This window comes from Hermetia illucens, chromosome 1 (genome assembly GCF_905115235.1).
Source record: "Hermetia illucens chromosome 1, iHerIll2.2.curated.20191125, whole genome shotgun sequence".
Taxonomy (NCBI): domain Eukaryota; kingdom Metazoa; phylum Arthropoda; class Insecta; order Diptera; family Stratiomyidae; genus Hermetia; species Hermetia illucens.
Window position 1 is genome coordinate 35,710,688 of NC_051849.1, and position 448,109 is coordinate 36,158,796.

The 448,109-nt window shown below is 42.8% G+C and overlaps 4 protein-coding genes across 6 annotated transcripts; all 4 read left to right on the plus strand.

Moving 5' to 3' along the window:
- The first annotated feature begins 19,248 nt into the window (after positions 1-19,248).
- On the plus strand, positions 19,249-20,220 carry LOC119647089. Its single transcript, XM_038047861.1, has one exon. The coding sequence runs from the start codon at positions 19,249-19,251 to the stop codon at positions 20,218-20,220; it is 972 nt and encodes a 323-aa protein (XP_037903789.1).
- A 30,207-nt stretch (positions 20,221-50,427) lies between these two features.
- Positions 50,428-86,023, plus strand: LOC119647185. 2 transcript variants are annotated; one of them, XM_038047994.1, is made up of 3 exons: positions 50,428-50,858; positions 75,319-76,020; positions 85,027-86,023. In XM_038047994.1, exons 1-3 carry the CDS (start codon positions 50,804-50,806, stop codon positions 85,365-85,367), a joined length of 1,098 nt encoding a protein of 365 aa, XP_037903922.1. In that variant the 5' UTR covers positions 50,428-50,803; the 3' UTR covers positions 85,368-86,023. The 2 variants fall into 2 exon arrangements, with proteins under 2 accessions (XP_037903922.1, XP_037903924.1); XM_038047996.1 differs by having other exon boundaries at positions 75,319-76,008.
- A 13,767-nt stretch (positions 86,024-99,790) lies between these two features.
- On the plus strand, positions 99,791-342,028 carry LOC119661227 (protein N-terminal glutamine amidohydrolase). Its single transcript, XM_038070453.1, has 5 exons — positions 99,791-100,605; positions 252,496-252,649; positions 333,278-333,426; positions 333,764-333,888; positions 340,011-342,028. The coding sequence occupies exons 1-5, from the start codon at positions 100,538-100,540 to the stop codon at positions 340,145-340,147; spliced, it is 633 nt and encodes a 210-aa protein (XP_037926381.1). The 5' UTR covers positions 99,791-100,537; the 3' UTR covers positions 340,148-342,028.
- Positions 342,029-377,058: 35,030 nt separating this feature from the next.
- LOC119648802 (dentin sialophosphoprotein) lies at positions 377,059-447,765 on the plus strand. 2 transcript variants are annotated; one of them, XM_038050654.1, is made up of 3 exons: positions 377,059-377,778; positions 435,313-435,454; positions 445,669-447,765. In XM_038050654.1, exons 1-3 carry the CDS (start codon positions 377,735-377,737, stop codon positions 446,410-446,412), a joined length of 930 nt encoding a protein of 309 aa, XP_037906582.1. In that variant the 5' UTR covers positions 377,059-377,734; the 3' UTR covers positions 446,413-447,765. The 2 variants fall into 2 exon arrangements, with proteins under 2 accessions (XP_037906582.1, XP_037906590.1); XM_038050662.1 differs by lacking the exon at positions 377,059-377,778 and adding an exon at positions 415,515-417,102.
- The last annotated feature ends 344 nt before the right edge of the window (positions 447,766-448,109 follow it).

Genomic DNA, 448,109 nt, shown 5'->3' on the forward strand with positions numbered 1-448,109 from the left:
AACCCAAGTGTATTCAATTTATAAACACATCCTCATATTACTTTAGAGTTCACCTGGTTTGACCTAAGCGCATGGATGGAGTCGTTTCGCCTGGCTGCCAGTTAGAATCGCAATATTAAGGATATACAGCCTTTGTGGGCTGAACTAGACATACAACCATGGCATATTTGTCCGGAAGAAATTTGCTAGAGTGCTTACTAATTAATTTGGAATACATTTTCGTTGGACCAATGACCCTCGTGCCTGGTCCCTTTGATTTGAGGAATACATAAGTGTATCAGGGAATCAGCTACTTGCGTAGGCCGCTGGTGACTGCTACGCTTTTGTAGTCGACTCTGTTGCTCCATTGGGTTTCAAATTTATTTATTAAAATGAAGCTTCATTGTCATTCTAACCTTCGGTATGAGTAATTTGGGATTCCGCCTAGAAAGAATGTAATTTTTTTTCCAATGCCAGGAGTCGATGAAATTACAGCCGAATTGGTTAAATATGGAGGCGACCAATTACACCAGGTGGTTCATCAACTTGTGATCAAGGTGTGAGACAGCGAATCAATGCCTGATGACTGACAAAGATGTATTATCTGTTTCATACATGAAAAGGGAGATATCACGCAGTGCAGCAATTATAGAGGTATCGCGTTGCTGAGTACCATCTATAAGATATCCTCCTCTATCTTGCTAGGCTGGCTAGCCCCATACGCCCACAACATCATTGGCCCATACCAAAGAGGCTTCACTCCAGGCAAATCAACAGATCAGATTTTGTCTATGTGGCAAGCGATGGAAAAACTGTTGGAATATGCAAATCAGTTGCACCATCTTTTCATCGACTTTAATGCCGCCTTCGACTGCATAGCCAAATTGTACACGGCCATGCGAGAATTCGGTACCCCGACGAAATGGAGAAGACTGACTAGGCTAACTCTGACCAATGTGCGAGGCCAGATAAAAGCAGCAGGTTCACTCTCAAGACTATTCGACATCAACAATGGAACGAAAGTGGAGAGGAAAAGCAGCTTAGCCGATAGAAGCAGTGCTCATCCAGCCAATAAAAGCTACAGTTACAGTAAAACCTTAGAAAATCTTAAGTGAAATATTCAGTCAAACGTCAAAAGGCGAGAAGGTTAAACTTGAATTCCTGCAACAACTAAGTACGAGCGTTCATATCATTATCTTATGTCTACTACTTGTCATCAGAGTATTCTGGGCTGAGTCAAAAATAAACAGAGAGCAAGCCATCTTACAGGGCAGTCGATAAGAAGGCGGAAGTAACAGTGGAATTGTCACTCATTGAAAAGGGCCGACAAATTCATTGCGGGTTATGCGTGCAATGGAGCCCACTATTCGAGGAAGGGTGACGAGTGGATCGCCCTAGAGAAACGTGTCGCAGAACTGTGAAAGAAGAGGATAAGCTTCTCGGAAATTTGTAGGGAAATCTCAAGCATATTGCTAAAAACTGACAGCGGTGGTGCGCAGGTTTAATTATCGCGCTATGTTCTACATAGAGCTGCTGCTTTGCCGCCTTTTCACGATTTCTTAGTGTATATTAGATATTAGATTCATCTTGGTATGAGCTGGAACACGTGGAACTATGTTGTGTTTGACGAGAGAGTGACTGAAATGCTCAAGGATCTTCTCACATTCCGGAGCCTAACCAGGGCATTGGAAAATAAGCACCGCTAAACTTGCACAGTTTGCAGGTCTTGGGGATACCCCGGTTTTTTCCGTCCCATTCCAGAAATTAGCATGAATTCAGTCCACCAAGGATTTACCGATTCAAAGGTTGGGTAACTTGTAGACTTGTAGGGCATTATAATTCCAGAAATATTTTTTGACTACAATCCCTTTACCAATTGATTGAGGAATTGTCCCGGAGTGCAATAATGGAAGGGTCGGTTTTACGTTTGGAATCAAGGATAACAAGGCAATTTGTAATTACAGTAAAAAATACGCCGAGACAATAATAAACAATTTGAAGATATTGTCTGTTGTTTGAGTTCGCTTCTTCAATGACAAACTTGATTCCGGCCGGTAAACACTGAATCACGTATGTTGAGTGGCATAATCTATTAATTTTTTTATGGCAAGAATATTCTTCATAGTAAGATAGTCTTTGATAATATACATATACGAAGCATGAAAAAAACTAGATTTTAATTTACTTTATCATAAGCTCACATTCCAGCTGGATTCAGTGGACATATCTAAGATTATCAGACTGGGTAGTCTTAGTCTTAGAATATTTATGGAGGTCAAAGAAAACATAAATATGTTTTCATAGAAGATTTTGGTAATCTTCATTATCATCATCAACGGCGCAGCAACCGGTATCCAGTCTAGGCCAAAAATCCTGGCTTGGCGCCGACGTCCACCAATTTGATATCCCTAAAAGCTGTCTGGTGTCCTGACCGCCATCGCTCCATCTTAGGCAGGATCATCCTCGTCTTCTTTTCTACCATGGATAGACTTTCCTGGCTGGATCATCAACAGTGATCCGCCCACCGTAACCTTTGGTATCGCTCATAGATTTCGTCGTTCTGTAGGCTACGGAATCGTCCATGCTCACTTAGGGGCCAAAAATTCTTCGGAGGATTCTTCTCTCGAACACGAACAAGAGTTCGCAGTTTTTCTTGCTAAGAACCCAGGTTTCCGAAGACTGGCAAGATCATTGCCTTGTACAGTCTTAGCCACATTTGAAGTACAATTATAGGGATCATTGCGGAATTGTAATATTGCATGGAAGTACACGATGGTCTAGTCTATTTTAACGCTGGGCGCATTAGCAGCGCTAGATAGGCCTTCGCTGCCTTCTCTAAAATAGGGACATGTATTTATCTGAACCCCAAGATTAAGTTGTGACTATTCTGTACCAATGTTCTTTTTGTGTTGCTATATGGGAAGTGTTACTGAAAAGCTCCAAACCTTCATCAGGACTTGTTTGCGACATGCCATTGAGGTACGCTGGCCTGAAATTGAAACGAAGAATTTGACCGGTGCATAGGCCAGATACCCGTAGACGATGTGATCAAAGGGCGGCAATTGAAATGAATAGGTCACACACTAAGAAGGGGCCACACTTCCATTGCTGGCTACACCATGCAGTATAATCCACACTCTCAAAATGTCCAATGAGTGGGTTGCCCACAGTGTGCTGGGAGAAGCTGAAGCATTTCAAGAAACCGTATAAGATGTCGCTTAGGTGTTGTTGACACGCTATGTCCCACTAAGGGGTGCATGCCAGCCATATATCTACAGTAGTACATTTCCATTTCATCTACTTAACCCCTAAGTACCCTCACTAAGCAAGGGTTATCGAAAAGCGATATATTAGTGCTTACAATTTGGTAGGGCCTTGGAAAAGTAGTCAAAGGAGTTAGGCAAACCGTGTATAGATGCTTTATAAGTGGGTTTTGATTACTCGCCCTTCTTTCCCACAAACCCCTCCCCCCGCATTTTCTCTGGGATCTGTAGCAAGTAATGGATCTTGGAGAACTTTGTAGAGACCCAATCTCCTCCGAAAAATAGAGTAGACCTTATTATCTACACCGCGTACTTTACTAATACTAAACTCAAGCATGTTAGATATCGTCTTCTGTTTGTAGTTAAGTCCAAAATTAATAGACCAATTTTATTTTATTATGTATATATATATTTCGGGAGCAACTTACTCCCTTCATCAGTACAAAGCTAATTAGCTTTTCATCAGTACAAAGCTAATTAGCTTTGTACTGATGAAGGGAGTAAGTTGCTCCCGAAATATATATATACATAATAAAATAAAATTGTAGTTGGGATTAAGCTAATGGTCTATTAATTTTACTAAACTCAAGGTTTGGATTAAATCTCAGGATTTTATGAAATTAAATTTATTTATCGTGGACAGCAGAGGCGCACTAAACGTTCGATATCCTAAGACCAGTTGAAGTAATAATTGAATTTGCTATTCCCGGAAGAATTTTTGTTGAGCTTTGTCACCAAAACTTTTTAAGAGTTCGAGATCACTTGATTTTGCATACGTCCCTAGTTCCTGCAGTTCTTGGGTTGGTGGAAGGGTCAGTAAGCATAGTCTGCTATTGTAACATGACCGTCACTATTTTGTGAATTCTGTCGTGCACATTTTGTATTAACAACGGTGAATTTAAACTGACCGCCAAAACTCAAAGCTGGTATTACCTGCTGGGGTCACTTTAACCCAGTCTCATCAGTGCACTCCAAATGGAGGAGCCCATGGCGATAACAATGATTGTTATGGTTCGTTGTGTCTGGGTCGGTTTCCTGTAGATGTCGACTTCCGAATTCTTCTTTTTCCCAGATTATTTTTAAGTCTAGGAACGGTTTCTCCCCTTCAATTTCGATCACCATGGTGAAATTGATGTTCCTGTGTGCCCGGTAGAGTTTCTCGAGGATTGCTCCCGCTTCTTCCCTTTTGATAATTACTAACACATCATCCACGTATCTTATCCAGAATCTTGGGAGTGCTCCAGCTTCCTCGAGTTCATTCTTCATGTTCTCCATAAATACCTCGCATAGCAGCGGGAGAACCCCCCATTGTTACCGCGGAGACTGTTGTATAAAATTTATTCTTGAATGTGAAATAGGATTCACTCATGCACGTGAAGGCCAGTTTCTTATACAATTGAGCCTTCTTTCTCCATGCAGATGAATTTTCGTCTGTCGTGATCCATTCCTCGAATAAGTGTAGAGCTTCCTTGATCGGTACGCTTACTAGTATTTCATCACTTTGTATTCCGCCGGCCTCGTTGAGTCTGGTAATGACTTCTCTGCCGTTTCTCACTGCTCGTTTTCCTATTTTTAGGCCTAACCTTTTGACTTCCAAGAGTCACTACGCCATATTTTGGGTTGATGAATTTGTTGCTGCTACTATCTCTCTGACCTTGTTGCCTTCTTTATGTATTTTGGAGAGGCATTTGATTGTTGGCAGAGATGGGTTAGGCATTCTCAATTTGGCTGCTTTCTTAACAATAGGTTTGCATTCAGCCAGAGCCTTTTCTACTATGTGTGCTTTGTCTGCTGGTAGGTTGAAAACGGGTTTCTCTTTCAATTCTTTAATGGTCTTGTGGCAGTTGGACGATGCTTTTTCCTTGTGGCCATTCGTTTGGTGGGGGTCAATTTTTCCTCAGGTGCCGCTTTTCCTTCTTGTGATGTATATTTGGTTTCTGCCTCGATATCAATTACGATGTCCTTTTTGAGGAAAGTGGGGTCTCTTATGGCGAAGTTCAAGTCGTTATTGAGAAGTGAAAGCTGTTCCTGGGTACAGTGTTCGTTGGATCTGTTGATCACATAGTTGGGTATGAATTGTTCCTTTGGTTTGTCTATTGCCCCTGGCCCGCTTGTGTTGTTGTGAGCGCCTTTAATTTCTCCACTATGCTCCTGTTTCTAGCCTTTTCATAGGCGTAGGCCCTATTGATTTTCACCTATATGTCAGTCCTGTCGCCTTTTCTTCCATGGGTGTTCTTGCTGATTTTTAAGTATGCGGAGTAAGCATGGAGTTTATTATGTTCTAGCCTCGTGTAAAGTGACTTAACTTAATCCTTTGTGTTATGGCCATCCTTTCCATTTTCTTTCTTTGGAGTTTGGGGTTGAGCAGTGCTGATGAAATATGGATTGCATGGCTTTTAGGTGCAACGTTTTGTTTTGATACACCCTTTGAGGAACTTAATGTCCTTGCTGATGCTTATAGTTTTTTTTGGATTTTAGAAGATTATTGAACCCCTTATCTGACTTGGTTGTCCTGTTCATGGTTTGAATTAAGAGGTAGTTTGTTAGCCGAAGTCTTAACATGAAAGATTGCCTTGAAAGTTATTTTTTTTCCTATTTATTGGCTGAAAGTATCTAATCTATACAAATACGTATTTCGGAGACAAATTGTCCCCTTTCTTCAGTGTACGGCAGAGGTCAGAAATGAGGCTGCAGCCTGCGCATACGACCTCTTATTTCCCGCCTTCCTATTCCTATGGAAGGGAATAGTTTGTTTTGCCTCTCCTGCTGATTTGATCACCTGCTGGCGCATTGGTCGTAGTCTCTGCGGCGAAACGTAGTGGTGGAGTGTGGAGCACCACAAAGCGGTGCTCACCACAGATGAGATGATCTTGCCCTTCTTGCGCACACTACCGCTGACCTACGGGTCTACAACGTCCAGTGTGGATCTCATCGGGGTTACCAGTTTATCTAAGTTTGTTCTTGCAGTTTTTCTTTTGTGCTGGTATTTTATCACGACAAGGTGTTGCCCAAATGGGAGGGACTATCATTATCGAGGCGAAGGGTGAAAAAGAAAATAAGGGTGCCGTCGGCGAATTGGATCAATTTATGCTGCTCTCAGCGATGGATCGGAACATCAGCCATGAAATTATAGTTAAAGGTTTGTGCTGAAATGGATCCTTGTGGTACTCCTGAAGCAACGGGTAGAAGATTTGAGTATTTCGCACGCTGTCTACTCATTGTGATTTTTATGGTCAATTAATTTATGAATGAGTCCATTTACCCATATGAAATCAAAGGCCCTTACTAAATCTAGTGCAGATACTACAACAGGCTCGCTATTAATATTATTATGTCCGAACCAAAATTGGTAATGAAGAATACTATTTAAGATCGCAAAACTGGACCAATCCTATAGACCATGCTTCCTCGAGAAGCTTTCGCAAATTAGAGTATAGGGTGATGACCCTGAAGTTTTGTTGTTCGTAAGAATTGCTTTTTTCCCTTCTAGTAACTATATTTGCGATCTTATGTTGCCAATTTTTAATGAGGTCTTGGGTTTATGGATTTCATATGGTCTGACTAATTTCTTGCCGTTAAGATTTTTGGAAAGTTCGATGAGCTGTCATAAACTCAAAAAGCTAGTCGTGTCAAACGGTTTGTTGGAAGGGTTCGAAGAAAAGGAAGTTGTCAATTTATCTGTACTTTCAGAGGCGAAGGTTTTGATTATTGAATCAACAATTGACATGATCGCCAGATTGTTACCAGTCGGACGAGGATTGAGCTGCGACTCGAAAGATTCTCCTAGTGCTTCTGTCATGCTTGCGTCACTGTATATATGTTACGTGTTCTTTGTAAGCACGGATTGACTGAGGTGAGTTCTTTCTTAAAGGACTTTGCAGTAATTTGTCAGATTAGAGTACTCAGGCAGTCAATCTGAGAGACTGATGCTTTGTATTCAGAATTGACTATATTTCCATGTTTATGGAAATTTCGCTTGATTTCTGCTCTAAATCTATCCGATTTTCAAGTGTATCATGATTTTGGGCGGCATTTTTGTTAGTTCATGGACTTTGCCAGCTTAGTAGCGGTGTTGATGACACAAATAGTCAAATGGTAGCCTCGCCGACTTTTTTGTTGGTAAGGTTGTGGGTGGAGAGGATTCTTTTCACGTTTAGCAGTGGTTCTAAATCGGACTTGAATTTGTCGCAGTTGTAAGGAGAAGGACAGTTGGAGCTGAACTGTAAAGTGGCCGAATTTGCCTGGCATTGTTTTATATAGTTCCACCCGCAAAAAAATGCCCAATTTTCTAGACAGTAGGAAATAGCTTAGGATTGACTGACAAGCGGATCTTGGGGATGTGTCAAGAAGACCATCTGAAATTGGTTTAAGGGATGCTGGTTGAAAGTCCACTTGAATGGAGTTGCTAAGTTGGACAGGTATATCTAATGTTGCTAGAGACGACCAATATTTGTCGTATCGATAGTTGTAACTCAAGTTCCTAGTATTTTCTGGCTATTAGGTCAGTGCCAGTGTTGGTGTTGTTTCGGACACTGATTATACGGCTAATTTGACAATATGTTCACTTTTTAAGTGTGAAACGCATTAAAAGCCTGCTTTCAGAGAATCTACCACGACTTAGGCAGTAGTACGTTTGGCACGTGAGATCAGGAGTGAAGAGTTGACTGTTACGCAAATTTCCACTGCTCATTTGTTTGGGCTGAAACAAAGGCTTCAACTACCTATTCAAACGGGGATAGGTTAAAGGAAGCCCATAAACAGGCCTGAACTAAAGAAAGGCCGATACTGGTCAAGCTTTATGAGAGTTGTGTCACAGTTTGCTGCACTTGAGAAAGTTTGCTGGTTTTACTGATTTTGGCAGGTTCTCTTCTAGCTGCTATTTGTTTGTAGGCTGACCATCCCCGATTATTAGCTGAATGTCCGGTTTGGCCACAGTTGAGGTACTGCGGTACTTCCATATTGAGTGCGTGATTTGAAGCACATTCACCCATTCCATTACATCATATATTTTTTTTTAATTTCAAGACACGGAATGCTTAACTCATCGTTTTCATGCGCTGGTCGTAATCGTTTTCTTTTAGCGGAACTAAGCTCGTGTTTATTATGGATTTGATTACCAACGTTGTTTATTGTTTATTATGCTCAAAAAGTTGTTCTGGGCGATATGCATTGATATTGTCATGTATTTCAGCTGACATATAATACCCAATTAATTTTTGCAGTAAATATTATTTGCGATAGCATGATAATATGTATTGGAGTCGTCGCAGGTGCACATAAATAAGATAGCTAACTAGCTTCCTCATATTCGCTATTAATTTGCTATTGTTCTATTTTTGGATCATGAAAAATATGTTTGAACCTTTATCAATCATCTTTAAATTAAAAAAAAATATCTTTTGGATTGGCATACAATTTTTTTTTCAAATAACGTTGGTCTATAACTTTGTGGATTTTACATTATGCAATAAGGTCGCTCAGTTTCATCTAGCTTATTTGTGAAATTTTTGAGATTTCATTGATGTTTTATATGTTTGCCTAGCGTCCCTGCAACACTCCTCTAGTGATTTTGTAGTATATGTATGTGGTGAAATTGGGCCAAAGCAAAGTAATAATGCCCGTGAGAGAGAGCCTCCGAGATCCTTAAGCTAAAGCAGCATGGAAAACGTCACCTATAATACGGTGACAGGATGCAACCCTGACAGACCCCGCTTTCGAATTCAGACCCACTTCCCTTAGATTCCACCTCTGCTCAGTGCTATGTGACATTTTGCGCTGCCATATGCCGCTCTGGTGAAGCCTATTATATTCGTTTCTCCATAATGCCTCTCCTGCATAAAGTACTGCAGATACCCACGCTATTGATGCCATTGAGAATCTTCTCGAAATCGACAAAAATCAGGCGATGCCGAAATCTTAACCCCCGCCCTGCTTCACAATGATCTGAAAGGTGTAAATGTGGTCAGCATGGAAGTATCGATAAGGCTGATACGTTCCAGCAAAATTTAAGTTATTGTCTCAGCGACGGTACTATACATATATATATATATATATAGATATGGTTGTCATTTATCCCTATGCACGGCCTTTCAGGATTACCCGATATGCGCTCCCCAGGACTACCCCGGGCACTCCCACTGCTTCCATATTATTCTGTGGCAAGTGCCTTGAGGCAATCCACTTGTCGGGCATCTTGTCAGAGTGAATTCCACTGCGTAGCATAGCAATTGTCGCCTCTACTTAATAGGTGACGAATCCACTTCCACTTTCGCCTTGCGATCACATCGTCCATGTGTTACAGTCCTGTGCACCGACCAAGTTTTTGATTTGTAATAATGTTAGGCGAACGTACGCGGATTCTACGACGCACATAGTTGTTGACAAAGACCTGATACCCCTTGACGAGAACGTACGAAGCGCTAGAGAAAACAGCCTTTTTGTTGGTCTGTCAATGCTCATCTATATACTCTGGCACACTCTTCAGGACAAGCGCTACTTCGTCAGTAAGACAGCTCTCCCACTGTCAGGAGATAGTTGGATCATATAAGATGACAGCATTATACTTTGAAGGCTGAATTTCTCTAATCCTACGAGTAAACTGATGTTAGTGCCTTTTTTGTTATTCACGTTTAGAAAACATCTCTTACATATACTGCTGATCGCGATCTGGATGGTTCGATTGATTACTTGAATCAGAGATGTCCGTTGGTGCGTAGCACTGTGCTATTGAGATGTCCTTCATTCTCATACGGAATCTCGCAGTCAGCATTCCATCTCATACCGGTTCCCAGGACATATAGCTCGCAAAGGATGCAGTTAAGATTAGCTCTTACTCTATTATGCTAGCGCCTAATCCAATCTCGATCCATCGTTGAAAGGAAAAGATCTTAGCCGAAAAAAATCAATTTGCTTTCAAAGCATGGCCACCATATTTCCCAGCATAAATTTAAGTAGTGATTTGCAGGTTGTTGACCCAAGAACCTATATCCCTTTTTGTGGTCTTTATTAACAACCAAAAAGTATTTTGAACGAAGAGTCAGCTCACAGGGGAGGCACTACGTCAGTGGGAGCATTTATTTGCCGATTTAACATTAGCTGGAGTAGGGTTTACCCTGTCTACACTCTGAGACGTTTACACCTTCTCTACTCCTCTCCCAATCGAACCAGGAACGGTATGTGGCGGAGTGGCTTTGAAAATGAGAGCATCATCTAACTTTTGTAGATTGTCTGATCAGTTCGTATGTCAATGGCTTCCCTTTCAGCAGTGGTATTGGTGGCTTATCTATTAGGGTGAGAGAGGCCATGAAGTGTGTTTAAGATTCGTTATCTTAAGGCCCTTAGCAAGTAAATCCGGATAATGCCGTTGGAGGTATCACTGCATACTGTGTATTCAGACTCAGTGATCTATGGCAGTTGTTGGAGCTTGCTGCTTTTTTATCGTGCTCCCGGTGAAGAGCATATCAATAATGCTCATTTTCAAAAAGCGGAATATTTTCGTGGAGAACTATATTTCAGGGGATGCTTTTTCCGAAGAAAAAATGAACGTATGATAAAAGGACGAGCCTGGATGACAAACCACAACCTGATGGTTTTGGCGCGATCAGATCACTTTCTTGGCCAATATTGATGGATAGATAAGGTCCTTGGTTTTAGTCTGTTCCAAGTTGCATTTGTCGACCTTGATATTGTGTGCATTGTTCGAAGATAATTTCCAAATTGTTCGCGTGTAACTTTGTTAATATGAAAGCAGCCTTTACTCTAGCCAGATTGGTAGCCCATGTAGAAAGAATATCGTTGGTCGATATATTGCTAGCATATTTGAGCCCCATTTCTTTACCTGAAAGACATTATAACGAACTATACAAAGTTAATTACTAGATTGCAGTGGTTTTAGAGAACGTGGTCGAGAGGGGCTGGTAACTACTCCTACGCTTCCGAAAAGTCAATCATAAACAAGACGGTGCGGGGCTACAGATTGTTGACGAAATCGTACTCCCAATGACGCTGTTCTTACTTTGCTTAGAGAACCAGATCTATGTAGAGGGTTAAACTAAGGGCTGTCCAGAGAACTGTAAATTCCATTGTCAAACATGCGCCTTCTGTCGGAACACTGTGTGTCAAGAGACTTTCACGGGCTTGGAAAGTATTATGTCCTGGGGACACTAATGTCCAAGCATCAGTCTAGAAGGCACTGGAACTCGCTTTTCTATGTGCGGAGAAGATCTCCGGAAACGATGTACGGTCTTTGGCGCCAGGGAGAGAAGCATAATTACCTGACGAATGGGTCTCTTTTCACACAGGCCTATAGGTAACATGAAATGATCCAGGAAATCAGCTTTGATGATGTATCTAATTAAGAGCACATTTCACTCTTAAATTTTTCCTCCTAGGTGTGGATTAAATTTTTGTTAGAAGCGTAAAGTTAGTATTTTGCAAGTGACAAGGAATTAACCGCCAGGGTTCAAGACATGATAGACTCTTCGATGTCAGTCTGACTTAACAGACGTTTCTTGCCCTGTTTACGAGCTTCCACCGTTTTGAAGGAACCCTTTTAATTTTTTGGCTGAGGTGTCTCATACACTAAATTGCGTAGCTTTCCGCACTTTTTGCCCTATTCGCCAAACCTGTTCGGGTAGTAGCAACTTCTGCTGCTCTGTTTCGACTGAAATTTAGAGCGCTTCCGACAATGTTGAAAATGGTGTCCGCATGTTTACTGATGCGGGCTACAAATCCAGATACTTCAGTGCGGAACTAGAGTATTTGCAAAATCCCAACTGCCACCGAGAGGTTCGATATCGCTGTTATCAGCACAGCATTTAGAGTACGGTTCTAACTAGCGACTAGGATGTAAGAGATCTGCTCCAGCCGCGGCTCGATTAAAATGAACTTGAGCACTGAGTTCAAAGTCTGATTTCCCGCAAAGTTTCGAAAATATTGAAGCAAATGTAATAGATTCATCTCACCGAAATTACAACTTTGTAGAACGCATTGAATATTAATGTTTTTGGAGGACATAAAGGAGCTACAATCCTTCCCTAGGTGGTTTCGCATTTCCCTTCAACCGAAACTAGAAACTCCATTTTGAAAATATATGAGGAAGCTTCAGTAGACGCATACTGTACAAGGAAGTCAAATTTAGTTTGGGCCCTATAAAATTGAAAGCACTCTCCGAAAGAAGAGAGCTTAATAAATCAATCTCAATTCTTCTGCTTAGGTGCACCTCTAAAGGTAGGAACAATGCAAGCTCCGAAAAAAAGACAACTGGCCTTTATTCGAATTATCAAATTTCAAAAGAATGCTCCGTGACTGTCTGTTCCGCTTTTCTATTGAAGCAACCATGTCTCTGGTACTAAAGCCCGCAGTTAATAATTCAGCGTTCCTACCTATTGTCCCTCATAAGTTTCGATTGTTTACTGGAAATATCTATTCATGTTTAGGATAGTTTTCCTTGACAGCTGCAAGATAAATATGTTTCTTATCCAGACACTTTCATTTCATCGCTACTATGTGGACAGTTGTCGTTTGGTACTCTTTATAAGTAATATATATTCATTCACAAGAAGGCAACAAATTTATGACATAACACTTATAAGCTTTTCCATACATTACTTCTAACGTCCAATCCAGTTGCCCTATTGGCAGCAATAGCACAACAGTTACAAGAAAGAGTGTTCAAATATTTACTATAGCCAAATGAGGATTAATGGATTTATAGGGGGAATAAAACTAAAAGTATAATAATAATCGTTGGCGCAACAATCCATGTTGGATCAGGGCCTTGAAGTGTGTTAGAGCACTTCATTCAAGACCGTAACGGTACACTAGGAGGCAATGTGGTCAGCATTGCGCTCGCCCGAGATTATTACCCTGATTTGACTCAGGTACTCATTCACAGCTGAGTCGACTGGTATCCGACGTCAAATCACGATACAAATTCCACTGCCACCAGTGAGATTTGAACCGCGACCTTCCGTACGACAGCCTTGCGCTCTAACCACTCAGCTATCCGGAAAACTAAAAGTATGGTTAGATTAATTTAAAAAAAAATGTAATAACTGTATATTAACCGTTAATGTCTTGGTCACGTAGTAGAAGATTCATAAATTTTTTAGTAAACAAAATAAACCCTGTAACCTCGAAGCAAATGATGTGTGCCAGTACAATAAACAGAATGACAAATGGACGGGCATATGGACAGTGACTTAGTTTTAGTGAGATGCATTCAGTAAAACCTTGAAAACCCCAAATTATTCTAGACGATATTATTAGGAAGAAAATTGCATTGTGTTTAACATCTACTGTGATTAATGCTTCCATTTGACTTTTTTTATTGATAGACTAATAAAGAGTGTTTTCAATCATGCGCTAATCTCAAACAACATTCATACAAGCGAGTTCCGATTAAATTTCCAAGTATTTCCTCAATTTTTTCTTATCAAAAATTATCATTGCAAGCGGGTGTATATAAGGCTGTTCGCTGCTAATTCGGATTAGTTAAAGAAATTTACTTAATCATAACAAACAAGAAAAATGCGTTTCCTTCTATTTGGAATTGTTTTCACTGCGGTCTTCCTTTCCGTGTTCGCTGAACGGTATCAACTCCTGCCAAACGGAAGTGAAAAATTATATCCTGACCCACCAAGACCAGTTCGCAGCCCAAGGGGTAGTGTCAGTTGTGGTGGATTTCTCCACGGAGTTGTCAAACATTCCCTTTGCGCTGCTAGATGCATCCAGACAGGAAATGCAGGTGGCTGGTGTGACGACAATCTAGTTTGCCACTGCCGTTAATTACAATGTCAAGAAATTCGTAAATAAAAATTATAATGACTAGACCTTAGAGTGTTTTACATTTTGCTTCTACGAGAAGAAATCCCTTTTTCCCTGTTTGATTCACGTAGCTCAGAAATTAAAAAAATATATGATTTCAATCTGCTTTAAGTGGTAGGACCGAAGGCTAGCAAAGTTGTCCACTTTCAGATATTGGCTGCATAAAGGCCACCACCATAACTCAATACCATGAGAACTAATTTCTTGGAGACTATACTCTTCGAATCTGAATCCACTTGAGAAGTCAGTCACGACCTAGTCGCGAATTTTGGAGGTTTCACCAGATTCCAGTTCTACGGCGAGACCTGTGAAAGACATGCTCTCTCCTTTAATGTGAAACCTACATTTAGTACCTACAATCAACTAGAAAGGAGAGTACAACCACTCCCATAATGGGAGAAACTAAAGCCCGGTCTGCCAGCAACATTACTACCCTGAACTTACGGAAAACGGAGTGAGAAAGAAACAGATCCATTACTGGAAACCATGAACCTGGGAAGAGTCCCAGCTGACAGCAATAGAAAACACTGCGAAAGGGGCTTCTTGGGAATGATGACATGGGCGTTTTGGACCACCAGGTGTCGTAAGAGAAATCAGACATATGGAAGCGGAATCTTCGTCATGGAGAAATGCTCGTAACTCCAATGAGATTCACACTGGACGCAGTAGATTCTTCCATTAGTGGCGGATCTTTGTCACATATATGACTACACTTATATATAAAACGTAGAGATTGGTCAAAATAACTTGCAACATGCCAAAGCTTCTTCCACTCTGCTCAAAAAATTATTTCTTTCTAGTACAAGAGCCATAGGTTCGTTGTAATAAAATTTGTGGTATTGTATCAGCTAAGTCGGCTCGTACCTTGTGCGAAGGAAGATCAATCAAATATCAATATATTTGCTGAGGAAACAACAAATGTAATTCCAGAGGAGAGGAACTGTTGGGTTTTAACACTCTAGTTGGCCTCATGATTGCGAACGTAGTGTGTGCCCCTATATTCGTCAAGCCAAATAAAACCTTGATTTTTGGTTGGTGTTTATCTTCTAGATAGATAGATAGATAGCTTTATTAGTGTAAATCAATTCATGTACAGATACAATCAATATTTAAGTGATACAGACTAAGTCTTTTCAGCTATGGTAAGTTGTGCAGTATAAACAATCTTAATAAGTGCAATCGCTTCAATTCTCAAAATTCCCTAGGAAAATTAAAAAAAAAACCTAGCTTGCATAAAAAAAAACCTAGTTTGCATGGTGTTTATCTTCTACGTCTGCTTATTTCCTTTTCCAAATTCAAAACTGTTTCGCCCCTGTTGATGGCTGGGTAAAAGAACAGATACAGATCATCAGCGTTGTCGAGGCGTTTGAGAAAAGATTAGATGTTCTATTAAACTCCTCCATGTCTTTCAACCGAAAAAAAAGTATCATCGATAAGATGTAGCCCTGGATGACTCCGCTTTCGACTTTCAAATACTCCGCAGCTCGACCAAGATGAAGCACATGACATTTTCCTCTGTTATACGTCTGTGCTTCTGATAATAGCTATTGCTTCCGCCGGAGTGCCCCTCATCCCCACTCTTCCGGTTTAACTATTCCGGATACAACCCTTGTTCACGTTGTCGAAAGCTTACTTGAAATCCAGGAAGGGCAGGTGCGCACTGCACTGCAATATAATAATCCGAAGGTGTGGTCGGTATAGAATAATCCAGAATGGACATCAGCCTGCTTTCGAGTTGTTCTTTGATGCATTCCAGGATGATTTTAGATAATACCTTCGAGACAACAGGAGGCATCCAAACAGTCGAAAATCTCGTCTTATCTTTCGTAATGTAGTATATAGCGAAAACTACGTTACACTTCGTCGTGTTTTCTTACGGTTGTGGTATTCTAGCACGTCGTACTTACGCCCGCTTGCAGCCATCACAATAACTCCCAGTGTATTATCTTCGCCGATCTGCTTGTAGCTTCCTTTTGGGACTTTGGCAACTTCATCCGCACCTCGCTTAGGCCCAGAATCTCCAGCTTATGTGATTGACATTCTGGTTCAAATTATCGAGGAGCATTCCATAAATCAATTAGAAGCTATCCGGATGGCTTAGTGGTTAGAGGGCTAGGGTGTTGTACCGGAAGGCCGCGGTTCAAATCTCACTAATGGCAGAGGGATTTGTATAGTAACTGAATATCAGAACTCAGTTGCTCGACTGAGAATGAGTAGCTGAGTGAAATCGTGGTAATAATCAGGAGCGAGTGCAATGCTGGCTCCTAGAGTGTAATGTAGTGTATCGTTTCATTTCTTGAATGAAATGTTCTAACACACTTCAAGGTCTTGATACAATTAGACTGTCGAGCCAATGGTTGTTATTATTCATAAGCCGTTTGCGATAGTTAAAAGCCGTAGCCATGAGGTCAGTCCTTATCTGAGGCACTGCTGACGTTTCGGCAGCAAGGAAGTTCCGAAATTTGGTCAGTAAAGCTTTATGTTTTTATTACTACGTTACAATGCCGCAACAAGCGGTATCCTAGACCTGCTTTAATAAGGAACTCCACACATTCCGGTTTTGCGTCGAGGTCCAACAATTCGATATCCCATAGAGCTGCGTCGCGTCCTGGACTACGCCATCGCTCCATCTCAGGCGGGGTCTACCTCGTCTTCTTTTTCTACCATAGATATTGCCCTTATAAACTTTCCGGGCTGAATCATCCTCATCCATATGAATTAAGTGACCCGCCCACCGCAACATGTTGAGCCGGATTTTATCCACAACCAGACGGTCATGGTATCGCTCATAGATTTCGTTGTTATGTAGGCTACGGAATCGAAGATTCTCAACTTATTGAGGAAGCGCGGAGTCGCTTAAATATTAAAAATACTAACTATAACTGGCTAATGACATAGTCCAGCCAACACTCCTTCGCGAACAGTATTTCTTCGGAATTGAATTGAATTGAATTCACAAAAATCGAGGTCACACAATTTGAAGTGAAACCGACGCCGAAAAGAAATTTAACACTGTTAATGGCCGTTTTCGTTTTGTTTTCCTTCCATCACGCTCGGTTGCTGCTTGCACTAAACTCCTAACCATGGAAAAGTCCTCCGAGCTACAATCTCCTTTTACAATAACTTAGCGGGTTTAATCCGTCCAGACAATGGTCAACGAATCTCCGATCCACCACGGTCCAAAACCCTTCCTCTCAGTTAGTTGCACGAAGAACAACACTGTTACTTCGTGCACGACCGAAATCTCAACCAAAAATAATTTCCCTTGCCCACCAGCCGTCTCTCGATCAGCGGGGCTCGCTAAATTTCGCCTTGAACTTCTCGAGTTGACGGATGCAGCAGATCATCCTCCTCTATGAAGATCACGCCCGAATGCATTCAATAATGTGCAATATGCGTCAAAATTTAAGGTAATTCCACACTATGGAATGCATTATTTGATCAAACTAATCCCGAAAAAAATGAATAAAATCTAGCGCCCGCCACGAAGCCGCGGTCACTACACGCTATATACGTTGCTGTGCGATTTGCGGCGGCGAAGCACAAACCAATCTCTTAGTGATAAGGGACAAGGACGGAGACCTACTTTTTCTCATTGATACGGGAGCGGATATATCCGTCATTCCACCAGATAGACGAACGGGCGAAATAACGCCAACTACCCTTAACTTATGGTGAGTGCCTACTCACGTTGAATTTAGGTCCGTGCCGAGCATTTAGATGGTATTCCGAGTCGCAAACGTGTTCAGACCAATCCTGGGCGCAGACTTTTTAAAACATTTTGGACTACTACTAGTAAGTGGACCTTGATGTCAGGAGGATAGTAGAATCATATTAAAGTTGTCCATTGACGCCCAGATTTTTGGAGGGAATGCTGAAGTCATATCTACTTTGAACGGGAGCAATAGATTCCACGCTATTTTTGGTGAGTTTCCACAGCTGGCTGCCACTACGTTCTCCCGCGGAGCAGCAAAACATGGTGTCCAATATTGAGACTAAAGGACATCCAGTAGCCGAACGCCCGAGACGCTTGCCACCCGACAACTTTGAGGCAGCGCGGAGTGAATTCGAGTATATGATCGAGCAGGGGATCTGCCGACCGTCCAAGAGCCCCTGGGCCAGTTCGCTATTAATAAAACAGAAAAAATATGGTTGGTGTCCATGCGGAGACTATCGCAGACTTAATGCGCTCACTGTTGTTGATAAGTATCTAATCCCTCACGTCCATAACATTGTGCAAGGGATCAATGGCAAAACAATATTTTCGAAATTAGATCTGGTACGGGTTGCGATCTCCGAGGAGGACATTCCCAAGACGGCGGTAATCACCCCGTTTGGGCTATACGAATTTAACGTGATGACTTTCGGATTGCGGACCGCCGCGCAGACATTTCAGCGGTTGTTGGATTCAGTATTACGCGATTTCACATTTTGCTTCAATTACCTTGCTGACATCTTCGCCGCGTCAGCATCGATGGAGGAGCAAGAGCAACATCTTCCGACCATATGTGAACGTCTGGTTGCATATAGGCTCCGCATCAAACCTGAAAAGTGGACATACAGGGTTAATCAAATGGCGCACCTTGGTCACGAGGGATGGTATCCAAGCAATTCACGAATTCCCGAGGTCAGAGATCTTCGGCGTTTTCTAGGGGTCGTCAATTTCTACAGGCGACTCCTGCGGGACGCAGTCAAGATCTTAGCCCCTTTGAACGTCTACCTAAGCGAAAGCAGGCGGATTGACAACACCCAGACAGAATGGAACCATGAATCTTCTCGAGCTTTTGAAGAGATAAAGCAAGCCATTGCCGAAACATCATTACTCGGGTATCCAGTCGACGGTGCGAGCTTCGAATCTCAACTGAAGCATCCGATCTAGCAGCAGGAGCTGTTTTGGAACAATTCACCGATGATGAATGGCGGTCGCTCGGGTTCTTCTCGAAAAAAATCACCCCAGCGTAGTCGTGTTACTGCGCATATGATCGAGAGTTGTTGGCGGTCTCTTTGGCAATAAAATTCTTTCGCTTCATGGTGGAAGGTCGCAAATTCCATATCCGCACCGATCACAAGCCATTGATAGGAGCGGTCGACACCCATACAGAACAGGCACTTCCAATACATTTCTCAATTCACTACTGAGGTAGTGCATGTCTCGAGAGGTGGCGTGGGCGCAATAACAATGTCGACATTTGTCGATCTACAGCAGCTGTCTCCTGAGCAGAAAAACAACGCCGAACTTCACAGGATCTTGTCATCCGACACAGCGCTTCAGCTTAAACTCGTTTCGCTCGACGGTAGTTTCAATTCAATCTACTGCGACATCTCACAGAAGCGAATTCGGTCCTATGCACCAGCCAAATTTAGGACGACGATGTTCAATATTTTCCACAACCCAGCACAAACAAGTCCAAAGTCCACCAGCCGACAAATCAGGGAGAAATACGTGTGGCCTTCAACGGACCGTGATGTAGTAACTTGGGCCAAAAATTGTCAACAATGCCAGCGAGCGAAAGTTAGTCGACATGTTCACAACGAGCCAAAGCAGTTTCCACTTCCAACTGAACGTTTCAAGGAGGTACACATCGACATCGTTGGACGTATACCGCCCTCGAACGGATCGCATTACATTCTCCCGATGATGGACCGATCTACAAGGTGGCCAGAAGCAATTCCGATTGCGGATATGACGGCGGAATGCGTGGCAAGTGCATTCTACAACACCTGGATTGCCAGATATGGTGCGCCCAGAACAATCGTGACCGACCAGGACTCACAATTTGAGTCAGCGGAAGATTGCAGCTGCTGGGCATTTCGAGATCCACAGCGTACCACCCAACGGGCTGATAGAACGTTGGCACCGATCATTGAAAGCAGCGATCACTTGTCACGAATCAGGCAGGTGGACAGAGGTTTAACCAACCGTTCTTCTCGGACTACGCACTGCAGCAGAACTGTATACGGGACGATTCTCACGCTTCCTGGAGAACTTCTCGTACGAGATGGAAACTCAACCGACATGACATGGGAAAACTTCGAACTTCTAGCTTGGCATCATCACAGGAACAATGTTTTCGTATACAAGGCGTTACACTCCTGTTCGCATGTGCTCTTGCGCCAGAACGCAGCGAAACCGCCGTTGACACCACAATAGTCAGGACTTCATCGTGTTGTCAAGCGACTTACCGACCGAGTATATACGATAGTACTCGGAACAAAAAGGTTAACGTTACGACCGGACGACTGAAACCCCAGCATTCCTGGCGAACGAAGACGTTGAAGCAAATCAGGTTTTCGATCCTACCCGAACCCCCCGCCAATCGGAAGACCTCCAGCAAACCACTAGCAAAATTGTAAGGTTCAACGTATAAAACTTTGTTTTAAAATTTGAAGTACATTTTGTCTGAGGAGTAAAACATAAAGTAACGTACAAATCAAGATTCGCAATTTTCGAGCAAAGTTAGCATTGACATTTTCAAAAAATGGTTTTGTATATATTGTAATGTCAATGTAACTTGGGGGGGGGGGGGGGGGGGGGTACTGTCGAGCGAAGTTATGCCGATCCATACTAGGGATTATTTCAGACAGAAGACACATGGACTCTTGCCATGACTATTGTGTCGCGTTTCCACTCCTCGCACAGCGTACGAAGCCGTCGGCGAATAAAGGTGTCCAAATGAAGCGCCAGTGTTTTAATTTGAAGGCAATCCAAGTACCCATATCAATTTCTACACCGTTAACCTGATCGCCATGAAATTTAGTGTATATATGTAGCTTTAATGGAGAATATTTTGATGCATTCACGTTGTAGTAACTTGTCCTTAGATGACGCTACAATAGATCAATTTATACATCTAGACTGTGATTGGTGAGACAGTGGAAATTATTCAAAACGCCAAAATGCCACGGCAACTGACAGCCAGTAGAGTTGCTGAAATATCTTAAGAACAAGACACACGGCTGGAAACAGAACGAAACAGAGCCTCTACTTCAAGACCAACTGAAACATGAATCTGATCCATGCCGAAGATATGAAAGGATTATCATACAAGAGCTGCTGGAACATTGGAAAAGCGAGATGAACGATTTGATCACCTGTGAATTTAAGCTTTCAATTTAAGGAGTAACGAAATATCTCAAAAACAAGGTGTACGTATTATAAATCTTCGAGCAAAAGAGCTGTCACAATTCCAGAGGAGCAAGATACACAGAGTAAAGGTTAACGCTCACGCAGCCTTGATCAAAATTGGGAATCGATCTCAATAAAGCAGCAATTAATTAAAATGAGGATTATGCTTTCAAAATGCATCGAAACGTAATATAATAATACATAATATGATAATATACACAGGCAGAACAAGGTCTGCCGGGTTCAGCTAGTAAATAATAGAATTCAAAAGAAACTAAATGGGGGTTCAGAAGTAATTACCGCCTATGCGCCCATCTTTTCAAATATTATTTCCATTAATTCTATCATAGGCACTTATTTCCCGAAATATGCATGCTCCTCGTCTGCTCTGAGCAAAACTACTCATACGTCCTTCGTTTGATATGAGTCTCTTTGCAATCATAGAAGCGTTAACCTGTTGTACTAATGAAGTAATAAACTCTAACGAAATGGATCCTTATCCTATTTTATTAGTTCATACGGCGTTGTAGTCACAGTTTGGAGCAGTTTAAACTGATATTAACTCCCCATGTTTTCGGTTTATTAGGAGATTCAAGGATTCTCATAAAATGACTATTGCATCGCCGATTCAAGGATAGTTTTCGTTTTCGGTATTTGTGTGCATGGAACCTTTAGAAGTTTGCAGTTCTGCTATTTTATCTCACTAGAACTCAGAAAATAAAAGATATTTCTTTGGCCACTTGTATGTCTTCCTGTTTTTCACCAAAATCGTTTCAATTCGCCGAATAACCTCTCTTCCTAAGAAACCTTAGATAATGTGTGAAGATATGATTTGCCGCGTTCATAATAAATTAATATCTTTTTCGTTTTTGCCTATTGGTGTCAAGATCGTATGGTCTAAATTACAAAAGTTATTAGGGTGCTGGACACCCAGCCACCATTAGTCTTCATGGAATTGTTCATTAATTACAAATGCAATGGACAGTTCTTGCCTAATGATTGTGAGTGCTAATGTTAACTTCGCTTTTTTTCCGTAGTACTCGTACGTACACACTTAATTTAGGCCATGCTCCTGGCAAGCACATGTGCTATTGAAAACGCGTGTATTTCGATTTGTTCCGTGATACCTTCAACATAATAAATATATTTTTTTCAGGAGAACCTGTGGCAAACCAGGAAATCACAATGAGTAGCCAAATTTTTTTACAATGGCTTTACTAGGAATGGAACTTTCTGCGAACTGTATCTAATAAATTAACATTCGTCATATCTATTCAAGACGAATACACGTAATGGAGTAGTGGTTGGGTGGACACAGTGGTAAAATGATCATCTACATTGGCTATTGTTAATTACGAAAGTAGACTTATAAGTCAATCCGCAAAATTGTCCAGTTTAGGGAGGGCAAGCACAATAGCTAAATGCAATTCCACCCAAGTACTCCTCGACACGTATATCTTTAGCGCATTGTAAGCTGGAAATCTTCAAAAGACTCTGGTCTGGACACGCCAAAGTGTGGGATTTTTACCTACCCAAATCCAAATCCCGATTCATCCCTGCTCCTGGGAACCACCATTAGCACACTCTTAGGACCATTCTTCTTTAGACCGCACTTAGTTAGGATAGTTTCCCAAGCTGGGACTGCATTATTATTATTCTATTAACGGAAAGTCGCACTGCCTCCTTGAAGAACTATTGTGCCCATTTTACTGGTTATAGTGTACCTATTGATCATAGTATCTCAAGCAGGCCTATAACCGTTACGAACTTTAGTATGGTCCCTACTTCTAGATCTTTCAGCCTTGCATTTGGTAGTAAGTGTTTTCCCAGATGCCTCGACCTACCTTGCACAAGTGCCGAACACTGTCCCAGGACGTGTATAGAGGTTTCGTCCTCCTCCTCTCAAAACCTGCAGGCAGTGTCCGTAGACATCCCTAGCTTCCCTAGGTGATATTTCAGCCGACAATGACCAGTGAGAATTCCCACTATGATTCGGAGGTTCTTTTTGGTGAGGTTTAAGCAATCCTTTATGGGTATGAGTTCGTATCCCCCAATAAGCACCCTGAACTGCTCCATTCCCGGTAGGCCTGCCCAGTATAGTTCCCTCAACCGTTCCTCTTCATTTCTTAGATTCATAGCCATGAAACCGTTTCCGATTCCACAGAAGGGTTCTGGCCGTGTAAAGACGTCCTTGCTCCCTTCTTGGCTAGTTCATCCGCTGCCTCGTTGCCTTCCAACCAAGTATGGCCTGGAAACCAAAGTATCCAGACCTTGTTGGACGAGCCGAGTGTATTCAGTCTCTCAAGGCATTCCCATACCAGTTTAGAGTTCACCTGGTTAGACCTAAGTGCCTTGATCGCTGCTTGGCTATCGGTGAGAATAGCTATGTTCTGCCCCCTATAGTTCCTTTGCAGATTAAAGGAGGCACATTTGTCTATGGCGTATATTTCCGCCTGGAATATGCTAGTGTACCTGCCCATTGGCTCAAAGTACATTTTCCTTGGACCAATGACACCGGCACCCGCCCCCTCTATTGTGAGGGATCCTTCGATTTAGGCAGCTTCCCGCCTCACTCATACTACCAGCCATCCTGAATATTGATCTCCTTGCCTGCATCTGTATGAGCAGATGGAGAGGGGTTAATCCCATTGCCCCACTGATACACACGCAAGCCAGCCTTTGGAGCTTACGTAATTCACTGACTTGTGTGCTGAGTTGGGTTCTTTCTGTCCAGATTACCGCTCCATAGGTAATCATTGGCTTTACTATTGCAGTATATATCCAAAGTAGTATCCTCGGGCTGCAACCCCATTTTTTTCCTGCTATGGATCTGCAAGTCATCAGAGCCCTAGTGGCTTTCCGACAAGTGTTTCCGACATGTGTCTTCCAGAGTAATTTTTGGTCTAGCGTGATTCCCAAATATTTGAGCTCTGTTTCTCGTTTCACCTCCATATCATGTAATCTTATGGCTTTCAGGTGATCCAGCTTACGCCTCCTAGTGAATGGTACTATGGTGGTTTTGGTTGGGTTGATCCGCAGTCCCACCTTCCTGCACCAGGCACTAGTAACCCTTAATCCAGTTTGGATTCTATCACATAGGGTATCATCATATTTGCCCCTAAGATTAAAACAATGTCGTCCGCGTAGCCCTGGACTTGTATTCCAGTATTTGTTAACACGTCAAGGAGTTCATCCACTACCATACTCCACATCAGCGACGATAGTACTCCACCCTGTGGACAGCCTTGAGAGGTGTTCATGATAATAGAATTTGTACCTGTTTGTACCTCTATTTGCCTGCTTTCTAGCATTTTGCTCATCCAGAATGCCAGGGTGTTTCCCACTCCTTTGCGGCTCGGGGCATCTTGTATATCTGTGTGCGATGTGTTGTCGAATTCTCCTTCGATATCCAAAAATGCGCACAGTGCAATTTGTTTTGTTTCTATGGCATTCCGTAGTACCTCTGTCAGCTGGTACAGAGCAGTTGAGGGGACTGCATACTGCATATAGCAATTATGCTGTGGCCTTCCTACGTTCGACATAATTCTTGCTAGAGTCATTCTCGTCGTGGATGCTTTTTGGCAAGTATGCTCTATATATTATTCAAAATTGAACTTTGCATTTATCATCACTCCCAAGTATTTGATGGATGGTTTGAAAGTTATGATATTATTCCCAATTCTAATGCGGCGCTTGATGGTGAGGACTGCTTCCATCCCTGCCTTAAAAACACTGATCCATTCGCTTGAGTCAACTCAGCTTCTTCGAAATGCTTTGCGAGCACAATTAGTCCTACGTCGCCGGCGCAACCCATCACAGTTGCCTCCTCCTGAACCGTAAAGGTAAGTACATTATTTTACATAATGTCTCACAGTAGTAGGCCCAGTAAGGAGCGGTGTGGGACATTTGCAAAGACAACATACTCCTTGGGTCCATCATCTGTGCCATACCTGAGCGTCCGTTCTCGAAAGTAACTTTACGGAACCCATACTCGCAACCTGAAAGGCCTTGTTGTGGTTTAAGACAATCGGGAGTCATCTATCTAAATTACCAACTCCAACTCCAACTCTCAAAGCGTCTACTAGACATATGAATCTATAGCAGGATGGTCCTCTTGGAGGTTTACCAGCGTTAGGCCGTAATACCAGCTTCTAACGCTTTCATGATACAGCACATTTCGACCAACTTGAGAGCCTTATTCGGTATAATCAATGTGTACTTGTCGTATTCTAGTAAACACTTTTTAGAAATTAAAACTGAACACCGTCTTTGTCGCTAGGTTACACCCAGCACTGAAGATGGGAACAAGATGTACCCGAAATATCGATATATGCTGAAAAAGTTACTTCTTGCAACGAAGCGGTGTTGAGTTTTAATGTCTTATTCGGTATGATGTCCAGACCGGAGGCTTTTGTGCCCCCTATTCTGCTGCAGATTTCCATCAGCATATCTCTGGTGACTGCCGAAATCGGAAGTACCCCCTTTTGCTGGGGAAGCAACCCCTTGATCATTTTGAACAAGAGGATAAAGCACATCATCTGCGGAGATGAACGACCTCGAAATCGTCCTATCACGATTTTACAGGTACTACCCCACGGGTTCATGTTCGTCTATGGGTTTATCGCGCATTGCCATTCTATTCATCGTTACGCTATTGGTCTGGCTTCATAGTAATCCATATCCACCGCTGGAGGTTTTTGTACACGGCAATATTCCGAATACATAAGCAAGTGAAGGCATGCCAAACACATTTAGTACGATTATTTCATTTTTCTGCGAGAGATACAATTTCAGCATTAGCTTCACACGTCGCAGGAATTCGAATAACAGAGCATCCTTCAGATCGAGCATGGGTTCCTTGCAGAATTCCTACGTATTTGTAGAAATTTTTCTTTGTCCGATATGCGGCCCCTAATAACCTTTGCAGCTTAACCTTGGCTTGGATTTGAAACGTTTACTATTCGTAACAGACTTCTAAGGTGGTCATCATAACCAGCAAACAACGTAATGTCATCTAAATACATCAAACGTGCAAGCTCGTACTCAGCACGTAATCCATGCCCTCTAGCATCATTCAACGGCCATAAAAGCGGTTCAGTGCCATGCAAAACCAAAGCGGACCAAAGCGGTATGCGAATGGATTCTGAGGTGCTGTTATCCTCAGTAGAACGCACTGACAAGGTGATATGCCATCCTTTCATAACTGTCACAAAAACTTTATTAGCTTCGAATCAATGCCATACAGACATAGGACATCGATTAGCAAGGTATGTGGGGCGCTACCAAAAGCCTTGGTATAATCGATATACCAGTTAACGAGATTTTTATAGCCAACTAGTGCTTGTCCTGCAATTACCGAGTTTTGTATCTGCGGGGTCCTTTCTAAGGACAAGGTAAGAATTCCCGCAGTGAGGAAGGGTGGAAATTTCTTTGGCCGACTAATGACCTGATTAATGCGATGTGCCAATCGGCAGTGAAAAGTGGTAAATTTTGTATACCAAAAATTCTGCGCCCGACCCAGACCAGGACCGCTCTGACTCTTCGGACAGTTTATGGCTCGTCATAACATCCGGATTGTGTTGCAGCAGCAACATATCAGCACACAATCGAAACGCAATCTCAATACTGACTTAAAATAGAATTGCCGGAGTTGCCGGAGATGCATAGGTCCTGGGAATGCCTTGTATATGGAAAGGAATCATTTCCAAGAATTCCATACACGTTTTGAAATTCGTCCTGAACCTCAGCGGAAGCTTTAGCTGGACGCTGAACGAGAGCGCTTTGGCGGGTGAAATGATTTACCTACCCATAGTAGGAGCGGATGATAAATAGGTCCATCTCTTCAGTTTGCTTCATCCGCTGCCTCCGCAAACCAGCTGAAGTGGTCGCCAGAGATTGCGGAGAAACATTCCATTATGGGAGTCCGGTCCAGTCACCAAGTCAGACGGCTCCCGCTGGTTATCCGTATCGAACCTGGAATTCGTCCCTCTCTTCATTTTTGGATTTGCATTTATACCTAAATACCAGATGCGGCGATAACTTCCTCAGTGAGTAATCTACAAGACTGCAAATTTTTAGCATTTTCCTCAACTACCCCCTGAGGCTGCGGTGGCGTAGAGCCACTCAGACTGAAGCTTTCTATCCCTCCTCCTTTCACAGCCGGGCTTGGGACCGGGTACATCAGAGTTAGTTTTTAAGGTTTTGTGTGAAACAAAACCTTATTAAAGTCGATACAATGTCTCTCTCTCTCTGTCAGTCACACACACTTTTCTCCAAAACGGCTACACTGATCAGAGCGAAGTTTGGTAGACATATGGGAACTATGAAATCCCACGCATACAGTGTGTGACATAAATTAACGTGTAGTCTAAAGGGGGCTCCCCATATATGTAAAGGAAAAATGTACATTTTCTTTCATCGAACAAAGTCATGTAGGGTATCGAATGAAAGGTCTCAATTAGTACTTTCCGAATCTGATTATATTTTTGACGTGAATTGCAAAGTACGCGAGTAAGGAGTAAAAATGTATACACTTGAAGTGAGACAGGACTCATTTTCGGAAACTACCCAAACCAAAAATCCGAAAAAAATCAGCGTGGTGTGCTTAGATGAAATAAACGACTCAAAATATGTCCCATTCCAATATCCAACTTTTAGAAACTGACTAGAAAAAATCACCCTTAAATTCATCGTAGGGCTTCCAAAGCCATGCAAATAATATGCTGACGTCATAATTAACGAGAATAGTTGACATTCGAGTGAAATAATAAAATGCCATTCCTGAAGAATCTAGTTCACCCAGATCTTTTTCAGGTTTTCACTTATGTGAAAGCTAAGCCTCGAGAGATGTTCCATTCCGATATCTGCTGCAATAAACTTACCAATAGTATATTACCAACTTTTAGAAATTGACCCCTTAAGTTCATCCTAAGAGTACTAATTTTGCACCGAGGGACAGTATCGTGCATACGCATGCCGAGTTTCATGAAAATCCGACTATTAGTGTCGAAATTAAAGCAATTCAAACTTATCAATTTAGTGCGAATTTACAGCATCCTAAACCATACAAATAAGATGCTAGCATCATAATTAACGAGAATGATTGATATTCTAGCTCTCCCCAGCCCATTTTTGTATCTGTTGTAGGTTAAGTTCTTCACATGAGGTTGACTATTATCAATATAGTGCTTCCCACCAAATGGTTTATTTAAATCGCTTTCTAAAAAATAGAGGCCAATAGAATTGTTAACTGTGTCACACGGAACTATCAGGCACTTATCACTCGCCTCATCTTCTTCTTTTTCTTCAGCCTTTGTTTCGTTCACAAACGGGATCGGATCATCGTGATCCGTTTCGCCATTTTATTTTATCATATGGCTGATCTGCATGTAATCTCGAGGCTTTTCAATCCTTATCTAGCGTATCAACCCACCGCTGGTTCGGTCGGCCTTTTGGTCGCTTACCATCGACTTCGATGTTCAGACCAATCTTGACAAGTGAATTGTCGTTAGTGCGAATTACGTGACAATACCATCGACGATGCCTCTTTCGCAGTTTTTCCACGATCAGTTCAATCAATCCCATATCAATCGCGGATGTCCTCATTTCGGATGTGATCAAATCGTGTCACGCCACTAGTCCAACGCAATACCTTCGTCTCCCTTACCGCAAGACGGCGTTCATTGTCTTTTATAGTCGGCCAACACTCAAAATCATAGAGGGCAACAGGACGGACGACATTGCGGTAAATTTTAGTTCGATCGGCGATCACAAAGAAGACCAATGGGTGAACCAATTTCATTACGCAGTTCTCCATTGACTGATAGCATTGACACGAGGTATTTAAATCGGTCAGTTCTGGGCAGGTCACTACCGTTAAGAGAATTGAGCGATTCAAATATCTCGAGTCAATGCTATCAGCCAATGGAAAACTGCATTATACTCCTCACATATGGAAACACCAAACCTTTCATACCTGAAGCGTCAAGCTTCCGGTTTCCCGACTTGTTGTTTCTTCCTTTTATCACTTTAATTTATGGTTTATTATATAATTTTAAGAACATTTTCTTGGAAAAGAATACATCAATTTCAGATAAGTTTCTATTAATGCGAGAAAGTCCTTTATCCCTCTTCCTCTGTAACCAAGCAAAATTCTCCTTATTAAAAGGACATCCTCCAATAGACTGGTCTAAGGATGCTAAGGCACGGAGAAAACCTGAAAGGCCACGCGTCACCATACATCTGAAGTCGGAGAGGCATCGATTGTGGATGCGATCCGGCGTAGATATTCTCTTTTGTTTGCAGCAATTTAGATCATGATTTAATTGACTGATGGGTAGACCATATCCGGTGCGGATCCATGCATCGGTTGGACGCACACGTGGATGTTTGTATAATAACTCATGGGGGATGAGAGTTTTCAAGGCCCCCCCTCCCAATTTCCTAGCCTGGCTAGCACCGAGGCATGCAAGCCGGATGGAGCTTCAATGTTTGTGGGCGGACCTTCACGGTTAATTCCGCCATCTTTTTAGGTTTTTGGGAAAGCTGGTCATCCTCTTGGTCATTTTCGGCCACTTTCGGCCACCCTCGCCCAATCCCATTTAGCCCTTACAGATTCCAATCCACCATGAATTAAGACAAGTGAGATTTTGAATAAGATTAACATGAAGGGACTGGAGTGCAAGAAAGGGACCTACAAGGAGGATGACTTCCGGAGGGGCATGCAAACATGCAAAGCTCCACCCCTGTGATTGAGTTTAGTCAATCCGTTCTTGCCCCTCCCCTTTCTTATTGCAGGCCTTACGATGAAACCGCTTCTAGGTATCCCGTTCTTCCATCATCATTGCAGAAACCTTTGTCTTATTATCCAGAAAATAGAAGGGAAAATGTTGACACCAAGTATAGGCGACTTTAACACGGTACTTTTGTTAACTAAGAGAAAGTCAGCCAACAAAATATAAATTTAATAAAAAAGATAAATAAATGAACAAACTAATTCGCTAATTGATTTAGAAATGGAAAATGCATACCCAAAATCTGCTGATACCGATTCATATTAATGGATATCTGCTGATGTTATTGCCGATCCAGTGAAACTTTCTTATAATTCGCCTCCGTTAGATTAAATTGTAGTTGGAGGACTTTTATCGGTAAAGTGTCAATGTGTTACGGGGACGACATCAATGGAGTTAGGCATTTTCCATAATAGTGAGAAAAAAACTATTTAGAGTCACGGACCTTTCAGAAGTCAAGTTTGGGTTCTTGCAATATGCATGACTATTTCTGGTCCACAACATCCTAAGTTCAACTCCAAGACTTTCAGGTGTCTATATTGTCCTCCCAAGTTTGCTCCCTCATTTCCTGTCAACAACTTACGTTCCGTACGTTCATGTTTCATGAATGTTTCCCTATCTAGACTGGAGTCCTTTAAGTCAAGTGATATGCCAAAAGCCTGCTAAGGAGAATATAGTATATCGCAAAACTTCCCTCGCGGAACGCTCACGGTCCTATTCACCCTCACGTGAACTTCTATGACATTCGATCAGCCACACTTTTATTTGTTTTTAGCATCATCGCCAGTAAAGTTGCTCTAAGTAGTCCTGTCTCGTTTCAGAAATATTCCTGAGAAAACGTTTGTCAGTGCGTTTGCTGGCCGAGCAATAGCATCCCGTCAAGTTACCCATCTTTCAACCACCCCCACGGTAAAAACCAATAAATACGAGACCAAAACACGAGTGATTTCTTTGTTCAATTTAACACCTTTGCACTTTTTATGGTCTGGTACTTAAAGCGGGGTGACTAGGGAGGGGTTGCAGGATGCAGGGCTGTCGGCTTCTTATTTTAAGGAGAACAGCAGTATCGAATTGAGTTCTTTTGTGGTGATGATGACCTTCGAGTATCTAATTTGGATGCCTCCAAAAATAAAGCTCGCATGTAATAGTCACTATCAGATAGATGGGGTAACGTATATAGATATAGATAGGAGTTGCACTCCTTAACTTCCACACCCTGGGTGAAGAATGCTAATTGAACTTTCATTAAAAATCCATTATCTTAGTACGTTTCCATATACATTTTTCACCTGTATTGAAGGAAGTTTTCCCAATGGAAATTACCCTCAACCTTTCCATCGATCCGGATGGCATCACACAAAAAACAAAAAAAAAGAAAAATGTCCTGCATCCCTAACTTGGTTGCGAATGTGTCGACTTTACGATTTAATGGCGATATAATTAATTATGTGCGATTCGCTCAATGAAAATGGCCAACATTGTACGTCACAAAGCGCGGAAACAGGTTTGAATTAGAGAAGTTGGCGGCGAAGGCGTCATAGTCATTTGGAAGGAAGTAGAAGGAAAAGTTTTGACATTCGAATGGAAAACCTTCAGATGATGTCAATGCCGCCATTGCGGTATATGAAGTTGCAAATTCCCGAAACTTCTTTAGTCTCCCATATCTCGGTTCGATTTGTTCGCAGAGATAAGAGTCTGATGGAAATCTACTGTTAAACTGATGATTCAGATGCGAGATGTTCATAGGATTTTGTAGATTTGGCGTAGGATTATACGCTTGAAATTTAAGGACGATTAGGTCAGCAGTTTAAATGGTTTTCGTGGGACTTTTGAATGATTGACACGTAAAGTTGGAAATGGTGTATGACATTGAATGCTGGAGTTTATTTTCTAGTATGAAACATATGAGCGCCTACTTGTCTCAACAGTGCATTCCTGGTACTTCATAACGGCAACAATGACATTGCAGGAAACCAATTTACGCGTAAATTAAGTAACTCTGAATAGGTAAACAGAAGTGACAGCCTTTTCGGAGGCTCTGCTTCATGGTGGACAAACAGTTGAATCATTTCATACTGGGTCTTAGATAATGTAACCACACAAGCGTGGCAAACGCTGGACTATCCATTTCTACACGTTAAAGGACTCCTGTTCAGCAGTAAAATTGCAGAGTCGCCAGAAATGATCACTCCTGCAATTTGATCGAGATTTTCCCCAATATTAGTTAGTCATTCGGTGGTCGCCGATATCCAACGACCGCAGTGCTTCACAAGTGGTAACTTTAGCTATTGTGGCATCAAGGGTATAAATGCACCAGAGGCATCTAAGGTTACAAACGTACCATTGCTTCCATCGACGGACCCATTCAGAAGAAGCTCGATTCTTCTTAAATGCCCACCAATATGGGCACAAGCCCCCACGATTGAAGGTGCTACTCTCAGTGATGAGTGCGGCAGGAGGACTCTCAAAGGAGGAAGCTTTGACGCCTAGGCACACGAGTGACAGAGATGTAGCGACCAACCTGGAGCTAGGCGAATCCATCAAGCACGCCGGAATATTCATTAAAATAATTGGGCTATGATAAGAGACATCAGATCGTTGTTAAGTAAGGCCCACGCTGAAAGAGGAGTGAAGGCGTCTAGCGACGCAAATGATGCCCATCAAAAAATTAGAGACGAAAAACCGGGGAACAATGTGCGGAAATGATTAAACGAATAAACAAGACAGCAAAGCTCCAAAGAAAAAAAAATGGTTAACTCCCAAAAAAGTGAAACATCTGAGAAGGACGGCTGAAGCTACTGGCGAAATTCACATATTCGCGATTCCAGAGAAATGGAAAGAGGTAATGGGTCATACGCAGAAATTCTCAGGAGAGTGAAGGCAGACCAGAACTTACCAATTTGGGAGATATTGTTAGCAATGTAAGATGATCGCTGAAAGGAAATCTTATATTGGAAAGTGGGTTTAGCTTTGTGTCGGCTTAGGGAGCAGGGACTATGCAATAGATGCCTTGGCTTCGGTCACATTGTGAAGGAATGCATAGTGACAAGTTGATGCAATGCAGGAGATGCGGTGCGGAAGGCCACATCATCATAATGGACCATGAAGGATAAATTTATCTCTGCAAACGTGAAAGGAATCTATATATATAGGTATAGCTGCCATACTTCATCCAGCACTGCTACACTTCCGAGTATGAGCAGATGCTCAGCGCTTAAAGCATGTCAGTTTAACGCTCTTGGAAGATGCAGCCGGGCAACGAATGAACGAGGACGTTTTTTGCTTGAAACATTCGCGAAACTAAACTAAACATACAATTTGGACTGGGTTCAAGAATGCACCTGACGTACGTGAACGCTTTTTTAGTCAGAAGAGTTGTTTGGCAAATCAGCGAAGATTATACTCACAGTGAACACCAGCAAATCTGACTGGAAATCAAGGGCGAATCGAACTCGAGAAAGAGTTCTCACAGAATACAAGGTGGGTTGTCCACGTGGGCGGTGAAAACTCTAGGGGGACTGCGCCCCAGTAGTTGATCTAACCACTGGTGGAAAAAGAAACCACAATTTTGCGAGCCACATGTTTCCGGACAAGATGGGTTTACTAGAAGCCAAGGGGAAAGTCCGGCAATCGAGGAGGAACTGAGGTGTATGTGATAGGATCGTCGACAACAAGGTCCCAGATTTGTAAGGCATCCCTAACAGAGCTTTGAAGCTGGCAGACTACCAGCAATTTTTTCGCCAAAATTTTCAGGGCGTGCCTAAACGAAGGAATATTCCCCGGTCAGTGGAAAAAGCTTAAGTTGGTGTTGCTCCATAAACTACGGACGGACAGATGGACAGACAGACAGACTGAGAGACGGACAGAGGGACAGACGGACACATGCACAAACGGACAGACGGAAATCATCGACCTTCGAGAAAAGTGCGAGAAAAGAGGGGGAAGCTTTGGGGAATCAACAGGCACCAAAAAGGAAAAAAGGGGTCTTGACCAGTCTAACAAACGGATCTAAAAGTTCAGAAGGGCCCAAAGTGGCCAAAGTAGGAATACCGGCTAGCGAAGCGAAACTGAAAGAAAATAAGAACGATGGTTGGGCTAAGGTCGTGAATAAAGAAAGAAACAAGAAACCAAAGGTGCGAATTCGCCCGGAGGCAATTGTAATCTCCAGCAGAGTATATGTAACTTATGTAAAGATACTGAAGAAGGTGAAATCTGACCCCGACGTAAAAGACCCAGGTGGAAATGTCTGCAAAATCCGGAGGACCGAGAAAGGGAATCTAATGTGAGAAAATCCAGCGTGGGGAAAACTGACGGCTTTCGTGACCAAGCCATAAACTCACTTGGGGAGAATGTCGCGGTTCGTTCCCAAAAACATAAGGTCCAGTGCAAGGATCTCGATGATTGGCAGTGGGGAAGGTTCGGATTGGATGGATTGTTTGCCGGCTAAGGGAACAGATCTTTTTAAAGAAGTGCTTCAAATTCCTAATGTTTGGACACTTCGCGAAGGAATGCACTAGCGGCATCGATCGGTCCGATCGATACCGAAGGTGTGGGGAGAAAGGACATATTGCCAAGGAGTTCAATAGAGACCCCAAATGCATTTTGTGCGAAGGAAAGGAGGGGCGGGATGATGGGCATATTGCCGGAAGTGGTAAATGCCCAGAATTTAGGAGGCGTTAACTGCAGTGAAAAAATAAAGTTAATACAAATAAACCTCAATCATTGCAGAGTCGTACAAGATTTGCTTGCGCAGACCACTTATGAATCCGTTATGGAGATTGCTTTCATTAGTGAATCTTACAGAAATCTGGACGGTGGTATATGGGTAACAGATCCGACTGGTAGAACGGCGATATGGGCGAGCGGGCGTGAAGTCATACAATATGGCATGGGTCAGGCGGTTAGTGGCTTTGTGTGGGCGAAAATAGGCGGTATATTTGTATACAGCTACTACGCTCTACCTAGCCTCACACTGCCTGAGTTTGAAGACCTGTTAGACGATCTTTTTCACAACGTAAGAGGACGAGGTCCAAAAGTGATAGTCGGTGACTTTCATGCGTGGGCTATCGAAGCAAAGAAAACTAACGCAAGGTGCGGTTGGATGTAGTTCTGGCCAACGAAAGCGATGTAGCGACGTCGTAGCACATGCTCATTCCCCACTAGAAGACCCAATTATTGGTGGAATAGTAAATTTGCCACCCTTCGATCGATTTGCATAGAGCCAGACGAACGACACAGAGGGCAATAAGTAGGATCGATCATGGGTAAAAGGAGCATGCCTATCGGGAAGGTCGCAAGAACCTCAAGCTCGCAATCCAGCAGAGTAAGTGGGAATGTTTTAAGGAGCTCTGTTTGGAAGCGGACATAAATCCGTGGTGTAGCGCCTATAAAATCGTGACAGGACGATTCAGAGGCCGATCATCTCCGCAGATCACGTGTCCTATGATCTTGTTGAAAATAATCCAAGTGTTGTTTCCCCAGCAAGCCCCCCTTTTGTCTTACTGACACCTTCCAACGTTCCCTGAATGTGACGCCGATTCCATCAGTCACTAGGGACGAGCTGCTGGGGATCTGCAGCCGAATAGACGGCAGCAAAGCCCCGAGTCTGGATAGCATACCGAATAAGGCCCTCAAACTTGCCGTCAAATGTAGACCGGATATGAGCGAGTTATTTATGATAGACTACTCCCAGTCATCGAGAGCTAAGGGAGCCTTTCAGATAGGCAGTATCTCGAGGATGCTGAGTTGTACTCAAGCGAAGCAATCAATGTTGTTAAGGCTGGGTTAGAGAGTGCTGGACTGACACTCGCAGACGAAAAGACGAAAGCGGTCCTCATCACTAAGTGTCGCAAAAGAAATTACGCCTGCATTAGAATCGGGGATCGTATCATCACTTCCAAGCCGGTCATCAAATACTTGGAGGTGATGATAGACAGAAAACTCAATTTTAAGCAGCACATAGAGCATACTAGCGAAAAAGCATCCACCATGAGTATGGTTCTGGCAAGGATGATGCCTAACGTACGAGGACCGCGGCATACTTGTAGGGTGCTCATAGCCAGGGTGGTGAGCTCTATCATGCTGTATGCAGTCCCAGTTTGGGGAAACGCGCTGCATGTTTTAGGCAATGCATGTAAACTGAGTACGGTTTACAGAAAAACAGTCTTAAGGGTGTGTTTTACCTTCAGGACCGTCTCAGGTGATGCAGCATTCGTCTTCTCGGGAATGATGCCGATTGACATCCTGGCAACCGAAATGGTGAGCATTTATAACATCAGATTCATTTCTCCCTTATCGTAGGTGAAAAAGCCGAAAGGGAGAGATCCATAAACAGATGGCAACAACGATAGGACCAGTCAGAAACGGGTCGTTGGACTTACAGGTTGATCCCTTCCATCAAGGAGTGTACAGGTTCAAATTGGACACCTCACCTAATTCTCCAAACTGCGACGGGGTCCCAGGGTACCCAGCGTACGAATTTTTTAATATCCTAGGTTCGTGGTAGAAAGGGGGAACCTAGAGGAAATTCTAGGTGAGGTGCTATCACCGCAACATTTTGTCCGGAGAATGGTAGCTTGCCAGGAGGATTGGGGTGCGATCAATTCCATGATCGTTGCAATCCAGAATAAACTGCGAAAAGCAGAAGAAGTAAAGAAGACGCGGTTATGAACCCGACGAGTAGACGGAACGAGACCTAGCTGAAGCAAGCTAATTTCGCCCCGTGGTTCGGCGGGATAGGGGGGAGTCTGTGGTTGTTTTAGTGGGTAAGAATCCCACACTCTCTCTTGCCCAGGCCAGAGTCGTTTGGGGATTTTCACCTCCTTAAAAAGACAGACAGATGGGCAAACGGACAGACATGGATACGGATAGATGGACAGACGAACAGGCGGGCAGATGAACGCACGGACAGACATACATTGAACTGATTTTAATAGGGTTTTGGTTCACACAAAACCTTAGAAAGTGCTTAAATCCAGTTAGGATCTACGCTATTGTAGGAAGGGGAGGTTCAGAAAACGGGGGCGGGAGGGATAGTACACACGAGGGAAGTTTTTCATAAGGAACAGGGAACGGGTGAATTTACGCTGCACATTTTCAAGGGCAAGACAATCACAGTTACGGGAAGATGACTAGATCACCGATCAGGGTATTTAAATGGAGTCAAAATCAAAGGAGGAGCGAAGTATAAAACCTCAATGGGTGTCGAACGTAGCTTATTGTCAGTGTGTGATTCCGAAGTCTTGAGTAGAATTTCGGAATGATATGGAATGTCCGTTAAGACAGTACGAGAAGGAAGAAGGTGAGGATTCGGCATAAAGCAAACAGGGACAAGCAAACAGGGAGGGGAGGGTCGATGATAAAAACAAAAATAATAAAGAACCTGGAATAGATCCCTGCAGGACGCCAAAGGAGGGGGAGAAGGAGCGAAATGGACAACTTTCAAAAGAGACGCGGATTGGATTACTTTATCAAAGCCGATAAGCATAGGATCGTTCTGCAAGTCAGGGACGGTCTTTCCGAGGCGAGAGAGGCTGGGAAGGCGCGAAAAGAGAATGGGATGGAGCAAAGTTCCTTTCTTGAAGGAGCTGAAGGCTTGCTGTATGGAGCTGGCAAAGCAGATTAATTCGTAAGTAGTTTTATCAAACCCGTTTGCATTACCAAAACTTTGAATGCGTTTTTCTCGAAACTTCAAAAAAAATTCGAAAAAACTGATCAATTTTGAGGTCCAAAATCATTGCCCCCCTTGTAACCAAATTATTTAAATTTATCCACGCTCGCATTTCATATAAAGTACGTATCATGTTTTTGCCAAGATATATACGTCTCCTTTGTCTAATCCAATTATTTACGGATCTACATATGTACATAAGTGCACGACCTAGGAGACAAACGACCTAATTGCATGCTACATACATTCAGAAACCACTATAATTATGTGCAAAATATTTTTAACTCAAAGCGACGCACATATAACGATGAATCGTTAGTAGCATTTTTGAATTTAACTTGGCTAATACTTTGCTAATATCCCAGGATTTACTGGGAATTTCTTTCTAATTTGTTTGCTCTATTCACTCTTACTTCTTTCTTTACTAACTAGTAAATGCATGCGTTATTAATTCAACGACTGTAATCTGAGGCTGCTTTACACGGCACACATGAGATATGTATCACATGGAAAGATTATTAATGTCTCTCTGTATATCAAGAGATCCATGGATTATAATGTTCCATTGCTCATTGAGTCAAACGACGTCACCTTTTCAATTCAAGTGTATTAGATAGTTTTTACAGTGTAATCCCGAAATGTTTGTTTTATACTCCGTTTAAACTAGCATTTGTAATCTTTGGAATGAGTACATCTTTCATTTTTCATCATTTTGTGTAAACGTACTACTGTAAAAGGTTCTCACAAATAGTTTCAAATTCTAAAAATATCGCCCCTAGACTTTTGGAGAACCTTCTATTCCATATGGACTCTGCCTCGTTTCATGACTGAGAGAGTCCTGAGTCCGCATTCACTATGCACTCATTATAATTTGCAGCTATACCTGCTTATGAATATGTGGTAGAGAAAGGTCATAGTGCCTTTTGATCAAGCTGCTCCAGGGTATAGGTGAAGATAAGTCTGATGAGTTATCTCCGCCAGGGACAAAACCGTCAATTGACCTTTCCCCTAAACTTCTCTGCACTTAATGATTGCGTACGTATACCAAAAACTAAAAATAGCAAAAAAAGCAGAGTTCGCAACCTCTGCAGACAATGAAGCAGCTACAGTCGAGTGGGGTACCACGCGCGCAAAGACCTTCAGCCATATGATATCACTGCCAACGAGTTCTTGGAGGAAATATAGATCGATGACCTGGCGGAGACTAACTGTCATCCTTCGCAAGCAGACCATGCTAAGAGTAGCTCAAAATAATCTGCACCTATGTTAACACCTGGGTTTTCTCCGGGAGGAAAATATTGGTATGGAACTAATACAGAAGGCTTAGATCGGAGGGGATCGAATTATCAATTGGCTGCAAATATTACATTTTAAAATATTAGATTTTATTCCATAGCAAGGGAAACACTAATTGGGACAGTCTAGGACATGTATCTCTGCCTGAGAAAGCCTACACATCTTCTTCAGATCAATTACAATATCTGATGCCTATCATCATTCACGGACTGCGGTATCAATGCGAGATACAGCCTCTGGGGCAGTTCGAACTCCTAGCTAACAATGGTCGTTTCAGGTTGGGGAACTATAGAGTATCTGATCTGAAATTCTTTTCCGACAATAGTTGGACACATTTCAATGTGAATTTTGCTGTAGAGATATCCTTTCAGAGACTGCCTGAATCCTTACCGGTGTTCCAAATGGTATCATCCGCATAAAGATTGAACTAAAGTCAAAAGCAGGTGCTCTAAAGACAGAATTCGATACTTCCTCGGTAGCTAGAAGGACTGCGAGTCAGAGGTCCACTTGCTGGTTATGCAGGCCCAGTCATCTGCGAGTTTCGAATCGATAATCACGGAGGATAAAATCTTCGAGCCTAGATGGCATAATACCAAAGAAAAGTTCTTGCTAGCGGCTTCGTTCGTTAGGGAAGAGACACACTCGCCCAATGCTGCCTCACCTTCTCTTACTATATAACAGCGCGACCAAAAACAGCAGAAGTTGTTGGCTCGAAATATGTAAGTTCGATCGCAAAGCTGCCGGTTTGTAACTTTGGTTAGTCTAAGCTGAGACAAGAATAATATCTTTATTTGCAGCAACACATAATTTTCGTATTGGTCGTTTTCATACTAAGCACTAAGTCATGAGTCCGCAAAGAATTTTCGGCCAATTAAGAAAAATCTATAGAGACCGCTCTTCACAGGTTGCCTAGTGCGGTTGAGCGACAGTGACGCTAGAAGCAACATATTTCAGGAACCTTCCTGGGTATAGAATTCGCATTTAATAACGGAAGTATCAAAGCCATTAAGGAAGTTGTAACCAGAAGAGGATTAGAGGAATGTCTTACGCAATACATAGTATCTATCCAAGAAAACCACGAAAATGCAATTTCGTCTTGAAGTTGACCACTTGACCAAAGAAACCAAAAAATATACATTGGGGTCCTATTCTAGCCTGCAAATTCCCTTAATGCACTCCCATATTTCCTCGCCTCTAGACCTTCTTATTAGATACACCATATCGTGCATCGCTGTCAGACCTTGCGGCCATAGTAACATCCTAAATCAATAGGACGGGACGCACTCCCCTGGAACAACACCTTGTCGCTGTGAAGGGCCGCAGACTTCGGATCCACTTGATACTTTGAGGAATTAAATGACCGCCGAGGTACGTAGTTTGAAGGATTCACCAGATTAATGTAAATTTCCACTCGTAGAAAGCAACTACCATATTAAGGAAAAGTGGAGTTTCGACTACGGTCAGTGTGTCGTAGGCACTGTTGCTCAATTTTTGTTTAGAGAACCGAAGAAGAAAGCTCGGCAGAAGAAAATTTCTGCCTCAAAGGAAAAGAAGCCTCAAGTTCAATGTTGCCTATCAGAATCGTCTTTTCCGCCTCTACGAGGAAAAGTGGAAAAAGGGAAAGCTGGTGATGTTTGAGCTGGTCTTATACCGGTATGTGGAAAGGGATGTAGACCGGACACCGCGAACTTAGGAATGGCCCCAAATGACAGGGAAGGAAGGCATTTCAATAGAAAGAGGGGCATGGACATTGCTGCACTACCAGGTGTAGCAATAACCACCGAATCTAGAATTCCGGATGAAGGTAGAGACAAGTTAAGACCCACATTGAACGCTCTTTTTCCAAATCCAAGGTAAGGCAAGGTCCAATACCTGGTGAAATAACGAACAGATGTCTTGAGCGCAGTCGAGGTGTTTGAGCAATGATGTCATAGTCATTCTACTCCTTCACGTCCTCTGGACAAGGTAACATGAAGAATGTCACCGATAGCAAAAAGATATTATATCTGTGACAAGATGTGAACCTGCGGACTTCGCTTTGAACCTCCAAATCCTCCGAGATTTGACATCGGTCTCGTGTCGATCTAATAATAGCTGTTTGTTTCACCGGAATGCCCCTTCTGCGTAAAGCACTCCAGAAAAGGATTTGTAGGGCGGTCAATGCAGGAGGATGGAGAGCGGAAACCAGCCTGCTCTCTGCCAATAAAGTTTTCGAGATGCTCTTTGATGCGGTTCAGGATTATTTTAGTTATAATCTTTGCGGCGGCGCTCAGATACCCCAATAATAGTCATACTCTAAACGGACGCCCTTCTTTGGAATACTAACGATCATCCTCTTGTTCTACTCTCCGAGCGGGTTGTTGTATTACCAAGATTTCGGTACGAAGCAACAGACCTGCAGAAACTATAGGTACATCATCATCATCATCAACGGCGCAACAACCGGTATCCAGTCTAGGCCTGCCTTAATAAGGAACTCCAGACATCCCGGTTTTGCGCCGATGTCCACCAATTCGATATCCCTAAAAGCTGTCTGGCGTCCTGACCCACGCCATCGCTCCATCTTAGGCAGGGTCTGCCTCGTCTTCTTTTTCTACCATAGATATTGCCCTTATAGACTTTCCGGGTGGGATCACCCTCATCCATACGGATTAAGTGACCCGCCCACCGTAACCTATTGAGCCGCATTTTATCCGCAACCGGACGGTCATGGTATCGCTCTTAGATTTCGTCATTGTGTAGGCTACGGAATCGTCCATCCTCATGTAGGGGGCCAAAAATTCTTAGGTGGATTCTTCTCTCGAACGCGGCCAAGAGTTCGTAATTGTTCTTGCTAAGAACCCAAGTTTCCGAGGAATACATGAGGACTGGCAAGATCATAGTCTTGTACAGTAAGAGCTTTGACCCTATGGTGAGACGTTTCGAGCGGAACAGTCTTTGTAAGCTGAAATAGGCTCTGTTGGCTGACAGCAACCGTGCGCGGATTTCATCATCGTAGTTGTTATCGGTTGTGATTTTCGACCCTAGATAGGAGAAATTGTCAACGGTCTCAAAGTTGTATTCTCCTATCCTTATTCTTCTTCGTGTTTGTGTTTGACCAGTGCGGTTTGATGTTGTTGGTTGATTCGTCTTCGGTGCTGACGTTGCCACCATATATTTTGTCTTGCCTTCATTGATGTGCAGCCCAACATCTCGCGCCGCCTGCTCGATCTGGATGAAGGCAGTTTGTACGTCTCGGGTCGTTCTTCCCATGGTGTTGATATCGTCAGCATAGGCCAGTAGTTGGGTGGACTTGAAGAGGATCGTACCTCTTGCATTTACCTCAGCATCACGGATCACTTTCTCGAGGGCCAGGTTAAAGAGGACGCATGATACCGCATCCCCTTGTCGTAGACCGTTGTTGATGTCGAATGGTCTTGAGAGTGATCCTGCTGCTTTTATCTGGCCTCGCACATTGGTCGGGGTCAGCCTAGTCAGTCTTATTAATTTCGTCGGGATACTGAACTCTCTCATGGCCATGTATAGTTTTACCCTGGCTATGCTATCATAGGCGACTTTAAAGTCGATGAACAGATGGTGCAACTGTTGTCCATATTCCAACAGTTTTTCCATCGCTTGCCGCAGAGAGAAAATCTGATCTGTTGCTGATTTGCCTGGAGTGAAGCCTCTTTGGTATGGGCCAATGATGTTCTGGGCGTATGATGCTATCCGGCCTAGCAAGATAGTGGAAAATATCTTATAGATGGTACTCAGCAACGTGATACCTCTATAATTGCTGCACTGTGTGATATCTCCCTTTTTATGTATGAGACAGATAATACCTCGTTGCCAATCGTCAGGCATTGATTCGCTGTCCCATACCTTGAGCACAAGTTGATGAACCACTTGGTGTAACTGGTCGCCTCCATATTTAACCAATTCGGCTGTAATTCCATCGGCTCCTGGCGACTTATGATTTTTTAGCCGATGAATTGCACGGACTGTTTCTCCTACACTTGGTGGTGGCAGTATTTGTCCGTCGTCTTCAGTTGGCGGGACCTCCAACTCGCCGATGTTCTGGTTGTTCAGTAGCTCATCAAAGTACTCAACCCATCGCTCTAATATGCCCATTCTGTCGGAAATCAGATTTCCCTCTTTGTCTCGGCAGGATGAGCATCGAGGTGTATAAGGTTTCATCCTGCTGACTTGTTGGTAAAACTTCCGCGCCTGGTGCGGTTGCTCCCTGTACTTTTCTAGTTCACAGACTTGTTGGTTCTCCCAGGCTTCCTTTTTCCGTCTGTGAAGTCGCTTCTCCGCTCGACGGAGTTCGTGATAAGTCTCTGCGCGTGCCCGCGTTCTTTGAGAATGCAACATTACTCAGTATGCGGCATTCTTCCGTTCCGTTGCTAGCTTACATTCATCGTCAAACCAGCCGTTCTGACTCCTTTTGCGGCTGGGGCCAAGTATGTATGTGGCCGTATCCATGATAACGCTCTTCAGGTGATTGTGAAGATCATTTGTTGATGCTTCATCTCCAGGTCCTCTGTTGACTCCCTCTTATAGGTGTCGCGGAGGGTTGTGTTGTGGATGGCTTCAGTGTTCACTCTCACCTGATTGTCAGAGGGGATCCTAGGTGGTATTGTTATTCGAGCTCGGAGCACCATGCCAACGAGATAGTGATCCGAGTCTATATTGGTCCCCCTATATGTTCTGACATTCATCAAGGCTGAGAGGTGGCGGCGTTCGATCAACACGTGGTCAATTTGGTTGAAAGTGGTCCCGTCTGGAGAGGCCCACGTATGTTTGTGGACCGCTTTCCGCGCAAACCAGGTACTTCCAACAACCATTTCGTGTGACCCTGCTAATTGAATAGTCCGCAGTCCGTTATCATTTGTGTTTTCGTGTAAGCTATGGGAGCCAACGTATCGCCTGAATACGGGCTCCTATACTATAGGTACGGCCATGAATAATTCTGCAAGGAGACCGTAATTTAGTCCGTTTGAGTACATTGATGGCTGAAATGATTTCTCTTCTGTTTGGAGGAACAGTTCTTATCCGCATGTTACCATGACTAGTTATGGAGTGCGATCCAGTTAAGAACCGCGGTAAAGTGTTTTTGCAGCTCTTCAGCTATTCATTGTCGTGGATGAGGAGTCGATCGTCAACGCTCCTTACAGGACCATAGGAAGATTTGCGACTACAGGGAAATTCTTTCCTGATGCAGTATACACTTCTTCAACAGTTATCTTAAGTAGAAGACTGATCGAGAGTTACCGCGGATTCTCAGATATTGGAAGACCAATGTTCGGTAAGTGTCTTTTTAATTAATAGAAGAAGATAAATCTTGCGTCAGCTTAGAAACTCTGATTTACCTTAATTTATATAAATAAATAAATTTGAGCCTTGTTCACTTAAGTTCCTAGAAGAGACGATATAAATGGAACAGATATCAGCATGGTGAATTTGGGCAAATTTTCTGTACCACGAATTCCCTTTTTAGGATAACTTGAACAATATCCTACATGTCCTATAAATTATTAACAGATTATCGGACCACCTTTTACTACATTTAATCGGAAGCTTTTCATTCATTTTTTAAAAGCTACGCCATTAACCATTATTACATCTCAAAAGTAACAGAAAAGAGATTCACTCCACGTCATGTGAAATTCACAAATACCTAATGACATTTTTTACTTTGCAGCCATCATTAATGATGGAATTAATATTTACTTTATGATTTTTAGAATTTCATTTCGAAGTTTCTCTACCCACGCTGGGCGCCATCCGGAAAAAAATAATAATGCTTATATGGCCGAACTGTCTTCATGGAATTTAATGCATTATCAACGTGTAGGGTAGAAGATGATGCATGAACTGACTGGAATAGTTGAACCATATTGGCTTACGATATATTATTATTATTCTGTTAAGGGGAGGTCGCAACGCGCCCTTAAAGAACTATTGTACAGCTTTTACTAGGTATAGTGTATCTATTGACTATTTAGTAGCATCTCAAGCAAGTCTACAACCGTTAGAAATTTTAGTATATTCCCTACTTCCAAATCTTCCAATTTTGCATCTGGTATTAAGTATTCTCCCAGGTGCCTTGACCTACTTTGCACAAGCGCCGGAGATTGTCCCAGAACATGTACAGAGATGTCTACACACTCCGCACACAATCTGCAGGCAGTGTCCGTACATATTCCAAGCTTCCCTAGGTGCTAGGTTACTCGGCAGTGACCAGTGAGAATCCCCACTATGATTCTGAGGTTCTTCTTGGTGAGACTTAAACAATGCTTTATGCGTTTGAATTCGTAAAGGCCAGTTCGTCCGCTGTCTCATTGTCTTCCGGCCCAACATGGCCTGGAACCCAGAGTAAATCTCTAAGTTGAAATTAATATAAAAACTTAAAACCCCTCGATACTAAATATCGATCGCTTTCATATTCTAGGTGTTCCGCGGTGATCTTGAGAAAATTTCGAGGGCTAGATAGATAGATAGTTTCAAATCGCTATAAAATGCCCCTTCTATCTTAAACCCCATCATGCATGATGTGTCCTTGGTAGAACTTTGAAAGGATTAAAGTCTGTCTGCCTCTGTTATTTGAAACTGCTCCTATCGTCGTCAACTCATTCGGTGGTTCCGAAATTATTTGCAGAAAAATAAAATTTATTCATAAAATAATACGAGACCTTGTGTTTGGCAACCTGTTTCCCATGTGCCACTCTCAAATCACAGCACGGAGAGACCTTTAGCGTAAAACAGTTTCATCTTGACGTTGGCGTCGAGGTGCCTCCATTTCTAGCGTCTACATAAAAGAGCAAAAGTGGATCTAGGCTGCCAATACAGCGGATACTATCGACTTTGTCGCCATCATTGGCAAAAAACAACAAATACGTAAATAAACCGATCAATATTGTCCATGTTTTGTCGCAGATAGGAAGATTGTGCCAATCTTCAGAATAGGAACCTTAGTTTTCTATTTATCTTCATTTTCATTCCGCTTGCCTTTTTCTTCTACATAAAGTGGTTGAGATTGTGGATAACAAAGTTAGTAGACCGCTTTGCCCCAAATGAGCGCTGATTTGTGCGTGAGTTCCGGGATAAGCTAAGCGTAGGTCAGGCCTCAGGGAGCTGAAATAGGGGCTGTCCCCGCGGATACATCCATTCCAGACTATTGCGGCCCGCTCCCTTGCACATAATGCGCTGTTGAATTTCGCGTCTGGGCGCAGCGCAAAAATGCGTCGTTCACGGCAGCAATAACCGAAAGAGCCAGCAAGGGATGAAATATCTGATGTGACACCGGGACTCCCAAATAAAGAGGAAGCCTTGCCAACTGGCGCGACCGGCGGTGCGGGGACTGGAACTCCAATACCCTGTAATGCCCCTATTCCGGAAAAAACACACTCAGAATCACTATTCCTGAGCAGATGGATTTGGGCCGAGTAGAAGTGCAGTCGACCAGCCAAGCTAGAGCCGAAGAAGAAAGGCTCATTTAGAAATTTGCGGCAGTGGTGAAGTATATGCGATCGTGAATGTTCTCCCAGAGGAACGTCAGCAAAGGTATCAAAAAACGGGCTGATGGAACTGGAGGAACTGTACCGTATCTCCTTGTAGAGGCGAACGTGGAGAGTAGCGGAAGATTCTTGGACAGCAGAAACAGCCGCTTGAAAAGCAGAAACAGCCGTACGCTGAGGATACTGCTAACGCCAAATGAGCTGCAGAGAGCCCACAGCAAAGCGGACTGGACAAACAGCGGAAAGAGAACGACGTGCCTGAAGGAGACCTTATTGAAGTAATTTGCAGGGCCAAAAAAAGAAGGCGAAGGAGGATAAAGTAAACAACTAACTACACTGAGAGAAACCCGTCTGTCCAAAGACAACGAGACTACGAACCAAAAGCCAGTAGCAGGGAAGACGTTGTCCAACCTTTAGGGCGGAATTAGAAAGGACTAGGGCGAGAATCGCATGCTACCGCTCATCAGCTGCTAGCGCAGTTCACTGTGGAGATAAAGGCTAATCTAGTTCTAATCAGCAAGTAATGCCGAAACAACGGGTACCGCTGCCATCTGGATTCGGGACGACATTCGACTTCGTATTCTCGCCAAAGGCGGAGTGAATGGTGTTTAGGGATAAGGTTTTTTACCGTTTACCTGTCACCATATGAAATTATGCTGTTCTTTCGCCGCCGGCGTGATGCTCTGGAGGGCGCCGTTTCGGGCACGGAGGGGTGAATCCTGGTAGGTGGTGATTTTATTGCTAAGGCCCTTGAATGGGACATACCTCAGCTAAACTTCAGAGGCAACTGGATTCTGGAAATGGCGGCGAAAAGCGGGCTTGTGATTTTAAAAACCGAATCCACGCCAACGTTTCGGCACCCAGACTGCGAAAGAAGACTCTCTGACAGCATTTTCGCGTCGGAAGCTCTGGCACTATCGGTGGACGGGTGGCGAGTCCTGGGAGACTTCTCGGCAAGAGATCACTAGTACATCGGGTTCCAAGTGTTTGACGCTACTTGCTAGCGTGCATCAACCCGGCGCTCCCCCTGCCTGTGAAATGCCGCGAGAGTCAACATCGGGAAGTTCGTCGAAACTCTTGGAATAGGCAGAGTGGCGCTGGAGGGCGCCTCGGGAACTGATAGCATTGCAGCTGACACTAACGTAAGCTCAATTATGAACCTGATAACAACAGCGTGAGAGGCTTCGAAGCCCCGGAGGGATCTTGGTAGTGACAAGCCTTCTATGCACTGATGGACGGCAAAAATTGCCAACCTGCGGAGGGAGAGTCATCAGCTCCGCCGTTTGGCACAACGTTTACACGCCTGCGAGGAGGCAGAGAACAGATCAGCTAAAACGAGGCTACGCAGTGCGATAAATAAAAACGGAGCTCGCGGCTGGCTGAACCTAGTTAACGAGATAAATTAGGACTCGTGGGAATTTTGCTATAAGCTTGTCACCCGAAAAATCGGGGCTCCGCGATTATAAGTACCGACCAGATAGACCGCATTGTACGAGTAGACATCCTGTACGGGTTGATGTCAATAGCGCGGATAGTGTCGAGAATTACCCTTTTTTACAATGAGAGAGCTCTAAGAAGCGGTTCTCACCATGAAAAAAGTTTCTGATAATATCCCGGCGGAAGTTTACAAACTGGTGGTCGGCCATCAATCAGACTTACTGCTCGAGGTGTGAAACGCTTGCTTCAAGGAGAGCATTTTTCCTTGTCGCTGAAAGGCAGCGAAACTCGTAATGATCAGCAAGGGAAAAAGAGACCCGCAACCGACATCTACATACCGGCCGTGTATGCTTGACACGGCCGGGAAAGTACTCGAAAAGCGCATCAATTGTAGCCTCGGTGAAGCGATCTGCACCGGCGATTTATAACGCTTGATGTCCGAAATGCCTTAAATTCCATAAGATGTCCATTTTTGCTAGGCTCATTAGAAAACTTATTCCACGTGCCACACTATCTCTGGCGGATATTAAGGCTTTATCTAAAAGAGTGCTCCCTGCTCTATGAGACATAAGAGGGGCAGAGGAGGGTGGAAATCACATAGTGATTTTGACCAGAAAGGGAATCCAAACCATGCATCCCATATCGATCGGCGAGTTGACTACAAAGTCAAAAAAGCCGTTAAATACCTTGGTCGAATGCTCGACTTGAAGATGAGCTTCTTCGAGCAAATTAAAGCAGCAGGCTGTAGCTGGAGTCGCAACCGTGTGTCAGCCAGTGGTGAATGTTGGGGGTCCTGTATCTACAAGGAGATGTTTTCTTATTGGAGCAGCGCAGTCTGTTCTGCCCTATGGAGCGAAGATATGGGCTGATGCCTTTAACAAGGAGGTACATGGAGGGAGTGGAGGTTTTCAGTCTTACCTGCAAAGGATTCAGTTCTGCAATGGACTGGCAAACGGGTTATCGTAAACAATGCAGACACAAAGGAGCTCTCTGCAGACAACATTGTCGGCGCTGGCAGCAGGAGTCGTATTGCGCATTAAGTTCAGGTCCTTCTTAGTGCAAGGAAGATTTAACTCAGCCGGCAAAGGGAGCGGATGGCAAGGGGTTCTCTGTACTAACAACTCTCTTCCTCCCCTCTCCTCCCGTTGGTGACTTGAAGGCTCCCAAAGCCGGGAGAACGGGAGGGCTAACCCGAAGCAATGTGTCAAACGATTCCAGGCTAATTCTCTGATGACAGATAAGTATTTAGTTGGTAGCCCGACGACGTACTGTTACGTAAGTCCAACACTCACTACTCCCAAAAATAAAAATTACATCGCCTCCAGTCCAAACGACAATAAGCGGCTTCACTTCTTTACGCTTGTCGAACCGTTTCTCAGTTTCTAGAGGCATCCGCAGTCAGTATTTATGGAGTCCCTTCGGAGCATGACCTAACTTACGCTAAAAACGTAACTGACGAGCCGAGGGAGCTGCAAAAACTCACAAATATCTCAATGTCTTATTGTCATTACGGTCTCCAAAATCGTGTTTCTTCAGTTTTTAAACAAGGGTTTTAAAATGTTGATACCCACATTGGGCGCCATTCGTTAAAACATTAATAGAACTAAAATAAGGGTAGTTTGCTCTTAAAAATTTCTATTTCATGAATGCTCAAGAGAGAAGATAATGTTTCCATCAGCTGCAACTACTAGATCAAACCATTTCCTTGTTAGTTTCGTTGAAAATAGCCATGAATCAGAGTAACAAATATTTTCATGTCACCACATCGTTGCTCACCTCCAATATAGAGTAAAACAGATAACTATCCTGTGGATCTTACCTGGTCGTTAATATACACAAAATGGAGGTGTGACGTTGCCTCCTGTTGTGCTTTTACACATTCCGTCAGGTTTCGCAGTTTATGACGATAGCTATCACCTACAACTCTAATGGCTTAAAAGTCCTCACCGCTGGATTAACTACGCATGTACAGGGATGATTTTGAAATTTGCGTAGGGGCAACACGCCATCAGGGAGCTATTCGTACTTCATTTAAGTATGGATTTGATAAACGGATGAATTGGCATTTATCGTTGAGTACATAAGACTCTTATCAAGCCAATATCCGCACTGATAACCAGGCGCCTCGCTATTTTATTTGCCTGACATTTGGGCTCAAAAGCTGTTAATAATTGAATATTTTGGGGCGAAGACTGGGTCGATTACCCATCTATTTTTTATCATAATAAAATGACACCCTCCCTATTCTTCTAGGAGATTTGCGCATCAAAAGGTGCATAGTTAGGATTGGAAATTCAAAGTTCCTGACCGTCGTAACTCAGTTGATAACCCAACCGACTTCGGCTCTCCTGTCGGCTCCTATCCCCTATAGTGCGTTTGTTTTTCATTTTTCCCGCATTTTCTGATACAGACACCGTCCATTGACTGACTGATTTCCGCGAACACGAAGAAGACACTTTAGAGGTGCTAAAGAGCGCGCGACTATCTTCTTGCCAACAGACATATAAAAGCTGCGAACATTACAAATCAAAGTTCAGTTAAAGGACTAGCTGCCTGCAACAGGTCGTCATACGAATCGTAGTATAGAGAAAGAGACTTTTGGAACAGGGACTATCTAAACCGCGCCCGGCAAGGATACACAACCGTTTCAAGGATAATTTTTAACGATTAAATAGTAACGGTTACTTTTTTCCGGGTCGAGAGCAATTTAGTACGGAAAGGGGTACTGGATAAAACCCGGAATTCGTTAAGGGATTTTTTAATAGTGCGTAAGCAGACATTTGGCTGTAATGTTGTGATTAAAGTGAAGTGAATCTGTGGAGCTCAATATTTATTTCGGGTGGAAAAATTAGTTTTACCGTTTTAAAAATAAATCCTTTGGGAGTTTTTCAATCAGCGGAAAAATAGGATCACAAATGGCGAATTTTGTAGTTTGGACGTGCTTAGCTGTGAGCCTTTGTACGGTAGCAGGTAAGCGGATGTGTAGTTGTTCCTGCAGTGAATAAAGTTTTCAGAAGATTCATCAGATTTCCAAACTAAAATTAAACGGGAAAAAAGTGTTTTGTTGTTCCCGTTCAAATTTTACTTTGGATGTCTTCTTTCTACTTTAAGGACCAACTTCGTCAAACAAGTCTTAACTATTTTTTGAGATTTGCTGTTCACAACTGCGTAAAATCGTTAGTGAAATCCCCGCTACAGATCCTTAAAATGACATAACTAGTTCTGATGAATTCGAGACTTGGCGAGAAGTCTTTGAAGAATTAGGTGACTTTTTGTATTATAGAAACTTCCGTAGTTTGTGGGGGAAAAGCGTGAAGAATTAAATGTTTGGTTCGCAGTTTGATCTACAATTTCAGTTTTTCCATTAAGATATCAAACGGATATTATTGTATTTTATTGGAAATTCTTGAGAACCTATCAAGGACGTGGACAATTGCTTACTACCTTCTCCATCATTTAAAAGGCTTACTCTCTTGAAATTTGATATCCAAAGCCCAGTTAAAAATGAGTAACTATTGTGGATATTGCGATATAGGTGGGATGATGTTTGCGATCCTGACTCATCTCGATCGAACTGAACATTTCCTTGATATCTCCTTTAGCTTTTAACATCAATTCTGCTTGGATAACACTAACCAGTTTTGATAAATTATTTTCTATTTAACAAACAAAATTTTAATAAAATCGGTTTGCAGTCTGTCTGTCTGTGACACACACTTTATTTAGAAAAGGTTATATCACGGTTATTGGTTTCCCGTACCTAAATCAATCATTTTGGTTGCCCTATGTAATTCTTCCCACAGTCTGAACACGCTACTTTGTAGGCTCCGCTAGGCCGTGTTTCAATTTTGGATCTTAGCCTGGTTTTGATTTGGTGTATCCTACTCATGTCGGTTTTCGACTATTTCATCAATCATTTGAGTTTTGATGAAGCCAATGAGTGCGCGCCCCTGATCTTTTCTTCATTTTGGCCAAAAAGGATATCAGAACTTGGATTTTTTAGTGTTTCATTTTTTTCTTGATGAGGGTTTCAATGACCGATAACTGAAAGCCATTCTCCACTTCGATTTCGATGGTACATGCTGCAATGAAGGGCATTGAAAACAATGTTGAGATCATTGCATTGAAGGGTCCCATTTTTAGTGGGTCAGAGTGATTCGACCTTTCAGGAATCGTTCGCATTATCTGGGTGGGTTTTAGTTCATCGTTTAAAGTAAATTTTTTCACCATCTCCTGATTTGAACGGCTACGGCAATAATTCTTTGAAATGGACAGTTTCGATCTGGGCAAAGTCAACTCACCTCACCTCTGCCTTGGTAGTAGCGTGATCGAAAGTGTCTGCAAGTGACAATCGTCCCTTTATATATAAACGTAAATACTTTTGTGGTCCACGAACACCCCTGGAAGAAAGTCTCCTCCCAATTGGTCCGATCCTTAATTAGGTAGATACTGACTCAGGATTCTGCCAATTCCCAAATAAAAATTTCACAATTACCTACACTTTCCTATGACCTACATAGTTGAGGTTTGAACATAAGGTGATCTTCGCTTGAATATAATTCACACTCACGTCATATTTGCGAATATATATAATTGAGCTATTACCGTCGATAGCCACTTTCAGCTCGCAAGTGGGGTAGCATCTGATGAGGTGCCTCTGCTTCTGATGGAACTGAAAATCCGCCTTTTTGAAGACTTCGATGAAAGAAAGTTTCTTTCCAGTTGAACCGGTCCATTTTTGAAATGGCCGTCGGGCGTAAATCTTCTGATAGCCTTTCCAGAGCAGTTCGTTTCGCTTTGAAAATAAAAATTCCTTTTAAGCCCATTTTCTAAATTAATATTTTTTCATCCGCATTGAAAATTTAATCAAAAGGGTTTCCCTTTTTTCTAAGCAATTTTTGCAATCTGAGAATCTACCCTTTATGTTTTACAGACGCCGCCTCGTTGATAAGTGTGATATTATGGAAGTTGAATCGTTTTTTTTAAATTTCAAAGCCCAACTTTTTTAAAATGTAGTTCTAGTCGAGACCGGCCAAAAGATCTTTTTAGTTCTTGGCCAGACACAGATTACGAACATGAGCCACTTTCAACGACACTCCCGAATCTTCACTTCACATAATCAAATTTTTCTTTGATTTGATTGCTCATTTACTCCAGAACGACCCGACCACGTTGACTTTCTCCACCGCAATCTGTCCTTTTTTTATGGGTGAAGGATCTTAAAAAGACACTGCTGTAACAGGTTGCAGCCGTTTGTGGGATTCTTATTGAAACCACTCGTACTTCAATGCCGGTATCCCCCCGGAAAGTACTGCTTCACGGGGAGGGCTCTGGTCGCTATTAGCACGATCAAGTCACGCTTTCGTTACGCTTTCCTTACTCGATCCATTTCCTATTGGTTTTCTTGTATCGCGGTTATTGTTATGTTTACTCCAATCTGCTTCAGACCTCATTGTCATTCAACCTCCCTCTTTTATCCGTGAATCCCGGGCAGTGGAATATAAAATGATAAAATGCTCCAGGCTCTAGAGTGTAGCGGCACATTCGGGGGACACGTCCAACCAGTAAAGACATATATTAGTCCGAAATAAGTTCTCCATGTCCACTGGTAGAGCCAATATGCCTCATTCGCGAGTAAACCCAAGAGAATCATTTTGTTGCGCACCCTCAGTGCAGCTGGCTGGTATACCAAACCTGCCCTTCCCCGCTTCGTCGTGCTGTTGAGTGCTTCCGTTCAGGCAAGAACTGTGTATAGCACGATGGATGTCAGAAGCCCTGCGATAAGTCGGCGGAGACGATATTTTACCCTCAAATATTAGGCATCATTCTTGGTGGAGATGAACTTTTCTCACGCATAGTCTAAGTGCCCTTTGAAGTTCAGCCTGGCATCGATCATTACCCACAGGTATCTAAGAATCAATATTAAAATGACCCCTTGATTATAACCCGTATTTTGTATTATTTTTCCTTCGATTAGTAATAAGAACTGCCTCCGACTTTTTGTCCGCCAGTTCCAGTTTTGATGGCAGAGATGGTTTCACTTCCAGAAAGTTCCACGTTTCCGGATGCCTGACAGCTTTAATTTCCGTCATGTCATCTACAAAACCAATCAATGTTTCCTCCTCTGTACGCGAAAACTAAGTACTCCACCACACATTACGTTTCATAACTAGGGTCCAACCACCGAGCCTTGAGGAACGCTTACTGTTGAACCGTAGGCTAAGATTGATAGACCAGTAGCTTAGTCCAACCTACAATTTTTATTTTACAGTGTAGATATATATTGTGGGAGCAACTTACCCCCTTCATCAGTACAAAGCTACTAAAAGCTACTGGCCTATCAATTTTAGGCTTAACTAAAAATAGAAGACAATATCTAACCTTGTAGACTAAGGTCCAGTTTTTTTGATTGTGGGGAAAAAAATGTTAATTATTCTGAGCAAGAGTCACAGGCATGTTAGTCGAAGTAAGTTTTTGCCCACGAATCTTGTTCATTACAACCTTGTAAGCAGCGGTCTATGGGTTCGTGTTTGCCATAACATAACTGACTCAGCATTTCCGGCGCAGTTCCCTTCGGGTCATTTTTTTGTGTTGCGGTCATCATTATACGTTTGACGCTCTTCCGACCTCGGCAACTCTTCCAGCAGATTACTGTGTCCAATAATCACGTTGAGAGCGTCATTCAACCTCCCCCCTCCGTTTGACGTACTTCCAACCTCGGCATTTCTTCCAGGAGATTATTGTGTCCAATAATCACGTTGAGAGCGTCATTCAACCTCCCTCCTTCACCTGCAAATTTCGAGTCTTTAAGGGTAGCGGTGCATTAAGAACAATTGGAGGACTTATCTAATCTAAACCAATGCTAATAATTATCATGCCCGCAAGGATTTGCGTTAGGTGGTAATTCAATTCTCCATATTTCCGCTTGATCCACCTCCCAATACACGGAATCAATTTGTGGGTCCATTGACTTTTTCCGAAATTATCCTACTGTTGCTGCCATCTCCTGAACAGCTCCTTCTTGGGGGCTTTTCAAAACCATGCAAACGGATTTGCCCTCCTTCTTTCCCTGGTAGAGACAATGCGCCCCATTGTCTAGAAGATCCAAGGGAGTCATTTCCGCGAGAACACCGTCCTACATGCGCTACACACTTTTATCATGATTAGTCGAACTCATCCTTCTCTGGTTCATCATGTTGTGCAGTGCTCTCCCCACGCAAAAACCACGCATAGCACGATGGATTTTACCATCGCTAAGAAAAGCCACCGTTGACAATATGTTATTTTGGGCATACGATATAAGACATCATTGCTGATAGAGATGAACTATCTTTTGCTGCCTTTCCTCGTGGATAGGCCAAGCGCCCCTTCAAGTTCAATTTGGCATCAATCATTACCCCCAGGTATCTAAGGACTGATTTTGAAACGACTGCTTTACAGCTATAACCATCGCCAGATCATCTGCAAAACCAATTAACGTTGCCTCCTGTGGCACGCGAGCACCTCATCCACCTTTGATCCACAGCAGCGATCCCAACAGAAAACCTTGGGGAACACCTGCTGTTGGGCCGTAGGCTGAGATCTGTTTTCTTCATGTTACGAGGAAAGAATTGTATCCAACGTACTTCTGCGGAGTTTCTAAAGTTTAAATTATTTACGTTAAAGAATTCTAATTATTTTGAACAAGAGTTACGGTCACGTCACTTGAGTTGATTTTTGATCACGACTCGGGTTTATTACGACCTTGTAGAGCAGCACCCCATTGGTTTGAATTTGCCACAAGACACGACTAGCTGTAGCAATTCTGCTGTTTCCAGCGCAGTTCCATTCAATTCGTGACTTCCCTCCATTGCTGCATGGAATGTCTCTTCCTCGAAAGCCCAAGTACTATACATCAGCCACTTTTCACTTCTGTTGCGGCTTCGCCACCTCCGTTTCTAATGTCGATACAAATGATCTGGTGGTGAATGCCGGTGTATTATTCACTCGTTCTCCTGACCATCCCTCCCGAAAATGATTTAATAAGGTAACTCAGATCGACGATCGAGCCTTACCCTCTACCTGGGAAGGTGGGCAATCATCCAACGTTGTCTAATGAAAATAGGGTTTGGCTACTGGTGTTCATTACTTGGCTTTCCTAATCGAATGCCCGCGTTCTGACATGGCCGACAACAATTTTAAGTCTGTGTCCTTTAGCGCCTAACACCAAACTGTCTAAGATATTCTCATATTGCGCGCACTAAGAAGAGCAAGAGAGTTGTACCGCCCAAATTTGTCACTTCTAGATTCGCACTCTCCCAAGGATGTCGGCATGAGACATATCTCCTTTCCTAAAAATAATCATTATTTCCGAACGAATCTACTATTGGTCCTTTTGGCACTTTCACTTCTTTATGACCAACCTTCGCACGCTGCTCGAATTTACCATTTTTCGATTCTTTCCCTTTTGCCAATTTCAAGGGAGGAACTGTTAATTTTCCCTGGAATTGTCTCCCGCTCAGCTATCCTCGATGAGGTGATTTTTTTCTTCTCGACCGCATGCTGGATGCGTGGTGTGTAACGGGTTACTCACATTCCTTGCTCCACGATTTGCATTCTTATAAATTTGTCAATTCGTTAAAGTTGTATCAGGAAGGCATTGGTGGAAGCGTTCCTTCACGTGATTTGGACATCGTCAAGAATCGCTCATCAGGCTTGGTGTCCCAAGCACCGAGTAATCGCGCCTTTGGTTTAATTCCACATTAGTTTACTACTTTTTTTCGCGAAATCGACAAAATTTGATTCAAGGCAGGCCAGTGCCGTCTTCAAATTGCTCGATTCGATGTTCGATGCTCAAGATAGCAATCAACAGCTGATGTTAAGGTAGGATGGTGACGGGTGGGATGGGCACAGCTTTGCTGTTAATAACGATGAGAAAATGATGGCGGCCTACTAGAATATATAGCAGTCAATCTGTGTTATACTATTCTCATAATAAAATGTTGGAAGACGAGAAGCCTTTATTCTCATGGCAGCCACTGAGGCCACCCGCAACGACGATATAGCCGCTGGTGGAACTGTTATGCTGCTCTGACTGTTCATCTAATTTTGAAACGTCTCTAGCGGAGGAAGAGAGTCTTCCACAACTTACATTTCCCAAGGCACATCACTTCCAATTCTCGCAGTCGAATTCTCCTATTGCTCGCTGCTGATCTGATTACTGTCTCTTCGAGATAAGCATCGGAATCATCCAGTCGTTTATCCGCTGTATAGACCCAGTCGGCCGTAGATTGTGAAGTTTTCCCTGGATGGTTTCGGTGTTTTGTCCAAAGCCTACAGTACAGCTATTTCAATACCAAAATAAACTAGAGGTTCTTGGTGTCAATGTTCCCTCTTATTCGAAAGCGCGAAGCATTCGTCAACGCATTATGGGGCTAAAGATAATCTAAAACAACAAATTATTTTTAAGTTTCCACGAGGTACCCGCCGATGTATTGATCATAGAGGGAGTCTGCTGGCAATGACGGCAGGTTAGTTTGATTGATGCGCTATACCAAGTCCTGGGGTCACTAGCAAAAAGGAAGAATAAAACGATATCTGTTGCCCTTCGAATCAGCTCTCATAAACGCCTATGTGGGGCATGGCAAGTTATCCACACCCATATGTTATTACGGTCGATTCCTCGCAATGTGCTTCAACTCCCTGGATGATTTTTTGAAAAGCTTGCACTCTTCCTTTGCTGCTCCACGCCACATAGTGCCAGGTCGACCTAACCGTCGGTTATCGTGGAACTGGAGGTTCCATTGCATAGCATCACCCACAATAGAAATGCCGTTTCTCTCAATTTTCTAAATCGTTTACTATTATTAAATGCAAGCGCCACCAGAAATGTGTGCATGCTCTAACTTCAGTGTGCTGCTATTTTTTCCTCGCTAGTTAGCTAAAATCCGAGTTGGCGCTCTGCATAGCGGACAGTCACCAAATACTAAGCCAATAAAATATATGAAACATATTTAAGTGTCTCGCCCCAAGCAGACCAATTGTGCAGCATCAACGCCACCTTGTGTCGCTTCTACTGTGAAATCTAATAGTAAACGGCAAACCCCAACAAAATCCAACCCAATTCCAACCACTAGAACGCATGTGATTTGAACTCCTTCTTTTACTCGGCCTTCCTTGTCTTTCGCTAATACATTGGGCAGCAGCAGCCTAAGCCACCCGGCGCCACATGTACCTTCTAACCAACACGATGGTCAATCTTTTGGCATCAAACCATGGTTGTTAAGATCATTGAGTTGAACATGAACTTTCTAGTTGGTCGGCCTCGAAAGCACGACTTCAAATTGTTCCTGAGACACGACTCCATTATTGTCGACATCCAGCTCTGTACTTTAGGAACGGCAACTGACGGCTCATAAACCAATCCCTCAAAGCCAGGCTATACCATTGATAGTGCAGTTCGTCAATATACTGAGGTAAATGGTATGCAACGAGTTCGTACCAACACGCTCCCTCAACTTCCGTAACCTTATCTCCCTCCCGGACGATATCCTTCAAACATTCACTACAAGAATCGCCTCTCCAACATTGAGCTAAATTCAAGCACATACAGGGCAGCTCAGGCAAGTATTCCGGCGACTTGGCAAAACTTCCAGCCCTAACGACATCCTTCCACAAAACATATCCCCTCCCGAAAAATCAAACGTCATTGCTAACCATTTTACTCTCCACATGCTTGATTAAAGGTTGGAAGCTGAGGTCAATGCATCAATTAACTCCGTTCGATCCTCACTGTCGTACAGTCAGTCATGCTAGGCTATTCAAATACCTACTCCTCCCAAACAGACTTACTGATTCAATCCTGCCTATTAACTTCATTAAGTCCAAGATGGTCGCAATGTGCAGAAAACAGAGTAAGAACAGAAAACTGACCGGGCTTGATCAAATGCCTTCCATAATCCTTAAAAACTGATCTGTTTCCATCAGCCCCTTCTTGTTAACATTATTCAACTAATTCTTGCTAAACGCTCATTTGACCTTATTTGAAGTATACTCTAATCATCGAAAATCCTCTCATTCCGGATAGCTATAGACCTATCTCTATCCTTTCAACCACGCCTAAAATGTTCGAACGGACCATACTTATTGATGGTTGTTTTGAAACAACTCTATCTCGGACTTTTAGTTCACTAACTGAATAGGTCGTTCGGTTGAACATTCCGGAATTAGCCGCAAGACGCCTGTAACAGCTTGTTTCCTTGACATAAGGAAAGCTTTTGACTCTGTATGGCAATATGGAATTGTTTATAAGCTAAACGACATACTACACTTCCATCCGCACCTCTATAAACTAATATTTACCATTCTTAATAGAGGGGAATCCCAAGTAAAAGTTCAGGAGCAACTATCTTCCCCTTTCATCAAACCAGCTGGAACTCAACAAGCCTCAGTCCTCTCTGCATCCTTTCCTTACTCTTTATCGCGGTTATCCCGAAACCTGCTTCCACATCTAATCCTATCAAAATCCTTCAATACGTCGGCAACCTTATCCTCTACACCACCACGAGGAACATAGTACGCGGCGGGACTCGTCTGAATTCATATTTAGATAAACTCTACCAATAATTCACTAAGTGGAAATCGTCTTGAAGGGAAAGATAAAGGTGACTCCGAAAATGATTTCCGATGTCCTCCTTCCTTCAGATCGTTATACCATATACTCCACTTTAAGATGCCACCTCTCCAAAAGTCAAGATTTTTGGCTAGAAGCGGTCAATCCGACCTCTAATCACTTTCGGCTTCATCTTCTGGACGGACACCTCTCCTTATCAGATGGAGAGGCTGCACCTCAAGGCGAGGCAAATCCTCCGCCATTGTATCGACATATTTAAAAACGACGACGGTACAAAGTATATATATAACCGGATCTTTTGCGAAGACTCCAAAACACCACGCATCGACGCAGTCCTGGCTAGAAACGCGGTCAATTTCCATGAAAGTAGTCTGTTACACTCCTTAGTTCCGCTTGAACCAATTCCCACAAATTCTCCTTCCCTACAAAAGTGATAATCGTCTTTTCGACAAGGAAGGTAGAATAGGCCTCTACACAGGTCGCCAATCCCACGCCCAATACGTTACTTCAGCCAAACAAAACGCCGCAGCTCCGAGCACTCAGGCCAATTTTAGGCCCATTGTACCATTCCTGTAAATCGCCTATTCAATGGCTCTCCACCTACGGCGTTCGCAGGCTTTAGTGAATCTGAGAACATTCTCCTGAGGCAGAGAGTGTGCAAATTCTTCGTTGAAGAAAACCTGCTGTTTCTAGTCCCACCATTGTGGATCCAGATCCTCGACGAACCAGTGTGTTAGGCTCCTCATAACCAGCGATGTTAGAGTACCCCGGCACCCACAGCACCTGATGCCAACTCCATACCAACTGGCTTGATATGTCGATGCTATTTAGTGCTGATAATGCCGCCCGACTGTCGAAACAGATTGGAATGGTGCGACCTCTCCATTTTTGTCGCAGACATTCTTCTGCCACCAATGAAATGACATATATCTCCGCCTGGAATATGGCCGTCCTTTTTCCGAGGGATCGGGCCAGTTCCATAATCGGATTCCCAAGAACACCCCTACGCCCGATCCACCCTCCATAACTGATTCATCGGTGAAGATTATTAAGTCTGTAATCTGAAAAGACTCATGGCCATTTGTCGACCATTCTTCTCTTTCGGTGATTAGAGCAGTGTATATCTTCTGAAAGACAAACCTGAAAACCATATGATCGGTCGGCATCAGAGCTACCGGATGTTTGTCAGGGAATTTCTAGATAGACGCATGACCGTGCGATTGGCCGCCTCTCCACGCGCCAATGGTATCGAGTCTATATGCGTCATAGGCTGCTTTCCTTTTCACCTCTAAGTGAATGGGGGGTCGATTTAGGATAGCTTCAAGTGCCGCAGTCGGCGTAGTACTCATTGCTCCAGTAATACTTATGCAACCAAGCCTCTGCGTTAGCGGCTTCCAGCTGTTCGCAAAGTTCAGTCTCGGCCACCAGACGATGCATGCATACATCGAAATGGGTTTTATTATGGATGTATACATCCAGTATATCCGCTTTGGTAAAAGTCCCCAGGTCTTACTTATCGCATTCCTACAGCACCAGAGCAATCTGCAGGATTTCTGATATTGTTCCTGGATATGGTGCTTCCACGTTAACTTGTAGTTTAAATGTACCCCTAAATACTTGACTGTTTGTGCCAGCTGGATTTTCGTCCCCGGCTAAGGTGGATAGTGTATAACTGCCCCACCTGACGTTCCTAGTGAACATAACTAGTCCAGACTTTCTAGCATTCACTGTGGGTCCATTGCGAAGGCACCAACTGTGGATTTTATGCAGAGTTGAATTCAAGCGGTGACATACTGTGTCCGTAAACTTGCCGGTAATTATTACGGCTAGGTCGTCCGCAAATGCTTGCGCGAAGACTTTTTTGTCCTCTAGGAGCCACAGCAGGGTATTCATTACCAAGAGCCATAGCAGCGGAGGAGAGCTCCCTGTGGGCAGCCCCTAAGAAATCCTGCTTCAATAGACTTCTGGCCGACCGATATGCGAATTTTTCTCCACTCTAGCATGTGAAGGGTCCAACTGATTAGCAGCGGTTCGATTCCATACTGTTTTGCTGCATCACAAATTGCCGCGAATGGGGCATAATTGAAGGCACCTTCGATGTCCATAAATGCGCTTAAGGCATATTCTTTTCCGGACATCGCCTCTTCAATTTTTGCCGTGAGATCATGGAATGCTGTCTCCGTGGATTTGCCTTTCTGGTAGGTGTGTTGCCTATGGTGAAGTAGCCACGCAGGAATGTGTGTTTGGGAATGACTAACACCTTCACATCATGCAGATAATTGGAATATAAGCGTGTGCTCGGCATGCGCGATATATATATCGATTATGTGGACCCAGGGCATCCATTCTCTCTATTACTAGCGCAGGAATAAAGCCATCCGGACCTGCAGACTTGTATCTATGGAACGAGTTAAATGCCCATATCAGTCCCTCCAGTGATACTACTTTGCATACCAGATTCCAGTCTCTTGGTTGAGGGCTGTATGCACCTGTTGGCCACAAGATTAGATTTTGAGTGCTGCCTGGGAAGTGCACTTAAAGCAAATGGTTTGCCGTTTCTTTCTGTGTATCTCCCGGTCTGTAAACGTAAATAACCCAGTTTCTGGCTACGTTCTTTAAACAGAATCCCCTACAGCTTTGAGGTTGCCTCAAGAGAGTTAGTCTCTTCGCAAAAGCGTTTCCATAATGATCATTTGGCCAATCTTATGCACCTCTTTAGAGCTTTCTGTGCCTCCTTATAGCGATTCCAACTAACGGCTGAATCACCCTTCAGAGCACGATTGAGGAGTATCCTTGACGTTCTCCTCTATTTTGCCAAATCCGAGTTCGACCTTAGTGTTTTACCCTTCCTTGGCATCTTGAGTGGACAGCTTTCATCGAAAGCTTCTCTCATGCTAGTAGTGATCATTTGGGTTGTCCTCTCAATTCCAGCAATGGATTTGATGCGCTTCTCAGGGATTGTGATTCGGGCGCTCAATTCTATTTTATATGTCACCCAATCTGTCTTCCGCGGGTTCCGAAATGGAGTGGTGGAGGTGGATCCATGCCCATTACGAAATCAATGCGCCTGAGAGAGGGTGATATCGTTTGATACTCTCCACTCTCCGACCAGAGACCGAGAGTGATGCCGATGACCTCTCGCCTGACCACATTGAAGAAAATGGGTTCAATACCCAAAGTAAAGATCTGCAAATCGGTTCCTACTAGATACTCCAGTAGTCTCGATCCTCTTGCATTGATGTTGGAACTTCCCCAGCATATGTGGTGAGCGTTGGCATTACATCTGCCATTACCCCCATGCCTCTACTTTTGACATATTGGATAGCTCTGATGAATGTTCCACTGGGAAGGTCTTTAGCGTCATAGGGGAAATATGCAGAGCACTCTCTGTTGACTTCTTATGGTTAGTTTAGCCGATGTGGTGTTCCCACCACATAGGTCATTAACCAAATTAGTCTGGAAGTCTTTTGAGACTACCATGCAGAAGCAGGGTCGATCACTTCCATTGGCATACAGCAGGTCGACATGTTGGAATTTTAGGCCCCTGACTACTCCACCAACAACCCACGGTTCTTGTATGAGGTATATAAATGTCTTGCAGATATTGATCCGACGACTGATAAGTCACAGTCACCGCTTTATAATGCTGCAAATTTATTTGGGAAATGTGGCAACTCATCTACGCTTCAGATGAAGATTCCGGGGGATGCACGTCGCCTTCAATGGTTTTAGGAGCCGAGACTTGTAACGTGATGGTCCCTAGCCCGTAGTCGAGTCGGCAGCCCGATTTTTCCCGAACCTTGTTAACATTGGGTTCGGAAACGCCGATAGTGAAAAAAGTTCCCCGCCTATCGGCTCTCTCTCTCTCTCCTGCTTTGCTGCCTTGCAGCATCCAGTGTGAAGTGTTGAGGTTATTCTGGGCACCAAGTTGTTCCAGAATCCCAGCACCATTCCGCTCTTTTTCTAGAAGCCAGAGGAAGCACTTTTTTTAACGATGGCAGCTCAGAGGCCCTTTTCAGGGTCAGCCGCATACCCTCACATACGTCCTTGAGGGAGGAGCAGTACTGTCTGAGCCATTCGTTCATGTCTTCGTCCCCTAAGGAGGGTAGTAGGATTGCTCCGTCACTCGCTTAAATTTCTCCGGATATCATTGTTATAAATGCACGTAAGTGCAGCCTTCACTGCGCTTGCAAACCAACAATGTCACTAAAATCTTTTTAGTTACAGCCTGAAAACTCCAAACTGTAGAACGATAGTAACATCACTTAGGGGTTTAGCATAGAATGAATCCTCTTTCGTTTGTAATTCTCATTTTATTATTTTGTTCTATGTCTGAAATATCCGGAATAGTTAGGGTTCCTGAAATATTCATGTTCCTTAACGACTTCCAAGGCAAAATGGATCAGAACTGTAAAATATTAATAGTTCAAAATTACTTTGTTTGAGCAGTTCCAACAAATTTAATTTGGAATCGCCAAACACCAGTACTATTCAGTCAACTCCTTTGAAGTGAATTTATTTATACACACCTGGAAGCTTCCTCCTCGAGCCACTTTATATCTGAACACATCCTCTTCCATATTCGTATAACTTTCACCTGTGGCAAACGAACCGTTTAGGTTACGCCGCCACCGGTGACCCTAGTCTAGCCCATCAACAGGCGTCAACATTCAATATCCTGGCGCTCTTCTCTCCGATATCTCGCTGGAATTCCATCATATCGGCGCTGTCACCTGTTGTAATGAATGGAATTGGTTGTCACCTAATTTGTTAGTTATTGGTCATTAATCCGCCATCCATTGAGCGAGCAGCGAAGCCATTCAAAGAAGTGCGACCAGGCGTGAAAAGCAAACTGCACGCTTTTTTTGTTGTTCGCCGCTGGGAGGGCGAATAAAAGGAAAGTGAATTTTCATCCTTTTCGGGTTTACGTGTCAATGCGTTTTCCACCATCACCTACGTTTGATGTCTTCCACGGCGAAAGCCTCTCCCCGGTCGCAGGCATATTGGATGATTGATGTTTGCAATTTGAAACCCGAACCTGTGTCCTGCCGTAGGCGACTCAGGACCTGGAGGCATGCATAATTGCTGGGTAGCATGCGACATGACTTCTTTTCTGGGACGCGCGTTATTGAATTTGCAATAACGATAACGTATAATTGCCTCGCGTCCACAAACTGATGAATTAATGGCATCTATCTATCTATGATTGTCTAGGTGATCGATAAACAATGATACGGCATTTACCCAGATACCTGCAGGTGGAGTGGAGCTTTTAGTTTCAATTTTACACATATTTCGGGGCACTTAGCCGGAAATCTATTACCGGCGATAACATGTGGGAGGCCATTATTCATCCAATTGGTTGGAAGTTGATAGAATTATTAGAAACACATTAGTTTTGGCGATAAGGCTGTTGGGTAAGGTCAATTAAAATTGGAATGTCAACTTTAGATATTTTTGAAAAGTATCGTTAGGCGGAGCCCGACACGTCAACCACCCACTACTTGAACGCCTCCGTTTTTCGATTCTGTGATCCATTTCGACCCATTGAAAACGATGGTATTCCACCGGCCTCTTTGAGGAAACGATGCACCTGTAATCCCCAGCAGTTTACCCTTTTGCAAAATAGGGTTCTCATAAGGTATCTTCTATTGCAAATTACCAAAGAAGAAATCTGTATTTTTCTTCGGATCTCTTGGTTTTCTAGTAATGTGGGGGAAATGAAACCATTGCTAAAGCACAGTATTCAAACTTTCATTCTTTTATGAAAAATATATCCTCAATTTATAGGGGTTGAAAGTGGTTAGAATGAAACTTAGAAAAATTAGTTTGGAAGTGAAATAAAGGACGCATTAATTAATTCACAATTGAATTATGATGGCCAAGTTAGGAGGCTTGCCTTTGGTAGGCACATTGCACTATCCTGTTCATCTTCACAGAAATCTACATATCATATAAACGGTTTCGAGATTTGAAGCCGCGACAGTAGCACGGGATCATAGAGTAAACAACTTTTTCCAAGCACCGGCCAGTTCAATAGTTAATTTCAGACTAAATTTGAATTAAAATGTCTTCTGGACGGAATGCTACAATACACTTGTATATATAGTTACTTTAGCCCCCAACCCGGTTGAATAAGAGGAAAAGAAAAATTCTATAGCTCACATACATCTACGAGTAGGTGTCTTAAGAAATGGGTGTTGCTCAATGCAGATACACTTGACTTCTGGACCAAAGTTTGTGAAACAAATGTCAAATTTATCCGAAAATCCAAGGCAACTTCCTTCGCTATTTTATCAAGCTTCCCAGGGGCTTTCTTCGAACTCTTTTTCGATTATGCCAGGATATTTATGTTATTCTATGAAACCGATTTGCCATCTTCATTCTCCTTGCTTTTTGTAACTACGCACCCTTGACTTCTTCGAATAAAGGTGTAGGTGCCTTTTCGAGTTTGCTACTTCGATGTGCAGAGATTATGTTATTTCAGTAAGTAACTCCTCCAAATGTTGGGCCCTTACATTTTTAATCTGCTCCATGCCTCCAATAAGTCTCCCTACTGCAAAATATAGTCCTGGGCTGGAATACTTTTTTTTATCAAGTCGTAAGCGAATCTTACATAAATCATATCTTTTAACAAGTCGGGAAACCGGAAGCTGGACGCTTCAGGTACGAAAGGTTTTGTGTATTTCTTAGTACGTAGCCCGTAATATATGCATATATTATGTGAGAGTATCCACTTTCGAGTGATACTGACATTCATCATCATCATCATCAACGGCGCAACAACAGGCGTCCGGTCTAGGTCTGCCTTAATAAGGAACTCCAGACATCCCGGTTTCGCGCCGAGGTCCACCAATTCGATATCCCCAAAAGCTGTCTGAAGGGGCCAACAATTCTTCGGAGGATTCTTCTCTCGAACGCGGCCAAGAGTTCGCAATTGTTCTTGCTATGAACCCAAGTTTTCGAGGAATACATGAGGACTGGCAAGATCATTGTCTGGTACAGTATGAGCTTTGACCCTATGGAGAGACGTTTCAAGCGGAACAGTCTTTGTAAGCTGAAATAGGCTCTGTTGGCTGACAACAACCGTGTGCGGTTTTCATCATCGTAGCTGTTATCGGTTGTGATTTTCGATCCTAGATAGGAGAAATTATCAACAGTCTCGAAGTTGTATTCTCCTATCTTTACTCTTCCCGTTTGACCAGTGCGGTTTGATGTTGTTGGTTGGTTGGTTTTCGGTGCTGACGTTGCCACCATATATTTTGTCTTGCCTTCATTGATGTGCAGCCCAACATCTCGCGCCGATTACCGCCTGCTCGATCTGGATGAAGGCAGTTTGTACGTCTCGGGTGGTTCTTCCCATGATGTCGATATCGTCAGCATAGGCTAGTAATTGGGTGGACTTAAAGAGGATCCTAGCTCTTGCATTTACATCAGCATCACGGATCACTTTCTCGAGGGCCAGGTTAAAGAGGACGCATGATAGGGCATCCCCTTGTCGTAGGCCCTTGTTGATGTCGAATGGTCTTGAGAGTGATCCTGCTGCTTTTATCTGGCATCGCACATTGGTCAGGGTCAGCCTAGTCAGTCTGATTAATTTCGTCGGGATACCGAATTCTCTCATGGCCATGTATAGTTTTACCCTGGCTGTGCTATCATAGGTGGCTTTAAAGTCGATGAATAGATGGTGCAACTGTTGTCCATATTCCAACGGTTTTTCCATCGCTAGCCGCAGAGAGAAAATCTGATCTGTTGCTGATTTCCCTGGAGTGAAGCCTCTTTGGTATGGGCAAATGATGTTCTGAGCGTATGGGGCTATCCAGCCTAGCAAAATAGCGGAGAATATCTTATAGATGGTACTCAGCAACGTGATACCTCTATAATTACTGCACTGTTTGATATCTCCCTTTTTATGTATGAGACAGATAATGCCTCGTTGCCAATCGTCAGGCATTGATTCGCTGTCCCATACCTTGAGCACAAATTGATGAACCATTTGGTGTAACTGGGCGCCTCCATATTTACCCAGTTCGGCTGTAATTTCATCGGCTCCTGGCAACTTATGATTTTTAAGCCGATGAATTGCACGAACTGTTTCTCCTAAACTTGGTGGTTGCAGTATTTGTCCGTCGTCTTCAGTTGGCGGGACCTCCAACTCGCCGATGTTCTGGTTGTTCAGTAGCTCATCAAATTACTCAACCCATCACTACAATATGCCCATTCTGTCAGAAATGAGATTTGCCCTCTTTGTCTCGGCAGGATGAGACATTCATAGTCTTCAATTTTCAAAGCAACAACTTTGACGTACTATAACTTTGTTAGTAATAGTGCGATTTCCACCAAACTTGGTAAGATCATGCTCCACATTATAGCCTACACCACCGTGGATGAACTTAAGGGGGGTTTTGCAGCGAATTGCTAGAAATTATAGTAATATACTATTATTAACTTTATTTGAACAGATATCGGTATGGAAAGTATTTCGAAGCCCAGGCACCATATACTGGCAGTCAGATTTTTCAGTTTGATAGTTTCTGAGAATGGCCCCCTTAAAGAATTGATCACTTTCAACCCGCCGCACTCCCCACCTTTCCAACAAATGTCAAAACCAAGACCGGCTTCAAAAAGTACTAACCGAGACCTTTAATTTGATACCCCACATAATTATATTTGATGAAAAAAAATGTACACCCCACCTTTTGCATGTATGGGGACCCCCTTAAATTCGACGTAACAGAATATAACTCACTGTATGCGTGAGCGTTCACAGTTCCAGCCTTTCTACCAAATTTGGTGTCAATCGCTATAGCCGTCTCCGAGAAAAATGCGTGTGACGGACAGACAGACAGGCAGACAGACGGACAGACAGACAGTAAACCGAATGTAATAAGGTTTTGCGTTTACACAAAACCTTGAAAAACAGACGACTTGTCGTCCACTCCATAGCAGAGATCACTCATCATATGCTGCCTCACCTCTGCAGCGTGACCAAAGTAGTGTCTAATTGTTATCCCCCGTACATAGACCCAAAAACACGGCGGTAGATCAAATTGATACGAAAAACATAGGGCTACCGTCCGAAGCAGAACTGATTTTTAAGGTTGCGTGGGAAGCAAAATTTTATTAAAATCGGTTTACTCGATTGTATATTTGTCTACCTTTTTTCTCGTTGGAAGGTGCAAAAGTTCAAAACATACATTTGGCTCCTACCATATATGAGACTTTTACTCACTAAAATCACCTCCTAGTACTTCGCATATCCGACGAGATTGCCATTTTAGTATTACATCGCGGGGCAGGATCAGTTACATCTTCCTCCGAAGTTCCTCTTTCCTTAGCATATTGTGGGTCGCCTTCATTAATTTTGCGACCGCCCTCCAAAATGTTTCAAAGGCTATCATGTGGTCGACGATGTTCTCGGGTGGCAACTGCAGCCCGGCGACAATTTCCACCTCTGCCCTTTACGCGGCGAATATCGGATGGTTAAAAACAACGTGCTCCACATCCTCCTAAATCATATACCACACCCAACGCGGTAAATACATACGTGATACCCTCCGTGTCCGCTTAAGAATTGAGAGAAGTCGTAACTACGGTATCGTTTAATCCACTTTACAGGATCTGGAATAATTCGATAAGTCCACCCATTCTTTAAGAGAAGCATCCCATCTTCCTGGCGGCCGTAACGGTAATGCTGGGAGGTTCTTGGTTTTCTACAACTGCCACCGTCTCGTCATCGGTGGCACGTTGTTCGAGCACAGAGCCTGCCATAGGGACAGTTGACAAGTGACCGACGCCGTACGAGCAATCAGATCGACCACTTCGCAATCAGCAATTGAGTTAGGAGTTGTCTTCTGGATGTGCGTAACAAGAGAGGTGCTGACATCGGCCTCGAAAGGGAGTTCATGTTCACTTGCGTGTTGCCTCCGTCACTTCTCGCTGGGTTGGAGAGCTGCGATCCTCCAAATTCAACTGTCGTTCGACAGTGGGAGAGCTATCTTACTGATCGAGCGGCTGATCTACCGAGCAATGCACCTGAGAAAATCGGTGGTCATTGGGTCGCCATCAAAAATGCTCTTTTCTCTCATTAGACTTGGTTGACTGCGGAGTCGTGGAAACGGATCCATGAACGAAAGGAGTTGAAGGCTCTATTGACCGCTGTGGATGATGGCGGCCGTGACGAGCTGCGACACTGAGCTAAACCCCGAGAAGTTTATCGTAGTGTACGCTGTGTCAAAAGAGAATATTCAGAACTGTACACTGCATCACGAAAGAGTTTGCTTATAGTTGCAAATTGTTCGATGGTCCTGTGAAGGATGTTAAGAGTTGACTTCTCATCCACGATGATGAATAACTGAAGAGGTGGAAAGAACACTTCACCAGCGTCCTTAACGGTATTACATCCGGTGAGGTTCTTCCTCTTCTGGATGAAATGGCTAGTTATCGCAATACTGTAACGAGGATACGGACTGTTTCTCCAGACGAGAAAGCATTTCAGCCATAAATACACTCAAAGTGAGTAAAGCCGCTGCGCTTGACGGTCTCGCCGCAGAGTTACAGCTACACCTGCAGTTACTGCAGATCTGCTACTTCCACTCATATCGAAATATTGAGAATCCGAGACCAGTCCCAGAGAGTAGAAGATGGAGACGATCATCAAAATTCCAAAGAAGGGACTCCGTTTTGAGTGTGACAATTAAAGCGGTATATGCGTACTCCCTGCCGTCATAAAGATGATAGCTAAAATAATCCTCGAACGCAGAACATCTCGAAAGCTTGATCGACAGAGAGCAGGCTGGTTTCCGCTCAGGATCCTCATACATCGACCATATCAACACAGTGCGGATCGTTTAGGAACAGTGCGCGGAATTTAGATCTTCACTACACCTGCCCTTCATCGATTTCGAGGAAGCTTTCGATAGCGTGGACAGGGAGTGTATGTGGAGTGCTCTACGCAGGAGGAAGGAGGGGGGACTACAGGCTGAATCCTGCCTGTCAGAACTTACCCCTTCATCTTCAACGGGGAGAGCGGTACAAAGGGAAACTGGTGACGTGGAACCTACTGGTTTAACGCCGGTGTGTGTAAATGGACCCTAGCGGCCTCCTGAACACTGTGAACCCGGAAGGTCCCAAGCCGCCCGCAGAAGAAGCCACTGCGAAGGAAGAATGAGGGCATGGACATGGCTGAACCATTACGTGCAGTAATATCCAGAGAAATCGGACGCAAGGAAGCGGAATCTTCGGCGAAAGGTGGAGATAAACTGGAAACCTCGGTGAAACCCACATTTGACGCACCAGACTCTTCTCTCAGCGGTAATGCGCGCAAAAAGTGTAAGATCAGCACATCTGTTTGGGCCAAGGCTTTATTGTGCTCCACACCAAGGCCTACATCTACGCATTCCGCGGGTTTTAGGTCCGGTGTCCCGGGAGGTGATCAAAACAACGAAAGAGACCTCAATGAAGCTAGTCCTTGCCATAGGAATAGGAACACGAAGGCGGGAAGAAATAGGACGTATGCATAAGCTGCAGCCTTAGTTCTGACTGCTGCCGTGGGAGTTTCCTCTAAGGATGGCAAAATGTCAGAGGGACAATTTCCCATCCTACCTGCCTCCTGTGAAAAAAAATGCTGGAGCCTTGACCGAAGTCAAGATTTAACGACCAAGGTTTTCGCGATGGGCTTCTCAATCTGATGAGGCTGCCTTGATGGGGCCACTTTAAGGCAGGTAATTCCGGCTGTAAGTTGTGGCGTTTGACCCAAGTTCACTATTGTGAACACTGAGCTGCGAAGAACAGGAACATGTTGGATGTTGGTTACCGAGCCCTGGAAGGAAAACAGAGGACATCATCCGCATGTTGGGTGAACAGAACCCGGACAGCGACTTTGGGCATTGGAGGGTAAAGTTCACGGATGCCAGGTAGGACAAATCTACAAACGTGGAAGATTTTAGCTTGGTATTCGAACTGAGCCAAAAGAGTCTGAATGGGCTCAGGGAAAGTCACCATTTCTTAGATAGATTGAAATTCAATCATATCTGAGAAGAACAATGATGGTCATTGACTCATAGAATATAGAACAATTTGCAGCAGCTTCGGTGCGCTCTCTGCGATTAGACCCTTCATGGAAGAGGACATGGGAACTGCGCACCTTCATGTCTCTATATCTCCGTCACACGCAGACCGCGGCATACGCTTCTAACAGTTTTCCGTTACATATTAGACTAAGTTTATATTGAAAAACATAAAGATTGGTAAAATTAACCTAGAGCATACCAAAGCCTCCTATTATTTGCTGACAGCGAGGCTGACAAAGCTGCCCCTATATTTTTCTGGTGCAAGAGCCATGAGTTCTATTATCTGTGCCATTGGATCAGTAAAGGGGGCTAGGATCTTTCACGACGAAAGATCCATAAGACCGAGAGTTTGTGTCCTGATGTCAAGAGGGCTAGAGGCAACCATGCCGAGAGAGTTCTTTCCCCAGGAGTTACTTACTGTCATCGTATCGCATCAGCATCAGAAGGTGATGCTCGGCTCCCCGTGCATCTCTTTGATTAAAGATATGAAGTTACCATGGACCGTAGAAAGAACTGGGAAGTCTCAGAGGAATACGTGGCGGGATATACGGAATTTATCTACACCGATGACTTAAAAACGAAACAGGACTTTGGAGCCAGCGTCTACCTCTCGAATAAAAACGAGAAGTGAGCTTTTCCTTTGGGACAATATATAACGGTTTTTCAAGCCGAAGTATATGCGATCCTAGCAAATTGGGTGATTGACGAGCGGTTGAAGGGCAGGCGCATCGCAATCTGCAGTGATAGCCAAGCTGCATTGGGGCGTTAATTAGCCCTTTGATCACCTCGTCCAGGAATCCAAAAACCGTTTCAACTATACCTCTAGATTCAATACGGTGGAACTACTCTGACTACCTGGTCACTGTGGCATAGAAGGAAATGAAATCTCGGATGCTTTAGCAAAAGAGAGTTCAATCTCCCCCATGCCAGGAGGAACCAGTTATTAGAGTATCAGTAGCGGTGGCTAAGGCTGTCTTTAAAAACTGGGAAGAAGCATCCTACAATGACAGGTGGCAGAGCCTAAATGCTGATACACACACCAAACTTTTCCTGTCAGAACCCAACATGAATACCGCAAAGTTTATACTGTCGAAAAGCAGGGTATTTGCAGGAGTATTGTAGGCATTCTGATAGGCTATAATTCACTACCTGCACATATGTTCAGAATAGGAATTATTCAAGATGATACATGTCCCTCCTGTAATGAAGAAGTGGAATTCACGAAGCACGCATCAGACATCACACCTTGGGTGCTGATGTTCTCCAGTTGCAAAGGGTGGTATCACATCCACTAACGGAAATCCTACGATACGTTTACAAATCCGGAATATTCCGTTAGTCGGGGGAGTCGAGTACAATGGGCCACCACGACATGAGTGCTCAGAGGCTATAGCTTCTCCCCCACCATAAACACAGGCACACATTATTTGCCTGTAGTTGCTGCCGCAAAGCAACCTGAAGATGTTGAAGTATACATTATTGGTTTTTTTGTCAACCATAGTTGCACCAACACTTTAAAGCCAGGGAGATTATTGATGCCAGGAAGAGATGATTAACGCGAAGGTATAACCATATTATGCCTGCAAGAAAGCGAGAAATATCAGCGGACCCCAAGCACGAATGTTGTCCAATATTGGTGAGCCCAGATACAACTGGAAATCACTTGTAACAAGAGTGGTTCCTTACCCTGTTTTACGCAGCACCTATTTGGGAGGAAACAATGGTGTATGAGGGCAATCGGCCAAAGGAAGAGATAACCTACCACTTTGTGAGGCTAATGGTGGGCGAGGCCTCAAGACAACCTCGGGCAAGGCATCGTGGATTACAACAGGGATGATCTTGGTGAATCTTCTGATAAAGGAAAGAAAAGAGCAAACATCAGCCTGAAGAGGATATAGAATACCAAAAAGGGCCAAGCAAGAATACCAAAGAACGGCAAGGCAAGAAACTCTGAAAAATTGGGAACAATGATTATGGGTGGAATGATTCGCAAAAAAGCCGCTGGATCAATATAGTGATTCTATGTTTTGAGAAGTGTATTCAGCGAAAAAACTGGTAACATTGACGCCTTTTTTTACTGAGAATGGTGGAGAAAATTCAAGTTGGATAATTCCTCATTTTGTCCTGAATATTGTTTTACACCTGGAAAATCACCAACCATATCATGATTACGCGCAGAGAGGGTGGTCTAGGAAAATTCTTCAAAAATCAACTTAAGTCCGTAAAACATTGTCGGGGAGTGGTGCACAGAGAACTTCGTGATAAAGAATAATCAAGCGGAACTTAGCAAGGTGAAGCACGAAAAGTGGAAGAGTTGATTACTTGAAAGGCACTTCTACTCGCGTAGTATGGATTTGCGTCGGAGAAAGGGAGGGTGGTCTTAGCGGGTGCAATCAGGCATAGATAACTATCGAAGGGCGTTTGCTACTGAAGAAGTCAATGAAAATGTCGGAAGGACTCATTTGATGCTAATAATGCATAACTGTCACAAGAAATTATCGGCCAACGCGCTCTTTCAACTAAGGCAATGGACGAAAGAAGCGGAAAAAAGGATGGTGCCTCTTCTGAACCCTTCCAATCAAATTTTTCGCCATATTTGTCATCTTATCGTCTAAGTTTAAAATCTTGGCATACAGTGACTCCCGTTGAAAATAAAGTAGGGATGCCCTATGCTCCACAAGGAAGTGGATGCTGTACATGTCTAGTATAGTGCTGGTCGTTGGTGACATCTTAGATTAAATTGGAAAATAACAATAAAACAAAACAGACAGTGTTGGTATTTTTAGTTGATCCTAAAGTTTACCCGTACTTTTCAAGTAAAACTAATTCACAGCAAACATACTTCACGTCTAATTGAATAACAGAAGGAAAAATCAATTTCCATACACAGCAAACTGTTGCATTCTTACACATGAGTGAATCGATTCCCCTAAATTTAAATCAAATGAAATGATTAAGATGAAGACTATTCCGTTTCCCAGACGCCTGGCGAAATGCAAATATTGAGTAAATTTTCGGACAGATTTGATAATTTAGCGATTTCACACGCTAGTTCCCTTTGAATAAGACTTTTCGACTAGAAGGATATTGATTTTTTGGTTAGTGGGCGACATGTTCTAAATATGGCCTTGTTTCACGCCTTTTCCTCCATTTAAAAAATTTAATTTCCGTTCTGGATGTATTTCTTATGAATCGGCTGATATTGTCTTCTAGATGACGAAATCTGTTCTTGGGGTCCTTCTTGTGTTATTCAGGAAAAATTATCGAAAGATGAGTGAATCTGCAGGGCGATATCCCCTTTAGGAGAGGAGTCAGAATTTTTCAAATCGAACCAGGAAAGCTTGACATTTGGCACTATGGGATTGGAAGACCGTGGGACATCTGCTAATTGAACTGTGAACACCAAATATTCGAATTGATTGTGTAACTTTCTTATTCAGAATTAATTTTCCAATCAACCTTTACACGAGTACATTAATATTTGATAGATAGATAGATTCCTTGAAGGGGAGATGGTCGTGGGCGCTCGACGAGGCCTGTTACAAAGAAAGGTGTAATCGTCGTTAAAAGAGCTATTAACCAACAAAATATTGTAATAAAATTTCGTGTTTTAACTTCCTGTCACCCACTAACTTACCCCACTTCCGTGAAAACCATCGTAAATTATATAGCGCTATTTGCTACTGCCATCCTGCAAACTGTTCTTTTAAATAAACTTATTAATGAAGTTTTCGATACAACATTCCAGCATATTCGGCACGGCACCGCGATAACAACTACCTGTTGCATGATACTCAAGACCAACAGCAGCAACAACAAGTACAAGAAGTAGACGACGAAGATGGTTTAAAGACCGGAACACGTTCATCTCAACTTGAAATTAATTTTCATCCTTTGGGGGATTTCGGTGGCGGTGCACCAGCAAATCGGGAATCTGTGGTTGAAGCGTTTCCATTCGAACCTCATACAAGACCCTTACAACCGGAACATAGGCAGAACGAGGTTCACCCGCAACAACAACAGCAACACAACCATCATCACCACCTGAAAGGACAGCCTCAACGATTAGCTGATGACGAGCAGAGAAATTTTAAAGCCCTCAAGGATATAACTCAAGCCACTCCATTATTTTCAAAGTATCCCCACTTCACTTTGCCGATGTTCAGCAATGAACCGAGTATCGATGGCGGCATAAATTCAAACAATGAAAATTACGAGGACATCGATAATATTTATAAACAGGATATGCCTGAAGGAAATTATAATGTTCATAGATGGGGTGGCGAGGATTTTGGGGAGGAGCCGACAGCGTGGTCCTGGCTCAATGATGACGTAATGGACAACCTCAGCGATGGACAGAAAAGGAATGCATTCCACGCTATCAAACGACAGAAATCTAAGAAGCGTCAGGCCAAATTCACGCCAGGGATAAGCGTTGGTGAGTTGTACGGTACGGAATACACACTACAAGTTTACACTTTTTAAACAAACTATATTCGTATTGTAGTAGGTGTGTAGAAGATGAATTGGAATTAACAGCAACAACAAAAACATACACAGATGTAATTTATGTGTCAATTGTTTGTAGTACCTTCAATTTCCTCACTATTTATTGAAACTAATTCACCTTTTCATTGATGCTTTCTAGTCATTTTCAATTAATTTTATTGTAGCTTTCCGTTAACGCTGATTTTTTTGCTTTTCAAATTAATTTAATTTGCCGCATTTGTTTAACTGACGAACCAAGGACTCCTTTACTTAAGCCATTCTTATTAATATAGCTGGAAAGTGCTACCATTAAAATTGTTAAAACTTCATTTAAGCCTGCACTTTACAGTGTCAGTATATGTGTAGGATTGGGGAGTGGGCTCAATCCCTGAGCACTTTGAACATAATACTTGACACCCCGGTCTACAAAAAAAAATATCCCGGATTCGTATATGCATCGCAGGATTTTCATAAAGGAATGTGATGTATCCTTCCTCCCCCTTAACATACTCTATTCTGAACGTATTTCTAGCCAAAGAGCTATGACCAGTCAGGATGCCCACAATACGTCTGCAAGTCTTCCTGCTTTTCCAAAAAATAAATTTCACAGAATGTTTGTTTGGTTTAGAAACAACTTGTTTGGTGTGTCCTTTTTTTATGGGTGGAGGTAGAAATCTTAAAAAGACGCTGTTGCGCCAAGTTGTAGCAGTATGTGGAATTCTCACCCACTAAAACCACCCTCACTTCTTTGCCCAAATCCTCGCAGGGCAACCGTGAAATATTACTTCGCGAGGAGTGTTGCGTTTATCGCATTCCTCCACGAAATTATGGGGCCCGATAAATTCGTTGAAGGCATCGTTTAACCTCCCACTTTCATTCGCGAATCTTGGACAATGGAACGTAACATGATCCGGGTCCTCGGGTATAGCGGCGCATTCCAGGCAGTCTGAAGACCCATCCAATCCGAAGCGATACAAGTGCTTCTTATATCCCCCGTCTCCCGTAAGGAACTGTGTTAAGTATTAGTTCAACTCTTCATAATTGCGCTCGACCTATCCCTCAATACACGGGATCAGTGTATGGGTCCAGCGGCCTTTTTCGGAATTATCCCACCGTTGCTGTCACCTCTGGTACAGTTCCATCCACGCATGACACACTGTCTCACCTGATACTGCACACCCTCAACACAGTTAGCCGGTATGCCGAACTTACCCTTCCCTGGTTCACTGTGTTATGCAGTGCGCACGCCCATACAGGAACCGCGTATTGCAAGGTGGATTTCACCACCCCTGCGATAAGCAGTCGACGACTAGACTTTGACCCTCCAATATTAGGCGTCATCCTTGCTAGAAATGAGCTAGCCTTTGCTGCCTTCTTGCGCGCACAGTCCAGGTGCCCCTTGAAGCTCAACTTGGCATCGATCATTACCCCCAGGTATCCAATGATTGATATTGAAACGAGCTCGTGATTACCAATCCGGGTTTTGACAGTGTTGTTTTTCCTACGATTGGTAATATGGACTGCTTCCATCTTATCTTCCGCTAGGTCCAATTTCACCATTTGCAACCATGCTTTGATGGCGTGAATGATGGTTTCGCTTGCATACAGTTCCATCCTCTGGTGGTGTTTCGCAACTACTATCACTGCAGGTCGTCTGCAAAACCAACCCACGTTGCCTCCCACTGCAGGGACCCCAGTACAGAACCTTGGCGAACACCTGCTGTCACAACATGTTCATTCGGCCCGTCGTCCGTCTCGTACCAAAGAAATCTCCGAAAGTTTACTCCCGATTATTCGAGCTAATTAAGCAGAGACACCCAGTTTAGTCAGGGCGACCTTAATCCAACCCCAGTTGGCACGATTCAAACGTATTTATGAATCATGCAGACCTAATTTTAGCAGCCAATTTCAGGGTTTTGTTCAGAATCCCATCCAAACTCGGAGCTTTATTACTCCCAATTCGTCTACAGATCTTCCGTAGTTCCTCCTCGGTAACCTCCGGGATTGTGAAGCCGTCCTTTTGCACCGTTGGTTGTGGTCCACTTTCTTCCTGTTGTGGGAAAAGAATTGAGATTATTTTGAACAAGAGTAGCAGAGTGATTTTTGTCAATGAATCTTGTTCATTACAACCTTGTAAACAGCGCCCCAGGGGTTCGTATTTGCCTCAAGGTACAACCGTTTTTAGCAATCCCGCTTACTTTCCCGTATTGCCTTCTTAAGGCTACCTCCGAGATCGCGGTATTTTTTCACCGATCGCCGATGTTCTGGCTTCTCTCTTGTCTTTCGTCGCATACTTCAGTTACCTGCTGACATAGCTGGCTCACTTTTTCCAGTACCGTTTCCTTGGGGTCATGATCTCCTTCAAAAGCCGCCAGGAATGCCTCTTCTTCGACAGTTCCAGTGAACCACCAAGCTATCCTGATTTTTCCGCTTCTGATTTTCACTCGCCTGTTTTTGATAATGAGAGAAAGGTGGCCTGGTGGTCGCTGTGAGTTTAGTATTCCGCCAGATCATCCCTCCTGGCTTCTTGGCTCCTGGTGTTCGCCACTCGACTTCCCCAGTCTAAGGCCCACATGATGAAATCGGCAGCAATTATTTTGAGGCTGTGATCTCTAGCATCTCCTCGTATTGCGCTGATGTTCCACTAGGAGTAGCGTAACAGCTAAAGAATTGGACACAGTGGACTTTTCCCTTTACCAAGCTAGCACTCAGGAATGCCATTGTATCTTGAATGGCTTGACGTTTACATGGTCATATCGTGGCGTTTTGGGCTGAGCCTTTTACCCACATAGCCACCCACATAATTTCGGTAAGGTTCACAGATTACCGCCTTGTCAACATTCGATTGGTATGGTTTCCGAGAGCAGATCCTGAGCTTCCTTGGAACGGTTATGGTTGATTTGTATCAACCTCATTTAGCCCTGCGATCCAGTAGAACTATTAAAAGGAAAAGATTTCGGTTTAACTATAGATTTTATTCAAGGATTGCAGACTCATGTTTCGGACACGACATGTGTCCTTTTACAGTGCTGGTTTTATAATAATTTATTCCACTTATCTCTAGCCTTGTATAACTTATTATACCAATTAATGTGATAACTAGTATTTAATTAATTTTTACGAAATTAACCCCCCCCCCCCCCCCCCTAAATTCATCACCATCAACGGCGTAACAACCGATATCCGGTCTAGGCCTGCCTTAATAAGGAACTCCAGACATCCCGGTTTTGCGCCGAGGTCCACCAATCCGATATCCCTAAAAGCTGTCTGGCGTCCTGACCCACGCCATCGCTCCATCTTAGGCAGGGTCTGCCTCGTCTTCTTTTTCTACCATAGATATTGCCCTTATAGACTTTCCGGGTGGGATCATCCTCATCCATACGGATTAAATGACCCGCCCACCGTAACCTATTGAGCCGCATTTTATCCACAACCGGACGGTCATGGTATCGCTCATAGATTTCGTCATTGTGTAGGCTACGGAATCGTCCATCCTCATGTAGGGGGCCAAAAATTCTTCGGAGGATTCTTTTCTTGAACGCGGCCAAGAGTTCGCAATTTTTCTTGCTAAGAACCCAAGTTTCCGAGGAATATGTACATGAGGACTGGCAAGATCATAGTCTTGTACAGTAAGAGCTTTGACCCTAGGGTGAGACGTTTCAAGCGGAACAGTCTTTGTAAGCTGAAATAGGCTCTGTTGGCTGACAACAACCGTGCGCGGATTTCATCATCGTAGTTGTTATCGGTTGTGATTTTCGACCCTAGATAGGAGAAATTGTCAACGGTCTCAAAGTTGTATTCTCCTATCCTTATTCTTGTTCGTGTTTGTGTTTGACCAGTGCGGTTTGATGTTGTTGGTTGATTCGTCTTCGGTGCTGACGTTGCCACCATATATTTTGTCTTGCCTTCATTGATGTGCAGCCCAAGATCTCGCCTCAGTCGCCGCCTGCTCGATCTGGATGAAGGCAGTTTGTACATCTCGGGTGGTTCTTCCGATGATGTCGATATCGTCAGCATAGGCCAGTAGTTGGGTGGACTTGAAGAGGATCGTACCTCTTGCATTTACATCAGCATCACGGATCACTTTCTCGAGGGCCACGTTAAAGAGGACGCATGATAGCGCATCCCCTTGTCGTAGACCCTTGTTGATGTCGAATGGTCTTGAGAGTGATCCTGCTGCTTTTATCTGGCCTCGCACATTGGTCAGGGTCAGCCTAGTCAGTCTTATTAATTTCGTCGGGATACCGAATTCTCTCATGGCCGTGTACAGTTTTACCCTGGCTATGCTATCATAGGCGGCTTTAAAGTCGATGAACAAATGGTGCAACTGTTGTCCATATTCCAACAGTTTTTCTATCGCTTGCCGCAGAGAGAAAATCTGATCTGTTGCTGATTTGCCTGGAGTGAAACCTCTTTGGTATGGGCCAATGATGTTCTGGGCGTATGGGGCTATCCGGCCTAGCAAGATAGTGGAGAATATCTTATAGATGGTACTCAGCAACGTGATACCACTATAATTGCTGCACTGTGTGATATCTCCCTATAATGCCTCGTTGCCAATCGTCAGGCATTGATTCGCTGTCCCATACCTTGAGCACAAGTTGATGAACCACTTGGTGTAACTGGTCGCCTCCATATTTAACCAATTCGGCTGTAACTCCATCGGCTCCTGGCGACTTATGATTTTTAAGCCGATGAATTGCACGGACTGTTTCTCTGTTTGTTTGTCCGTCGTCTTCAGTTGGCGGGACCTCCAACTCGCCGATGTTCTGGTTGTTCAGTAGCTCATCAAAGTACTCAACCCATCGCTCTAATATGCCTATTCTGTCGGAAATGAGATTTCCCTCTTTGTCTCGGCAGGATGAGCATCGAGGTGTATAAAGCTTCATCCTGCTGACTTGTCGGTAAAACTTCCGCGCCTGGTGCGGTTGCTCCCTGTACTTTTCTAGCTCATAGACTTGTTGGTTCTCCCAGGTTTCCCTTTTCCGTCTGTGAACTCGCTTCTCCACTCGACGGAGTTCGTGATAAGTCTCTGCGCGTGCCCGCGTTCTTTGAGAATGCAACATTACTTGGTATGCGGTATTCTTCCGTTCCGTTGCTAGCTTACATTCATCGTCAAACCAGCCGTTCCGACTCCTTAATTAGTTACCCTAATTACCTGGACTAAGCTAGATGAACAGTTGCCCATATCGGTGTTGAACAATCTGGTGTTGCTCTGTTTAAATATTTCCAGACTTTCTGCGGGGTCTAGTTTGTAGATTTTATGTATATTTTATATAATAACCACGTTGTCCCAGGAAATGTAATGGTCACTATCTACTATGTGTTTTCCGACTACAGACTTGACATGCCATAGTGGATTTTTTGTTGCGCTAATTCTGCTTCTTCGGTATGCTCCTCGAATCGTATTTTTAGCAAACCCTTAGTCTTCCCTATATATGCTGGTGCCTTTCGGGCATGTGTTCTCATAGATCCCGCTCTCTTCCTCCTTAAATTTCGGGTCCTTTACGCACCTAAGTTGAGTTTTAAGTTGCGGATGTCGGCTTCTTGGGACAGCCTGATGACGCATGACTGATCCAAGGCCACAACGAGGTGTATATAATGCTCAATCTCACTGTTGTCTTGTTATTGATGGCTAGCAAAGACGTCAATTGTTTCCTTTTATTGACAGCCTTTTCCTTATTATAGCATCTGTAATGTCAGTGCTGTATCCGTTCTTTTTCGTAGTGTTTTTTATATAATCTAGTTCTTTGATGTATCTCGATCTGGTTAGGGGGATGTTTAGCATTCTATGTAGCATGCTATGAAAACTGCGAATTTATGCTGGTATGAATGGAAAGAGCTGCTAGGAATGACTCTTTGTGTGTTGTGGACTTCCTGAGTATATCGAATTCGAAGTCTCCCCGTTTCTAATTATTTTGATGTCCAGGAATAGTATTTCTCTTATTTGTTCAGTCTCCATGGTGAATATAATATTTTGTATGAAGCTGATTGATTTTTTCTTGCAATCCATTCAACAGCGATTTGTCCACGATGGCTAGTACACCATCAACACATCTATCCCAAAAAGTGGTCGTTATTCCCCGCTGTGCCATAAACATTTCACTTAGTAGAGGGGGAAAGTAGGTTACCCATTGCCGTCCCTGCGGTGGTTTTGTAGTATTCATTCCGGAAAGTGAAATAGTTTTCACTCATACATATTGACGCAAGCTTTGGTTATTGGCGATTCTCCCTCTTTTCCTTGGTTGAGGTGCGGTGTTTGTTGAGCCACGTTTCGAAATTATGTCGAGCCTGTTTGACGGGTACCCTCGGGAAAAGTGCTTTCACATCAAACGAAACTAGGATTTCATGTTACCTAATTTTAGCATCTTTCAGCTTCTTGACCACCTGGAAGCTGTTCCGAATATGAATGAGATTCAGCTCCCTCCTATATGCCGGGTACCTGCCACTACTTTTTTCTCTTTGCACATCATGCATCCTGGATTTCCAGTGTGGTCTTTAATAAGATGGTCCTCATCTCCACATTTTCTACAGCTTCTCGATCTATCGTGCTGACTAGTACGTGGTGCTGCAAAGTGAACGAATTCGGGGCATCTGTGGCATCTCTTAAAAGATACTTGCTCCCTAAGTCCGCGCACCAACTTACCTATTCTTACCTTACCTTTGATAGTCACTGATTCTACCGGCGAGCTAATAATAGCGGTCTGTGTACCTTCATACACCTTCTTCATCCTCTTTATCGCATTCTATTGTATTTCCTTAAGGTTTAATTCTTCACTTGGCGCAACAAAGATGTCATCCCGTAATGTAACCTCGTTTAGGTCTTTGCACTTGATTACTATCTTTTGTTTTTTGGAGCTTTCACTTGTGCTTGCTCACCGAGTACCTTTCCTACCTAGTCGAGATAACTATCCGCTGTTTTCCCGCTGGATTTGTTCCAGCATCAGATCCCGGGCCGGAACTTTCGTCGTCTCTGCTTCCTTCGGCGATGAAGGTTTTTAAAAAGAAAGAAAAATCCGTGTGGCAGACAGACAGACAGTAAACCGATTTTAATAAGGTTTTGTTTTACATAGGTTTTGTTTTACACAGGTTTTGTTTTACACAAATCGGTTTACTGTCTGCCTGTCTGTCACACGCATTTTTCTCGAAGATGGTTGTAGCGATTAGCACCAAATTTGGTGGAAAGGTGAGAACTGTGAACGCTCACGTGTACAGTGAGTAACATCATTCTTCATCGAATTTAAAGAGGCGGAGGGTCCCCATACATGCAAAAGGAAGGCGCAAATTTTTTTTCATCAAATATAGTCATGTATCAAATGAAAAGTCCCAGTTAGCACTTTCCGAAACCGGTCTTAGGTTTAAGATTTATTTGAAAGGTAGGGAGTGCTGGCGGTGGAAAGTGATCATCACTTTAACGGACCCATTCTCAGAAGCTATTCAACCGTAAAACTTGAAAAAAAATCAAGAGGCTGCCACTATATGGTGCCTAGGCTTCGAAATACCCTACGTACCGACATTTGTTCAAAGAAAGTTAATAATAGCATATTACTATAATTTTTGGGAATTGGTTGCAATTTTTGGTAATTGCCCCTTCATTCTAGAACTACAAAATTTTGCAACAATGTAGGCTAGTTTGGTGGAAATCGCGCAAATACTAACAATGTTATAATAGGTCAAAGTGGTCGTGTCTTTGCAAATTCAAGACTCTGAATATCAATATCACGCGAGAGTAGATATTCTCACATAATATATGCATATATTACATGCTAGGTACTAATGAGCGAAATGCACACTCAAATGGTTTTAAAAAAGAAATACACAAAACCTTTCACACCTGAAGCGTCCAGCTTCTGGTTTCCCAACTTGTTTTCGTTTTGGCCGCTTGTTGTACACCAATGAGTTTACATATTCCCGCAACAAATCTTGACTGCCTATTGGTAATGGTGCCCTCGATGGCGACCTTCCAAGCTTTGAGCTCTTGCGAAAAGGATCCGATGTAATTCTCATTTCCACTAGACTAAGGTCTCTTGTAGCATTAGATGCCAAAGAAGCCAAGCTTGCCACTATTGACGCACTGCGGTCGCTGGATATCGCCGGCTCCGCTCCCATCCACTCCCAAAACCACCGGTACTGGGTTTCCGGAGCCCTGCACCATAAATAAAGTTTTTTTCTCGACCTCCATATTTGGTTTGATTTCTCGGTGTCCTTCTCATAGTCAATTTATATCCACGGGTGTGTGTTTGCTCCCCACCTATCTGGCATGCGCATAAGCGACGAAGTTCCCATATTGCTCATTCTTCATGTTTACGTATTTCAGGGATTTGATTTTTGTAATTCCACAGAAATATTATTTTCTATAAAAACTCCTTGTTTTAAAATTGAGTGGTCCGCACTAATTGCAGTAGATTCCTACCTCCAGATGAACGAACTACTCCTTTTTTGGGCTAACACCCACTTTTTTACTAAAACTGCTAGCAATTCTGTCATCGTCGGTTGATAGAAGGTGGGAGTCAGATGCTCGCTGAAATAGTGTGGTCCGAAATTAAATAGAGAGGGGACTTTGGGTGTCAATGTTCAAACAAAAAAGTCTATCTTCGCTTAGGCCAGCTGTGTTTCACGGGTCTTAGAATCACTATGATAGGAGCAAAGAGCACCTGTACCTTCTTTTAATCAGCAGAAGGGCAGAGGTTAGTCAGTGACTGAAGAGTTTCCCCTCTTCTGACGGCGAATCGACAGCAATTTTTATTATAGACATGATTTTAGGCGGCTTCCATGAAAATGAGAAAGTTTCTATCTTTTTATCTGATTACTTCAACATCCTTTGTAATTCGCATTTTATATAATTTGCTTGCCAATTGCTTTTTTCAGTAAACGTTTTACTTAGAAGTGCTTATTTTATGTCCTTACAATTGTTTGCTCTTCTTCCTTCTCCGAATGCACTTTAACATTGAACCCTTTCCTATTGTAGGTGCAATGACAAACTTAGGTGACTTTTTCGACAATCTCAAAAACAACATTGATTTCCTGGAAAAAGGAGAGCTTACAGATGAACAGATCCAACTGCTCGACGGGCAACATCCTCTGACCAGTCTGAAGAAGGAACTTTCCAGTACAAGTGGTGAGAATGACTCTTCGTGGCATAACAACGGACCACATGGCACAGCTGCGTTCATTCATGCCATCAGAACATACCGTCCCTCCCACAGGATTCGGAACCTAATTTCCACCGTACCTGAAGGATATCGCGGAGCCAATTCGCATGACCCTAACTATAAATGGATCGGACTGGGCAAACGAAGCTACTTCTAAGTTGAACGGGCTGTTTTAATGGAATCTTGTCTTCTCATCTGTATCCATAGGTTTCAAATTGAATCTAACTTTTTTCAGATTTTTTCAGAGAAATAGTTCATCCCTTTGGTACAAGAATAGTATGACATTGAATGAGACGTGGCTGGCGTATTATTATATATCCTAGAAACACAAAATATCATATTATAAGTGAGCATATCTATCTATCCTAGTATATTTTAACCAAGCATTCTCAGCATGTTGAGATATTTGATACACGTGGAGAAATACGAGTACCCCGATAACATTCCAACTATTCCATACTATTAGTGTACCACAACCATCATTCATTTCGACCTTTCGATCTTCCTAACAACGAATTTATTAGTGTTTTGGGCGTTATGTTTCGCTAATTGTTGTTTTCTAGTTTGTCGAAACCAGCAAAGTACTAAGAATAAAACAATCAGATATCAGACGTTAATCACTGAAAGTAATCAACAGTTGAAGTTCAAGTTAATGCAGAAATGCAGGAATAACAATTATTGATGATAATATGAAATTTAATAAATATAGAAATTTAATTATTATCTATTTAATTGTGTAAAAAGTGTAATATTCTGATGTTATGTATGTATAATAAGAAAAGTCTTGAATCTAATTAATAAACTGCATTTATTGTTGTCCAGGGCCATTTTTGTTTGGTACTATAATGAAGGTATTAATTTATAATATTTTCATTAAATGTAAACGCTTGCATACAGCAAGCAACTATTGGGACCATCCATATGAAAAGTCGAATTCACTACATAATGGCGTCCTATATTTAGGAAATTTATACTTTGTTACCATTGAATCGTCATATAGCATATGGAAGCGCAGACAAATATTTCCTTTACGAAATTTATTCATAAAACGTTGGCAACGCTGGCCAGATATGATTTACCCCACCCGCCTACTCATGAGACATAGTCTGATAGTAAAACAAAACCTCATTAAAATTGGTTCAATGTCTGTCTGTCTGTTCGCCTTTTTTGGGCTTTGGGATGTGGAAAGGTTCAAAACCTACGGCTGGCTCCTACCATACCCTAAAAACACCTCCTTCACCTTCGCTTACCCTGCGGGAATACCATTTCGGTATTACGTGGCGGAGCAAGATCAGTTACGAACTGCGGCTCGTGTCTTTATTTGTTACTTTCGTCCAAAGCTCTTCCCTCCTCAGCAGGTTGTAGATCGCCTTCGTTAATTTTTCCGCCGCCCTGTAACCTCTTTCAGAAGCTGGAATGCGGTCCACGATATCATCGGGTGACAACCGAGCCTCGACGTCAATTTCCACTTCAGCCCTTTGTGTGGTAAACCTCGGGCAGTTAAAAACAACATGCACCACATTTTCCAGAATCATTTCGCATGCCGAGCAATATGGGAATTCATTACGCCCGAAGCGATAAAGGTATGCACAGTATCCTCCGTGCCCACCAAGGAATTGTTATGTCGTAGCTAACTTCGCCGTGCTTCGTTTGAACTATTTTGAAATATCTGGAACAATCCTGTGAGTCCAACCCCGCAAAATGACTTCACTTTATGCTAATTATGGACGATAGGCGCAGCGCTCGCCAATTGCATACGATGGGTCATAGCGGCGTCGACGCTCGTTCGCCAAAATGTTGATGGGGCCCATTGCCTGCTATCACAGGACATGGGACGCGTTTTTTTCTCCTATTTGCTTCTAGCTTCAATGACGATGCCCAGACTTGAACTCCATAAAGCAATATGAAGCTGACAACTCTGCAGTTTGCCTACATTCGGTATCATTCTTGCCAACAATGTAGTAACCCCGTACGTTTTGTTGTTAAATTCTCAAGATGGGGCTTGAATTTTAGCCTTTGGTCAATCATGACTCCTAGGAATTTAAGCGTTGGCTGTGAACGTATGATAAGTCCGCCAATTTTGATCTTTATCAAGGTTTGGTGGTGATCAAAACTAACTCAGTTCTACGCTTTCTGAGCGTCAGACCAGCGTCTTCTAACCAAGATTTAATTTAAAAAAACTACCTCGTTCGTGATCACCTCAATCTCCTCAATAGCTTGTGTTGAGATAGTCACCCCGATGTCATTTACGAAGCCAAGTTTCTTCTTATGTGTTTGGAGACTTTCCAGGCGATCATATGCATTCAGCTTTGTCGTTAAGTAAGTGTCTGGGACGCCCATGGGCGGTGGTTTCATGCTGAATTGTCACATAAACAGCACAACTCATCTTGCCTTACCGTCACCCTATATCGCCTTGCTTTAGTCTAAGTTCTAATATCATTGCATTAATTCTGCAACTTTACTTAAACAATCAATTTACTCATTACTATCCTGAACGGTCTAACTAGTTTGGCCGAAGCACCTAACTCTGATAGCATAACAGTGTCGTATGCCCGTTTCTAGCCCATGAATATATGACGTATATTAATGTTGTTCTCCCAACATTTCTCACGTATTTTCTTTACCGAAAAGGTCTGATAAACCGTTGAATTTCCTCGTTGAATTCTTCCTAGTATTCGAAACCTATATTTCTTGTGAAAGGCTCCTGTTGCTCTTCGATAGGTTGTGATAGCATCGTATAATGACAGCTTTCTCGTCAGATTGTAACATCTTTTTTATGAAGGCAGATCAGACTACATAGATTCGTCCATCCATCTCGACTCCCTTTTGCAACACTGAGCTTTTGTACTCTGGGAAGTCAAGTGGTAGCCGACCAACGGAGATCTCCGTTCTCCGTGCTTTCTATGAGCAAGATGACATTGCTCTAGCATGTGATCGATAAACACGATTTTGACGACCGTAACGATAAACGTGAGAATTTCGTGGATTTCCGCAGAATGCTCTTCTCTCGGGTGCTACACAGTCATCGGCCACGACCTGAAGTGGGCTTCACAAGATTTGGCTGATTGTGGAACCGTGAAAGCGGATCGATGAACTGAAGTAGTTGGAGGCTCTATACAATACAATGCCTAATACTTCAACTAATTCATTTTTTTTATTTGCGTAAAAAAATTCAACAACTGGTCCCTTTCCCTTAAGTTTCATAGTCCAATTTCAATTAAAGAATTTCAAATTCTATTTTTTCATAAATTTCCAATGGTGCAAGCCAAAATTAACCGGGCTAGCCGTTCATCGATCCTCATGAACTTGCCCATATTGCACATTATTGGGTGTAGGCGGACGATTGATTGTAGCTGAGGGGAATGAACTGCCACACTTCAACACAACAGTGTACGTTGCTGTTGATGCTGAGCCCGGATTGGACTTTTAAGTTGAATGTCATGGACCGGGAATGAAAATTAGCAGAACGGAACCGGCTGATCGATGGACAGCTCAACAGCCGGACCAGAGAGTTGAGGTTGTAGAGAATTTGACTTTGGACAGGAGGTGCATCAAGGATGAATTTGAGTGAGAAAAGAAAAAAAAGTGGAAATTGTGACGTGTGAATAGTCATCATTAAAGGTATTGTAGGCATGTGATTCTTCTTTAAACGAAATATTTGAGGAAAAAGATAAATTATAAAAGAAAGAGCAACCTTTTGAAAAGTGTGTGCAGAAGGTGATGAATTGAGAAAAATATTCAGACAGGGTGCCAGCCATCGCAGAAAAGGCCCGGAAAGCGAGAATTGATAAGTTAAGTAAGAAAAAGTATTTGGTGTCCTGTGATTTGACTGTAGGACCGTTCTATTTCTTAATTCGTATTCATTTACAAACAGAGGATGCTCTCTTTTTCATTGTAAATGGTGGAAGAATCATCTGATATCAGCGGCATTGGAATCGCTATAACAGGAATACCAGACGTGACGAGAACTTCAGTGTTCGAAGTAGCGCCGGATCAAGAGAGTCCAAAAGAAAAGGTTGAAAGAAGACCGTAGTGCAAACAATTGCAATCACATTCCTTACAAATCGGAACTTTAGAAGACGACCAACATTCCCTGCAAAATCGAAAGCTGTTGAAGAAGTCAATGAAGGCCTTCGAATCTGCCTTTCAGTGCATTGTCAATTTCCGAAACACCTCGAACTCAATGAACACGTGGGTCACTTTCAGAGTTTTTATTGTGCTGCGTTTAAGTGTTTAATCCGACTACAATGGCCGATGATTTTAGTGTGATTCTGTTTTTCTGTATCGTGTGAGGTTGGGAGGAAAATCTGATAAGCACACTGCTTTCTTGTGAGAAATGTCAAATTTATGGGAAATAGGTCTGCGTGAGACTTTCTGACGGGTAGAGTGCACGCAAATAAGGGTAAAGAATGGCCTGAGGATGTCAAGGCAGAGTGGGAACCTCAAAGGCCGCGCCTCACAAACCATTTGGGGCAGGGGAAACATTGATCGAGGATGTAATTTGTCATGGATTCTGCTTGTCAATTGCAGCACTCGAGTTCGGGGTTTTACGGCTCTCGAGTTCGGGGTTTTACGGCTCTATGCGCACGTTCGAGCCATCTTTTTTTATTTTTTCGTTTTCAGATTTAGCTCACGTGCTGTTTATTTCGATAGGTGCGCACGAATCCCCATGTTTGATATATTTTTCTGGATTCGGTGCGGACCCATGTCCCGGAAAGGGCAATTTTTGTTAAATGACACATGCTGACAACGCTCAAAGAACCCCCCACATTCCCAAGGTTTCGATAGAGCTTTAATATTTCCGGGTAGAACTTCACGATCGATTTCGCCATAATTTTTTTTAGGTTTATGGGATAGCTCTTCCTTCTTGGTCGTCTTTGGCACTAAGGATGTTCTTTTGGTCAGCGATAGCCCAAAATAGTCATTACAATTATTCCTTCTCGTTTTCGGTGATGTACTTCATGTTGCATTGACGAGAGAACACGGTAGAGCTCAATGGACAATGATACCTTTCCTCAAACACCTCGACATCTTTTTGCTCTCTCATCGCGTCATGGACCTTGACCAACTGGTTTTGGATTTGGAGAGAGAAGCAAACAGGGTCATCTGAAAATAAACACCAACAAGACTTAGATTTTCAATCTGACGGATTATCGCACTGTTCGCTTTCGCTGCCTTGTTTAAAATCTGGAAATGGCAGTATCCTAACACCAAGATCAAGCTGGAACTATTCTATGCTAGTGTTTTTTTAAGGTTTTGTGTTTACATTAAAATCGGTTTACTGTCTGTCTGTCTGTCCGTCTTTTTTTTTCCCCCGATGGAAGGTGGAAAGCTTCAAAAGCTACCGCAGACTCCTGCCACACGGTTATGTGGGACTCATACCCACTAAAACCACCTCCTTCTCCTTCCACTCTCCCCGCGGGACTCTCATTTGGTATTACTTCGCGGGGCTGGATCAGAATTTATTCTGCGCTCATGTCAACATTCGTGTTCCTCTCGCGTTCACCTACTTCGCCGTGAAGTCGCTCGATCCATTTCCGGATATCCCATATGATTTTGTGAGTCCAACGGCCTTTTTCTGACTCGTCCCACTTCCCTTGCCATTCCGCGACAGTTTCAGCTCGTGCGAACTGTCACCAACGGGCAGGAGATTCTCCGGTGAGGTACGTTCGATCGTAAAGTCGTTGTATTTCTTTCGCCAGAATCTCAATCGGGATCATTCTTGCTATCACGCAAGCTGCTTCATTAGAAATTGTTCTGTAAGCGCGACATGTTCGGAGTACACTTATGCGATACGCAGCTCCTATCTTTTTCTTATTTATTATATTTTCCAGTGCATCTGCCCATACTGGGGCTGCATACAGTAAGATCGAACTGACCACACCCTTGAAATAAGGAGTCGACGGCTCGGCCTTGGGCCACCTATATTTGGTAGCATTCTCGCAACCAGCGCTCCGATGCTATATGCGTTGGTTGCTGCACCCTCCACATGCAATCTGAAATTCAACTTCTGGTCAATCATTACACCTAAGTACTTAAGTGCAGGCTTGGAATAAATTGTTTGCGTTCCAACTTTGATCTTCATGGAAGTGCACTTTCTCCGCTTGGTAATAAGTACTACTTCCGTCTTACGCTCTGCGAGCTGTAGACCAGCATTCTATAACCAGGATTTAATCTCATAGACTGCTTCATTTGCATAGAGCTCGGCTTCCTCGAGAAGGCGTGCAACAACCGTAACAACAATATCGTCCGCGAAACCAATGGAGGTCACACCAGTAGGAAGGTCTAGGGTCAGTACCCCGTTATACATAATATACATAATGAAGGCATTCTTCACATCAAGTGTAATCACTGCACAACATTTGCCCTCGTCAAGTGCGGTCTTAGTTGTGTTAGCTACTAGGACAAGTGCATCCGTTGTAGACCTCCCCTTTCGAAAACCGAACTGATTTTCGGAGAGACCGCCATCCTTTTCGGCAATTCGAGTTAATCTGTTATAGATTAGTCGTTCGAATAGTTTGCCAGTATTATTTAGAAGGCATATCGGCCTGTAGGACGAAGGTTCACCCAAAGGCTTGTTTGGCTTGGGGACTAGAATTAATTTCTGCTTCTTCCATTGTGTAGGAAATACTCCTTCTTTAAGGCATGTGTTGAACGCCTCGGCAAACATATTTGGAGCTATTTTGACTGCTGCCGTCAGAGCTTTATTGGGGATGCAATCCAAGCCAGGTGCTTTATTTCCAACAATTTTATCCGCAGCTTTGAGGACCTCCTTTTCGCTTACCATGGGAACTTCCGCGGTGTCTATCTCGACAGTGGGAAGGTTAGCGATACTCACATTCTGTGGGAAAAGATCCATTACTATTTCATCAAGCAGAGTAGGGGAAAAGATCGGTGGGGAGGGTTTGCCTTTAACTTTCGATATTACGGTTTTATAGGCGTCATCCCAGGGGTTCGTGTCAGCTTCATTACACAGTCGCTTAAAGTGTTCGCATTTACTTTTCATGATGGCCACATGTATAATAGTTTCTTCCGAGCGTTTTTATATTCTTCATGTAATTGCTCATATCCAGATCGGTTTCTATTTCGCTGACTGCGCCTTCTGGCCTTGAGGCAGGCCTTGCGGCATTCTCCGATTTCAGAACTCCACCAAAAGTTCGGAACTCGCTTCTGTGATACAACATACCTTGGCATGGATGCGTCACATGCTCGTCGCAACTTCTCGCCAATCTGCAGAGCTTTATTTTCGGCGCTTCCTTCAAGCGCTGTATTTTGCTGCAGAAACTCTCCGAAAATCTCCTCGTCAAACCTATTAGCTGCCCACCTTTCAGCTCTCGTCCGACACCGTTTCATTCGTTTGCCATGTCTGATTTCAAAAATTATGGCCTGGTGGTCGCTATGTGTATATTCGTCACTGACATACCACTGCAGATCCTTAGCTAAAACATCGCTAACAAAAGTGACATCTATCACGGACCCCATTTCTCTCTTACGAAAAGTGTTCACGCATCCAGTGTTAGCCACTACAAGATTCAGACGAGAAAGAGCTTCGAGTAATATTCGTCCTCTTGCGTTCGTTTCTCCGCTGCCCCATTCGTCAGCCCATGCGTTGAAATCTCCAGCCACTATCTTAGGATTATGGTTGTGTGCATCTGTTGCTCGCCTCTCCACCAAAGAATGGAATTCCTCTGTCGTAAGGCTTGGAGCCGCATAACAGCTGTAAATAGATATTCCGCCTATTTTTGCTCTAGTGAAGCCATTTTCGAGGATCTTGGTGGTTCCTTCTATGGCCCGATTTCCGCATGTCCATATCGCTGCCTTTCCGCTCTTATCCGCGACCCATACTCCACTGCCTAGGTTTTGTACTGCTCACAGATAATAGCAACGTCGATTTTGTTTTCCAATATCGTCTGGGAGAGCAGGTCCTGAGCCGCTTGGCAATGGTTCAGGTTTAGCTGTAGGAACCTCATTTGCGCATAGTGTTGATCGCCTTCCTACACACCGGACATGCGCTGCTGCCTGTGACATGGGCGCTGTCAATGTCGTTTATTTGCCTGCAGAACAGACAATTGTGGCCACGACGACTCGATTTTTTTCTGCAAGTCTTCTGACTTGTTTTCGCCTGGTTTGAATTCCAGCAATAGGTCGCCCTTCTGTCTGTCCGTCCGTCTGTCTGTCTGTCTGTCTGTCTGTCCGTTACACGCATCTTTCTCGGAGACGGTTGCAGTGATTCGCACCAAATTTGGTAGAAAGGTGGGAACTGTGAACGCTCACGCATGTAATGAGTTACATCCTTTTAGGTTGAATTTAAGGGGGGCCCCCATACATGCAAAAGGGGGGTGTACATTTTTTTTTCATCAAATATAGTCATGTGGGGTATCAAATGAAAGGTCTCGGTTAGTACTTTTCGAAGCTGGTCTTAATTTTGATATTTGTTGAAAAGGTGGGGAGTGCGGGGGGTTGAAAGTGATCATTTTTTCAACGAACCCATTCTCAGAAACTACTCAACCGAAAAATCTGAAAAAATCAGGGGCTGCCACTATATGGTGCCTAGCCTCCGAAATACCCTTCATACTGATACCTGGTCAAATAAAGTTAATAATAGTACGGTACTATAATTTTTAGTAATTGCCAGGAAAACCCCCCTTAAGTTCACCCTAGAATCACAAAATTTTGCGGCAATGTAGGCTACAGCATAGAGCATGATCCTGCCAAATTTAGTGAAAATCACACTATTGCTAACAAAGTTATACTAGGTCAATACTGTCGCTTCTCTGCAAATTCAAGACTATGAATGTCAATATCACTTGAAAGTGGAAATGTTCACATAATATATGCATATTTTACGTGCTTCATGCTAATGGGGCAAATGCACACTCAAATCTTTTTATAAAAGAAATACACAACCTGAAGCGTCTAGCTTCCGGTTTTCCCACTTGTTTCTATATGGGAATAGCACATAGAAAGCGCCCAACATGGTGACTCAAAAGATCCAAGTCTCCATGGACACCTGTCTGTGTGGTATCATCGAAGTACGTTGCACTGATACTATTTCAAACAAAAAACTGCTTCGGGTCATAGACCTATCACTCGTGGGATATATAATCGCAAGGCGGATGTGTCACATCAGTCACATTAAGGAGGGACGACCATTTCATTGCTGACTACGCCATGTATGCACCCCATTCTCCCACAATGCCGACAAGTGAGTGTGGGAGGAGAGGGGGAGTGCGGGTGTATCGAGAAGTCGTTTGGGGAGTTGAAGCGGATTTCACTGTAGCGTGAATGGTGCGCGTAGGTGTGGTTGACGCGCTTAATTCTACCAAAATGTGAATAACAATCATATTCGTCAATATATGCGAGCTTTTGAGAGTAGATAACACGTTTCTCGCAGAACGTAGGCTATTCAAAAAACAATATCTACGTACTGCGCCATCAACCAAGCTGTTGGGGTTGACAGAAGAGGGTTGGACGAGGCATTGAATATTGATCTGTGCCTAGAGGATATAGTTCGGGAGATGTTCAAGTCAGGGGAAAAGTCGTTTGCTAAAAATAAAAGATAAATCAAATTTTATCTAGTAGTTGACAATACTACACACTATTCTATAAAAGTGATGTCTAAGAAAAGGCTACTCTTCCATAAATGAAAGAAGCCAACGGGACGGTATGATCTTATTAATGGAGACTTATGATTTTCTTTTTGCAGATTGAAGCGATGCTTGGATCTTATTCACTTAATGAAGAACACAATTGAGGAAAAACTGTCTTTCAGCTTTATGGCGCATGAACCTTTATTTTTGGTAAAATAACCCATTTTTTTTTTTAAATAGTGAGTGACGGTTTCATCCCGCGAACCTCAAAGAATGCCTTTTGTGTGGATTGGTGAGGCTCTGAGAACACGCCCAATAGCATCCCTGAAAGTTATAATGGGATTGACTATTTTTCATTTTCACATGCTGATGCAGCCGAAGAAGGCAATTCTCAAAATGTCCGGAGATATCAGCGAAACGGAGAGTTGTCTAAACCAAAAAAAGATTTGCATTCTTTCGATGCGGTATCCGGTATTATTGATACTAACCGATAGCACAACAATAAAGTATCATCATTGAGTAACAGAGTTGATTGGGAGAGCGTGGTAGTGACCTACGTCGTAAAGTAGCAATAGATTATACCAACGATTCTTTTATAAGAAGCGGGCACAGGGGTTATTGGTTGAAGGAAAGATATTTTGAATGAAGTCTTCTAACATATTTTGAATGGAAATATAGTCCATAGACAGGTATGCTAAAGCAAGCATGTCCAAAGGAATTACATTGGGCATGACATTGCGATTCTAACTGACAGCCTCTCATAAGGAAGCACCGTGAAAAACATTGCCCCCTTTACATTGCGTTTCTGGATCTGGACAAAGCGTTTGACCTTGTGCGACATGAACTAATCTGGAATTCTCTACGACAATGCCTAGTACCAGACGAACTCGTGGGCTGGACTAAATTGTTCTACCACGATCCGAAAAGTCAAGTTCGAAGTATGGCGGGTATATCAAAATCGCTCCGCGTCCCTGTCGGTGTTCATGAAGAATGCGTCCTCCTACCACTCCTCTTTGTTCTTGTTATGGATACTATCACACGGGACATCCAACCTCCAGCGCCATATACACTGCTTTATTCAGATTTTGTTTTCCTGGCATGTCATAGCAAAAATGATATCGAGCAACTTGTCCAAAAGGAATGATCGCCTCATGCAACATGGTTTCAGGTTAAATCTGAAAAAAACTGAACTTTTGACGACCCATCATCATGAGACAAGCACTATCACTGTCAATGGCAGTGGCCTGCCCAGTACTGAACAATTTAAATATCTCGGTCAATGCTATCAGCCAATGGAGGAATGGGTTATTAAATTGCTTCACGCATTAACTCAACTTGGATGAAGTGGTGGTCCACAACTGGCGTTTTTTGTGATCGACATATCAATGAGCTTCTTAAATCTAAACTTTAACGCAGTCTCCCTCCTGTTGCCCTCTATGGTTTTGAGTGCTGGCCGGATATAAAAGAAAATGAGCGGTGTCTTGCGATGATGGGGACGATGTGGTCAGCATTGCGTTCACCTGATATTATTACCCTGATTTGACTCAGGTACTCATTCACAACTGAGTCGACTGGTATCCGACGTCAGATAACGGGTACAAATCCCACTGCCGCCAGGGAGATTTGAACCACGACCTTCCGTGAGTCAGCCTTGTGCTCTAAACACTCAGCTATCCGGACTCATCCTTTAATAAAATAAAATGGCGCAACCGATCACCACGAGACGATCCCATTGTGAACGGCATGAAGACTGAAAAAAGGAAGAATAAGATTTTGATACTCTGGGTTCCAGGCATTCTAACCCAATAGGAATTCGATGAAGCAACGGACGAGTTAACCGGGAAGGAGCAGAAACACAAATCTATGTACGAGAACTTGCAGGTGGAAGGGCTTTATGGCCATGACAAACAGGAAATAAGAAGAACGGTTACAGTATTGTTTGAATCTCACCAAGAAAAGCCTTAGGGTTATAGTGGGAATTCTCACTCTCTCGTATCTAATTTTGCAAAGCTGGAAATATATAACCGCCAAAGGGACACATAGTTCTTTGGGACTCAGTGAAATTCCCCGTGACATTATCCAGTTGTCATAATCTCGGCAGATACCGGATTTGACCTAATACTAGTAATAACCCCCAAGAGGTTAGCCTCGGATAATCCCACTTGGCCGGTGGTAGGTCAATAAGAAAGTGCGTCGAGTACCTCTTCAACATCGAGCACATTTGCAAAGTGGTGTATTTCCGCCAGGTTTGAGGTGTGAGAGTCCTAGGATGTTTAGAGAAGCCGTAAAAAAAAATCAAGTACAAAACCTGTAGCTGGCAATATTATGAGATCTTCAGCCAGTCTCTCGAGAATCCAAATTTCTTTGACTTGCCGAGACGGTGGCTCATAGTTCGGCCTCTTTTCTCAGTATTTTCGTGGAATGTTGGCGAGGGGGAGACAGCAACACCCATAATATACGCGGAGGTATATCAGCTAACAGCAAGTCAGGCTTGGTGTTTGGTATATAGCGATCAACTAAAACTTCCCGGTCCCAATAAATGCCTACGATTCACACCGGTAAACTTCCCGTGGTCAGCCCATGTTTGCATGCAAGGTTTTGACCAATCACTGCACCATAAGATTGCCCCAAGGTCTCCAACGCCGAACCACATATTCTGTATCGGTCGTTCTCCACCAGCTTTTTCACTGTCATCTTTTTAGGTATAAGCGCTCTTGGCGAATGACACACACATCCTTTCGTCTCAGTACAGAACTCCCCAGCCACCTTTTCGACAAATGGAGATCAATGAAGATAGGCAGAGGCAATTCACATGTTTACCGTGTATTGCCTTCAACTTCAGCCGCAACGTCAACTACGCCCTTGGAGTTCATTGTCTCCAGGGCGAAACTTAGGTGACACATTCGAAATTTGAAAATAGTAGCCTGTATCTGTGCTGACAATTTTCCAGATTGTTCACCGTCCGCGGCAATATTTCGAACGCATATGCCAGTGAAGGAAGAGCGAACACATCCATTGCGCTTATTTTGTTGTTTTATTTTTCTCCGAGATTTCAGTACCAGCTTCACAAGATGCCTCTCCGTATTCGGATGAGTTCTGAGGTGTTGACACCCTTAAATTAACACACTGATAAGGTAGTTTGCGACTCTTCCATGACTGTTGCCAAAAGCTTTACTAATTTCGGATCATTGCGATACAGACGTAGGATATCAATTAGTCAGGTGTGCAGCACTCTGTCAAAAGCCTTAGCTTAATCGATATAGCAATTAAAGAGATTTAGTTGGCATCTAATTGCCTGTCCTACAACTACCGAGTGGGTAATGTGTTGCTCTTTGCAAACCCGTTAATCTAACTCGGCAACCCTTCTGCTCCTCGGAGAGAATGTTGTTGGTCATCAGGTATCCATTGCCCCTTCCATTGACAATGGACGATAAATTCGTAAAGGGTTGGTAGAAAAGTAATCGCTCCTGTATCTGCGCGTCCTGCACTGTGACCTGGTTTATGCCATGTGCTAGCCAACCATGTATACAAATGAACTTTTTGTTCAGGAAATTCTGCAAGCGATATAGACCAGCGCCCCTCCTCTTGTTGTTTCTGGCTTGCCGAACTTCTTTAGTAACATCTAACAAATTTATGGCTGGGATAATGGTATGACGGCTGCCTACGGAGGCAACCCACTCAGCGTGCTCAGTATGGTGGATGGGTAACCTCTAAATATTCTTTTGATTACTTTACTGAGAACTGAACTTTCTGGAGGCTCTCTTCTTCATATATAATAATAATAATCGTTGGCGCAACAATCCATATTGGATCAGGGCCTTGAAGTGTGTCAGAGCACTTCGTTCAAGATCGTAACGGTACACTACAGGATTACAGTACCCTGTAGGAGGCAATGTGGTTAGCATTGCGCTCGCCCGAGATTATTATCCTGATTTGACTTAGGTACTCTTTCACAGCTGAGTCGACTGGTATCCGACGTCAAATCACGATACAAATCCCACTGCCACCAACGAGATTTAAACCGCGACCTTCCGTACAATAGCCTTGTGCTCTAATCACTCAGCGGACCGGACGCTTTCTCGTATATGCTACATTCTAAACACATCTGGAGTAACTTTCGCGGTAAGATGTATCCGCCGTTATTATTTCCTAGTAGGAGCGAATGATAGTGGGGTTTCATTTCCTGTGTCCATTTCATCCGCTGTCTACCCGCCACCACAGATTGTAGCGAAACAGATACAGCAGGCGCAGCTTTGCTCCTGGTCATCGTGGCGGGTAGACGTCGAGCCGCATTACGATTAGCGCTTTCGAGGTCATGCTGTCCATTCTGGGAGCTAGACCTAGTCACCAAGTCAGATGCCTTTTAGCTATACCGGATCTTAAGTTTCTCCTTCTCGTTATTTGATGAATTTTATACCTAACTGTCAGGTGTCAGTGAGTAATCTGCCAGACCACAAAGTTCTTGTGCTTTCCCCACCTCTCCCTTGAGACGCTACGATGGCCTACAGGTATTCAAACTGGAGCTATCCATCCCGCCTCCTTGTTGACAGTTGGAAGTATCGTATTCATAGCATTTCAGTTTAATTTTCTGCAAGAAATAGAAACAAAAAGATTCGTTAAATAACAGATTTCTTTCAAATGTGCTAGCAATGGAAGCCACCTCGGAACTGTGGTGAATTAACTATTTTACTGGGAATATGAGAAAAATTCCGCAGCACTTTTCCGTTCCCCATATTGACCGCGTCGAATATCTATCCGTCTCGTTCAGGCACGCTCTTAAAGCAGTTTGACATGAGCGAACTGTGTATGTGTGCACGGTTTGGCACTGCAGCGTACCAGTTGCGCATTTTGTTATGAGCAGAAAAATGAAAACAAAGAATTTCCCATCGCAACCTAACCGCAGACGAGCTGCCGGAAAACGTGCGTATTTTCATTCAGAAAATCATAAACAAAAATTTCCCCACTTTCCCCGTCAGCATGGAAACGTGCACAGAACACGAAGGACTTGGGCCTGTCCACGGTGGGGGAGACTCGCGCCTCTGCTTGAGGCAGATTTGCGCGTGGAGCAATTCAATGAGGGAAATCTTGCACTGGAGCAGTGGAGCACTGGTCGAACGAGTCGGAAATTAACCGGGGCCAAGAGCGCGACGTTTTCTCGCACGTTCTGTCATTCGAATTGTTATCAGAGCAGATTCTGTCAGAAAATCCAAGTTTTGGAGCGTCTGCGAAAAGGAGCCGAAAGCGGAGTAGGCAAAGTGCTAGCCTTTGGTGTTTCACGTGCAGTTTCATTTATAATATCGCGTGAATCCGGCCAGGGGCCTTCCAACTGGATAGAAACGCATTTTTGCGAGTTTTGTGCAGTGCAGTCTCGAGTGCGAACTTCCCAGATGAGTTGATGAGAATCTCGTCTCCTCGTGAATGTTGCAACCATCCCGCTTTGCCCCGCCGCGACTAGATAGCTCTTTCTCAATTTTCATCCCCTAGCGGTGTCCCTATTTTTTCCAAAATAATTTTTGTGTGTTCAGAAATTAAGTTTGTTGAGTAAATAGTCGAAAAGTAATAAAGGAATTTGGGCTTACCGTGGCTGGTGTGTCAGACAAGCGAAAATCCTGTGGAAACATTAGTGGAGAAGTGGTGCAAGGACGCACCGGAGATAGTGTGAGCAACGCATTTGAAAGTCATCCTGCGTGGATTTGGAAGCTCTCTCTGACAGCAGGCGCGACAACGACACCTGAAAATGTCCAACGACAGCAACTTTATCATCTTCCCAAAAATCGCGGACTGTTCGTATGTCTCGTGCTACTGGTGAGTGACATTTGACCGCAGAAGTGGTTTCGTGTTGATTTTCTTTTGCTAACGCCTAAAAATATGCTGTCTCGATGATGTTTCGTTTCCAGTTGTCCTGCTTTAAAATGTTCTATTTATGAGTGCACTCATGTTGTGAGTGCGAGTTAGGGGTAGTCATGAATGGCCGAGTGCAGCGGAAGGGCTGCCTCTAAGTGCTTAATTTTGCACGAAATTGTTTGATAAATTTGACGGTTTGCGGCTTGTTTCCAGAGATTAAACACAAAATATCTCAAATCTAATTGGAATTCATTGCACAGTCTATGAGCAAAGTTGATCACGATTGCCGCCATGCCAGATATTTTGGATATCAAATGAAAGGTCTCGATTAGTATGCTTCAGTATCAATCAGAACAAGCCTTTAGAAACAAATATGAATATTTTCAGCACTTCTAGCGAAAGTAAATACTCTAAATATGCACTGAAGAAGAGAACAAGTTGTTCCCGAAATACTGGTATATGCAAAATAAAAAATACTTGCCTAGCGACGGAAGCGGTGTTTAGAACCCAAAAAGTTAAAATAGCGTCCTTAAATGGATAGTACGGTAGGGTAGGTATCTGTGGTCGCTCCGAGGAGCCCAATTAACACTCTGGTGCGCCGTTTTGATGCCACAAACTCCTAAGACCGTGACCTTTGTTATGGGAGTAGGGAGGCAGAGTCCAGCTGGCTCGGATCTTCAGAGCCAGCCCGTAACATTCACGAAAGAAAGCAGCTCCCCCACCCTGCAGTTAGAAATCTCTCTGAGGTCCCCAAAGAATGATTTACCCAGTGTCCGCAGCCTGACTTTAGCCAGAGCTGGACAATTGCAGAGAAAGTGCATGAAGGTTTCCCTTCCTTCTCCGCAGTTTGAGCAATGCGTATTGTAGGGTATGCCGAGCTTAGCGGCAGGGTCCCCTATGGGCCAGTGCCCCGTGCAGACCGCCGTAATCTTGAATGTATTTGCACGCGTCTGGCACAGGAGCTCTCGTGATCGGGCTATGTTATAAGCGGGCCAAATTTTCTTTGAATTGGCACAGCTTGTAAGCCTTCGCCATCTTAGGCCCGCGGCTGCTAAGTAGTGCGAGTAGACTCGACCCCCGGCAGCCGCCAGCGGGACACCGACTGTATCCACCGAAGGACTGCCAAGAGCAGAGCCTTGCTTGGCCAATCCGTCAGCCCGCTCATTCCCCTCTATGTTCCTATGCCCGAAAACCCAGAGGAGAGTGACCTTGAGCGTGCCGTCGGCAGTGCCCCACCAGCCTAGAAGATGTCGACGCTGAGTACAAGGCCTTGATGGCCGCTTGACTGTCGGTCAGAATGACTGTGTTACGCTTGGGGCTCCAATCTCGTTCGAACCATCGACAGACTTCCAATATCGCCAGTACTTCCGCCTGGAATACACTGGCGAAACCTGGGAGACTATACGACTTGGATACATCGTGTGTATTCGAGAAAACCCCCGACCCGACTCCACAGGCCATCTTTGATCCGTCCGTAAAGTAAACTGTATCATAGTCTTGCAACACGCCGCCGGTCTTCCACTTTGCCCGGGTTGGAAGGTCCACAGCAAAGTTTCTCGTGAAGTTCACCATGCGTGTGGCATAGTCCGTGGGGGATGCCCAGATTTCCCGAGGTTTTTCATCTAGGATGTTGCTGTGGCCGTAAGACTTCGCTGCCTAGCATCCGGACTCACGTAGTCTGACGGCACACCACTCTGCAACATATTTAATGTGGAGGTCTAGTAGGAGGAGATGCAGGAGTACATTGAGAGCATCTGCCGCGCACAACTGCAGAATCCCAGTATCATAGGGTTCTTTGAATCCTATTAAGCTTCGTTCTACTGTATTTTTTCTTCAAAGCCTGGCACCATACAATAGAGCCGTACGTTAGGATCGGACGCACTACAGCGGTGTACATCCAGAGAAGCATCCTTGGCCAGAGACCCCATTTTTTTGCAAAGGTTCTCTTGCAGGCATAGAAGGCTTAAGAAGGCCTCTTAACCCTCAGTTCTATGTTCAATCTCCAATTTAGCTTAGGATCCAGGATTACACCCAGATACTTTACATTAGAGGAAAGAACCAATCTTTGTTCATTCAGCGGTGGTAGATGGAATTCAGGTATCCTTGTCTTGGTGGAGAATAGCATCAGTTGCGTTTTGGCTGGGTTTATGCTGAGTCTGCATCTTGCCGCCCACAGGCACACCTTTCGCAACGCTTCTTCCATGATGTCGCTTATAATGGACAGAAACATCCCTGATACTAATATCACCAAGTCGTCAGCATACGCCACCACCTTCACCCCGCTGTTGTCCAATGTATGTAAAATTTTGTCCATTACTATTAACCAGAGCACCGGTGAGATGGCGCCCTGGGGCGTGCCTCTGTTCACAGCTCTGGTCGAGTGGTTGGCTCTCAGATCCGGCTGGATTATCCTAGTATTTAGCATGTATATAATCCAATGCGTGAGATACCCCTCCAATCTAATACCGGTCAAGGCTTTCTTGAAGGCGTTGGTACTGACGTTGTCAAAAACTCCCTCTATATCCAAGAAGGCAGCAAGGGTATACTGCTTGTACTGCAGCGATCGCTTAATCGTGCCAATTACCTCGTGGAGGGCGGTTTCAGTGGATTTTCCTTTGAGGTAGGCATGCTTGGACTTAGAGAAAGGCGTTCTCTCCATAATCGTCCTTAAGTGAATGTCCAGGACGCGTTCTAGGGTCCTCAGCACGAAAGAGGTCAGGCTGATTGGTCGAAAGTCCTTCGTGGACTCATGACCGTGCTTGTGCGCTTTCGGTATGAAAACCACTTGTGCGCAATTCCAGGACTATCCTAAAGAGATGCAGCTCCGGTAAATCTCAACAAGCCACGGCACAACCCTTTCCTGCTGCTTCTGTAACATGACTGTCATTATGTCATTTGGGCCTGGAGATTTGTATGCGGAGAAGCTGTTTATAGCCCAGCCGATCCTATCCTCGGTAATTACATTTGATAGTCTCGCACAGCTGGGGTTGCCGCAAACCCTCCAAGCAAGGTTCTGACTCACAGTCCTCCTCACCGGAGGGAAAGTGCGTTTGAAACAGCAGCTCTAGGGTTTCACTAGAAGATTCCGTCCAGGAGCCTACCGGCTTTTTTAGAAAGGATGGGCTCTTATGATCCTTTGACAGAATCTTACTGGGCCTCGCGGATTCACTTGTGCTTTCGATGTTCTGACAATAGTCCAACCAAGACCGCCTCTTGGCGGTCCTGATGGTCGACTTGTACTTCTTCAGGCAGTCCTTGTATGGCTGCAAGTATTTTTGCCTGTAGCAGATGTTGAAGATTTCTCTGGTCAGCTTCCTGAGGCTAGAGAGATCTTCATTCCACCACGGTGGCAGGGTGTTTTTGCTGTACTTAGTAGGGCACGAGACTTTAAATGCGGTATCGAATGCCTTTTCCATAGCCCCGACCTTTGACTCCAGTTCGTCTGTCTTGCCAATCTTACCGATTTGCGCACCGGAGAGTTTGTTCTTCATTACCGGACCAAACTTACTCCAGTCGATTCTCCTGGGGTCTCTAAAGGGCCCTGGAAACCTCTGCGGCGAGATCTAGACTGAAAAGTATCCAACTGTGATCAGAGAAGAATCTCTGGTCAGACACTCTCCAGTCCTCCACCCTAAGAATCCCATTGTCGGTTATTAGGGTGATATCAAGGACCTCCTTTCAACCGTCCCAGTTCTCCGAGCATCGGAAATGGAGGGTTGGTGTACTTTCCCTGTTACACACCGATAGATTTGAACTAATAATAAAATCAAAGAATGACTCATCTCTTTCGTTGAATTCGGAGCTGCCCTAAAGCATATGCCTTGCATTAGCGTCGCAGCCTATCAGCAGGTTGGCTTCCTTTGTTGCTATGGTGTTCGTCAGATGTGGTAGTTCTTCTGGCGGAGCGTCGTGAGCCATGTAAGCTGAGGAAATATACACGTTCTCTGCCTCCGCCTGCTCCAGCTTGACCACGACTAGGTCGCTGGAATTCAGATCCGGACACAGGAAAGCGTGCAGACTCTTCCTCGCAAGATTACATGTTATGAAGAGTGAACAAGTCTTTAGAAACAAATATGAATATTTTTAGCACTTCTGGCGAAAATAAATACTCTAAATATACACTGAAGAAGAGAACAAGTTGTTCCCGAAATACTGGTATATGCAAAATAAAAAATATTTGCCACAATCCACTCTGAATTTCTGAATTTTATTTTGGTTTTGTTTTTTTAAAAGGCACGAAATTTGTAACTAAATTGTAAATCTGGGCGGGAAACATATCTGTACTTTATCAATTGACAAAATTAAAATTGACGTTTATCGAAACGCCTTTTCGTTGGGAAATCGCTTTCCTTTGAGATATCGCAAAAGTATTGTTTCCCTTTGAAATAGATTTGAGGACACACTAAACATTAGTATTCCACTTATGCTTATGAGCATTACAAAAGACAGCTCCCTCAATCTTTTTATATGAGAAAAGAATAAACGCTTTCATACCTGAATTTCCTATATCTGATCTCTACAGCCCCTTTTCTTCAAATATCTAAAATATTTCAGGGAAAACGCGGTTTATGATTATGGACCAAGTTGTCAAAGCTCTGAGCCTCCTTCAAAAAAAGTTTATTCGTATATATTTCTTATCTCCGTGATCCCTCCCCTTTCCTTTAAGCATTTCATATTTTCGTCAGACACAGGGGAGCTGTCTCCCGACAACATTGTCAGAGGGATGCTGAAGAGCGCTGGCAGCTGGAGTCGTGTTCCGCATTATGTTCGGGCTCTTCTTATTGCGAAGAAGATTGACCGCCGGAGGGACCGGAAGGCAAGCGGTTCCCTAAACCACAAACTCCCTTTTCCTGACTTGACGGCTCCGGGAGAACGACCGGGCAAGATCGAAGTAATATGTCAAACGGTTCCAGGCTAATTCTCTGATGACAGGGAGATGTTTAGTTGGTAGTCCGACAGCGTATTGTTGCGGGAGTCCAATACTCTGTGCGTAAAAGCGTTCACCTACCCTACTCCCCCAAAAAAAGCATTTCATATTGGGCTCTAAAAATCTACTGATCTTTAGTTAGCAGGATATCGATTGAATACGCTTTAACCCCGTTTGTTTGTATCTTAAGGGGGTCATCCCGTGTGCAGGCCGTCTTTTTGGCTTTTTTTTAGAAATTTTTTGTGAAGAACTGGATGAAGATACGAATACGATTTTTCCACCATATATTTACTAATATCTTGAGCGTGCAAGGTAATTTTTCCAGCCCGATCGCATAGTTCGTTGTTGAAATACAGATCAATTTATACACCCATCTCCAAAAAAAGGTGTTTTTCTGCTGCCACCATAGACAGACTTAACTACAGTCCGCAAACTAGGATTATTAAAAAATATTAAAAGCTAAATTTTTGGTGCCGTGTTAAACTATTTTTTTTGTGAATTTTGGTGTTTTTTTAAGGCTTCTTCAATGAATAAAAAAAAACTACTCAATGAATCGCAATTATCCTAGTTTGCGGACCGTAGAAATATGTTCTGAATAAGTCGTGAAAATTACAAAGAATTTCGCTTGATAGATTTTGGGCTATGGTGGCAGCCGATTTTCAACATGCAATTTCGAGAAAAACAGTATTAAAAAGTAGAATGCGATTTTTAGCCATAAAACCTTAACTGACCATTAATCTGCTACACCTAGTCCATAAAATTTAGATTTCTTTAAGAAACACATGTACAGCCTTGGTTTCAATTCTTGTCCTTTTAGCGGAGTTATTCGAACGTCATTTGGACCGATAAATACGAGCTTTATTACGGCGATCGACATAAATCTGTCATGTGACTTATCACGTGTTTAATACTATAATTTCCGAACGACTTCGAATATCAAAAAATCACTTGCCCATATATTCTACACTATATCTAGATACAATTGATGCCAAAAAAAATTCGGTTCCGCGGATCCGACACACGGGATGACCCCCTTAAGCTGGTTTGTTTGAATCTTCACCTCAAGCGACTTCATCGTCCATTCACCTAAATTTCACGCATTTTCTAGTGAAGAAGTTTGCTATGGCTCAGATGTCAGTATCGACGAAATTCACCCAATGATTACTCAGTTTCCTTGATGGAAGCTTCCCTTGTGCTTTACAGCGTCTACTGTGTTGTAAACAAACCAACCAACATCAAACCGCACTGGTCAAACGGGAAGAATAAAGATAGGAGACTACAACTTTGAGACCGTTGATAATTTCTCGTATCTAGGGTCGAAAATCACAACCGATAACAGCTACGATGATGAAATCCGCGCACGGTTGTTGGCAGCCAATAGAGCCTATTTCAGCTTACAAAAACTATTCCGCTCGAAACGTCTCACCATAGGGTCAAAGCTCTTACTGTACAAGACTATGATCTTCCCAGTCCTAATGTATTACTCGGAGACTTGGGTTCTTAGCATGAAAAATTGCGAACTCTTGGCCGCGTTCGAGAGAAGAATACTCCGAAGAACTTTCGGCCCCCTACATGAGGATGGTCTATTCCGTAGCCTACATAACGATGAAATCTATGAGCGATACCATGACCGTCTGGTTGTGGATAAAATCCGGTTCAATAGGTTACGGTGGGCGGGTCACTTAATCCGTATGGATGAAGATGATCCAGCCCGAAAAGTCTATAAGGGCAATATTTATGGTAGAAAAAGAAGACGAGGCAGACCCTGCCTAAGATGGAGCGATTGCGTAGGTCAGGACACCAGACAGCTTTTAGGGATATCGAATTGGTGAACCTCGGCGCAAAACCGGAATGTCAAGAGTTCCTTATTAAGGCAGGCCTAGACCGGATACCGGTTATTGCGCCGTTCATGATGATGACTGTGTTGCTCTACATTCCTCATCTCTTTCTATTGGTCTTAATGTGCTCCAAATCTTTAACATTTGCGGAATCCAGTGTTGGAGTTTTTTCAGTTGAATGTCTACTGATATAAGTAAATTCCCATTTCCGATTGCATCCCCTCAATATTCTCTTCTTTGAAACGATGCACAGCATTTAAGGTACTACCACGGCATTACTAGGCCCAAATCACATAAGAGTCCTACTGAGAAGTTAGACGAGAAGATTTGGAATCGAACGAAAATCAGGTTCAAACACAAGAAACGTAATATCATATAATAACTTAATGGGATCGGACGATAATTTAAAATCGGGAAGCTATTCCCAAAACTAAAATATTGGCAAAATTGACCGTGAATGGGGTGGTCCTTTGAATAGTTTAGTCCCTCACGAGTCACTCAACAAAACTTCACGTGTACTTAAGCAGATGCTTGGGTCAACATCGCTAAAGCTGGAAAATGAAATAGGGAAAATCGACGATAGATCACACCCTCAATCGATGCTTCTTCTGCCTCAGATATTCATGAGGAGCGGCCTTTGGTTCCAACCCTGCCGTGGTATCCTTAAGCCATAAAGAGGATGTCCTCTTATTACCGTGAGCTTCATGAGTTAGAGAGGAGGAGGGGAAAACGAAGTCCTCAAATTGAAAATTCAGTTCATCTTCTTCTTATTTTTCTTTAGCCTTTGTTCCGTTCACAAGCAGGGTCGGCTCGTTGTGATCGATTGCGACATCTCCATCAAACGCCTGATGTGGATACATCTCACAATTTTTCCGCGGTCCCCATATCCATCGCGGATATCTTCATTTTGGATGTGATCAAAGCGTGGCACGGCATTATTCCAAAGCAACATCTTCGCCTCCATTACCGTATGACGCCGTTTATTGTCGTTTATAATTGGCCAATACTCAGAACCATAGAGGGGGACAAGGCAGACGGAATTGCGGTAAATTTTAGATTGGAGACGTTCGTTGATACGTCCATTACAAAAAAATACCACTTAATCCAGGTTGCGCTAATGCGTGAAGCAATTTCATAACACAGTTCTCCATTGGCTGATAGCATCGACCTGAGATATATAAATCGCTGAGTTCTGCGTAGGTCACTGTCACTGATAGTGCCTATTTCACGGGGATCGGTCGTCAGAAACTCAGTTTTATTCAGATTCAATCTGTCACATGGTTAAACGCTTTCTCCAGATCCAGAAATATAATGTAAAGAGAGCGATATTTCTTCATGAGTAACCCGCGTAGGGTTACGGCAAGCAGTTCTTGACAAACCCAGCTTGATTCACGGTTATTTCAATGATTCGCGAATACAATTGTCAGTGTTGGGTCTCAGCTCTTCCCTTTCCAGAGCTGCAATGTCATGAGATCCTATTGCTTTCCCCGATTATATTCGCTTTATTGCTTCCTCGACTTTAGTCGCGCTGACAGTGGGTCCTTGAGGGTTTTACGTGAGCACCTGTCTGGACGACTTAATCTCACGATCTTCTTAAGACACGGATTGATTTTGTGACCACAATCAGAGCCCCGCTGTGACAAGCAACAACGGTACCAGTCTATACCAAGTGCATGGCTTAGCATTCATACTGGTGGATGCAAGACCTACCTAAATCTCTACCGAACTAAGGAGCACGGCACCCGTGTTGAAACGCAACACCACGCCGAGGCCCGAAGATCTCTTCTCGCTTGAGTATAACCAACACCCCCCATGAAACTCCCACTAGGGGGCCAACTGCAAACAACCGAGCTGTACTCACATACAACGGGAGTTCACCCGAAGTATGAGAGTCCAGGGGCTATCTCGGTTCCCATGGTACAAGTATACCCCTAATAAGGTTTCGTGACCAATTTGCCACTTCAGATCAGTCGCCGTGCAGACTCGGGTCTGATCGCCTTGATTAGGTCTTTGGAGCATTCGCCTACTGCATCACGGCCGGCAAGCCAAAATGAGTACAGTGTCTCCCGGTGCCACCACTATGGAGGTTCTCCTCGGCCACTTGGTTTTGGTTTGGCCGACAGGGTTGCCGCCCCGTCTTCCTCACCGCGACCTCTGAGCACCAGTTGCACTGACAGGTGGAATTCCTTCAAATGCCGGCAATGATTTGGAAGTGGAGGATGAACAAATTCTTCAGTTGAAATCTGCTCGAAGTATTCTCGCCATCTATCCGTTGCGGCTCGACGGTTGGTAAGCAAAGTACCGTTCTTGTTATTAACGCAATAGAAGTGTCCGATATCCTGTGTATGTTCGTTACGGCTTTTAGCAAGTCGATACAGATCTCTCTCGCCATCTCGAGTGTCCAGTTTATCGTAAAGATTTTTGTAATGGACCGCTCGGGTGACAGCGACTGGTTTCTTTGCTTCCCGGTTAGCATTCTTATAAATTTGCCAATTAGCAGGCGTTTTATCGTCAATAATTTGTGGTAGAGGCGTTTCTTTTCACGGACCTTCATTTCAACACCATCATTTCAAAGCCAAGTATCTCGGTTGATGTACCGTTTACCCGGCTTGGTGACCACGAGGGTTGCAGAGGCCGCTTCGTGGATCATGTCTTTCATTTGGGCGCCACTTTGTAATGAACGTCGATATTGAGATTGCCAGAATGATCATCCGGTTTGACTACTGACTGTTGTGCGACGGTAAAGCTAAGACCAAGATTAGCAAAGCTACGAAAGTTGACCGTGCAGATACCCCTTCATTATTGAATTATCCCCAGTTTCACTTCAACTCGTTTCGAAACATATCGCAATTATGCCAATTTTTCATTTAGTTTTTCAAATGCAAATACCGTCAACGGCAGACTTCAATGTAGTTGCACTGAGGGACTGGTGGGCATACGAGATCAAGTTTTTAACTAGCTCTGCGCTCATGCAAACAGAGTAAATTCCAATGAATTATTGTCCTCAGGAGGAGGAGAAAGCAAAATTTATCCTACCTTTAAAATTACTTAAAGTGGAGAAATTAAAAGGACCAAGCTTTTCTGCGTGGTAATTTCGGCGAAGCCTAGGAATCGGGGAATGAAATTAGACTTTGAGCTCTGCGAAGGGCACGTTGAAGATGTCTGCGCTACTTGTGTTATAAGACGCAGGACGGCAAGTGATGTCGTCATCGGCGGAGCAGTCCATCAGACCCGAGGAAAGTTTAAAAAATGAGCATAGGTCCAGATAGGATCTACGCTGTTGTAGGAAGGGAAGGTTCAGAAAGCAGTGGCGGGAGGGGTAGTCCACACAAGGGAAGCTTTTCTTAAAGAAGAGGGAACTGGTGAATTTACGTTGCACATTTTCAAGGGGAAGACAATCACAGTTACGGGAGGTTGACCAGATCACGGAGCAATACTCGAGGGTATTCCTCACGAGGGAATTGAAGAGAGCTAAGGAGGGTTGGATGGAGTCAAAATCAGAGGATTAACGAAGCCTGACAATTTTGCTGCTCGATTGATGACATCAAGGCAATGGGTGTCAAAGCGAAGCTTATTGTCGAAGCAGACTCCGAGATCTTGAGTGGAATTGAGGCAGGATAAGGAATGTCCGTTAAGAGAGTAAGAGAAAGAAGTGGGTGAGGATTTTAGGGACTAGCACAAACAGTGACATTTTCTGACGTTTAGGGCTAAACCATTAGTCGGGCACCAACGAACCAGAGTGTCCCGGTTAGATCGAAGAGACAGTCCATATAGCGGAAAACAGCTTAAGGTCGTCTGCATAGAGCAAAAAGGGACAAGTAAGGAGGGGAAGAAAGTCGTTAATAAAAAATAAAAATAATAAAGGACCCAGAATAGATCCCTGTGGGACGCCAGAAGAGAGGGAGAAGGAGCGGGAAGTACAGCCGTCAATATAGACGCGGCAGGATCGGTTGGAAAGGTAGGAGGCAAGCCATAAAACAAGTGGTATGGGAACGTTTGGAGACGAGAGTTTGGGTAGAAGTATCTTGTGATTTACAGTGTCGATGGCTTTAGCGAAGTCAGTGTAAATGGTATGCACTTCTTGCCGTGAATTTAGACATTTGGCGACAAAGTTTTATAAAGTCAAGGTTGGAGGCAGTGGACCTACGTTTCACGAAGCCGTGTTGCTCTTTCACTATGTGATGACCAAAGTGGGCGAACAACCAGTCGTTGACATATCTTTCCAGGATTTTGGAACAGTAGATGTTGACCATAGTCCACCTGAATATTCACTTTGACAATTCCAACGCCGGCATTCATTGCAATTCTGCTCGTTCGAAATTATTATTTTTATTTAACTTAGGTACTCTTTCACTTCGGAATTGATCTATATCTGAAATCCAGCTTACGACTCAATCAGTGTGTTACCAACAAAATTTGAACCTAGCGTTTCCATTGTAAAAGCTTAATACTCTAACCGCTAAACCATCCATAATCACAATCATTTCTAAGAAGATTTAGGAAAAACAAATTTTGTAATCTTCCTTGTAAAAAACAATGGAAAATCATGCTATCCGCTGAACAGCTTTCACAGTCATTTGGCTGTTCCCGGGTGAATCGGGAGTGATAGACAAAAGAATAGACAGGCAGACAACGAATCGATTTTAATAGAGTTCTGCTTCCCGCAAAATCCTTGGCTAGAGTGCACATCACATAGGTATAGTCCTTATAGGAACAAGTAGGAGAGATTGAATGGAAGCGACTATGGAAGATTTTGAAAATTGATTCATAAGGATTCGAGTGGTTTCACGCATTTGACAGGTCGTAGGATGCCAGTGTGTTTTATATTTTTCTCAGAGCAAACGAATGTGAGTGCTTTACTCACGCCCACAGGATTCATTAATTTGGGAATGGAAACATCCCAGAATATGAAAGTTGAGTGAAGTGAATTGAACTTACACCTTACATCCCACTACGGTCAAAATATAAACAAAAATTTAATTCACATTGACAACAAGGAGGGAAAACATGTCGTCATCTAACCGTAAGATTGAAAGATACACAATCAGTAATGGAGGAGGGGCGTCATGAACTTTTCGAAAGATAAACATCGAAATTCAATTCAATTTTCCCATGGAAGCACAGCAAATGTGACAATGTAAACAAAATGTTTTGGGAATATCCATCTAATGAAGAAAAACTTTGCGGTGAAGGTTCGTTCTGACAGTGGAAGTTATGCATATGCGATGTCTAACGAATTCCAGCAACATCGACATTGGTTGTATGAATTTTTAAATTAGGGATTTAGCTCCGCTTTGTCTATTTGGAACATAAATCCTTATTATCATTGCGTCTTGCCGTTAAATTATTGCCAACTGGAAGCCGATTTGAATAAATCAACAATCTTGGATTTTTCCGGAAAAGTTCAGGAGTTGAAAAGACAATCAAATATGATAGAAAGTTTTGTTAGGTCTTGTCTTGTTAGGGAGTTCCAGTCATATTTCGCTGAAATAAATTGTAATCAAATGGAAGACAAGATGATTTTGCATCAGGATCGTCGCGGAGCTACAGAAGTGACGTTTTCGTAGCTTTTTAGTTTCTTTCCAATAAATATAAAGCCAGCAGTTTACCAGTAGCGAACTTTTTACTAAGTGAAAACTTCAAATGAATGTCGCCATAACTACATCCCTTTCCAAGTTTAGTTGCTCGCAATTTCTGCACATCCTTGAAGATTCGGTAAACATGTTCAACCTACGTTCGCTCCTTAAGGGTCGAGGGTTATGAGTTTTAACAGATTGTACGGGATAAGATCCCGAACAAAGCCGACTACTTCGCATTTTATTGAAGCTCCTTATACCAAAGAGTGTAAAATTTCTGTAATCAAAGTATAATATATGTATGTCTATATATATCAAAGGGCAGCAAAGGGACCTATATAAACATATATATTGATGATATACATATGTGGTATGGGGAAGAAATAGATTTTTTCTTCGACCACCTTACGTTTTACGAGTTTAAAAATTAAAGTTTGTTGACTACAGTCCTGGTGGTTCTACCCGGCAGGTGCTTCCCACATATGTAAAATCTCAACACGTGAGTCTGCCTGACAGAATTGATTTGATTTGTGTAACCATGTTACTTAAGAGGCTTAGCTGGTGATGAAATGACGAAGTTCGATAGTGTCAACCTTTCCATTTTGTGTTCCGTTTTTAAATTTAGAGTAATACTAGTTTGTATTTACTTAACTGTAATATGCTATTGCCCTTGGTATGGGTAACTTGACGCATATAAGGCCAGCTATCTGGCTAAGACAGTCAAGTCGTCAAGGGATGTACCATGGTGGAACAAGAACCTGGCCAGAATGAGAACAGTGGCACGAAAACTCTTCAACCGGGCAAAATAAACCGGGGACTGGCAGAGGTATAAAAATGCACTGACTGCGTATAGCAAAGCGATCAGGGAAGTGAAACGGAACAGCTTCAGGGAATTCTGTGAAGGGATCGAACAGATCACAGAAGTGACCAGGCTGTACAAGGCTGTAGCCAAAGACGGGGGAATATCCTCTGTCTGCTTGAAAAAGGAAGATGGGACATTTACCGAGAATGAGGAGGACAGGATACAGCTGCTTTTCTGAACTCATTTCCCGGGGTCCTACCCCACGGTGGCAGGCGACAACATTCTGCCTGACACCCCAGCAACGAATAAAAGGGGAAGGAAGGAGAGCTGGAAACTAGCAAAAGATGTATACTCAGAAGCTAGGCTAAGATGGGCAGTGGGAACTTTTAACCCACTGAAATCTCCCGGAGTAGATGATATTTTCCCAGCACTTATCCAGAGAGGCCTAGAAATCTTAGAGTCTCTTCTGAGGGTGGTAAGGGCATGTACATACCATGGGCATCCTTTTCGCCCTAAATCTTTCAGACCAATTTGCCTAACATCGTTCGTACTCAAAACGGTGGGGAAGGTCATAGACAACTATATTATAACTAACGTTCTAAAACGTAATCCCCTACATCACTGTCAGCACGCTTACCTGGCAGGACGGTCAACTGGAACTGCTCTGTATCAGCTGACAAAGGTACTACGGGATGTCATAGAAACAAAAGAAATTGCACTGTGCGCGGCGTTGGATATCAAATGAGCATTGGACAACACATCGCACACAGAGATACAAGATGCCCTGAGCCGCAAAGGAGTGGGAAACGCCCTGGCATTCTGGATGGGCAAAATGCTTGAAAGCAGGCAAATAGAGGTACAAACAGGTACAAATTCTATTATCATGAACACCATTCAAGGCTGCTGATGTGGAGTATGGTAGTGGATGAATTCCTGCACGTGTTAACAAATACTAGAATGCAAGTCCACGGACGACATTGTTTTAATCTGTAGGGGTAAATATGAAGATACCCTATGTGATAGAATCCAAACTGGACTATGGGTTACTAATGCCTGGTGCAGGAAGGTGGGACTGCGGATCAATCCAGGCAAAACCACCATAGTACCATTCACTAGGAGACGTAAGCTTGATCACCTGAGAGCCATAACATTACATGATATAGAAGTGAAACGAGAAACAGAGGTCAAATATTTGTGAAATTGTCGAACACTTGTCGGAAAGCCACGAGGGCTCTGATGACTTGCAGATCCATAGCAGGAAAAATATGGGGTTGCAGTCCGAAGATACTACTTTGGATAAATACTACAATAGTAAGGTCAATGATTACGTCTGGAGCGGTAATCTGGGCAGAAAGAACCGAACTCAACACACAAGCCAGGGAATTAGATAAGCTCCAAAGGCTGGCTTGCGTGTGTATCAGTGGGGCAATGAGGACATACCCAACGGCATCCTTGGAGGTCCTGCTGGGATTAACCCCTCTCCATCTGCACATACAGATGCAGGCAGGGAGATCAATATTCAGAATGGCCGGTAGTATGAGTGAGGCGGGTAGCTACCTAAATCTAAATACTTTCTAAGCGGTAACCCGAATTACTGATACCAAGGGATAACATGACAACGAGGTTTCACTTCGATAAAAAGTTTGAAACACGTTGGAGTAACAAGGCAAACTGTGAGAGCGTGGCTGCGACATACGGCTTAAACCAGTAACTGATTACTTGGTACACTGATGGATCCCTCACAGCAGAGGGAGCGGGTGTCGGTGCCATTGGTCCAAGGAAAATGTACTTTGAGCTATGGGCAAGTACACTAGCATATTCCAGACGGAAATATACGCCATAGACAAATGTGCCTCCTTTAATCTGCAAAGGAACTATAGGAGGCAGAACATAGCTTTTCTCACCGATAGCCAAGCAGCGATCAAGACACTTAGGTCTAACCAGGTGAACTCTAAACTGGTATGGGAATGCCTTGAGAGACTGAATACACTCGGTTCGTCCAACAAGGTCTGGATACTTTGGGATCCAGGCCATGCTGGTTTGGAAGGCAACGAGGCGGCGGACGAACTAGCTAAGAAGGGATCAGGGACACCTTTCTACGGGCCAGAACCCTTCTGTGGAATCGGAAACGGTTTCATGGCTATGAATCTAAGAAATGAAGAGGAACGGTTGAGGAAATTATACTGGGCGGGCCTATTGGTTATAGGCCTGCTTGAGATACTATGATCAATAGGTACACTATAACCAGTAAAAGGGCACAATAGTTCTTCAAGGACACGGTGCGACTTTCCCTTAACAGAATAATAATTATAATGGCTAACTAGATGGACCGTCGAGATATTCGGTAAAAAATGAATCCATTGGTTAACTTGGATATGAACGACCAACTGATCTGAGTCTTTTTCGCACAAAGTGGAATTTTGGTTGGATTGAGCATGTGCTAAAATGATAGAAAATTACTATAATATTAACTAACACTACTATAATATGAACAATATGAGATAATAAGAAACTCTGGAAATTCTACAGGTCACGCTTAGGGTACCTTAGGCCCAATAAGAGAACCAAACTATTAGGTTGTTGCACATGAAATGGCTGATTTGGCAATCAAGTGAAGTTAGTTGCGATCTTCTTGTATCAAACCACCACCAGTTGACGCTGTTGGTGTCGGATAATGAAGTATAAATACTCCTACATTTAATCAATGAGTCATTTCAGTTTTGGCTATCGTTGTGAAAAACAGTGAATAAAAAGGAAAAAAAGGATGGAAAAGAACCAAGAACTGTATGAGCTCAAACTCGGTCATAAAGCAGTGGAGGTGGCCAGGAACAGCGCATTTGGAGCTGATACGATAAGCGAACGAACCACACGGCGGTGGTTCGAAAAATTCAGGTCAGGCGACGTATACTTTCAAAGTGAGCCACGTAGACATCCAGGACCATCGATTGACAACGAAGAGCTGCGTTTGCTAGTCGGATCCGACAAACGTCAATCTGTAACGATCATTGCAGAGAAACTGGGCGTACACTATTCGACAGCTTCGCGGCACTTGCAACAACTTGGAAAGGTGAAAAAGCTCGACAAATGGGTTCCGCATGCCCTTACGGAGCAAAACATGGCCCTTCGAAAGGAAATTTGCAATTCTTTACTCTTCGGCAACAGAAGCGAATCCTTTTTGCACAAAATAGTGACACGTGATGACAATCGTCGTCGATCAGCAGAATGGCTAGATGCTGATGAGCCACCGAAGCATATGCTGAAACCGAGCCTCCATTCGAAGAAGGTAATGGTGACTGTTTGGTGGTCTACAGCTGGAGTTATCCACTATTCTTTTTTGGCACCTGGAGAAACAATAAATTCACAGAAATACTGTGCCCAACTCGAGGAAATGCACCTAAAATTGAGTATTCAACGGCCGAGATTAGTCAACAGAAATGGTGTGATACCCCTTCACGACAATGCACGACCTCATGTTTCCAGAACAATGCTTCAAAAGTTGAACGAATTGCAGTATGAGACTCTGCCTCATCTACCATATTCACCGGACTTTTCGCCAATCGACTACCACTTTTTTAAACATTTGGATCATTTTTTGGCGGAAAAACAATTTGGGAATGAAGAGGCTGTCAAAATTGCTTTCGACGAATTTATCAACCCCCGACAGTTGGACTTCTACGAAACTGGCATACATGCTCTTGAATCTCGCTGGGAGAAGTGCTTTGAATAGACGCATCTATTTTGAGTAAATAAATAAATTTTTGTAAGCTTTACAGTCGTTTGAAATTTTAGTACCAAAACGGTCATTTCATTTGCAACAATCTAATAGAATTCAATTCGCTCAATCACGTCATCTGATTTATGCCTTAAAGCGTGAAGTTCGGCCATGAAGCGCGTTAGAATAATTTCATTTGAGAGCTGTAACGAAAGGAGGAATCATTCTCAACTGAGTCGACTTAGATTCGGAACCAATTAAAATAGTTCATTCAAGGAAAGTGTTTATAAAGAGAAGAAGGATCGGATAAATCCGCAATGGTACAGATTCTCCAAGAGAGTAGGGGATGGTTTGTACGCTACTTATTAATCTCAACCAGAAAGGAACGACGAATGACTCAGAACAATCAGCACCTAGACAAGGCAGACGGCGAGGAGGTGGAGGATCAAGAGTTCTTATGCCCTGTTAGGGCTTAACAATAGACTCAAAGTCTTAACTGCTTGTCGAAAGAGGTGATTAAAAGGGATAGAAATCTGTGGGCTAGCAAACTTAAAATTTTGAAACTTAACTGAACCATGCCTTAGATAGGCTACTGGAAACAGACTATGATGCGAGCGTCCTCATAATGTTCGCTTTCTCCAACTTGAGAATTGAGAATTACAGCCAATCCCATCCATGTAACCTGGAGATTTTGAAAACAAACGAAGTAAGATGGTGATAACCTGGAGAATACTCCTCTCCTGATGATGCGCTTTGTACTCCAAGCCAAGTGGTAACAGACGCGAATCCAGTGTCGGATTGTTTCTGACGGCCACCGCAAGGCTCGCTTTCTTGACCTGGGAGCCAATTTTTGACAGCCTTTCAACTGCAAGATTCCGGTCCCGGTTAAGGAGCATCACAATTGAATGTACAATGTTACGTACTGTCGAAGGGTTCCGGTGTAGTGGAGGAGGATGCTTTCTACGAGCAGTTAAACGCAGGGAGGCTTCCTAAAGGTGAAATTATGATTGTGATAGGTGATCTGAATGCCATCTGATGGTCACGCGTGTTCCTCCAAGCAGGAGAGAAATCATTTCGGCCATCAATGCACACAACCGCAGTAAAGCTGCTGGGCTTGACCTCTCCCGGTAGAGTTGCTTATCGCTGGTCCTGCAGGTATTGTGGATCTGCTACTTCCACTCGTACGGGAATCTTGGAAATAGGAGACCTTTCCCAGAGAGTGGAAAAAGAGCGCTCGTTTTGGGTATGAACATTGAAAGGGTATCTGTTTACCCTGAATAATCCTGAAAACGTGTTAAGGAGCATCTCACGGGGAATTTAGATCCTCGTTGCACCTGCTCTTCATCGATTTCGAGAGAGCTTTCGATAGCATGAACAGGGAGTGTATCTGGAGTGGTCTACGCAGGAGGGGGTTTCTGGAGAAACTAACAGCTATTATCAGAGCGACATATGATGGAGCAAAATGTCACGTGCTACACCGAGGTGAAATTTCGAAGGATTTTGGTTTCCAAAGCGGGTTTCGCCAGGGTTGCATCATGTCACGAATATTATTTCTTCTTGTTATCGGTGACGTTCTTCATGCCGCCTTACCGGAGGACGTGGAAGAATTCATTGGACTTTGACATCTTTTTTCAAACATCTTGTTTACTTTGATGACATCTGTTTTATCTTTCACTGGGTTATGGCCCTTGGCCAAATGACTCTCGATTTGGAAAGAGAGGCAAGTAGAGTTGGATGATGGGTCATCGCACCCTCCCTATCTCAATAATAGGCAGAGCATCGAACGCATCGGTCAATGAGTATATTTAGGAAGCGTGGTTTCTGCCGGCAGTGGCATCGCTGTGGATATAGCCCAATGCATTAACAGCGCTAGATCCGCTCCCACTCAAGTTGATACTGTTCTGTGCTAACATTACTTCTGTGTTGCTATATGGAAGAAGCGCATAGAAAATGATCACCAATATCACCCGGAAATTCAAAATTCCATATCTGTGTCGTATCATTTGAGTACCCGGGCTTGATACTATTTCAAATGCACTGGTCTGTCACTCGGATGCGATCTTAAGGCGGAAGTGGCAGTGAATACTCCTGGCTACGCTATGCAGTGAAACCCACTCTCGTAGAATGCTTGAAGATTGGGCCGCCCAAAGAAAACATCTCGTAGAACAGTATAGCAGTGCAGGCATATCGGGAACTCCTGGAGGAGCTGAAGCGCATTTCAGCAAACCGTGAACGATAGTGCAAAAAGAAGGTTGATGGGCTTTACCCCATGAAGGAGGACATGGCAACCATGTATATAATTTGAATTTAGGCATTGAATTTGGTTAGAGTTCTTCATTTCAAGGCGGCAACTATGCAATAGAAGGAAATGTGGTTAGCATGCGTTCACCGAGAAGTGAGTACAGCTGAGTCGCTGATATTCGAGAGGCTTTCCCAAATTGCAGCGATTTCGGTAGTTGTTTGGGATGCCCGGATACCGGTTGTTTCGCCGTTGATGATGACGAAGAGAACGTTTGTGTAAGTCCTAGAGTCAAATCTACGGCTTTAACATTTGTGACGTTAGGCGATTACTCCGCTCATCAGCGCCCGTATTTATCTGGTAATGGCGCCAGCTCAAGAGATCATAAATTGTTCAGCGACGCGGTGCTGCATTTAGGGTAGCCGTCGTTAAAGCCCCTAACAAGTTTAATTTTTTGGTGAAGAAGTTCAGGGGCTGGTACATCTAGTAGTAGGCTTTTCCGCAAAGTTTCGGTGGTATCAGCATGCCCCGACACTTGTCGAGAGTTCTGATGACCTACTACCAAATCGCCTTTTCGGGAGGCGAGTCTAGAACATAAGGCTCTAGTCCTTCTTCACGAATGCAAAGCGTCAACCGCCTCCGCTAAATTAGAGACAGTGCCACCGTTTGCAGCAGCTGGCCCAGCTGGAAAATTTTTCCAACTTGCTGTCCGGCTGATTTCCCCGCGCCAAGGGTGACGTCGCTGATGGTTGCTGCTGCTGTTTCTATTCTCAGTAGATAGTCACTCCCGCACATGGAAAGTACATGCGACAAAACAAAAAGTCCAAATTGCGGTAGGCGGGGCAAAACGTTTCTAATTTTTTCCTCGACGACGTTATTCCATTCACTTATTTTCTCTTGATTGTCGGAGTTACTATTTCAAACAAAAATCGATTGAATCGACTCTTTCAAGTGAAGGTCCTAATCTGGTGATATCAAGGAACGGAATCATAACAAGTGCCTTTTTCCTTGCCGACCTCATGGTCGCCAGCGCTGTTTTCTGTTCTTTTTATGGCAAAGTTCAATGGAAAGGTGCGATTTTTTGCAAAATATGAAAAATTGTATCTATCTGTCAGCAGTATCTTGAGGTCAATCACCTCAGGATCTATCAAGACAGTTAATTAACCAGGAGAAAACATTTGTGATTGAAAGCCGCTACCGCCATGCGATGTTGCAGCATCTAATAAGTTGCCTCTGCCATGGATGAAACCGTAAATCGTCGTTTTTAAGGTTTTGTGTAAACACAAAAACTTATTAAAATCGGTTTAGTGTCTGTCTGTCTGTCCGTCACAGGCATTTTTCTCGGAGACGGTTGTAGCGATTGGCACCAAATTTGGTAGAAAGGTGGGAACTGTGAACGCTCACGCATATAATGAGTTACATCCTTTTACGTCGAATTTAAGGGGGGGTCCTCATACATGCAAAAGGGGGTGTACTTTTTTTTTTCATCAAATATAGTCATGTGGGGTATCAAGGGGTATCAATTAGTTTTGACATTTGTTGAAAAGGTGGGGAGTTCGGGGGTTTGAAAGTGATCATTTTTTTAACGAACCCATTCTCAGAAACTACCCAACCGAAAAATCTGAAAAAAATAAGGGGCTGCCACTATATGGTGCCTAGGGTCCTAAATACCCTCCATACCGATACCTGTTCAAATAAAGTTAATAATAGTACATTACTATAATTTTTAGTAATTGAAGGAAAACCCCCTTATGTTCACCCTAGAATCACCAATGTAGGCTACAGCATAGAGCATGATCCTACCAAATTTGGTGAAAATCTCACTATTACAAACAAAGTTATGCTAGGTCAAAACTGTTGCTCCTCAGAAAATTCAAACTATGCGCGTCAATATCACTTGAAAGTGGATATTTTCACATAATATATGCATATTTTACGTGCTACATGCTAATGGGACAAATGCACACCCAAATCTCTTTATAAAAGAAATACACAAAACCTTTCATAATAAGCGTCTAGCTTCCGGTTTCCCGACTTGTTTTTGTAAAAAGTGAGGTCCGTGGACGCAAGAAGGGGAGCGAGTTCCTCTCCAATTGGAACTATTCGTCATCAAATGGATGGCGGGCTCAGGACTCCCTTAACATCAAAAGAAAAATTAATATGTATTTGTTCAAGCATACCTCCAATATCCCATTGAGTTTCCTGTGATGTTCGCCGAAGTCGGATTTCTTTGGCTCGCTGGGAGAATCCCCTTTAAGTCTACAACTCAGCGATCTTATCATTCCACCGATAGTTCGAAGAGCACTTGTCATCTGGGCACAGTTGGTTCCCTTGTTTTTGCTATTTGTGTTGCCTTTTCTGTAGTTTTTGAGACATCATAGCCTTTTGACAGTATCTCTATCTTTCAGCTCCTTTTCTTACAAAAACTTCTCGTCACTGACTCATATTCGGGGGAAAGTTGTCAAGTATATGTCTATCTCCGTGTCAAATATGGGCTTCATTTTAGGGATTTGAATTTTTCGCGTCGAAATCAAGACATTTGTAATGCTTGTACTATTGTCCAACTAGGAGGAGGATAGCAGATGTAACTGTGGCCGCTATATGGAGGAAGCACCCTCACTGTTACTCAAAAGCTCCATGCCTTTGTCAACACTTGTCTGCGATATGTCATCGGGGTACACTGGCCTGTTACTACTTCGAACTAAGAATTTAGTCGGTGCGCAGCTTGGTTACTCGTAGACGATATTATCAGAAGCCAGAAGTGGTAATGGGATAGGTCACATATTAAACAGGGGCGACAATTCCACTGCTGGCTACGTTATGCAGTGTTTGGGCGAAACAGCACTTTGGCGCAGAAAAGGAGAGGGGAGAAGTCCTAGAGGAAGCTGAAGAGCATTTCAGCGGATCATGTACGGTAGCTCGTAAATGGTTTGACGCACTATGCCCCAATGGGTGTAGCGTAACCATATATTCACGAATTTAACTTCCACAAGTTTCGTCATTCAGTTGCGATTGTACATAGTTACCTCGACGTTTTTCACGTGGAAGGTTTGTAAAAGAAGCTCATCATGGGGAGGGTTTGTAAAAGCAGGTCCTGCGTAGGTTCATAGCGATTAACGTGGATGTGAACAATAGGCCTTGCCTGTTAACAAAAATTTAGGAATGCCTCGAGAGAAAATATAAAGCATATAAAATATGGAAGAACGGTAGCCGTGCGGAGGGATAGTATGTGGTAGAAGTAGTCATCGCAATTATCACAAAGAATTCGGCTGAATAAAGAGAACCGTAGATTATTATGTTAATTACTGGGAGAATAAGAAATGTGATCAAAGCAGTCGAAACCCACGTCTTCTTCTCCATTCGTCGTGAAATGCTCTTGCTGGATCAAAGTGTTTGTAAAATATCCTGAAGCTATAAAGTTCTCTGTCAAGGAAATGATAAAAGAATTGTCCGCCTGGGAAAAAAATATTCTTGCTTTAAAATTATTTTAAATGGATAATGATTCAATTTCGACTTCTTTCTGGTCCTGTTATTATCTGATATGAGAGCGGAATGATAAAAGTCATAACGACGGTTGTCACAATACGCAGGAAATTTCAGTCGGACTGAGACTTATCAACCTAGAGGGAAGCGTCTGTAAATAAAATACTCCACATCAAGTTCATCCATTCTCTCGTTCCTAAAGACACTCGGAAACAATTTATTGTGAAAGGCTCTCCATCGGGCAACTAGGTCGTTTTGCTAAATTTTATCCCATTATTGTCATGAACTTCTCCTTACTTATATACTTACCATATTTATGGTCCGTAAAAGGATATGACCTTCTTCTAAAGGACCTTTCCTTTTTGCTTTTGAAAGTCACTCATAATTTTTCAAAAACTCATTTGCCACGTTCTCCACTTTGTAGTCATTCATAATTCAGTGCGTCTTTCTAGTTTTGTTGCGACATATTGATTAGACATTCACCATACCCTCGGAATCTGCAGCACATGCTTATATCCTCCGAGGCAATTGTTCTCCACCATATGGCATCCCATTTTTAGAAGGCTGTTGCCAAGCTGCCTTCCATTGTGTCACCTTCCATTTATCCGCGTTATTTTTTTTTTAAAAATAACTAACGTCCATTTTTCGTCCTTTTGATTGAATGGTTAGTGAAAATCCATTCCAAGGATCGTTCCTGTCTCGAGCCACGAGACCAGAGCACATAGAAGCTGGAGGCGACTACAACTTCCTGTGATGCTATCAGTGTGTTAGCGTAAGCGCTATTTTATTTTATTCCATCTGCCAGTAACATTGTCCGATGTGGAGTTGGCAAAAGCAGGACTAACAACTAAGTACACAGCAAACAAAAATATCCTGGTACACTTTTGTCTGCATCTCGTGTCCTGTGTGCACGTTGGCTGTTAGTGCTAGGTAATCAGTTTTCCTTTGAATTTTTCTTGTTTTCAATCTCTCTCTTACTCGTCCTGCTTCATTCAATTATTTTCCTTGTCTCCATCCTTATTGCTGCAAGCTTTTCATTCTGTTGTATTCTTGTAGGACGCTTTAATTTTTTAATGCTTGCCGAGTAGGATGCCATTCTAAGATTTCTCGAAAAAGTTGATAAGAAACCGCAGAAAGTTTTTACTTAAGGGTTCGAAAGTTAGGTGGAGGAGATGGTCAGAAGTGGTGAAACTGCGAAACACGCGAAGTCTTTAGGGACTTTCCAGGATGATTAATAGCGTCAAACAAGGAAGTGAAAAATAGAAAACGGGCTTGTCTTAGTAAATAATAGTATTCCTGGGGTAAATAAGTGAAAGAAACGAATTCCTTCGTGTTTCTCTGGGGATTGCTTTTGGTGTAAAAGGATATCACTTTACACTAACTTATCAATCATGACAGGACAGAAATGCCAACGTTTTTCCCTTAAGAGGGTGGTCTAGAGTTGTTGCAATGTCGCTCTGTTCACAGGATTAACGTTGGTCTACTGACGTACAGTTGCTCCATGTACATACAGATATCCACACCAACTTGTTTGAAGCCATCAATCATGTTTGGGTTGAAATTACCACTCTTTTATCGGAAACTTCCTCCCTTCTTTAGGTGCTTATCATAAGAATCCAATTTGTAATCGGTTTCTTCTTCTTAACATATGTGATCTGTCAAAATCTTGCTTGATCCTTGATTTGTCGTTGCACGTCGGTCGACCTTAGACTAAAGGAACTTCATAATGGGGTCTCTAGTATTCCAGAGGGAAATTCGGAAGACAGACTCTACAAAATCAGTCCATTTTCAAAACTATCAATTTCTGCATGTCTCTGTCGTAAAATGGCAGTAAAGAGGATAGCAATTTGTGGGCTAATAACTTGTAAATTTCGATACATTATTGCTCCCGACACGTCAGCAGCATCTCAGATAGAGACTGACTTCATGACCTTTGGCTATGGTTGGCTTGTGGAATGTTCGCATTTTGCTCGACGGTGGTATCGAGAACATTAAAAATGCTCGGATGAACATGAAGTGTACGATGAGTATTCTTTTTCCTCTTGCGTCATTGTCCAAGAGGAAATGCGAATCCGGTATTTACCCACTAAAACCATCCCGACTAGCCGTTACTCCCCGCAAACACTATAAGGTATTACACCACGGGGCGGAGTCAGTTCACTCTAGCTTGGCCACCTCGCACCGCATCCCAATCCGCTTGACATGCTACCATTCTCGGCACCAGATTTTTTGGTACCATCACCTTTCCTAGGGTATTCAATCGGTTCCATCTATTTACGGACCTCCTTCTTCAATCGTTCGTCTGTGATAAGGGAGGAGATTGACTTCGTATTGTATATGTTCGCCATCTGATCTGCCAAGATGTCAATCGGCATCATTCCCGAGTGACGAATGCTGCATCATTTGAGACAGTGCTAAAGGCAGATCATACCCTCACGGCTCTCGTCTTGCAGACAGCACTCTGTTTATAAACGTTCACTGACATTCACAACGCTTTCCTCCAAAGTGGGGTCGCATGCAGCATGATTGAGGTCACCATCTTGGCTATAAGTAACCAAGAGGTATAACGTGGCCCTCCCACTTTCGGAATCATCATTCGGTAATTCGTCCAGATCTAGTGGTTTATTGTATCCTATTCTACCGCTCGTCTCTGGTGACTGGCGTAATTGCCGTCACATTCAGAGGTGGTCGGAATGTGTCGGCGCCCTCCTCCTGCTGAGGGAATAACCTCTGGACGATTTTCAGCAAGAAAGAAGGACACGTGATCTGCGGAGATGAACCACCACCATCGGACCGATCGATGCCGCTAATGCATGCCTTCTCGAAGTGTCCAAGTATTAGGCATTTGGAACACCTCTTTAGAGAGGTCTACTGACGACTACGATTATGGAGGGAACGCCTCTCTCTGAGTCCCAGCATGCCTACCTCAAAGGCAAATCTGCAGAAACTGTTTTGTACGAGGTAATTGGCACGGCTGGGCGGTCACTGCAGTAGTAGGAATATACCCTAGCTACCTAGGGGGCATTCAACAACGTAAGCAATAACGCCATCAAGGAAGCCTTGACCAGTGTTGGATCTTACGCATAGGATTATCTCCAAGCTAAGAACTAAAATAATCCAGTCGGATCTGGGACCAGAGACCAGAGCTGTGACTAGCTATGTTCTGGTTAATAGTGGTGGACGAAATTTTGCGAATATTGGACAGCAGCGGAGTGAGTGATGCCGACAACTCGGTGATATTAGTGTTAGGTATGTTTTCCTCCATTATGAGCGATATAATGGAAAAAGCGTTGGGAAAGGTGTGCCTGTGGGCTGTAAGATGCGGACTCGAGATAAACCCAACCAAAACGAAACCACTAAGCCAAGGGTACTTGAATTCCATCTCCCGCGGCTGAATGAATAAAGATTGGTTCTTTCCTGCAATGTAAAGTATTTTGGTGTTATCCTGGATCCAAAGCTAAATTGGAAAATGAATATAGAAGGCCTGTGTAGCCTTGCCTGCAGGAGAACTTTTGCCAAAAAATAGAGTCTCTGGCCAAGAATGGCTCCCTGGAGGTACACAGCTGTTGTGCATTCAATCCTAATGTACGGCTTTATTGTATGGTGGCAGGGTTTGAGCACACTGTACAATAGAACGAAACTTAATACGAATTAAAGAACCGCGTGTGTAGGTGGTACTGGAGATCTACAGTCTTGCCAGATGCTCTCAATGTACTCCTGCATCCCCTCCCCCTAGACCTACATATTAAATACGTTGTAGCGTGTAGTGCCTTCAGACTACGTGAGTCCGACCGCTGGACAGCAAACCCCTACGGCCATAGTAAAATTCTAAACGAAGTACCTCGGGAAATCTGGCCATTGCTTATGGACTATGCTACACGCAAGCTGAACTTCACGCTATAGACTTTCCAATCAGAGCAGAGTGGAAGACTGGTGGCGTGTTTCGAGGCTATGCATGCTCTTCTTCACCGACGAATAAAAGATGGTTTATGGAGTCGGTGCGGGAGGTTTCTCGAACACACCTCAGATGGCGAAGGCTCACCACCTGTGCCAAGTCAAAGAAGATTTGGCCCGCTTATAACAAAGCCCGATTACGAGAGCTCCTGTGCCAGACGCGTGCAAATACATACAAGATTCCGACGGTATGCATGGGGCACTGGCCTATGCCGCCAAACTCGGCATTCCCGACAATCCGTATTGCGGAAGCTGCGGAGAAGGGAGGAAATCCTGAGGCACTTCCTTTGCGATTACCCAGCTTTAGCTAGAGTCATGCTACGGACCATTCTTTCGGGATCTCAGCGGACACAAATACCTACCTAACTTGCTGCAAACGCCTTGACGAACTACGAAAGGAAACTTTCCGATTTTTGTCTATTCAACTCTTGGGTAACCCAGTCATCGAATTTCACATAACTCAGGGAACAAATTTCTTACTCCATGAGAGTACGATGTACATTCAACCTTTCTGATAGCTCAGCAGGTTAACTGCTGCTTCTCCTACAATGCCACTAAGAGTTCGTCGCTTTCAACCTAATTTGGCTTTCCAGAAACTGAGACTGGGGTCAAGGTAGAGGTACTACCTTAGTGGTCTCTTTCAAACGCTTCTCCCATCCTTGGCCCGAAGGAGCTAGTAGGTAGTAAAATATCGTCGCGTGCGTTATGAATTCATTGTGGAGTCTATCGATGTCAAATTTTCTGAAAGGACCGGATTTTTTGCGTAAGTTGTAGATATACGGTTTCGATAAATGGTTTTCATTAAATAATAATCCGAGTCACAGTTAAGTATGCTAATCGCCCATTGCTTTTGGATCAGCAAACGGTAAATTTGGTAAAAGGTCCATCGGGTAATGCACAAGTCCTTTTGTGAATGCCTCTCTCTCTTTGGTTATTAAAACTTCCTGACATGGTGGGCATTCCCAGCCAGGTACGAGCATATAATGATATATATATATATATATAATGCTTTTATTCTCTTTGGAATTCCTCATCAAAGAACTTAAAGGGGTAAAAGTTGAATTTTCAACCCCATCTCCGGAGAGTGTCCGGATAGCTGAGTGGTTAGAGCGCAAGGCTGTCGTACGGAAGGTCGCGGTTCAAATCTCGCTGGTGGCAGTGGAATTTGAATCGTGATTTGACGTCGGATACCAGTCGACTCAGCTGTGAATGAGTACCTGAGTCAAATCAGGGTAATAATCTCGGGCGAGCGCAATGCTGACCACATTGCCTCCTAGTGTAGCGTTACGGTCTTGAATGAAGTGCTCTAACACACTTCAAGGCCCTGATCCAACATGGATTGTTGCGCCAACGATTATTATTATTATTATCTCCGGAGAGGATAAGCAGTTTTTGAAGGAGGTGGAGGAGGGTCCCCCTTCTTTGAACCTGATGAAAACTCGTGGCTGTCACCCCATTAAAAAGGTATGGCCTTCAAAGTGGGCTTTTATTTGATATAATCATGGTAAGGTTAGAATTTTCAACTTTTCCCCAGTAAGGAGGGAGTATAGAGACGATATACAAGTGGATGGGGAAGGTTTTTGCCCCTGTAACTTCGATCAAATATTGCAGCGGTCATCCTCCTAAAAGGTTATGGTGCCCAAAAGTGGTTCTACTTTACTTCATCAAATCAAATTTTGCCTTGATTATATCAAAATTCTCCCCCATTTTCGGTGTCATAATTTGTTAAGTGGGGGTAACCAATATGAGAAAGAGACCTTCCGCTTCTCTCTCCTCCTTCCGGGATGGGGTTGAAAATTAAGCCTTCACCCTTAAAAAAATTTCGAAATATTTTGACGAACACATTTGTTTTCCTATATTATAACATTTGACATTTTTCAACCACTGCACCCACGCGCATTCAATCTGTCCTTTTTAAGCTTCCCTTATAACTCAAATATTTTCTATTTATTGAGAATTACGATATGATTTTGAAATATCATGGCAACTGATTTATGTGGGGTACGAATGTCAACGTCAATATTAATGTCAGCTGTCACTTGTTTCTCTTCTTGAAATATTTATAAATTATTTAGAAGTTTCGTAGAAACTGCCGTTTTTTTTGTGAAAACCACTTCGTAAATTTCACGGTTTAATTGTAACTGAAGTAGTCATTTTATATCACTAGCTAGGGGAAGTAGGTCACCATTAAAGCTTGGTGAGACAAGAAATGAATAAAAGATTAAGACCTTAAAGCTTGCGTTATGTACAGAAGATTGAAATGCGTCAGCTCGCCACTTATCACTCTTGAGCATATAAAAAGTCATCCTTTAGGTTGTTTAGGTAGTGTGCAAATTGGTCATTCTTTTCGCAATGCGTAAAATTGAAGGTAGGATTTAGTTGTCTAGCGTGACTTACGGCGTGTATTTTGGAACTATATTTTCTTGGCTAACGAGGTAAGAAAAGCACCGACAATTAGCGCTACATTGAAGGCAATATAAACCTGTCAGTTAGTTTCAACACTATGAATTTTATTCGAGCGCCATGCGTCACGAAACATAATTTTCAAATAACGAAAGAAACCTGAAACTTGGAAGCTAAACTTTCTGCTCAGATATTGAAGGACACCACTCAAAAGAGTTCCATCCTAATAATGATATTGTGCGGAAAACCTTGACCGTTAGTTCTCATTCTATTTTCCTGGATGCTTTCCAAATAGTAGAATGCAGGAACTCTCATCTTGCAAAGAGCTCGTCCGTACGTGGACGCAATATTTGAAATTGGTTTTGTTTGCATTTTCGCATAAGCGAATATGTTGCATATTTTCAATTTCATGGCACTCAACCTGAATAAATCAGTTAAAAAGTCGGTCATGTTCTGCATGGAGCAATGTTTTCACAGATTCAAGCCTTTGTGTTTTTGACTAAGGATGCATTTTAGTGATGCTAGTTGGTTTCAAAGGTTATGAATGGGAGGATTACAATGAATTTTCATTATATTCACAAGAAGGTGTGAAAGGAATGATACCATCATCATCATCAACGGCGTAACAACCGGTATTCGGTCTAGGCCTGCCTTCATAAGGAACTCCAGACATCCCCATTTTGCGTCGAGGTCCACCAATTCCATATCCCTAAAAGCTGTCTGGCGTCCTGACCTACGCCATTACTCCATCTCAGGGTCAGGGTCTCGTCTTCTTTTTCTACCATAGATATTACCCTTATAGACTTTTCGGGCTGGATCATCCTGATCCATATGGATTAAGTGACCCGTCCAGCGTAACCAATTGAGCCGGAATTTATCCACAACCTGACATTCATGGTATCGCCCATGGATTTCGTCGTTATGTAGGCTACGGAATCGTCCATCCTCATGCAGGGTGCCAAAAATTCTTCGGAGGATTCTTCTTTCGAACGCGGCCAAGAGTTCGCAATTTTCTTGGTAAGAACCCAAGTCTCCGAATGAATACATAAGGACTGGCAAGATCATAATCTTGTACAGTAAGAGCTTTGATCCTATGGTGAGACGTTTCAAGCGGAACAGTTTTTGTAAGCTGAAATAGGCTCTGCTGGCTGCCAATAACGGTGCGCGGATTTCACCATCGGAGCTTGTATCGGTTGTGATTGTGCCATCATATATTTTGTCTTGCCTTCATTTATGTGCAGCCCAAGTTCTCGCGGCGCCTACTCAATCTGGATGGAGGTAGTTTGTACGTCTCGGGTCGTTCTTCCCATGATGTCGATATCGTTAGTATAGGCCAGTAGTTGGCTTGACTTAAAGAGGATCGCACGCCTCGCATTTACCTTAGCATCACGGATCACTTTCTCCAGGGCCAGGTTAAAGAGGACGCATGATAGGGCATCCCCTTGCTGTAGACTGTGGTTGATGTCGAATGGTCTTGAGAATGATCCTGCTGCTTTTATCGGGCCTCTAACTTGGGCAGGGTCAGCCTAGTCAGTCTTATCAATTTCGTCGGGATATCGAATTCTCCCATGGCCGTGTACAGTTTCACCCTGGCTATGCTGATGCAACTGATGTCCATATTCCATCGCTTGCCGCAGAGAGAAAATCTGATTTGTTGCTGATTTTCCTGGAGTGAAGCCTCTAGTTCGTCGCCTGCATGTTTAGCCAATTCGGCTGTAATTCCGTCGACTCCTGGCTTGAGGCTTTTAAGGAGGTGGATTGCACGGACTGTTTCTTCTATGCTTGGTGGTGGTAACATTAGTTTGTCTTCTTCAGTTGACGGGATCTCCAACTCACTGATATTTTGGTTATTGAGCAGTTCATCAAAATACTCAATCCATGGATCCAACATGCCTATTCTCTCGAATATCAGATTTCCCTCTTTGTCTCGGCAGGATGAGCATCAAGGTGAATAAGGCTTCATCCTACTGATTTGTTGGTAAAACTTGCGCTCCTCACAGACCTGTTGGTTCTCTCAGGCTTCCTTTTTCCGTCTGTGAAGTCACTTCTCCGCTTGCCGAAGTTCGTGATAACTCTCTGCGCGTGGCCCCGTTCTTTGAAAATGCAACATCACACACTATGCGGCATTCTTCCGTTCCGTTACAAGCTCACATTCATCGTCAAACCAGCCGTTCCGACTCTTTTTGCGGCTGGGGCCAAGTATGTTTGTGTTGTGAAGATCATTTGTTGATGCTTCATCTCTAGGATCTCTGTTGACTGTGATTATTGCGGCATTCATTTCTCTCTTATAGGTGTTGCGGAGAGCTGTGTTGTGGATGGCTTCAGTGTTAACTCTCACCTGATTGTCAGAGGGGATTCTGGGTGGTGTTGTTGTTCGAGCTCGCAGCAGTATGCCAACGAGACAGTGATCCGAGTCTATATTGGATATATATATGTTCTGACATTTATCAATGCTGAGAGGTGGCGGCTTTCGATCAACACGTGGCCAATTTGGTTGAAAGTGGTCCCGTCTTGAGAGGCCCACGTTTGTTTGTGAATCGCTTTCGGCGCAAACCAGGTACTTCCAAGAACCATTTCGTGTAACACTGCTAATTGAATAATCCGCAGTCCGTTATCATTTGTATTTTTATGTAAGCTATGGGAGCCAATGTGTCGCCTGAATGCGGGCTCCGTCCCTACTTGGCTATTAAAATAAAAATAAATTAAAATAAAAGTATGATTTTGATATCATATCTGGGGCAGGCTTCGAGGGTTCGCTCTACTGCGTCGTAGAAGGTGCAGAATGCATAGCCGTTCGCTTATGTTTTCAAAAGCCGATAACAGCAGGCTTAATTTTTTTTGGTTAACTTATTCCGAGCACATGGTTTACTGGATGGCTGCTATATTATATGGTGTAGCGACTCTTCTCTAGGAAGCCGGTCCCTGTCTAATGCATCTCCTGCTGCATCTCCGTTACATCAGCTCTATTTTGGGACAGGGTATCCGCTAGCTGATTGGCAGCTCCATCTCTGTACGCACGTTCCATGAGAAAATGCGCAAATCGTTATTCCGTTGTCGCTGTCGGGTTCGTCGTTGTGTTATCAGTCCAGTTCGAGGCTTCTGTTGTGGGTTCGTAACAAGTTATTTTCCGTGTAGGGTTGTCAGTCAGGACTAGATCATCCAACCTGGAGGACCACCAAAAGCTATTGTAGCTTCGTTATTCGCTTGACCTTACACCTTCAGTCTATCTTTGTTTCGCTCACAGGCCTGTGTGAAACGGGCGGTGGGTCCGCTAGCAACTAAGCAAATGTGCGGTATGCCTGTTGCACGAAAGAGCGCTGGCGGCCACGAGGCTGACTGAAAAGCGAAACTCAGTCCAATCGAGCAGGATCCTGCTTAAAGGGAGGTCGTGGTTTCGATTCCTAATTGATTCGATGCTTAAATAACATTGATTAATTTTTAATAAATAAAGTGAATTTTAAATGCAGATACTAAAGAACTCTTGCTTTGCGCAGGGAACGCACTTCCAGGAGAAAAGGACAAGTATTTGCTCTTTTTCTTTTGCGGATCATTCATTGTGTTTTCAGCCCAGTCCGAGGCTGCCTTCGTAATGATGATGAATGATTGGTAATCTTTTCAGACAGGTTTGTCAGCTCTATATCGACTCCTGATCTCTACGACCAGTTGGTACAATTTGTCCCATTTGTAGGCGCTGGAGGCCGGACTACATCCTTCTCAGTCCGTAGTTTTTCGTTAAGAATAGAGATAGCGAATTAGAGATTTCCATGTGGAGAAAGAAAGGAGATTCGCTAACCGAACTATTCGTGTTGATTATGTATGTGCTTTCTAGGTTTTGTGTATATCGTGAATACGTCCCCACTTCCCCCGGGGACCTGGACTGCATTTTGATCACCATACACCCTTAATTCAAGGAATAGATATATGGTTCATCGTACTTAAGGGGGTCATCCCGTGTGAAGGCCGTTTTTTTGGCTTTTTTTTAGAAATTTTTGTGAAGAACTGGATGGAGATACAAATACGAATTTTTCACCATAAATTTATTAATATCTTGAGCATGTACAGTAATTCCCACCCCGATCGCATAGCTGGTTATTGAAATACAGAGCAATTTACACACCCATCTCCAAAAAAAGGTGTTTTTCTGCCGCCACGCTAGAGGGCGCTGTGATTATCTTAAAGAAAAAAAGTAAGCGGCATTTAACTACAGTCCGCAAACTAGGATTATTAAGAAATATTAAAAGCCAAATTTTTGGTGACGTGTTAAATTTTTTTTTGTGAATGTTTTGGACACACATTTGAATGGCAGTTTTCTGTCTTCGCATGAGTATAGAGCTTCTTTCACAGGCACGCTTGAGATGCTTTCCCATTGAACGATAGTAGTGTTTCATCACAGAAAGCATACATGATCTCGTACGTAAAAATTTAAAGGAAAGGAAGTTTCATCTAAGAAGAGAAGATTCTCTCCGAAACTCTAATAAAAGAGAGGGAAGAGTCTCGACGAATGGAAACCAAATATTATGACAGCCTCTGAACTCAGAATGGCTAACACCGCTGTGCCCAGAAAAATAATCGTAGCCACAAACTCTTATACAAAAAATTGCAATATCTCTTCTGAAGGAAGTAGATAGCTTAGGTTTATAAAAGAAATGGATAGCTTAGGTCTAGAAGCGGCTGAGGGAACTGTCTTGGGCGAACTTACCAGAAATGAAACAGCCCAGGATGCTCATGGGTAAATACGAACCCAAGCGCTCGAAAGATCGTTTAAACCTCGGCAAGAAGAGCCTGCAGATCATTGTAGGAATACTCACTGATCACTGCGGGCTAAATTATCACCTGGGGAAACTAGGAATATCTACGGACACTGTCTGTAGATTCTTTCAGGAGAGTGATGAAACCTCCACACATATGTTGGGACAGTGTCTTGCACTTGGTCAAAGTATGTAGGTTTTGTCAACTGGGAGATTAGCTAATACCAGACGCCAGGGCGAAACACCTGGAAATAGGGAGCATAACAAAGGTCCTCTCTATAATCCATTAGAGGCTTGAAGCATATACACATACTATAGTTAATATAATAATATTTATAATTGTTGGCGCGGCAATCTAATTCGACCAGAGCCTTGAAGCATGTTAGAGCACTTTATTCAAGACCGTAGCGGTATAGGAGGCAATGTGGCCAGCATTACGCTTGTCGTTAATTACATAGCATGCTGGTCCCAAGCGCAGGTAAAAGAGGCAGGATAAGGAGGCAACATACATTGTACTATCCTCAGTAAAACAAAAACAAAATGCTGAGATCAGGTAAAGAGATAAATAAAGTATAGTTGGTGTTATTCCACTACGCGAAATTCTACCTGATCTCTCTTGGTGACAGGTCCCGTGACAGGCGGACCAAGAAAACACATCCAATGTCGTTAAAAAGAATGATCGGATTGAGTGACAAGCCTGGGAAAAATCCTAGGACGGTCCCGGTCCTGTTGAGAAATGGGCAAGGGTTCTTGACGTATGGACGGCGTCAGGAGGTAAGTAAGTTAGTCCGAGCAAAAGCTATTCACAATTCACTTCAACATCGCCCATTGATTGTCGAATTGCAATTCAAGCCACCGATGAAACAGCGTAGCGAACGCACTGGCGTTTCACCGTGTGGTACACGAACTCACTTTGTATGCTCCACGACAACACATAGTGCCAGAAGAATTCGTACGCTGAGTTCAATTGCTCTACCACGATCCAAAGTAAAGTTGGAAGTGTAGCGGGTGTATCAATACCGCTTCCTATCTCTGTTGGTGTTCATCAAGGAAGCGCGCTCTCGCCACCCCTCTTTGTTTTTGTTATGGGCACCGTCACACGGAACACCCAATATCTGGACACTGCTTTATGCAGAGTATAGCTATAATTGACATTTAGTTCTTATTTTTTTTTTTGTATTTAAAAGTAACAATTTGTTGAGAGGAGTTCTTCTTTCCTCAGGCTCGTCTGTCTCTAACTGAGACCGGAAAACAATTTTCTTTGTCAATTTTTTTTTCAATCTCATGGCCGTCACGGTTCACACTTGCGTGCGTCCGGAATACAAGCTGCTCGTTCCACCATAACAATCAACGAACGTCTCAAATCTAAAATTTATCGTAATGACGTACATCCTGTCGCCTTCTGTGGTTCTGGGTGTTGGTCAACTATAAAAAAAAACAATGAACGGCGTCTTGCGGTAATGGAGACGAAAATGTTACGTTGGAATAGTGGCGTAACACGCTTTGATCGCATCCAAAATGAGGATACTCGCGATATGGAGTTGTACTGGTCGTGAAAAAATTGCAAGTGAGACGTCTTCGATGGTATGGTTAAATAATTCGCTCTGACGAGAATTCACTCGCCAAGATTGGTCTGAACATCGAAGCAAATGGTAAGTGACCAAACGGCGGCTAAAACAACAGTGGATAACGGTGTTGATAAAACAAAATGGCGATCACGACGACCCGACTTCGCTTGTGACCGGGACAAAGGCTAAAGAAAAAGAAAGAAGAATTTGACTCAAGAAGTCATTCCCAGTTGAGTTGACTGGTATCTGACATCCAACCACGATACTAATCTCTCTGCCATCAGCGATATTTGAACCGCGACCTTCTTCTATGGTAGCCTTGCTCTCCAGCCTCCGAGCTATCCGGGCACTATTAATAGATATACTACAACCCGTATAGTGGTACAATAGGTCTTTTAGGACGCAGTGCGACGTTCCTTGACAATATTACTATTATTAGGTCTAAACACAAGTAAATGAGCAATGAAAGAAAACAGATAAGTCATCGAAAGACTCAACGAGCTTGGGCGGATACAAGATAAGAAAGCTATACTCCCTTGTTAAGGAAGTTGTATACTCATTTGAGTGTATATTGAAAAGTGTACACCGAAAAGCGTCCAGTTTCCGGTTTTCCAATTTGTCTATGTATATTTTTATAAACGCCTCCGTTTTCTTTGACATATCTGCCGTCCCTTCATGGCACTCTGCTCTTCACTCCTGTGGCGAGGTCTAAACTGAGTGGCGAGCGCCGGTGATGTCATCTGTCCGCTGGTATTCGCAACATTCGAAATAAATTTCTTGCTGCGCCATAACCTGACTGTATTCGGGGAAAAAATGTTACACTCCCCTTTGCATGTATCCCCATATATGCAAATGGAAGGTGTAAACAATTTTTTCACCCCTATTAAATTGGTCGTGAAAGGATGTAATCCGTCTCCGAGAAAAATGCGTGAGACGGACAGACAGACAGTCAGACCGACATTAAACCGATTTTACACAAAACCTTAAAAACTAGGACCCCAGGACTAGATCATGCATTTCTAAGTTCCCTTTGTAGCGATTTTACCCAAAGTATCAATATTTCACTTTTTGAGTAAAATGCATTAAGCTATATATCTTTTTTCCCGCTGATTAAGTTGTTCATCGACCTTACAGCTGGCGACAACATCGGGCGCCAAATGATTTAGCGTGCAACTCAAAACATAGTGAACTTCTAGTATCATAATCACCAACCTGTCCGCCCAATACCAGAACAGTCAATCTATCATAATTGCCTATAATACGATGAGTAGCATAGCATATTTGACCGGTTTCCCTAGCTGGGTGGAAAACCATACCCTGCTTTCATTACTTGTTTAATTTCTAAAATGAACTTCGGGCAAATTCATCTAAGGACATACCTGGTGTGATAAATTAATACCCCATATGAAACAAACAAATTGAGAAATAGTAAGTCAATTTGTATGTACAAGTATGCATCAAACCTTTCAAACTTGAAAGGGCAAGTTCTTGACTTCCGCTCTGCTTATCTATTCCACCTTATTTCCTATTCAAAATGCTTATGCTTTCTATTTCCAAATGCGATCCAGGGCACCAAATCAAATTAGATGCCTGGAATTCCAGTTCAGCTTCTAAATCACAATCGAATCGTAATCCGGAATTAAATTTTCCCATTCCACATTTCCAAGTTCTAATTATTTCCAATCTAATTAAATCTAGAGCTTCCGATTTACACTTCTATCCTCATTACGTACCAGTCCACATGCAGCAATTATTCTGATATCAACATGGCCATGAACGATCGAATTGCTTTTCTCCTAATTGAATTTTTCGTCTAAAGAAAACTCCATGGGGGCGGAAATCAAATCTATACATTCCCAGAGTGAATTGGTTCAAGCCCATCGACCAGGTCTCTCTCATTGAGGATTCATCGTCACTAGGTGGACGTAACAACTCTTCATACAAACAATTGATTTATGGCATTGACCTTCTGCAACTTGAGTATGTACTGATATGTGTATGGTTCAAATATTTCCACACTGCAGAAATTCCAATATTAACACTACGATGTCCTTTACATTCTTCCGATTTTGCCGTATTGACCCGAAAAAAGAATCCCCAATCACTTTACCGGACTTCCTTCAAGGTTTCCATTCAAATACAACCAAAATGACCCTTGAAAAATCAACAAGATCTGACTTCATATCCTTTGAGTTGATACCTACATAGCGCCATGTATGGAGGTCCTTTTTTGGCCCCATTTTCGTACGTCGACCGGTTATGTAGTCAACTGCCATTTGCTCCTTGTAAGGATAATATACGAGTGTATGGCGTTTCTTAGTTGTAAAAATGAAAAATGACATTCACGTGTGTTGTGTCACGTACAGCAATTTTTCGTGCAAGTTAACTTCTGAAAGCCAAATGACCGAAAGTTTATTTTTCCAGGACATAAATACGAGAAGTCAATAATTTTTTTTAATCTTAAATGCTGGGAAGGACGTGCTCAAAATTTTCAAGTTGCGATGGTCGTTGAGTTTCCATATGATGATGGGGAGTCGTTTGGTGTTTTGGAATATTGTAAAAACGTTGACGCCAGTTTGAGGAAGGTGAAATGTAGGAATGCATGTGGGACGTTGGTGCATTACCGCATCATTGCTATGAAGTTTAATGTCATGTTTACACACGAGCACTTTCCGTAAATTTAAGGGGATGGCCTGATTTTTGTCTACATAACTTGAGGGAAACCTATCTGAAACTTCTACTGTTAAGGAGATTAAGGCAGGAAACTACTGGTTTTCCAAGTTTAAACTGTCCTTAATAATGAAGCATGCACTTATGAACGATTATCCTTTCACTCTGGAACCATCCGTATCCTCTCGAGTAGTCCATAACTCATACACTGGTCACCAAGTCCAAAAATAAATTAAATAATGAAAAGTAATGATGCAATTTCAGTTAATCTCTTCGGCCACCGTGTTAGCCCCCCTAATGTCCTTGAAAAAAGTTATGATAAATGCAAATGGATAATAATAATGAAATGACAATAATAAATGCGAAAATGAGAGATTTTTGTTTTAATTAATTATAAAGGCATTATGGGGTTTAGTCACCTCTCGAGAGATAATTTTGTTCTCTAAACTTAATGACTTTTTTGATTGAGTTACTCTGTCTCATAATTGTGTGTAAGTGGCCCAGTTGATATCTATTGGATACTTGGTGACGGGAGAGATTTCGTCCGATATGGGCACAAATTTAGACATTTAAAATTTAGCTAAATTTTATGTAATACAAAACTCTATTAAAATTAGTTACATTACTTTTTTTCATCATCATCAACGGCGCAACAACTGGTATCCGGTCTAGGCCTACCTTAATAAGGAACTCCAGACATCCCGGTTTTGCGCCGAGGTCCACCAATTCGTCTGGCGTCGTAACCTACGCCATCGCTCCATCTTAGGTAAGGTGTGCCTCGTCTTCTTTTCCTACCATAGATATTGCCCTTATAGATTTTCCGGGCTGGATCATCCTCATCCAACTGATTAAGTGATTGAGCCGGATTTTATCGCAACTTGACGATCACGGTGTCGCTCATAGATTTCGTCGTTATGTAGGCTACGGAATCGTCCATCCTCATGTAGGGGGCCAAAAATTCTTAGGAGGATTCTTCTCTCGAACGCAACCAAGAATTCGCAATTTTTGTTGCTAAGAACCCAAGTCTCCGAGGAATACATGAGGACTGGCAAGATCATTGGCTTGTACAGTAAGAGCTTTGATCCTATGGTGAGACGTGTCGAGCAGAACAGTTGTTGTAAGCTCAAATAAGCTCTGTTGGCTGCCGAAAACCGTGCGCGGATTTCATCATCGTAGTTGTTATCGGTTGTGATTTTCGACCCTAGATAGGAGAAATTATCAACGGTCTAAAACTTGTATTCTCCTTTCTTTATTCTTACCGTTTAGCCAGTGGGGTTTGATGTTGTTGGTTGGTTGGATTTTAGTGCTGATGTTGATAGCATGTACTTTGTCTTGCCTTGATTGATGTGCAGCCCAAGATCTCGCGCCCATATCCGCCTGCTCGATCTGGATGAAGCCAGTTTGTACGTCCCGAGTGGTTCTTTCCATGATGTCGATATCGTCAGCATAGGCCAGTAGTTGGGTCGACTTATAGAGGATCGTACCTCTTGCGCTTACCTCAGCATCACGGATCACTTCCTCGAGGGCAGGTTAAAGAGGACGCATGATAGGGCATCCCCTTGTTGTAGACCGTTGTTGATGTCGATTGGTCTTGAGAGTGATCTTGCTGCTTTTATCTGGCTTCGCACATTGGTCAGGGCCAACCCAGTCAGTCTGATCAATTTCCTCTCATGGCCGTGTAGAGTTTTACCCTAGCTATGCTATCATAGGCGGCTCTAAAGTGATGAAAAGATGGTGAAACTAATGTTCATATTCCAACAGTTTTTCTATCGCTTGCCGCACAGAGAAAATCTGATCTGTTGCTGATTTGCCTGGAGTGAAGCCTCTTTGGGCCAATGATGTTCTGGGCATATGGGGCTATCCGGCCTAGATAGCGAAGAATATCTTATACATGGTACTCATGGTCAAAGGGTGGTATAGGTCCCAGGGCGAAACGTGGATTGGTACCCACGATGGAGCATAAAACCTGGGAAATGCCTGCTGAATCAACACCAACAGCTCTACTACCAAACCCTATCTCCACCTCCACGTGGTGACCGCTGGGAGCTCTTTCTTAACGAAAAGCTGCAGACGGAGAAGGATGAAGGCGAGTCTCCCGCGCCTAAAAACGGGACAAATTGTACCAACTGGTCCTCCAGGTTGGGGGTTGGGTAGGGCTGACAACCCTACACGGAAAACAACTTGTTACGAACCCACAATAGGAGCCTCGGACAGGACGGATTTTAAAACGACGGACCCGGCAACGAACACGGAATAACGATTTGCCCATCTTCTCATGGAACGTGCGCTCCCTGTACAGAGATGAAGCTGATGAGCAGCTAGCCGATACCCTGTCCCAATATAGGGCTGATATAACAGCGTTGCAAGAGATGCGATGGACAGGGACCGGTTTCCTGGAGAAGAGCCACTATACCATATATTATAGCGGTCATCCAGTAAACCATGTGCTCGGAGTAGGTTTCTTAGTCAGCCAAAAAATGAAACCTGCTGTTATCGGCTTTGAAAACATAAGTGAACGGCTATGCACTCTGCGCTTGCGAGGCAAGTTTAGAAATATAAGCCTCATCAACGTTCACGCCCCTACAGAGGAGACTGCAGAGTCGGAGAAGGATACCTTCTACGAGGCAGTACAACGGACCCACGAAGCCTGTCCCAGATATGATATCAAAATCATACTTGGGGATTTTAACAGCCAAGTAGGGAAGGAGCCCGTATTCAGGCGATACGTTGGCTCCCATAGCTTACACGAAAATACAAATGATAACGGACTGCGGACTATTCAATTAGCAGGGTCACACGAAATGGTTGTTGGAAGTACCTGGTTTGCGCGGAAAGCGGTCCACAAACATAAGTGGGCCTCTCCAGACGGGACCACTTTCAACCAAATTGACCACATGTTGATCGAATGCCGCCACCTCTCAGCCTTGACGAATGTCAGAACATATAGGGAGGCCAATATAGACTCGGATCACTATCTCGTTGGCATGGTGCTCCGAGCTCCAATAACAATACCACCTAGAATCCCCTCTGACAATCAGGTGAGAGTGAACACTGAAGCCATCCACAACACAACCCTCCGCGACACCTATAAGAGGGAAATGGATGCCGCAATAACCGCAGTCAACAGAGGACCTGGAGATGAAGCATCAACAAATGATCTTCACAATCACCTGAAGAACGTTATCATGGATACGGCCACAAACATACTTGGCCCCAGCCGCAAAAGGAGTCGGAACGGCTGGTTTGATGATGAATGTAAGCTAGCAACGGAACGGAAGAACGCTGCATACCGAGTAATGTTGCATTCTCAAAGAACGCGGGCACGCGCAGAGACTTATCACGAACTCCGTCCAGCGGAGAAGCGACTTCACAGACGGAAAAAGGAAGCCTGGGAAAACCAACAAGAAAAGTACAGGGAGCAACCGCACCAGGCGCGGAAGTTTTATCAACAAGTCAGCAGGATGAAGCCTTATACACCTTGATGCTCACGCTGCCGAGACAAAGAGGGAAATCTGATTTCCGACAGAATGGGCATATTAGAGCGATGGGTTGAGTGCTTTGATGAGCTACTGAACAACCAGAACATCGGCGAGTTGGAGGTCCTGCCAACTGAAGACGACGGACAAATACTGCCACCACCAAGTTTAGGAGAAACAGTCCGTGCAATTCATCGGCTAAAAAATCATAAGTCGCCAGGAGCCGATGGAATTACAGCCGAATTAGTTAAATATGGAGGCGACCAGTTACACCAAGTGGTTCATCAACTTGTGCTCGAGGTATGGGACAGCGAATCAATGCCTGACGATTGGTAACGCGGCATTATCTGTCTCATACATAAAAAGGGAGAGATCACACAGTGCAGCAATTATAGAGGTATCACGTTGCTGAGTACCATCTATAAGATATTCTCCACTATCTTGCTAGGCCGGATAGCCCCATACGCCCAGAACATCATTGGCCCATACCAAAGAGGCTTCACTCCAGGCAAATCAGCAACAGATCAGATTTTCTCTCTACGGCAGGCGATGGAAAAACTGTTGGAATATGGACAACAGTTGCACCATTTGTTCATCGACTTTAAAGCCGCCTATGATAGCATAGCCAGGGAAAAACTGTACATGGCCATGTGAGAATTCGGTATCCCGACGAAATTAATAAGACTGACTAGGCTGACCCTGACCAATGTGCGAGGCCAGATAAAAGCAGCAGGATCACTCTCAAGACCATTCGACATCAACAACGGTCTACGACAAGGGGATGCGCTATCATGCGTCCTCTTTAACCTGGCCCTCGAGAAAGTGATCCGTGATGCCGAAGTAATTTGCAAGAGGTACGATCCTCTTCAAGTCCACCCAACTACTGGCCTATGCTGACGATATCGACAACATGGGAAGAACCACCCGAGATGTACAAACTGCCTTCATCCAGATCGAGCAGGCGGCGCGAGATCTTGGGCTGCACATCAATGAAGGCAAGACAAAATATATCGTGGCAACGTCAGCACCGAAGACGAATCAACCAACAACATCAATCCGCACTGGTCAAACACAAACACGAAGAAGAATAAGGATAGGAGAATACAACTTTGAGACCGTTGACAATTTCTCCTATCTAGGGTCGAAAATCACAACCGATAACAACTACGATGATGAAATCCGCGCACGGTTGTTGTCAGCCAACAGAGCCTATTTCAGCTTACAATGACTGTTCCGCTCGAAACGTCTCACCATAGGGTTAAAGCTCTTACTGTACAAGACTATGATCTTGCTAGTCCTCATGTATTCCTCGGAAACTTGGGTTCTTAGCAAGAAAAATTGCGAACTCTTGGCCGCGTTCGAGAGAAGAATCCTCCGAAGAACTTTTGGCCCCCTACATGAGGATGGACGATTCCGTAGCCTACACAATGACGAAATCTATGAGCGATACCATGACCGTCCGGTTGTGGATAAAATCCGGCTCAATAGGTTACGGTGGGCGGGTCACTTAATCCGTATGGATGAAGATGATCCCACCCGGAAAGTCTATAAGGGCAATATCTATGGTAGGAAAAGAAGACGAGGCAGACCCTGCCTAAGATGGAGCGATGGCGTGGGCCAGGACGCCAGATAGCTTTTAGGGCAAAACCCGGATGTCTGGAGTTCCTTATTAAGGCAGGCCTAGACCGGATACCGGTTGTTGCGCCGTTGATGATGATGATGATATTTCTAAACTTGCCTCGCAAGGGCAAAGTGCATAGCCGTTCGCTTATGTTTCCAAAGCCGATAACAGCAGATTTCATTTTTTGGCTGACTAAGGAACCTACTCCGAGCACATGATTTACTGGTTGGCCTTTATACAATAATATATGGTGTAGCGGCTCTTCTCCATGAAACTGGTCTCTGTTCAACCCATCTTCTGTAACGCCGTTATATCAGCCCCATATTGGGACAGGGTATCGGCTAGCTGCTCAGCAGCTTCATCTCGGTACAAGGAACGCACGTTCCATGAGAAAATGCGCAAATCGTTATTGCTTTGTCGTAGCCGTGTTCGTCGTTGTGTGATCCGTCTAGTGCGAGGCTCTTGTTGTGGCTTCTTAACAAGTTGTTTTCCGTGTAGGGTTGTCAACCCTCAACCTGAAGGACAGTTGGTACAATTTGTTCCGTTTTTAGGCGCAGGATACTCGCCTTCATTATTCTCCGTCTGCAGCTTTTGGTTAAGAAAGAGCTCCCATGGGTCACCACGTGGAGGTGGAGATAAGGTTTGGTAGTAGAGCTGTTGATGTTGCTTCAGCAGGCATTTTCCAGGTTTTATGCTCCATCGTGGGTACCAATCCACGTTTCGCTCTGGGACCTGTACTACCCTTTGACCACCTGTTTTCGTTTACTTTTGATGGGGGCTGGTGTGCTTCAAAAGCCAACCCCGGCTCCTTTTAGAGAATTAGTCACCTCTCCCAACTCCTCCCCCTAGACCATATAGTATTACATCGCGCATTCCTGCCTAAACTTCTTCTGGTTGGCTGTTAGCTTCTTTTCGGTTTCAGTTCATAACCGCTTTGATAACAATATACTTTTCCTGATGTTTCCAGTGGACAGCATTCCAATGTAGCCTCCAAACTCGGCACTTTGAACTGTGAAGCTCATGTTGTGCGTTCTCTCCAACGTTTAGTCAATTTGGTGGGGCATTTGAAATAAGGGGCAACCGGCAGTTACCTTCGGCCACTTATATTAAATAGCATTCTTGCAATCCTACACATTTCCCATTTACTTTGAAATCTAACTTTTGGTCGATAATTACGCCTAAAACCTTGTCCCCAAGTTGGGGTCCTAAACTACTTCACTCGCGTAAATCTCAATCTATTTGAGAACTGTCAGTCCAATGTCATCCGCGAGAAGAATGGTGACTTCCCCAGCGGAAAGGCGTAGCGTTATACATAATAATTTAGAAGGGTGGTCTTAGGACGGACTTTTGTGTAACATCGTATCTTGTTTGATCTGATTTCGGTCCTAAAGGTACTAATCATAGGACCCAAACCTATCGGTTAAGAAGTTGGTAAAGATACATACCAAGTACTTCGGCCCGCCTTCTTTTTTAAGGCCTATCACACTCGACTCCATCTCACGGAATTGAAGGGACGCTTCACATTGGGTGTTATCATCATCATTATTTAATTACGTTGGTTACCGTGTTTGCTACATCGGTCGTAAACCTCGTCTTTCGAAATCTGAAGTTATTTTCAGAACGACCACCTTCTTTATCGAGAATGGGAAGTAATCTGTTATAAAGATCATCCGCTCGAATAATTTGCCAATATTACTTAGAATTCACATCAGGCTGTCTTTGATTTGGAAATCAGTATTAACCAGACACTTTACGAAGGTGGCCTGAAAGGTCTCCGACTTCAACCTGAAGATAAAGATATAAGCTGGGGAATCATTTTTTGACAGACACTCACAAAATTTTAGCCATTTTAGACGCGCAGTTGTTTGACAATCGTTTGAGTGTTTTTATGAAAATGGAAAAAATCGAGTATGGAGCTGTCATTAAATACTTATTTTTGAACGGCAATACACCTAAGCAATTCAAAGATGAGTTGGACGCTGTGTATGGGGATTCTGCACTTTCATTTACCACCGAAATTTTGAAATTTTGGACATCTGAATTCAAACGTGGCAGTACAAGCTTGGGAGATGATGAACGTTCGGGATGTCCAAAATGGAAAGCTAAGTGGTGGCAATGGCGAATCCGGCGTTGAACTGATGCTGACGACTACCGTAAGGTATGCTCTCTTGATCTGAGGGTCGATTTCTGGCAGACTTCTGACTGCAAGATTCCAGTCCAAGTTAAGGGGCATCATAATTGTGCACCAACAAGGATTTCCGATATTGTAAGGGATGGTGCCTTCTATGAACAATTACCCGCAGTTCACGAGAGGCTTGCTAGAGGTGACATTGTGATGGGGATAGGTGATCTGAATGCCAAGGTGGTTTCTGGCGATATCTTGTTCGGACTATGTAGGCTTCTTAAACTTGTACCTTGCCCTCGACGTAACCGCCGGCATACTGCTCGAGCAGAGGGCCTGCCACAAAGTCATTGGGGTTTACACTGATCTGCCATGAATATCTAATTAGTATCACCATATCGCGAGCAGCAGTTGATTTGGAAGTTCTCGTCTCACTTTGAGTAACAAAAGATGTGCTGACATCGACCTGTAAACGGGCCATCACCTGAGCTCGCTTATTTATTTATTTTTTTAGGGGCACTACATTGCTCGCTTGCACGGGGAGGGAACGTCGATCCCTAACAATTTATAATGGCCCTCTCCGCGATTCTACTATTGTCCAAAAGTAGGAAAAGTTTTTCACTGGTCAAACGACACAAACTTTACACAACCCGCCCGAGAACATTAGGTAGGTCAATCCTTCGGTGAACTTCTAAGGATATTACAATGATGAGCAACTCTCAATAGCATAACATTCGGTGAAGTTCTCCCTTCTGTGGATGATATGGCAAATTACCGTAACATACAGACACGTACTCCACTTCCAATCGCACTCATATCTTTCGGATTATTACGGAGCAGTTTAGACCGCCGCTTCACCTGCTCTTCATCGATTTCGGGGAAACATCTGACCACATGAAGAGGAAGCGTATCTGAGAAGCTTTGCGCATGAGAGGCATTCTAGAAACGCTAATAACTATTATCAGAGCTACATATGATGGGGTAAAATGCCACATGCATTGTCGAGGTTAAGATCTCTGAAAAATTTGAAGCCATGGCGGAATTTGCAAAAGATACATCTTGTTACAGACGTTTTTTTTCTTGTTATCGGTGACGTTCTTCATATTACTTTGGCTGGAGGGGCAGAAGTGGCAGTGGATAGATCTTCTTCTTTTTCTTCAGCCTTTGTCCCGTTCACAAGCGGGGTCGGCTCGTCGTGATCGGCTTCGCCATTTGGCTCTATCGAATGCCTGATCTGGGTGCAATCTCGAGGCTTTCAAATCCCCATCCAGCGTATCAAGCCACCGTTGCTTAGGTCTGCCTTTTGGTCGTTTACCATCGACTTCGATATTCAGACCAATCTTTGCAAGTGAATTTTCGTTTGCACGAATTGCGTGACCATACCATCGAAGACGCCTCTCTCGCAACTTTTCCACGATCGGTGCAACCCCGTAACGATCGCGGATACCCTCATTTCGGATGTGATCTAAACGTGTGACGCAGTGGATAGATCGTACGTTGAAAAAGGACAATAACGCCCTTATGGTTTCCAATGGAACTCACTATCCCCGCTATGTTCTAGGGCGGCCCTCCCGTCGTCCATCCTAGGACTAATTGGCATAGAACAGTGGAGGAAGAGTATAATCCACTTACACTTATTGCTAGGAACAGGAATAGCACGTAGATGTACTTGACGCATCCCCCATGGGGTTCATGGGTACTATATTGCGGTCATATTATGTGACCGCTTCAGGACAACTCTACAGATTATCGTCAGCTGAAGCCTCCGTAACGAACTTATAGTGAACGGTGGGATGACTGGGTTAGTTATTTTTATTAAGAATGTTAGGGGGGCAGCCATGCGCTACCCTCCTTATCAGGATAGGGGATCCAGCTAGTATAAACAGTCCAGTATTCGAGAGTTCACGTCGTCTACAAACTAGCGTGAAAGCATTACGAGGAACGCTGTCAGAATCGCTGCAGGTTGCCCAAGTACTGTGGGATTGCGATGAGTGAAATCTGGAGACTTTCACCACTTTAATTTGATGTGTCGCATCCTCATCATCATCAACATCGTGCCATTTCAGCTCGACGTCAGCCCCTGGCCATCTGGATTGCTGTTCCTCAATCATCCCGGCCACGTTACCGCGACCTCCAATCTTGGAAGCCCAGTAGTTCGGGGTTCGTATACACTGTGCTCTCCCACTGTGCTTTCGGTATTCCTCGTAGTCTCGCTCCGTCGACACGTCGTCCTTTCATAACCTTTTTAGGAATGCTATCGTCGCCTATTCGTTGGACATGCCCTGCCCACTGAAGGCGATATAGTTTAACGAATTTCGAGACTTCTAGCTCATCGTACAGTTCATACAACTCCATTGCGGTCGCGAACTGCTCCGAAAGCTCGGCGAAAGACTTTCCTTTTGAGTGTGTTTAGCAAATTTTGAGAGGCGTAGGTTAGGGTCTAGGTTTCGCACCGATATCATAGCATTGGTCGTATGTGTGATGTATACGAGGAGCTTCGTGTCTCTGTGCGTATGCGTTGATTTCATTATGGGAATGGCCGAGAAGAATGTCTTATTCACTGTGTCCGTCGCTTGACTTCGTCAGTTTTTTTTGCGTCATTTGATAGGCTGCTACCAAGTTGTATAAAACTGTCTACGAATTCGATGTTGATGATCGAATGAGCTGTCCTACTTCTTAATTGTATCACTATTTCCATTTTATCCTCATTGATGTTTAGTCCAACTTCAATGACAGCAGTGTAAAGAGTATGCAGAAATTCCTCTGCATCGGGCATGATGCTGATGTCTTCTGCATACGCTAACAATTGTGTCGACTTAACGAATTGTGTCCCGCTGGTGTTGATACCTATTGTCCGGATAGCGTATTCGAGTGGTGGGTTGAAGAACGTCGACGCCAGTCCGTCGCCCTGCTTCAAAGCAGTACGTGTTTTAAAAGGATCAGTCAATCTATTCTGCTGTCTAAATTGTGAGATGGAGTTAGTCAAAGTCATCTTCGTCAGTCGTATTAGTTTAGCTGGTATACCAAATTGCAGCATTATGTTGTAGAGTACTCCACCATCTACACTGTCGTATACCTGCTTGAAATTGGCAAAGATTTGGTGTACATCAATGTTACATTCCCAGCACTTTTAGAGGATTAGTTTACCGATAAAAAACTGGTTGGTTGTGGAGGGATCCGGTCTGAAACCGCCTTGGTACTCGCCAATGAGTCGTTTGGGGTCATGGTCTTATTCTATTCTCCCGGATTTTCGCCAGTACTTTACAAAACCAACAGATTAGTGAAATGCCTCTGTAGGTTTCACAACGTAGTCTATCTCCCTTTTTGTGGATGTGGACTGATGATGCTCCTGCACCAGTCGTCTGGGATCTCCTCGCCCTTCCACATTTGCAGCACTAGTTAGTGTATCGTATTTAGTGGACCCATTCCACTGAGTTTTAACAGCTCAGGTGGAATCTCGTCTGCGCTCGGCGCTTTGTTGGTGCCTTTAGGTTGTCCCCAGAACCCGTGTAGTTTTTCCTCCAAGGCGGCTGTATATGCTGTAACATCGTTCAGGAATGTATCAGCCACAAAGATTTTGGTAGGGTTAATTCCCGACTGATACACCGATCCTACTTCCTCAACTAGGCTTGGGACGGGCTATGGTCGAGTTTTAATTTGATATACGCATCCATAATAAATCCTATTTTTGTGTATGCGTTCGTTATCTGGCAGCCGAGACAGAGCTTCGTTAATAACAGGAAGTTGTTGACACCTATTCAAAGACTCGCTTGCCTAAATATAACTGGAGCGATGAGAACTGTAACGTTCATCGAATCATTCTTTTGGAAGTGAAAGGGGGTCAGCTAGGGGAGTAGCTAATGCATATAGGATTCATACAATCGGCAAGTGGAAAATCGTTCCATCGTAGGGTTTTTCGCACATCTGGCAATTTCTGGGCAAATATCAGGGTGCTCTGATGCTTATTGCTCATATCGCCTCCAGACTACTCTTTGGGAAGATATATTCTGGCATAACCTCCACAAAAAGAGGAAGGGTCGGCCAGGGGCTACAGATCTTTTTGAACTACATCTTCATAGGGTTAATCAAGGAAGGAGGATCAGGTTCAGGAGTGTTTTCGGAAAACCAATTTATGGAACCCTACTTCCCAGGAAAACTATGAAATGTCATTTTTAGCAGCTGAAGAATGTCTGCGACAAAGCTTAGTTATTGCTGAAGCTTGGCCTACTAAACGTAGAATTCCTTATAAGGCCAGGACATCCGAATATCGCTGGCAATGAGGGCGACAAACTCGCCAAAGGTCTGACACAGTTTGAAATTCGAATTCTTTCCGGCAGATGAAAATATGCTTTAAGGAATCTTTACAGGAACATTTTTAATCCTCTGAGAAAAGGGAGACAAACACCCTAATCGGGTTTCTAACGTTTCTACGGTATTCCAGGTGACAGTAGCCAAGCCTATCATCATAGAATCGCTGTGGTAACCAAAAATAGGCTTTCATCTTGCATACGTCACTTAAAATATAAAGACGTAATGAAGGACGCGCCAAGGGATACTCGACAAAGTTTCAAGTGTTTGCTACTAAATTTTCCTCCATAAAGATCGAATTTTCCGAATCTCTTACGAAAATCTCTCTTCCAAGCATAACGTGTGCATGTTCACTTTGCCAGTTTTTTTATTAATTCACATTCCTTTCCATCAACTAAGGTGAAACGTGAACTTCATAAAAGGGATCAACCGAACCCACTATACAATGTTCTGGGGACATTGCAGTAGCGAAATCCAACATATTTCCATCAACCTTTCAAAACTTTCCATCAAAACCACACATTAAACCATTCATTACCGTATCCCTTCCGCCCCCGGACATTTTTGAGAGATTCCATAGCAAGAAACCTTCCATTCTTTTGACCAGCAGTCGCATCCACTCCATGTATGGGTCCATTCATTCACAACATAAAGAAAGAAAGCACCCACTCTCATAATGGGAGAGAGCCATTCTCAACGTTGAACAAACTTCACTGCTACATTAGAGATGCTGACAAACATTACACAAAGCACAAAACTTTATGGAATTTCCGGGAACTTTTCACATTAAGAGGTTAACGTGAAAATGTGCTTTCTTTTAGACATTAGTTGTCTCGGGGAAAAATTTTAATGCCGGATAAAGTAGCAACGAAACCATGAAATTACATTATCTACCGAAAAGATTAGAGTCCTCGTGGAATTTGTTCAAGTTTATTGGAATGTACCGGAGATGCTCAGGTCAAGGATGTACGATGATGAATCGTGAAAGTCGTATGAAACTTGGGAAATCTTTTCATGCACATTTGTACTTTTTGCCAACCATTGGAGTCTTCAGGAAAGGAAATATTTGAAACTTGTGCTGAAGTCGACTAGTGAAAACTATGTCAGAAAACTCCACTTTTCTTGAAAGTTTTTCTCTGATTTTTCATTCATAAGAATATGTCTCTTTTCTGGCGTAGCACCGGTTTGCACGCAATTCATGAATGACAAAGGATCATAAAGCCTAAGCAAACAGACAGCCATCCAAACCATGACACATTCCACCCAGCATCATGTAGACAATCTCTTTTTTAGGTGACATTTTCAAGTTCCATAATGAACGGAAAATGAGTTTTCTTTAGCTTTCGTCTTATCTGGGCTGTCAGTGTTATCTGGAGTACGGACCTGCCAGGATCAGTGTAAGAGATAATGCGTTATCTGGGTCGGGATTGGCGCAGAACATAATCTAATTAAACTCATTAATTTAACAATGAGACATCCACATACCATGTTTCGCTCCGCTCCGTATACTTCAATCCCAAAAGTTCTCCGCATTCACAGCCTCTTTTCAACAATGATTCGAACTAAAAGTCTGAGTCCTGGCGAGAATGAATGGTGAGACGCCTTCAAACCAGTCAGATGGTACTCAAGGCAAAGAAGTGGGGATACTGGGGCGAACCAGTTCAAGTATCCCCACACAAGTTGCGAAAATTTCCCTGCATCCCCTTGAACAGCTCGAGATTCATGTACTTACCATAGCAGCAATGATATCCTGTGGAGCTCGAGATTACTATTCGTGCTTGGGGTCCATGGGTCGTACCGCTTCCTTCAGTCATCTAGGCCATGTTCGTTGGCTATAACGCCGCACAACAGATGGTGTCCTGTATTGCAATCAATCCTGGCGAGCGTGCTATCACAGGATATCGCATTGACTGCATACGGAATACCACAAGCGCAATGAAATGAAAACAAAACGAGAATATGCCATTAGAGAAAAACAACTTGATGGATGCCGGCAAGGGATCGATGGACGGGTCGCGGGGATTCTGGCATCGCTGGTTGTGAATACTCGCCGGGTATGTGTTGCATGGGGTTGACTAAAGAGACGGAGCTATATAATATGAGAATGATGGCATCTTTGGGGTTTCTTGGAAAATAGGAGGATGATTGACAGTTTACTCAATGCAGCTATGTGAGGTCCTTTTGTTCGTGGGGAGCCAGTGATAGGTAGGAGACAAGATGGATGTGCTTTTGCACAATTGTTGTGTTTATGGTTTGCGGAAAGAAACATGGAATACCTTAAGTGCAATTGTTATACAATTTTTCAAAGGGTTTTTTTGAAAGGACGATTTGTTACAGAGTTCAGGCTGATGAAATATCGAATAGCTTAGATGGATGCTTTCTTTTTGTTGCATGTTTTTTTTTTTAGTTTTCAATTGCGTTATGAGATTGATTTCCATTTACGCATCACCCCATATTGTACATTTTTCGTACAGCAGAAAAATACGTCCATGTTTCTATAATCACCTGCATATCCTGTCTGACACTGATGAGAGGATTTGCTATAATTACCTTCGTTTACCTAAAAAATGCACGGGATGAAAGCGCACCTTCCTGCAATGTGAGGTTGGTTAAAGCTGGAACTTGGAAGTCGCCGGAATTCCTATCTTTCTTCCCGCAAGGGCTGACATTCATCGCATACTTGGCCTCTTTCAATTTTCCATTGTGCCAGTGGATGCTTCGGGATCCGTATCGGTTTCACTTTACTAGATAATGGAGTTAACTCTATCTGGTTTGGCATACTTGGCATACTTTTAGCTGAGTTTTTCCCAATCGTGGGAAGACAAAGCTTGCTTTCAATACAGTTTTTATGACCTCTCGTTCAATTTTTGATTCTTCGATGAGAATTATTAGACAAGTTCCAAATTAAGGACAATGGATGTCTCTGAAGTCCGGTTTTTGTTGAGTGTTGCCGTCGACGCAGTTCGAAAATTATTGGAGTTCCTACAAAATCATCAAGCATTAAAAAATGATTATCTAGCCTATATAGTATAACGACGAAATTTATGAGCTATAAAATCTGGCTCAATAGGTTGCGGTGAGCTGGCCACTTAATCCGTATGGGCGAGGATGATGCAGCCCGGAAAGTCTATAAGAGCAATATACCATAAGGTAGAAAAAGAGGAAGTGGTAAATCCTGCCTGAGATGGAGCGATGACGTAGGCCAGGACGCCAGACAGCTTTTAGGAGTATCAAATTGCTGGACCTTGATGTAAAATCGGAATGGGTTGAATTCCTCACTAAGATAAGCCTGGATACTAATTGCAGCGCCGTTGATGATTATGATTAGAAAATGTCTAGCCGCAAATCATTTATCTTTCAAAAGCTGCTTTCAAGGATAGTTCTATGTATATTGAGGGTCATCCGCGCTTCGTTCTTGGGTTTACTTTAACGTACCACCAAAGTGGAACTATACGGAGCTTCGCCACCCTAGGATGGAAATATTCTCTATTGCTTCCGGGGTCCGTAACGAATCGGATCAGGTGTTAATTCATTTCTGCACGATTTCAGTCAATCATTCAACCCAGGTCACAATACTTGGAATCAATTTACATGTCGTTTCCGCTATCACATCAAAGGTATATGATTTTCTTCTTTTGTATAGATAATATACCTCATAAGCTGGAAGATCTACAAGTATTATTCTCTGGATGGCTGAAATGGCCTCTTGAAATATTGCCTTAAATGACCTGCGTAGCCTTATTACTATGAGGCGGTAGTCCGAAAATACTGTTCGACGGTTCGGAACGAAAGCTTTCGCTGAGACAGCAGCCGCATATAAAAAACATAGTTCATATTTGTCTTGGTCACGAAGAGTTTGCAGCTATATTTGTGTCAAGCAATGTTTGAAATCCCTGCTAGAAACTAACCAGCCGCCGGTACCTTTAATATATGTGGTCGCCTTGATGGGGTACAGCACGTCAACCACACCTACACGCCCATCTTTCACGGTTACCTGAATTGCCTGTCAACTCGTGGGCCATTTTGGGATAGTGGGTTCTGCATGTCATAGCCCGTAATGCAATTGTTGCCCCTTCGGGCATGTGTGTGACCTATCCACTGCCACTTCCATCTTCCGATTATGATGCGTATTAGTGCCAGGCCCGTGCGGGGACCATCTTTTCCGTTTGTAATAGTATCAGGCCAGCGCACGACGCAGACAGTTATTATCGAAGGCTTGGAGCTTTTGAGTAACAGTGGAGTTCAATTTCCATGTGCCATTCCTATACTGGCACAGTACATCCTCAACTTGATGTTTTGATTGAGATAACTCCATTTCCAGATTTTACAAAGGCCAGCGAAAGCGAATCTAACGGCCGCGTCCAGCTCAGTGCCATCGTCGGCAGAAACTACGCTTGCTAGATCTACAAATAATCGATTGCCAATTAATGCAGATAGAGAGAGTGCGATGACATGTCAGATTGAGGACCTTGGTTTTGTTGGTGTTACTTGCTTCTCTTCTAAATTCAGAGCTATTTGGCTGAGATCTATGACCCGGCTACCGGGCGGATTGAGCAAACAGATTTCATCAGCGTAGTCAAGGGGTTTGAGGAAAGATGTCGTCGTCCATTGAATGCCTCCTCCGTACAAAGCGGCATGAAGAACGTCACCGATAACAAGAAAAAAATAATATCGGTGATTAAATACAACCCTTGCGGACTCCGCTTTGAAATTTTACCCCAGCCTGGTCGCCATGAGAATTGCTATTAGTTTCTCCGGAATACCCCTCCTGTGTAGGGAGTTCAGATACACTTCTTGTTCCCACTACCGAGGGGTGCTGATGTGGTCAACGCTGAACGATCGGAACGGAAACCAGCCTGCTCTCTGCCGATCGAGCTTTCGAGATGATCTCTGGTATGTGCCAAGATTATTTTAGCCATTATCTAACGACTGGGAGCACGCAGCTGCCAATCCGATTGTCACACTTAAAACGGGTACTCCTTTTTGCAATCATAACTATCATCCCCTTTTTCCAGTCTACTGGAAGAGTCAGGGATCTGAAGTAAATTGCAGGTGGGGTGTTTGAGTGCATTGATGGCCGAAATGATTTCTCTTCTTCTCGGAGGGAAGGTGAGTAGCCACATGTTGCGGAGACTAGGCATTCATCCACAAGAGGAAGAACCTCAAGGGATGTAATACAGTTAAGAACTGTGGTGAAGTGTTCTTTCCATCTGTTCAGTTGCTCATCATCGTGGGTGAGAAGTCAACTTGGGGGTCGCAGCTCTGCAAGTCTGCCAAAAATAGCGGATCCAACATGCGAGCAAACGTAAGCGACCATCAGATGGTGGTCCGTTTCGAGACCGATGTCAGTGCCTTTCTTGTTACGCATATCCAGAAGACAACTCCTATTGTTGATCGTGAAGTGGTTGATCTGACGGTACGGTACGGTATCGGTCAGTTGAAACTCAGTTGACCTTATGGCAGGCTATGTGCTCGAAAAATATGCCACCAATGACGAGGCAGTGGAAGCTGTAAGAATCCAAAAACCTTCCATTATTATCGTTTCGGTCGCCAAGACCGTGCTTTTTCATGACATGTCCGAGCAAGGTGTTGTTAAAGCCCGCCTTGGCATTCAGATCACCCATCATGATCGCAATGTGACCTTTAGGAAACCTTTCCTGAACTGTGTGTAAATGCTCGTAGAAAGCATCCTTCCCCCCTTGATCGGAAGTCTCCGTTTGCGCGATTATGATGCTCCTTCACCTGGACCGAAATCTTTCAGTTAGAAGTCTTTCAGAAACCGCGTCCCAAGTCAAGAGAACGCGTCGCCTAGCCGTCAGAAGCAACTCGACACCGCCTAGCCGTCAGAAGCAGCTCGACACCGAGTTGTATAGTGAAACTCCACGCATAATCACAACCACCATGAAAGTCCCACTACAGGCCAACTGGGCTGAGAACATCCCCAACATTCACATTCTTCTAGAACGTATGCTCTCTGAGGTCCATCTTAATTAGCATGGTAGCAGATAATATCCATTGAAGCTTCGTGGTAAGAGCTGATGACCAGATGAGTCCCTTGCAGAATTGAGTCTGATCGCCATTCTCGGGCAGCACTGCTAGTAATTATCGATTTGTAGATCACGGTGATTTCACTGCTCAGGATTTGACACTATTGATCGATGGATCGCATTCGTCTTTTCTGCCACTAACTTCAACTTAGCCACCCTAATCCAATGGTATTATTGGCTCCAATTACCTATTTCCCCTCGTCTTTGGTGCACCATACAACTGCAACCTTGGTTAAGTCGTCCGCAAAACTGATCCCTGCACTCTATCATACACAAGTTTGCAATATTCTACTTTGGGAACTCCTGCGACGACGATCTATTTTTCGGCCCATCGTCCTTATCGGTCTCCATTAAAATCAACTTTCCATTAGCCGAGCTGATATCTAAAGACACTCAGTTCAGTCGGAGTGTCATCAAGCCAAACCAGTTGACCGAGTTGAAAAAATATTCGGGGCATCCTGGGCCAGGTCCACGAACGTAGCACGATCTATAGAAGTTGATAGGCAACCTGATTTCTAGATGATCCCAGCATCTTCCCATGGTCTCTGAAAGGCAGACGAAGGATATGACGAGTAAATTTCCCCATAATGTTTAGGAGCGAGGTATTTCGAAGGTACCCTGTGTGGTTTTTGGGGGTTGAGCACCAGAACTGAACTTTACCTTTTTTTCTGAAAGATAAGTAGCCCTTCGTAAATCCACAATCCAAACTTACTGCTCTGCTGGGTATTCTGCTTAGTCCGGAATTTTTCGTATCCTATTCGTCCACAGGTAATCGCAAGTATAAAAAAAATTATCTTTTGGGGCATTAGGTGAATTTTGTACTCTTCTTGACGGAAGAAAAAGGTTTCAGCTATTCTGTCTGTTGGGTTGATATACCCTTGTGTACCCTATTCACGACAAATTTAAAGATCGTGCACCATGTTTTGGGGCCGGGGTGCTTATTCCTCCTGATAACGCACTTTGAATCACTTCGAAGGTCCTGGCATTTTTCCTTTAATTCCTTATGATTCCATTTTTTCACTGATGTTCGACAAATCCTTCTTATCCAGAGTCATGATGACCTCAAGGTCACCGTCAACTGACGCTCACACCGCTACTCAAAATGCTATGCATCCCGTGCTACTCAAAAATCCTCCCAGATTATGCAGATAAAATATTCTTCCTCAGTAAAGTTCTGTCCGACCAATCTGTGGATCTTTCTTCACTCCCGCATGTGAAGGATTCAATTGATTAACAGCTGATCGATTCCATTCTGCCGCTTCACAAATCGCCGCGAATGAAGCATAATTGAAGACACATTCGATATCAATGAATGCGCTTAAGACGTGTTCTTTTTCGGACATCACTTTTGCCGTGAGGTCATGGCTTCCATGGATTTGTTTTTCTGGTAGGCGTGTTGCCTATAGTGAAATGGTCAACTATGTGATACTACTTTGCATTTCAGTCTTTCAGATAGGGGCTATACAAACCTGCCGGTTCCGAGATGAGATTTTGGGTGCTGCCTGGGAAGTCCACTTCAACCAAATGATTTGCCATTTCTACATCGCTTTCTGTGTAGCTCCCGCTCTGTAGATAACTCAGCGTCTATCTATGTTGTTTGACAATTATCTGCTTCTCTTCGCAAAAGCTTCTCCAGATGTTTAACCGATCTTATCTGCTTCTGATTTCTGAGCCTCTTTGGATCGATTCCAGCCACGGACTAAATCAAATTTCACAGTTCGATTGATGAGCACCCTTGTCGTTCTCCTCTGTTTTGCCAAATCCGAGTTCCACCAGGTTTTTTTTACCTCTGCTAGCATCTTGAGTGAATAGCCTTCTTTGAAAGCTTCTCTCATGCTAGTTGTGATCATGTGGATTGTTTTCTCAATCCCAGCAATGGATTTGATACGCCTCCCAGGCATCGTAACTCGGACTATTAGTTTTATTTTATATGTTGCCCAATTTTCTTTCCGCGGACTCCGAAATGGAGCAGTTGGAGGTGAATACATCCACATCACGAAATAAATGCGCCTCTCCACTCTCCGACAAGAGCGGAAATATCAAGGGATGCCATTGTGATGTTGCTGACCTCTCGTCTGATCACGTTGAAGAAAGTTGGTTTCATTATCCAAATTGAGGATCTGTAGATCGGTTCCTACCAGATACTCTAATAGTCTCTATTCCTGTGGTGACCTTTTATGGTTAGTTTGGCGGTTATGATGTCGCCATCACATAGGCTGTTAACCAAATTACCCTGTAGGCCGGGGTATATCACTTCCATTAGCATACAGCAGATCATCATGTCGGAAGTTTAAGCCCCTGACTTCTCCACCGAAAATCCATGGTTCTAGTATGAGGTATATAAATGTCTTGCAGCTATTGATTCGACGACTGATAAGTGCATTCGCGGCTTTACAATGGTACATATTTATGTGAGAAATGTGGCACCTCATCTACATTTCAGATGAAGATACCGTGGGCTGGAAGTCTTCGTTAATGGTTTCAGGGACCGATACTTCTAACGCAGTGGTCTCAAGCCCGCGGTAGCGCCCACAGTCCGTTTATTCCCCGAACAAAACAAATATATATTTCTGAAGTGCCGGTAATAAGGAAAGTTTCCGGCCTATTGGCTCTCTTCTGTTTTGCAGCTCCGTAGCATCCAAGTGTGAGTGTTACCAGAATTCTGGACACCAAGTTGTTGCAAAAACCTCAGCACCAATACGTTTCTTTTCTGGAAGCCAGAGGAAGCACTTTTTGAACGATAGCAACTGAGGGAACCTCTTCAGTCGCGTACCCTCATAACGCTGCGGGAGGAGCATTTCTACCTGAGCCACTTGTTCGTGTGTTCATCGTCAAAGTTTAGTCACAATATTTTACGGTATACACTTACCGACTTAAAATGAAGCTTGATGTCTTGCGAGGATTTAGTCCTTTCAGCCAGGTTGTTCCCATTGCTCAGTACCGTAATCGGATGGATTGGTGTCGTCGTAGAGACCCATTCATCAACTTTGATAGACTTGGCTGCAAATGTAGACTCCGAGGAGTAGCGCCGGTTGGAAACCGGAGTCAGGAGTGCTGACAGCAAGAGACTATTTCGACTCATCCGCTAAGGGCTGGGGTGGGGATTTGTTCCTCTAGGCTCAAGTTCTTCATCGATGAGCTCGGGGTTGCCCCTTCATTCCGAGTTGGATCGTCACGTCTAATCTTAGTTCTTTATTTTTTGCGATTTTTGACAACAGGCTTCTATGGCCTTAGTTTTACTGGTGAAAGTAAGTCGATCTGTGGAGACAAGGGCAGTTGTTAGTAGGGATCGCCTGGTACCCAGAGTTCTCCACCACGAAAAGGTACAGGGTATGTTTTGCTGATAGTATAAACGTAGGAATAGACCATTCCGTCTAGCCAGGGTGTTTTGTTAACTTTTAACGTTACGATACAATGACAGACTAGTCTTTTGTCACAGCTAGGCTACACATACTCTCTGAAATGATATCTTACACACTCTCTCTCTCTTAATACTTAAATACTACCGAGTATCACTCCTACTAAACTACTTTGAGTTTTTTCGTGCTAAGGTGTCATATTTGTTACTGAAATTTTCAGAGCAATAATCGCGCGGACATGCCAACAACTAGGAAGAAAAAAATGCGCTCGGCCCGAAAAAGACTAATGAGTACCAATTGGTGGAGAAGAGTTGAACGGGGCAAATAAATAGGCTAACAAAATTCTGTATCACAATTGCCCCTTCACTGCATTGGCTGGATCCCACTTGTCTCCGTCTAAAGTCACCAGTAACCTGGCATCATGCATATAATTTGTATTTTTATTTATTCCTTGATTTCATTTCGATATCGATTCTCCTTCCTTGTTATAACATTTTACGGATATTTTCTGCCCATTGAAGAATTATTCCACTCGGGTTTCCGACGTTCTTGCTTGATGATTTGCTTGTACTATCTAGGAAATCCGCGAGGAGCTGCTGCTTTTGAAAGGAAGAAAAGTGACTGCGGGATTTTCCAAGCTGGAACTATTAGTAACTATGGTTGCTAATAGTGAAAGTCCACTTCCACTGAATTTCCGTTAGTGTCCAATGTATTTTCAGATGTGATACCTTATTCAATATAAAATCGATTACCTTCTCATGTATGTAACTTAGTTCAATCAGATTTGCAAGTCTAAATTATACTTCGAAAAGTCAACCCTTAGACTACATTTTATATGTCGAAGGACACAACAGGAAATCCATATGTCTCTGATTTTCTGGTGACTAAGGTACTCCATTGCTTCCTAATAATATTTAGCAATTCAGTCAGTTTATAGTAAATCAAAGAGCTATTATTGCAATTCAGCACACTCTCATCCTTACCCTGAAGCTGCTGGATTATCTGCAAATTCAATTAATTCTACCAATTGCCAAACTCAGTCTGACCAAATGTGTACATTCGCATGTGTGAATTTTCTGATGCAATTTCGAAAATATTCCTGATTTTCATGAGATCCCTTACATAAACAAAAACTTTGTCCCGTCTGAACTATTAACTTCTCCCGCGTCTTGCTGGGCGTACTGAAATCTACTTCGACATACTGTCAGTACCGACCGGCCATACAAACCTGTCTGGGATCCCTCACACAACATTTACTGCAGGGAGCCTCCAATTAGTCCTGTCACTGGAATGGTCAATCATTAGACACGACAGTTTTATAGCTGCGTAAATATTCCTGGATAGACGGAATCAGGACTGCGGTCGTGCCACTAGGTGTGCATGTGAATACCCGCCTAGATGGATTACCAGAACCAGAAACAGGCTGGTGTGGACAGCTCCGTTATGGTGGTGTATTCATATGTCCCGGAGGAACCATCATTTCAACCTGTTCTGTTCGATATTTCGTCCTCCGGCAGTTTGATGGAAGCAGGCGGACATGACCTGTAAATACATGTTTGGTCGTTCACTAGCTCCGAGTTGATGGATAAATATTGTCAGTATATGATTATATTTGCGATGATGGATGCAATTGAATTTCAACATACTCGCAAACATGCCGCTGCCATTACTGTTTCCGAAATTAGTGTGTCACGTCTTCGTTATCCATTAACAGGCTCCTTGGTCCTGCCATCGGTGAATTCCATCCACGCCTGGTTTAATGGTAGGATCACGTGTATTTGGCCAGGTGCAAGGGAGATTTCCATCATTTTCATTGCAATATATTGTGATGTGGAGTGAATAATGGATGAACCGTTCAATATCAATTGACATGCTGTGGTGAAAATGTTCCGGAATCGATGTTAGCATTGGATTAATGCGATAATTATTGTGGAGATGAATATGGGCCTGCAGGCAGTGTGAAGAGCATGTGTTCCTTCATGAATATAGGTAAGCTTGAGTAGGCGTTAAAACAAACAATGCTGTGATGAATAAAATGTTGGAAGAGGTACTTTTCGAATCCTGGAGCGAACTGTATAAATGCTTTCCATGGCACATGTCATTTCTCACTTAAAATTATCAGGATAAAATGTTGTCTCAAATTCGAAGCTTAGCATCTGCAATCATAGATTCGATTTAAATATTTGCCCAATATATTGTTACCAACGTATTATATATTTTGAATACATTTATATTGATTGATTAATAGTGATAATTACAATATCTGTAGTCATATAGCAGTTCCTAAAACAGCCCAATTGTTATATTGTTATGGAATGCTAAGCATCAGGTTACCTTCCGGCTTAAATTGAAGAATATGGTTTTTTTCAAAACCAATGACACGAAAATCAACCCAACCATAAACCCCCAACCCCACTCCCAAAATCAAGTTGGGACTGGCCTGTGCTAGTTTTCTTCCTGTTAAGCTGTATGGGAGTAGAACATGGGAAGTGACCCCTTTTTTTGTTCGTACACTGAAGTGGAAAATCTTGGAGAGACATATCCACCCAGCTACGCTGCACAAACGCCGGAGCTACAGCAGGCCCATACCTCTTGCATGGTACAGCCTACTCATTTGTTTAAGCAGAATGTCGACAGGGATCCTGCCTGTCACCACAAATATTGCCTCATCTGATGTGGTTCTAAAGGCACCGCAAACCCTCAAAACCATCAGCCGGTAAACCCAATTCACCTGCTTCCGTCTCTGATAGTTTGCAAGTGCCTCTGCCCACACAGGAGACGAGTAGATCAGGATGGAACGTACCACTCCGGGTAGCACCAACCTCCGGCAGTGTTTCGACCTACCAATATTCGGCAACATTTTTGCAATTGCCAAGGTGGCACTGGCTGCCTTTTGGTATGCATATTCTAGGTGTTCCCTAAAGCTCAATTTGATGTCAATTATCAATTTGATACGACCGTATATCCACCGACCTCCACTTTCACAGTGTTATTTTTTCTGCGGTTGGTTATTAAGGCCGCCTCCATTTTCGCGTCCCCCAGCGTCAGCCTGCTTCTTTCTAGTCAAGAGATTACCGATCTTACTGTTTCCGCCATGTAGACATCCACATTTTCTGGGTGTTGTACTGTGAGAAATACAGCTAGGTTATCAGCAAAACCGACAATCGTAGTTCCCTGTAGGACGGGAAGAGCAGGCACCCCATTATAAATGATATTCCACAACAGGAGACCAAGTACCGATCCCTGGGGTACCCTCTGGGGATCCCATACCAAAGAGGTAGTTTTTCGCCAAATTCGCTAAAAAACCCACCAACACCCCTTTAATTCTATTCCAGTTGGCCGTATTGAATGCATTTTTGACATCCTGCGCCAACACGACACAGCAGCCGCCAGAAATCAGTGTGTCTTTTGCCATTTATTACCATGCTAATTACGTGTACCGTAGAGTGGAAACGTCGGAAACCAAACTGGCGTTCCGACAAATCATTGCTGATTTCGTCGATGGGTAAGAGTCTGTTGTAGATAACTCTCTCCGTCATCGTCTCCATTGTATCCAGCAGGCAGATGGAACGATACCATACTGGTTTTCCAGATGGCTTTCCAGGTTTCGGAAGCAACACCAACTTTTGCTTTTTCCACTGGACAGGGAATACTCCTTCTTTTAGGCACGCCTCAAAGGTGTTGACGAAAAAGTTTTCACTGCCAGTTTCTAAACTCGGTTGAGGATGCCATCCAAACCTGGGGCCTTGTTGTCACCGATTGTACCACATATTTTCCGCAGCTCCTCCACGTTACTGCCCTAATTTAGGTGGTCAGCCATTTGCCTTCGCCTGTTTTCGTGGTGAGAGAACAGAGTGGTAACAATCTGTTTCAGGAGGTGCGGACAAGCAACCTGGGACGATCTCCGTAGCGTTTTCATTACTACTCTTTAGGCCTCGCACCAAGGCTTTATGTTGGCATGGTCACACAGCTGTTTGAAGCAGTTCTTTTTGCTCCTCCGAATGGTTTCTTTTAGGCGATCACGCAGTTGCCTTTGTGCCTCCTCTCGACCGTCGCCACCGGGCTTTCCCCTGGATCTCTGGCAACGCCCCCTTGCCCGGAAACATGCGGCTCGCAAATTTGCGATCAGTAATTTGTTATATATAATAATTCCATCAGTTGCTGGGTTGCCTACTGGGGAACAATCGCCTTCAAAGCATAGTAGCATTACATGCTTCTGTCACCCATCGGGTGATTTGGGTGGCTTTTTGTCTAGCCGTACGATTCAGGGATATGACGGGTTCGAGCACCGCGAAAAAGTGTCCCCCTCAAAAGCTTTCGCTGTCTAGCCAAGCATACCACCCGGCATTCTGCGAGAACTCTTTTTCGAGCTCGATTCGCCCTTGATTTCCATGCCGATTGCCTGGCGGATCCTGCGTCCCGTGATTTGCATCAACCTCAACCGATGGTCCACCCCCTCTTCCCATTGTACAGCAGGAAATTTGTGTCTCCTCCACAGTCCGTGCTGATATGGCCCTTCGCTCCGCATCTCAGGTATAGCTTTGGCCTGTCATCGGCACTGGAACATGCCTTCGCGATATGACCGAAGCCAAGGCATCTAAAGCACCGCTTCAGCGATACCTGCTCTCTAAGGCGACACAACGCAACCTATTTTAACTCTCCCTGCTGCCAACAGTTTGAGTGCTGCCTCGACTGGTAGACTGTGTTTGTGTCCCACCATAGGTTTTTCGTAGCGTCTTTACCGCTGTCTCTTGAAGTCCAGTGAGGTCGAACTTTTTTTCAAAGCCTCTCGAACCTCCTGCTTCGTGGTGACCTCATCCATATCCTTATAGGTTATAGAGATCCTCGGTCTGCTAGCCCTGATTTCGACTTACTGTTTAAAGGGCTTTCCAATTTGGCTCAAGAATTTATCCGCCGCTGTATCCTTGGACTTCTTGAGCTCTGGCATAAGATCTTCTTTTTGAGACCGTATAATGCGACTAACATTATCACAAAGTGGTAAGTTCGGGATCTGCCTTCACTTTCGTGAGAATGTCAGCGTATGACCCTTCGCCACGCTTGGAGATTATGATAATCTCCGGTCTCTTTTTCCGAAGAGCCCCCTTTATCCAGGCTCCCGACATTGTGGCTACATGACATTCCCCTGCAACTTAAGCAGTTCTCCTTATTTACTCCACACTTTTTGGGAGTTGAGCCTTTTTTTCTCTTCGGGGATTGCTGGCCAGTTGTCTCGTTCAACCGCCCGCGATGCCTCTTCCCGGTTTCTCCTCTCCCAAGTTTTTTTGTCAGCGTCACTTGTGTTGCCTGACTTACTTTTTCAATCGATGCCTTCACTTCTCTTTCATCCTGAGTCTTGCCGTACGCAAATCTAATACCTCGAATCATGACCCTTATACTTTGATGGATATTCCGACGTTCCTTGATGAATTGGAAAAGCTCTAGGATTTGATTACCTAGTGCGATGAAGGCAGCTTCCAATTTGTCGCTGCACCTTGTGTCGCTTAAGTAGTTATCCGAAGTGACCCCTACTGCTACTTGAAGGCCCCAAGCCTGGGTGAATACCTGCCTGCTTCATATCATCGGAATATGCTGGCTTGACACTATCTCAAAAGAAGAACTTGTTCAGCGCACAGGCTTGGCACTCACTACGCAATGTGAACGGAAGACGAAAGGCGATCAAGGAGGGGAGAAAACTGCATTGCTAATTACGCAATGCAGTGAAATCCACTCTCCCAAGATGGCGGCGAGTGGGTCACTCTAAGAGCACTTGGCGTAGAACGATGAAGAAGGGGCACAGGCGTCTCGGGATTGGAATATGGAAAAGAAAGGTAGTTCAGCAGAATGACCAGACCACTTAGGAAGTAACTTACTTCCTCTCTTGTGATCCGCGGACCCCTCTTTTTGGGTTAACACCCAAGTTCAAAAAGAATAGAAAAATCTTGACTGACGGTTTCGTCCAGGGCAGAGGCAATTCATCAGCCCTGGGAACAGCGTGACCGATAATTGCTCCATTTATATATAATCACAAACACGATATCAGTGCGAATTATATTGAAGTGAAATCCGTTCTAAGTTCAAACCTACATCAGGCCGAAGTGATTTTTTGTTTTTTGAGGATGCTGTCCTAGCCAGGTTCGGGAATGTGAAGAGCGGCAGTCCTTTGAGCGCTTTGATCGCTTACCTGTCATTATACAAAATTCACGTGTCTATATCAATGCGTAGGTCCGCGCTGAATCTTGAAAATACTCACATAAACATGGGGATTTTCGTAAGTCTGACGAGGTAGACCAAAACGCGAGCTGAAATCTGAAAAATGAAAATAAAAAAAAACAACGGCTCGATGCAGCGTGTGGAGCCGTAAATCTACGGACCCGAGTGCCGCGATCAAGGGGAGACGGATCACAGCTTCAAACCTTGCTTCTTCCGCCGCAGATCCTCAGTGAGGCGCGGCCTTTAGGGTTCCCTTCCTTCCTTGACACCCTCTGGCCATTATTTTGGAAGATGTCCCTACGTTCTCGAGTCTGACTAACACAGAGGTGTGTGTCGACCGGCGCTATTATGGAGCTTCAGTATTTGCGGGCAGACTTTCACGGTCAATTTTAGTTTTTATTTTATTTTATTTTTATTTTTAGTTCAATCTTAATTTTTTGGGATAACGTTTCCTTTGAGGTCGTCCTCGGCCAATCAGGATGGTCGTTCGGCCATCGCAATTCCCTTTAGTTCATTACAATTTTTGAACGCATTCTTCACAACTGTATACGCGAAATCGTTGAAATAACCATGAATCAAGCCGGATTTGTCAAAAACTGCGAAACTACTACGATTACTCATGTTGAAACACCGTGAGAAGCATCGCCCTATTCACATTGCATTTCTAGATCTAAAGAGACGTTTGACGGTGTGCCACACAAACTCATCTGGTATGCTCTGCGGCAACACCTAGTACCAGAGGAACTGATGCGCTGGGGTTAACTGCTCTAACATAATCTGAAGAGTAAAGTTCGAAGTGTGGCGGGTGTATCAAAACTGCTTCGTATCTTCATCGGTGTTCATCAAGGTAGAGCCCTCTCAACACCTCTCTTTGTTCCTGTTGTGGACACTGCCACACGTTACAACCGCGCTTTATACACTGCTTTACGCAGATAATGTTTCTCTAGCGTCTAATAGCAAACATGATCTTGAGCATTTTATCCAAAAATTGAATAACCGATTCCCATTAAACGGGCACTGTCACTGTCAGTGACATTTGGAACAGTTCCACCTGTCAGCGCAACTGGTGCCCTGAGGTGGTGGGGAGGAAGGCGGGGCGGCAACTCTGTCAACTGAATCAAAACCAAGTGGCCGAGGAGAACCTCCACGTGATGGCACCGGGAGACGCTGTACTCACTTTGGTTTGCCGGCCGTGATGCAGTAGGCGAATGCTCCAAAGGCCTAATTAGGGCAATCAAACCCGAGTCTGTACGGGAACTCATCTGAAGTGGCAACTTGATCACGAAACCTCACCGGGGGTATACCGAACCGAGATAGTCTCTGGACTCTCATACTTCGGTGAACTCCCGTTGTATGTGAGTACAGCTCGGTTATTTGCGGTTGGCCCCCTAGTGGGAGTTTCATTGGAGTTGTTGGTTATGCCCAAGCGGGAAGAGACCTTCGGACCTTGACGTGGTGTTGCGTTTCAACACAGGTGCCATACTCCTTAATTCAGTAGAGATTTAGGTAGGTCTTGCATCCACCAGTATGAATGCTAAGCCATGCACTTGGTATAGGCTGGTACCGTTGTTCCTTGTCTCAGAGGGGCTTTGATTGTGGTTACAAAATCAATCCGTGTCTTAAGAACATCGTGGGATTAAGTCGTCCAGGCAGGCGCTCACGTTAAACCCTCAAGGAATCAAGGAAATCGGGAAAAGCCACAGGACCTGACGACATCGGATCTGAGCTCTGGAAAGCGAACAGGAGCTGAGACCCAACACTGTGGCCCAGTGAATTCTTTAATCGGGTTATTCAGGAAGGAAGAACACCATCTCACTGAAAAGAAAGTACTACTGTTCCAAAATGGAAAAAACAAGGTAGTCCAGCAGAATGTTCAAATTACCATCCGATCCGGTTACTTTCCCATATCATGAACATTTCTGAATGCATTCTTCACAACCGTATTCGCTAAATCGTTGAAATAACCGTGAATCAAGCCGGATTTTTCTAATTGTTTAATTGCTCTACCACGATCTGAAAAGTAAAGTTCGAAGTATGGCGGGTGTATCAAAATCGCTTCGTGTCTCTGTTGGTGTTCATCAAGGAAGTGCCCTCTCACCACTCCTCTTTGTTCTTGTTATGGACACCGTCACACGGGATATCCAACGTCCAGCGACCTATACACTGCTTTATGCAGATGATGTTTTCTAAGCGTCTCATAGCAAAAATGATCTTGAATAATTTGTCTAAAAATGGAGTAATCGCCTCATGGAACATGGTCTCAGATTGAATCTGAATAAAACAGAACTTTTATCGACCGATTCCCATGAAGCAGGCACTATCACTGTCAGTGACAGTCCTGCCCAGAACTGAGCGATTTTAATATATCGGGTCAATGCTATCAGACAATGGAGAATTGCGTTATGAATTTGCTTCACGCATTAGCAAATGGGTGAAGTGGTATTCCACAACTGGCGTTCTTTGTGGTCGACGCAAGAACGAATGCGTCAAATCTACAATTTACCGCAGTATCGCAGTGTTGGCCGACTATAAGAGACAATGAACGGCGTCTCGCGGTAATGGAGATGAAGATGCCGAATTGGGCTAGTGACGCGAAATGAAGATATCCACAATCGGTATGGGATTGCATCGATCGTGGGAAAATTGGGAGAGAGGCGTGTTCGCTGATATGGATGCGTTATTCGCACTAAGGAGAATTCACTTGCCAAGCTTGGTCTAAACATCCAAGTCTACGGTAAACGATCAACAGTAAAGTCAACTTTGAGCTATTGTAACTTTGTTAATAATAGTTTGATTTTTATCAAACTTTGGGATAATATGCCTCATACTATAGTGTACATTACTAGGGCAAACCTAAGGGGGGCTTCTCAATTTCCCCAAAAATATAGAAATATACAATTATTAACTTAATTTGACCAGATATCGATCTGAATAGTATTTTAAGGCTTGGATACCATATAGAGACAACTGATTTTTTCTTAGATTTTTCGGTTAGATAGTTTCGGAGAATGGATCCGTTAAAGGAATCACCAGTTTCTACCCCTGCCACTCCCCGCCTTTGAAACAAATGTTAAAACGGCATTGGAAACTACATTCGGGAAGAAAAAACTTTACACCTCCATTTTGCATATATGAGGACCCCCCCCCCTCCTGATCTCAACGTTTCTGAGCAAATAGCATTTGACAGACAGACAGGTAGACAGATAGACATTGAACCGGTCTTAATAAGGTTTTGTTTTGCAAACAAAACATTAAAAAGATAAAAGAAGTATTCGGCTCACTTCCCCGAGCTTTGGACTCTACCTCTTTAGTAATTTTCGATTAATTGAGTCACACGTTTTTTGGTAAATGGCATAATACCAGGAGTCCCGAAGTATTTACTGAGGTATCACCTGAAACTGCGTGCTGTACTACAGTTAACCCCGGGGGGCTTGCTGAAACTGTTTGAAGTACGACTACCTTGCACTCCATATCACAAAAGGTTGACTTAGCTACCAATTGACCTAGCTATTATTGATATGCAGAGCAAATCATTTGACAGCCTCACGCCATGTTAAGTTACCTATTTTTTGCTCATCAATATTTCATGAAGAAAAATACTTTCGAATAGAAAAAGATACTTTGGAATTTTACTCCTAATTACATCCTAAGATGGAGTAAACAGCTCAGAAGCTTATCGAACTAGGTGGAAGTCTGTTTAATTTAGTGGTGGCTGCCAAATAAGGGCAGGTGAGAATGCCAAATTAAAGGTAAGTAATAAATAAAGATTAGCTGGCCTTGGCTCTTTCCAGTGCTTTCCAACGAAGCTACTTTCACAACATTTCTAATTGCGTTAACGGCTCTGAAATTAGCACCCCATCTACCTGACAATTTTCAATTTCCGTTCAACGAACTCATTGGTATTTTGTTCATCCGCTCCTTTCCTTAATTAGATGAGTTGAGAATACTTCTTGCAAATTATCGACGCAAACCCGAATTCAAACTTCCTCCATCAGTCAACCGAAACAATGTGATCAATCAACGCCGTCTTCCGGCTGCCCCCCACCCACGTTATTGATTGCTCAATTCTCAATTGTTGTTTGTGACCTCGCTCCTTAATAAACTCTTCCTCGGAAATAAAAAAGGCGAATCAACGAACATTGAATGTTTTAAAATTTAATTAAGTTAAAATATCGCGTAAATTTTATTATCGGTCACTGGCATCTCTTCAAGCTTCAATGGATGTCCTTTTTCTCCGGTCCTAGTTGGTATTCTTAAGCCACTCAAAAGCAATTTAGATGGAGTTTCGGACGGAAAAGAAACGAAAAATAGGAAAAAAAATCAACTTTAAATTACCATAAATTTCTGCGTCTTCTAAGTATTATCCTTTTTCGTGGTGAAGATTAGAGACGACAGAACAAATGAATGTTGATGATGGTGGCAAACAGGAGATTAGCTTTCACAGGCATACAGTCCTGGGACGGAAGTTTTCCGGTGGTAATGGAAAAAAAGCCGTGATGGCGGTGAATGAACGAATCTTGTCACAATAACGCTGGCAATTTGATGCTGCTACTGTTTTGTATCTTGCGAAGAAAGGATATATTTCTTAGGACACAAAGGGAATGCAGAACGGAGTGGAAGACACTTAACGTCGCGTGATTCTAGCGGCTTGACAAAAAGTAGAAAAGCTACACTACCCAACTCAGAGTCGTATCACTGTCAATGCCTGGGAGATGATTGATGATTGTCCTTGTTTCCCCCGCCGTGAAGTTATATATCATATTCTGTGTAGCATTTAACACACTCACATGCTTATTCATTTATAATGCCGTGGGCGACTGGGGATATATCGCTATTACAAACATGCAAAGTTTTAGTGGACCACGGTAAATAAAAATCCTAAGTAGCCTCTTAGTCTACATTGTGATGAGGCAGACCCTACTTGAAGGTAGAGGAAATGAGGGTAAACTGTGGTAATAATTACAGCAGGAACTGTTATATTATAGTAGCACTTTCATGTTGGGTCACGTGGGTAACCTGACCAATAGACTGACATCATTTTAGTACTTCTTGTTCATTGTTTAGAAGTAAAGTAAATCGTCCTCGTTGAGAGTATAGTCCTATAGCTGCTTCTGTATATCTTCTCATTCACGATGGAGCTCAGAAGAAACATTACCTGTCGCCTCCATAAATGCCAAATGGAGCCATTTCGTCTATATTTAATCGCCATCGCGAGCATTTGATCTATTTTGTTGTATTCCCTAGACCCGGAAACAACGATGATTTGCCTTAGTCACGAGACAAGACAAAGGCCCTACTCATGACTAGTGATGCTCCACTTTAGCGAAATTGTCCATATCCCTATTCAGCACTCCGCCACTTAAGCAACCTCACTTGTACAGCTTTATTCCTGCTCATTCTTTCGGCTCCTCCTCCACTACTTGAATTCTGGAGCCAGCACTTCCGCCTTCGTATTGTAGTTTTTCTTCATCAATTCCACATGAACCGCCATAATTCCAATTAAGCCATTGTTGTGTCTTTGACGGTGTTCTACTGGCAGCAGATACCCACCCGAGAGATATGGGGAAGCGCAGATTGAAAAGTATGACAGCGGATTCTTACGACAGAATGGAAGCAACGGGCGGCTGCCAGGCACTGCTGAAATCATGAATTAATTTTTCATAAAGTCATTCTGCTCTGCTGTGATGGTTCGCTGGGTTTATCATTAAAGAGTTCTGGGTGTAATGCTTTCGCAGTGATGTTGCATGACAACAACCACCTCCCCCCTCCCTTCCAACAAGAATTAGAAGGATGAACAGGGCAAGGCGGATGTGCGGATGGACTCATATGGTACATATATGCTTATCATATGACAAATGGGGGCAGGCTTTTGCGCCACAGGTGCTAGAAAATGATGGAAAGATTTCGGATGAGGATTTTGTCAATTTGCCAGCAAGACTGCTTCCACTTCATACCGATAAATGAGCCATTTTGCTATTGTTCAACTTATGTGGGACATCATTCATAAGCAATCGTGTGCTTAGTATTATAAATTGCTTGTCGGAAGCAGCTCGTGTGGCCTTCAGTAGATTGATGGCAATGGAAATTAATTGAATGAAAAGATAATTTGCTTGGATATATTATGATAATCGCTTTCTCCAAGATACCGAATTAGCCTTCCTCACCTTATTAGCATCATGCAAGAAAGCATAAATTGAAGTTCATAAGCATCCTTATGTCTTGGAGCTGGCAGGAGCCAATATCTTAATTGTCTGATCCTAAATCATATCCTTTAAGTCCGATACAGACAGGAAGAGAGCATTTTAAGAGTTAGCTAAAACCGTACTACGAAGATTCTATTATGGTGGTTTACCCACCTACAATGGGATTTGAAGGCTTATAGCGTCTTCCCATTTCTACTGCGTCCGCTTGTCAGTTAAAATTGCATTAGTTTTACAATAAAAGATGTATTTGCCTCCAGTAATGGAGGTCCCAGGGCGAAACGTGGATTGGTACCCATGATGAAGCATACAACTTAGGAAACACCTGCTTAACCAACAGCTCTACTACCAAACCCTATTTCCACCTCCACATGGTGACCGCTGGTAGCTCTTTCTTAACGAAAAGCTGCAGACGGAGAAGAATGAATACGAGTCTCCCGCGCCTAAAAACAGGACAAATTTTTACCAACTGGTACTCCAGGTTGGGGGTTGGGTAGCATTGACAACCCTACACGGAAAACCAAAGTTACGAAGCCACAGAAGAAGCCTCGGACAGGATGCACTTTATAACGACGAACTCGGCAACGGCAACGAAATAACGATTTGCGCTTTTCTCATGGAACATACGCTTCGTGTACAAAAATGGCGCTGCCAAGTATCTAACCGATACCCTGTCCCAATATAGGGCTGATGTTACAGCGTTGTAGGCAATGCGTCGGACAGGGACCGGATTCCTGGAGAAGAGTCACTAACCCATATAAGCGGTAATATCACAATCATACTTGGAGATTTCAACAGTCAATTAGAGGCGGAGCCTTTATTCATGCAATATGTCGGCTCCCATAGCTTACATCAAAATATAAATAATAACGGACTGCGGATTATCCAATTAGCACTGTCACACGAAATTATTGTTGGGAGTACCTACTGTGGCTCCTGGAGGACAAAAAGTCTTCGCGCAAGCATTTGCAGACGACCTAGCCGTATTAATTACCGGAAAGTTTACGGACACAGTATGTGACCGCTTGAATGCAACTCCGCATGAAATCCACAGTTGGTGCCTCCGCAATGGACTTACGGTGAACACTAGGAAGACTGCACTAGTTATGTTCGCTAGGAACATCAGGTGGGGCAACAATACGCGACCCACCGTAGTAGGGACGGAAATCCAGCGGGCACAAACAGTCAAGTACTTAGGAGTACATTTCGACTACAAGTTAACGTGGAAGCACCATACCCAGGAACAATATCAGAAATCCTGCAAATTGCTCTGGTGTTGTAGGTATGCGATAACTAAGACCTGGGGACTTTCACCAAAACGGGTATACTGAATGTATTTATCTATAATAACACCCATTTTGATGAATGCATGCATCGCCTGGTGGCCAAGACTGAAATCTGCTAACAGCAGGAAACTGCTAATGCAGATTCAGAGACTTGGTTGTCTAAGTATTACTGGAGCAATGCGTACTACGCGGAAGCGATCCTAAATTTGATGTGGATGCCGGGGCACTCTAACATCGCTAAAAATGAGGCTGACAGACTGGCTCGCCGGTGGTCTGGATCCACGCTCGCCAGCACCAGCTCTTGAAATCCGACCATCTATTGTCATGTCTACTATGAAGAGTGAAATTGCAGGGATTCACGCAGCCGAGTGGAAATATTTGAACTATTGCCGGCAGGCGAAAATCCTTGTGAAAGAGCCTAGGGCCAATAGAGCGGCATTTTTGTTGTCCCTTAAGTGGGACATAAAAACCCTAGTAGGGCTTTTAACGGGACACTGCTCCTTAAACTACCATATAGAAAAAATTGGGGTAGTGGTTTCGATCATGTGCAGCCAATGTGAAGAAGAGAAGGAGATGGCCCTGCAATTTTTATGCAGCTGCCCGACCTCCTCAGATTTCAGACGAAGACCCCTTGGTAAGATTTTCTTCAATGATGAATCTGCACACTCTCTACCTCTGGAGAATGTTCTCAGATTCGCTAAAGCCTGCGAACATTGTAGGCGGGAAGCCATTGAATAGGCGATTTACGGGGCCATGTGCCTGAGTGCCCGCAGTTGCGGCTCCCCCCCAGTAGGCTAAACTAAACTAAACTTGGTTTGAGCGGAAAGCGGTCCACAAACATACGTGGGCCTCTCCAGACGGGACCACCAAATTGACCACGTACTAATTGAACGCCGCCACCTCTCAGCCTTGATGAATGTCAGAAGATATAGGGGGCAAATAAAGACTCGGATCACTATCTCATTGGCATAGTGCTCCGGGCTCGAATTACAACACCAACTACAATCCCTTCTGACAATCAGGGGGGAGTGAATACTGAAGCGATTCACAACACAGCCCTCCGTAATACCTATAAGAAGGAAATGGATGCCGCAATTACCGCAGTCAATAGAGATCCTGGAGATGAAGCATCAACAAATGATCTTCACAATCATCTGAAGAACGTTATCATAAATACGCCCACAAACATACTTGACCCTTGCCGCGAAAATATTCGGAACGGCTAGCAACGGGACGAAAAACTGTTGCATACCGAACAATGTTGCATTCTCGAAGAACGCGCCCATGCGCAGAGACTTATCACGAACTCCGGCGAGTGGAGGAGCGACTTCACAGACAGAAAAAGGAAGCCTGGGAGAATCAAGAAGTCTGTGAACTCGAAAAGTACAGGAAGCAACAGCACAAACCGTGACAGTTTTACCAACAAGTCATCATAATGAAGCCTTATACACCTCGATGCTCATCCTGCCGAAACAAAGAGAAAAATCTGATTTCCGGGAGAATGAGCATATTGGAGCGATGGGTTGAGTATTTTGATGAGCTGCTCAACAAGCAAAATATCGGCGAGTTGGAGGTCCCGCCAACTAAAGACGACGGACAAATGCTGCCACCATCAAGTATAGAAGATACAGTCCGTGCAATCCACCGGCTTAAAAACCATAAGTCGCCAGGAGCCGATGGAATTAGAGCCGAACAATTACACCAAGTGGTTCATCAACTTGTGCTCAAGGTATGTGACAGCGAATCAATGCCTGACGATTGGCATCAGTCTCATACATAAAAAGGGAGATATCACACAGTGCAGCAATTATAGAGGTATCACGTTGTTGAGAATCATCTATAAGATATTCTCCGCTATCTTGCTAGGCCGGATAGCCACATACGCCCAGAACATCATTGGCCCATACCAAAGAGGCTTCACTCCAGGCAAATCAGCAACAGATCAGATTTTCTCTGTACGGCAAGCGATGGAAAAACTGTTGGAATATGGACATCAGTCACACCATCTTTTCATCGACTTTAAAGCCGCCTATATAGTCAGGGCGACGAAGTTAACAAGGCTGACTAGGTTGACCCTGACCAATGTGCGAGGCCAGATAAAAGCACGCTCAAGACCATTCAACATCAACAAGGGGATGCTCTATCAAGCGTCCTCTTTAAACCGGTCCTAGAAAAAGTGATCCGTGATGCTGAGGTAAATGCGAGAGGCATCATCCTCTTCAAGTCGACTCAACTACTGACCTACACCGTCGATGCTGACATTATGGGAAGAATAAACCGAGATGTACAGTCTACCTTCATCCAGATCGATCAGGCGGCGCGAGATCTTGGGCTGCACATTAAAGAAGGCAAGACGAAATACATGGTGGTAACGGCAACGGCAAAGAACAAAGAACGGACAACATTGAATTGCACTGGTCAAACGAAAACAATAAACACTGGAGCCTACAACTTTGAGAAAATTTCTCCTATCTAGGATCGAAAATCACAACTGATAACAGCTATGACGATGAAACCCGAACCCCGAAATTGTTACAAAACAATTTTACCAGGTTTCCCATCATAGTTCAAACTATGACCAACGAAACCAAGGAAGGAATCAGCCAAACAAAAGCAGTTGAACATAAGGTTGCAGAGGAAAATCATCATCAACGGCGCAACAAGCGGTGTGGGCTAGGCCTGCCCTAATAAGGAACTCCAGACATCCCGGTTTTATGATGACATCCCTCCCCCATATCCCTAGAAGCTATCTGGCTTCCTGACCTACGTCATTGCTCCATCTCACGTAGGGTCCACCTCGTCTTCCTTTTCAACCATTACCCATATTACCCTTATTGACTTTTCGGGCTGGATCATCCACATCCTTACAGATTAAGCGACTCGCCCACCGCAATCTGTTGAGCCGGATTTTATTCAAAATCAGACGGTCATCGTTAAGTAGGCTACAGAATTGTCCGTTCTCATGTAGGGGGTCAAAGATTCTTCAGAGAATTCTTCTCTTGAACGCGGCTAAGAGTTCACAATTTTTCTGAATAAGAAGTCTCCGAGGAATACATGAGGATTGGCAAGATAATTTTCTTGTACAGTAAGAGCTTTGACCCTATGATGAGACGTTTGCAGCGGAATAGTTTTCATAAGTTGAAATTGGCTCTGTTGTCTACCAACAACCGTGCGCGGATTTCGTCGTCGTAGCTGTTATCGGTTGTGATTTTCGACCCTAGATAGGAGGAATTATCAACGGTCTCAAAGTTGCAGTCCTATAGCTTTATTCTTCTTGCGATTTGATGTTGTTGGTTGATAAGTTTTTGGCAAATGCGGAAGTATATTAAGAGCCTAAATATCAACCAAGGCAATGTTTACCATGATGAGGAGATCCCTTTCGTTTTAATCATAGAGCGTGTAACACACCATGCATGTTGATATTCTAATTTCTTACTTACGGGTGTATTTGTTATTTTTCAGATTTTATCCCATGTTTATTATCAGGGAAATCTTGGCAAAGGAAAAAATGTTAGTGCTTTCCAGCATTGGTGGAATTCAGTTGGGCATTCAATGTGGATTGTGGCAATAACAATAGTTGCATAAAATTTGGATAAGCCATATATCGTTGGCGCAACAATCCGGCATCCGACATGCAGTCACGATAACAAATCCCTCTACCACTAGTGAAATTTGAACCTTCCGCTACGACAGCCCAGCGCTCTAACCACATGAGCCATATAGACACGCATAAGTCATATGTTTCAACTTATTACACAAACAAATTCCCTTTCACTTTAGCCAGAAACAAAACGTTGAAATCGCATATAATAATATGCAACATGGGAAAGTAGAATTTCAACCAATATTGCAATATTAGGAAGTTAATATCTACCCCATTGCATACCTATTCAAGGCCTTAAACTAAACACACACCTATTATATACTAATTTACTTTCTTTTAGCTAAATACTGTATTACTCTTGATTCGTCTTTTCTCCGATCTAATAAAATTATTTAATGAAATCTTTCTCAATTTTCTTCCAGGTATGTAATGATCGTTTGTTTATTACACATCATATTTCTTAAGGTATTTATTATATTTGAGGTATTATGTAAATATACATACATTTGCCTACAACAGTGCTATTAGGCACATCCTATATACATCCTGATAGTAAAATTAAAATTTATTAATTAAAGTTATTTGACAGTCTTGCTTTAAATTGCAGCATATAACTTAGTGAGTAGAAAAAGTTGGGCAAAGTAGCAATAAATAAAGAAAAAAAAATGGTTCGGCAACGTTAAACGCCAGTAATTTCATAATTAAGCAAAAAGGGATTGGAATGAATTCCCTGATTACTATATCTGAAGAAACCAGTTACCTAATCTTCCTCAACAGCAAGCATGAATGCAATGCTGCCAAAGATGAAATCCTCATATATGCATGCGGAACCGCCATTGCGGGGCGGAGTCAGCACGCTTTAACTTTGTCACGATTCCTCTCTACATGGCGTACTTAACCGCGCTTTTCTCCTCTCGTCTGCTTTTCCCGGTTTGTTCTGATAGAAGCAGTCTTCCTCACATCGTGACTTTCTCGCCACCAGATTTTCGGAAACCACCACCTCTACTAAAGTTTCCTCTAGGTTAATCCTTTCTTCCACAAACAGTGGAAAACATTGGAAGAATAAATGCTCTGAAATTTGGACAACCGGGTAAGGTGTTCAGTTTAAATTTGTGCAGGTATTGGCGATATCCCCCTTGCTACCTGAGAAACTAGGTACGATTTTATATAGATCTCGCCCTGTTGTCGCTCCAACCACCCCTTGATAGCTGGGATAAGCCTGTGAGTCCTCCGATTCTTTCTCAAGTATTCCCAACCTCTTGCCACTTATTTACAGATTTCTCCCTTTCGGCGTTCTTCATCTATAGTAAGAGAAAGATTCGCATTGTATTGTATATATTCGTCATCTTATCTGACAAGACGTCAATTGGCATCATTCCCGAGATGAGGAACGCTGCGTCATCTGAGACAGTCCTGAAGGTAGAGCACACCCTTAGGGTTGTCCTCCTGCACTCTGTCTATTAGCGTTAATTCAAATCTGCAACCCCCCCTCGCCAAATTGTGGTTACATGAAGCATGATCGAGATCGCTACCCTTGCTATAAACAAAATTGAGGTATAGCATCGTCATCGTCCTACCACGTTCGACATCATTCTTGCCAGGACTCTACCTGCACTGGATGCTTTGTCGCAATCATGCTGCGCGTGCTTGTTATAAATGAGCTTTGCGTCTATTATCACTTCTAAGTATTTGATGGCTGGAAGTGGTCATATGATTTCCAATTTCATAATAATTTTCTTGGTGATGAGGACTGCTTCACTGATTCCCTTGTGTATAACTCAGCATCTTCGAGATGCTTTGCGACCACAACCAGTGCTATTTTGTCGACTTAACCCACCACCGTGGCTTCGGGAGGGGAAGATTAAGTACAATGTTGTTCTTGTTGTTCTAAACCAGTGGACTCTATACGGAGCCCTGCGAGACACCCGCGGTGATAACGTATTCCTAGGGTTCATAATTAGTCTCATACTACAGCCTTCATTTTGTATTAGATTCCATTTGGCCCAATTGAATGCATTCTTCACGTACCCTTTCCGGAACTCGGATCCTCGACCAAGTCAGTAACCAATTTGATAGCATCCATGGTTGATCTGATTTTACCAAACTCATATTGTCAATGTGAAAGGTTTCCTTAGCTCTCGAAAACCGGGAGAAATCCATTATAGACTTTCCTCTCTAACATTTTCGCCACAGTGTATCTGAGCTGCTCTTCTGATTCAGTGGCAGGCTGATGAAAGGCTAGCCAGTTGACCATATTCTTTATGGCTTGGTGCGCGTTGTGCCTGTTCTTGGTAAATTCGGACAGTTCAACTATTTTGCTATAAGCTGGGTGAAGAGTAAATGCTCCGAATCGGGGTTCTGCTCTGTATAAGTCCCGAAGGGGTTACTCCTTTTACACGCTACTTCCCCTTTCGCATGTGTTGATCTTCCCTGTACTTTATCTTTTACCATCCTCGACTTTGGTGGAAATCTCAGAATCGACGAACTTCTGCTGTCGTCCCTCTTGAACATATGCGATCAATCCGCGCTCAGTTCATCTTTGTTGGGATTTGTTACCGGTGTTCTCGCTAAGTGGTACTACGCCGGCAGTTTTGGAGTTCCGAGCCCCTGTACCGTAAGTTTACTCCTTCTCACGTGGTGGGTTTACATTCTGGGGATCCTTCCCATACCCATTTTGGTTCACCTACCAAAAATGAACAGACGCTAACCTAAGCACAGCCTGAAAACGAATCGGGAACCACATGTTGCACGCTTCAGTGGAGTGGACATTTGTCCCATACCTGGCACGTAACGTGCGTGCACATGTTATGTCTTTATGTATCGTGTGCTACTGACATTCAATGGCTTAGAATTTCCACACAACGACATTTTGACCTGTTATAACTTTGGAAGTAATAGTACGATATTTGATAGGACCATGCTTTATATTATATTATTATATTGCTGCAAATTTCATGATTCTAGAATGAAAGATATCGGTTTGGAGTGTATTTTGGAGCCTAGGTACCGTATGGTGGTAACTTTGTAAATTTTTTCAGATCTTTAGGTTGGATGGTTTCTGAGAAATGACCACTTTTCAGCCCTTGTACTTCCTCGTTGTACATTAAACGTCAGAACTGAGACCAGCCTTGAAAAGACCTTATTGAGACCTTTCAGTTGATACCCCACATCACTACATGTGTACACCCTCCATGGAGAATGATATCACTCACTGTATATATACGCGTTCACAATACCCGCCTTCCCTTCAAATTTGGTATCAATTGGTATAACCGTTTCTGAGAAATATGGGCGTGATTGATAGGCAGTCAAGAAAAGGAACTGTTGAAGTAGCAACACAAAAGTCCTCAAAATCAACACCCCCGGCAGCGGATCGCCTTCGAGACGAAAAAGAAATACCAGAGCCCAGAGAATCTCCAGAGCGAAATTCAACTGCCTGTAAGAACCTTCTCCTTCACCTTCACCGGGAGGAGCGGAAAAGAGGGAAGCTGGTGACGTGGACGCTACTGGTTTACCGCCGGTATGTGGAATTGGACCCAAATGACCTGAACACCGTAAACCTGGAAAAGCCCCAAGCCGGTGGGAAGAAGAAGGGACTGCGAATGAAATTGAAGCACATTGGAAATGAGGACCTGGACGTGGCTGTAATGTCCAGATAAATCGAACGCAAGGAAGCTTACTCTTCGGCGGAAAGGGATAAATTGGTAACTCCGGTGAGACCCATACTTGACGCACCAGACTTTCTTAGCGGTAATGCACGCATATCTGTGATGGCCAACGCTTTATTGTGCTCCGCACCAGTGTCTACATCCACGCGTCCCGCAAGGATTAGGTCCGGTGTGCCGAGAGGTGATCAAATCAGCGAAAGAGAATACGGACACGGAGGCAGGAAGAAGAGGACATATGCGCAAGCCCCAGTTCTGACTGCTGCCGTGAGAGTTACCTCCGAGGATGGTGAAATGCCAGGGGGGGCGCGCACTGGTGAAGAGACGTCACTCTGTAGTCCCTTCCTACCTGCTAGTAACTTCTCCTGCGCCATTTACGGAGCAGACGGAAGAAACAAGGGAAGCCAGAGACATAGACGGAACTAACTTGATGCTAGTTCGAGTGATCGAATCTATGCAAACCGGACACCGCAAAACAGTCAAGTTGTTCAGTGGAAAACAGACGAACGCTCTGCGGAGATGAGACTTTTCATAAACGAGGACATGGAAACTGCTGTATCTCCAAGTGCGGCTTTTCTCAGAGAAATCAAACACGAGGGGATCGAGTCCCTGGCGGCATGGTCTGGGGGAAACCTCGTTACACGCAGATCGCGGCATACGTTTCTAACAATTTTCATACAATTACATATTAGAATAACTTTATGTTGGAAAACATAAAGATTGGTCAAATTAACCTGCAGCATGCCAAGGCCTCCTCCTATCTGCTGGCAGCGGGGCTAACAAAGTTGCAGGAGTGCCCCTACATTTTTCTGGTGCAGGAGCCATGGGTTGAATTTAATAGAATCTGAGGCATTGGATCGGTAAAAGGGGCTAGCATCTTCTATGATGAAAGATCCATAAGGAGAGAAGCTATTTGATTTCAGATTTCACTTCAGCTGGTCTCATGACTGGAAACGTAGGGTATGACCCAATGTTCATGACACCGAGAAGAAGTGAAGTAATTGAACTAACAATCTGTACTTCAAAAGAGTTGATTACACACTGACGGGTGCTAGACGAGGTCTCACTGTCAGATCACCGATTCAATTTGATTATTGCGGGCGAACAGCCTGCAATACATAAACGGAATCCTAAGCAAATGGGTTGGACAAAATTCAATGAACTTCTTGCCGACAAAGTTGAGCTCCCTAGGCGACTAAGGGCTCCTTTGGCGCTTGAAGATGAATTGGTAACTCCGAATTGAACTCTTTTCGAGTCCTATGAAGAGGCTTGTCTTATTTGCCGAGGCCAAAGCGGTAACCGGGAAAAACACAATGGTACTTTCATGAGCTCCAGACTGAAATCAGTACAGACTCTCCTGGAAGTACACTATCCGAGGGAATGGGTGAGAGAAGTGATAGGGGCGCACATATTCGTGGGAAGGCGCTTAGGCCGCACTCATTTAGTGAAATCCAACATGCTTACCACCGTGGAAAGTCTTGTGAGTCTGTTTTTCATTCCTTGGTTCCAAGATGCAAATCTGAAGGGTTCGCATGCGATGGGGGTGTCCGTCGACATTGAAAGGGCGTTTGACTCTGCGCTTTTCCAAAAACTTTGTGTGTGGAGTATGCTGATCGACTCACTACTATCCGAACTGCAAAATTTGCCAATACACGCTCAAGCTTATGCTGATGACGTGGCTGTGCTTGCTGTCGGGACGATGCGTAGAAATATTCAACGTGTCGTAGACAGTTGATGCCTGAGGCATGGACTTTCAGTTAATCCACATAAAACCACAATGGTATTATTCATAAAAAGGAAAAAACTGGATTGAGTTTGGCTTCCAGAAATTAAGGGTACGACCGTTCAACTCTCCGAAGAAGTGAAATATCTGGGAGTCACTCTAGACAAAAGACTTCTTTGGAACAAAATAGAGGCAAAGTTTAAACGAGCTCTCGCAGCTTATGGGCTGGCAGACGGACCTTTGCTTCAACATGGGGACTCATCACATGAGGATAATATGGATGTACGTTGCTATCAGTAGGCCATTGTTCGCTTATGCATCCGTAGTGTGGTGGGTAGCCCTGTATATATTTATTCAAAGTACTGCAATGAGAGCACATAGACTAATTCGATTAGATGTATGGGTAAAAAATGGTTGTGGGGGCACAGAGCATTTAAAGAGTTATTGAGAGTATGAATCCAGTATTTATATGATATGTAGTTACCTTAAAACGAATGGAGAAGTGGGAAGTCCTGGAGGAATGCGTGGCTGGATATATAGAAGTTTTCTACACTGATAGCTCAAAAACAGAACAGGGCTCTGAAACCAGAGTCTACCTCTCGAATAAAAACAAGAAGTGGGCTTTTCTTTTGGGATAATATGCAACGGTTTTTCAAGCGAAGTATATGCAATCTTCAGGGTAGCAAACTGGGTGATTGACGAGTGATTGAAGGACAGGCGCATCACAATCTGCAGTGATAGCCAGGCTGTATTAAGGACGTTGAGTAGTCCTTTGATCACCTTGAAAATCATTGAGGAATGCACAAATCATTTGAACTCTATCTTTAGCTTCAATATGGTGGAACTACTCTGGGTACCTGATCATTGTGGCGTAAAGGGAAATTAAATCTTGGATGCTTTAGTAAAAGAGGGTTCATGGAATATCAGTAGCATTGGTTAAAGCTCTTCTCAAAAACTGAAAATCAACTTCCCACAATGACAGGTGGCAAAACCTAAATGCTGCTGGACACACCAAACTTTTCCTGTCAGAACCGAACATGGGTACCGCAAAGTTTATCCTGTCGAAAAGCTGGTGGACTGTTGGAGGATTGTAGGTATTCTAACAGGCCATAATTCACTGGCTGGACATGTGTTCAGAATAGGAATTATTCAAGATGATACTATTCCCCCATAATGAGGAAGCAGAATCCATGGAACATTTCGTATGTGAATGCCCCGCCTATGGACGCATCAGACATCAGATCTTCTTGCCTATGTTCTCCAGTTGCGACGGGTAGCATCACACCCACTAATGGAAATCCTGCGATTCATTAACGAATCCGGGATACTCCAATAGGTGGGAGTGTCGAGTACAATAGGCCACCACGGCCTGCGTGTTCAGAAGCTATAGCTTCTCCCCCACCACAAACACATCCTCAAAGCGAACTCCATAGCGCAAAAAGGGGAAAACAAAACCGGCGCAAACTACCTGGTATACTAAACCATCTGGAAAATCGTACAGAGCCTATTTAGACTAAAGTAGAGAAAAAACGAAGACTGTAAAAGGGATCGCGACTAGATGCGCCAATTGTAACAAGAAGCGAGATGACATAAGCGAAAATCTTGCGGAAGGTTAACACAGACAGTTTCCTCCTGTATTTGGTGAACACGTGAATCGGATAAGGCGCACGCAGAAGGGCGATTTACTCCTGGACCTTAGGTCTGGTGGGAATGAGCCTCATTACCACCGTTTCTGAGAAACATGTGTGTGACAGACAGACCGATAGACGGATAGACAATAAACCGCTTTTAGTAAGGTTTTGTTTTACACAAAACCTTAAAAAAGTTCATGAACACATATTTACACATCTGTCACCTGGGGTCGCGCCTGATGGGAGATCTGGCAATTCCTCACAGGTCCATCTGTCTGTCTGTCACACGTACTTTTCTCAGAAACAGTAAGTTACGTAACTGCTCCATATACCTGAAAGAGAGGATGCAAATTTTTTTTTCACCGAATATAGCCATATGGGATATCAAATAAAAGGTGTCGATGTCAGTGCGAACTATATTGAACGTAAATTTATCCATATTTTAGACCAAAGCTTAGCTAGAGCTAAAATATTTTGTTTAAGGATTAAGGGATTCTAAGTCACGTCGTGTTTTCCCAGTTATATAAAGGAGCATTTATATCTCCGAGTTCCTCCGGTCACGTTGCTTCCTGGACTTAGGTGAGGCAGCGTCTGACGAGTTGCCTTTTATCTCACTCTTGGATACTAAGCCTGAAACCAGGAGGCCGTGGACGAAAAAGGAGAGAGTAAGTTGCTCTCCATTTGATCTGGTTCGACATCAAGTGTATGCGAACCTGTGATCCCTCAAACTTTAAAGAAAATGTTATATCCTTCTCCTCCTAACATTGTCCTTCAGATTCCATTTTCAGGATTTAAATTATAGACCAGAAAAAGTGCCCACTGTTGCTCCCATAAAATAGCTTGATTAGATGAACTCCACGAGCTTACTGTCATCTATATTTTCGACTATTCTTAGGACTGTCCTTCCGAAATGATTCAACTAATTAATTCAACCCTGTCTCCCACATCAAAAAGTAATCAACAGTATCGAATACCATCCCTAAATACTCCACTTTAATTAACAATTCTTGAAAGAATTTGCCACCAGACGATATTGCAAGAATTACTTCGCCCACGGTTTCAACTCCTCAAGACGTTCCAGAAATCGCGCGAAATTTTAATAACTTTAAAAGGGACCTCGCTCATAAAGTGAAGATTCCGCAAACACTTTGCGGTCGCACTAAATCCCAAGAACTTATTACGCCTATGCTCAATTGACCGTTTGATGAATTTCCCGTCGGAAGGGTTCTTTGGCTTTATTGGCTCTTTTTGTGGGTTTCCCACCTGTTATTCTGCTCCAGGCACCAAAGATTTAATCTCTTCTTCCGGTACAAAGGAGCCAAAAGTCCTTTGCCTATTTTGTATTTTCCCTGTTTGGGCAAATAAGTTGTATTTTGATTTCTTTTGAAGTTATTAAGTACCCACCCTGGGCGGATGTAATTTCCTGAAGGACGAAAATCATTAGGCGAGATTTTGAATGGGAGCTTAGGGAGCAAATAAGTGACTCGTGAACAAATTTTGATTGAGTTTTTAACCCTGAAATGGATATTCACAAGGTCGCACTAGCGTTTGCTTGTTTGCCTCTGGATTTTACGAAAATTCAAGGTGAGAAGCTGCTACGGCGTTGTTTCTGCGCTTCGTAGGATTTTGTAAATTTGTGGCCAAGTACTAGGGCAAACACTCTTTAAGACCATTTTAAACCCATCGGATTGCTTGATGAAAATATATTAAATTATAGCCTCCTTGTGTACCAAATAACCTTCTTAGAAAAGCTGCTAAAAGGGATTTTTTTAGCGGTTGGGCTTTGCCTTCATAGTCTCGTGGAAGCACGGAAAATATTTTTTTTGCGTATTTTTGAAAGTGAACCCATCTAAACAACAAACACACAACATTTCAGAGTTTTTATGGCATCTCCACGCTTGCGATCAAATAAAATCAGCAGAAAAGCTGTCTCCCTTCTACCAAGCCAGGGTTAACAAAAGTAATCAAACCAGACCACAGAGCGTGAAGCGGGGGCGGAATCCTTAGCCTCGCGTGCATATCATCCGAATCGAAAATAATATTTTGGATTTTCCTCAAAGCCCAGGATTAACTCGAATGATGAGAAAATGACGAGAGAAAGTTGATGGTAATCCTGATGTCCTAGCAATTTGGTAATTCGTGTCGATTTCTCGACAAACGGATGAACAAAACAGAACGGAATAATCTTTTCTACGAATAAATAAATAATGGATCGCTTTCGATTGAGAGATATCCTCGGAAAAGTTGAAGGTCGCGCAGAGTTGTGTGTGTGTTTTAAGAATCGGCAAGGAGATGCCAGCTATGAGGCTAACGAGGCAGGACTCGTGATTCAATTCAGTTCGGCTGGATGGCCAACAGGGTCCATATCGAACATTATCGAACGTGGAATGTGTTACATGGGTCGAAATACCCTTGAGGATATGGGACGATAATGGTTAATGTAAGTCGGTCGAAAGTTTCGAGCCCAAATGTAAGGAGAAAAAAACGGTGCCACGATAGTAGCCTTCTGGGCCAACATTAGGGCAAGGACGCTGACGAAGGAAATCTGAGTTGAAATATTCAGCCCGTGGAGGATTGCTTGTTTTAATTTTGTTTTGCAGGAAGACGTGCACCAGTCTCTCAAAAAGCGATAGAGAAGGAAAAACAGAATCTTCCACAGAAAGGAAATTGAATTTTTCCCTTCCAGAGAAGAGAAAGAAAACAATATCATGTGAAAGCAGCTCTAGAGCAACACATTCCATCAGGGCTTCTAGTTTCCTTGGCTGTACCAATCACTACTTAATGTTTTATATCTTTTCCACATGAACTTGATTCAGGGCAAGTGCAAAAGTGATACGACGGCAAGAACTGCCATGCAGAGTATGTTTATGTTGGTGCAGAGACTCGTTATGGGGAGGTATCCAGGAAAAAAAAATGTTGACGAAACATTTTCAGGAAGTTCTCTATGTAATTCATGGCAAGATGCCAGAGTCAACAAGGACGACAGAAATATTGTATTATTGATACTTGAGTATCGATGGTATGAGCACTAGTGCCTGAGTGTTTACTTTTCTGCTTAGTTTTGAATAAGCTTGTGATACCCTCTTTGATGAGAAGTAGGGAAGTAAGTGAAAGAACATGGTCCTTTACTCTCTGGAAAATATTATCTTTATGTTAACAAAAGGACTCTTTTTGAAAGCTATTATGTTCTGGATGAACTTTTATTGATGCCGTCACTTTTACATAACAAATACAAATCTTCCCGGCGGGATATTTTGTCGTCCTAGTTTTATCCCCTGAGCTGGTTGTGCGTTCCTCATGATGATATGGAATAGGGCAAAATTATAGAAGAGTCTGTACGTATAAGCCGCAACGGTAGTCGTTCTCCTCGCTTACCTGGGAATGGAGGCTTGTCTGCCAAGTAAGACGTTTGCCAGGCAAGAGAGGGGAACCAGACGTGACGGGAGTAGATTTGTCCGAGACAAGATGGTAGAGCTCGAAGTGGCTTGTTGTCTGAAGAACTTTGCAAAGGCTACCAAATGTTACGAGCGGGTGGAGAGTGCCTTCCATGAAAACGAGATGGAACTCATAAGATCTGGCTCCGCTCCCAAAAGGCTACCGCGACCTGGTATGATTATGCTTCAGGTTAAGGTTGAATAATTCGGCAAGTCCTCACACAACCGGTGGCCGCTGGAAACCTTGTTTGGACGCACTTAGAGTGTGTAGGACCAGGCTGGAAATAGCTGTGTTTGGGCCAAGTGGATCTGGCGGGGATTCCTTTTGATACCACGTATTACGTAAAACCACGTAAAACATTTTACACCCGCCTTCCACATGTATGGGAGCAACACACACACAAAATGGCGTCACTTACTTTATGTAAACGGATTCACAGGTCACATATTCTCACCGAATTTCATGACAATAATCTTAGTCGCTTTTGAATAAATTGGGTGTTTTACCCAAAAGTCTAAAAAACGGCATAGGAAGAGGTGGTGATGCCAACCTCATCGTCGGAGGACGAGGGGACAGTGACCGTTTAGAGCAATACAATCGGTGCCAGCCGTAGCACTGCTGTGTTGAAACCAACCTAAGAGACTTCCCGAAGTAAGGCGGCGGACGGACTAGTGGTTTCCAGCTTGGAATCCACTACCGTCAAGTTGGGTGTAGCGAGTATCAGCTATAGTACTTCTATTCCGAAACCGTCGACGTCAGGAGCTCCTTCAAAAGTAAGGACTGACAAAAATGTCGGTGGCCGGACATCAGGAGAAAAGTGGAGGTCCACTGGAGCTCAAGAGTCAGTACCAGAAGGTCATACATATTCTGAGCAAGATTGTGAAGAATAAGGAGGCCAGCACGGTCTACATGAAAAGGACTTCGTTAAATATCAGGTGATTGTTGAAGAATATAACCGCAAACGCCTGGCAGACGAGCTGAAGACGAAGCACAGATGTTCGAAGTCAGGAAAACAAAAGTGAAAGTGTTCCGCTCCGCGAAAACGGACGATGATCTGGATGGAGTACAGGAGCCCTGGATTGGGTGCGGAGAACATGAATATTTTTTCGGCTTATATGACGACCGGTCAGCTCCGCCGGAAGAACTGGTACATTTGAGGTCCACCATAGCTGCATTGACGTCGAATAACAGTCGACTCAGCTGTGAATGACTACCTAAGTCAAATCAGGGTAATAATCTCGGGCGAGCGCAATGCTGAACACATTGCCTTCTATAGGATGATGTAATCCTGTAGTGTATCGTTACCCTCTTGAATGAACTGCCCCCCACATTTGAAGGTCTTGATCTATTTGCATTGTTGCTACGATGCTAAAGGAGGGCATGCAGTTTGGGTCATCTCGGGAATGAACGAAAGAGGTGAGTCAATCTTTATTTTATTATTATTAATATAAATCCATCGGTGAGTAGCAGGCGCAGCACACCAACCTTCTATTTTCTCAGCTCAGAGAACTGTGATGTTTGGGAGCAAGTCCGTGATATCATCCTACTAACCGACAATGGAATTCTTACTGTCGAGAACTGGAGAGTGTCAAACTGGAGACTTCTCAGATCATTTTTAGATACTTTTCAGTCTAAATCTCATCGCAGTGGTCTCCAAACCTTTCAAAGACCCCAGGAGCATCGACTGGAGGAAGTTTGGTCAACTTATAAAGAGCAAATTCCCCGGTGCACAAATTGATAAGATTGACACGACAGACGAACTGGAGTCGAAGATCGGGGCTCTAGAAGAGGCATTCGAAACCGCGTCTAAAGTCTCGTGCCCTGCATAATACAACAAGAAGATACTCCCGGAGTGGAACGAATCCAGCCTCAGGAAGCTGAGCATTATCTACTGCGGGGATAAATATTGGCGGTCATCCAAGGATTGGCTTACGGAATACAAGCCATCAAGACTGACAAGAGGGGGTCCTAGTTGGATTAATGTCAGAACATTGAAAGCACCAGCGAATCTGCAAGGCTTAGTAAGATTCTGTCCGAAAAATATAGGACCCCATATTTTTTTAAAAGTGGAAAGGCTGCAAGACGGAATCTGCTCATGAAACCCTTGAACTGCTAGTTCAGGCCACTTCTCTGCCAGGGAGGAGAACTGAAAATTGGATTTCCCTCCAATGTGGGTGTAATTCTGGATCCGAGGCTCAATTGGAGATTGAAGGTAGAACTGCGAATATAGGCCTATATAGCCTCCTATGTCTGCAAGAGGAATTTCGCAAAGAAATGAGGTCTCCGGCTGGGGACGGTTCTTGGATGTACACGGCTATGGTACGTCCCATCTTAACGTACGGCTCTATTTTATGGTGGCAGGCTTTCCGCAAAAAGTACAATGGAACGAAATTTAATAGGATTCAAAGAATCATGTGTGCAGGTACTGTGCTCTGCAATCCACACCTCCTCATCCTAAACCTCGAAATTAAGTTGTGTGTAGTGCTGTCAGACTGCGTGAGTCATAAAAACGTTGGACAGCGAAGCCTTTCAGCATGACAACATCCTACAAGACATGGACTACGTTACACGCAACCCGAACTTCATGACTTTACAACCAGTATTTTTCAACGACAGATCAAAGATGATTTGTGAAGTCGGTGTTGAATTTTCAGGATACACGCAATATATTCGAATCTACCGTCTCCTAGGATTCGGCAGTGTATGCCAAGCGGATATACTGGCGATACTGAAAGCCTGTCGATAGCTAGATCATAGTCTGAGGCCCAACCATAACATAACTGACAGGCAGCCAATCGGCCATTAAAAAATAGTGCTCAGCGGTGACATCCTCTAGGCTGGTGGAGCAATGCAGAAACACGGTAAACAGTCCAGGTGGCATGCTTGTCCGTGCGTCACCCTCCTCCAGGTTCTCGGTCATAGGAACATAGTGGAGAATGAGTGGGCTGATAGACTGGTCAGCCGGGGCTCTGCTTGTCGTAAGATTCGACAAACCCTATAATTCACATTGTCGAAGCTGCGGAGAAGAAGAAGAAATTCTTAGATACTTCCTTTGCGAATTCCTAGCTCTAGCTAGAGCCAGGTTACGGATACTAGGACTTTGAGGACCTCAAAGAGATTTCTAGTTGCAGTGATAGAGCTGCTTTTCTTTGGAAATGCTACGGGCTCACTCTGAAGATCTGTGTCATGGTCTTAAGAGTTTGTCGTATCAAAGCCGTGGTCTGCTAACTAACCCTGGCGCCATACCAGAAGTTCCAAAGTGATTTCGCTTACTTACGAACAAACACGACTTCGTGGTGAAAATAGTGGTAACTGGCACAGTTAGTAGCCGCAGAAATCGCCGATTACATTTTTCCAGAGAAGGATCGTCCGTAAGCGTAAAATACTTTATTACAATCTCAGTGATGCTTTTGATGTAGGAGGGAACTCCACCGCATAAAGCTTTGACAGCCTACGAAACCATATTCGAGAACGGATTGGCCTGGCAACTCTTCGGACTTGAATCCCATACAAAATGTTTGATCAAGGTCTACTGCGTCCAGACCCCAAAATAAGCAACAGTTGATTAAACGAATGGAAGACAAGTAGAACCAAACTCGGTCACAGGACCTGCGCGAGGTTTATTAATTCTATATTATGTAACTAAATATACATCCTTTGTAGCAAAACTTCCCTCTTTTTATTAAAATTTAAGGAGGAGTCGGAGTGGCAGTGGCAGACTTTAAGGAAGGGCGACTATTTCATTGTTTACTATCCCATACAATAGAATACACTATTATTGAGCCGCCAATGGTTGAGTTAAGCTAGAAGCACGTGGCATAGAAGAGTACGTAGTAGTAGTAGAGTAGTAGAGGGTCCTTTGAGCATTTCGATCTCTCTGGTGTTATTATGCAAAAATTGTCCTTTACCTTTACCGGTGGGAATTTCTGCATCGGATCCTGAAAATTCACAAACAGAGGGACTTGCGGGAGCCTACCGAATGGCCTTTGCTTTCACGAATTTCTGACCCGATTTGTTTGTTTTCCTGCTTAAGTTGAAGAGTTGGGATCGCCAATTGTAACCCTTCTCCTGTGTCTCTCTTGCTTGGAGGATGCGCCTCTGAATTTCTACTCTCAGGATAGCAAGTTTATCCTGAGAACAGACTTCCAAGTTCGCATCATGCAAGGCGTTCAGGCGTCATAAGAGGGGGTAGGTACTCCCATGTGAGACCATGCTTTGACCAAAAACGACGTGATAGGAGAAAATCCCATCCGACGTGTTTTGTTGAACGAAGTGCACAGTTGATGGATGACAAATTCTTACCACAATCCCTTTGACTAGGAACGATATAAACGCGTTAAGAAGCTAAGATTGACTTGCGTTAGTTTCTCCGAGCCGTTTACCTGCAATGAGCATAAAGCAGTGTAAATGGCATATCAGCCCAAAAGATCGTTAGAAGCCGCAATTTTAAATTGTACCCCATTTTCAGACGTTATCGATTAACGGGTTTGATTTTCTCCTCCAGCCAGCACGCGGTAAATCGTTTAATCGGCTCCACGATTCAAAACCTTGAGAGGGAGAATCGAGAACGTCTATTGCACAGATGTGTACGGCACAAGATATGGGACAAGGGCCGAACAGATCGACATACCCACGCTTTTCCTATTAGAGGCTGGATAGTTTGGTTGGGAGCCTTTGACGTCTTGCACGTTCCATAATTACGGATGTAGTCCTTGACCTGTGAAACTACTTTAAGTTTTAGCAGTCTCCGCATGTGCACTTAAAGGATGATTATGGGCGCGGGTGATCTCTGTCATTAGCTCGTCCGGAATCCCAAGCTTTCAAGCCTGTTGGTGTTGCAGCTTATCTCCTGAAGCATGATTGGTTCGCTTGTATAACGACCTATTGCATACTTGCATACTGGGAGTTTGTTTTCTCCCTAATGCGGTCAATCAGTCGCCGCAGACCGAAAGTGTGGCGAATCAAAAGCTACGTCTGTGGCGTCCCCGTTCCTCTCCAAAGCATCTATCTCCGCTGGTGAACATATGCAAAATAGAGAATCCGGCAGCATATTTTGTGAGCCTTTCCTGTGTTTCATGACGGACGAGAATCCTTGAAGTTTTAATGACCATCTGGCCAGTCTATCGTGAAGGTGGGATTAGGTCATCAGCCATTTGAGCGAACCATGGTCAGTTGTCACTTCGAACATTGTGCTCTTAATTTGCGCTGTGCTCTAAAATGACACCGTTGCCAAACATTCCTCTTCAGTGACAGTGTAATTTCGTTGGGGATGAGTAAGCTTCTTCGAAATATTCGCTATAGAAACTTCGTCTCCCTCCTCCGTCTTCTGTATCAGCACCGCTCCTATGCCATATTGAGACGCGTCACAATGGATGGCGAAAGGTTTGAAGAAGTCGGGGTTGGTACAAATCGTCCCATTACCAGTGATGTGCCGCGAGTATCGAACCTCCTCTAAATTTGCTTTTCCGGATATTCAATGCTAAGCCAGCGCGTCTCCTACAAAGAGCCACTTCGCTTAAGAGCAGCAAGTGCTGCTCGAAGGTCTCTGTGATGAGCAACGGGTCACTCAAATATACGAAGACTTGATAGTGCAAGTGAGCAGGGATGATTTTGTTTCTCAATCCCTGCATGGTTTGAGGTGCATTGTAGAGACCAAATGACATAGTCAGCGCCCCACGTTGGGCGCCTTCTGTAATAATGGGATTGTCGATGAATACAGGGCAATTCTGAGTGGCTGGAGACGACCAAATATTGAAACTACATCGAAATGCTCAAAGACCCCAACCCCTACATTTCCGAGCCTGATTAGTACAGAGGCATGTCGACGGAGTACTTCGATGGAGTTTCAATATTTGCGGGCGGACCTGGACCTTCACAGTCAATTTCGCTATCCTTTTCGGTTTTTAGGGTTGCTTTCCCCTCCTGGTCGTCTTCGGCCACGTAGGATGGTGTCATTTAATCATTACAATCACTCAAAAGTTCGACTCCAGATATTCATTCCGATTTATAACGAACGCATTACATGGTCTAGACGAAAAGTTAATTTTATCTGATAATAATTTCAAGTTGTTTGACCTGATTGTCCTTAATGTTCCTTGCAGGCTCTTCAGCTCATAGCAGATGGGTTTAAGGAGTTAATACAAACAAAATCTACTCCTTGTCAATGTTTAAATGCGGACTTCATTCTAATATAGACGTCAGTCATTTGCAGCATTCATTAGTTACGGCAAACTCAGACCTTTCATGATTAAATTGCGTCTCTCCCACGCATTTAAAAAAGGTTTAATCGTGACAATAACTCCTTCACAAGATGTCGTAGCCCAAGTTAAACTTTTCGACTACCAAGCAAACAGCTTGCATCCCTAACGAGTAAATATTCAAACTTCTCGCACCATTTAACTCTGCTACAAAGGACAAATCACTGTCACGAAATGTTCATTTTATTCATATTCTTACAAAGATCTTGAAAGACGCCGAGTCGAGGGCGTAAGGACTCCGGAGCTATAAATAATAAAATGCTAATAGAATCCACTCCGGTCGTGACAGCTCAACGGCAACCTTATTATATCTCAATTTCCATATAAATAATAGTTATGTTTCCATTTCCATTCTCGTTCCATATTTAAAGTAAGCAAGGACTATATTATTCCTACGAAAACATAACAAAGAAAGATTTATGTCACCAGCAACTGGTCGCGCCCTTCGGCCTCCTTTGCCCCGTCCTTCCACGCGGCATTTCAGGAAAAAATTGTGAGAATATAAATGGCATCGATAAAGCACGAAAACGATTCAGGAAAAAAAGAGGGGCCATAACAATCAACATAGCTATCATCGTCAGCATCCCTTGCTTCCCCCTCTTTCTTCTTGAAGTCGTTTTACTTATCCCCTTGCCGCGTCGTAACAACCGGGAAGAATCCGAAATCTGCGTGGATTTCATCAGATGCCGCCACCGATTTTCTATTAATTCGAAAAGCATAAAAGGAAAATGCAAACAGATAAAATTGATACTATCAAGAAGTTATTTCCGTCCAATAAATGTCCGAAATATACGAGCCTTATTTACGCGACTAGGAATAAGGACGAAGAGACGGTGCGGAGGGCAGCATTCAGTGGGAAAGGGGGCCTAACCATTGGAGCTATGCCCACGGAACGTGCGTGCGTTCATGAGAGTAATAACCAGCTTCTCGGCAATAAATTATTCCGGAGGACACATTGGGTCAAAAATTCAATTCTTCGATTTCATGGGTGACTAGGTACTCCAGAAAACTCTGCCCCAGAATCGTATTGAAAGCGTATAATAATTTCTTTCATTGAGTATCAATTGGATAGCGAACCGAAGAAATTTTTACACCCACCCACATCATTATAGAAATATCCTGCCTTAATAAGGAATATCGCAATAATTCCTGTTTTTCGACGAAGCCCAAAATACGGTCACCTTCGAAATATTCGGCATTATTCGAAATTTTATTCCATTAGGAAGGATGGTTTCTAGTAAAGTATTCACAGTAGTACCTGTCTTTACTTGATGGAAACAAATGGAAATCGAAAGGCTACCCTCACGACCACCAATGAAGCAAAGCAACAAAGAGGACGAGGTGGTAGCCAAATATTGTCTTCCAGTTAAAATTTATATTATCCCTAAAAGACTAAAAGGTTCAAGAGAGCTATCATAAAAACAATAAAAAGTTTGGAGGGAGGGGGAGGGAAAGGCAGGCATCAATGAGCTCCGAGCAGAGGAATCTCTATCAAACATTCAACTACATCACATCCGAAAAGAAGGGGCAAGGAAGCAAACGAGCGGGCGCCGCTTAAAACGAATTGAATCTCTTCGAAGCCGCCTTATGCAAAAGGACGAAAGAATCAGGATGTGACGATTGCGTTGTTGCGGCTAAAGATTATCGATCCTCGTGGGTTTCATGCTATCCCATTCCTGTCGACTATTGTGTAGTCCTTATGATATATAAGCCGAAGGACGAATATTCTCGCATGTATCCAAGCCTTCCAGGAATTTTTCATGTAGAGCATGCGAGTGCGGTAAAGTCAAATTTATGTAAGAGTCAATATCGTCCCGACCCTTTTTCGCCAACTGCCTCCTGATGGTAGGAAACACAAGAAATCTAAGGGATCATTAACTTAGTAGCAAGCAAATGCCTTTAAGATTGTTTTCCATAATTCACATCTTGACTTCGTAAAAGATGCGTAACCTTGGGCATGCCTCTATCATGCGAAATAAAGTACCCATTTGCCCGAAAATAAGAGATTTGCTATGTTGGGCCCGAAATGGGTGGAAGTTGCTGGTATTGTCGATGATAAAGGGTGGAAATACTTCAATATTGATACAAACGATGCTTTGGGAAATCTTCCAAGGTCGTGGGGATTATATAGTTTTTATGGTGGTGTTTTGGGAGGGAAACAATTATAAAAACATATGAATCAAATGTTATAATGTAGATACGTTGAAGGATGAAGCTTTATGGCTAGATTTCTGAGATGAGTGTTGAAGTGAATGCCTCGACAACAAGCGAGGATGAAGGAGGAGGAATTTCCCCATAAGCGGTCCCCAGTGCGATAAAGGGCAGAAAGAAGGACAATAGACTGGATGGGCCGGAATTATAATGACTATGAGATTACGGAAAGAATGGGGGTTCGAAAACTATTACTATCTAGTCCTAGTCCTAGTCTAGTTCCATTCTTCCAATTTTTGTCAGCGAGAGAAGAGGAATTAACTCAAGCAAGAAGCGGAAAGGAATCCATTCCTACCGAGGCTTGTGAATTGTACCGCTAAGGGTTGTATTAAAAATTTAAAGGGGTGGAAGTGCCGGTTTTGGCTAATGCACTCATAACATTCATGAAGCTTACCTAATTCGTCTTTATCAAGTGCAATTTCACGCCACCCATAAATTGTATCACCACAGGAATATCTGTATGTCGCTGTGCTAGCACTTCTATGGAGTGGCACAAGTAGACCTGGAGGCCATTTTTTGAAGGCTTCTCAGTGTAGGACCAAGTTTGGAACCAAAATTGAAAAATTCATATCATCTTTATTTAAATATCCTAAAGCGAAGTCTATTGACAGAATAGCCCATTTCGGACGTTCGTGAAATTTTAAGTTAGATGGCGCCCAATGTGGGCTTTTAAAACAGTAATTTCTACAAGCGATGCATGTAAGGTTACCATTTACTCCTAAGTGGCGTTAGAAAGACTTCTGCGCCGTTGTTATTAGTTTGCTGAAGTGTATTGCAGGACCTCCCGAGAATTTCACACTTTTCCTCCACTGTTTTGCGCATTCTTCGAAGTAACCTGCTTGTCAGCTACTCTAAAACAATGTCTACATTAAATGCCGCAGTCAGTAATGGAGTCGTCGCCCCTTCTTAATGTAGAACCTATTCACCGTCACTTCAGCCTTTTAACGAACAGGTCTACGTGTATATCAGAGCGACGTATAAAGGCGCTAAATGTCACGTGCTGCATTCATGCGGACTTACCCGGAGGACGCGGTTATGGGAGACTTTGTTTCTCAATCCTATTTGTTGTCACAATCTCTGCAGATTCCGGATTTTACGTAACACTCACATTAAGTGCCAAGCATTTAGGCTCAGATGATCCTTCCTACTTAAAAGAGAACTCCCCGCAACATCGAACACGTATGCATATTTGTGTGACTATATGAGAGTCCCAGGACATCAAGGGAAGCCGTGAGGAATTTAGGTATATTACCTGTAATTGACAACGTTATGGGGACTACAATCACTTTCTCGAGACGCCAAATTGCTTTGACTTCCCGAGCCAGTGCTTCATAGTTCACCTTCTTCTCCAATTTCCGTTCAATGTTGCTATTATGGGGGATAGACATATCAATAATATACTCGGAGCGAACCGTCTTGCCAACTAAAAGTTTACCGTACATTGCCTTGCCACTCAGAGGACTGTAAGATCGATCCTTGAAGTTAAGTGAAGTCAACCCAGTCTGCCTAATAAGCAGCCGTAAGGAAGGGATTCGCCTGCTCTTTGCTGTAAGAATAAGTGCGCAGCGAGTCGACTTGGCGATGATGTTGTGCCGCCACATCAACCACGTTCCTGCCTCCGATGTCACGAGGTAGGTTCATCCACTCCACTGCCGAGTTTGGATGATGCTTTCGGAATTTGCCGCTGGACGTTTTCCGGATCGGTCTTCGTTCAGGGCAATACTTCAAATACATAAGCCATAAACTTATCTGATTCTTCCCCGAGAGATGCAATTTCAGTATCTTGCTTTACACATTGCAGGAATTCGGACCGCGGAACATCCTTCAGATCACTAACTCGAGCATGGATTCATTGCAAAATTCCAGATACTTGTAGAAGTCCGTCTCGGTCATAACTTGGATGCGGAGGTCACCAATGCTATGTCCTCGTGATGACCTTTGCGAATGGCTTAGATTTGACATTTATCTAATCCAAACTCCATCCGAATATCACGACTGTACATATCTATTATTTGCAACAGACTTCTAAGGTGGTCGTCAGTACCAGCACACAACTTGATGTCATCTAAGTACATCAGGTGTGTCAGTTCGCACTTAGCACGTAGGCCATATTTTATTGCAAAACCATGTCCTCTAGCATCATTCAGTAGCCGTGAAAAGGAGTTCAGTGACATGCAAAACCGAAGGTGGCTCAACCAATCCCCCTGGAAGATCACCATCATCATCATCAACGGCGCAACAACCGGTATCCGGTCTAGACCTGCCTTAATAAGGAACTCCAGACATCCCGGTTTTGCGCCGAGGTCCACCAATTCGATATCCCTAAAAGCTGTCTGGCGTCCTGACCTACGCCATCGCTCCATCTTAGGTAGGGTCTGCCTCGTCTTCTTTTCTACCATAGACATTGCCTTTATAGATTTTCCGGGTGGGATCATGCTCATCCATACGAATTAAGTGACCCGCCCACCGTAACCTATTCAGCCGGATTTTATCCACAACCGGACGGTCATGGTATTGCTCCTAGATTTTGTCATTGTGTAGACTACGGAATCGTCCATCCTCATGTAGGGGGCCAAACATTCTTCGGAGGATTCTTCTCTCGAACGCGGCCAAGAGTTCGCAATTCTTCTGGCTAAGAACCCAATTCTCCGAGGAATACATGAGCACTGGCAAGATCATAGTCTTGTACAGTAAGAGCTTTGACCCTATGGGGAGACGTTTCGAGCGGAACAGTTTTTGTAAGCTGAAATAGGCTCTGTTGGCTGACAACAACCGTGCGCGGATTTCATCATCGTAGTTGTTATCGGTTGTGATTTTCGACCCTAGATAGGAGAAATTGTCAACGGTCTCAAAGTTGTATTCTCCTATCCTTATTCTTCTTTGTGTTTGTGTTTGACCAGTGCGGTTTGATGTTGTTGGTTGATTCGTCTTCACGGCACAGCATCACGGATCACCTTCTCGAAGGCCAGGTTAAAGAAGACGCATGATAGGGCATCCCCTAGTCGTAGACCGTTGTTGATGTCGAATGTTCTTGAGAGTGATCCTGCTTGGTCAGGGTCAGCCTAGTCAGTATTATTAATTTCGTCAGGATACCGAATTCCGATGGTGCAACTGTTGTCCATATTCCAACAGTTTTTCCATCGCTTGCCGCAGAGAGATCGCAGAGAAATCTGATCTGTTGCTGATTTGCCTGGAGTGAAGCCTCTTTGATATGGGCCAATGATGTTCTGGGCGTATGGGGTTATCCGACCTAGCAAGATAGCGGAGAATATCTTATAGATGGTACTCAGCAACGTGATGCCTCTATAATTGCTGCACTGTGTGATATCTCCCTTTTTATGTGTGGGACAGATAATGCCTCGTTGCCAATCGTCAGGCATTGATTCGCTGTCCCATACCTTGAGCACAAGTTGATGAACCACTTGGTCTAACTGGTCGCCTCCATATTTAATCAATTCGGCTGTAATTCCATCGGCTCCTGGCGACTTATGATTTTTTAGCCGATGAATTGCACGGACTGTTTCTCCTAAACTTGGTGGTGGCAGTATTTGTCCGTCGTCTTCAGTTGGCGGGACCTCCAACTCGCCGATGTTCTGGTTGTTCAGTAGCTCATAAAAATACTCAACCCATCGCTCTAATATGCCCATTCTGTCGGAAATCAGATTTCCCTTTTTGTCTCGGCAGGATGAGCATCGAGGTGTATAAGGCTTCATCCTGCTGACTTGTTGGTAAAAATTCCGCGCCTGGTGCGATTGCTCCCTGTATTTTCTAGTTCACAGACTTGTTGGTTCTCCCAGGCTTCCTTTTTCCGTGTTCGAAGTCGCTTCTCCGCTCGACGGAGTTCGTGATAAGTCTCTGCGCGTGCCCGCGTTCTTTGAGAATGCAACGTTACTCGGTATGCGGCATTCTTCCGTTCCGTTGCTAGCTTACATTCATCGTCAAACCAGCCGTTCCGACTATTTTTGCGGCTGGGGCCAAGTATGTTTGTGGCCGTATCCATGATAACGTTTTTCAGGTGATTGTGAAGATCATTTGTTGATGCTTGATCTCCAGGTCCTCTGTTGACTGCAGTTATTGCGGCATCCATTTCCCTCTTATAGGTGTCGCGGAGGATTGTGTTGTGGATGGCTTCAGTGTTCACTCTCACCTGATTGTCAGAGGGGATTCTAGGTGGTATTGTTATTCGAGCTCGGAGCACCACTCTGGAAGATGCCCCTCCGTATATGGATTGGTTCTGAGGTATTAGCACCCTCAGATGTGCGTACTGATAAGGTGGTATGCCACCCTTCCATGACTATTGCCAAAAGCTTTAATAGTTTCGGATCAATGCGATACAGATGTAGGACATCGATTAGCCAGGTATGCGGGTCGCTATCAAAAGCCTTGGCATAATCGATATAGCAACTAAAGAGTTTTCCTTGGCCTCTAGTTGCTTGTCCTACAACTACCTAGCGATAATGAGTGCAACACCTTGACCCAACTCGATAGCCTTTCTGCCTCTCGCACACAATGTTGTTGGTTTCGATGTCCGCATTGACTCTTCCACTAATAATGGACGTTATGAATTTGTAGAGGATTGGTAAGCAAATGATCGGTCTTATATCTGCGGAGTCCTGCACCGCGTCCTTCTTAGGGGCAAGGTAGGTGATCCCCGCAGTGAGGAAGGATGGAAATTCCTCCGGCTGACTCATGACCCAATTTATGCTGTGCGCCAACCGACTGTGTACGCTGGTAAATTTCTTATACCAGAAATTCTGCACCCGATCCAGACTTGAGCCCTTCCATTTCTTCGAGCTGTTTATGGCTCGTCGAACTTTCTGTTCGGTAACATCTGCAAAACTCATGCCAGGCGTATTGGCATGGCGGGTGCCTTCGGCGGTGATTCACTCAGCATGCTGGGCGGGTACCCCCAAAGTTCACTCCAATGTTTTTTCGCTTCAATTACCGCCAACTATACTGTCTGAACCCTCTGTTGGGATTCGTTGAGTGATCTAAAAAAGCTCTGCTGGTTCCTCGCGTAAGTTGCATTCTGGCCACGTTTGGAATGAGTTTCGCTATACCGTCGTAACCGACTGCATATGACAGAAAGTTTCTGCTTTAGTGTGTCCAGATTTCAACTACAGGTGTCTTACTAGGGATGGCATAGTTCCGGTAAACCATCTGCACTTTATTTTTCACCCGTCTGCTGGCATTGCCAGTGCTGATCTGAATCAGTCGAGCAATGTCATGCCTTAGTGAGTCCCGCCGACGTTCCAGACGAATTTTTCATGGTGGATCTATTCGGTCACTCAAATCAATAACGCGAAACCGAATCTTCTGGCTGTGCAATCTGATAGCCGGAACTGCATCACAATATACAAGTGATTGTAGTTGCAGCAGCAACATAGCACACAGTCGAGGTGATTTGAGATAGAAGTTGCTGGAGATGCCTTGAGCCTGGGAATTCCTGGTCTATGCAAAGGATCCATATCCGAGAATTCTATACACGCTCTTTGGAATTCTTCTTGAACGTCAGGGGAAACCTCAGCTGGATGGTGGAGAAGAGTGCTTCGGCGAGTACTGAAACTGTCGCGTGGTGTTATTGATGCCACCGCCTCTGCCCCTATCGACAATTGGTCACCAGGTTCTGCGATGATCTCAAGTCAAACACGCTCCCTGATGATGGCCGGGATTGTGTCGCTGCGAGTAATAAACCGGTACTGGTCTGCGACTCGCTGCACAGTCACGTGCTTGAATTTCGGGAAATGCTCGAAGAATCTCTGGTGCAACAAGGGCGGTAAGATGTTGCACCCGCCCGCCGTTATTTCGTAGTAGGAGCGGATGATGAAGAGGTTCATTTCCTCAGTCCACTGCTGTCCATTACAGGAGCCCGACCCAGTCGCCAAATCAGACGACTCCTGCCGGTTATCCATACTGGACCTCAAATTTCTTCTTCTCATTTTTGGTGGTCCATTTTATCCCTTGCTGTCAGCTGTGTTGATAGTTTCCTCAGTGGGTAATCTGCAAGAGTGTAAAGTTTCTGCACTTTCCTCACCTACACCCTGAGATGCTGCGGTGGCGTACAGACATTCAGACTGAAGCTATCCATCCCTCCTCCTTTCACAACAGGGCTTGGGACCGGCTACAGCGGAGTTATTTATTTTAATTTTTATTTTGTGATTTATCTTATTTTATTATTTTAATTATCATTTGTCATTTGTGGCTTAGAATATATGGGATCATGAAATATAACTAGGTTTCTTCGATTTGAGGACTTCACTCCACTCTCCTCCTCCTTGCTCCTCCTCCTCCATCCTCTCAAATAATGGCCTAGGGATGTCGATGAAGGGAGGGAACCTCAGGGGCCGCGACTTATTGGAAAACTCAGACGGAGGAATCAATGATGGGGGCTGTGATATGTCGTGGATCTTTCACCACTCGATCGTGGTACTCGGGTCCGGAAGTTTATGGCTCCACGCGCGCGGTCAAGCCGTTTTTTCATTTCCCAAGTTTAGCTCGCGTTCTGTTTTAACTCGTTAGGCCGTCACGAATTCCCTTGTTTGTTTGGTAATTTTGAGATTCGGTGCGGACCCACCCATCGATACAGATACGTTATTTTTGTATAATGATACGTGAGGGATCGAAGCACTCAAAGGACCCCCCTCCCCCCCACATTCCCGAGTCTGGCTAGCGCAGAGGCGTACAAGAACATGTCAAACGAGTGCTTTGATGGAGCTTCAGAATTGGCGGGACCTTCAGGGTCCACTTTCTTTTAGGTTTTGGGATAGGTCATCCCTCTAGGTCATCTCGGCCACTCAGGATGGTCATTTAATCATCTAAATCTCTTAAGTTCATTACAACACTTCTCAACTGTTCAACTGCTCGTACTCTAGTGGCAGTACTTACCGGACCACTTCGTACAACACACGTAACGGAATCTTCTTCTAGGTGCCTTTCGATCAGTGAGAACTCTATTTCCACTCTTCGATTAGACCACATCGGTGTTACAAAGCAATACCTGAAGTTTTGACAGTTGTAACGCTGCACTTCCTCCACTGGTTTAACCTCTTCGAAGGGAATCTTTTGATGAAGGATGTACTTTACCTTGAAAATTTCACTTAGCTTTTGGTAGGGCTCAAAGTTGGCTATAAAATGATAATATTGTGATTTGGTAGAAAGCGAAGGATTCTCCCTGTGAAGGGCCTTATCTTGTTTGATCACAATGTTTGCAACCGGGCGAACTTTCAGATGTGGGCACTCTGAAGTGAGTTCGGCCATAATTTTTTCAGGGTCAGTTTCCCTGTGAAGACCGCGGATAATTATGGACTGAATTCTAAGGGATAGAGGTGTTCTTGTAGTCGTACTAAGCCCTTGCTTGTTATTGAACGTACCGATTTTGGCATGGTCACCTGTGGACTCCGCAAAAATGAGGGTTCTATCACCCCTCGTGCTTTTTAGTATCGCTTTTATGGCTTTGCCCTTTAGTGATTTTAGTAGTTGCGAGACATTAGTATTATATGCCGTAATTAAGGAATGTTCTCCTTTTTGGGTTTTACGACACTGATACTTGGTACTTGCGGATCACTTCCACTTTTAGCGCAAAGTTGAAGGGGCTTCCTTGTTGCCGCCTCGCGTGGCTCGCGAACTGGAGTATAACCAGCTGGTACTTCTGCTAACTTCTTCAGTGCAGCATGCTGCCCCACATTGATAGCGGGAAAAACTGTCGCCAGCATAGATTGCAGGGATTTCATTGTGTCCCTAAGTTCGATGGTCGTTTTCGTAAGCCACCCGTTTTCAATACGCTCTTTCTCATTTTTGTGCAGGACATCATCATACTTAGCTCACATTTCGTCGAGCGTCCCTGGCCTCCATAGGCATTTGTTGCCTTTCGAAGTCATTATGATCGGATGACATGGGTAACTCCGGCCCCACGTCATCCTCGGAAACGTCGTTGATACGCTAGGCATCTTTGGTAGTTTTGTGGCGCTTAAGGCCTCTTTTTTCCGTACTCATTACCTGGAATTTCTAACACCTGTTTTTAGGAAGAGTTTTCTTAAATTATGGAAGAAAGGGAAACAGAGGGCCTAAAACTTTGTTGATGAATCACAACGTCCGGCGACAGTCTGGCGGCAATACAAATCTCTGCTCCTAAAAGCTAGCGACTTTTCTCTGGATAGGCACCGGTGAAAATCCGTGGCAGTCCACTTTCTTTGAGCCTGACAAAAAAAGTATCTGCTTACGACGGCAGCCAGTAAGGTTCGCAACGTCAGTTCGTGCAAAACTAGGCACAATTTAGTTCATTTTTTTATAACACAGTTAAAATCTTTTGATTGAAACCAATGGTACTTTAAGGTGTGACATTGGAAGAATATTCCCGTGAAAACTTTTTACTTTTTTACTTTCTCTATCTAAATCTCACATCGAATTTTCAACTATAAAAATATCCATGTAAACCCGGAAATCAGCTTAGGTTGGTGTTCAGATCCAGGGTCAGGCTTTGTTTGCAAATTATTCTTAGCAGAACTTACGAAGGTAACTTTAATGATACCCTCACCTATGAGGATATACACCAACACCATAGAGTTGCTAACCATCTTGGCCTTAAATTTGCTTTTACGAGACTTCATTCTGTTAATCTAGGGAAACCAGACCAAATAAAATCTAAGTTTCTATAGTACTAGATTAGCCGATGATTATCCAGTAATATCAGTAAAGAAATGCATGTTTATTTGGCTTTATAAGTGACAAGGACCTTTGCCAGTTAGCAACTTCGCGTTTGTATACGGCCGCATGAGCTCTTTCATCAAATTGTAATGGCAAACTTCTTTGTGTCTCCTGAATTCTGTTCAAAAAAGTGCATTCAAGCCTTTAAGAAGCTGGTAAGGCTTTGAAAAATTTATATCATATAACATTTGTCAAAGGACTCCGAAGACATCTCATTTTCATTCATATTTAAACCAACTTTGCATCAATTATTCATACAATTTGAAACAGTGTGATATTTAAACTTTCATATCCTTCCTTTCATGACACTCACCCAGCTGAAATCCTCTAAGTTATTTCGTCCGCTTTGCATGCAACCGCATCACGTCCTTAAACCACTGAGTATTAATACAAAGTACGAATAGTAGACAGTACAAACCGTTAAGGCCGGTGGCGTTTTATTTTCATTTATCGTCCTTAATACCCTCAAAAAGACAGATACTTCCTAGAGCCGCCAGTCCACGCTTAGTCCTCGTCCCCGCCTCTATCTGCTGACTCCAACTAATGTCGTTGCTTATGTAAATTCATCAAAAATGTAATAGTTCAACTCACTATTAACCTGGTTTTTGTAGTGTTGTAACTATCAATTATTATCCTCGCCGACAAACTGAATGTTCTAGATTTTTTCTGCCTGGATCTGTGTGCATAGGAAAGTAGGGATATGCCACCGTGGCCCTACTCGCTGTCTAGGTCCTTTTCATGCTATGTATTTCGCGGGCAGAGAAAAAATGTATTTTCCCCAACTTATCAGGCAGATCTACTGTGCGCTCGGTTGCATTTTCGTTGATTTGAAATGAATAGATAAATAGCGTCTACTATGGAAGGGAGGGCGGCACAAATTGTACCCTGGAAAATGGCGCAGTATGTACAAATGCAAATAGATAGGTTTCATTCGGACAGTTCCGATAGATGGGCGATAGTATGCATAATGAGTTGGTCCTCCTAAATTTGATCGTCCATTTGTGCTTCTCTCTTTTCGAGGAGAATCCAGGAGAAGGCTGAAATCAATAAATACTATGTAGACTAAATTCATAAAAAATTAAGCCTCTGCCCACGATTGACGTCCAGTAATCGCTCTTTATGGCAAATCAGTTTGCAAATTTTTCCACACATAAACCAACTTTTACCTCAACCTTACCTGCTTCTCCAGAAACTTCCTAAGCAGGAATATCAATTAGTCCCCACTTATAAGTTACATAATGCATTAATGAGCACTTGCAGGTTCTGCCGAACAACCAGCTAAAATCATTTTTATGACGACGACGTCCAACAAGTCAGGAAGTTACTCTGCCTAATTACAAGGAATGAGGAAAGGCTTCACTTTTCGAAGGAAATCCTATTTTCAGATGGCAGCTCTTTGCTCCCTCCAAAACAGGACTCCTAATCCTGCACTGTAGCAAAACTTGCAAAGCAATGGCTACAGAAATAATGGAATGGAAGTAAAATCAATGGCCTAAGCTAGTCGAGGCCATTACGTGCATTTCAACCATTAAATTTTTCTGCCCAGTCTGCAAGTACAGGTTCGTTGCGACCCAAAGGATTCAACCTGTTCGAATGGATATTTTCCAAATGGCGACAGAGGTAGCAACAATGGCTGAGATGGATTCGTGGTTGCATGTTAATCCCCATAGCCTGTCAAGTATGGGATCACCAACAGGCAGTCGTGGCGCCAGAGCATCGGGAATTATTATGGCCCAGCTCCTGCAGAGTGGCAGCGGTATAATGGTATGAATAGCCATCGCGGTGGAAACACTCGCTGTTATGTTAGGGTGTTTTGCCAACTTGCCAGCATAATGCCAATCGTGTTGTGATTTTAGTGTTAGGGAAAGGCGCCAGCTTCGATTGCGAAGTTAGTGTTCTTTGGAAATAAGTGAAAGCATTAATTGAGACGCAGTAGGTGAACAACGCTCGGAATGGCGAAAGAATGACAAAGTGGGACTGAAAATGTCAGAGTAGGTTTTGGCTAAAGGCAAATGTGTGCTATGGAGCAAGTGTTTATGGCGTAATTTATTTGATTAATGGAGGATGCATTCTTGTTTTTCGTACTTACATGATTCAAGTCAGTGAAAGAACAAGTTGGGAAACCGGAAGCTTGACGCTTCAGGTATAAAAGGTTTTGTGTTTCCCTATGTGAGGAGCATAACGTAGTTCACCATTGGCTTATAGCATTGACCCGAGATATTGAAATCGCTCAGTTCTGGGCAGGTTACTGCCATTGCCAGAACTGAGCGATTTAAATATCTCGAAGGGCAGGTTACTGCCATTGCCAGAACTCAGCCATTAAAATATCTCGAGTCAATGCTATCAGCCAATGGAGAATTGCGTAATGAAATTGTTTCACGCATTAATGCAACCTGGATGAAGTGGCATTCCCCAACTGGTGTTCTTTGTGATCGACGTATCAGCGCATGTCCCAAATCTAAAATTTACTGCGATGTTGTCCGTCTGCCGCTCTCTATAGTTCTGAGTGTTGGCCGACTATAAAGGACAATGAACGGCGTCTTGCGGTAATGAGGACTAAGATGTTGCATTGCACTGGTGGCGTGACACGTTTTGATTACGTCTGAAATGAGAATATCCGCGATCGATATGGGTTTACACCGATCGTGGAAAAATTCCAAGAGAGGCATTTTCGATGGTGTGGTCACCTAATTCACGCTAACGAGAATTCAACAACCAGTATTGGTCAGAACATCGAAAGCAATGGTAAGCAACCAAAAAGCCGGCCAAAACAATGGTGGCTTGATACGCTGGATGGGGATTTAAAGGTCTCGAGATTACATCCTGATTAGGCATTTGATAAAATAAAATGACGAAACCGATCACCACGAGCCGACCCCGCTTGTGAACTGAAGGCTGAAGAAAAAGAAACAGATATGAGGAGCGACGAGTGCACGACAGCTCCTTGTAATATAGCTAAAAACTCCATTGCCCTCTATTTTCTAGAAAGCGATTTAAATAAATCATTTGATGGAAAGCCCTGTGTTGATAATGGTCAACTTCATACGCTTCACGCCCTCAGGTTAATATTATTAGCGAATGAAAACAATTTAACCAACATCAAATATAAAAAAGGGCTAGGGAGAATTAGATTCTTCTTGAACGGAATTTTAATATTTCACTGGAATTTCAATTATTCTCGTTAATTATGACGTCAGCATCTTATTTGTATGGCTTAGAATGCTGTTAATATGCACGAAATTGATAAGTTTGAACTGCTATAACTTTCCCACTAATAGTTGGATTTTCATGAAACCTGGCATGTGTATGCACAAGGCTGTCCTTTATGTCGGTGCAAAATTTAGTACACTTAGGATGAACTTAAGGGGAGTTTTTTAGTCTATTTCTAAAAGTTGATAATATACTATTAGTAAATTTTTTGAGCAGATACCGGAAGGGGACATCTCTCGAAGATTAGATTTCACATAAGTGTTTTACACAAAATCTGAAAAAGTGCTGCAGATAAGTAGATTCTTCATAAATGCGACTTTAATATTTCACGCGAATGCCAATTATTCCGTCAATTATGACGTCAGCATCTGATTTGCATGGCTTTGGAAGCGGTAAAGTCGCGCGAAATTGCTAAATTTGAACTGCTATAACTTTGGCGTTAATTGCCAGATTTCTACGAAATTTTGCATGCATATACAAAATATTGTCCTCTATGCTGGTACGAAATTCGGAAGTCCTAGGATGAACTTAAGGGGGGTTTTTCAGTAAATTTCTAAAAAGTAGTAATATATTATTAGCAAGTTTATTTGAGCAGATATCGGAATGGGACATATTTTGAGGCCTAGATTTCATCTAGGTGCACCACTCCGATTTTTTCCGGATTTTTAGGTTGGGTAGTTTCCGAAAATGAGTCCTGTCTCACTTCAAGTGCGTACATTTTGACTCATTACTCACGCACTTTGCAATTTATGCCAAAACTAATATCAATTTCAGAAAGTACAAATCGAGACCTTTCATTTGATACCCTACACAACTATATCCGGTGAAAAAAATGTTTGAATCCCCCCTTTGCATGTATGGGGAGCCCCCCTTTAAACTCCACCTAAATTTATGCCACTCACTGTATGCGTGGGATTTCATAGTTCCCATCTGTCTACCAAATTTCGTTAGGATCGGTTTAGCCGTTTTGGAGAAAAATGCGTGTGACAGACAGACAGACAGACATTGAATCGATTTTAATAAGGTTTTGTTTTACACAAAACCTTAAAAATGATACGAACTATAACTCACTAGGCTGGGTTGAGTTGAATCCATGAAGTACTCAGGCCTCATATATTAGACCCACGATGTTCGCAGCCTTTTGTAAATCTAAGATAATAAGTGAGTCTATTAAACGAGATCTTTCCCAAGTATCTTTTTGGTCAAAGTAAGGATTAGACAAAATCTGACAAATGTATTCGTACTAAAACGGATTATTGAGCTGTCTTCCATTTGATTAAATTTAGCACTAAGGCGCGTTATATTAAAACTTCCAAAAGTTGTCATATTCTGATGACATTAGTTTTCCACTAGCCTTAAACTCAACATAGAAGAATGTTTCTCACTACATGCGTAGTTCCCACACTTCCACCAAGTTTCATATCAAAAGGAGTAACCGTTTCTGAGAAAAATGTACAGATAGACCGGCAGACAGATTTTGAGGTGGAATGCTGAGCTGGCCAGCCTTCGATCAGCCTGTCACCGAGCCAGAAGAGCGACTCAGAGAGCGGTAGGCAGAATCGACCAAGGGCAAAAAGAGTACGCCTATAAGGAAGCGGACGTAAACCCATGGGGGAGTACCTATAGAATCGTGATGGGGCGATTCAGAGGCCGATCATCTCCGCAGATCACGTGCCCTTTATTCTTGTTAAAAATTATCCAGGGGTTATTCCCTCAGCAAGATAAGGGCATCGACAGCTTGCAGCCACCTCTGAACGACACGGCAATACCGCCAGTCACCAGTGACGAGCTACTGGAGATCTGTATTAGGATAGGAGATAACAAAGCTCCGGGTCTGGATGGCGTGCCGAATAAGGCCCTTAAGCTTGCCGTGAAATCCAGCAGCCAACCTCCTACAGACCTATTTGTCTTTTGGACACTGTTGGCAAAATGCTAGAGCGAGTAATCTATAATAGATTACTCCCGGTTGTTGAGAGCCAGGGAGGTCTCTCAGATCGGCAGTATGGGTTCGGTAAAGACAGATCAACCATTGATGCCATCAAAATGGTTACGGGCTTGGCCGAAGATGCAATCCACGGAAAGAGCAGTACTAGCAAATATTGCATAGTGGTGACCCTGGATGTGAGAAATGCATTCAATTCGACCAATTGGAATCTAATACGGGAATCTCTGACGAAGATTGGTATTCTCGCTTAGCTTGCAGTTATTGTCAACAGCTATTTACAATAACGGAGGCTTTGGTATGACACCGATGACGGACCCCAGGAGTACGTTGTCTCCGCGGTCCCACAGGGCTGATATAGCGCTGGTTGTGGTCGCAAAGCACCTCAAAGATGCTGAAGAATGTTAACATGTCAGGAAGACTGGGAAGCGATCAACTCCATGGTCGTATCTATCCAGAGCAAACTGCGAAAGGCAGAGGAGACTAGAAAAAATAAATTAAAAGCGGATCAATGGTCGACAAAAACGGTAACATCACCCACCGCGCTTGTGCAAGAGGAGCGGCAGCAAGAAGTATTCCAGGATCAATAAAAAACCCTTTCGGCAGAAGCTCGTCCACTCTGAGATCTCCGGTAATGCTAAAGTTCGTAAAAGATAAAGCAGAGGGAAAGTCAATGAATGGCAAACGTGAAGGACTACATAAAAGGAGTAATCCAGCCGGAACTCATGGGAAACCGAGTTTTGATCCGGAGGAATTACCTTTCACCCTGCTTGGAACGGAAATAGCTCAGCTGTATGAGTTTCCCAAGGACAAGCAGAACCGTGTTCCAAACCATAAACAATATGGTGGGGGTTGCTTTGTAGCAGATTGCAGGAGAAACAACGCAATTCCAAGTAAAAGCTGAAACTACAGTGCTACAGTGCTAACTAGTGACACTTAATGGTTTTGTCACTAATTTTCCACCAAACAAGGGGTCGCAGTAACAATATGTGGATAGTCTGGGAAGTCACCAGACGCCTAATTGGAAGAACGACGTACAGGCAGTTTCGAAACATGTTTAAACGAATTAAATGCGCAAAAAATACAAAGGAGAGAAAACAAGTCTCCCAAATGCGAGCCTCGGAAATCAAAGCGAAGTTCAAGGGGAATGAAAATGATAGGTGGACCAGGGTCATGAACAACAAAAAGATGAAGAAGAAAGTAAGCTGAAAATTCACCCAGAGGCAATTGTAATCTCCAGCAAGGACAATCTCTCCTACGAGGGATTATTGGAAAAAGTCACAGCTGACCCCGACATAATAGTTATTCATTCCAGTCAATAAACCTTACATTCTTCGAATTCTAGAAGGGTAGAGGGTAGCATAACAAATAAAAGTTATATAGCGCCGATGTGTGCCTCCCTCCTAGAGGGGTGTGGGATGAACATTTTTTTCCTCGAAATAATTTAGGGTCGCTCCCGACATTTGGTTTTAATGACTGGACTATAAAAAATCTAGGCAGAAATGTATGATAAGTAAGATTCGAAGGATCCAGAAGAGCGACCTAATGTTTGAGCTAAAAAAGTCTCGGTTGGCCAAAACTGATGGCTTTCGCGCCCAAGCATGTACCCAGAAACATGAGATATAGGACTCGCAAGTCTGATTCAGAATTTTCCAAATCAAATTCCAAGTTTTTCAAACAAATGCAAATTTTTCCAAACTGATTTCAGATTTTTCCAAGTCAATTTAAGAATTTTCCATTCCAAAAGCAGAAATTCTCCATAAAATCATTGACTTCGTATCCACCCACTACTTTGAGAAATCAGGTTATGAGCGAGGCACGGCTATTGGACACCTCGCCAGATTTATGTTCTCCCGCGGAGAAATCCGTGGAAAACATGCTCTCTACTTTAGTGGAAGCCTGCACCCGGTGTCTACGTCACAGTCAGCCAGAAAGAATATCACAACAACTCTCTTAATGATGGGAACTGATAACCTGACTACGGCCGGCCTGCCGGTGACACTGTTGCCGAGTTCTTCCAGAAAGTGTGAGGCAGAAGAAAACCTTAACCACAAAAGAGAAGCGAATACAGGTTTGGCTATCAGACCCTTCTCTTCCGCCTCTACCAAGAAAAGTGTAAGAAAAGCAAGCTGGTGATGTGGCTGCAACTAGTGTAACACCAGTATGTATATAAAGATCCATGCAGCCCTGACAGTGTGGTTCTAGGAGGGCTCCCGACCGACGACAAAGGAAGGTACTGCGAGAGAAGACGAAGTTTCACGGGGTGTGTACAAAACGCGCCGTTGATTTGACTGACAGTTGGTGCCTCATGCATGGACTTTAAGTAAATCCAAATAAAACAACAATGCTATTATTTCAAGTATGAAAGGTTTTGTGTATTTCTTTTGTAAAGATATTTGAGAGTGCATTTGTTCCTGCACGTAATATATGTATATATTACGTGATAGCATCCATTTTGGCATCCAAACTCTTGAATTTGGAAAAAGGCGCAAATTGAGTAATGGTGCGATTTTCACCACAGTTGGTGGGGGTGTTATAACCTACGTTGTTGCAAAATCTCGATATGGAAGGTATTTCGGAGTCTAAGCTCCATGCAGTGGCAGCCTTCTGATTTTTTTCAGATTTTACGGTTGAGTAGTTTCTGAAAATGGGTCCGTTAAAGAAATGATCATTTTCGACCTCTCGCACTCCTCAACTATCCAAAAAGTTTCAAAACTAAGACTTTGGAAAGCACTAACCAAGACCTTTCATTTCATACTTCACGTGACTATAGTATGTGAAAAAAAAATTTACACTTCTCTTTTACATGTATGGTGACCCCATCTTAGATTCCACGAAGAAAGATGTTGCTCACTGTATGCGTGAGCGTTCACAGTTCCCACCTTTCCACCAAGTTTGGACTCCGAGAAAAATGCGTGTGACAGACAGACAGACATACCGACAGACAGAAAAAAACCCTTAAAAAGGAGGAAACTGAATCCTTTCAGAGATGTAGGTTACAACCCTTCAACTCTCCGAAGAAGAGAAATATCTGAGAGTTATTCTAGACAAAAAGCTTGTTTGGAACAAGCATATAGAGGTAAAGATGAAACCAGCTCTCACAGCTTATGGGATATGTTGGCGGACCTTTGCCTCGACATGTGGACTTGGGTCTCAGGTACTAATGTGGGTATACGTTGCTATCATTATGTCGATGTTCGCTTACGCATCCGTAGTGTGGTGGGTTAAGGTGAAACAAAATAGTTTTTGTTGTAAACTAGCCACATTACAAAGAACTGTGTGTCTGAGTATCACCGGGGTCATGAGCATGACATCCGGTGCAGCTCTGAATGCATTACTCAGTTTGCAGCCTCTCGATTTGTTTATTCAAGGCACTGCAATGAGAGGAGCTCATAGACTAATTCGATTAGATCGATGGGGAAACAATGGACATGGAAGGCACAGAGCATCGGAAGAGTTACTGGGAGTACTGAATCTAGTCCTGACAATGCTTTCTGATTCTCGGATAGAAGATGTGAAGTTGAACTGAGACTGGGAACTGCCGGGATTGCTGACGTCTTCTACACCGATGGCTCAAACACAGAACAGGGCACTGAAGCCCGCTCCAATAAAAACGAGAAGTGGGCTTTACCTTTGGGACAATATGTAATGATTTTTCAAACCGGAGTATATGCGATCCTAAAGGTGGCAAATTGGGTGATTGACGGACGGACGATTGAAGGGCAGTCTCATCGCAATTTGCGGTGATAGCCAGACTGCATTGGGGGCGTTGAATATACCTTAGTAATCGTCCAGGAATGCAAAAAAACCATTTGAATTTTATCTCTAGATTCAATACAGTGAAAATACTCCGGGTACCTGGTCACTGTGGAGTAGAGGGAAATGAAATCTCGGATGCTTTAACAAAAGAGAGTTCAATCTCCTCCATATCAGAACCGGGACCAGCAATTGGAATGGCTGTTTTCAAAAACTGCGAACAAGCTTCCCACAATGGCAGCTGGCAGGCCTTAAATGTTGCTAGACACACCAAACTTTTCCTGTCAGAACGAAACATGCATACCGCAAAGTTTATCCTACCGAAAAGCAGGAGAACTTGCAGCAGTGTTGTAAGCATTCTGACAGACCAAAGTTCACTAGCTGGACGTATGTTCAGAATAGGAATTCTTCAAAATGATAATGTAAATGCCCCGTTTATGGACACATCAGATTCAGTTCTTTGGTGCTGATTTTCTCCAGTTGCAACGGATAGCATCACATCCACTAACGGAAATTCTGCAATACGTTAACGAATCCGGAATATTCCGTTAGATGGGGGAATCCAGTACAATGGAATTCCACGGCTTGAGTGCTCAGAGGTTATAGCTTCTCCCCCACTACAAACAAACACACATCGTAACCAGATGAATTGGTGTCGTCATACAAGACCCATTCATCGGCTTCGATAGCGGTGGCTGTAAATGAAGGCTAAACCATTGCCGGGCGAGCCCTATTTGCTATCTTTCGTGTCGAAGAGTTGGGATCGCCCAAGGATCGCTGCTGTTTCGGTTTGTCTTTAGCCGCGATGCCCCTTTCCCGTCAATTTTGACACAGCCCGTGGATTGAAAATTGCTCGGAGACGGATTGTTCCAATGCACAGTTCACGGAGGCGGTTTACCTGAAGGCGGTTTGCCCAGAAGGAGTTTGTCCGAGGCCGGTTTGCCCGAAGACTGTTTACCGTCCGAGAACAGATGCTTACCCTTGGGCAAGACTTTATCCTCAGCAGGTGGCGATGATTGGACCCCGGGGTCGGGTGTGTTGATAGAAGCGGTTCCCACTTGAGTAAGTCGAGAATCTAAGTCTAGGTTCAGGTTATCCATCGACGAACTTAGGGTTGCCCTTTCAATCGGGGTTGGATCGTCACTATCGAGATTTAGTGTCAGTTTTTTTAAAGGTTTTTGGTTTTTTGGTTTTCCATAATTAGCTGCCGTGGCCTTAGTTTTTTTATGTAGCCTATTTACTGAACTGCCTAATAAATATACATATGAGTATTATAAGCAATCAATATCTAATGGAAAAGTAGATTTTTACGCGCTACCCGATACGCCGTATACAAAGAGCCTTTTTATTGCAATTTCCAATAATTGATTTTATTTATGATTTTAAGTGCACTTTGCCCATTTTTCATCAGTTCTCCGCGGTAACAGAATTACAAACAATAATTTATTTCACTACATTCGGTTGCGCATTTGTGCGATATTAATAAATGGAGAGTAATTGAGAGAAAGATATTATTTAGTTTGGCTCCAGATATGTACACGTCCATTATTCGCGTAGATACACATTAATTGCTCATACAATTAAAAGTTGCTGGAAGGTATTTACGCCCCTTGCAACATATCATCATTCGGATTTTCATCATTTTATATACTGTCGGCTTTTATTATCTCATGAAACGAACTACGTTGCGGAGCTCATGCAAGGATAAAGTCCTTCATATTATCTGCATGATGCAATCGTACAGCAGAGAGTCTATCTATCACCGCGAACGGACTGCATGAAGATGATGGACTCGATATTGTATGGGATGAAGCCAATTAGCTTTTTTTCCAAACATAGCTGAGTCCTGTCTTGTTTGAGCTTTGGTTGAAAAGGATAAGTGTAGAAAGGAGAACATACTACAGCTGGCCATTATTGTTGGGGAAGATATCCATCTTTCAGCTTAGTTTTCAATACTAGCAAGCTACTCAGTGAATGGATGTAATCCGGCCTTAGCATCCTCTTTTGGTCGATAGAAAGGACTGACTAGAGTTTATATAGTGGAGTGTCCATCCAGTAACTGGTTCGAACTAATTTTCCGGTTACAAGAGCCAACCAGCAAAACCAGTTCACTGGAATGTTCTTATTCCTGTCAACATTGACAGAGCAAGATTTCGAACCAGACCTTAACCCCAACCTAACGCAACAACATCACAATGTTATGCACCAAAGCGAATGCTTCGATACAAAGGAAGAGAAGGAAGGTTCACGCTACTCCATGCCAACATGCTCCTATGAAGCTGTGAAAGCTTAAATATTTGATGGAATAACAACAGTCCATTGAATCATTGAGACGTTAGGTGTTTCTGTTTATCCAATAACAAGGACGAAGAGCCAAAAGCACCCTTTGTTTTCCTTCGTACATCCCCAGTAATGCAATTTATGCTTATCATAAATTCATGTTCAATTCTTTTCAGCCTGATGAACGACCAAAAATTTTTTTTCAACGTTTCTGAATCGTATGAGGAATAAAGGATCCTTCCTTTTTATTGACTGACAGAAAGATTCTCGAAAACCTTTCTGCATATATTTGACATTCAGAAAACGTAACAAATCGAATACAAACACATCGAGCTCCTTAGCTATCCCTATACACATACAAACTAAGAAATTCAGGCGAATATTGCTATAAGACTTCCCTTTTTATCTCCAACTCTTGTTGAATTTCTATTTAGAATTCAGTTTCGATTTCACATTTCCCTCGAATCCGCCATGGGAAAAACGCAAAGGAATTTCCATAGTAGTCGAGTGACGTATCTGCATGTATGCGAGCGTTTTTGAGTTGAATCCTCTAACGGTTGTATAGCTGAGTAAGGGGCTATTTGTGTTATCCATCAAGTTCTGCGTACGTTTTTATTCGTACACATCAACCTCAGCCCTTTATGCCTTTTGTAGCGGATGCTGTATAAGCTGGAATGATCCTCATCCTTTTCATCGTGCAGTACATTATCATGAATTTTATGTTTTTCAATTTTTCAATGTTTTTTCAACGAGCTCGAATGCAGAAAGGAATCAATAGACTTGTCCCCGCTCTCCAACCTACGACACGGCAACCTACCATTTGGATTTTATGTGGAATCTCCCAAGGACGTATGAGCAACCTTTGGAAAGCCTCAGACGTATATTTGATGACACTAATCTTTTCAATGGTTTTTCTGAAGGTCCCTGGCATGGCAAAGCCGATTAATCACTCGAATTGCTACAAGACGGAGGAATTGCTGAAACGAAAGCAAGGGGCGTATAACTCCATTACCGAATATGTCTTTCCAAGGAATCAGACACTGAAAATGTAGAAAAAAACGAACAAATTAGAAAAAGTTTTAGGAGGAGTTCATGTTAGGAGTTGTGTAAAGAGGCTCTGAAAAATGGAAAGATTTTTTCAGTTGTTAGCTCGCTCTGACAACTTTTGCGCCCTGAAAGCGGATGAAAGTTTTGTGGGACCTTTATTGTCTGTCGGAAGAAACACGGAAGCAAAAGAATTCTACCAAGTTTCTATTGTTAAACCTAATTTCGACCTGACAAATGGGTACATCTCTTGAAGAAATTGGTGTTCTCGGGCGTGAAATGCTGAGACAAATAAGTGATGAGATTGTTGACCCCTCGCTGTGTGTCGATTTTCTAAGGTTTTCTATCCGCCTCTTACTTCCGCTTTACTCGAAAATGGCTAAAACTTTATATCCAATCCTTTAGTAGGGAGTTGTGAGTGTTGAGCTGAAAATAGAGGTTTTTGGTAGGGAAGTGAAATGCGCACAAAGTCTCAGCGAGACTAGCCCCTTGAAGCGTCTAAGACTCTAACCCAGAACTGTTCGATACATTACCTCAGGGCAGGCCTATTCAGTATGAGAACAAAAACCTAAGTTCAGTCTCAGTTACCCTGACATGTTTCCTGTCCATCTCCCTTTTTTAAGGTTTTGTTGTTGCTTAAGGATCTCGTTATATGCTGTCATTCCTATGTGTCGAAAGCATTCCTTACGTGAGCATGATGATGGCAAAGTATTTTTTGGTACTGCAATTGCTTCCTCTGCCAGGTTGACCATCGTTGATTAGCTAACGCGAAAACCGTATTATTGTGTGGACATGCCTTGTGCTGCCTTTACAGTTGGGAGCAGCCTGTTGCATATAATACGCTCCAGCAACTTTCCTATACTGTCCAGCAAACAAATGGGATGCTACGATGATAGTTCACCAGATAGTTTACCACTCTTGAATAGCAGCCCCAGCATTTGCCCTTTACACTGAAATAAACCACTCAGGTATTGCTTTTATCGCCGCCTTCAAAACCACGTTCGGTATTTCGTCCAGCCCGGACGATTTTTTAGCCCCTACCTTTTCGCAAGGAATACTTATCAACTTATCAAATTCAAAGCAAAATGCCCAAAAACTTTCCTTACGGTCCAGAAAAATCTGGATGCCAAAAATTATCTCTCAAAAGTGTACAAAAACTTTCGAACCCTTTTCGATAGGCTGAAGGTCAATATATCACCTACCCCTTTCCCTAGACTGCTCATTCAACTCCCCCAGATAGCTAGGGCATGTAAACGCCACTTACCTGGCCTCCGTAGGCAAGGTTTCACCCTTGTTGCAACTGACGCTGCCCATCCTGGTTTTCAAACCTCCTGCTCCTACACCTCTCCGGAAGTCGCTTTGTCCTCCACATTGTCTCCATTACCACAGCGGAACTAGCTGCCATCTTTCAAGCCTAGCTATTTTCGCTGATGCTTTTCATGCCTGTGTTCTACTAGTCTCCAAAACCCCGGTACACACTACGCCTTATGAAGCGCGAATTTGGAGCAAATAAGCCTTCTATGGTGTCCTGCGTATTGCGAGGGCACCCTCAATGAAATCGCTCATCGACTTGCCACCAATCGAAACGTGCAAAGCACCACGCTGAACGTTCCATATGCGCCTGCAGACCTGCTAGCCGCCGTTAAGAAATCTATGTTGGAGAACTGGAACAGTAACTTTCAGGTGAGATCGCGGCCCAAGAGTGGATCCTTGGCGGACCTATTTCGCACCCTACCAGTTTTGACTGGTGACCTCTCCAACTCCCTTTGGGAGCTGAGGAAAACACCCTAAATCGGCTTAGGTCATACGTACACCATACCCTTCTTACAACTCATGAAAATTATAGATTCAGACCTCTATGATGAATGAAGGGTTGCTGAATCCAGTGAACATTTAATTTTTTCCTGTCCCAAATATACCCAGCCAAATATGGCTGGAGTGGGACCTTTTCGCCCCTTCACATGTTCATGAAAAATGGGGACCAACAGCAGCACAAGGAGTTAACCAATTTTCTGATGAAGGCGAGGATAAGCCTCTAACACTTACGATTTAATTTTTTTTTTCTTCATTCGGTTTCAACTTTTTGGAAGTCATAGAAATTTTTCTTTCCGCTCCCGTACGAGAAACTGTTGTTCAACACAACCCGTGGTTGATAATACGGCCCAATACGTTCATTAGCAGTTCGATGTAAATCTTCGGGTCAAACAACAAGCAGCTACTAAACTGTCAAGAGATTGGGAACGTGAGATTGTCATCGCAAGTAGTCGTCCTTCATCTAGAGGAGTACGCTGGCAATATAGGCTCATTCCTAGTCAACAGTCCACTTAGAGTCTTTTCAGACCTGGAGGACAACCCAAAATCACACACACTTTCTTTTCTATAGTACGATCATGGTTCACCAGGTGGTTTGCCACTCTTTGGGAACAGCACCAGCACCTGCCTTCTCCATTGAGTCGAAAAGATAACCTGCTCTGCAGTATTGCTTTTATCGCTGCCTTCAAAGCCACGTTCAGTATTCCGGCCAGCCCGGGTGCCTTTTAAGCCCCTACTTTTTCTCAGCCAATGATAAGCTCATTCCCGGCTGTACTTGACATATCCTTCGGGGGATGCTCTCTTTCAACCGCAATAGTGAATTTGCTTTGCTGTGGAGATAGAGTGGTCACTATTCTTCGCAATAAAACTGGACACTTGATCTATGGGGCCCTGCTTCCTTTCAACTTAGCCATTACCGTTCTATAGGCTCCTCCACACGGGTTGATGTTGGTCTCTTCCCGGATCCCCTTCCGCAGCTCTGTTCGACTAGTTTTGTACCTCGCCTTTCTCTGTGCAATTTCCTGGTCATCATTCGCGCGTTAGTAATTTGTTCTTGCTTGCAGGCATACGGCGCGCTCTCGCACGCTTGGTCATTCCATCACGCTTTCGGTAATCTGTGAGCGCTTTTCCGCGCCTTGGCATGAAGGCTTGACAGACTGCGACCATGTTTCTAACAATTTACTCAGATTTTTCTCTCGCTGTCCTGTTGGTGTATAACTATCCTTAAATATATCGGCGAACATTTGCACCTCAAACATCTTTGAACTTTACTGCTTCGTCCGGTATGAGTTTATGTTTCTCGAATGTCCCATTCTCCTGTTCTCTATTACGCTAAACAGTATGGTTGATGGTGGCTATGCGTGTAGTGTTCACTAATATCTGTCTATCTAATATATATCATTAAACCTGTCCTCCTTTTGCGGAAAGTGTAGCTACTTCTGATATTAGTAAGAACAATGTCCAGAAAAAGTTTTCAACTTTGCTTCCCCACTCGGTGAACCATCGAGCTCTTGGACTGAGTGGCTCAAAAGATCTTCTGCAGCATCACAATGGTTGATCTTTATCCGCATAGATTTCATTTACTCTTTGCGCTTAGTTCCGTCCTAGATATCGGGCACTGCCCGCGTCCTGAGGGGTGGCTTTTATCATCAAAACCGGCATCTTTACACAACATACATTCAGGGTCTTTCTCACGATTTTGCGCCAGGTGTCCCTTTCCACCATACCGCCTGCTTCGGTCAGACTTATCTTATTTGCTTGTGCAAGATTTGGTTATATGACCGAATTCGAAGCATTTCAAACACATAATAGGAGATATTTTCTCCCGAATCCTATAGACAACCCATCCGATCTTGACTTTGTCAGCTTACAGCAACTTGTTTGTCCAAACAGTTAGCAAGCAGTTAGCACCAATTTCTCCATATGTCCTCCTTCCTCGTGATCTCGTCCCTGCACTCCATAGTTATCTCATGGGCTAATTGTCTCACCGTAACCTCCTCATCTAACGATCTACCAATCATGTTCTGGTAGTTGAGTGTCCTTTCGTCCTACATCTACGTCCAGGGGAGGTTCCCTTCTACGTTCTCATGATTCGTATGACATTATCTCCCAAGCCGCTTAGCGTCGGATCTGCCTTGACCTTCCGCAAAATTTCAATTTAAGAGAGGTTACCTCTGCTTTCAATAATAATTGATGTGGAATCCAAACATTACGTTTCCTCCGTTAATGGTTCTCTGGAGCCTCAGCTTTTCTTAGGTGTTGGAAGCTTTACGCCTGTATCCTCCATTTCCTCTCTACTCATCTTCGAAATCTCTACAGCTTTCCACTTTGGGCTTGCTTCGGTGGCTCATTCGATGGTTTTACTAGCAATAGGTACCTCCCGCAATAAAGTCACCCTAGGTGTTTGTAACTGTCCTGTGTTCGCCGTGCATTGGGCCGGCGAACCCGACCCGCCCATGACCTTTTCGTAGGTGTCCTTAAGGTTAAGATAATAATAATAATATAGTGAACATTATGCTTCGGTTTGACGAAGTCGTGGAGCGGGTTCAAGGTATTACCCATTCCCTTCAGGCAATTTTCCACCTTGAGCACTTTTGCTAGCACTTCATCAATTCTCTCGCCATTGCCATGCACTGTTTCTTCCTTACTGTGCTCGATGTAACCACTATCTAGTCGTCCATCTTCACGGACCACTTCGCTTAAATGGATCCAGGTTCGTTACCTCCTTCTTTTTACTTGTTGCGGTATCTGCCCCGATGTTCCCATAATCAACAAGAATGGCGTCAATATCCTCTTTATCCTTCAAAATTAATGGTAATTCATTTCTTTTCTATATGTTTGTTCGTTATTTGCCCCAAATACAGGCGCAGGGTTGCGTTCACGGCCTACCACCGTAGTAATCGCTTGTTTTTTACCTCCCACTACCCCCCACAAGAGGTCCTATTCATACAACCGTCCTTTCCCTTCTTTCAACTGCCCACCTACCAATCAGTAGTCAGCCCTCGATAGTTCCATAAGCTTTCAGTAGTAGTTCCCCATGCACACCTCCTGAGTTAGCTGGAAAAACTCAGGTGTTTCCCCTGTTTAAGACGTACGCGGTTCACCCATCCCACGATTGTAACATAGTGATGTTTTGGATTCCAAAACCCGTAGGAAACGTTCACTTGAACCGACCAATCAGAACCCTACCTGAGTCGCCGTATCGCTCATACGAGGAGGAACATAGGCTACCCACTGACACATTCCAACGACTTTTGGTTTTCTGACGTAGACCAAGACGCCAGACAGTTTTTAGGGATATCAAACGAACGGCGATATCATCCTTATTTCCCATGCCTTTTCTGAGGTATTTCAACTTACGCTCAGCAGTATGAAGAACGCTCGGTATAACTCTTGCTATCACCATTACTGTTGACTCCGAGACGGTACGATAAGCGTTTATGGCACATCTCTTTACTGAAGAAGTCAGCCCATATTTCGGTACTATAAAGGAGGACGTACTGAACCACACTCGTTAGCAAGCGACGCCTGCTGGATTGAGTACCAGGCGCCAAATCACAAACATCATCTTCATGACTATCATGATGTCTGGGTATTTCATCACCGGCTTCGACAAGATCATGGTTTCACTAACCTGAAAGGGAGGAGAGGTTTGAACCTTTCCTTCGGCCAACGACTTCAGTTTTCTCCAGAGCTAGGGAGAATCTATGTTCAGCCATCAGTCTGCTTGCTCGCCGCATCACCATTTCCAGTGCGCTGAGCTTGGTTGACCATGCCATCGTCCGCGTATCCGGCCAGATGCGATTCATCAGGCATCTTGAGTCATAGAAGATTATCGTATACGACGTTCTAAATGTCCAGACCAAGGATGCTGCCAGTGATACTATTTCTTTCTATTATTAGTGACGTTCTTGATGCTGCCTTGTCCAGAGGAGATAGAGCAATTCAATGGACAAAGACATTTTTCTTCAATCATCTCGACTACGCTGATGACATCTTTTTACTCTCTCCCCGGGTCATGGACCTTCCCTGGATTTTAAAAGAGAGGCAAGAAAAGTTGGACTGAAGATAAAGACCAACAAAACCAAGGCCCTCAGTCTAACGGGCCATCACATTCTCCCGATCTGCACTAATGGGTGGAGCGTCAATCGGTTTAAATATCTAGCAAGTGCGGTTTCTAACGACGATGTTGAGTCTGTTCTGTGCTAGTGTTCTTTCTGTGTTGCTATATGAGGAATTTGGCGCAGAACAGTAGAGGAAGAGTGCAGACGTCTCGGGAAGTCGTGAGGGGTGCTGAAGTGCGGTGGGCTATACCCCATCAAGCAGCAACGCTATATAAAAGTTCCGATCTTGCGTCCTTTAGCAATTAGCGAAAGATTATAAGCTCAAAGCTAATGGTTAAGTACCTTGGTTTGACGATTGGCTCGATGATGGTCTTTTTTGAGCATATCAAAGTAAGCGGAGAAAACTGCAATAGGAGCTGGCGAACGACGAACATTGGGGGTTTTACCTCTAGCAAGAGACGCATTTTCATAAATTCCTAGCCAAATGAGCTCTACGGGGGTAGGTGTGGACAGATGGTGTTAGCAGACGGCTTCTGTTTCACCGTAAGTTTTTCTTAGCTTTTTCAATGCCGACTCTTGTAGTCTGATATGGTCGAGCAGCTTTTTCAAGGTCTCAGGAACCTTCTCCTTCTTAGTGATCTCATCTATATCTTTGCAAACTTTAAAGTCCTCCAGTCTGTTATCCTTGATATTGGCTTCCCACCTGAAGCACTTTCCAATTTGAGTGAGTCATAGTTTGTCCGCGGTTATATCCTTGGATTTTTTAAACTCCAAACTGCGGCTAACTTTATTTACATTCAGTGTTTGTTCATAGTTAGATTAATTGTTTAAGACCTAACACCGTTTCCGTCGCTAATAACTCAGGACAGGAACAAGTTGTTCCCGAAATATTGATTTATGTCAACATAAAAATCAGTACTACACTAGCGACGAATATGGTGTTGCGTTTTAATTCATTAACTTTATCTTTCAAATTGGTGAATTCGGGGTCTGCTTTCGTCCTCCTAAGAACGTCAGCAAATGACCTGTTTGGAGATGATAATAACCTCCAGTCTTATTTTCTTCCGATCTCTTTTTCTTCCAGAGCCACCTTTCTCTACTCTCCCTTGTGAGATCCAATTAATTATTCTAGAATTGCGGGTATGCAAATTTCAAGGGGGATAGAAGTTTCAATTGCGGGGGACACGTGCCCATATTGGTGGGGATTTGCGCGAAATGGAGCTTCTTTTGAACGGTTTCGTCGATGGAGAGAGGTCTAGTTCCTCCAGTGCGCTTGTAATATTAGATGCGGCGGCTGGGAGTCCACTTGCTCACTCCCAAAAATCACAGATACTGGGTTTGTTGCACTTTATTCCTCCTCTGTTCCTCTATATTTGGTTTTATTTCTGGGTATCCTCGCCATAGCGAATTTCTATCCACGGGTGGACTTTTTTGTTTCATCTATCGGGCTTGTGCATAAGCGCGAACGTACATGAATATATCCGGATGCGTCCATGCCCATAACAACGCCTAACGTTCCCCTATCTGCACGAAGGGGCAGCTGATGGAATATTTGGTAACTCCAAACAACAGAGGGTTGTATCATAACTGCCCTTTGCAAGTTCAAAGACGGGAAGTTTCGCCTATCTCAAATTACGTGATCACGGGAGTGGTCCCTGCCGCCATCCGTTCTAGGAAACGCCACAGCGTCTTGAAGGGCAAGGTCTCTTGGGAGGATAAGTTAAGTGGCAGCTGGACTGCGTGGCTCATCAGGAGTTGAGGTCCTTGATTGAATCGAAAACATTGTGGGATTGTTTTCTTCACTACCCAGTTTCTGTCAATCCTACTTGAGCAAGATTAGGTAAGCACAATCCCTGACTGAGTGGTCGGCAATAGTGAACTGGATAGTGTTGATAATACCTTTTTTCCTGTGAAAGGTGGGATGATATTCGGCAGCAAATTTATGTTGATATGGTGGACTTCGCTACGGAAAATACTATCAGAGAGATCCTGAGAAGCACTTGTAGGTCGGGCCGTGTTACGGATATGAGTTTTTCTTCTTTGGAAGAATTTGAGTTTTACCGGTCGATGGCCGGGTTTTCTTTGAACTAATAAATTCCCTTTTTCCTCTTCCCACTCGTTTGTCAATTAAATTCCTCACTAGGAGACTTCCCAACGGAGAGAGCGGAATAACTAGCCCGAAGTAATGTGTCAAACCCCAAGCTAGTTCTCTGACCACGGTAAATGTTTAGCTGGTAGTCCGATGGGTTACCGCTGCCAGGGACCATGGCACGATCTGGAAACGAATTCGCTCATTCTACCCAAAAAATAATCGGAATTAGATATAGAAGGAAGGGAATGGGAGGTGAAATGAAAGGCCTATTCTCAAGAACCACGCAATCTGAAAAAAATCATGAAACTGCCCCATAATATAATATCTAAGCCTTAAAATACCCTCCATATCAATAACCATATGTAATATTGGGAATAAATCGGAGGACGATGTTAGAAAGTTTGGTGGAAATCGTCCTGATATTAACAAAATTACAGTAAATCAAATTTGTCGGTTTCATCTAAATTTCCCGTAACCAAGGCTAGAGAATGCCAATATCAAACTAAAGTGAATAGTCTGGCATAGTAAAAGCACACACATTACGATCTATGTAGATATGGAACAGTCGAGCACCTAAATGTCCTTACATAGGAAATACGCAAAACCTGAAACGCTATGCTCTCGATTTTCGACTTTTCGATGTATGTAGGATATCACTGATTAGCACGCACCATCTGCAGATATAAGACGTAGTGAACCAACGGACTTGAATGCGTAGGTATCGTATACAATTCTGGGTCGGAAATAATAAATTCGGAAACCATGAGTACGATACGTACTCACGCTAGGCTGCGGAAATTAGCACTTAGAATCCCTTTTTAGGCTTTAATAATTTAATGATTCCTTCCGCAAAAGAAGCACTCCAGGACGTAGATTCTCGGTTATCACGTTAGGCGTCCTAGCTACTATATCACTTCCTTATTACTCTCTTTGAGGGCTTCATATGTACATTAAGTAAGTGAGTCTTTAGTGCCACTATTAATATTCCTTTGATCCTTGTTCTGTCCCCAATCGGGTGTTACCCCTATTGCGGACCTCTTGAAATCTAAACTAGAATACACGTAGAACATCACTATCAGCTAGCTCCCAATTGCATAGATGTTATAGATAGCGGCAACTTGTTAGTCCCGAGGAAGTACATATTTTAGTTCCAAGGCAAAACACAATCTCTTTGATGGATCACGGCAATTTAGTGTTAAGCTTGCGCTTCCAGTCGCAGCGCAGTCCAAGCAGAATATAATCTAATGGGTGTGGACTAGAAAGTCCTTGATGAAAGAGGACATTAGACACCACCGTAGCTGGCTGGCAAATTGATGAACGGCAATTCCTTCGTCGTCTGTATATGGCTGGGATTTTTTAGCTCCCACAGCAAGTGCCCACTGTGTGAGCCCTCCTCTTTGCGTTGCATTATTGCCAAGTGAACGATGATTATTATTTCTCAATGTCCATTATAACCCATATCCATTATAAGAGAATTCGAAGCGATAGGAGGTCAATTAATCTTTTTCTATAGACGGCGAAGCGACATGTCCTGGGCAAATACATGTTGATGGAGAGATTGGGGACGAAAAATCAGTTTTCCTTTCCTGTTATCCGGAACACAAGCTATGATAGTAAAAGGGGGACAGTATTCAATGTGCTTGTTTGCTGTGTAGGGACTTAAGCCTTTGCCTGCTATATCTGGGGGGAACTCACTGCCTTGGGCATAAATTCAATTTTTTCAAGGAGTATGAAAGCTAGGAAAAATCTCTTGCAGGCCACAGAAATATGTCGCTCTCTAAGGGTTTTTCTCGGATTTCTTATCAAAGTAACTCGAAGAAGCAGTTTGTTTTGACGGTAGATTATGATTTTTGCCATTACCAGGAAGATATTTGAATGCCAGGAGGAAATTAAGGATCCTGTCTATGGGATAATTTCTTTTGCTAGTGTTAGAAGACTTCCAATTCGTTTGCCAGAGCTTTTCAAAGACAGGACTTATGAAAGGTCCTCAGCAGGTATTATCTGCAGTGGACGTGTGTAATAAAACAAGATCCTAAGGACATCCAGCATGGATGACCGCTGGGCTTTGATTTACTATCCAACGGTAGGTCGAATGCGGATCCTTCGACCTTCATACGTGCGTTCATTCTACACATATGAATGCAAACCCTAATCCTCGGGATTACATAATAATCTCCCGAAAAGATTCGAAAGTGTGTCAGGCCCTTAAACTTCATTGGAAAGGATGTCGTTTTGCGACGCAACAGGTAAATCTAGACTAAGCTCCTTGCTATCTATCTTTCAGGTGACATAGACAATTTCGAGTGGCAGGACTTGAACTCGCTTCGTGGTGAAGACGAAATGCGGCATGGTTTGAACTTTCCAAAACGAAAGCACAGAAGGGACGAGTTGTGACCTTTGGCGGGCGAATTCCTTTTGGTATGAAGTATGGGAACGTTGTCGAGATAGTAGCACCACGTTGGTGGAAGAGCAACGACAACACACGAGCACAGTCGAAGGGAGGCATCATTTCTGGGTCACGCGTTTTAAGGGATTCGAAACGTGAAGCGTTAAGTATGAAGTAAAAAGGTGTTAAGTGGGATTAAGCGCGAACCATTTGGGAATGGTGTTATTTATTCTACTTCTTGGTCGTCATTCTTTCTGGTTTTCTTTAATTTTTCATTTGTAATCTGCGCAGAGATTTCTGATTGGTTCTATCATTTCGTTTGTTTAGTTCGTTTTTGGTTTGGTCCGTGCTCCCAGGATGATTTGCGCGAATAGAAAATAAATTGGTCTTGACCGAGATGATATCGATGAAATTTTTAAAAGCAATTTACGGAAATCTTGGATGGTCGACTACTGAATATTAATGTAGGTACAAATTGATTTCTGTGATCCTTGGAATAATGGGATTTTATTTGAAGTTTTTCACTTCTCATCTTTTTGGCATAAAATATTAAAATGTATTTATGCAGGAGCTATGGAAATAAGGATGCAACAATGTAAGAGGATCAACATTGCTATGGTGGGGGTAACATTTTTCTTTTATCGTTTGTTCAATTTACATAACTGACTGCAGCTCCACTGTTTCTCTTTTGAGGACTACAACATAAGGACTCTTAAATCACTCCCTTTGAATTGAATATTTTGATCCCTACTTATGGTTATACCTTTGAGATATTATGCCTTGTCTGTACTACAATACTCCTAGGGAAAACTTGATTTGAGTCTTAGTGTCACTAGTGGAACTAAGGCCTTCCTAAACCTCTCCAATGTTGTGTAGATGGAAGTTCTGCTGGAAAATTCAGCAGAACATAATACAACCTCAAGAATCTAGCAAAGCATGGAATGGCCACCAGGTCATTGACATCCCTCGTTAACAACTTAGACGAGAAAAGAAGCATAGGGCGCTTCGCGGAAACTTAAAAAAAACAGTGAAAAGGTTTAACATCGACATGGTGCCATCATTTAGGATTCACCAGCTCAAAAACAGGCTAGGATCCTCCAAGGATCGCAAATGAAAGCGGGATATATAAAGTGGTATGCCCAGCTTGCGGCAAGGGAAATATTGGACAAACGAAAATACTGGTTTCAATACCCTGGGGAGACCACGAGAGAGAAACAGAAACGGCCAGGAACAAGGACAAGAAGAGCGCAACGCTGAAATCGATGATAGCATGATACATCATAGAGGAAAGACATTAATCACATGTGACAACGTAAAGGTCTTCAAGGAATGCGGAAACAGTAGAAAGTTCGACGTGCAAGTCAGCTTGGCGATCCTAAGGGAACGAGAAGGTAACCAATTGAACCACGACACGGGCAACGTGAAACGGAAGCTTCTGAGAGAGGTGGCAAATGAAACACCGATTGTACAGAAGGCTCTTTTTATCTACATTTCGCACCACCTCGGCATCGGATGGGATCGAGGCACGGTTATTACTATTATTTTCCAAGTTGTCACAATCTCGGCAGATGCCGGATTTTATCTAATACTAGCACGAACTGGCAATTATTTAGGTTCGGACGATCCTACCTACTTAAAAGATAAAGAGACGCTGGTGATGGTGGCGAGTGGTATGTTAATTGGCAAAACCATCGAGAACTCTCCGCAACATCGAGGACGTATGTAGAATAGTATATTTCTGCATGGTTTAAACCAGACTGTGTGAAAGTCCCAGGACATCAAGGGAAATCGTGAGGGATTTCGGTACAATATCTGTAGGTGACAAAGTTATAGGAACTTCTCAAGATGCCAATTACTTTGATTTCCCCAGCCTGTTGCTCATAGTTCACCTTGTGCTCCACCTACTTCCATTCAATGATAGCAACATCGGCCCGGCTAGCAGCACGTTAGGCTTGTATGATGTACATCTCCTCCTTCGTCTCAGCAAAAGGCTCCCCAAGACACACTACAAATGCAGATCGACAAATGGGTGCCGAAGACAATCCACGTGTTTACCGTGCAAGATGCAATTTCAATATCAGCTTTAGACGTTGCAGGAATTAGGACAGCAGAGCATCCTTCAGATCACCAACTCGAGCATGGGTTGCTCGCAGAATTCCTAAATATTTTTAGAAGTCTGTCTCGATCATAGCTTGAATGTGGAGGTCGCCTTTGTTATTTCCGGCATGCGGCATGTGGTCATCAGTACCAGCATACAGCTTGATGTCATCTAAGTACATCAGGCGTGTCAGTTCACACTTAGCACATAGGCCATATTTGATTGCGAAACCATGCCCTCTAAGAGTGATCCGCTCAGCATGCTGGCCGGTTAACCCCCAAAATCAACCCCAATATTCTCTCGCTTACCTCATCGAAAGCTCCACTGTCTGGACACTCTGTTGGAATTCGTTGAGAGATCTGAAAAAAAGTCCGATGGTTCCGTGCGTATCGTGCTAATTTGAATCAGCCTAGCAATGTCCTGCCTTAATGAGTCTCGCCAACGTTCCAGACAAATTTTCCATGATGGATCTCTTCGGTCACTCAAACCAGTAACGTGAAAGCGAATCTTCTGACTGTACAATCTAACACCAACAACTGCACCACAATACACAAGTGATTGTAGTTGCAGCAGTGACATATCAACACACAGCCGAGTAGCCATCTCATCATTGATTTGAGATGCTCGGCTTTGTTGGAGATGCATTGAGCCTGGGAATACCTAGTCTATGCAAAGGATTCATTTCCGAGAATTCTATTTGCGCTCTTTGGAATTCGTTCAGATCCTTAACGGAGACTTCAGCTGGACGGTGGAGAAAAGTGCTTTGAGGAGTATTGAAACTGTTGCCTGCAGCGCGGCATGGTTTGGTCAATGCCGACACCTCTGCTTCCATTCGGTCACCAGTTTCGGCGACGACCTCAAGTCGAACACGCTCTTTGATGATGGCCGGGACTGTATCGCTGCGAGTAGTCAAGCGGTACTGGTCTGCGAGATTCTGCACAGTCACGTGAGCGAATTGCGGGAAACGCTCGAAGAAACTCTGGTGCAACAAGGGGCAGTAAGATTTTATGCCTGCCCTCCCCGTTATTTCGTAGTAGGAGCGGATGATGAAGAGGTTATTAGTCTCAGTCCATTTCTTTCGTTGACTTCGCAAACCTGCTGAAATGGTCACCACAAATTGTAAAGAACCATATACAGCAGGTGGAGCAATGCTCCTGATCATCGGGGTGCCTAGACGTCTAACCGCCCCACGATTAGCGATTTCGACGCCGTGCTGCCCATTAGAGAAGCTCAACTCGCTTTAAGCGAACAAACCTTCGGTTCTTCGCGTTCTCCTTGCGCGCTCCGCTTTTTCAAGTTCCTTCTGTATAGTTTTGATTGCAGAGTTCACTGTGCACCAGTTTCCCCCGACGATGTTCTGCGGGCTTATGTTCACTTTCAGTGAGTTTTCCAGGCTCCCCCTCTCTGAGTTAAATCCTGGAAAGTGGAAAACAACATGCTCCGGGTCCTCAGGTATGCAACCACATTCAGGACAAAAGGAAGAATCATCCAGCCTGAATTGGTGCAAATACTTTCTGTAACCACCATGACCTGACAGGAATTGCGTCAGATGGTAGTCAATTTCGCCGTGTCGTCACTGGATCCACTCCTCCCCCCACTCCTGTGGGTCCAGCGACCCCTCTGCGAGTCATCCCATCGTTATCGTCAATCATAACCTTCAGGTATTTGATAACCGGTTTCGAAGTGGTGACGTGGCCATCAACACGAATATTAACCGCATTCCTCTTCCTACGGTTAGTAATCAAGACCTCCGCCGTCTTTTGTTCCGCAAGGTCAAGCTGAACCATCTCCAGCCAAGCTTTTATGATGCTAATGGTTTCGTTAACGTACACTTCAACGTCTTCAGGTTGTTTTGCTGTTTTGATGATAACCACTGCTAAATCATCTGCGAAACCGATTATCGTGGCCTTCTTTGTCACAGGAAGGACAAGGACCCCATTGTACATCACGTTCCACAGGTGAGGACCCAGCACTGAGCCCTGTGGTATACCTGCGGTGACGGTGTACCGCTTGGATCCCTCATCCGTATCGTACCAAAGTGTCCTCTTCGAGAGGCACCTTTCAGGGAGTTTAGTGAAATAACTAGGGACACCCGTTTTAGCCAGTGAACTTGTCATCCGCTCCCAGCTAGCGGCATAGAACGCATTTTTGACGTCCAGCGGCATCACAGCACAGCATTTACTACATGGCATTCCGTCTTGAGCCAACTTAAAAACAACGTCTATGGTTGTGGTGTTCGCCCTCTCATCTTCTTCATAACCACCCTGTACGCTGTTCCCCAGGGGCTTTCGTCTGCCTCTGCGCAAAGTTCTTTGTAGCATTATCGCTTGCTGGTCCGCATAGTCTGCTTAAGCCTACCTTGAATGTTCACATATACTTGTCGTTTCTCGTCGAAGTCCGGTCTCCCTCCAGATCATTGGCACATCCTTCTAGCTCGAAAACCTGCATCCCGCAACTCCGTGATCTCTTCATTCCATCAATAGTTTGACCGACGCAAGAACTCGCCGCCTCGGCAAAGCAGCTTCGCATGCTCTCGTTATATGTCCCATCATTTACTCTACTTTTTCTGTATTCACACCATCTGGATTATGACCTCCTAATAGCGTCTGTATGGATGCATCCTCTTCAAACTTTTTCACGGACCAGTCCTGGTTTCCGGCTCCGCGGGAACGCAAATCGCCGCATGGCCCATATTCGATCTGGAGGAAGTTTCCCTGGTGGTCGCTATGAGTATAATACTCACTGACATACCGTACCATTCTCCTCGCCAATGAAATACTCACATATCGCAGATCGATTATTGAGTCCGACCCTGTCGTATTTGCAAGCACCAAGTCTAGCTCCGCGGAAGTCTCGAGCAGGATACGAGCACTGGAATTCGTTGTGCGACTGCTCCAATACACGGCCCACGCGTTGAAATCACCCGCTATGATGGTAGGGTTTCGATTTCTTGCATCCGAGACTAGCATACCTAGTATTCCTTCGAATTATCGCGCTTGGTGGAGCATAGCAACTATATTTGTAGATACCAGCTATTTGTGCCCTGACGAATCCAACTTCTGGAAACTCCATCATTCAATCGTCCCTCAAGAAGTGGCTTGATTTCCACACGTCCATATTGCCGCCTTGCCAGTTACATCTGTAGTCCAGACACCGCTCTTATTATTGCGGTAAGACTCGCTGATTATGGCAGTTTCGATTCCCTCCTCATAGATGGTCTGCGAGAGAAGATCTAGCGCTGCCTCGCAGTGATTAAGCTTGATTTGTATCAACCTCATTTCTTTACTGCATTCAAGGCTCTCCTAAATACTGGGCATCTACTGCTGCCTGCAACGTGCCAACAGTTGACGCCCTTTTTTCCCTTGCAAACCATACATTCAGGCGTAGCATTCCACTCCCTGAACATATGACCTCCTCCCTCACATTTCCTGCAACTTTGTGACCTATCAATGTCACCGGTGTATTTCGTCTCTATGTGGCCAAATTCCAAGCATCTAAAGCACCGCTTGAGGAATACCTGCTCCCTGAGTCGCAAACGACCCAACCTATTTTTACTTTAGAAACCACCAGCAGTTTGAACGCTGCTTCAGCTGTTAAGCTTGCGTTTTGCGTTTCCTCAGTCCCCTGATTGCGGAATCTTGCAAACCAAGTGGTCCGAACTGCTTTTCTAAGGCGTCGCGGATATCCTCTTTGGTTGTGATTTCATCAATGTCCTTATATTGTATAACAATCTCCTGCTTTCTGCCCGTACTTGTGCTTTTTCTCCTAAGGACTTTGCCACCTTGCGAGAAAATTGTCAACCGTTTTACCCATAGACATCCTCCAGCTCCAACATCAAATCTCCTTTTTTGGACCGTCTGATTCGCCTGACGTTTTCTCCGAGGTCCATCAGCTCAGAATCGGATTTGACCTTCCTGAGGATATCGGCATAAGTCATATCACCGTTGTTGGTGGTGATAATTAATTCGGGCCGTAATCTTCTTTTATGGGTCGCATTTCTCTTTCCGCCAACCTTGGTCCATGCTCCCTTGGTTCCTTTTTGGGGATTTACCTTCCTTGGGTCGACTGGAGCCGGCGCCGCACTTTTCCACGATTTTGATAACTTTATTTGCCTTCCCCTTTGCCGGTGAGAGACCGTTTTGCCTTTTTGCGTACTGCGAGGATCCGAAAGAATCGTTCGCTCCCTTCTACTCCTCTTTTCAAGTTTACCGCCCTTTGGATTTTGAGGGGATGTCACATGTGTTGTCTGAGTGACGCTTGATTTCTTCGAGGCAATTTTGTCGTCCTTGGTACTATTGTTCAATACCCGAATGGCTCGGACAATGTTTTTGATAGTCTGGTGCACATTGTGTTTGTCCTTTATGAATTCGGACAACTCTATTATTTTTTCTCCGAGTAGAGCAAACGATGATTCATCCGTATTATGACATTGCTCCTCTGCTTGGTTTTCCCACTGGGCACTTCCGTATTTATTAGCCTTACGGGGCCTCCCTGATTTCCTTCCTTCATCAACGTTGATTTCGGAGGAAATTGCAGGATCGTCGAGCTTTTCGTAAATGGATCAAGCACTAGGTCCTGTGACATGTTCCGACCAGGTGGTCGGTCACTATGATCACTATGGGCTAATGAATGACCACTTTGTGAGGGCATCTTTCTGTGTATTTTGAACAGGCGTTCTCGGGAGTGATGTACTTCTTTTAAATATGATACCTCTTTCTCCAGGCTACTTATAGTGTTCGATGGAACGGTGGCCAAGTAGTCCACCACCGAGGCATTGCACTCGAGAAATATCGACGGCTGGGATCCTGCTTGCCCACTCCCACGCCGGTACTGGGGTTCCGAGTCGCTGTACCGTAACTTTTTCTCTCCTTTCTTCTTTCATATTGGTTTCTTGTTCTGGGTGTCCTTCCCATAGCCATTTTTGTAGGTGCGCATAAACATGCCCATGCACGCACACCTCCAAATGCGTACATGTGCATATTCCTACGCATCCGCCGAGCATTCCCTTATCCACACGAAGGAACGTACCTGATAGAAGATCTGGCAACTCCGCGCAGATCTGTCTGTCTGCGTGTCACATGAATTTTTCTCGGAGACTGTTGCATCGATTAACACCAAATTCGGTGGAGAGGTGGGAACTGTGACCGCTCACGCATACAGTAAGTTACATCCTTTTAAGTCGAATTTAAGGGGAGGTCGCCAAATGTAGTCATGTGGGGTATCAAATGAAATGTCTCGATTACTTTCCGAAGGCGTTCTTAGTTTTGATATTTGTTGGAAAGGTGGGGAGTGTGGGGGGTCGAAAGTGGTTTGTTCTACAAGTGGTAATCGGCTGCCTGCCAGGAGACTCGATACCTAGGGATACCTTAGGATATAAATCCAAAAATGGCATTTGTAATGGGAGCGGTGGTGAAAAGTAATTACACGCAAAGACATTTGTTTATCTGTAGTACGTTCCTCTAAGTCTGTCTGCTATGATAAATCAGGATATTCATACGTTCCTTTATATGAACGAAGACATTCCTATGAGGGCTGCCGAGAAAACTGCATGTGATTCACCTTAACGAAGGGCTGTATTTTTCTCAGTAATAACATTCACGGCCTTCTCTCAACAATTGAGACAAGTGACTAACATATTCCTTTAACGTTTCTTTACTGTGATCTTCCTGTGGAGAATGTAAGAAAGGCTGGGAAGGTTATCTCGAAACTTTAAGGGCTCTATATTGAGTGAAAGGTACATTTCCCTTCTACTGGCTTCGAGATTCAATTCTATCAGGAATGTAGATTGTAATGTAGTCTTCAGTCGAACGAACAGCAATTCTCCTTCATAAAATTCCGCCTTCCCGGTTCGCATTTCCTCGATTATTGCCTCATTTAAAATGCTTTAGCCTTATTCATATCATATAGAAGGATGCATTTGCTTGTTCTATGAAGTCTGCTCTTTCTCGATTCGATTTTCGAGCCTTGCTTACTGGTGATACTCAATTCGCACGTAAGTGCAGCTTCCCGCTCGGACATACTTCGCCGGAACCGTTCAATATTATGTTAACGTTCGCCCTCTCATTATCTGAGATCTCTAAAATAGGCCAATTGGAGTTCATATTCAGTGCATGTCATCAAAATAAATTCAGACATTCATCTTTCCTCCATTAATTTGAAGTAAACTATAATACTTACCTTCATCCACAAAATTATAATTTCAGCTTTGAAATGAACAAAGCAATTCTCGCGGCTCTAAACAGAATCCACTAATACCCCCAATTAATTCCAGCATGAAATTTCGTTTTTCCCCCAAAGAACTCAATGTTGCACAACAAATTGCCCCAAATTTCGATGTCCATCGAGCATCCTGAGCTACGTGACAATGCCGAAACATGAAGTTTTCCCGCTGCTAACAACACCTCCACATTATTGGTCAGCGCCATTAGGACATACTTTGTTTCTCAATTTCAAGTTCCAGACTAGACCTACCCCTCTAATTCCACCAGACACAAAATTAATTGTACCGCAACCAACAAGAAAAACATTTTTTCAATTACATTTTCGGTTAAAATTCTACGACGGAGTCCTGCTGGTAAAAAATCCAGGACAAGGGAACAGGATCGCGTAACACAATATGAAATGTACGAACCGGAGATGTTTTGAGTCCCACGACTTCGTCTATATTTCATTCAACAATAGTGAGACAGTGAAATAACAACATTTAGTATTCCCAGCGTGACATTTTCCAAAGTAGACTCTTCCTTGTTTTATGACGTTGAAGGGAGGGAGGACTAACGATGATGGCGCGGTGAAATTCACAAGTCATCCCATGTCACAGTGGGATCAGTGTAGTACATTTTACATTAACTGGGGCGGAAAGCTATAAGTTCTGTATGACACATTTTGGCCTTTAGAACGAAATTCCTGGACCGACATTTTTACGATGTTCTGGGAGGTTCTTCCCTCCGAGATGCGCTCGTTGAATGTCAGAGTTAGATAAGATATTAGTACAAAAACGAGCCGAAAATGTTCAGGATAAGGTGGAGGCAGTTCCGTGAGAGGCAAGTTAATATAAATGTGTGTACAGCTTTGTAATTTATTCCATAAAAATGGAAAATTTCCAGCCACTGATAATGGACTGACCTCGCAATTTTCTTCTTGGGATTATCGGACGGCACCTGCGGATAAGCTCACGCTTGGGAGTGGAATCAGCCAATTTCATTGCTAAAATATGGTGATATAATTTTTATATCGATTTTATATAGAGAGGTAACCTTCAAAATTCATGGAGGTGAGCTTTATTGGAGTTTTCATCGTTTCGCCTTTTGTCTGTTAAGTGGCCAAAAATATGACTCACTCAGCTCGGACTTCATACTTTTCCAATGTCATTATGACTACTAAATGGGTATAAAACCCTAGAATTTCCTCGGAGATAATTTTCTGTTTATTTGTCCATTAGGAAATGGAGGGATGCTTCTAACATAAGGCAATTCTATTCTCTGATTGAGGTTGACGCCTATCACCTACCTAATATTCTCCGGAAGCCTCTATCCCAAATTATAGTTCGTTTCGTACTCTAGTTTTTGCCTTGAAGAGGAGGAAATCTTAGAAATACACTGCAGCGTCATGTTGCAGCAGTATGTGGGATTCTCTACTAAAACCGCCCCCCTCTTCTCAACCCATATTCTCACGTGAAGTATTACTTCGCGAAGAGGGCTCTGGTTCATACCAACACAACTAAGTCACGCGTCCGTCGCGCTTTCCGAGCTCGGTCTAGTTCCTTCAGCTTCTCCTGTATCGTAGTTACTATTCCGCTTATCGCATTCCAGTTTGATGCGGATCTCAGCATTTCCTCCACCATATTATGGTGCGTTGAGAGCATCGTTTAACTTGCTTCTTTCATTCATGAATCTCGGACAGTAGAACATAACATGGTCCATGCCCTCAGGTGCAGCGGTACACTCAGGACAGTCTGGAGACTCATCCAATCCGAAGTGATGTAAATACTTCCTGTATCCACCGTGTCCCTTAAGGAACTGCGTTAGGTGGTAATTCAATTCTCCATGTTTGCGTTCCATCCATCTTTCAATACACGGGATCAGTGGGTGGGTTCAGCGGCCCTTTTCGGAATTATCCCACCGTTGCTGCCATCTCCTGTACAGCTCCTTCCTAGTGGCTTTTAGGAAGCCCGCACTCATTCGCCAGAAGATCCAAGGGAATCATTCCCGCGATGACACACACTGCCTCACCTGATACCGTTCTATATGCACTGCACACCCTCGGCGCGATTGACCGATATGCCTCCCGTTGTTGATGTCGAGAAAGATGGCAAGCAGCCATACCATTTCTCGTTCTCATATGTGACCCGACCTCTCTCCTTATGTTCCATGTAAGCTGCCACTTAAATGTTTCACTCTTATCTAACAACCTTTTAATCGCAAGCAGCCCCAACCCCACCACTTAATCAAATCTAATTAAGTTGATTTGCAACAAAGGTACGCCCTTCCTAATCCTGGAGGCGTGGCACGCCGGGCTTCCTCTAGATCAAGAGGAGGAACACCCAAGAATGCATGCATAGCGTTGATCAAAATCATGCGACATATAGTAAGACCACTCCACACCGTCCAACTTAACTTGAGGCGGACGACTAAGATGGAGTTTCAGCAACATCGCGACGGGTTTTTTGTTAAGTTCGTGACACCGACTTTAAGAGACCACACATTTCCGATGCGCATTCACTCAATACCTCGCTCCTCAAGTTCAAGTCGGCTGTTCCTCTCAACAAGGATAAGGCGACCATACGCGGAAAGAATGCCTTCAACCACCGAACTAAGTTCAGCTAACACTTCATCTATCATTAGGTTCCCTTTTAATGGGTCTGCTACAGACCCGTGGAGGTAGAGACGCTCAACATTAATCCACACACGCTCACTAATACCTTGGCCGAATGCTCTCCTACCAAATAGCTCTCCTACAGAGTTAATTTCTAGCAGCCACACTCACAAAGGTCTAATAACACAGATGACCAACTTAGCTAATCAAATGCGCGTTTAAAATCTACAAAAATTCAAAGGACGTATTCGTTAGCACAACGGGCAGCAAAACTTTTTAGACTTTTTAGATTAAGGCGCCATCGATTAACCTGCCAGTTCGGAAGCCGACACCAGCTGGGATGTTGTAACCCCCAGTCGTTGGACCATAATCCTCTCCAGGAATTTGTCAAGGGCCGAGAGTAAAGACACAGCCCTGTATGACCGAAGATTACTCCTAGCAGGGGAAGAACAATCCTGACCGTTCCCCAGAATACAGGGAAATAGCCCCTCTGTAAACATAGGCATGAGAAGAGATGGCCTACTAGATGACTTCGCAGGGTTGAATGTGATTCTGAGTTGGAAGTGACACGCTCCAGTATGGGGTTCTCCTTGGGGTATGGGGACCAGATCGGAAATTTTGGCGAACAATGCGTATCAACCAAGCAACCGTGTAACGGACTCGCGTCAGAACAGTCCTCCATTTTTCTCGTAACACCAATTTGTCCAACAATGAGCTCGTAGATGCCAACATTCATTTCTCGCGCCAATTTGTTTACCTGTCGGCACGCCTTGCGGAAAGTGTGGGTCTAGGCTCTACTGCGAAGCACAACAAAGCGTTAAACGCCAAAGGTTTCTTGTCCGCATTACCGGTGACAGAAAAGCCTACCGCATATGGTTTGAGTCTCACATAGGTTACCAGTTTGTCCGTACCGTCCGCTGAAGATTCTGCTTCCTTGTGTCCGATTTCGTTTCCGTGCGTCTGGTTTCACCACGTCCATGTTCTCATTTCCAAGAAATTTCATCTTCTTCCACAACGCCTTCCTCTGCGTGTCGTCTGGCCTTTCTAGGTTAGCGGTGTCCCGGCCGTTTGGCTCCATTTTCACAGAACGGTGTTAAACTAACGTTAGTGTCCGAGGAAGAAGGTAATATTCCAAGCACTAACGGAACCAATGGGTAGCATTAAAATAGCCCAGGTATACCTCCACCATGCAAGTTAGATCTAGAGTAATTGCAAGAGCAAGTTCCAAGCATAACATTAGAATGGCACTAGACTAAGAACCCTGAGTGCGACGAGGCAGATTCGAGGTCTACAAGGAGGAAGTATGCAGGTAATTTGAAATTCCTCTTGTGTCCAAATAGCTGAGTGGTTAGAGCACAAGGTTATCGCACGGAAAGTCGCAGTGGGATCTGTATCGTGATTTGACGTCGGATACCAGGCGATTCAGCTGTGAATGAGTACCTGAATCAAATCAGGGTAATAATCTCAGGCGAGCGGAATGCTGACCACATTGCCTCCTGTAGTGGTTGAATGAAGTGCCCTAACACACTTCAAGGCCTTAACCAATTGGATTGTTGCGCCAAATTTATTATTATCTGTGAAAAACCAAGAGCTTGCATCATTCTCAAAAGAAACTTAAGGTACATATGTCTTCCAGGGTTTCTAACTGGAGACCTGATGACTGTCCAAGTGTCATTGGAAGCCGGGGGAAGAACTCGAGGCGGTCGTAGTATCAGGGTACTTCCCAGGAGATGACATACGGATCCCACCGGAATTAGTCGTTAGATTGGCGAAGTTCTGCGAAAGGAAGGTGCTGCCACTTCTTCCCGGCTGCGATGCCAACGTCCACCATGAGGTCTGGGGAAGCAGCAACATTAATCGAATAGGAATTTATGCTCAGTAAAAAATTAGAAATAAATAATGTAGGGTACTAGACATTACTCTAAGGGACATTCTGATGGGCGGCTTGGTGAAGAATTGAAGGGTGTAGAATGAGCCTTCTATATCGTTTCACAGCATAATTAGATTCAACATTGAGAGCAAATCGAGAGTAAATAGAATAATAAGGAATTCCAGTACCATGGAGTGGGACTTCTCCACAAGACACCTGCGTCACAACATAACTCATCTAAAGATGAGTGGTGACATGAGGAGCGAAAAGAGTTAGAAACAGTAGTAGGGTTGTGATTGATATATATTAGGCGATTGGTCCGGCTAAGATGGTGGAGCTGGAACTTTGCCAGATTGAGAAAAGAGGTGCAAAACTCTCCAACCGGGTGAAACAAACCGACGACTGGCAGAGGCACAAAAGGGCACTGACGACGTATAGCAACGTAATCACGAACGTCCGGGAGTACCGGGAGCTGCCCAAATCGAAGGAAAATTGATATCCTTGCTCGGCGACATTCCGAATTACTGATACCATAACATGACAACGAGGTTTCACTTTGATAAGAAGTTTAACATACGGATTAAACCAGCAACTGATTACCAGATCCACTGACGAATCCCTGAGGGCAGAGGGAGCAGGTGCCGGAAACATTGATCTAAGGAAAACGCACTTTACACCAATGGGTAAGCAAGCGTACCAGCATATTTAACTTTAACCTCGAAGGGAACTATAGAGACAGAACATTGCTTGCTATTCTAACCGCTAGCCAAGCGGCTATTAAGGCACTTGGGTCCCGCCAAGTAAATTCCAAATTCGCTCTATGGGCCAAAATCATTCTGTGGAAATGGGTTCAGGGTTACGATATTGAAAGAGGGAGATGAACCGCTTAGGGAACTTTACTGAGTGAACTTACCAGGAATGGAACAGTCCAGGGTGCTCATGGGGGATACGAACCCAAGCGCTCCAAAAATTATTTAAACCTTTTTGTTAAGGATGCAGTGAGTCCAGAGTCCGCATCCCCTTGTTGATGGACCGAACCACATGAGGAGACACTTACGTTCTCTCTTGTGGCCCACGGCCCCTCGTTTTGAGGTGAAACATCCAAGTTTTTCAAATAAAAAAGTTGACTGACGGTTTCGTCCAGGGCAGAGGCGACGACTCATCAGACGCTGCCTCATCTCTGCCATGGGAGCAACGTGGCCGAAAGTGGCGACATGCGAAAAACCATTTGCGGAAAACCAACATTTTTATTTCGCTATTCAAATATAAAGCTAAATTAGACAAACTTACGAACTACCTTGATCTAACATATAAACTATGAACTAAACTAATTTATCGCTAGAAAAGTATACTAAGGAAACATTGGCAAAAAAACTCCGCTCATTGAATTCGCGATAAAAACGGGCGGGCAGTGGGGAGGAACTAGGACGTGGGTTGGGATGGGGTGCATGCGGGAGAGATTTCGAAAAAAGAAACTAGGATTGGCGCTGAGGATGGATGGGTTTTGAAAATTGGAATGAGGAGTAGCTACAGGTGTAGAAGAGTACTCTACCGTCGGGGTCAAAAAGGAGGTTTCGGGTATGGAGAGATAAGAGGATTTGATGGAACAGATGGGTTCGTAGAAGATTTTCTTCGACAATCCCTATCTGCATGGCCTGAGATACAAGGGGATTATGTTGGATTTCACATTTAGTAAGGAAGTTGAGGGAAGGACGGGATAGGACGGCGTCGATGCAGGGTGTTTGACAGGAGTCGTAGAGGATCTGGTTGGAAATGTATTTGGAGCGGTCTTCTTTTTTGAAGGTGAGGATTCAGAATGGGTTTACGTATGGAGTTGGTTTGGGTTGGTCTGCGGTGAACAAGGAAAGAGGGTAGCGGAAAGGATTGATCCTTGTGGGATGCCAGCTGGACTTGAATAGGGAGAAGAAAGGAATTGAACTTGGGATTTCCATCCGATAAGGACGCTAAGAATAAGCTTGCAGAGTTGCGGATAGAAATGCAGGACTTCGGAAAGCTTATAAACCAGCCCATATTGCCATACGGAGTCGAAAGCCTTCTTTAGGTCGAGGAGGCCAGCAGTGGTCGGCGTCTTCCAGTTGAGGCCTAGGAGATAATCAGATTTGCGCACGAGGAGTGCATGCTCAAAAGGGTATTTGGGTCAGTTGGCGAATTGAAAGTCGGGAGTGTATGATTGGAGTCACAGCGCTCGTCGGTAATTGCCTTTATGATCTGCTCAAGGGTCTTGGCGGAGGATGATATGACCCATATAGGCCTATAACTATTGAGGGTTTGTGTGGAAAGAAGGAAGTTGGGAGATTTTTCCGTTTACTTCGTTGTCAAAATACGGTCCACGGAAGTGGCGGGCGCAGTGGTGTGCTTTAAGCAGGTGGTCTAAGAGGACGATCACCTTTATTCTGGGGGGATATTTTGGGGTAGCATCTCATTTTGTTGGATTTGATTTGCCTAAACATGGGCTGGTTTTTCTGATTTCCCTGTATGTACCAGGTTTCCGTTAATTGTTGGAAAGGCGGTTGTGGAGCTATTTGATGTTGAGCGCCAGGACTATTTCTAAATAGTGTCTGCCTCAGGGTCTTTTCGTACCTGATATGGTTTAGGATACCATCAGAAAGTAAAATAAGGTGGCGGTAGTTTAAGGGACGGGATGGAATCAGTCCGTCACAAACTTGTTGAATTGCTTCAGGATATGGACGAACTGTTTAGTCGAAGTCGTCGTTGGAAACTGTACTGCTGGATGGGAGTAGGAGGAGTTGAAATTTAGATTTGAGGGCCAGGTTGATGCGTTTCCAGTTTGCGCGCTGGAAGTCGGGGACTGAGGATGGGAAAGTGGCGACAGGTCGTAATCGCTCAATTTATTTATAATCGCAAACACGACATGAGTGCAAATTCTATTTAAGTGAAATCCGTTGTATGTTCAGACCTAAACTAGGCCGAAGTTAAATTTTTATTGAAGATACAAGAAGTCCTGAGTCCGGATCCACTTGATAACGGACCGGACCACTTGAGAAGCAACTTACTTCCTCCCTTGTGATCCACGAATCCCTCGTTCCGAGTTAAACACCTAAGTTTTTTAGAGAGGATTATATTGGAAATACTCACTGACACTTCACTGGAAGCTGAGAAGCGTCCTTTCCTTCCACTCTTCCTTGTTAGAACAGCGTTCTGACAGGCCGGATTTAACCTGTAGTTGCCCCTCTCTAGTGGTGGAAGTTCTCTTCTTTCTTTTCGCCCTGATCCAGTTGGATTGTTGTGCCAACGATTATTATTCCATGTCCATGTAGGTTTGTGTACCGCAGACTGGTTTACCGTAGGCAGATTGCCACTTTACCCCAAGCTGAGAGTTGCCCTAATTTCCTCTCTGGCTGACTACATCGTGTGCAAGCTTTTCACTGAAGTAGGAAGCGTGCCTTCCACACATTGGAGACATGAACTTGGTGTGGTCTCCAAAATCTGCGGTTCAGTCAGTACTCAATTGTTCATAATCGGATCCAGCAAAGTCTGCAACTTCTTACCACTTGGTGAGTTCAAATCCATGGATCTATATTCACGTTTTGAACACCCTTAGTGTAGTAGTAAATTATTACAGGATCGCCCACCACAGCAACGTAGTTCCCTAGGGGGAGAGAATAACGAATACTAAAGAATTTATCACGAAATTTCCGAGATAGAAACTCCGCTTCCTAATACATGGAACCTCTACAAGCAGTTTTGAACGTAACCGAATAAGGGCTGTACTTGACCCTCCTGCAGTGAGATGACAAGTGAAGAGGAGTCTTTCTTTTCAAAGAGTAGTTAAAACATCATCGTGACTGTAATTCACTCTTTTATTTGAAGTCAAATAATAATCCGCCAGTTGTAGCCATTTGAAAATGTCGAACCATCGAAATATTATATTTATGTAATGATGTTCCCTATCTAAACTGAACTTTATCCCAGTAAAACAAATTTCAACTCAGATTTTGGATGCCATCAATATCTTTCCCATTTCTAAAGCTTACACAGGCCGAGTGGTAATATTTGGATTATTTTCCACCCAACTTTGCACAGGTCGAGATAGCAAACTTTCCTGCTACCGCCAGACGTTGTTATAGACCTTCCGAACTTCGAAAGAGAAGTTAGTTAAGAAGTTTTTACAAGCATGAAAGTTTCGATACAGTGAACATAATTGTTTCTGTACTTTCTGGGGTTGTGTCCTCAGTTTCGATGTTAAATCAGGACGAAAGTGATTAAAACATGAAACACTCGGAGGACTTTCCAAATTCAATATCTGACCCTTCTTTCAAGTCTGAGGTCTTTGAATCAAATCAATCAAATGTGATTCAAATGCCAACAGGGTATCAAGTTCCTTGAAAAACTCTCCACAAAAATACTTGTGTACATGACCCCACATGTACGCAGTCACGTGAAGGCTTCTTCCTTGGAATTCAAACCCAAGATTCTTTTTATGCTTAGGTACAAAATTAACTTTGCTCATTGGGTAAACATTTCCTTCACCTCAAGTTCCACGTTTACTTTCCTAACCACGTTTCCATATCAATTTCAGACATTGAAGATCGATTAACTAATTCATCGTCTTATGCCTTCCACGTTCTTGCTCTGCTACCTTTCGGAAACATCAAAAAACAGTTTCCCAGGGAAATATCACAGATTAAAGGATACACTAGGAACATCCCCCCTGGAGGGCTCGCTATATTTCAAACCGAAATTATCCACTTTTAGCTCTGTGAACGGAATTATCATCATTAGAAAAGCGAACGGCTCTGCAAAGAGTTTGATAAGGAAAGCCACCCGCTGCCTCGTTTGGGTATGTGAACAAGGATCTGAATTGCGACTCAAAAGAGAAGATGACGATGGTGATAGCGATGGTTATGACGATAAGGAGATAATCATCCAGAACGTGCAAGCTCCAGAAGGGAAAAGGCGCAAAGCTGAAAGGTACCGACTTAGAGAAAAATCTGAAAGCAAGAAAGTAGAAGAGAGCCTGCTTGAGATGTTTTTCCCCATTAGAAACATTTGGAAACATCAAGGATACACAGAAAAGGTTTTCCACTAGAAATTAAGATAATGCCTTGCTTTCTTTTTACATACACGTGCTAGACGGGCAGACGGATCGAAATAATGGATTGTTTTTAATTAATGGCGGGGAGAGAGAGTAAATCCGTATCCGAATCAGTGTTCAGCCAGATTTTGAAAGGGTTACGATCCCCTATTAGGACAAAGGTATTGATTCCCGTCCCGTTATATTGAACTTTTTGCGCAATTAAATACAAGTTAGGAAAAGTGTTGTTGAAGATATCCACCATGTAACCCCTGCAAACTGGCGTACTTTAATCTGTCCACAAATACAAAAACCCATTGAATACCAGAATATAATGTTGGATTCTATGATTCGATGTATCCATGGAAAAACAATAATTATTTTATCCCAATTGGCGCTGGTACTACTACACCACACTTTCCGCAGTGGCTGAGCTTATTTGCATGTTAATGCAGAATGCAAATAAGCCCAACTGCACAGATACCAACATTGGATACCAAACGCACTGCAGTTGTGCACTTCAAATATATGCATATCTTTTATTAAATATTACTCCTCGTTACTGGCAGCATCCAAGTTGCGAACATCCTTGATCCTGTTTCATGGCATTCATATGGCCACGATACAAAAAGAGAATTGTCGGCGGCCGACATATTTCAATTGAAAATCCGTTCGGGACTTTCTTGTATGATAGATGGGATCGAATTGATTTCTTCCTCATATTCCAGAAGCCTGCATTAATCAAATTTATGTGCAATGAATGAATTTATGCAGTATCGTATCATATAATCTTCGACATTCCGATTTATGGCCCGGGAAATTTATTGCTTTGAAGGGCCGGCAGTCTCAGAAGCCATAATTTTCTATAGCTTTTATGCTCATAATATTTTCTGATGCCTTCAATGATACAGTCGTCGTTCAAAAAATCTCATTGCAATTTCAATTGCAGATACAAGGATGAAGATTCTTTATATCTCCGTTCTATGGATTTCCTACCTTTTCTCTTTCTAGAAATTAACTGAACCAGTTGAACTAAATTAAAATTGGGGGAGCGGCTTTTTTATTCTGAACTTTGCGGAAGACGGTCCTAAACTTGAAAGATGACCAGTAAGAAAGATCTGGTTGTATCAATCTATCTAATGCCCCTCTAAAAAATGGCACCTCAGTGAGAAGGAATTAAAAATTTTCTTGGAGTATTCCCTAGTTGACACAATTCTCTTCTCAGGACCTAGTTGCGGACATCTTACAATGCCAAATTAATGGAACTTCTGAACCGTATTTCCTCCTCCCTCGTAGACAGCAACATATGAAGCCCGAAAATCAGAAGCCACCACAGTTCCCGCTAATATTATTGTAAGCGCCAAACAGATAGTCTGTTGAAGAGCAAACTGGGAAAAAGGCAAAAACTGGAGAACATGTTCGATAGAGACTTCCTGCAAGTGATGTTCGGGGCTCAAAAAAAGAAGACGTTTGCCTAAAGTAAAGGCGGATATGAATGACGGAGCACCAAACGAAAAGGAGCGGAAACAAAGGAGGACTAGATGGCCAGTTCTCCACTTTAAACTCACGAAATAAAAAACCGAAAGTCCTCAGCAAGGTTTGCTATAAGATCAAGGCCGAAGACAGTCAAGCATCCCGAAAACGAAGGGTATCGGAGTCCTCGTCGAATTAGACTGGAAGACAACAAGCAAGGGTGCATTCTCTGAGGCCGTCAAAACGCTATTTGGGGGAGCTTTTTAGCCTAGAGCTTACGTAAGAAATCCTGACTGTTTTACGGACCGAAGTGAAAGAGGCTAGCAAGCTTGAATATAACCAATACCCGGATGGATATCATCTCTATGAATTTTCGAGGCCAAAAACTCACTGTGGGGAAGCTACCGAGCAATACGCAAGGAAACTTCTCAACAACAGAAAAATCAAAATTGATTGACTAGTATATAGGGTACAAATTCCGAAAGCCTCCACCAAGTGTTACAAATGCTTAAAATATGGGCACAAGTCTACAACCAGCCGGGGGTCTAAGAAGCGGGCAGCATGTCGCAAATGCAGGGTGACAATGCAAAGATTTGCAACCAAAATGAGAATGGTATTATCTGCAGGAGTCATGGCGCGTTTGACGAAAGCATTGCAATTGCTGCCGACTCATTGTGATTTCCGGTCTTCAGGAAGGCTCAGGCGATTTGGATCCTACAAATAGGGAGTGGAGATGAAAGCCGATCTGATGCCTCACAGCGAACATAACCGCAACGAGGATCCAATTGGCAGCTTCAAGTGGACGAAGTGAATGACAGTTGTAAACTTGTCTCCCGGATAACCGGGGCTTTGCGGAAACCCTAGTCACTTAATGTCGAAGAGATGAGCGGGACTTTAAGGGCATTATACTTATGCCAACAATATGGAAGGCGTCAAAAATTGCCCACTTTTCACATGAACGAGCCTTAAGAGACAGTCCTCTCAATGAAAAACAAGAAGGCACTAAGACCCCATGTTATACTGGCAGAGGAATATAAAACGCTGCTCTACCATTGGTCGAGCAGTAGCTCGGCATATTCGACGCTTATCAGAAAGAAGCCATTATTCCTTCACACTGGAAGGTGGCATTGCTTGTGCTGATCAGCAAAGGAAAAAGAGACCCTGTCCTCCGTCTGCATACCAGATGATGATGATGATATTGTGACATTTGTTTCCGGACGAATTGTTTATCAAGCGCAATGCAGACTTGGCGTCGATGAATAAAGAGATGGATAATTGCTTATGGTTTCAGCTTCGCGCTGGACAGATACCGAAACAACTACCTTGACTTAAAAAAGAATCTCGACCATCTGCGCTATGTCGATGGGGGCGGATTATAGAGTCAAAACCAACAGTTACATACCTTGCATTGATGCTCGACTTGAAAATAAGCTCCGCTGGAGTTTAAGCATTAACTCAGTTAATAACAAACATCTACCAGAAAACGTCTTCTCATGACCGAAGCGCAATTCCTGCGGATCTACGGCGCGGAGGGATTGTTTAATGCTTTTCATCATCATCAGTCTAAGCCTGCCTTAATAAGGAACTCCAGACACCCCGGTTTTGCGCCGAGGTCCACCAATTTAATATCCCTAAAACCTGTCTGGCGTCCTGATCTACGCCATCGCTCCATCTCAGGCAGGGCCTGCTTCGTCTTCTTTGTCTACCATAGATATTGCCCTTCTAGACTTTCCGGGCTGGACCATCCTCTTTCATACGGATTAAGTGACCCACCCACTATAACTTATTCAGCCGGATTTTATCCACAACCAGATGGTCGTGGTATCGCTCATAGATTTCATCGCAGTTTCGCAGTTCGCAGTCTTTCTTGCTAAGAACCCACGTCTCCGATGAATACATAAGGATTGACAAGATCATAGTCTTGTACAGTAAAACTTTGACCCTATGGTGAGACGTTTCGAGCGAAACAGTTTTTGTAAGCTAAAATAGCTTCTGTTGGGTGCCAATAACCGTGCGCGGTTTTCATCGTCATAGCTGTTATCGCATAACTGATGACTGTATTCCAACAGTTTTCCCATCACTTGCCAGACAGAGAAAATCTGATCTGTTGCTAATTTGCCTGGAGTGAATCCTCTTTGGTATGGGCCAATGATGTTCTAGGCGTATGGAGCTATCCGGCCTAGCAAGGTAGAGGAGAATATCTTATAGATTGTACTCAGAAACATGATACCTCTATAATTGCTGCACTGCGTGATATCCCCCTTTTTATATATGGGACAGATAATGCCTCGTAGCCAGTCGTAAGGCACTGATTCGCTGTCCCACACCTTGATCATTAGTTAATGAACCGCTTGATCGCCTCCAGATGTAACCAATTCCGCTGTAATTCCATCGGCTCTTGGCGACTTATTGTTTTTAAGCCAGTGGATTGCACGGACTGTTTCTTCTATGGTTAGTGGTGACAGCATTTGTCCATCATCTTCAGTTAGCGGGACCCCCAACTCGTCGATGTTCTGGTTGTTGAGCAGTTCATCCAAATGCTCAACCCATCGCTCCAATGTGCCCATTCTGTCGGAAATCAGATTTCCCTCTTTGTCTCGGCAGGATGAGCATCGAGGTGTATAAGGCTTCATCCTGCTGACTTGTTGGTAAAACTTGCGCGCCTGGTGCGGTTGCTCCCTGTACTTTTCAAGTTCACAAAACTGTTGGTTCTCCCAGGCTTCCTTCTTCCGCCTGTGAAGTCGTTTCTCCGCTTGGTAGGTCTCTGCGTTCCGACTTTTCTTGCGGCTGGGGCCAAGTATGTTTGTGGCCGTACCAATGATAACGCTCTTCAGGTGGTTGTGAAGATCATTTGTTGATGCTTCATCTCGAGGGCATCTATTAGCTGCAGTTATTACGGCGTCCATTTTCATTGACCATTGACATTCATCAAGGCTGAGAAGCGGCGGCATTCAATCAGCACGTGGTCAATTTGGTTGAAAGTGGCCCCGTCTGGAGAGCCCCATGCATGTTTGTGGACCGTTTCCTGCGCAAGCCAGATACTTCCAACAATTATCATTGGTATCCCTATGTAAGTTATGGGAGCCGACGTATCGCCTGAATACGGACTCCATCCCTACTTGACTGTTGAAATCTCCAAGTATGATTTTGATATCATACTTGGGACAGGCTACGAGGGTCCACTCAATTGCCTCGTAGAAGGTATCCTTCTCCAATTCTGCAGTCTCCTCTGTAGGGGTGTGAACGTTAATAAAGCTTATATTTATAAATTTGCCTCGTAAGCGTAGTGTGCATAGCTTTCTGCTTATATTTTCAAAATCGATAACAGCAGCTTTCATTTTTTTGGCTGACTAAGAAACGTCTTCCAAGCACATGGTTTACTGGATGGCCGCTATAATATATGGTGTAGTGGCTCTTCCCCAGGAAACCGGTCCCTGTCCATAGCATTTCCTACAACGCTGTTACATCAGACCTATATTGGGCAGGGTATCGACTAGCTGCTTGACAGCTCCATCTCTGTACAGTGAATACGTTTCATGAGAAAATGCGCAAGTCGTTATCCGTTGTCATTGCCGGGGTCGTCGTTGTAAAGTCCATCCTGTCCGAGGCTCCTTCTGTGGTTTTGTAACATGTTTTGTGTTTCCATGTAGGGTTATCAGTCCTATTCAACCCCCAACCTGCAGGACCAGTTGATACAATTTGTCCCGTTTTTAGGCGCGGGAGACTCGCCTTCATTCTTCTCCGTCTGCAGCTTTTCGTGAAAAAAGAGCTCCCAGCGGTCACCACGTGGAGGTGGAGATAGGGTTTGGTAGTAGAGCTGTTGGTGTTGGTTCAGCAGGCGTTTCCTAGATTTTATGCTCAATCGTGGATACCAATCCGCGTTTCACCCTGGGACCTATACAACCCTTTGACCACCTTTTGTAGTATTGGCTAAAATTCTATCGTTAAGAAACGCATACATGTAGTGTATTTCTCGAACTAACTGTTCCCCTCATCACTATGCTCTTCACTGATCCTTTTGTCATCACCGATATGTTTCTTTAGATATTTTTGGTTTCTCTAATTCCGTCTCGGACCGGACCAGTTAAGAGGCAACATACTTCCACGGTTGTGATCCACGGACCACTCAGTTTTGGGAATACATTTTCATACATGCGTATGAATCATATTCAGGAGAAAGAACAAGTGGGTGCCAGACCTAGGACTCCCTCAATTTCTAAACAGAATTTAGTTTAGCCGGGCGGGCACCTTGTCCTGAATATAATTCATACAAATATCGTGTTTTTTTATTTATATAAGGAAACAAACACCACCTAGTAATCACTTCGATCACGCTAGTCCCATGACACGGGTGAGGCAGCGCCTGATGAGTTGCCCCTGCCCTGAGCGAATCCGCTGTTTTCAACTTTCAAGCGGCATTACAATGGTGTTTACTGACAGTTCGAAAGTAGTACGGAACGTAAAACAAGTTTATAAATGCCGCGATCAAATTGGCTCTTAACCTCCAAAAATTTATTAAAAGACCCCTAAGTTTTTAATTAAATTTAATTTTTCTCACTTTGAGATATAAATCAGCTCTTGCAACTGATCGTGATGAAGTTAAATTTGTCGATCTGATTATATGTTCCTCAGTAAATTTTCAAGAAATCATTTATGTAATTGCAAGTCTCCATCAGATCATTAAAGTTAACCAAATCAGGACAAATCGACCAGCAATTTTCTAATGGCATACTTTATAAAATCCATTTCAATACTGTCTGTACAAAAAATATATCATTACGTAAATATCAGATCCTTAGATAATCTGTAATCGAGCCCCGTCAATAAATTGCATCATAAAAACATACGGCAGCATCAAAGACGCCTGCTTTCCTGTCTGCGATTTTTTTCCCTTTTATTTTTTCTTCGAAACACTCCATTATCGAAAATTCATTTCGCCACTCATTCATAGGATCCCAATTCGAAGGATTTCATTCCGAAAAATATTTTTTCATTGAACGTAAAAGTCAAGTGACGGACTATAATGGAGTTCAATTTTCCTTTAGCGCTGGGGAACGGGCGTGGGACTGGTGCAGATGGGGTTAACAGCAGACGTATCTTTACGTATTATTCGACCCCTAAGTGGATCCGAATTGATGCCAAATCAAGGATATCCGGAATGCTACTCTATCTCCGTTACGGTGTCTGTTTTTGTGTGCCGAGGATGCACGCTAGCTGAGTACACTCCTTTTCCGGGACTGATTACTCACCCCCGACCAAGTTGTCTGACCGCCCTTTTCGTGCTTGCGAGGTATAGCAGTGCCGACGATACGTGCAAGAATTCATTCCTTCAGCGAGTCCTGAAAGGCAAAGGAAGGCAAAAAATCGCAATTACTGTTTTTTTACTTCAACGCTTGTTTCTTCATTTTTTCCTCATTATTTCATTTCATTCCTGGGCGCACTTAGATTTAATTAATTACATTTGCAGGGAACACGATTGCAGGGAAGGTCGTGTAGGTTTGAAGCGTTCTGTTATCTCTGCATGTAAAGCCACGCCGTCCTGTCGATGATAAAGAGCTAGCGATTGCAATTGTGAACAGCTCGGTACAGCACGCCAAGCTTCTCGTTGAAACCTTGATCCCTGCTCGTTTAAAAATGAAACATATGCAGGAAAATATAGGAGAAATCCACTGGCATGATATCCTTTCCTTTCGACCGAGCCATGCTTTGCTCCTGCTTATTGCGGACATTGCTGGTATACTAGGTTTCTACGGAACATGAAAAATTGTTTTTTCATGTTGCATGTGTTATTGCCTGTGTTGCTTGTGGCTTTGCGTTTTCTTTCTGCCCCAATCCACCCACTCCCCCTCCCTTCTGTGAACACATTGTATTTTTCCGTGTAGATTAACTCCACATGGGCTGGTTTACTTTTTTAAAGACATTTCCCGACTGAGAAAACTTTAACTCGTGCAGAGTGTTTCAAGGACTTTAGTCCTTTAGAGTGATTGTAGGAAGGCTTATTGCTTTCCAACGTGAAATTGATTTGAATAATTTACTGGAAGAGATCGCATTCTGTGCGCACACATGCATAGGCTAGTTGCGAGGAATATGGAAAAATAATATGTTCTAGGCTAGTTCACATTCAATTTATTCTTGATGCAAATTTTGTAATGACACTATCCGTTTTGTTTTTTCAGTGAGGAAAACGTTTGGAAATTGTGCGAACAAGTCAAAAAGACACGACCCGAAGAATTACCAAAGTGCTATGCAGTTTTTGTATCAAACGAAGGACGAACAGTGCCTCTATGGAGACAGAAAGCTGGTCGGGGAGACGATCAAGTGGTAATATGGGTAAGTTGATAGTTTGGATGAAATAAGTAGAAGTCAAGTAGAAATTCTGGTAAAAGGCATATATTTTCAGCAGTCTAGAGTTGCCCTCTTTTATTTCGAATCAAGGCTCATATGTAACACCGATGTACGTGCAAGATATATATACAGGAACAAGATATATATACAGGAACAAGAGCCAAGTTTAACATCATCGACGCTTAATGATTTAAAAGAAGCAATAGCCTGTTAGTCTACAGTCAGTGCACTCTGGACCCCTACAGAAGTGCAATATTACGCTTCAATACAGGTTTTCGATGCAAAGCTGCAAGTTTTTTTTTATGAGAAACACAATGCAGTCCTGAAAAGAATTCCTAATGGTTGAATTGTGACCGAAATACGGGAAATGGGCTCTCAGAAATAGATGACTAAACTACTCCTGCACTATTGCTACATTTAGTTCCAAAGCGCTTGCGTAGCTCAAGTGTTCCTTGAAGGTAGTGACCACGAAATAATTCCTGATGATTAACTGTAGGCACATTCAACTGGCTTAAGGATCTCAATATATGCCGTCATTGCGCTGAGTTGAAGCATTCCTCACGTCGAGGCTGATGATGACACAGTATTATTTGGTACCGCCTTGCCATCTTATCCTTCAATTGCTTCCTCTGTCAGATAATTTACTGTGTTGATGGTATCGTTGATCGATCGGCGCGAAAACCATATTGTTGTGTGGACATTCCCTCTGCTTCCTCTACAATTGGGAGTCGCTTGTTACAAATAATGCGCTCCAGCAAATTTCCCATACTATCCAGCGAACAAATGGGACAATACGACGATGGCCCTCCCGGTGGTTTCCCACTGTTTGGTAGCAGCACCAGCATTTGCCTTTTCCACTGAGTCGGGAATGTGGTCTCTTCCAAGCACGTATTAAATATGGAAATGAACCACTCCGGTCTTGCTTTTATCGCCGCCTTCAAAGCCACGTTCGGTATTCCGTCCAGCCCGAGTACTTTTTTAGACCCTACCTTTTCACAGGCAGTGACAAGCTCATCCTCTGTTATACTACGAATATCGTTTGTAGAATACTCTCTTTCGACCGCGATAGAGCATTTGATTTGCTGTGGGAATAGAGTGATCACTATTCTTCGCAATAAAACTGGGCACTTTATCTGCAGAGTCCTGCTTCCTTTCAACTTAGTCATTACCGTTCTATAGGCATCTCGCCAAGGGTTGATGTCGGCCTCTTCGCAGGGTTTTGTAAAGGAATTCCGTATACTTTTACGGATCGCCTTCCGCAGCTCTGTTCTACTAGTTTTGTACCTCGCCTTTTTCTGTGCAATTTCCTGCTCATCATTTGCACGTTATTTATTTCTTCTCGCTTGCAAGCATATGGCACGCAGTCGACTGATTTTGTCATTCCGCCATGTTTGCGGCAATCTGTCAGCGTTATTTCTACGCTTTGGCATAGAGGCATCACAGGCTGTGACCATGGTTCTACCATTGAACTTATCCTCCCTTTTCGGAAAGTGTACGTAGTTCCGATATTAGCAACAACAAGGTCCAGGGAAAAAAGGCTTCCAACAATATTATCCCCCTGTCGTTAGAAACCTTGCTTCTCCACTCGGTTGACTATGCTTTGAAGTCTCCCGTGATGACAATAGGGGATCGTACACTTGCATCTAACACCAGTTCGTGTAGCATTCGCTCATATTCCACACTTGTTGCACTTGGCGAAACGTAGCAACTATAGACATGAATACTGTTAATTTGAACCCTACGACCACACGTTGCGGTTATTTCTTAGAGCGGGGATCGTCCTGTCGTCCAAATAGTGTACTTTTTAACTTTTGTCAGTGGCCCATACCGCGTTATCTTTTCCTCTGTGTTCTTCGCTAATAATCCCATGTCCACTTTGAGCTCTTGGAATAACCGGTTCAGCAGAACGTGTGCGGCCTCATAATGGTTGATCTTTATCTGAATAAATCTCATTTACTCTTTGCTTTTGGTTCCCTCCTAGACAACGGGCATTTTTCGCATCCTGCGACATGGCCTTCATCATCAAAACCTGCATATTTACATAACATACATTCAGGGTCTTTTTCACAATTTCATGCCAGGTTTTCTTTTTCGCCACACCGCCTGCACCGGTCAGACTTATCGTGCTTGCTTGTGCAAGATTTGGCTATGTGACCGTACTCTAGATATTCAAAATACATAGCAGGATGTATTTTCTCCGAAATCCTACAGACAACCCATCTGATCTTGACTTTGCCAGCGTGCCACCGTATGCTTTCCGCAAATTCTTTATTGCGTCGGCATTATCGTCTGGAATTTAAAATTGCCAAACCAGTTCTCCCCATTTGTCCTCCTTCGTCGTAATCCTATCAAGGTCCCTACACTCCACAGTTATCTCGTGATTTAACTGCCTCACCGTAACTCCCTCACCTAAGGATCTACCAACCAAGTTGTGGTAGTTGAACGTCCTTTCGTCCCGCGTCTTCCGATGCTCTAGGAGTAGTTCTTCCTTCTGAGTGCTTTTGATCTGTGTGACATTGTCTCCCAGGCGGCTTAACGTCGAATGTCCCTTACTCCCTCCCGCAGAACCTCAGCGTAAATTGTTCAAACCTCTACTTTCAATAACAATTGCATCCGAACGGGGCTTCCTTCTTTATACTTGCTTCCTTGGCTTCACGGTTGTCCAAACATTTGCTCCCATTTAGTGGGATTTCATTTGTGGGCCGATTTGAGGTTCAAACGTTGGGTTCCCTCCATTACTAGTTCTTTAGACCCTCGTCCGTCTCTCTGTCGACGACCGAAGCACCAGCTCCCGGTATTCTGACTATTTTTATTTTAAAATTGAATAGTCTTGACTCCGCCATTTACATTAGCGATTGACACCAAATTTGGTGGAAAGGTGGGAACTTTGAACGCTCATGCATGCAATGAGTTACACCATTCTACGCCACACACAAAACCTTTCATACCTGAAACGTCCAGCTTCCGGTTTCCCGACTTGTTTAAAATGTGACTTTTCCACCGCCAATTCCGTTTTCTGATCAACACCTCTCAGGGCAGAGCACCCCATACCCACGTAATGTTCCCCATAGAAACAAAGAAAACAAATTAGCACGGAGTAGCCGTAACTTCATATTGGTGTTGAGATAGGTTCATTTCCAAATATTGCCCAGATGCGCGTCGGTGTTGGAGAAAGCAACGGTTCCTAGATATGAAAATTGTCCAACCAGCAGTTCCTCAATGCCCGCATTTTATTTCCAGACTACTATCTTATTAGTTCTGCCACAATCCCACGGCAGCAATAGCCAACATCGTGCTTTACAGCAATTATTCTTAATTTTATTTACAAAACTCTTTCACCTTTTAACTTCCCACAAAACCTTAAAATTAATTTAAATAGTTGCAAGGCTAGTATAGAAATTTTCTAATATTTCGAAAGCGATGATACACCTTTTCTATTGTTTATTTAATCACGTTGTATTTTACGAAATTCATTACTGACGGCTGCTTCTGCCGAAGGCGAAATGCATCACGATTCAGATTATGGTGGGGATGAGGAAACTGAATTGGGGGTCAGCTGACTCCTGGAACTGATTGGGGGTTGCTGTTGGAATCACATCGTTATTTTTTAAGTTCGAAATTTTTAAAAGGAAAAGCACTGAAGTAAAGGGAGGACTTTGATTTGAAATTTGCTCGTATCGGTCCTATGAAAGGTCCAAAAAATTGATCCTAAACGTCGCATTGATACACTAAAGCTGGTGCCGGAGAAAGATGGCAATTGCCTTCCATTCGGGTATTAATCCGGAAAATTTCCCGATGGTGGTGCGTATAAAATTTTCTTCCTAGTTTTGGAGAAGGTGAACCATTTTTGGAAGACATCGTCCAAATTTCAATTCGGATTCAGCGACAACCAGAAGCACATGAGCAAGGTCTTGGGGCTTCCAGGCGGTGGATGAAGTGACGTCTTTAGGGCAGAGAATACAGAAGCTTCCCGTACAGTTCCCAGCCGCGCGAAGTCACAAATTCTCGGTGGCATTCAAAATGCTCTACCGATAGCCGCTTTATCCATTTGATGCTGATTATACTCCACGTAAGCCGGGTTGATTGATCAAATCGGACTTCACAATGCCTGCAGATAAATCTCTGTAAAGTTTTTGCACATACGACATTGTAGGCGATGAGATCAGCATATTATTCTCAATTGATCAATTTTCAGGTAAGAAGTTATACCAGATCACTGTTGGTGACCGACCCGTTGATGGCAACGCCAATGAAACGCTTTCTTCATCTCAAGCATTCCAGTTTATCCAACTGGAGACCCTATGATAAAGTCATGGTGTGGTAAAGCGAAAGGAGAACATCAGTAATTTTTTGATTTTGTTTGAAACAGGGATAAGTTTTTGATTTGAGTCCTCCTTCTTTCCCTCCACCGGAGGGTTCCCACCTTCACTTCGGCGATTATCTTCTTTTCTGGGTAACTTGCTAAAACCACGACCATCTTCCAGAAGTGCTTTTGATTAACCAGGGTTTACCACCGAGATATTCTCGCCTCTCAGTTTTCTAAAGAGAACTTTCGGACTATCAGCTGGTACCAGTGGTACTTTTGATTCCAACCATTCTCCCACTAGCTTCGCGATTTTGATGACAGCTACGATTTTCGACACGGGAAGGGATCACCTACGTAGTTGAATAGGGTTTTCCATCTTCTTTGCTTATTCTATGATTCCCAGGGATTTCATGACATTCTAAGGTAAAAATTCTGAATTTTTAAAGGTGGTAGAAATGCCTCGGAAACCAAACTGTTGTGTGCCTTTAAAATCGAGACATTCCACACCTTGACCGGCTTTAATAGTTGAATTCGCGTTTATTCCGACGAACCATATGATTCCCTTCATCACTATCGCAGGTAAAAGCTTAGCAGTGGTACTTCATTGGTTGTATGGTAATGGTGGTTACGATAGCGACTGGATTCACAATGTGAAGCATTCTGCGTAGTTCGTTCAACTTACACGGAAAGGATTGTCATTATTTTCTGGTCCTTTGAATGGACGTTGCATTTTTTTTCATTTAAAAATCATTTATTTAAAAACCAGTGACTTACATTAAATACATAGCGTTTGTTTCTTATTACTAGCCTAAATGTAGCTTATGTGTCATAATTAAATAAAAAAAAAACGGGTGGCTATTACATTGTTTGGCCTGCCCGACCTTCTCTGACATTACTTTTTACGGTGTATTTACTTTACACATAGATCTTAACAATTCATGATTAAAAAAAACTGGACATATATTTGAAAAAAACTGCGCCTGCGCCTAGAGCGCGAGAAGGCTTATTTACTTACTTATTCTAACTTAATCTAATCTAATAAATAATACTTAAATCTAATTCTTATAACTAATGTTTTTATAGTGCTCACAATTTCGCGCTTAACCTCTGTGCACCCCTACCAGGCAAGGAGTGTCGAAGAGAGAGACAATGGCGGGTTTTAATGCAGAGCTCACAATTTGGCAAGGCCTTAAGAATGTGGCCAATGGGGTGGAGTTACCCTCCAGATAAAGTTGCCTCATGAGTGGATTGGGGTGATTCTCTGTTCTTTAGAAGAATCTTTCTAACAGGTTGAGAGCGAACTCTCGAAGAGGTTTAACTTTTGTTCGCCTGTACACTTCGGCGTTGCGGCCGCACTTCTTGGTTTTCCAATTGTACGACAAGCCGACGCAGTGTCTCAAAATTTTGCGCTCGAAGGACTCGCACTTCTTCATAGCTTTGGTCGAGCAAGAGATCCATGTAGGGGCTCCGTAGCAAAGAATTGGTCTTATGAGGACTTTGTATAGGGTCAGTTTAGATTTAGTGCAAAGTCCTACTCTTTTACGAAGAACAGAGTAGATTTTACTTAGTGCACCGCGTGCTCTGCTGAGAACAAGATTAAGGTGGGGGTCGAATCGTAGGTGTTCATGAAATAGCATTCCCAGGTATTTCATTTGTTGTGAACTGTTTACTACGGTATTCCCGATGCGTAGCTTTAAGCGTTTAGCTTTTCTGTGGATAGATCTAGATCCAAAGTATCTGGATTTTCTCCGAAGAGTAATAACCTGTGTTTTAGCCTCGTTGATTTTTATCCCCCAGGTCTGGTAGTACTTGCAGAGATCTGTTAAGTATTTCTCAATAGCATTAGCTGCCTTATCGGGTCGGAGGCTCGACGAGAAGATAAGCGTGTCGTCAGCGAACTGTAATAGTTCTGTGTCGCTCTCTGGGATTGGAGCGTCGGCCGTGAAAATGTTGTAGAGTGTAGGTCCTGAAATGGATCCCTGCGGTACTCCAGAAGTGACCGGTAGGAGATCGGAATAATCATTTCTCACGCTGACGTAAAAATGCCTATCTTCGAAGAAACTTATTATAAGTCTGATCACCGGGATAGGGAAATCAAGGCTGATTAATTTGAAGATAAGTCCGTTGACCCACACGGAATCAAATGCCTTTTCGAGGTCTAATGCACACACTACTGTGGGCTTGTTATTGACGTTAAGTCTGCTACTCACTGAATCGTGAAGGTAGCTTAGTGCCTGTTGGGTCCCGTGCTTTGTCCGGAACCCGAATTGATGGTTCGGAATAATGTTTTTCCGATCGCAATGTTGGACTAATCCCACTGTCCATACTTTTTCGAAGAGCTTGCCCAAGTTGGAGAGGAGAGAGACGGGCCTGAAGTTTTGTGGTTCGTGGGAGCCGCCTTTTTTTTAATGGCGATTATTTTTGCTACTTTCCAAGTAGTGGGAAAGTAAGTATTGATGCAGTTGTTGAAGACTGCAAGAAGGAACTTCATTGATGCCCTAGGGAGGTTTTTGATGACAATATTTGCTATGTCATCTGGTCCAGTTGATTTTTTGCCGTTAAGGCTTTTAGTGATGGCTGCGAGCTGTGATAAGCTCAAAAAGGTTTTTGGGTCATTTGGTTTGCAGGATGGGTTAAAGGTGGAGAAGGTAGTTAGTTTGAGTGAATGCTCATGAAGAAAGTCTTTGATTGTCGTGTTTACAATCGAACTGACGGCTCGGTTGTTACTAGGTGAAGGAGAGTTTAGTTGATTTAAGAAAGACTCCGCGAGTATTTGAGCTTTCCTAGCGTCACTGCCGATGTTTTTATTGTTCTTGGTAAGAACGAAGTTTTTGGATTTGTTGCGGCCTGTCAGCCTATTTATAGGTACAAACATATTAGATCCGGGTTTCACATCTGCTAGCTTGCGAGTGAGTTCCTTGCTACGGAATTGTTCCACCATTTGACGGATTAATGTACTAAGGCAGTTAATCCGCGAAATTAACACTTTATATTCCGTGTTAGTTCTGTTGCCATTTTTGTGGAAGTTTCGCTTGAGATTTCTGCGCCAGATTTTTCTGACTTTCAGGTGTTTCATTATCTCGTGCGGCAGTTTATTGAACTGAATCTCATCGATTTTGAGGAGCTTTATGTTTCTGCGTGTAGCAGAGTTGATGGCATCAGTAGCCAAGATGATGGCCTCATCGATTTCTTTGTCCGTTAGATTTTGCGAGACAGTGATCTTTTTCAGGTTTAGCTGTGGTGCTAATTCTGCCCTGAATTTATCCCAGTTAGTATGGGCGAATGATCTTATTGCGCTGGGTACTCGCTTTTGCAGTTGAGAGTTTAGGGAAAGTATAAGTTCAACTGCGAAGTGATCGGACATCCCTGGTAAAGTTTTGCACGTTAACACCTGCAGTGTGAGAGTGGCGTCTGCGGACATTAGAAAATAGTCAAGTATTGACTGACTTGCAGGCCTTGTGGGTGTGTCTGGCAAGATCATCTCAAGCTGGTTTAATGGACTTTGATTATGAATCCATTTTTCGAGGGCAACCCCATTTCGGTTTTTTGCCAAATCGCCCCAGGAAGTGTGCCGTGAGTTATAGTCCCCACCAAAAATTAGGTATTTAGATTTAGACTGGAGATTGCTCAAGATTTGTAAGTCTTGGCCCAGTTGTTCAGAGGGAGAGTTACATTTTATGTAGACTGCAGCTATTAAGATGCGTCTATTGTCGTTAGTTTTAACTAAGGCCGCTGCCGCGGAACAGGTCTGCAGGTTTTTGATGGAGACTTCCTCAAATGCATAGTCTTTTCTGACTAAAAGGGCGGAACCGTTGTTGATGTCGTCCCGGATAATGTTATATCCGGTAAAATTAACGTTGTGCCTGCTTTTTAAATGTGTCTGAAACACAGAAGAAGTCTGCTTTCAGGGAATCGACCAACTCTTGTGCGGTGGCACGTTGGGCGTGTGAGACCAAGGACGCGGAGTTAAATGTGACGACTTTTAACTCCATAAATTCATCAAAAGTTGGATAGCGGCTAATTGTCGCTGTTCATTTGTTTGGGCCGAAGCGAGAGTTTCGACCAAGTTTTGGAAGGCCAATTTGTTGCCTTGAGGGACTTGAGGGGCTGTAGTTCTAGGAATAGTGTTCCTAGTTGTTTGGGTAAGAGGAGTTTGGGGGGCTGCAGCTCTAGGGAGAGTATTCCTAGCTGCTTGAGCGTAAGAAACGCCCGGTTTGGCCAAGCTTTGTGACATCTGAGTCACCGCCTGTTTGGAATTCATGGTCTCGGCATTTTTTTTCGCCCTGCCAGCTTCCCTTCTGGCAACCATGTCCTTGTATGCCGGGCATCCGCGATAGTTGGCGGGGTGTCCGGCCTGGCCGCAATTGCAGCAAGTTGGTTTGTCTGCGGTGGGATTTGAGCATTCCCCTCGCACATGGGTTTTCGTGCACCTCACGCACCGGTGTACGATAGAGCAATTGATGGCGATATGCCCGAAGTTTTGGCAGTTGTAGCACTGCACTTCTTGAAACGGCTCTCAAGCGAAATTTTCTGGTGAAGGATATATTTCACCTTAAATGCTTCGTTTAGATCTTGTTCTGGCTAGAAAGTAGCCATGAACAGCCCCGATTGCGACTTCAATGGAAGTGCCGGGTTCAGGCTGTGGGCCAGTTTGTCGGCTCGTGTGACTAGATTTGAAACACTTTTCAACTTTAGGTGCGGATACTCTTCGTTGAGTTCGCGCATTATGTCGGCCGGCTCAGTCTCTCTATGAAGACCACGGATGACCAAGGACTGAGTCCTTAAAGCCGGAGGGGTACTGGTCGTGGCATGCAGTCCCTTTTCCTTAATAAGGTTGAAGATCGCTGCATGATCCTCAAGACTTTGAGCAAAAATGAGGATCCTATCGGCCCTCGTATTTTTTAGGCTTGCTTTTAACCCTTTCTCTTTTAATATCCTCAAGAATTGAGGAACGTTAATTTTATACCCAGTGATGGGTGGAATTTTTGCCTTTTTTTGGTCGAGTAGCCTGAGGGGAGGGTGCCTGAGGGTTTGCCGGAGAGGCATTAACTCTACTTACACTCACCTTTTCTTTGTTTCTCTTTTTCTTCCGCTGGACGAAGTTGAACTCGTCGCCTTCCTCTTCTTGGATGACGACGCACATCTCTCCATCTTAATGATGTTGTTGATCCTTCTGTTGTGGCTCCTTCAGTTGTTGCTCGTGTTGTTGTTGTTCATGTTGATGTTGCCGTTGTTCACGATGGTGTTGCTGCTGCTCCGACGTTGCGATTGGCATCCTCCCTTCGAGGGATGCCAAGCGATCCTCTAGCCGCTTTATAATTTTTAGCTGACAGTCCAGCTGCTGGACCATCGCAGCCTTTTCTTGCTTTAGTCCCTCGATTTTTTCGAGGAGGGTCGCGTTCATTGCTTGCAGCTCTGGGGAGCTGCCTTCTTCTTCCGATGACATCTCCTCGGGGTGTATCATCTTACACCTCTTGGCGGACATCCTGTCCCCAAGCCCGTATTTGCTGTTGTGCGCAGCAGCTCTGGAATGTAACAATATTTTTTTAATTTAATGTTCTTATAATAGTTACCCTTTTTCGGACGTGAATGACACCACTGTCCAGAACGTCTACTTCCTTCTGGATTCTTGTTCAGCTCTGCTCTTAATGACCGTTCGCTTCGAGAGCTCGGAGCGAACTGGACGTTGCACTACAAATTGTTTAGCAAAGAACTGCCGGCATAGGCTGGACTCACTCCTACGCAAGATGCTTGGCACTTCCCTGTCGATGCAGTGAGAATTTTCGTAGACCTTCTTTCTCAGGAATAGATTTCCTGGTGCCGAAGTCACCAACTAAGTAGTTCCAGATTCCCCAGCTCGTAAGAACTCAAACAAGCTTGCACTCCAAAACTGTCCATTCCTTTGACACCAAGTCTTTTCAGCTGATGCGCCTTGGAGTAACCTCCGTTGGTATTTTAATTCGGTTCCTATTCAAGTAACTTTTCCCTCTTTCAAATAGAGTAAGACGTCCTCTTCTAATACTGGTAAAGGACACTTTAAGTAATCTTTTTTTCAATTCGAGAAATTCATTGGCAGTCAAGGCCTATAATGGCAGCAGTAGCGATAAATGTCAATCAGTTGAGCCAAGTGGTATATCCTTTTGGGATTACAGATATTATATATTCCTGAAAGGAGTTAGACGCCTCCTTAGGAATCTTTAAAAGAGGCTGCAAGTTTTGAGTGATTCGCAATAGTGGAAAGGTCAGCCAAATATTTGTACTCCTTAAATTGCGGATACCGTAATCGAAAATCTGCGACTACGCCAAAAGTGTCAGTGTCAGTGTAAGATTTTGCGAAGCAATAAAGGCTCAGATGGTTATTTTGGTGGTTTCGTAAGAATGAAGCGATTTTCTGGGGGAAAGTATTAAGGAACGATTTCCTTTCTGTGCTGACATTTGTCGTTGAGGAAACCACGGTTTGACTTCTAATATCTCCAACAATTTTTAATGGCATCGAAGGAGTCTGTATCATATGAATTTGTGGGGCAAAACTCACTTTTTGCTTGCTAGGGGGTTGACTAGAATGTCCTGGAAATGCATGATGAGCGTATATCATTATGGTACTGTCAAAGAATTTGATGTATATAGAGTGTGAGATCCACTGGCTTGCAATCATCATGTTAAACCTGCTTTATTGGTTTTGGACAAATGTGACGCTGCTCCATTTTACTAGTTGCACAAATGTGCAAACTCATTGAGTTTGAGAGATTGTAGGAGAAAAGTTTTAGACTTTACTAGATGAGATGGTTAGGAAGTCACCCAAAAAATGAAGCGCCTATTTTGCTTACTCGCATTGTGTAGGTTGATTTGGAATTCAGCCTTGTGCAGATTAAAAGAGAGCCTTCGAGCAAGCCTTTAGTTTTGTTTTCTAGTTTGGTTGCCTGGTGATAAGGGTTAGGCTTCAAATGGGGAATTCATTTCTAGTGAGAGTGTATTCTCAATTACAAGGTATTTTCAATTTTACTATTGTCATAATAGGAAGGACATTTAAATGCCTAAAAACTGCTACTTACTTTCCCTTGAAGTGATTCAACATTTAGAACATCACAACTTTTGTACTTACAGCCATTCAAAGAAAACTTTTTCCTAGCAGGAGTTCTCATCTGTAACATAATTGCTTACAATCCCATTAAGTTTGGGGGAAGCCACAAAAGTAACGTATTGTCCATAATTGCATTGACTAAAATGGGAATGCACATCTTTTGTGAATCCACCCTTACCGTATGTCTCTCGAAGGATATATAGTATATATGTATGTCCCTATACAAGTGCATATTTTGTTAAGTGCTCTCCATCGTTTGAAGGTGTAATAAAAAGACATGTAAGTAGGTAAAGCACGAGGTTTGTCATGCCATAGCATTACCGTGGCTGGGTTTTTTCTCCCCACCTCAATTTTGTAATTATGTCTCTACACTGCAAACTTTTCTAATCTACTTTAATATTACCTTCAGGCTCCATAGTTCCATGACACCATACCAGCGCTTCCCACATCCTTTCTGGGAACCGCGAAGGGGCGGCCCGGGTGGAGACTACTTTTTTATAATTCACAGCTAGATGAGTGAAACAAACCGTCCTAATTATGTATTGTTAAGAGGATAACGGTCGACTTTAGATACATTTTCATGGGAAATTTTTTTTTTTTCGGAACGTATATTTATATTTCATTTAAACGAACAAGTAAGTTGTGAAATTAAGGGAGAAAAATTCTATGGAAGTGAAGAAGGAAATGTGGATATTTCGTTTAGAAAAATGTTTCAGGTGGAGGCATTTTCGTCTTCAGGGATATGCCGGTTGGTTAGGCTAGTGAGCAAGTGGAAAATTGTAATTACAGTTTATTACCGAGGTGGGGATCGCTTTGTTCGACTTGATATTATAATTCAATGACTCTGGTGCGGCAAATATTTAATCTTGGAAATGTACTAATTGGGGTGGGAGAGTTCAACATTGGAACACCTTCAAAAGCAGCTTGAATTAGATATGAGGGATGAAAATTGAGTACTGCATAGTCAGATCCATTTACTCTTGAATTAACTGGTGCTTTAATAACGTTGCCCACCTACGTAATTGCTATGTAAACCTGACGACCACAAGGGAGTTTAGATCTGCAAGCGCTTCACAACTTGCTGTAATAAGTACTCTTATATTTTAGCAGAAACTATCGACACGCAAAAACACCTACAGAATTCAACCATTCATTTTAAAATTCATCTTAAATATAATATTATCTTAGCATTCCATGGGAAATCACTGTGCTACCAACTTTAAGCTTCTCCGGAATATTGAAAGCGGCACGATGAACTTCAGACTTGGTCGTTATAAACATGGTGGGGGTGACCAACAACGTTACACAACAATTCGTAAGGTACTGCTACGCCCAGTGGGGCAAGACTTAGAACTGTCAAGGAAACCATCTGCATGTTCCCCCACGGCTAAGATAATTATCTCCCCTATTAGTTTTCAATCTCAAAAGTCAAATTCTGTACTAAAAGTCATGCTCCTAAAAATCATTTAGGTTATCAATGAAACGAAAAGACTGTTTTTTGAACAGGGACAATCCTATTGTTTTTATTTGCAACTATATTCCGGGAGCCAGTTCCTACCTTCCTCATTGCTTACAATCTGCAGCACTGAGGAAGGAAGGAGGGGGCTTAATGATGAGTAAGATTTATTCGAGTAAGTCGGTGAGTGGTATTCATTTAAATATTCCACCAAAACCAGAACAAAATTCGGTTGATTCAGTAAAGAAGATGAAATGAAATAATAAAAGGCAGAAAACCATCCAAATCAAACGAAGACCGAGCGGAAAGGGAACACTAAGTAGCATGTTATTCAAGAGATGGGAAATATAAGTTGTGGCCTCCTATTATTGAAAAAGCGGCTCAGCCACAGATATGGTTCCAAAGCACACATTGGTTACAAAACACAGTTTATGCCATGGAGTCCCTATGAATCTCTGGGGCCTACTTTGAGGTTACCGATACTCTCACATCTTATAAACCGGAGAATACACTGTATCGCCATTTTGACAGAAATCCGGCCGCCAGCAGATTCACTCAAAATGTTATTAAAATTTTTTTGGCAAGTGAATCAACCAAGCTAAATCTCTTGTAAACAACCTTATCCTTGGACGATCGACGGCCATCTCACATATCGTGAGAAATGTAGCAACTAGGTAGTGATAAAGTTGGCATCGAGATAACGAGGTCTTTCAGGCGAGGTAGTCGATCTTGTTACACTCAGGTAAAATTGACTCTCAGTTCCATCTCTAGGGGATACCAGTAAACTAGCTAAACTCAGGCAGCAGATGACGACGTGGTAAAGTCAAATGGAAAATTGAACTGATCTGATACTTGTTTTAGAATTCGAATCGGCTCGGAAACGCGAAATCGTAATCCTTGAGAAAAGTCCCCGTAGCCTTTAAAAAGCCAACAGTATGTTAGTACCACCTTGTCATACAATTTAAAAAAAATTAAAGGCTCTAGAAGTCTCGGGGTCTGCCTTCCGGGAGCAGACCAGTATTCTGGGCCCGACGGTGCGCTAGTTGGGAAACTAGAAAATACATCAAATATCAGTGTAAAATCTCTGGACATGTACAAAAAACAGATTTTTTCCCGAACCCACGTATAAAAATATCCGCTGCCAAGTGGTGAATATGAGCTACTTTATCTATATCAGCCTCTATCTGCCAGACACACCCTTCAGTACAAAAGTAGTGATAAGATTAATCTTCGGTAAACGAATGAAAACACTATCCTTGAAGGAGACCGAATAATTAGGGATGCGTTCATTTTACGTAGATCAAGATACAAGCGCACTTTTCTAGATTCACTAGTAAGCGCACTTAGACACCCTGCTCCGCTATTCAATCAATCTTGGAATAGAACATCTTCTCGATAACAGGAGATACTTCTTATAACGTGGATATTACGTACCGGAAGAATTATAGCTCTCAGTTTGAACGGGCGAAAACTCCTAATGATAGTTTCGACCTTTAATTCCAGTTTTGGTGACCTGAAAGCACCAAAATATAAATTATGTTAATCAGGGTATAGGAAGAAATGTCATCACACCCATCTGATCATGAAATTTAATGTTCATAATAATAGTGTTTCCCGCAATGCGCGCACGTGACTGTGCAGTAACGATTTATTAGTTGCAAGGACACAATCCCGATCGTCTTCAGGAAACGTGTCCGAGTTGAGATCAACCCGGAAGCTGATGGTCAAGAGTGCGTGGGGACAGAAATGGTGGCATCAACAAACCGCGCCACACGGTACGCAAAAGATTCAGTGCTTGACTTTTCTTGACCTTCAGGCTGAAGTAGAATTTTCCGAAATGGATCGTTTGTATAAACTAGATATCCTCGGGCTGTAATCATCTACAGCAACTCCGATCATTCGATCTCAAATTAATGATAAGATTGCTTCTTGACTACAGGCGGATATGTCGCTACTGGAACTATAATCACTTGTTCATTATGTTGAAGTTGCAGCCATAAGGGGACCCGACCAGAAGGTTCGCTGTCGTGTCATACATTTGAGCGACCGAAGACTCATTAACAAAGGATATTACTAGGCTGACTCAAAACAGCACTGAGAATGCAAACAGTGAAGTAGAAAATAAAGCGTGTTCGAAAAGTAGTGTACGTCCCAGGGCCAAAATGTGGATTGGTATCCAGAATGAAGCATGTCAGTTGAACTAACCTTAGCAACTCCAGTACCGATCTGCAGGTCCCAATGGCATTGCAGCAGGTTAAATAAAAGGTTACTAAATTGATAAGTCTCACTAGGCTGACTCTGACTAATATGCGAGGTCAGATAAAAGCAGCTGGATCACTTTGGAGACCATTCACCATCAACAATGATTTAAGACAAGATTAAGACATTGTCTTGTCTTGTCTCTCGTGTATCCTTTTTAGCCAGGCCCCGGAAAAAGTCATCCGTGATGTTAGTGTAAATGGAAGAGGCACCATCCTTCAAGTCCACCCAATTGCTGGACTTTGCTGACGATGTTGACATTATGGGAAGACGAACCCGACATGAATTTTGGTAATGTTACCAAAAAGATGCTCGGCGAGCCATAAATAGCTCGAACAACTACAGTAGCACTAGCCTTGGTCACGAGTATAATTATTGGTACAAAAGCTTCACCACGGTCTGTCGGCACATAGTATAGTTGTTAGTCGGCCGGTGGAATTTTTACACTTCCTTACTGGTGCAGTACTCAGCAGATACAAAATCGATTATGTATTCGCCAAGCCTCTACGAATTCATTTATCAATCGCCAGATCAAGACATTTATAAATCTCATACGAGAACCATGGGCCATAGGTGGAGAAGTTAGGGGCTTAAACTTTCAACATGCTGACTTGTTGTATGCCAATGGAAGTAATAGACCCGGCTCTGGCATGATGGTTTCAAAAGAATGAAGGTCTTCGGTACTCTATTTATTTCCCCTACAAAGACGAAATTGTGGAAAGTGGAAAATTCATCAGAGCTATCCAGTATGCCTTTATATATGGAATAATAGCAGGACACAATGCACACAAATAGTTTAGGATTGATTACTCTAATTTCCCTTCTACGAAAAGTACTGGAAAGACTAAAAGATTGGTTCATAAGAGATACATGCACTCCTAGGAGGCCACTGCACTATCGACAACACACCTACCAGAAACGCCAATTCACCGAGACATTACTCCATGCACTTATGGCAAAAATTCAGAAGACGATATGTACATTCATGGATATCGAAGATGCCTTCAATTATGTCTTATTCTCGGCGATTTATCATGCGGACAGGAGTCGATCTACTGTTAATGATTTGGGTCGTTAACATGTTGAAGAAAGATCCAGAAACTACTGAGGGAGGTTATCTTAGGGTCTGCCCATCGGAAATGGTTTTCTCTCTTCTGTTATGGCTCTCTCCTCTGTAATAGACACCTTACTATGGCTCCTGGAGAGCAGCTTTTCGCACAGGCATTTGAGGACGACCTTGCCATAACACTTATCGACAAGTTTGCGGACACTGTATGTAACCGCTTGAATGAAAAATTCTCTATGTAACTGAGTTGGTACCTCCATATGGACTCACGGGGACCGCTGGGAAGATTGAACTAGTTATGTTCACTCAAGTCGCTTTGATGCCCACCAATCAAATGGTTTCGAGATTTGTCTCTTTCTTTCACCAAAAGAGAATAATGGTCGACAAACGGCCACGAGGCTTTTAGGATTATAGATCTAATAATCTTCATCAACAGGTCAGTCATAGAAAACAAATTGGGTGCAAGAGTCTTCTCAGGAAATGCGATTATGTAAAAGGGCCGACCTCTCGGAAAAGTGACAACCATCTTCCAGACGAAGATATATGCCATTTCATTAGTAGCAGAAGAATGGTTGCGACAAAAATGACGCGGTCGCAGGATTGGATCTGTTCCAACAGTCGGGCAGCGTTATCAGCAACGGCATACAAGTGAAATATTTCTGATGTGTGTGCACATCACCAGTAATGAGGAAGTACTATCAAATACTGTCACTCACCAAGGGTATGGATCCACAATGGGAGAGCTTGAGCCAGCTTTTGGCATCCGGCCATCCACTGTCAAGTCTACTCTGAAGAGTGAAATTGCAAGAATTCACTAAGTCCAATCGAAAAATTTGAACTCCTGTCAGTAGGCACAAATTTTTATGAAAGAACCTGAAGAAGCTTGAGCAGCATTTTTACTGTTCCTTATGAAGTGGCCGCATCCAATGGCCGACACAGACTCCTAAAAGTACCTAGGAACTCTGAAAGGGCACCGTGCTCGCGTTGGTGATTTGAAGGACGCTCTGCCATACATTTATCTGCGGAATAGAAAACTGGCTTTGAAATTCCATCTCTCGGGGAAGAACAAAACTGAACTAAATGTATTCACTATCCCTTCACTGGCATATTAGGAGTATTGCCGTTGACGAAAACTGATCTGGAAAACAACCTGCGGATACGGACTACTATATCGAAATTCTGCACCCGAGTTGCCAATGTAACTGCACGCTTGAGGCCCGAAGGTCTCTGTGTCCTTTCACGTAACCAGTGCCCCCATGAAGCTACCACCGCCACGAGCCGCTAATAACCAAACTGAGAATACATCTCTCGGAATTCTCCTGAGACATATGATCTCAGGGATCTATCCCAGTTCCCGTGGGACCAAATTACCTCTGGTGAGGCTACGTGGCCGTACCCACTTTAGATGAGCCTTCGTATCACGACCAGCAATTAGAGTTTCTCCTCGGTAAATTGGTATTGATTCAGTCGACAGAATTGCTGCCCCGTCTACCTCCTCGCCACTTCAAAGCAACCAGTTCTATGGCACACATTGGTATTTTTTATTTATTTATTTATTTAAATTAAGGGATAAGAAACCGTGTAAACCCCAATTACTTATTGCCCTCTGGAGGCGGAGAAAGCAATAATCTTATTCCAAACTTCTTAAAGTAGAAATGTTAAAACGACCATGTTGTTGCGCGTTGTAGCAAAGCATAGGAATCGGGGAATGAAAGTAGACTTCGAGCTCTGCGAAGGGCACGTTGAAAATGTCTGCACTAGGTATGTTATACGAAGCAGGACGGCAGATGATGTCGTTAGCGGCAGAGCAGTCCATCAAACCAGATGAAAGTTTAAAAAATGTGCATAGATCCAGATAGGATCTACGCTGTTGTTAATAAAAAATCAAAATAACAAAGGGTCCAGAGTAGATCCCTGTGGGATGTTAGAGGAGGGTGAGAAGGAGTGGGACGTCCAGCCGTCAAAAGATCGGTTAAAAAGGTAAGAGGGAAGAGAGGTGGATTTACCAGTTTTGAAGAAAAAGTGATTTGGAAGACCATCGTAGCCAGGTCCGACATTGGCATCAAGTTTACCAATGAGCCAGTCGACAAGGATAGGGGTAAGAAGAGGAATGGTAGGCGATGCAGGGCAGGCTACATCCACTATCGGAAGGGATTCGGAGGAAGGAGGGGGAGCATAGACTGAGAAAAAGCAGCCACAGAGTAAATCACAAGATAGCTGTGGGGAGAGAATTTAATGGACGGAGGGGATAACTGGGCAGGACAGCGGGAGTTGCGAACGTGGGACCGGAAAGGTTTCAGGTTTTCGCGCTTTAGTGAGTCTTCCACATTGGTGAAATATTCGTTTCTGGACTTACGTATTAAGGATTTGATCGAGCAGCGTAGAGATTTGAAAAAAAAAAACTAAGTCAACATAATTTCTAGAAGGTAGGACGTAGTTTTTTGTGAACTTAAGTAGTGAACCAGATGGGGTAAGAGGGTTAGCACTTAGGAGAGGAGGGAACATAAGCAGGAAGAAGATCAGATAAAATGGTATAGAAGGTGTTGAGTGTTTGGTCACACGTAAATGGAGAGAGGAGAGGCACCCAGTTGATTGCCGTCAGGACTGAGTTCAGACTGTCAAAATTCGCTTTACGAAAGTTGAACTTGGTAGAGAGGAGGAGAGTGCAGTCGGGATATCTGCGCATCGAACTCGAGAGCAGGATGATGAATGAGCATGAAGGAATTGAGAGAGGCAACGCACCGGAAGGCTAGAGAGCACAAGGTCAAAAGTGCGATTATAAAGGTTATAAAGGTTAAACTGGAGGGCGCCACAGGTGTACATGAAAGTGGATAGAGGAAGGGAAAAGTGGGTGGAGTTATTAGGGAGGGAGGGAAGGCCAGGAGTAATGGGCCAGGAGAGCATGGGAAGATTAAAGTCGCCCCCGAGGATGAAAGGAAGTGAAGGAAACAAAACGATTGGGACCTCTAATAATCTGTCGAAAAAATCCTCGTACAGCGGAGGCGAGTTGAGGCAGGGAAAATAAACACACGATATGTTAAAGGGGCATACGTTTGACGGAATGACTCGTATGAAGACAGAATCATAGGTGGAGGAGGAGGAGGAAAAGATGATTTCGGCACGGAGACGGGACTTAACAGCTATTAGAGCACCTCCGCCAGTTGTCTTGTCAAGCGCAACGCAGTCTCTGTCACAACGAAAGATACAGTAGCCTTCGAAAAGTTCAGAATCTAGACTTCACGATGTCCTACTGTGAACGATTCCAACCTGAAGTATAGGCTCCATCAGGCCGCTGATACCCAACCGAGAGCAACGGATATTAAGATAATAGGTCTGTTTGTTCAATTTTTAGATCTGTTAGACGCGTTGCACATGCCTCCCCGGTTCTCACAGGTAATTTATGGAAAAGCTTTAGGGAACACATTGAAACTTCCTCTTGACGGAAATCCCTCCATTTCATTAACTCGTCCTTCCGAACAAATACGAGTTTATTCACAACTTCATTACCGCCATACAGAATGCAGGAGTGTTTCATAACAACATCAGCTTTACATCCCCAAAGGTGTTCGTTTCAACATTGACAATACACTCGTACTCCAAGGAATTCATAACCATCCCTCACCTCCCACGAAAGACTTGAAAAATCAACTCGTCCATGATGCTGTGCAATGCACGTGTGTGAATATATCTCCTCATTACCGACATCTTTTGGATCCATTTACTCCCTAAAGGCATGTCACGAGTTAACCAATTCATCCATCCATCTATCCACTTAGTTATTCAGACGAGGCATTCCAATGCCATGCCTTTTCCCTGTTTCCCCCCTTTTCAATCCATTCTTTTTGTGTTATTTCCTTATCCTGCAAGCGTACTCATATCTACTCACATGGTACCTCCGCACGATGTCATCTTTGGCAAAAATTCAAATATTATATCACAGTGAAAAGATCCCTTAGACTCTGGCATATTTCTGCTATTCCTTTGACGCCATAAAATAACCTCAGCTATGCAATGTAGCTGTTAGTGTTGGAGATGTCTGAACGGAACAGATGGAAAAGGCCGTAAAGCGATACACTGGAACTTTAGCTGACTTTGCCATGGATATTATCCTTGCCCGAACAAGATTTCATTTGAGGTATGCTCGGAAACGTGAGAGGAAAGAAAGTTTCGAGTTCTCGACAAGTGGGAGGAAGAACTTGAAAAAATAATTTATCTTAGCAATGGGTTTGGCGCAGAGTGCCCCCGGTGAAAGTGGCCTTTTACGAAACGTATAAATTTGAAAAAAGGAATGTTCACCGAGTGCTGGGGAGAGAAGAGTGATAGAAAACCTATTTGTAGATTTCATTCCATCTTTTGATGCCGTTTAATGGAAACAAGTCATTATTTCCATGTAGTTAACTTGCTTTCGTGGTCTGGGCAAGTGGCCTTGGCTGGACTGAACGAAAGAATGCAATTCCTGACGGAGATTGGATCAACTTATGTCCCTCATCTTGGATGTTTTATGTGCAGATGCTGCGTATTTTCTCAACCTCGGTAGAGAAATATGCAAATTCCTTCCCTCCCCACTAAATCATATTCTACGACTTATCATATAACACCCAGTCACCAAGCAGACCCACGCTAAAACTGCTGGGGGGCATACAGAGTAAACAAGGATACAACTAAGGGATTCTCAATATCTTGCGTCATTCCATATTTCATCCCTATCCGAAGACATCGTAAGAAAAGGAGCCTGTATATGAAACGCCACTTTTCATCTTCTCCCTACTTCCCACCGCCAACGAGGTCCTTTGTGACAATGTCTTCATAAAACAACAGCTGTACGCTGTGTACACCTACTCCTACATTCACGAAAAAGTTAGAAGTTTTCTGTCATTTCTCTTCTGGTTATTCTGTGAACATGTCACCCCGAAAAGAACATTTCTAGATATTTTATCCGAGGTCTTCTCGCGGAAAAATCTCCCCGGTAAGGACGCTATAACAGTAAAGGCGATCGAAAGAACGGCTAGAACAAGAAAAAGGGATTCAGGAGCTAACAATTGTAACAGGGTTATCAGGCAACTATATGAATATTTAATGCCAGTAAACGCGAAGGAATATCCTCTTTTATTCGGGGTCTTTGGACGTCCTGTTCAGTCCGGGGCGAGTCAAGTTTTCGAAGGGATATGATGAAATGAAAATCGAGTTTGGAAATTTAGTATCTGTTCATGTTGTAATAAAATGTCATTTCTCAGGGAACTCTGTATCGCGCACAACGACCCCGAATGGATGTTCAGCAATTGGGGAGCGTTTTATTTGTATTTAGAAGTTTTAATGTTATTGTCATTGATTTAATTTTTTTTGGAATGCTTTCTAAGTTGACAATGTATTTAAAGATTCTCTTAACCAGAAGGGCTGAAATGTGTATGCAATAAATGCGTTGTCTGTAAGATTTACTTCCAGCGCCCTCAGTTGACGTGGCTCCAATGTTTTCCATATCGGAAATCCTATTATGTCCAATTTAAAGCCAAGCGGAACTAAAGCAATTTAATAGGCAAACACAAAAAGGTATGCAAATAATTATGATTGCTGTAGAACACTCAGAACAATGGCGCTTCATGACTTAGCGTAGTGCTAGGTCGTCTCCAATTAAATGAATACACGAATAAACGTCCGTAATACGAATATAGCCTGAAAGTGCAAAAACTAATTGTATTTACGTAGTGAATGGAAGCATCCCCTAGTCGACTGCAAATTGTAGAACTACGCAAGCAGAAAAATTACTGGCAATATTTTCCCTTGATGTGAGCATTAAAAATTACTAGGAAAACACGCAAGGATTTTCATGAAATTCAAATAATTCATTCCCTGGTGTGAAACATATTCATGGAATAAGTTTGTGCAAAAGTAAACTATCATTTATAGTAACATGGGGATTTTAGAATTTTTGTATATCATCTGGATTACCAGTAAAAAATCTTATCTTTCATAAATGTAAATTTATATTGGGTTGCGAAAAAGAAATGTGGTATTTTGTCAATAGATGGCGACACTTAAACATATCTTGTGTTGTACTTATCGCGTCGGGTCATACTATACGGAAATTTGAAGACGACAATCTGCGCTACAAGTGTCTCTTTGACAGTGTTGTGATCGTACGTTTCAGTCTCAAGTTATAGCGCGTCAAAGATGGAGTCCATCAACCAAGAAATTCGCCATATTTTACGTTTTTACTACCTGAGAGGTAAAAATGCAATGAAGGCGGCCGACAAAATTTGTGAAGTTTATGGGCCCGATACTGTAACGATTCGCATAGCACAGTGTTGGCTCGATCGATTTCGTTCTGGTGCAGTGGATGTCGAAGATACACCCCGTACTGGTAGGCCAATCGTCGTAGAAACGGGGGGGGCAATCGTCGTAGACCGACATGTGAGCACTCGCTCGATTGGCCACGAACTGGGTATAGACCATAAAACCGTTTAGAACCATTTGCAAAAGATTGAATTCTAAGAAAAAGCTGGATGTTTGGGTGTGACAAGACGCAAAAAAATTTCTTGGGCCGAATCAACGCCTGCGACGCATGCGCGAGAATTCCCACTATGATTCTGAGGCTCTTTTTCGTGATAGTTGTTAGTCATCTCCACTCCATATGGTCCCTAAGCCTAATGGCGAATGGAGGCTTGCAGAAATTACAGGTGTCTGAATGCTCAGATAATTCTTGGCCGATAACATATTCCAATCATCCATGACTTCGCGCATTCATTGACAAAGTGTCGTATTTTCACGACCTTGGATCTGGCCAAGACGTATCATCATCTCCCGAAGACATACCGAAAACCGCTTGGATGACCTTGGGCTTGTGGTAGTTTAGCCTGCAGGGACCCGGAGGCTCTTCTTGGTGAGCGCTTGGGTTCGTATCCCCCCCATGAATACCCTGGACTGCTCCATTTCTGCTCGTTCAGTTCGCCTAATAAAGTTCCATTTACCGTTCCTCTTCATTTTTTAATGTCATAGCCAAGAAGCCACTTCCGACTCCACAAAATGGGTCTGGCCCATATAACGGTGTCGCTGCTCTTTTCCTGGCCAGCTCGTCTGCTACTTTATTGCCTTCTAACCAAATATGACCTGAAACCCAGAGTATCCACAACTTATTGAGCAAGCCGGGCGTGTTCAGTTTGTTAAGGCATTCCCATACTAGTTTGAAATTTACATGGTAGGACCTAAATGCCTTAATAGCCGTTTAGCTGTCGGTTAGAGTAGCAATGTTCTGCCCCGTATAGTTCCTTTTGAGGTTGAAACAGACACATTTGCCTACGGGGGTATATTTCCGCCTGAAATATGCTGGTATGTTTACCTATTGGTTCAAAGTGCGTTTTCTTTTGACCAATGTCCCCAGCGCCTGCTCCCTCTGCCGTCGGGAGTTCGTCAGGGTACCAGGTAATCAGTTACTGGTTTAAGCCGTATGTCAATGACACGCTCTCCCACTTTGCTCTGTTGCTCCAACCTGTTTCAAACTTCTTATCAAAGTGGAACCTCGTTGTCTGATTATCCCTTGGTATCAGTAATTCGGGGTGCCGCCTAGAAAGAATATAAATTTTCCTTTGATTTACGCAGTTCCTCGCCGCACTGGCGGGGGTTATCCTGGCTGTTGTGCTGAATTGTGTTTTTTCTGCCCAGGTTATCGCACCATAAGTAAGCATTGGTCTTACTATTGCAGTTTATATCTAGTCCAGCATTTTTGGGGTGCATCCCCATTATTTTTTCCCTGCTATGGACCTGTAAGTCATCAAATCCCTTGTGGCTTTTCGACATATGATGATGATGAGATATAAGAGAGAGAGATATATAGTTGTCTATGATCTTCTCCGCCGTGTTAAGTACGAACGATGTCAGTCAGATTGGTCTGAAAGATTTAGGGTGAAAATGATCTGTTTTAGCCGCTCGGGGAATAAAGACCGTCCTTGCCCGCCTCCATATTCTTGCTATATATCCCATCGCAGAACTTCGCTAGTCGAATAACTGATTTCGGTGAGATCCAGGTGTCGTCTCCTGGGAAGTATCCTGATTCCACGACCCCGACCCCGGATCCCCGACCGCTACAGCGATGAGGTCTCCAGTTAGAAACTCTGAAAGACATATGGATCCTAAGTCTTTTTTGAGAATGATGCGAGATATTGGTTTTCCACTTTCCACTTCCCTGCTCTGGCCTGCCTTTTCAATCTAAATGGCTTCCGCGATTCTTTCGGGGACTTCGGTAGGGTTTGGGTAGTGTCCTCCGAAGTAGCCTTCTTTGGTTTCTTCCTGCGCACGCGCACAGGTATGCTTCCAAATCTGTAATTGATGAGACAGTTACGACGTGATCCAGTGATCGGTCGTCTACCCCGATCGTGAGAAGTTTGCCTTTGCTCTCCTCTTTGCTTCTAAAAACTCTTCGCAATCGCATGTGATAGTCCATGTTTTAGTTGAAGAGATGACGAGGCGTGGAAGTTTCCCCGTTTCAATCGTTCCGGCTTTGGGAAGGTAGACCGTCACCACGTGTGGCCCTTGTGTGTCATACCCAGCACGTCTCTCTTGCGGGTTGATTTCCACTGCTTCTCGCTCTCTTGGCTGTCATGCTGAAGGCTTAGGTCTATCCTGAGCCACCTTAAGGGCCTTCTCTGCTTTCAAGCCGTATTTCAAATAGCGCAGATACCATTTGGCACTTGCGCCACTGAGACTTGTTTTCTTCCTGACGTCTGATATAGTAACCTCAACCTACGTTCGTCCCTGCTTTTTACGCGAGGGCCTTGGTTGGTTATGGTCTTCGCAACAGGGCAATGTTGACCTTGGCTCCACTGTTTGACCTTCCAAATTCTCCCTTTTTGGGTATGGTCACCTGGATCCCAGTGTTGCGGAGATGTGCGTCCGCCTGATAGGGTAGTTTGTGTACGATACGGCCTCCCGCTTGTTTGTTTTTAGTTTGCAGGCTAACTGTCTAGTTCTTGGTCGTCGACTATCCTTGAATTTAGTTAGTGTCATGTCAGTAACTAAAGACCAATAGAATGAAGTAGATAGATTTTCATGTTCATGTTCTTAATTAAGGATAATGAAGATTCTGTGTCAAAAAGCTGCTTTAATTAAAATTACCCTCCAAAGGAACTTCAGTGACAAAATACCCGAATTAGGTTGTTCTAGCAAAGACAAATTACTTGCCTGATTTGTGTAATAATCAGGGAAAGCACTGTGCAACAGGAGAAAATGACTCTTCGTCTAGACGGTCAACAGTAAAACCGAGGCCGTTCGTTCGTTTCCAGCTTGTTTGGTATAAAGTCATGCTCCCATAACACAACAAACCTACCTAATAATATATTCCCTTCCCTTCAATCTTTTCTGCCATTCCAAACGAATATCTACATTAGAATTCAGCATTGAATCAAAACGGCATAAAGCACTTTACCTAACGGAAATATTTATTCGCACTCCATCCTTTTATAAGGACGACGTTGAACCTGCTGCCTAGACGTGCTTGTAAGTTCGTCGCTCAACATCTATGGCATTTTATACTTGCAAATTTCTAACATTCTACACCGAATTACTTTCAGCGTCCATTTTCATTATTTCGGCGGGAAATTGCTGTAAACAATAGCGGGGAAAAGGGGAAGCGCTCAAGTGGTTCGCTATGAACAGGGGTGGGGGAGTTCTCCGACGAAAGCCTTACGAATTCTTCCAGTCCATTTAGATATTCCAAGATAAAGTCAACAACTTCAGCATTAACCAGAGCAATAGCAACACCAGCTCCAGGGGTAGAGGCAGCCACGTTTAGCGCTAAAGACCCTCCAAAAAAGCGGCAATAGCACTACCGCCGCAACAGAATGGCTTAATGCATATTATAATATTCCTTTATCCTTGAACTTGCTGTCGGTGGGAGGGTTGTTGTTGCCGGTGTAGATGTTCACGCCGTTTTGTTGGCTTTTTGTTGGCGGTGTCATGTCGGTGTGTGGTTACAATTTTTTCCCATTTGGCCCGTATTAAAAGCATTTCTCATTATCCTCAAAATTTATGAGTTTGAGTTCGTTTTTCATTTCTTATTATGAAACTCTGAGAATACTTTAGTCATCAGGTGGTCTACAGCGAAATTATTGGAATGTAGGATAAAATTTGAAAGTTTTAATTGGTTTCAGATAGTTGTAAGAGGATTATAACTTTAGATTATGTTTTAAGTATATGAGACGACAAGGTTACAGCCGATCTTAAAATGAGACGAAGACCGTCCGGGGCCAAGTTTTTAGGAAGCAAAAGTATCCCAGGGAGTTCGGTAATTGTTTCTTCATTAGACTGCAAAATATTACGGGAAAAGTTATTCGTAGGGAACAACATCAAATTTAGTAAATTGTTTTGAAATGTAGCGTGGACCAATTATAGTGGCAAATTGCCTTTGGGGGTCTTATTTAGAAGATAATGAATGATACCCACAAAGGCGATCATTGGCTTATCAGTTGCTGTCGACAGTTCTTACCCTACTTTGGAAGTGGCACAAACGCTTTGATGCAATCCAAAAAGCGGTTGGCTTCATATCAGCTCATCCGCTCCGGTATTGTCCATGTGTCAAGATGATCTAGGTACATCTTCGTTTCCTAGATATCCTTCACACCGCTCGCTCTATTTCTCTCTGCTCTTTTCACTTACATACCAAAAACAGACCTGACTGTCTGTCTGCACTACTGGAACCTCCCCTAACAGTGAAGTTTTATGCACCGACCTCTTCAAAGGAGGCCTCCCGATGGGGAGAGACGGAGTTGCATCATGTAAATCAACTAGCTTTACTGTAACTCATAAATTCTGCATGGAATTATCCTTTATTCTTATCATTCCCCTTTCTCCTCTTCTTCAGCCTTTGTGCGATTCAAAAGACAGGTCGGCTCGCCTTGATCGATTGCGCCATTTTGCTCGGTCGTACACCTGATCCGTATCGAATCACGAGCCTCTCGCTTGTCGTTACTTCGGCCAACGTTTTGCTCGTTTCCGAACGAATTCGACCTTCAGACTAATCTTGGCAGGTGAGTTTTCATCAGCGCGAAATCCATGACCATACGATTGAAGATGACTTTCTCGCAATTTTTCCGCGGTCGGTGCAATCCCAAATTGATCACGATATCGCTATTTTGAATATGCTCATGGCATATTACACCACCGGGCCAATGAAATACCTTTGTCTCCATTACTGCGAGGCACCGTTCATTGTCTTTAATAATCGGCCAACACTCAAAGCCATAGAGGGTGAACGGGGAGACGACACTGTGGTAATTTTTGGATTTGAGACTTTCGGTGATAGGTCAACCACCAAGAATTCCGGTCGTAGAGCGCCACTTCATCATCACATAATATAGTCCTTTCTTAATGGATGACTTATCAACTGCGATCTCTCTTTTCTAATTGTATCGCTCATCCGTTTCTGACCCACGCATTGAAATAGGTATATTCTTATATATTTACGGTATATTCTTTCCCTTAGAGACCGTTTAATATCAATATGGTTTTGCCAACCCTCCTCCACCGTGTGAACATAGTGGACATTGTATGTAGCTAAATTGACAGCAGGGACCATGCAATCATGTGCATTTCTCTAGGATTTTAAGGATTATTTCCCAGAGAATACCTGACTTTAAAATATACAAGAAAAAAACCAGCTCCGAGTAGAGATCGAATAAAACGACTGGTTGAAAACATTAACGATGTTTAGAGAAGCTAACCATATGTTCCGGCGATCCCCTGTTATTCACGAGAAATCGAATTCCATTATACACGCGCATTCTAATTTACTCATCATCGTCGTTGGAATATCTATCAGTAACGTCTCACGTCTCCTACCAGGTCACAGAAAGCCTTACGGCCAATTATTATACAAGATTCAGTGCTAGAATTTGTGAAAATTAAACCTAGTTTTCCAAGATACCAGATATGGGCCCTGCACATCCTTCTTCGTCGCAGTATGTCATAAAAGAATTGAAACTTTGTCAAATACCTTATATTTACGCTGAAAGCTCCAGTAGATTAACTAGTCTTCATTCTGTAGTCTCCGCGTCTGTGCAACAGGTGAAGTCCTTCCTTCGCCTTTTTCAGAGGCAACCACAAAGGGAATGCATCCGTTAATATTCTCATCTTTTCTACCAATTTTTAACACTCCTTTCCTTTCGCAATGTCCCTTCCATCGGTCGAACCGTGCCTTCCCAACTTTGGACAGTAAGGGGTGTGTAAAGAAATAGTCAGTCTGCGCCGCGACTTTATCTTCATAACTGACCAGGTGCGACTCCCCTGGAATGTCAAGTGTAAGCAGGTTATCATAACATGCACTCGATGGGCCCGGCCCTAGGATGGATCCACGCACTACCTTCGACTCGATCTCCATCCGTCCCTCAATATCTTTAAGAGATAGCTCGGCACAAGAAAAATGCCTAGAATGTCTTTCCCTTTTGCAGAATTAAAGACATTTCAGACGTCAAGCGTTACGAGGAGCACCACTCGTCGAGCTCGGCGGCTGTGTGCCTCGGCTCTATGAAGGGCATCCAGGACTTGCATGACTACATCACCTGTAGGTCTATCTTTCCGGGCAGTGTCAAGTATTTAATGTGGACGGTATGAAAACGGCAACTCAGGATCGCCTTTGCTGATTAGCGCAAGCATCGTCACCTTCCAGCGAGGAAGGAAAATGTCCCCTTTCATGTACGCGTTGAATGTGCAGAGGATTAGGTTGACCGATGTTGGAGCACCAATTTGTATACCTCTGCTGGGATACCATCAGATGTTGGTGCCTTGTCGTTTATCATAGAGAGGACTGCCTCTTCCAACTCTTTTATAGAGAGAAGCGGGCAATTTTCGGCGCTCTCCGCGCTGCCATCATGATCCTGTGCGGGTGCTGAGGAAATAATAATAATAATTGGCGCAACAATCCATATTGGATCAGGACTTTAAAGTGTGTCAGAGCACTTCATTCAAGACCGTAACACAGTACAATACACTGTAGGAGGCAATGTGGTCAGCATTGCGGCCGCCCGAGATTATTACCCTGAATTAACTCAAGTACTCATTCGCAGCTGAGTCGGCGGATAGCTGACATTCAGTCACGATAACAAATCCCTCTGCTACCAGTGAAATTTGAACCGCGCCTTTACGTTACGACAGTCCAATACTCTCACCACTTGAGTCATCCGGATAATGCGGTCCATCTGCTCGGCCTTAAGCGAACAGGTTTATCACAAGGCCCAGATTTTTCAGGTTGCCAGTTTGTAACCGAGTCTCCACGGGTCCCCATTCTCTCGTCTACCATATTCTGCCAGCAGCGAGCTTTGCGTATCTTTATTCCGCTACGTAATCTCCTTTTAACTGATCTGTACTCCGTCATTATGGTATATGCCTCCTCCTAGTTGTTTAGACGTTGTGTCAAACGGTAGAGTTGGTGCCACTCCCCCCGGAACTCTCCTATTTCCGCTGTCCACCAATACATAGAAGGTTTGCCACATCTCGATGTCCTCCTGGGCATGGAGGACCCGTAGGCATCGTCATCAGATTCATAACTGAATTTACGACAGTGTTAGTTGCAATGCCAGCACCCCCAGCAGTGCCCTTCAGTGTGGCCCTACCTGCTTTAAAAGTTTGGACAACCCTCGCGGTGTTCAAGTTCGTGACGTTCCACGCACAGAAAGAGGACCGGAGTGGTCCACTGATGAGCACTAGATTACCTTCGGTCTTCGCAGCGAATCGCGTTAGCAAGTCCAGCGCGGTTGCAGTCCAGTGCGTATTTATCTGTAGGATGCGGATCATTCAGTTCTGCTCTGAAGACTGGATACCGACCCGAGGTCGCAGTATGCAGGTATTTACTTTATGCCCTGCCTGACGGCATCTGCGGCATGTTGCCGTACTGTCAGCTTCCCGGCAAGTTGCAGATGTGTGCTCATAATCCAAACATTTGTAACATTTGTTTGGGGCGACTTCGATTCGTATCCTTCATATTATCCAAACAATTTTGATTTTCCCGGTGTTTAGAAGCTTCCCCGCGTATGGCTCTGCAACTTCCTTTACAGCGATTTTGTGGCCTCGGGAGATCGGAGAGATGATACCAGTTCGGATATAGGTTACCACCAAACATTTACGCTTGATAGTCTCTTTTACCTCGTTCTTTTCTGTCAGGCAGTCAAGGTCTCGGATTTCCAGAGAGCACGTTGATTCCATGTTAGAAACCAAAGCTTTCTTTCCTAGTAGCCCCTTGCGTGCTTCACAGAGCGTACTTTTATCTGTTATCTTCGGGCCTAATTCAAGCAGAATTCCACCACCCTTCGTTTCTGCTCTGCTTTCGTTTGGCTTGATCCTATAACGGATTTCGTTGTGGACTTCCAGAGAGGTCTTGTCTTCCGGGGTTTAATAAGCAGAGCTGGCGGTCCAGTCCTCCTTCGACTCGCTATCCTTTCTTTTGGTGCTCCATCCTTCGTGTCCGTTCTAATTGTAGGCAGATATTTTTTTCTGACGACGGAGTGTTGTGTTGCCTCTTGTCCCTTTTACCCGACTGGCGTAAAACAGCAAGTGGCATTGTTAGCGTGTCTTCCTGTATGTCGGCGGTTTCGACCGATACCATGCATATATTGTTGGTTGTTCCTCCTCTTGATCCAGTGGTAGATCGGTGTGCCACGGTCTACAGAATCAGGAGGGAAGAGCTTTTGTTGCGAACGGATCTTGTTAGGAATCGTGAAGGGGAGGGCCTATGTTTGTTGTAAGGTTGTTTGTTGAGAGAGTGATATCTAAGTGCAGAGTAGACAGATCGAACCCGGGAAAATGCGTGTCTGCCAGAAAGTTCTATCGCGAACGTCGGATTCGAGATGGGCATCCTCCTAACGGGGCATTGAAGGTCGAAAGAGTTTCTCTTCTCGCGGAACTTTGACTCCAGTCAGAACTCTGTTCTGTAGGGGGTAAACTCAGAGGACTGGTTTCATGTCCTCTTTCTCTGTCCAGCGTTGTTTGCCGTCAGTACTCTAGACGACATGGGCATTCAGACAGTGAATGGTATTTATGATTTTAACCAGTGTATTGATAGCAATGGTACGCTTCAATGCGCTAATGCGTACGCGCGAGTTACGGGATCATTACCCTAACGTTTAGCCATCGTCGGCACATTCATCCTAAATTCAAACTACTTACTTGCATAAATACAATTAATGTTATTTCATTGAACTTAACAATTGCTTACTACACATTTTCCAGAATTTGCACTTTGTATTACCTAGCTTAACACGTGCTATTGCATAAGCACAATTTTAATATAAATAGTAGATCGAATATAAGTACAGTAACTTGTTATAATCAATCAGCCAGCGAAAGCTATGCTCGAATAAATCGGTTTAGTTCAAATTAAGTTGTATTTTTCTTTATTTTTTTTCACCGGTAACGACCACGTTACCATAACTGGCGCAGTCGCAAAAGTAAGGGCGGAGGACGGTACGATTTAGGATTCCTAGTACGCAGAAACGCAGAATTCCGAAGGATTATCGGTTCGCGACGGTTGATCGCTTACGGTTCAGTGTGCTAATTTGTGCAAGTGCAAGTGACAAAGGATAATTGTTGCGCAGAGCAGGCTCAGCGAAAGCATATCGCTACTCGAGCAAACAAAGCAAGGATTATGAGAGTCCTACTGATCATTATACTCAAGTAAGTTCTTGGTCATATGCCTCTCCCATCCAAATCGAAATCCCCATCCTCAAAACCCTATAACACGCTTCCTAGGCTATTTAGACGTAATAACTCTCCTACTAAATTAAGAAAATATAAATCCGATAGTGGTCATATAAAATCTCCCGCGAGTGAAAATATTCTTAGTGTTCCAAATCAATCAATCGTTGGCTCAATCTCGAAATTAACCAATTTATTCAGATCACGAAGTTTGTCTATATTAGTTAGTGAAAGTGAAGAAGAAAACAAAATAGAATATAGTATAATGGCTAACCCAGGTACAAGTTCGCAACCTCAGGTTACAACCATAGATATTTTCAATTCATTACGGGTACCGGACGCAATCAAGGATCTCCCAAGATTCGAGGGTAACCCGCGATTACTGTTTGATTTCCTTGGCAACGTCGACGAAATACTTTCCCTTATCGATGTTACAAATGGAACGCCATATGGCAAGTTATTATTGAGGGCCATTCGCAACAAAATTGTTGGAGAAGCGAACGAAGTCCTCAATATGTATGGGACACCATTAGATTGGAATCTCATTAAAACCAACCTAACCCTTCACTACGCCGACAAAAGGAATGAGACCTCCTTAATAAGGGACTTGCATGTGTTAAAACAAAATAATGATTCGGTGCAAAAATTTTACAGTGAAATTATCGAAATACTTAGTAGTATGAATAATCATGTGTGTATTCATGAAAGTGACCTCAATGTGATCTCTGCAAAAAAATCTCTTTTCGCAGAGATGTGCTTAAACACATTTTTATCGGGATTGAAAGAACCACTTGGGTCCACCGTTCGGGCTATGAAACCCACAACTCTAGCAGAAGCCTACGCATGCTGCATACAAGAGCAGAATATACTTTATACTAAGTCAGATTCGAACCGGAGTCTATTAAACCCAAGGTCAGTTAACCCGCTGAAACCCATCATGTTTCCCCAACAAAATAAGGATGTGTTTAAACCTAAACTTTTGTTTCCTTTAATACCCCCACAAGGGTTCTCGAATCCTCCGTTTAATCAACAATACAGACCTAACTTTTTACCTCAACAAAAACCATTTGGCATGTATCAACAACCTCAAAATCCTTTTGTCAGGCAACAACAGTTTAGACCTCCGCAGTATCCTCAGCAATTCCAACGACAAGCTCCATTTCAGAATAACTATCCTCATTTTCAACAAAGAGCTTCTATACCTAATAGACCAAGTAATGGACCTGTTTCAAAACCTGAACCAATGGAAATAGGCTCAGGTACAATTCGAAGAAACCATCCACAGCAAAGAGAACCAGGAAGTAATTTCTTCCGGTCAACCGGACCAGCTAATTTTACATCTAAAGAATTGTTCAATGTCGGGGAACAGGAGTCTAACTCACACTCCAAAACCCAAAAGGAATCCCTCTTAAACATTAATAGTGAGGAAGGTAACCCAACTAGCGTACCCTATAATCTCGAACAATATTATTCCCAATATTACTATGATGATGAAGACGTTTATTTTCTTAATCCCTACGAAAACTGCAACCAGAATAATTCCGAAGAAAACAATATTGATGAGGAAAATTTTCCTACGAATGCCTCCTCAACCCAATCGGATACCTAGATATTAACACACACGGTAACCTACTACCCTATGTTAGCATTTCCTCCCCTTTTGGACGTCCATTAAAATTTTTAATCGACACAGGAGCATCTTCATCATTCATCAACCCCGAATATATCAATCCGAGTGATATAAAATCAATTAAACCTATTTCGATTAGCACTGTTCTTTCTAAACACGAAGTCAAAGAAGAAGTTATCTTACCAAATTTTACTGAATTCAACCAACCCGGTAACTCGCGTTTCTTAATATTCAAATTTCACGGTTATTTTGATGGGCTACTTGGGATAGACATTTTGAGTAACCTCGGAGCTAAAGTAGACCTAGGCAACCAGGTGATAACGACTAACAATGCCGTACTCCCCTTGAACTTCAAACCGAACTTCATGTCTAACAAATACGTAATTTCACCCGAAACAAAAGTAATCGTAAAACTTCCTGTTGACATACAAAATGGAGATATTTATATTAAATCAACTAAAATCTCCCCTAACCTAGTAATCTCGGAAGGAATTTACAGCGCGGTTAATTGGTACGCACCAATTGAGGTTTCTAACCATTCACAAAAAGAACAAATCCTTTTAATTGAACATCCCCTTATGGCGGAAAAACTCTCAAACCGATACGAAGAAATAAATAACCTAAACATCTGCTGTGACAGGGATCAGTCACCACTGGCTCTACATGAGGATATTATTAACCTTCTTCGAGTGTCACATTTAAATACCGAAGAACAGAAAGGCTTGTTCAAAGTTTGTAGAGAATTTGACGATATCTTCCTCCGAGAAGGACAAGACTTGACTTTCACTAACCAAGTGAAACATCGCATCAGAACTACCGATGAACTACCCATTTATACAAAATCCTATAGATATCCTTTCATACACAAACCTGAAGTGCGTAATCAAATCTCCGATATGCTTAACCAGGGCATAATTAGACCCAGCTACTCACCATGGAGCTCCCCTGTCTGGATAGTTCCAAAAAAACCAGATGCGAGTGGTAAGCAAAAATGGCGATTGGTTATAGACTACAGGAAATTAAATGAGAAAACAATAGGGGACAGGTACCCACTCCCGAACATTAATGACATTTTGGACAAACTAGGGAAGTCTATGTACTTTTCGACATTGGATCTCGCTAGTGGGTTCCATCAGATCGAGATGGATCCACGCGACGTTTCTAAAACGGCCTTCACGGTCGAAGGTGGCCATTACGAGTATGTACGCATGCCATTTGGGCTGAAAAATGCCCCTTCAACTTTTCAACGAGTCATGGATAACGTTTTAAAGGAATTGCAAGGAACAATCTGTCTAGTGTACCTAGATGACATCATTATATTCTCTACCTCCTTGCAGGAACACGTAGAAAATCTTCGAAAGGTATTCCAGAAACTTCGTCAAGCAAACCTTAAGGTTCAACTCGATAAGTCCGAGTTTCTCAAAAAGGAAATAGCTTTTCTTGGCCACTTGGTCACAACAGAAGGTATTAAACCAGATCCTAGCAAAATCCAGGCTATCACCGACTTTCCCATTCCGAGAACCCCGAAAGAAATCAAATCATTTCTTGGGTTACTCGGCTATTACCGTAAATTTATTCGGGATTTTGCAAAATTGACCAAACCACTCACAGAATGTCTAAAGAAGGGACGACGTATTGATCTAAACGATCGCTATTTGAGAACTTTTAAATCTTGTAAAGATATTCTCACCAACGATCCCATTCTTCAACATCCGGACTTCAAAAAACCCTTTGTGCTCACAACAGATGCGAGCAACTTTGCAATTGGTGGTGTATTATCACAAGGGCCAATCGGCAGTGATAAACCAATCTGCTATGCTAGTAGGACCTTGACTGATACCGAGATCAACTATTCGACAATCGAAAAGGAGCTCTTGGCAATTGTGTGGGCCACTAAGTACTTTCGCCCATACCTCTTCGGTAGGAAGTTTACAATAGTGACAGATCACAAACCCCTTATCTGGATGATGAATCTAAAAGATCCAAATTCTAGACTGATACGTTGGAGGCTCAAGCTAGAAGAGTACGATTATAAATTGCATTATAAAAAGGGTATCCAGAACAGTAACGCAGACGCCTTAAGTCGAATAAAAATCAATAAAGAGACGAACAATAAAAACTTAACTGAAGTTTATGTTAATGATACTCCAGGTACATCCGCACAAAGTACTATGGGTTCCACTGTGCATTCCGCAGAAGAAAACCTTAATACAGGAATCCCTATTTCTGAACGCCCTTTAAACGAATTCTCTCTTCAATTGGTACTTGAAAAAACTAACAATAGACCCCAAACGATTCTCGAAATGCCATTCAGAAATAAACAGCGACGTATCATCCGAATGCAAGAATATACGGAAACAAACCTTATCGACATCTTCAAAAAATTTATTCCTCCCAATAGACTAACTGCAATATATACCACCGAAGAAATTTTCAGAATAATACAGGAAACTCATTCAAACTATTTTTCTCAATCCAAAAACTTTAAGGTCGTAAGATGCATGGAAATCCTAAAAGAAATAAGTGAGAACGATGCACAAGATGCTTTAATTACTGAATACCATCTAAAAAGTAATCATCGAGGAATAAATGAGGCTCTTGCTCATCTCAAGAGAGAATATTACTTTCCTTTTATGAAGAACAAAATCACACAAATAATCAACAATTGCGAAAAATGCCAAACACTTAAATATGACAGAAATCCTCAAAAACCGAAGCACCAAACCCCAGATCCTCCAAAAAAACCTTTAGACGTACTCCATATGGACATATACACAATTGACAAACGCTACATACTAACCATCATTGATAAGTTCTCAAAATTCGCGGCAGCCTACACTCTCGAAACCCGAAACAGCCTAAATATTATTAAATCCCTCAAACATTTCATCAGTCTACACGGGATTCCTAGAAATCTAGTCACAATCGTAACCGATCAAGGAACCGAATTTACATCTTCTATCTTCAAAGACTTCTGTAAACAATATACGTTAAATCATTACTTAGTTTCCTACCAGCAGACAAGCAGCAACGGACCTGTAGAAAGACTTAACTCGACTATCACTGAAACTTACAGAATAATACACGACAAACACCGAGACAAGGACCCAGAAGACATACTTAATGAAGTAATCATCACTTACAACAACGCTATCCATTCAGCTACGAAATACACTCCCTTTGAATTATTCTACGGCAGAACCTACAAGTTTGACAAAGACGCGAAGTACACTAGTAATCATGAATATCTAGAAAAACTTAGACAATTTCAAACACAACTCTATCCCGAAATAGAACGTTTACTACTTGATCAAACCAATAGACGATTAACAAAACTAAATAAAAATAGAGAAAACCCAGAAAATTACAATGAAGGATCGGTAGTGTTTAGAAGAGAGTGTAGACGAAACAAATTGAATCGAAGATTTACTAAACACAAAATTAAGAAGAATAATCTTGTTACAGTTATTACAGACAAAAACCAAAAATTACATAAGTCCAAAATTAAAAGAAAACGAAAATTTCAGGGAACTCTTCCTACTGACCATGGTAACCAGCCAGACGATGAACCTGCTAGACCTGACACATAGGAATGGACTACTTCCAATAAACTTGGGAAATGCACGTTTGATAACATCCTACAAAGACTTGATACACATCGTACAACTCGATAAATACAAGGAAAATATTGACAATATACATGACTCTCTAGCAATTTTCGACAATACTACAGAATATACAGGAATGGTAGAAATATTAAAAAGAAAGGTTGACGAAGTTAAAACTAAACTGGATGCAATGATGCCTCACAAACGGACTAAAAGAGGACTAATAGACGGACTAGGTACTATCATAAAAGGTATTACGGGGAACTTGGATGCAAACGACGCGATAAGAATAAATAACGAAATAAATAAAATCTTTGATAATGAAAGACAACTCGAAACTAAATTAACTCAACAAAGCCAACTAAACGGGCAAATGATTGAACGATTCGGTAACATTACAGCACATATAAATCAACAACAAAAAACAATAACTGACTATTTGAAACATATTAATGAAATTTCCAAAAACCAAATTCGAAATGATAATAGAAACATAAAATATTCGCAGTATATGAATCAAATTAATATTAACATTGACGTACTTGATAACCACTTAAACGGGATTTCAGAAGCAATCATTCTAGCAAAATTTAACATTATATCCAAAATGATACTGAATCCTCAAGAACTAACGGAATTATATCGCCTATTTGAAGAACAAAACATTAATATTACATCCGATGAACACATATACGAATTATTAAGTCTTCAAGCCTACTCAAATAACTCAAATATTATCTTCAACATAAGAATCCCGGTCCTCTCAAAAGAATCATACTTCTTATTTCACCTTATACCCCTACCTATTAACAAAACCCGAACAATATTAACAAAACCCTATGCCATCCTTGGGCATGAACATATCCAAGAACTTGATAATAAATGTCAGAATATCGAGGGGACATTTTATTGCCTCGAAACCACTAATTTGGAAAAAGTCTCTCATTCAAAATGCGTAGCAAGCATCCTGAATCACAAGCCTGCCGAATGTCACATCTACGATCGCGAAAACGACATCGAGATTTTCGAACCAGAGCCAAATCACTTGTTGCTGATCAGTATTCCGGAAACGATGGTTAATACTACCTGTGGACCTAACGACTTTAAAGCGAAGGGAACCCTCCTAATCCACTTCAAGGACTGCGAGATTTCGATCAACAGCATTACATACAGCTCCAAAATACAAACCTTCTGGGACGAGATCAGCATACATCCAGCTGCATTTAACAACATAAACTTTACATCGCCCACTAATAATCACCTTCAACTCAAACGTCTAGGAGACTACCAGTTCACGAATTTGCGCCTAGAGAAGGACTCGATAACCGACTTCGAACTAATGGATCTGCACCTACCTCTCTCTGCAACCACAGGCATTATCCTCGTCGTTTTTATAATATATTATGCCTTTTCTAGACGAACTATCAAAAACTCAGGCCTACATACCCTACCTGTCATAGCTCCGACCAACGAACCTGCAAAGATCCAGTTTCTTTGGCCCATGCTCCACACTAAGGGGGGAGGAGTTACGGGATCATTACCCTAACGTTTAGCCATCGTCGGCACATTCATCCTAAATTCAAACTACTTACTTGCATAAATACAATTAATGTTATTTCATTGAACTTAACAATTGCTTACTACACATTTTCCAGAATTTGCACTTTGTATTACCTAGCTTAACACGTGCTATTGCATAAGCACAATTTTAATATAAATAGTAGATCGAATATAAGTACAGTAACTTGTTATAATCAATCAGCCAGCGAAAGCTATGCTCGAATAAATCGGTTTAGTTCAAATTAAGTTGTATTTTTCTTTATTTTTTTTCACCGGTAACGACCACGTTACCATAACTCGCGCGTGCTGTGCCCCGCAACGGAAAGAATTTATCCACCCTGGCCATAGTGCCCGTGGTAAACAGTCACCAGTCCATGTGTTTTTTGTTAGTTTTGTCTTGTGATGTCTTATGCGTTGTGTTGTACAGAGAGCGTCAGCTGACTGGTGGAAAGGTTTCGGTGGGATTCTTCGCACCAAGTAGATTCCAATCAACCCATTGGAAAGTGCTACGTACTCGAAGGGGGTGATCGAACTCGAGCCTGCTAGGGACTTATCTGAAGTGGGTCCTGTCACCAAGCCCCACCGAAGATTATCTTGTATCATGCGAGCCATGGTGGCCATGTGAGATCTACTCTCGGCCCGCTTATTTGCCTTTGGCCCTTTCGTGGGGATTGTTGGTTGTGTCCATATCGCGGGCAGAGCTCCTTGTAGGCGTGACATTGCGATGTACGACTCAGGCGACGTACCCTATAATTGGGACAGAGATGATAGGTAAGCCTCGTATCCGCTGATATGAACGCTGAACTTACATTCAGTGTGAACTAGTGCCGCTGTGCCATTCACGGCAGGGCTCTGATTGTGTGCCTTCACGGCAAGTACTCACATTAAACCCCCCCCCCCCAATCGCCATTAAAGTTCGGTCCAGTCTGAGGCTTTTTCGTTGCGACAGCAATCCTCCGCCTGGAAGACCAGTTTTTTCTGTTTTTAGACACAGACCTGCATCATTCCCCGCCGGCGGTTTTCCACACAGAAAGAGCTCCCAACCCCCAGGCCAACTAGAATAGTAGATCGAATTTAGTAGCAGAATTGACGGTGTGAGATTCGCAGACGTTTCTCACGTTTTGTAATTTATCGTAAGCACCAATCCACGCTTTCGCCCTAAATGTTATACTATCCTCGGATTGCCTAAAATCTTTTAGTAAATTCAAATGCTGACAGACTTCACGCTTCTTCTTAGTCTTACATTTCAACTTAAAGGATAAATGGGTGTTGCAATCTTCCAAGAAATTCAAAAATGGAAATTCACACTAAATATAAAAGATGAAATGGGAACCAATTTCGTTTGTTTTGACCTTGGAATAAAATATGCGAGGCATTTATCGTCTGTTTTTCTTAACTGTAATCCAAAGACGATGTAATTAAACCTAGGATGAACCCTGAGGTCGAGATATCATACATCAAAAGATTTTCAAGTGGAATTACAGCAATACAGGCCGAATTGTCGGAGCTTGAAAAATGTGCTGCGAAGCAGACATCCATGAAACAGTAAACAATTCAAGGAAATTTAATTATTCCACAATAAACTCCTCGAGTGAGTCATCAAAGATGCAAAAAAGATCGATATGCAAGAATTGAATTCAGGACACAGTGATGGCATCCTACGAGTTGCCTACATGCGCATGCAAAAATATTCGCTTAGAAATGCAGTCCACCTCCAGACTTTCTCACAGTGAAAAAAGGAGAAAGAAAATTCAACATTCCCAGCGTATCCTTTTGTTTCCAAAATGCAAACATCCACTCCTGGAACAAAGCCATATTCGGATTTAAATGAGTGTATTCATGTTCTATTATCCCAAGGCGGTACCAGGTGTTGCAGAGAACTGCTCTTGCTAGTAACAAAAGGATTCCTTTCGCCGCGAAAACCTTATTTGCACTTATCTACCCGGCAAGGAGCCAGACTTCCATTAAAATAAGGCAATAAATCGCGATATTATAATGCCTGGGTATGCATACTTAAGTGCGCCTGAAATTATCGTTTTATGCCCCAAATGTTGATGTGAATTGTCCTGGAGCGTGGGATCGAGATCTCCCTGATTTATTGTAAGTTTAAGTCTGGCATATGGTGATTAGACATATCATTTTACTGATGCTGCCCCCATACCCACCCCAGCAGATGTTTTTGTATAAGCGTAGAATCCAGTCCCTCGGTGATGGTTGCTTGAAAACTTGACTTGGTATTCTGTGTGTCCTCGTCGTATATTTAATACCACCCACCACCTCAAGGCTTCACTACCTCATCAACGTTTCCTGCTAAGTAGTCTAGAAACGAAATGAAATTATCCACCTCAAAGGCAGGTTCAGGTCGTTGTGAACCTTTCAGAAGTTGGCTAGAATCAATTCTTTTCAGATACGCGCAATCTGGGCGTCCTTTCAATTCACTCCCATACCGCGATTTCCTAACAATGCCAGTTTCGACGCGAACTTGGAGACAAATCCTTCGGAGATTGAACAAAGCCCACGTGCGCCCAATGTGGGATATTGATTACGCGCTTCCATTCAAGATGTTTGTTTACCGAATGATATTGAGTTGGATTTTCTGAAATACGTATCCAGTTTCATTCCGTTGTCTTGACAGTCATGGGAACCTACGCGCTCCACACTTTTCACCCCATTCTCCCGTATGTGTGTGTTTTTTTAACTCCGGCATATCTTATCCATCGAGGCGACCTAAATTGCACATTGTACATGGTAATTTGCGAGTGAAAAAGCCTCGCCTGACGGTGAGAAGGAAAAAATTGTGAAAAGGACATAAGAGGAAACTACGGAACAGGAGCTGGGAAGAGGTTTCCGTGCCACTTTTTATTTGGCTTTTAATTTTTATTGCCTTTGCCCGACCGGTTTGAAGAAAGGAAGGAGCGTGTGATAAGCCGAGCGAGCTCTAGGAATGCGTACAGTGAATGCTCCAAGTTCTTTTATGTTCAGTAATTAAAATGAAGTAGGCCCGAAGTGGACAGAGTTCCAGAGTTAAACGTGGGCCGGCAGCAGGCTTTCGTCTTACTCGTCTCTCCTAATTGCAAAGCTCTGACGATGGACCTGTACTGTACTCAAAGGCAAGCGGCCTCAGGAGTGAAATGAATGCAAATCCTTTAAATGCTCAACTGTACGTAGCTTCCAACGAATCCTCGCACCTACTATTTCCCATTGTGATTTATAGCCTGCTGGCCTAAAAAACTTCTGAGATTGACTTGACCCCGGAGCTCAAACGAAATAACCGCTTGGATACTGTTTCGTTTCGTGTTATGTTAACACGTTATGGAGCCATAAAACGTCGCTGTCCACTCTGGACTGGCCTTTTAACAGACTCGTGATCGGGCGGCCGAGGACGACATAGTTCAGCATACAGACAAGGACTTTTTCCCGTGCTTCCTACGTGGAAATCCTATTAAAATGAATGCAAGATTAACTGGGCTGGAATTAAAATCGTGCAAAGAACTTGTACACCTCCTTCCCTCTGGTATTTTAATGAATTGAAAACATGCGAACGTGCGGAAAACGCTGCATCCTGCGGTTGCGATAGAAGCAAAGGGTAATCAAGCCGACATGAAGGACGACAACGATACGTTGGTGCTCCTGTTGGCATGATGGAAAGTTGATGTTTTAATATTTAAAATTTCTATTTCATACCTTTGCTTGCCGCATTGCATTGATATCAAGCTGCCGGGTATCGTGCTAGAGAAAAATTGTTTAATGTATCACTTATATATGGAGGAGGAATGAGAAAATGAAATTGCTGGCTAAATTGAATGCCCAGCGTAGTCCGAATACCTCAACGAACTTTTAACTTTTCAAAACGCCCTCGGGATTTAGTGCAATTTATTGCACATTCATATTTGATCCAAATGGGTGGCAAAAAAAGGGAAAAACTTCGCGTAACAGGTACTCTAAGAGAGCTGATTTTGGAAACTCTTCGGGTGTGCATCAACTGTTGTCAATGTACTCCCCCAAATCATTTAAATTGGAAGTTGAAACTGAGAAAATGTAGCGCATATCATTACCCTTCAGCAATATGAGACCTGAGTGTGACCCTGCATGCTGGCCAGCACTATCTGCACTTTGGAAGTAATGGCTGTTAATACACGTTTGTTTACCGCTAGTGGTGCCATTAAACGAACAACAAATTGCGCTAATGAGTATAATTATCAATCATTATCCTTCTAACGAGTCTGGCCTTATTTGTTTGGTTTCTTTTCCTGTCATCATTTTTTCATCAGTGTCAATTGATGGGGAGGGACTTTTATCAGCGGTGGTAGTAAATTACAAGAATATTAGAGCATAATGTGGGTCCCAAAAAAAAGAAAACCTAGTTGAAACCAAAAATTCAACTCCAACTCCCTACCCTTGTATCATCATCATCATCATCAGCGGCGCAACAACTGATATCCGGTCTAGGCCTGCCTTAATAAGGAACTCCAGACATCCCTTGTATGTCACACATAAGCTGCTAGAATGCTATATCTGTGTCTGATTTTTCTTCGTTTGGCTACATCTTGTTTCGAGGTTAATCTTCCCTGGTGCATTTTCGCCAATCATTTCGGCTCAAAGACTGCATCCGCGGTTCAGTCGGCTACATATGCTTCTACTTAAGTTTTCATCAGCAGATAAATGCTCATACGAAATCCTTCGCTTTCATTTAAAACCTTTACCTTGATTGTCAAGCTAATCAGGATGGAAGTCTTTCCCGGGATACTCTTTGGGTCAAGTGTGAATTCTATTTTAAAAGAAAAATAATGACCTTAGATGGGAAATGCATGTCAGTCGTAGCACCTCTATGCTAAAACCGGTATCTGTGGCTTCCTTCAATAGTAACACGAATGAAGGACTATCGGTTTCCAACCAATGATGTCAAAAGGGTTGTAGCGAATACAAGGCATAATGCATCTTCGCCGAAACTGTGCACTCGGAGGAGGGGAGGAGGTGAGGAAAAACAGAAAAAAATGCCAGTCGTTGTGACCAAAAACATCAAAAAAGCGGAACTTCTCTGAAGTCGTCCGCAAGAGCGAGTACCAGAAGGTCATCTATATTTCGCGAAAAATGCCAACAGTGGAGAGACTGATACGGTCGATGAGGAGGGATCAAAAGGGTGGAACTACCCACCAGGCGATAGTTAGTCGATATAACAACAACTACCTAAGAAGCCTGTAGAAGGTGCAGCCTCCTGCTACTAAACACAAGCGATCTCAGTTCGAGTTTGATCGCACTAGCGAAAGAATAAGGTTTGCAAAGGTTACAGATACCGGACAATCTGAACGGTCGCTCTACGGCTCACGCTCGTTGAAGCCAGTTAGATGTCACCCATAGATAGCACTGGTGGATGATAATTTCATTAGTGGCCAACTGTTATCGAAAATGTGAAACAGTATGGGCGCCGAACTACATGAGGTGGTTATTGAGTACATCTTTGCAGTACTTCGAACCAGGGGAAACCTACTGCATATTTTGACCCCTTCCAGTTGATGCATGCTACATGCATCGTGTTGTAATATTGGATCGCTCATAGATTTCCTCATTTAATACCTCCATTCTCGTGTAGAGGACCAAAATTGTTCGGAGGATTCGTCTTTCGAACGCGGCCAAGGTTTCACAATTTTTCTTACTAAGAACCCCAAGTCACCGAGGAATGCATGAGGACTGGTAAGTTCACTGTCTGTCACTATGGTGAGATGTTTCGAGCGGAGCAGTTTTTCAGGGTTGTAGCTGTTATCACTTGTCATTTTCAACCCTAGATAGGAGAAATTGTCAACGGTCTCAAAATTGTAGAGTCCTGCAACACGAGATCTCACGCTGCCTGCTCGATCTGGATGAAGGTAGATTGTACACCTCGGGTTGATGTCGATATCGTTAGCATAGGCTAATAGTTGAGTGGACTTAAAGGGAATGACGTCTCTCGCTTTTACCTCACTATCACGGATTACTTTCCAAAACCACGTTGAAGAGGACGCATGATGATGCATCCTCTTATCTTTTACCGTTGTTGATGTCGAATGGGCTCGAGAACGATCCTGTTGCTTTTATCTGGCCTCGCATATTGGTTAGGGTCAACCTAGTTAGTCTTATCAATTTCGTCGGGATACCGAATCCTCCCATGCCTGTGTACAGTTTTACTCTGGCTATGCTATCATAAGCGGCCTTAAAGTCAATGGAAAGATAGTGCAACTGATAACCACCAATAGTTTTTCCAACGCTTGCCGCACAGAGTAAATCTGATCTATTACTAATTTGCCTGAAAGGAATCCTTTTTAGTTGATGTTCATCTTCTAGATGGTACGCAGCAACGTGATACCTCTATAATCGCTGCGTTGTATGATATCCTCCTTTTTATGTATGGGACCGATAATGCTTCGCTGCCGGTCGTCATACATTGATTCACTGCCACACACCTTGAGTATCTTGGTGTACACTTGGTGTAGTTGGTCGCCTCCATATTTCACCAATTAGGCTGTAATTCCATCGGTTTCTGGCAACCTATGGTTTTTAATCCGATGAATTGCACGGACTGCTTGGTGGTTGCAGAATTTGTCTGTCGTTTTCAGTTGGCGGGACCTAGAACTCGCCGGTATTTTGGTTGTTAAATAATTCATCAAAGTACTCAACACACTCGACCAATATGCCCATGCGGTCGGAAATCAGATTTCCTCTTTGTCTTGACAGGATGAGCATCGAGGTGTATAAGGCTTCATCCTGCCGACTTCTCGGTACTTCTCGAGTTCACAGAGTTGTTCTCCCAGGCTTCCGTTTTCTCTCTGTAAAGTCGCATCTTTAATCGACGGAGTTCATGATAGGTATCTGCCTGTGCCCCGCGTTCTTTGGTGTTTCATTTCTTGGCTGACTAGGAAACCCACTCCGAACACATGGTTTAGTGAATGGCTACTATGATTGATGGTGTTGTGGTTCTTCTCCAGGAAACCGATGCGGGTCAAGCGCATCTCTTGCAACGCTGTTGAATCAGTCTTACATTGGGACTGATTATCGGCTAGCTGCTGAGCGACATTCGGTCGGCACTGGGAGCGCAGGTCCGTTGCCGAGTCCATCGTTATAACATCCATCCAGTCCAAAGCTCTTTTCGTGGCTTCGTAGATTCGATTTTCTGTGTAAGGTTATCCGTCCTACCCAACCCCAACCTCTCCCTGTCCCATTTTCAGGCGCGAGACGCTCGCCTTCATCCTTCTCTGTCTGCAGTGTTTCATTAAGAAAGAACCGCCAATAATCACCACGTGGAGGTGGAGACTGTTGGAGTTGGTTCAGCAGGCGTTTCTCAGATTTTATGCTCCATCGTGTGTACCAATCCACGTTTCGCCCTCAGACCTATACTACCCTTCGACCGTGATTAAGATATCAGTATCGGCTTAAGACAAGAGTTCTGGATTAGAGGATATATACCAATTAAAGCACCTCAATGGAAAAGGTACAACATACTCTGTAAAAAAAAAAAGTCGATCGGGAAAGGCCTAGAGTCTTTGTTCTTGCACAAGGCTCACATATTTGCCTGTTATCTATCGGAAGTTCCAACGATTTGGTCGCGGCCAATCTAAATTTAGTGGAAGCCGATGCCTTGTATGTTTCCCTGGCGTATATGGCATAGGACTCATCAGCGCTGCTGAAAAGGCCATATCATTAAACTTCTTTTATTACTTCAGGGAAATCTGTTGTTAGATCGAGATGCCAATACGGGGCACACGTTGTGAGGCAGCCTGGGAGTCAAAGAACGTGCCGGGTCCCTTTCTATTTTTTTATTAGCCTATTGCTGTGGAACGGAGGCGGAACAGAAACTTTCTGTTTTCCAAGATCAAAGGGTTCAAGGAGAGCTGACCCGCTAGCCTTGATATCGTCTATGTGCTATCGCTCGCGATTCGCTGAAATGAGCTTCAGCTCCCCCCAGGGCTCCCGGAGGTGCATACACTCCTCCTCTACTATTCTGCGCCAAGTACTCTTGGATGATGCACTCGTCGCCCGTCTAATAGTGAGTTGCATTGCCACCCCTCCTTAATTAATGTGCGGCCTATCTAATGGCACATACGCCTTCGATCAAATCGCATTAGGTAACTGACCTACGCATAGACCATAGTCTTCGTTTAAAATAGTATCAGGCCAACGTACTCCAATTATACGACGCAGACAGGTGTTGACGAAGGCTTGGAGCTTTCTGATGACAGTAGTGATTATTTTCTATGTGCTAACTACCGTACTGCGACACAGAACAATTTCAACTTGACACTGGTGTTGAAATAACTGCATTTCCAGATTTCAAACAAGGCAGCGAAAGCGGATCTTGCGTTATTAATGCATACGGCAATATCCAGTTCGATGCGACCGTGGGCAGTAACCGCGGTTCCTAGATGTGCAAATTGATCGCCGCCTTCGATACTCAGCCCAGTATTACAAGCAGACCCGTCATACTGAAAACCTTGGTTTTGTTCGTATTTATTGTCAGTCCAACTCTACTTGCCTCTCTTTCCAATCCCAGAGCCCTATGGCTTCAAGGTTCATGCCTGGAGGAAAGAGCAAACAGATGTTATCAAAATAGTCAGGGTATTTGAAAACAAATGTCATAGTCCATTGAAGCTCTCCGTGTCATCCATACAAGACAGCATAAAGGACGCCACCGATAACAAGAAGAAATAGTATCGATTACAAGCTGCAATTTTGGCAAACTCCGCTATGAACGAAAATGCTATGTTGGACTAGTGGCGTGACACTTTTTGAACACATCTGAAATGAGGATTCCGCGATCGATATGGCCTTGCACTGGAGGGCACTCCAGATACACTTCCTGTTCCCGCTGTCGAAAGCTTTCACGGAATCGATGCAGAACAGATGAAGCGAAGATCAGAACTCCTCACACTGTTTCAAAATGATCCGTAGGGTGTTGATGTGGTCAATACAGGCGTATCCGGAGCGGAAACCAACCTACCCTCTGCTAACCAAGCTTTCCTCCAATTATCGCATTCAAAGCGGCTGCCCTTCTTTGGAATCTTAACAATCATCCCCTTCGTGCACCCTCTGGGAAAGATTTCGAATTCCCAAGGTCGTACGAGTGGTAGCCGATTTTCAGTCAATTTAGGTGCAGCGATGAATAATTCGGCGGACAAAACTTCATTAGAATGCATTGATGACCGAATTTTTTTCTTTTCTGTTTGAAGAAACAGTCCGCATCTACATGTTACGGTGATTAGCCATTTGATCCTCAAGAGAAGGAACCGCACCGGAAATGTTCGTTCCAGCTCTTCAGCTACTCGTCGTCGTGGGTGAAGAGTAAATTGTGAACGCCCTTCACAAAACCATCCAAAGATTTGCAACCACACGCAAGTTCTTTCATGACATGGTATACCCTTCTGAAATTATTTCGTTTTGCGGTATCCTCCGCTTCCTTGACCAGCGCAATTATCATGATGCACACTACGCTGAACTTTCCATGAGTTTGCTCGGTATTGGAGTTCGAGTACGTCACGCCCGCCATCACCCGAAGCGGTCAATAAAGCATTCACCCTCTTCCGTTCATCAATTCGGTTCTATGATTTCGCAGTCTGCCAGATCTTATGCCGCCTCTTCGCGACGTGGCCGACGACCTGCATAGCACCGAGCAGCAGAAAAAAAGACCATTTGTGATGGCGTTTCAACGTCCGTCGATATTTTGAGGCAGGTTACTCAGTGTATCTGCCATCCGATTAGCAAGAAATCTCCCACACTGTCGAGCGATAGTTGAGAGTTGAACTTGAGAGTCGAAGCTCCCCACTCCAGCGAGAAGTAATGGACGCAACACGCAAGCTAACGTAAGCAACTATCAGTTTCGCGTCTACTACCACTCGACTTTCCAGGGTACAAAAGCACATTGTTGGGGTAGGTCCGTGCGTTTACGCACGGAATGTTGGATTCTTCCGCCCATCGTCACCTAGTCTGGGACCGTTTGTCACATTATTTCCGGCTAGCTCCCGAGCCCTTCCGCCTTGCGGAACCTTGAAATTAGGGAATTCGCTTCACTAATGGGAGTGGAGAGGAGGAAGAGAACTGTTAGTTCGAGGAACCCACCGCCATCCGGCCCATCCCGGTTCAGTTTTACCCTCTTTATTACGAGCAGAACCCGAACGTAATGCGCAACATGACTCCACCTTCCAGTGCACCTCAGCATTCTGTCAGTCCTCGGCTCCCTCCGCGCTGCTGTCATCATCCCGCATGGGGTGGGCAAGGAATAGTGCCCGTACAATGCGGTCCATCTACTTAGCTTTAAATGAACAGGGTTTCCGCGGAGTTCCGATTTTTCGGGTTACCAGTTTGCAACGGAGTCCCCATTCACTTCGTTCGCCCTGCTTATTGCGCTGTGGAGTCTTCTTTTGGCTAATCTGTACTCTGTAGTTGTGGTACATGCCTCCTTCCGGTCGTTTAGACCTTGTGTCAAGCGGCTGAGTTTGTGACACTCCTTCCCGAACTCTGCAATTTCCGCCATCCACCAATGCATGGAAAGCTTGCCATGTTTCGATACCCTCCTGCGCGTGGAAGCTCCGCAGGCCGTCGTTATCAGATTTACAACTGAGTTTACGATAGTGCCAGCTACTGCACCACCACCCCCGGGGATGCCCTCCAGCACGGTCCCAACTGCTTCAAGAGTGTCGGCAGACCTCCCGGTGTTCACCTTCGCGATGTTCTACGCAGAGAAAAACCAAAGGGGTTGCGGCTGCACGCACCGAAAGATTGAGTCCACCCGCCCACCAGCGACATCAGTGATTCCAATGCGTAGATTACGTCGGGAATACTTCCCATGCAGCGTGGGTGCCGGAGCGTTGGGTGGATCCGGTGCTTAAAACTGCATTTCGAGAATTTGTTTCCCTCTGGAGTGAGGCATGCCCAATTCAATTGCCCTGGCATTGAAGTCACTCCCGACCAGGATCCGCCCTCTGTGCCCAAGGTAACGTCCTCCAGAGCATTAAGTCTGTGTCGAAAGTCCGGTATCATCTCATTCGATATCAAATAGACACTGAATCCAGTATCCGGAAATGTCGATATTTTGTACCCGGAGGCTGTGAAGGTCCAGACTGCTGATTTCACTATATTAAAGAATGAACGTAAGCCTTTCACTTTGCAACACCATTCGTCGTCGATCAATATCTTGAAATGTTCTTCCTCTCTGGCCATCAAGGAATATCCTTCCTGCATTCATAAATAAATTCAATTTACTAAATTGAAAACTGCGATTAAAAACATTTCAAATTGGAAGCATGCCTTCCTTCTGACCTCCACTCAGACAACTTTTCAACGCAACCATTGGATTCCATAAAAAATAAAAAAAATTGCAACAATAACGCTTCCACGCCCCTCATTTAATTTCATAAAACCATTCGCAACAACATCACTTCACTGTGCAGAATACAAATTCATTCCTCCCGACATTTTAACTAATATAATATGCATGACTTGTAACAATAACTATGGTTAAGCTCGAGCTTATTTGGGATCAGGACACGCCATTCGACACCGAATGCTGTGCTTTTTGTTCGGTCGACGCCATCTTGAAATAAGTCCTGCGGGTGAAATTGTCGCCAGCTTAACGCAGCTCTTTCTCGTGATTTTATCTGAGAAATTACTCCTCATAGACATCTTAGTGCGTGTCATTACGTATTTGTAAAGAAGACCTTGTTCTTCGTTCAACACGCATTTTGGGAGATTTTCAAGGATCGGAAAACATCCAAACATGTTCTGTGTCGAAAGTGTCATTGGTGAATAAAGAGTACGCAAGGCTCGAGAGCAAGGATCATCCACGTTACGCATTACGTATACTCGTATAGCGTTATAACAGCTAATATCGCGCTTGGTATAACATGGTCGCCCTTTTCAAAAATACACGTACGCAAGGAGGAAGTGCTGATGTTTGCGGACAGGAAGAACGTTAGCAACGACGCTAGCGGTGACATAGGGGTGACTAGAACAGCGACGAAGATTAACTGTTGTACTAATAGAATTTCAAATTCACAACATGTTTTTGTTAGGTTCCTCTCTCCCTTAATTAGATTAATTATCGTTACTTAACGTAATGCCAGCGATATTGGGCCGACGGCAGGGACGATTCACCGCTGGCAAACTTGCCAGGAAGAAATGTGATTATTTCGAGTAATTACACCAATTGCCGATGAAAGAAGTGGATTGACACAACGACAAAGATCATTAGAACTGTCGCTGGTGATATGGCTAATAACCATAAATCAGGCAGGGGAGGAACACACGCACACATGAAAGTGTGTCAATGCGATAGAATTCAAAGTGGTGATAATAAATCTTTCTCGGGTGACTGAAATGGGGTTGAAATTTGCGGAAGCTATTATTGTAAGGAAATGAATGTGTGGGGAATTTTAATATTTAAATATATCCGTATTTGTGGGGGCGCAGCCAAAGGGCCGGGATTCTATACAGAAATTCAAGATATTCTTGGTGTTTTCCTGACACAGCACTAAAGTGTCTTTTAAATGAGGGGGATGAGCAATAAATAAACCAGTGAATTGCAAAATAGCAAATGGAAGCAAGAAGCAAGTTTAAGAGATACACAGTCGGACGTCTCTTGGTATACAATCTTCGCGGTTCTACTAATATCCTGTCCCTTGCTCTATCCATGATGAATTCTTTTAGTATGACATAACTATGCAAGCCCCTCTATAATTAATTTTCACTTCAATTATTTCATTGTGTATATATTCCGAACTCCGAAAAAAATTCTGGTACTAAACTGGGTCACCTGCTTCACCCTTCCTCCTCCCGGGTCTAAACGATAGTGACCTTTTTTCTCTGTGCGTACACGGATGTGGAAAATTTTAGAAAGACATGTCTACTCCACCTCCGCCACACAAACGACGGAGCTGGAGCACCCACTTAAAACCACCCCCGATCTCTCCAGCCCCCACGGGACTACCATTTGGATATTACTTCGCGGGAGGGATTAGCCTTTAGGCACCCACGATTCTCGTTCTCTAAGCTATCCTCATTTTGTATTTTGATAATAATCCACAACTATACTCTCCGGGCTCACGTTCCTTCCTAGCGCATGGTTCCGGCTCCTTCTTTCCATGGCGAACCTTGGGTAGTGAAACATGACATGCAGGACAATTCGGCAAATCATCCAGCTCCCAGCGGTATAGATATTGCCTCTACCAACCACTGTGCCCGTGAGGAACTGAGTAACGTGGTAGTTGGTTTCTCTATGTTGTCGCCCAAGCCATACTCTAATGTTGAGAATAAGCCTGTGCGCCCACCGGCCCTTCGAGGACTCACCTGCGTTTCCAGAGATCATACAACTCTGACTTTGCCGCATTCCTACGTACCGTGTGCCCCTCCATACGTCTTGCATGGTATAGCACACTCACTTCCTAAAATGTCGACTAGAATCATGCCCTCCACCAGCAGTGCTGTCTCATCTAATATAGTTTTGAAGGAACTGCAAACTCTCAAGGTCATCAGCCGGTAAACCGAATTCACCTGCTTCCGTCTTTGAGAGTTTGCGAGCGCCTCCACTGACACAGGTGACGCGTAGCGTAGATTGGATCGCACCACTCCGACTAAAGGCAATCTGCTACAGTGTTTGGGCCCACCGACACTCGGCAACATTCTTTTAAGTGCCTTGGAGGCGCCAGCTGCCTTTTGACATGGTGCTCCTGGAAGTCAATTATCAGGTACTTGATAACCAGCTTAGAGACCACCATATACCCACCGACTCATATTTAGACCGCTTCCGTTTTCTCATCCCCCAGGATCAGCCCTGCCTTTTCCAGCCAGGCCTTTACCGCTCTCACCATCCACCTAAACCGCCACATCTTCTGAGTGTTTTGCTACAAGAACTACAGCCAGGTCATCGACAAAGCCTACAACTGTAACCTCCTCTGTGACGGGAAACACAAGCACTCCATTATACAAGACATATCAGAGCAGGGTTCCCAATACCGAGCCCTCTGACACCCCCACTGTGACGATGTACTCTTTGGGAGCCTCATCCATCCCATACCAGAGGGTCCTCTCTGAGAGGCAATTCTCCACCAAACACGCGAAATATCCGGAAACACTTATATCAGCCAATGAGCTTTTAACTCGACCCCAATTGGCGGAATTCATTGCGTTTCTGGCATCCAGCGCCATCACGGCACAGCAACCACTAGATTTTAGTATGATTTTTACCAGGCTCACCACCATACTTATTGCATCCACCGTAGAGTGGACGCATGGAAACCCGTACTGGTGCTGCGACAGGCCAGTGGTAGGAATCTGTTATATATGACTCTCTCTATCATCTTCTTCATTCCATCCAACAGGCAGATTGGACGATATGATGCTGGATTGGGAAGTGACTTACCGGGTTCGGGGGGCAAGACAAACTTTTGCTCATTCCACTAGGCAGCGAATATTCCTTCTTTTAGGCACGCCTTGAAGGTATTGGCGAAAAGGTAGGGCCTGGTCTTTACTGCCAGCTTCAAAGCTCGATTAAGGATGCCAACCAAACCTGGGGCATTATTATCACCAATTCTACCACATATTTCCCGTAGCTTCTCCTCGGTGACCGAAAGTATCAGGCATTCGTTGACCTGGCATACCGTTTCTTCTCCCCTGTCTTGGTGGTGAGGAAACAGAGTGGTAGCAATATGTTTAAGGAGGCGCGGGCAGGTCAACAGGGGTAATCTCCGCAGCCTTTTCATTACCACCCTGTACACCCCGCCCCAAGAGTTCACAACTGTTTGAAGCAGTTCTTTTGACTTTTGCTAATCGCTTCCTTTAAGCGGCCACGCAGTTGTCTATGCGCCCCATCTCAGTCTTTGCTACCGGATTTTCCTCTGAGCCTCTGGTGAAGCTTGCTTGCACGGAAACATGCAGCTCGCAAACTTAATATTTCGTGGCTCCACCAGTAGTTGAGTTGCCTAATAGGGAACAGTCTCCTTCTGGACATCGTAGCATTGCATGCTTCCGCCACCCATTGGGTGATCTGAGTGACTTTCTCTATGGCCCCAATCGGGGATATATCAGACCCAAGTGCCGCAGAGAACGTACTTCCCCTCGAAAACTTTCGCCGTCCTACTCGGCAACCCACCCGGCAATCTGTGAGAAGGCACAATATTCGCGAGTGACGCGTCTAACTCCGCGAATGCTTCGAGCAGAATATGTCCTTTCATGTTCGTTGTCCGGCCGCCCTATTCAAGAGCCCACTGATCAAAATCACCTGCTATGACTATCGGCCAACGAATTTTTGCATCCAGAACCAAAGCGCGCATCATTTGCTTATACTCGTCAAGTGTAGCACTGGGTGGACAATAGCAGCTGTATATGTCAACTCCTTTCACCTTCGCTCTGATGAAGCCTTCCTCCGAATGCTCCATTATTTCCTGGAAGGTCTATTCTCCGCAAGTCCACAACGCTGCTGGGCTCGTTTGATCCTTGAACCAAATGCCACCAAAGTGATTTCGATATGGCTCACTAATTATGGCCACATCGATATTTTCTCGCGGTTGGTTTGCAAGAGTAGATCTTGCGGCACCTCGCAGTGGTTGAGGTTGTTTTGTATCAACCTCATCTGCGACTTGTGTTAAGGGCTCTCCCGTATTCCGGGCACCAGCTGATGCCTGCAATGTACCGACGATCTACCCCCACCTCCCCTGTACACAGTAGGCAATTGGGGTCTGCCCTGATTTCGGCTTCCTGTCCTAAAGGCTTCAATTTATATAACCTATGTTACCTCTTGCGTCCGAAATTATCCTGGCCTGGCCCACCAGATAGATTTTGTACCGAATATATTGCAAAAGCTGCTTAAAGCTGGGCACTGCGCCTATCATGTTGACCGACTTATAAGTTAACAATGTCATTTCCAAATGTTAATGAAAACTTAATTTCTCTTACAACCCTTTGTGACGATCAATATTACTTATTTTTTCTACTACACGAGTTACACGTTTTCCAACTACAGTCGATGCTATTGTGCAAAATAATTGACGAATATACTCTTTGCATTCATCATGAGTACCATACCAAGGTTGTCTCTCCTCTGAATAGCTGCCAATGGCAGCTACAAATTGGTTCAAGTTGATTAAAATTAACGAATTTCTCACAATCATTTATCTTTAGTCAAGCCGATAACCAATTTCATGGCGTGAGATCATATCACAGGAATCAAACCACCAGTTTGAAAAGCGTCTAGGCTCTAAACTACACAGAACAATCGTTACGCGCTTCATCACTTCCCTCATAGTGCTTAATATATATTATATATAACAAAAGTGAGAAAAGACACAACTGAAGGTTCACCAACTTTAGCACTCCCATTATGCTGGGCAGATCTCCTCTGCAATGTATATTGCACCTAACTTGGCAACCATGAGATTGCAGGCTCTCCTGCTGAGCCTAGACCTTTAATTTTCCATATTTCAATGCGTCTTTCCAATAATTCTTTTCTGATTTATTACAATATTACATCCCCCTTCCTTGCTGAGACCACAATCGCTAAATGATGATGAAATGAATATCCGTAATCGCGCTATGCCTCTAGAGGCCCACCGTAAACTTATGTTCGCCTCTGACCAGAAACCTTTTAGAAGTCTCCTTCACTTCGTTAAATAGTTAACGTGAGGTTTCTTTTGTGAGCCTATGAGCCTTATTCTTTCCTTCCTAATAACTCTCATCTGTCGTCCTTGATGGCGACCCAACCGAAAGCTAGGCAGTTCGATATTTCACCAGACGTTAGGTTTTCTACAGGGGAATAGGAATCATCTCAACATGGAGTCGCATTTTGCACCCTAGAAAAGTCTCACTTGCCGATTTCATGACTTAACCACACTTCTACATTAGTTTGCTGGACGGTCGCTTTCCCTAAGCGGAATAAAATTACGTAATGGCCGATGTGGAAATGATCCTTATCAAAGTGCTAACAAATGTTGTGCGCCAGTGTAGGGCTAATGAATGTCTGTATCTTAACTAACAAAGACCCTCTTTTTCGCATGTACAGTTGTGGAAAACCGAACGCAAAACTGCCCTTCCTTGGGATTTCTCTAATCATCAGTAATCACCGGCTCCGGAGAGCAATTAGCGGCTTTACCAGCCTAACCCCATATATCACTGCAAAGATTACCTCGTGTCGACCGTCGATGTTCGGGTTTTCGTCTTGTCCTTTGGCAAAGTCTCCTCACTCGCAGACACGATGCTCTCAACAGCGCGATTTCTTGGTTCCATCAGTAGTTTAGTTTCCTACTGTGGTGGAACTTCCCCTGAATGCGGAACGTGTGACTGTTTGATGAGCATTATCGAGAGCTGGCATTATTGGACCCTAGCTTTTTGAAGAAAACGACATGGTAATTACAGTTACTTCTAACCGTTATATCCAGATGATTGAAGAATTTTTCTTCCCCAACTTGAAGTTCCAACAAAACGGGGTCACAGCTCACATGGCAAGAACATCAATGGCTGTCTTGCAAGAACATTTTCCTGAACGTCTGATCTCTTTAAGGAGGACGAGCCGGTCTCAGAAGTGGGAGAAAAAGAATTGTCGATTTCAGCAAACCTTTTAACACGAAGGTCTTGCAAGGAGAACTCTGAATTCTGAAACGTGAGTCTACCTCTTGAATAAAAACGAAAAGTGCACTTTTCCCTTGGGACAATATGCAACGGTTTTTCAGTGAATGCGATTCTAAGGACAGCAACCGGGATGGATTACAATCTGCAGTGAAAGTCAAGCTACATTGAGAGCGTCGTGCAGTCCTTTGATCACTTCAAAAGTCATTCAAGAATGTAGGAATTGATTGGACTCTGTTTCTGGATTCAATACGGTGGAACTACAATGGGTACCTTGTCATTGTGGTGTAGAGGGAAATGAAATCTTGGAAGCTTTAGCAAAAGAGAGTGCAATTTCCCCCATACCTGGACCGGAACCAGCAATTGGGGTGTCAGTATCATTGACTAATGCTGCTATCTAAAACTGGGTCCCATAATAACAGGTGGCACAGCCTTAATGCTGTTATACACACCCAACTTTCCCTGTCAGAACCAAACAAACATACTGTAAACTTTATCCTATCGAAAAGCGGGGAGACTTGCAGAAGTATTTTGGGCATTCTGAATAGCATAATTCACTAGCTGCACATATGTCCACAATAGGAATTGTATAAGATGATACGCGTCCCTCTCTTAATCAGGAAGCGGAATCCACGGAGCATTTTCTATGTGAATGCCCCGCCTATGGACTCATGAGACATCAGATTTCTGCAGTGGATAGTATCACTTGGACTAACGAAACTCCTGCGATACATAAACGAATCACGGGAGTACAATGGACCACTAGGGTGTGAGTACTCAGAGACTCTGCCTCTCCCCAAAACACAAACAGAACCCCCAAAGTTCATGCACCGCATGTTAGGTCTAATTTATAATAACTACAAACTATTATATTACCATGATCAAGAAACCATGTGGAGTTGACATTTGTCGATAACGTAGGTGGAGCTCCAAATAACTTTGGAAGCTAATGAGTAATGACAGATCCACAGATACGCCCAATAAGACTGTGTCCATAATCAAAACACGTGCACAAATTCCAAACTAGAACTAGTTACTGAAAAGGGATTTTCAGTTGACTTTAGGTAATTGTATCTCACAAATTAATCAGCAAAGTGGCTTTCTACGCACCGTATCCTATGTCGAAATATTTCACACGAATTAGACTGTAGGAACCCTTCACTGGAAATTAGAAATCACCCTTGTCGGACTTCACAAACCTGATATATGTAATTACATTTTGAGGAAAGAAATAAATACCGGTGTCAGCATACTGAAAATAATTCGAAAGGACTCTGCATTCCTTTGAAGTAAGGCAACTTACGCAAACGATGGTTGAGTTATAGGAAAGCACTTCATATTCTTGTTTAGTGCAAAACCAATCCAAAAATGTCAGCCTATTCTATACCCCACAGGCACCCTTCCAACCCCTTATCATTTATCGCTCGTAAAAAGTTACTCGTTCGTAAATACAATAGATAAAGTACCAAACAAAGCATTAAATTACGCCTACATTACCCCGCATCGGAAAATTTTGTCACAATATAATATCCTTAAAAACTTTTCTGGTATCATGTTGCACTCAAAACTTCATCGTGTCGTCAATTCAAGGACAAAGTATCTGGAGGACGAGGTACAAATTTCTGAGAAGAGCATGTAAGTCAGTAAATTAATGAAAGGCGACTGCATAACTTTCAGAAACGTTGCCTAGCAATTCCCCCAATCCAACGACTAGTTGACTAGACAATGCCCACATTTCATACTCCTTTCCAACACCGCTTCAGACTGACAGAGTTACGATATTACGATGCGAGTTGGCAATAAAATTATTTATCGGAAAACTTCCACGACCCATTGATGTGATTCTCCATCAATATCGCCATAATTGTTATGAAAACTCCTATCAGGACATCATGAATGTTAGTGAAATTGATTTAATGGTAACTTGCTGGTTCGATTCTTAATTATTTAATGTCATAGAGAACTATGGATATGTGAACAGAGAATGGGAAACGCCTTCAAAAAAGGATTCATATTATGTGAACGATCGCTGCTTCTCCGATAATAAAATTTAGCCTGGAACTTAGGGGTAGCGCATTCTAGGGCATTCGCTGAATTTTTTTTAATTATACCCAAGCTTACTACATATCGATTGACTTTGAGAACTTTATATCCTTAAATTCGGATAGCGTGTCTTTCTGAACAAATGTCACCCACTTTTCGGCCTTACTAGGAAAGGAAAATTAATGTATTATTCTTCATTTCAACTCCCCTTGGTCCTTCTTCAAATCCAAATTTATTCAGCCAAGATCAATGGCTAAGTAGGTGTAAACTGCGTGTTTAAGGTGACAAGTCATTATTCATTAGAGATAGGTAGAATGCGCAAATAATATCGAAAAAGTGATATCAGCTTAAGGTCTTATATCACATTACCATCATCGAACGCGATGCGAACAACACATCACCAAACTTGATAACACTGTAGCGAAGTTACACTTAGCACTCGCTTTACAGTCCTGTACGCGATGAGCGCCCACGCATTACAAGACATCGCCAAATATCACCAAGTAATACCGTAATATTTCGTTCGATACATCACGTGGCAATGACGATTATGGATGTGGATGAATGATAAGTAATATTTAGTAATATCAGCTACCGAATATTAATATTTCATGTTGGTGATATAACATTACGTGAACGGTTAGAGTGTTTGTGATATTATTTTGTATTATAATATCACTTTGTTCTATCATTTTTCTCTGGGAAATGATATCACATTATCTGCTAAGTTAATGGTTCGCGTATCTCTATTACACTTTGTATTCTTTCAGCCCAGACAAATAAATTCTTTGGAGATATTTTCCTGATATATCAACTACTCTCCTTCCTATCCTAACGCTGGAGATAAGCTCCATATTGATGCTCTTGGAGTCTGTAAGTAAGTTTCGGGAATTTTTTCACTATTATCTGTTGTAGCACTCAAGAGGGACACGTCTGTTTTGCATAATAATAATAGTTTCTTTTGTCATTCCCCGAGAAAACTCTCAACCCCAAACTTCAAGTTGGATAGCGGTAGCAACCAATCAACCGGTAAGCCTGCCAGACTTCAAAGGACTGATGATCGAAAGGATTCCTTTTTTGCTAGCCGGTTCGCTACAGATCCACATACTGGAGAGAATAGTTATTACATCTGCGAGGCGTGAGTACACTCCAAACAGGACCCAGTTTAATAATGCAGTGTAATAAAGTGGATTGGTAGTCGCACTTGTCAACACAGCTATCACTTCCAAATTCAGCCGCCAATTTAATGCGCACCTTAATTGACAGACCATTGAACATTCATGCATTCTTGCTTATTTTCTCCAAAATTTCCATCCCGGCAACAAAATTCAATTAATCGCTACCTAATAACAGAAGCGACGAAAGGGTGTCATCAAGGAGCTATGCTATCGCCACTTCTGTGGAGTAGATGTCTCTGTGTGTTGTTGGTCGAGATCTCGGAACGGTGTGTAGAAATAAACAACGCGCCGCTGATTTGTTTGACAGTTGGTGCCTCTGTCAAAGACTTTCAGTACAACCAAATAAAATCCTTGTAACAGACATGTAGAGGTAAAGATGAAACAAGCTTCCAGAGCTTATGGGCTGCGTAGGCGTACTTTTTCCTCGATATGTGGACTAAGGCCTCAGGTAATAATGCGGATATATGTTGCTATCATTAGGCCGATATTCGTTTATGCACCGTAGTGTGCTGGGTTAAGGTGAAACTCACTACAAAGAACTGTATGTCTGGGTATCACCGATGCCATGAATTTCCAGCCCTTAAATCTATTTATTCAGAGCACTGCAATGAGAGCTCGTAGACTAATTTGGTTAGATCTATGGGGAACAATGGACGTAGGGACGTGGGGGCACAGAGTTTTGGAAGAGTTATTGGGGAACTGAATCTATAATAGTTTTCGCAATGCCTTTCGATTCTTTTATCTCCATACATATGTTTCGTAGAAGGCATGAAGGAATCTTGAAACGAAGAGAAAACTGGGGCGGACCGTAAAATGCGTGTGGAAATATACTGATGTCTTTTACACCGATGGCTAACAAACAGAACAGGGTTCTCGAGCAGGAGTCTACCTCTCGAATAAAAACGAGAAGGAGGCTTTTCCCTTCGGACAATATGCAACGATCATTCATAATGAAGTGAATGTGATCCTAAGGGCACTAACCTGGATAATTGACGAGCAATTTAAGGGCAGGCGATTCGCAATAGTCAAGCTGCATTGAAGGCGTTGGGCAGTCCTTTGATCACTTCAAAAATCGTTCAGGAATGTAGAAACCGATTGAATTCTACCAAGATCCAATAAGGTAAAACTACTCTGGGTTCCCGATCATTGTGGTTTAGAGAAAAATGAAATTTCAGATGCCTTAGCAGAATGGGTTTAATTTCCCCCATGCCTGGATCGGAACCATCATTTGGGGTGTCAGTGGCATTGGCTAATGCTGCTATCAAAAACTGGGAGCAAGCTTCCTTTAATGACAATCGGCAGAGCGGTAATACTGCTAAACACACCAAACTTTTTCTACCTGAACCAAACAAACATATTGCAAAGTTTATCCTGTCGAAAAGCAGGAAGATTTGCAGAAATATCGTGGGATTTCTGACTGGCCATATTTCACTAGATGGGTTTATGTTCAAAATAGGAATTCTCCAATGATGAGGAAGTGGAATCTCTGAGTGCCCCGCCTATGGACGCATCAGACATCAGACTTTTGTGCTGATGTATTCCAACTGCAGCGGATAGCATCACAACCACTAAGGGAAATATACATAACGAATCCGAGATATTCCATTAGACGAAGGAATCGAGTATAATAAACCACTAGAGTCTCGGTGTTCAGAGGCGTTGCCTCTCCCCCATCTCATACACATTCACTCTTCGCTGAGCGTACAAAAGTTAAATGTGTAAATGCGGGCATTGATGGTTTTCGTGGCTTATTCACCTCGTATATAGATAACTCGCATATCATCATCAACGGCGCAGCAACCGGTATCTGGTCTAGGCCTGCCTTAATAAGGAACTCCAGACATCCCGGTTTTGCGCAGAGGTCCACCAATTCGATATCCCTAAAAGCTGTCTGGTGTCTTGACGTACGCATCGCTCCATCTTAGGCAGGGTCTGCCTCGTCTCCTTTTTCTACCATAGATATTGCCCTTATACACTTTCCGGGCTTGGTCATCCTCATCCATACGGATTAAGTGACCCGCCTACCGTAACCTATTGAGCCGAATTTAATCCACAACCTGACGGTAATGTTATCGCTCATAGATGTCGTCGTTATGTAAGCTACGGAATCGTCCATCCTCATGTAGGGGCCAAAAATTCTTCGGAGGATTCTTCTCTCGAACGCGGCCAAGAGTTCGCAATTTTTCCTTCTAACCCAAGTTTTTGAGGAATACATGAGGACTCATTGTTTTGTACAGTAAGAGCTTTGACCCTATGGTGGGATGTTTCGAGCGGAACAGTTTTTGTAAGCTGAAATAGGCTCTGTTGGCTGACAACAACCGTGCGCGGATTTCATCATCGTAGCTGTGATCGAACCTAGATAGGAGAAATTGTCAACGGTCTCAAAGTATTCTCCTATCCTTATTCTTCTTCGTGTTTGACCAATGCGGTTTGTTGTTGTTGGTTGATTCGTCTTCGGTGCTGACGTTGCCACCATATATTTTGTCTTGCCTTCATTGATGTGCAGCCCAAGATCTCGCGCCACATATGCATATCCTTCCTAAAACACTATTGTGCTTGCACTTATCGATTACGAACATAGCGTCACTGTCAAACTCATATTCACATTCCGGCGTCACATTTGGACAAATCTTCATGTGTCGTACCAAGCACCAACATTTAGTCGGGATATATGGGAAACTATCCTGCGCCTAATGGTTGTCTGTGAGTAATGGATACATAAAAAAGCTGACTGACGGTTTCGTCCACGACAGAGGCAACTCATCAGACGCTGCCTCACCTCTGCCCTGGGAGCAGCGTGACCGAAAGGAACGATAGGTAGAAATCGCTCCACTTAAACATAATCGCAAACACGTAATGGGTACGAATTTTATTCAAGTGAACTCCGCCACAAGTCCAAAAATAACCAGGCCGAAGTAAATTTTCGTTGAGGATGCTGGTAATCCTGAGTCCGTACCAACCTAATGACGGACCGGACCACTTGGGAACCAACTTACTTCCTCTTTTACAGTCCACGAACTCCTCAAAAAAGAGGATTCCGTCGTGAAGGAGTGTTCGCACATTTCAGGTTTCAAACATAAACCGTTAACGGAATCAAAATATCATAAGCGGAAATTCAATTTGTTTCCCAAACATAGTATGCCTTTCGAAGTGCAGAGTTTTTATCCCTTTTCGTCGCCTGTTACAACAAGTGGGGTATATTTTGAGGGAATTCTATACCTTCTAGCCCGCTGGGTGGTCACTGCTTCAGCGAGGTGTCGGCTTCCCATCTTAATAGTAAATACAATTATTCCGGTTTTTTAGTAGAGTAGGGTAGGTGAAGGCGTTTACGCACAGAGTGTTGGACTACCCTTGCTGATCAGCGCGAGTCTGGCCACTTTCCAGCGACAAGGAAAAATGCCCTCCTTCAAGCAAGCGTTAAACGCCTCAAGCAGCATTTCTGGTCGTTGGCAGAACATCAATTTGTAAACTTCTGCAGGGATGCCATCTGGGCCTGCCGCCTTCTTTTTTTTTTCACAGTGAAAACCGCTTCTTCGAGCTCTCTCATTGTGAAAAGGGGGAAATCCTCAAAGCTTTCCGCGCTAATGACATCAACCCGTACAGGATGTCTGGGGAACAATGCCCGTACAATGCGGTCCATCTGGTCGATACTTAGTATGCAGGGCCTCCACAGAGCCCCGATTTTCCGACAAGCTTATAGCCAAGTCCTCACGGATCCTCATTCACCTCGTCAACAAGGTCCTGTCAGCCGTGAGCTTTGCTTTTATTTACAGCGCTGCTGAATCTCCTTTTTTCTAATCTATATTGTGCCTTTATGGCGCATGCCTAATCGTTGGCGTGCAAACGTTGTGCCAAACGGCGGAGCTTATGACACTCACTCCGGGGGTCGGCAATTTCTGCCATCCACCAATACATAGAAGGCTTGTCACGGCTAGGGCCCCTCTGGGGCATGGACGACTCCACGCCATCATTCTCAGATTCACCATTAAATTTACGACAGTGACATCCCCCAGAGCGCCCTCCAGCACGGCTCTGCCTGCTCCAAAAGCTTCGACGAACTTCCCGATGTTCACCCTCGCGACATTCTACAGATAGGGGGAGCGTCGCGTTGGTGCACTCCGGCACTGGTGCACTCCGGTCCTGGTGGTCCCTTGCCGAAAAATTTTCTAGGACTCGTCACCTGTCCACCGATGATGCCAGAGATTTCGACGCAAAAGTGATATCAGAAATGCTTCCTTCACAGCCTGGGCACCGAAACGTTAACGTGGATCCGGTGTTCAAAACTACGAGCCCGATTCTCAGCGCCATTTCCAGAGTCCATTTCCCTCTGGAGTCTGACTGAGGCATGCCCCATTCAAGGGCCCTGGCATTAAAATCACCGCCCACCAAGAGTCGTTCCTCCGTTCTCGAAACAGCGTCCTCTACAGCATAAAGCCGGCGTCGAAAGTCCGGTATCGTCTCGCTCGGCGTCAGGTAGACGCTAAAAACGTTATCCCTAAACATCGAATCCAGACAAAACCGTTCCCTCGGCCTTCGGCAAGAACATGAAGTCAAACTTCGTCCCGAACCCAGATGACAGCAGTAAGTAGCGATAGTAGCGATAAGTTTCGGTATTGCTCGCTAATTAGCACTCGATCAGCATTTACTTCCGCATCGAACTGCACTAGCAACTGGTGAGTGGTTGCACTCCGGTGGATGTTAATTTGTAAAATGCGGATAATGCCATTCGCACCCAAGCCCTTTCCAATTCCGTCCCGAAGAGAACGCAACCCTCCCTTTCATTGCAGGTCTTGCTTACCTACAGGACCGCACCCCGGCATGCTGTCCTCCTGTCCGGTCCCTTGCAAGCTGCTGACGTGTGGCCATGGTCCAGACACCTATAGCACTTGGTGGGACTTGGACTGTCCGCATTCGCACCCTGCATACTATCCGTCCAATTTTGATTCTCCCGCTGCTAAATAGTTTCCCCGCATATTGCTCGGGGACTTCCACCTATCCGGACATTAGTTACCTCTGGACATCCACGTTTTATCGCCTCCTCCACTTCGACGTTTTCTGTGAGGCAGTCAAGATCTGGGGTTTCTAGAGAGCACATGGGCTCTAGGCTGGAAATAAAAGCCTTCTCCCCCAATAACCACTTGACCACTCGGAAGGGGTGCTAGTCGTCTTCGGGCTCAGTTCGACGAGGACTCCGCCACTCCTCGTTTTTCGCATGGAAGATACCCCTCCTCCGTTGTCTTCGGGTTTCATCCTGTAGCGGATGTCACTAAGGACTTCCGCAAATGTCTTCCCTTTCGTTTCCTGGCCTGTTCTGCTCCTGGCTGGGCTCTGGAAACTGCTTCGATACAGTCTGCTTCAGACACGTCGTCCTCTTTCCGCTTTTCCCCAGTTCGCTTTGCAGTGGGCTGTCTGCGGTTCGTTGGACGCAAGCAGCGTTCTCAGCAGAGAGTGCCGCTGCTTGTGCTCTTCAATCGTCTTCCGCTGCTCTCCACGTTCGTCTATAGAAGGAAATGCGGCCCAATAGTGCCTCCAGTTCTATCAGCCCGTATTTACGCCTTTGGTGACGTTCCTCTTGACGAACGTTGCCGACCGCATACGCTTGACCACTGTGCATTTCCTGATGAGCCTTTCCGCGCTCAGCTCTTCCTCCTTCTCTGTTGTTTCGTCGATTTCTTTTAGTAATTTATGGGTATTCTCCAGGGAAAACTCACCAGCGCATCGTGTGCAAGGGAACGGGCCGCAATAATCAGGAACGGGAGTACCCTCAGGGACACAGCCCCTACCCTCCCTGAGGCCTGACCTACGCTTAGCTAATCCCGGAATTCACGGACGAATCAGGGCTCGCTCGGGGCAACGCGGTCTACTAACATCGGTTCAATGCACACTACCCGACCAGGGTCCCGAAGGGGCTTGCTCCTGATACACGTCACAACTACCACCTTGGCAGACCTAAGCTCTCATCACCCGATCAACGTCGACAGAGAGCTGTGGACAGCTCCGGAGACTCCCAGTGTGTTTCGACGTGTACCGGTCATTGGCGGCTCGCCCTTCACCGAGAAGCTCCCTCGAGACCTACTACTAGGACGCAGGTGTACTGCCAGCAGAACCACTTACTCGGGCACCTCGGGGACGTCACACCTCGTATCGACCCGTTAAAGGTCGCTGACGACCCCTGAAGACAAATTATTCCGGGTGGAGTTTACCTAACGACTGTGGTCACCGCCCCCGCCCCCCTATCAAACTGGCTTCGGACCATCTATTATCTATCATTTATGTTGTTCTGATTATAGAATTTAACCCGTATACTTGTCCAGTGGCCAGGACATCACCTGCAGAAGTGTTGCTCTCGTATATTCAGTAGCGGCGCCCTGATGGTAATCTGACTGCAGTAAGAGTTCCAATTACGCGGTATAAATCAGGGTTTAATATTCTCCCATTGCTATGTACATTTGATTAGGGTCGAAAAATGTCAAGGATGAGAATCAAAAAAAATTCGCTTGCGAAACTAAAAGAAAACCGAAAACAAATGTTTCGCTAACCAGAAAGAAAATATTCATTTTAACTTTGTACCCCTTAAAAACAAAAACAAACCCAAAAAAACTTTGGCCCAACTTTATATTGACATAAACTTGGGCCAAATTGAATCCTTCCAAAAACAAACATGTCCAACAAAATGGCAAGTGTATAGTATATTCCGTCATGAAAAAAGTCCTGAAACGAAGGAAACAAAGCCCCCAAACTTCAGCTCAGGACACAGCCCAATGAGTATTGCACAGGAGCAAGAGGCGGCCGTAAATACCGACTAGCTTTCATCAAAAGTCTTTAATTGAAATTAAGCATGAAATGGAATAACTTTCTTCGTTTTTCCGCTCGTTTAACGTTAAACATAACTGACCACAGGTAGCATCAAGCCAGCTCGTAGTTGCTTTTCTGGGAGACATTTTATATTGCGTGAATTAAATGGATCGTTTTATTTCAAGAGGCATGTACGCATTGACCTGGCTCAACCCGATTGACCATTTCATGACTTCCGCTCGTATAGAAGGGGTGGTCTACATATGGGGCTACTTAGGCGACTGCAGTACTTCATCATAGCGTGCTTCCCAGAAATCCTGGAGTATAATTAAAGGCATTAGGCTGGTGGCCGTTTGTTCTTGTCGTGCTCCAAGTCCACCCTCGTTCATGCTATTTTCAATTTCAATTGTAACCATGCAGGGTTCTGGGGCTCTGTTTGTTCTTGTCGATTTTTATGTACATTTTCGTAGGACCTTTTTCTCCGGCTCCTTTTGTTTAATTCATTTCGACTCGGTTGTGTTTTGAATGCATTGTTTTCTCGCTTCGTGTTCTTTTATTTTGACTGGCTAATGATTTGCTGAATCGGAAATAAGATGATGAGAAAATGAGGTTGCAGACTGTTTGTGGTTGTGATGAATTAATTTGGAAAATAATGGAGATAATAGCATGTGTAAATTGATATAAAGGAGGGTGACTACATTAAGCCAACTCTCGCATGTCTACTTTTCATATATGACTGCATTAGGGGAAGCTTCGATTTCGGAGCTAACTCTTTTAAATTTGAATTGAAGGCTAGCATTTGAAGAGCAGCCAAACTTAAAGCCGGGTCTTCAAAATTTAAATAATATACGTGCCTGAAAGTGGCAGAAACACAATTACAAATGGGCCCAAATCAACCTTTCTCTAAACTTTCATCCAGGGAAATGTTAATTTCGGGAAACTTTTCGAGGAAGGGCATATCCTCTTAAAGCTTTAATGGATTTTCTACAGTTCATCAACCGCTTCCATGGAATCCTGGTCATCTTCAAATGAGATTCCTAAGCTTAAATTTGAAATCCTCCGGAGCAAGACAAAGCACAATGGAAAGTGAAAGTCATATTTAAAATGAAAACCTTTTCATCGTCGTATTCAAATTGTCGGCTCACTTTGTCCATTTCATCTATTTTCCCGTCATCATCATCATTATCATCATCATCCCCGTTCAGAAGAACTGAGAACAGAGCAGCGAACTGTGAACGCTTGGTTGTCTGGCACAGTTAATTTTACACTTGAGGAAGGCTACTTTAAGGCCATTCAAACCCAGGCCATACTCAAACTGAAGTGTTATATGGCAGGACTGAAATTTTTTTTTTTCAACCGGAAGAAATGAGTGGAGGAGAACTAGTTCAAAACTAATTTGCTGGAGATCACGCTCAAGTGGGGATTGATATAGATAGTAATTGAAATTCTGGAAGTGATGAGCTGTATCACTTTAATTAGTGCCTCAAGGGTTTGGGTAAGCGTTTTTGTTGCGGGACTGAATGCGAACTGGGAGATCAGGAATCAGATTATCGGAACGGAATTGCCAGTGAATGCTATAATGAATGTCGGCCTAATTATGTAAAAATAGGGCCAACATTTCGAGACTGTTCATGGTTAATGACTGGCAGGAAATTTAAACCAAGCCTTCCAATTTAAACAATCAACGCCTGAACTTGCGGATGGAATTGAGTTGAAAAGAAAACATGAAAGATGTAGTAAAACCAACCCCGGAATAAACTGGACGAAAATATGCCGGAAGTATACCAAGTATCCCTGAATATTCCATATTAACAAACTTCTGTAAATTGGCGCCCAACGTGGGGTAGTTGGGCAACCTGATAAGTATGATTCATTTAAGCAATCGGAAAAGGAGCCAAAATAAGGTCCTATAGTTTTTTAAAGTTCTTTGTTTCTATAAATCAATCATCTATTTCCCTTTTGTTCGCTGACCTTTTGCGATCTTTCGGTGAACTTGACAATTCCCAGTTTATAGAAGGACCTGTCTTTATTGATGCAAAACCGAGGAAAATACTGATTTATCGCCTCATTTGAATCTTAACATAAGGTTACTCCATTCAAAGAATTTTGTAGAGAGCAAAACATATTAAGTAGGAATTAAAGAGTATTCTGAATGCGGCAGCACTTCCCATCAATGCCCCAGTCTTTTTTGACGGGTCCCCAGAGATTTGTGTGTCTCTTACTGTCGCAATGGAATACAACTCTTTTATGATTGGCAAATTCCTTGTAATTTCCAAAACATTCTTCCGATATCCTTTGGTGGGACCTTAAAAACCACCACACTCTTTAATCATAAAGTTTGGCTTCGCAATATGCCCACCTTTTCGTTCGTTTTTTTTTTCTGTGCCGGACTGACGAGCTTTTCCTCCTATTTATTTTCTTTCAGCACTTCCATTGACCTCCTTTCAAACTCCTAATTTCCATCTCGACATCATAATATTCTCAAAACATTCACACATTTTAAAATCTTAATTGCAAATGGTCCACTTAATTATCATTTGAAAGTTTCAAATTTTCCGAAACCCTAAAATTTTGTTTTGAAGTATAATATAACAGTTTTTCAATGTTTCAAAATGATCATTAACCTTTTGTTTTGCTTGTTGTTTTAACCATGCTCGATCATAGACCTGATCATGCTACATAATAGAAAAAGCATTTTTAGCGTTCGCTTCGGCCTAAAGCAAAACATTATTTATGCAAGTAGTGCTGGGACCAGCTGGTATTGCCGAACTTTTGTTATGTGGATAGTGGCGAGTTCGATGAGTTGATGGCTGGTGCTTCTTCTCTATGCCATTTTGTCTTTGTTCGATGAGTGTTAAGAGAGTTTAGTTATTTTTTGTTCGGGTGGAATTTGTAAGGTCGGGAAGGAAGAATTGAAATTGGGCAGTTGGCATTTGGTTTATAATTTGCAGTCGTTATTTAAGATTGTCTTAAGACCACCAGGCCGTGGATTAAGTGGTATCTTTAGAGCGGAAATGTACTGTTGCCTATCTACACTCAGGTCATCCTTGCTAGAGTCGTTTTCACGGTGGGAAGGACAGATGATTGAGGAAAGAGGACAAAAAACAGACGATAAACGACGTGTCAGTTAAAATTGAAATGTTCATCTGTCTTCTAGACTTTACATTCATTTACTTTACCGAAACGAGCGCAGGAGGTAGTTATAAGTGTCATTGCATGTTCTACTGATAGCTACTTCACACATTTGTCACGGATCATACACTACGTAAACAGTGTGTGTGTGTGTGTGTTTGTAGTGGGTAGAAGCTTTTTATAGCCTCTAAGCACTGAGACCGTGGTCGTCCATTGCACAGTCTAAAAGAATATCCCAGATTTGTTTGTATATCGCAAGAATTCCGTGCTTTTCCTTCCCGCCTTCGTGTCCGTATTCCCATTGGAGGGACCAGCTTCGTTGAGATCTCTCTCTCTCACGCAGATCTAGGCCCTGGTGGGGGCACAACCAGGCGTTGCCCACCACGGATATGTTGGTCTTCCGCGTCTTGCGCACATTACCACGGATAAAGGAGTCTGGTGCATTCAGTGTCAATTTCATCGGGGTTACTTCCATCGAAGTTTTCGCTTCCTTGCGTCCGATTTCTCTAGACATTACTGCAACTGGTGACGCCACTACGTGCATGTCCTCATTCCCATGGTCTTTCACCTTTTTCTGCATTGAGCCGGTCTATCTGAGGATTTGCGATCATATGCAAGGTATTTTGTGATGCAATAACAAATTCTCTCCTGTCACGGCGCTCTACGCTGAACTTCCCAGTATTTCCCTCGGTATCGGAGTTCGAGTGCGTCTCGCACGTCAATTGGACCACTAACCTCTTCCGTTCAGCTATCCACAGTTCTGCCGTCACCCAGATTTTATGGTGCTCCTTCGGGACGTTGCCGACGGTATAAGTAGCATTTCTGATAGCGGCCCAATGCTCATCGACATTCTCAGGCGAGTTACTCAGTATATCTGCCGTCCAATCAACAAAATAGGGTTCCCACTATGGAGTTACAATTGGATCATACAAGTAGTCGATGTTGAACTTAGCGGGTCGCAGCTGCCCAATGCTGTGAGAAGTAGCGGACCCAACACGAAAGCGAATATAAGCAACCATCAGATAGTGACCCCTTTCGAGGCTGATGTCAGCGCGTCTCATGTTACGCACACCCAGAAGACAACTCATAAATCTATTGCTGATCGCGAAATGGTCTAACTGATTGCTCTTACGGTGCCAGTCAAGGAGCATGCGGACACTGCGTTTTCGATAGCCAAAGGTTGTAACCATGAGGTCAGTCCCTATCCGAGGCATTATTGACTTTTCCTTAACAATAAAATTTCAAAATTAACAGGCTGCTGGCCCCGTCGGTGTTGTTCGGTGGTCGCCTCCTACCAAAGGCACAGGAAAAATTGAGTGTATTCTTAAGCCCCAACTTACAGGGCACTTTATTTTGCTGGAAAACTTCTTCCGTTCTTGCATGAAACTTCTCTTTTGGAAACGTCTGTTTCCATTCACGTTCTCCCCAAAGCTTATTAGGTCCAAATATCATATCTCCTTGTTTGGAAGTAGAGTTCAGAGAATTCAAGGAGTCGTTTCCTTTCATCAGTTACCTTTTCATTTGATGACTGATCTTGAACCTGATCCAAGCCTCCGCCTTTGTTTTTTTTGCGCTATACTAGCAGGCATCATCAGTATCACTGCTTTGACAACTTTCATTGATCTCTTGTCTATTCTGTTTGCTTCAGTGAGAAAAGATTTGGATGGTCCGTTCGTTCCTTTCCTATTAATAATTTCATTTCCATTCTTCGCGATGAATTCGATTTGTTTTTTTTTTTTTTTTATTTCCAACACCTCCGCGTTGAAAGATTTACAGAAACCACCAATTCTCTTCCTCCCACTTCTGACACCTGTTCTCCCGAGTAGTGTACTTTCAAGAAAGTCTCAACTCTGGAGCTCGTGAAAGTACCTTCAACCTTCAAGTTCCTTACAAGAGGCTCTAAAAGAGTCCCGTTTCGAACGTTTTACCAGCCTCTTATATTCACGCTGTTAGTTCCAAAAGTTTAACCAGTCTTTATCCTTATTGCTTTGTAAGCACGATTTAAAAGTCGTCTGGTTTGTTTTCTGAGTTTTTGCAGTTTTCGGTTCCATTATGGAACTGTTTTACCTCGGCTTCGGGAAATATTACAAGCTTCGTGAAAGCACTCTAAAAGTGTGCGATTCAGTGTTTGATCTTGATCTGCTATCGCCAAAGGAGTCCTTTGTCGCCAAGAAATGAGACTGACCTCATGATTACGAATTTTGTAAATCAAAAACGAACTATGAATGGGTTCAGCAATGTATGCACTTTTACCAACACCGGCACCGAGGATCCCCAAAATAATCACTTCCCGATATAGCGGAGGAGGATACTTTCTACGAGCAGCGCTCCTAGAGAGTCTACATTAAGGTGACATTGCAATCGTTTAGGAGATCTGAATGCCAAGGTGAATTTTGATAACACTTTGCTCGGACATATGATGGGGAAGCACGGAAATGCTAGGAATCCGAGACTTTTCCCAGAGAGTGTAGGAAGGGGATTATTGTTAAGGCTCCAAATAGCGGGATCCCTTTTGAGTACGAAAATTGGGGGAGTATCTGCGTGCTCTTAGGTTGGTTTCACTTTTGCATTGACCACAGCAACACCCTATGGAGCATTTTGAAACAGTGCGCAAAGTTTAGATCTTCGCTTCATCTGGTCCTCATCGAATTCAATAAGCGTACGACAGCGTGAACAGGGAGTGTATCTGGTGTTCTTCCCGCAGGAAAGGCATTCCGGAGAAACTAATAGCCATTGTCAGAAGATCAGAGCAAAATCTCAAAGGAATTTAAGTATAAAAGCGGAGCCCCCACCTTGACTACGCTGACGACATCTATTCGCTCTCTCACAAGGCCCTGAACCTTGGCCTAATCGCTCTAATTGGGAAAGAGAGTCGAATAGAGTCGGGCTGGAGATAAACACCAACAAAACAAAGGTTTCAGGTCTGAGGGGTCATCGCACTCTCTCTATCTGCAATAATATTCAGAGTATCAAAGGAATTGGTGCATTTGTATGCCTAGGAAGCGTGGTTTCTGCCATCTGATGGTAGCGAACTGAAACCGAAGTGCTGAATCCGCCTTCGTCTGTTGTCTAATATTATTTCACCCCCAAAATCAAGACTCTTCTGTTCTAGTGTTCTTGCTGTGTTGCTATATGAAAGTAGTACATGGAAAGTCAGAGCTCCTAGCCTTTGCGAACACTTGTCTGCGATGTATCATCGGAGTACGCTAGCCTGATGCTATTTCAAACAAGGAACTTGGTTGGCGAGCAGTTGCTCGTGGGGAATCCGATCGAAACGCAGGGGTGGCATTGCATAAATCACTCGTTAAGGAGGGGAGACAATTATATTGATGGCTAAGCCATGCGGTGGAAACCACTCTTCCGAGATGGCCGATAAATGAGACGCCCCAAGGGCGCTTGGTGCAGAACAGTAGAGGAGGAGTACTGTTGATGATTTTCCACCACTGTATACTACCGCCATCAGGAGGAATCGCAAAATCGTTGAAATTTTCCTAAATCTGCGTAGTATTTATTATCTTTTTAACGTAAGCCCATACGGGCACTCTTTGCAGGGCATCCTTGAGGGCTCTTGCTATGGGTACTCTTCGAAGTAAAATAGGCCCTCGTTGGCACCTAGTTCTCAAGACTACATGCAGATACCAATGTTACCATGTAATCCACTATCGAGTACAAAACACCTACGAGTGCATTTACACCAGTTTGCATAAACATACGTGTACCCGTATCCTCCATCTGGAAATGCGTTTGCTTGATAATCAGGTGACTTCTAACAGGACAATCATCTGTAATGTAATTGGAACTGCATGCGGTGGACTACATGTATAACATTCATTTTATCTTCATTTGGGAAAATCACCCTCCCTCGAAAGTTCTGCCTTACTGCAATCACCCTAATGTCCAACCGGCTATTACTACCCAGTTCTGTTGAGAAGGACAATTTTCTCAGCCCTAAATGCTACGTTCGTCTTAGCCCTGACAGGTTCTTTCCTATCTACCTGGATCAAAATGCTGTCAAAATCTAGATACAAATGAAGGTTCGAAAGGATAAGAGCCAAATAAATTGAAACGTCCATTAAAAGGAGATGCACTCAGCCAGAATAAGGTTGACTTCAGAGAACCACTGAAAAGTTACAGCAATGCCAGAACTTTTCCGATTTCAGCATATCAATCATTAATTAAGAACATTCTCACAAATTCATCGACCCGCATCCGTTTTCCTTTTGCAACCCCATAAACATCATCGACAAAGCAAGCAAAGTTGCAAAGTTTTCGCGGCATCGTCCTTGAGAATTCCTTGGCTCTTCACTCTGCACTGCTTGACGGGTCATCGATTCTGTGTAAATGATTCCTGCAAGAATTCTATCAACATAATGAATGATGTAAAAGCCATATCACGACCTGCTGGATTTATGGTCCAGAAGGAGGCAAAGGCAGCAAAATGCATCTCGCATGAATAGCGTCGGAATTGAATTCAATAAGAACGTGGACATCTACAGCAATGTAGAGGTTGAGTTTCTTGTTTATGAGTTCTTTGTGGCTTTCAAAATCAACTCCAACCGACCATAACGTTGCCGGAAACATTTAGTCTGTGAATGAAGCGAAGAGACCTGGAAGCTGTGGAATGTCGTTTGTCATCTATAAACTACTATACCTTCCCCTTTATCTCGGAGCTGCCAAAGGGAAGAACAATTGTGTCCAATCTGAGCAGAAACAATTGCTGTGTCGAAGTTTCAGAAATTCGGTTTCGTGCTGCTGACAAGGAACTGGTTATACGGATTTAGCATGCATCAAAGCTATTAGTTTAAGTAGGATTTAAAGTTTTTGGGATGCCCCTAGGACGATTTAAAGAGCCAAGGCAATATGCAATACCAGAGTGTCCCCCAAAGCGAATCCTCGAAGATCCGATGATGTTGAAGTCAAACTAAAGAGACTCCTATATGAATTTTTCAACTTCCCCGAGGACTCTTCCTGACAAAACTGTATCCACATTACAACACTGAAAATGCATACCTTATTCATATGTAGACTGAACACGAAGGATATACTCTCAATACCACAGTGGTTAGCACTTAAGAATGCCATCTTTCAAAATGCTCCTTCGTAGCGTGAATAATTTACGGTTGGATTGAATCCAAGGAATGCATTTCACTTCATATTTTATGCTGTGCTGCAGGCACGAACTGGAGCGATATCTCGTCTCTTTCACGGTTAGGAGTTTCCATAAAGTTTTATGCTATATTACAGTCTTGGCGGATTTAGTCGTGGTTGCGTGCAAAGTGAGAAGTTATTGCCATTCTGTAAAGTGGTAGTTTCAATCAGAATATTGTATGCAACATTGTGTATCGAGGATTTGTTTTTTTTTCTCGAATTGACGCAAGTCCTTTTAATTTATTAGAAATGGATGTTAATAGGTGAGACTTGTTTAAGAAAATAATTACAATCAGTTGCCTTGGAAATACTTCGGCCTCTTATGTCAAATACGAGCACACTTTAAAGTTGGAACTAAGTTTGCCTGTATCCTTCATTATATCACGCTCAGGGAAGTGGTTCCGCCCGTGACTGAAGTGGTTCAGGGCTCCAACATGCAACTGTGAACAAAACTTTCTAGGCCCGGAGATTTACCTACATACCAAGCGGTTGATTTTATCCTTCGTGATTACCAATTCAATATTATCAAACGACTGGGACTTCATAGCCTCTAAGCTTGGTGCACACTCACGGTTATCCTCGCCAGCGGATAGGTGCATCTGAACTAGCAGCTCAAAGGTCTCAAAGATTTGGTAGTGCAGCCCTCCAATTTCTCGTCTATGCTTCTTGACCAGAATCTTATTAAGTCCCACAAAACCGATATTCTGACAATTCTCCAGTCAAGTCTGCTTCCTCGAAGTTCTGATTAGCAACTTATATATTTTCAGGCTGCCCTTGCATGACTGCCAGTAGAAGCTCCGTGAGCTTCCTGTCAAGTCTTCGGTTCACCGACGACCGACGACGGTAATGTGTTTTCACTCTATTTTGCCGGGCACGATATTCTAAAGGAAATTTCAAATGCCTTCTCTAGAGCATCGTCCTCTGGCTCTAGTTCGTCTGTTGTGCAGATGTTTCCATGGGGGGAACCGCCAAATTTGATTTTGATAACCAGACTAAACTTCCTACAGTCGATCCTCCTCCATTGTTTGAAAGGGTAGGAAGACTCTTCTGAACTGGAATTCGAGAAGGATCTCTGATCAGATACCCTCCAGTTCTCCACCTTGAAAGTCCCATTGCCGACTAAGTGATATCAAGGACTCTCAAAACTGCCACAGTTCCGCAAGCTGGAGAAGCGGAAAATTGGTGTACAGCCCCTGATGCATACCGACAGACTTGTATTATAAATAAGGTCAAAGAGAGGATTACCTCCTTCGTTGATTTCCGACGGGCCTAGCACGGGTGCCGCGCATTGTTATCGCAGGCTGCCAACTTGTTACGTCTTCCTCGCTGCAATAATAGACGTTAGACGCTATAGTTACTCTGTTGTTTATGTAAGCCGAGGAAATATACACTTTATGCGCTCTTACCTGCTCCACTTTTTTCGCGGTTAGGTCACTGTAACTTTGGTCCCCGGCACAGAAAGGCGTACAGGCTCTTTCGAACGAGAATCCATACCACAAGCGTGTCCCGATCTGCGTCACTTGTGCTGTGGAATAAATTGTAATTTTTGCTTTGGAGTCCTTTGATGACTTGCCTTCTTCCGATCCAGGGCTACTGCACTGATGTCGCTGAGGCGCACTTGAGAACTTCTGATTTATCTGCGATACTCTCTCTGTAGGGAGGTCATCACACCATGTCGGTCTGCGTTCCTCTAAGAGCGCTTCCAACGACTGGATCCAAGTCGGTGGCCGCCTTCGCGCAGTATAACATTTTGACGTTTGCGTTCCTGAATCCTTTTCCGGTGCCTCCAAGCACTCTCGATTTATACGGAGTAGGAATGGTCAGCTATTCACCTGGGGTTCCTCTTCCACAATCACCACCATGATGTCTATGGCGACCCTGGGCTATTGAAAGCGCAGAGATTGGACAGGCTTGTCCTAACCTTGGTCTGGAAATGTCGACCTGTAAGACAATCTTGAGATTCATACCCTGACAAGCGACGCTGATGATAGCGACGCATGAATTAAGAATGTATCTAGAAAACTAGGCCTCGCATGCTATTACGTGGAGCAATTGGGAAGAATCAGAGTAGGACACCAGCTCTGACTACCTGATCTCAACACTGGTCCATACCTCCGGCGCCAGTTTGCCACAAGCGGAGTTACTCATAAGTAACTCCTGGCTACGGCGCTGGAAAGTGAATTCTCCTACAAATGCTGCCCCTTTTGCTTTTCGGCCAGTGCGCATCCTTAAATTGTGTTTTCCAAACATTTTTTGTTATTTCCTCGACAATTGCCTAGTATTAAACAATGCCATTTTCACCTCTCTCGTCTACAGATCCCGGTTCCTTATTCTTCCCAATCTTATTTAGAATACTGATGCTGGCTGTTGACTAACAGTCCAGCGGGCTTTTGTGTCTTCACTAGCTCCCGGGAGCAGATACTTCACCGACGGTTTCAGGAGTGCTGTGGCTGTTACTCGCTACGACCAGTTTGATGACAGTGGTTTCCAGGCTGGAAACTCTACTGCCCTCGGTTATTACTCCTGGCTGAATGTCAGCAGCTTGCCCTCGGATAATACGTTTGGCACCAATACTTCTTCTGCTTCTATCATTAATTTCTTTTTCAAATCAGAGTCCATGTGCCACAAATATTCCTGAAAAATTTCCCCGAGGTTAGGCCGGCCAAGAATGTAAGGGTCAAAATATTGAAAGTGTCCCAAACTCCGCATAATAAAGACGAAGTTTCCCCTTGACCACGCATTTTAAGCCTCACGCCGCCTTAGTCACCTTGGATTTGGGTCGTATTACCACCTTTCAGAGTGTAGGGAGGACGGTCCCAGGGCTCTTGCCCTGGTTTATCTCCCGTCTTGCCCGTAAGATATAACGAGCAGCCAAAGAGATCCTCCTGAATTAGGTAACTACTCCTAGTCAGGGCCTGATTGTTTCCAGCACCCATCGCGGAGAGGATCGGACTGCATGTATATTGGCGTATGTTAATGCTATTAGAGGTGCCCTTAAAATCAATCGTGATTTGACATCGGATACCAGTCGACTCAGCTGTGAATGGGTCCCTGAGTCAAATCAGGGTAATAATCTCGGGCGAGCGTAATGCTGACCACATTGCGTTCTGTAGAGTATCCTTAGTATGCCGCTACGGTCATGAATGAACTGCTCTAATACACTTCAAGGCCCTGATCCAATATGGATTGTTGCGCCAACGATTATTATTATTATCCATCGCCACTTCCACCTTCCGATCACATCGCGTATGGGAGGCAGGCCTGTGCAACAAACAAGTTCTTCATTGGAGATAGTGCCAAGCCAGGATACTCTGATGATATGTCGCAGACAGGTGTTTGCGGAGACTTAAAGCTTTTGAGTGGCAGTGGTGGTCACTCTCCATATGAATATAGCAACATAGAAAGAACATTACTACAGAACAGTCTCAGCTTGATCCTGGTATTGAGACAACTGCATTTCCAAATTTTAGACAAGATAGCGAAAGTGGATCTAACGCTGTGAATGCATCGAGCAACATTTAGTTTGGTGCCACCTTCGGCAGAAACCACGTTTCCTAGATATACAAATTGATCGACGCGAGAGTGCGATGGCACGTTAAACCGAGAACCTTGCGTTTTGTTGCTGTTTATATTCAGTCCAACTCTACTTGTTTCTCGGTATGGAGTTACACCGAAAAATTGCGATAGAGGCATTTTCGATGGTATGGTCAATAATTCGCGCTAATGAAAATTCACTTGTCAAGATTGGTCTGAACATCGAAGTCGATGGTAAGCGACCAAAAGGTCGACCGAAACAATGCCGGATGGGGATTTGAAACCCTCCCGATTGCATTCAGATCAGACTTTTGATAGAAGCAAATGGCGAAACCGATCACGACGAGCCGACCCCGCTTGTGAAGGCGTAATCGAGGTTTTTGAGGACAGATGTCATAGATCTTTGATTTCAAGACGTACAAGAAGAAATAAGATAGGTGACAACACGGACTTCGCTTTGGAGTTCGAATTCTCCTAAGATTTTACCTCGATGCAACACTTGACATTTTGCACCATCATATGTCGCTCTGATAATACCTAACATAATAGTTTCTCCAGAATGCCCGTCCTGCGTAACATACGTCAGAAATACTCCCTATTCTTGCTGCCAAAATCTTTGTCGAAATTGATGAAGCAAAAATCTGAACTCCGCGCCCTGTTCCAACATGATCTGTTGGGTGTTGATGTAGCGAACGCAGGAGGATACGGAGCCGAAACTAGCCTGATCTCTGTCGATTAGGCTTCCGAGGTGTTCTTTACTGATGGTTTTACTTTTGAAAGCCTAATAACTCCAGGATACTATCTTTAAATCTCCCTATCTGTCTCTTGGATTGATGCGAGGCATGTTGGAGAACATATATAAAGTAGACTGCTTTCATTCATGGGAGAAGCCAACCAAAACGATCAACCTCGATGCGACAGCGAGGGTTGTAAGTCAAGCCCGGAATGTGGGCGTCTTCGCAAAATATCCCTACCTAGTGATTCTAAATATTTAAAATGATTTTATTTCATGTAACTGAGGTAGAATTAAGGGCGCTTTGGTTCAATTTGGTATCAATGGCTACTTAAATTGACTAATCTAAAATTACCCGTGGGAGAGACTACTAGCCAATGAAGACTCGATGAAGTATACCATTACGACTGAAAATGTAATGTCCAGTGGACTGTTCGATCTTTGCTTTCCGAAAGAGGCAACGTTGATTCGATTTGCAGAGGATCTAACGATGTGTGAAGTCACAAAGCACACCAAAGTACCTACACCACTAAATCGTGATTACCAAAGGTCAAAAGGGAAAAGGTGGAGATGGTCCTTATCACTATCCGCTTAAAAAATTATCCCACTGATATCCAGGTGAGTTACTACCTGAGGATGATTATCGATTCCAGTGCCCACTTGGAGAGGCGGCAAGAGCTATTTGATATGTATCAAGGATGATGTCCAACGTAAGAAGGCGGAGCTGCTCGCTCTTAAAGTTGTGGGAGCCATCATACTACATAGGTTTTTAACAAGATGAATCGGAGAACATTAACTTCGCTTTGGTCCAACTGTGCACAGTGAATTGCATTTAGAATGACATCGAGTGAAGCGATACTGATCATTGCAGAAATGATCCCTGTAGATTTGCAAAAATGGATATGCACTATCTTCACCAAAGAATGAGAACAAATCCATCCGATGTGACTACAAACTTCCAAAGAGCTACAGGAAATGACAACTTCGAATAAAACCGGTGATCTCGAGCACTGACTCCAGGTATTGAGGAGTGAATTTAACAAAAGCTTGGACAACTGAATTATATGACACAATTTCTTGCACAAGGCTCCGTGATCTTAGGAAGTAGTGATGATAGAAAAGGATCTTCAATAACCAGATGGTAGATGGACCACCTAGTTTTAATCTGAGAGCTCTCCGTGACTTTTTGACAATGATCCCGCGATCCCATGATCCGACGCAGTCGATCCTTGGTAAATTGTCCACCACCAAGCGTGAAAAGAAAAAAGGACGTAGTTGTCTTGAAATTAAAAGGGTTTACTATTAACTCTACTTAGTTGTTCTTCGTGTATACTGCTTCGACCATTAAGACTTTTGCTACCTAGCTCTAGATCTCCTATAATATAGCTAAAACTATAGTACTATATTTAGTCAACGTCCTTGATATGTGAAACTCATTACACTGTCAATCCTATACGCAATAATCCTCTTTAATTTTATCTATTTAAATCGTAATAACAACACCATTACCCCGGAAACCTATCCCTTTTCGTGTTCCGTTTTGTAATTTCCTACTCTTCACCAGTCGTCTTTACGTATTACCTTTGATATCAGACTTCTAGATCAAGATAAGTCAGATCAAACCTTTTGAATTTATATTTAACTCCATTTAAAGGAATCATCCATCCACCGACGAGAGCTTACACGTGTACACTTTAACTGTGCTTATCAGCAAACAACGGATGGAATAAAAAATTTCGCTCCCACATATAAAACCAATTCGACATAGTACCTCAAATATTCTCATATTCAAAGCATGTTCACTATACTCGCTCTATCCTGTTGCCTCTTTCCAGGACTATCATGTATTTTTCATGCATAATCCGTCGCCGAATCGATGCTTGGTATTCGACTTAGACACAACATTACCCTTTCCAACGTACTTTCACAAATACGTCACGGAGACGTTTCGATCGGATTTAGCGCTTAGACCAGAACATCACAGGTGAGGAAGTTAAAAAGGATATCATCCTATGTACATACATATAGTAAGCTATTAGGGATGATGCAGCAAATACGGAGATGATAGTTGAAAGAAATTCCAGGAAGCTTGCTTGGATTGCAAACTGCAGCATCTTACTCGAGTCCTACTTTTTCTTGGTGCATCAAATTGAATATTTTAAAATATTTCTTTTAGTAAGCAGGAATGCAATGTGCTCTACGTCCTGGCGTAGTAAGCGCCATTATTGTAGGAAAATTTTAATAATACTTTGGATTTGTTGGAAGCTGGAAGTATGTTTTTGTTGCTTTATTGTGGTCTTATTTTTTATGAATATTTTCAGATTCTTTAGAGTAATACCAGCGGAAACATATCTAGCGGAATTTGCGTCAGATCGAAGGCACATGCGAAGACCAGACGGTACATGGATTAAACCGCCGCCATCATATCCACCAATCCAGACTAGTAGTAAGTAATTTTGAATAAAGTAGCGCTAAACGGAGAGTTGTTATTTGAAGCATAATAATATGTATGTTTGAGTCCATTGGAGATAAGGCAAACCGAGCTTTTGCATATTATCTTATAGATAACCAAAAAATCACAGGGAGTATGAAGAGGGCCTCCTCAAGAATAACTCCAGCTTGAAAACTCGATTTGTATCTATGTGGCTGTCGAGTGCGAAAAGAGCAGCGTTAAATTATTCAGCCTACATAACGACGAAATCTATGAGTGATACCATGACCGAAAAATCTATAAGGGCAATATCTATGGTAGAAAAAGAAGACGAGGCAGACCAGCCTGTGATGGAACAATGGCATAAGCCTGGAACCCCGACAACTTTTAGGGATATCGAATTGGTGGACCTTGGCGCAAAACGGAATGTCTGGAGTTCCTTATTAAGGCATGTCTAGACCGGTTACCGGTTGTTGCGCCGTTAATGATCAATTGGCGAATATTGACCGTATAGGTCCGTCAACAACTACTAGCGATTCAACTGACATTTCCCGGCATTACGCACTTGCTTTTCTCTATGCCAGCTAGCATTGGGAATCTGGGGGCTCCGTTGGATCTTGTCCTTCTGACGGGACTACAAAAGAAAATCGCGTGTCTTACTAACCAACATCGACATCGAAAACATCCACCCAGGCTCCGTTGACTTTGCCGCTTGATCTTTTTGGGGCCCTCATCTTACCTTCTACTAAGAATGCGGCTGCCTTAATCCTAGATGCAACCGACTACCAAGAAAACACAAATCTGGTAAGCATCTGTTGCACCTCCTCGAGTACCGGAAACTCTGTGACAGAAGCGGCCAATTCCAAGTTAAGCTTGCCTCGACATAGAAAACAGGACCGACTCTAAAACGCACAAATCAAGTAGCATTCGATCATGTCTCACCGCCCCGCGGTCAAGATCTCTCTCGTGCAGCGTCAATTTCTAAACAGTTTTCTTTCGGTCACCTTCTATTTTCCAAAGCCCCGCAAAATGTTCACGCAATAATTCATAAAAAAACATTCGAATTTTATTTATTAATCCAAACAATTGGGAATTGGAGTGTGAACCGTGCACTTTACAGGTGATCTTCCACGAGCCCCCCACGTGGTTCACTTGGATGCAATCTTCCACCTCTTTGAACAGATAATCCACAACCCATCCTTGCGTAGCTCCTGTCCGATGCAAGAAAGGCTCCATCACAAACGCGTTTGTCCGACTTCCTCCTTTGCGTTTTCGCCTTTCCCCCAATCCATGCCAATCTGACCTCCCAACTTTTCAAATTCTCCTCTCGAATCTCATGGAGGACTTCACTGAAAGAGCATTTTTTTTCTTTTTATTTCAAACCAAGCATTTTTATTTTCCGCTTCGTCGCAGCTTCAACTTGTGCACAGGTCGAACCCTCAAAACGGGCGACAATCCCCTTCACTACACTCACACACCTCGGGCACAATTTTCAAAGCCTCATAAGGAAGAAAGATTGGAATTACCAGAACTCAGGAGCCAACAACACCTGTAGCCGCTTTCGTTCACGCTGCTTCGCACAGCAGAAGTGCGGCACCATCTGATAAATTGGCTTTTCCTCTGACGAGCAAAACCGTCAGCAAATACTTTTCTAAAACGTGGTTATTTGCCTAAAAAGAGTGCTCGGTGCACTAAGATCCGGTCTGCCATAAGGCAGATATGTAGTGAACTCAGGGTCGCTCAATCCTAAACAAAAATAAAGAGAGCTGTGTTTGTTTGGATAGAGATTTCCACTAAATCCTACTAAACCCCCCCCCCCCCCTCCCCACAACAGTATGCTGCCGCGCTACAAACTAAACAACTCCCTGCCATCGGAAAACTGGTTTGGAACCATTTGACACATTACTCCGGGCTTGCTCAAGTCAAGGAATTCCTTTCACCAGCGAGAGGGGAGAGGAGGAAGGGAGTTGTTAGTTCAAGGAACACTTTACCATCGAGTCCCTCCGCCAGTCGAGCTCAATCTTCTTCGCCGCAAGAAAAGCCCGAACATAATGTGCAACACGAGTCAATCTACCAGCGCTCCTCAGCATCTCTCTGACAATGTTGCCTGGAGAGAGCTCCCCTACGTCTGCATAAAGCTGCTGCCTTCCTATCTATCAGAGAAAAGGTGTGTTCGGCGTCGTCCGCCACTTCATTGCAGAGGACATAATGGGGAGATGGTACCTTCCCAGTCTTGACTAAAAACTACATGCTCACTTAGAAGTTGGGTAAGGAAGTAATCAATCTTACCATGCGTTCAGTTTAGCCTCGGATCTAAATTGTCGATGAGCCGCGCAGTCCATCTGCCTCTTGACTAATTTTGCCAAGAGAGCGGCCACTCGGTAAGCGTGAGTTGACATTCAGCACAAGCAACCATTTCTCTTAAATCTTCGCCCTTCCGGGTGTAGACAGCTTTACGTTCCTTAGCAAAGGGAGTGTCGGAGATCCCTCCCGCGATCACCTTCACGGCCGGTTCTTAGACGGAACGATAAGCAGACGCCACTCGCAAAGGTCCCCGCCTCTGCACTTTGCACGACGCTTACTATACATTTTGTCAAGGCATTAGCCTATACCTCCATGCCTTAGAGCAAAACGGACTGCGTTGCTTTCATAAGAAGAGGTCTCCTGGTAGATTTAGGGTCCCCAACATTCGCCATTAGCCAACTCAAAGTCAAGACTCCAGCTGCAGCATTGTCCGATTCTGCTTCGATTTGTTCGAGTCCAGCGTTAAACCAAAGTACTGAACTGGTGGTTTTGACTCTATAGACAAAGAATCGGAATTCCCTTTCTGGCCAAGATCTTTTTTCTAGTGCAGAGCTGAAACCATGAGTCATCCAAGTTTGCTTGGCGCCTGTTTAAGAGTACATCCGGCAACAAGCGCCGCTATCTCGTCTGCAAAATTGGCCAGACGTGACTCTTGTGACGTGTCTAGTCTTAGCAGGCTATCGTAGAAAGCATTCCGGAGGTCTGGCCCGACGTGATCTCCATCCTCTCTGGGTCTCTAGCGTCTCATGGAGCAGGAAGCGGCCTCAATATCCGCAAGAGTTAGCTCGGCACGTGAAATAAGTTTTTTAATGTGCCTAGAATATCAACTCATCTTGCTGAATTGAAGGCATTTCTGACATCAAGCGGTATGAGGAGCACTATCCGTCGAGATCGACGGCTGTGTGCCTCGGTTCGATGCACTGCATCCACTGCCTCCAAAACAGCATCCACCGTGGATCTCCCTGCTTTGAACCCAAACTGCCATAGAGATAAGTCGCCGGTAGCGCAGATCGCTTCAAGCTTTCCGAACACTTTCCCGGCCGTGTCAAGCATACGCAGCGGTCGGTACGCACACGGCAGCTCAAGGTCTCCTTCTCCTTTGCTGGTTAGCATAAGTCTCGCCACCTTCCACCGACAAGGAAAAGCACCTCCCTTCAGGCAAACGTTAAGCGCTCCGAGGAGCACGTCTGACCGTTGGCGGAACACGCGTTCTTGGTTTTTATGGTGAAAACTGCTTCTTCGAACTCTTTTATTGTGAATAGGAGGCAGTCACCTACGCTTTTGGTACTGTTGATGTCAACCCGTACCGCATGTCTGCGGAATAATGCCCGTACAGTGCGGTCCATCTAGTTATTACTTAGTAAGCAGGGTTTCTGCAGAGCTCCTATGTTTCGGGTGACAAGTTTATAGCGAAATCCCCACGGGTCCTCTTTTACCTTGTTGGCTAGGTTCTCCTAGCCGCGAGCTTTGCTTTTATTTATCGCACTATGGAGCCTCCCTTATGCCGCATTCCTTCTTGCGGGCATGTGAACGTTATGCCAAGCGCGGAGTTTATGATACTCCTTCCGTAGGTCGGCAATTTCTACTATCTACAATTACATAGAAAGCTTGCCACAGCTGGGGCCCTTCCGGGGCATGGAAGCCTCACACACCGTCGTTATCGGGTTCATCACTGAATTTACAACAATGTCACTACTACTACGATCCCCCCCCCCCCGTTCCGTTTTAAAGATTCAACACCGCCCGAACTCGCAAGGTATACAAAGCTTTCACCAGATGCCCCACGATCCTTACCGAGAACTCAATTTTCACTTTAGTTATTAAAGGAAGCGGACAGCATATCCAGGGAATTTGCTACAGAAGGAGAGTACTGAGTTCTGTTTTCAGGAAAAAGTAATTTTTTGCACGATTTTTTTCTCTCTCTATTTATTGTTGCCCTATGTGGTACATAGCGTATCAACCACACGTACTTGCTATTGCTGTCAGTTATTAGCATCATCCCATCTCCCCCTACCCTAACATTGACCTAGTTTGTGGAGTGTTGAATATTTATAGTCACAGGCAATGAACTCCGCCTCGCGGTAATGGAGACGAAGAAGTTACGTTGCACCAGTAGCGTCACACCCCTTGATCACATCCACGATCAACATGGAATTGCACCAATTGTGGAAAAACTGCGTGAGAGGCCCCTTCGATGGTATGGTCACGTGATTTACGCCAAAAAGAATTCACCCCCCAGTGTTGGTCTGAACATCGAAGTTAAAGGGAAAAAACGAAAAGGCCGGCCGAAGCAAACATGGCTTGATACGAAGCATTTGAAAACATTCCAACTGCACCCATGTTAGACATTTGACAGAGAAAAGTGGCGCACCCAAACATCGGTTTCCTTTGAATAGCCTGCTGTTTTTATATGATTCCAAACTGTCATGTAGTTTATGTTTAGGACTTCCGCTATCTGCTGACAGGTTGCATGACGGTTTTGCTCAACAATTTAAATTTTTTCATCAACTAGCCGACCAAGGCGAAGTGGATTTTTAACATCCAAGTTTCCACAATGAAATCGGGCAAATGGCTCGCAAGTCCGACGTTTACCCATAGCATTCCCACATTCCTCATTTTCACCTTTTCTGTAGTAAAAACGAACCCCATAGTGTATTTTTTCAGATATATCACTCATTTTTAAATCAATGTAGTTTTTTGAACCAATGACAAATCTCAAAACTGTATGAACTTGCCGGCGTCTTATGAGAATGTAGCCAATTTGGATTTTACTGTTTCCACTATAAAATGTAGGAAGATAAACCATGTGTTTATAAGTACGAGGTCATGGATATCCACAAAATCGATTATACGCTCGCCACCCTCATCGTGTGCGTCAAACCCCTTCTCTACATGGCACCTGTTAACTGCCTGTCTTTTCACTCACATCACCGTCGAGGTCGCCGGTGATGGTGATATAGTAGTCAGCAGGCTCATGACAAGTCTTTTCATCGAGAAGTTGCCAGAAGGCATCTTTCTCGGCATCAGATCGATCTGTCTGTGGTGCGTACGCGGTGAAGAAGTGAGCTTCATCAGCCGATCATCAAATCGTTCGACTTCTTTAATGACATCACGGAAACCCTCTGAGATGGCAATGCCACCAAAATAGAGAAGTTTATAGCCATTTTTACCGCGTTCGCGTTCAATGTCGCAGCTTTTGGCCCCAGACCATCGGGTTTCTTGCAGAGCGCAGATATCAATGCGCCTTTTCCGAAGGACTCTTGCGAGTTCCTCGGTCTTTCCAGTTAGGATGCCAACATTTAGCATGCAGACACGTATTTGTTTTGTTTGGACTAACTTACTTACGTCCTGACGCCCTCCATGCGTCAAGAACCCTTGTCCTGCCGGGTCGATTGAGGTGGACGCCCTAGCATTTTTCCGAGGCTTGTTACTCGATCCAATCACCTTATTTCTAATGACATTTGGATGAATTTTCTTGGTCGGCCTGTCGCGGGATCTGTCAACAAGAGACATCAGATAGGATTTAGAATAGTGGAGTAACTCCAACTATATTCTACTCTGATCCCTTTTATTTTTGTTTTACTGAGAATACTACAACGTAGGTTGACTCAAATCCTCCTCCTTTACCTGGGCTTGAGACCAGCATGCTCTGTTAATAGCATGGCGGAGTTAAGCTAATAGTAATGATATCAGCTTAAATTGGCTCGAATTTATATCAGTCACATTTTGTTGACATCAATACAGAATTGTACATAAAGTATCCAAGCTTCAAAATAAAAACTCTCCCAACAAATACTCAACATAATACTAAAAAATATCCTCTCTATTTTCAGGTAGTGTACATAGTTTAGGTGACTTCATATGCATGACAGCGGGCAAAGGACCTGGCACTGTATATAGTTTATCAGAATTTGTTCAAAAATTTTACAAATTGCCTAATGTTACGGCGCAACAACAAAACATTAAATAAAATCTACTTAGAATTAACTATCTCTTTCACTATTTACCATAAAACGCTATCAATTTATTGAAAATAAATAAATTCATTAATTTTACAATAATAAATAACAACAAAACTAAATAAAGTAAATTACGTGTTTTTTCTACAAACTACTTGAACAAGAGAACATTTAAACATAACAATTTTTATCAAGGAAACAGAATAACAAGAATAATTATAAAATTAAGCAAAAAAGTGATGATTTATATTAAAGTAAAGAAAAAATAACGGCAGAGTTAATTAATAATAAACCAAGGAAAACTGATGATAGTAAAAATTTACAAAAAAAAATGGAAATAAAACAATGAAACGAAGAAATACGATCGCCAGAGGTGAATGAAAACTATTTTTAAATTACATTTTTAAGAGAATGAATTTTTAAATGGATGATAGTGAATAACTAGATACATTGATTTTTTATATATAAAATGCATTAAAATATCTGCAATGTATTCAATTCTATTGTCTCTAAGATTCTAAAATATTTTTAATGAAACCAAATACTATAATTATTGAAGATATATTGTTGCAAATCTTTCGGGATGATTTCCATGTTTGTGATTGTTTTCCCTTTCAAAACATATTCTAATCTCTAAAAACATATATTTATATTGAACATGTTTATTAACGGGTGCATATTTTCTAAATAATTTTTAATATATACATAAATATATTTATAAACACTAGTTATCTTCCAAATTTTATACTTTACCATTTTATTCTTAGTGCTCGGCAAAACTTTGAACACGCAAAATTGATAAAAAAAAATGTTTTTAAAAATGTTATTCCGAGAATGCAAGTCCTTTGGATTGGTTCGCCCAAACCGTCGATATTCTAGTGTTATTGATGCAAGTTTTCAGAGTACCGCAACAGGAAGAAATGCGAATTGTTGGTAAAAGTTTAATGAAACTAAAGATGAAAATCAAATAACAACAACAACACCCAGTAGCTATTGTGATGATAACATTTTTTAAGGAAATAAAAGTTGAACATTTTCAAGTACTATTTAAAAATATATCTTAACATATTTGATTATCAAAAAGAGAAAATATATTGATCATAAGTAAATTTTTAATAAGAAAATATATATTTAACTACATTGATAGGAACGTGCGAAATTTCGTTAAATCAAATTATACGAGGTTTAGTTGAATTGGCCTATTTTTGCGAAGTTCACACCAACCGCGCTACAAATAGATGTGAAAACTCTTCAATTAACACGGTGCACTCGAATTTATATTAGTTAATTCAATTGAACTATGTGAATCCATAAATAATGATATTACAATTTTGGAGTTATTTTCCTCTCCTCATATATAAAGTAAGTGAATTTCGCTTGTGTTGTTGCTATTTATTGCAATGAAATGCTAGATAAACATTAAACGAAGTGAAATAAGATTAACGTACGCCTTAAGAGACTATATCGATTAATATTTCTAAAAGTCAGAAGAAAATTGAAATTGCCTACGTACATACAAGCGCAAAATATTTAGAATCAAATGAAATTATTTTCAACATTTCAGTTGCTTTTCTGTCCGCGCTTCCCTTGGAATTTCTAATTGGTAATTTAACTGGCCCTAACCATAAATCCATAGTATTCAATGCTCGTCTTATCTTTTAGCCTTTGTCCTATTCCGTAGCGGTTTTTGCTTGTTTAAATCGGGCCCGCCATTTCTCTAAATTGGGTCCAGGTGGGTTTGGTTCTCAAATTTCCATTCCTTAACAATCATTATATGCACAATGACTACCAACTAAACACCTCCCTGTCATCAGAGAACTAGCCTGGAACCGTTTGACACATTACTTCGGGCTAGCCCTCCCGCTCTCCCGGCTTTGGGAGCCTTCAAGTCAGGGAATTCCTTTCATCAACGGGAGAGAAGGGGAGGAAGGGAGTTGTTAGTTCAGGGAATCCCTTACCGTCCGGTCCCTCCGCCGGTCGAGTTCAATCTTCTTCGCAATAAGAAGAGCCCGAACATAATGTGCAATACGATTCCAGCTGCCGGCGCTCTTCAGCATTTGCGGACTTAGGAGTTGGGTAAGGAAGTAATCAATCTCACCATGCGTTCTGTTCAACCACGGATCTAATTTGTCGATGAGCTGCGCTGTCCATCTGCACCTTGGCTCATTTTTCCAAGAAAGTTGCCACTCGGTAAGGGTGCGTTGACGTTCTTCACGGGCAACCACCTCTCTTAAGTTTTCGCCCTTACCATGGTAGATAGCTTTGCGCTCCTTGGAAAGAAGGGCAACGGGAATCGCTCCATCACAGCCGGTTCGGAGGCGGTGCGATAAGCAGACGCCACTCGCAAAGCTCCTCGCGTCTGCACTTGAGCAAGGCGTTTACGATGCACCTCTTGTCAATGGCATCAGCCCATACCTCCGCACCATAGAGCAGAACCGGCTGCGTTGCTTCCATAAAGAGACGTCTAGAGAGACTTCGATATAGGGCCCCCGACATTCGCCATTAGCCGACTCAAGGCCGAGACTCCAGCTGCAGCCCTGTCCGCTGCTGCTTCGATTTGCTCGAAGAAGCTCATCTTCGAGTCGAGCATTAAACCAAGGTATTTAACCGCTGGTTTTGCCTCTATAGTCAACTCGCCGATCGATATGGGACGCAGGATCGGGATTCTCCTTCTGCCCAAGATGACTACTTCGGTTTTTCCCAGCGCAAGGCTGAAACCGTGAGCAGTCATCAATCCGCTCACCCGTCGCATCAATATGCCAAGTCTGCTTTGCGCCTGTTCAACAGTGCGTCCGGCAACAAGTGCCGCAACGTCGTCTGTATAACCGACCAGGCGCGACTCTTCGCGCATATCGAGTCCCAGCAGACTATCATAGGAAGCGTTCCATATGTCCGGCCCTAGGATGGATCCCTGTGCTACTCTCATAGAGCAGGGAGCGGTCTTTCAGATAATCCCTCAATATCCGCAAGAGATAGCTTGGCACGTGAAATGAGTTTTCTAGTGTGCCTAGCATATCTGTCCATCTTACGGATTTGAAGGCTTTTCTCACATCAAGCGTTATGAGGAGCACTATCCGTCGAGATCGATGGCTGTGTGCCTCGGCTCGATGAACCGCATCTACGACCTCCATAACAGCATCCACTGTAGATCTCCCTGTTTTTAACCCGAACTGTCTTGTGAATAAGTCCTTGGCAGCACAAATTGCTTCAGCGAGTCTACTCTTGATGAGGTTCTCGAGCACTTTTCCGGCCATGTCAAACATACCCAGCGGTCGGTATGCAGACCACCGGGCAGCACCGGGTCTCCTTTACCGTTCCTGATCAACGCGAGTCTGGCCACTTTCCAGCGACAAGGAAAAATGCCCTCCTTTAAGCAATCAGTCTGGCCGTTGGCGGAACAGTTTGTAAACTTCCGCCGGGATGCCATCAACACCTGGCGCCTTCTTATTTTTCATAGTCAGAACCACGTCTACGAGCTCTCTCATTGTGACAAGGGGGCAATCCTCGACACTTTCCTCGCTATTTACATCAACCCGTACAGGGTGTCTGGGGAACAATGCGGTCCATCTGGTCGGTATTTAGTATGCAGGGCCTCCGCGGAGCCCTGATTTTCCGGGCGACAAGCTTATAGCCAAGTCCCTACGGGTCCTCATTCACCTCGTTGCCAGCCGCGTGGTTTGCTTTTATTTATAGCGCTGCGGAGTCTCCTCTTTGCTGATATATACTGTGCCTTTATGGCACATGCCTCCTCGTTGGCGTGGAAACGTTGTGCCAAACGGCGGAACTTATGACACTCCCTCCGTAGATCGGCAATTTCTACCATCCACCAACACATAGATGTCGCGCCTGGGGCCCCCCGGGGCATGGAAACCTCACAGGCCGTCGTTATCAGGTTCATCACTGAATTTACGACGGTGTCAGCTGCAACACTACCACCCCCCGGAGTGCCCTCCAGCGCGGCCCTGCCTGTTCCAAAAGCTTCGACAAACTTCCCGATGTTCATCCTTGCGGCATTCCACAGACAAGGCAAGCGTCGCGTTGGTACTCGCCGGCAAGTGAATCTTTGCCCTGTTTGAAGATCGCATGATTTTCGGTTCGCACTGGGTCAGTTTCACCAAGTCCTGCTGAGTTCTCTGAATTTGACTGATATTCACTTTCTCCTCCTCTTTAGTCCTTGCCCCATTCAGTAGCAGGGTCGACTCGTCTAGATAGAACTTGCCACTTTTCTTGGTTATACGCTTAGTCTGGGTAGAGTCGAGAAATTCTCAAATAATCCATTTTAACTCTCACTCTCCGTTCCTTTCTTGGTTTTTTATGCTTGAACTAGAATTTTATTTCAAAGAGAGCAAGTTTTGTCTTTTAATTCAATTCTGGATAGTACCTAGATCAAAATAAACTTTTTCTGGCTTCACCTTCCAAATTATTCGGAAAATAACCTTTATCTCATCTTGCCCTTGTCTGAGTCAATGAGTAGGGACTATCTTGTTTCGTTCAGAATAACAAAATCGCGCTAGCTACCCTTGAAATGAGTGGCTTTTTAATATATATTTGTCAGCATCCTAAGCATCATAGAGTTGACGTTAAATCGCGTAAGGGTCCATTTTCAGAAATTGTTTGGAACTCATCCTGGGTTCGACTAATTGAAAATTTAGGGTTTGCTTACCAATTTTACTTTTAATGTGCGTCTTCTTCACGTAACTTGATAATCAGGTCTAGTTCCACCACGACTTTGTTTCGCCCATATATACTCCGGGCTCCTTAGCCCTAAGCCCACGCGATCACCATTTAGATATTACTACCTCCTTCTTACTTCCTTCAGCAACTCGTTCTGTATTTACGATTGCGAAGGAAATGGTAAGCCAGTTCTTCTTTGACCTAAGCATCTCCTCAGCGACATTCTCCGAGCTCACGTTTCTTCCCAGCGTTTGGTTCAGATTCCTTCTCACCATCGCGAATCTTGGGCAGTGAAACATCACATGTTCTAGATCCTCCAGCCCAATGTGATGCACATACTGCTTGTAGCAACCACCGTGTCCCGGATGGAACTGGATAATATGGTAGTTGATCTTGCCATGTTTCCGCTCAATTGCCTAATATTGCGAACGAGCCTGTGCTTCCAGCGATCCTTGGTGGACTCGTCCCACCTGCGTTGATAGAGATCATACGACTCCGACCGTGTCCCATTCTTGCGTTCTATGTACTCTCGGTAGGGTCATGCACGCCACTACCAGTAGTGCCTCATCTGATGTGGATCTAATAGCGCAAGAAGAAAAAATAAGCATCCTATCATACATGATATTTCACAGTAGGAGTCCTACCACCAGGCCTTGTACTCTCCCTCTCTCTCTCTGACTCCGTGGGGCCCTCATCAAATATTATTTTAAATAGATTTGTAGATTTGGAATGTCCTCGAATACCGCGGATGTAGTAGTTTTCGTTACTTCTGTCATCCAACCTTTGGATTTTTACAATTTCCCGCTTTTACCAAAGCTTAGTCACCAAATGATGTATGCTTTATTAAAACTTGGTAAATTCAGTGAACTGGTTATGGTGAAAGTCCTGAGGTCATTCCTATTATATTCCTTCAGATTCTGAAATCGTTTCGCCAAAATATTTAGCTCTTTGTACTAGTTCTATGTACAGTTCTAGTTCTATGTATGTATCCCTCTTATGTGTTGTGACTTTTCTCCGGCGGGTACCTTCTAGCTGTTCAGATCGAACACCATTCGCTTTGTCAGTAAACCATGTCGTGTTATCTCCTTCCTATATGGCTCACCAGGAATGGCTACATTTTCATTTTCGCGCTCTCTCTCACCTTGCTGAAAGCATTGGCTTTGTCAGTTTCCTTATGTTTTGACTACACACGGTTGGCAAACTAATATAATAATAGCCGCCTGAATACGAGTACCACTAACAACAGCTTTTAGCATGGGCATTTACCCCTGATATCTATAATCGTCGGATAAGTTTCCGCCAAATGCCCCCTTGGAGTTCTTGGCTGGAGGCCTTTTTTCCTTTCAAGTTTGTCTAGACATCGTTGGTTTTCCATTTCTTAGCTTCTGCTTTCGAAATATATATTTTGATTTGGGACATTCTGTATATATATATTCACCCTTTATCCCTTGGTGGGTTACCAATTACCTGACATGTGCTTCAGTTCCCCCACGATTTCCTGAGACGCTATCATCCTTCTCTATTGTTCTGCGCCCAATGCCCCTGGGGCGAAAGACTTATCGGCCATATTGGGAGAGTGGGCTCCACTGCATATCTCAGCCAGCAGCCAGAGTGGCAGGCCCGTACGCCGATCAAGTTCCTCGTTTAAGATAGTGCTAGGCCAGCTCACTCCGATGATATGACGCAAACAGGTTTTGTCGAAAGCTTGGAGCTTTTGGATAACACTGGAGTTCACTTTCCATGGGCTACTTTCATATAGCAACACAAAATATGCACAAGCACAGAGCAATCTTTACTTGATGTTGATGTTGAGATAACTGCGTTTCCAGATTTAAGACAAAGCAGTGAAAGCAAATCTATCACTATCAATGCGTCGGGCAACATCCAATTCACTTCAGAATGCAATTCACTGAAGAATGCACCGATAACAGAAAGAAATAATATCAATGACAAGGTGCAACCGTAGCGGACTCCGCCTTCGACCTCAAAATCCTCTGATAGTTTACCTCGGTGTAGCAGATGAATTTGAAGCCACGATATGTTGCTCTGATAATGGCTATTAGTTTCTCCAAAATGCACCTCCTGCCTAGAGCACTCCAGATACACTTCCTGTTCACGCTATTGAAAGCCCGAAATCCCGAAATCGATGAAGTAAAGGTGAAGCGAAGGTCAAAGTTCCGCGCCCTGCCCTAGGATGATTCGTAGAGTGTCGATGTTCTCAATGCCAGAGAATCCGAAGAGGAAACCAGTCCATTCTCTGTAAATCAAGCTTTTGAGATTTTCTTTGATGCGTTCCAAGATTATTTTAGGTGCAGATACTTCTCCAATAGTTACACTCAAAACGAGTGCCCTTCTTTGGAATTTTAACGATCATCTCCATCTCTCACTCTCTAGGAAAGGTTTCGGAATACCAAAACGAGTCGAAGTAGTAGAGGTGCAGTAACTGCAGGTGCAGCAATAAATAACTCTGCGGAGAGACTATCAAGTCCAGCGGCTTTACTCGCTTTGAGTACATTGATGGCCGAAATGATTTCCCTTCTGTTTGGAGGAACAGTCCGTATCCGCATGTAACGGTGACTAGCCATTTCATCCACATGAGGCGGAACCTCACCGGATGTGATGCGCTTATGCACCGTGGTGAAATGTTTCTTCCACCTCTTCAATTGCTCATCTTCTTGAATGAGAAATCGAATGTTAACGTTCTTTACAAGACTATCGAAAAGTTTGCTCCTTCATGATGCGATGTACACTTCTAAAATCAGTGCGCATTGCAGCATCTTCTGCTTCCCTGACCAGCGCGACAGCAAATTCCTTTTAGTCATGACGCACACTACCCTGAACTTTTCAGGATTTCGCTCGGTATCGGACTTTTACCGCGTCACGCTCACCATCACTTACAGGGGTCAGTACAACTATCCACTCCTTCCGTTCATCGACACGCTTCCATGATTCCGCAGTCAGCCAGATCTTATGACGCCCCTCCGGGATGAGAATGCCTAGCTCCTGAGGGAAAAGCATTTTTGGCTCATCGCTCATCATTTGCTCATCGATATTCTTAGCCGGATTACTCAGTGTACCTGCCATGGATCATATAAGCGGTCGATGTTGAACTTGGGGGTCGTCACTCTCCGAGAAGTGGCGAACGCAGCACGAATTCGAACATAGGGGACCATCAGATAGTGATCTCTTTCGAAGTTGGCACCAGTGCCCTGTTCCGCACATCCAGGAAACAACTCCTAAATTACTACTGATCGCCAAGTGGTCACTTTGTGTTGGTCATTTGAAATCCAACTGACCTCATGATAAGTTCTCTATTCGGGCAATGTGCCACCAATGACGAGACGACGGAAATTGGAGAAATCCACACCCCTCCCACAATTATCGTTACGGTCACCAAGACTGTACTTCCTCATCACATGTACGAGCAAGATATTGTTGAAGCCAACCTCGCAATTCAGATCATCCATCGCGACCACAATGTCACTTTTAGGAAGCCTCTCTTGAATTGCTCGTAGAAAGCATTTTTCACCGCTATATGGGAAGTCTCCATTGGTGCATAGCATTGTAAAATTATGATGTTCCTTATCATGGACCAGAATCCTGCAGTTAGAAGTCTGTCAGAAACCAGCTTGCAGGTGAAAAGGGTGCGCCTTGTGGTAGCCGTCAGAAACTACCTGACACCGAATTCACGTCTGCGACCACTCGTCTTTCTAGATCGATACGCTCGCCACCCTCATTGCGCACTCCAAACCCCTTTCCCCCATGGCACCTGTTACCATCTGCCTTGTCACCCACACGATCATTAAGATCGTCGGCAATGATGATATAGTCGTCAGCTGGCACGTGACAAGTCTTTTCATCGAGAGGTTGCCAGAAGGCATCTTTCTCGGCATCAGGTCGACCTGTCTGTGGTGCGTACGCGGTGAAGAAGTGAATAGTGCGATCAGCTGATATAATGGTGGCGTTCAACTTCTTTAATGGCATCGAAACCCTCTGAGATGGCAATGCCAACCCCTTATTGAGTGTGTGGGAGAAGTTTGCAGCCATTTTTACCGCGTTCGCGTTCAATGTCGCCACTTTTGGCACCAGACCATCTGGTTTTTTGCAGCGCGCAGATATCAATGCGCCTTTTCCGACGAGGCTCTTGCGAGTTCCTCTGTTTTTCCAGTTAGGGTACCAACATTTAGCATGCAGACACGTATTTGTTTGGTTCAGTTTGCGGGCCTACCAGGGATGGAGCAGGCCAGGGTGCTTATTGGGGGATACGAACCCATGCGCACAAAGGATTGCTTAAACCTCACCAAAAAGAACTTTCGAATCATAGTGGGAATTCTCCCTGGTCATTGTCGGCTGAACTATCACCTAGGGAAGCTAGGGATATCTATGGACACTGCCTGCAGGTTCTGTGAGGAGGAGGACGAAACCTCTATCCACGTCCTGGGACAGTGTCCGGCACTTGTGCAAAGTAGGTCGATACATCTGGGAGAACACTTAATACCAGATGCAAAGCTGAAACTTCTGGAAGTGGGGAACATACTAAAGTTCCTAACAGTTACAGGCCTGCTTGAAATACTATGATCAACAGGTACACTATAACCAGTAAAAGGGGCACAATAGTTCTTCAAGGACGCGGTGCGACTTTCCCTTAACAGAATAATAATTGGTTCAGTTTAACTTGCTTACATCCTGACGCCGTCCATGCGTTAAGAACCCTTGCCCATTTCTCGACAGGACCGGGGCGTCCTGCCGCGCCAATTGACATTGTATATAAGGGCATACAAAGGGCATCTCGCTTTATCGCCGGCTCTTACCCTGACCACATCAACACCCTCTGGATCATGTTAGCGCAATGTGAACAGTTTAAACCACCACTTCAGTTGCTTTTCATTGATTTTCAAAATACTTTCAACAAAGTCAGTAAAGAGTATACTTGGAATGCTCTACGCGAGAGGGGCGTTCCGTAGAAACTAATAGGTATTATCTGAGATACCTTCTAACCAATATCAAGGTTGTTCCGCGCCAATGTTTACCTTCGTTAATACCTGTCTCCGCCTTACGTTACCCGACATAATTTAGAGAATGAGCTACCTCAGGGTACGGTCTAGGTACCGGTGGATGTATCATTTAAAAGGTGGAAATGGCATTGAATAGGTTGCACTCTAAAAAAGAACGACAACTCCATTGCTGGTTATGCTATGCAATGGAATCCACTATCCCATAGTGGTAGATGCCTTACAAAAACGTGGTTTGTTGTTAGAGGGTTTATCATGAACGCATTTTGTAAGTTCTCCGTGAAAGTTGTTTCTTTTTTGTCATCACTTTTCACCGGGTCGTCGTTAGGTGCCCACATCAATGGATCGCGCTCTATGGGTCGTTTGAGGTTCTTCGTTGCTTTCCTTAAGGAGTATTCGTTGCCATCTGTCGATGGCAAGTTTGGCAGTATACATTTCGTAACACTGCTTACCCAGCACTAAACCTGCACATAAAGTAGTTATTGCACTTTTCGCTTTCTATGTCACACCAATAGACTCTATGCCATATGATGGCTAGCGGAGGGAGGTAGAGTTTTTCTGAAAAGTTCTACATGTACATCACGCACCTGGTTTATGACTTGTGCGATACTGTATTGATCCAAGTATTTCATAGTCAGGCAAATTTTTATTTCCGTACAAAGTAAACTAGATTTATTTAGAGGGATGAGAAAGCACGAACGGAAATGTTGAAAATATTTCAAGAAAAATATTAACATAAATCAGAACACCATAAACAAAAGCATATCGCCCAGCAACCAATTGAGTTCCATTTAAATTTCTCCTTAAAACAAAGCGAATTCGTTAAATGTTAATGTCGAACAGTTTCAAAGAACCACAAACAGATTATACGGCACCTTAACTTGTTTGAAAATATACCACAATATTAACAATACCGATTACCATGTAACCTAAAAGATGAATTTATATCAAAAAAGCCAGAAATGCTTAAAAATCCTGAAGATATTTGAAAATATATAAACACATATATAATATTCACAATAAAAATTTTCTATGGCCATCTTCTCCAGCTTCCACAACTTCAAAATTGGGTTGAATAATAATAGCAAATATTGTATAAAAATATTCAACTTTTCTATATTTATAAAGCAAACGAACCTACATAAGAAGTAATAGCATTTATTACTCGTATATTATCAATCCACACAGCGCGGCAATTTTCAAAAACTTTCACAAATTCAAAACTTTCTCCATCTAATCTTTGAGAATTTATTTTAAATAGTCCAATTGAAGTATTTGCTAGTCTTATACATATTCACGTGACGGAAGCAATGAAACGCAGTATTTATAAATTTTCTATCTTTTTAGAAAAGCTTCAAAAAAGCTGGATAATAATCGCTAATCAATAGGCTTTAGACAGGAAAGTCGCGTTATGGTCAAGATAGATATTTCATAATATTCAGAAAAATCTTTTATTTGGAAAAGTTGTTTATAATTAAAGTCCCAAAATTACGTAAATTCTTTCAATTCATCCGCCTACACAAAAGCCTACATGCAGTAACTAACAACAGAATAAATTCGCTAGTTAGTAAGAAAATTAATAATTGTGCGAAGGTTACAACAACCACTTATTAAAGTAAGACCAACTACAGCTTCAGCAAGTTGAAAGTTTTGGTTCAAATCAACATGTTATTAACACAGAAAAGTCTCTCATGTGGAATTCATTTCTGAGCAATTTTCAACAAAACATAAAATAAAGACAAAATAAAAATTAAATAGAAAATAATGAAAGTTAAATTCTTCACCATTTGTCTGTAGTTAGGTACAAATTATTACGTTGAACATTTGGTTTGGAAAAAAATAACAACCGATAAAAAAGTGGAAGACACCAAATCAACATTTTACTGCAACAATTAAATATTACATTAAAAATATATTCCAACTATTTAAAACCGCTCCAGAGTTAAGAACTGATTATTGCAGATTTTCCAATTTACTAAAGTTAAAAATATGCAGGCACAACAGGCAGAATTTAATGGTTTCAATTTCAATAATGGATTATTGTCAGCGAATAAACGTAGAACTTTCTTCAATATTGTGTTCGGGGTGGCGCAAGTAAAACACAAAATAAACTCTTCTCAACAAATATTTATATAAACATTTCTTTTCAAAGGTTTCTGCTCATATGAAGTCTTAGTTAAGTAACCAATTAATGATGTTATTGCAAATAACAATTTTATTCCAATCATTTTCGAATTTATGGGTGAAACACAGAAGCAACCTAAAACGAAATGTGAACATTTTAAAATTAAGCAACCGCAACAAACTACAGTCTTGCATATTTGAAATAAAAATATGAAAAGTGATTTAATACGAAGTTAAAACGTTGGCATTTTATTTATAACCTGTTCAGCAGGAAAACTGATGAACAAGCCTGTCCTTGCCTTAATTTTGCAAATACCTTATAGTCATCATCATCATCATCAACGGCGCAACAACCGATATCCGGTCTAGGCCTGCCTTAATAAGGAACTCCAGACACCCTGGTTTTGCGCCGAGGTCCACCAATTCGATATCCCTAAAAGCTGTCTGGCGTCCTTAACTACGCCATCGCTCCACCTCAGACAGGGTATACCTCATCTTCTTTTTCTACCATAGATATTACCCTTATAGACTTTCCGGGCTGGATCATCCTCATCCATCCGTTTCGTCGTTATGTAGACTACGGAATCGTCCATCCTCATGTAGGGGGCCAAAAATTCTTCCAAGAGTTTGCAATTCTTTTTGCTAAGAACCCAAGCCTCCGAGGAATACATGAGGACTGGCAACATCATTGTCTTGTGCAGTAAGAGCTTTGACCCTATGGTGAGACGTTTCGAGCGAAATAGTTTTTGTAAGCTGAAATAGGCTCTGTTGGCTGCCAACAACCGTGCGCGGATTTCATCGTCATAGCTTTTATCGGTTGTGATTTTCAACCCTAGATAAGAGAAATTTTCAACATTGCCTTCTAGCGACATAAAAATAGTGCCCAGGTTGGACGAGAGGATTCTTATCGAGGAACAACTGGAAGGCACAGCTTCCATGAAGACACGAATAATGGACAGCGTCTAATTGATTTCGCTAGCAGTAAAAACATGGCGGTAGGCTTTACCAGCTTCGCACATTGGGACATTCACAAACGGACATGAGCATCGCCAGTTGGTCGCACATTCATCCAAATTGATTATTTTCGTATCGGAAAACGGACAGCAACCAGGTTTACGGATGTAAAGTCACTACGTGCGGCCAATTGTGATTCTGACCCAGGAGGGCATCATATCACGTGCTTCATCGAGGTAAAATCATTGGTGGAAGTCCAAACCAGTAATAATAATATTTAAGGGGTTATATACAGTTAGAATTTTCATAAAAACGATTTTTTTTTTTTATTTTATTTTCTTAATGCACATATATTTAAGAATACACACAGAAAATTTCATATCGTTCCGGTGAATATTTTCGAAGTTACATACAAATTTTAAAAGGTGTTTCAGAGCGGTTGGAAGCATAAGGCCGGAGCGGCAGCGCTTACCTGGAACGCTCTGTCCCTTTTGTGCACCTACCTATTCTAAATGTTCCCTTCTAATGTATTTAGATGGGTAAAACATCAGTGTGTTATTGTCGTTTTTATACCTGAAAGGTAAATTTTTTTCGTTAAAATTCTATTTGTAATTTGAAAATGAAGGCTTCTAGCGAAATGAGAAAATCTCTTAACATACGTAAGCCGAGACCAAAAAAGCGAAAAAATGTTTTTAATCCAAAAACAGCCGGAATGCCTCGGCAAAAAAAATTAAAGAAGAAGAGGAAATCTCAGTTCCGCGTGATCCGTCTGTTGAGTATCGCATTTTAAATTTTATAACAGTGTTTGCAGCAATTTCTGAATATGTGAAATATAAGACCTGTGACGGAAATGTGAAGTTCCAAACTGCTTCTGGACGAGGACTTGGTTTTAAAATTGTTTTGCTGTGTGATAAGTGTGCAGATCGTAACATAAATTCTAGTCCTTTTGTCGCGCACTCTTATGAATTAAATCGACGATTTTTATTTGTCATGAGAGTCCTCGGATTAGGGTTAAAAGGGTTAAAGGTGTGGATTAAGGAATGGTATCACTATTATATTATATGAAGGCAATAGGAATCACACTTGGACCCAATGCGCATTCATATGCTGAAAAAGAAGATGAGCAGCGCGTGATCATTTCCGATATCAGAGCGCGTGAGGGCACCCGAGATGGAAGAATGGCTCGCAGACAACATCAGCTCGAGTTATTAGAAGCTGCCGAAGCGACGGAGGGTTTATTATATGGTCCTGGAATAGACGACTCCATGTAAGTTGAAAAAAAAATTTTCATCTTATGTAAAGTGCTTTTCAAACTTTAAACGCGTTTTTCTCAAAATGGTGTTTTCAAAGTCGGAGACCAACATTACTCAAAAACGGCTAGACCGATTGATCTCAAATTTTGACACAAGCTTCTTAAATATATTTTTTAGTAATTGATCGAAGATTTTATCTTACCGATTAATACTTTTTTTTATAAACAATTTAAGGCCGAAATTTTGGCCGAAAATCAATTTTTTTTTTCTAGAAACCACCATTTTGTCAAAAAAATTTATTTTGCTTATTCCTTCGATTAATTACTAGATTTAACGTTACTTTAACGAAATCTGTTTGGTTTTTTAATTTCAGAGGTTCCAGTTCAGTGATATAGTGGTCACCGCAAAACGTCTTTTTTGAGAGGAGCTTCCGGAGATCAGCTGTAGCTCCTGTCCAAATAAATATTTTTACTAGTTTTAAGTCTGAAAATATTGTTAAAAGATACCATAATATATGTTCAAATATTTAGATCAATAACTTTAAAAAGTTTCCCAAAAAAAATCCTGGAAAATTCGCTTTTTTTCGGCCTTCTAACTGTTTATAACCCCTTAAGGGAAGTCGCACTTCGTCCCAAAAGAACTATTGGTTATTGTATAATATATCCATAAACTAAATCTAAAATCGACAGAAACTTTATGATGTTTCCTACACCCAAGTGTTTCAATCTGACAATCTGGTACTAATTATTCTCCCAGGTGCCTGAACCTACTTTGCACAAGTGCTAGAGACTGTCGCAGAACATGTGTGGAAATTTCATCACTCTTCTCACATCATCTGCAGACAGTGTCCGTAAATATCCCTGGCTTTCCCAGGTAATAGTTCAGCCTGCAGTGACCAGTGAGTAATGCCGCTATGATCCGTAGGCTCTTCTTGGTGAGGTTTAAACAATCTGTCGAATTCTTGGGTTTTTATCCCCCCATTAGCACCCTGGGCTGTTCCACTTCTAGTAAATTCGCCCTGTAAAGTTCCCTCAGTCGTTCTTTTTCATCCTTAATGTCGTAGCTACGAGTATAAACCCATTTTCGACTCCACAAAATGGCTCTGGCCCCTATAGCGGTAAGTTCGTCCGTCTGGTTTATTGTCTTCTAACCCAATTTGGCCTGGAACACAGAGAATCCAGACTTCATTGATTGAGCTGAGCGTGTTCAGTCTGGTACGGCATTCCCATACCAGTTTGGAATTTATATGGTAAGACCTAAGTGCCTGCTTTCCATAAGAATAGCAATACTCTGCCCCGTATAGTTATACATTTTCCTTCGATTTAGGCAGCTCCCCGCCTTACTGGTACTCACCGATATTCTGAAGATAGCTCCTCTTGCTAATATTTCCACGTGCAGATGGTGATGAGGCAATCCTAAAAGGACCTTTAGGAACACCGTTGGCAGGTTCTCATTGCCCTCCTGATATACATGCAAACCAGTCGTTGAAGTTTGTGTAAGTCTATAGCTTTTGTGCTGAGTTCCGTTCTTCCTACTCAGATTACCGCCTCATAAGAAATCATTAGCATTACTTTCGTAAGTTATGAGAGCTCTTTTAGCTTTCTCTGTTACTCGTTTTACCACCATGACATGTAATCTAATGGCTCTCAGGTGGTCAAGCTCGTGCTTCCTAGTGAATGGTACTATATTGCCTTGGCTGAAATTAAGCGCAGCCCCGCCTTTCTGCACCAATTACTAATGATTCGCAGTCCGGTTTGAATTCTATCACATAGGGTATAGCCCATATTTGCCGCTACGGATTAAAACAATATCAACAGCGTAAATCTGGACCTGTATTCCAGAGTTTGTTAGTTCTCCTAGGAGTTCATTAACTACCATGCTTCACACCTATCGGTACCTTCATTTACCTACTCTCTAAGATTTATCCCATCCAGAAGGCCAGGGTGTTTCCCACTCCCTTACATCTCGTATCTCTATGTGCGATGTATTATCGAACGCTCCGTTGATATCCAAAAGCACACAGAGTGCAATTTCCTTCCTTTCTATGGCATTCCGTAATACATTTGTTAGCTGATGCAGGGCAGTGTTGATTTACCGTCCGGCCCGGTAAGGGTGTTAACGCTGATGTAGGGGATTACGTATTGGAACTTACATTCTAATATGGTTCTTCTCTACCGTCTGAAGTATGAACGATGTCAGGCAGATTGGTCTGAAATATTTAGGTCGAAAAGGATCTAATCGGAATAAAGAACACTCTCGTCTCCATGCCCTTCCTATATATCCCAAAGCTATGCTGCTCCTTACCACTCTTAGGATAGACCCTTAGATAATTTCCAGGCCTCTCTGGAGTAGTACTGGGAAAATACACTCTACTCCGCATGATTTCAGTGGTTTAAAAATTTGCACCACCCATTTTACTTCAGCTTCCAAGCATACCTCTTACGCTAGTTTCCAATTCACCTTATTTCCTTTTCTGTCCGTTACTAGGATGTCAGGCAGAATGATAATGCCTTCCGCCGTGGAGTAGGACCCCCGAAAATGAGCTGCGAGAAGCAGTGTATCCTGTCTTCCTCATTCTCAATAAATTCCCCATCTTCCTTCAGCCAGAAAATATTGGTTTGTCTTTAACTATATCTTTATATAGCCTGGATGCTTCTGTGGCTATACGCAGTCAGTTCACTTTTGTACCTCTGCCAGTACCCGGTTTGTTTTGCCTAGTTTTCACACCTTCTTTGTTATTCTGACAAGGATCCTGCTCCACCAAGGTTCATCCCTTGATGACTAGACTGTTTTAGCGGGATAGCTGGCGTCATGTGTGTCAATGACGACTCTTTTGAGGCCTTCCACCACTGTTTCTCACTCTATTTCGATCCTGATGTCACCGCTCACCTATAGATGAGCCATGGTGTCATCCAGATGTCTTATGTAGAAGTCCCAGTAGTAGGCGCTCGGTAGGCCTACTACCCGATGTGTACTCTGAAGTAACCTTCTTCGGTTTCTCCCTGTGCACATGCACAGGTGTATAATCTGTAATTGAAGCCAGTTACGACGTTCAATTACCTCCAGGTATATGTCGTCTACCCCGATCGCGAGGAGTTTCCCTTTGTCCTCCACCTGGCTTCTAAAAGCTCTCCAAAACCTCGTGCGGTGGTCCATGTTTTGAGTGATGCAATATCACCATGTGCGCCCCGGCTATATCATCCCCAGCACATATCGACAGTTCCGTTCCTTGCCATGTTGGCAGTTTAGGGACTATAGTCCTAAGCCAGTCGCCATGTGCTCCGTCGCGCAGTCTACCAGTATAAGATCTGGTCGGAAACGCATGCCGGTGAACACGAACTCATTACTCCAGTCCAAACTAGAGTCCGCCTTTCGCTATCGGCACAATTACTTCTTGTCTTTGGTAGTGTCCTTCATACTGACAAGAATTGGGGGCCTTCCAGTAACTTTCCAGGTCCTACTTCCATTTAATAGCCGATGGAGAACATTAGCGTAGAGCAACTTCAATTTGATATTGATTGATTGAGATGCTTGCATTTCTCGATTTTGAACAAAACAGAGGAGGTGGACTTCGCCCAGTTAATTAGTGGAATGATGACGAGTTCGGCATCGCCGGCGACGGAAACAAGGCTAAATATTTTTACAAATCGTTCGACTCCTATGATGTTCTGCACCTTAATACAAACAGAAAGAGTGGGATGACCAGTCAAACTACGTTAATTTTATTAGTATTTATCTCCACTCCTTCTCCAAATCCAGAGTCATTTGGTAAAGGTCCATGACCCGGTGAGAGAGCAAACAGATGCTATTAGCATAGTCAAGCTGTTTGAAGGAAGATGACATCTCCCACTGGATCAAGTCAAGGCAGTATGAAAGGCCTTCCCAATAGCAAAACGTATTCAGGAATTTCCATTGCTAGCTATTCTACACAAGGGTACCAGCATAACCGACAAATGGGTCGCCTGAAAACTGCTTAGCATAGAACCGTGGAGAAGAACGACCGACGAAATTCTAACTTATATCAGAAGCAAAGCCAACTTTGTCACCTCTCTCATGTGTAAAGCTGACGAAGGTTGACTCTCCTGACCGCGTGATAGCTTTCTTCGAAGTGACGTATCCCCACGACTTCGACGCTATCGACCAATCTTCCTTTTGGCCACACGGGATCTTTATCAAGCCTTATCAGCGGACTAAGCTTCAAGAAAATTTCCGGCCCGCCAGCATGCCTCGCCCAACTTACATAATTCAACACAGCATTACGTCATCTGAATTTTTGAAACCTGGTTGGATGGCAGGATTTTAGATTCCTAGCTCCTTGAAGGTTACTCTGTCTTTCGTTATGACAAAGACTGTGCTCAGTTTGGCAAAACAACCAGCGGAGGTACACTAACAGCTGTTAAGCCCCCTCTCCGTGCCGAAATCATCTTTTCCTCCTTCTCCTGCACCTACGATTCTGTCACCATATGAGTCACTCCACCAAACGTATGCCCCTTTATCATATCCTATCTATATTTTTCTTTCCTCAGCCCCCTTTTCTGTACAAGGATTTTTTAGACTGATTAACAGAAGCTCTAATTGTTTTCTTCCCCTCACTTCCTTTCATCCTCTGTTGCGACTTTAATCTGCCTATGCTCTCGTGGCCTACTACGCTTAGCATCCCCCCCCCCCCTCCTTGATAACTCTACCCTTTATCCACTGTTATGTCCACCTGCGCCGCTCTCCAGTTTAACCTCCACTTAGATCGCACTGTTGATTTTGTCCCTTCTAACCTTCCTGTGCGTTGCTTTTCCCAATCCCGTCATGCCCCGTCTTACGTTGCCCCTGACGCCCATCATCCTGCTCTCGAGTTCGATGCATCCTGGCTCCACTCCTCTATCGCGCACAAATCTACTAAGTTTAACAGTCGTAAGGTGAACTTCGAAGGTTTGAACTTAGCCGCGGCGAAAATCAACTGGGTTCCCCTCCTCCCTCCATTAATCTGTGACCAAACACTCAATAGCTTCTATACCATTTTATCTGATCTTCTTCCCTGTTACTTCCCCCTCCGCCCACTTAGGCCACCACATAGTGAAAGAGCAACACGGCTTTGTTAAGCGTAGGTCCACTGCCTCCAACTTGCTCGACTTTACCAACTTTGTTGCCAAATGTCTAAATTTACGGTAAGAAGTTCATGCCGTTTACACTGACTTTGCTAAAGCCTTCGACATTGTAAATCACAAGATACTTCTATCCAAACTCTCGTTTCTAAGCGTTCCCACACCAGTTGTTTAATGGTTGCCTCTTACCTTTCCAACCGACCCTGCAGCGCCTCTTTTGATGGCTGCACATCCGGCTCCTTCTCCACCTCTGGCGTCCCGCAGGAATCTTTTCTGGGCTCTTTATTATTGTAATTTTTAATCAACGACTTTCCCGCCGCCCCGTCCTTACTTGTCCCTGTTTGCTCTATGCCAACGACCTTAAACTGTTTTCCGGTATACCGTTGCCTATGGACTGTTTCCCTTCATTCTAACCTTGACACTCTGGTTCGTTGGTGCTCAACTACTGGTTTAGCACTAAGCAGAAAGGGTTACTCTATTTACTACTCGCTTAAATCCTCACCCACTTCTTTCTCTTATTCTCTTAACGGACATCCCATATCATACCTAAATTCCTCTCAATACCTCGGAGTCCCTTTCGACAATAAGCTCCGCTTCGACACCCATTGCCTCGAAGTGACCAATTAACATTTTTTTCCACAAATGTAGTCATGTGGGGTATCAGATGAAAGTTCTCAGTTAGTACTTTCCGAAAGTGGTCTTCGTTTTAAAATTTGTTGAAAAAAGGGGAGTTCGGAGGGTCGAAAGTGATCATTTATTTAACGAGGTCATTCTCAGGAACTACCAAACCCAAAAATCCGAAAAAAATCAAGAGGTTGCCAGTATATGGTGGCTAGGCTCCGAAATACCTTCCATACTGATATCCCTTCAAATAAAGTTAATAATAGTATATTACTATAATTTTTAGTAATTGGCTTCAGAACCCCCTTAAGCTCATCCTAGCACCACTGCAGGCTATGACATACAGCTTGATCCTACCAAGTTTAATGGAAATCGAACTATGTGGATATTCTCACATAATATATGGGTATATTACGTGCTAAGTACTAACGGGACAAATTCACACTCAAATGTCTTCATAAAAGAAATACACAAAACCTTTCATGCCTGAAGCGTCCAGCTTTCGGTTTCCCAACTTCTTTAGACTTCCCTCGGATCTAATGGACTGCTCCGCCTCTAACGACATCACTTGCTATGCTGGGTGTCGCAGAGCTCGAAGTCCACTTCCATTCCCCAATTTCTAGGCTTTGCCGAAGTTACGATGCACAACAGCTTGTACCTTTTAACTTCTCTTCTTTAAATAGTTTTACGCATAGGATAAGATTATTGCTTTCTCCACCTTCTGAGGGCAAAAAGTAATGTGGAGTTTACTCTGTTTGTTGTCCGTTAATTTAATGAATAAATAAAGGAGGGGTCTCGGCAAGTCCCGGGGGAACTGAAACATATTTCCACAAACCGAAAGCCTAACCGCAATTGACGCACTGTGCCCTTATTAAACATCAATAACGCGAAACAACAACTACCAACATCCCCCACTAGATCTTCAGCATAAGAGTCGACTCTTAATCATACTTGAACTATTCTTTAGTGATGTCCTGCCTCTGTTCATTGACGTAAATCACCTAAGGAAACCTATTAAGGACTCTAAAGGCTCATTAGTTATAAATAGCAACATCCGCGAGATTCAACATTTCTTGAATATTCCGGATACATTCATCGCATGAGCTGCGCTGATAACAGCAAACTCTTCGTTTTTATTCACAACTTCAATGTCGTTTTGGAGGCATCAATCAACGATTTGTCTTTATTTATATTGCCATTATCACGTCTGTAATGTTCGTACCGAAAAAAAAAGGCTCATAATGGCATGGAAAGTGAGTTTTGTTATCGTTATCAGAAGAAAGTAACTTGCTCTTATCGCCTGCGGCAGTTTAACCTCTATTTTCACTTTTAATTAGTTAGGATCATTTGAAAGGTCCTTCAAAACATAAACACCGGCCCATATGAGTAGGCAAAGGCTATTTAAATGAGTGTTGATATTGTGTCTATTTCTAGCCATTTTTTTGGTAATCAAATTAGTAAATTAAGTAAGAACTTAATTAAAATTGGAGGTATCCGTTTGTCATGGCTGACTTGATACGCCTGGCTACCGATGACTTTCTCTGACCTTTCAGTCCGCTAACTAGAACGCTTCTTGGACAGAATTTGAAAAGCAAATCTATCAGAATACGAGAACGATAAACGTAGGTCTCCTCACCTCAATCGTAATCGCTCCAAATAAATCGCGTTACCTCTTGAACTACCGAATTCCAACAGGTGAACATTTCCCTACAAGCGAGCCAGGTTTTAATTAAAGAAGAACATCGATTCAGAAATCAGCAACCGGAATGGGAAATTAAACCGCTTTCCACATTCTCAAAGCCATCGCCATTCTATTGTTATCAATTTCACATTATTCGCCGCCGACGACGGTGTAAAAAGTGGCTCGGAACCAATAAAGCTTGGCCTGCAGCAATTAAATCGATCTGGGGTCTGAAATTTTTCCGTAGTCGACGCACTAATTAATGGAAATTTAATGGACGAAGTAGGTTCAATCGCTTGGAGCTGAATGTGCCTTTTAGTGTAGCCTGGCTAGTTGGAGTCAACAAAAGAAATTGCACGGAGCCAGCTGAAGACGATGTTTTGTTTTGTTCAGAACTTTCAGAGGATACCATAATCAAGGACATGACTTTGTATGGATTCATCATGCATCTGGCGTACGAGGAGTTGTGCGTCAAATTGATGTATGTATTTCACCCTTCGAGGGCTTCTCTCCCACCTACTTTCAACAATTGTATCCTTAGTAGATGATTGGAAGCTGGATGAGTGTTCTTTCTGGCATCCTTTCAAAAGCTGCAGAGTTGTAGAAAATTATGTCTAGTAACGTTAAAGATGGAGGATTTTTCAGTAAAATAGTTTAGAAACATTCGATTTTTTATTTTCATAGCTTTCACATTTTGAGGGAAGTGTGAATTTGAAAACCATAATCCATAATTCACAAGTTTCCTTGGAGTTGACTTCGTGTATAGACAATACGGTCAACCGCTCCTTTCAGAAGTAAGTATCCTTATGTCGCGTGATTATAAGCTGGCTGATGTGCTCACCCTCTAAGCAGTGTCATTTTGACTTTGCTCGTATACTTACTGAAACGAAATGCAATTTAAAGAATGAGCCCAATTCCACAGATCGCCTGAAGAGCTGTGGGATTTGGGGATGTTATCGAGAGAGAAGAGTTAGGTCCTCCTACAACTTCGAAGAAAACTTTCGGGATCCCTCCATCCCCACCCTTCAAAATTACGGCGCCTCACGATAAAAACTCCGCCGTAGCCGGTCCCAAGCCCAGTTGTGAAAGGAGGAGGGATGGATAGCTTCAGTCTCAGGGGGTAGGTGAGAAAAGTGCAGGAACTTTGCAGTCTTGCGGCGGGAGTTGTTTGACTTGGTGACTGGGTCGGGCTTCCGTAATGGACAGCACAGCGTCGAAACTGCTAGTCGTGGGGCGGTTCGACATCTAGGTGTCGCGACAACCAGGAGCATTGCTGCCCCTGTTGCAGCTGTTTCGCCACAATCTCTGGCGATCACTTCAGCAGGTTCGCGTAGGCAGCGGATGAAGTAGACTAAAGAAATAAACCTCTTCATCATCCGCTCCTACTACGAAATAACGGCGGGGGTGGGTACAACATCTTACCGCCCCTTGTTGCACCAGAGATTCGTCGAGCGTTTCCCGCAATTCACGCACGTGACTGTGCAGCGAGTCGCAGACCAGTACCGCTTTATTACTCGCAACGACACAATCCCGGCCACCATCAGGGAGCGTGTTCGACTTGAGGTCATCGAGGAAACTGATGGGGACAGAAGCGGCGGCATCAACAACACCACGCTGCACTGCAGGCAATAGTTTCGCCAAAGCACTCTTCTCCACCGTCCAGCTGAGGTTTCCGCTGAGGTTCGGGACGAATTCCAAAGACCGTGTATAGAATTTTTGGATATGGATCCTTTGCATAGACCAGGTATTCCCAGGCTCTATGCATCTCCAGCAACTCCGGGAATTCTATCTCAAATCAATGAAGAGATTGCATCTAGGCTGTGTACTGATATGTCGCTGCTGCAACTAAAATCACTTGTGTATTGTAGTGCAGTTGCAGCTATCGAATTGCACGGTCAGAAGATTCGTTTTCGTGTTATTGATTTGAGTGACCAAAGAGATCCACCATGGAAAATTCATCTGGAACGTCGACGGAACTCACTAAAGCAGGACATTGCTAGACTCAGTCAGATCAGCATTGACAATGCCAGCAGACGGGTGAGAAATAAAGTGCAGAGGGTTTACCGGAACTATGCCATCCCCAGTGAGACACCCGTAGTTGAAATTCTGGACACACTAAAGCAGAAACTTTCTCTCATATGCAGTCGGTTACGACGGTATGGCGAAAGTCATTCCAGAATGCAACATACGCGAGGAACCAGCGGAGCTTTTCAGATCTCTTAACGAATCCCAACAGAGCGTCCAGACAGTACAGTTTTCGGTAACGGAAGCGAAAGAGTATTTGGGTGGAGTTTGGGGATTACCCGCCCAGCATACTGAGCATGCTGAGTGGATCACCGCCGAAGGCACCCGCCATGCCAATACGCCTGGCATGAATTTTGTGGATGTTACCGAAGAGGAAGTTCGACAAGCCATAAACAGCTCGAAGAACTGGAGGGGCCCAGGTCTGGATCAGGTGCTGAATTTCTGGTATAAGAAATTTTCCAGCATACACAGGCGGAGGAATTTCTACCCTTTCTCACTGCGGAGATTACCTACCTTATCCCTAAAAAGGACACAGTGCAGGACCCCGCAAACACAAGACCGATTACTTGCTTGCCAACCCTCTCTTAGTGGAAGGATCAATGCGCACTTTGAAACCAATAACATTCTGTCCCAGGAGCAGAAGGCCTGCCGAGTTTGGTCAAGGGGTTGCAAAAAGCAACTCATTGTCGACTCGGTAGTCGTAGGACAGGATCAGAAACTAATAAAGTTTTTGGCGACAGTCATGGAAGGGTGGCATACCACCTTATCAGTGCGTACATCTGAGGGAGCTAATACCTCAGAGCCCACCCGTATACGGAGGGGCATCTTCCAGGGAAATTTGTTGAATCCCATTTGGTTTTGTATGGCACTGAACCCCCTTTCATGGCTATTTAACGAAGCTAGAGAGCATGGTTTTGCAATAAAGTATGGCCTACGTGCTAAGTGCGAACTGACACACTTGATGTACTTAGATGATATCAAGTTGTAGGCTGGGACTGACGACCATCTTAGAAGTCTGTTGCGACGTGTTCAGCCGTGATATTCGGGTGAAGTTTGGATCAGACAAGTGTAGAATCCAAGCCATCCGCAAAGGTCATCACGAGCCGCATGCCGAACATAGCATTGGTGACCTCCACATCGGAGCTATGACCGAGACAGACTTCTACAAGTACCGAAGTCGAAGGCGATGCACGGTAAACACTTGAATTGTCTTTGGCAGCCATTTGTCGAACATTGGCTCGGCAAATCAAAGAAATTTGGCGTCTCGAGCAGGTGGTTGTAGTTCCCATAATATTGTCAGCTACAGGTATTGTACCTAAATCCCTGACGGCTTCCCTTGATGTCCTGGGACTTTCGCACAGTCTGGTTCAAACCATGCAGAAGTACACCATTCTGCATACGTGCTCGATGTTACGGGGAATACTCGACGGATTCTCCCAGTGGCCTATCACCGGCCAATACCACCAGCGCGCCTTTAGTTTTTAAGTAGGTAGGATCGTCCCAGCCTAAATGCTTGGCTTGGGTGCTAGTACTAGGTAAAATCCGGCATCTACCGAGATTGTGATAACTCGAAATAATAAAAATAATCGTTAGCACAATAATCCATATTGGATCAGGGTCTTGAAGTGTGTTAGAGCACTTCATTCAAGACCGTTACGGTACACTACAGTACACTGTAGGAGGCAATGTGGTCAGCATTGCGCTTGTCCGAGATTATTACCCTGATTTATCTGCTGTATCCGACATACAGCCACTATAACAAATCTCCCTGCCAGATACAGAAGGTGTGGGAAGCAGGGCTATATCGCAAAGGAGTGCAGTAGGAAGCCAAATTACATATTGTCTGAAGGGAAGGAAGCCAAATTACATATTTTCTAAAGAAAGACATTCCACAACTGATGTTCTTTATTAGCGACGTATCAACGAACGTCTCAAATCTAGAAATCTCACCTGCTAGACGTAGGGTCCCCAGTATTTACCATTAGCCGACTTAAGGCCGAAACTCCAGGTGCAAGCCTTGTTGGCTACTGTTTTGCTTTGCTCAAAAAAGCTTATCTTTGAGTCAAAAGTCGATTCACGGTACTTAACCGTTGGTTTTGACTCGATTATCGACTCGTCAATCAACATGGGACGCAGGGTCGGAATTCTCTTTTTAACCAGGATGGCTACTTCAGTTTTTTCCAGTGCAAAGTTAAAACAATGAGCAGTCGTCCATTCGCTTACTCGTCGCATCAAACTGCCAAGTCTGCTTTGTGCCTGTTCGATAGTGCGTCCAGCAACAAACGTCGCGACATCGTCTGCATAACTGACCAGGCGGTCACTCTACTGGCGAGTTAAGTCTAAGCAGACTATCATCGGAAGCGCTGCAGAGATCCGACCCTAGGATGGATTCCTGTGCTACCCCAGAGTGTGTGTCTAAAATGTCCATCTGTTCCATCATACAAAATTCAAGGCTTTTCTAACGTCAAGCGTCACGAACAGCGGCACCCGTCGTGCTCGATGACTATGTGGCTCCGCTCGATGAACGGCATCACGACTTTCATGAATGCAACTATGGATTTCCCTGCACTAAAGCCGAATTTCCGTGGAGATAAGTCTGCGACAGCAGGTACTGCTTCAGTAAGTCTACTTCTGATGAGCTTTTCGAGCACTTTCACAGTGTCAAGCATACAAAGTGGGCGGTATGAAGACGGCAGCCCAGGGTCTCCTCTCCCTTTGCTGATCAGCGCAAGCCTCGCCATCTTCCAACGAGAAGGGAAAATGTCCTCTTTCAAGCAAACATTGAATGCGCCCAGCAGTAGGTCTGAGGATGCTGGAGCACCAGTTGGAATACCTATTCTTTGCCTTCTTGTTTTTCATAGAGAGAACTGTCCCTTTCAACTCTTTTATTGGGAGAGGTGAGCAGTCTTCAGCGCTCTCCGCGCCGCCATCATTATCCCGTACGGGATGCGCAGAGAATAGAGCCCATTCAACACCGGCCATCTGTTCGACCGTAACTGCACATGTCTTAAGCTAGGCCCAGACTTTTTGGGTTACCAGTTTGTAACCGAGTACCCAATCACCTCGTCGAACAGGTCCTGCAAGTATGCGCTGCGGAGTCTCCTTTTGACTGATCTGTACTCTGTCATTATGGTACATGCTTCCTCCCAGTAGCTTAGACGTTGTATTAAGCGGCGGAATCTGCAACACTCTTTCCGGGGCTCTGCAATTTCCACCGTCCATCAATATATAGAAGGCTTGTCACGTCTCGATGGCCTTCTGGATATGGAAGCTCCGCAGGCCGTCGTTATCAGGTCCACTACTGAATTTACGACAGTGTCATCTGTAGCGCAACCACCCCCAGGAGTACCCACCATCGCGGCCCCACCTGTTGCAAGAGTTTCGGGTGGCACATACCGAGATTTTATGTCAACCACTTCAAAGGCAATGTATTGCCACCAGCTACACCAGTGGCTTCGACGCGAAGATTACGTCGGTAATGCTTCCCTCGTATCCTGGACGCCGGAACGTTTCCGTGGATTCGCTGTTTAACATTACGACTCCTGTTCTCGCCGCCATTTCGAGAATTCGTTTCCCTCTGGAGTCTGGGTGTGGCGTGCCTCATTCAAGTGCCCTGGCATTGAAGTCACCCCCGACCAGGATCCACGCTTTGTGCCAAAGACAGCATCCTTCAAAGCATCACCCCTCCGTCGAAAGTCCGGCATTGTCTCATTCGGTGTTAGATAGGCACTGAAAAATGTTACCTCTAAACACCAAATCCAGACAAAGCTGTCCCCTCGGCCTTGGACAAGAGCGCTAAGGTGGATTGAAATAATAAAAAACTTTTAAAAAATTTGTTTTTTCTTATTCGCTGGTGTTGATATTTTTATTTTTGCAAATACCGATATTTCGGGAACCACTTGCAAAAATAAAAATATCAACACTAACGAATAAGAAAAAACAAGTTCTTTATTATTTCAATAATTAATCGCTGGAAACATCGCATAATTATACTCAGACCTAAGGTGGATGCCGTCCCGAGCCCAGAAGGCAGCAGTATCTGGTCTATCGAGGTGCCATAAAGCCGGGTCCTTGTTTTGGTGCTGTTCACTGACTAGTACTAGATCAGCTTTTGTCTTCGCAACGAACTGCGCTAGCAACTCGTGAGCCGTTGCACTCCGGTGCATGTTGATTTGTAGGATACCGGTCATGTTGACCATGTCCTAACTCTTTCCAATTTTGCTCTGAAAACTGGACAACACCCTGAGCCCGTAGTGTGCCCAACGTTCTGATCAGACGCGCCCCGGTCCCTGCATTGCACGCAACTCTTTTTTCGATCCTGGTATTCGGTTTATGGCTTGCCTGACTGCAATTACGGCATTGGTCCTTCTGTCAAGTCCCCGACAGGTTGAAGACTTGTGTTCATAATCCGAGCATCTGTAACATTTGGTTGGGACAGCTCAGATTTGTATCCTACACACTACCCAACCAATTCTTCAATTTTCCCGCTGTTTAGAAGCTTCCTCCAATATTACTCCGCAACTTCCATCACAGCGAATTTTCGGCCTCGGGAGTTCACAGAGGTGATACCAATCCGGACATTGGTTGTCTCCAGACATTTGCCCTTGATGGCCTCTTCTACCTCGTTCTTTTCTGTCAGGCAGTCAAGGCATCGGATTTCCAGAGAACACATGGGTTCCAAAGCTTTCTCTCCCAGAAGCCCCTTGACTGCTTTAAAGAATGTACCTTTATTTGTTATCCTCGGGACTAATTCTACTTGGACTACACCATCTTTCGTTTTCCGAATGGGAGACACTTCCACTCCGCTATCTTCGGGCTAAGTAGCTTTGTACTGATGAAGAGAGTAAGTTGCTCCCGAAATATATATACATAATAAAATAAAATTACAGTTTGGAGTAAGCTACTGGTCTATCAATTTTTGGGCTTGATGTTATAACAGATTTCATTGAGGACTCCAGCAAATATCTTGCCTTCCGTCGACCTAATAAGCCGAACTGACAGTCTGGTCCTCCTTCGTCTTCCCACCATTTCTTTTGGTGTTTCATCTTTCATGTCGCCTAAATTTTAGACAAAGGTCTTTCTGATGACGCGGGGTGTTGTTGCCTCCTATTCCTCTTCGCCTTCTTCTCTTTAGTTCTGAAGGGTATCTGAGTAAAGTCTCTTTCAGATACCTTTCCTCCTTGCGCTCGCGTTGTTGTTTGTGCTTTTCTCACATCATCTGTTACTCTCCATGTTCGCCTGATGTATCAAATTCTATCCAGGAGCTCCCCCATCACCATCAGCCCGTTTTTCACACCTGACCTTTTTCTGGAGGAACGTCGCAAACCGCATGCTTTTCATAATTGCCCCCCATTTCTTGGTAAGCCTTTTCTCTTCAGCTTTCGCCAGAGAATTTGACAGGGTTTCCACTCGGCTTGCATATATTTGAAGCATCTGGTCAGTTTCAGCCGTTTCCACTGTGCCTCTTTTCGAGAATTCACTTGCCAAGATTGGTCTGAGCATCGAAGTCGATGGCAAGCGACAAAGAGGCCGGCCGAAACGATGATGGCTTGATACGTTGGATGGGGATTTGAGAGTCACACTGCTGCGCTAGATCGGACCTTTGAACGAAGAAAATGGCGCAGCCGACCCTGGTTTTTAACGGGACAAAGAGTAAAGAAAAAGAATGGTCTAAAGGGTTTTTATAGTAATGAGGGCAAACCCTTCCAATATGGCTGCAGACTTCCGAGAAGACGCTCCTAAGGACTTGTGCAGTGGAAGATAGGAACGGTAGATCCACTCTGAAAAAGGCTATTTGGCCTAAACATTGATTGATATTTTGTAAAGAGGTGTGTTCCTCAAAATACATATATATCTTAAACTGACAACATTGTGAACAAATTTCAGATTAATTCCATGGTACACATCATTTTAAATGTCTCATATTTTTTATAGAGATGACAATTTGAAAACGTGCTACCAACATCTGTCTAGCATTTCCGCTCAACTATCACAGACACTCATTAACGTTGCAATTAGTTTTGAAAATTTCACATAATCATCATTATTGTACATTTCATTGTAGGTTTTCCCCTCTGAAAGTTTCCACCATAATTTTATCAACTTGCAGCATGTGTACACCTGAGGGCAAAATCATTTTCCACATATCAACCTGGAGAGTATCTGCACCTGGACGACGCATTACCGTAAGAACATCAAAGAGATGCAGAACTACTTTGGGAATTTCCCCGAGCCCAAACCTGATCCCTGTGGGTTCCATTTGCACCAAAAGTATTATATTATATTAGCCCCATAGTTAATAGGGGAGGGACGAACTTAGTGGAAATTTTCCAGAGAGCTTCTTCCAATTGAGATTTGATATGCGTTGTATAATACTTGCTGTTCTGGTCACGATTTGAAGACAGTTTGCTGATGAAGTAACCAAGGTAGCTTTATTCCCCTATCAAATGAGTTTGTTGATCGCGAGAATCAAGTTTGGATGGTGTAAACAAAAAGACTCATAGAATTACCGCGGATCAAGGGCGGGCTATCTGCAGACCAGTACCCGTGGTCAGTTCCGATGAGGGTTACAGTCGGCTCACTATACGGAGATCTAGAAGTTTCGCATAGGCGCAGCATGTAAACGACCTTGACTAGATTCTTGTTTGGACCCAGAGCAGAAGCGTAATGTCATAGTAATTACAAAAGCCGGTAATAAACATGTGCATCTGATTATCTCTGAGCGTCAACAGCATACCATTAAGAAAGAAGTCTCGAGATCTTGATCACGTTTATGTCCGCTTAGCCGTTCCAAGCTGCGGTAAACCAGCTTTTCATTCGATGGCTTTACGTCATGGTGGTTGTCAGTGGAATTTTCTGGCTGTTGGGTTTATAGCCTTAAGCACCACAAACAACCTGTATCGGTCTCGGAGTTGAGGCCCAAAAGACAATAAGATTCAGATTGGGATGCGTCATTGGTATTCTGCTCCATATTCGTGGCTGAGTGGAACTTGCTTAGTCGCGCTGCTCCTCAGGGCAATGATGATTTATTTCTTTTGTAATTTTTATCACAGCCGCCAATTAAGGTGTTTTATAGGTGGATCCGGATTCATGGCAGGCTGTAAAAATATGCAACGCAGATGGCGTAAATATGTATGAGCTAAAAGTTCTTGTTTACAAGACCGAAACTTGTCCAGCAACGCTAACCTTGAGTTTTCTTTCTTTACTTTGTTGATAAACAACCGGAGGAGAATTTTATGATGATGATGGAAATCCTCGAGGATATGAATGTAATAAGGACTTGAGTCCTAACCGTCTTTACTGAGTTACTGGAAGTAATAATATGGCAAAAACAGGATGGATTCCTCAGAACTGTTCCTCAGAAAGTGCATACATAGAAGCAGTTATTATTTGCTACTTTGTTGGAATAAGATTCATTTTTAATGCAACAAATGCCTGTGTTCTCAAAGTAATGTTGAATGTCGAATTCCAGGTGCTATATTTGCATCAGCCAAACTTCCTGCTCTCAAACTATTTACTTTATGATAGAAAAAGAGCATTACTATCATTCCAGTGATGACGCTATTGACTTTGTTTACTTTTGTATCATTATAAAAGTTTTTTAATACGCACATCCTAAAGCAGTTCTCATCAAACTCGTCTGGGACTGGGGGAACTTTTTATGTTTTATATAACTTTCGAGTATGGAAGTAATATAGTTGCCATTTACCCTTTGGTGGGTATAGCATGTCTACCAAAACAAAAGCTCCACCATGACTTCCCGAGAAGCCCGCCCTCTTCTTCTACTGTTCTGCACCGAGTGCTCTTGGCGCAACCAACTCGCCAAGACGATTCCATTGCACGGTGCAACTAACAATTCAATTGTCGCCCCTTTTTAATGTGTATCCTATCCATTGCCACTTGCGTCTTCCGATCACATTGCTTACGGGAGCCAGGCCTGCGCGCCGAGCAATTCTTCGTCTGTAATAGTATTCAGGCCAGTGTACATCGATGATATGCCGCAAACAGGTGTTCACGAAGGCTTAGAGCCTTCGAGTAATAGTGGAGTTTATTTTCCATTTTCGGTGCCACCGTCAGCAAAAACCAGGCTTTATGCAATTTTCTTGCCCGCATTTGGGGTTTGAAAATTCAAGTTTGAAATTCTATCGATGTGTCAAGGTTACACCGCTTTGCTGTGCAAAATGGCGTCAGAAAAAAGAAAAAAGTAAGAAGAAGAAGGGAAGGAGGTTTGTGCATGTCGACGAAAGCGAACGATATGCATGACTGATTTTCACCAGCTGGTGGTTTCTGTGATCACACACACACATCGGAAGCATGAACCACCACTGCATTGCCGTAGTCAAGCAGTGCACTGCAGGATAGACTGACGCGGAATATAGCTTCCTGAAGCCAACCTATCTCTCTTTGAGGGTGAGCTGTCTCGCCTCTCGCCTTTCAGGACGCCGAAGTCCGCTATAATGTCCCAAGACGACCCCTGTTGGTCGCAGGTCCTGCCACTTGTTCTACTTGGTCTTCGAACAGCCAACCGAGAAGAATTTGCTGCAAGTTTCGCGGAGCTGGTATACGCGGAGAACCTGAGACCCTGTTCTCGACATCAGGGCGGGACTCAACGCCACCGGTCTGTTGCGTCTGCTCAAACAGGCAATGCCTCAACCACGCGAACTCATTATAGCTTCAACATCGGGGGCATGTTCAAACGGGTCACCTTAGCTCGACTAAAACCTTCGTGCAGCAGAAAAAACGCAATCAGGAGAAGAGGCGCGCGACGCGTCCGTTTTGACTTGCGGCAGCCAAGTTGAGGGAGCCGTACGTCTGGTTCTTCGCTGAAGCCCCTTTGGATTCAGCTGGACGTGGAGTGTTGCGGTGGAGCGAGCAACTTGCGTATCGGATGCACGCAGGTATGAATCGTGGTGGCCATGACATCGGAAAAAAATTTTTGACAGCGAAAATTTCTGCTGATGGCAATACAGAATCGAGCCAGAATGGAGAGACACTCTCCTCTCTAAGAATTCATCACTAAAAATTGTAAATATTTTAATTAAGGAATAAAATATAAATGATCATAATAAATTATCTTTTAATATAATAACTCCCTCATATACACAGTCCTGGTACGTTCCATGCCAACGCACGGTTCTATTGTCAATAAGACCTTGCACTCGGTGAAGACATCCTCCAGGCTAGTGAGGAAGTGCAGAAACGCGCTGAACAGTCTGGGCGGCACGCTCAAGGTCACCCTCCTCTGGGTTCCTGGTCATAGGAATGACCAGGTTAGTAGATTGGACAGGCTCTGCTCTTGGCAGTCCTTCGGTGGATACAGTCGGTGTTCCGCTGGCGACTGTCAAGGGCGGAATTTACTCGCACTACTTAGCAGCCACAGACCTCAAATGGCGAATGCTCACCAACTGTGCCAAGTCAAGGAGGATTTGGCTCCCTTATAACAAAGCTCGATCACGAGAGCTCCTACGCCAAACGCGTGCAAATGGCGATCTGCACGGGGCACTGGGTCATAGGGGACCATGCGGTTAGGCTCGGCATACCTTACCATTCGCATTGCCGAAGCTGCGGAGAAGAGGGGAAAATCCTCAGGCAGTTTCTTTGCAATTGAACAGGTTTAGCTAGAGTCAGGCTGCAGACACTAGGTAAACCACTCTTTGGGGAGCTCAGAGAGATTTCTAGCTGCAGGGTGGGAGAGCTACTTTACTTCGTTGAGGCTACGGGCTGACTCTGAAGATCCACCTTGCTCTCATAACAGCAATATGGTCTTGGAAGTTTATGGCATCAAAGCAGGGCATCATAACGGTAATTGGACTCTTCGGGGGGCCACTGACACCCACTTACCCACCAAACTCTACCACTGCGAGGCAGTCCATCCACAAACATGCCGAAATTATGGTAGCGGAACGCGGGTGAGGTTTTAAATAAGGAGATGCTAGACGTCTGGGTGTTAGGCAATAGAAATCGTGGCCATAAAATAATTGCCGGCGATTTCAACTCATCAAGCTTAAAGTGGGAAAGGTTAATGATGAGCCCCAGGGGCCCAACGCTCAGCAAAAGCTTTACGGAGCTGGAGTGAGGCTCGATAGTCGATCTAACATACCTCTGTATCTCGTTAGTGACAGAGACTCTCTGGCAGATGAGTCAGTACTATACCTACAGCGACCACCGGATCATTTTTCTCGACATTAGAAATCAAGGAAGCACTGCTAATAAATAGGCAAGTATGGTTGGTTGCTCCACCGTCGAAGAAATGACTTTCCTTGCGGCTTTGGAAGGAGTTCGGAGTGCGAAAGGAATAGCGATGGAAATGGTAGGTTAGCTCGACGAAGTTTGAACTGCAACAGAAAACCGAAGCAATCGTGGAATCAGAAAGTCTCGATATTGAGAACATCCTCTCTGTGAGCGTTGAGATTTTGCAAAAGGGCAATAGTGGATTCGGAAAATCAGGGGCTGGAAGAGTAATGCTGGAATTCTCGAAGTAACCTAGTAAGCTATGCCTCGATGCCTATATGACCCTGTGGGACACTATCCACAAAGTCACCGTAGGTGACATCCCCCCCCAATAGTTGCTATCCAGTAAAGGCATCAGTTTTTTCGTTCATTTACAAACTTCTTCTTTCTAATTATTAAATTGATGATGTGGGGAGGGGGGGGGGGATACGATAGACTGCTCCAGGTCATCGACCTGGGGTGGTTTGGCCGATCGGAGCAACAGTATGGATTTCGGCCCATGACTAGAGGCAGATGGCTATTGATAAGTGCTGCACGAAATGACGCTTCGGAATGTAGATCATTCTCAATCTAATCGATGAAAATATCACTCAAAGCGATGGACAAGGGGTTTCCCGTTGCCACCCTGTTAGTTCCTTTGTATACCTTCCCTCTAAGTATCAGGCACATTCCCGCAAGTTTCAAGAGCATCCCAGTTCCTCTTTTTCACATAAAGGGCCTGAGATTTTTACTTAGTAGTCACTTCTCCAAATAAAGACGCACCTCCTTCGCCGGGATGCTTGGAAACAAGCAACAGCTCCACGTCGAATGACACTAGCTGTTTACCCGGAGTCGTGAATTCCACATTATTTAGTTTCCTGATGAGGTCCTCTCTATTCCTGATACTTTGTTTTCGAGAGCCGTTTGGCGTTATTTCCTGAGGGCGAGTTTGTGGCTCTCATAATTAACTGGAATTCGTGGCCAGGTTTCTGGATTTTAGGTTGACCCTTTATTCTTGGCAGTACGGGTTTGGAAGGCCAAAGGTTACCTGAATTCTCGATTATGTACTGGCATTCCTTTAATACTTTTTCCACCCATTTCATTGAGTCCGGCAAAGGGTCTTTCCTCAATTCAAAGTATTCTCTCGTTCTAAGTTTGGCCAGCAATGCCGCATCGTAATCCGTCTCCTCCACTATTTCTACCGCATTCTGTTTAAATAAAATATCGAGTTTTCTTATATGATTTTATGATTTTTCCTTGTCTCTGCGCTATCCGTAGTTTCTGTGGACGTCTTGATCAGGTCACACATTAAGGGGGTCATCCCGGAATCGCGGAATCGTTTTTTTTTTGCATCAATTGTATCTAGATAGATCTAAATAGAATATATGGGAAAAGTGATTTTTTGATATTCGGAGTCGTTCGGAAATTATAGTGTTAAACACGTGATAAGTCACATGCTAGATTTATGTCGATCGTCGTAATAGAGCTCGTGTTTATAGGTCCGAATGACGTTTGAATGACTTCGCTAAAACGACAAGAATTGAAGCCAAGGCCGCACATGCCTTTCTTCAAGAAACCTAAGGTTTATGGACTAGGTGTAGCAGATTAATGGTCTGTTAAGGTTTTATGGCTAAAAATCGCATTCTACTTTTTAAACGCGTTTTTCTCGAAACTGCATGTTGAAAATCGGCTGCCACCATAGCGCAAAATCTATTTAGCGAAATTCTTTGAAATTTTCACGACTTACTCAGAACATATTTCTACGGTCCGCAAACAAAGATAATTGCGATTCATTCAGTAGTTTTTTTTAGTCATTGAAGAAGCTTCAATAACGAACTATGCGATCGGGCTGTAAAAATTACTATGTACGCTCAAAATATTAATAAATTTATGGTCAAAAATTCGTATTTGTATCTTCACCGAGTTCTTAAAAAAAAAAAATTCCAAAAAAGCAAATAGAAACGGCCTTCACACGGGATGACCCCCTTAAGAAAGGGCTCCAGCCCCACTGTTATCCATGGCATGCAATGGAATTCACTATCCCGGACTGGCCGACGAGTGGGCCCTCCTAGAAAAGCATGGCGCAGGACAACGGAAGAACAATACAGTTTTCTCGACATTATTTTAGAATTACATCAAAAGTATATACAACATGAAAAGATATTTTATTTATCACTTGTTCAATTTGGCATGATAATGATTGCACTGTAAGTTCACAGGTTCATTTCCGTTTCAAATTCAATAATTGAAATGAACTACATTCCGTCATATAAATATTCAACGCGAACAACAAAATGTCATAAAAATTCACTTATACAAAGCATTCATGTAAGATCCACCTTGAAATCGGGCAAACTTTAGTTGCATTCAGAACATAAATGCATATCTTAACTGGAAAATGTCGTCTTTATTTGTTTCAACAATGCAATTCTCACGTTTTGTGTCTATTGTGCTGTCCCCCTTTATAATATTCCCTAATTAAATAGTATATATTTGCAATAGTTTCGAATCTGTTCAATGTTTTTATAAAAAGGGATCATGGAGTTTTGTTGTGACCATTTGCATTTGATTCAAAAGCTTGGAACGGTTGAATGTCGAACTTTCGTTGAAATGTTCATCAAATGCATTTATGCTTATTGGATATTGGATATCGAATATATCTCAGATTCATTGGAATTAAAAACATTACTCTGGCCTTTAATGAATATATTCTGAATTATTCTTTGATGTAAATAGTTTGGATGCGAGGCTGAAATTCAAACTAACCGTTTTTATCCAAAATTCGTTATATCCGGCGAATTCGCTTATCCAATTTCGGTAGCAGCATTATTATCTTCGACAGCAACCACATATATTTGAAAGTTTATGAAAGGCTGGTTTTTAGAAAGAAAACGAGTTGTTTTCTATCTTATGACCATATTTAAGCCGGTATTCATGCAAAAGGATTCATTCCCCACATTCTTTAGTAATTTTATCTCTAGAAAACGATCTATCTCACTTTTGCCTAATTATTCTAATTGGAACACATCCGAGTCGGATGGTAGTTATGCCCCATTTTGGACGGTCGTGTTTAGGGCAAGGAAGTTGTTTTGAGATGTTTACAAACTATCGCTCCTCCATTGTATTGCAAATATCAATTGTCATCCACTCGCAACCCTTTATTCGCGATAAAACCCCTTCAAACCCCATTTTCCACCAGCAACCCGTTCGTGTAACGGAAACATGGCAACACGCCATCTAGCGAATCTATAAAACCAACGAACGTCAGCGCGGCGGCTGTCATTCGAAAGAAAACGTCCGGACGCGTTGTTTGTTTTGGTGGCTTCTGGTGTAATCGCTCGCTCGTTCGTTCGTCACTCGAAGGAGGATTTGATTTGCGCCCGTCTAAGTTCCTGCCAGGAAGCATCCAAGCAAACCCAGAGGACAAGCGTCCGTGCAGTTCGCCGAGAGTCCTTAGCAAGCTGCAAGCGTGTGTGCCTGCAAAACGTCGTTTCGGTCGTCGCTTTCCCGCCGCGCGATTTTCCCACTCGCAACCGCCAGGAAAGTGCGAGTTGTTCGCTAATAAAGTCCGCTCGGAGCTGCAGAGGTGCTCGCTCAGTCAAACCCGCACAGTTCGACGTCGATTCGGCCGTAAGTCAACAGCGTCCGCGACCAGCAAAAAAACTTGTAACCTCGTGTGCTAAAAGAAAATTGTGCAATTCGCGGTCGCTTGTATGTGAAAGATTTCAAAATTTGGACTGTCCCATTTTTTGAGCGAAATCGAAAGTAAGCGGAAAATCGCGGAGGCAGCTGCGTCTCGTCACAAGTCGCGTTTGTGTTCGCTGCAAGACGGGAATTTTGTGAAAACTCCGTAAAGACGGAGTCCCTTGGAAGTGACCAGTCGTCCCTGATCTACAGCGGAGCTGCCCAGCACCTGCACGAGTTGGAGATATTCAGTACAATCGACAAAATGAGCGGATATTCGGATATTTCGTCAAAGCTGGAAAACAGCCGGTAAGTGGATCGATGCAGTCTCGTGAAAATTCAAGGACGCGGATCGCCCACATAACCCCAAAACACATCGCGGCTGCGGCCGGTGTCCTTTTCCTATCCCTAGAGAGGGTCTCCTCCCTGCTGCCAAGGAGCAGACCAGGTAGGACAGCGTCTGCTAGAGAGAGTCTTGCGCGCTGCTGATGCCATCGAAATCAGGTGATGTGGCTCGGAGCGACACGCCCGGCCCGCACCCAAGACTGCAACACACTCACAGGATTTCCTTCGACGCTCCCCCGTTACCTCTGCATCCTGGGCTGCAATTATTGCCAATGATTCGATCCGCTGATACCAATAACGCGCCCGCGGGACCCCATTTCCACTTCGCGTTTGCTGGCTCGGCACAAATTACACAAACCAAACCAAAAGCGTCTGCAGTGCCCGTCCCGTCCGTGTTGCCTCTCGCGGAAATAAACGCTTTCCCAAAAATAGCACGAGTTGGCGGTGGCGCCTGAAAAGCTGGCTGCGGCCTAGGGATGCCTGGTAGGGTCATCGACGGCGCGTGGCCTGAAGCCGCACAACAATTGATTTAATCCTCGCCTCAATTTGCTGTGGGTTAATGAAGTGTCTACGCGAAGGACGAAGACGTGGGCAGTCGACAAAGGGACTCGTCGCAGTCAGTGCTCCCAAACATAAACAAATCGGACGCAACTCGTTTGCATTTTGCGGGCATCGAAACGAAGCCTTGATCCACAGAAACACAAAAGAACGATTTTCATTGGAGTCGCGTTCAATATTTATGACTTTTGCATTAATATTTAAGCGATTTCTTGCCTGTCTAATAATATTGAGCTCACATTCCTTGGCTTGCTGCCTTAGGTGGCCTTTGTGGTCGATGCAAATGATTTACAATGCGAATATGCAAAGCGGTGGAAGCTAATCAACGCTTGGGTTCTTTCCGGGGTGGAAATTTAAGCAGCGGTTGCAAATAGCGAAGCGGTCAAAAGGGGGTTGACGACAATGCCTACGTTTACTCAGCTACGATTGTTAAGTCGGAAGGGAAGGAGCTGTCTCAACATAAATTTAGGAAGGTTCACTAGTTGAACCCTCAAAGGGGCAGCAGCACGTCTCAGCTTGGCATAAGGATTGGATTGGGGCTGTTTTTTGATCGGATGAACTAGGATTTCGGAGATATTTAGATTGTAGCTCCAGAGGGCGATTCAATTTAAATGTGCAAACGATTCAAATAAAGGGTCCTTTTCGATGAACCTTATCAGTCTTCCTTTTCCTAGAAGGTCCGTGGAAGCAATGTGATCCACAAACGAGACTACTTTCTTGAGGAATCAGAGCCACAGTGCCCCAAAATGAAGGTCCTCAACGCAAGTTTGAAAGAAAATTCAAGTTCAAAAGGGGTTTTTCGGGGTTATCATCAAGCTAGAGTATAAAGTTGTGCTTCATGTGATTGCATGTGAAGTTCTTCTTATTTACACCAGCAGAAGTTCTATTCAAAGAATATGGTGGAAAGGAAAGTTGAAGTTTTGAGGGAAAAGGTACGTTCGTCGGAGACTTGTGTGCTACGTCGCTTCATGAACGCCCGTAAGATCTCTATGGGGTTCAAATCTGGACTGTTTCCTGGCCATGGCAGTGACTGTATGCCGAGCTCCTCTTTACCTGCGAATAACAACTGTATCGATGATAAAAGAGATAAAAAATTTTACCCGCGAAAAATTTCGTTTGCTTACGGTACGAGGTCTGTGACACGAAGTCGAATCGTCCTGAGTTATTATCTTCATCACAGTGCTCATGCAGAGCTTCTACTGTCTGAACAACGCAATCTTCGATAATTTTTCTGTACTTTTCTGTGGTGCTCAGAGGTGGCGGTGAGGAAGACGTTGCGTCAACCCTGTCGGCCAAACCAAAATCAAGTGGCCGAGGAGAACCTCCATAGTGATGGCACCGGGAGACGCTGTACTCACTTTGGCTTGTCGTCCGTGATGCAGTAGGCGAATGCCCCAAAGGCCTAATCAGGGCGATCAGACCCGAGTCTCCCTAGTGGGAGCTTGATGGGGGTTGTTGGTTATGCTCAAGCGAGAAGAGACCTTCGGGCCTCGGCGTGGTGTTGCGTTTCAATACGGGTGCCGTACTCCTTAGTTCGGTAGACATTTACTTAGGTCTTGCACCCAGCAGATTGAATGCTAAGCCATACACTTAGTATATACTGGTATCGTCGTTGCTTGTCTCAGCGGGGCTCTGATTGTGGTCACAAAATCAATCCGTGTCCTAAAAAGACCGTGGGATTAAGTCTTCCAGGGTGCTCACGTAAAACCCTTAAGGACTTAATTGTACTTTTCTGTGTTAGCAGCGCCGCTTAGAAACGGAAACCTACCAATTGCTTTGGATGTTATGCATTCCCACATCATTACTGAGGAAGAATTGGATGCAGTTCATACAACACACTTGGGGGTCAAATCTCTCTCCTTTTCTTCTTCGCACTGGGGAAGGACTCTCAGATCCCAGCAAATTGAATTTCGACTCATAAGAGACGACATCTTGCCTCCAATCGTCCACAGTCCAGTCACGTTCTAATGCCCAATCCTGCTTTTTTCGAGCATAGCCTTCGTTAAAATCGATTTTTTTTGCTGGTCTTCGAGCTCTGAGTCCTAATTCAGTCTATCATTGCTGCACTCTTCTCACACTAGCTGACACATTTTCCCCTTCCAGAAATTCAGTACGTAATTGAGGAACACTTGCAAATCTACCTCGCATGGATGCTTGCTATAAGGACCGCTTGGTCCGTGGAGTAATCACCTGCTTCCTCCCGGACCCTTGTTTTCGTCCCAGACAGCAATCCCTGGCATACTTTTTAAAAAATTTCTAATATTTGCCTCAGAACAATTGATTCTTCTCCCTATTTCCCGATTAACAAAACCAGGATACGGGCCTTTTCCTCAACACTGAACCTTTTCCTTGCTGACATTTTTTTAACACAAAATTAGGGGTTTCACTCTCTCTCCTTCCAAATCTCCAAGGAAACTGATACTGAATTAAATCTGAATATGACAATTCTTTTATAACACCAATATTTAACTTTAAATCCCAAAACAGACATCATTAGTCTCGCGTATGTTGTCTAGACGTAAGTAAAAAGATGGAATCATAAAAGTGTTGAGTGCGAACATTTTTTTGTCTGGCACTGTATGTCCTTTCGATCTTTGACAGGACCTACGAAACGATAGGGATAATAAATTCCAAATAACCACATAAACATATACTACAGCATGAGCAACGCTTTCATTCTGGTCACAGAATTGCAAGTTGCAATCGAACAGATCATAAAGTTGGCTCTTCTGGACAAATATCAGTGTAGTCTTGTAGTGCTTAATCCAAGGATTCATTGCTCAATTAACGAATAACTCGACAAACTGTTGCAAAAGAGGATTAATTAGTTATCTGCAGGAAAGTATGCTTTTAATCAAGTATTCCTCCCTAGTGGTGCTAACATGCAAGTGATGATAGTGAAAAATAACCTGATTGATCGCTTAGTCAAATGAAGTCCTTCAAAGGCTTCAAACCAACACCATGAAGAGACCTCCCTAATAAACAACTTTGCCAAAATTCTTAACAGTATGGTGAAGGAAAGACTGTTCTTCTTTCTAGAAAATATCTGCAGCCAAGGGTAAGGGCAGATTTGTGAAAGCGGTGTCTTATGATATCAGCAAAGGGTACGAAAGAGTGAACCTACTCCTTGCCGAAACTATGAGAGAAAAAACGTGCCATCTGGCACACCTGACCATACGCTTACTGGAATACAAGGAGCTGAAGCTGGATGAGTTTTCGTGCTCGGTAAACAGTGGCCTATCACAAGGAAGTGTTTTAAGTTCGGTACTTTTAAATCTGTCCTGACACCTACCAATACGTAGATGACTTTATCATCCTTGCTAGGGTATAGGAGATGAACAAGTGGATAGGCTACTACAAAAGCAGGTTGACCTTTTTGTTAACAAATGTAACATCCTAAAACTCTCAGTAAACAGAAATAAGTCCAGCGTCATTGCAAAAATTTTGGTACATCAGTTCCCTCTAAAACAGGTACTGGAGATAACATTTCTGGGCAGGATAATTACGAAATCCTTACCCCTAAAAGATCACATCAATAATACAATCATGAAGGCGAAAGGAGCTTCGAGGGTAGTAAATTTTACCACGGGTTATGGGGATTAAAACTGAGAGAGCCGTAAAATTGTTCATGACCATTATGCTGATGCCGAAATAGCTGGACAAAAAAATAGCCACGATTGTGGCGTCGAGGTTGAAAAGATGCTTGGGTTTAACAAAGTCTTCACCGCATTATGTGGCCCGTGCTCTGGCGGGCGAATAGTTTTTTTATAAGAAGGAAACCAGCTCTAGATGGAGCAGTTGATCAGCTTCTTAGAATCAAGCTATGCATCTACTCTCACGTTTTATTTCATATTTCTTTTACTTTGCTTTTTGTGAGAAAATGTGATTGTCGCTAGTCGCAATTCTGAACTTCCCTGAATTCTGAATATTTCAACGTAGAGTTATTAACTGAAGCATGGAGGATACTGCGCCCATACTTGCAGAATTATTTGCTGAAATTCTTTCAAACCCCGGGCGTCATGAGGGATTATTTTCTTGTCTTGGTGTTATCCCACTGATGTAGGTTTACCATTTGCATAGCATTGATTATAATGACAATGAGACTGAAGTACAATTTCATTGAAAATAAAACGATTGCCTTACCCTACGGATTTCTTCCCCAACGCAATTCTATTTGCCATTTCTCGCGTATATTTCCTTTGCCTTAGCCCCTCTCATCTGTGCGAGGAATTGTGCGACAAATTATCGGATATCCCAACTGTAGTTTTCCCTCCCTCCTTCATTGTTTGTGGTTACTGTAACCTCCCGATTTCCCACTACTTCTCAGTACCTCCTTTAAAGCTTCCCTTCCCTTGTGTGCTTTAATGAGCACCGCGCTCGGTTCACCCTTACCAGAAATCACTTAAATCCCACTATTGATCTTGTCCTCTACAACTTGCCTGTGCGTACCAATTTTCAGATGCGTCGCCGCTACTGATAATCGAATTCAATTCGCAAATCGCTCGTATCAATTCTTATATTGTTGCAAAGTCCGCTAAAGTCAATTTTCGAAAGGGCAAGTTCGAAGGTTTGAATGTGACGAAGCTCTCGACTCCTTTTATGCCATCCTCACCAATCTCTTTGTTAACTTTCCATTTTCTCTCAGGTCACAAGTCTGAAGCACGTTGTAAGAAAAAAAAAACAAATCCTGCTGAATCCATGCTGATCTCATTCACTTTAAAGCTTTGCGATCTTCAGTGAAGCCGTTGATATCTTAAGTCCAGGAAGGAGTACCTGGCTAATATCGAGGCCGTCTTAGTTTCATAAATTTCAGGCACTTTTGGTCTTATATCATTAACACGCAATTTCGCCCAGTGTTCTTCCACTTCATTCAGTTTTCTTGTTCTTTTGCTGAGTCGCCGCGATTCTCGTGGAACCTACCTTGTAATTACTTTTCCTCAGTGTATAACTCGTTTTCTCTTTCTTTGTTCCTTCTCTGACTTATTGCAAACTCTGCCCACACCTGCAATATCCTTCCTCATCCTTACTTTTTTTGGTGGAGCATCTAATTGCTAACCTTGATGCCTTTGCTAGCCTGGGTCCTGACAGCTTTCCCAACCTCTTTTTACTAAAAACCAAACAATTCATTTCCTTTTCTCTCTGAATAATTTTTGACAAAAGCCCCGAAGGTTGTCATTTTAATTTCGTGGCCAAATATCTAATTATTGCTCCGCCCCTGGACCCTTTCCCACGGCTGTGATTGTCTTGCCATAGAAAAAGTCCACACAGAACTTCTTTCGTGTGGACTATTTTATCCGACTTCGCTCTCTTAATCTCCCTTATTTAAAAATACGCAGAACCTTTTTCATATGTGTTCTCTCCTTAAACTTTCTGCCCAGAAAATGTCTGTAAATAACAAGCCTAAAATACTTGAGCGTCTTCCTTAGTCGATGCGAAGGGCGGGTTCGGTTTTATCGAGAAATGAATAAGGCTTCTTGACGCATATATGGTTTTGGGATGCCAGCCACTTGGGCTAGTCACCCAAATTTCTATCTGCCCGATAAATATTGGCACCCTTACTGGTAAAATGGAGGAACTCCCAAAATCGGTCCGAGGGGGCATCGATATCTACATTTTTAAAACAAGTCAGGAAACCGGAAGCTGGACGCTTAAGGTATGAAAGGTTTTGTGTGTTTCTTTTATAAAGACATTTGAGTGTGCATTTGTCCCATTAATACGTAGCACGTAATATATGCATATATAATGGAAAATATCCACTTTTGACAGTCTTGAATTTGCAAAGAAGTGACAACTTTCACCTATTATAACTTTGATAGTAATAGTGCGATTTCCACCAAATTTGGTAGGATCATGCTCTATGCTGCAGCCAATATTGCTGCAATTGTGGTGCTAGGATGAACTCAAGGGGGTTTTACAGCCAATTTCCTAAAATTGTACTAATATACTATTATTAACTTTATTTGAAAGGATATCGGTAAGGAAGGTATTTCGGAGCCTAGGAACCATATAGTGGCAGCCTCTGGATCTTTTTCAGATTTTTCGGTTCGGTAGTTTCTGAGAATGGGTCCTTTAAAGAGATGATCACTTTAGACCCCCCGCACTCCCCATCTTTCAAATAAATGTCAAAACCAAATTTGGTAAGATCATGCTCTATATTATAGTCTACATTGCTGGTACTAGGGTGAACTTAAGGAGGGTTTTGCAGCCAATTACTACAAATTATAGTAATATACTATTATTAACTTTATTTGAACTGATACCAGTATGTAGAGTATTTCGGTGCCTAGGCACCAAATAGTGGCAGCCTCTTGATTTTTTTTTTCAGATTTTTCAGTTGGGTAGTTTCTGAGAATGGCTCCGTTATAGAAATTATCACTTTCAACCCACCCCCCATAAAACCTCAAAAAAACGTAACGAGTCGAGCATCACAAAACTTCCTTAACAAGCACTCCGTGATTCCGCGAGCAGTCTTCCTTACATTGTCACTCTCTTATCCATAAGAGTATTTTCTTCTCTCCCCTTCGGTCACTCCAAAACGCAAAAAAAACATCAGGGGTACCTTTCGCGAGAAAGTCGTCGTTCGTGCATCCACAACCATCCTCGGCACATCATTCGATCAGAGTAATGCGTAAATAAATAAATTCTGTACATTCCCCCCGACGTACCGCTATTAAAAATGCAGTTGCTGCACACAGCATGGGCATGTATGGTGTTGTAAATTAAGATTTAGGAAAAAGTTAATGCTTTGGTGCAATATGAATTTGAAGGGAGATAATGGAGGTGCCGGAGAATTTGTCATCCCTTGCATTCCGAACGAAATAAATTCAATGCTCTATTCTGTCATTTAGGAGTCAATATACTCCGCTCATTCCAGAGGAATGACATCAAAATCATTTAATAGTAAATATCAAAAATGATGCCATTATACTTCCCGTTTATGTACAATAAATCAGAATTCCACCCTCTTCTTTTGATAGAAGAACGTCTAGCATTCCACACTTGTGAGTCTCACGTGTTTTTATTCGATAATGTTTCAATGTCAAATTTGTTGTTAATAATTTAATAGACTCATAAAAGTTGCATAAAAATTGTTAGAGCTTTTTGTAAGCAATTCTAGTATGTCTTGAAATCGAGTTCAGTTTAAATGCTTCACGTGATTGCTTATCAATTATGGAATATTCGCCATTGCTCGGGGTACTAAAAGCTGTCACTACTTATTGATGAGAAAGCCTCATGAATTGCTTCTCGCGGAGATGAATTAGAATTCGTTTCTAGTATTTATAGAATTAACTTAAGTAACAATTGGGCGCGATAAATTTCTTTTCGAATTTGCGTAAATCTCTTACCTTTTTTTCATTTCGCGAAGCTCTCACTTGGTTTGAGCTGATTTCATCTACGAATTTCTGTTTGCATTATTTTTAGTTCTGATATTTATTAGAGTGGAATGGCTACAACTACGAAAACCACTCGAATTAATATTTATTTTCTTTCCAATTTTGACGCTAGCCTGAGTCTCGCAATTTGAGAGTAAAGGAAAAGCCGGGAATAACGCATTTTCCAATTTAGAATTTCTCACGTAAAATTCAATTTGAATTTAATGTCTATCCGCCAAGATATCTCGCAATTGCCAAAGCTTTTTATATTACTTTTAATTGAGTCGTTTTCCTGGCGCACATATTTGAATGTTTAATACTTTTTGTCCACTTAGAACCATTTTACATCACTACAAGATTAATTTTAGCATGAGAGACTTTTTTCAATTTAAGTTTTTATGACCCTTGCATAAACTCCCGCATCCCACATGCCTTACACTGAGTTTTCATAGACCAGTTTGTGTATCTCCGCTGATATAAACAAACCACTGTACGCAGTCCTCGATCACATCATCGCATCTACCAGTTTGTTTTATAAACAAATTACGGAGCATTTCTGATGAAAAAAAGACAATTGTGTCTTCCCCGAAAATTACTATGAGTAAATATTGTCGAACGACAGACGATTTATAGCGCTCTATTTTGCCAGTAGAAATATTTGCCAAATTTTCCTTTTGATTTTCTTTGAATCGAAAATACTGTCCATAGGCTTTTTCTTGGAATGTGTGAATTTTCGGGAAATAAAACAAAAAAAAGTATTTTTTTCTTTTTATAAGAATTCGAACGCGTCACTAAGGATATTATCTGGTACTCATAAATTATAATCTATTCATAGATTCTAGTTGAATCTGGTTTTCAATTTGCGCCGTTGTCGAAGGGAAAATTTTTGGAAATTCAACGCGGTTGGGCCATCGTTTCTTCACGTGTGAGGTTGTTCACGTTTGGTTACAAAAGTTTCTGCGGGGAAAATTATATTAAGCGTTCTGAAATCACATCGTCAACGATATTTTCAGATATGTGAGATGCGTCCATATTTGCTATAGAGGGTGGAAAATTCGACGTAACAGACTTGACCCTCTAATTATAATCAAGGTATGTCGTCCCAATAGTAATTTGAAAGCTTCACGACTCCATCTAGATCAGGTCTTTCATCGATCGAAATGGCGAAACCAATCAAGAAGGGCCAACCTCGATTCTGAATGGGACAAAGGCTGAGGAACTAGAAGAGGGCTTGTGAAAACATACGCTCTCCTGAGCTTAGTTGCACTTATAATTTGAAAGGTTGAATTCCATTTTGAACTGACAAAAATTGTATGCTGAAAGTAAAGATACACTTTTCAATGAGTTTGATTTTTTTTGAGTTTTTGTCGCAGTAGAAGATTCGTATGTCGGAGCGCTTGAGAAAATACAATTTGATGACTTTATCAACAATCGTTGTCACTGCGGCAGAAAGATCCGCTAGATTGATAGATGCCAATCGGGGATAGAGTAACCGAATGAACTAAACATTTTGTCAAAATTGACTGTACACCGCGACTCGTAAGAAACATACATGTCAAAGGCTTTTTTTCACTGAATATAACCTTGTGCGGTGTCAAATGAAAGGTCTCCATTAGTAATTTCAAAGCAGTTTTGACAATTGCACAGTGGTGAAGGGGGGAGTTAGAAAGATGTTACTCAAATCAAGGAATAACTCTTAGAAATCATCAAAAATTAAGGAAAAACACGACGATGCACCTATGACATCTAGGCCTCAAAATATCCCCATTTTGGTATCTGCTTAATTAAAGTTAATAATAGCATATTATATTTTGAAAATTTACTGGAACTTCGTGCTAAAAGTGTAATGAAGGTAATGTAGAGTACCATTTTGGAAAGTTTGGTGTGAATCTTACTATTATTAACAGTCTAAATATCTAAATTTACTGCATCCCATATGATGTATATGTATGGGGTTTACCAATAAGAACGATGGAAATTTAAAATACAGTAATTTTGCCCAAATATGGTATTTATTGTTTTTATTCCGTTGTATATTCTATGCCATTTATGATTTAAATACGGCTTCTCTTCGTTGGTTCACTCGGACACACCAATTTTCAATGACCCAGTGCATTATTTCGGATGGTATGGCGCTAATGATGGCTCGAATGTAGGCTTCAAGTATATCAAGAGTTTTAGGATTGTTGGCATAAACCTGTGCCCAATGTGTGTTCACTGAAGAAGGGAACAAGTAGTTCCCGAAATGTCGGTATTTGTAAAAAACTACCACCAGCGACACAGATAGTGTTGCGTTTCAATTCTTATTTAACATGGCTCCATAGAAAGTATTCCAATGGTGTTAAATCACACGATCTACGATGTCGTTTTGGTGGCTTAGTTTCAGGTAAACTCACCTTCCAGCTTATCAATTGTGCGATTTATGGCGAACTAAGGAGTAGCGGAATTTTGGCTGCGTTTAGCAGGAAATGCTCTTTGAGTTGGATCAAAACTTCTGGAAATTTGGTAGAATATTGGACGTAACGTAAACTCATTCAAATGTCAAACCTTACTGAGCACAACTAACACCAGATATAAAACATCCATCTATAAGCACGCTCGCTATGAACTGTCAAAATTTTTTCATTCCTAATTGTACATCCTTTGGATCGAATGCTAGTATCACATTAAAGGAAATAAATATACATTCATTACGAGCTTTGTACAAATGACCCACCAAACACTAAAATATTCCTACATGAAAAATCCACAAAATCGTTGATACCTCTAGCGTTGAGGCCCTACTTCCGATTTCTTTCTATTAGTTCTTTCAATCGCCTATTTTGGATGTCCTCACAACTCTGTTGAACTTGCAGTGTCATCTTTTTCCCGGATAAATAATCTCTTAACAATTTGTTTTCGATAGAATACCTTTATCATAAGCACCTCCATTTTTTTATTCTCTTGACTGCCCTACATTTTGCCCTTTATCGCTGGTTCGAACATAACCAGAGCCGTAGAGAGATAATCAGCGTTCGAAGTGAAAATTGCGCGGAAAAACAGGGTCCGGGATGAAAATTATGCGGATGAGGGGGCCCGAGGTGAAAATTGTATGGGTCGCCTACTATTCCTTCTTTTTATTGATATTTCTATCCTAGTTTCCTGAGAAAACTTCGGGCCCAAGGGGAATTTCCCCTTTCCACCCTTCTCTCGTCAGGCCGGAACATAACCATTTCTAGTGAAGATAATATTAGATTGTGAAGTAAGTTCCTCCGCCATCATCCGCAGCGGTCAGTAGAGCCTTCAACCACTTCCCCACTGGGTATTACAAGTGGTCAATGTGGAACTTAAGGGGTCGCAGCTCTCTAACCCTGCGAGAAGTGGCGGACGCAACACGCAAGCAAAAGTAATCGACCATCAGATGGTGGTCCCTTTGGAGGTCGATGTCAGCGCGTCTTTTGTGGCGCACATCCAGGAGACAACTCATAAATCTACTGCTAAACGGAAAATGGTCAATTTGATTGTCTGCACGGTGTCGGTTAGTTGGAACGTAATTGACTTTATGGCAGAAAAAGAGCAAAATGCGTGGAAAGGGGCGAAATTCGGCATAAGGAAGGATTGCCAAGAGGTTGGTTTTGAGTTCCAAAACGTCATGAAAATCCTGAAATTTTCAAAATTTAAATTGGCAATTTTAAGTTACTATATCTACGAAAATAAGCTCCTAGGGAATTTTGAGGATACCGCTGTCGAAAGGAAAAGTTTGAAAATGGCCTTATGAGGTGGTTCCGACAAAGATGGAAAAGTTTTCGAAATTTTGGAGAATCGGAAGCAGGTTTTAAATGCCGAACGCTTTCCAAGTAAGTCCAATCCGGGCAATAGGACGGAGAATAATTTGAATACATCAAATGCCTCGTATTGAAGAAAATAGAACGATATTTGCCATTACCGATTCGGGAATGCCGACAATTAAGACAAAGAGTGTGCAACCGTAAAATGCATAAAAAGACCTAAAATGACTGACTTCCTAGAAAAAACGAGATTTTCATTTTATCGTGTATGGCATGACCAATAAGACTAGACGCAGAGAACCAATTGAATTCTTAGGGGGCACGGGACGTGATTGCACATTCGGGGGGAAGTTTAATCGGCTCGCAATCACACACACATCCGCTGCATCCATATATGGCACTAAGTGAACGTCGAACATGTGCAATGGTTTTATTCCGGCATACAAATTCAAGCAATGTGCCGGCACACGAATAACTTCACACTTATCTAGCAATCTATCCAAGGAAATTAATCGTAATATTGTCATCCCACGGAGTTTTCACATTTTTGGGCTATTCTTATTCATGCCTTCTGATCAGTTTTCTTGCTTTTTTTGTTAAGTTGTTATGGAGATTGGTAGGCTCAATTTTCGTCGCTTTTCATTCACCGGCATCAACTTCTTGTCTGTTTCTTATCAAAATATAATATATATCTCTACAATTTTGTCCTCCTGAACCTTTATTAAACGTGGCGCCTTTGTCAACTAAAAGGCGGACGTTCCACATTGAAAATGCAGTCCCGTAAATTTATTGCATCTAGATGCAGGGCCGCACATTTAGAATAGTCAGCTCAGAACAATTACATATCAAAACATTTATGTAGGTAGGGTGGGTAGACATCAGTGGCCGCTTCGATGAGCCCAATTAGCGCTTTGGTGCGCCGTTTTGATTCCGCAAACTCCTAAGACTGTGACTGCTGTTATCAGAGCGGGGAGGTAGAGTCTAGCGGCTCTTCCATCCTGCAGCTAGAAATCTCTCTGAGGTCCCCAAAGAATGGTTTACCCAGTGTCCGTAGCCTGACTCTAGCTAGAGCTGGGCAATCGCAGCTTCGGCAATGCGAATTGTAGGGTATGCCGAGCATGGCGGCATGGTCCCCTATGGGCCAGTGCCTCGTGCAGACCGCCGTAGTCTTGAATGCATTTCCACGTGTCTGGCACAGGAGTTCTCGTGATCGGGTTATAAGCGGACCAAATTCTCCTTGACTCGGCACAGCTCGTAAGCCTTCGCCATCTAAGGTAGGTTCCACTTGGAATACACTGGCGAAACCTAGGAGACCATACGAGTTGGATTCACTGTGTGTATTTGAGAAAACCCCCGCACCGACTCCAGAGGCCATCTTTGATCCGTCGATAAAGAATACTTGCAATACGCCGCCGGTCTTCCACTCTGCCCTGGTTGAAAAGTCCACAGCAAAGTTTTTCGTGAAGTTCAGCTTGTGTGTGGCATAGTCCATGGGGAATGCCCAAATTTCCCGCGGTACTTCGTCTAGGATGTTACTGTGGCCGTAGCACTTCGCTGCCCAGCATCTGGACTCACGTAGTCTGACGGTACTGCACGCTGCAACGTATTTAATGTGAAGGTCTAGGGGGAGGAGATGCAGGATTACATTGAGAGCATCTGCTGGGCAGGACTGCAGAGCCCCAGTAGCACCTGCATACGCGGTTCTTTGAATCCTATTAAGCTTCATCCTATTGTATTTTTTGTTCGAAGCCTGCTACCATACAATAGTCGTGCGTTAGGATCGAACGTACTACAGCGGTGTACATCCAGAGAACTATCCTCGGGCGGAGACCCCATTTCTTTGCAAAGGTTCTCTTGCAGGCATAGAAGGCGATACAGGCGTTCTTAACCCTCAGTTCTATGTTCAATCTCTAATTTTGCTTTGGATCTAGGATTACACCCAGGCACTTTACATTAGAGGAAAGAACCAATCTTTGTTCATTCAGCCGTGCTAGGTGAAATCCAGGTATTCTTGCCTTGGTGGTGAATAGCATCAGTTTCGTTTTGGTTTGGTTTATGCCGAGTCCGCATCTTCGCAACGCTCCTTCCATGATGTCGCTCATAATGGACGGAAACATCCCTACCACTAATATCACCAAATCGTTGACATACGACACCACCTTCACCCCGCTGTTGTCCAATGTTCGTAAAATTTCGTCCATTACTATTAACCAGAGCACCGGAGAGATGGTGCCACCCTGGCGCGTGCCTCTGTTCACAGCTCTGGTCAAATCGTTGCCTCCCCGATCCGACTGGATTATTCTGGTACTTAGCATGGATATAATCCAATGCGTAAGATACCCCTCCAATCCAATACTGGTCAGGGCTCCCTTCACGACGTTGTTGAACGTTCCCTCCATATCCAAGAAGGCAGCTAGGGTATACTGCTTGTACTGCAGCGACCGCTCAACCGTGCTAATTACCTCGTGAAGGGCGGTTTCTGTGGATCAAATCATTAAGCTATTGGCAACACAAGTTAGCCTCGGTTTAGGATCAAATTCATAATTAGTAATCTCATAAATGCTTTTTCAGGGAGACTCCTACGTCGATGGTTTATAAGTGAGTTTAGCCGTAGGATGTGACCTTTTCTATATGAGTAATTTCTCTTAATGTGCGTTCTAAATATCATTATTCTACGATCATAACTATAACATATTCTCAAAAAGTAGACATGATACCAAATTCCAGCTTGAAGACCACATAGAGTAGATTGAGTGCACTCGAAGCCATGGAACGATTTGCAAACGTATAAGAATCTCCAAACAGTTTCCTTGAAACCTCAAGTTCAGCAGTATCTTACGTACATACTTCAGACGGGCCGTAATCTCTCATCTCATCTCAAATCAGTACTTCCATTTTATTAGCTTTTTCTTCACTTCAGGCTGGGAAAAAATGCTCCATATCTACCATTTTATGTCTATTATATTCCATCACGCGTTCCCTTCGTGACTACTTCTTGAACTATGCCTTTTTCCTGGTCATCAAAAGAACACTTCCAGTGGCCTTTCACCACGCAACGCCATATACACTGGACTTTGGGCACTTGGCCATCTTTAGTTATCAACTACAAGTCACAGACATTCATGTATTGATATCATAAACGCCAACCCGCAGTAACTTTATCGTTGAGCAACCAGAGCCCGTATCTTTTTCCCTTGACATTGAAAGAGACCTTTGGAGGAAATCACAATTCTCCAAATCATAAAAAATGCTAACCTAATAGGAAATATATCGTAGTTTATATACCATCAAGCCTAGGGCTATGTGAATAATGAGTTCCGCTATTTATAGCTAAAATTTGGTATTTCTCGAATATTTCCCTAATGAGCATGACCTCCAGGATCTTCTTAAAAGTGGTTTTGTTGCTGCTATTGGTGATCCAACCGTCAATTCCGAGCTAATTGCGGAAGACAGTGAAAAATTCAAAATACTAAAAATTGTGTAATGTCATCCTCGAAATTATCTATTGAATATGTTGAGACATTCAAATTAAAGCCATCGATTAAGTGTGGATTTACGGCCAAATGCGATTAAAAACTATATTTTTAACTAAAAAACTGGCACATGAAAGCGCATCAAGGGCGCATAAATATTAATTACGAATTTGCGAAGAGGCCCAAAAACCATATGCCAACCACATAAGTGCAACATTTGAGAGCCTACCAAAAATTTCCGAAGCTACAGCAAATGCAGTTTTATCTTTTGTGACAAATGTCGCGAAATGTGGTTGGTTTTGAAACTTGTCCATTTCGCATGTCTGGGGTTTAGGAAATCGCAAAATAACGTGTTTTTTTGCTTCCTTGAAATTAATCCACCACATTGAAATGCATCTGATAAACGCACCTTCCGTGTTGAAAATAGAAATTTTGGAAACAAGAAAAAAAATGATTTGATTTTATTATCGTATCAAGGACAGGAATATCTGCGAATTGAGAAATGACTTTTGCTGGAAAGATAATTGCCTTGAGCCTGCCAGTTGGTAGCTTTTTGCAATGTATGGATGATCAGGACCGGTTCTTCCGTGGGAAATTCAATTTTATGTGACTTTGAGCATATTATATTCAGTTCTCAATCAGTTTTGAAGAAAAAAAAACTAAATGTCCTTCACTTAATTGGCGAACTTGTTCTAAAATTATTGAAGCAACTACTGCAGTGTTTGGAGATTTCCTGGAAGCAAACATTTGGGTTTTTTTTGTGAAAATGAGGCCTTAAGTACGCAGTGTAAAGTGTGATGTCAGGATTTAGAAAGAGGGTAATGGTTTTCATGACAACGGTCATGAACGCAGAGTGCCGTGTACACTCCTTATATTTTCAAAGAAAACCAACCAGAGAACAGGACGACTTTGGTTTCGAATTTTCGTGGATCGACTACCTTAAATAACTTACTTCCAATAGGGAACCACGTATTGAATTCGGATCCTTGCCTTACTCACTCTTTTCGACAGGAAGGACACTTTGGAAATGCTCATGGTTATGAAGAAACTGGTTAAACGCTATATGTATAATGACACTAAATAAGGTGGGTGGTACCAATAACAAATCGTAGGGGTTTGAATTCCAAATTTGGGGTTTTAAGTTTAAATTATTATATCATTATTTTTTGTCACCCTATTTTATGGTTGCCAGTTGACATAACTTTCCTATAGCACATCCTTTAAATTCGGTTTTGAATAAATTGATTGATTCTTGTGCTGTGTCGCAGGCAGCTCCGCCCCGGTAAAATCAAAAGTCTTCCACATTCATATCACACAAAATAGGCTATAAAAAGTTAGTTGCCAAATGGTACCCTTCTACTGTGCACATGTCTGAACGGCAGATCTCCCGACATAATTTATTTCAACCTCACTAAAAGTTGGCCGTCTTGCTGTTAAATCCTACACCAAGTGCCATGAGCTAGTCCCTGAGCCATCATCTGGAGCCTCAACTCTGGATCCTCTTCTTGGAAGTTAATTACTTCTAACTGTTAAGCCTCTGGCATCTGGTTGGAGAATATCAAAATTTTGGGATACTACACCATGATTTTATCCAAGTCAAGAAGGGTTTTGGGTCAAAATAAACTAGTGGATATCATGAGAAGGGTACCACGTTCCAGTTAAATTTTTTTGACGTCTTTTTGGTCGTTGTAGTATTGATGGGCCGCATGGATTCGATCAAGCAATTCACAGTAGAGGTCTGCATCAATGGTCCCACTCCTTGAAACCAAGGAAAAACGGATTATGTCTTCAAAATTTCGCGCACATGTCAACGTCTGTTTTGAAAATGGGCCGGGTTTGACAACCGATTCCCCTAGCTTCAACTATTCAACAATTAATTTTATTTTTTGGAATTGCGGAAAAAGGTCAATTTTTCATTGTAAGTCGCAATTAGCTGAATAAAGTTGTCTTCACGTGATTGTTCAGCAATTTTCAGGTATTCTTGAACGGCGATCCGGGAAGTTTGGATATTTGTGGTGGCCAGTTGACTTTAATGTTTTTCGTGTCATTCTCGTCCTTCTCGAACTAAGGATGTTTCGGTACTGCACTAGAATCCATATTCTCGTATTACATTTACAATTTTGTTGCTTTGCTTATTTGAAATAATTAGGACTTATTTTTGTTTTTCGGTAGTATAATTTTTTAACCTTGCAAATACTGATATTTCGAAAACCACTTGTTCTCTTTATCAATGCTACAAGCCTTGCTTTGCTTATTCCCTGAATTCTTAACACGTCAAGCAAGTTTGCCTTGCATTAAACCTATATACCATCGCTGTCGGTTAACTGAACTGTGTAGTATCAGCTTCCTCCAGGTCTTTCTAAGAAGTCTGCTCTCCTTCACTTTTCTGCGCCTTTTCCTATCGCGATTCCCTCGGCGGCCACTCTGAGATCGTGGATTCTATTGCTTAGCATCATCATAAATGGTGCGGCAACCCAAATCTGGGCTAGGGTCCTCAGAATACATAGCCTCCAAACTTTTCGGTACACTGCTGGCGTCCTCAAATTGCCAAATCCTAACAGCGACCTACTGTAGTCGTACATCGCGCCCTATCTTTTTCGTGGTTTTTCTTTTGATCGTGTGCCTCGAGATTCATCCTACAGCATGCGCTTGAGGTTTCTAGCGTTGTTCATACGCTCCATATGGCTTGCCCCACTGCAGCTTGTGGAGTTTTATGATAATAGAATGGATGCAGCTGGATCGTTACAAGATCTCGTATAACTCCGCATTCTAAAATGTTAGATACTGCCTTCTGTTTGTAGTTAAGTCTAAAATTGATAGACCAGTAGCTTACTCCAAACTATTATACAATTTTATTTTATTATGTATATATATATTTCGGGAGCAACTTACTCCCTTCATCAGTACAAAGCTACTGATTCAGCAGTAACTAGTAGGAGGTGGGAATAAGATCGTCTCCTTGTTTGAACCCAGGGTCCCAATTTTCCTTGGGTCTTGACAATGATCAGTTTCGTTATTCGTACCAGTTTCGATGGGATTTCATGAGCATTATCTTACACAGTATATTACGATCTACCCGTATACTACAATAAGCCTTTCAAGCGGACTTTTCGTGTACATTGTTGGTGATTTTCCAGCATTTCCCAAACATCTATTTTACTGAGGATATTTGATCAGTTGTAGACTGGCCAGTTCTGAAGTCAGCTTGATATCCGCAATAATCTTTTTGCATACGGTCCTAGTATGAAATCGGGATAGTTTATCTCCCTTTTTATATAGTATAACGGGGATGTAATTTTTTGCGTCAGTCGTTAGATATTCTTTCATGAGTCTATATCGTCACAATTAATTTGTGTGGGAGAGTTACCAAATATACTCTCCCTTTTTTCCATAGTCTCGTCAGTATTATATCAACACTAGGACCCATCTGAGAATTCTATGAAGTTTCGAATCCATATTCGTTTAATATCGTTTAGGTTACAAATGATGTTTTCTTATTTGTCTCTACGAACGATGAAAAGAAAGTGAAGTGGTGTTGTCAACACCGCATACTGTTTTAAAATGAACCACAAGATGTTCTGAGGTCAACAAGTGAAGCAGGCGGCGCGAGATCTTGGGCTGCACATCAATGAAGGCTAGACGAAATATATGGTGGCAACGTCAGCATCAAAAACCAACCAACCAACATCATCAAACCGCACTGGTCAAACGGGAAAAATAAGGATAGGAGACTACAACTTTGAGACCGTTGATAATTTCTCCTATCTATTATCGAAAATCACAACCGATAACAACTACGATGATGAAATCCGCGCACGGTTATTGGCAGCCAACAGAGCATATTTCAGCTTATAAAAACTTTTCCACTCGGAATGTCTCATCATATGGTCAAAGCTCTTACTGTACCAGATAATGATCTTGCCAGTCCTCATGTATTCCTCGGAGACTTGGGTTTTTAGGAAGAAAAATTGTGAACTCTTGGCCACGTTCGAGAGAAGAAAATCCTCTGAAGAATCTTTGGCTCACTACATAAGGATTAACGATTCTGTAGCCTACATAACGACGAAATCTATGAGCAATTCCATGACCGTCAGGTTGTGGATAAAACCCGGCTCAATAGGTTACGGTGGGCGGGTCACTTAATCCGTATGAATGAGGATGATCCATCTCGGAAAGTCTATAAGGGCAACTATAGTAAAAAAAGAATAGGAGGGAGACTCTGCCTGAGATGGAGCGATGGCGTAGGTCAGGATGCCAGATCGCCTTTAGGAATATCGAACTGGTGGACCTCGGCGCAAAACCGGGGTATCTGGAGTTCTTTACTAAGGCAGGCCTAGACTGGATACCGATTGTTGGGCCGTTGATAATAATGCCTGCAAGGGAACTTTTGCAGGGAAGTGGGGTCTCCGGCCGAGGAAGGTTCTCTGGATGTACACCACTGTGGCGCGCCCCATCCTAACGTACGATTCAATTGTATGGTGTCAGGCGTTGAGCAAAAAGTACAATAGAACGGAGCTTAAAAATAATATGTGCTTGTATGACAAATAGCCCTGCGCACGGAGCAACTTAGTTTAGATTAGATTATTCTCACTTTCACCGATTTTGTCAGGGCAGAGGTAATTCATCAGAAGCTGCCTCACTTCTGCAAGGGATGCGAAAGTCTACCAAACGAGATTGCAGTGTTTTGGGGGGAGGGGAACAGTTCGTCACATTACTTTGGGCTAGTCCCCGAACTCTCCCGCCCTGCGGAGCCTCCAAATCAGGGAATTCTTGTCACCAATGGGAGGGGAGAGAAGGAAGGCAACTATCAGTTCAAAAAACTCTTTCCAACGCCTCCTCCACCGGTCGAGCTCTATCTTCTTAGCAACGAGAAGGAGCCGAACGTAATGGGCTCCACCTGTCAGCATTCCTCAGCATCTCTTCGACAATGTTGGTTGGAGAGATGTATTTAAATAGAGCTGCTGACGATCTGCATCCCACCTTCCGCAGGAAAAAAAAGTGTGGTGGGCGTCGTCCACAACTCCATTGTAAAACACACAATCCGGAGATCGCAATCTTGTGCAGGTAAGACTGAAAACTTCCATGCTCACTTCAAAATTGGGTAAGAAAAGGGAAAATAGTCAGCCTCACTATGCTTCCGATTCAGCCACGCACCTAATTTGCCGATGAGCCGCGCAGTCCTTTTGCCTCTAGTTTCATTTTGCCAAGAGAATTGCCATTCGTCTAGAGTGCGTTGCGGTTCCTCACGAGCAACAACCTCCCTTGGCTCATCTCCCTTGCGGTTGTATATGGCTTGACGCTCCTTAGCAAGAAGGGCAACGGGAATCACTCCCGCGATCAACATCACGGCCGGTTTAGAGACAGTGCGGTACTGGAACGTGGAAAGTATTGTATAAAGTTCCTAGAATATCTTTCCAACTTACGGAATTAAAAGCGTTTCTGACGTCAATCGTTACGAGCTGCACCACCCGTCCAGTTCGGCGGCTTTGTGTCTCCGCTCGTTGAACGGCATCCACGACTTGCATGACAGCATCAACTGTGGATCTCCCTGCACTAAAATCTAACTCTCGGGGTGATAAATCTCAGACAGCGCGTATCGCTTCAGTGAGTCTACTTCTGATGAGCTTTTCAAGCACTTTTCCAGCAGTGTCAAGCATACATAGTGGATCAGCCCAAGCCTCGCCACCTTCCAACGAGCAGGGAAAGTGCCCTCTTTCAGGCAAGCGTTGAATGCGCCGAGCAGTAGATCTGGCCGGTGTTGGAATACCAGTTTGTATACCTCTGCTGGAATATTGTCCGATGGGTCCTGGCGCCTTCTTGCTTTTCATAGAGAGGACTGCCTGTTCCAACTCTTTTACAGAGAAAAATGGAGAGTGCTCTGCGCTCTCCGCGCCGACGTCATTATCCCATACGGGATGCGCAGGGAATAGTGGCCTTACAATGCGGTCCATCTGCTCGGTCTTAAGTGAACAGGGTTGAAGAAGGTTTTAATGATCAAAGGTTGAGCTCTAGGGACTTCATTATATCCTACAATTCATTGGTTTTGCTGATCAGTGTCGGTATTGCTCACTTTTGGACTGGTATTTATGCACGTTTTTTACTTCCGTCCATCAGATCGTCAGATCGGAGATTTTCCTGCCGAAAGGGCCACGTTTGAATGATATATCTTCTGAATGTTTTCCAGCGCTTAAATATTTCTGGGGGCATGTCTGTGGCTGGTGGTTGAATGGCAAAACGGAGACTAATCTCTTGTTCCAGTTGTGAAAAAAATCGAGTTTTTCCCAAGAATTTGCAGTTTATGTTTCTTTCCTACGATTCATGATTCATGGAAACCTGAAGAAAATGGGTGAGAGCGCTATTAATATACCTTGTAAGATCCATGGATTTATTTATTTACTTTTTTATTTAATGAGGACAATACACAGAAAGCAAATTCCTTATTACATATTGTCCTCAGAGGGAGGAGCAAGTGAATAGCTTATTTTACGCTTAAAGCTAGAGAGGGAAATAGAGTCAAAGGACCCAAGCTGTAGGGCATTGTAGGACCGACAAAGCCTCAGGATCGGAGAGTGAAAGTAAATCTCAAGCTCCGCGAAGGGTGCATCAAATATGTCCGCATTACGTATGTTATGAGACGAGGCGATACGGGAAGTAATATCCGAGTTGGCGGAACAGTCCATCAGACAATTGCAGACTTTGAAAAAAGTGCATATATCAAGGAAGATACGGTGTTGCTGTAGGGAGGGGAGATTGAGGGTGCGGAGTCGTGACGGATAATCAACCCGTGGAAGGTTCTTTTTGTAGAAGAGGGTCCGCGTGAATTTGCTTTGTACAGCTTCCTGAGCGCGGCAGTCACGGATGCGGTAGGGGGACCAGACTACACAGCAATATCCAAGGATGTTTCTTACAAGGGAATTGAAGAGTGTTAAGGAGGGCTGGATTGAGGTAAAGTCGGAGGAGGAACGTAGGATAAAACCAGACATTTTGGAAGCTCTGTTGATGATGTCAACGAAGTGGGAATTGGAACGAAGTTTATGGTCGAATATTACACCCAGGTCTTTGAAGGAGGTCAATAGTGAAAGGGGTTGTCCGCTGAGAAAATAGGAAAAGGATGTTGGGGAGGGTTTAAGGGAATAGCGCATCCAGTGCCACTTGTTGACATTAAGTATTAGCTTGTTGACCGAACACTAACGGACTAAACAGGAAGAGTAGGGGTCAAGTATAGAGCCTTGGGGAACACCAGAGGAGGGAGAGAAGGAACGAGATGAGTAACCATGGAAAGAAACTTTTCAGGAATGGTACGAGAGATAGGAGGAAAGCCGGGAGATGGCTGAGAGAGGGAAGTCTAGTAATGAAAGTTTAGAGAGGAGAATGTTATGGTCAACGGTATCAAAGGTTTTGGAGAAATCAGTGTAAATAGGATGTACCTCCTGTCGTGAATTCAAGCATTTAGCAACAAAGTTGGTAAAGACCAGAAGATTTGAAGCCGTTGATCTATGTTTCACGAAACCATGCTGCTCTTTGACAATGAGGTGACCGAAGTGCGCGTTCAACCAGTCGTTGACGTATCTTTCCAGGATTTTGAAGCAAGAGGAGAGAAGAGAAATGGGGCGGTAGTTCACAGCAAGGGAAGGGTTTCCGCTCTTGAGGATATGAATGATAAGGGCCTCTTTCCAGAGACGGGGGAAGTAGCATTCATTTAGACTTTTGTTTTAGATTATACTCAGGGGGAGAGAAATGTGTTTTCTACAGTTAAGGAGGAAGAGATTAGGAAGCCCATCAGGGTCAGGTCCGATATTGGGGTCAAGATTAACTCAACCAAGGAAGGCGTAAGGAGAGGAGTGGTTAGAGATTCGGAGAAGTCTGTAGTTATGAAAGGTGTAGAGGGTGGAGAGCTCGAAGGAGAAAGAATTGAACAGAAGTAGGTGCAGAGAAGGGCGCAGGATTGTTGCGGGGAGTTGGCAGTGGGGTCAGCGAAGCTGATAGAAGAAGGAAGAGATTGAGTTGGATTACGAGAATTGCGAGCGTGAGACCAAAAGGGTTTTAAGTTACCGCGGGCAAGGGCGGCTTCGACGCTCAATAGGTACTATAAGGCAATATAAGTATATAGTCGACAACTGATTCAAAGGCTTCAGGAAATGGATATTCATAGCATAGCATTGACGTGCATTTGTATCTTGCTAGCGGCGGTGGCACTGTAAGCGGGAGCTTGATATGTGACGAATATTAGCGGCAGTTCTCTTCAGATCCAGTGTTGGAATTTGATCGGCTCTGGCCTAGTTTTTGTTCACTCTGTTGTTCTAAGCTTGTCATTTGCAGAGACTTCAATTTTCCTAAAAAGTTACCTTCCTGGACCAGGTATTTGCTATTTATTTCTTCGAATATTATCTAATCTCAGCAAAAATTCGCCTAGAAAGATATCTTTCAACACTAGCTGGGTTTTAATTGATTTACATTTTTCCATAGTTGTAATTTTTTTTTTCGCGAGCAATGTTTCTCATCTCCATACGTAACAACACCTGCACAACAGAAACTATGGTTTCTTTCTACCAATTCCCTCATTTTACTTTTCAAAGAAAAAATTCTTCACATAGACCCAATATCCAAGTTAAATTTACAAATCACGATTTAGAGCGGAGGGGCTTGGAAAGGCTAACAGTACAACTATAGCATCAAAGGTGCGGTAGACCCCCTACTAGCCTGCGTGTATATTCAGATAACTTTCGAGAAAACATACAAATGAAATCGAATAACGTATGCATAATTTTCTTTCCTCCATCAAAATCATGTCGGAGTCATAGGTGTACCGCGCTCATATGTTGGGAGGGTGTGGTGGCGGGCATGAAGAATGGCCGGTTACATCATAATCTATTCATTTATCCGATAAGTAGTGGCGAAGATTCAATACAATGGCCAAGGCGGCAAGCAATTCGGTGCAATATATCTTAAGGGGTTACAGGTCAATCCAGGTTGAGTTTTACCTGTTTTGAATGCGGGAGAGATAATCACTGATGCGGATGGAAGATTGGTTGTTTGAGGTTTCAGTTTCTATACAAATTGGTTGCATGTGCAATCGATCAGGTTAATTCTGCATTGCTTCCGCACATGGTTTAACGCATGCTTTGCTGCTGATAAGGTTTACTTATAGACCGGCATTGACACCCTCGATAAGTCAGTACGTTTGTGTTTCTCCACTGGGGTTGATAGTCCGGAAATCCAACTGCACCTACCTACATTTTTCCAGTCAAAAACAACTTTCGTAAACTATGTCTTGTTAACGAGCCCCTTAAATTCGGTGATTATTTCTTTGGTTCCACTGAAGCAATCGGCGTGAAACGAAAAAAAAAAAATTGACCACGGCCAACTGCTTCATGAGGCCCCCGGAACCCCCCGTTATGTTTGACGTAGCTCCTTCCAATTTACAACCGCAGCAACTAAATCAACATTCCGTTGAAGGTTGAATATGAATTTTTACAGAAAAAAATGTTGATTGGTCAGTTGATTCTTCGACTCGTCAACTATATGATTGTTTGCTACATACATTCGTATGTCATTCATATGTAGCCTCACATATGATTTTCGGCAACGTATGCACATTTTTGTACTGAGTTTAGTACGTGTGAGGTATGAATGGCATGCAAGGTTTCTGAACTGCAATTATTGTTTATAACGAAGTTACTATTGATAGGTCAGTCTTCACCCTGTTGAGTGGTCGCTCTGCATTTTAAAGTATTGCTGTCCCCTTGGTGTGAGTTATCAATGCTGTTTTTGACGAGCGCATAGCTGGCTATTGCTTTGATTCAATTTATCTAATTTCGTATCTTATCTAATTTCTTATTGCTGTGTCATGAGTTTACACCCAATTGGTTTGTGCTCAAGTTATGACTAACGATATTCGTTTTACCTTAGAATGCGTGAATCACCTCGCCTCGGTATCAAAGTCAAAAACACAATCCAAAGCAATCCTAGTGGAGGATATTCTTCCTTCAGAAGAGTTGCTCAACCACGACGACATTCTTGAAAAGTCATAAAGTCTATTTTTATGAATATAACCCAAACTGAATTCGGGCGCCTTGCATTCTATTAACGTCATCACAGAAATATCTACACAAAGAAACCCTTCTTCAACCCAAAGGAAGTTAGGGAGTGCCAGGGGCCATGTGCACACGCGAAGGCGATGACATGGCTACCCACAGGATATCACATCCCAGTGCTATGAGGTCACTGCACATACAACGCTCACCAATTTTTGAGCCATTTTCTCTGCACTTGGTTCAGACGCTTCACGCGAAGGGGAAAATCTAACGAAAACAAGAAATTTGAAAAGGGACACAGCCCTGCTCTGATTGGATGGAAAAAGTGGCGTGTTTTCTCGATTTACACATGTTCAGTCTGGGTGTATTAATTTCATTTCTTTCGGGCATTATAAAAGTTGATGGTAAAAGTAATGCTACAGAGCGGGAGAGCCAACTGGCAAAGAATTCATTTTGGGTGGTTCGACGATTCCCGGTTTTATTTCTGCTTTAATTGACCAAATTAGAATATCTCAATGTACCCAATTATTGCGCCACGTTTTGATGTGGGGTCAATCAACAAAACGAGAGGATTCTCTGAGCAAAACATTATATTCAAAATGTATTTATTACATGACCACTGGCAGGCTCACATCGCACGTCAAATAAACTTACATCTGCGCTATTTCTATAAAATCTCCTTACACGTGCCACAGATATATCTAGAAAGCCATTATTTGTAATCTTATTGCACTCGAGGTACTATTTTTAGTTGGTAAATCCAAATATCATCCCCGCATTTGATATCTTTCCAACGTGGAACACAAAACAGCAAAATTTCCGCGTCATTGTTTCACTTCACATTTCGCATCTAATACTTTGCTACGTACGCAAGCTGAAAAGAAAATCAGATCATGTAAGTGAAATATTAGGAAAATCATTTTCCATTTTTAGTTCAATGCCAAGTCAGTAAAGTGGCTTCAAGCAATGGAGCTTGGCTTGTTCGACTTCCAATAGTTCGGCACGTTCCTCTCTCTTTCCTCTCCTTTGAGACGTGCCACTGGGGCGCGTAGTCATGCATTTTTAATTTCTCTCAAAGCCAGTACTGTACAGAGAAATGATTCATTGATCAAATGAACCACCAGATGAGGTTTTATCTAGATTCACATGTCCGTATCACCTCACAACATCAACCACTGCCAGCTAACATGATCATTTGCACTATTAAGTGCGGAAATAGTTGCGTCCGCATCAGGAAATGAATAGTTGATCTATTATTATGAGTTGCACTGTACCGAGATTCTCTGTGGAATGTCGAAACGTCCGTATTAACCCATTCATGCACGTGTGTATATTATATAGGGTCAATTTTTATTCAAAGATCCACTTTCGCGGTTCAGATTGAACGGGGTACCCCTGCAATCCAGTTTTTCCATGGCTAGCTCAGTGTATGTATGATTAATTCTAATTTTCAGTTAGAAGTGACGAAGCCTCTTCATGTCTCACTCCATACATCCGCTACATAGCGCCTTTTTCTCTCCTCCCATCTCTTTTGGTTGCCTGCGTTCAGCTTTTCTTCGATATGGTTAACAGAAAATCAGGTGATTCTCCAACACTTTTGCAAAGCTGTATGCCGAGAGATGGGGAGCCGAAACTACTATGTTCACTCTTACTTGGACGATTTTTTGGCGCACGCCGACGTCTATATAGTCATGAAAACTATTTGAGGAATGACCGACTGACGTAGTTGGCTGATAATGGAGTTGCCATTTGTGGAAGTGAATAATAGAGAAAATGTTTTCATTCTCAAACCTACTTTGTGGTTGGAAATGTTTTTCATTTTATTCTTTGTAAGGTTCTATAGTAAATTCAAGCACGCTTTGAGAAATAAAGGAAATTCGAGAATGATTAGTAATTTTCTCACTTTGGTGAGTTATTCCCTTAATTGCGATCAGAAAGTCCCAAAAAGGTTTTAGGCAGGAGCAGCAAATCAAGTTTCTAGGCGGCACGGAATGTCATTGCATATACGAAGGTTAGATACGGGGTAGCTAACTGGCGCGTGTCTCGATGACGTCTAGATGGTTTTCTTGTTTATGTTTCTCCATTCCATGCATAAAAATTTCGCACGCGCAAGTGATTGAATAATGTCGAAAATGTGCAATGCTTTTCTTCCACCATACAAATTTAAACAATGCGCCGAGAGACAAATCTCCTGTATCCAATCTTCTTAGGTATGCATTATTCATTTAGTTGTCAGCGTCAACTTTTATCAGAATTTCTTAAGAAATTCAAACGTATCGCTGACTATTTTCACAAAATCAATCACTATCGGAAGACCAGAATTAAACTCATCCATCTCTGTGTCCTTCTGTATTATGCGTTTTTCTATATTAAGTGGGGAACCACATTAGAAGGCCTATTTCAAGGTATGTTTTTTTGGATTTTTTGAGTGAGAAAAATTAGAATTCAATCAAGTTTGGATGTCATAATAGTCATATTCCCAAGAACTTTAATATTTTTCAAGAATTCAAGCCAAAAATAAACAAGTCGGGAAACCGGAAGCTGGACGCTTCAGGTACGAAAGGTTTTGCGTATTTCTTAGTACGTAGCATATTATGGGAGAGTATCCACTTTCGGGTGATATAAATATTTATAGTCTTCAATTTTCAAAGAAGCAACAACTTTTACGTGTTATAACTTTGTTAGTAATAGTACGATTTCCACTAAACTTGGTAAGATTATGCTCCACATCACAGTTTACACCACTTTCGTGGTGCTAGGATGAATTTAGGGGGGTTCCAGCCAATTATAAAAAATTATAGTTATATACTATTATTAACTTTATTTGAACAGATATCGGTATGGAAGGTAATTCGGAGCCCAGGCACCATATAGTGGCAGCCTCCTGATTTTTTTCAGATTTTGCGGGTTGGCAGTTTCTGAGAATGGCCCCCTTAAAGGAATGATCACTTCCATCCCCTCGCACTCCCCACCTGTCTAACAAATGTCAAAACTAAGATCGGCTTTGAAAAGTACTAATCGAGACCTTTAATTTGATATCCCACATGACTATATTTGATGAAAAAAAATTTTACACTCCCCTTTCGCATGTATGGGGACCCCCCCTTAAATACGACGTAAAAGGATGTAATTCACTGTATGCGTGAGCATTCACAGTTCTCATCTTTCTACCGAATTTGGTGTCAATCACTATAACCGTCTCCGAGAAAAATGCGTGTGACGGACAGACAGACAGTAAACCGATTTTAACAAGGTTTTGTGTTTACACAAAACCTTAAAAAGGCGTTATTATTCCGATGAAGGTCGTGATAAAAGTTTAGCGACTCCAATTTTTATCTGAAATAAAAAAGCTTTTAATTTTACATTATCAATTTATTTTCTAAGAATATGAACCTCAACAGGGGCGAAAATAATCAAAATCAGGATTATGCGCAAATATCATAATTATCGGTTTATTACTTTTTGAGTTAAAATTCCTACGGCACTGACGCCAAGTATTCATAAATACGCTATTTTCATAGCGCTACAAGATTACATAAGATAGAGCGATTACCTTCTGGGCACTGTAGCCTAAGTCTGTATCCGATCATCGCTCGGCTCTACGCTCGTAAAATCTAAAGCAACACGAATTTCGCTTTGATCTTTTTGCAGTGTATTCTGGGATAGCTAAGTTAACATTTCATTCAATAAAAAAATCGATTCTGAAAACCTCCTAATGTAGTTTTCCCCCTTAAGGGGGTCATCTCGTGTGAAGGCGGTTTTTTTGACTTTTTTTATAATTTTTTTGTGACGAACTGGATAAAGATACAAATATGAATTTTTCACCACGGATTCACTAACATCTTGAGCGTGCATAGTAATTTTTCCAGCCCGATCATATAGTTCGTTATTGAAATACAGAACAATTTATACACCCACCTTCAAAAAAGGTGTTTTTCTGCTGCCACGCTAGAGGACGCTGCGATCATTTAGAGAAAAAAAGTGAACGGCATTTTAACGTGCAGACTTAACTACAGGATTAGTAAAAAATATTAAAAGCTAAATTTTTGCTGCATTGTTAAACTTTTTTTTGTGAATTTTGATGTTTTTTTACGGCTTCTCCAATAAATAAAAAAAAAACTACTGAATGAATCGCAATTATCCTAGTTTGCGGACCGCAGAAATAAGAAAAAAATTCGGGCGGCATAAATCTGGCATGTGACTTACTACGTGTTTACCACTATAATCTCCAAACGACTCCGAATATCAAAAAATTACTTTGCCCATATATTCTACACTATATCTAGATTCAATTGATGCCAAAAAAAATTCGATTCCGTGAATCCGACACACGTGATGACCCCCTTAATGCGTGATGAAATTCCATAACGCAAAATATGATATTTAGTTCGCTCAGTTCTGGGCAGGCGACTGCCGTTAACAGTGACTGTGCCTGTTTTATGGGGATTGGTTTTATTCAGATTCAATCTGAGACCGTGTTGCATGGAATCATTCCATTTTTGGACAAGTTGCTCGAGATCATTTTTGCTATAACACGCTACGAAAGCATCATCTGCATAAAGCAGTATATAGGGCGCTGGACGTTGGTTGTCTCGAGTGGCAGTGTCCATAATAAGAACAAAGGGGAGTGGTGAGAGGGCGCTTCCTTGATGAACACCAATAGAGACACGAAGCGGTTTTGATACACCCGCCACATTTCGACCTTTTTTTTCGGATCGTGGTAGAGCAATTGAACTCAAGCCCACGAATTCTTCTGGCACTAAGTGTTCGTAGACCATACCAGCTCTCTAGATCCAGATTTAAAACTTTGCAGGCCCCATTTAACAATTTTTCAAACGAAGAAGACTTTAATTTAGTGTGTAAGAACAAAATGAGAGTCACATTATCTAATTTTTTCGTGTTAGAATTCTACCCCAACCACCTCATGTTCTGATCTTTCTCTACGTTTTGGACTTTAGTGGCACTGCCGTAACCGTCCTTTTCATTGAAAAATCGTCCCATTCTTAGAAGGTGCTTTTCATAATGATAAGGTCACTTTAAAACTCCCTTTATTTTCAAAATGGCAAACTAGTATTACAAAGAAGAAATGGAAAAAATATATTTTTGCCAAATTTTGTAAATTAAGGATACCTTTTTAATTCAATTTTACTTACTTCGCCCTTGTTTCAAACCTATAAGGGCACATATATTTTCTTATTATTAACTTAATTAGTGAGAAGATTTGAAAAAAGAAAACTAAAAATAACTTCAGAATTATGTCACCTCGAGCGCTACGCGGAGGTTTTCAATCAAAATTTTCGTCAATTTTCTGCCACCCATCGTGCAGCGCCGTTATGAGCTCTTTAACCGTGTCGAATTGCCGATTATATTTTTAAACCCGCTGTGCATGTATACCCCACAGGTTCTCAATTGGATTCAAATCCGGAGAGCACGCTGGCCACTCCATAACTTTGATGGATTTTGTAAAAACCAAACTTCTGTTTCGCGACTGACATGAATTCGTGCTTTGTCTTCCTGAAAAGTCCATAGTGGGTAACCATTTTCATTTCATCTAACCCATCCAGATTCCATTTTTTTTTCACCAGAGAATATGACCTGAAAAGTCCTTGTTGCTTCAGACATTTTTACTTTAAACTGTGTGAGATAATGGTTACCGTATTGAAGTCTGTATCCAAATTTTTCAATGCAAATGCCACTCTAGCTTCCTTGTGACGTTGGGTTAACTTCGGTACTTGCTTCATTTTCACCTTCATTGCTTCATTCGCCGATCAAGATGTCTTTTACGCCCAGAGCACTTTGTGGTACCATATCCACTAGGACTTTTCAAAAAGTTTTGGACAACGCAGTGACTACGCTCAATTTGCCGTGAAATTTCTCTCATAGTGACTCCATTTTCCTTTAAACATACTATTTTGCCTTTTTTGAAGTCAGTAAGTTCTTTACCGCCCGGCATTTTGTCAAATTTACTTTAAATCAAAAATACCTACTCCAGCAGCGGCAATTACTATATATTTATTATATTTAGATATCTCCTGGTAGCTATGGAATCTTGAAAGAATAAAAAGCTTGTTGTTTCTTTTTCGTTCGTGTAGATATTTATTCTTGCAAATACCGATATTTCGGGAACCACTTGTTCCCTTCATCAGCGGTAACAAATCTGTCCATTTCCTCATTGCTGAAACTAGCAGGGCAGACTTGTTAGCAATGATGAAGGGACAAGTGGTTCCCGAAATATCGGTATTTGCAAGAATAAATATCTACACCTACGAAAAAGAAATAAGTTTTTTATTATTTCAGATAATTAATCGTTGGAAACACCGCATAATTACACTCAGATATGGGATCTTGTTATATACGCAGGCCTGACAAGAGGGAGATGGAAAGGGGGAAATCCCCTCGGGCCCCGACTTCTTTTGCGACTTTCACTTCGGGTCTCATTTTTGCGCATAATTTTCATCCGGGACCCAGATTTTCCCTTTACGACCCAGCATATACCAGAAAACACTAAAAATTGAGCTTTACATGAGAAGAAATTTCCTTCCACGCAAATTCTGACATGATTAAGGTATAGCGTCATCTTACTTTTTCATTGTCGCTACTGAAGCTAATGATCGGAGTACTTGGACAAAGATCCTTCACGTCAAATTACAGCAGGACTTCGGCCTCCTCGAATTTTCGTCTCAAATTGTTCAACAACATGTTGGCGATATTGCCGCAGAGACGAATTTCCTTATCTTCATCTTTGGTTTACAGATCTTGTGAAGTCCTTTGATCCTAGATAATATTCGGTTGGAGATTCTCAGTCTTTTGTTTGCTGATGACTTTGTTAATCTGTTTTGCGGTTTGTGGTAGGACATCAGTCCTGCGTTTTCTGTATGGAATAAGAGGACTCTTCAAGATAACCGCTCACCAAATGTGCTCCAGATAAACAGCCCGTAAAAGATGAAAGGCTTCGTAGTTTGACCAAATTCCCTTTTAGCTGAAACGAAAAAAGCTGTGAAAACATGGTTTGAACGTTGTTTTCAATAGTAAAAATATCGAGCCCGTCTGATGTCAACCAAGCACCCAATCGACAAAATGGGCAAATCTGGAGTGTATTTCGGTTAGACTAAAAGGGAGATTGAAGCACACCTGGGTGAGTATCTGAAGGAAGCAAAATTGGCGGAAAAAGGAGAACAACAGACTTCAGTTCAATGGGGTGGAGCACTTCTGTTTTTTAGCGCTTGGGAGTCGTAATATGCAGAACTTAATTCCTCTTACTTTTTAGTTACAGGCTCTTGCACAAGTTGGTGTGAATTATTTGATAAAATAGAGTTAATTATGGCCCATTCCCTTTTCTTGTGTACTTATGCAGAATTTGAAGTTTGCTAATTAGCTAACACCAAATTTGTTATTCAAATAAATTGTGTTGTTGAAGATATTACTTGTGTTCTAAAAAACTGTTTTTCTCTTTTCAGGTAAGACATTTTTCTTGGTATTTGATTGCGTGGTTCGTGGTAAGTTTCATGTCAATTGTCTGGTCCTTTTTGATGCCATATGGACAGTTTATTGTTGTACAATTTCACTTCTTCGGATTGAAACTCTATTGTTTATCGAAAATTGACTTCGATCACAAACTACCAGAATATACTTCCCTTTGTAACATGTATATGTAATGTGATGACAACAAATTTGGTATTTTGCTTGGAAATGTGGTGGTCCTGAGCCTGCTATCTACTTAACTGCGGGCCGCACTGACTCTGAAGAGCAACTCACTTCTTCTTCGTAGCGTCACTCCTTTTCTTAGGCGAATACCCAACACTTCAAAGAAAGTTTTATGTTGGCTGACGGTTTCCATTGCAGGGCAGAGGCAATTTCATCAGATGCTCCCTTGCGCCTCTGCCATGCGGAACAGCTTGATTGAAAGTGGCTACGGATCAATTCGAAAACCCGACAAGGGTTTGCATTATATTGAGTAAAAGCTAGCTGCAACCTTGGCTGGTCTGAGCCTGGACACCTACTATTGCGGGATATCCAAAAGCATTAGCGACATTAACAGAACCTTTTGTTATAAGTTGCCCCTTTTACAGCATTCCTTGGCTGCTGGTCAAAATTTAGTCCTAAACCTATCAGTGGATATGGGCGAAATTAGTTAAACATTTTTATTATCCCTCCAAAGAATTGGTAGCTTCGCTGTCGAAATATTTATAAGGCACGATGGTGTGGTTCGAATGATACACTATTATGGGCCCACAGCATTTCTGTCTAAAAGAAATCTTTGAAGAGTTTAAAGCCTAGTGTTAGAGCTTCCTCCTTAGAAGTAGATATACGCAACATTAAAAAAGTTTGTTATTTATTCATAATCAGCACTAGCTTCCTTTGCATTAATTTTAAATTACACAGCCCAAGCAATGCTTTAAACTTACAAAAACCTTTCTCTGCTCCCATTAAATTTGAAGACTTCATTTGCACTTATGACGGTACTGAACAAACTCTTCTTTATTTTCGATGACCGCCCCTGAAATTGGCATGCTTCTCTGGTTCAAGTCGTTTATGTCAGTGGTAATTCCAAAAAATGGGCTGAATATTGAAAATACTATGTACATTTCGCTTCTGTGTATTCTAAGTTAAAGCAAAAGTATAGCTCGAAAAATGTTGCATTGGGGGAAAAAGCCATAAAATGGATATATGTGTTGGGGATCATTGATCTAATTCCTGAAAATTATCCATCGCTTGTGATCACTTTTCCCCACCTTTCTGGTGACAAATGAATTCCGCGTCGGTTTGAGGATTGAGAGATCCTAACTCCGCATCCACTTGATGTCAGACCGAATGAAATAGGGAGCAAATTATTCCCCCCCCCCCAACTTTTTTTTTGTCCACGGCGAAGAGGCAACTGGTCAGACGCTGCCTCACCTCTGCCTTAGGAGCAGTTTGGCCGAAGGAATTTGCAGATGTAAAGTGCTTACTTTATATAATTCGCAGACACAACACTTTCAGGGCATAGGATTCAGTATATATCACTCTATTTTGGAAGCTGTACAGGAAATTCCCATTGAACTCTTTTCTAGAATCCAATTTCATCTAATAAAACTGCGAAATTTCTATCAAAATCCTTGCCAGTATTGTGGAGAATGGAATGTTTAATCTTTCTAATAATTGTCAGGCTAATCGTCACAAAAATATTACACTAAAAAAGGAAGCAAATGGTTCCTAAAATATTATATGCATATGTTTAGGAAAAATAAAATGTACCGAAAAATTTGACAACCTGACACTGGTATTGATTTATTGATTGTTCACTCATCTTTGTAGCTAATTTCAGATACCTTTTTGTAACAACTCGATATCTTTCGAGGCAAATTGTTGGTAGATCCAAATTTCTATAATCTTAGGAATTGAAATATTGTTCCGAGTCTTTGCTACATTGACCTAAACAAATCATCATTAGAAAGGGTTTTGCCACAGCTCAGTGCTCCAACTTCTCCTGAATCAGTTTCAGTTGAAGTAAACCCCCTTGGTTGTGTCTTATAGCTTGTTCTTGCCATTTTTCTCCAATGCCCGATGTCGCTGCAGCGATTTGTAGTTAGCTTTTCCCCCAATTCTAACTACTCGTAGTTTACCATGCTTTTTTGTCTTTTCTATTTGCATTATATTCCGTTTTTCTTGTAATGCTGATGGTTGAATAGAATCAACTTACACTTTTCTTTCGTCAGATAGACAGTCGTAGTCAGATAGGCACCACATTTAGAAGGAATGTTGTCCTATTTTTTGTTTAAATGTGGTTATATTATTACTTAGGTTCGAGTGCCTCAATGTAAACGTTATTTTAATTCACGAGTAACATGATAAAGGATAGATGGATAATGATGTTTCCTCTGAGAGATCTTGAGGTTTTTAAGGTTTTGTTTGCAAAACAAAACCTTGTTAAAATCGTTTCAATGATTGTCTGTCTTATTTTATACGTTGCAAGGTGGAAAGGTTCAAAACCTACCGCTGGCTCCTGCCATATGGTTATGTGAGACTTTCACTCACTAAAATCACCTCCTCCTTCGCTTACCTTGCGGAATTGCCATTTCAATATTACGCCCCGGGGGCAGGATCAGTTATGAACTGCGGCTCCTGTCGTTATTTGTAACTTTCCTCCGAAGCTCCTACCTACTCATCAGATTGTGGATCGCCTTCATTAATTTTTCCACCATCCGCCCTCCAAGATGTTTCTGGTCCATGATATTAAATAATAAATAGATTCACTTCCTTACAGTTGCCGACGATAGGTAAAGGACTCGCCGACTGCATATGATGGGTCATAGAGGCGTCGACCCTCGTTCGCCAAGATGTCGATGGGGATCATGCCTGCTATCACACAAGCTGCTCCGTCTAATGTTGTACGGTAAGCGCACGACGTTCGCAATGCACTCAATCGGTTTCATGCTCCGCGTGATCCACACCTGATTTCAAAAATTGCCTCGTTTGTAAGTACCTCGATCTCATCCATATCTTGGGCCACGATAGTCACTCCGATGTCGTCTGCGAAGCCAATGATTGTCACTCCTTTGCGTAGTTGCAACTTTAAAATTCCGTCATAGATTATTATCCACAGGGGAGGACCGAGGACTGATTCTTGTGGGACCCCGCGGATTGTTCTCTTAGGTCCATCGTCCGAATCCTAACACAATATCCTCTCCCGGAGAAATTCCATGACTATGTGCACCAGGTATTTAGGAGCGCCCAATTTGGCTAAAACCGCAATTATTTTGCTTCATTTTGCCGTAATAAAGGCATTCTTCACGTCGAGAGTAACTATCGCGTAAGATTTGTTGGCCTCCACTGCTTTTCCGCAATTTCCGTCAGCAGTTCCTGAACTGCCTGGCAATGGTTTAAATTCAGCTGTAGGAACTTTTGTCTGTCTGTCACACGCACTTTTCTCAGAAACTGCTATACCGATTGACACGAAATTTGGCGAGAAGGTGGAAACTGCGAATGCGCAGACATGCAGTGAGTGATAAGCTTCTACATTGAGATTTAGGGGGGTCTCCATACATGAAAAAAGTTTACTTTACCTTGTAAATTTATTGGAACTAAAGTGAGTAGTCTAACATGCTAAATGCATATACATAACAAGCTACACTCAAATACACTCACAGAAAAAGCAAATAAAACCTTTCATATCTGAAGCGCCAAGCTTCCGGTTTCCCGACTTGTTTTGTAGTTTTTCTTGTCCATTTGGTCATTGGTTAGCCATCATACATTTTGAATCACGAGTTGTTGAAGCAGTAGGATCCGTTCGTTTTCTCTATTACCCCCTTTGCTTCTAAGAAGAGTGTGGGTTAGTGTGCACCCTAGACCCAAAGACCATTTCTATTTGCATTCTTCAACTGTTTTTGAAAGATGGTGGTCTCTCGTACCTCCACATAAGTACTTAAAAGTTAAAATTATCGAGATAAATAAATTCTTCTCCAATAACATTTCCCTAGAAAGAAGACGTCCATTTGAGACCTTGAAATTAAATTTCCCAAGTAGGTATTCGTCTTGTATAATAATTTCCCTTTTCTTCCGCAAATTAACTTTTCGTCTCAATTTTCTCGATGGCATGTAATGTCTGAAGTAACTATTTGGTGAACTTTTAATGCTTCTGGAAGTAGCTGTTGTGTTTTATATGGATCTTTAACCAACCGGTTTCCCTCTTTCTGTTGTTTACATTGAAATCACCTCTTATAGCTTATTATTGTTATCCAAATTATCAACTTATCGGGCCTAAAAATGGACATTTTGGAGACTGCAAAAATTATACTTGTTTACACTTTCGCATCATATGACATATTGTATGTCGATTGTAAGGTGTCGAATGGCACTGACCTTAGAGTGAAGCATAAAAAAAAAGCCAGATGTCGATAGCCCGCCATACGCTTTCAATGCCACCTATTAGTGAGATTGGGTGTTTATATTGATAGAGGTAATAAAAGATTATAAACATAGGAATAGTTTCCAATATCGATAGGACGGTGAAGTTAAATGTCGGGGCTCTGAAATTGACTTTAACAAAATAGGTTGTTATCATATGTATCTTTTATCAGTCGGCATGGAGCTTGAGGTATAATACTAATTTAATTGAAACTATTTTTAGATAATCGCAGTAGTTCCATTGCAAACAGTTACGGTAACTCACAAAGCCAATCCGATGACGGTATGTCCCCTTCCCTAGTCTACTTAATTGGCGCACGCCCAACTCAAAATACAGATTGCGTGTTTCTTCGTTATTTCCCCTTGAATGTATGAATGTAGACTCGAGTTCCTGGCTTACATACATAGATGATAAAGGCAGTGGTACACAATGCAAATTGCCGACTGTCGGTGGATCTTGAACATATGACTTGGCTACTGTGGCGGCTTTTTAGGATAGTGTCATGCGCTCTTCTTTCTTTCTTCTCTAGTTTAATGAGGAACATTGTCCACCCCCACACTAGAAGGCAAATGGAGTCTATGGTAACATTCTAGAAATTTTACACATCCAGTGGGCACGCCGCCCCATTTTGGAAGTTGTCGCGATTGTCTACAATTGCAAGTGAATTCGTACTTTCCAGAAAAGAAATCGAAAAACCCACTTTGAGCCTTACCTGCAAGGTGAGAGCTATCTGAATCTTAAAAGTGCTGTGTGTCTTCAGGTAGTGAACGTTTTATATACTGAAAGATACTTTGAGAGAGCGGAGATGGTACCCATCCATTACTGGTGAGAGCGGAACGGAAAAATTCAGATGGGCATTACTAGCACTTACCCTCGGTCGAGGAAACCAGTTTCGGCTGGAGTGGCGTGATAAGCCAAGTGAGCTTTATTATAAAATTCTTTTTTTTCCGTATTGTCTTGGTTCTAGAGTTTTGAAGATAATTTTCACGCTCGTATAGCTACGGTCTAGCTCCGGTCTCGCGTCAGATTCAGAGACCTCAGACAAGGCAGTTTTCTTACGGATTGCACCGTCTCAGACGCGATTGGCAAATATAAGCGATCGGACGTTTTGTATATTTACTCTATCCGTAGCTTATCGTGTGACGTCTTTAATTATTCAAATATATTTTTGAAACATTCTTTACGACAACTGGATCCGCGAGTGGTTTTGAACTTAGTCTTGGCCAACGTTCTGTGCCACGCATTTAGTTACAAATCCCAACGACACGAATCCGGATAGTGTGGTAGATAGTCCAAGCTTCTGATTTTATAAAGGAGTGATTGATACTCAGTGCATTCAGTGATTGAGGATCCTTTGCGAGGAAGTAACTAAAGAAACTCCTAAGCAAATCAGTTCACTGTTCCGCGGTACGGAAGAGACGAGGACGTGCTAAATATTGCTGAAATCGGCTTAATCGCATGGATTTCCAAATCTACGGTTTTTAGTCGCCTAACAGTTTGGAAACTTCCACGTAGTGTAAAATCTAATCTGGAATAATACCAACACCACTCACCGTGCAGAAGAAAAAGTCGCGAAATCCAAACATTTCAAAAAGAAAATCAAAATCACTCAAATCGCCCTGAATTTTTCCAATCTCGAAACCTAACGCAGATTATGAAATCAAACTTACAAAACTTCGACAATGTTGTTGTAATTGGAACTGCAAAATTTGTAAAACTAGGCGAATTGTCTATTACAAAAAGTGCAATTAATTCCGTATCTGTGATTAATAACATTCGCGTAGATAAAGAAGATAAAAAAGCTGAAGAAAGTTTATAGCGATTACATAATTTTTGTGAAGCGCTTGGCCGTTCTCTGATTTATTTTATTTTAATTTAATCCACGTAGAGAGCGAAAGAAGAAGAGTAGAAATATATTTAACTGTTATTTATATTGTCTGTGATCTAAAACCTTGGAATTTCTCGCCTAATAAGAGGAGAGAGCAAGCGAAAGAATTGTAGTTAGATAATTGAGGTGTGAAAATTTCGAAGTGATTTACACGTTGACGAAAATTTTATCAATTCGTTGATTGTTACACATTCCAGTTAGGCGAAAAAAGATTTAAAAATTAATTATAATTAACCCAAAAGTGATTTAACCAGGAAGCTGTTATCGTTTATTCAAGTCTTGAACGAATATTGGCACGAAATGGACGAAAGGTAAGCCCCGATCTTGATCCGGATTTTTTTTTGTATGAATTGTATTATTTTCTACAATGGTCGGTGTTGCACAAAACCTGTATGAATTATAAGTTTGACTGGTTGGCTGATATTTCGTTTGTAACTGTGCAAACCGCATCGAAAATGTAGGAAAACTTGTTAGGGTTTCGTAGTGAATGTTGAACTTTATTTCCCATTAAAGTGGAGTTTGGGTCATTTTTTTGAGCCGCGAACCGAAAAGGGACCAACTGTCAGCTGATTCTCAAGTTAGGTTGTTGTGTTATTTCTGTGAATCTTAATTTATTTCTCAATAGTTTGAGGTCAATTTCGCAGTCCGAAGAATTGACATTTAAAGTTGAACATGCCACCATACAGGAAAAGTGGATTAATTGAAAATTCAGTAGGAATCTTGGTATGCAGTCCCCTTATAGCTCTAAATTCTAGATTAAATATCAGGAGGTATTACAAAGTGGTTAACTATCTATGAAGGTGGGGTTTAGCCTTCGAGCGGGTGCGGTCGAAATCTTACATAGCCGGGCGACCTTCATTGATAACACTAGAAACAAAATTTCTTTTAGAGTTGTCAGGAAACCTAACGGATTCGATGTTTTACGAATCAAGGGTATTGGAGGAATAAAGAAATAACTTTTACACAAGAAGTAGTGGGAGAATCAAGAAGTGACTAGACCTTAATCTTAACCGCCAAAAGACAAACTATGCCCTTAATTTAACAGATTTGCCGCTTCCGTTCAAATATTAAAGAAGGATTGTGGGGATTAGTGGTAATTTCACTGAAGCAATGCACAGAAGGAATAAAACGTTATAAAACTTTAAAAAATTCAAACGAGCTTTCGTGCTAGGCCGATTTTGGTTTTTCTTAATTACATTATTTCGTTCACTACCTGGGTCCTAGCACTCACCTTACTTCAAATGAGCATACATTTTGGCCTGGTCTGGGAATACATTTTTTTATTCTCTTCTGTGGAAATTTTCTAAATGTTAAAGGCTGTGCCATATATGTATTTCTACTTGAAATATAAAACCCACATCCACAAAAGGCTATCACTTTTACCGAAGGTGTCAACCTAAATTCGCAGTAGCTACTTCTTTCATCCAGCGTTAGGAGATCTCAGGATTCTCAAGTTTTCAGTTCAACAAGTGTTACCCCGGTATATTCCGGTTAACAATTTTGTTCGTTCTAGGCAGAAATTTTTATTTTGATGACATATACTGTATTTCGGGAACCATCTGATCCCTTCTTCAGCGTCACAAGGATGAAATCTTCGAATTGATTTTATTGTGTTTGTTTGCCTAAATTCTCTTCGTTTCCAGTCGCCTTTTAGCAGCACATACAAAGCAGAGTCTTTTCAATTGTCACATTTCAGGGTGCCCTTTTTTTTGCAGAACTGGTGACAATTAATTTGACGAATTATGTTGACTTTGAATTGACTAATGTGGATCTTTCTTGCGTCCTTTTCTGAGAAAACAGGAGAAGTTTGAGCTTGTATTATTCGTAATATTATGTCAGTTCATTTCAGCCACCATTCCCGGTGAAAGATAGTTTTTGCTGTCAGTGATAGTTGTATCTCTCCCGTCAGTTTTGCTTAGTGTACTATTTTTCGAGCCCGAAGCGTTAAAAAGGTGCTAATCATATTTCTTGATTGGTTCAAGGTGTTCGTATTTGTAGACTAATAGAAGAGGAAAAATAAGCATTCAAACTAAGAAGCCATACCTACTCTACCGCATTAAGGATCCTCTTTATTCGAATTTGATTGAACACGACACATCCGAAAAATGTTCAGTCACGATAACAAAATACAGTATCAGACTAATCGCTTGATACTCTTTAAAAATGCCTAAGGTCGTATACTTGTCTGACTTACTTTGTGACATTTTCGAACATAAGACGGCAGTTTCCGTTACATTATATGCCAAAAGCTGTCTAGTATACCACAACTAACCAAGTCAGTGATTTTGTTTTAATTATCACATAGCCTTGAATAGCTCTTGTGAAGTCGCTGAAGCTCATTGAGAGTTTTTCCATTCTTATAATTATTCATTTTGTCTTAATTAGCGTTCATTTTTTGACACTATATTTTTCTAATAAAAAGGTTTTTACTTTGAGTCCTTGATCGTATTTTCATCACCACGGAAATTAGAATATGATAAAAAATGCAGTTTCGACGTGAGTGCTTCATTGTCATCCGCATGCATTCAACCTACTGCGGAATTAGTCTTCATTTTTTATGCAAATAATACCAATTAAATCTATAAATAACACACTAGAACTCAGCCACGCCTTCTTGAACAAAAACTTGAACTATTACTTATATTTTATAACAAAAGGTCAGAATCTATTTTCGAAATAAATTGCGTTGTTACCCCCAGCAAAGTCATCGAAACCTGTCTTATCAAAATTGGTGGTATTAATCGAGGGTGGCGTAATTTATTACTTTCTATGTCATTTTTTCTATCGAAACTAATCGCCACTTTTGTTGTTTTTATTATTTATTTTTCGTGTATTATAGACAAAAAAAATCTGCTTGTTGGCACGCTACATTTGCGGGGCGGAATGTTGAATGAAAATATTTTTTTTATAGTAACAAACATCAAATCAAGATTGCTTTAAATAAAAACACGCTCTCATAGCTAACAAAAAATCATGTTCTGTCTTTGCGCATATTTTAAATTATTATACCATGAGATTACTGGCTGACAGCCTCTAGTTCTGCAAATAAATACAAGATATGCTCCCGAAAAATTAATCATCATTAAATTCGCTGCTTTAATTACTCAGTGGAGTTAGCCACAGACATAATAATGGCCTATTAAAAAGGAAAAAGCCTCTGACATTTTTATGGGAGGTTAATAACATTGGACCTAGTGATAGATTAGCAAAAAACCTTTTCCAAAATTTTGAATGGCTTATCGAAGCCGGTCGGTGATTATACTCGTGTTGGAGCAGGGTGGAATTATATAAGACCAACAAAGTGATTCATTGAATATAAAATTCAGTATATGCTGTTGTTATCAGATCGGTATGACCGATCGTTACAGGCAATGGAAAAACTCAAAATGATAACAAAATATGGTCCGATTTTTAGCAACAAATAGATATGATGGAAAATATTTTTATATAATCTCATTTAAAGTCAGGGTTGGACTGTGGTAGCAATTTTCAACCATAGAAAACTGAAAACGAAAATGTCTGCTAGTTGTTCGACCTCTTTAGAAGCAAATTAATTTTCAACCCAGACCTTGAAACAAAAAGGACTAACGGTTTCGTCCAGGGCAGAGGCAACTCTTCAGACGGTGCCTCACCTCTGTTCTGGAAGCAGCGTGACCGAAAGTGGCAACAGATGGGAACACACTCTTTTATATAATCGTAAAAACACGACAAGATTGCGAATTATATTGAAGTTAGACCGCCAATAGTTTGAGCCTAAGCTAGGTTAAAGGTAGGTAATTGTTTACGAGTCCACATCCACATATTTTTCCACTTGTTGCCACTTTCAGTCAAGCTGCTCCCAGGGCAGAAGTGAGGCAGCGTTTGAGTTTTAAGGTGCCGGGTTCTCATATATGAAAAAGAGGAGTATAACTGTTGCTGTTGTGAAGAAAGAGTTTGAAGACTTTATGAAACAAGGTATCTGCCGACCATCCAATAGCTGTTGGTCCTCTCCACTTCATTTGGTCACTAAGCCAAAAGGTGAATGGCGGCCGTGTGGAGATTATAATCGTCTGAATGCTCAGACAGTTCCAGACCGATATCCCATTCCACTCATCCATGATTTTGCACAATCGCTTAAGAACTGCCGTGTTTTTACGACCCTAGATCTTGCCAAGGCGTACCATCAAATCCCTGTCGCTTGCGAAGACATTCTGAAAACGGCTATCTGCATACCTTTTGGACTCACTAGGATAAGTTTCGGCTTGTAAAAGGCTTCGCAAACTTCGCAGAGGTTCATCCACTCTCTCTTACGAAACATGAACTTTTGTTTCGTCTACATGGATGATGTTTTGGTCGCTTCCTCTTCAGAATTTGAGCACTTGGAACATCTCGAGTGCATTTTCAACGTCTCCTGCAGGCCCTTTTAGATTCTGCCAGAAGCCAGATACAGCGGTAGGCGGCGCTCCTCATCCAACGGATGAATCAAATCTGGCAAGCGTTGAGCTTCTTTTCAAAACAGCTCAACTCAGGTCAAAGTAACTAGAGCGCCTCGCCAAGTTCTGCATTTGAGTTATATCAGCCAGTTTAGTTTTGATATTCGACACGTGTCTGGAAAAGACAAGTTGTTGCAGACGCGTTGTCTCGAATTTCGGTGGTCACAGTCCCCACCACGGTCGATTATACGGCAATCGCCGAGGCCTAAAAAGACGTAGAGCTTCAGAGCCTGAAGGCAAACCAGAAATACAAATTCAAGGATTGATAGACCAGTAGCTTACTCCAAACTACAATTATATTTTATTATGTATATATATATTTCGGGGGCAACTTAACTAGTAACTTTGTACTGATGAAGGGAGTAAGTTGCTCCCGAAATAGTACAAAGCTACTTTCCTGAAATATATATATACATAATAAAATATAACTGTAGTTTGGAGTAAGCTACTGGTCTATCAATTTTAGACTTAACTACAACTAGCAGACACTATCTAACTTAGAAATCAGGAAATTCAAGGAGTTTCCTATTTTCGGCTCAAACTCTTACCACCATTCATTCCGGTCGATTTTCGCAAGGAAGTATTTAAAGCAATACACGATTTTGCGCACCCAGGCATGAGGGCGTCGAATCGGTTAGTCACTTCTTGCCGTCCATGAGCAAGAACGTAAACTCTTGGGCCAGACAGTGCATCGCGTGCCAGAATTGACGGAATCGCGCGGACGGTTAGCTTCGCTGAATCCGTATGGTTTCAGCTGGCGGCTCATGTGGGGGCGTGAACCTAAGCGTCATCCCGAATTCGCTTCTGCCGCCGCATTGCACGGCCGTGGAAACAACTGACGGCCTGACAGGAGACCGAGGTGAGAGATGTCAGAATGACAAGAGGAGGATGCTCTCGCGGGTTTTTGAAACGGGTTTTTCTTTTTGGATTTGGGAGAAACCAATCCCAAACAAACAGCACGAGATACACAAAATGTGCCTCCACGATTCAGCTCAATTTAATGAAATTTGTCGTGCCCCACACCAGAAAATGAACATATAGAAACAATACAGCCAACTGAGTGGGATTAGAAATAACGGCTAAAAAGGCACGAAAAGAACAAATATATTATGATGATTTTTTTTCGAACAAAAATCTTCTGAATTAAGCTATTTCAAGCCTTTTGAATTTTTTAGTAGACTTTGCATATCTTTCATTCCTGTGAGTACATTATTATTATTAGCCTCTTCAAATTCTTGTCTAATAGTGTCAAAGCTGAAGTCGCTGGGTTTGACGTATCTTTTCTTTTTGTCAGCTCATTTGCGTTCTTTCTTGTTATCTCTGGAATGTAATTTGTTTCATTTTCTCTTCTCTTGTTTTCTGAAGATAACCCCTAACCAATTGCAAATTGCACCTGCATCCTACTTTTGTGAAAACAACTGGTTCCAGAAATGCGATGTCAAACATGAATGGGCAGCAACAGGAAAAGAAACATCTTTTAAATATTTGTTGTTTCTGGTGCTTGTAATTGTCCTATTAATAAAAATCCGCAACTTACCTCCTACAAAAATATTTCATGTCGATAGATGCGCATTTCGGAAGGTATGTAATCTCTTCTTCAGTACTTTGGTAGCCAAAGGCGGTAAGTAGCTCCCGAAATGCGTATCTTTGTAAGACATTTCGATAGGAGGAAAACTAGGGGTTTTTATTGTTATAGGAAACGTCCTTCACTCATATCTCAACTGTTCTGGAATTTGCATTTTCTTGGGCTACGTTTCCTGTTCGCTTTTTACTTTGGGTTATAAGGGATCTATTGGTTTACTATCCTTCCTACACAGAAATATGTAAATCTGAAACGGAAAAACGATGGACGATGGAATATAAATCAAATAATTGAAGAGTTGAAGGTCAGCTTATCGAAGTGTTCATGTACTTTGTCGCTTGGGAATTTATTTATTCCCAGAAAAAAACAATTTCCAAATAAGTGGCCTTTTCCACACACCAACAAAACAATTTCTAAACAAATGGAATATGCATCTTTAGATATAAGATATGTGGACACATTCCGAGAAATAATTTTTAGCATCTTCAACTTCTTGTTTTTTTCAATTTTACGCATTCAATCACAACCACTAACCTATACACCGATCATATCCATAAATATTCTATTTTAGCACCTACATTCATAACTTAATCATTTAGTTATTGCTAATTGATGACTGCATAGAGTAAATAAAGTAAAATTATTGCAAATAAAAAATGATTCACAGCACAATTCTGAATTATTATACCTACCTCAATCCAGCGCTGTGACTGTATCTCTTACTGAATTCTTCCATTATCATTCACATACGTCAGTGATAATTGCATGAAAAAAAGTAACTTCAGAACAAGAGGTTATTACTGGCGGAAATTAGAAAATTGTTTAACTGCTTTAGAATCTATCTTATTGTCGGGATTAACAAGATTGAGTAATGTATTCCAATCAACGTCATTTACCTGTGTATTGGCGAAGTGAGAGGGTTAACGGGAAAGCAGTTATCTAATTTTCAAGAAATTTCATTATTGAGTAACCGATAAAATCTAGTTGTAAATTTTTCAGTTTTTCTTTTTTAAAAATATCTGCAAGTTAGAATTACTTTGTAATCAATGAGTGGATGATAACTCAGCATTATTTTAAGTTTGTTTTTTGCTTTAAGACTATTAGAATTATAACTTTCAAATCTAGGAAATAAAGCATTAACAGTATTATAAAATTGTTCGCAAACCATAGTTATATAACGAGTTATATAATAAGTTATTATATACGTTATGCACCTTAGTCGGTAGAAGCTCTCGAAAATGACTTTTCAGTCGATTGTTGTCAATGAAAATGCCAAGCAATAAGTAAAGCAAGCGGCCAAGAGTGGCCTTTGTTTGACCGATTTGACCTATCGAGTCATTGGGAAGCCATTGCTCCTCTTATTTCTGAGAAATATCTTGAAGTTTATATCCTATCGCGGAGGCCAAGGACCGGTCTTTCCACACATTGAGAAACCATTGCTCCTTTTATTTCTTTCTATTCTCTGTTCAGAATTTTATAGGAGAAAAAGTCGTCGTTACGACTAAAACCTATAAATTATTTCCTTCAAGATAATCGAGCGATTATTTATCAAAATAAAAACCCTGCGCAACAACTTAAAGGTTAATGATATCAACTTGTTTTAATAAAAATCAACTTTTATATGCATTGCTGTCACAAAGAATGTTTTGATAGGTCATTAAAGAATGGACTGCATTGGTGGAACGTATGTATATGTTTTCATTTGAAGAGATAAATTAATTTCAAACCTGATTTGATCCGAATAATTTTCAAATGATAATAAAATCCAATGTAGATTTTTCTGCAAGATAATCCTAAATGCTATCAACTCCATTCTTGACCTCGAATTGATTTTAGTATATTGTTCTTTATACGAAGTAAGTAATCTACGTTTCCTTCGCATCTCTACCTGTAAAACACGTTCTGATGGAGGATTCAATATGTAACCATTTTTGCGGTTGCATTTATCTTTTCAGGATTTTAATGGCATTGAGAATACTTGAAATGGTATCGAAATATAAAAAAATAAAAATCAGAGTAAACAAGTTTAGAATTCTGCTACGAAATTCTTACTCTTTGCATCCATTTCAATTTCTAAAGCTGTTGTCGTGTCAATAAGATACAATCAAACCTTATTGAAATATGGTAATTCAGAATAATCGTCAAGGCCATCCGGTGAATTTTGCCATAGAAAATCAAATCAGTAAAAATATAAATATACAATTTTAGCAAATACCTTCACGGTCTCTTCCCTGAGAACTTAAAGCATTTCCGCAAAAATATTTATCTAAACAAATTATGGATTAATAACTTCACTTTATTCTAATTAAATATTTACATCTATGCGTACAAAATACACATCCTCACTACTCATTACGAGTACTCACATTTAAATTCAAACAGAATCCAAAAATTACTATTCTAGTTCCGAACGATCGAGCAGAAACACTCTTTTCGCATAATTCGATAATTCTGTTTGAATATTTACGATATTAAGTAAATAATTGCGTGTTCTAAAAATATATCTAAAACTACTAATGAAAAGTTCAAGCACAAACTTTAGCACGTCTGGTAGATGGTTTGGCGTGTGTTTCCACGTGGGGTCAAGCTTAATGAACTAAGTACTTGGCAAATCTATGTTTTGGTGATTGTATTTCATGTTTGATTTCATAAATAGGAAAAAATTATAGCTGGGTAAATGTTTATCTGAATTTTATTATGCTAAAAATTGTACAAGGTAGTTTACTAATTAGGGGTCAAGTTCGTTTGAACGTGGATTGCGTGGATTGACACCGTAAGCAGCAGTAAGATAGGTTATACGGAATGCATTATAGTAGAGGGATAGATGCACTTTGAATGGATCACGTGGGCGGAAACAGATAGCATCAAATCGACCTATTGTGTAGCGAATTCCGGGGGTAAAGCTTATGAATATATACGATTAGTAAATCCTCACACCTATTTGAATAGACACTTTTGGGTTTTATGGTATAGAGAAAAAACTTGTATGAAGTAATTTTGCTGACTTTCGGAGAAATCGCATCAAACCTTTCCGTTTTACTTCTCATAATCCTAATATTAGGCAGTTGAAGTTAACTTAAGGATGGAGTGGGGTTAATTTGTGTAAAAAGAGGTCGCAATTACTCTGGAGCGTCTTGGAAAAAAGGTGAATTGCGGTGCCCCTTATAACTCGGCGCTAGGTTATCCGAAATCAAAAAATGAAAATTATATCAAGAGATAATCGCTTTGCTCAGGTAACGCTGGGGTTTTTTTTTCGAAATTTCAATTTTTCACATTTTAGGAACATTGAAACAACGTGATTTTTTGAGAGAAAATCGGTTAATTTGTTATTGTAAAATGAAAAATATTAACAAATTTAAAAAAAAAAACTCGCGTTACCTCGTAAATTATGTACAGAAATGGTGTTCAAAATTTCAAAACGATCGGTGCAGTAGTTTTGAAGTTGAGGGACACCGACTGTGAAAGCTTGAGTTGTGGGAAAAACTGTTTAGAATTTTGAACACTAAAAAAAATTGGGAACGTTTACATAAGCGAGTTCAATCGGCTCGAAAAAAAATTGTAAATCCCTAGTCTCCCTTTAAAAAGAGCTTCCTTGTTGATTTCATAATAATATAGAAAAATTGTTATCAAATTTAATTGGGCAAATATTGAAATGAATGAACGTTTGAAAACTGTGATCGAGGAGAATGCAGGCGAAACAATTGTAACATATCAGTATTCTTTAGAATAGTGATAACTGTCTTCTTGACATATGCCTTCAGTTTTATGCATCGGTTGCAAAGCAGCCCTATCCTTAATTCACCCCCACAACCCCATTTTCCCGCCCTATGCCTTATTCTGCATCGCAATCGCATTGGAACTCTTCTTGTTTTTTTGAAGAACTGTAAAAACAAAATATAAAATTTTTGAGTCTAGATTTTATTGTGTAACTCAACTGTCAACTGTTAAGGTTGAGTATAGGGAAATTTCAAAAAGACCAGAATAATTGATAGTGGAATACTAGAGATGCAAGATGGTTAGATCATAACTTCCCAACTCCTCCAGTTTTGTCAAATTGCCGACAATGTGTTGATCTCGCTTGCCCCGCTGGAAGACAACATCTCGAGATTTCGTCTGGGGAGGGAGGCTTTCTTTTCATCGACTCCATTCATTCAATTTTTTAGGTACTGACAGTATAGGTCAAAACCTGGCTGAAGCAATTTTAGCTATGTCATTTATATTTCTACTCAGCTCTGTCGTGCATGAATCATTTTTTTTTTCTATTTTAGCAGTTTTTGGATCACTTCAGTCGTTTGTTCGGTTTTGTCATGGAACACTCATTTATTGAGCGTTTTAGACAATCCAGTCAAAGCAAAGAAGAGTTTCTTGATTACTTGCACGCGATTTTTCGTCTCCTTTTTGTGTAATTCGTCGACCAGTTTGAAATGGGAATCTTCCAGAATGTAGTCGTAGTAACCGTTGTTAGGCTACTCTGACATCTTATCCATAAATTGAAGACCCAGTGTTGCATGTTGGAACTTTCGAAAAGAATGAATTTATTTGCTTGGTACATTCTGCAACTCAGTTCAGCCAGACAGTCAAGAAGTGGCACATTTTCTTCCACTGTCGTTTTTCCGGTGAGGGCTAATTCATTCCAACAGAGGCAGTATTGTCAAAAAAGTCCACAGTTCAAAGACAACTACTGCCAAATAGCAAAGTCAAGTTTGCCATTGAACTAATATTCTGACAGTATTGTTTCGAGTTCAATGAAGCCTTTATATGAAATAGACGACCAAATTCAGTCTTGCGATTGGTCAACGCCTAGAAGTCTATGTTAAGAGCCCAGATTGAGTTTGAAAATCCCTTCACAGGGAGGATGGGGCAGAATTCGCATCTGGTGTTTGGCCCGAAATTCACGTACTATCATAGTAGTCTGTTGTGGCAAGGCGCTTTGTTGTGATGGAGTTTCCAGCTAGCGGAGATGTTTTTTCTCGTCCTGATGAACCTTTTACGGAGTGTTTCCAGCACGTCAATGCAGTAGATAGCGTTAACCGTCTGTCTTTGAGGTACAAAATCCTTATCGACCACTACTTTACTGTCGAAAAAGAACATTGCTTTCAATTTTGATTTTACCATTCTTGCTGCTCACGCCTTCGTCGTTTTGTTTCTAAGTCGTAGATCGCCCAGGCTTCATCACCAGTGATAACGTTGTCCAAAAAATCAGATTCAATTTCAATACGTTGCAAAGTTCAAGTGTTCAAGTGAAACGTCCACTGTTTTGGTCTTTTGGTCGGTTGACAACACCTTGTTCACGAATTTGGTCATACTTTCTTCATTACTATATTTTCAGTAACAATGTCAAACATAACAGTAGACGACAAGCTCAGTTCATTGTCAACCATCTTGACTCTGCTGATTGATGCCCGCCCACAACGTTGTTCGTCGTGATCCTCTTCCCGGCCCTCTTTAAAGGCCTTTAATCTCTTTGAAAGTGTTAGTTTGATGGCCAAAATTTTGTTTTGGTTAAACTAATCATTTTGGAGTTAAACCGTCTCTTCTCGTTGCTTATTATTAAACGAGCCCCGCATATTTCAGGAAAAGTTGCCCATATAACATGTTTTTTTAAGAGAAGCAATTTTTAGGCCAATATTGACTACTTTATGTTGAGGTGCTCCAAATATTTATCTTCCGGATCTACCACAAACATTTTCTTCTGAAAAGGCTAAAAACCAAGTAAGTTAAGGATATTGGATTTTATTTCGATGATTAGCAGTTGGTGTTCGGCTGGCATGATTGACGTGTTCTAATATGGAATTGGTCAGGTTTCTCCTTTCTAGTGGTTCAATTCGTGTTGTTTGCAATATCTTTTTATGCCGTTTTTTTTGGTTTACTGGCTCATCCAAGCCATAGAGTCGTTACGACCATGTTTCACGGACCAATTTCCATCGACAGTTTCCATCGAGCGTTAAAATTTCCCAGGCTCCCTATTATATTATTTTTTCATCGAAATGTCTATTCCGGGCCACCGAGAAAACTCTTGGCCCGGGGGAATTTCCCCTCACCATCCCCCTCTCGGCAGGCCTACATGTATCCTATGTGGAAAATCATTGGTCCCTTTAGTCCATGATCTTTGATTTCAACTGACAACGGAAAAATAATGGTTTCATATTATTACAGTCACTTTGTTTTTTCTGAGTAATTCAATAAAATTTTCCAAACTACCAGATAAACATCGGATAAGGAATAATCTTTATTCAGAGAATGCATTATCCCAATCGTTCAGCTTTCAGCTTCATGATCCGACTACCTCTTACCCCATTATCACTTATCACTAGCCCAACTCGTGATCAATGATCGATTACTAGAATATTGACCTGATCTTTATCTTTATCCAGGCAAGCATACATCACACGGGTGCCAGCAACAAAAAATCACCTTGACCAAAGTTTGGAACGCGTGTGATGGAATATTCTGTCTAGACAAACCAGAAAATCTGTAACTGATCAATAATATTTTATTGATTTTCTGATATTCACATAATTAATAAGATAAACATCTTGATACGCTTTCATAAAGATTTGCATGAGAGTACAACGTGTGTATTTAAAGTGAACTGGTTTTCACTGGTGTGGACTTTTATGAAAATTTATGATGATAGATTTTGTGGGACAAGGATTTGATACTATTTTAGTGATTTTGTAGCGGTGATAACAGTTTATTGATGGTATCTTTTGCTGTTCCGGAAAAATCTGAGGGTAATTTATTAAATTCTCAGGAAGTGTGAATTTGACATACTTTTTATCTTTTTCAATGACCTGAAAACGTCCGTTTATGAAGGACTATGCAATTGCATTATAATCTTATCTTATAATTTTATTGAGGCATTGTCTATAATTTTTGATATTTCTTTTCCACTTTTCGTGAACTGCCTTAAATTTGACAGAAAGCAAATGTCCCGAAATTAGTTAATGCAACCTCAAGTTATGCTAAATAACTTTTACCCTAAGTGGAATATGATCGAGTAATTTGTTCGAGATGAAAGTATGTTGTGGTGCTGGAAAATTGCACAAGAATATGAAAACTTGAAAACTTGTTAGCAATGATGAAAGGAACAAGTGGTTCCCGAAATATCGGTATTTGCAAGACCAATAAATAACACTAGCGAATAGAGAAAAGCAATTTTTAATTATTTCAAATATGAAAACTGCTTACCGTGGCCAACCTTGCCCACTATTGACAGACTTCATGAATTTGTTTCCTTACCGCATGTATAGTATTTCGGGAACCGGTTAAAAAACTCTGATCTCATACTCAAGACTATCATGAATAGTTCGAAAACTTCAAAGATTGAGCTCTTTTGATCTAGTATCCAAGACGGAATCAAACGGTTCCCGATGTGTCTTATATGCAGTTGTGAAATAATATCTTCAATAAAAAAAAATCTTTTTTTCCTTCTCCATTTCGGGAAAATTAATGTTAATTAGTATTGGCTCGATAAATCAGCCATTAGAGATGAAATATGAAAGAGAAATACCTGAAATAGTTTTCTTTCGCTAGTGTATTTTTTTAATTGCATTAACCCATATTTCAGGAACCACTTGCCTCCGATTATGTGAAATCCTAATTCCAACGTCAGTGAAATTTGCTGATAATTTTTGGAGGCATTGCTTCTGTGCATTCGTGTAAAATTAAGAGCCTGAAAACTCCCATTTCCAAATTTTAGTTTTCTATGAAATATTGAAAAATATGAAATCTCAATAATGGAATAATCACCTAAGAAAACATGTTGAAGCAGCTTTCGATATTGACATGCATGCTCCTATGATTTCAATAGAAATAACTCCTCAAAACGAAATTATCAGTTTTATTGTATCTGCTACCACATTACTCACCAAATGTCTTTCCCCAGCGTTCATCAAAGATCTAAACACTAACAATCTGCGAAAGTGTGTCATGACAATCATAATTGCAGTCTTTCATTTTTGTATTTATGGCTTACTGTTTGGTATTACATATCTGCCTACCTCTATTCGCAGTAATTACCTGATCATAAAAACAAATAAAGAATTGCAATTACTTTGATGTAATTTTCGCTGAAAAGAAAAAATTAGTTCATTGTGCTGAAATGTTGTGCCCGAAGTGATGACTGTAGTTCAATGGAAAAGGAATATAAGTCGTATTTCATTCTTTATTTCCAGAATTAGTGTTGGATTTTCCTTTGTGTTTACGTTTTCTTGGATTGTTTTTCATTGACTGCTGAAGTACGTGATACTGTCTCGTGAAAAACAAATGTTTTAAAAATTCTTTGTGGGTCTTTCTTACAGGATGAAATAGAATGACGATGAAAATCCTATCAAAAGACGGATTGACCAGATTAACACAGGATCACTGAAAAACATCCTCCTCTACTTCGCAAGAAAACCATTTTGTAAGCTTTCTATGAGCAATTCTCCCTCATGAATACAGCCAGTATTGTCCTTTCTGCCGAACTCACTGCATATCATTGGCGAAGATCATAAACCCACCGTAACTCCGAAGAAAAATCTAAAACTCTACGTCGCACAAGCGAGGTGTTCTATTAGCAGGACCTGTTCTGGCAATAATGCTGTGTAAAACAAGACCTTATTTTAATCGATTCACTGTCTACTTGTCTATATTTTCTTTAAAACGGCTACACCGATCTAAACGGAATTTGGTGGGAACTATGAAATCCCACGCATATAGTGAGTGACATAAATTTACGAGAAGTTTAAAGGGGGCTACCCAGGGGGATGTACAATTTTTTTCACCGAATATAATCATCTGGAATATCAAATGAAAGGTCTCGATTAGTACTTTCCGAAATTGATATTAGTTTTGATGTAGATTGTAAAATGCACGAGTAAGTAGTCAAAATGTGTACACTTAAAGTGAGACAGGACTAACTGCCCAAAAAATCCAAAAATATGAAAAAAATCAGGCTGATGCGCTTATATAAAATCTTGGCCTCAAAATATGTCCCCTCCTGATATCTGGTCAAATAAACTATTATTTATTACCAAATTTTTGAAATTCTAAATTTTGCAGCAGCTCAGAGGATAGTATCGCGCATAATATTACCAAGTATACTTCGTGGAAATCCGGCTGGTAGTTGTAGTAGTAGTAGTTCAAACTTATCAATTTCCCGCGAATTTATTTCGGACGAAATATTAAAGTTCCATTTATGAAGAAACTACTCGTCAGCCAGCCAATTTATTCGTGTAAATGGCTTTTAAAAAAATAAACCGACCCAGGAACCTTTAATCAACAAAAAGTAGCGTACCAAATGTTATTTTTTCGGCGTTGACAGTACCCCTTAGAAACGAAAAACTAAAAATTACTTTGGATGTTATGCACCCAACATCATTATTGAAGGAGAACAGCGTGCAGTTCGTACAAGATATTTGAGGTCAAATTTCTCCCCTTTTCCGCAACACTTAGCTTTTTTCTTCCTGATATTTTGTTCACATAAAATTAAAGGTTTCACTCTCTCTCCTTTCAAATCTCCAAGGAAACAGATATTACGACTACTAAATCTGAATATGAAAATCTTTTTAGAAGGTAACCATTTAACTTTAAATCCCTAAGTGGACACCATTAGGCGAAACTAAATGTTGTCTAGACCTAATTAAAAAGGTAGAATCATAAACGTGTTGAGTGCCAACATTTTTTTTGGGCATTGACTACTACCATATTAAATATGATGGCATCATCGAAGTTCCTCTATTCGAAGCTTCATCTCAGGTAGAAGAATGATCCATGCGCTGAGCCTTTAGGTATGTTACAAGAGGAAAAATTACCAAACTTAATTCGGGGTAGAGTTTGGGTGTCACTCTGCCTCGTGGGGACTTGCATTAGACAGTGACTTACTTGATGAATGTAATTTTTCATGAGAAAATTCAGAGTGTAAGATCTCCAATAATTTTATGCTTGGCCTTCCCTTTTCCTTCAAGAAGGAGCCCCTAGCAAATCTACCAAAAATCTGTGATCGTACCTTGGCTCCCCCATGTTGGGTCATCTTGGTGGCGATATCTCATATCTTCTTGAATATTTGGATGCTAAGTCCAAAATAAGATGTCGGTCGACCGCAAAAAATTGGGAAGCATGTGGTCCGACTCGATATCAAGTGGATGAGCACTTAGGGTACCTCGCGGTACCTAAATAAAAACTCCAACTTAGAAATTCAACACTCATTTTTAAGGTTTAGTTTAAAACTGTCTGTCCGTCTGTCTGCCACACGCACTTTTCTCAAAACAGCTCCCAGTACCAACTGACACCAAATTTGGTTTCAAGGTGAGAACTGTGAACGCCCATCGTTCTATGTAGAGTATAAGGGTGCGTCTCATATAAAAGGGGGGTGTAGCATTTTTTTCGTCGAATATAATCATCTGGGGTGTCAGACGAAAGGGCTTGATTAGCACTTCTCAAATCAAGTCTAAGTTTTGAAGCCGAATACGAAACAGTATCACATCGAAGTGGATATGGGGTACGTTCAACGTATATACACTAAGAGCTATGTATTAATGAAACCATCGTGTATTATTACATGAAAAATCAACAAAACCTTTCATACTTGAAGCACCGAGGTTTCGGTTTCCGGTTTGTTAAATTGTTACTGGGGAGAATAATCGTCGGCTATCGAAGTGTTTTATCTTTGATTCAAGAAGACAATACGGTTGCCTTCGAGTAATCTATGGTTGAGAAGTGGCTAGTTCGTATAGAATCCATTCAGCCTATTGTCATATCTTTCCTTTTTTTTCTGATCCACATTGACGTCTTCGTCCAGCTCTCTGCCCCTTCCAGCCAAGACTGCCTGGCTGTTAAAATTTGATAATCAACCTTGCCCTGGATTGGCTTTGAAGCTGGTATCACCTGAATTGAAATGGGAAAACCATTCTCGAGATTACGTTTCGCAAATTGTTCCGTGATCATAAAAGTTCGTTGAAAATGCGAAAAAAATGAACAATCCGGAAAATTAGACTGACATCATGAGTATCAGTTTGTTGTCGCTGATTTGTGCTAGACTTTCTTTATGATCCTATTACCAAAGATAGAGACGAGTCACCCTGGCATCTCAGGGAGCAGGTGAGGACTTCTTAATATGGTCTGCTAGCTTCCATTGAAAAGCATTGATTGAGAGCTTCATTGATCGGGTTGTGGAAAATACTGTGATTTCATTTAGAAAGGAAGGTTTGTCCTTTTTTAAATAAAAAAAATCCATGTTGCCAATAAGATATTTCAAGGACTAATTGTTCCCTTCGTTAATGCGAATCCTTTCATCTTGTGTTATCTTCATTTTCTATTGCTTTCGAATTTCTGAATTATTCGATTAAAGGGGTGTATATGGTGGAAAACAGTACACTATGCTGTATCAGTTATGAAATAAAGTTGATGTCTTGTATCAATAGATTTTGCAGGTGCGGTAAGCTATCCGTAGGCAGATTGTAAATCACATAATTTGATGCGTTGGTTTTATTGATGTTTACAACCTGCGAATGTACTTCTCCCTCAATTAATCCACCCTAATCTGTGAAAAATTCAATTGTAGTAAAAACGCAATTTTCTTCATCTCAATTAAATCATCATCTGAACAATCTATCATCATTCAACGTGAACAATTTCCCCACGCAAAAGACACATCTCGACAAACCACTTACCTACAATCCAATCATATTATGTAAAAATTTCCACAATTTACCATAAACATCTACTCAACGCATTACATATTTCCCTCTTGATTTCCCATGCAGCGATTAAAGTTCTATGGCTTGGGTCTCGTCTTCTAACACAACTTGAGAAATTGCATCAATTTAATCAGTTCATTGTAATTGTGTCTGGTGGAAATGTACTCGAAACGCGATAGTCTCCACACCGCATACCCGTGTTGTCCTCAAGGTTTTCCAATTGTTGGGAAAATGTCGCCTGTATCGGGTACGATTGCACTTGGGTGACTTAGACGCCATTGAATATTATATTTTATTAAAGAAAGATTTGTTGTCATGAGAGAAAATAAGGTCTGGCACGTGGAAGTCTGGTTCTGGTGGCTTATTTCGTGGTGAGGAACGGACAAAAACCTTGGGGTTGAATATTGATTGCGGGGTTCTGTTAGCGCTTTTGAGTTATTGAGGAATATTGATTAGTTCAGTTTTGCTTGTTTTGTGATAACCTGGAACGATACTACGATATTACATTAGCGATTACTAGACCTAATGTATTTTTATGTATGTTCGGTGGTAAACCCATTAGAGTTCTAGATGGACTTGACATAATCGATAGCACACAATTCAGGTTGACAGTCATAACAATATGTCTATTTACCGTATGACTTTCTGGAAAAGCAATCTAGACCACTAGTTCACCTACATTTTTCGTTAATTGTCACTTTCCAAGGATATATTTTATTCCTATATTGAGGACAATGACAAGTAAAAAGAAACTAATAAGGACTTTTATTTCCTTTTTATTTGCAGAAATTGCCTACGACGTATCGCCCGACACGATGAACGACAATTTTCAAAAGACAGTTTAGTTCACATCATGGAGAAATTTGTTAAAACTGTTAATATCATGGACGAAACCATCTTGGTTCCATGCAGGCTCATGGACAGACAGGTAATTATCTATCATTGGTATTACTAGAATTTAAGTATCAGCGGAAAGAAATCGGAGGTCTATACGGTTTGTTGCGTGTTCACTCCTTTGTTGCATTTTCAATCAGATTCTGCTTCAGTTTCATTGTCATCGCACTTAATGCTATGAAGTGATAAGTCTAAGGAGGGTTGCCTCCTCCAAAGAGCAGAAAAATTCATGGCCAACGAATTTGCGAAATGTTTGCCTCCACGTCATTTTCCAGGTTACTTGGGTGTGTGTTAGGTACCAAGCGGCGAAAATGAGTGGAAGCCATCTTGGTCGTTCCTGAACCTTGAACCTGCCATCTACGTTCAATTTGGCCTGGAAACGGATGATAATAGAATTTGAAATATTATACTTTTATGTCCTCACCATCGATAAATATGCCCATCAAATTCTTGCTCAAAGCCTAAGCAAACATGAAATCCTCGTTCACACCCGAAGCCGGTTGGCCGAATCATTTTTCATTCGGTCACTGGCCGCCCCCCTCAACGTTACGGCGACCGATCTAGACTCTTCAAGCTCAGCTTCAGGCTCAGAAATAACTGAAACGACAGAGTGAATTTTCACGAAATAAGATCCGATTTTTTCTTTGAAGTTTGAAGGTTCTTAGGTCCGCATCCGTTTGACCAAGTGGTGAACAATTTTCTTTTGTGGCTCACAGACTCTTCTTTTTGGGTTTAACAACCAAAGAATCAAAAGACAAAAATGGCTAACGATTTCATCCGTGAACCACTCTCTATTTGATCCGCTTCGACACTTAGGAATCCGCCAATCTTGAAAAAAAAAAATTCTAGTTCTAGCCAAGTTTTGACATAAATATACCAGTAGTGATCCAAATCATCACCAATGTTTGCTCATTTGGCAGTTTTTCAACAAGCAATTGACGCGATAATCATGCTTTCTTTGGAGAATCTTTTTATTGATACAATGCTGAACGTTTGATCGCGCTTGGTGGTTCTCTTTAAGCAGTCTTTTCATCTTGATTGCATTGTAAAGACGATCGAACTGAGCAAGGTATACACGGCTGTTGATGCTAATTGGCGCATGCTATTTTTGTTCGTAGTCAACTATTATAGCGCGAGCATATCCTGTTTTAGATTATTTCCCTCCAGAGAGAGTTCCTCACCAAGTTACAATGGACGTTTATCTTCGGTACTTTGGTTATAATTGGCGAAATTGAAATTTTTGATGGCAAACCACGGTTTATGGTTGATGAGTGACCCATTCAGCCAATTTATTTATATTTTTGGCTATTTACTGTTCATATAGTCAAGTCAAGTAAGATCTATTCAATGACGTTAATCAAAAGCGCCAATTGCTTATCTGAGAATCTTTCTGGTCATAATATTGGTAGTGGCCTGCAGCGCTGACCTTGTTTTCATAAGAGAAACTAGCACAGCCAGATTCATTATCGTTGAGAAAAAAGAGTTTTCAACATTTTCCTTTATTATTAGTGTTGCAAAAATTTGGTCAGCGTGAATGTAAAAACATGTTGCTCAAAGGGTTCAAGTATACAATGCCAAAGGCCCCAAATAAGTATCAGTGCTAGAAACACATTTCAGCACTTTGAGGTACCCGTCCTGCGACTTCAATATGTCCGTGTGGATTCAGTCAACTATCCCGTGGTTTCTGGTGTATTTTAATCTCGGTAGGCCATTTTTCGCGATGGTCAGAAGTTGTGCTTATTGCGAATCATTTCTAAAGTGATAAAGACCGATCCGACCGAAGTACTCGTCTGCAAACGATCGAAAACCCTACACTCTATCGTTCGGCGGCAAACGATTTCGTTGATAGTTGGCAGTATCCACTGAAAGCTCAAATAGTGGGCCATGACAACCATCCTTATTGGTTCCATTTTTTTTTCCAATGAAAGATTTACGAAGTACGTTTAAGGTAGATTTAGGAGCAAGCCATGCAGAGTTATTATATCGAACAACATTAGCCTTGCCTGGTGAGACCTTCAACTAATTTCAACGCTAATAACACACTTAGTAACATACAGTAATTCGCTAATTCAATACGTGTACAAATGCAGAAGGTTCGCCCGAAAAAAAAATATATTTTTCAACGAAGCAAACTTTATTTATGTAGACATTGTTAAAAATTAACTTGGTCAACCGTATTCAGGTCCTCATGGTTATATAGAGACAAAAAATTTTCGATCAATATTCCGTATCGAAGTAATCAGAAAATGTGCCAAAGGGAAGGTTAAAATTGAGATTTCTCCGGTAGATATTTAATATATCAGTGCGGTGAATAAACCCTCTGGCAGCGGCTCAAACAATCCAACTCTTAACTTTGTTCATAGAATTTCGTAAAAGATCATAACAGCACCACCCCAAAATATCCCAAGAACGTCCGCTTGTCCGGTTTATTGAGGATTATCCAGCCCCGAAATTCGTCTGTAGGAGCAATATTTATGGTGTGATAAAAATAGGTGGCAGACCTTGCCTCATGGGGCGATGGTGTAGGTCATATTTCGACCCGCCACAGTGAAAAGTAAAAATTAGAGTGTTCCTGTGGGTTGTAGATTCCAATCAAGAAATAAACACAATCCTCTTGTTTCTAACCAAATTTGGTCTTCTTTTGAGTTTGAGATAAGCAACACCATGTCCGTGCCATGTTTTAGAAAAAGAAACCAAAAACAAAACACAGCCGATATCGAATACAATCCTAATTTCAGGCCTGACGAGAGGGGAGTGCCCGCATTAGAAATTTAAATGAAATGGAGGGCAACGTTGGGGGAGTGGGGGTTATATGTTCTGCCCCGCATTTCCTGAATAACTTTCAACGTGCACAGAGGAGAGATAATGAGGAGAAAGGAAGATATCCCTTACCCCATGCATGGATTGAGTGTGCTGAACAACAGATTCAGTGGAATGAATCTAGCTGGAGCGCCAGACTACAATACGGAGTGGGGGTCTCTTGTTCTACTAAGAAGGAAACTGCACCGTCCATCCGTTTCGCTGAACATAATAAAAAGGCAAAGGATGTACTCACTTCTCGTAAAAACGAAGTGGTACGATTGATTTTCCCTAGAAATATCAAGATTTTTATTAAATTTGAAAAGATATAGAAGTGTCAACAGGAGTATTACCAAAGGATGGAACGAAAGTCACCAAAGTTTCGCAAAAAGCCAAAAATTAAAACAAAATGGAGCTACCCTTGAAGAATGTCTTTTAGGACTGGAAATTTACTAGAAATTCGACAAATCACTGCTGTTAGGGGAGAGAAGGATGTAAGAAAACCCCATCACCCCGATAGCTAGGGCAACCATCTGAAGCACAGGAATAAGCGGCAGCTCTCGCAAGATAGTAACGAATGTTTAGTGTTTCCTGTGCATTCCTTAGTGTAGTATAGGGCATCCACGCATTCAGACTATGCTTCAGTTTCACTATCATCACACTTAACGCTCACAACAGCTAGACGAACACAGAGACCCATGACAACTTAGATTCGAATCCAGAGCAGTGAGATTGAGAGGATTACCCTGAATTGAATTCACTTCGCAAAGAGCCTTGAAATCGGGTAATATTAACCTCAAACTCAATTCTACCACTCTCAAAATCGGATTATCTCCATTACTACCCAAGAAAGAGTCACATCACAGAAATGGATTCAATAAAGACGAGAGTTTTCTTGTCGCAAAGAATCCATCAGAAGAATCTCTGTGCTGAGGAAGCCTTGAACACTTCAATGAACTCTTCGCGAATGACGGATGCATTATTTCAGCTGTCGTGGAGATGCTACCGGGATCATCGACCTTCGCCTGAACATTGACAGCGTTTCAGTTTTTCCGCTAAATCGGTTGCCGGAAAACTATTGTCGATGGGTTTTCTGGCTTTTCATAAGCAAACCTTTTGTATTCTGGTAGGCACATAAAATTACCTATCGGCGAGGTTTTTGCGAATCTCGATGGACTACTGCAGGCTACTAAGAGCGAGCAGGACTTCAAGTTGAAGGATTTATTTTATTTTTGAGATTTTATAATTTTGGCTTTTACCCTCTGTACTTACAAGACAGTCCATAAGGTAAGGGTCAGGACCACTTCACGTTAGCCTTCTTCTTCACGTTATTCCTCAGGAACAATTATTAATCACGCATTTTCGGGAATGCTATAGGGCATTTCTTTTTAATAAATTGATTTAACCACCACCACCACTAGATTGGTTGGAAATAACTACATTAAGCTAAACCACTGTACTACTAAGTTACACTAAAGCACGTTTACGGCCTTGTGTTACGTAGCTACTGGAAAAAATGTTTCTTCCGCTAAAAAAACAGACTTCTACACTTAATACTAGTTTTCTAAAAGTTATCCGTCATTAACCTAGCTTAATGTTCCGTTAGCCTAAAAAAAATTATAAAGTCACTTGACCATGCGTGAATTTTAACTATCTTCAGTCAGTGGAATTAAAGCCTATAAAACTTGTTAATAAAATTTCTGAGCCAGTAAATCTCCTCCAAAATCTATGCAAATAAATCACTTGCAGTTAAACAATCTGCAGCCTCTATTTAATCGAATTCTCTAATTAGAATATGTAATTTGAATTATGCAATGCAACATTACTTGAATTGCCTTGAGTGCTACTCTTACGGTTTCGTAACAAAGGTCAAGATTTATAAAAACCAGCTCCCGTCCCTTCTTCATGACGTCTTGCGCGTGCTTCGTTTTGCGGTTTTGTAGATCAGTTCACATAATGGAGCTGAGAGGGAATAAGTAGATTTTCTGAGTCAGTGATGATTTTTTGAGATAATTTCTACACGTAAGACCTGCATTTTCCTCCGTACTTTTGCATGTAAATGCACTGAAAGATATTTGCTCTTATGTAAGCAGCTAAAGGTATGTAGAATTACATGATGCGATACTTTTCTGCGGTGTTCGGTAATTAACACTTAGATGGGTATCGCTTTTAGATATTTTAAAAAGATGATATTCCAGTAGAGGTGTATAGTTTTGCTTTCTTGCTGCCAAGGCATCTGAACATGAGGAGTATAATTAACAAAATTGTTTCGTACAAAAGATACATTCCTTCAAGGTGGAATCCCACAAGGTTCACTGATCTGCCCAGCTGCGGAATTCTATCTCTTCCCCATACAACCTCTTTCATACCGTAAGTCCAATCCAACTATCTTTCATCTGATGTTATGTTCTGCTTGTTAATACCTATCCCCTATGAAATTTCTCATTTGAAGCTTTCTCAAAAGTGCATCAACTTCTTCACAATTTGGTCATAAAACCATCTTCAGAATTCCGAAAAATCACTGCATAGTGCGTGGTTTGCCATTTTCGCTCCCTCTGAAGTAACAGACCATCACTTGTTGGCCCATTCCCTGGCAGACCACAAAAAAAGAAGCTCCCAATTACAAACCATGCAATCATTTTCTCATATCAAATTGTAATAACTAATAAGTCTTTCACTCGTAATTTTACAAATGAATTGCAAAAAAATGCGCACAAGCAAAAAAGAAACACTTTGGAAAGTACAGAAGATAAATTGGATGTGAAATCGAAAATTTGCCAAAGTCCATTCACTTTTTATGGCGGCTCTTTAGTGATTTTATTAAAGTTAATTGTAGTTTTTTTTTGTGCGGGGATTTGAATGCAATTGGATATTATATAAAAATATGAGAAAAAAACAAAGAGGTGTCTGGTACTCTTTCCTCATGTGGTTTTCGGCATGTCTTTTTGATTGAGCTTAGATCGAAGATGAAATCTTGAAAATTTAGAAAAACTGCATTCTAGGATGACATTTTGATTTCTCTGCGGTTTCTATACATAAAGTCATGTAGTGATGCCTTGGCTGCATGAAACGTCAGATTAAGTTCTCTTGGAGTTTGTCGATAGAGAGGTGGCTTCCAATCAAGTTAATGACACTATTTCCTCATTGGATGGATTGGATTGGAAATGTATGAAACTTATCCATCCCCAACGCTACGGGGACTCAAAGGGTTGTTCTTTTGCTCTGGGGGTGCAGTACCAGTGAAGCCTCCAAAAGCAGATCGGATTAATACTATCAACTCCTGTGTGGCATTCTTTTGACTTTTTGGAATCAGTTGCAGACGAAATGTTGAACCACATTTTTGAGCATTACAATTAAATATACTAATAAAATTATAATTTACCTCTGAAGAATCCTTTTTCCAATTTTGACAGACAGAAGTCTGCTGAAACGTAAGAAAATCTCTTTTCTTCGCACTTTTTCCATCACAGATAATACGTCTATAACAGGCCGAAGAAATTTTTGCCAAAATTTACTAAGACGGGACTTGCAAAAACATGGTCCTGAAGATCACCTAATTGACTTCTCAACTGACCAACAACTAAGAAAGAATATAACCATTTTTGGTGATTATCATAGTTTCAAACGTTTTCTTTCGTCCGGTCCAACTCGTAATGTGTTGAGTTACCGTAGGCATGTTCAAAACGAAATGGCTGATCAAGCTGCCAATGAACATTGGAACTGTTTAGATGGAAGATGCAAACCATACATAGATAATTATCGAGGAATGTGGGCAAACTAGTAAAAGCAATGGGTCGCTTTCTCAGATACCCTTTGCGAGTAGACTTGGACTGATGGACTTGAAGTCTTACATTGCCATAAAACTTGGAAGTGACACCGTATTTCAAAGGAGAGAGGGAATGAGGTGAAAATAGGGTAGGTCATTGCCACTCTTAGACCCGCAATGTGGAGGAAGGTATTCACACAATTCATGACATTTTTGAAGAAGAGCGAAGTTTGAAAGTTTTTGCAATTGTAGCCACAGATGAGGATAACCTACGGTAGCCTAAGGTAATATAAACTGTCTCAAAAATGGGTCCTTCACGTTCTGGATTTGTGTTTTGGTGCGGTTTGAAAAAGAAGAGGATCCATTGCTGAACAGAATATAATGGAACGGCTGAGTCCAAATAGGCCAGTATCCAATGGCGCAAAAACGAGGAACACCCACGTTGAAAGTTATGACTTGACTGTTAGTTCTTTGCAATTAGTTTGTTTCAACTGACGATCCATTCTGCCCTTGATGGAAACTTCTGAATACGATAAAATTTGTCTACGCGCTCCTCAAGACGGGATCGAACGATTTGAGACGCCCTTCTCCTTAACCACTACGCTCAGCCTATATTAGAAGTTTCACTTTCACAAAATTTATGAAAAATTGCTTGATTTTTAACCATTCCCATCCTCATTTGGGACTCTTAAGGGGGGTGCCAGAAGCACAACGATTCCAAGACTATGTAGCAATGGAGGCTTTCGCATTCGCAATTTCCTTCAGATGCAACCCTTTGAAGTGGTGTGGTAGCCGTAGTTTAAGTGAAGTGAAAGTCCTCCCTTAGGAGGAAAATCTTGGAGAAAGGGACAACTGATTCCCGAAATACTTTTTTGCTTAATAAATCAACTTGGACGCTTTATTTCTAAGCCAAGAAAGAAGAAACCCGATTGACAGTTTAGGCCAGGGCAGAGACAGCTCATCAGCTGCTGTCTTATCTTTTCCCTTGGAGCAGTGTAATCTTTGCCCTGGGAGCAGTGTAATCGTGAGCGGGAGGTATATCGATCGTTAGAACTACCATAGTTGAAGCCCAAAATAGGCCAAAGCTATATTTTTTTGTTTGGGAATTAAGAGATCCTAAGTTCGCACCCACTTAATGTCGGACCAGACCAATTGGAGAGCTACTTACTCTTATCACTTCCAGCCACTTTTGGTCACAATGCTGACAAGACAAAGTTGAAGCAGCGCCTGATGCGTTATCTCTACTCTGGAAATCGTCAAGTGTCTTCGTTTTTTTTTTTAAATATTTGGATGCTACGCGCAGAAGCAAAAAAAGTGAGAAGTAGTTGCTCTGGTCCGATCGGCCACCAAGTAGGTGTGGACTTCTTCAATTCTCAAAGAAAAAAATTAGTTAAAAATGGTGAATGTTTCAAATAAAAACAAGCTCACAAAAACTGCCATTAATATTAAGTCGACTCAAATTGACAACACTGCTTACAATGATGAATACACTCCTCTTTTGTAGTGCGCCTTTCGCCCTGACGAAACAGTAGGATTGGCGGAGCTACCTCGAATAGGCGTCGAGGAACGTGTTTGTATTGTGCGATGGCCAAATGATTATTCGATTTGACCAGGATCAGTCGTGGTGGAAGTTACAGCTTTCCTGAGGCTGCTGGCAATTTGAAGTACAAGATACTCCCTCATTCGTCATATTCTGCAGGTTAAGCCTCAGCAAAAATGTTCTGTTTTTAAATTTGAAGAAGTGTCCCGGGCGAAAATGGTAAAATTACCACTTCAAACAAAGCTCCGTTTGGAGCACCTCGGCAGATCTTATGTTGTTTGGAAGGAGTGAGGAAATTAAAGAACCTTTGTATGGACTATATAAAGATGGAGGGAGGGCAAGCTGCCAAAATTAACTTTTCTTATCGAAAACTGTGATGTTTTGTTCAAAAAACCTTTGCCATTAGTGTCCAAGGTTTCTCAAAGGAAAGTTCAGTGCATTTGTAAATGCAGCTTAATGAAGACCAAAGCTATGTTGCGACTGTTCTTCCCCAAATTCTTTTGGGCTGGTATGTGGGAGTATCGCACAGCAGACTGATATCAAATAAGTCTGCCTTCTGTCACGTTCAGGAGCGTGGTCAGCTCGTCTTGATACGCCGCGCCATTTTGCTCGTTCATACACCTGATATGAAGGGAGTCGAGAAGCTCTCAAAATACCATTTAGCCATCTTTGTTTCGACCGGCCTTTTGGTCGTTTCTCACTTCGATATTCAGACAAATCTGGGCCAGTGAGTTCTCGTCAGCTTTTTCCAGTCCTGGAAACAGTGCGAATAGTCTTTTTTCGGTATAGCCTTCAAGACCTTTTTCGATTCGGTTTTTATCTCCTCAATGGTGTCGAAACGGCGTCCCCGCATTGGCCTTTTGAGTTTGCTGAATAGGCAGAAGTCGCACGGAGCCAAATCAGGCGGATTCAAGTGGTCCTGATAATCATATAGCAAAGTTTCACACACATCAATGCGACGCTTTTTTTCCAAAAAAATTGAGTGATTTTGGCACCCATCGAGACTTGACGCGTTTGAGACACAAAATATTCTTCACAATGGTTTGGGTTGAGCCAAATGATATTCCGACACTATAAACAAGGTCTTTAATTGTCAATCAACGATTTTCAAGCACCAATTCTTTGATTTTTTTTGGACGTGGCCCCCGTCGGTAGACGTTGATGATCGTCTAGAGCGCGGTTCGTCTTCAACCCGTTCTCGGTCTGCTTTGAATTCGTTGTACCACTTATACAAATTTTTTCGTAATTTGATGCAAATTCTTTGCTCAATTGTAAAAATCGAAAAATTCACCTTTGGTTGTTTACAAAAACACATGTAACTCAGAGATAATTAAACCTTTTGACAAACATGCGCCTGGCAAAGGACAGTCCTACCAACCTAGGAAAAAAATTACTTGTCTTCCTAATGCCCGGGAGTTTTAAATGATAATTTCATTTTACTTTTTGATCACAGTAGTATGTCCCTACCAACGTTTCTCGCGCAATTTATTCACGATCGGTGCAAACGCATATCGATCGCGGATATCCTCATTTTGGATGTAATCGTCGTCTGTTATGCCATATCGCCCAGCTCTATAACGTATATTTCCTGCAAGGCAGCTGCCCCATGACACTAAATAATAATAATAATCGTTGGTGGACCATCTAATAGGACCTGGGCCTTAAAGTTTGTTAGAACATGTCATTCAAGGCCGCAGCGGTAGCCTACAGGATTACAGTATCCTGTAGGAGGCAATGTAGTAAGCATTGCGTAGTTATTATCCTGATTTGACCCGAGCCCTGATTCATGGTTGAGTCGACTGGTATCATCCAATCACGATACAAATCCTACTGGTACCAGTGAAATTTAAAGCGCAATCTTCCGTACAACCAACAACCTAACTCTCTCATCTATCACTGACCTATCCGGGCAACGATACTGAATAATAAGTCCCGTTAAAAATTGATTCATTTAATCAAGAACTTGGCATCTACGAATACAAGTGGTTGCCTTAACAACAAGGTAGAAGAAACACTAGCATTTCGTGTTTCTTTTCTAATGTATTTCTAATCGATTAAGACCTTTTAGCTTCTTAGTTTAAACCAAAATCAAATGTTATCCATTTATGCTCACCTCCACATTTTTCTCTTCTTCTCTTTCCAGGTGGGTGATGCCACAGATATAATTCCTGCACCACCAAAAACATCATCACACTACTCTCACCAACATCATCATCATCACCACAGTGGAACAGGAGGCGGTGGAGGTTGTCGTAAAAATCGCCCACCACAAACAGTGCATGACTATCTGAGTTCAGCGGATCTATTCAATCTCTTCAATCTATTGAACTCATTGAAACAGGATCTACTATGGACCCGAAGTGATGAAGACAGTGAGCAAGCGAACGAAGATGAAAACGTATTGGGATCTTATCCATCGACCGCTACTTTGTCTGATGCTGCCATTCATGACAGTCAAGAATTGTCAGCAGGCCGGAGTCCAATGAAACCACAACACAAACGCAATGCCAGCAACGGTAGTACAGCTTCATCGTCCTCGTCAGCATCCCTCTCGTCGACTGTTCCGGCTACAGCCACAAAGGGTCACATCAGAAGACCATCGACTGCATCAATGGTCTCGTCAAATTCCGTTAGTAATCTCAGTGACTCGGAGAGTGAAATATCGAATGAGAATGATTCTGGAATGGAATCAGAAGGTAACTGTAGGACAGGTGGCGGCAGCACCACCAGCGACAGTAGTAACAGTACAAATACCACAGATAAAGCAACAGATTTGGTGCGACAGTGTCGGCAGCACTTGAGCGGCCTTCACCGGTGTCTCGAACAAATGACGGAGGCTGCAAACTATCTGACTGCCAGATACCAAAGTGATATTGGACCTGTTTAATTTTTACTTCTATCTTATTACTCTAATTTATTATTTCTCCTTTAAAAGAAATTACGTTACGAGTCCTACTCCCTGTCTGCCTCTGGTCCCGGTGGTTCTGACGGTTTTCGCAAGTCCCCTAGGGAAATCCCTTCCCCGCGTCTATTCCAGCCAAAAGTTCCAAACATAGAAATCCCAAATAGCTTAGGCATTGGCACCTTGCTACCAAATCGATTTTTGGATTTACATATGTACATATGTCGTCCGCGTAACCGTATTTTCTTCAGTACACATTTTTTTAGTTTAATTTCTGCGCTATTTTGTAGATTATCTAGTGTAAAAGTTATTTTTTTCCGTGGAGAAAGCTTTTTTCGATCGCTTTTAGGTGCGTGATCGATCGTACCTTGCGGTCCATCTGATGGTTAAACTTTTGTACTAATGGTAGGGATCGCTATCTCATAATAAATGCTATTCGGTTTATTGTATACTTCCACTTCTTTTTGTAGTTGAAATAGACACAAGGTTGCAGCTCTTTTGTTAAATTTTTCTTCCCAGACGATTTGTTGATAGTTTAACAAAAAGAAAATGTGAAAATTGTCGTTTATGGAAATTGTATGTGCATTGAAATTGTTTTGTTGCTTCGTTCGAATTGTTGTTGTTATTCGACAAAATATTTTCAAGATCATGTGTTGAAGAAAAGTTTAATACAACTTGCTTGCAAATTTAATAAAAAAAGAAGAGTATAAATCGTAAACCTGTAAAATCACACACTAATAAAAAAACAGAAAAAATATTAAAAAAAAAAAATAAAAAAAATAATATATTTGCTATGACAGATATAATTTATTTATTTTATATAAAATTTTTTAAATGTACACTTCGTTCTGTAAAAGAAGTCCGTGAAAAAAAAAACAAAAAATAAATCCTCAAACTAAGAGCGTGCGAGAGTAATAAGCTGATAACCCCCCCAACCTGTGTAAATCGAAACTGAAAAGAAAACGTTGAGCTAACACAAAAATTTTGTACGCGGGAAATTAGAGGAATCCTCAGGGTTTCTCGCCCCTTTCTTTTCACTCAATTATGTATACAATTTTCCTTTTGTTTATTATTTTTTTTGGATGATGGAAGTGTGATGGTCTAAGCTTTTTTTAAATAGTTAAAAAATGAAATATATATGCATAAATAAATAAAAAAAAAGTTTCATAAGGAGGTTATTTCGTTTTAGGTTCCCCAATATGTAAAAATTCGTTCCTAACTACAATAGGGAAAATACCGTGTAAATATTTTCACCATTGTAAAGTAATGAGTGTCTGTAGGGAAGCTAAAATAGTTATAATTCTGTTATCAGGAACAAAGAAACAAAACAAAAAACAATTGCAAACGGTCATAGTTAATGCTATTCTAAACCACTAATATTACTTGCAGTAAATAATCAAAGTGGAAACTAGCAAGAATGTTCTGCAGAAGAACCAAACACAAATAGAAAGTTAACTTGTTCATTCAGTAAACAGGATTGTGAACACAAGAAAGATATGGTTCAGTATGAAACTGTTATAAAATAGCTAAATGTGAAAGGCTAGAGGATAAAAGTGTGAAGAAATTTGTAAAATGATTATAATTGAATAAAAACATCGCAGTTAATAGAACACTTTTTGTTTTCTTTGGGGGTGGAGAGGAATTTCGGGGACAATGGCTCGTCATGGATGTTTATCGTTTCT

Excerpts from the sequence above, each read along its gene's own strand:
- LOC119647089 (XM_038047861.1), top strand. The coding sequence starts at position 19,249 with ATGTCGACATTTGTCGATCTACAGCAGCTGTCTCCTGAGCAGAAAAAC.
- LOC119647185 (XM_038047994.1), top strand. The coding sequence starts at position 50,804 with ATGGCGAATTTTGTAGTTTGGACGTGCTTAGCTGTGAGCCTTTGTACG. Across the intron at positions 50,859-75,318 it reads GAGCCTTTGTACGGTAGCAG|CATATTCGGCACGGCACCGC; the intron begins GTAAGCGGATGT and ends ACAACATTCCAG. Across the intron at positions 76,021-85,026 it reads AAGCGTTGGTGAGTTGTACG|GTGCAATGACAAACTTAGGT; the intron begins GTACGGAATACA and ends TTCCTATTGTAG.
- LOC119661227 (XM_038070453.1), top strand. The coding sequence starts at position 100,538 with ATGTCCAACGACAGCAACTTTATCATCTTCCCAAAAATCGCGGACTGT. Across the intron at positions 100,606-252,495 it reads TCGTATGTCTCGTGCTACTG|TGAGGAAAACGTTTGGAAAT; the intron begins GTGAGTGACATT and ends TTGTTTTTTCAG. Across the intron at positions 333,889-340,010 it reads TCCACCAATCCAGACTAGTA|GTAGTGTACATAGTTTAGGT; the intron begins GTAAGTAATTTT and ends CTCTATTTTCAG.
- LOC119648802 (XM_038050654.1), top strand. The coding sequence starts at position 377,735 with ATGAGCGGATATTCGGATATTTCGTCAAAGCTGGAAAACAGCCG. Across the intron at positions 377,779-435,312 it reads TCAAAGCTGGAAAACAGCCG|AAATTGCCTACGACGTATCG; the intron begins GTAAGTGGATCG and ends TTTTATTTGCAG. Across the intron at positions 435,455-445,668 it reads GCAGGCTCATGGACAGACAG|GTGGGTGATGCCACAGATAT; the intron begins GTAATTATCTAT and ends TTCTCTTTCCAG.